General features: G+C 43.5%; 11 protein-coding genes, 2 long non-coding RNA genes and 2 pseudogenes across 18 annotated transcripts in view; 3 read left to right on the forward strand and 12 right to left on the reverse strand.

Annotated features, from left to right (window-relative positions):
* The window catches only part of LOC106567246 (NMDA receptor synaptonuclear signaling and neuronal migration factor), a 196573-nt gene extending 185890 nt beyond the window's left edge, over window positions 1-10683 (reverse strand). Inside the window, 1 exon segment of the mRNA XM_045691675.1 lies at window positions 10268-10683. Within this exon segment, the coding sequence (XP_045547631.1) occupies window positions 10268-10338 (71 nt within the window). The 5' untranslated portion in view covers window positions 10339-10683.
* Window positions 10684-36768: 26085 nt separating this feature from the next.
* Window positions 36769-56147, reverse strand: LOC106567240 (patatin-like phospholipase domain-containing protein 7; annotated as a pseudogene).
* A 13412-nt stretch (window positions 56148-69559) lies between these two features.
* On the reverse strand, window positions 69560-81614 carry LOC106567349 (chloride intracellular channel protein 1-like; annotated as a pseudogene).
* Window positions 81615-85355: 3741 nt separating this feature from the next.
* On the forward strand, window positions 85356-105383 carry LOC106567339 (alpha-(1,3)-fucosyltransferase 7-like). Of its 2 annotated transcripts, XM_014136484.2 has the most exons (3): window positions 85356-85631; window positions 86761-86835; window positions 103139-105383. In XM_014136484.2, the coding sequence occupies exon 3, from the start codon at window positions 103178-103180 to the stop codon at window positions 104222-104224; it is 1047 nt and encodes a 348-aa protein (XP_013991959.1). In that variant the 5' UTR covers window positions 85356-85631; window positions 86761-86835; window positions 103139-103177; the 3' UTR covers window positions 104225-105383. The 2 variants fall into 2 exon arrangements, with proteins under 2 accessions (XP_013991959.1, XP_013991950.1); XM_014136475.2 differs by lacking the exon at window positions 85356-85631 and having other exon boundaries at window positions 86653-86835.
* On the reverse strand, window positions 104807-110385 carry LOC106567323 (POU domain, class 5, transcription factor 1). The gene is made up of 5 exons (XM_014136460.2): window positions 109158-110385; window positions 108904-109015; window positions 106691-106821; window positions 106228-106392; window positions 104807-105956 (listed from the first exon to the last, which is right to left on the reverse strand). The coding sequence occupies exons 1-5, from the start codon at window positions 109896-109898 to the stop codon at window positions 105702-105704; spliced, it is 1404 nt and encodes a 467-aa protein (XP_013991935.2). The 5' UTR covers window positions 109899-110385; the 3' UTR covers window positions 104807-105701.
* A 15514-nt stretch (window positions 110386-125899) lies between these two features.
* LOC106567317 (neural proliferation differentiation and control protein 1) lies at window positions 125900-170535 on the reverse strand. Its single transcript, XM_014136454.2, has 9 exons — window positions 170139-170535; window positions 141749-141898; window positions 129719-129820; window positions 129374-129571; window positions 127998-128064; window positions 127546-127624; window positions 126841-126920; window positions 126608-126707; window positions 125900-126410 (listed from the first exon to the last, which is right to left on the reverse strand). Exons 1-9 carry the CDS (start codon window positions 170236-170238, stop codon window positions 126330-126332), a joined length of 957 nt encoding a protein of 318 aa, XP_013991929.1. The 5' UTR covers window positions 170239-170535; the 3' UTR covers window positions 125900-126329.
* A 7754-nt stretch (window positions 170536-178289) lies between these two features.
* On the reverse strand, window positions 178290-206420 carry LOC106567281 (ER degradation-enhancing alpha-mannosidase-like protein 3). Of its 2 annotated transcripts, none has more exons than XM_014136416.2 (20): window positions 205217-206418; window positions 204983-205028; window positions 204146-204246; window positions 203403-203442; window positions 202956-203068; window positions 202571-202724; window positions 202188-202322; window positions 201986-202091; window positions 198029-198126; window positions 197562-197687; window positions 197124-197207; window positions 196951-197034; window positions 196719-196843; window positions 196350-196515; window positions 196042-196196; window positions 189765-189876; window positions 189336-189506; window positions 188870-189035; window positions 181103-181288; window positions 178290-180638 (listed from the first exon to the last, which is right to left on the reverse strand). In XM_014136416.2, exons 1-20 carry the CDS (start codon window positions 205357-205359, stop codon window positions 180313-180315), a joined length of 2637 nt encoding a protein of 878 aa, XP_013991891.1. In that variant the 5' UTR covers window positions 205360-206418; the 3' UTR covers window positions 178290-180312. The 2 variants fall into 2 exon arrangements, with proteins under 2 accessions (XP_013991891.1, XP_013991901.2); XM_014136426.2 differs by having other exon boundaries at window positions 180345-180638; window positions 181090-181288; window positions 205217-206420.
* LOC106567301 (probable low affinity copper uptake protein 2) lies at window positions 205204-216940 on the forward strand. 3 transcript variants are annotated; one of them, XM_045691758.1, is made up of 4 exons: window positions 205204-205334; window positions 211871-211937; window positions 214133-214376; window positions 215774-216940. In XM_045691758.1, the coding sequence occupies exons 2-4, from the start codon at window positions 211871-211873 to the stop codon at window positions 215937-215939; spliced, it is 477 nt and encodes a 158-aa protein (XP_045547714.1). In that variant the 5' UTR covers window positions 205204-205334; the 3' UTR covers window positions 215940-216940. The 3 variants fall into 3 exon arrangements, with proteins under 3 accessions (XP_045547714.1, XP_013991916.1, XP_013991922.1); XM_014136441.2 differs by lacking the exon at window positions 205204-205334 and adding an exon at window positions 206744-206955; XM_014136447.2 differs by lacking the exon at window positions 205204-205334 and adding an exon at window positions 207767-207905.
* Window positions 216941-217115: 175 nt separating this feature from the next.
* Window positions 217116-263894, reverse strand: LOC106567292 (protein Niban 2). Its single transcript, XM_014136437.2, has 14 exons — window positions 263537-263894; window positions 244732-244862; window positions 240793-240921; window positions 240491-240596; window positions 240028-240195; window positions 230838-230953; window positions 226224-226328; window positions 223740-223902; window positions 221384-221571; window positions 221010-221165; window positions 220640-220759; window positions 220212-220319; window positions 219940-220051; window positions 217116-219600 (listed from the first exon to the last, which is right to left on the reverse strand). The coding sequence occupies exons 1-14, from the start codon at window positions 263589-263591 to the stop codon at window positions 218795-218797; spliced, it is 2463 nt and encodes an 820-aa protein (XP_013991912.1). The 5' UTR covers window positions 263592-263894; the 3' UTR covers window positions 217116-218794.
* Window positions 263895-268581: 4687 nt separating this feature from the next.
* On the forward strand, window positions 268582-308265 carry LOC106567272 (syntaxin-binding protein 1). Of its 2 annotated transcripts, XM_045691766.1 has the most exons (20): window positions 268582-268808; window positions 283298-283347; window positions 287259-287340; window positions 287653-287729; window positions 287845-287923; window positions 288451-288554; window positions 292097-292245; window positions 296316-296400; window positions 296768-296898; window positions 297732-297839; window positions 298122-298185; window positions 298281-298346; window positions 298421-298501; window positions 298931-299069; window positions 299702-299811; window positions 300171-300272; window positions 300440-300525; window positions 301926-302080; window positions 303279-303440; window positions 306446-308265. In XM_045691766.1, the coding sequence occupies exons 1-19, from the start codon at window positions 268772-268774 to the stop codon at window positions 303389-303391; spliced, it is 1818 nt and encodes a 605-aa protein (XP_045547722.1). In that variant the 5' UTR covers window positions 268582-268771; the 3' UTR covers window positions 303392-303440; window positions 306446-308265. The 2 variants fall into 2 exon arrangements, with proteins under 2 accessions (XP_045547722.1, XP_045547724.1); XM_045691768.1 differs by lacking the exon at window positions 303279-303440 and having other exon boundaries at window positions 268634-268808.
* Window positions 308266-313834: 5569 nt separating this feature from the next.
* On the reverse strand, window positions 313835-315873 carry LOC123726117 (uncharacterized). Its single transcript, XR_006758451.1, has 3 exons — window positions 315728-315873; window positions 314989-315548; window positions 313835-314416 (listed from the first exon to the last, which is right to left on the reverse strand). It is a non-coding gene; the product is annotated as an uncharacterized lncRNA (long non-coding RNA).
* Window positions 315874-318524: 2651 nt separating this feature from the next.
* LOC123726132 (uncharacterized) lies at window positions 318525-321995 on the reverse strand. The gene is made up of 4 exons (XR_006758456.1): window positions 321820-321995; window positions 321409-321580; window positions 320506-320681; window positions 318525-320145 (listed from the first exon to the last, which is right to left on the reverse strand). It is a non-coding gene; the product is annotated as an uncharacterized lncRNA (long non-coding RNA).
* A 22309-nt stretch (window positions 321996-344304) lies between these two features.
* LOC106567353 (death domain-associated protein 6-like) lies at window positions 344305-348743 on the reverse strand. The gene is made up of 3 exons (XM_014136499.2): window positions 348119-348743; window positions 345421-346102; window positions 344305-345182 (listed from the first exon to the last, which is right to left on the reverse strand). Exons 2-3 carry the CDS (start codon window positions 345902-345904, stop codon window positions 345043-345045), a joined length of 624 nt encoding a protein of 207 aa, XP_013991974.1. The 5' UTR covers window positions 345905-346102; window positions 348119-348743; the 3' UTR covers window positions 344305-345042.
* Window positions 348744-373411: 24668 nt separating this feature from the next.
* On the reverse strand, window positions 373412-423616 carry LOC106567256 (whirlin). The gene is made up of 6 exons (XM_014136347.2): window positions 423413-423616; window positions 422376-422406; window positions 402887-403099; window positions 402134-402355; window positions 374792-374866; window positions 373412-373944 (listed from the first exon to the last, which is right to left on the reverse strand). Exons 1-6 carry the CDS (start codon window positions 423526-423528, stop codon window positions 373633-373635), a joined length of 969 nt encoding a protein of 322 aa, XP_013991822.2. The 5' UTR covers window positions 423529-423616; the 3' UTR covers window positions 373412-373632.
* A 42889-nt stretch (window positions 423617-466505) lies between these two features.
* LOC123728772 (whirlin) lies at window positions 466506-542392 on the reverse strand. Its single transcript, XM_045701671.1, has 4 exons — window positions 540832-542392; window positions 467167-467385; window positions 466603-466728; window positions 466506-466514 (listed from the first exon to the last, which is right to left on the reverse strand). The coding sequence occupies exons 1-4, from the start codon at window positions 541567-541569 to the stop codon at window positions 466506-466508; spliced, it is 1092 nt and encodes a 363-aa protein (XP_045557627.1). The 5' UTR covers window positions 541570-542392.
* Between the last annotated feature and the right edge of the window lie 34324 nt (window positions 542393-576716).

Raw genomic sequence — 576716 nt, forward strand, 5'->3', positions numbered from 1 at the left:
AAAGTTTCCCAGTTCTGATGTTCAAAAGTTATTTTTGGTCATAATAGACGGTAGCAGCAACATTATGTACACAATAAGTAAAAAAAAAAAAATAACAATATTGGTTGGGAGAATGTAAAACGTCAGCCATGTTCTTCGGCGCCATCTTGATTTGTTCTCGAGTTCCAGGTTGTTGAGCAGAGGCATAATATGTTATGGTTCTACAAAGCTGTGTTCATCATACAATTCAATAATCAATTAATTGCATTCACTCCTGCACCATACCCGTTCAATTATCAGTTGTAAAGATGTATTTTTCTTATCAATGCTCATTATTTCCTGCATGCATACGCTGAAGCACGTCTCTAAAGCTGCGGAGGCGCGTGTATTAATCCTGCTGTAGGACTCACTGCAGCCAGCTCTAGCAGGTCAAATGAACGAGTCACTCAGAAAAACGAATCATGACTCTGGAGTCAGCAAAAATAATCTCTCTCTCTCTCTCTCTCTCTCTCTCTCTCTCTCTCTCAATTCAATTTCAATTTAAGGGGCTTTATTGGCACGGTAAACAGATGTTTACATTGTCAAAGCAAGTGAAATAGATAATAAACAAAAGTGAAATAAACAATAACACATTTACAGTACATTACACTACCAAATGTTCCAAAACATGTCATATTATGGCCATGTGTTGTAATGATGTGCAAATAGTTAAAGTACAGAAGGGGAAATAAATAAACATAAATATAGGTTGTATTTACAATGGTGTTTGTTCTTCACTGGTTGCCCTTTTCTTGTGGCAACAGGTCACAAATATTGCTGCTGTGATTGCACACTGTGGTATTTCACCAAATAGATATGGGAGTTTATCAAAATTGGATTTGTTTCAAATTCTTTGTGGGTCTGTGTAATCTGAGGGAAATATGTGTCTCTAATATGGTCATACATTTGGCAGGAGGTTAGGAAGTGCAGCTCAGTTTCCACATAATTTTGTGGCCAGAATCTTCTCTTGAGAGCCAGGTCTGCCTTCTGTGGCCTTTCTCAATAGCAAGGCTATGCTCACTGAGTCTGTACATAGTCAAAGATTTCCTTAATTTTGGGTCAGTCTCAGTGGTCAGGTATTCTGCCTCTGTGTACTCTGTTTAGGGCAAAATATCATTCTAGTTTGCTCTGTTTTTTTGTAAATTCTTTCCAATGTGTCAAGTAATTATCTTTTTGTTTTCTCATGATTTGGTTGGGTCTAATTGTGTTGCTTTCCTGGCCTCTGTGGGGTCTGTTTGTGTTTGTGAACATAGCCCCAGGAGCTCTTCTCCAGGTTCATTTCTCTGTAGGTAGTTGTAGAATATTTTCTGGATTTTGATAATTAGTGGGTATCGGCCTAATTCTGCTCTGCATGCATTATTTGGTGTTTTAAGTTGTATACTGAGGATATTGTTTTTGCAGAATTCTACATACATTTGGTGTTTGTCCCATTTTGTGAATTCTTGGTTGGTGAGCGGACCCCAGACCTCACAACCATAAAGGGCAATGGGTTCTATAACTGATTCAAGTATTTTTAGCCAGATCCTAATTGCTATGTCGAATTTGATGTTCCTTTTGATGGCATAGAAGGCCCTTCTTGCCTTGTCTCTCAGATCATTCACAGCTCTCTCTCGCTCTGGATATAGCACATCTGGGAAATACTTAACTGTATATAGTTACGATGAAGAGAGGGAACACTAGGGATAGTGAGACTGCATATTAGTGAGAGAGAGAGAGAGAGAGAAAGAAGGGGGGGAGGAGGGTGGCAGCATGCTACCAGACATGTGAGTGGAGAGGACAGCGACGAGGTAGTGGATTTGGGGTAGGGAGGAGGACGGAGGGGAGGAAGATTACAACTGAGAGGAAGAGAAGAAAGGGGCATATTAAAGATGAAAGGCAGGGAAAGAAGAGGAGGGAGAGCAGGATGTGGAAAGAAAACCCGAGGGACAGCAGAGATAGAGAAAATGATGGTGAAAAGTGGCTCTGCCTGTAGCCCAAGACATTGAGGCTCTAGCTACACTAAGGTCATGGGGAGAATGCTACTATACTCCAGAGTTTGAACTCTGTGGAAGTATAGAGGTATTATCATGGGATTAAGAGGACGAAAGAACGCATGATACTGCATCCAGGTGTGCAGAGGAACATGCAACACACTCACGTCAAAACTACACAGGGGAGTCTCATTGTGCAAGAGAACACGTTAGAGACAAATCCACGGTATAGAGTATTTTCTGAGTCTGTATAGGTCAATAATAGGATTTGTTCTGTTGGCTCTTGCTCTGTTACAGATTGCCAATAGGGGGCACCGTTTTCCTTCTGATCATGAGGCACTAACGACAGGACTAAAAAGTGTCACATATTTTCTGTCTTTGCCACTTTGCCACTAACTGAAGACTTCCAACTCTCCTAGTACTACCTAAAGAAAAGTCTTGTCATCACAACACTATATTGGGCCAATATAGAGTTCTACACACCACTTCATCACACTGTAGATACCAAAAACAAATAGTCCACATTGGCTGAGTTTACACAGGCAGCCCACTAATTGGTCTTTTGACCAATCAGATCAGCTCTTTTTTGTGTGTAAAGGCAGATTAAATGCATTTGAAGTTCCTTTTTCTCTATCAACTCACAATCTCTTCCCTTTCATTTCTCTTTGTGTCTTAATACAGTCAAACAACATACTCCAATATCATTTAGAGGACAAACAACTAATGCCTGAAGACGACTATCAGTTGACGGGCAGGATTACTAGTAGTCTACCCGCAGACCAATTCCCCAGCCTTTCCCCTCTCATCGATAAACAATAGGCTGGCCAGCAAGATCTCGAAACGTTGGCTAATCAAATCTTCTCACCGTTTCACTAATTGAATTGGTTTTCTCTAACCAGCTGCATAACTCATCTCCCTGAGTTCAAATCCACGTGAGAATTGTGAGTGGTTTGGCTCTCTAACTGCAGGCTCTTGTAGGGGTGTTTTATAGGGCATAGGGGCCCAGCACTTGATCAGAGCACCGATGAAAATGTCACCTCGTCAGAGAGTAGGTGCCACATCAGCCTCCTAAACGCTGAGTGATGCAGGGCTTCTCACTTGCCCACGATGCAGCTCATCAAACACACAGACATATAAGCACGTGCACACACACAACCACGCACATAACCAGCACCCAACATGACAGAAGTGTCACAGGCCTTATTGCTATGTGTCAGAGTCACTTCGAAATCGGTATCATCTCACCCAATTACCGTAATTACAGCAAGCACTGTAATAGCCTCTAATAAAGAGGGAGGAAGAGAGGGAATGAGAGGGAGGGAAAGGAACAGAGAACACAGGAGCTCGCCGGCTCATTTTACACTTGAGTATACTTAGTTTAGGATAGTTCAGCTCAGAAAAAGCAACAGATTAAAGGGTAGTAAAGGAATAAATAAGAGAGGGAGAAAACTATTATGTGAGAGGTGAGGGAGCACATAGATTTAGCCCGTGGTCCATCTGCTACACTGCATCACCACATACAATGCGCTGGCCATAGAAATACAATGACTCATTCTACTGGCACTCCTTTCAACCTGCCTGACATTTATTTGAAAGAAACCCAAAATATTTTGTCTGACTGTGAGAAGTGTGAGCCCCACATCACTCCATCTTTCAGAGCTCTAGTAGTCCAATGCCCTTAACTGACCAGTCGTATGATGCTCCTTAAGGATACACAGATCAAGGATTTGTGGAGTTTCCTGATGACAGATTTTCAGACATTATCCAGAAGGCTGCAGGTCAGGGTGAGCTAGCTATTGCTCTAGCCTCAGCGGTTTGAACGTTTCAGTAGTTTGTGTGATCTGTAATGCTATCAGGTATACACACCTTGGCAAAAGGCGGGTGTCTCTGCATCTTCTCTGCGTCAGTCTAACATGCTGCCTTCACTGTCCAATCAACACTTTGAGTGGCTGTGGGATGGGATTAACTGTCCGACCCCACCCACCTCTATACGATAAGCACTGTGTGCTGTAAAGAGGTGAAGCATCACTCTTCACCAGACGGTATATTCTGACAAGAGTGTTTAAAAGTATCGGTAAACAGTAATGACTGATGACTCAGAGACCGGACACACACCGGCTGTCTGGACGCCCGCCGGCTGAGGTGTGTGTGACCTCCAGTCATTTGCCATGTCCCCTGGCAGAGCTCTTCAGTGAGCCCCTCCCTCCACAGAGTGACACTGTGTTTCCTGATGCTAACATTGGGAACGGAAGAGTCGGACAGAGAGGCCTCGCCACTGTGGATGAGCACAGCTGGCATCCATCACACAGACACCAGCCTACAGGAGCACAGAGGAGCCACGGAGCTCACCCATATGTCCCACTAACACAGGACACACACTTTCATCTGAGACTGTCTGTTTGACTGCTTTAGGCTCACAGCCTCAGAGTTGAGTGTGGTTGAAGTGGGCTAAAGGAAGACGAAAGGAAAGACAAAGCATTGCACTGAATCATTAGATGGGATGCAGAGAGGGAAGGGGAAGGTCAAATGAAGTGCATTGAAGTAGGTAGCTAAGATGAAGAGGGAACATGGTACAGTGTGTGTTGTGATCCAGCAGGGACAGAGGGTTCTTTCTGGAACACAGAGGGAGAGAAGAGAGAAGGCAAAGGGCAAAGCTCAGTGGGATAGAGCAGGAGAAGAGGCACTGCAGAAAGAAAGCTTTGATATGAGGAGCAGCTTGCAGAGCTGCAGAGCCCTGCCTGCCCTTCAGACAGCGGAGAGGAAAGTAGGACGGGGTGCATCGAATAGGAGGGTAGGACTCTGTGTACCAGCAGGCCTGTGTGTGTGTGTGTGTGCGTGCGTGCGTGCGTGCGTGCGTGCGTGCGTGTGTGTGTGTGTGTGTGTGTGTGTGTGTAGAGGAAATAATGATTGTTTGGTGTGTGTGTATGTATGTGCGTGCATGCGCGTCTGTCTGTGTGTGTGCGTGAATGTGTGTGCGTATGTGTGTACGTGCATGCATGTGTGTGAAAAGCAGGACCACCTTTGGAGCTCCTGTGTGTTGAGCCCACAGACCCTGACACCCTTTTAATAGCTTTCTCTAGTCACAATGTCGTGCAACAAAGGCCTGGCTGTGAATACCAAGAATATAGGCCAGACATACTGTGTGTGTGTGTGTGTGTGTGTGTGTGTGTGTGTGTGTGTGTGTGTGTGTGTGTGTGTGTGTGTGTGTGTGTGTGTGTGTGTGTGTGTGTGTGTGTGTGTGTGTGTGTGTGTGTGTGTGTGTGTGTGTGTGTGTGTGTGTGTGTGTACCAGTCAAACGTTTGGACACACCTACTCATTCAAGGGCTTTTCTTTATTTTTACTATTTTCTACATTGTAGAATAATAGTGAAGACATCAAAACTATGAAATAACACATATGGAATCATGTACTAACCAAAAAAGTGTTAAACAAATCAAAATATATTTTATATTTGAGATTCTTTAAAGTAGCCAACCTTTGCCTTGATGACAGCTTTGCACAGTCTTGGCATTCTCTCAACCAGTTTCACCTGGAATGCTTTTCCAACAGTTTTGAAGGAGTTCCCACATATGCTGAGCCCTTGTTGGCTGCTTTTCCTTCACTCCGCGGTCCAATTCATCCCAAACCATCTCAATTGGGTTAGGTTGGGTGATTGTGGAGGCCAGGTCATCTGATGCAGCACTCCATCACTCTCCTTCTTGGTCAAATAGCCCTTACACAGCCTGGATGTGTGTTTTGGGACAATGTCCTGTTGAAAAACAAATGATAGTCCCACTAAGCGTAAACCAGGTGGGATGGCGTAATGCTGTGGTAGCCATGCTGGTTAAGTGTGCCTTGAATTCTAAATAAATCACAGACAGTGTCACCAGCAAAGCACCCCCACACCATCACACCTCCTCCTCCATGCTTCACAGTGGGAACCACATATGCAGAGATCATCCGTTCACCTACTCTGCGTCTCACAAAGACATGGCGGTTGCAACCAAAATCTCAAATTTGGACCAAAGGACAGATTTACACCGGTCTAATGTCCATTGCTAATGTTTCTTTGCCCAAGCATGTCTCTTCTTATTATTGGTGTCCTTTAGTAGGGGTTTCTTTTCAGCAATTTGACCATGAAGGCCTGATTCCCGCGGTCTCCTCTGAACAGTTGATGTCTGTTACTTGAACTCTGTGAAGCATTTATTTGGGCCGCAATCTGAGGTGCAGTTAACGCTAATGAACTTATCTTCTGCACCAGAGGTGACTCTGGGTCTTCCTTTCCTATGGCGGTCCTCATGAGAGCCAGTTTCATCATAGTGCTTGATGGTTTTTGCGACTGCACTTGAAGAAACTTCTTGACATTTTCCGAATTGACTGACCTTAAAGTAATGATGGACTGTTGTTTCTCTTTGCTTATTTGAGCTGTTCTTGCCATAATATGGACTTGGTCTTTTACCAAATAGGGTGATCTTCTGTATACCCCCCCCCCCCCCACCTTGTCACAACACAACTGTCTCTTCACAGTCCCCAAGTCCAGAACAGACTATGGGAGGCACACAGTACTACATAGAGCCATGACTACATGGAACTCTATTCCACATCAAGTAATGGACACAAGCAGTAAAATTACATTAAAAAAAACAGATAAAAATACACATGGAACAGCGGGGACTGTGAAGCAACACAAACATTGGCACAGACACACGCATACACACACACACACACACACACACACACACACACACACACACACACACACACACACACACACACACACGATAACATACGCATTATACATACACATGGATTTAGTACTGTAGATATTGTAGATATATGTATTGTAATGTTTTAAAATGGTATAAACTGCCTTAATTTTGCTGGACCCCAGGAAGAGTAGCTGCTGGGGGATCCATAATAAATACAAATAAAAATACATCTGACTGGCTCAAACGCATTAAGAAGGAAAGAAATTCCACAAATTAACTTTCAACAAGGCACACCTGTTAACTGAAATGCATTCCAAGTGACTACCTCTTAAAGCTGGTTGAGAGAATGCCTATCTCAAGGCCATCAGACTGTTAAACAGCCATCACTAACATTGAGTGGCTGCTGCCAACATACCGACGCAAATCCTTAGCCACTTAATAATAAAAAATTGTGTCACGTCCTGACCAGTAAAGGGGTCATTTTGGTATTGTAGTTTGGTCAGGACGTGGCAGGGGTGTGTTTTGTATGTTTCGGGGTTTTGTTGTATGTTCTATATTTTCTATTTCTATGTTCCATTCTATGTTGTGTATTTCTTTGTGTTGACCTGGTATGGCTCTCAATCAGGAACAGCTGTACATCGTTGTCGCTGATTGGGAGCCATACTTAGGTAGCCCTTTTTCCACCTGTCTTTTGTGGGAAGTTGATTTTGCATTGCTGTGTGTGTAGCCTGCAAAACTGTCTAGCTGTCGTTCGGTTTCTTTTTATTGTTTAGTGTTCAATAAAAGTTAAAGGTGAGCACTCAACCCGCTGCGCCTTGGTCCATTCACTACGACGGCCGTTACAAATTGGATGTAATAAATGTATCACTAGTAACTTTAAACAATGCCACTTTATATAATGTTTACATACCTTACATTACTCATCTCATATGTATATACTGTACTCTATACCATCTACTGCATCTTGCCTATGCCGTTCGGCCATCGCTCATCCATATATTTATATGTACATATTCTTATTCATTCCTTTAGACTTGTGTGTATAAGGTAGTTGTGAAATTGTTAGATTACTTGTTAGATATTACTGCATGGTCGGAACTAGAAGAACAAGCATTTCGCTACACTCGCATTAACATCTGCTAACCATGTGTATGTGATTGATTTGAGAATGCCAAGACTGTTCAAAGCTGTCATCAAGGCAAAGGGTGGCTACTTTGAAGAATCTCAAATCTCAAATATATTTTGATTTGTTTAACACTTTTTTGGTTAGTACATGATTCCATGTGTGTTATTTCATTGTTTTAATGTCTTCAGTATTATTCTACAATGTAGAAAACAGTAAAAATAAAGAAAAACCCTTGAATGAGTAGGTGTGTCCAAACTTTCGACTGGTACTGTATGTGTGTATGTGCGCACACACAAGTGAGTGTGTATGTGTGAGAGATTAGGTTAGCAATGTGCGTGACCATGGATTGATGAATTCATACAGTATGCAGGTGAGTGAGGGATGAATATTCTATGTGTTTGATGTGTGATCACAGTAATGAAGGTAAAGGATGGAGCTTACTGATGAGTGTACTGATGAGTGTACTGATGAGTGTACTGATGAGTGTACTCAGCCTGGAGAGGCACCAGTTGTCTCTGGTGTGTATGACTGTTTGTTCTAAAATAACATTCATACTCCAGTCAAGTGTATGACATGAGAGATCATGTCAATGTGTCAGGCAGGAGATTGGTGTGTGTGTGTGTGTGTGTACCATGTGATATTGCTACGTGCTCTAGGTCCCCTCTCTCTCATCACAGCCCTTTGTGTGTGTGCACCGAGAATACCGCAGCACAGAGAGTTGTGCGCACACACACGCGGCATTGAATAAAGAGAGGGCTCACACCCACAAACACACATATCCATACACACACGTACGCACGCACATGTACACACAGAATTATGTAACCATGCCAATGCCATCCCACATCTGTCTGTGGAGTAAACCCAGCATCTGCAAGGTCATTCAGCGACCTCCATTAAGAGAAGACTACTGTGTGAAAACTCATGTATGACCAATCAGATAGTGCATATTGATCTCTGTGAACTTCTCTCCTAAATAATGTCCACCTGCTGTACGGTTCCTTTAATCTCACCAAGGTGCAGCAGCAGCCATGACGGCACAAGGGAGCCATCACATGGATTACACTATTGGCCAAATCGAGTCCAGAACTATCCATCTCTTGGGAATCCATAAGCAGACGACATGCATTGAGAAAACTGTGGGTTCTTCCGCTCGATAGACCCAGACAGTGAACACAGGAGACTTGCGCATAGCCAATTTAAGAACAAATGTTATTGAGGTGCTGTTTGACATTATTGCCTGGGTGAAGGGGTGTCAGAAATCTCCCAGATTAACGACCCATGTTTACGGGACATGAGAAGTAACGATTAGCCCATGCGGGTCGTTTACACGGCGTACAGCCTTGGAGACCTGCCAAATAGAGGAATTTGCTTCCTTTGCTGAATATGTTAACGGTGGCGTTTATAGGCATTCTGTTGCCCTGCTCAGACCGGTGGAATAACTCACTGTGATGGCTGATCACCGAAGTTGATTGAGTCACTTGCAGCTGATTGATAAATTGATAGCTCAATAATTTGCCCGCAGGATGCAACACCAGTGTATCCAAGAACGGTAAGCACTCTCTAACTTTTCTATAATTTCAGCTAGTACTTTTGAAAGTGGTGCTCACGAGCCAAAACAGGTCCCCATTTTTTCTGTACTACGTCATCCAATTGTGTACTACGTCATCCATTTCGTGAGATATGTTATGAATTCGAATTATATGCATTTTGCAATTTGTGTGATATGTTACAAATCCAATTTGTGCAACATGTTAAAATATTGTTTCTCTGTAAAGATATCGGTAAATGGTATGTGTCCTTCATATCTAATCCCTCCAGTTGGAGCATATATTTGTAGAAACATGTCACCGGTGCAGTGGGACCCATATGCTACAGTAACCTAAATGGGTTAGGCGATGTTGCCATCTTTTGCAATAACGAATAGGCTACCTTCAAGAGGTTATGCTATAGTGGTAATGTAACTTTTGTCTGTAAACAAGATCCAGACAGAACATTTAAATTGCACTGCACCACACAGCTCTTCAGGATCAGTGAAATATTCGCGGTCATGATGCACACTTGGAGACTTGCTTGCGTCAATGATAAGAACAAAGACAACTTTGGGCATCAAAAGCGGTAAATTGTGTGATTCTTCCACGCTATTTGTGCAACCAAGTCATGTCGAGCAAGCTGCAGACGCAGCGACGGGTTGATGTTGCTCCACGATGGTTATAAGCTGTAGCCTACCTGTCCTGCACGGACGATATTACGTGGAAGAATTCTGGAGGACCCACCATGAATAGATTGAGGCGTTTATAAACGCGCAATTACACAAATTCGTTGGTTATCCTAAATGTCACTATTATGTCACACTATGTTCAGTAACTTGGTAGCATAGCAGATCTCTGCTACAGTAGAACGGCAATACTGATAGACTAGTCTGTTGGTGGGTGGTCGATCGGGAAAGCGGGCAGGACACTCACCTAACTTTTGCTGCCACGGAAGATATCGCATCGTTTCTTAAATTCTTCCTTTTAGACACGACAGTTCCCATGCTGGCATGGAAACGACGCAGGCAGGAAACAGCTCATTCCAGAAAAACCAAGGATGGAGAAATTCGGCGAGAAAACACTAGAACGTTAAAGGAAATCCAGGAAAGACACATGCATTCCACTACGGCAGGAATCTTTGTGTTTTCAGGTCTGCAGAGCGCTCTCTCAGAAAGAAAATTAGATTCAGCGCCTCTTCTCCCTACGGTGTCCAAAGAGTGCATGTGTGAGGTAACCCAGTACTGAAAGAATACACATACAAGCACCAACAGACCTCTCTCTCTTTCTCCCTCTTTCTCCCTCTCCCTCTTTCTCTCGCTCTTCAATGATCAAAACCAGAGAAAATGGGATGGGAGGGGGTTGGACTCCTGCTTGTCATCATCAGGTGTGTGTGTGTGTGTGTGTGTGTGTGTGTACAGGAGGGGCAGGGGTGGCGGCAGTAGACAGGAAACTGAGCAGAGCCATGTAAGGAGTTGTCAATTCTAAGGTGTCTAAAGTCAAGATATAAGGTGTGCACAAGTCCTGTAAGTATATGTTTTGGTGCTTAGTTGAGTGGCTTTCTAGCTAGCACAAAGTGAGAGATTGACATGACATACAAATTGTTAACCCACAGGGAAGGATACACTGGGGAATTGTGGTTGTCTAAACACACACTCCACTGGCAGACACAGCAAACATAGCCACCAGACAAAGCAGCAAGTAATGGGCCATCAGCCTTCGAAAACGAATCAATCAATCAATCAATCCACAAATCAACCTGCTAGCGAAACACGAAGGCACTGGACGTCCTTGGGAGTTGATTGAATATTTTTCAGTCATTGTTACACACACACACACACACATGCATTCACACACACTCCCACTGAGACAAAAGGGATAGAAATCAATCGATCAAGGCACCCCAGATCGGTGTGCTCTGAAGGCAGTTAGGCAGTAAATAATGTGAGGCAGCTGTGAGGAGCCTGGCCGACTGTGGACCGACTGCAGATGAAGGCGGGAATGGAGGGATGAATGAAGAGAGGACAGGTGGCTCCACACACTAAAGAGAGGAGAGGAGCAGCAGATGAGGGGGGAAATAGGAGATATGAATGAAGGGGAAAGACAGTCTGTATGTGTCTGCCAGAGATATATGTATATCCTTTGGCCCCAAAACCACTCAGTGTTTCACTGAAGCAATTGCTGATCAATATTGGAGTCTGTGTCGAGTAGTTCTACCTGCCTAGTGCAAGGCTGGAGTGTCGCTCTCACTTTACTCTGCCCCATTGAGTACTTCGAAATGACATCCATCCTTCCTCCTTCAGCCAAGGTGATCTCAGATCTAACATGATCAGAAATTATGGGGAAAATCTTGCTCTCAACCATCCATCTTAATTAGATTTGGGAGAGCTGAGATGATCTTATTGCCAGTAAGAAATTATATATCGCTCTCCGTGGTCCTGAAAAGAAAGAGCAGACGCATTTCTTTAATGGATCAAATTCTGTGAGACTGGAAGAAAGAAAGTATAAGACAATTTCCCAACAAAATCTAGACAGCCCTACTTGGCTATATGGTGTGTCACTCTTCATGGTGCTGAAACAACAGGTCTAATTGACTTGGGGAAAGAATGTATGTCGCTCTCTGCTGTCCCGAAACATCAGATCAGATGTACCACCAGGAGAAAATGTGTTTTTCTCTCCGTGGTCCTAAAACATCAGTTCAGATGTGCCACTAGGAGAACATGTGTCGCTCTTTCCATGGTCCTGAAACATCAAAGTCCAAACGGAATACTAGGAGAAAAGTTGTCGCTCTCCGTAGTGCTGAAACAATACACACAGGTCTGATAGCTACTCTACTGTAAGTGCATGTTGATAGCTACTCTACTGTCAGTGCATGCCTGCCACATGGTGTTCAGACAGACAGTGGCATGAGAGTCCCACAGGACTGAACAAGGACAACCTTGATCTCCTGGCAGTTTTAATAGGTTAGGAGCACCAGAGCGCCACCGCTCTATTTCACCCAGAGGAGCTGCTCATGCACATTAAGGTTATTGTCCTTTAGTTGCTAACAAAGCAATCCTCTAAAGAGTATTGTGTCCATATTAGGACAGTCCCTGAAGAGTATGGTTTACATATTAGGACAGTCTCTGAAGAGTATGGTTTACATATTAGGACAGTCTCTGAAGAGTATGGTTTACATATTAGGACAGTCCCTGAAGAGTATGGTTTACATATTAGGACAGTCTCTGAAGAGTATGGTTTACATATTAGGGCAGTCTCTGAAGAGTATGGTTTACATATTAGGGAAGTCTCTGAAGAGTGTGGTTTACATATTAGGGCAGTCTCTGAAGAGTATGGTTTACATATTAGGACAGTCTCTGAAGAGTATGGTTTACATATTAGGACAGTCTCTGAAGAGTATGGTTTACATATTAGGACAGTCTCTGAAGAGTATGGTTTACATATTAGGGCAGTCTCTGAAGAGTATGGTTTACATATTAGGACAGTCCCTGAAGAGTATGGTTTACATATTAGGACAGTCTCTGAAGAGTGTGGTTTACATATTAGGGCAGTCTCTGAAGAGTATGGTTTACATATTAGGGCAGTCTCTGAAGAGTATGGTTTACCTTTAGGACAGTCTCTGAAGAGTGTGGTTTACATATTAGGGCAGTCTCTGAAGAGTATGGTTTACATATTAGGGCAGTCTCTGAAGAGTATGGTTTACATATTAGGACAGTCTCTGAAGAGTATGGTTTACATATTAGGGCAGTCTCTGAAGAGTATGGTTTACATATTAGGGCAGTCTCTGAAGAGTGTGGTTTACATATTAGGGCAGTCTCTGAAGAGTATGGTTTACATGTTAGGACAGTCTTGGAAGAGTATGGTTTACATACTAAGACAGTCTCTGAAGAGTATGGTTTACATATTAGGACAGTCCCTGAAGAGTGTGGTTTACATATTAAGGCAGTCTCTGAAGAGTATGGTTTACATATTAGGACAGTCTCTGAAGAGTACATGCTCATATTAGGACAGTATCAGCAGGAGTTGTAAAAGAGGGTCTTTTTGAAATGAAGGTAATAAAGAGCTGGATGGAATTAGAAAAGACTGAGAAAAAGACTCAAAGGACAGACTGTGGCGTAAAGAAGCATGTGCCAGAGAGTGTGACATTAATTATGAACTGCCACGCTTACCAGCATAAGTTAGAGTTGAAATCTCTGTGGTCCTGTGGGAGTGTTGGAGAGAAACAGGATATATGTCTACCTTGTTGATGGCTTGTCTGGTTTTGTTTATTAATCAATTCCTCTGTTCTGCTATTTTTTCTTATAAGAAATATCACAAAGAAAGAAATAAAGGATACAAATGAAGATATCTAAATCATCATAAATGAGGTAGAATGCAGTTAAATGGTTCTTCACCAAGATATAGAAAACTATGGATGTATTTCTCTCAGAGGGCAGAGATCACCTGACAGGAAAAAGAGAGAGGGGATGGCCAGAAGAGATAGATGGCAGCAGGTAAAATTACAGGAAAGGAGGGATGAGATAAAAACGAAGTGTGCCCAAGGAGGGAAGATTTTCTCAGACATGATGGATAGTGCAATTGGCGGGCAGGGAGTGAAAAAGTGATTTTGTGCGTGTGTATACAGTGCATTCGGAAAGTATTCAGACCCCTGGACTTTTCCCCCATTTTGTTACATTGCAGCCTTATTCTGAAATTGATTAAATCATTTTTTTCTTCATCAATTTACACACAATACCCCATAATGACAAAGCAACAAAAACACACACACATTTTTGCAAATGTATAAAAAAATACACAACACAAATATCACATTTACTTAAGTATTCAGACCCTTTACTCAGTACTTTGTTAAAGCACCTTTGACAGTGATTACAGCCTCGAGTCTTCTTGGGTATGATGCTACAAGCTTGGCACACCTGTATTTGGGGAGTTTCTCCCATTATTCTCTGCAGATCCTCTCACGCTCTGTCAGGTTGGATGGGGAGTGTTGCTGCACAGCTATTTTCAGGTCTCTCCAGAGATGTTCGATCTGGTTCAAGTCAGGGCTCTGACTGGGCCACTCAAGGACAGAGACTTGTCCCGCATCCTGGGTTGTCTTGGCTTTGTGCTTAGGGTCATTGTCCTGTTGGAAGGTGAACCTTTGCCTCAGTGTGAGGTCCTGAGTAATCTAGAGCAGGTTTTCATAAAGGATCTCTGACTATCCTGACTTGTCTCCCAGTCCCTGCTGCTTAAAGCCATCCCCACAGCATGATGCTGCCACCACCATGCTTCACTGTAGAGATGGTGCCAGGTTTCCTCCAGATGTTACACTTGGTATTCAGGCCAAAGAGTTCAACCTTGGTTTCATCAGACCAGAGAATCTTGTTTCTCATGGTCTGAGTGTCCTTTAGGTGCCTTTTGACAAACTCCAAGTGGGCTGTCATGTGCCTTTTACTGAGGAGTGGCGTCCGTCTTGCCACTCTACCATAAAGGCCTGATTGATGGAGTGCTGCAGAGATGGCTGTCCTTCTGGAAGGTTCTACCATCTCCACAGAGGAACTCTGGAGCTCTGTCTGAGTGACCATTGGGTTATTGGTCACCTCCCTGACCAAGGCCTTTCTTCCCCAATTGCTCAGTTTGGCCGGGCGGCCAGCTCTAGGAGGAATCTTGGAGGTTCCAAACTTCTTCCATTTTAGAGTGATGGAGGCCACTTTGTTCTTGGGGACTTTCAATTCTGCAGACATGTTTTGGTACCCTTCCCCAGATCTGTGCCTTGACACAATCCTCTCTGAACTCTACGGACAATTATTTTGGACCTCATGGCTTGGTTTTTGTTCTGATATGCACTGTCAACTGTGGGACCTTATATAGACAGGTGGGTGCCTTTCCAAATCATGTCCAATCAATTGAATTTAACACGTGGACTGCAATGAAGTTGTAGAAACATCTCAAGGATGATCAATGGAAACAGGATGCACCTGAGCTTAATTTCGAGTCTCATAGCAAAGGGTCTGAATACTTATGTAAATAAGGTATTTCTGTTTTTTTATTTTTCACAAATTTGCTAAAATGTCTAAAAACCTGTTTTCATTTTGTCATTATGGAGTATTGTGTGTAGATTGATGTGGCTTTTTTTTTTTTAAATCCATTTTAGAATAAGGCTGTAACGTAACAAAATGTAGAAAAATAGAAGGGGTCTGAATACTTTACGAATGCACTGTATGTGTGTGTGTGTGTATGGAGCCAGAATTCTATGCTTCCAGTTGGCCTGTCATCTGTTCAAGTATGTTTGCTCTACTTCCTCAATCAACAGTCAACAGTATATGACATGCAGAAACACACACGGAAGCATGCACATGCATACACACACACTTTCCATCTGTATTCTGTAATATGAGAAGGCATTGGTGAATGTAGAGGAGACCAGGCTGGTTGGCTGATCTCGTCTCCCTGGCTATGCCTGCTCTCCTCTCCATCGTGCCAAAGCTGCTAGAGAAAACAAACAGCTAAACCAGGTCAGCCAACAGCCTTTCATCCACTTCCCCTGATAGCATGGCCTAGCCATGGCATCAATCTCACTGTAATAACGCTGCTGTGAATGTAATTACAGTGCCCATGCATACTGTAGATAATCAACTGCTATGAGCACATCTAGAAGCGCTGATGTGGTTTTATGCAGCATAATCTGCCAGTATCACAATGTCTCTCAGTGCTCTGTCTTTCTCTGGGCTGGACCAGATGTCAACCTTCTGATATTTACGCTACCAACTGAGTCAGACAAGCTGCCAATAACCCCAATGAACCGTTTGATTTGCATAAGCAAATAATTGGCAATTATGTTAATGTCATCCCAACAAGCTTTTGATTTAATTGAATGTGTCAGTCAGTAGTTTATTTAGATTTTGTCATTGGATTTGGATTGGGATGGAGATGTCTTCTTTCAGGTGGAAATCATTTAACTGTGATGTACTTTATGATGAATACTAATGCTGGGGTGACCTACTCATCAACGATAGATAGGCCTGCCATAGCCTCAGCTGACCTGACCATGTGGAACTGTGGATCAGGCTTTGGCTCTTAGAGAGGTTAGCAGAGTACAATCCTACTGGACTACTGAGCCACAATTAGGACAAGATAGTTGAACCCAAGACATGGAAAAAGAACAGAATAAAAGAACGAGATCAAAAGAGAGGATAACTGGAAGTGAAAGAGGGAGAGAGCGACCAATCATAGAGATAGATAGAGGATTCTACTGCCCAAAAGTCCATTTTAGCATGGGCAGTGCCATTTAGGACTGTAACTATTTTGAAGTAGTCAATTGGGTGGGACTTCCTATGGCTTAATTCCATCCAGGTTATCAGGAGGGATCAGCCTATGAATTATACTTGTGAGCAAACATTCCATAACTGCAGGTGGTAGTAAATTGCCAACCTCTAACTATCTCTATGGGACCGACTGAAATCGAGACAGGTGGAGAAAGAGGGAGAGATGAACAGGTGGAAAGAAAGATTGGGAATAGAGAAATGCTTAAAGGAGTGAAAGGTATTTTATAGATGAAGGAGTGTGTGGTGTGCCCGCTGTTCACATGCCCCATTCAGCCGTGTCGTGATGTGGTGCCAGAATGCGATTCCCACATTGGGACAGACAGGTTAATTTATTTATGACTCATGGACAGCCACCTCATTAGAAGGCTAAACACTGCCACTGACCAGGCCAATCCTACCACAGCCCCATGTCCTTCTTCTGGGTGAGTCATCCCCCTACGCCCCCTCTACACCCCCCACCCAGCAATCCTATCCCCCTCTCCTAAATATGTCATGCTCTTACGCAGAATGCCAAGGTGGTGGGCAGATAATTGTAAATCTGGGTGGCTTAACAGGAATCCCCCTCTCGCCCCTGTCGTTACTTGACTTTAACATTCATCTGAAAACTGTTATTTATCTAATTAACTAACTATGTTTAATTGTTACCCGATTAAATTAATCATGTAACAATTAACTCATTAGGATCTGGGGCACCACGAGAGCGGTTCTTTAAAGAGTTACCATCTCCCGAATTACACTCGGAAAGGTCTTTATTTATCACATCTATAAACAGTCAATTTATTAATCATAACCTCATATCATGTCATCATTCTGAACAGTCGTAACTTCCTTGCATCTGCAAAAACCCAAGCCGTACTTATGATTCAGTACTACACAAATTGGTTTAATTATTTATTTACTAGCTAATTAAATGGGAACACAGGATAAACATACACACTTTGCACCGGTTATTGACTGTAGACTTAATACGCTGAAAACAGGTCCCTAGCGAAATGACAACAACATGGCTGCTAATTACAAAAGAGATGGAGAGGGAGAGAGAGAGGGACAGAGACACTTAGCATTGGTACATTCAGAAACTACTCTCACCTACAGTAACCATATACTTTGCACACGAACCGCCGCCTGCTTTGAGTAAGAAATCATGAATGTATTTACGTGAAATGCCTGGGTTTGCTGGGGATCTCTCGGTGAACAGGGCAGCCTTGGAAAGGGGGTTTGGCCTTTTCGCGGCACGCTTGTAAGGCTCTGATTGTCCGAAATGGTTCCAACAAGTCTTCTACTGTTGTCCTTCTTTGTGGTTGTCCGGTATCCGGTGACTTGATGTGTAGTCCTGAACAGAACTACAGAGTTGACTTTCCTTCCATTCACTCTTCTTTGAAGATAGGCTACCCAGCCGTATCGATAGTTTGAGCAGAGTAACAGGATAGTGCAACTTAAATTCGCTTTAGAAGATACTTTACTTAGGACAGCTAATCAGCCATACTAGTGATCATCCTGGAGATGAGTTTATCGTCTCCACCTCGTGTTGAGATTAAAAGTAAAAACTTCAAACCACTGTAAACCTGCAGCTGTAGCTTCACGTCTTTCTGGTCTGATGTGTTTTTTTCTTAACCCATCATTTATACATTTTACTCAAAAGGGGTGGTTCCGGCAGGCTGACACGCTCCCTGACCTCACTCCAGGCGGTAACGACTCAAAGTTAGGTAAAACAATGTGCAAAGTTAGGTAAAACAATTATCTCTTATAGCTTATCAAATCACATCCCTCTCTTAACAAAAACACTTTCATAATTGTTAATTTTATATGCACAACACGGAGTATGTAAACTTCATATATGTAGTGGGTATACTTTCCAAGTTACAGTATTTCCTTTATAACATTTTAACGTCATCACAAAATAACAAACAAAATGACATTAGTGCTCTATAGATTGCCTCTGACCATTCCCCACGTTCTATGTTAGAAGTATTGTTCCAGTATTCGCTTTTGGACATGTTAGAATTTCAGCAGGAAAAAGTCTGTTGAAACAAGCACATTCCTTTGGTGAATCATGAGAGCACACACTTGAATCTTCTCCCTTGATTTACAACAGGGTGGGATTTGCTGACCCCCACATTCATATCCCCACTCAGACTTCTCCTCGCCCCAACACTCGTATTCCCACTCTGTCTTCTCCGCGCCTCAAAATCAAGTGACATAGACACTGGCGCAGCGCACCACGTAGGCAGGCAGAAACACACACATTCACACACAGACCCTGAGATTATTAACAGCACAACACCTATCAATACCTGTGTGTATGTGTGGATTAGTGGCTGGGCTTGGAAGGGTTCAGTTGCGTGGATGTGTCAGGTCCAGTAATGGAGAGGCCCTGCAGGACAACATCAGCTGTTACTCACTGGGGCTACGTTCCAAATGGCACCCTATTCCTTATATTTTGAGGGTATGTCAGAGACTATAGGGCCCTGGTCAAAAGCAGTGCATTATTTAGGTAATAGGTTGCCATTTGGGACGTACACTGGATGTATGGCTAGGCCAGGTAGAAGGGCTGATTGAATCTTTAGCTACCATAGTTACTCATGACCACCTCCCATTGACACACATTGTACCAAATAAGCCTTTCTCCCATCTACTGTCTATAACATCACACACACAATTAGATTCTGTCTCATATCGAAAACGATCTCTCAACAGAACAGATAGCGTTCTAAAACTGTGTTTATGTCTGTGTGTATGTGTTTTCTATACAATTATGACACTGTGCATATATGAGCATACATGATAATAGAGGTGACATCATTAACACAACTGTATAGAGGAACTTTTGTTCACATCACCAAGACATACACACCTGTTTACATAGCAAAAGTTAACTCACCCTTTCCATACGAAAAAAATGATACATTTAAATACATTTAATGTCATGTAAAATGTATTTCAGATACATGTAAATACATTTGCATCTTTACTAAAATTGCATGTAATGCCTGACAATATTCCAGAAATGCATGGCTATGAAATCTAGTCTACAGAGTTAAATTATTATTTACATATTGGTCAATGGAGATACTTTTTTGGGCCACAAAGCCAAAACTTTGGCAGTGATTTTAAACTGTGATGGTGAGTAAAAAACAACAACTTTGATTTCACCTAATTTTAACACTGAGATAAAGAGCACATGTTCAACTTCATAAAAAACTAGTTTTCTCTTCATCCTAATTAAATAATGAAAAAGTCTATGAGTGGTATTATATGGCTACAGTGGATGGTTAGCAGTGTTATGGTGCGTTCGTAACTAGGTGGGAAGTGAGAATTTACCACATCTGGGAAAAATCCACTTGAATGGCAATCCAACTGGTAATTACTAGTTAAATCATCCATGATCCCTTGAGACAGGGGGAATGGAAGCTTCTTGTGTGCAGTGGGGATGCGCAATTGAATGCAAGATTCACAAAAATTGTTGAATTGTTAAAAAATGTCTAGCCTGTCTATCTATGGGTAACAGGGTTGACGTGTTATGCTCAACTCGCTCAGTTTTCACCACAAAACACACGGAAATTGCCAAAAAGAGTAGAACCAGCTCATCTACTTCTACACTATGATTTGACTACTAGACTCATGTTTATTTTGAACAAAATATTTTAAAAGGAATAGTTTCACCATATTAAAACGAGAGTTCAGTTCATGTAACAGTGTTGACCTTAAATATTGAGTTTGGTGAGATAAAAATATTCCTAGAAGTCACAGAGAAGTCACAAAATGCTGCATTTTGGCACTTTAGCAAGTTTTTATTCATATTGAAAATCCGATTGATTAAATTCTTCATGTGGTCTATATTAAAGTGCACTTCATATCATATAGCAGGCTTTTCTACTTAGTATATCAAAGGGACACAAAATACACTCATTACGTGGAACGACCCAGTACACATTACACGGAACCCCAACCGGCTGTGTGCATGCGCCATCGTGCATACATTTAATTTGTCCCCCCACACCAAACGTGATCATGACACGCAGGTTAAAATATCAAAACAAACTCTGAACCAATTATATTAATTTGGGGACAGGTCGAAAAGCATTGAACATTTATGGCAATTTAGCTAGTTAGCTTGCACTTGCTAGCTAATTTGTCCTATGTAGCTAGCTTGCTGTTGCTAGCTAATTTGTCCTGGGATATAAACATCGAGTTGTTATTTTACCTGAAATACACAAGGTCCTCTACTCTGATAATTAATCCACACATAAAACGGTCAACCAAATCGTTTCGAGTCATCTCTCTTCCTTCCAGGCATTTTCTTCTCGATTGGCAACTTTCATAAATTAGGTGCATTACTGCCACTGACCTCATTCGTCTTTCAGTCACCCACGTGGGTATAACCAATGAGGAGATGGCACGCGGGTACCTGCTTCTATAAACCAATGAGGAGATGGGAGAGGCAGGACTAAAAGCGCGATTTGCGTCAGAAATAGAACTAATTTCTATTTTAGCCTTTGGCAAGGCAGACGCTCGTTGGCGAGCGCGAGGAGTGTGGGTGCAATAATTGAATAACATAGATTTTTAAATATATTTTGCAACGCTCGCGCACGTGAGCTGTGTGGTCAGCCTGTTAGGGTCTGCGCGTTGGATGTTGGTTGCAATGCTCTTGTCAAGATTGTTTGTCAGTGCCATATCACAAGTCCCTACTGTACATGACCGATAATGTATCATGTTTGCAGTCATTTTTGTAGTAATTTAAAAGCGTTTAAATGCATGTTAGTGCTTTTGGTATGTGTCAAGCACAATAAAAATGCATTTCGTCAAAATATATTGTAGCCACGGCAGCCTATTAGAAGACTTGGAGGCGTGGCTTGTTGGGGGCGTGTCTTACTTTTTGGCTTGATTGTGACACCAGTTAATGTGTTATGTTGTGTTCTGTGATTAAAGGTTAACATGTTCTGCAGTCTTAATGAGACTGACATAAGAGCATGTGATACCAAAGAGCCTGCTAAAGTGGAATTGTTAAGACATTCACCATTTCTTTACAATATGATTTGGCCAATATTTTATATTCGCCATACATTTTAATTAAAAAAATATATTTTTTACAAATAGATTTAAATGCAGAAAATATTCACACCCCTTGACTTATTCTAAATTTTGTTGTGGCTAACCTAATTGACAGAGTGAAAAAAAGGAAGCCTCTGCAGAATACAAATATTTCAAAACATGCATCCTGTTTGCAACAAGGCACTAAAGTAATACTGCAAAAAAAATGTTTTACATACGTTTATAAATACATTCGAACATATATTATGCAATGTATTTAACATGTATATATACTGTACTATATAAATGTATGTAAAATGTATATCACAATATATGTTAAATGCAGTGGAAAATGTTTTTAAAAATACATTCTGAAATACATAATTTTTTTTATTTTAGAATATATTTTCACATGTATTTAAATACATTTTGAAATCAATAAAAAAAATACCTTATTTCGCCAATTTCTAATATTTCATGTATTTCCCCCCAAAATGTATCTAAAAATATATTTTAAATGTATTTTGTTCCTGTATGAGTTAAGTACGCCAAAGAATATTCGCATGGCTCTAATGCATGCATTTCCTTTATGGCCCTCAGTCATTATATTCTGTGATGTAGAATAAGTTATAAGGTCTGTGAACATAGATAAAAACATCCTCATCTGAATAAGCTACATTTACAGCATTGTTAGCAGCATAACTCTAAGGCAGTCCACCAATCTCATTACTGCCATCACTTGGGATTAATGACATTCCCGCCGAGGATTTAGGTTCAGCGTGTGTGTGAGAGGGAGGCCTTCACAATACGTGATGTCCATGCCTATCCCCACCTTGTCTCACCTTGCCACTGCAGCGCCCTTCCTTCCTTCCTCCTCCCCCAATTCCCACTAAATCTCTCCCAACATTGGCTCTCCAGTGAGGATTCCCGCTCCCTCTCTTATTAGATTCTACTGCTCACCGGTTGGCTGGGAAGAAATGGCCTGATTCTCCAAGAGGTGAACCAGAGGGAAAAGGAACAGTCAAGGGAGGGAAGGAGAGAGAGGACTGTGGATGGAGAGGCATAGTAAAGAGATAGAGATGAGGGGTAGATGATGATGATGATGGTGATAAGTGAATTTAGCTGTCTATGAACAGTTTGGGTGAAGATTAGGTGAACAATAATTTCTCTAGTTCCAGTCTTTCTCTCCTTTATGAGGACAAACCCTCTCTAAGCATCTTCACTGCCAGTGCTGTGTCCTGTCTGTTAATTGGTAAAGGACGACAGTGATTAGTTTGCTATTGGATGGTCCTGCCCATTGAGCCCTGCCCAGTGTGAATGGGCCCTGCCATAGTGTGAATGGGCCCTGCCCAGTGTGAATGGGCCCTGCCATAGTGTGAATGGGCCCTGCCCAGTGTGAATGGGCCCTGCCACAGTGTGAATGGGCCCTGCCACAGTGTGAATGGGCCCTGCCACAGTGTGAATGGGCCCTGCCACAGTGTGAATGGGCCCTGCCACAGTGTGAATGGGCCCTGCCACAGTGTGAATGGGCCCTGCCCAGTGTGAATGGGACCTGCCACAGTGTGAATGGGACCTGCCACAGTGTGGAGTCTTGCTGGGGCTGTGTGACTGTGGCTGGCTGGCTGTCCTCCCATGTTGACAGATTTATTATGGTCTGTTTGCCTCTGTTTACCCAGACAAACATTCACTCTGACTGCAACAGAAGTAAACACATTTCCTTGTGTGTGAGTAGCTGGCAGCTAAGGCTGAAATGGAGCTTGGTGACATCATCAGATATCGGCTACCCATTGACTCTGAAAAACTCTGATTTTCCATGTGTTGAGACACACACACACACACACACACACACACACTTTTTGCCCTGGGCACATAGAACTGGAGACCCAGGTCCAGCAGTACAGGGTCCATTAAGAACAGCATGTTCTTTTGGGGATAATGTTGTTGGCAGCAACAGGTCTACTATGAGACAGGTCCAGAACCAAAGGAGCACAAAGGAAGTCATGTCTGTGCTGACCCAGATATGTCCTCCAGGCAGAGTGGCGGACAGGGAGGACAGGGAAATGACAAAGGGCACGGTGATCCGATTAAACCTGGCCTCAACGCTCCGCTCACCGGTAAAGACCAGTTCTGTCTACAGTGTCTCGCTCTGTACATTGACTCCCTCTGACCAAATGTCTCTCTCTCCCTCTCCCCTTGTGATTCAAATGGGTTCTAAGTTGAGCAGCAGACAGAAAGAGTGGCACGAGGGAGAGGTAGAATGGGAGAGGTAATGGGAGAGAGAGAGGAGAAGGAGAGAAAGTAAAGCGTAGGAAAGAAAGAGGGACATGGTCCAGTCAGCTGAAGAGCGGGATATACAGCATAGAGAAATGAATAATGGAGGGAATGGGATGGCTGGTGACAGGCCATCCAGAGTGGAGATGAATGGAGAAGCATATTAAATGAGGGATGAAAGAGAGAGATAGAGAGCGAGAGAGATAGATTAATGAGTGGTCGTTGGGCTGTCAGGGGCATGAGATATGGGAGATTCTGGGGGTGACTGGTTTTCCGGTCCCATAGACCCTGAGGCTTGGCCTGGCTGCACACAGATGGCACCCTATGACCTATATAGTGCACTGCTTTAGACCAGGGCCCAAAGGGAATAGGAATATGGGTGAAAATTGGGACACAGACATACAGTATACAGTACCTGTTTACAGGCACAGAGAGAGACAACTCCCTACAGGAAGCCATGTCTGACAGTGACACATACTGTACAACAGAACTGGGTTCAAATACTATTAGGGTTTGCTCTAGCATGCCTGGAGAGCCAAATGGGCAGGGTTTGCTCTAGCATGCCTGGAGAGCCAAATGGACAGGGTTTGCTCTAGCATGCCTGGAGAGCCAAATGGGCAGGGTTTGCTCTAGCATGCCTGGAGAGCCAAATGGGCAGGGTTTGCTCTAGCATGCCTGGAGAGCCAAATGGACAGGGTTTGCTCTAGCATGCCTGGAGAGCCAAATGGACAGGGTTTGCTCTAGCATGCCTGGAGAGCCAAATGGGCAGGGTTTGCTCTAGCATGCCTGGAGAGCCAAATGGGCAGGGTTTGCTTTAGCATGCGTGGGGAGCCAAATGGACAGGGTTTGCTCTAGCATGCCTGGAGAGCCAAATGGGCAGGGTTTGCTTTAGCATGCGTGGGGAGCCAAATGGACAGGGTTTGCTCTAGCATGCCTGGAGAGCCAAATGGGCAGGGTTTGCTGGTTTTGGCACTATTCTATTGATACATTATCCAGGCAAGCATAATCAAGCACAGATAAAGTATTTAAAATGATTTAAAATAGTATTTGAATCCAGGTCTGCTGTACAAAGGTTATCATATTGACCTGGCATGTCGAACTACATACTTGGCATATTCATTAGTGTAGTTTATTTGCATTATACAGGCCATGACATGTCATAGACATGCATATTAATACATCTAACTCATTCTTCAATCATATCAACCTTTTAATATTGTTCTGGGAAAAGTGCTTTAGCTATTTACAATAAACTCCATGAGCTGTGCAAGCAAAAGTCAAATAAGAAAGTAAAAATTATGAGTGTAGGCCTTAGTGCACATGGCTCAGTGTGTGTGTGTGGGCCTATGCTGTGTTCCTGACAGAGTTCAATGCTATGTTTGTCTGTGCTTGTGTATATCAGTGAGTGCATCCTACATGGCACCCTATATACCATACGCTCTAGTCAAAAGTAATGCACTATATAGGGAATAAGGTGCCTTTTGTGTAATAGAAGCTCCTGAACCCCGGTGACGCACTTCGACAAGGACGAGCTCCCACCCACCTCCCGTCTTCACTCAGCTACACCACTGGGTATAAATAACCAACCAGGAGCTTTGTTTAGCCTCCCAGCACCACACACTCTTCCACCAGCTCTAATTCCAGATCAATCAGTAACTCTGACTCTCATCTCATCTAGCTTTAATTTTCCAAACCCTCACACTCTCTTTCTCTCCCTTCCTCCCTCCTCCTTTCTATCACCTTCACTTTCATCACTATTAAATGGGTGATGAAAGTTGTTCGACCAGACCAAAAGTTTATAGACTCATCACAGAGGATTTCTGTGGAGTCAGAACTGCTCCATGGGTGTTAGCAGAACCTCTGTGCAAAGTGTTCTACTGGTCTCTATGGAGACATCAGACAACTTGTCTTCATCACATCTCCACAGGGGACCAGGCATTATTCATCGCAACATTGATTTGAAGAAACCATTTTGGAAAGGATGCCAAAAGAAATAGGTCTCTCTTAGAAAATACTTGTTTGATAAGACTTACTGCTGTGCTGTGTATACAACCAGCCAGAGCCCACTGTACCAAATTATTTAACCTATCAAAGTGTCACTAGAGGTCACACAGAGATGGGGTTAAAATGGTACTGAAACCTTCAAAGACCCATGACATAAATCCCAGTGTCATCAAGTTTACACTGTTAACGGAAAAAGTATGTTGCTCAAGATATGTCAGTTGAAATACTTGTCGTCCATATCTAACAAAGGAAATACTGAACACTAACATGAGGGGATGTAGTGGTATTACATAAACGATAATGTGGGATACTACATGAAGGAGAAGATAAAGAGTAGTACTGTTTCAAAAACTATAGCATAACCCTCTATAAATTGTGTCTGCATGGACATAAACAACAAACTGGACGTGATCAAGGCAGCCATTTTAAGCTCAGTGCTGAGTCACTTTGTTTTTGTGAGGTCAACTCTGTCATTCTCTACTCTCCATGGCTCTAAATCTGTCTCTCTCCTTCTCCCCTCTAACTCTCCCCTGTCCCTCTATCTTTCTCGCTCTATACTCAACGAGAGTAGCTTTTGACATTTTTACTTGTAATCTACTCCCATAAGGGAGAACATTGCATCATTAGCTCTCTGAATACTGTTGGTCATTGCCTAGGGTGAAATCAGATGACTGAATGAAGAGGAAATGAAATGCGAGGATACATAGTTTCGACACTCATCTGGTCGTTTACCACCTACTGAAAGAATTCCTTTCAAGCAAAAACAATATATAAATACAGACCTTGCAGAGCATCAGTTTCTTAACTGATCCGTCATCCGTTGTATATTACTTTGACCTGCAAAATATTTTACAATTCATCAATGCGTGGCCAACAAATCAATAGCAATACCATTACCACTTGGATTTGACATACAGGAAGACATAAAACACAGATCTTGAATAAGAGGGTGAAATGATTGCTTGACCTGGGAGTCAAGGTTCCTGACACTGGCTGCTTTACTGCACAGTTGCTTCAGGTCAGGGTCAAACTGTAGAATCTCTGGGTCTACTTTATGATGATGACTCAGTGCCCTGTCACTTCATCTAGAGAGAGGAGAGAGGAGGGATATACACTGAGTATACCAAACATTAGGAACTCCTTCCTAATATTGAACACACAATTCGTTGGGGCATGGACTCTACAAGGTGTCGAAAGCATTCCGCAGAGATGCTGGCCCATGTTGATGCTTGTTGTGTCAAGTTTGCTGGATGTCATTTGGGTGGTGGACCATTCTTGATACACACGGGAAGCTGCTGAGCCTGAAAAACCCAGCAGCGTTGCAGTTCTTGACACAAACCAGTGTGCCTGGGAGCTACTACCATACCCCGTGCAAAGGCACTTAAATCTTTTGTCTTACCCATTCACCCTCTGAAGGGCAGACATACACAATCCGTGTCTCAATTGTATCAAGGCTTAAAAATCCTTCTTTAACCTGTGTCCTCCTCTTCATATACACTGATTGAAGTGGATTTAACAAGTGACATCAATAAGGGAGAATAGCTTTCACCTGGATTCACCTGGTCAGTCTATGTTATGGAAAGAGCAGGTGTTCTTAATGACCTAATCACACCTCTGAGCTCAGACTGAGGTAGGTTTGCTCTGGGGTTGATGAATCTGTGTGCGAACAATGCAATGCTCTCTCTAGCTCGCCAGCCAGCCCATAGAGAGAGCATTGCATTGTGGATTTTGTAGTCGACTTGAGTTGCAACAGATTTCCACAACTATTTCCACAAGGATTTTCCATGTTGCTATTAACCTTATGAAACATTCGTTCACAAAAAATATTGTTATCACATAGTGTTATTTAAGACTGTAAATGAAAGGAATGAGTGGTTTTGGGTGGATTTTTCCTTTAAGATTTTGGCGTTAATGCCTAAACTTAACCCTAACCTTAAAAATGCGGACTTAATGCCTAAACTTAACCTTAAACACTTTGGAATTTGACATTTGAGAAAAGTCTAATTCTGACTTGAGATTGTAAGAGCTTGTTGAAACTATGCACATTGACCCTTTTTTGCACTAACTCTCTTGCACTGACTCTATGCATACACACACTGGACTCTACCCACACACTCACACATACTGTACTTACAGTGACATCCCAACACACATATACTACATATACCCACATACACATAGCACACGCATACATGCATACTGACGCCACACACACACACACACACACACACACACACACACACACACACACACACACACACACACACACACACACTGCTGCTACTGTCTATTACCGTAATTTCCGGACTATAAGCCGCTACTTTTTTCCCACGCTTTGATCCTCGCGGCTTAAACAATGACGCGGCTAATATATGGATTTTTCCCGCTTTCAAATGTAATTTTTTTTTTAAAACACATTCCGTGACGTGCTCAGTTTTTTGGCGGCATGAAGCTTTCATTAGACCAATGAAATTTTCTAACGGGTTAAGGTCAAACAACTTTTTTGTTTACTGTTTTTTTGAGCAAAACAATAAAGGGAACACTTAAACAACACATCCTAGATCTGAATGAAAGAAATAATCTTATTAAATACTTTTTTCTTTACATAGTTGAATGTGCTGACAACAAAATCACACAAAAATAATCAATGGAAATCCAATTTATCAACCCATGGAGGTCTGGATTTGGAGTCACACTCAAAATTAAAATGGAAAACCACACTACAAGCTGATCCAACTTTGATGTAATGTCCTTAAAACAAGTCAAAATGAGGCTCAGTAGTGTGTGTGGCCTCCACGTGCCTGTATGACCTCCCTACAACGCCTGGGCATGCTCCTGATGAGGTGGCGGATGGTCTCCTGAGGGATCTCCTCCCAGACCTGGACTAAAGCATCCGCCAACTCCTGGACAGTCTGTGGTGCAACGTGGCGTTGGTGGATGGAGTGAGACATGATGTCCCAGATGTGCTCAATTGGATTCAGGTCTGGGGAACGGGCGGGCCAGTCCATAGCATCAATGCCTTCCTCTTGCAGGAACTGCTGACACACTCCAGCCACATGAGGTCTAGCATTGTCTTGCATTAGGAGGAACCCAGGGCCAACCGCACCAGCATATGGTCTCACAAGGGGTCTGAGGATCTCATGTCGGTACCTAATGGCAGTCAGGCTACCTCTGGCGAGCACATGGAGGGCTGTGCGGCCCCCCAAAGAAATGCCACCCCACACCATGACTGACCCACCGCCAAACCGGTCATGCTGGAGGATGTTTCAGGCAGCAGAACGTTTCCCACGGCGTCTCCAGACTCTGTCACGTCTGTCACGTGCTCAGTGTGAACCTGCTTTTATCTGTGAAGAGCACAGGGTGCCAGTGGCGAATTTGCCAATCTTGGTGTTCTCTGGCAAATGCCAAACGTCCTGCACGGTGTTGGGCTGTAAGCACAACCCCCACCTGTGGACGTCGGGCCCTCATACCACCCTCATGGAGTCTGTTTCTGACCGTTTGAGCAGACACATGCACATTCGTGGCCTGCTGGAGGTCATTTTGCAGGGCTCTGGCAGTGCTTCTCCTGCTCCTCCTTGCACAAAGGCGGAGGTAGCGGTCCTGCTGCTGGGTTGTTGCCCTCCTACGGCCTCCTCCACATCTCCTGATGTACTGGCCTGTCTCCTGGTAGCACCTCCATGCTCTGGACACTACGCTGACAGACACAGCAAACCTTCTTGCCACAGCTCGCATTGATGTGCCATCCTGGATGAGCTGCACTACCTGAGCCACTTGTGTGGGTTGTAGACTCCGTCTCATGCTACCACTAGAGTGAAAGCACCGCCAGCATTCAAAAATGACCAAAACATCAGCCAGGAAGCATAGGAACTGAGAAGTGGTCTGTGGTCCCCACCTGCAGAACCACTCCTTTATTGGGGGTGTGTTGCTAATTGCCTATAATTTCCACCTGTTGTCTATTCCATTTGCACAACAGCATGTGAAATGTATTGTCAATCAGTGTTGCTTCCTAAGTGGACAGTTTGATTTCACAGAAGTGTGATTGACTTGGAGTTACATTGTGTTGTTTAAGTGTTCCCTTTATTTTTTTGAGCAGTGTATATACAGATATGGCCACTGCAAACTAATCTAATCTCAGTGCTTGACTTGGACTGAAATAGGTTATGGAAATCATTTTGGGTACCAGTACTGTTTATATTTAGGAGCTCCACAATACTTTTGAACTAATATTCTAAGAGGAACAGGAGTTCAAGCAGTTGAACATTTGAGGTGCCGGTACTCAGTTCCGGTGAGCTCCTGCCACAAGTCAAGCGCTGTCTAATCCACAACATTTTCATCTAATAGAAGTGAAGTATTGAACTCTGCAGACAAATGAGAACCTCAACAGAAGCAGAACAAGCTACACCCGTCTACAGAACCATGCACTATTATAGATGAATGGACCCTGTCTTGAGGCAAACAGGCAAATCAATACACCCATCCTCCCAGAAGAACACTGCAATCAGCTTTTGTCACAACACTGATTCCTTATGGTATCTGTCAAGTGATGGGATATTGGTGTCATGTTATCACTAATACAGACAATAAGGATGTGTCCCAAATGGCATCCTATTCCCTGCATAGTACACTACTTTGGAATAGGGTGCTATTTGGGACACAACGAGACACTGGGAGAGTCTTACTGCACAGAAGTCTGCAGGCAGATTGCCAGATGAACTGTCAGAGGACAATGTTTAGATCTTACAGATGAGATGAAGTGACTTTCCCAGCCGACCTTAACTATGGGGCTAGGCTTAATTTCACTCAAAGCTCCTTGAAGAGACGCGGTCAGTCTGCATCTTTTGAAATGTCACATCTAATCCTCCCCTGAGTAAGTGTGCCAACAAACACGCGCAGGCAAGCGCATACGCCAAGGTTTTTATAGTTTTGGGGTTTTATATTATTTATTAGAATGTATATCAATTTTTTTACCCCCTTTTTCTCCATCCAATTGCGATCTTGTCTCATCGCTACAACTCCCCAACAGGTTCGGGAGAGGCGAAGGTCGAGTCATGCATCCTCCGAAACATGACCCACAATGCGGCGCTTCTTAACACCCGCCAGCTGCACCAATGTGTCGGAGTAAACACTGTTCAACTGATGACCGAGGTTAGCCTGCAGGCACCCGGCCCACCACTAGGAGTCGCTAGAGCGTGTAAAGTCAAGTAAAGCCCCACCGGCCAAACCCTTCCCTAACCTGGACGACACTGGGCCAATTGTGCGCCGCCCTATGGGACTCTCGGTCACGGCCGGTTGTGACACAGCCTGGGATCAAACCCCAGGCTGTAGTGACGCTGCGATGCAGTGCCTTAGACCGCTGCACCACTCGGGAGGCGTATGTTTTCTTTGTACTATTTTGTTTCTTTCTTTTTCTTTGAAATTCAGTTTAGTTTCTATCAGGTTTCAGGTATGACCCAGATGTGTCGAAGAAACAAACGTTTATTTCTAGTACAGGGGCAGGCAAACGACAGGTCAAAGGCAGGCAGATGTCAGTAATCCAGAGAGGGTGCAAAAGGTCCAGAGCGGCAGGCAGTCTCAGGGTCAGGGCAGGAAGAGATCAATAATCTAGTGAGGCGGGGCAAGGTATAAAATGGCAGGCAGGCTCAGGGCAGGCAGAAAGGTCAAAACCGGGAAGGACTAGAAAACAGGAGCAAGAACAGACAGGAGCAGGGGTACAAACGCTGGTAGGTTTCACTAAACAAAACAAACTGGTAATAGAAAAACAGAGAACACAGGTATAAATACACAGGGGATAATAGGGAAGATGGTAGACTCCTGGAGAGGGTGGAGACAAGCACAAAGACAGGTGAAACAGACCAGGGTGTGACAGTTTCAGTTTGTTTTTAGACCTGATTTGGTCATTTTTATTTCATTTTAGTTGTATAAAAATATTTCTGTTTCATTTTTATATTATTTTTTGGGGGGGATGTCACTTCTTGCAACTAGGGGACCAGTAATACATATGATGATGGGTCAGGTCATACTGTAGGTTAGGTTTAAATTATAAAGTAAATCTCAATGTGATTTGGATTTTAAAGGAATAGTGCCAAGACTGGTGCAAAAAATATGGTTGAAGGAAACTCTCTCTTGCCCATGTTTATGCCGATCCAATAATTTAAACTTAGTAGTACATGGAAGAAGAATCAAGTTAGTTACCTAGATTATTTTTTACCCTTTTAGCGATAGCTAGTTTCAGAAAACTCAGACTCTTGGCAAAAGCAGTGACTGGGGTCTGGGATTAATGACAGACTTTCTTGGTAACTTCAAAAAGGGGAGGAAAAGCATTTCTGGAGAGGGTCCACTTCAGACAGACAACTCCCCCTGCTAATCATGAGGCAGACATGCCAGAACATCACAATTCAAAAAAAGTTTGCAGGCAAGACCTGAGGTGGTTTAAGTGAAAATAGTTGATGCAACTAGGCACTTGCAAAATGCACAGTTTAAAAATAATCTCCATGATCACCATCTTGCTAGCTACTATTTTGTGTCTGGGGGATGTGGGAAACAAGGCAGTGACGTAAGCAGTGACATAGTTCCTCTATGCCAAACTGTATCTGTACAGACGTGTACGCCGGAACATTGGCACATAGTTTTGATTAAACAAATTTTGTTTGGAAATATACTTTTTCCATTCAAACTCCTGAGAAGGGGAACTGTAGTAGGACATAGAACAGATAAAAAACTAATTACACACAAACAATTGCTGTGATTAAACGAGAAAGATTGAAGCACATAATAGTAAAATAATCAACACCCCAATTAAACCAAGAAAAATGACCAACATTTACACTGAAATTAAAAACCTATTAATTAGCTTCAAAACAAAAATGGTTTGGTTTAAACTGAACAGAATATGGTGCAGAGGCGATTATGTGAGTAAGACTAATATAGAAAAGGAGGTGTGTGGGAGTTTACCTGCATGTAAACAAATGGACATACTGTAAGTGACAATGTCTGTGTAGGAGGTGAGTGATTGAGGGTGAATGGGTCTGTGTTTCTATGCGTCAGAATGAGGTTTTAAAATACCTGAAGCATTGAAAGTGACCCACCTACCTGTTTAAGTCATCTGTGTCCCTGTTCAAAAAGTCTGAGTGTGAGAGAGAAATGTATGACCATGAAGCATGACCTTCCAAAAATCATGGACCCCCAAACCCCCATTTTCCCATAACTGACTGTTCATTTGGCTGCTTTAATACCTTCACGTTTCACCCTGTGATTTCTTCCCTCTGACATATTGATCCTGTCTAGGTCATCCGCTCTGCTTGCTCTCCATCTCTTCTCCTCCCCTTTTCCCTCCCTCTCTCTTCTTTCTGACCCAAATTCCCCCATCAGATCCTCATCAAACTCCCCTCGTCCCTGGGGAGGCGAGTGTGAAAAACCTCATTACCAAACGTCAATAACACTGGATTAGTCTAAAACACACTGTGATGTCATGTGATACATGTGTGAAACCTCTCCCCTAGCAGTGGCCGATTTATCCTCACATTACACCAACCTGCTTGTGTCCACTATGATAGGAAACAAACAAGCTCTTCACACATCCTCATCTCGTTCTCTTTCTCTCTCCCCATCCCTCCCCCACTCAGGACTATCACTATGTGGCACAATGTCTCCCCCTAAAGGGAAACGGAGAAGAAGCCTGTAACTGGAGGAATGGAATCGCAGCCTACATTGCATTACAGATGTAAGAGAGAGGAGACACTGATTTCCAAACTGATTCGAGACTAAGAAAGGCTCGAACTGTCTGATCCAAATTGAGCCTCCTGTCAATCATGTCTACCTACCCAACCAACAGTAGATACTATCAGTAGAACTGAAATGGACAACAACAATACAAACCGCTTAGTTGAATCTTGAAGGCCCAGTGCAGTCAGCAATGTGATTTTCCTGTGTTTTCTATACATTACCACACTATAAAAGGTTGGAATAACACTGTGAAATTGTGAATAATTACCTTTTAATGTAAGAGCTGTTTGAAAATGCCGCCTGAAATTTCAGCCTGTTTTGTTGGGACGGAGTTTTAGCCTGCCTGAATAGATCAATAAGAAAGAGTTCCAAACCTGATTTAAATTTTTCCCCTCCCCACTCAGACCACTCCCAGACAGTCCTAGCAAGATTATTGCTTGAGAAATTGTTTGTTTCTTTTTGACCGTTTTAATTAAAAACAATCACAGTAAGGTACTTAATTGTTACCCAGAAATGATTTCATATTAGCTGCATTGGACCTATAGTCTGGTGCACCAGGCTATGGCCCGCCACGTGACCGGTCTAAACCAGTGATGGCGCAATGCCTTGCTCAAATCAAACTAGTATCTGCGCCACCACAGATAAGTCATGCAAGGCAGCATGATGGCTCTTTTAGAAACATATATCATATGGCTGGGAGGGAGGGAGGCAGAAGGATGGATCATTCAGAAACATATATCATATGGCTGGGAGGGAGGAAGGGAGGCAGAAGGACGGATCATTTAGAAACATATATCATATGGCTGGGAGGGAGGGAGGCAGAAGGACGGATCATTCAGAAACATATAGCATATGTCTGGGAGGGAGGCAGAAGGACGGATCATTCAGAAACATATATCATATGGCTGGGAGGGAGGGAAGTACAAAAATAATATGGCTGGGAGGGAGGGAGGGAGGCAGAAGGACGGATCATACAGAAACATATATCATATGGTTGGGAGGGAGGGAGGCAGAAGGACGGATCATTTAGAAACATATATCATATGGCTGGGAGGGAGGGAGGCAGCATGATGGCTCTTTTAGAAACATATATCATATGGCTGGGAGGGAGGGAGGCAGAAGGACGGATCATACAGAAACATATATCATATGGCTGGGAGGGAGGGAGGCAGAAGGACGGATCATTTAGAAACATATATCATATGGCTGGGAGGGAGGGAGGCAGCATGATGGCTCTTTTAGAAACATATATCATATGGCTGGGAGGGAGGGAGGCAGAAGGACGGATCATACAGAAACATATAGCATATGGCTGGGAGGGAGGGAGGGAGGCAGAAGGACGGATCATACAGAAACATATAGCATATGGCTGGGAGGGAGGGAGGCAGAAGGACGGATCATTTAGAAACATATAGCATATGTCTGGGAGGGAGGGAGGCAGAAGGTCAGCAGATGAAGCTTTATATGCATGTTTATCAATGGCATGTGAAAACACTTGAATTCTAACTCATTTCTCCACTTGCGTGAACATACCTGTCGGAAGTCTTGACAATACCTCTCTTTGTTTTGAGCCGACATCACCATCGGCTTTGAACAGGGCAGCCGGCTCATGCCAGGGAGGCAACCAGGTTACCAAAAGAATGGAATCATTTTGAACCTGGTGCAAACTTCATCCACCCAGTGCCACGGGCCAGCTTAAACAAATTCCCTCCCTATCAGGACAAAGATCAAATCAAATCAAATGTTATTTGTAGACCTTACAGTGAAATGCTTACTTACAAGCCCTTAACCAACAATGCAGTTAATAAAAATATGTGTTAAAGTATTTACTAAAATAAACTGAAGTAAAAAAGAAAGAAATAAAATAAAAATAAAGAAAAAATAAAAAATAACAAATAATTAAGGAGCAACAATAAAATAACAGTAGCAAGGCTATATATAGGGGGTACCGGTACAGAGTCAATGTGCAGGGGCACAGGTTAGTCGAGGTAATTTGTACATGTAGGTAGAGGTGACTATGCATGGATAATAAACAGAGAGCAGCAGCAGCAGCGTAAAAATGGGGGTGAGAGGGGGGACAATGCAAATAATCTGGGTAGCCATTTGATTAGGAGTCAGGAGTCTTATGGCTTCGGGGTAGAAGCTGTTAAGAAGCCTTTTGGGCCTAAACTTGGTGCTCCGGTACCGCTTGCCATGCGGTAGCAGAGAGAACAGACTATGACTTGGGTTGCTGGAGTCTTTGGCAATTTCTATGGCCTTCCTCTGACACTGCCCGGTATAGAGGTCCTGGATGGCAGGAAGCTCGGCCCCAGTGATGTACTGGACCGTACGCATTACCCTCTGTAGTGCCTTATGGTTGGAGGCCGAGCAGTTGCTATACCAGGCGGTGATGCAACCAGTCAGGATGCTCTCGATGGTGCAGCTGTAGAACTTTGAGGATCTGAGGACCAATGCCAAATCTTTTCAGTCTCCTGAGGGGGAATAGGCGTTGTCGTACCCTCTTCACGACTGTCTTGGTGTGTTTGGACCATGTTAGTTTGTTGGTGATGTGGACACCAAGGAACTTGAAGCCCTCAACCTGCTCCACTACAGCCCCGTCGATGAGAATGGGGGCCGTGCTCGGTCCTCCTTTTCCTGTAGTCCACAATCATCTCCTTTATCTTGATCACATTGAGGGAGAGGTTGTTGTCCTGGCACCACACTGCAAGGTCAGACCTCCTCTCTATAGGCTGTCTCATTGTTGTCTATGATCAGGCCTACCACTGTTGTGCCATCGGCAAACTTAATGATGGTGTTGGAGTTGTGCTTGGCCATGCAGTCATGGGTGAACAGGGAGTACAGGAGGAGACTGAGCATGCACCCCTGAGGGGGCCCCGTGTTGAGGATCAGCTTGGCAGATGTGTTTTTACCTACCCTTACCACCTGGGGGCGGCCTGTCAGGAAGTTCAGGATCCAGTTGCACAGGGAGGTGTTTAGTCCCAGAGAGAAATAGAGAGATATAAAATCAACACTCAACTAACCAATAGTGGTTTATTATTAGTGAGTAGTGTTATGCACTGTATTATCAAAAACATTATCTGGTAAAAATTGTCAGACAGAAGCAACTCTTAGTCCTTCATTGCTTTACTGGGTGATTGGCGAACTGTGCTCAACATTAAAATGGAACTAATCAGCATGTAATAGTCAGTCAATATAAAAGGCACCATTGAGCAGCTTGAAATGTTGAAATGGTCAAGTTGTCCAGTTTAATTCAGTAAGTCACAAAAAGCGTTGTTGCATTCACTGAGCATATATGTATGCGTTTTGTAAAACGTGGCACCACATTCATATATCTTTTTCATTGTTTCACTGTAGTCATCAATCATTATCCAACAGCACTTTCCATTTAGCTAATTCATTCAATATGTGTTTATTGTACCACATGAATTGTGCCTTTGAATTGGACCCTATCCAGAACTGTGAGGCTGACCATACATTGACCCTACAGCAGTATCAACTTCGCCAACGGCTAGAGAAATGCCACAATAACATTCATGATACATCCTCCTTCCGGGTCTGACATGCGCTCACACACAACACATGCTGCCTCTTTGCTCCATTTAGACTTTAGACAGGTTGCGTCTCTTGTGGCATCCTATCCCCTACATAATGCACTGAAGTGAATAGGGTGCTATTTAGGACACACTCTTACAACCACATGGGATCTGTACGATCTGTACGATGTTCCATTTACTACAACACAATGCAAGGCTTCTGGTGCTAGCATCAACATTAGCTGTGATAAAGGCACTACTTTATACTGCACTGTATGGATAAACACACATTCAAAAAATATACTGCATTTATTGGCTTAATGTCATGTGAGTACATCTATAAAGCTAGTTCTAGAGGTAAGTAAAGGCTAATGATTCATTAGTCAAATCAGCTGTGTTTTACAGCTGTCTTGGATGTGCCTGTACATAAGCACCATATAGCATCAGCCTACGCACTGTAGTTCACATTTTACCCCTCCCCCCACTAGTGCCTGGGGGAGGATGGCGACGTCTGCACCCCCTGTCCAGCAGATCTTCCTCCTGAGGAAGAGGTGGAGCTACAGTGATTAGGTCATAAGGCTGATCTCAGGCTTTAGTCTCAAAGGAGAGGGAAAGTGATGCAATACCGAGATAAACCAAGAAGAAACGTCAACATTCAAAGCTTCACTGCACTGTGTCAGCAGTCTCCTCCCACTTAGTGGTGTGTTCGCTGTAGTGATTGGACAGCTCAATGTCTGAGTAGGCACTCCCCACCGCCTCCTGCTATTAGTCTGTGTGGTAGTCGGACTGCTCTGACATATGGAAGAATGGAAAGAGGGAAGGAAAGAAAAAAAGGTAGTGAGAAGAAGAGAGTTGATAGGGGTAATAAAAGAGTGAGGTACAAGTACAACCGGAGGGAGGAAGGAAGGAGAAAGAGAGGGAAGGAGAAGTGTAAGTACAGGAACTGTAACAAAACGCCACTCTAGCCATAGCTGCATGTTCATCATCATTTAACCAACCACTTCCGTGGCTCTGCTCTGCGGCAGCATAAACACAACCCATCTCACAGAGCCCAAACAATGTTCAACAATAACAAGGAAGGAGGAAGACAAAAATAAAATTCTATTTTATTTTCCCCAGGACAGCAATGTGCAGGAGGCAGTGAGCCAATCCCATGAAAGAGAGACGAGAGGGGGGTCAAAAGCTAGTAGAGCGGCACTAAAAACATAAATATTAAACTACTACTGTGATGGCAACAGAAAAGTAAACAGCTAGCTAGCTACTGGCTCGCAGCCTCTTCCCAGCTGGCAAAATAAAATACTTTTTACAAAGTTGTGAAAATGTTGCTGTGAGGTTGTGAAAACAGGATGGCACTTTTGTTGCCAAATAGCTACGGTCTCAGAGGTCATTTGGTATTGTGGTCTTGTTGTTGCCTACACCTTGTGATGCCTGTTGGACCTCCATGACCTCCACAGCACTCTGCTGCTCTATGTGCAGATAAGATCATGTAGCAGTCTCACCGTCTACCAGAGCAGGTTTGGCCAGCTCGATGCGGGACACGATCTCAGCCAGGTCAGTGAAGGAGGCGTTGGGACAGGTCACAGGTCCCTGCAGGACACATGGGACAGACAGTGCACAGGTATATTTGAATAGGGGCTTCATACAGAAATCATTCAAAACAATCGCATTAAAATACACCATTTTACAATATCCAGTCATATATAGAGCACTACTTTAAAAACAGCATCATCAAAACTCTGTAAATGTCTGCCATTCCATCTCTAATAGTGAGTAAGGCTTTTCTTCATTTTAATACTCCCTCCCTGATCCTCCCCTCACTCCCTGATCCTCTCCCACACTCCCTCACTCCCTGATACTCCCTCCCTGATCCTCCCTGATCCTCTCCCTCAATCCCTGATCCTCCCCTCACTACCTGATCCTCTCCCTCACTCCCTCACTACCTGGTACACCCTCCCTGATCCTCCCTGATCCTCCCTGATCCTCCCCTCACTCCCTGATCCTCTCCCTCACTCCCTGATACTCCATCCCTGATCCTCCCTGATCCTCCCCGATCCTCTCCCTAAATCCCTGATCCTCCCCTCACTCCCTGATCCTCTCCCTCACTCCCTCACTCCCTGATACCCCATCCCTGATCCTCCCCTCACTCCCTGATCCTCTCCCTCACTCCCTGATCCTCTCCCTTCACTCCCTGATCCTCCCTGATCCTCCCCCTCGCTGATACTCCCTCCCTGATCCTCCCCTCACTCCCTGATCCTCTCCCTCAATCCCTGATCCTCTCCCTCACTCCCTGATCCTCCCTGATCCTCTCCCTCACTCCCTCACTTCCTGATACTCCCTCCCTGATCCTCCCTGATCCTCCCCTCACTCCCTGATCCTCTCCCTCACTCCCTGATCCTCTCCCTCACTCCCTCACTTCCTGATACTCCCTCCCTGATCCTCTCCTCACTCCCTGATCCTCCCCTCACTCCCTGATCCTCTCCCTCACTCCCTCACTCCCTGATCCTCTCCCTCAATCCCTGATCCTCCCTGATCCTCTCCCTCACTCCCTGATCCTCTCCCTCAATCCCTGATCCTCTCCCTCACTCCCTGATCCTCCCTGATCCTCTCCCTCAATCCCTGATCCTCTCCCTCACTCCCTGATCCTCCCTGACCCTCTCCCTCACTCCCTGATCCTCCCCCCCCGCTGATACTCCCCCCCTCGCTGATACTCTCTCCCTCACATTGTTGTTGCTGTGTGTGTTACGAGACTCCAGCATGTTCTCCACCACTCCACTGCGAATCCACACATCAAACACAGTGTTGCCATGCTGGTAACCCACCTCCTGCAGGACACACATCATTCTCACACACAAACAATATATACAAGGCTGAATCTAATGTAGCTAATCTCAGGCAATCCTTGAAAACCTTTTCACACTTTTGACTGAGGAGGAGGAAAGATAGATGAATGGTGAAGTGTGAAGAAGTGAGGTCTACAGTAAGAGGGAGAGCAAGAAGAAGCAAAAAAGAGACTGAATGACAGACCAACTCCCCATGTCGAAGACAAAGAGTGAGACTCACAGGGATCTTGTCGAACTTGCCAAACTCCAGTGTGCGGTATCGGTTTATGGGCGGTCTGATGTACTCGCAGTAGTCACTGCTCTTCACTGATGCACACAACACGCATAGGGCAGCCATATCTACAGGGGTCAAAGGTCAAATACCACCCTGACAACGGAACTGTGCTCATACCTCCAGTGTCTTATTGCTGTGTCCCAAATGACACCCTATTCCTTATAGTGCACTACTTTTGAAAAGAGCAAAAACAGTGCACTAAATAGGGAACAGGGTACAATTTGGGACACATCCTAAGTAATCCTATACATTCCGAGTAATTATTTTTTTAAATGGCATGTATATTCTTAGTAAACAAAAACATACTTTCACTCCGATATGAACCCAATATCAAGTCATAGAAATGAATTGCAAATTAGCACAAGCCATTAAAGGTGTATTAATAAAATATATTTTGGTTTACACAGTACCTGAGGCTGTAGTCCTATACAGTGCTGTGAGAGAGGCTCACATTCATTCACTTTCTCTGCCAGTTAGTCCCAAGACTAACTCCAGCTGTGCTGTGAAGGTGTCTCTTCCTCACCAATCTGCTTGCCCTTGAACACTGTGTAAATGCTGGAGTTGAAGGCGGCGCCAGAGAACATAGAAGTGATGGGGTAGGTCAGGTCCAGCACCTTTTCTTATGTCATCTCCTGCAACACACCGTCAAAAAGACTGGGAACAAATCGATGAGAACCCTTATAATTCACCTTTAATTTTACCACTTTGTCCCATTGAAGTCACAAGACTTCTTAGACCATCCTGGCCAAAATGTAAACACTTGCCAACAGGCGACAGTTAAAGGTTGAGTGAAGATCAAATTAATATTTCTAAATTTGTCTTTCCTGGATTCCTTGTGTCCTCTCTCCTTGCCTCCTTCTCAAGGTATTTTGGACAAAAATATCCAATCTCCCTCTCCTTTGACTTTTTCTTCCAATGCATTTTGAGAAAGAGGCGAGGACGGAGGACGCAATGAATCGAGGAAAGAAGAACTGAGAAAGAGACTAGATGAGGTGTTGTGGTTCCTCTCACCATGGCCCACTCTCGTGCCCTCTTTCTCATGCGGCTGTGGTCCTCCGCGTACAGCGTCCCCATCAGGGAGCCGATGGAAACTCCACCCACCAGGTCCACAGGGATCCCTGCCTCACTCAGAGCAGAGCAAGAGCGAGAGTGAGAGAGACTCCCTCATCAAACTTAACCTTTCTTGGGGAGGTGGGACGCTAGCGTGAATCAGCACTACAATTTACAAAACTACTCATCATAAACGTTGATAAAATATTAAACTGTTATTCAAAGAATTATAGATGAACATCTCCTTTATGCAACTGCTGTGACAGATTTCAAAAATGCTTCACGGGGAAAGCACACTTTGCAATAATCTGAGTACTGCGCTCAGAATAAGACATCAAGCAATACAGATACCCGCCATTTTGGAGTCATCTAAAATCATAAGTAGCATTAGAAATATTCACTTATCTTTGATGATCTTCATCAGAAGGCACTTCCAGGAATCCCAGGTTGTTTTGTTCGATAAAGTCCATAATTTATGTTCAAATAGCTCCTTGTTGTTTGCGCGTTCAGTAAGCTACTCCAAGTGTAGGAAGCGCGGCCAAAATGTCACGACGAAAAGTAAAAAAAAGTTATATTTACGTTCGTTTAAACATGTCAAACGTTGTATAGCATCAATCTTTAGGGCCTTTTTATCTTAGAACTTCAATAATATTCCAACCGGATTATTCCAATGTCTTGAAAAACGTTTTGGAACACAGCTACCCCTCACGTGAAAGCGTGCCAATGAACTCATGTGCTTTCCTGAGTCAACAACTTCCAACTTCCTTTGTTGGCTCTCTGTTCACCATAGACACCTCAAACAACTTTCTAAAGGCTGTTGACATCTAGTGGAAGCCTTAGGAAGTGCAAAATGAACCCTAAGTCACTGTGTGTTAGATAGGCAATCACTTGAAAAAACTCCAGCCTCAGATCCTCCACATCCTGGTTGGATTTTTTCTCAGGTTTTTGCCTGCCATATGAGTTCTGTTATACTCACAGACATCATTCAAACCGTTTTAGAAACTTCAGAGTGTTTTCTATCCAAATCTACTAATAACATGCATATTCTAGTTCCTGGGCCCGAGTAGTAGGCTGTTTAATTTGGGTACGTTTTTCGTCCGGCCGTGAAAATACTGCCCCGTACCCAAGAGGGGTTAAAGGAATGTGGATCTACGTAATGTCTCGGCTTTCGTCATGTTTGTGGTTCTGATGACTAACCAGTCTCTGCAGCGTTCCCTGTATCTGGCAGGTGTAAAAACAGATTGCAGTGCAGATGTTTTGAAATGGTTTCACACAACAGACTCACAACTCATCTCTACTAATGTTCACTGTTAGTGATTGTAACTGCCAAGTAAACATCTTGTTTTACATCACCACATATGTCAAAACTAGTACCACACCACTTCACAAGGGGAACAAGACACATAGTTCAAGGCATTTAACAAAACAGAAGAGAGAGAGACAAGAGGAACCAACCTTGAAACATCTCCTGAACACAACACAAAAACAGCACAAACAGAAGGAGAAGAGAGAGGAGAGACATGAGAACAAGATAAAATTAAAAGAGCGAGAAATTACATGTGGAAGCAGTCAGTTATTTGAGTCATCATGGTATGACTTCACAGAAATGACTAGTGACTATATATAGTGCTTAGTGATGTCAGTGATGTAGAAGTCAGAGATCATTGGGTCGTACCTGGAGTCATTGGGTCGTACCTGGCTCCTCCTCCCCCATATGAGGGCGATGGCATCAGCACCCTGGGCAGACGGGAAAAGTCTGAATGGCGGTCAGCTGGCTTTTGGAACACAAGCTAGTACATCTCTATCTGTAGAGGAGAGACAGACACTCAGAAGAGCTTAACACACTAGTTCCTAAATGGTTGGACACTAGAAATAACAGTGGGGTTACCTGGCAATTCTACCTTCGTTATGGGTGGTGTCTGATTGTGCAGTTTTGGCAGATCAGATGTGTGTGTTTGCGTGCGTGTGCATACCAGTTTGGGCAGGCTCCTTTTGGAGTAGACCCTGTGTGGGCAGGAGAGGTGCAGGTGCCTGGAGATCCAGCTCCTCATGTTGAGCCACTCCACAGTGCCCTGGAGTGGTGGGCCATCTTCCCTGTGTAACAACACCAGCTGCTTCTGGGCCCTCACCGCACTGCCCTCCAGCATCTGCTCCAACTACAGGGTCAAAGAGAAAAGGTCAACTAGAGAATAAAAGGTCAGCGAGAGGTCAGACAAAGGGAAGTAGGGCACAGTTTATCTAAAACTATACAAACAGACGTATAATGCATACAACAGACTGTACGCCCATTTCTGTATATGAGAATAACATTCAACAGGCATAGTAGGCACATAATACAGTGCATTCGGGAAGTATTCAGACCCCTTCCCTTTTTCCACATTTTGTTACGTTACAGCCTTATTCTAAAATAGATTAAATACATTACAGCCTTATTCTAAAATAGATACAATATTTCCCCCCCCCCTCAATCTACACACAATACCACATAATGACAATGCAAAAACAAGTTTAGACATTTAGCAAATATATCAAATTTAAAAAACAGAAAACGTTATTTACATAAGAATTCAGAACCTTTGCTATGAGACTCGAAATTGAGCTCAGGTGCATCCTAATTCCATTGATCATCCTTGAGAGTCCACCTTTGGTAAATTCAATTGATTGGACAAGATTTGGAGAGGCACACAACCTGTCTATATAAGGTCCCACAGTTGACAATGCATGTCAGAGAAAAAAACCAAGCCATGAGGTCGAAGGAATTGTCTGTAGAACTACGAGACAGGATTTTGTCGAGGCACAGATCTGGAGAAGGGTACCAAAAAATGACCTACGCATTGAAGGTCCCCAAGAACACAGTTGCCTCCATCATTCTTAAATGGAAGAAGTTTGGAACCACCAAGATTCTTCCTAGTGCTGGCCCCCCGGCCAAACTGAGCAACCGGTGAAGAAGGGTCCTGGTTAGGGAGGTGACCAAGAACCCGATGGTCACTCTGATGGTTCTCCAGAGTTCCTCTGTGGAGATGGTAGAACCTTCCAGAAGGACAACCATTTCTGCAGCACTCCACCAATCAGGACTTTATGGTAGGGTGGCCCGACAGAAGCCACTCCTCAGTAAAAGGCACAAGACAACCCGCTTGGAGGTTGACAAAAGTCAGCTAAAGAACTCTGACCATAAGAAACAAGATTCTCTGGTCTGAAGAAACCAAGATTGTACTCTTTCGCCTGAATGCCATGTGTCACGTCTGGAGGAAACCTGGCACCACCCTTACGGTGAAGCATGGTGGTGGCAGCATCATGCTGTGGGGAGATTTTTCAGAGGCAGGGACTGGGAGACTAGTCAGGATCGAGGGAAAGATGAACAGAGCAAAGTACACAGAGAGCCTTGGTGAAAACCTGCTCCTGAGTGCTCAGAACCTCAGACTGTGGCTACGGTTTACCTTCCAACAGGACAACAACCCTAAGCACAGAGCCAAGACAACGCAGGAGTGGCTTCGGGACAAGTCTCTGAATGTCCTTGACTGGCCCAGCCAGAGCCCGGGCTTGAACCCGATCGAACATCTCTGCAGATACCTGAAAATAGCTGTGCAGCAACTCTCCCCATCCAACAGAGCTTGAGAGGATCTGCAGAGAAGAATGGGAGAAACTCCTCAAATACAGGTGTACCAAGCATGTGATGTCATACCCAAGAACATTTAAAGCTGTAATCACTGCCAACGGTGCTTCAACAAAGTACTGAGTAAAGGGTCTGAATACTTATGTAAATCTGATATAAACCTGTTTTTGCTTTGTCATTATGGGTTATTGTGTGTAGATTGATGAGGGGAAAAAACAATTTAATCAATTTTAGAATAAGGCTGTAACGTAACAAAATGTGGAAAAATTCAAGGGGTCTGAATACTTTCCGAATGCACTGTTTATAGGCACACTTTATGCAGAAAGACAACCTTTTGAACCACAATAAAAGCTACAGTAGCAGTTAGGCAGAGAAGAGATTATTACACAATAATATCAAGCCACTTGAGTCTGTCTGTGTGTGGTTGGTATTTTTCTCCATCTCAGTCGATATCATATCAGGGATAAGTGGTCAGTGAGGTCGACCCTGCAACCAAGCCCCAGACACACTGACCATTAGGTTCTTTAGCACAAGGTCTCATGCTGTGTCTCAAATTACACCCTATTCCCTACATAGTGAACTACTTTTGACCAGTGCCTTTAGGGTTCTGGTGCCACTTGGGATGGAAACCCAGTGTTTGAACTGATGAGGGAGGGTGAAAAAATACAATCAAACAGAAGCTATGAATCATTCTGCTGCTTGAGCAAATATTGATCGACGTCTCTCCAGTTCAGTCTACACTTCCATTCTTTTACTTTTTTACTTTTTTCCACCTGACCGACTTAGACCCCTTTTCCCTTCCCCCCACAACCCACTCTACCTTTTCATTCTCTCCCTTTCACCACCCCCACTTCTCTGAGGTTGAGAAACATACCATGCATTGTAGCTTTGGCCATTGAGCCTGTTGAAACCCACATCAAACACATGATTAAAGAACCTAATGATCTGCACTAAACTTAATCCCACATCCTCTGCCAAGCTCCATGCTAACCTCTCCCCAAGCACCATGCTAGCACGCTAAGCTAGCTAACCGCTCCCCAAGCACCATGCTAATACGCTAAGCTAGCTAACCTCTCCCCAATCACCATGCTATCACGCTAAGCTAGCTAACCTCTTCTAAAGCCAATGCTAGTTTTGCAATGAAAACTATTGTTTCTATTGGACAAATTCAGGTAGGTTATTTCCTGTTTTGTTTGTTGGTCTGTCTCTTGCTCACTGTCTGCCATTATGTCTGTCTCTGTCAGTCTGTCAGACAGACAAACATAACGACACAGAGAGCTTCCTACCTGAATTTGTCCAATAGAAACGCTTGTTTTAAATGCAAAGCGATTTCCGTTACTGAACGTTTTGCAACTCTTTGCTACGTTGTGCACTAATGACTCCACTTATGACTCCACCAAGGGCCAGGGTCTGATAACAACATAGGCTGGTCTTCTAGGCCAGGGTTTCCCAAACTCGGTCCTGGGGCCCCACCTGGGTGTACATTTAATTTTTTGCCCTAGCACTACACAGCTGATTCAAATGATCAAAGCTTGATGAGGAGTTGGTTATTTGAATTAGATGTGTAGTGCTAGGGTAAGAATCTACGGAAAGGCAACACTGCTGAACTGCACCGTCCAGACAGCCTTGAAGTGACATGATGAAGAGAGGAGAATTGTGTATGTGTGTCTGTAAGAGAGAAAGAGAGTGTGTGTATGTGTGTGTGCACATGCAAGGTGTGTGTGCAAGGTGTGTGTGTACAGTGCATTCGGAAAGTATTCAGACCCCTGGACTTTTTCCACATTTTGTTACGTTACAGCCTTATTCTGAACTCGATTACATCGTTTTTTTCCTCATCAATCTACACACAATAGCCCATAATGACAAAGCAAAAACAGGTTTAGAAATGTGTGTACATTTATAAAGAATTAAAAACTGAAAGAGCACATTTACATAAGTATTCAGAACTTTGTTGAAACATCTTTGACAGCAATTACAGCCTTGAGTCTGCTTGGGGATTACGCTACAAGCTTGGCAGACCTGTAATTTGTGGTGTTTCGCCCATTCTTCTCTGCAGATCCTCTCAAGCTCTGTCAGGTGGAATGGGGAGAGTCACTTCACAGCTATTTTCAGGTCTCTCCAGAGATGTTCGATCGTGTTCAAGCCCGGGCTCTGGCTGTGCCACTCAAGGACATTCAGAGACTTGTCCCGAAGCCACTCCTGGGTTGTCTTGGCAGTGTGCTTAGGGTCGTTGTCCAGTTGGATGGTGAACCTTCGCCCCAGTCTGAAGTCCTGAGCACTCTGGAGCAGGTTTTCACCAAGGATCTCTCTGTACTTTGCTCCATTCATCTTTCCCTCGATTCTGACTAGTTTCCCAGTCCCTGCTGCTGAAAAACATCTCCACAGCATGCTGCTGCCACCACCATGCTTCACCGTAGGGATGGTGCCAGGCTTCCTCCAGACATGATGGTTGGCATTCAGGCGAAAGAGTTCAATCTTGGTTTCATCAGACCAAAGAATCTTGTTTCTCATGGTCTGAGGGACCTTTAGGTGCCTTTTGGCAAACTCCAAGCGTGAGTGACCATCGGGTTCTTGGTCACCTCCCTGACCAAGGCCCTTCTCCCCCGACTGCTCAGTTTGGCCCGGGCGGCCAGCTCTAGTGTCACGCCCTGACCATAGAGAGCCTTTTATTCTCCTTGTTGGTTAGGTCGGGGTGTGACTAGGGTGGGTTATCTAGGTTGTTTTTCTATGTTGGCCTGGTATGGTTCCCAATCAGAGGCAGCTGTTTACCGTTGTCTATGATTGGGGATCATATTTAGGCAGCCATTTCCCCACTGTGTTTTGTGGGATCTTATTTTGAGTAAGTGCATGTAGCAACTCTGTCGTCACGGTTTGTTGTTTGTTTCCTTTTGTTTTGTGAGTTTCTTTAAATAAAAGATGTGGAACTCAGAGCACGCTGCACCTTGGTCCATCTCTACACACAATCGTGACATCTAGGAAGAATCTTGGTGGTTCCAAACTTCTTCCATATAGGAATGATGGAGGCCACTGTGTTCTTGGGGAACTTCAATGCTGCAGAAATATTTTGGTACCCTTCCCCAGATCTGTGCCTCGACACAATCCTGTCTCGGAGCTCTATAGACAATTCCTTCGACCATATGGCTTGGTTTTTGCTCTGACATGCACTGTCAACTGTGAGACCTGATATAGACAGGTGTGTGCCTTTCCAAATCATGTCCATTCAATTGGATTTTCCACAGGTGGACTCCAATCAAGTTGTAGAAACATCTCAAGGATGATCAATGGAAACAGGATGCAACTGAGCTCAATTTCGAGGATCATAGCAAAGGGTCTGAATACTTCTGTAAATAAGGTATTTTTGTTTTTTCTTTTAGTATATTTGCTAAAATTTCTAAAAACCCGTTTTCGCTTTATCATTATGGGGTATTGTTTGTTGATGAGGATACATTTTATTTAATCCACTTTAGGCTGTAACATAACAAAATGTGGAAAAAGTAAATTGCACTGTACACTCTTCCTCCCTTCCTCATACACTCTCTGTCTCCCTCTCTCTCATAAACACACACACCACTCTCTCCCACAAACACACATACACTGCTCCCAACTTTTAAAAAGTTAGGCATCAAACAAAATTTAAGGAGCACCAGAAATAAATAGATTTATATAGTTTAGGCCTACATGAATCCTGCATTTGAAGCACATCTCAATCAAATTTGCCTCGATTTACTGTCAAGTTACCAGGTTGTTAGCTAGCTATGTAACATGACTGAACAAGTTTTTTTTGTTATCAAACCAAGAATTAGCCACCCAGGATTAGTTTAAAATGGCCTGCGACATTCTTTGTGAAATTACATAAAATGTGCGCGAATCCCGATAGAATGAATAAAAAAGCATCTCCGGTAATATAAGTCATGTTTTTAACCATTTAGGCTAGAAACAAGATGTTTTCTTTGCTGGAAAGCTGCAAGCATGGCTGTCGTGAAGTGGTGTTCCCTTTTCCCTCTCTGGCACTCAGAGGCTGCATGACAGTGAACTGGCAAAGTCTACACAGGCTGGTCTGTGCTCTTGGTTATAACAGGCGATGACATGATACAATGTATCAACTTTACTCGTGCTGCTCCAATGTGACAAATGTACAAATCTAACAACAGAAAACTCATCAGGGTCTGCATCCCCACTCACCATCACAGCTAAATTATATTTTAAACTAATGGAGGAAAAGGTGCGCATGAAGAGCGGACAGAGAGAACCAGGTGAGTGAGAGCTGGTAGGGGAAGCGGAGAGAACCAGGTGAGTGAGAGCTGGTAGGGGAAGCGGAGAGAACCAGGGTGAGTGAGAGCTGGTAGGGGAAGCGGAGAGAACCAGGGTGAGTGAGAGCTGGTAGGGGAAGCGGAGAGAACCAGGTGAGTGAGAGCTGGTAGGGGAAGCGGAGAGAACCAGGTGAGTGAGAGCTGGTAGGGGAAGCGGAGAGAACCAGGTGAGTGAGAGCTGGTAGGGGAAGCGGAGAGAACCAGGTGAGTGAGAGCTGGTAGGGGAAGCGGAGAGAACCAGGGTGAGTGAGAGCTGGTAGGGGAAGCGGAGAGAACCAGGTGAGTGAGAGCTGGTAGGGGAAGCGGAGAGAACCAGGGTGAGTGAGAGCTGGTAGGGGAAGCGGAGAGAACCAGGTGAGTGAGAGCTGGTAGGGGAAGCGGAGAGAACCAGGTGAGTGAGAGCTGGTAGGGGAAGCGGAGAGAACCAGGTGAGTGAGGGCTGGAAGAGGATGCGGAGAGAACCAGGTGAGTGAGGGCCGGTAGTAGATGTGGCTGGCTGATTACAGCTGCCACGTGAAATGCGCAAAGTGAGTGAAAGTGAAGTTAATATTATTGGACCTGCGCATACAAAAGACTAGTGGCTGTTGCTTAAATTCAGCAAAACTGATTTTATAAACATTTTATAACAGGCGCCAGAAGATTCTTTAGATCGGTCGTGCTGAAGAATTAGGTAGTATCATTTGAAACGGGACTACGGTGTTCTGAAATGTTGCTATCATGACGTTTTGGTACCGTGATATTACCGTGGTCCCGATATACCGTGCAACACTAATTCGATTACCATATTTAACCATATATACTATGTACATATTACTGTATATTATACGTCTATATGGTACTCCCTGTCCGAAACTGCTCACCTGCAGCTTGATGATGCCCAGCAGATCTGGACGATGTCGCTGACCTTGCTGGGGTGGACGTTGTCAGAGCATCCCTCACAGTCTGTGTAGTGGAACGCCGCCAAGGGTGTGTGCTGCATGGTCACACTCTTCTTCAGGATGGACTGGAGGAGAGGTGGGAGGACAGAGAGGGAAGGGGGGGGATTCAGGCATTAGTGAGGCAGACGCAAGCCCAGAGGCAAAGGTATGGGTGACCCAAATGGCACCCTATTCCCTATATGACATGTAGGGAATAGTGTTTAATTTGGGTCACACAGAGTGGTGTAATGGAGAGGGAAGGAAGGAAGAACGGAGGTTCACCTTATAAATGACAGGGCTGGAGGGGCGTTCGTCTATGGTGACTCTGGCCCGCTCGTATGCCATGTTCAGGTCGTTCCCTCTCACCCCTGCTGAGCAGAGAGAGGTATTGATGGGCATACTGTGCGTGTGAAGCCACAAGGGAATGAAGTTGTGGTACTCTGCAGTGGACAAGCCTACTTGTACCATCAGTGGGCATAAAGATAGAATGAGTTTTCCTAGAGGCGTTGGAGGGACTGTCTTTCCCAGCGTCTGTGTCGGAGCAGGTTTCTGTATGTGCAGGTGGGGGGGGGGGTCCTGACTAGACTCCCCTCTCCTACCACCCCAGTAACCGTCACAAAGGGGACCGCCTGACACTCCTGTCAATCAAAGATGCAAAGATGTTGCACTATTTTACATCATATCAACCTAATCGTGCATTAAGCAACATTAGAGAATACAATATGAGGTGGGTGAAGGAAAGAATACTAGAGTAAGGGCCTCCCAAGTGGTGCAGTGGTATAAGGCACTGCATCGCAGTGCTAGCTGTGCCACTAGAGATTCTGGGTTTGAGTCCATGCTTTGTCGCAGCCGGCCGTGACCGGGAGATCCATGGGGCGGCGCACAATTGGCCCAGCGACTCCTGTGGTGGGCCGGGTGCAGTGCACACTGACACAGTTGCCAGGTGTACGGTGTTTCCTCTGACACATTGGTGCGGCTGGCTTCTGGGTTAAGTAGGCATTGTGTCAAGAAGCATTGCGGCTTGGTTGGGTTGTGTTTGGGTTGGGTTGTGTCCATACGGAAGTTGCAGCGATGAGACAAGACTGTAACTACCAATGGGGAGAAAAAACAATATATATATATATATATATATATATATATATATATATAAAGAATACTAGAGGAAGTTAAATCAGAACGACAGAATTCAATTGTAAAATAAAGTGGCTGTTAAAGAAGATGGGTCGAGGGGGTCTGAGTGAAGACTTCCAATCTCGCTCTGTGATGGAGAACAATAAAGCTTTAACACTGATGGAAGATTAGTGGCAAGTGGGTTTAAAAGTTACTGTCCTTTATATGATTTATAGAGGCTCGTGATCCATATTATTCAGTTTCACTGAGCTTTAAGACTCTGGAAGATGTCGGGATAGAGGATAGAGCTATGATGCTGGGCTTAATTGTGTGTGAAATTAGGTTGTGTGTGTGTACGATATCGCTGGAGTGTGTACTCTACTGTGTAAGTGTGTGTATCACCGGGTTGAAGAGCTCTGTGGTCAGGCCCAGGTAGTTATATAAGGGCCGGAAGCTCACTCTCTGGAGTTGCACCATGATTATCTGGGACACACACACCAACGTGGATCAAACACCACTACACAACAATGGCTGTAATACAGCCACAACAGCACTATTCTTCAGAACAATCAGGGTGTACTTTCAACTCAGGTTAGGCAGAATTTCCATCCTTGGGTGTCTCCCAAATGGCACCCTATTTCCTACATAGTGCACTACTTTCGACTAGGGCCCATAGGGAATAGGGTGCAATTTGAGACACAGACATTGCCATTAGGGGGTCTCATCCAAACAGTTCTGTTTGTTTGAATGGGTTTAGAACCAGGCTGAGGGTTGGGGTCATACCTGAATGACGCGCATTAGAGTTTCGGGGTACTACTCAAACACAGAATGGAAGGCTTCACTATCCTGCAGACGCAGGATAGTGAAGCAAGACGCAGCCCGTGCTGACAGCGTCTTATAGGGGGTGGAGTAACCCTGAGGAACACAGGAACCAACCAATCACACAAGGAAGAGATAGAAAATAAGAGAGAGAGAGAGCGAAGGAGGGTTAACCAGAGTGACCTAACCTGGTAAAGGAAGATGGAAATAGATTCATGTGGATGGAACACTGAAATAATAAGAGGAGGATAGAGGGATGAATAGACAGATTGAAAAATAAGCGTGAGAAGAATAGAGAGGGAGCAAAGATGAACAGAGGTATAGCAGTGGAGGGAGGGATGAGCTGAGAGCTGGCTGGATCAAGGACAGGACAGGGAGGAGGGAGAGATGCATGGATGGGTGAAGTAGTGAGTAGAGGAGAACAGAGGCTGTGTGAGGCATGTCAGATGAAGCGGAGATATAGTCTCATCCAAAATGACAGCCAATTCCCTATATAGTGCACTACTTTTGACAACAGCCCTATGGCCAAATGTAGTGCACTATAAAGGGAATATGGTGCCATTTGGGACGAGTCAATATTTCCACTCCATCTGATGTCCAGAATACTGAGTAGGCTATGAACACTGTCCCCCAGGAGCACGTCCTTCACAACCGGCTCTGTACCATCCTGTACCACACACAGAAAGCTAAATTCCCCTAGGTGCACGGAGTGACTCATAAAAATACATCTATGATATTGACTAAGCAAAAATGTCAGTGGATGCTGGTGTTAGGGTTAAGGCTAGCTCTGAGCGTGTGTACACTGGGTTTCATGGTGTATTCCCAGCGGGGATTCTAGCCTGTTCTTCCATCTTCGTGGATGCAGTGTTCCAGACATCCGTCGTGGACCACGTAGATGCTATTGTAATCATCTCCCAGCCGGAACAGCCCCTCCCCTTCATGTAACTCCACAAGACCATGTGACAACACAGCTCCAGGAACTTTTCAAAGTGGCCAAGCACCCTGAGAGCAGAGGGAGATAACATAGAGTTACACAGACAACACACACACTGCTACTGGTGTGTGAGAGTGGAGTGTGGAGTTCTGCACGTCAAACTCAGTCAGGTCGGCCTCCAGGTGGGATGGAGGGGGCTCCTTGGGCTGAAGGGTGGGGAGCTCCTTACGGATACGCAGGATCCTAGAACATACACACACATTAGATGGCATAGACTAGTGCGCCCTTCTTAAATGTCATTTCCTCTTTTTTGAGTAGTGGTGTGACAGCCTCTAAAGATGGTAGCCTACCTGCGAGCTATACTCAGGACTTTGGGTCTCTTCCGAGGGCACTGCTTGGACACTCGAGGTAGAGGACAGAGGGGAGGACAGGGTCTAGGGTCTGGACCTGCATGTGACAGAGAGAGACAGAGGGAATCCATGGAAGGAAGGGGATGAAGGGATGAGTTACGAAAGGCACAAAATGCTACTTTGCTCTGCGTTCTAGATGGGAAACATGTAACTAACATTTCTTATCATCAGAAGACAAATCACAGGAGATTCACACTCAATTCCAAGAATTGATACGTAATATTCTGAAATTATAAAGGCGTCAGAAATTAATTTCAATTCAAAAGAATGGGAATAAGGATTGGCATGCTAAACTCCTGGGCCTCTATTCTTAAAGTGTCTCAGAAAATAAATAATTGCTGATTTAGGATCAGGTCCCCGCTGACCATATAATCATATTCATTTGAATTTAAAAAGTTTAACTAATCCTAGATCAGCACTCCTACTCTGAGGCACTTTATGAATACGGGCTCTGATAAATAATGCATGGAATGGAGATGAGTGACTAGGTGAAGAGTCTCTTTCATTTCCCAAGTAAAAGGTAGTATTGTAGTGAATTCAGGAGGAAACACCGACTGGGACTCAATCCCAGGTCCAGTGACTGTCAACCCAACACCTTACGCCAGGAGATCTGACCCTCTTGACGAGCTCGCTAGGTCTTGGGTTAAGGTCGCTACAGTATGCATACCTTTCTGTCAATAGGTTGGTAAGTAGGAGAGTGAACAGATGTGTATCCCAAATGGCACCCTATTCATTGGTGCACTACTTTTGACCAAGGCCTTATGGGACCAGGTCAAAAGTAGTGGCACTATAAAGGGACTAGGGTGCCATATGGAACACACTTTAAGAATTACTAACCTTCCTCATTATCTTCCTGCCGTAGAAGAGCACCTTGTCTCTCTTCCTGAAGCGATAGCGGGGAACAGCCTGCTGTCCACCTTCCAACACAGACACAACATGCTATCAACATAGATAACACCGCTTTTGTGAGCAATAGTGCCTAGTAAACAGAGCGCAAAATACAACTAGGCCTACATAGTATACAGCACAGATGGAATGAATGTCCTGTGAATAAGGATTCTCTGTTCAGGACCAACAGTTATTATTCGCCAATGCTGGTGTGGTCAAATTTCACTCATTGTCAAGTATGTTTTCAGTGTGTATAATATCAAGTTCAATATCAACTGTGTTCTTGGTCCACATGCTTGTCCCATGAAGCAGGGAGGAAGAGGATGGATGACTGTATATTCTATAGATGAAGAGCACCACAATGCCAATTAAAGACTGCCACCACAGCCCCGATCAGCACGCCAGTCAACTGGACAACAAAACAGGGTTATTACCATGAAGATCCATTCAATTACAGTGTTCTATTCAAATCGCTTTTGCGCAATTTCTTGTCCAATATGAACCAGTTGAAAAAACAGTTTCCTCCTGGCTGTCCCACCACCAATTTACATCACTAGCCAATCAATGTCTCACGCCCTGATCTGTTTCACCTGTCCTTGTGATTGTCTCCACCCCCTCCAGGTGTCGCGTGTTTCCCCCAGTGTATTTATCCCTGAGTTTCCTGTCTCTCTGTGCCAGTTTGTCTTGTATGTTTCCAAGTCAACCAGAGGTTTTCCCCGTTCTCCTGCTTTTGCATTCTCCTTTTTCTAGTCCTCCCGGTTTTAACCCTTGCCTGTTTCTGGACTTTGTACCCGCCTGCATGACCTTTCTGCCTGCCTTGACCACAAGCCTGTCTGCCACTCTGTACCTCCTGGACTCTGATCTGGTGTTGACCTTTTTGCCTGTCCACGACAATTCTCTTGCCTACCCCTTTGGATTAATAAACATTATAAGACTCCAACCATCTGCCTCCTGTGTCTGCATTTGTGTCTCGCCTTGTGCCTTGATACAATGCTGCTTCCAGGAAGGGATTTGATTATCTGGCCCGGATTAACATGGTGGGATCAGTTTACGCCAGGTGAAAGGTTATTGGACACTACCCTGTTGTCAGAGCTGGGTATCACTACTCAACCCCTTTCCAATCCCATGGACATCAAAGCGCTAGATGGGCGCTCTATAGGCAGTCACCCACAATACAGTTCCTATCAACCTACGAGTGTCAGGGAGCCACAGTGAGTCTATGCAGTTTATGCTCATCAAGTCTCCTCAGGTACCCATGGTGTTGGGGTTTTCATGGCTCCAGCAACACAATCTCCTTATCGACTGGATTGCTGGTGTTATCATGGGCTGGAGCCCCTTCTGCCACACTCATTGCCTGAAGTCGGTGCCGCTTGCCCCGGGACGTTTTCCTAACCTACGATTGTGGGATCGACCTTCGCCCGGACACTACTCCACCCTGGGGGAGGCTGTATTCTCTGTCGGGTCCGGAGACCAAGGTGATGGAAAAGTACATCAAGGACTCCCTGGCCGCAGGGTGTATGCGTCCGTGTATCGACTACCGGGGCCTTAATGACATCACGGTTAAAAAACGTTACCCACTACCACTCATTGCCTCAGCGTTCGACCCGGTTCAGGGGGCTACTATTTTCTCTAAGTTGGACCTTCGGAACGCCTACCATCTGGTGTGGATACGGGAAGGAGACGAGTGAAAGACAGCCTTCAACGCTGCAAATACCTGGTGACACCATTCGGACTGACCAATGCTCCTGCTGTATTCCAGGTCCTGGTTAACGACGTTCTCCGACATGTTGAACCGGTTCGTGTTCGTCTACCTTGACGACATCCTCGTCTTTTCCCACTCAGCTCAAGAACATGTTCTTCTCGTCCTAAAAGTCCTTCAGCGTCTCCTGGAGAACCAGCTTTTTGTTTATAGCATAAAAATGTGAATTCCACCACTCCATCTCCTTCCTAGGATACATCATTGCTGCAGGTAATGTGCAGATGGATCCTGGCAAGTTGAGAGCATGGTGGATTGACCTCGACCCACTTCCAGAGTGCAGCTGCAACACTTCCTGGGGTTTGCCAATTTCTATCGCCCTTTTATCCGGGGTTACAGCACACTGGCTTCCCCCCTTTCAGCACTCACCTCTCCCAAGTTCCTGTTTGCGTAGTCTCCAGCTGCTGACCGGGCGTTCCTGGACCTAAAGCATCGATTCACTACAGCTCCCATATGAATCCATCCTGCTCTGTCCTGTCAGTTCTTGGTGGAGGTCGACGCCTCAAACGTCGGAGTGGGGGCTGTCCTGTCCCAGCATTCTTCCCAGGACCAAAAGCTGTATCCCTGCGCCTCCTTTTCCCAGTGTCTTAACGCCACTGAGAGGCATGATGATGTGGGAAATCGAGAACTTCTCGCGGTGAAGATGGCGTTGGAGGTGTGGAGGCACTGGTTAGAGGGGGCGGAACACCCATTCATTGTGTGGACTGATCACAAGAACCTGGAATATCTCCGCACAACCAAGCGTCTCAACTCCAGGCAAGCTCAATCGGCCCTGCTACACTTGGTTCAACTTTACCATCTCCTACCGCGTGGGGTCCAAGAATGTTAAGCCGGATGCGCTTTCGCTAACTGGATGTTTGTCCCAGATGCTGCCCATTCCCCAGTCCTGAAATGGGCTCATTCCTCCAGACCTGCCACCCTGGCTCCTGTTGGACCCTGGCCTTTGTGCAACAATGTTTTTGGTGGCCCACCATGGTTCCTGACGTCTCGGCGTTCCCCGCCACCTGCACTGTTTGTGCTCAGCTCCAGCTGGCCTCCTTCAACCACTTTCTGTCCCTCACAGCCCCTGGTCTCAAATCTCTGGACTTCGTCACTGGTCTCCCTCCATCTGATGGCAACACCACTATCCTTACGGTGGTGGATAGGTTTTCCCAAAGCCGCCCATTTCATTCCCCTTCCCAAGTTACCCTCAGCCAAGGAGACGGCCCAGCTCATGGTGCAGCACGTCTTCTGGCTCCATGGACTTCCGGTGGACATGGTCTCCGACCGCAGTCCTCAGTTCTCGTCCCGGTTCTGGAAGGCGTTCTGCACACTCATTGGGTCGTCGGCTAGCCTGTCCTCCGGTGTTCACCCTCAGTCTAACGGCCAGTCGGAGAGAGAGCCAATCAGGACCTGGAGATGACTCTTCATTGCCTCGTCTTCACCAACCCCACCACCTGGAGCTAGCAACTTGTGTGGGTGGAATACGCCCACAACACCCTTCCCTGCTCGGCCACTGGTCTCTTGCCTTTCGAGTGTTCGATGGGATATCAGCCTCCGCTCTCGCTGAGCAGGAGGAAGAGATCAGCATACCCTTGGCCCATACCCTCCACCACTGTTGCCGTACCTGGAAGAGTCTTCCCAGTTCTGACCTTTTCTGACTGTCCTGACCCTGATCCTGCCTGCCGTCCTGTACCTGCCTGACTCTGACTTGGATTACAACCCTTTGCCTGCCTTGACTTACCTTTTACATGCCCCTTGTACTATAATAAACTCTGAGACTCGTACTATCCGCCTCCTGTGTCTGCATCTGGGTCTTAGTCTGATAGAAGATCTCTTAGTCACCAGGAGTTAAATCTCTTTCCAATTTTCGCTACAATAGGAGAACAATTTAAGTTGGCCCTTTCTTTCTGATCTTTTCTAACTTTAATACCAAGATATGTGATCACATCTTTTACAGGGATATTACATACTGAGTTTAAGTCACATCTTTTCAAAGCAAATAATTCACATTTCGTAATATTCAGAGATAAACCAGATACATGTGAGAAGGCATTAAAACACTCAATAGCTTTCCTGACTTCATTATGATCTTTCAAAAATGGTGGTGTGGTCAGCCAATTGTGAACATTTTATATCTATCTTGTATCTGAATACCCCTAAAACTATCCTTATTGATATGAAGTGCCATAACTTGTGTGACTAATAAAGGAGAAATTGGGCATCCTTGTTTAATTCTGTGTCTAATATCGAATCTCTGAAGTTCCATGGGATAATTTAACAGAGCTGTTACTATTATTGTAAAGTGTCTTAATTACACTTTAAAAATATTGACCAAAAAAATCAATCTCAAAGAAAATAATGTTCAACTGTATCAAAAGCTTTGTAAAAGTCTACAAATAAAATAAAGCTATCTTCCATAATGTGCTCATTGTAGTCTATCAAGTTCAATACTAGTCGAATGTTATTACATATATGTCTGCCCTTCATAAAACCTGACTAAGTATCATCAATGATTTGGTCAAGACCTTTAAGTCTTTTTGCAAAGATGGATGCAATTAGCTTTCCATCATTGTTCATTAATGTGATTGGTCTCCAATTTTCTAACATCGTATGGTCTTTGTTTGGGGTTTACAGAAATGAGGCCTTGTGTCATAGAAACAGGCAGGACCCCTAAATCAATTGCCTCCTTAAAAAAAACATAAAATATAAGTTCAGCAATATCCTCCTGAAAATATTTAAATCCCTGGAGATTTGTTCTCTTTTAACTTGCTGATACATGTTTTTATTTCATTGATAGAAGTAAATTCATCCCAATACCTTTGGAAGTCTTCATCTATGAATTTTGTATAGTCTTTGACAGAGTCTACAAAGGCAGACATGTCACTAGTAGGACAGGCATTACTGGTGTAAAGATTACCATAGAATTCTGAAACATATTTTGAAATGTCTTTGGGTTTTTCATATATTAAGCTATATTATTTTTCTCTCTAAATTTGTAAAGTATTTTGTATTTTTTTTCACCTTCCTCCAACCACCTCCTTCTTGCTCTCTCTTCATACATTCGTTCCATTTCTATTTGTAAAGAAAATAAATTACCCTTATCTTCTTCATCAAGGTCCTCCATAGAGATTCGAGAAAGTATTTCGTTAACAAGTTTCTCTTCCCTCAATCTTTGAAGTTCAGCAATTTCTTTACCTCTCTTCATGGCTGTTTGTCTTATTTCATACTTCATTAATTCCCAATATTTCCCATAAGACATAAATAGTTGGACTTTCCTCCAGTTTTCTTGTATAATATCTTTGGCATCCATCTTGAAATCATCATCTTCCAACAGTCTACTACTGAGTTTCCAATATCTCAGATTCGGTTTATTAACTTCAGAGCCATTAATATTTAAAGATACGAATACAACTTTATGATCCATAAGAATTGATGGTTCAATGGATATCTGGAATACATTGTTATCTAATGAATTAGAAATCAACCAGAAGTCAATTCTTGACTGTCTGGACAGTCCTTTTTATCAGGATATTTAGATCTCCAAATATCAAATAATCCAAGACCAAGACATAGATTATTAAACTCCGGATTAACAATGCTGGATCTGGTAGGAGGAGGACATCTGTCAATCATCACATTAGATACAGAATTTAAATTGCCACCTAAGATAATTTTGATATCCTGAAATACACCTTTAACTCTATAAATCTCTTCAAATTCTTGAAATAATATCCTGTTGTTTTGTTTGTTGTTGGCTGGATAGATATTCCCTAATAAAAACATTTCACTTTTCAAATTCGGTTAAAATTAACCAACATCCAGAGTGGTGAGTCTTACTACTGATGACCTCCCCTTTAAATGCACCTCTTAAAACTGCTACAACTGCAGAGTGGTTGTTGCCATATGATAACCAGATATCGTTACCCCATAGATTTTTCCAAAAAGCTAGATCGGAAGAACAAGCATGAGTCTTTTGTAGAAAGTAATAGGCTGCATTAAACCGTTTGCAATACAGGACAATAGCCTTAAGTTTGAGTAAATTAAGAATACCCCTGACATTAATTGAACAAAGAGATAAAGACAAACTTCAACCAACAACCTTGTTATGCTAATATAAGCTTTTCCTAAGGATATGTAACTCAGAAGGATGTCCATCTCATTATTAAACCCTCCAACAAAAAACAAACTGGTCATAAAGTAACCAAATTATTCTTATTCCCACAAGGGGGAGACATTGTGTAGACATTACAATAAGCAGTTATTCACCCATAGTTAGTATTTAGTTTACCAGTTTTCAGGTCAGCCTTTTCTCATTCAAGTGTTTGTGTAAATTCTTTACAATAAAAGGCTGATTTTCACCTGGCAATTAGGCAGTGTTTAGGCCTGCCAGTTCTGGCTGAGTTAGACTCTGGCTGTCTCTCAAATGTTTTGATTTGGCCACATTTCTTTACCATCGATGATCATCACTCGTGCACTGACAAAAAAAATGCAGTTTTCCCTGCCTTTGGAGCTGCAGCCACCATCGGTCACAGTTTCTCCCGTGTCACTTTGTCCGCAGAGATCAGATCCTCCGTGAATCTCAATTTGTGCTTGATGAAGAACTCACGTGTAGATCTGTTGGTGAACCGGATGATGGTTGTCCTTGGTCTCTTGTCTTGCTCCTTGAGTCTTCCGAAACGATGAACAATGTCCACATTTTTCTGAAGTGTGGCTTTTGATTCGGGAATGACAGCTCCACAGATGTCAACAACTCTGCATTTGATGTCCTCACCCGCCTGCTCTGGAATTCCATGGAGCCTCAAGTTCCACCTGCGCTGGTATCTCTCCTCCTCATTCACCTTTTGCTTGAGTTCAGCCATCTTCTTTTCATTTTCCTGGCAGATAACTTCCACCTTCTTCATACCACTTTTGAGGGTTTTCACTTCTCCAGAGATAAAGCCAACAGATGTTTTTATGGCCTCATCGTATTCCTCCTAACCATGTCCTCCAAGACATCTGCCCTTTCATCTATCTTTGCTGTCAAAACCATCACAATATTGTTTTGCATCTCAAGAAGTGACATACCCTCTTGCCCTCTCATCTTTTTCCCCTGGGGCTTGACTGGAGTGTCGGGGTCCTAAGGTAACGGCCTGAGCTGGAGACTGGATGAGCGCAGGTTGTCAGCAGTGTTGTCCGTGTGTAGCAGTGTGATGTTGTTCCCCTAGATTAGGTACTAAATTGCACACAAGGACCAATTCAAATAGGCCAGGTCAAGAGGGGATGTTAATAATTCGATAAAAATAATAATAATTCAGTGTGTTTTTTTATTTAATTACAGCTGCATAGCTAATGTTATTATTTGGTGTACAAACACTTTTTCATATCAATATTGTACATACATGTGATTGTAAAAGTTTTGTATATTTTGGTTTGGCCCATCGCGGGTTATCTGTATATCCGTACCCCCTCATTGTTCTCTTTTGCCTGACCTTCGGCATAGCAAGGTATGTTGTCCTTGGCTCCGAAATTGTTCAATATAAAACCGTGGTAATGTTACACAATGTACTGTTATGCTACCATAAGTTTGTTACAATGTGGATAATATAAAGATTTCTGTTAACAAGTTTCCCCGAGCTCGTTAACTAGGATACCTATGTTAACATGTGAGTACTTGGGACAGTGGTTGAGTGAGTGTCCATGTGCTTGCGCAGGTGCCGGAGAGCTGTGACTGCGCCAAGGGCTAAAGTATTGTGTGTTGTTTCTTCGTGTGCAGGGCAAATAAAAATAATTCAACCAGCAGACCTCCAGTTGTGGCAGTGTCCTAATTAAAAGTACACAACGCAGAACGAACCACGCTACACGTGCATTGGAGAGACAGATGCCAACAAGATAAAAATACATTTGAAATGTCTTTATTAGTTTGGAACTTTTGTGAGTGTAATGTTTACTGTTAATTTTGTATTGTTTATTTCACGTTTGTTTATTATCTATTTCACTTACTTTGGCAATGTGTCACGTCCTGACCAGTAGAGGGTGTAGTTGGGTCAGGACGTGGCAGAAGGGAGTAAGTGTTTTATTGTTTCATTTAATTTTGGCCGTGTGACTTCCAATCAAGCACAGCTGTAGAGGGTTGTGGTTGATTGGGAGTCACACATAAGTTGCCTACGTTTCCGTTGTGTGGTGTGGGTAATTGTTCTTGTTACTGTGTTAAACGTGACAGGACTGTTTTGGTTGTCTGTTTATTGTTTTGTATTGTATAGTGTCCGTTTGATCATTAAATATACGATGAACACTAACTCCGCTGCATTTTGGTCCACTCTCTCTAAAGACAGCCAGAAACAGAATTACCCACCAAACCAGGACCAAGCGGCGGAAGAGGAAGGAGCAGCAGGACTACTGCGTTATGGACAAATGGACATGGGAACAGATCCTGGACGGAGAGGGACCATGGACTCAGGCTGGGGATTATCGCCTCCCGCAGTGGGAGATTGAAGCGGCGAGAGCGGAGAGGCGATACTACGAGGAGAGAGAGCGCAACGAGCGCGAGAGGCAGCCCCAATATTTTTTTGGGGGGGGGCACACGGGACAGTCGGTGGAGCTGAGGTCGGAACCAGAGCCAGTCGGGATGACATTGGAGGTGAGCGAGGGCTATGAGACAGAGACTGTGACGGGGTTAATGGGAAAATTAGGAGAGAGAGAGATGAGAGAGCTGCTAGTGTGGTGCATAAAGTACGGCATTCGCCCTAATGAGCGTGTCGTGGGTATGATGTCACCTGAGGCAGCTCTCCATACTCGTCCTGAGGTGCGTGCTGGTTGTCTGGTAAAGACTGTGCCTGCGCCCAGAAACAGGCCTCCTCCATGTCTTCCCAGCCCTGCACATCCTGTACCTACGCCCAGAACCAAGCCTCCTGCATGTCTTCCTATCCTGGTCAAGCCCGTGCCTCCTCCACGGACCAGTACTCCAGTGGGTCTCTCTATCCTGTTCAAGCCCGTGCCTCCTCCACGGACCAGTACTCCAGTGGGTCTCTCTATCCTGGTCAAGCCCGTGTCTCCTCCACGGACCAGTCCTCCAGTGGATCTCCCTATCCTGGTCAAGCCCGTGTCTCCTCCACGGACCGGTCCTCCAGTGGGTCTCTCCACCCTGGTCTCTCCTGTGCCACCTCCTCAAGCCAGGCCTCCGTTATGTCTCCCCAGCCTGGTGAATCCTGAGTCGGAGCTGCCCGCCAGTCAACAGTCGTCGGAGCTGCCCGCCAGTCAACAGTCGTCGGAGCTGCCCGCCAGTCAACAGTCGTCGGAGCTGCCCGCCAGTCAACAGTCGTCGGAGCTGCCCGCCAGTCAACAGTCGTCGGAGCTGCCCGCCAGTCAACAGTCGTCAGAGCTGCCCGCCAGTCAACAGTCGTCAGAGCTGCCCGCCAGTCAACAGTCGTCAGAGCTGCCCGCCAGTCAACAGTCGCCAGAGAGGTCAGACTGCCCTGAACTGCCGGAGTGGCCGGACTGCCCTGAACTGCCAGAGTGGCCGGACTGCCCTGAACTGCCAGAGTGGCCGGACTGCCCTGAACTGCCGGAGTGGCCGGACTGCCCTGAACTGCCGGAGTGGCCGGACTGCCCTGAACTGCCGGAGTGGCCGGACTGCCCTGAACTGCCGGAGTGGCCGGACTGCCCTGTTCTGCCGGAGTGGCCAGACTGCCCGGTTCTGCCAGAGGTGCCCGCCTGCCCTGATCTGCCAGGGTGCCCGGCCTGTCAGGATCAGCCCGAGTGGTCCTCCTGCCCTCCGGTCCAGCCCGAGTGGTCCTCCTGCCCTCCGGTCCAGCCCGAGTGGCCCGCATGCCTTCCGGCCCAGCCCGAGTGGCCCGCATGCCTTCCGGCCCAGCCCGAGTGGCCCGCATGCCTTCCGGCCCAGCCCGAGTGGCCCGCATGCCTTCCGGCCCAGCCCGAGTGGCCCGCATGCCTTCCGGCCCAGCCCGAGGGGCCCGCATGCCTTCCGGCCCAGCCCGAGGGGCCCGCATGCCTTCCGGCCCAGCCCGAGGGGCCCGCATGCCGTCCGGCCCAGCCCGAGGGGCCCGCATGCCTTCCGGCCCAGCCCGAGGGGCCCGCATGCCTTCCGGCCCAGCCCGAGGGGCCCGCATGCCTTCCGGCCCAGCCCGAGGGGCCCGCATGCCTTCCGGCCCGGCCCGAGGGGCCCGCATGCCTTCCGGCCCGGCCCGAGGGGCCCGCATGCTCTCCGGCCCGGCCCGAGGGGCCCTCCTGCTCTCCGGCCCGGCCCGAGGGGCCCTCCTGCTCTCCGGCCCGGCCCGAGGGGCCCTCCTGTTCCCCGGCCCGGCCCGAGGGGCCCTCCTGTCCTCCGGCCCGGCTCGGGGGGTCCGTCTGCCTGGTGCAGCTATCGGCTCCACCTAAGTGGGCGACGCCGAGGGTGGAGCAGGGTCCACGTCCTGCACCGGAGCCACCTCCAGGATAGGTGGGTTGGGGAGGGAGGGTGTAGCACAGTGCCGTCGGTGACGGCAGCCACCCTCCCTTCCCTCCCTTATTGTTTAGGTGTTCCTTTTGTTGGGGATTTTTTTGTGTTTTCCTTTTTTTTAGGTGCATCCCGGGGTCTGCACCTTGAGGGGGGTACTGTCACGTCCTGACCAGTAGAGGGTGTAGTTGGGTCAGGACGTGGCAGAAGGGAGTAAGTGTTTTATTGTTTCATTTAATTTTGGCCGTGTGACTTCCAATCAAGCACAGCTGTAGAGGGTTGTGGTTGATTGGGAGTCACACATAAGTTGCCTACGTTTCCGTTGTGTGGTGTGGGTAATTGTTCTTGTTACTGTGTTAAACGTGACAGGACTGTTTTGGTTGTCTGTTTATTGTTTTGTATTGTATAGTGTCCGTTTGATCATTAAATATACGATGAACACTAACTCCGCTGCATTTTGGTCCACTCTCTCTAAAGACAGCCGTAACACAATGTAAACAAATGTTTCCGTGCCAATAAAGCCCCTTGAATTGAATTGGTCTGTCCAAAAGCATGTATTGGTATTACAAGCTAGTTACTTTCTTAGGTTGTTTTGTTCTATCCTGACACACCTACATATTTGTTCTAGCTAAGCACTAACATTGTTGAATTAAACCCAGTTGATGAATCAGGTCTTGCTTGGCAAGGCTGCTACCAAACCCGATTGGTCTTCAGGAGAGAAACATTTCTGCTGTTACATTTTGGATTTCATTATTTACTGGATGTAGGAACAATCCTAAATCTAAGTTAAAAAAATAGATGGTACATGCTTTTTTCACTGCTGTTGGCTACCATAATGTGTAACACCACAGATAATGGGGAAACGTGTCTTTGGTGTAACTAGTAGGCTAACTTCAGCTAGCTTTCTCCACTTCACTGGACAGCTACACTGGACTGGCTATCGTTTGGCACAACCCTTGAATGGAATGTATGACAGGTTTAACTTGACAAAAGTTTAATCATTTTATTAATTTAAAATACAAGTTTAGGCTTTGGAGTGATTCAGAGACCATCCTTATCTTACTGCAGTGGGCTAAATCAGGGTCACACTGAGCGTTTCTTGGTAGTGTTTAACAAATCTACTTTGAAACAAAAGGATCCAAGGTGGCTGATGGGAAAAAGGGAGCGTTAGTACTGTAGGCTATCAATGGTATTGTAGCGAATGGCGGAGCAGAGAAGCGAACCCAATTGAAATGTACAAACTATGGCATAAGGGAACGATGAGTGGATAAAATAATCTAGTGGGCTCTGGTGTGGCTCAGTGGTCTAAGGCACTGCATCTCAGTGCTAGAGGCATCACTACTGACCCTGGTTTGATCCCGTGCTGTATCACAACCAGCTGGGATCGGGAGTCCCATGGGGTGGTGCACAATCGGGTTAGCGGAGGGGTGGGCCATCATTGTAAAATAAGAATTTGTTCTTATCTGACTTGCCTAGTTAAATAAAGGTTAATAAAAAAATTGGATTAAGACATTAATGAGCAAGCTAAAACAGACGTGGTCAATATAACTATTTGTTCAGCACCTTTGAAATGTGAAGCAACAGAATTCAGAACATGGGCCATTCTTACGGTATTCTCCCTGTACACCAAGCCAGAACCGTAGGATAAATAAAGGGGGCATATAAGCAGAAAATGAAAGCTCTTACAATATTAGATGATGCTATTTCTCTAAAACAAGCTATAGACTACATGTGCTCCAACAAGTCAGAACAGTAGGCTAGGTTATGAGGGGGGAAAGGGACCAAATTATTAGGGTTAGGCACATGGCTACTAACAGCTTACTACACAACATACACTTAGTATTACTTTCTCAGCTACAGTATACATATTTCCCTGGCATATTACATCATGCAGCAGCATACAATACATTTTTGGACTCACAGTTGTGTGGTCCTTCTTGTGGGCAAATTTTATCATAACACTTTGTCATCGAGGTCTGGCGTTCTCTGGATTTATGGTGCTCTCAAGACAACTGGGAACTAAAAAAAAAAAAAAAAGGTTGAATCATGACGTCAGTGATCTTCAGGTCGATGCTCTAGAAAGAGGCCCAGCATATGTGGGAACTCCTTCAAGACAGTTGGAAAAGCATTACAGGTGAAGCTGATTGAGAGAATGCCGACAGTATGCAAAGCTGTCATCAAAGCAAGGGGTGGCCTATTTTGAAGAATCTAAAATATAAACTATATTTTGATTTGTTTAACACTTTTTTTTGGTTACTACATGATTCCATATGTGTTATTTCATAGTGTTGATGTCTTCACTATTATTCTACAATGTAGAAAACAGTAAAAATTAAGAAAAACCCTTGAATGAGTATGAGTGTGTCTAAACTTTTGACCGGTACTGTATATATTTTGTAAATAATTTTGGGATAAACAGATCGGGCTCAAAACAGGTGGGGCTCTGATTTTAGATCAAATATTGGTTGTCTAGCTTAGCTTCCTACCTACTGTGCATTCGGAAAGTATTCAGACCCCTTGACTTTTTTCACATTTTGTTACGTTACTGCCTTGTTCAATTTTTTTTTTTTAAATACTCATCAATCTACACACAATACCCCATAATAACACATTTTTGCAAATGTATTCAAATAAAAAACAGAAATACCTTATTTACATAAGTATTCAGACCCTTTGCTATGAGACCCAAAATTGAGCTTAGGTGCATCCTGTTTCCATTGATCATCCTTGAGATGTTTCTACAACTTGATTGGAGTCCACTTGTGGTAAATTCAATTGATTGGACATGATTTGGAAAGACACACACCTGTCTATATAAGGTCCCACAGTTGACAGTGGATGTCAGAGCAAAACAATAACCAAGCCATGTGGTCGAAGGAATTGTCTGTAGAGCTCCGAGACAGGATTGTGTTGAGGCACAGATCTGGGGAAGGGTACCAAAACATTTTTGCAGCATTGAAGGTCCCCAAGAACACAGTGGCCTCCATCATTCTTAAATGGAAGAAGTTTCGAACCACCAAGACTCATCCTAGAGCTGGCCGCCCGGCCAAACTGAGCAATCGGGGGAGAAGGGCCTTGGTCAGGAAGGTGACCAAGAACCTGATGGTCACTCTGACAAAGTTCCAGAGTTCCTCTGTGGAGATGAGAGAACCTTTCAGAAGGAAAACCATCTCTGCAGCACTCTACCAATCAGGCCTTTATGGTAGAGTGGCCAGATGGAAGCCACTCCTCGGTAAATGGCACGTAAAAGCCCACTTGGAGTTTGCCAAAAGGCACCTAAAGGAATCTCAGACCATGAGAAGCAAGATTCTCTGGTCTTATGAAACCAAGATTGAACTCTTTCGCCTGAATGCCAAGCGTCACATCTGGAGGAAACCTGGCACCATCCCTACGGTGCAGCACGGTGGTGGCAGCATCAGGGACTGGGAGACTAGTCAGGATCGAGGGAAAGATGAACGGAACAAAGTACAGAGATATCCTTGATGAAATCCTGCTCCAGAGTGCTCAGGACCTTAGATTGTGGTGAAGGTTTACCTTCCAACAGGACAATGACCCTAAGCACACAGCCAAGATATGCAGGAGTGGCTTTCGGGACAAGTCTCTGAATGTCCTTGAATGGCCCAGCCAGAGCCCGTACTTGATCTAATATCTGGAGAATCCTGAAAATAGCTGTGCAGTGACTCTCCCCATTCAACCTGACAGAGAGGAGAAACTCCCCAAATACAGATCTGCCAAGCTTGTAGCGTCATACCCAAGAAGATTCGAGGCTGTAATCGCTGCCAAAGGTGTTTCATCAAAGTACTGAGTAAAGGGTCTGAATACTTATGTAAATGAGATATTTCAGTTTCTCATTTTAATAAATGTGCAAAAATCTATGCTTTAAAATCTAATACTTCATACTTTAACATCATGAAGTATTGGGTGTAAATTGATGAGGGGAAAAATATATTTAATCAATTTTAGAATAAGGCAAAATGTGAAAAAGTGAAGGGGTCTGAGTACTTTCCGAATGCACTGTGTATTATCACCTTCCCCCCTCTCCCTCTGAAAGGTCCTCTCAGTTTTTGTTGGTATCTTTCTTTGACCTTAGTATTTCTCCAGTTGAAGATTCACCTCCTGATACTTTTGTCTGTCTTGTTCTTTTCTTCAATGATGTTTCCAACAACATCTTCCTCATCAGTCACTTCTGTTCTCATCTCCTCTTTTGTCTCTCTCCACTTCTTTACTCTCCTCTCTTTCAATCTCTCCCAGTCTTTCTTCCTTCTCTCTTTCTATCTGTTTCTGGCCTCAATTTCTTTCCACATTCTTTATTTTCTTGCTCAAATGCTGTTTTTCTACCTTTGCTTGTTTTGCCTTACTGTACTGCTCTTCCATTTTTTTTGCACCAGAAGTGCTCTCTATCTTTCTATCTCAGACTCATTTTGTTTCTTTCTCCCTCCTTTCTCTTCATCAATTTCCTGTTTTGCTACCTCCCCACTCTCATTATTTTTGTCTTGTAGGCCTACTCTCTTTTGCTTTTTCTATCTCTCTGTCCATTCATTCGATCAATCCTCTCTTCATCTTTCCTTCTTTTGCTCCTGTCTAAGTTTTTTTCTCCTCCATTGCTCTCTTTCTACGACTGGTTTGGTATTGACAATCTCTGTTTTTCCTCCTTTTTCCTCTCCATCTCCCTCTCTGATAAAAGCGATTCTCTTACAAAATATAAGAGAAGTTCAGTGTTTCTTCCACTGAACTGACTGTCTGTATCATAGATAATATATCTATGGAATGTATTCTATTCGAACCAAAACCAGGGTTGGGTAGGTAAGTTACTTTCTAAATGTAATCTGTTACAGTTACAAGTTACCTGTCCAAAATTGTGATCGGTAACATAACTTTTGGATTACCCAAACTCAATAACTTCTCTGATTTTCTTCCATTAATTTTGGATTACTTTCCCCTCAAGAGGCATTAGAAGAAGATAAAAGCATCCATCAAATGCATTTGGTGTGTCATCATAGTAGTCTCTGTCTTGTGATTATTCCACCCATAGAATTGCTCATTCTCATTTTATGATTCCACCCACAGCAATGAAAACAGGTTGCAAGCCAAACACTTTTAAATAAACCAATGAAAATGAGGTTTAGGCCTACTCAGACTAATATTTATCTGGGCCTAGCTATGATAGTAATTTCAATATAGCACATTTCATAAATGAAAAACCTATCAATCCACATACAACCACAATTATCTTTGTTTACTTGGCATTTGACATAATGCTTTCTCTTTGTCTCTCAGGGATAGAACATCCAGATCCTTACAATTGCCAGACAAAGTGTGCACATTGCTAGGTTTTTAAAGTGAGCATAAAATACATTGAAAGATTATTAAAATTAACGTTTTAACAGTTGAGTATAATTCAAGGAACGCAAATATCTACAGAAACTAAACAGGCAGCACATAATTGTATTGCACACACATTGTAATAGTACATATATGAGCAGACCTTCACCCTGTACACACAGCATTATACACAAATATGTTACTGACAGAAGACCGACATGCCTCATTCTGAGGCACAGGCAGCAGGCTTATTTTTCTGCTCATCTACACATAAATCATAAATCATGGCTTCATAGTCCTCTTTCCCCTTTTATATTTATTCTCTTGTCTAAACATACATTCTTCAACTCCTCTTTTACCCTGTCTGCCCCCCTCCCTCTCTATCTCTCATTGCCCTCCTCTCTCCACCTCCTTCTCTCCTGATCTACTTGTTGAGGTATTTGGCCACTGAGTGGTAGGCCAGTAGGATCTCGGCATCCTTGGGGCAGGTATAGCGGAACTCGTCCTGCTGGTAGGCCTTGGTCAGGTAGCGGGTCAGACCGGTCAGAGCCACAGGGATCTCAAAGTTACGGTACTTCCTACACACACCTGCGATGAGCAAGAGAGGGGGAAAGGGAGTCAACATGACAGACAAACACTGATCCACACTGAACAACATTTTCATCTGTTTACTAGTAGCACGGTGGTGCTAGTGGTACTTGCAGTCATACAGACTAATAAAAAGCCCAATATTCCCATTGCTTAAACCATACCTACACATCTGAGTGCAACTATAAATACTGTAAAAGTAATAGACCTTTGCCCTTCTTGATAGAGATTGAGATGGTTCCAACAAAGAGGAGCATAATAGAGGAAAGTACAGTAGATGACACTAGCAAAGGTGATGTGATCTAGGACTTCCTGGAATGCTTGCTCTGATAACCTTGACTATGTTGAGCTTGGGCAGCAGGTTGCAGTCAGCCAGACTGAGGGAGTTCCCATCCAGATAGTGCCTGGGGGACTTCTGGGGTTTGGTCCAGCTCGTGTTGGAGTGGCGTCAGCAGGTATTGATCCAACTTCATCAGGCTCTTCAGAAACTTCTTCTCAAGCACTGAAAAGCAGCAAAGCCTCATAAAAAAACAGAACTACTGTTTCAATGACTCATCCATCAATTTCAAAACAAGGAGGGGCTCTTACTATCGTTGAGTCCAGGGTTAGGGTTCTTGATGTATGCAGAGAACTTGTGGAAGATGTCATCTCCAGCACCGTTGGACTCCTTGTAGCGACAGCACAGCTTGGGGTACCTGGAAAGGTATTGACATTAGCTCTCAGCTTTCTGAGTTAGTAGAGCCAGTGGAGGATACATTTGACTGCAAAGATGTTAATTGCCCTGTAATAAACATTCATTTATTAATGACTTGTCTCTTTTGGCGTGTGTCTATGAGTGTGTGTGTGTGTGTGTGTGTGTGTGTGTGTGTGTGTGTGTGTGTGTGTGTGTGTGTGTGTGTGTGTGTGTGTGTGTGTGTGTGTGTGTGTGTGTGTGTGTGTGTGTGTGTGTGTGTGTGTGTGTGTGCGTGTGTGCATGTGTGTGTGTGCATGTGTGTGTGTGCATGCGTGCATGCGTGCATTTATGCCTGTTGATGTTCATCACTCACTCACTGTGGCGGAGCCAGTGCCTCCTCTAGGAACTCCTCGATCTTGTTGGTGTCGGTGCGCACCTCCCCGCCGAAGATGAGGAACGGGGGCTGAGAGCCCGGGGCCAGGTCCTTCAGCACTTCTGGAGCCCTGACAGCAAGGGGACCAGATAAAACACACGGGGGAGAAAAGCCTTCATCTATCACACACAATCCTCTAGTTATTCTATCAGAGCTAGCAGTTCATAAGTAGTTGTTACCTGGACATGTAGGGACAAGCTCTTGGATTCATGCCTGGCTTGGATGGATTGAACTGTTGCATTAAGTGCATCATTGTGGAGCGTGTATGTGCGTGAGAGTGAAAGCCACATATATACCTTTTCATGTCTACTGTGGTGAGGGTGAAGTTGGCCCCTTTCAGCCAGAGGATCATAAAGAGTCGCTGACAGAAGGGACAGTTCCCCACACTCTCCCCATCATCACTGGCCTATCGGATGGATGGGTGGAGGTTGGAGAGGTGTGCGATAGAGAAGGAAAATGGTCAGAATAAAAATGTGGTCTCTTCAATCAGTCAGTAATTTGGTTTTTTACAACTGTTTCATAATGTAAGTAGAGTGTAAGAAAGACGATTCATTGCTATAGTACTTTCTACACTTTACTTACTTATGTAATTACACTGCAATAAGGACACAGTAATGTAAAGTTCAAATTTTTATTTATATAGCACTTCTTACAACACCTGTACATCCTATGATGTAACCTTTGAGAATCAACATAACTGAGTCATTGGAATGTGAGGAAGGGAAGGCATTTTCAGCAGCAGGGGATAAAGCCTCCAAACTGGACACGCCTCTTTTCAGTTTCTGTTCAACTGACCTGGCTTCTTACAGAAACACACCAATACTCAGTAACTGTATAGGATATCATGTAAACAACAAGCTTTTACTAAGAGGTTACATTGCTCCATTGAAAAACAACTTTTTCACATCACTGTTTTTATTTTCCACAATATACACTTCCGGTCAAAGGTTTTAGAACACCTACTCATTCAAGGGTTTTTCTTTATTTTAATTTTTTACTATTTTCTACCTTGTAGAATAATAGGGAAGACATTAAAACTATGAAATAACACATATGGAATCATGTAGTAACCAAAAAAGTGTTAACCTTAACTTGTTGGGGATAGGGGGCAGTATTTTCACGGCCGGATAAAAAACGTACCCGATTTAATCTGATTATTACTCCTGCCCAGAAACTAGAATATGCATATAATTATTAGCTTTGGATAGAAAACACTCCAACGTTTCTAAAACTGTTTGAATGGTGTCTGTGAGTATAACAGAACTCATTAGGCAGGCCAAAACCTGAGAAGATTCCAAACAGGAAGCGCCCTCTCTGACTATTTCCTGGCCTTCTTGATCATCTCTATCCAAAACAGGGGATCTCTGCTGTAACGTGACATTTTCTAACACTCCCATAGGCTCTCAGAAGGCGCCAGAACGTTGAATGATGACTTTGCAGGCCATGGCTGAAAAACAGTAGAGCATTTGGATAGTGGTCGATCTGAGAACAATGAGACTGGGGGCGCGTGCACGAGACGACTCCATGTTTTAATTTTTTCGTCTTTGAACGAAAACAGGGTTTCCGGGTCGGAATATTATCGCTTTTTTACAAGAAAAATCGCATAAAAATTGATTTTAAACAGCGTTTGACATGCTTCGAAGTACGGTAATGGAATATTTTGAAATCTTTTGTCACGAAACGTGCTGGGCGCGTCACCCTTCTTTACCCTTCGGATAGTGTCTTGAACGCACGAACAAAACGCCACTATTTGGTTATAACTATGGATTATTTGGAACCAAACCAACATTTGTTATTGAAGTAGAAGTCCTGGGAGTGCATTCTGACAAAGAACAGCAAAGGTAATCCAATTTTTCTTATAGTAAATCTGAGTTTGGTGAGTACCAAACTTGGTGGGTGTCAAAATAGCTAGCCCGTGATAGCGAGCTATCTACTCAGAATATTGCAAAATGTGCTTTCACCGAAAAGCTATTTTAAAATCGGACACCGCGATTGCATAAAGGACTTCTGTATCTATAATTCTTAAAATAATTGTTATGTTTTTTGTGAACGTTTATCATGAGTAATTTAGTAAATTCACCGGAAGTGTTCGGTGGGAATGCTAGTTCTGAACGTCACATGCTAATGTAAAAAGCTGGTTTTTGATATAAATATGAACTTGATTGAACAAAACATGCATGTATTGTGTAACATAATGTCCTAGGAGTGTCATCTGATGAAGATCATCAAAGGTTAGTGCTGCATTTAGCTGTGGTTTTGTTTTTTGTGACATTATATGCTGGCTTGAAAAATGGGTGTCTGATTATTTCTGGCTGGGTACTCTGCTGACATAATCTAATGTTTTGCTTTCGCTGTAAAGCCTTTTTGAAATCAGACGGTGTGGTTAGATAAAGGAGAGTCTTGTCTTTAAAATGGTGTAAAATAGTCATATGTTTGAAAAATGGACGTTTTTGGATTTTTGAGGAATTTGTAATTCGTGCCACGCCTATCATTGGATATTGGAGCAGGTGTTCCGCTAGCGGAACGTCTAGATGTAAGAGGTTTAATTAACAAATCAAAATATATTTTATATTTGAGATTCTTCGCATAGCCACCCTTTGCCATGATAACACCTTTGCACACTCTTGGAATTCTCTCAACCAGCTTCATGAGGTAGTTACCTGGGAGGGGAATTAACAGATGGTCCTTCTTGAAAGTTAGTTTGTGGAATTTCTTTCCTTCTTAATGCGTTTGAGCCAATCGGTTGTGTTGTGACAAGGTAGGGGCAGTATACAGAAGATAGCCTATTTGGTATAAGACTAAGTCTATATTATGGTAAGAACAGCTCAAATAAGCAAAGAGAAACAACAGTCCATAAGACATGAAGGTTAGTCAATGCAGAAAATGTCATGAACTTTGAAAGTTTCTTCAAGTGCAGTCGCAAAAACCATCAAGTGCTATGATGAAACTGGCTCTCATGAGGACTGCCACAAGAATGGAAGGCCCAGAGTTACCTCTGCTGCAGAGGATAAGTTCATTAGAGTTACCAGACTCAGAAATTGCAGCCCAAATAAATGCCTCACAGAGTTCAAGTAACAGACACATTTCAACATCAACTGTTCAGAGGAAACTGCGTGAATCAGGCCTTCATGGTCGAATTGCTGCAAAAAAACGACTACTAAAGGACACCAATAATAAGAAGAGACTTGCTTAGGCCAAGAAACATGAGCAATGAACCTTAGACAGGTGGAAATTTGTCCTTGGGTCTGGAGTCCAAATTTGGAGCATTCTGCAGTGATACGCCATCCCATCTGGTTTGGGCTTAGTGGGACTATCATTTGTTTTTCAACAAGATAATGACCAAACACACCTCCAGGCTGTGTAAGGGCTATTTTACAAAGAAGGAGAGTGATGGAGTGCTGCATCAAATGACCTGGCCTCCACAATCCCCCGACCTCAACCAAATTGAGATGATTTGGGATGAGTCGGACTGCAGAGTGATGGAAAAGCAGCCAACAAGTGCTGAGCTTATGTGGGAACTCCTTCAAGACTGTTGGAAAAGCATTCCTCATGAAGCTGGTTGAGAGAATGCCAAGAGTGTACAAAGCTGCCATCAAGGCAAAGGGTGGCTATTTGAAGAATCTCAAAAATTAAATATATTTTGATTTGTTTAACACTTTTTTGGTTGCTACATAATTCCACATGTGTTATTTTATAGTTTTGATGTCTTCACTATTATTCTACTGTAATACCCTTGTTAGAACCAAGTAGTGAGCTTATTTGTTGTAATTAATTGGTATTAGATTTAAAAGGTGATTGAATTGCTCCCAAATTGTAATGCTGTTAATGCATTTCTTTTGAAGAAATATTTATTTAATGTGTAAGTGAATAGGTTGGTTTACTTTTAAGTTTAAGTTTTGACCAATAAAGTTGCTTGTTAAACTGTGGCCAATGGGAGAGTTGACCTGGTTAACGGGAGGCCTGGGGGAAAAAAAGAGAGGGAGAAAGACATTGAGAAAAGGATGGACATTACATTATGACCGTTGATGAAGAAAAATTATAAAAGGAGACGATAAAAATAGAACAAAATCGATACCTACCGAGTTTTGAAGGGAAATGTCGTTTCTTTTTTATAAGAGAGTTATTATAATTTTGTTAAGAAAGACTTAGTAAAGACTGAAGCTACCATCTCGTCGTGGAGGTATTTGACAGCCTTGAGGTTAGCCTAGCATCGTGTGACACCGAGAGAGAATTGCTTGGGAAAGATTAACGAGGTCATGTTCCCATGGGATATCGGTTACTACTAAAGAGTACTGTCTGCATTGATAGCTGTGCTTGCTGTGGATCTTGTGAGGAAACCTGCCAGGAACTGCCATACTTCACTGAGGGAATATCTACGAGTAGTGAGTAACCACAACGGTGGGGTGCTTCGGGACTTTATGTGTGTCGTCATTTTTTTGGAGCTCCAACGTACGCCAACAGGTTAAGCAAGCTTGAAATAATTTGGACGTGGGTTGTGCATGACTTATTGAGGTTTATTATTTGTATTTCTTTTGATGTGGTGCTTTGAAAATGTAATAATACACATCTTGAACCTTGTGTATGTTGCCTTTTTGGAGTCATTTACTGTTTCAATTTAATATAATGCATGGGAAAGTATATCCTTATACAATAACAAAAATCTATTATCATTCCATCTGAAGTTAATACCCTATTTGTTATCCCCCTAGATAGTTTACAATAGGGTGAAACGCCCTGGCATTAGAGAGGGGTTTTTGTTCTTTATTTTGGTTAGGCCAGGGTGTTACATTGGGTGGGCGATCTATGTTCTGTTTCAATGTTTTTGTATTTCTTTGTTTTGGGCCGTGTGTGGCTCCCAATCAGGCACAGCTGAAGTTTGTTGTTGTTGATTGGGAGTCACACATAAGTGCATGTTTTTCCGTTGGGGTTTTGTGGGTAATTGTTTCTGTTAGTGTTTGCACCTGACAGGACTGTTTGGCTGTCAGTTTTCTCGTTTTGTTTTGTATAGTGTTCACGTTATTAACTTGTTATGGATAGGTGGCAGTATTTTCACGGCCGGATAAAAAACGTACCCGATTTAATCTGATTATTACTCCTGCCCAGAAACTAGAATATGCATATAATTATTAGCTTTGGATAGAAAACACTCCAAAGTTTCTAAAACTGTTTGAATGGTGTCTGTGAGTATAACAGAACTCATTTGGCAGGCCAAAACCTGAGAAGATTCCTTACAGGAAGTGCCCTCTCTGACCATTCCTTGGCCTTCTACACTCTCTTTATTGAAAACTGAGGATCTCTGCTGTAACGTGACACTTCCTACGGCTCCCATAGGCTCTCAGAAGGCGGCAGAACGGTGAATGATGACTTTGCAGGCCATGGCTGAAAAACAGTAGCGCATTTGGATAGTGGTCGATCTGAGAACAATGAGACTGGGGGAGCGTGCACGAGCCGACACCATGTTTTTATTTTTTCGTCTTTGAACGAAAACCACGACTCCCGGTCGGAATATTATCGCTTTTTTACGAGAAAAATCGCATAAAAATTGATTTTAACCTGTTATGGCTAGGGGGCAGTATTTTCACGGCTGGATAAAAAACATACCCGATTTAATCTGGTTACCACTCCTACCCAGTAACTAGAATATGCATATACTTATTACATATGGATAGAAAACACTCCAAAGTTTCTAAAACTGTTTGAATGGTGTCTGTGAGTATAACAGAACTCATTTGGCAGGCAAAAACCTGACAAGGTTTCAGGCAGGAAGTGGCCTGTCTGACAAGGTGTCGTTCTTCTTGTCTCTGTTTATTGAAGAGTGAGGATCTTAGCTGTCCCGTGACACTTCCTACGGCTGCCATAGGGTCTCAGAAGGCGGTAAAAAGCTGAATCGTGGCTTTGCAGGCTCTGGCTGAAAAAAAGTAGAGCGTTTGGGTAGTGGCTGGTTACAGTACTGTGAGACTCAGGCTCGTGCCCGCGTCGACCGAAAGCTTTGTTTACTTTCCTCAGTTTAGCTAAAAGGAGATTCCTGGTCGGAATATTATCGCTTTTTTTACGAGAAAAATGGCATAAAAATGGATTTTAAACAGCGGTTGACATGCTTCGAAGTACGGTAATGGAATATTTAGATTTTTTTTGTCACGAATTGCGCCATGCGCACGACCCTGATTTACCATTTCAGATAGTGTCTGGGACGCACGAACAAAACGCCGCTATTCGGATATAACGATGGATTATTTTGGACCAAACCAACATTTGTTATTGAAGTAGCAGTCCTGGGAGTGCATTCTGACGAAGCCAACAAAAGGTAATGAAACTTTTATAATAGTATAGCTGATATTGGTGAGTGCTAAACTTGCCGGGTGTCTAAATAGCTAGCCCGTGATGCCTGGGCTATGTACTTAGAATATTGCAAAATGTGCTTTCACCAAAAAGCTATTTTAAAATCGGACATATCGAGTGCATAGAGGAGGTCTGTATCTATAATTCTTAAAATAATTGTTATGCTTTTTGTGAACGTTTATCGTGAGTAATTTAGTAAAATGTTAGCGAATTCCCCGGAGGTTTGCGGGGGGGTATGCTAGTTCTGAACGTCACATGCTAATGTAAAATCTGTTTTTTGATATAAATATGAACTTGATTGAACAAAACATGCATGTATTGTATAACATAATGTCCTAGGGTTGTCATCTGATGAAGATCATCAAAGGTTAGTGTTGCATTTAGCTGTCTTCTAGGTTTTTGTGACATTATATGCTAGCTTGAAAAATGGGTGTCTGATTATTTCTGGCTTGGTACTCTGCTGACATAATCTAATGTTTTGCTTTCGTTGTAAAGCCTTTTTGAAATCGGACAGTGTGGTTAGATAAAGGAGAGTCTTATCTTTAAAATGCTGTGAAATAGTCATATGTTTGAAAAATTTAAGTTTATGTATTTTAGAGGAGTTTGTAATTCGCGCCACGCCCATCATTGGATAATGGAGCAGGTGTTCCGCTAGCGGAACGTCTAGATGTAAGAGGTTAAACAGCGTTTGACATGCTTCGAAGTACGGTAATGGAATATTTTGAATTTTTTTGTCACGAAACGCACCGGGCACGTCACCCTTCGTCACCCTTCGGATAGTGTCTTGAACGCACAACAAAACGCCGCTATTTGGATATAACTATGGATTATTTGGAACCAAACGAACATTTGTTATTGAAGTAGAAGTCCTGGGAGTGCATTCTGACGAAGAACAGCAAAGGTAATCCAATTTTTCTTATAGTAAATCTGAGTTTGGTTAGTACCAAACTTGGTGGGTGTCAAAATAGCTAGCCATGATGGCCGGGCTATCTACTCAGAATATTACAAAATGTGCTTTCACCGAAAAGCTATTTTAAAATCGGACATAGCGATTGCATAAAGGAGTTCTGTATCTATAATTCTTAAAAGAATTGTTATGTTTTTTGTGAACGTTTATCGTGAGTAATTTAGTAAATTCACCGGAAGTTTCAGTGGGTATGCTAGTTCTGAACGTCACATGCTAATGTAAAAAGCTGGTTTTTGATATAAATATGAACTTGATTGAACAAAACATGCATGTATTGTATAACATAATGTCCTAGGAGTGTCATCTGATGAAGATCATCAAAGGTTAGTGCTGCATTTAGCTGTGGTTTTGTTTTTTGTGACATTATATGCTAGCTTGAAAAATGGGTGTCTGATTATTTCTGGCTGGGTACTCTGCTGACATAATCTAATGTTTTGCTTTCGCTGTAAAGCCTTTTTGAAATCGGACAGTGTGGTTAGATAAAGGAGAGTCTTGTCTTTAAAATGGTGTAAAATAGTCATATGTTTGAAAAATGGAAGTTTTCGGATTTTCGAGGACTTTGTATTTCGCGCCACGCCCATCATTGGATATTGGAGCAGGTGTTCCGCTAGCAGAACGTCTAGATGTAAGAGGTTAAATTAAAATCATGATGAACACTAACTCCGCTGCACCTTGGTCTACTCTCTCTCACGACAGCCCTTACAGAATTACCCACCAACAACGGACCAAGCAGCGGAGGAAGGAGCAGCGCCAGGAGGAGCGAGAATCCTGGACCAGGGAGAGAAAAGACTGGACATGGGAGGACATCCTGGAAGGCAAGGGATCCTACACTTGGGAGGAGATCCTGGTCGGAAGGGATCGCCTCCCATGGGAACAGGTAGAGGCACTCAGAAGAGTGGAGGCAGCAGGAAAAAAGGACCAAAGGTATGAGGGAACACGGCTGGGTAGGAAGCCTGAGAGGCAGCCCCAAAAACATTTTTGGGGGGGGCACACGGGGAGTGTGGCAGAGTCAGGTTGGAGACCTGAGCCAGCTCCCCGTGCTTACAGGAGGCAGCGCAGTACTGGTCAGACACCGTGTTATGCGGTAAAGCGCACGGTGTCCCCAGTACGCGTGGAGAGCCCGGTGCGCTACATCCCAGCTCCTAACATCTGCCGGGGGAGGTTGGGCATCGAGCCAGGACGGGTTGTGCAGGCCGTGCGCTCTAGACCTCCAGTGCGTCTTCTGGACCCGGTCCGTCCTTGCCTCCTCATAGGACTAGGCCTCCAGTGGGTCTCCCTATCCTGGTCTGTCCTGTGCCTGCTCCTTGGACCAGGCCTCCAGTGGGTCTCCTCATCCTGGTCTGTCCTGTGCCTGCTCCACGGACCAGGCCTCCAGTGGGTCTCCCCATCCTGGTTAAGCCTGTGCCTCCTCCTCGGACCAGGCCTCCGGTGGGTCTCCCCATCCTGGTCTGTCCTGTGCCTGCTCCACGGACCAGGCCTCCAGTGGGTCTCCCCATCCTGGTCCGTCCTGTGCCACCTCCCAGGACTAGGCCTCCAGTGGGTCTCGCCAGTCCGGAGCCGCCAGAGCCGCCCGCCAGTCAGGAGCCGCCAGACCCGCCCGCCAGTCAGGAGCTGCCAAAGCTGCCCGCCAGTCAGGAGCTGCCAGAGTGGCCCGCCTGTTCGGAGCTGCCAGAGTGGCCCGCCTGTCCGGAGCTGCCAGAGTGGCCCGCCAGTCAGGAGCTGCCAGAGTGGCCCGCCTTGTCGGAGCTGCCAGAGTGGCCCGCCTGTTTGGAGCTGCCAGAGTGGCCCGCCGGTTCGGAGCTGCCAGAGTGGCCCGCCGGTTCGGAGCTGCCAGAGTGGCCCGCCTTGTCGGAGCTGCCAGAGTGGCCCGCCGGTTCGGATCTGCCAGAATGTCCAGATCTGCCAGAGTGGCCCGCCTGTCCGAATCTGCCATCGCCGCCCGCCAGCCGGGCGCAGCCATCGCCGCCCGCCAGCCGGGCGCACCAGGGTAATCCACCAGTCAGGCGCAGCAAGGGACACCCGCCAGCCCGGCGCAGCCATCGCCGCCCGCCAGCCGGGCGCAGCTAGGGTCGTCCGCCAGCCGGGCGCAACAAGGGTCGCCCGCCAGCCGGGCGAAGTCAGGGTCGCCCACCAGACCTTCGGCGCGGCCAGGTGCGCCACCTAAGAGGGCGACGCCAAGGGTGGTGCAGAGGCCACGTCCCGCACCTGAGCCGCCGCCGTAAGAAGGCCCACCCGGACCCTCCCCTTCAGGATTATTTTCCGGTTGTAGCAAACTGGCTCAATTTAAGATCCTACATTTGTATGAACAAATATTTATTCCATCCTTGCTGTAAACTGTCTTTGGAACTAAAATGTACAACCTGTTGTTCTAAAACAGGACTAAAGATTCAAATACAGTAGGCCTAATACATTCTCCATTGGAGGCAGGTTAGGATTCTGACTCTTACCTTGATGAAGAGTTCAATCTTGGAGCCTTCAGCCATCTCACTCAGACCCTTAGAGCCTAGAAACGATTTACTGCTGGTTCTCAGAGGAGTGAGAGCTGTCAATGTCAGCCTGTCCTCATGTGTGTATCCTGATCCACACACATACGGCTAAATCACCATAGGTCACTGAAGGTCAGAAGAAGCTATGGGTCCAAAAGGTTCGACTGCTGTTATAAAAAAAGATGGTCAGCTCCTTGATGGGAAGCAACAACACTGGTTTGTTTTAACCACTCCTCTATTCCTCTCTCTCCCTCTTTAGTGGCTCTAACTCTCCTCTATCCGTTTATGTGTCTCTCACCACACCCGTCATGTCTCTGACATTTAGTATACACCCCCACCAGACCTACCAGTCAGACCAGTAAAGTCAGATCACTCCAACTATTCTTACTCTCCCACAGGCCTCCATTTTCCCAATACAATGTAATGTCAGTGTGGCTCTCTTCGTCTCCCATGTTGGTTTAAGACGTGATTTCAGCGCAAGGGCCCATCAAGTAGAGAGAGGCCAGTGAATGAGAATACGGTTCATGTCACTGTGTGCCTTGATTAAGTGTTTGTTTGGTTTTCTTCATAAATAAAGAAGATCAGTTTACACATTCCCGCTGCGCCTTGGTCCCATCTTTACGACGAGCGTGACAGAACTACCCACCACCAACGGACCAAGCAGCGGAGGAAGGAGCAGCAGAGGGATTTGGATTTATGGACCTGGGAGGAGATTCTGGATGGGGCAGGCTGGGTAATACTGACGCCCTAAGGAGGAGCTGGAGGCAGCCAAGGCGGAGCGGCGCCGTTACAAGGCATTATACGTGCCGATTGGCAAGTGCGAGAGGCAGCCCCAAGAAATGTTTTTTTGGGGGGGCACACGGGGAGTGTGGCTAGGTCAGGCAATAGACCTGAGCCAACTCCCCGTGCTTATTATGGGGAGCAGCGGATGAGAAGAGCGCCGGTCTATGCGGAAGTGCGCACGATCTCGCCCATGCGCACGCACAGTCCGGTGCAAGCGATTCCAGCCCCTCGCAATTGCCGTGCTAGAGTGGGCATCCAGCCAGGTAGGAGTATGCCTGCGCAGTACATCTGGCCACCAGTACGTCTCCTAGGCCCAGGCTACCCTACGCCTGCTCTACGCACGGCAGCCATCAGGCCTCTGCACAGCCCAGTTCGCCCTGTGCCAGCACTCCGCCCATGCAGGGCTACTGTTACCACCCAGCCAGGACGGGTTGTGCAGGCTGTGTGCTCCAGATCTCCAGTGCTTGTTCATGGCCCGGTGTATCCAGTTCCTGCTCCTCGCACTAGCCCTGAGGTGCGTGTCTCTAGTCTGGCGCCTCCAAAGCCAGCACCACGCACTAGGCCTCCAGTGCGTCAGGCCAGTCCAGTACATCCTGTTCCTGCTCCTCGCACTAGCCTTGAAGTGCGTGTCTCCAGTCTGGTACCTCCAGTACCAGCCCCACGCACTAGGCCTTCAGTGCGTCAGCCCAGTCCAGTTCGTCCTGCTCCTGCTCCTCGCACTGGCCTTGAGGTGCGTGTTACCAGTCTGGCGCCTCCAAAGCCAGCCCCACGCACTAGGCCTGTAGTGTGCCTGTCCAGTCCAGAGCTTCCGGAGACAGTTCCCCGTCCAGAGCTTCCAGCGACAGTTCCCCGTCCAGAGCTTCCGGCGACAGTTCCACGTCCAGAGGTTCCGGTGACAGTTCCCCGTCTAGAGCTTCCGGCGACAGTTCCCCGTCCAGTGCTTCCGGCGACGTCCTACAGTCCGGAGCCTGCAAAGACGGCCCACAGTCCAGAACTGACAGAGACGGCCCACAGTCCGGAACCGACAGACGGCCCACAGTCCGGAACTTGCAGAGACGGCCCACAGTCTGGAGCCTGTAGAGTCGCCCTCCAGTCCGGAACCAGCGCAGCCAGAGTCGCCCTCCGGTCCGGAACCGGCGCAGCCAGAGTTGCCCTCCAGTCCAGAACTGGCGCAGCCAGAGTCGCCCTCCAGTTCGGAGCTCCCAGAGTCGCCCTCCAGTCCGGAGCTCCCAAGCGACGCGCATCAGCCCGAGGTCTCCAGCAAAGCGTATCAGCCCGAGGTCTCCAGCGATGCGCCTTAGCCCTGAGCCTTCAGCGGGGGTGGACAGGTTAGGTTGGGGACTAAGGCCAGAGCCTGAGCCACCTCCATAGTAGGAGGATGGGGGAGGGGGGGGTGTAACACAAGAACCGTCGGTGACGGTGGCCACCCTCCCTTCCCTCCCTTTAGTTTGGGATTATTTTTGTTTTGGGGTTTATTTTTGTGGGGTTTTTTGTGTTTTTTTTGTTTGAGGTGCATCCGGGGTCTACACCTTTGGGGGGGGGTACTGTCACGTCCTGACCAGTAAAGAGGTTGTTTGTTATTGTAGTTTGGTCAGGACGTGGCAGGGGTGTTTGTTTAATGTGTTTCGGGGTTTGTTGGGCAATGTTCTATATTAGTCTATTTCTATGTCTGTGTCTAGTTTATTTATTTCTATGCTTAGTTTATTTGTTTGACCTTCAATTGGAGGCAGCTGTTTCTCATTGCCTCTAATTGAAGGTCCTATTTAGTAGGGGTGTTTTTTCATGGGTTTTTGTGGGTAGTTGTTCCGTGTGTGTAGCTGTGTGCCTCACAGGACTGTTTTCTCGTCGTTGTTTTTGATTAAGTGTTTGTTTGGTTTTCTTCGTAAATAAAGAAGATGAGTGTACACATTCCCACTGCGCCTTGGTCCCATCTTTACGACGAGCGTGACAGTTCAAGAGTAGCCTACAACTTGCCCACATTCTTTAACGTATGTATACTCAGAATGGACTGATACATTGTACCTTTAAGCATAACTCAAATAATACCACATAGAATGGTCAAGTGCCTCTGAATCTGCTCAGTGGGCATTGGGCATTCTATCTAACTGTTAATGTTTACCAAGGGAGTCTTGGTTATTCAGCTAGATAAAGAAAAAGCACTTTAAAGTTGCCAAAGGAAAAATAGTCCATCTAGGGCTGTGAACAGTGCCGCAATTATCAGGTTGTTCAGAAGATAAGACTTCATATCCACTGGAGAGAGATGGGGGTATCTGGGAGAGATGGACAGGCACCTGCTCATATGGATCTGGACAGTCATGGGTGAAGGTGGATGGACTGTGTGAAGGACCATACCTCCCCAACACCAGCCATCAGTGACAGGCAGTGACCAGTAAGCAGACAAGAGACCCAGACAGCAATCAGAGGGATGGGACTACAGCACTGGAAGGTTTGCAACAATGACTGTCTGTCTGTGCTCTTTTATACATATTGAAAGTACATTTGCAAAACTATCTATTTTTAAGTGTAATCTACAGTCCTTTCAGTTGCAAATACAACTATGTGGTGTTATTTTAAATATGTGCAATTAAGGTACAATTTATCAGTCCTGTTTAAGTATACATGATTTGAATTTGGGTCTGTTAGATACTCTTGAACTGTATTCTTATTCTCTCTCTAGTTGATGAGCCCTTGCTCTGGAATCCCGTTTTAAACTAAAGTCACAGCTTTAACAAGTGACCTGATCTCTCAAGCTTTCTAAACTATTCATTCTCTACATGGATGTTTGCTTTTGTAATAGAATGAGTGTCTTAGAAGTCAAGGTAAAAAAATAGGTGCTTTCCAACACACTGTTTCTAGGCATACAGAAGTGTTATGTGTTTCTTAGAAGAGTTTAGAGAAGTGGAGCATTACACTGCGGCGTTAGTTCTGTTGGAAGACACTATTGTATTGGGAAATCAGGGAGGGATGGATGGGCAGTTTCCTCTGTCTGACATGGCCCTTTCTGAACAGTACAGAACTTGATCTCTTCCCTTCTCATAATCTGATAAACCTATTTTATCATACAATTTGTGTAAAGAAAAAGGGACTTTCCCCACAGTCCCTTTAGGGTGATTCCTCCCCTTGTTAGTGGTCTATCTCAGCCTCCTGGTTTCAGCCAATTGGTGTGCACGAATGGACATTTGGACTCACCCACTCTAGCTCAGAGTGATTATCATCTTCAGCTGATGAGGATGCAAAGTTAGGCTGGGGACCAAGTTTTCACAGTGTTTTCTAGAACGCTGTGAGTGCATCGACATAACCACAACAAGTAAGATCACAAGTCATTCGGATTGAAATTCCTTCATAAAAACATCTTCAAATGGAAACAGCTGTGCTGAGCTCCAGCTAGCCATTTTTACAAATTGACTCTAGAAAGGCTGGCTAAAACTTTTACATGTGCAACTTTTGAAAAGTCCTCTGACATAACCGAAAAAGCTACTGTACCTGAAAACAATCTTCTCTACTGATAAGGTATGTGTTAGGTCAGTTGTGTAAAGTACTTAAGTAAAAAATACTTTAAAATACTACTTAAGTAGTTTTTTGGGGTATGTGTATTTTACTTTACTATTTATATTTTTGACAACTTTTACTTTTACTTCCTAAAGGAAATATTGTACTTTTTACTCCATACATTTTCCCTGACACCCAAACGACTCGTTACATTTTGAATGCTTAGCAGGACAGGAAAATGGGCCAAATCACACACTTATCAAGAGAACATCCCTGGTCATCCCTACTGCCTCTGATCTGGAGGACTCACTAAACACAAATGCTTCATTTGTAAATGAGTGTTGGAGATGGCCCCTGGCTATACGTAAATTTAAAAAACAAGAAAATGGTTCCAATCTGGCTTGCTTAATATAAGGAATGTTAAATAATGTATACTTCTACTTCTGATACATAAGTATATTTTAGCAATTACATTTACTTTTGATACTTAAGTATATTTCAAACCGAGGACTTTTAGACTTTTACTCAAGTCATATTTTACTGGGTGACTTTCACTTTTAATTGAGTAATTTTCTATGAATGTATTTACTTTTACTCAAGTATGAAAATGGGTAATCATTATGTACGACGAAATACAGTCTCTGCAAACCTATTTGTCTTCATCACCAATATGGCCATAGCAGAGCATGGTAAACACCAGCTCAATGTTAACCACTGTAAACACACAATTTATTACCACCAACACCGTAGATGGTAGTGATACTGTGTCCTAACAGCCCTCTGACTAACACGTCAAATAGTGCAAGTTATAGTTTTTATCTCTGTCCACTAACATCTCAATGGAGGCCTTCCATCCACCAATGATGGTCCCAACAATCCCATCCTGCTTAGTAATAGTTTTTCTACAGATATGTTATTGTATCACATTTGGTTTGTGTATCTTGCTAAACTGAGAAACATAACATTTAACTGAGAAAAAAAAGCGGGGAGGGACAGAAGATGATGATGATAGAGAGAGAGAGAGAGAGAGAGAGAGCATAGTGCTGCTGTGCACACTGAGTACGTACATCCCGATACAGTTATCTTTCAATCATCAACATAGAGCATCACAACCCTTTTCACCTCTGCCTTCTGTGGACACTTCGAGCAGGGTCCACATCAACGCATCAACAGGAGCAGACAAGATTGGGACTTCACATCTACTGACCCACAGCCCACCTCCCAGGTTAGTGGATCGAGAGGGACAGAATTATTGTGCTGTCCATGGCATGTTAGAGAGGGAGTGAGTTTTGTTGTATTATTGATTTTACTCTGTATTGTGAATTGGTTAGATTTGAATGTGTCTCGGTTCCTGCTACTTTCAGTTACTCAGACTGCTCGTATCTGCGTCTGGTGGTCGGAGCTACATGTGTTACTTGTGTTACTTCTTGTCACTCTAATCTACTGTGCAAAGATCCAAAAACTCAATTAACCCTTTACACTCGTGAGAATTGGCCTTTATTGATAGGAATAAATTGAAACGCTTCTTACAGAAGAAATATGAATTAGATAACCATGGTATAGCAGCAATTGAAAGGGAACAGTTTCAAGATTAAGGGGAAATTATTAGTCATCAGTTCACCTGACACATGGCTGAATTCAAATATGAAACTATTTATTTGTTGATAACAGCATCTGAAAATACTCTGACAAACAGAAAGTGTTTTTTGTTTAAAATCTATTAATTATTTAAGATGAATGGGTATAAATCGATCTCTGAATGTGCTACCGTGTTGAAACCACTCCCTCATGCTGCACTATGATGTAATGATTATTAGTGCCCAGCTTCAAGTACTTTCAGATTTCACATCCTACGTCAGACAGGCCCAGAAAAAAAGACTACTTTGTCCATGGGAACCAGGGCTATCAATCAATGCAAGCCATTTCAATCTAGGGTATCCACAGATCAATTTATAAGCAAAAAAGGACGGTAGGACCCGATACCAGAACCACGCAGGTCTCCTAAAAGCAAGCTGTCGGGCACGGTTTTCTCCAGTTCACAGGAGGTGTAGGCAACACTGTGTGCTAACTAGCAACACCGGTAGACAGTGTCCTTCGCCCCCGCCTGTCGGCCCAATTTTCTCCAGGACACAGCAAGCGGAAGGCGTGGCCGACACCATGTGCTATATAACGAGCAAGCTAGCACACGGTGTCGCTAACTAGCTAGCTAGTTAGCACATGGTGTTGCACCAGCCTCTTGCCACTGACTAACAAGGTAGCTAGTTGCAGTAGCACACTGTTGCCCCAGCCTCCCATATTCCAGAGAAAACCATGCCCAATAGGTGGGTGCGAAGTACACTGTCACCCACCTCCCATTAGCACAGCAGGCAGGAGGAGGGGGTCGACATCATGTGCTAGCTAGCTAGCGACACCGTGTGCTAGCTTGCTCGTTATATTGCACATGGTGTCGGCCACGCCTTCCGCTTGCTGTGTACTGGAGAAAATTGGGCCGACAGGCGGGGGCGAAGGACACTGTCTACCGGGATGACCACTAGACGGTGTCCTTGGTCGTCGCCTGTCGGGCACTGTTTTCCCGCAGTTCTCTCAACGATGCTCAGGGCAGGTGTTCGGCATGCGGGATCGAAGGACACTGTCTACCAGGAGCGAAAAAACTCAGATAATACTTATTTTTTTCCTTTTGACCCACATTCAAAAGTGTCACACAAACATGCAGATGTCTTGCGGGGGGGCGTTCAAGCAGGAACCAATGGGATGCTCAAGGGGAGGCGTTCCTGAAGATGCAGGAATGCCGACATGCAGGAACTCCCCGAATTGCAAATGTATAGGCAATGGAAGGCAGGCTTCATCAGCGCATCACACACCACTTTGCAATGAGCTGGAGGCAGTATGAATTTGGAAAACATATACTTACTACATATTATGAGGCATGTCTTACCTTGCTAGTAGCCTAGTCAAAATCAGACCATCTTTAATTGTCCAGTAGCCAAAGCCATAATCCTAGTCATATTATCAACCCATGCTAGTTGTTGCAGATTAGATCTCCCCTATTTCTGAATGGATATTTTATCTCTGTCACATGAAACCGCTTGCATGTGCTGTGGGCTTTTGACAATAGTTTTTTTCCGATAATTGCCTACTGCCTTGTGTGCATTGCTGCGCTTATAATGTGAATAAATAATATACTGAACAAAAATATAAACGCAATATCAACAATTTTACTGAGTTCATATAAGGAAATCAGTCAATGGAAGTAAATTCATTAGACCCTAATCTATGGATTTCACATGACTGGGCAGGGGCGCAGCCATGGGTGGGCCTGAGGGGGGCATAGGCCCACCCACTTGGGAGCCAGGTCCACACACTGGAGAGCCAGGCCCAGCCAATCAGAATGAGTTTTTCCCCACAAAAGGGAATTATTATAGACAGAAATCCTCCTCAGTTTCATTAGCTGTCCCAGTGGCTGGTCTCAGACGATCCCACAGGTGAAGAAAGGTCCTGGGCTGACATGGTTACAATTGGTCTGCGGTTGCGAGCCAGGTTGGATGTACTGCCAAATTCTTTAAAATTACATTAGAGGCAGCTTATGGTTGAGAAATGAAAATGATTCTATGGCAACAGCTTTGGTAGACATCCCTGCAGTAAGCTTGCCAATTGCACGTTCCCTCAAAACTTCCTGTGTGACAAAACTGCACATTTTAGTGGCCTTTTATTGTCCCCAGCACAAGGAGCACCTGTGCAATGATCATGCTGTTTAATCAGCTTCTTGATATGCCATACCTGTCAAGTGGATGGATTATCTTTGCAAAAGAGACATGCTCACTAACAGGGATGTAAACAAATTTGTTCCCAAAATTTGAGAGAAATTAGTTTTTTGTGTGTATGGAACATTTCTGGAATGTTTTATATAGGTTCATGAAACATAGAACCAACACTTTACATGTTGCATTTATATTTTTGTTCAGTATATAGTTTAACAAAATGTTTCATCAAAATGTTCTGATCTGTTGTATCAGACTCATTGCTTTGAAAGTTTTTAATGTATCATCCCACAACTGTCCCAGGGTCTGTTTGGAATAGGCTATTTCTTTCAGTACAAGCTGACCAATAGAATAGGTAAACTTTTCTACTACGGGGAATAGGAGATTGACATAGGTTAGTGATTTTGATGTTCGTTACGTTGGCTGAAGAAACGTAGGCCTAAATGTGGACAGTTATTCTAACATCTTCGAAGTGTGCATCAGAATTCTATATGAAGTACCGCACATTGTTGCATCCTCGGCTTGCATGTTCTGTTGATATGAATTACCATAATCTAAATGTAACTTCTGTTATTCTGAGTACCGTGGACGCCCTAATCAGGTTACACACCCAATGCATATAGGTCCGGTAAATTTCTCAAATGTCTGGTAAATTCAAAGTCTGCCAGTCCGGTGCCACAGTTTCCTAACTGAAACCCTGGGATGAGGGCAACTTCTTGTCGGGTGAGGTGCTCAAGTTCAGAGCAGCTGTCAGTCAAAACCCAAACAGGGCTGTGTAGTGCAGAGACAGAGCTCTGACGTCATGAATAGCATGTTACTGTATGCCTACAGCCACTGTGCTCCAATGTAGGCGTTTATCAGTAGTAGAAAGTTTATCAAGCCCCTTTCTCATCCTCCTAGATCTATCCGCTGCCTTCGTGAACCATTAAATCCTCCTCTCCACCCTCTCAGGGTTGGGTGTCTCAGGCTCTGCACACTCTTGGATTGCATCCTACCTGGCAGGCCGCTCCTACCAGGTGACGTGGAGAGGGTCGGTGTCTGCACCACGTTGTTTCACTACTGGTGTCCCCCAAGGCTCGGTTCTAGGCCCTCTTCTCTCTATACACCAAGTCATTCAGCTCCGTTATTTCCTCACATGGTCTCTCCTATCATTGCTATGCGGATGACACTCAACTACTTTTCTCCTTCCCCCCTTCTAACACCCAGGTGGTGACATGCATCTTCGCATGCCTGGCAGATGTCTCAAATTGGATGTCAGCCCACCACCTCAAGCTCAACATCGACAAGATGGAACTGCTCTTCCTCCCCCCCGATGGCCTGCCTGCTCAAAGACCTCTCTATCACGGTTGATAACTCCAGTGTCACCTTCCCAGAGTGCAAAGAACCTTGGCGTGACCCTGGACAACACACTGTCGTTCTCTGCAAACATCAAAGCAGTGATCCACTACAGCAGGTTCATGCTCTTCAACATGCGTAGAGTACAACCCTACCTCACACAGAAAGTGGCGCAGGTCCTAATCCAGGCACTTGTCCTCTCCCGTCTGGACTACTGCAACTCGCTGTTGGCTGGTCTCCCGGCTTGTACCATCAAACCGCTGCAACTTATCCAGAATGCAGCAGCCCGCGTGGTTTTCAATCTTCCCAAGTTCTCTCATGTAACCCGCTCCTTCACACATTCTACTGGCTTCCAGTTGAAGCTCACATCCACTTCAAGACCATGGTGCTTACATACAGAACAGCAAGAGGAACTGCCCCTCCCCCTTCAGGATATGTTCAAACCCTACAGCCCAACCTGAGAACTCCGTTTTGTCACCTCAGGTCTTGGCCCTTACTTAACCAGCACTTTCACTTGCCCCCCCCCCTCCTAGCTCTGACTCTACTGATAGCTACGATATTGAGGAAAAATGTGGTTATCCTACCTAGCTATCTGAAGATTAATGCACTATGGAGAATGGAGCCTGGAAGGGATGGCGGCCGTTTTAAGGGCTCCTAACCAATTGTGCTATTTTGTTTAACTTATTTTGTACATAATGTTGATGTTACCGTCTCTTATGACTGAAAATAGCTTCTGGATATCAGAACAGCGATTTCTCACCTTGAAGTGGGCAAATATTTTTTATTTAATGAGTGTGACGTGCAGGATATAATGTTGCTTCCAGACAAGGATGAAAATCCTCGTCATTCACGTGAATAAAATAAGGAAATACAAGGGGCGCAGATCAGGGTGCCTTGTGAGAATTCGTCAGCCAGTGGGTAACCCGCATCTACCATCCGTTCTATTGGCCAACGAGCAATCACTGGAGAATAAACTGGATAAGCTCCGTTCGAGACTATCCTACCAACGGGAAATGAAAAACGAATATCTTATGTTTCACGAGTCGTGGCTGAATGACGACACAGATAATATACAGTTGGCTGGATTTTCCGTGCATCGGCAGGACAGAACAGCTACTGTACGTCCAGTAACACAAGGGGTGGGTTGTGTGTCTACTTGTCAATAACAGCTGGTGCACAATTATAATATTAAAGGAGTCTCGAGGTATTGCTCGCCTGAGTTAGAGTACCTCATGATAAGCTGTAGACCACACTATCTTTTCGTAGCGGTCTATTTACCACCACAAACCGATGCTGGCGCTAAGACCACACTCAACAAGCTGTATAACGCCATAAGCAAACAAGAAAATGCTCATCCAGAATTGCCGCTTCTGGTGGCCAGGGATTTTACCTAATTTCTACCAGCATGTCACTTGTGCAACCAGAGGGGAAAAAACTCCAGACCACCTTTGCTCCACACACAGAGACGCGTACAAAGCTCTCCCTCGCCATCTATTTGGCAAATCTGACCCTAATTCTAACTTCCTGCTTACGAGCAAAAACTAAAGCAGGACATACCAGTGACAGACTCAACAGGGAAGTGGTCAGATTACGCGGATGCTACGCTACAGGACTGTTTGCTAGCACAGACTGGAATATGTTCCGGGATTCATCCAATAGCATTGAGGAGTATACCATCTCAGTCACTGGCTTCATCAATAAGTGCATCGACGACGTAGTCGTCCCCACAGTGACCGTACGTACATATCATTTTTTACATTTACATTTTAGTCATTTAGCAGATGCTCTTATCCAGAGCGACTTACAGTAGTGAATACATTTCATACATTTTTTAAATACTTTTTTTTGTACAGGCCCCCCGTGGGAATCGAACCCACAACCCTGGCGTTGCAAACACCATGCTGGCGTTGCAAACACCATGCTCTACCAACTGAGTCACAGGGAAAGCCCAAACAGAAGCCATGGATTACATGTAACATCCGCCCCAAGCTAATGGCTAGAGCTGCCGCTTTCAAGGAGCGGGACACTAATCCGGACGCTTATAAGAAATCCCGCTATGCCCTAAGATGAACCATCAAACAGGCAAATCATCAATACAGGACAAAGATTGAATCCTACTACACCGGCTCAGACGCTCGTCGGATGTGGCAGGGCTTGCAAACTATTACGGACTACAAAGGGATACCCAGCCGCAAGCTAACCAGTTACGCGAGCCTACCAGATGGGCTAAATGCCTTTTATGCTTGCTTCAAGGCAAGCAACACTGAAGCATGCATGAGAGCACCAGCTGTTCCGGACGACTGTGTGATCACGCTCTCCGTAGCCGATGTGAGCAAGACCTTTAAACAGGTCAACATTCCCAAGGCTGCAGGGCCAGACGGATAACCAGGACGTGTACTCAGAGCATGCGCGGACCAACTGGCAAGTGTCTTCACTGACATTTTCAACCTCTCCCTGACCGAGTCTGTAATACATGCATGTTTCAAGCAGACCACCATAGTCCCTGTGCCCAAGAAAGTGAAGGTAACCTGTCTGCCTAAATTACTACCGCCCCGTATGGTAGCCATGAAGTGCTTTGAAAGGCTGGTCATGGCTCAGATCAACAGCATCATCCCGGAAACCCAACCGCCCCAACAAATCCACAGATGACGCAATCTCAATCGCACTCCACACTGCTCTTTCCCACCTGGACGAAAGGAACACCTATGTGAGAATTCTGTTCATTGACTACAACTCAGCATTCAGCACCGTAGTTCCCACAAAGCTCATCACTAAGCTAAGGACCCCGGGACTAAACACCTCCCTCTGCAAATGGATCCTCTTGTACTCTCTGTTCACCCATGACTGTGTGGCCAAACACGATGGTGGTAGGCTTGATCACCGTTGTGGTAGATGGTAGGCTTGATCACCGAGACAGCCTATAGGGAGGTCAGAGACCTGGCAGTGTTGTGCCAGGACAACAACCTCTCCTTCAACATGAGCAAGACAAAAGAGATGATCATGGACTACAGGAAAAGAAGGGCCGAACATGCCCCCATTCACATCGACGGGGCTGTAGTGGAGCAGGATGAGAGTTTCAAGTTCATTGGTGTCCACATCACCAACAAACTATTATGGTCCAAACACACCAAGAAAGTTGTGAAGAGAGCACAACAATGCCTTTTCCCCCCTCAGGGAGACTGAGATTTGGCATGGGCCTCCAGATCCTCAAAGTTCTACAACTGCACCATCAAGAACATTCTGACTGGTTGCATCACCGCCTGGCATGGCAACTGCTCGGCATCCGACAGTAAGGCGCCAGTACATCACTGGGGCCAAGCTTCCTGATATCCAGGACCTATAGACTACTAGGCGGTGTCAGAGGAAGGCCCAAAAAACAGTCAATCGTTTTGGGTAGCCTTCCACAAGCTTCCCACAATCAGTTGGGAGAATGTTGGCCCATTCCTCCTGACAGAGCTGTTGTGACTGAGTCAGGTTTGTAGGCCTCCTTGCTCTCACACGTTTTTTTCAGGGCTTTGTGATGGCCACTTCAATACCTTGACTTTGTTGTCCTTAAGCCATTTTGCCACAACTTTGGAAGTATGCTTGGCGTCATTGTCCATTTGGAAGACCCTTTTGCGACCAAGCTTTAACTTCCTGACTGATGTCTTGAGATGTTGCTTCAATAAATCCACATAATTGTCCTCCCTCATGATGCCATCTATTTTGTGAAGTGCACCAGTATCTCCCGCAGCAATGCACCCCCACAACATGATGCTGCCACCCCTGTGCTTCACGGTTGGGATGGTGTCCTTTGGCTCGCAAGCCTCCCCCTTTTTCCTTCAAACATAACGATGGTCATTATGGCCAAACAGTTCTATTTTTGTTTCATCAGACCAGAGGACATTTCTCCAAAAAGTACGATCTTTGTCCCCATGTGCAGTTGCAAACCGTAGTCTGGCTTTTTTATGGCGGTTTTGGAGCAGTGGCTTCTTCCTCGCTGAGTGGCCATTCAGGTTATGTCGATATAGGACTTGTTTTACTGTGGATATAGATACTTTTGTACCTGTTTCCTCCAGCATCTTCATAATGTCCTTTGCTGTTGTTCTGGGATTGATTTGCACTTTTTGCACCAAAGTGCGTTAATCTGAGCAATATGACGACTGCGTGTTCCCATAGTGTTTATACTTGCGTACTATTGTTTGTACAGATGAACGGGGTTTTTCAGACGTTGGAAATTTGTCGCCAAGGATGAACTAGACTTTTGGAGGTCTACATTTTTTTGTTCTGAGGTCTTGGCTGATTTCTTTTGATTTTCCCATGATGTCAAGCAAAGAGGCACAGAGTTTGAAGGTTGGCCTTAAAATACATCCACAGGTACACCTCCAAATGACTCAAATGGTGTCAATTAGCCTATCAGAAGCTTCTAAAGCCATGACATCATTTTCTGGAATTTTCCAAGCTGTTTAAAGGCACAGTCAACTTCGTGAATGTAAACTTCTGACCCACTGGAATTGTGAAACAGTGAATTATAAGTGAAATAATCTGTCTGTAAACAATTGTTGAAAAAATGACTTGTGTCATGCACAAAGTAGATGTCCTAACTGAAATGCCAAAACTATAGTTTGTTAACAAGAAATTTGTGGAGTGGTTGAAAAACAAGTTTTAATGAGTCCAACCTAAGTGTATGTAAACTTCAACTGTATGTATACATAAACATTCATACATATACATACTTTCTTTAGAATATACCTTTATTTTTCCCCACAAACCCTACCACCCCTCCCCAATTGGAGTAAACTAATAAACAATAACACTTAGGCTTCTACCTTCAGTTTATACATATTATACACATTTTACAGACACAAGTTTGTTTTTAGTCCTTCCTCTATTTCTGTTGTCCATCCAGTTTGGTTTCTATTTGTACCTGTGCTACACATTTTACAAATCCCGTATGTTTTTACATTGGTTATCTTGTTATTAGTCCCGCCCTTCAGCTCCATTCAACCCCTCCCATCTATCTTTTAACACCGTCTATTTTGGATTTCTATTTGCCATATATTTTTCAACTGTGCTGTGATGCTTCACAAAAGTACTGAACCTTTTATTCTCATGGCTTCTACAGATTGTAAATTAAAGAAGCATTTTTGAAAAAAGAATTATTGATTGATTGACTATGACTTTCCAGATCACCCAGTATTGCTATCTGCAGTGTTAGTTCTAGGTAAATGTTGCAGTTCTTCAGCTGTTCCTGGAGCTGTGACCAAAAACACGCTACATGTGGACAATACCAAAATAAATGATCTAATGACTCTGCCTCCTCACAGCAAAATCTGCAGAGCTGATGTTCTAACTTTATACACTGCACTCTTTGAGAGAGGTAGTTAGCAAACCAGGCCAAATTCCCCTCAGAGACACCAATACTCCTTAGCCGGCCCACAAGGATGGAATTGTTTACCGTATCAAAAGCTTTGGCCAAGTCAAAAAAAAAATGGCAGCACAACATTGCTTAGAATCATTGGCAATGGTTGTAGTGACACATCCATAACCTGAGCGGAAACCAGATTGCATACCCGAGAGAATACAATAGACATCGAGAAAGCCAGTGTGGGAGATGATTCAATGTAACTAGGTGCAGTTGCTATGCAGAGAAAACATCAAGCCAATAATTACATTGGCCAGATGCAGAAATGATGTCATCTAGTGCATGACTCCAATATTATCAGGCAGTATTTAGACTGTCCACTTTGAAGAGCTAAGACAGAATGGCTATATAAGGAATGGAAAATATAGGACCAGGGCCCCGCTACCATTATAACCTATACTGCTGTCAGATGTGGGCGTTAACAAGCAAGAACTGAGATGGAAAGATAATGGTGGAGAAAGGTCAAGGGAAGCTATTTTCATATAGAGGGAGGGGACTCTATACGTTATGCAAAGACAGAATGCTATAAAGGCAGGACTCTGGAATATGAGAATTTTGTCTTTTCCATGGAGGGGCTCGGCTCTGTAACATTTGTGACAAAACTATGGCCTGTAGGACCTGTCTGGTTGGCTGAGATATCAATAAATCAGAGCAACGCCTTATCATGGACAGACCTCTTCCCATTACATTAACCATTGAGTCTATATGTTTTGACAATGATAGCTTGCTATCTAGGGTGACACCCAGCAGTTTAGTCTCTTCAATTTGCTCAATAGCCACATTATACAATAATAGATCAAGATGAGATTTAGGGTTGAGCGAGTGACTTGTCCCTAGAGATGCTTTTCATTTTTTAGATATTTAGCAACAGCATATTGCTAGTTACCCATTCTAAAACTGACTGGAGCTCTATGTTAAAGGTGTGAGTTATTTATTTGACTGTTGCAGTAGAAGGTTATTAGTAAAAAATAATGCCCTGCAGTACATCAAACTCAACAAAATCATTTGCATGAAAGAAAAGCCTCTGTGTTCTATTGGATAGGTAACTGACCATCCATGATAAGGCAGAGGATATTAATCCATAGCACAAAAGAAGTCTCACAAAACAGCTCCCACAATCTTATCAATTTCTTTCAGCCAATCAGTAATTTGTGCTAGTAACGAGCATGTTGAGTGGTGTCATGACGTTGGCCTGTGGGTAAGGTTTATGACCCCCCCCCCATAAATACCTTTCTCCCTTCCCTCTTTCTCTGACTCTACTGAAGGACTCTTGAATAGCCTTTGTTAAACATAGAGAGTCTGGGAACATCAAACAAGTGGGGGGAAAGGAACCATATTTCGGTAATAGAACCAGTTGAAAATACATTACATTACATTACATTTAAGTCATTTAGCAGACGCTCTTATCCAGAGCGACTTACAAAATGGTGCATTCACCTTATGATATCCAGTGGAACAACCACTTTACAATAGTGCATCTAAATATTTTAAGGGGGGGGGTTTAGAAGGATTACTTTATCCTATCCTAGGTATTCCTTAAAGAGGTGGGGTTTCAGGTGTCTCCGGAAGGTGGTGATTGACTCCGCTGTCCTGGCGTCGTGAGGGAGCTTGTTCCACCATTGGGGTGCCAGAGCAGCGAACAGTTTTGACTGGGCTGAGCGGGAACTGTGCTTCCTCAGAGGTAGGGGGGCCAGCAGGCCAGTGGTGGATGAACGCAGTGCCCTTGTTTGGGTGTAGGGCCTGATCAGAGCCTGAAGGTATGGAGGTGCCGTTCCCTTCACAGCTCCGTAGGCAATCACCATGGTCTTGTAGCGGATGCGAGCTTCAACTGGAAGCCAGTGGAGAGAGCGGAGGAGCGGGGTGACGTGAGAGAACTTGGGAAGGTTGAACACCAGACGGGCTGCGGCGTTCTGGATGAGTTGAAGGGGTTTAATGGCACAGGCAGGGAGCCCAGCCAACAGCGAGTTGCAGTAATGCAGAGGGGAGATGACAAGTGCCTGGATTAGGACCTGCACCGCTTCCTGTGTGAGGCAGGGTCGTACTCTGCGAATGTTGTAGAGCATGAACCTACAGGATCGGGTCACCGCCTTGATGTTAGTGGAGAACGACAGGGTGTTGTCCAGGATCACGCCAAGGTTCTTAGCACTCTGGGAGGAGGACACAAGGGAGTTGTCAACCGTGATGGCGAGATCATCGAACGGGCAGTCCTTCCCCGGGAGGAAGAGCAGCTCCGTCTTGCCGAGGTTCAGCTTGAGCTGGTGATCCGTCATCCACACTGATATGTCTGACAGACATGCAGAGATGCGATTCGCCGCCTGGTTATCAGAAGGGGGAAAGGAGAAGATTAATTGTGTGTCGTCTGCATAGCAATGATAGGAGAGACCATGTGAGGATATGACAGAGCCAAGTGACTTGGTGTATAGCGAGAATAGGAGAGGGCCTAGAACAGAGCCCTGGGGGACACCAGTGGTGAGAGCGCATGGTGCGGAGACAGATTCTCGCCACGCCACCTGGTAGGAGCGACCTGTCAGGTAGGACGCAATCCAAGCGTGGGCCGCGCCGGAGATGCCCAACTCGGAGAGGGTGGAGAGGAGGATCTGATGGTTCACAGTATCAAAGGCAGCAGATAGGTCTAGAAGTATGAGAGCAGAGGAGAGAGAGTTAGCTTTAGCAGTGCGGAGAGCCTCCGTGACACAGAGAAGAGCAGTCTCAGTTGAATGCCCAGTCTTGAAACCTGACTGATTAGGATCAAGAAGGTCATTCTGAGAGAGATAGCAGGAGAGCTGGCCAAGGACGGCACGTTCAAGAGTTTTGGAGAGAAAAGAAAGAAGGGATACTGGTCTGTAGTTGTTGACATCGGAGGGATCGAGTGTAGGTTTTTTTCAGAAGGGGTGCAACTCTCGCTCTCTTGAAGACGGAAGGGACGTAGCCAGCGGTCAAGGATGAGTTGATGAGCGAGGTGAGGAAGGGGAGAAGGTCTCCGGAAATGGTCTGGAGAAGAGAGGAGGGGATAGGGTCAAGTGGGCAGGTTGTTGGGCGGCCGGCCGTCACAAGACGCGAGATTTCATCTGGAGAGAGAGGGGAGAAAGAGGTCAAAGCACAGGGTAGGGCAGTGTGAGCAGGACCAGCGGTGTCGTTTGACTTAGCAAACGAGGATCGGATATCGTCAACCTTCTTTTCAAAATGGTTGACGAAGTCATCCGCAGAGAGGGAGGAGGGGGGGAGGGGGAGGAGGATTCAGGAGGGAGGAGAAGGTAGCAAAGAGCTTCCTAGGGTTAGAGGCAGATGCTTGGAATTTAGAGTGGTAGAAAGTGGCTTTAGCAGCAGAGACAGAAGAGGAGAATGTAGAGAGGAGTGAGTGAAAGGATGCCAGGTCCGCAGGGAGGCGAGTTTTCCTCCATTTCCGCTCGGCTGCCCGGAGCCCTGTTCTGTGAGCTCGTAGTGAGTGGTCGAGCCACGGAGCAGGAGGGGAGGACCGAGCCGGCCTGGAGGATAGGGGACAGAGAAAATCAAAGGATGCAGAAAGGGAGGAGAGGAGGGTTGAGGAGGCAGAATCAGGAGATAGGTTGGAGAAGGTTTGAGCAGAGGGAAGAGATGATAGGATGGAAGAGGAGAGAGTAGCGGGAGAGAGAGAGCGAAGGTTGGGACGGCGCAATACCATCCGAGTAGGGGCAGAGTGAGAAGTGTTGGATGAGAGCAAGAGGGAAAAGGATACAAGGTAGTGGTCGGAGATTTGGAGGGGAGTTGCAATGAGATTAGTGGAAGAACAGCATCTAGTAAAGATGAGGTCAAGCGTATTGCCTGCCTTGTGAGTAGGGGGGGAAGGTGAGAGGGTGAGGTCAAAAGAGGAGAGGAGTGGAAAGAAGGAGGCAGAGAGGAATGAGTCAAAGGTAGACGTGGGAGGTTAAAGTCACCCAGAACTGTGAGAGGTGAGCCATCCTCAGGAAAGGAACTTATCAAGGCGTCAAGCTCATTGATGAACTCTCCAAGGGAACCTGGAGGGCGATAAATGATAAGGATGTTAAGCTTGAAAGGGCTGGTAACTGTGACAGCATGGAATTCAAATGAGGAGATAGACAGATGGGTCAGGGGAGAAAGAGAGAATGTCCACTTGGGAGAGATGAGGATTCCAGTGCCACCACCCCGCTGGCTCGATGCTCTAGGGGTATGCGAGAACACGTGGGCAGACGAAGAGAGAGCAGTAGGAGTAGCAGTGTTATCTGTGGTAATCCATGTTTCCATCAGCGCCAGGAAGTCTAGGGACTGGAGGGTAGCATAGGCTGAGATGAACTCAGCCTTGTTGGCTGCAGACCGGCAGTTCCAGAGGCTGCCGGAGACCTGGAACTCCACGTGGGTCGTGCGCGCTGGGACCACCAGGTTGGAGTGGCAGCGGCCACGCGGTGTGAAGCGTTTGTATGGCCTGTGCAGACAGGAGAGAACAGGGATAGACAGACACATAGTTGACAAGCTACAGAAGTGTTGTTTCTTGTATTATTGTCTCCTGTGTCTTTAGAGAACTGTTTCACTTTGATATCCTTTTTCTTCTGTCCTGATTTTCTCTTTCTTTTCTTCTGTTAACTAGATATTCTTTGTTGTTCTTCGTTAGCTAGCTAGCTTCTTCCAAAAGAGTCCCTAGCAACTGCTTAGCAACTGGTAAACAATTCAGCTAGCTAAGATAAATAACTATTTTTCATAAAATTGTAGTTTTCAAAAGCCTATCTTCTTTGTTTGTTGCTTGTTTTTTCTCCTATTCAGTCTTGCAGTTTTCTTTTGCTTTTTTCCGATGTACTTCACTCTAAAAACCATGTAAATTTCAATATTTAGAAAATATATGCGTTGGTACTTAATGTATATGATGTCTGTTCGGTTGTCATCTGAGACATTATGACTGATGACAGGATGACATAAACTGTATCTGGGAAAGTCTACACATTCTAGTTATCAGATTCACATGGAATTGTTGTGCAAATTAAATGTTTGAATATGAAACTATTTGTGATAAGATTAAATGTAATTTTAGCTTCCAAATGAAAGAATTGGGTTTTCATAAGGTTAGAGCCCTGCTCAATCAGTGGCCCGCCCCTGTGAAGAGACATGGGTTATAAACTATGAAACACACCCTTCTCTCCCTCCACTATATAAGCCCTTGATAAAAATGTAACCTCCTGTTCCGAGGACGATAGGACGACGGTCCATACGTTAAAAAGGACTAACATGTCAACTACAGAACTAAGCCAACCTCAGCGTGAGCTTTGGTTGTGAATGGTATGAACTTTGAACTCTTATTCACTAAAGAAGTGAGACATCCTAGCCGTTGAGTTAGCAACAGCAGCTGTAAACGTGGGCTAGGAAAGGATGGACGACGTATCCAGTCTAACACAAAACGACGATACTATGACGTATCCAATTTACCACCAGAGATTCTTCCGAGGACAGGAAGATCTCTGTTGGCCAACACGGCCAGCATCTACGACCAACCTACAGAAGCGCAGCTCAGAGTAAATATTTATTGCATTTTCCTTTTCCAAATGGGCGGTAATTTAGAATGCATAAGATACTGTATTTACGATAGCACAGCTTCTCCCTTTGTTCCTCAGTCTTCCTGCTCTTTCATTCAAGCCCATCCCCCTCTCTTTGTATAACAAGCCATCATACAGGTTCCGTCCACCAGGGATGTTTTCTGTATGACATAATTTGCATTCTGTGTATATGTAATTCTGTGTGATTAGTTAGGTATTTAGTAAATAAATAATTAAACCCAATTTTGTCTTGCTGATTTAACTTGTTAGCCAGGGTTCGTGAAGATAACCAAGAATTTACAACTTTCAGATGAGACTGAAATAAGGTGACGATTAATATTGACTGCTATTGATGTAAAATATTACTAGGTCTTTCAGAGTTTATTCGGAAGATAACAGCTCTATAAACACACTTTCGTGGTGCCCCGACTTTCTAGTTAATTACATTTACATGATTAGCTCAATCAGGTAATATTAATTACAGAGAAAGTATTTTATAGGATAGCATGTCATATCACTTAATCCGCCATAGCCAAAGACACGACAGTGGCCTTCCCTATAAGCATGCTGAAAGTCTGTTCATTTGTTTTCTGTAAAATAACATTGTATTTGGTGACATGGGGACAAGCACAGAGTGGGGAAGGATAGACAACCACAATACAGGAAGTCAAATGTAACACGCAACACAAACAAAATAAGAATGACAAAGCATGTTAAACAGTAGCAAACAAATTCAATCTCCAACTGATCAGTCCTATCTTTGACCAAACTACTCCCAACATGTAAATTGAGATGGTAGAGATGGTGACAAACAAGTATGTACATCAAGCAGCTACAAGGAGATACATACTGTAGCTATTGTCATTCAGCCACTTATAACTTTAAAATCAACCGCTCCCTGGATGTCTAATAATACCATGGCATGGATGGAAGGTGTTCCAATAAAATAAGAAGTGATAAGGCCAGTGGGCTACTAGGTACAGATACAGGCTGGTCTCATAGCCTAGAAGTAACATAGTAAACGATAATCCTGGACACTCAAATCAGTATGATATGTTACGTTTGGTATGATTACAGAAGACAAAAGGAGGGTGGTTGGTAGGGTGTATGATGTGAACATCTAGCAACCCAAAGGTTGTGCGTTCTAATCTCAAGGACAACTTGAGCATTTTAGCTAATTAGCAATTACTTACATTTGAGCTACTTTGCAACTACTTAGCATGTAAATTAACCCTTCCCCTAACTCCTAACCTTAATCTTAAACCCTAACCCCTAACCTAGCTAACATTAGTCAAAACAAATTGTAATTCGTAGCATACGTATTGCAAATTTGTAATTGTATGAATTGTAATTCGTAACAGCCTACCATACAAATTGGATGATGGACATCCACAAATTAATACGAAATGTAACAATTTGAATGTCTCAGATTTTTGTTTACTATGTTATGTTTACCCCTGAGTCAAGGTTAACGGAAACGGAAACCTGTTTTCTCTGCTCATTTCCCTGCAGTGACAGAACCCTGATGACAAACAAGGGTCCAGCTCTACCATGAAATCCCCCTCATTTTGCCTCAGGCTCTTCCTCCTCCTCATCTGCCTGGCCCCTCTGTTCTTTCTGGTGGGACAGGGGAGTAAGGGTGGGCGGGGTCCAAACTCTGACAGAAGCCACAACATCACCATCCTGCTGTGGCACTGGCCCTTTGGCCCTTCCTACAATTTGGAGGGAGACGTGTGCTGGAACCGGTACCGTATCCCTGACTGCCGCCTGGTGGACCAGCGCTCTCTCTATCCCAGTGCTGACCTGGTGGTCTTTCACCACAGAGAGCTGATGAACGGCCAGGAGCGGCTGCCACTCCACCTCCACCGGCCGAGGCACCAGAAGTGGGTCTGGCTCTCTCTGGAGTCCCCTGACAACAGCAGATACCTGAAGCCCTTCAATAACGTGTTCAACTGGACCATGTCCTACCGCCGCGATGCCGATATCACCATGCCCTATGGTAAGCTGCTGCCAAAGAACTGTGATACTGGTAATGATAGCAGCACAGAAGACATCATTCCCAATAATAAGTCCATTCTGGCCTGCTGGGTTGTTAGTCACTATGAGCCTCAGCACAGCAGGAGCTTGGTGTACAAGAGCCTGAAAAGAAGCATCCCAGTGGAGGTGTATGGTCGCTTGAGAGGGAGTGTTTTGGCCTCCAGCGACCTGCTGCCCACCATCTCAAGCTGCTACTTCTACCTGTCCTTCGAGAACTCCATCTCCAAGGATTACATCACTGAGAAGCTCTGGCGGAACGCTTACCAGGCAGGGGCAGTGCCTGTGGTTCTGGGTCCACCGCCAGATGACTACATAGCTGTGGCTCCACCTAACTCCTTCATCCACGTTGAGAACTTTCCATCCACCAAGGAGCTGGGGAACTACCTCTGCCAGCTGCAACTGGACAAGGAGAGATATGCTGGGTACTTTGCGTGGCGGCATAGCTATCAGGTGAAATTGTATACAGACTGGAGGGAGAGGCTATGTAGCATCTGCCCTCAGTATCACAGCCTGCCTGCTCAGAAGGTTTACCATGACCTGGAAGCCTGGGTCAGGAAGTGAAACCACACCCACGGTTCACTTTGGCACCTCAGACTTTCTGCATCCCAAATAGCACCCTTTTCCCTATGCAGGTCGTTACATTTAACAAGGGCTCACAGGGTCTGGTCAATAGTAGTGCACTATACAAGGGGAAACAGTGACATTTAGGACACCTTTTAAGAATGTTAAGATGGTCTTCTCTAGGACCAGCTCTTTTCACATAAATGGACATTTCAGCAATAAACCTCCCCACGCAACTGTGAGGAACAGGGAAAGTGGTTGAGCATTTATGGGTAATCGGTGTCACGATTAGCTGCACTGTTAAGCAATGTGTTACACATACTGCGTTTATATACACAATAGCATATTCACTGCAGAAGTCTCAAACATTAAGGTAACAATGTAGATTTAACACTAATGCTGCAGTGAAACCTTGTAACATGCACAACTCAGTATAAGAACCTCAATCGTAAAAAGAACCAAAGCAGAGAAGGTAAATGTTCAAGTTGGAATAATTGTTACAACAGGTTGGCATGGAAAATATTTAATTGTGTGGTGAAAAAGTTACATCTTAAGGTTGCGCCAGAGAAATAGCCAGAGTTTCAATAAATTATCAAATATGCTTTTATTTATAAACATGAGATTGTGTAAATATCTCTAGTCAAGAGATTTGAGTCACATACAAGATGAAGTCATTTCAACTACACATAAAGGCACTAGATTGTGCCTGCGCAGGATGGCCATTTCAGATTTGTTTTGATCAAGTTTGTGTACGAGTGGTGATGTAATCAGCGCTGTAACAGTGAAAACCATTAACAATACAGGTCCCTGATGATCATGTTAACATAAGTAACACATTGGTTAATCCCCTTACAGCAATGGCTACTATTAGATTAAAAACAGTTAGGCAACATATGCAATACAGACATGGGTAACAAACATGGCAGGATTTTTTTAAGACAATCAAAAAATGTATTTGTATACTTCCACTATACCTTCTGGACAAGAATGCAAAGAATATTTAAAGAAATAGTAGGTAAAACAATGGTCATCTAATAGATAACCTCTGGACGAACTGCAGCAGTAAGACAGCACAAGGATATTCAAGATAAAGAAAAAAAATCTCATTTTTAAAATATAAAAAAAAAAAAGGTCAGACAACTTTGTGCAAAAGCATAATCTCACAGCAGATATTCAGAGCCAATCCCTCCCCATGGTGCAGGATGGAGCATTCAGTGCTGTGCAGATTACTTGTAGCTGAACTGGGTGGGAGGCAAGGCCCTAAACCGATGAACACTTTCAAATAGACCAGGAATTTGCAGCATTTCTTTACTGTATTCGCCTTTGATTGACTTCCTCCCCATTGTTGAGGAACTGGATACAGAGGACAACATCCTTGGTTGGGAGGGACTGGTGGAATGAAGAGGTAGATAATAGCCATGTTGGGTGGGAAAGGGAGGCCACATGGCCACAGCTGGTTTGGAGAACTGGAACACGTTTAGCTGGTCAGGTGACCCACCAGTCCAGGGTGCAGGGCCTGCTTAAAGACATCTGGCCTCTGGAGGGGGGCATGTAAAAAGTGGGGGCCCCGGTGTGGCTGGATAGGTGGTACCCCTGCCCAGGGAGGGGGGGAGTGGGTCATGTGCGGGGGAGGTGGGCTCTGCTCGTAGTACTGTCCTTCACACTCCTCATCGAAAGGGAGGGCCAGGCGCTTGCCTTTCTGTCTGCGGTTACAGAACCACACACGCACCACCTGCCAAACACAACAGTCACATGCTGTCCAGAATACTCCCCACTTCCTTAATTTTTAAAATATAGAACCTGACAGTGTCAGATGAGTCATCACATACAGCACTAAGATTCAAACCATGGAAACACAGGAAAAGCATATTTACCATAAATTAATTTAGGGTCCATTTCATCTAAGAGCAACTTAGACTAAAAAGCCATGCAGGGTTGGGGAAATAAAGGCCAGTAGGTGACCGAAAGGAAGTGAGGGAAAGCTGTATCAGTGTGGGACTCACATCTCTCTCCAGACACAGGTCATCTGCAATGTGTGTGATCTCCTGGGTGTTGGGCTTGGGGCACTTGATAAAGTAGGACTCCAGAGCCGTGCGCACCGAACCCTCCAGACTGGTCCGCCGCTTCCTCTTCCTGGTGTCCACAAACACCCGCTCGATCTTGTACATCTGGGGATACAAGCATACTCACATTCAGACTGGGACATTTCAGTGTGCTTTGGGCCATTGCAGAGGACATAACGCTATTGGTCCCCCCCAAAAGGGCCTCCCCTCAAATACCAAATGCAAAAGTTGAATGGTGAACATTTTCTAATAAATATTACTTTGGTTGGCCATGGGAAGTTCATGGCCAACAAGATGGAATCCTAGACACATTGTGCAAACCTGATGCTGCTCTGGACCAGCTGTGATTCTAAACAAAACAAAGGTATCTGATAATAAAGAGTTTGATTAGAAGAATACTCACATCCTGAGGGTTGTCAGAGCTCTCAGCCTCATTCAGCCATCTCCGAAGCAGGGGCTTCAGCTTGCACATATTCTTGAAGCTGAGCTGGAGGGCTTCGAAACGACAGATTGTAGTCTGGCTGAACATCTTGCCTAAACAGAGAACGAATCATTGTCAGTAGTTGACACTAGGGATTAATATTTTCCCAAAAATCTACCAAATCGCAATACCGGGAATAATTCATATGTATCCTGGGAAATACACAAAAATCAGAGCGTTTAAAACCAAGATATGGTCACTCAGGATTCTCCCAAAATAAGATTGTCACTGAGCCGAATTGGAGTCTTGGGTAAGACACTAAGGAAAGATTTCACAACAAGAGAAACTAATATTTAGTAATGATTGAGTAACTGCTCCCCAATAACGTTGTGAATTGCGAAACAGGTAGTTGATCAATTCAGTGCTTTATCATGCTCCTCAATTCAGCATTTCATCAGTAGGCCTAGGCTATCTCGAGACAGACATGCACTAACAGCAGGCAAACAAAGTCAATGACCAAAGTGATTAAGCTTGCTAGATAACCAAAACTTTCTATTTGGCAAAATCGAGTGGATTATACAGATAGCAGATCAGCTCATGAATAACGGAAGGTGAAGAGGAACTTGTTTAAATATCAATGCATCTTAACCAGGACCAGCTGTTTAAAAGATATATACAGATCTACCATCAGACCTTGTGTTGTTTACACGTACTCTACCGAAGCTCTCATTCAGGCAGCAATACGAGACAGCGCAGAGAAGCGGGGAAACTTTTTTCCCCCATGCATATGCGAGACGTGATTTGATAATGCCACCTATAGATTACAGAATAAAGTTAGCAATGTTAATGCTAGACAGGATCCGGATGTTGGGTTTCAGTGGGATTGGGAAGATAGGAAAATACCCAAACTCTATATAGGGCTACTACGTGAGTAAATAGATAAATTACACTTGATTTATGCTACATTATTGCATGCTAAATGTTTGATCAGTGAGAGTAGCAAACGAATAAATGAGCTACCACTTCCACTTGTCCAGCCAGATATCATTTAACCAAATATACAGACCCTGGCTTTTGGTCGGGAGTAGGACAGGCTACTACGCGAGTAAAGCGCAAAATACACTTGTATAACATGCTAGCTAAATGTTCTGATCAGCAAACTACCAAAACGATATTTATTAGCACAGACCTCAATTTAGCTATCATTTCCCAGGCTTAAATTGTTACCAAATATCTAAACGGAGATTCAGTGAAAACAAAAGATCTGACATTGAATTATCTAGACTAGTCCGCCACTCTTGTCTCAAATCAGCGACACGGCCCTGTCCCAATGAAAACGGTGCTGAAATTATAATCTAGTTGACCACACACACACACGACTATTGCTTTAAGAATTAGTACAACGGTTTTATATCACTTTTGGAGTTTCAGTATAAGCAAGATCTTGATAAATGCCTTCAATTGTATTAGCCTAATTAATTCCAATATTTTCATAATTCAGCTGAACAAAAGGTGAGTTTTCCTCTGCACTTTTTCTCGGCCCAATGGCTGTTTCTTGTCTCCTCACTCAGCTGCCGCCCGCCACCGCCACATTGAGAACAACACCAGTTCAAAACAATAGTGTACGGCTGTCAGGTTAGGGCTCATTTCATTTATGTGACGTTGAACCAGTCATGGGCTTCAGCTCACTGGTCTTGGTTCAGAACGGGATCGAACTTCCAATTCTGGTGAGAGGTTTAAAGTGCATTCGGATCTGGTGTGTAGTACAGCAGTGTCAATTATGCGTGTGCTTTGAATTTATGGCGATTGTGTGAAGTAAATACACTATGCGTCCATGGGACAAGCTGTTCGCATAATGGAAATATATATTTTAAATGGCACAATATGCTGCACATAGTGCATTTTGAGATTATTGCATTAGTGCGATATTGGGGGGGGGGTCATTTCCCGGAACTGGTCCTTAATTGTTTTCGGGAAATGTAAAAGAGTGGTCCCGGGATTGCAGTTACCCATATTAATCCCTAGTTGACACTGCAACAACTACAGTAGGTGTCAAACACAAGGACCATAGTATTCTATGGTTTCCTAAGCCAATTTAACGGAACACTCAGTAAATTCAAAGACCAAACACGCATTAATATTAGGCTGTGACATAGGTTAATGGTAGTTTTAGTGTACGCCTAATCCAAACTCACCATAAAGGTTGCCTAGAGCCATTCCTACATCTGCTTGTGTGAAACCCAGTGTTATACGCGTGTGCTTCAGCTCCTTGGCAAACTGTTCCAGCTCCTCAGTTGAAGGGTTCTCCTGTTAAAAAGAGGCACACTTACTAAAGACTTTAGGAAACATTTTCCATCCCTTAACTTTTTTATTAATAGGCAGGCCCCAGGGTAACAAGCTAATAGGACATCATGGGGATAACGGTACATAGGCCTATTTTCAGACTCACCTCTTCCTCCGAGTCGCTGCACCCACCGCTGGAGGATCCATTGCTTTGGGTTTGCGCCTGGGGCGCTTGGGCACCTTGGCTTGCGCTCCCGTTGAACGGGATCCCGGGTAACCCATTGCTGGGGGGTGACGGCGAGAGCGATGGGGATGTTGAAGACGATGTTGAGGGTATGGAGTTAAAGTTTTGAGTATTGGAACTCGCAGCAGTGATGTGGGGAAGGCCAGGCCAAAACGAGGGGTTCCATGGGGTCGAGTAGTAAACCCCTTGAGCCACAGCGGACGACGGAGTTGGATACTGTTGAATCTTTACCTCACACTCGTCATTGACATCCTTCTCAAGCTTTATATTAGGCATTTTGATTTGTTCCCTGACTTCGGCAATGGGTGGGCTCAGGTTTGTGGCCTGCGTAGTCACTGCAACCCTCGGTACTTGGCCGGTGTATTCGGGAGCAGCGATGGGATACCAGTGTTTGGGTTGGCAAAAGTCACCGGCTTGTAAATCGGAAGCCCTATAGTCACCACCAACTGGTGGGAATTGGAAAAAGGTTTGAGGTGTTGGAGGCAACCCATTGTATGCAGTCTTGTTGAATAGAAGACTGTGGTGCTGTAGAACGCCGTGAGGGATCTGGAGCGACGTGCCTCCAAACGCCTCTTGACTCAAGGCCTGGGCGTACATGGGTCGGCTGAAGTCATCCGGCCGGCTGTTGCAATCCGAAATAGGGCTCTGAGATCGCTCCGACATTCTCCTTGATTTGAATCTCAGACAATGTGGTTCAGGCACTTGGTTAAAGTCAAGGACACGCTTGCAGTCTATTCCGTCTATATACCCATTACGCAAGATAGAAAATTGTTTCTGAACGGCGTGCCCTGAACACTTGAGGGTGGCAAGAAAATGTCCAAACGCCAACGTTTTTTGAGCAATTCCTTAAAGGGTGAAAATCAATCCCGAAAGTTCCTCGTCACGCTGTGTGGAAACAAACCTGTACAGAAATAGAAGCCTGTGTGCGAGATACCCATCAACTGTAGTCCATTGAGTCTCGAGTTCACCACCTACTTCACCTTAAAATGGCCGTCTCACAACACCCCAGCTCCACAGTTTTTTTTAATCAATCGGTGTTGGGATGTTAATTGCCTCGCCTCCCATTGGCCGCGAGAGACAATCATACACAGCTGATTGTGAATTTGCGAACGAACTTGATTTTTCCCCTTCACGGTGAGATAATGGTCCATGCTATCAGGGATCATTGGGACGTCCCTACCCCCCATTGAAGTTGAAATGTAAATGGTTAGGTAAGGGTTATGTTTAAGGTTAGGTTAAGGGTAGGGGTTAAAGTTTAGTGTAGGGACGTCCCAAAGATCCCTGATAACACTGACCGTGAGATAACAGGTAAGGTAGGGCGCGTGCTTTCCCATTGGAAACTTGAGACTGAAAAAAATTGTTACGATATATATATAGGCTATTCGTCTTCCTGAGTTAAAATTTAAATAACTGAAGCTCAGGTGTGTATGCAAACATCCTGTAAGCAATTAAAGTAAATGATCTAATACATTTTTTTGATCCATTTAATATATTTAGCCTACATGACTAAGTAGTAAATACATATTCAGTGACGTAGCCAAAGTATCTTATATGCATGGAGCGTTGTGTGGACATTGTTTAAATCATTTACCTTAAATAGCTTTCCTTGATATTAAAAGTGATTTGGGATAGCGTACATGAAAGCAGATGTATTTAAATACAGAGCAGAATTACATATTTTGACTATCACTCATTAAAAAATGTTGGCCTATAGGCCAAGAAAGTATACGCAAAATTGTGTTCAAATCAACAATAACATTTATTTTAACAACATTTGGGCAACCTTGCTGATCATGCTCAACTTATATCCATTTTATATTACACTATAAAACAATAGGCTATATAAAGATTATATATTTTTCATAGCCTAAAAAGCCAATTTTGTGCAAAAATAATTATCGAGTATAAGTGAGGGATCCCATTCGATCAAAATAAAAAAAAAATGAAATAGCATAGACCCATCTATTTTCGCTTGCTGAATTTTTTGGGATAATTGTTAGAAATTAAAATGTAAAAAAAAATGTGGGGAAAATCTTTCAATTTGTTAAATGGAAATTATAACCGACTCAATGCATTTTGATTGAGGTTTAGACTTATACACAAAACACATTGGCCTTATGTGATCCACAAGCATTAGTGAAGTTAACTAATAAAGAATTAGGTTAATGTTTTGTCATGTTTCACAATGTTTGGACCATCCTTTTGGCCGAGAGACAAGGCCTACAATGTGATGGCGCTGTAGCCTAATTACATGGATATATCAGTAAACTGAGAATGACTCCTGTTTCAGAAATGCATGTGAAAAAGGTCAGTAAGTCTAGAAAATAAAAGCAGTCTTATGACATTTCAAAATAGACAATTAACTCAACGAATGATGAACATAATGGTTGAACTTTTCTGAAGTGTCAACTTTACTCTCAATTTACATACAGAAACCAATTTTTGCCCATGTAAAATCAGGACAACGCAGAGGAAATTACTAAAACAACTAAAAGCATCCAGTCGAATTTATACTAGCCTTGATGGGTGTATTGAAAAGAGTGGATGGCCGTCGCACCGATACAGATACGCACCCCCATAGCGAGTCGTTGGCTTCAGATTGTGGCAGGAAGACGCGCCGCGGGAGGAGTGGGGGTGTCATTGTGCTACTTGGCCCGGGGGCACCCCGCGGCTTTTAGTCGTTGAGTAGCGATGGCCGACCATTAGCTCCTTTTCAGACACGAACAATAAGTCGCAACCCTTTGATTCCGGCCCACACACACCTACCCCCTACCCTGAATGAAACAAACACTCATGTCTAGGGAGTAACTTATTTGATGGGGTGGGTGATGTTATCATGAAAGTTATAGCATTTGTACATTGCTATGTGCAGTGTGAATAGAGGATGAATGAACATGGTGTAGGGGCATCTCGAGCCACCCCCTTAGAGCATATGCAGACCAGGTGGCTGGAGTGTTTAAAGACATATTCAATCTTTTTCTATCCCAGTCTGCTGTTCCCTCTTGCTTCAAGATGTCCACCATTGTTCCTGTACCCAAGAAAGCGGAGGTAACTGAACTAAATGACTATCGCCCCCTTAGCACTCACTTCTGTCATCATGAAGTGCTTTGAGAGGTTAGTTAAGGATCATATCACCTCCACCTTACCAGACACCCTAGACCAGGCGTGGGCAACTCCAGTCCTTGATGGCCTGATTGGTGTCACACTTTTTCTCCATCCCTAGCAAACACAGCTGATTAATCTAATCGCATTCTAAACTGAAGATCTTGATTATTGGAGTCAGGTGTGTTAGCTGGGGCTGGGGAAAACTGACACCAATCAGGCCCTCAAGGACTGGAGTTGCCCACCCCTGCCCTAGACCTACTGCAATTTGCATACCGCCCTAATAGATCCACGGATGACACAATCTCCATCGCACTGCCCTATCCCATCTGGACTAGAGGAATACCTATATAGGAATGTTGTTCATTGACTACAGCTCAGCCTTCAACACCATAGTACCCTCCAAGCTCATCATTAAGCTCAGGACCCTGGGTCTGAACCCCACCCTTTGCTTCTGGGTCCTGGACTTCCTGATGGTCCGCTCCCAGAAGGTACGAAACAACACCACTACGCTGATCCTCAACACAGTGGCCCGCCAGGGGTGTGTGCTCACCCATGACTGCATGGCCACGCACAACTCCAACTCAATCACCAAATTTGCAGAAGACACAACAGTGGTAGGCCTGATTACCAACAACAATGAGAGAGTCTACAGTGAGCAGATTAAAGCCCTGGCAGAGTTGTGCCAGGAAAATAACCTCTTCCTCAAAGTCAACAAAATCAAATCAAATTGTATTTGTCACTTGCACCGAATACAGTGAATAAACCTTACAGTGAAATGCTTACTTACAAGCCCATAACCAACAATGCCGTTAAGAAAAATACCTACAAAATATAACAAAAGTATCAAATATTAAAGAGCAGCAGTAAATAATTTAGGTAATATGTAGATAGCGTTATTAAAGTGACTATGCATAGATAATAAACAGAGACTAGCAGCAGCGTAAAATAGGGGGGAGGGGCAATGCAAATAGTCTGGGTAGCCATTTGATTAGATGTTCAGGAGTATTATGGCTTGGGGGTAGAAGCTGTTTAGAAGCCTCTTGGACCTAGACTTGCTGCTCCGGTACCGCTTGCCGAAGAAGCTGATCGTGGACTTCAGCAGAGAGCAGAAGGAGCACGCCCCATCAACATCGATGGGGTCGCAGTGGTGAAGGTGAAAAGCTTCAAGTTCCTTGCAATACACATCAGTGGCAATCTGAAATGGTCCAACTACACAGAGTGTAGTGAAGAAAGCGCAACAGTGCCTCTTCAACCTCAGGAGGATGAAAACATTTGTCATGGCCCCTAAGACCCTCACAAACTTTTACAGATGCCCCATTGAGAGCATCCTGTCAGGCTTTATCACCACCTGGTACAACAACTGCCCATTCCGCAACTGCAAGGTAAACTGTCTGCCCTCCAGGACATCTACAGCACCTGGTGTCACAAGAAGATTAAGAAAATCATCAAGGACCTCAGCCACCCGAGCCATGGCCTGTTCACCCTGCTACCATCTAGAAGGAGGAGACAGTACAGGTGCATCAAAGCTGGGAACAAGAGACTGAAAAACAGCTTCAATCTCAAGGCCATCAGACTGTTAAATAGTCACCACTAGCCGGCCTCTGCCCAGTACCTTGCACTGAACTTTAGTCACTGGTCACTTGAGTCATGTTTACAAACGGTTTTATACTGTATTATATTCAAGTCCATCCTATTCAACTGTTGCTGTACATACACTATTTTATCCTACGTATTATTCAGATACTGAATATTCTATCCACATACTTTCCATAATGTCGATACATCCCATCACACACACGCATATTATTGTATATATATATATATATATACATATATATACATACATATACATATATATATATATATACATACATACATATATATATATACATACATATATATATATACATACATATATATATATATACATACATATATATATATACATACATACATATATATATATACATACATACATATATATACATACATACATACATATATATATATACATATATATATATATATATACATATATATATACATACATATACATACATACATATATATAATGTATGTATGTATGTATGTATGTATGTATGTATGTATGTATGTATGTATATATATATATATATATATATATATATATACACACACACATATATATATACACATACTGCTCAAAAAAATAAAGGGAACACTTAAACAACACATCCTAGATCTGAATGAAATAAATAATCTTATTAAATACTTTTTTCTTTACATAGTTGAATGTGCTGACAACAAAATCACACAAAAATAATCAATGGAAATCCAATTTATCAACCCATGGAGGTCTGGATTTGGAGTCACACTCAAAATTAAAGTGGAAAACCACACTACAAGCTGATCCAACTTTGATGTAATGTCCTTAAAACAAGTCAAAATGAGGCTCAGTAGTGTGTGTGGCCTCCACGTGCCTGTATGACCTCCCTACAACGCCTGGGCATGCCCCTGATGAGGTGGCGGATGGTCTCCTGAGGGATCTCCTCCCAGACCTGGACTAAAGCATCCGCCAACTCCTGGACAGTCTGTGGTGCAACGTGGCGTTGGTGGATGGAGCGAGACATGATGTCCCAGATGTGGTCAATTGGATTCAGGTCTGGGGAACGGGTGGGCCAGTCCATAGCATCAATGCCTTCTTCTTGCAGGAACTGCTGACACACTCCAGCCACATGAGGTCTAGCATTGTCTTGCATTAGGAGGAACCCAGGGCCAACCGCACCAGCATATGGTCTCACAAGGGGTCTGAGGATCTCATCTCGGTACCTAATGGCAGTCAGGCTACCTCTGGCGAGCACATGGAGGGCTGTGCGGCCCCCCAAAGAAATGCCACCCCACACCCCACCGCCAAACCGGTCATACTGGAGGATGTTGCAGGCAGCAGAACGTTCTCCACGGCGTCTCCAGACTCTGTCACGTCTGTCATGTGCTCAGTGTGAACCTGCTTTCATCTGTGAAGAGCACAGGGCGCCAGTGGCGAATTTGCCAATCTTGGTGTTCTCTGGCAAATGCCAAACGTCCTGCAGGGTGTTGGGCTGTAAGCACAACCCCCACCTGTGGACGTCGGGCCCTCATACCACCCTCATGGAGTCTGTTTCTGACCATTTGAGCAGACACATGCACATTTGTGGCCTACTGGAGGTCATTTTGCAGGGCTCTGGCAGTGCTGCTCCTGCTCCTCCTTGCACAAAGGCGGAGGTAGCGGTCCTGCTGCTGGGTTGTTGCCCTCCTACGGCCTCCTCCACGTCTCCTGATGTACTGGCCTGTCTCCTGGTAGCGCCTCCATGCTCTGGACACTACGCTGACAGACACAGCAAAGCTTCTTGCCACAGCTCGCATTGATGTGCCATCCTGGATGAGCTGCACTACCTGAGCCACTTGTGTGGGTTGTAGACTCCATCTCATGGTACCACTAGAGTGAAAGCACCGCCAGCATTCAAAAGTGACCAAAACATCAGCCAGGAAGCATAGGAACTGAGAAGTGGTCTGTGGTCCCCACCTGCAGAACCACTCCTTTATTGGGAGTGTCTTGCTAATTGCCTATAATTTCCACCTGTTGTCTATTCCATTTGCACAACAGCATGTGACATTTATTGTCAATCAGTGTTGCTTCCTAAGTGGACAGTTTGATTTCACAGAAGTGTGATTGACTTGGAGTTACATTGTGTTGTTTAAGTGTTCCCTTTATTTTTTTGAGCAGTATATATATATATATATACACACACACACACACATATATATATATATACACACATACATACATACATACATACACATACATACATACTAGCTAGGGACAAGCATTTCGCTACACCCACAGTAACATCTGGTAAATATTTGTACGTGATCAAAACAATTTTATTTGTATTGTAATCATTTTTGTTTCCATTTCAAAACCCCCACCCCACTCAACACTCCCTTTACAGATGACTGTTTCCCCTCTCCATCCAGCCTGTCCAACTTCAAACGCAATGACCCAGCAGATTTAACCAGGAGAGCTGTGCTCTCGCTCTCCCTATTATAAAGCCAGGGAGAGGGGACCTTGGAGGCCACAGGAGCCAGTCAAAGGCTTAAAAGACATCAAACTCAAGCATTGTCCTGTGCCATGGACTTGGGAAGGAATTGTCATGCTAAACACACAGGGAGAAAGTAGAACCAGGCAGGGATTCCAAGAGGACAGGGGTCCGTGGGGGCAGGAGGGATCCGATGGGGACCTGTATGGCCTGGTACAGTCAGGGGGTAGTAGGTACAGTCAGGGGGAGGGAGGGTGCTTGGGGATTAGCCTGAAAATCCCCCAATGTCTTTTTTTTTTTTTAGATCTTGTCTTACCTCTTTTAAGTGGCCTCTTCGTCGTTCATAGTCCCTTTCTTCAAGGGAGCTCTGTATTTCTCTATAGGAGAAGAATCTATCTGATCTCACTGCAGACTGGGTGAGGGGCTTTGCCCTCCTTTCGCTGAGCTTTAAATAAAAGAGTGGAGGTAGTGGAGACAGTAATGGTATCACAGCACAATACAATACTGTATTATGTAATAAAGTCAAAGCTGTAAAGATGTTTAATGGTATTGTATACTTCAACACTCTCACTGAGACAACTCGCACATATCAAGTCTGTCTAGTACCATGTCCAAATAAGCTCCCTGTACTACAGTGTATTCTATATGAAAGTAGTGTGGCATCAGCCATGAGGAGGTGTGAGGGAAAGTCACACATTGCTGTGTGCGTAAACAATTGTGGTTCAGACACACGGTCCCCACTCACCCACCCAGGGTGATTGAGATAGGCATAGGAGGACTGCCTAGTTTCAATCATTTAAGCCTTTTTTTATTTCATTGCCATAAAAACATCTTGCCATTATCCCCTTCTGACTCGGTCAGTGGAGAGATTTCATACAGATTGACTTGCCCAAAAACACTTGTTCATTTGTCTTGATTGGCTGTTTTCAGAGGCCATGACAGGGGGGTGGTGTAGTGTATATGTATATACCCATAACTTCTTATTCAGGCCAACTCTAAAAACTCTAGGCCTTAGTTATAGCCTATATACACACAACCTCTAGGGCTCAGAGTTTTTTCTGACCTTTCTCCCCATAGCATCCATCGTAGGCTCACAGTCTGCACCTCTTTTCTCGCTGACTACCTTCCCCCATAAATGAGTCTGATGGCTTTTTGATTTTCTCCCTAACAGCCCTGCCTTTGACAGTCAACACTATCCCTCTACCCATCGCAAACCTTCAGCAGCAGACCCATACCTGCCTCCCTACCACCATTCATAAGGACAATGGGCCTTAACGGCCCTAGGCAGGCAGCTCAATGGAGCCAGTTACAAGAGCCCCCACACACGTTTGTTTTACTATCCTTGTGGGGACCAAACAATTGATTCCTATTCAAAATCCTATTTTCCCTAACCCTTAACCTTAACCCAAACCCTCAACTTAACCCCTAACCCTAATTGTAACCCTAACTGTAACCCTAAGCCTAACCCCTAAGCCTAAAATAGCCTTTTTCATTGTGGGGACCGGCAAAATGTTCCCTTATTTTACTATACTTGTGATGACTTCTGGTTCCTCACAAGGATAGTAAAACCAAACACACACACACACACACACACACGGTTGTAGACCTGATAACCAACAATGACAAGTCAGCCTGTAGGGAGGAGGTAAGTGAACTAGCATTGTGATGCCAGGACAACAACTTTTCCCTCAACGTCAGCAAAACAGAGGAGTAGATTGTTGACTTCAGGAAGCAGAGGAGGGAACATGCCCTGATCCACATCAACAGGACTGCAGTAGAGAGAGCAGAAGTTTTAAGATCTTCAGCGTCCACATCACCGAGGACTTGATATGGACCAACACCACCACCACCACTGTTGTCAATAAAGGCACAACACAGTCTCTACTTCCTAAGGCCGCTGAAGAAATTTGGCGCGCCACCCCGGGTCATCTCCAAATACTACTGCTGCACCATCGAGAGCGCCCTGACCAGTTGCATCACGGCCTGGTATGGGAATTGCTCCATCCACGACCGCAAGGCCCTCCAGCGGGTGGTGCAGACGGCCCCGTACATCACCCATCCAGGACATCTACTTTAAACGGTGCCTGAGGAAGGCCCACAGCATTATTAAGGACCCCACACACCCCAGCCACAAGCTGTTCACTCCCTTACTGTCTGGCAGACGGTATTGGAGCAGGAGGTCTGATAGAAACTGTCTCTGAGCCTGTTGGTATCTACAAGCCCTGAGACTGCTGAACACTTGAACTGGACTGACCACTTGCTCTAATTCTCCACACCTTAGTGTAACAGTATAGCTTCTGTCCCTCTCCTCGCCCCAACCTGGGCTTGAACCAGGGAACATCTGCACACATCAACAAACACACCCAGACGCACACAACACACATTAATGCTGCACACCCATCACAATGGTTGCTACCAGACTCTTATTGTGATTGCTAAATACTGCACGATTTAAATACTTGCCCCCCAATCCCCCCCCTTCCCCTAAACACCTGTAAATATTGGACAATAAATTGTGCCTTCCTGTATTATACTTGTGCTAAACAGTTTATTCTATTCTACTGAGCCATTTACTTTATGTTCGTGTTGATATATTTTATGATTTCTGAATGTTGTTGCTTTGTCCAGAAGGAAACTGCAAGTAATCATTTCGTTGGGCGGTGAATACCATGTGTATTCCGTACATACGACTAATAAAACTTGTAACTTGAAACACACAAACAGAAAGGAGTGAGGAGAGCAAAAGTGACTCCAGTCCAGTCCACCAAAGACATTTGAGAAGTGTCATAGAAAGTGTGATTCAATAGGCAATGAAAGTTGAAAACTAATGAAACTGTCTTTTATTTGGTGTTGGTGTGTGATGCGGAACCGACAATACAACAAGTCATAGAGAGCTGGATAACAGAGTCAGGAATGGATATTTCCAGTACCTACTCCAAGCCTCCCCCACACACCTCTGATCCCCAGCACTCGCTCCAGCCACTCCTATATCTTCAACCCACATCATTTACCCATTTTGTGCAGAGTCCATTTCAGGGTCAAAAGTAATGTAAAGACCAACATCCTTTCAAGAGAGAGGGAGATAAAGAGAGAGTGAAATCCTTTAGAGAGAGAAAGAGAGAGATAGATAGAGCGACAAAAATGTGCATGGTCATTTTGCACATCTCATTTAAAAACATTTAGTTAATGTGCAAATATATAACAGAGAGAGATAGAGCGACTCTTTGTATGTACATTTTGCCACACCAGGGTTGGAACAGAGGGATATTTTTAATTGTACCTTTATTTAACTAGGCAAGTCAGTTAAGAACAAATTTTTATTTACAATGATGGCCTAGGAACAGTGGGTGCCTTGTTCAGGGGCAGAACAACAGATTTTTCCTTGGCAGCTCGGGGATTCGATCTAGCAACCTTTCAATTACTGGCCCAAAGCTCTAACCACTAGGCTACCTGCTGCCCCAAACAGAGGATAAAACAGAGACAATACTAAATAGTGATATTTACCATACATCCACCACCAATTGTCAATCCTATAGATATTCAAGTGTATATATATCACTTTACATGTCTCCTTCAGTTACAGGATCCTTACACATATGAGACTGAATCACAGTCAAACATGTCAGAATCACACCATTTTTGTGGGCATAAAATAGTACTTTAAAGATTATATCACAGTATATCATGACAGTGTCCCCTTGTGTTCCTCTCGCTCCTTAACCCAATACCAAGCACATTTCATGAAAACCCCTTTATATGTACCTATAATGAACTGGGTTTAGCTACTAGCTATGCATGACAAATACAGTAAGGGACTGTTTTAATTATATATATTATAAAAACTGCACATCTCTGTGTTCTGTATGCAATCTATACATGTTAGCTCATTGTAACATTCAAACAGAGGCTTTGGGAGATCACTGCACAAAATAATGAGCTTTACAAAGGCAAGCAAAGGAAATATTGATTCTAAGAGGGGGGGGGGGGGGGGGGGGAAATATCGAGTTGACACAAAAGGGGCTATATAGTGCACTACTTTTGACTAGGATCCATAGGGCTCTGGTCAAAAGTAGTGCACTATATAGGGTGTAGGGTGCCATTTGGGACACACATTGAGGTTTACACATGGCTGTAGTTCCCATAGAAGTCCACAATGGCCGTGAGTGATCCAGAGTTCATCTGTCAATCAACATCCCTCTTCATTTTCTTTAAAACATTTTTTTTTATTCTTCAACAGATGTTGGATCTTAACTTGACCACTCTTTTGTTGCGTAAAATTTTCCTGATTCAATAATTCAAATGTGCCTTGTGATTGGCTAAAAATGAGCAGTTATTTCTCTCTCCATTCGGGGGCAATCAAGTTATTGGGATCAGAGCTCGCTATCCTAAACAAACATTATCTCCCGCTCGCTCAAACGCTATAGGCCTAGGTCCCATCACTGCAACATTCAAATGTACAAAAATGTATCTGAAATTCAACCATATACATCAACAACTTTTGTTTTATATAGCTTAATAACACAAGATAGTTATTGATCTCCACTAGGGTATGACATACAAGTGTCTAGTGTATCCTAAGGTTACAAATAAACCAGGGGTGCAACTTTGGTTTTCGAAGTGGGGGGGGGGACATAACTATTATTATATATATTTTTATCCAGTCGAATAAAACACTCCGAACAGGATACCCGACCACTCGGAGGTGTCCGCATGGTCTTAAAGCCCACCGTTGCCTCGTTTTGTATCACATTCCAAAAATGCAATTTCAGAATGTGGGGTGGGGGTGGGGGGGCATGTTCCATCCCCAGTGAAAGTTGCGCCCCTGGAATAAACTATCCAAATTGAGTTCAATTGTGGTCTAGTGGTTATCGCCACTGCCTTCAGCTTGCACATATAGGCCTATCGTGTTGGCGTGCGTTCGATTCCAGCCCAAATAATGCAATCTCCAGATTGCCTTGATGTGGTTAGACATTACAAATATGGACAGTCCAGGGTCATTTCTTGATTAGAAATTACCATACCAGACACTTTTGAATAACATAAATAGTAAACAAATAAAATAACAGTACACCAACATTAGTTTCCATTCATACAAAGTGTTGGGTGAATTGCCACAGTAGATTTGCCATAATAAATGAGGAAATACTTTATTTCTATTGTACAGAATGGTTGTAAAATAGATAAATCACCCGTAGTCTGTTCAAAAAGGACTAAATTGTTCCGATGACAATGCCAACCAGAGGGCGAACATATCTTGAAAGACTTTGGTTGAAAGCAGGACTAAGGCAGAGAGGAAGAGGTGAAGTGAGAGGGCTCACTCTCGCAAAAATAAACCCAAAGCGTTTCTATGGTCTTAATATGCAGACCTAAGCTTGTCGTCTGCCTTTGGGACGACTCCCATTGTTAGGGCGAAGACATGAGCATCTCGTTATTATATACAGATCTCTGACTAAGGTAACACCATCATCTTTTTGGGGGTCGTAGAGGTGACCAACAATGGTTGGAATTGAGATCACCTGTGTGGGTAAATTTAGCGCATATTGATAGTTTAACGAGACCTATAGCCGTGTTCACATTGGCAGTTTGAAATGACTCAAATCCTTTTCAATTCGATCTGTTATTTTCCCTGCTGTCTGCACAGCCAAAAAAATACATGGAATCTGATATTTCAATCCGCATTTCAAACCACCTTCCTGGCCATGTGACTTGTGTCTGAACAGTCAGGTCTGATTTATTTGCCCTCAAGTGGTTTTTAGACTGTTATTTGGCATATATTGTTGCTTGCTAGCTACTCTGTTGACAGTTTGACAAGAACATGTGGTAGCTACCCAGCTTGTTCATTGTTTACAAACAAACTAGTGAATATGCTAGAAAGCTAAACAGCTACCTAGCTAGCTAGTTTACTGCTGTGGCTAGCCAAAAAGGACTCGTTTTGAAAGTTGGATCATCTTGTCCTTTGATGCTTTTACTTCTTGCGAATTAGTGGGACGCTACCGTCCGGTGAAATTACAGAGCGCCAAATTCAAATTAAATTACTATAAATCACAAGGGCAATACATAAAAATAAAGCTTAACTTGTTGTTAATCCAGCTGCCGTGTCAGATTTCAAAAAGGCTTTACGGCGAAAGCAAACCATGCGATTATCTGAGGACAGCGCCCAGCACACAAATGCATAACAAATTGAGAGTTGCGACACGAAAGTCAGAAATAGCGATATAATATATGCCTTACCTTTGAAGATCTTTTGTTGGCACTCCAAAAGGTCCCAGTTACATTACAATTGGTCCTTTTGTTCGATAATGTCCTTCTTTATATCCATAAAAACTCAGTTTAGCTGGCGCGGTTCAGTCAATAATCAACTCGGTTTCCCTCCTTCAAAATGCATACAAAATGAATCCCAAACATTACGAATAAACTTATCCAAACAAGTCAATCAACGTTTATAATCAAACAATAGGTACCCTAATACGCAAAAAAATGATAAAATTTAAGACGGAGAATCGTTATTGTCTTTGCCGGAGAAAAATACCAAAGAATGCGCTCTCATTCACGCGCTTGGAAACACTACAGACAAAATGGGAGCCACCTAGAAAAACTTCTGGGTAATTTTTCCAAAAACCAGCCTGAAACTCTTTCTAAAGACTGTTGACATCTAGTGGAAGCCCTAGGAACTGCAATTGGGCACGATTTCGCCCTATTACAAAAGTGCCAGCCATTGAAATCAGTGGTAGGATGATTTTTTTTGGGGGGGGGGGATGGTTTGTCCTCGGGGTTTCGCCTGCCATTTCAGTTCTGTTATACTCACAGACATTATTTTAACAGTTTTAGAAACTTTAGAGTGTTTTCTATCCAAATCTACCAATTATATGCATTTCCTAGCTTCTGGGCTGAGTAGCAGGCAGTTTACTTTGGGCACGCTTTTCATCCGGACGTCAAAATATGGCCCCCTATCCCAAAGAAGTTAAAAGTGTTCTTACCCTAATGATTTTAAACATTCAAAGCAACTGGGACACGTCCATGGCAGGCATTGTTGTCACCTTAGCTTGCTACATAACGTCTGAGTGATAGGAAGCACAAGCACCACCACCAATCAGCCTACACCACTGCGCAAACACCTGTCGTTACTATGACAACTAGCGTAGCCTTGTCCGCAAATGACTGCTGTCTGAACACACACAATCCGATTTGGTCACTTTTAGCTTGCTGTCTGGACAGTCAGTAGCGCAAAACAGATTTGATATCCCAAACTTTTAGTTAGGCTATGTATAATTTGCAGAGGTGGGTAGAGTACTGAAAATCTGTATTTAAGCATAAGTACTTCTTGAGAAACTACTCAAGTATGAGTAAAAAAAGTATCCGGTCAGAAAACATTAATTTATAATTACAGCCTGCCAGCACCATTTTTATTTATTTTTATTTTACCTTTATATAACTAGGCATGTCAGTTAAGAACAAATTCTTATTTTCAATGACGGCCTAGGAACAGTGGGTTAACTGCCTTGTTCAGGGACAGAACGACAGATTTGTACCTTGTCAGCGCAGGGATTCGAACTTGCAACCTTTCGGACACTAGCCCAACGCTCTAACCACTAGGCTACCCTGCACCATCTTGCAGACGTCCCCCAGCACAGGTACTCTCCAATGAAGACTAACATCAAACAAAGTCGGTAGGCTGTATAGTTTCAAATAGAGTCATTCAATGTTGACTTAATATCTAGCAATGTGCAAAATTTCATAAAAAGGTATGTGGTACTCGAGACATTGGCATAATTGTACAATTTCAATGGCATTAATGAAAAATGTATTTCACAATATCATTTCAAGTACATGTGATAATGCATAGAATTTTTTTTACACCAAGTGTGATGTTCAATTTTTCACTCAGAATGGACAGGTGTTACAACAGTAAAACAATCAATACCGAAATGTCACTATAAAATCGTGTTACTAGTATGCAAATCAGACACATTTTACCATTGAATTAAATGGATGTCAAAAGTAGATTTTTTTGTTGTTGCATTTTAGCTAATCCTAACACTTTTACTAACCTTAACTTACTCCTCCTAACCCGTTATGATTTTTTATTTATTTTTGACAAAAGCTTTATCCCTTCTAGACAAAACCGGATTTATACTCCATCCCTTCCGAACCTGTCCTTTCCACTTTCAAGGGTATTTTATTTTCTTGGCTGGCTCATTTTCCTACCGCCTCGGTTCTGCCGCTACAAGCTATAAATAAAAATACAATCTATATTATTTCTATAGTGCACAAAAAGCTTACTGAGATGATACACTGACTGTATGAAAGAGGTGCTTATAGGCATTTTCATAAAAACAGAATGACACACACACAAACACAGGGAGAAAAATGTGTGGGAAGATGCTGCGGCGGACTGACCTGTTGATCTTGCTAATGTTAGCTAGCTACATTGTTGACACTGCATCTAGCTTAGACAGCTTGTCTTGTAATGGCAACCTAATGTGATAGCTATACTGAACGAAAATATGAACGCAACATGTAAACTGTTGGTCTCATGTTTCATGAGCTGAAATAAAAGATCCCAGAAATTTTCCAGACGTAAAAAAAAAGTCTTCATCTACATTTCTTTGCACAAATGTATTTACATCCCTGTTAGTGATAATTTCTCCTTTGCCAAAATAATCCATCCACCTGACAGGTGTGTCTTTACCAACAAGCTGATTAAACAGCATGATCATTACACAGGTGCACCTTGTGCTGGGGACAATAAAAGGCCACTAAAATGTGCAGTTGTGTCACACAACACAATGCCACGGATGTCTCAAGTTTTGAGGGAGCGTGCTGCCTGCAGGAATGTCCACCAGAGGTCATATGGGGAGCTAAAAACATGAGATGAAACTTTTTCTGTCACATTCTGGGTCAACCAAAGCTAGCTACTTAGCCATTTGATTTGCACTTGTCCTCAAAACACAATTTCAACAACAGAATAATATATTAGAAATTACTTATCTTACTTCAGAAATATATAATATTACAAAGGCAGAAGGTAATTAAAGTGCAACTTACCTGATCAAGTCTGGCTAAGAACCCAAGAACAAAAATATGAAGACGTGCGCTTCCCTTCGAGAGCCGTGGTGGAGATAAAACTGGGTTTGATGGACAACTTTGAGAGCCAATGGACTTAAGAGTTTTGATGACAACCTATTTTGAATACATTTCATTGGTCAAGTGGTTGTGAAACGTTCATACAGACGTATAGTATCGAGTCATGTAAAAAATGTCCTCCGACAGCGACTATAATATAAATCTATGTAACTAAAGTAATTTGATCAAATGTAATGGAGTAAAAAATAAGTACATTTCTGAAGGAAGTAACTTGAGTAAGAGTACAAGTACAGCCCACAGAGATTAACTAGAAATGTACTAGTTTCTCAAAGGACATTAGTGGACCAGATTCAAACCCATGCCTACTCTAGCATATGTTTACCGTTGTCAGCGGCTGTACCCACTGGACCACACAGGCACTGCAATAACCACCAATTTATTTTGCTTATTGTTTGCCTTGAACATATAATACAACAATTAATCAGTGGACCTACAGTCTAAATTATTGTATAGCCTACAAAACACTGCTTCCAACTGCCCCCCTGGTATTGATTCTCAATATTAAATAGACATTAAATTCCTCCTGCTGCAGATCATTTTCCTTTTGCAACGAAATGCGTTAAAATGAAGATCCAACATCTGTATAAGCCTGTCCAGTTTTGAGAGAAACCTGACTGATAAGGTGGTCTTTTCCAGAGTACAACAAATTGCATGTGTGTGTAGGTTTGTATTATGTTTTAATTGGTTGTATGTTTCTGTGTGTGTGTGTGTGTGTGTGTGTGTGTGTGTGTGTGTGTGTGTGTGTGTGTGTGTGTGTGTGGTGTCTGCGTGTGCCAGCATGCATTAAACCCTATGGAATTCCCTTGGGATTCCCTTGGTAGTATAGGGTAGAGTCGTCAAACAAAGGATTTTTCACTTCCATCTCTCCAGTCTGCAATGAAATAAAAACTGTTGTTAAAAGCCAAACAAACACAGTCATCATCAATATGAATATTGTGTGTGAAACAAGGACAGAATTTGTGTGAATATATTATGTGTTCGTGCCTGAGTGTGTGTGTGTGTGTGTGTGTGTGTGTGTGTGTGTGTGTGTGTGTGTGTGTGTGTGTGTGTGTGTCCTAGCACACCCACCGGTGCAAGGCCAGGGCACTCGTACACAGTGAAGTCTCCGCCCACTTCTTCCTCATCTGATGTGACTTCTGAGTCAGTGACTTTCGTCTCCGATTTATGTCTGAAAAACAACAGAATGCACCAAGATGAATATGTGTGTGTGTATTCATATTTGAATGAAACTGAATTGTTGGACAGGTAGAGAGAGAGAAAGGACACAAGAGACCGAAAGGGGCAGGAGGAGTAGAGCTCACTTTTCCATGGAGAGCATCTGCTGTTTCTGATGCTGGTAGTGGTACATCTGAGCACTCTGGGCCAACTTCTTATCCCCCGACTGAGGAGAAAAGGGAGAAGGAGAGGAGAGACCCATGAAAACCACCCTCAGCGGGGAGGAAAAGCAGAGAAGATGCAAAGCCTGAAAATCAGATGTTTACATCACAGACATCCTGTGGTCAAATCACATTGACAGAAGGAAATTAATCATACAAAAAAAATGGTCTAGTCCCTTATTTACACACACATATAGGGCCGGTATCCCGAAAATAGATTAAGGCTAATCCTGGTCTAAAATGCATGTTCAAAATAGGGATCTTATATTCAAAGTGCTTCTTCGTCCAGGACTAAGCTTAAAGACAAACTTTAGCCATTTTTTTACGTTTACTGTTGAAAAACAATATCCCCTGTATAAATACAGTAATGTACACACACTTATGGGTACACAAATATGTTTTGAGCAAAACTTTGTTTTTGGACACAATTGCAAACTTCAAGAGTTGTCCATTCAAGGAGCTGGTCTGATGGGTTTACTCTTATGTCATCAGCCTCCCCACTTGATTGTGGAAACAACAGAGGACCAAAGGGAAAAGGGTCTAATCTGGGTCTGGGTAATATGGAATAGACTCCTACTGTATTTAGCTGCGGTGGATGTATTGTGCCCCATGCGGAAACAATGCACTTACTGAAGTCCTGTTCGCTGTTCCATTGCTTCCAAATGCAGGGTAATCTACCTTCTGGGCCAGACGGGATTCCTTCTGCAACCTGTAGGGGGCAACATTATTCTGACCCATTAGAGACTAGGGAGACTGGAGCAGGAACAGTAGGCAAATATATTTTTAAAACATCTGCATTATGGACCCATCCCAATAGCGGATATTCTCTATATAGTGCACTACTTTGACCAAAGCTTTATGGACCCTGGTCCAAAGTGCACCATAGGCAGTAGGGTGCCATTTGGGATGCATCATAACAGTGCAGTGCTTAAATTTATCCTTTATAAAATGTGTTGGAAAATTATTTAACATGCTCTAACAAAAACAACACTTGACAGTAAAACAATAGAAGGGAGTCTAGCACACCTTAGTTGTCAAATTAAATAATAACATATTGATATTGTTACTGTCTGATGTCTTACCTTACCCAGCAAACTGTAGCCAAGATCAGGGCCACAGTGCCAAAGATGATACACACAGAGATCATAACTGCAGAGGTCGAAACAAACAGAGAAGAGGATAGAGTGAAGACAAGATACCCATAAAAGGAGGAGAAATTATGAAATTGTGTGTGACTGCAGATGAAATCTAACCACTCTCAAATCTATTCCCTTCGGAAATTATTCAGACCCCTTCACTTTTTCCACATTTTGTAACGTTACAGCCTTATTAAAAAAATACTTACTTATTTTTTCCCCTTATCTACACACAATACCCCATAATGGCAAAGCAAAAATAGGTTTTTAGACATTTTTGCACCTTTGTTAAAAATAATAAACTGAAATACCTTATTTACATAAGTATTCAGACCCTTTGCTATGAGACTCGAAATTGAGCTCAGATGCATCCTGTTTCCATTGATCATCCTTGAGATGTTTCTACAATTTGATTGGAGTGCATCTGTGGTAAATTCAGGATTGGACATGATTAGGAAAGGCCTGTCTATATAAGGTCCCACAGTTAACAGTGCATGTCAAAGCAAAAACCATGCCATGAGGTGGAAGGAATTGTCCGTAGAGCTCCGAGACAGGATTGTGTCGAGGCACAGATCTGGGGAAGGGTACCAAAACATTTCTGCAGCATTGAAGGTCCCCAAGAACACAGTGGCCTCCATAATTCTTAAATGGAAGAAGTTTCGAACCACCAAGACTCTTCCTAGAGCTAGCCGGCCGGCCAAACAGAGCAATCGGGGGAGAAGGGCCTTGGTCAGGAAGGTGACCAAGAACCTAATGGTCACTCTGACAAAGCTCCAGAGTTCCTCTGTGGAGATGGGAGAACCTTCCAGAAGGACAACCATCTCTGTAGCACTCCACCAATCAGGCCTTTAGAGTGGCCAGACGGAAGCCACTCCTCAGTGACGGCACATGACAGCCCGCTTGGAGTTTGCCAAAAGGCACCTAAAGGACTCTCAGACCATGAGAAACAAGATTCTCTGGCCTAATGAAACCAAGATTGAACTCTTTGGACTGAATGCCAAGTGTCACATCTGGAGGAAACCAGCCACCGCTTATCACCTAGCCAATACCATCCCTACGGTGAAGCATGGTGGTGGTAGCATCATGCTGTGGGGATGTTTTTCAGCGGCAGGGAATGGGAGACTAGTCAGGATCAAGGGAAAGATGAACGAAGCAAAGTACAGAGAGATCCTTGATGAAAACCTGCTCCAGAGCGCTCAGGACCTCAGACTGGGGCGAAGGTTCATCTTCCAGCAGGACAACGACCCTAACTGCACTTAGTAGAGCTGGCCTGGGCTCAATCCATAAACGTGTCACTACTTTCAACTAATAAAGACACTTACTGACAAGGAGACTGTCCTTGGAGGGATATGGGATGGCTATGGGGCCTCCAGGTCCCACCCTCTCCAGAGCCCTAGTGGAAGGCTGCGGGGTCCGGGTAGAGGGGTGGGCGGTAGTGGGCTGCTCCGCAGAAAGTTGGGCCTTGCTTCTCTGTCTGGGAGACTTTGTCTGAGTCATAGGAACTGCCTTGGAGGGGGTGTCTGGGAGAGAGAGAATAAGAGAGCGGAAGAGAAAGAGAGACATTGTTATTATTGTGGTGTAGATAACGTTTTATATATAGCGACACGCATCTATGGAAAAATAACTGAAACGTAATAAAATTCATAGAAATGCATAGTAAGACTCACCTGATTGCTTTGATTGTTTGACCTCTGACACTTCCTGTTTGGCAATGACTGAGTGAAGGAAGTCAATCTCTTCATCTAGATCAGAGAAGGCTGTCACTTTACCTGAGGAGGAAGACATTGGCAGATATAAGAGTGAGTCCATATGAACATCATGCCTTTGTTCAGGATATCTTCATATATGTATGTATATTGTGCTTCTACATTTGTGAGTTTTGTATTTGTATTTATTAAGGATCCCCATTAGTTCCTGCCAAGGCAGCAGCTACTCATCCTGGGGTCCAACAACATTAAGGCAGTTACATACAATTAAAAATATTACATGACATTCATAACGATTTTCACAACACATTAAGTGTGTGCCCTCAGGCCACTACTCTACTACCACACAATACAAAATCCATGTGCACGTGTGTATAGAGGGAGTGTGTTATCATGCGTCTGTGTATGCGTGTGTATAGAGGGAGTGTGTTATCATGCGTCTGTGTATGCGTGTGTATAGAGGGAGTGTGTTATCATGCGTCTGTGTATGCGTGTGTATAGAGGGAGTGTGTTATCATGCGTCTGTGTATGCGTGTGTATAGAGGGAGTGTGTTATCATGCGTCTGTGTATGCGTGTGTCTGTGCCTGAGTGTGTCCATTCACAGTCCCTACTGTTCCATAAGGTATATTTTTTATATGTTTTTTAAATCTGATTCTACTGCTTGGATCAGTTACCTGATGTGGAATAGAATTCCATGTAACCATGGCTCTATGTAGTACTGTGCGCCTCCCATAGTCTGTTCTGGAATTTGGGATTGTGAAGAGACCTCTGGTGGCATGTCTTGTGGGGTATGCATGGGTGTCCGAGCTGTGTTTTAGTAGTTTAAACAGACAGCTCGGTGCATTCAGCATGTCAATACTTCTTACAAAAATAAGTAGTGATGAAGTCAATCTCTCCTCCACTTTGAGCCATGAGAGATTGACATGCATATTAGTAATGTTAGCTCTCCATGTACATTTAAGGGCCAGCCATGCTGCCCTGTTCTGAGCCAATTGTAATTTTCCTAAGTCCCTATTTGTGGCACCTGAACAGACAACTAGACAGTAGTCCGGGTGCAACAAAACTAGGGCTTGTACATCCTTGATAGTGTTGTTAAAAAGGCAGAGCAGTGCTTTATTATTGACAGACTTATCCCCATATTAGCTACTGTTGCATCAACATGTTTTGACCATGACAGTTTACAACCCAGGGTTACTGCAAGCAGTTTAGTTTAGTCACCTCAAATTGCTCCACTTCCACATTATTCATTACAAGATTTAGTTGAGGTTTAGAATTTAGTATTGTATTTGGGACAAATCATTCAGTAAGTTTTTGAAATATTTAGGACTAACTTATTTCTTGCCACCCATTCTGAAACTAACTGCAGCTCTTTGTCACTCGCTTTAGTGGCTGACGTGTATAGTGTTGAGTCATCCGCATACATAGACACACTGGCTTTCAGTGGTATGTAATTGGTAAAGATTGAAAAAAGGTAAAGGGCCTAGACAGCTGCCCTGGGGAATTCATTATGTTGGAGAGGCTTCAATTATGTTTTAGAGGCTTCAATTAAAGAACACCCTCGGTGTTCTGTTAGACAGGTAACTATCTACAATATAGCAGGGGGTGTAAAGCCATAACACATACGTTTTTCCAGCAGCAGACTATGATCGATAATGTCAAAAGCTGTAATGAAGTCTAACAAAATAGCTCACACAATCTTTTATCATCAATTTCTCTCAGCCAATCATCAGTCATTTGTGTAAGTGCCATGCATGTTGAATGCCTTTCCCTATAAGCGTGCTAAAAGTCTGTTGTCAATTTGTTTACTGTAAAATAACATTGGATCTGGTAAAACAGATTTTTTTTCAAAAGTTTACTAAGGGTTGGTAACAGGATGATCGGTCTGCTATTTGAGCCAGTAAAGGGTCTTTACTATTCTTGGGTAGCGGAATGACTTATGCTTCACTCTAGGCCTGAGGGCACACACTTTCTTGTAGGCTTAGAATGAAGATATGGCAAATAGGAGTGGCAATATCGTCCGCTATTATCCTCAGAAATGTTCCATCCAAGCTGTCACCCAGGTGGCTTGTCATTGTTGATAGACAAAAATATATTTTCACCTCTTCCACACTCACTTTTCGGAATTCAAAGTCACAATGCTTGTCTTTCATAATTTGGTCATTTAGTGTTTACCTATTTAGTAGCGTTTGTTGCTGGCATTGCTAATCTTGGCGACGAAAAAAATCATTAAAGTAGTTGGCAATATCAGTGGGTTTTGTGATGAATGAGCCACCTGATACAATGAATGATGGAGGGGAGTTTGCCTTTTTGCCCAAAATGTCATTTAAAGTGGTAACCATATAACTGAGAACAGAGTGTGGGTGTGAAAGAGCAAGCATTAGAAGAAACAGGACATCCTGTTGTGTGACTACAAGTGCATGAAGCAACCCATGAGAGAGCCAGAGAGCCAGAGAGTGTGTGTGTGTGCGCGTGTGTGCGTATAAATGTGTTTGTGTGTGTGTGATAGAGAGTGTGCCAGTGTGTTGTTTGTTTGGGCAACAGTGAAAGAGAGACAAAGCCAGGGTGTTGTTTAACAGCTCTGTTGGCCAGACAGTAGGCCACATTCCAGGACTAGGCCACAGTTCTCCCTGGTTACCGGTATACATAGTGTGTGTGTGGCCAGGGGTTGAAGCACCGCAGGGGGCTTGTGCAATCACCCCGCCCCTCTGTCTCGGCCCTGCTCCCTCACACACACAAGTCCCTAAATCTCACTCAGCTGAGTGCTAATGGTGATGATAATCTCTCCCTCCCCAAGGTTACTCTAAAAGACCAGGGAATTCTACACTGTTTACGTGATAAGCTAAATATGATTCAGATTCAATATTTAATTACTATAGTGAGACATCAGCCATATCACCAACTAAGCCACTTCTTTGAATATGCTTAGTAATGTCTCATTGTGTTTGTATTAGCGTGAGCGCCGTGTTATTAATGATTAAGGTGCTGTCCTCTACAGAAGGGTGGCCATCTGGCGGTGGTAATGTGCGTGATATGATGTGACGGCACTTTCAGTCTGTGCTTTGTTACTTTCTCACCCCCCTCTGTCCCATTTAGTGTGATCCACAGCAGGTGTCAGTGGGGGTGGGTCATGCCATCTGTACTTTGCAGGTGGTGGAGTACTCCAAGTGTGTCAGTGTACCTGCCAGCAAGAACACTTTATACCCTACTTTGTTAGCCAACTTAAACATTTGAGGAAAATGTCAACATTTGAAAGAAAAGGAGAACATTCCTGAGATATTGTGTTGGCATGAGTACTTGAGTGAGAGGGTACATAGAAGAATCAGTGAGCATGAACCACAAAAAAAGGGAGCATATGGGTATTTATGTTTGTTTGAGTGGGAGTGTGTAGTAGATAGAGAAAACAAGAATGGGGAAATTGATGTGTGTGTGTGTGTGACTAAGCGTACACCTCTCCATGCATCAGAGAGGAGGTTTTGGCACCAGGTTGATAATTAACCATAACCCAAGAGGTGCCAAGAGGGATGTAAGGTGCACTAGCCTTGAGTGCGGGTGAGAGAGGGCTTGACAACGCGCTGGGTTGGAAATGACAGCGATTAGTGTGGACTAAATGGAGGAAATTGAGAAAAAGGTGGTGGGGGGGGGGGTGTTAGTAGTACAGAATTTGGCAGACCATGATTGACCACACACTCCAGCACAGTAGGTGGCGGCATGCACCTTAAACGTTTGTTTGCGGACTGCCATGATATCATAGAAGTAGAAGAAGAGGGATGTAAGTTTGTGAAAACAAACACTAAACGGTCAGACTCTCTTATTCCACTTACAGCGCATTTCTATCCACCCTTTCCCCACCCTGGCTGGGCCTTAGTCATACATCAGGACAAGGCATTCAGTTACCTATCATTTCCCATCACAACATAAACACCGAATCTGTCATTTGTATTTACAGTAAAAGGGGCTGCCCTGATCTTGTTTGTGAACTGAAGGAATAAAAGTATCTAATGGACATGTAAATTCACAGACACAGCTCACAGACACAGTCTGGGTAGGCTGTGCTGGTAGGGTAGTCTACGTGATGAGATTATTATGGATAAGAGCGAGAATAATTTTTTTGGTCAAACGGCAGTCAAGCATCGATCACCATGTCACCGGAATAAGACCCTCTAGATTTATTGGAAAGCAGCATCAAGCTAATCACAGTGCTCTTTCACCACCCTGTGAAGTGCCTCATAACTTATTTCATCTGTAGCCTAATAAACTGCATGGATTCCCGAGCAGTGTTGCCAACTCATTTTCAGGGGAAGTTGCTAGAGGCAGGTTGATTTGTTGCTAAAAGTTGCTAAATGACGTTGTGACATCATTGCGTGATGATGTCATTATGTAATAACGGAAAACGGCATCGTTACTAGAATACACAACGTTACTCAAATTGACTGGCCATCTCGGCGAAAAATATGATTTTACATTTGTTAGTTTAGATTTGTTTGTTTATTATCATATATTTTTATTTGTAAAAGTAATAAACACATTTTATATCATCAGATAGTTTTATTTTTAAACACAACACATTGAATTATTAAACAATTACACATTATTGAACAATTACATTTTATTTATTTTCTTTAACTAGTAAACCTACACATTCTGAACAATTATACTTTTAAGCAGTGTATTGGTAGTTAATATGTTACCTAACTGATCAACAATTATAGGTACAAGCTAATAACAAGGTATATATGCTATCTTATTGAACTAGGCATCTCTCTCCAGCTCTCTCCAGGTTGTTGTGCTGCTTGGCTGGCTAGCTGCTCAATGGTTTCCTCCAGATATTGCCACTGTTCTCGCACACACTGCAGAACACACTGCCACCATCAGCTGTGTGTCTCCGCCAGTTCCAGAAAGTCCACTCCTTGCATACGTACTGTAAATATGATGAATTATAGATAGGCAAGGAAATCCTCTTCATCTTCACTGTCCAACTGCATTGTCACGGAGCTGGAGCCAACAGTAGAGGATGGAGAAGCCTTAAAGATGTATGCTGCTGTGGTGCCAAACTGCTGCACAACTTCACTTGGTAGTTTATGCTGGTAACAGGTATCACCAGCCAGCTTCAGTCCATACTGCACCAGGAGCATGGAGTTGAGAGTGTGCAGTGACATTCTATTTCTTAACTTTTACTTGACCACACTCATTTGGCTGAACAGCCGTTCAACCTCCGCAGTTGAGTGTGGCAAGGAGAGGGTAGCGAGTGCAGCTTTGCACAGTTCTTCAAATGGATTTGACCCGGAAGAGTCTGTGTAGTTATTGACTTCACTCCAAAACTCGACTGTATTTTCAGTTGAGTACCACCTAAACAGATGGATGTTTCTCCATTGGGAAACAATTTTATCAATTGTTTGGGGCTGGTATCCCAGTAGCTTAGCTACTTTAATCATTTCAGAGGTGCCTTTATTGTGCTTTAGCGTTTCCTTAACGCTGAACAAGGCCATGTTTCGCAAGGCTTCAAGGTTGTCTGGGAGCCTTGCTTGTAGCTCCTTGCTTAAAGCAACAATGTAGTTGATGCACCGTCTCCGAATGACCTTTTTGTCCTCTGGCGCAAGACTGAGTTGGTACACCGTGCTTTCTAAAAGGTACCGAAGGTATGGTGATGGACTGAGATGTCCATCAATGGCATCCTTCAAAACATCCATTTTTGCCATAGGGTTGACTACTCTGCTGCAAATTGATGTTAAGAGGTGTACCAGATTGTCCAAAAGCTTAACAGGATCTGTTTGCTCTCCCTCAAATGACTTCACTGCAACTTGTACGTCAGACAGGATTGATTTCAAGAATGTCAGGTAGACATAGCTGGTCTTGTCCATGTACATGGCGTAGAGCACATCCGCCATGTAGCAATGCTCACTGGCCTTGGTCACCTCAAAGTGGAGTTTCAGTTCTTCCCACTGGCTCAATATACACGAGTTACCGCAGGCTCAATCGATAGCCAACGTGTGGCCCACACTTTGGTGATCTGCAGGGGTTTCTGGCCACAATTAATGGTGGCATACACTGCTTTGTACGCCTCGTGCCGTTTTGGGGAAATCGAAAACCAGTTGTAGTTTTCCTGATTAAGTACTCAACACTCCTATGAATGATTTCTTTGGATGCTGCACTGACAGACAATTGTAAAGAATGGCACACACAGCAGATGAGTACCAAATTGGGCAATGCACATTCTTCCTTTAAAATCTTGTGCACCCCGTTGTGCACCCCAGTCATCACGGACGCATTATCAGTGCCAATACCTGAAGAGTCTCTTTTTTAAGGTTACACTTCTCAAGAAACTCAACTACCGCCTTTGCTATTGATCTGGCATCGCCCCCTCCAATTCAACCAGCCCGAGAAATGTGGACACAACGGTTCTTTTTTTAGCACTGAAATATCGAATCACCACACCCAGGTATTTCGAGACACTGACATCAGTGGACTCATCAAAAAGGAGACTGAACTTCTCATCCCCCACATCTGATGTTACCCTTTTGAGAAAATAAGGAGCCAGTACTCCCCTAATCATTTCTGTGCACTTGGTGCAGTGCATTTGGAAGTTTGTTGCTGCCACAGAATCTGAAAAGGCAGCTTTGCAAGCATTACCTAAATGGTCGCATGCTAGCAGCGAATAATGCTCCGCAATGGCCATTGCCATAGTAGCTTCTGCGCTTTTGCAGTTATCCACTTTCTTAACCAACTGTGGTAATGTAGACTGCGTTGTGGGGTTGTATGGTTTTGATTTATTTATATGCTTTGCTGTAGCACAATGTTTTTTGATGTCATACATTTTTGCAAGCATATCTGATTTGCAGTATGGCCGACAATCATCCCCAATTACTGGCTTCAGCCACCCTTTAAATTCATGTACAGACCTCCCACTCTTTTCTGTACTTCTGGCTATACAATTTTGATTGAGACATGTTGATTGATGTTGTAAGTTCTGTTCAAGATCAAACATTTGTGACCAACTATATTCATTGGGTTTGTCTCGTTGAACGCATACTACTGCTGCTGCAGTCAGCCAACAATGACTTGCAATTTGCTGAAATTGCTGCTGGCCTGCTGCTGCCTGTGCACGAGCTGAGCGCCTTCTGCTGACGTCACTCACAATGCACTTTTGCAGCCAGACACGTGTGTTGTGACTGAGTGTGTGACAGAGAAAAATCGGTTTTGTGTCATTTAGAGGGAAAATGGAAATGCCTTTATGCTCAAATACTGATATAATAACCATCATATCGAAGTAAATTTGTAGTCACACGATGATATGGGGTGTGGTCCTCCCACTACGACTCGGGAACAGTGATGCCAACTTAGCAATTTTGTTGCTAGATTTAGCAACTTTTCAGAGTACCCTGGCAACTTTTTTTTCAAACAGCACCTAGCATCAAATTTAGCTACTTAAAAAAAAAAAGAACTTTTAGCAACTTTTGAAAAGTGACTCAAACGCTAAAACATAATTAATTTTACCGAAACAAAAAGATCCCATTTCGAACAAACAAATTCTGTCGGAATTTATAAAATGACCCCATTTATAAAATGACACCAAAACTGCCTGTTTCCGTCAGAGCTGTCATGATTTTTTAAATAATATGAGTACTCACATAAAAACTGGATGGAAATGTGGTTTCCTGACTAATACTCAGAGGGTGGGGAATTTCTCAGAGGTTCATTCTTAGGGTCTACTGCTGCCCTCTTGTGGCTATGAGAACAATGTGCCGGTGATTATTTTCAATAGGACCTCTTCCATTTCTATTTTAAAAAGGCAAGTCAGTTAAGAACAAATTCTTATTTACAATGACGGCTAGGAACAGTGGGTTAACTGCCTTGTTCAGGGGCAGAATGACAGATTTCTACCTTGTCAGCACAGGGACTCGATCTAGCAACTTTTCGGTTACTGGCCCAATGCTCTAACCACTAGGCTACCTCCATACAGTGCACTAGGGTAGATGGGCAATCATTTTCACTGGAATGTTAGCAGCTATAGCTTCTTCTCGACCACACATGGTAAAGCTTGTTGACTCAAGCCTATATTTGGGTCAGAGGTACTTGGTCAACATCCATAATGTCTTGGTTAACTATTCCATCCTCAACATTGCAACATTGCAACAACCCATTTCTCTCTCCATGGTGACACAGCATAAAACACATTTTCAAGTGAATTATTCCTGAACACCAAACTCCCAAGAGTATTGTCCCTTGTACAGGTGTCTATCAAATTCCATCAACCCTAGTAGTCACCATGTTAAACAGAATATTGAAATAAATCACAAGGACTTCACTATTTTTAAATGAACATCACTACCACTCAACTCAATGACTCCTCAACGCATTTCCCATCAGGACTAACATAGTTAGAGCTCCACACTGAATCAACTAACAGCATGGCATTGAATAACATCCCTGATTCCTAATGGATTGTCAACAGCTGTCATTAGGCTCCATTAGAGAGCTTCATTAGCTTTGCTTAGACCCCTATGCATCATCCCTCCCCGCACCCCGTCTCTCCCCATCTCTAGAGGGTCTCCCTGTTCCCAATGTCCAGCTCCTTATCTATTATTAGCCTCTAGGTCTGACTATGGAGGGGTCAGTTTGACCACAGCTTTACCTGCTGTTGATGACCACACGTACACATGGACCCAGGTACCTGTCCCTGTTTCTGGGTAGAGCTCTGCCCTCAGTACATACTGTGTGTATACATATCCAGTTCTCCTGACTGGTTGCCAGCCTTATTACCAGACAGGGCCCATAGCTCCAGTGTTTACCTATGGAAGTGTATGCCTTGATGTCAAACACAGGCTTGTCTTACACACACAAAGAGTACTGTTCACTAACTGTACTCACCTAGCTACTGTTATTTACCTACCCTGTCACCTCTGCTCCTATTGGCGGCCACTGTAAAACCAGTGAATAACAGTACTACTCTTCTCTTTCTGAGAAGATACACATTGTACCTGGCACCTTAATTGGGGAGGATGGCTCATAGTAATGGCTGGAACAGAGTTAATTGAATGGTATCAAACACATCAAACACAGTTTCAAATGCTTAATACCATTCCATTGACTCCATTCCAGCCATTCTTATAAGCCGTCCTCCCCTCACCAGACTCCTGTGGAACCTACCCATGACAACTTTACCTACTAACCTACAAAGCATGGCACCTACACTCACATATCTGTGTATTAGCGTGTGTGTGCGCGCATGCGCGTGTGAAAGAGAAAACAAGAGGTAGTATGCTCATGTATGCGAGTGTGTTTGCATTTGTGTACATTTCTAAATGTATGTATTACATGTTGCTGTGGAGAGTGTATTTGCTTATTTTGTGTATTCCAGTGGAGGCTTCTGAGGGGAGAACGGCTCTTAATGACTGGAACGGAGCGAATGGAATGGCATCAAACCATGTCTTTGATGTATTTGATACCATCCCACCTATTCCCCTCCAGCCATTATCACAAGCCCGTCCTCCCCAATTAAGGTGCCACCAACCTCCTGTGGTGTATACTGATGTGCATCCTGCTGCTCTCTCATACATAGTCTAAGACATCCGAGTTGCTAGATTTAATAATGTATCCGTTTCGGCTCCACTGGGTCACATAAGCCTCTCTCTGGCCCTGCTGTGTCTGGATGGGTTCATCTCTCCATGGACAACAGTCTCTGTCTACATGTGTACTGGAAAAAACATCCATAAGCTTCCTCAATAGATACAGCCTATGGAGATAAGAGATAAGATCATGCTAAAAATAAGCACAAATAAGTTTAGCACATAAAAGGAACATAAAAGGTAAGGCTTTGGATGGTGACATGTCCGGATTGCTCTGATTAGGAGCACATCTCCATTGATGTACACCTCATCCTGTACATAGGGGCTGCATCCCAAATGGCACCATATGGGCCCTGGTCAAAAACAGTGTGCTATATACAGGTTGTCCTGGATGCAGAACTGAGCGATTTCCCCTTAGATAGGCTAGCTGTAAAGTCAAAATTGGCTATATTTTAAAGATTCATGAAAAAGTGGTCTTAATTTAAGGTTAGAGTTAGGCATTAGGCTTAGCAGTGTGGTTAAGTTTAGGGTTCAGGTGTGGGTAAGGTAAAAAAATTTTTTTTATGATTTTGTGGTTGTGCCAGCTAGTGACCACTCTGCAGAGCTGCCTCCAGAACAAGATTCATGACAAAAAAACGCTAACCTGTGCACTATATAGGAAATAGGGTACTATTTCAGACATAGCCAGCAGTCTCTGACCACAAGGTAGGCTCCCCACAGGGTCAGTTTGTTCTAGCCAGCCCTCACAGGTTTATGTAACCTAGTCCAGTGGTCTGTAGCACTCATATCACACCACCACAACACACTCAAACCACACCATAACACACCACCACAACGACCTGGCCTTCACAATACACACACACACCGCTTCTGCTTTGTATCAGAATTTCTGCAAATAAGACGCTCCTAGGTTGAAAAATTCCCTCCTCAAACAAAGTTCTCGCTCTCCTTTTCATCCGCTCTTATTTTTCTTTCTCTCATATCTCTCTGTGTGATGCCGTGACCCCTAATCTAATGTCCTCTGCTGCAGACCCAACTGAATTATTAATCCTGGAGAGAAACACACACACAGAGACAGAGAGAGACAGAGAGAGACAGAGAGAGACAGAGAGAGACAGAGAGAGAGAGAGAGCGACAAGAGAGAGAGAGAGAGAGAGAGAGAGAGAGAGAGAGAGAGAGAGAGAGGCAAGGTAGAGGTGGCAGGGTAAGAGAGAATATCTCCTAGTTCCTCTTCCTCTCTATTTCTCCTCTCCCTCTATTTCTTTCACAAACCATGGCATGCCTTGTAAAATCACCAGACAATAAAAATGAAAAATGTTATTTATTTCCACGGGGCAACGCTTTTACAGAATGAAATTAGATTGTATTAAGGAGCCAGAGAGAGTGAAAGAGGGAGAGATGGAAGGGGAGAGTAACAGAGAGAAAGGGAGAGGGAGAGAGATGGAAGGGAGTAAGAGAAGGACAAAGAGAGATGGAGAGAGAGATATGGAGATGCAGAGAGAGAGATATGCAGGAGAGAGAGATGCATGCAGTACTCTGGGTGATTAAATGCGGTGGTGATCTGTCTGTGGGCAGCAGGAGCGGGGATTAGAGAAACACAGGATCAAACTACAGCGCACAGAGAGATGGAGAAATAAGGACAGATTGATGCAGAGAGCAAAAGAGAGAGCTGAAGAGATCGAGGGAGAGAGAAGAATGGAGAGATCAATAGGGAGAAGGAGGGAGAGGAATTGATAAGGAAGGCGATAGAGTAAAGAATAAAAGAGGTATCGAATAAATATAGAAGAGGGAGATTGAGAGTGAATGCGGTAAGCAAGAAGGGGGACTGGGAGAGCGAGGGAGGAGGAGAAAGAGGAGTAGTGAGGGTTTCCTGTCTGTGTCACTGTGGCTCAGTGTGCCCACTCTTAAAGCACAGAGTTAGTTACTCATGGCTACACCGCGAACAAAGGCGCACACACACACACACACACACACACACACACACACACACACACACACACACACACACACACACTTCAAACGGCAGCCTCTCTGCATCAGCTCATGAACCACTTTGTGTGACCAAACTGTGTTTGACCTAAGCCCATAACCCATGTCTGGATGCTCAGAGATCTGTAGCTTGACACAGGATGTGTCCCAAATGGCACTCTATTCCCTACATAGTAAACTACAAAGGTGTCAAAGTAGTGCACTATGTAGGGAATAGTGTGCCATTTGGGATGCAGATACAACCAGGGAAAGGATGATGATAGATGTTCATTGAACATACGTAGAAAATGACCCTGTGCTGTTGAAGCAGCTTCATCAAATAAATTCAATAGCATCTTTCGTAAATTCCCCAAATCTCCTTGCTTTCCTACATTATAATGGAGATTGTGGGGCCGTTTGAGTGTGCATAATGTGTGTGTAATATCCAGACCAACATACCATGGTGATGGCGCCTCTTCCTTGCTACACACTGTCCTTCCTCGTTCTCCTCCAATGGGGTGAGGCAGGGGCCGCAGTAGGAGGTGCCAGGTTTGCAGAAGTGCCGCCCCTCACGGGCACAGTCTATGTGGTGCGGGCACTTACCCCCAGCTAAATAGAAAAAGAGAGCCAGACATTAGATAACACTTTTGCTCACCTCCTCTAACAGAACATACTGCATCATGGTCATCATGATTCTTATGGAGTGTGTGTGAGAGGACAGGAACATGAGTGTGTCACATCATCCCCCAGGTGTCATGACAAAAGAGGCTGCTTGGAGACAAGATGCCATGTAGTCATGACAACTGATTGAATTAAAGATGAATTGACGCACCAGTGGCAAACAACATTTTATTATGTACAACGTAGAGGGATTTCAAATTGCAAAGCCTTCTGACTGTGCTATTGTCTTCATTGCATGAACATTATTACATTACATTTAAGTCATTTAGCAGACGCTCTTATCCAGAGCGACTTACAAAATGGTGCATTCACCTTATGATATCCAGTGGAACAACCACTTTACAATAGTGCATCTAAATCTTTTAAGGGGGGTTAGAAGGATTACTTTATCCTATCCTAGGTATTCCTTAAAGAGGTGGGGTTTCAGGTGTCTCCGGAAGGTGGTGATTGACTCCGCTGTCCTGGCGTCGTGTATCATGTATCATGAACATCATGTATTGGTTAGAACTCTGTTTTCAGACACAGACCCCAACTATTGTAATCACATTGTGCTGAATTTAAAAACAGTTACCAGGGAACTGAGGAGAGCTGCTGAGGGGAGGACGGCTCATAATAATGGCTGGAACGGAGCGAATGGAATTTCATACCATTCCACTTATTGTGGTCCAGCCATTACCACGAGCCTGTCCTCCCCAACTAAGGTGCCACCAACCTCCTGTGACACACACACACACACACACACACACACACACACACACACACACACACACACACACACACACACACACACACACACACACACACACACACACACACACACACACACACACACATATTCACCTGTTCCCTGGCTCTATTGACCTTAGAAAAAGTAGTCCTTCCAACCAGCAGTGTCATCTATCAAAATGATTGAAAGAATATACAATTACACCTTCAAGACCTAGATCATGATGTTCTGCTGATCAGGATTATAAACCAGGTTGACAGCATGAATGCTTGAATAATTCTCCAATCTGTGATTATCAACATCCCTATCTAGCCATACCATAGATATCTAATGTGTAACCATTGGCTGGGACACACACACACACACACACACACACACACACACACACACACACACACACACACACACACACACACACACACACACACACACACACACACACAGAGAGAGAGAGAGAAAGTGGGTCACAAGGTGTATTTTGTTGCAGAGGGTAGGCAAGGACATAGCAATAGACTTAGCAGCCTATTTCTTTTTCCTTTTTTACCTTTATTTAACTAGGCAAGTCAGTTAACCTGTTATGGCTAGGGGGTAGTATTTTCACGGCTGGATAAAAAACGTTCCCCGATTTAATCTGGTTACTACTCCTGCCCAGTAACTAGAATATGCATATAATTATTGGCTTTGGATAGAAAACACCCTAAAGTTTCTAAAACTGTTTGAATGGTGTCTGTGAGTATAACAGAACTCATATGGCAGGCAAAAACCTGAGAAGATTTCATGCAGGAAGTGGCCTGTCTGACAAGGTGTCGTTCTTCTTGTCTCTGTTTATTGAAGAGTGAGGATCTTAGCTGTCCCGTGACACTTCCTACGGCTGCCATAGGCTCTCAGAAGGCGGCAAAACGCTGAATCGTGGCTTTGCAGGCTCTGGCTGAAACAAAGTAGCGCGTTTGGGTAGTGGCTGGTTACAGTACTGTGAGACTCAGGCTCGTGCTCGCGTCGACCGAAAGCTTTGTTTTCTTTCCTCTGTTTAGCTAAATGGACATTCCCGGTCGGAATATTATCGCTTTTTTTACGAGAAAAATGGCATAAAAATAAATGTTAAACAGCGGTTGACATGCTTCGAAGTACGGTAATGGAATATTTAGATTTTTTTTGTCACGAATTGCGCCATGCGCACGACCCTGATTTACCATTTCGGATAGTGTCTGGGACGCACGAACAAAACGCCGCTATTCGGATATAACGATGGATTATTTTGGACCAAACCAACATTTGTTATTGAAGTAGCAGTCCTGGGAGTGCATTCTGACGAAGACAACAAAAGGTAATCAAACTTTTATAATAGTAAATCTGATATTGGTGAGTGCTAAACTTGCCGGGTGTCTAAATAGCTAGCCCGTGATGGCTGGGCTATGTACTTAGAATATTGCAAAATGTGCTTTCACCAAAAGCTATTTTAAAATCGGACATATCGAGTGCATAGAGGAGTTCTGGATCTATAATTCTTAAAATAATTGTTATGCTTTTTGTGAACGTTTATCGTGAGTAATTTAGTAAATTGTTAGCAAATTCCCCGGAAGTTTGCGGGGGGTATGCTAGTTCTGAACGTCACATGCTAATGTAAAAAGCTGTTTTTTGATATAAATATGAACTTGATTGAACAAAACATGCATGTATTGTATAACATAATGTCCTAGGTGTGTCATCTGATGAAGATCATCAAAGGTTAGTGCTGCATTTAGCTGTCTTCTGGGTTTTTGTGACATTATCTGCTAGCTTGAAAAATGGGTGTCTGATTATTTCTGGCTTGGTACTCTGCTGACATAATCTAATGTTTTGCTTTCGCTGTAAAGCCTTTTTGAAATCGGACAGTGTGGTTAGATAAAAGAGAGTCTTGTCTTTAAAATGCTGTGAAATAGTCATATGTTTGAAAAATTGAAGTTTTTGTATTTTTGAAGAATTTGTAATTCGCGCCACGCCTATCATTGGATATTGGAGCAGGTGTTCCGCTAGCGGAACGTCTAGATGTAAGAGGTTAAGAACAAATTCTTATTTTCAATGACGGCCTACCGGGGAACAGTGGGTTAACTGCCTGTTCAGGGGCAGAACGACAGATTTTTACCTTGTCAGCTCGGGGATTCGATCCAGAAACCTTTTGGTTACTGCCTCAATGCTCTAACCACTAGGCTACCTCCCGCCCCAGAGTGGTACAGTAACCATGGGCTATTACAAGTGCACAGTACAGAAGGAGGGTATTCATAGAAACTCATGCCCCCTAGGCTGCTGCAGAACTACAACATCTGTCGCCATAATGACCTCCATGGCAACAGGATCTCTGACATCAGGAGCGAGTCACAGTAGTGTTTATGTTAGTGTGTACTGTATGTCAGTGGAGGCTGCTGCGGGGAGGACAGCTCATTAGAATGGCTATATAATGAGTTCCACTTATACTGCTCCAGCCATTAACATGAGCCCATCCTCCCCAATTAAGGTGCCACCAACCTCCTCTGCTGTATGTGTGTATGTCATAGGCTGTGTCCAAAATCTGGATTGCCCACTACTTACTGCATACTGTGTACTAATCTTACAACATACAGTGGGGGAAAAAAGTATTTGATCCCCTGCTGATTTTCTACGTTTGCCCACTTACAAAGAAATGATCAGTCTATAATTTTAATAGTAGGTTTATTTGAACAGTGAGAGACAGAATAACAACAAAAAAATCCAGAAAAACGCATGTCAAAAATGTTATACAATTATTTGCATTTTAATGAGGGAAATAAGTATTTGACCCCTCTGCAAAACATGACTTAGTACTTGCTGGCAAAACCCTTGTTGGCAATCACAGAGGTCAGACGTTTCTTGTAGTTGGCCACCAGGTTTGCACACATCTCAGGAGGGATTTTGTTCCACTCCTCTTTGCAGATCTTCTCCAAGTGATTAAGGTTTCGAGGCTGACGTTTGGCAACTTGAACCTTCAGCTCCCTCCACAGATTTGCTATGGGATTAAGGTCTGGAGACTGGCTAGGCCACTCCAGGACCTTAATGTGCTTCTTCTTGAGCCACTCCTTTGTTGCCTTGGACGTGTGTTTTGGGTCATTGTCATGCTGGAATACCCATCCACGACCCATTTTCAATGCCCTGGCTGAGGGAAGGAGGTTCTCACCCAAGATTTGACGGTACATGGCCCCGTCCATCGTCCCTTTGATGTGGTGAAGTTGTCCTGTCCCCCTAGCAGAAAAACACCCCGAAGGCATAATGTTTCCACCTCCATGTTTGACATTGGAGATGGTGTTCTTGGGGTCATAGGCAGCATTCCTCCTCCTCCAAACACGGCGAGTTGAGTTGATGTCAAAGAGCTCCATTTTGGTCTCATCTGACCACAACACTTTCACCAGTTGTCTTCTGAGACATTCAGATGTTCATTGGCAAACTTCAGACGGGCATGTATATGTGCTTTCTTGAGCAGGGGGACCTTGCGGGCGCTGCAGGATTTCAGTCCTTCATGGCGTAGTGTGTTACCAATTGTTTTCTTGGTGACTATGGTCCCAGCTGCCTTGAGATCATTGACAAGATCCTCCCGTGTAGTTCTGGGCTGATTCCTCACCGTTCTCATGATCATTGCAACTCCACGAGGTGAGATCTTGCATGGAGCCCCAGGCCGAGGGATATGGACAGTTCTTTTGTGTTTCTTCCATTTGTGAATAATCGCACCAAATGTTGTCACCTTCTCACCAAGCTGCTTGGTGATGGTCTTGTAGCCCATTCCAGCCTTGTGTAGGTCTACAATCTTGTCCCTGACATCCTTGGAGAGCTCTTTGCTCTTGGCCATGGTGGAGAGTTTGGAATCTGATTGATTGATTGCTTCTGTGGACAGGTGTCTTTTATACAGGTAGCAAACTGAGATTAGGAGCACTCCCTTTAAGAGTGTGCTCCTAATCTCAGCTCGTTACCTGTATAAAAGACACCTGGGAGCCAGAAATCTTTCTGATTGAGAGGGGGTCAAATACTTATTTCCCTCATTAAAATGCAAATCAAGTTATAACATTTCTGACATGCGTTTTTCTGGATATTTTTGTTGTTATTCTGTCTCTCACTGTTCAAATAAACCTACCATTAAAATTATAGACTGATCCTTTCTTTGTCAGTGGACAAACGTACAAAATCAGCAGGGGATGAAATACTTTTTCCCCCCACTGTACTATTTAGAACATACTGTTTAGTAAAAATGAATGCAGTAAGCAACAAATATCAGAATACTAGGCTCATTCTACTGAGAATGTGTCATCTAATCCGCAATCGCGTTGATTCCCACCATTTGTTAATTTTGGTATAGCGGGTCCCCTCAGCTGATTATCAGCCGTTGTCTCGAAAGACGATTCTATTGCTCAATAGTGTGTAGCGAATGCTGCTAGATGTGTACGACATCCTGGCATTTAAAGCCTATACATTTCACATACTCCAATCCAGTGGAGGCTGCTGAGGGGAGGACAGCTCATAATAATGGATGGAATGGAGTCAATGGAATGGCATCAAACACATAAAAGACATGGTTGATATCAATCCATTCCAGAGATTTTCATGAGCTATCCTCCCCTCAGCAGCCTCCACTGCTCCAATCTGTGATTGTCAACATCCCTATCTAACCATATCACCCCTTAGATCGCTCATGTTCAAGCATAGGCTATTTAGAATGCAAGTACGGGTTTTCGGACACGGCCTGAGTATTAAGTGTGTGCATAAAATAATTGGTGTTTTCACTTAAGGAGTGCACCACTAAGCCGTCCACCTCCAGCTTGCCTGCCTTCCCTACTCACTGGCCTGTCCTTCTGAAGGTGGCAGTGCTTATGTTACCCAGGCCACACTGGGATCATGCACTGTTGACTGCTCCCACATGTGATGTGGCTTTGGAGGCCACATATCCTGCCCTTTGAAGGATTTTAATCCCAACTTCCCTTCATGTATATCTCTGTTTGTCCACTTCTCTTCATCCGTGGTTCTTTTCATCAAATTGTGCCAGATCATTTTTCTTCTTCTTCTCTGTAGTACCAAATAAATATATCTGAAAGCATTGTTCAGATCATTATATCTGTGTTGCCTCTGTATGTTCTGTGGTGTAAGTATCATTAGCCTGCAGTAGTTTTCTTTTTAAGCGGGAAGTTAATGTTGCACAGAAAATTGCAGCCCTAAAGACTGTGATCTTTAAGCTTTACTAACACACACACACACACACACACACACACACACACACACACACACACACACACACACACACACACACACACACACACACACACACACACACACACACACACACACACACACAGAGTCCCCAGCTGAAGCACCACCTCTTTGCTGTGGGTCATGGTAGTGAATTAAGAGATAAGTGCATCATCAGCCCAAGGTACCACAGCATGAAGCAATTAAAGGAGAATAGTCTGAGTCACACCCAAGGCACTTCATTAAACCTGCGACTGAGGTGGGTGGAAAGAAAGAATGGTGAGAGAAAGAGAGGTGGGAGAGGCTTAATACAGAAGAGCTCATTGCTAGAGCACCACTTCTGAGGCATGTGTGGAGACACTGACAGTATGGCTAAAGGCTCTAGTCAAAAGAAGTGCACTATGTAAGGGAATAGGATGCACTGTGTCTATAGGGTCTTCATGACACCATCACTATCATCACTGTGAGACAGCGTCCTACGCACTTTCCCTTTTTGTCCTCATTTTGTCGATCGCCACAAACACAATGTGATTACAGAAGGAGAGAATGTCAATAAACTATAGGAGGTCAGGTTGTCACCTCACCATGCCTCCCATACCACTCAATAATTAGCAAACATGAAGATCTCCACGAGGGAGAGAGAGAGAGAGAGCGAGCACCATCCAGTCAGGTGGGACCAGAGAGGTGTAAATACAGTTATGTAACGCCAGAATAAGTCGATATGAGACATGAAAAATGACTATTCTAGCCATCTGCTGCCTGCCAGGCTGTGCAATCATAAACAGTTCCAAGAAGGGCAGACCAGCAAACAGTGCCATGACATGTGTACCACAGACGGTGAAAAACACTGATGTGGCAATGTTGACCGTTTATTGACTTAAGGTGGTATCATCAGAAGTCATGAGAAAAGCTGGAAAATTACACAAATCAGTACATAGGAGGAGTGGAGTGGGCCTCCTATACAATTACATTTTAGTCATTTAGCAGAAGCTCTGATCCAGATGAAGTGAGACAACCACATACTATATCAGTCAGAGTAAGCACATTTTCCTCCAAAAACGATCTATCGGCAAACTCAGAGAGAGGAGAGTCTATGGACATGCCTGGTGCCCAAAATGGATGACGTATGTACAGTGGGGGGAAAAAGTATTTGATCCCCTGCTGATTTTCTACGTTTGCCCAGTTACAAAGAAATGATCAGTCTATAATTTTAATAGTAGGTTTACTTGAACAGTGAGAGACAGAATAACAACAAAACAATCCAGAAAAACGCATGTCAAAAAAGTTATAAAATTATTTGCTTTTTAATGAGGGAAATAAGTATTTGACCCCTCTGCAAAACATGACTTAGTACTTGGTGGCAAAACCCTTGTTGGCAATCACAGAGGTCAGACATTTCTTGTAGTTGGCCACCAGGTTTGCACACATCTCAGGAGGGATTTTGTCCCACTCCTCTTTGCAGATCTTCTCCAAGTCATTAAGGTTTCGAGGCTGACGTTTGGCAACTCGAACCTTCAGCTCCCTCCACAGATTTTCTATGGGATTAAGGTCTGGAGACTGGCTAGGCCACTCCAGGACCTTAATGTGCTCCTTCTTGAGCCACTCCTTTGTTGCCTTGGACGTGTGTTTTGGGTCATTGTCATGCTGGAATACCCATCCACGACCCATTTTCAATGCCCTGGCTGAGGGAAGGAGGTTCTCACCCAAGATTTGACGGTACATGGCCCCGTCCATCGTCCCTTTGATGCGGTGAAGTTGTCCTGTCCCCCTAGCAGAAAAACACCCCCAAAGCATAATGTTTCCACCTCCATGTTTGACGGTGGAGATGGTGTTCTTGGGGTCATAGGCAGCATTCCTCCTCCTCCAAACACGGCGAGTTGAGTTGATGTCAAAGAGCTCCATTTTGGTCTCATCTGACCACAACACTTTCACCAGTTGTCTTCTGAGACATTCAGATGTTCATTGGCAAACTTCAGGCGGGCATGTATATGTGCTTTCTTGAGCAGGGGGACCTTGCGGGCGCTGCAGGATTTCAGTCCTTCACGGAGTAGTGTGGTACCAATTGTTTTCTTGGTGACTACGGTCCCAGCTGCCTTGAGATCATTGACAAGATCCTCCCGTGTAGTTCTGGGCTGATTCCTCACCGTTCTCATGATCATTGCAACTCCACGAAGTGAGATCTTGCATGGAGTCCCAGGCCGAGGGAGATTGACAGTTCTTTTGTGTTTCTTCCATTTACAAATAATGGCACCAAATGTTGTCACCTTCTCACCAAGCTGCTTGGCGATGGTCTTGTAGCCCATTCCAGCCTTGTGTAGGTCTACAATCTTGTCCCTGACATCCTTGGAGAGCTCTTTGCTATTGGCCATGGTGGAGAGTTTGGAATCTGATTGATTGATTGCTTCTGTGGACAGGTGTCTTTTTTACAGGTAACAAGCTGCGGTTAGGAGCACTCCCTTTAAGAGTGTGCTCCTAATCTTAGCTCATTACCTGTATAAAAGACACCTGGGAGCCAGAAATCTTTCTGATTGAGAGGGGGTCAAATACTTATTTCCCTCATTAAAATGCAAATCAATTAATAACATTTCTGACCTGCGTTTTTCTGGATATTTTTGTTGTTATTCTGTCTCTCACTGATCAAATAAACCTACCATTAAAATTATAGACTGATCCTTTCTTTGTCAGTGGGCAAACGTACAAAATCTGCAGGGGATCAAATACTTTTTTCCCCCCACTATATGTTGCGCAGTGAGAGTTGAGTGAAGACGAATGGATTCGGTTCAGTCAGTCATTCTATTGAGCCCTCCCCAGCTAACTATTCTGAACAAAAATATGTAATAATGCAATTCTCCTTTGCCAAGATAATCCATCCACCTGACAGGTGTGGCATATCAAGAAGCTGAAAAAGTCAATGTCCGCGCCACCATGGAAATCTTATTAACATGATCAAATCTGTCAGTTTAAGCTAGTGCATCTGACCGTAAGGCGCTAGAGGGTAGTGCGTACGGCCCAGTACATCACTTGGGCCAAGCTTTCTGCCATCCAGGACCTATATACTAGGCGGTGTCATATGAAAGCCCCCCCAAAAATGTCAGAGACTCCAGTCACCCAAGTAATAGACTGTTTTCTCTGCTACCGCACGGCAAGCGGTACCGGAGCACCAAGTCTAGGACCAAAAGGCTCCTTAACAGCTTCTACCCCCAAGCCATAAGACTGCTGAACAGTTAATAGCCACCAGACTATTTACAGTGGCGTGTGAAAGGAAAAATGCCAAGTGGGGTGAATACTATTTTGTTGCCTTACAACCTGGAATTAAAATAGATTTTTTGGGGGGTGTGTATCATTTGACTCACACAACATGCCTACCACTTTGAAGATGTAAAATATTTTTTATTGTGAAACAAACGAGAAATAAGACAAAAAACTAAACTTGAGTGTGCATAATTATCCCCCCCCCATGATTCACTGTGGGGATGGTGTTCTCGGGGTGATAAGAGGTGTTGGGTTTGCGCCAGACATAGCGTTTTCCTTGATGGCCAAAAAGCTACATTTTAGTCCCATCTGACGAGAGTACATTCTTCCATATGTTTTACATTTACATTTACATTTACATTTAAGTCATTTAGCAGACGCTCTTATCCAGAGCGACTTACAAATTGGTGGATTCACCTTATAATATCCAGTGGAACAACCACTTTACAATAGTGCATCTAAATCTTTTACGGGGGGGGTTAGAAGGATTACTTTATCCTATCCCAGGTATTCCTTAAAGAGGTGGGGTTTCAGGCGTCTCCGGAAGGTGGTGATTGACTCCGCTGTCCTGGCGTCGTGAGGGAGCTTGTTCCACCATTGGGGTGCCAGGGCAGCGAACAGTTTTGACTGGGCTGAGCGGGAACTGTGCTTCCTCAGAGGTAGGGAGGCGAGCAGGCCAGAGGTGGATGAATGCAGTGCCCTTGTTTGGGTGTAGGGCCTGATCAGAGCCTGAAGGTACGGAGGTGCCGTTCCCCTCACAGCTCTGTAGGCAAGCACCATGGTCTTGTAGCGGATGCGAGCTTCGACTGGAAGCCAGTGGAGAGAGCGGAGGAGCGGGGTGACGTGAGAGAACTTGGGAAGGTGCGGAGTCTCCCACATGCCTCTTGGCAAACACCAAACGTGTTTGCTTATTTTGTTCTTGAAGCAATGGCTTTTTTCTGGCCACTCTTCCGTAAAGCCCAACTCTGTGGAGTGTGCGGCTTAAAGTGGTCCCATGGACAGATACTCCAATCTCCGCTGTGGAGCTTTGCAGCTCCTTCAGGGTTATCTTGGGTCTTTTTGTTGCCTCTCTGATTAATACCCTCCTTGCCTGGTCCGTGAGTTTTGGTGGGCGGCCCTCTCTTGGCAGGTTTGTTGTGGTGCCATATTCTTTCCATAAAAAAAATGATTTAAAATGGTGTTCTGTGGGATGTTCAATGTTCCTGATATTTTTTTATAACCCAACCCTGATCTGTACTTCTCCATAACTTTGCCCCTGACCTGTTTGGAGAGTTCCTTGGTCTTCATGGTGCCGCTTGCGTGGTGGTGCCCCTTGCTTAGTAGTGTTGCAGACTCTGGGGCCTTTCAGAACAGGTGTCAAATCATGTGACACTTAAATAAAGTCCACCTGTGTGCAATCTAACTAATTATGTGACTTCTGAAGGTAATTGGTTGCACCAGATCTTATTTAGAGGCTTCATACCAAAGGGGGTGAATACATATGCACACACCCCTTTTCCCGTTTGTAATTTATTTTAAAACAATTGAAACAAAGAAATAATTTCACTTCACCAATTTGGACTATTTTGTGTCAATTAGATGAAATCCAAATAGAAATCCATTTAATTTACAGGTTGTAATGCAACAAAATAGGAAAAAACGGCAAGGGGGATGAATACTTTTGCAAGGCACTGTACAATGATACCCCCTCCATTTGTTTTGTATACTGCTGCTACTTGCTGTTTATTATCTATGCATAGTCACTTCACCCCTACCGACATGTACAAATTACCTCAAATAACCTCAACCCTCACACACTGACCCGGTTATAGCCTCGTTATTGTTATTGTGTTACTTTTTATGATTATTATTGTTATTATTATTAATAATAATTTAGTAAATATTTTCTTAACTCTTTTTTGAAACTGCACTGTCGGTTAAGGGCTTGTAAGTAAGCATTTCACGGTAAGGTCTACACTTGTATTCGGCACGTGACAAAGAAGTTTGATTTTAGATACTTTTTTTGCATAAGATGCGTCTCAATCCACCGCATCTGCCTATGTCACACTTTCGCATCTGCGGTAAAAGATCTACAGCGGGGTTTATCAGTCCATGAGACATCTCAAATATCGATCTCCTCACGTTTTGGCCTAGAAAACTATTATGACCCTTCTATGGAAAGACGAGACTCTCACGAACAAGATGGTGTTCTCTGTTTTGCTCTACGACCCTCACAAGCGTCTTGGACTCGCCTGAAGTCGGTACAGCCGATCTGCCAACTTCTGTCTGTAGCGTCCGAACAGTTTGGACTACACACTAATATGACCCCTCTGCATAAAGGTGAGACTCTCACAAACATGTACATGCCGGTTAACTTGCACTAGAACGCCCATCTTTTTTTTATGGAAGTACAGCATATATGGAGATGGTTTAGTGACAAAAATAAGGTGTTTAATACATGTAAAAAGAAATATTAAAAATCCTGATTTTTCTTGTATCTCAGATATAGGACAGACACTTCTGAACAAACTTTCTTAGAATTTTTTGGGGAGACCATCTGTTGTTCCATGTAGTGAATATGTTATTCAATGCATTTGTATGGGCTAATATCAGTAACGCCAAAAATGTTTAATACTTCAAGGGGTCTTACAATTCCAAATCAAATAGTAAAATGATCCTTGGTATGATCTTCTTAAAACAATTCCATATAGCTTAGTAGTACACCGCCGACTTAGACAGGGCTTAGACTCTTATGGGTTGCATGATCACTACACAGGTGCACCATGTGCTGGGTACAATAAAAGGACACTAAAATTTGCAGTTTGTCACCCAACACAATGCCACAAATGTCTCAAGTTTTGAGGGAGTGTGCAATTGGCATGCTGACTGTAGGAATGTCCACCAGAGTTGTTGCCAGAGAATTTAATGTTAATTTCTCTACCATAGAGAACTTGGCAGTACGTCCAACCGGCATCACATCTGTAGGCCACGTGCAACCACGCCAGCCCAGGACCTCACCTGCTGGATTGTCTGAGACCAGCCACCAACTGTGGGTGTGCACAACTGAAGAATTTCTGTACAAACTGTCTCAGGGAAGCTCATCTACGTGCTCGTCATCCTCACCTGAGTTTTGACCTGACTGCAGTTGGACGTCGTAACCAACTTCGGTGGGCAAATGCTCACATTCGATGGCCAATGGCACGCTGGAGAAGTGTGCTCTTCATGGATGAATCCCGGTTTCCTAATATGAACTGTTAGTCAAATCTTTGAAATTGTTGCATGTTGCGATTATATTTTTGTTCAGTGTAGTTTTGCTTGTTTCTATAAACGTCAGCTAGAATTTGACTTGTTGGGACTTGTGAGTGTTCAGCTGTCACCCTGGACTGATATTATCTACAATATCTAGCTACTTCCCTCTACAGTAAGTTACTGCAGGACAGCAGTGCTCGGCAAGCGGGACTGATGGTTACTACCAATATTACACGTTTTTTCTTGTGTAGGCTGCGATCTCACTCGAAATAAAATCAAGTGGGATAGAACAACATTTCCACGTTAGCTACCTCCAGCGACATAGGACACAGCTGCCCGGTGAAGCAACTGCTAACAAGTGGAAAGCACCAGTGGGAAGCACCTTGATACAACACCGTTGCATTTGTCATTACATTAGCTAATTGGCATTTCACGGTTGGCATGTAACTACAAGTTATTTCTCACTCGTCCATTGAAATAAAGAACTTTCTTTTACCCGTTTTAACTAATGCCATGCTAATGTTGTTGCCAGTTAGCCAGCATAAACTAGCTATGCAGCTGGGAGGGCTCTTTAGGACGACTAACAGAACCGAATCCATTCGTCTCCACTCGACTCTCAGTTGCACGACAAACGTCATCAATTTGGGCACCAGGGGTGCCCGTATAGCCTTTCCCAGTAAGAGATGTCCAGAACTCTATGGGCCCTGGTCAAAAGTATTGCGTTATACAGGGACCCATTTTGGACAGACTCCTACTGTAACTGTACTTTCCCCCCCAACCTGGTCTCAGATCACTTGTTATTATGTACTTAAACCCATCCTCCACTGGTAGAGTATAGAATGGTGCAGTGGCGTGAGAGGGGGTGCAGGAAGCTGAAAGGGCAGCAGGGTTATGCTGTCCCATTGTGTGGACTTCCTGTCTCTAGTTAAACAGGAACTGAGCCATGCACTCAAAATCAAGTGGCTACAGCCAGCAGCATCATGACGGACTGAAGAGACCTTTGAAATGGATATGATTATGTCTGTTTCAGACATTCTCTTGAATACATACTCTATGCCTATGGCTGTATATGAAGTGTCACTTTTATATTTTACACAGCAAGGACAATCAAGTCATTGATCGCAGCCCAATTTAAAATGATTAAGAAAATATAGATAGCCCATGTAACAAACAGCCAGTACTCAGAGTATTATTTATTTGGTTTTATTCTATAACAACGGTCATGTCACAAAGACATGTTTCAACCACAAAGACAACAAATGCTATGAAATAGAACATAAGAACTACCCACATAAAAATGCTAGTTTACTATAGAATACTATAGTACTTATACATTTGCACAAACACTGCCCATTCCCCTCCCCATATCCCAATTTGTGTCACCTATGAGTGAGAAACCTACATGCCAAGCATAGACCAGATACTGTGTTCCCTACAGGTGAACTACAATGCTCCCCCCAAGGTTAAATTATAATATTTTTTTAAAGAGTACATTCGTGGCCAAAAGTTGAGAATGACACAAATATTAATTTACACAAAGTTTGCTGCTTCAGTGTCTTCAGATATTTTTGTAAAATATTACTATGGAATACTGAAGTATAATTACAAGCATTTCATAAGTGTCAAATTGACAATTACATGAAGTTGATGCAAAGAGTGAATATTTGCAGTGTTGACCCTTCTTTTTCAAGACCTCTGCAATCCGCCCTGGCATGCTGTCAATTAACTTCTGGGCCACATCCTGACTGATGGCAGCCCATTCTTGCATAATCAATGCTTGGAGTTTGTCAGAATTTGTGGGTTTTTGTTTGTCCACCCGCCTCTTGAGGATTGACCACAAGTTCTCAATGGGATTAAGATCTGGGGAGTTTCCTGGCCATGGACCCAAAATATCGATGTTTTGTTCCCCGAGCCACTTAGTTATCACTTTTGCCTTATGGCAAGGTGCTCCATCATGCTGGAAAAGGCATTGTTCGTCACCAAACTGTTCCTGGATGGTTGGGAGAAGTTGCTCTTGGAGGATGTGTTGGTACCATTCTTTATTCATGGCTGTGTTCTTAGACAAAATTGTGAGTGAGCCCACTCCCTTGGCTGAGAAGCAACCCTACACATGAATGGTCTCAGGATGCTTTACTGTTGGCATGATACAGGACTGATGGTAGCGCTCACCTTGTCTTCTCCGGACAACCTTTTTTCCGGATGCCCCAAACAATCGGAAAGGGGATTCATCAGAGAAAATGACTTTACCCCAGTCTTCAGCAGTTCAATCCCTGTACCTTTTGCAGAATATCAGTCTGTCCCTGGTGTTTTTCCTGGAGAGAAGTGGCTTCTTTGCTGCCCTTCTTGACACCAGGCCATCCTCCAAAAGTCTTTGCCTCACTGTGCGTGCAGATGCATTCACGCCTACTGCCATTCCTGAGCAAGCTCTGTACTGGTGGTGCCCCGATCCCGCAGCTGAATCAACTTTAGGAGACAGTCCTGGTGCTTGCTGGACTTTCTTGGGCGCCTTGAAGCCTTCTTCACAACAATTGAACCGCTCTCCTTGAAGTTCTTGAGGATCCGATAAATGGTTGATTTAGGTGCAATCTTACTGGCAGCAATATCCTTGCCTGTGAAGCCCTTTTTGTGCAAAGCAATGATGACGGCACGTGTTTCCTTGCAGGTAACCCTGGTCCTACCTACTTATAGGCTATGGAAAATGGTATATTTTAATATTTCTCCAGTAGGTTTCCTCAAGGAGAAAGCCCTGACTTATGTTAAAGATAATAAAACAAAAACACTATAGTAAACACTACAATAATCTCAGTGAAAAAAAACACTACAGTAAATACTAGTATTCACTAGAGTAAATACTACAGTAAAGTCCACAAAAACACTACAATGAATACTGTAGTATATAAATATAGTAATACTACAGTATTTATACCCTTGTATACTATAGTATCTTTTCATGTAGGTAGGCCTAACTATATTTGTTAAAGCTGACCGTCATTACGCATTATAGTCCTAGAAGGCCGGACAATTTCTCTTGGTTTACTGGGGGTTTTCAAAACTCAGTGCAAAAAAGTCCCTATCAGACCAAGTTGTTCCTATTTTCATGATTCAGGTTCAGTCTGGTGATTCAACCATGACCCTGAAAAGGCCTGACAAGAATCTGTCGCAATGGCACTTTCTTGTTAAGTCCTTCAAATGTGTCAAAGGGGCAAAGATAGCCCTTGAGGCTCACACTGCACCTGTTTAAATACATTTACAGTGCAAGCACATACACTCACAGTCACACACATAACCTCACAACACGACTAAAAACGACAAGAAAGTGAATTCAGACAAGTGAAAGAATTTGTTCCTGAATAGTGGCCTTTTCACAATATAATTCCAACCTCATAGTGTGAAATAAATACAGTACCAGTCAAAAGATTGGACACACCTACTCATTCAAGGGTTATTTTTTTATTTTTGCAATTTTGTACATTGTAGAATAATAGTGAAGACATCAAAACTAAACCTCAGCAAAAAAAGAAACGTCCCTTTTCCGGACCCTGTCTTTCAAAGATAATTCGTAAAAATCCAAATAACTTCACAGAGTTTCATTTGAAAGGGTTTAAACAATGTTTTCCATGCTTGTTCAATGACCCACAAACAATTAATGAACATGCACCTGTGGAACGGTCATTAAGACACTAACAGCTTACAGATGGTAGGCAATTAAGGTCACAGTTATGAAAACTTAGGACACTGAAGAGGCCTTTCTACTGACTCTGAAAAACACAAAAAGAAAGATGCCCAGGGTCCCTGCTCATCTGTGTGAATGTGCCTTAGGCATGCTGCAAGGAGGAATGAGGACTGCAGATGTGGCCAGCACAATAAATTGCAATGTCCGTACTGTGAGATGCCTAAGACAGCGCTACAGGGAGACAGGACGGACAGCTGATCGTCCTCGCAGTGGCAGACCACGTGTAACAACACCTGCACAGGATCGGTACATCCGAACATCACACCTGCGGGACAGGTATAGGATGGCAACAACAACTGCCCGAGTTACATCAGGAACACACAATCCCTCCATCAGTGCTCAGACTGTCCGCAATAGGCTGAGAGAGCCTGGACAGAGGGCTTGTAGGCCTGTTGTAAGGCAGGTTCTCACCAGACATCACCGGCAACAACGGCGCCTATGGGTACAAACCCACCGTCGCTGGACCAGACAGGACTGGCAAAAATTGCTCTTCACTGATGAGTCGCGGATATGTCTCACCAGGGGTGATGGTCGGATTCACGTTTATCGTCAAAGGAATGAGCATTACACCGAGGAAGGTACTCTGAAGCGGGATTGATTTGGAGGTGGAGGGTTTGTCATGGTCTGGAGCGGTGTGTCACAGCATCAGACTGCCTGCAATGACAACAAGCTCAATCTCAACGCTGTGTGTTACAGGGAAGACATCCTCCTCCCTCATGTGGTACCCTTCCTGCAGGCTCATCCTGACATGACCCTCCAGCATAACAATGCCACCAGCCATACTGCTCGTTCTGTGTGTGATTTCCTGCAAGACAGGAATTTCAGTGTTCTGCCATGGCCAGCGAAGAGCCCGGATCTCAATCCCATTGAGCACGCCGGGGACCTGTTGGATTGAAGGGTGAGGGCAGGGCCATTCCCCCCAGAAATGTCTGGGAACTTGCAAGTGCCTTGGTGGAAGAGTGGGGTAACATCTCACAGCAAGAACTGGCAAATCTGGTGCAGTCGATAAGGAGGAGATGCACTGCAGTACTTAACCTATTCCATTACCGTACTTCGAAGCATGTCAACTGCTGTTTAAAATCAATTTTTATGCCATTTTTCTCGTAAAAAAGCGATAATATTCCGACCGGGAATCTGCGTTTAGGTAAAAAGAGGAAAGAAAACAAAGCACAGGGTCGACTCGTGCACGCGCCTGAGTCTCAGAGTACTCTGATCGGCCACTTGCCAAACGCAATAATGTGTTTCAGCCAGAGGCTGCCTCGATATCATTCAGCTTTTTCCCGGGCTCTGAGAGCCTATGGGAGCCGTAGGAAGTGTCACGTTACAGCAAAGATCCTCAGTCTTCAATAAAAAGAGCCAAGATGAACAACAACTTGTCAGACAGGCCACTTCCTGTAAGGAATCTTCTCAGGTTTTTTTCTGCCATATGAGTTCTGTTATACTCACAGACACCATTCAAACAGTTTTAGAAACTTTAGGGTGTTTTCTATCCAAAGCCAATAATTATATGCATATTCTAGTTACTGGGCAGGAGTAGTAACCAGATTAAATCGGGTACGTTTTTTATCCGGCCGTGTCAATACTGCCCCCTAGCCCTAACAGGTTAACGAGAGTCTTGTCTTTAAAATGGTGTAAAATAGTCATATGTTTGAAAAATTGAAGTTTTTGCATTTTTGAGGTATTTGAATATCGCGCCACGGGATTACACTGGCTGTTGAGTAGGTGGGACGCAAGCGTCCCACCTAGCCCATAGAGGTTAATGCAGCTGGTGGCCACACCAGATACTGACTGTTACTTTTGATTTTGACCCCCCCTTTGTTCAGGGACACTACTCCATTTCTGTTAGTCACATGTCTGTGGAACTTGTTCAGTTTGTCTCACTTGTTGAATCTTATGTTCATATAAATATTTACACATGTTAAGTTTGCTGAAAATAAACACAGTTGACAGTGAGAGGACATTTATTTTTTTCCTGAGTTTAGGAAATAATACTTGGAATCATATAGTAACCAAAACAGTGGCAAGAATGTGCAAAGCTGTCATCAAGGCAAAGGGTGGCTACTTTGAAGAATCTGTAATATAAAATATGTTTTGATTTGTTTAACACTTTTTTGGTTAGTATATGATTCCATATGTGTTATCTCGTAGTTTTGATGTCTTCACTATTATTCTACAATGTAGAAAACAGTACAAATTAAGAAAAACCCTGGAATGAGTAGGTGTCCAAACTTTTAACTGGTTCTGTATATACTGTAAAACACAGGGAAATCAAGATTTTGACTGCACTTGGCCTTTAAATCTCTAATACACCCCAAGTTTTAAATTTCCTGCATAACTCACTCACTCAAATTAACAGAAACCGTACAGCACGATATAGACAGCATTGAATTAAGATGCAGTGGGTTGAGTCTAGTTAAATGTCTCTGGATCAATATTAGGCATCCCATTGCCAGCTACACTACTGTTTTCCCTTGGGCTGGCTGGGAGAAACTGGCTTGCCTCATCTGAGGCTTCGGAGTTGTCATGGCAACAAGTCCCTGCCTGACCAACTGTGTCGTGAAAAAAAACATCCTTTCTTCCTTCTTGCCCCTTAGACCTATCAAACAACATTTGTTCAGGAGGATTTGAATCAGGAAAAGGAATCAAGGAAAACAGATCAATATTAACTCCTTTCTGATTGTTACTTAAGAGATTTTGACAGCCTTTTTTCCCAGGAATCTTTGAGAGCAACACCCTCCACTGTATACTATAGACCATTTTAATTTCTCTCTGCATCTATAGACCTGTACTACCATTAGTATACCTAATCTCGAAAAGGTATGACATTTCTAGCTCACATTTGGCCAGATTAATAATTACCAATGAGTTCTATCTTATAATTGAAACATTACATCACATTGAAGCACTTACAATTTCAGAATACAGATGTAGGATCTTAAATTGATCACCCTGTAGCAGGAAAACTTTTCTGCAATACAGGATAATTAAAACTTGTAGTGTATTGTTTAAAGGCCCAGTGCAGTCAAAAACTAGATTTTACTGTTTTATATATATTTCCACATGAGGTTGGAATAATACTGTTAAATTGTGAAAATCATTAATGCCCATTTAGTGTAAGAGCTGTTTGAAAAGACCACCTAAAATTTCAACCTGTTTTGGTGATATTGAGTTTTGGCCTGCCTGGTGACATCACCTGGTGGTAAATTAGTTAATAGACCAATAAAAAAAGAGTGCCAAAACTCTCTGCCAATAACAGTAATTAACTCAGACCACTCCCAGACAGACCTAGAAAATTATTGTTTGAGAAATTGCTCTTTGCTAAGAAGCAATTTTTGTTCTTTATGACCATTTTAATTGAAAGCAATCACAGTAAGGTACTTAATTGTTACCCAGACAGAAATGATTTGATATTGAGATAAAATAAACAAAAAAAAGATGCCTTGCTGTAGCAAACTGGCTCAAGTTAAGCGCTATAGGTTTGCTGCCAGCTGCCATGTGGGTTCAAGACCAGGATTTGTGTAATTTCACTGCCAAGTCCTCATCTTTTTACTGTAATAACGTATTCTTCTGACCTCTCCTGAACCTGTAACTGATCTCTGAGCATATAACAGCATGTGGCCACTTATAGTCCCTGTATGGAGTACACATAACTCAATCTTATAAGAAAGGTCAAAGCCCCAAGATGCACTTTAAAAAAACGGACATGGATAAGAGACCTGAGGAAGAGGAGTACATTAGTCCACTTTCCTTTTTCCTTTCCAAAATGCGTCTTTGGTTCCAAGCCAAGCCAACCTCCCGAGACACACACACACACCCAAGGGGTTGGAAGCCAGGGTCAGCCTCAGGGCAGGGCCCCAGGAGAAGATTGCATTGTCCGTACTCTTCTAAAATACTCTTAAATATCTATCTAGGTATCCATCCAAATAAATAAATAAATATATATAAATAAATAAATAAAAAAATAAAAATAAAATAAAAAAAAAAATATATATATATATACATGCGCATTTTCCCACCAGAGGTGTGTTTCCATCAAACTGACTTTTTGTGGGTAAAATGCTGTGCGTGATGACATTGTGGACATCAAATAAATGTTTAACCTTTGTAACGATTGTCCTTATGTTCAGTGGTGGAAAAAGTACATCATTGTCATACTTGAGTAAAAGTAAAGATAAGTTAATAGAAAATGATTCAGGTAAAAGTGAAAGTCACCCAGTAAAATACTACTTCAGTATAACTCAAATGATTTGGTTTTAAATATACTTAAGTATCAAAAGTAAATGTAATTGATCAAATGTACTTAAGTAACAAAAGTAAAAGTAAAATTACAAATAACTTCTAATTCCTTATATTAAGCAAACCAGACTTCACCATTCTCTAGTTTTTTTTAAATTTACGGATAGCCAGGGGCACACTCCAACACTCAGACATAATTTACAAACGAAGGATTTGTGTTTAGTGAGTCCTCCAGATCAGAGGCAGTAGGGATGACCAGGGATGTTCTCTTGATAAGTGAGTGGGAAAAAAACTAAAATGGCGCCGGAGCAGAAGGCAGACGTTTTACGTGCCCACAACTGATTGTGGTTTTTTGTTAGTTTATCTGCGTTGTTTGTAACTTAGTTTTTGACTATTTTTGTACATAATGTTGCCGCTACCGTCTCTTATGACCGAAAATAACTTCTAGACATTAGGACTGTGATTACTCACTACGGATTAGCAGAATCCTTTTTCTTCTTTCACGACTCTGACGAGCCTGAAGCGGAGGATATACGGCTCCATCGGGAACTGGCCGCGACCCCAGTGATCTGCGTGAAGAGGAGGCTGAGAAAGAGAGTCCGGAGGGCGGGCTGCCTTCTGAGGAGTAGGTGAGCGAATAAACCCCCACTCCCCTCAATTCTGCTCACAAACATGCTATCTTTGGACAATAAAATGGACAAGTTATTGGTAAGATTAAACTACCAACAGGACATTTAAAAACTGCAACATTTTATGCTTCCCAGAGTCGTGGCTGAACAACGACAATATCAACATAGAGCTGGCTGGTTACACAACGTACCAGCAGGATAGAACAGCGCCGTCTGGTAAGACAAGAGGCGACGGTCTATGCATTTTTGTAAACAAGAGCTGGTGCACGATATCTAAGGAAGTCTCGAGCCATTGCTTGCCTGAGGTAGAGTTTCTCATGATAAGCTGCAGACCACATTACCTACCGAGAGTTTGTGTCTATATTCTTTGTAGCTGTTTACATACCACCACAGTCAGAGGCTGGCACCAAGATAGCATTGAATGAGCCCTATTCCGCCATAAGCAAACAAGAAAACACTCACCCAGAGGTGGCACGCCTAGCAGCCGGGGACATTAATGAAGGGAAACTTTAATCAGTTTTACCTCATTTCTATCAACATGTTAAATGTGCAACCAGAGGGAAAAGAACTCTGGACCACAAACTCCACACACAGAGATGCATACAAAGCTCTCCCTTGCCCTCCATTTGGCAAATGTGAGCATAATTCTATCCTCCTGATTCCTGATTACAAGCAAAAATTAAAGCAGGAAGCACCAGCGACTAGATCAATAAAAACGTGGTGAGATGAAGCAGATGCTAAGCTACCGGACTGTTTTGCTAGCACAGACCGGAATATGTTCCGGGATTTCGCCAATGACATTGAGGAGTACACCACATCTGTCGTTGGCTTCATCAATAAATGCATCGATGACGTCGTCCCCACAGTGACAGTACATACCCCAACCACTGACCACGGATTACAGGCAGCATCCGCACTGAGCTAAATCTCCCGTTTTTAATGGAGCGGTACTCTAACTGAGAAGCTTATAAGAAATGCCGCTATGCCCTCCAACGAACCATCAAACAGGCAAAGCTTCAATACAGGACTAAGATCGAGTCATACTACACCGGCTCTGAAACTCGTCGAATGTGGCAGGGCCTGCAAACTATTACAGACTACAAAGGGAAGCATAGCCAAGAGCTGCCCAGTGACACGAGCCTACTAGATGAGCTAAACTACTTCTATGCTCGCTTCGAGGCAAATAACACTGAAACATGCATGAGAGCACCAGCTGTACCGGAAGACTGTATGATCACGAACTCCGCAGCTGATGTGAGCAAGACCTTTAGACAGGTCAACATTCACAAGGCCGCAGGGCCAAACGAATTACCAGGACGTGTACTGCGAGCATGCACTGACCAACTAGCAAGTGTCTTCACTGACATTTTCAACCCTCTCCCTGTCCGAGTCTGTAATATCAACATGTTTTAAGCAGACCACAGTAGTGCGGTGCCCAAGAACACTAAGGTAACCTGACTAAATGACTACCAACCCGTAGCACTCACGTCTGTAGCCATGAAGTGCTTTGAAAGGCTGATCATGGCTCACATCAACACCATCATCCCAGAAACCCTAGACCCACTCCAATTTGCATACCGCCCCAACAGATCCACAGATGATGCAGTCTCTATTGCACTCCACACTGCCCTTTCCCACCTGGACAAAAGGAACACCTATGTGAGAATGCTATTCATTGACTACAGCTCAGTGTTCAACACCATAGTGCCTTCAAAGCTCATCAATAAGCTAAGGACCCTGATACTAAACACCTCCATCTGCAACTGGATCCTGGACTTCCTGACGGGCTGCCACCAAGTGGTAAGGGTAGGTACAACACATCCGCCACACTGATCCTCAACACAGGGGCGTGCTCAGCCCCCTCCTGTATTCCCTGTTCACTCATGATTGCACGACTCCAACACCATCATTACAATTGTCGATGACACAACAGTGGTAGGCCTGATCACCGACAACGACGAGACAGTCTATAGGGAGGAGGTCAGAGACCTGGCCATGTGGTGCCAGGACAACAACCTCTCCCTCAACGTGATCAAGACAAAGGAGATGATTGTGGACTACAGGAAAAAGGAGGACCGAGCACGCACCCATTCTCATCGACGGGGCTGCAGTGGAGCATGGTCCAAGCACACCATGACAGTCGTGAAGTGGGCACGACAAAACCTATTCCCCCTCAGGAGACTGAAAAGATTTGGCATGGGTCCTCAGATCCTCAAAAGGTTCTACATCTGCAACATCGAGAGCATCCTGACTGGTTGTGTCACTGCCTGGTATGGCAACTGCTCGGCCTCTGACCGCAAGGCACTACAGAGGGTAGTGCAAATGGCTCAGTACATCACTGGGGCCAAGCCTCCTGCCATCCAGGACCTCTATACCAGGCGGTGTCAGGGGAAGGCCCTGGAAATTGTCAAAGACTCCAGCCACCCTAGTCATAGACTGTTCTCTCTGCTATCACACGGCAAGCGGTACCAGAGCGCCAAGTCTAGGTCCAAGAGGCTTCTAAACAGCTTCTACCCCCAAGCCATAAGACTCCTGGACATCTAGTCAAATGGCTACCCAGACTATTCACATTTCCGCCCCCCCCTCCACACCGCTGCCACTCTTTGTTGTCATCTATGCATAGTCACTTTAATTAACTCTACCTACATGTACATACTACCTCAACTAACCGGTGACCCCGCACATTGACTCTGTACCGGCACCCCCCTGTAATATTTTGTTATTTTTTTACTGCTCCTCTTTAATTACTTGTTACTTTTCATCTCTTGTTCTTATCCGTATTTTTTTTTTTTGACTGCACTGTCGGTTAGGGGCTCATAAGTAAGCATTTCCCTCTAAGGTCTACACCTGTTGTATTTGGCACATGTGACTAATAACATTTGATTTGGACCATTTTCCTGTCCTGCTAAGCATTCAAAATGTAACGAGTACTTTTAGGTGTCAGGGAAAATGTATGGAGTAAAAAGTACATAATTTTCTTTAGGAATGTAGTGGAGCAAAAGTTGTCAAAAATAAAAAAGAGTAAAGTAAAGTACAGACACCAAACAAAACTACTTAAGTAGTACTTGAAAGTATTTTTACTTAAGTAATTTACACCACTGATTATCTCCTCGTCACCAAAGCTAAAGTTAGGCCCGATTATCAATAACCAGACAATGTTTATGAAACTGTTTATGAGAGGCACATGTATTTATTGAATATAATGTGGGATTAGGGATGTATTTCGACGTCTTGTTGTTGATCACCTGCAAATGACAGGGGACTTGTGTGAGAGCTGGTGTTCGCATGCCGTCAATGGGTTTGTGCGCGTAAAACCTATCGTTGTGCATCGCCCACTATATAACTTAATGCTCATGTATTTTTGACTAGGAAGTACAACTGTGATGTAATCATGTTTGAAGATTAAATCCTGAGTGTTAAGCTTAAATGTAGATTATTAACTTGTTATCCTTGTTTATTGAAGAGGTTTCTGTTAATTTTCTGGTCTGAGAATTGACTGGCAAAAGGGGTGCGGTCGAGCGCATAGTTAATGAATAGTACGTGTAATGCGGTAGTGGCTTATCCCGGGGGACGTACATGTTTATATTCCAGGTTGTATTTATGCTTAAAGCAAGTGGAGCAGTTTTATTGATATGTGTGCTGGTATGAAAACATATAGCGCATGTTTATGAACTTAACATGCTGTATTGAATTTCCTGTATTGTTAATGTTAATTGATCATGATGTGACACGGTTCATCCTATTGGCTGATACGCACAATGTATGTGTATTTAAACCCTGTCATTTTCATTGTTTGGGATTGGACAAGGAACTGGTTAGCATGCTACTGGCTTACAGTACATTTGGGGCCTGGGTTTTGTTTGAAGTGCTCTATTAGGTTCAGTTTGTATTCCTGTTGCAACATCCAGTTTGTTATTTTCTTATGTAAATATTTGTACAGTTCCCTGGCTATCTTCACTTTTGCTAATAAAAGCCTCACTTGGGGCAAGAAAAGTAAAGAACTGCTGTTTCCACCTCACTGTTAAAAATCGAACCGCATGGTGAAACTCACAGCCTTTTGCTTTTCTTCAACCAAATCTCTATTTTTTATGTAAATGGAGTGTTATAGACATTTCTTTTGCAATTTCACTTGTTTTTGAGAAACCTACCCCAAATACATCCTTTTAGAAATGGACAACATACAATTTACAAAATTACAAAACATGTTAAGAAAAATACATTTATCAACATAGAGGTATCCAATCATGACTCTGAACTGATCAAGGGGGACCAGAACATCTCATTTCAGAGAGCTCTGGAAGTTGTTCCACATAACGGGCACAAAAAAACTAAAAGCAACTTTACCCAACTGTGTGGAGACCAAAGGGACCTCCAGTGTTATCCAAGCCTGGTTGTGGTAAGTTTCTCAAAAACAAGTAAAATCGTAAAGAAAACGTGTCTGGACACTTCTATAACATGCCATTTACATAAAAAAAATGAGATTTGGTTGTAAAAAAAGCTAAGTTCTCCTTTAAGTTTCCATGTACCGAATTAAAAGCAAACTTTCACTATCTGGTTTTGGCACATGTTCTCTAGACAACAGTTTGCTGACAAAGTGGACAGGGTAGGTTATATGATGAAATATAAATAAGAGCAATATCATTTTTATTTGATAATTGCCAGCCAAGCGTCAATCATCATGTCACCAGCATTGAAATAAAACCCTCAATATTTATAGAACATTTGCATTAAGCTCATCACCGTCCATCCCTTAACCACCATGAAGTTCATCATAACTTATTTCATCTACCTAGAAACGCATAATGCTTTTCCACGTCGTGGTAGTACAATGTATATATAGCATATCATTGCGTGACTCCAAGTTTACTTCGACATGATGGTTTATTATATAAATATTTGAACATGAAAGAGTTCCCACCGCAATTGTTGCATAATTTATTATACCGACACAAAAAGATCCCACTATGTCGAATGAACAACTTGTCTGTTGACATTTCTGAAATTGTACCAACACTTCATGTTTCCACCAAACCTGTCATGGTCTTTTTTTTCATACAGCATGACTTTACTCGCATAAAACCTTGGATGGAAACATGGTTAGAGAGAAAGGAAAAAAAGAGAGAGAGAAAGAGAGAGACACCCCTTCAGTAGTGCGAGTCAGTGGTCTATGTGGGCCTCTGTCACAGTGTCAGTTCAGACCCTTAACAATTTCCATCTGCTCTCTCTCTGCCTGGCCCCATAGGTGCTGCAAAATCTGGACAGTATCTGGGTCACAAGAGTGTGTGTGCGTGCATGTTATTTGTGACTAGCAATAACAGTTAAACTGTAATCTCTCCCTCTAACACAAGCAAACCCCCAGGCGACTGATCACTGAATAGTGACAAGATTGCCAGAGAACCACACAAAGGCACTGCCTTTGCAATGACAAACCTGACATTTGAAAATAAAACACTGATGACAACAGGGAGAATCAGCTAAAAGTAGGGCCTGAGAGAGAATATGCTTATTATGTGGTGTTGTTCATCAACAGAAGCCAGTTGAATAAGACAGCCGGCATTTTTACAGTGGAGAAGCTCTCAGAACACAAAAGTGGTGCCAATGCAAATGCAGGTTGATTTATATGATGCATTTCCATCCCTGGCTTTCATTCTCTTTGACAATACTCGGCTTACATAACATGAACATGTTAGCAATTCAACAGACTGCTTATAGTCAATCAGGATGATGATAACAAAACCTATGGTAAACATTGTCCGAATGCCTGAAACCTTACTCTGAAGCTTCAACAAACAGTACAGGCCAACATACAGGAGGTCTGTGTACACATGTATTGTAGAGATATACATTGCACACATAGAGGTCCACCATTTTGGGATAATACTGTATATGCCGGAGTAAAGTTACACTACACTAAAGAGTGTATGAGTGTGTTTGAGTTATTGTATGGAACAGCATGAGTGTATACGATTTAAAGAGTGAATGCATGCCACTGCTAATGGAGGGATGTGTGTGAGTAGTCCAGCAAGATAAAGAGATTGTGTGTGTTAGTGTCCAGATTTTGTGTTGCTCATAGGGCCTCAGTGTGGATAGCTCTCTCATCACCAGTCAGTCAGCCAGTTCCTCTCATCATCAGATAATATTAATTATCCAATTCATCCTTTTCAACCTCATCTGTCTCTTATAAAAAGGTGATTTACTTTATGTCAGTAAAATAAGGCATACATGTTCAATATTTTCATGGAAATTAAAATTACATTTGATACATTTTATTATATTTACTAAATTAAGTGTTTCCCCCCCAATTACAATCTGCAATATAGGCTAAGACTTAAAATGTATAAATAGTTATTATATGAATTACATCAAATAATATAGACCACATCCATTTTTGTGTTTTTTAATTTAACCCTTATTTAACTAGGCAAGTCAGTTAAGAACAAACTCTTACGAAGCTGGGCCAATCGTGCGCCGCACTATGGAACTCCCTATCACGGCCGTTTGTGACACAGCCTGGAACCGAACCAGGGTCTGTAGTGACGCCTCTAGCACTGAGATGCAGTGCCTTAGACTGCTGCGCCACTCGGGAGCCCCATTTGCTAGGGAATACACTGTGCAGCTGTAGAGCGGAAACGCTTTGAGTAACTTAAATTACGAGTTAGGGAATTAGTGGGGAATTCTTGAGAATGTATTTTTCTCGATCCCTTTTCTTAGTTTGCTCAGAGGCATATCTAGACTTAGTAAACCAGACTAAAAGTAGACTGTTGTCTTGGTAGAGAGTAGCAGCACCCTGTTGCATATCAGATGTCACAACTCTTAGTGAAGCAAAATGTTACCGTCACGCACTAAGTAGTAAAGCACAGTGAGCGTTAAACACAATTCATTGATTCAACTCACAATTACAAATAAACATTTACATTTCAGTGCCCTTTGGACAATTTTCTCCATATAATGATGACCAAATAATGTCATGTTTTTAATGTTATGTTTGTTGTTTATTAATTGGATGCGGGCTGTTTTTAAAATATGAAGACATTAATAGGGCATAGGCTAATCAACATTTTATACGGGACAAAACAAAATATAATTCTGCCTTAAAAAAAAAAAATCAGTTTAATTTGTCCTAGAATTAAACTATATGCTTACCTGGCATGCTGGCACTGATAGTGGCGAGAGTGAAACATAGGAAAACCACGGGCAGGAGCGAGGGCCGTGGTTGTCGTTCGATCCGCTTCGGAAGCAGCATCCTTGAAAATGCTTCTTTAGGAAAAGAAAGCCAGAAACGGGGACATGGGGGTTGTCATCATTCCCCCCACTCGATTTCCGAATCCGTGCCAAGTGGTTTCCGTGACAAGTAACACACCGATACCGAGCGAAGTCCTACAATGCTTGTGGACAGTCCGATTCACGGTCTCTGCGCCACTTTACATTAATCCGTGGCAGTGCTAAAAATAGCGGTGCGCTCGTTGAAAAGTGGATACGGCGGGGAATTCAGCATACACAGAGAGGAGAGATTAGATGGAGGGGCACGGGTGAACCGTGGAGGTAGGCTACGTCAAATCTTGGTGTCGGCGTCATGACGCGTTTAGAAAACAGGCTTTGGCACTTTGACAGACTGCGCAGGCAGGTAGGCGAACGCCAGGTGTGTGTCTTGTGTAGCCAGGGGCGAAAATCTGATATCAACTTCGGAGGGGACAATTACACATTTCTCAAGAGCAATTCCTGAGGGGGACACCAAAAGTAGTGCTGTAACACATAGCCTACATTGTAATATGGTAAATGTATATTGAGGAACCAAAGAAATAAGGTGTTTGCCGTACTCCTAACTACCGGTACCCAAAACTACACAACTAATCACAACAGCAATACCATTGCCTTTAACAAATCTTAGTTCAGTCACCAGTTTAAGTTGAGAGTGGGGGTATCCATGGCATTTTCCAATTATGTTCCTATTTTACAAGTCAAAAAAATTGAGAACCTTTCATAATGTTGCCAAACAAAGACTCAACAAACTTACCTGAGACTCCCTGTCTCTGCCAGTCTGTCCCTGCATATCTGTCCCCAACTCTGCTGTCTGTGTGCCATCTGTTGCCTGCTCTGCCTAATGACATCATTGTGAAACATTTCCATTAGAATTTCATTTCTTTCTTATGAACATTTTATCAACTAGTCTTTGAGATATTAGGCTACTAGGGTTCTTACTTTGCGTTTTGGTGTACTGAAAAATACTCTGTCCGTCTTTTATTTTTCAGACATTTTTCTACCTGGCTGGCTGGCTACACACACACACAGTGTGTAGGTTATTTACAGTAGGAGATGGGCTTCTATCATCTTATCTTTTATCATTCTATTTGGGCTTCGATCTAAAAGGTAGCTAGCAAATGTGAAACGGATTAAAATGACAAGAGTTGACAGCTGTATGAGTTCACCATTTACACAACATATGCTGCAACCTTTTGTAATTTTAATAGTTTGTTTCATATTGGCTGGCTTCCAACAATAGCTGAATTTGCAAAGCTAGCGAGCACCAATTCCGTTTCAGTGGTGTTTGCTATAATCTTTGCTACCCGGGTTAAATAAAGGTGAAATAAAATAAATAAATAAAAGTTCCCTTGCGACAATTTAGCTTTTGCAACGAGACCATTAAATATATTTAAGACAATGGTAGAAGAGAGTGTAGTTCTGTTCAGTTTGGACTTCAGTTTATTGCTAACCTTATCGCAGGGACTTTGAAGCACTAATTTACATCATCTGAATGCTGATCTTGGAATAATTTGACGATAGCAAAGATTCCATCTTTGACGAGGCCATATAAATGGAATAGGTACTAGCTAGCTTAATAGTTCATATTTGCGCGCTAGCTCTGCATATTCAGCTAGTGTGTGTGCGCGATTGACCGGATTAACCTCACTTCAGTTACGTTCATTGAGTGCCTTTCAGACAGTAGACACGACCCCTCTGTTACCTTGCCAACTAAGGAACTGGTAGTGGATCAAAACATTGTGAGGCAAAGGGTGGGGGGGGTCGCAATCTTTTGAAACTTAAAAACACGCTATTAACCTCTCTAGGGTAGGTGGCACCAAATCGTCCCACCTACGTAACAGCCAGTGTAATCCCGTGGCGCGTTATTCAAAAACCTCAAAAATGCAAAAACTTCAATTTTTCAAACATATGACTATTCTACACCATTTTAAAGACAAGACTCTCGTTAACCTGTTATGGCTAGGGGGCAGTATTTTCACGGCTGGATAAAAAACGTACCCGATTTAATCTGGTTACTACTCCTGCCCAGTAACTAGAATATGCATATAATTATTGGCTTTGGATAGAAAACACTCCAAAGTTTCTAAAACTGTTTGAATGGAGTCTGTGAGTATAACAGAACTCAAATAATCTAATGTTTTGCTTTCGCTGTAAAGCCTTTTTGAAATCGGACAGTGTGGTTAGATAAAGGAGAGTCTTGTCTTTAAAATGCTGTGAAATAGTCATATGTTTGAAAAATTGAAGTTTTTGTATTTTTGAGGAATTTGTAATTCGCGCCACGCCTATCATTGGATATTGGAGCAGGTGTTCCGTTAGCGGAACGTCTAGATGTAAGAGGTTAATCTAACCACACTGTCCGATTTCAAAAAGGCTTTACAACGAAAGCAAAACATTAGATTATGTCAGCAGAGTACCCAGCCAGAAATAATCAGACACCCATTTTTCAAGCTAGCATATAATGTCACATAAACCCAAACCACAGCTAAATGCAGCACTAACCTTTGATGATCTTCATCAGATGACAACCCTAGGACATTATGTTATACAATACATGCATGTTTTGTTCAATCAAGTTCATATTTATATCAAAAACCAGCTTTTTACATTAGCATGTGACTAGCATGTGACTAGCATTCCCACCGAACACTGCCGGTGAATTTACTAAATTACTCACGATAAACGTTCACAAAAAGCATAACAATTATTTTAAGAATTATAGATACAGAACTCCTCTATGCACTCGATATGTCCGATTTTAAATAGCTTTTCGGTGAAAGCACATTTTGCAATATTCTGAGTAGATCGCCCGGCATCACAGGGCTAGCTATTTAGACACCCAGCAAGTTTAGCACTCACCAAAGTCAGATTTACTATAAGAAAAATGTTATTACCTTTGCTGTCTTCGTCAGAATGCACTCCCAGGACTTCTACTTCAATAACAAATGTTGGTTTGGTTCAAAATAATCCATAGTTATATCCAAACAGCGGCGTTTTGTTCGTGCGTTCAAGACACTATCCGAAAGGGTAAATAAGGGTGACGAGCATGGCGCAATTCGTGACAAAAAATTCTAAATATTCCATTACCGTACTTCGAAGCATGTCAACCGCTGTTTAAAATCAATTTTTATGCCATTTTTCTCATAAAAAAGCGATAATATTCCGACCGGGAATCTGTGTTTAGGTAAACAGACGAAAGAAAATAAAGCATGGGGTCGACTCGGGCACGTGCCTAAGCCCATAGTACTCTGATCGGCCACTTGCCAAAAGCGATAATGTGTTTCAGCCAGAGGCTGCCTCGATATCGTTCATCTTTTTCCCGGTCTCTGAGAGTCTATGGGAGCCGTAGGAAGTGTCACGTTACAGCAAAGATCCTCAGTCTTCAATAAAAAGAGCCAAGATGAAACACAACTTGTCAGACAGGCCACTTCCTGCATGGAATCTTCTCAGGTTTTGGCCTGCCATTTGAGTTCTGTTATACTCACAGACACCATTCAAACAGTTTTAGAAACTCTAGGGTGTTTTCTATCCAAAGCCAATAATTATATGCATATTCTAGTTACTGGGCAGGAGTAGTAACCAGATTAAATCGGGTACGTTTTTTATCCGGCCGTGTCAATACTGCCCCCTAGCCCTAACAGGTTCAGTGTCTATAATCAGCACAATTGCTTTCAGTGCGTATTATTTATATCATTTAATTTACATAGTTATGTTTCAGTGATATATTGGGGGGGACAAATCATATTTTTCCAAGGATGGGGGGGTCGTGTGCCCCCGTGTCCCCCGGGATTTCCGCCCCTGTGTGTAGCCTATGGTGTGACCAAAGACGGTGTATTCCTTTGTCTCTGGTTTGACCACTACCAGTCACACAGGCTAACAAATGTTTTCCTTTTCGTTTCACATCACCAATGTATTCACTGTACACTGTAAATTATATGCTCTGGGAACCATATATACTGCAAAATATGAGGATTTAGCCTTATCAATATTAGAAGGAGGGAAAATATTTACAAAGCTTCCTGATGCATATTTGTTGGTAAGATATGCAATGGAAAGTCCATGTTTATGCCAGAGACAACGTATTGGCCTAAGCAGCTCCTTTGAGTTTCCACTATTACCCTGGTATTACCCCTATTTATTAAGTCAATTAAAGTGCTATCAATATAACCCAACCTCTTTATTTTCTGAGAAAATAACATTGTTAACTATAGCCTATTTGTGCTATAAAAGTGTTTCCCAAAATATCAGAAAGTGAGTACAGCATCAGTGCATGTTAGTGTCAACATCGGTCTCATAAGGGTCCCAGTTGGAGCACTGCACATCTAGAGTTCCACTGTCAGGGCTGATACAGCTGAACAGCTTCAGGCCTTCTATCTGATGGCAGCCAATGGGAATAGTTTTACTTCAGCCAGCCATACATACAGAGTTTCTGTAGCTGTATGGATCATAGGGTGTGAGAACCATTACCAAAACACTACAATAACCCCTATCACATGGCTACATATGACCTCCAAAGCGTTACCCCTCTTATCTCAGACCACTTTTCTGATACAGGGGCAGATTCCCGGACACAGATTATGCCTATTCCTCGACTAAAATCATTTTCAATGGAGATTCTCCACTGAACTTACTTTTTAGTCCAGGACTACGTTTTACCTGTGTCTGGGAAACTGCCCCATACACTCTTAGAAAAAAAGGAGAACCCTTTGAATAACTCCTTTTGGTTCCAGGTAGAACCCTTTCCACAGAGGGTTCTACATGGAACCCAAAATAGTTCTATCTGTAACCAAAAAGGTTTATACCTGGAACCAAAAAAGGTTCTCTTATAGGGACAGCCGTAGAACTCTATTTTCTTTAGCATAGAGTGAGTAGTGGCCTACCTCATGGCTTGGAGGACTGTTCTGCTGTTTCTGTGCTTTCTTCTTAGTAGGGTTCCTCTGGGAGTGACGGGAACGCTCAGACTGGGCCGATGTGCAATCATTGAAAAACAAACTGGACGATCTACGATTAAGATTGTCCTATCAATGGGACATTAAAAACTGTAATATCTTATGTTTCACCGAAACTTTGCTGAACGACGACATGTGCTTAATATAGTGTTAGCTGGCTTCTCCGTGCTTCGGCAGAACAGAGTAACTACGTCTGGTACGGGGTGTCTATTTGATAATAACTGCTGGTGCGTAATGTCTAATATTAAAGAAGTCCCGAGGTGTTGTTCTCTTGGTAGACCACACTATCTACCAAGAGAGTTCTCATCTATATTGCTCGCACTTGTCTATTTACCACCACAAACCGATGCTGGCACGAAGACCGCACTCAACAAGCTGTATAAAGGCCATTTTATATTTTATTTAACCTTTATTTAACTATGTAAGTCAGTTAAGAACAAATTCTTATTTACAATGACGGCCTAACCCGGCGATGCTGGGCCAATTGTGTGCCGTCCTATGGGACTCCCAATCATGACCGGATGTGATTCAGCCTGGATTCAAATCAGGGACTGTAGTGACGCCTCTTGCACTGAGATACAGTGCGTTAGACTCCAGCGCCACTCGGGAGCCATAAGCAAACAAGAAAAAGCTCATCCAGAAGTGGGGCTCCTAGTGGCTGAGGACTTTAATGCAGGCAAACAAATCCGTTTTACCTAATGTGCAACCAGGGGAGGGGGGGTGTGGGGGGGACTCTAGACCACCTTTACTCCACACACAGATGCATACAAAGCTCTCCCTCGCCCTCCATTTGGCAAATCTGACAATAATTATATCCTCCTGATTCCAAGCAAAAACTAAAGCAGGAAGTACCAGTGACTCGCTCAATATGGAAGTGGTCAGATGACGCGGATGCTACACTACAGGACTGTTTTGCTAGCACAGACTGGAATATGTTCCGGGATTCATCCAGTGGCATTGAGGAGTATACCACCTCAGTCACCGGCTTCATCAATAAGTGCATCGATGACATCGTCCCCACAGTGACCGTACATATATTTCCCAACCAGAAGCCATGGATTACAGGCAACATCCGCACCGAGCTAAAGACTAGAGCTGCCACTTTCAAGGAGCGGGACACTAATCCGGATGCTTATAAGAAATCCCGCTATGCCCTCAGACAAACCATCAAATAGGCAAAGCATCAATACCGGACTAAGATTAAATCCTACTACACCGGCTCTGACGCTCGTCGGATGTGGCAGGGCTTGAAAACTAGTACGGACTACAAAGGGAAACCCAACCATGAGCTGCTCAGTGACACGGGCCTACTAGACGAGCTAATTGCCTTAATATGCTCACTTCGAGGAAAGCAACACTGACACATTGCATGAGAGCCCCAGCTGTTCTGGACGACTGTGTGATCACATCCATAGCCATGAAGTGCTTTGAAAGGCTGGTCATGGCTCACATCAACACATCATTCCAGAAACTCTAGGCCCACTCCAATTCGCATACCGCCCCAACAGATCCACAGATGATGCAATCTCAATCGCACTCCACACTGCCCTTTCCCACCTGGACAAAAGGAACACCGATGTGAGAATCCTGTTCATTGACTACAGCTCAGCGTTCAACACCATAGTGCCCACAAAGCTATTCACTAAGCTAAGGATCCTGGGACTAAACACCTCCCTTTGCAACTGGATGCTGGACTTCCTGACGGGCCGCCCCCAGGTGGTAAGGGTAGGCAACAACACATTTGCCACGCTGATCCTCAACACTGGGGCCCCTCAGGGGTGCGTGCTTAATCCCCTCCTGTACTTCCTGTTCACCCACGACCGCATGGCCGACTCCAACACCATCATTAAGTTTGCTGACGACACAACAGTGGTAGGCCTGATCACCGACAACGAGACAGCCCATAGGAAGGTGGTCAGAGACCTGGCAGTGTGCCTTGGCAGCAGCTAATGGGGATCCATAATAAATACAAATTGCAGGTGAAGGAGAGGACAGAGAAGTTAATTCTAAATTCAGCCATTTGGAGATTGAAAAGCTCACACTTTATGGAGTGTTTATTCTTTGAGATAAGGGGTTTGGAGTGGCCCAGACTGCGCAAGGAGAACACATGGGTCTGGGAGGACATCTGTGATTGTGGGAGAGGGCGCAGCCTGCTGACCATTGTAGGAAGCATAAGCTGCAATACAGATGTATTACTAAAACTATCACCAGAGTAATAATAGGAGTAGCAGTTTACATAACCTGGACCCAGGGGTAGACATAACATAGTAAAATTAATCCAGGACTATCCATTTAGTATGATATGTTACGTTTTGTATAGTATGTATTAATTTGTGAATATCCATCATCCATTTTGTATGATACTTTACAAATAGCAATTTCTTGTGGCTAACGTTAGCTAGGCTAGGAGTTAGAGGATAAGGTAGGGTTAATGTTAGCTAACATGCTAAGTAGTTGCAAAGCAGCAAAAAAGTTAAGTATTTGCAATGTTCCTAACTTTCTAAAACGCTGAAGTTGTCCATGATGAGATTTGAACACTCAACCTTTGGGTTGATAGACGTTCGCATTATATGCCCACCCATCCAACCATGGGTTGCAAGATGTTCGCATTATACGCCCACCCATCCAACCACCCCACTTTCATTTTTGCCTTAACTAACCATACCAAACGTAACATATCATACTAATTTCAGTGTCCCAGATTTACATTTACTATGTTGCGTCTAGTCTATGAGACTAGGCTGGTTTACAAGGTTTAAAATATGATCAGAGGCAATACAAAATACCACTCCTCTTTTTTTGGTGCAGTCTTTTGGATGGGAAATAATGTTGCATACCAAATAAAGCAATTGTTATATAATCCTAACACTAATAGGTTGGTAATAAATCAAAGATAACACTGGGGATTGTTTTTTAACCTTATGTCCAGTGTCCTTGCGTATGACCAGGTCTGTATACTGGGCCTGGCTATAAGCCTGTGGTTTGTCTCCCCTGAAAGAAAATGATTTTATCAGTCTCCAAACCTCACAATAAAGCAGTAAAACAAGTAGGCTACTGAACTTAAATGAAAAACCTAGTCACAAAAAACTGAGATCATGATTCTTAATTTATTGACAAGATCAAGTTGCTTCAGCTCTCAAATAATCTTCACAAAATACATTAGAATCTGATACTGTGTTACCAGCAATAATCACTTTGGCACTTTTAGGAGCTTCAGCTATTCCTATCATCAACATTTCCAAAAGGCAAATAATATTAGCAGAATAAATATCTAAAAAGTCAACTTATGTTTAATGTCTCATGGCGCTTTCCTCTCTGAGTGGACAATAATGGTCATAGATACCATAGATGTATACAGGTTGACTTTGCCTTGAATACACATGTATATAGGTGGCAATGTTGGAATGAGATTTAAAATGTGAGCAGCAACAATGACCGGTCTACTTCACTGTTAACTGTTTGGAATACACTCTGTCATGACAAAACACTGCTTTTCTTTACAAACCATTCCCATGTTCCCACAGGGATCATTGGAATATAACCCACTTTTACACCTTAAAATGATATATTACACATAAAACCCATGCAAAAATTATTCAACATCTGGCAGATAAAATTGAGACTCAGGAATGAATGATAAAATACGCAGATGTGAGTGACTGCATTTGACCATACAAATATAAACGTTATGGCTGTTCTTGGTACACACACTCATGCCTAGTAAATCACAACGCTAAAAGAAAGATGAACGGAAAGAGAAAAAGATGAAAAAAACAATGGAACAGTCTGATGTTTTTACACTGTCCACACACAGACAATCATACAAAAGGCTATTTGCAATGAGAGACACCAAACAGACAAAACACAGACAGACACCGTTTAGTGTGCTGTGAGCTGTTTGAGGAGCAGTCCCTGGGTGTGGCCCCACCATCACAATAGCTCTTGTAGGAAGATGCCCATGTGCCAAAGTGCATGGCATTATAAGACTCTGGTGGCAGTGGTGAAGACAGGAAGAGTACAAACCTAGAGCTAAAACCATCCGATAAAGACCTAGAAGAGCATTGGCGTTAACTTAAAAAGGTAGACTCAGCGTTTTAAAGTTGCAACGAGCAGCTTCGCAGATATTGAGTTAAGTGCAATGCAAGACTTTCTTCTCACACAGTATCTGCATATCATGCACTGGTGCACTTCACGCTGCTACCACATGGTCGTTACGGGTCCAAAACAGCAGAGAAGTTTAGTTTGGCACTTAAACAGTCTTAGTTGTTACGGATATCGGCCAGATATGATGTTTACTTCGTGTATCGCCGAGTCTACCTTTAATAATAACCAACTGACAATTGAAAAATGGAATGCGCAAGACTAAGGTCGATACAAGGTCTTGATTCGGTAGTGTAGTAACGGTCACACACATTCAAGTATTTTTCACTCTTAAATTTCCCTGATTTACCAGTACAAAATAAATAAGACTGAAGTCATCAGTTCACCGAAACTGGCCCCTTATCGAAAAGCATTATAGTTTGTTATTCTTGTGAGTGATAACGCATCCCTTCAAACAGCACTACTTGCCACAATGTGGAAATTAACACACATCACTGTATTGACAGGACACCATCTTGGTACAGGGGACAGTAAAGAAATCCCCTCATCATTGCAGTAGCTCAACACAATCTAGCCTACAGTACAGAGACTCAAACACAAGGCTTCAGACAAGGGTGCCCTATATCAGCCTAATATCCCCTCTGCTTACCTCAGCTATTTCTCTGAAATGTGCACATCATCAATTCTCTTACAAGCATCTGACTAAATCTATGTCATCACCACAATACAACTGGGGATGAGGCTACAGTAGCAAGGTAAGACTAACAAGCTATGTTTGTGTAGCACTACCCCTGCCCAATGCCCATCCCTTCCTATACATGAATACATACTGCAGTCCCAATAACTATTAACAATAAGAGAAGGGAGCGTGAGTGAATCAGTGGGATTGACTGTCACACTAAGTTCCCCTCTTGGTTAAAACGATCAATTCAGTCCTATCCCGAGCGGGCGGGAAGGCAGTGAGGGCTCTCTCTTGGCAAAGCAACATGCCTGTAGACACTGATCTGGGATCAGTGCTGGGGAGCCCAGGGCCTGTGGTCAGTGGGAGGGGGTTGAGGAACCTGACTGTCCTGAGATCTGGGGTCTGTATTGGGGTCGTTAGGGCTGTGGGAGGGGGGCGAGGCAGCAGTCTGTCCATAAGAACACGGCACATGATCGCCTCCAGGTGTTAAGCAGCTGTCTCCTTGCTGTCTGTACTCCTCTTCCTCCAACACCACCTCTCCCTTCTCCAGTACAAACTTCAGGGTGGGCCCTCTGGCCTCCCCCTTCTCTAGCTCCCCCTCTTCCGCCAGGCGGAACTTGATGTTCATCTTCCCCAGGGGCTTATCTGCTTTGTCTGGAGTAGTGATCAGAAGGGAGACCGAGAGAGAACAAGAAAGAGAAAGACGGGGACAGAGGGAGAGAAAGAGACAATGTAAGTGGAAAACATGTAATCTGTTACACCTCAAACATCTAGCATTTACGTTACAGAAGTTTTTTTTTTTTCATTGAACCCCAAAAAACGATACTAAAGTTCAGAATTAAACATGAGTGAGGTTTTTGGGCTGTTTGACTAAATGTAGAACCCTTCATCCTCATAATGAACCCCCATAGCCAGGCTGCCACTTTTTTGATTTTTTTATTACATTTTACGCTTTATTTAAACTGTTGGCAACAGATGGGGAGACAAGCAAATGGGAGAACAGCAGGAAGCATAGATGCGGTAATTGAACCCTGGGTCTTCAGTGGGGCGCATTATATGTGACTGACCGCTAGACCACAGGCTTTGCGCAGGCCTCCTCTCTTACCTAGCTGTCTTACCTAGCTGTCTCTCCTTGGGCAGCATCAGTACATCTACGTTGCTGTGATCCTCCAGAGCAGAGGTGAGCAGCGCCCCCTCCTGGCTGAACAGGAAAACCAGAGGGATGGTGATGTCAGCCGTGGACCCTCCGTCTCCCACCATCTGGAACAGGGGCGTCTCTGCACTGTTACTCCCTTCCCGGTGGTCTAGGAGGGACGGGGAAACATGGGAAATTGAGTCTTGTAGGGAAGCAGGGATGCAAACTGAAAATCCTTGCTGGGGGAAATGCAGGTTTTAACTAATTAAACAACAAAGAATATGATCTACATGATCAGTCTCTGTGTGTAAAATAAAAAGTGGTTCATGTGAACTTAACTCAAAGCCAAAAAATGTAAAGAAAGCAATCCAATGTAATTGTTGCCTAGACTTTACTACACTCACATCTTGAGAAAAAACCCTCACTAATATTGCAGTTAGCCATGACAGCCTTTATAATAGAATGCTTGTGACCACACACATAAATATTGCACTTGGGGAAAAAAAAACATCTTTAAGTAGAAATAGAATTAAACAGGCATTCTTTTTTTCTCTATTATAGTGGCCACTATAGTAGACATTGATCAAGTGCACAAGGCTACACGTGTGCAAAAATAACGTTCACAGAGTAAAAAAAATGACAATCACCCTCACTCACACATTCGTGTTACTGTCAAGTTCAACACAACAAAACCGATATCTTTGGGCTACACTACACATTATTACATTGTACACTTTCTGCCTGTGGACATCTGTTCTACAATGTGCCAGCAGAGCATGATACCCTTTGTAGGCATAATTGATCTCTTTCAGGCAGAGAGTACACCTGGCATACCCCTTTTTATCCACTGTATTGAAAAAGTGAGAAAGAGGGAAAGTGTGTGGTGTTCCTTTTTATTTATTTATTTTAATTTAACTAGGCAAGTCAGTTAAGAACAAATTCTTATTTACAATGACGGTCTACCAATAGGCAAAAGGCCTCCTGCGGAGACTGGACCTGGGATAAAAAATATCTATATATCTATAAATAAATACTATATAAATATAGGACAAAACACACATCACAACAAGAGAGACAACACTACATAAAGAGAGACCTAAGACAACAACATACCAAGGCAGCAACACATGACAACACAGCATGGTAGCAACAACATAACAACAACATGGTAGCACCGAGGTAAAGACAGTTTCAAGTTGGATATTCGCGCTTTCAAACCACTTGAGCCATAGACTCCAAATAAGTGTCATTATGTTGGAAAAATTGCACAGGTCTTATTTTCACGATTGACATTAATTCGCTTTCCAAAGCTAATAAACATATGGAAATGTGAGCAGCATTGTGTATTCCTAGTTGAATTAGTTAGGGAGTGTAAACAAAGTACAAACCTTTTTTACATTCAAATTTCAATAGCTCATTGGCCATGTGACCTAATGACTTCAAACAAGGTTCAGAATATCCACTGACTACCCTTCTAATTTGCACACCCTTTGGTTTGTCCATTTTCATCTCACAAGATTTTACATGAATTTTTCAAAAATGTAAAATTTCAATAGCTCCTTGCTCATGTGACCTAGTGACTTCAAACATGGTGCAGAATGTACCCTTCTTTATTGCACACTTGTTTGTGTACTGTAAAATCACACGGTGTAACGTACATTTTTTCATAGTTTTAAATTTCAATAGCTCCTTGGTAATGTCAATTACACACCTAAGAAGCGTGCAGTGGATATACACCCATATTGCATAACCTCTAGTTATGTCTTTTCTATATTGTTGTACATTAATATTAGTTTGACAATTAGGGGGTTCAGTCCAGTGTTGTGTTTACCCTTTTTTTTAAAATATTTATCTAAAATGACTGGTAGTTCTAAGTACTTACTTTCAGTTTTTTTTTTCCCACAATATTTAACAGCAGTACACAATAGGAGAGACAGATAATATCTCCTTTCGCCGTTAATATCAACCACTATAATCTAGTAGTAGAGGTAATTTCATTTATGCCCCATTCTACACACAGCCTAAATTATAGGCACTGAACCATTTACAGGACAATAATAAAAGTAGCATATAGGATCCAACCCTATCACAGAGTGAATAAATGTAGAGCGTTTGTAGACTAAGAAAAAAATATTAAGTGACAGTTTCATCAGTACGGGCTTAAAGAAAGTCACATCACAAAGATCACAGATGACAGTGCCCACCAAATCTATGACAATAGAGAATGAATTGTAAGCACCAAAGTGTGTTTGTCAAAATAATATCTGAAAATGTCAGTTGTTGAACATAATACTTCCATTTGCAATAGCAATTTATGATATATGCAGTTGAGGAATATTCCATGTACCAACACTACATGTAGGACGGACATAAGACATTCCCACATACAGTATTTTTTAAATGTATTTTATTTCTTTATGTCACCTTTATTCAACCAGGTAAGCCAGTTGAGAACAAGTTCTCATTTACAACTGCGACATGGCCAAGATAAAGCAAAGCAGTGTGACACAAACAACAACAGAGTTACACATGGAATAAACAAATGTACAGTCAATAGCACAATAGAAAAGTCTATATACAGTATGTGCAAATAAAGTAAGATTAGGGAGGTAAGGCAATAAATAGACAGTGGTGGCGAAATAATTACAATTTCGCAAATAAACACTGGAGTGATAGATGTGCAGAAGATGAATGTGCAAGTAGAGATACTGGGGTGCAAAGAGCAAAAAAAAAAAAAAAAAAAAAAAATATATAATATATATATATATATATATATATATATATAAAATATATCACAATATGGGGATGAGGTAGTTGGATGGGCTATTTACAGATGGGCTATGTACAGGTGCAATGATCTGTAAGCTGCTCTGATAGCTGATGCTTAAAGATAATGAGGGAGATATGAGTCTCCAGCTTCAGTGGTTTTTGCTATTCGTTCCAGTCATTGGCAGCAGGGAACTGGAAGGAAAGGCGGCCAAAGGAGAAATTAGCCTTGGGGGTGACCAGTGAAATATACCTGCTGGAACGTGTACTACGGGTGGGTGTTGTTATCGTGACCAGTGAGCTGAGATAAGGCGGGGCTTTACCTAGCAAGGACTTATAGATGACCTGGAGCCAGTGGGTTTGGCGACGAATATGAAGCGAGGGCCAGCCTACGAGAGCATACAGGTCGCAGTGGTGGGTAGGATATGGGGCTTTGGTGACGAAACGGATGGCACTGTGATAGACTGCATCCAATTTGCTGAGTAGAGTGTTGGAGGCTATTTTGTAAATGACATCGCCGAAGTTGAGGATCGGTAGGATAGTCAGTTTTACGAGGGTATGTTTGGCAGCATGAGTGAAGGATGCTTTGTTGAGAAATAGGAAGCCGATTCTGGATTTAATTTTGGATTGGAGATGCTTAATATGAGTCTGGAAGGAGAGTTTACAGTCTAACCAGACAGCTAGGTATTTGTAGTTGTCCACATATTCTAGGTCAGAACCGTCCAGAGTAGTGATGCTAGGCGGGCGGGCAGCGATCGGTTGAAGAGCATGCATTTAGTTTTACTTGCATTCAAGAGCAGTTGGAGGCCACGGAAGGAGAGTTGTATGGTTAGTTAACACAGTGTCCAAAGAAGGGCCAGAAGTATACAGAATGGTGTCATCTTCGTAGAAGTGGATCAGAGAATCACCAGACGCAAGAGCGACATCATTGATGTATACAGAGAAAAGAGTCGACCCGAGAATTGAACCCTGTGGCACCCCCATAGAGACTGCCGGAGGTGTGGACAACAGGCCCTCCGATTTGACACACTGAACTCTATCTGAGAAGTAGTTGGTGAACCAGGTGAGGCAGTCAATTGAGAAACCAAGGCTGTTGAGTCTGCCGATAAGTTCCTAACTTCCCTGAAAAGTTGCATATCGCGGGGGCTATTCGATGCTAATGCAGTACACCACAGGATGTTTTTGTGCTGGTCAAGGGCAGTCAGGTCTGAAGTGAACCAATGGCTATATCTGTTCCTGGTTCTACATTTTTTGAACGGGGCATGCTTATTTAAGATGGTGAGGAAAGCCCTTTTAAAGAATAACCAGGCATCCTCTACTGACGGAATGAGGTCAATATCTTTCCAGGATACCCGGGCCAGGTCGATTAGAAAGGCCTGCTCGCTGAAGTGTTTTAGGGAGTGTTTGACTATGATAAGGGGTGGTCGTTTGACCGCGGACCCATTACGGACGCAGGCAATGAGGCAGTGATCGCTGAGATCCTGGTTGAAGACAGTAGAGGTGTATTTAGAGGGCAGGTTGGTCAGGATGATATCTATGAGGTTTGCCCGAGTTTACAGATTTGGGGTTGTACCTGGTAGGTTCCATGATTATTTGGGTGAGATGGAGGGCATCTAGCTTAGATTGTAGGACGGCCGGGGTGTTAAGCATATCCCAGTTTAGGTCACCTAACAGTACAAGCTCTGAAGATGAATGGGGGACAATTAATTCACATATGGTGTCCAGGGTGCAGCTGGGGGCTGAGGGGGGTCTGTAACAAGCGGCAACAGTGAGAGACTTATTTCTGGAAAGGTGGATTTTTAAAAGTAGAAGCTCGAACTGTATGAGCACAGACCTGGATAGCATTACAGAACTCTGCAGTAGATTGCAACTCCACCCCCTTTGGCAGTTCTGTCTTGGGGGGAAAATGTATACACATACATAGAGGCATTTTTCAGCTATGATTTTACCACTCAGAATCCAGAATGGATATGACAATGGGGCCAGCATAGGATGTAATACACCCTTACAACAATCTAGTTTTTGATCTTCTTCACTTCTTATCTGGTAAACTGCTACTATGTGTCAAGAAAAGAGCCCCAATTAGGGGTTAAGGGCTGGTTTAGATTAAAAACTATTGCCCTGTGCCCCCGTTCATAAGGGCATGAGAGACTCGTCACTGGTAGAATTGAGTTGGCACTTTATTGGCCAAAACACCCACAGACCCACAAGGTTGAGATTACTCATGGACAGTAATTAGTCAAAAATAAAAAAATAATGTTGCACTGAGTCTTCTAACGATTCAAGAATAGGATCCAAAGTGTTAGGAAATATTTGTTCCCATAAATACAAAGGAGGACGGTGCCAATTGAAAGTCAAGGGGTGTGTCTCTCCTCATACCTCTGGCACTTTAGTCAGACTGCCAGACTGTGCACCACAGAGCCAATCAGGAGAGAATACATACAGGTCAATGTGCCAATTGGATTACTCTCTCTTTAAAGAGAACCCCCGTGGTTCAAGTCAAGAGCTACCCTTCCCCTTCCCGTCTGCGCATGTCTGAAAGTGACAGAGCCAGCAGCCAAGAGTTTTCACAGTATGTCATAAAAAATTATTACACTTATGAATTTATGTAAAATGCTAATATCTATAAGATCCAGTACAATAGAATAACTAAGAGCTGAATTTGAATGGAGCGTGTTCCAATTCCTCCTTCTCTTTCTGTTCAGCAGGGTCAACAAAAAACACTTGGCCTGATGGTTCATGCAGATACTGGGGAAGCAATATAGAAATGTATTTATCCCTTAAATGATTTTACTATTAAATGACCCATATCACAACCCTCATACCTTTTCACAAAAATGTACCTAAATCAATTTTGGAAAAAGGATTCTGAACCTTGTTTGAAGTCACTAGGTCACATGACCAAGGAGCTATTGAAATGTAACATTTTGAAAAATTCATGTAAAACGTGTGAGAGGAAAATGGACAAACTAAAGGGTGTGCAATATAGAAGGGTAGTCAGTGGACATTCTGAACCTTGTTTGAGTCCAGTAGGTCATTTGACCAATGAGCCATTGAAATTCAAAATTGTAAATAAATAATTGAAAATAGTGCGAGATGTAAAATCAACAAAAAATAAATGTGTGCAATGTGTGTCTATGCCATCGGGTTAGCTAGAACCAGTTTTGAAAGTTTTAGGAGTAATGGTTAGATAGCTATTGAAATTTGAAAAATTTGATTTGTCACCATGTTGATGGTTCCTAACTGCTGTTGGTGAACGTAAGGAAAACTAAAGGTGAATATCCGTTGAATATCCAACCTGAAACTGTCTTTACCTCGGTCATGATAGCAGCACAAAACATGCCACAGTGTCTCCTGATCCCTCCTGTCTCAGCCTCCAGTATTTATACTGCAGTAGTTTATGTGTCGGGGGGCTAGGGTCAGTCTGTTATATCTGGAGTGTTTCTCCCGTCTTATCCGGTGTCCTGTGTGAATTTAAGTATGTTCTCTCTAATTCTCTCTTTCTTTCTCTCTCGGAGGAGGACCTAAGCCCTAGGACCATGCCTCAGGACTACCTGGCATTCCTTGCTGTCCTCAGTCCACCTGGCCGTGCTGCTGCTCCAGTTTCAACTGTTTTGCCTCTCTAGGTTTCTTCCTAGGTTCTGGCCTTTCTAGGGAGTTTTTCCTAGCCACCGTGCGTCTACACCTGCAGTGCTTGCTGTTTGGGGTTTTAGGCTGGGTTTCTGTACAGCACTTTGAAATATCAGCTGATGTAAGAAGGGCTATATAAATAAATTTGATACAAACATTATTGGGCACAGTCAACAGCACAAAGGTCAAGAAGGTAGGGACAACAATACATCACACAAAGCAGCCACAACTGTTAGTAAGTGTCCATGACTGAGTCTTTGAATGAAGAGATTGAGATAAAACTGTTCAGTTTGAGTGTTTGTTGCAGCTCGTTCCAGTTGCTAGCTGCAGCGAACTGAAAATGAACCACATACTGTAGAGGGAAAACATTAGTTAACAGATCGTGGTTAGTTCGTTAGCTAGTTAACTAGTTTCACACAGATTGCCAGGGTCCAGTAAGCAACTAACGCGTTATAACTTGAGGAACGACAGAGTCGTATACCAGTTAAAACTAAAGCGAATTGGTTAGGTTACTAATGATAGCGCAGCTGATGTTGTAACGTTAGCTAGCTAACGTTGGCTGTCTGACTTTATTAGCAAGCTCATTTTCACACGATAAACTCAATTATTTGATCAGTTAAATTGGCTAATGTTGATCAACATTACTCTGGCTAACGGAGAATTCGATCCAGCTAGCAAGATACTTAACAATGCTAATACTTGTTCCACCACACGTTCTCCCTCACCTCAAACTTTCCAAATGTTTTTCAGTTACAGCTCATGAAGTACGCTTCACCACCACTGATGCTGTAACTAGTCAATTGGCTGTCTCTTATTTCTTCAGTCGTGTGATGCGCTGCATTCTGTTGTTATGTGAACGATTGGCTGAGCCTACGGCCACTAGTACTGCTCCAAACGCGCATTTCTCGTTCGCTTACAGCCAGTCAAGTGATACAACCCCCCCCTCCAAAACTTTTGTCATCGGATCTACATGTAGGTCACCTATTTTGGATTCAAAACGAAAGGTGACTAGTTTGCATCCCTGAGGGAAGGCTCGTGAGTGACATGAATGAAAAAAGGAACGGCATTACAATCAATGCCTGTTAGGGGACTAACTTAGAAGGGTAAAACACAGAACTACTGTAAACTCACAAAAAAGTGAGTGATTGTAAGTAGTTACAGTAGACAGTAGTGTACTAACACTGCAGACCAACATGGCCTTCTCAAACTAGGTTAAGCCCCACTAAACTCTTTCCCTAAGCTCCTGACTCTTATAGCAGAGTAACAGGCTGTGTCCTCATATTATGGACTGTGTGGGTGTAATATGAGAGAGAGAGAGAGAGGCAGAATTGGTGTGTGTGTCTTTTTCCCTCACCTATGAAGACGACTCCGATAGCCCCCGCCTCCTGTAGCCTGCGGGCCTTGGCAGCAAACATGCAGTCGCCACGCAGTGCAAGGGCAATGTGCCCACTCAGCTCCTGAGCATTCTCTATGGGCCCACACGCTGTGTAGGGAGAGGTCTTCACGATGCTACCCTTCACCTGGGAGAGGAACAGGGTGTGTGTGTGTGTGTGTGTGTGTGTGTGTGTGTGTGTGTGTGTGTGAGAGAGAGAGAGAACGGAGGAGATATTCCTGTAAATACTCCATACAGTAGTGACACATGCAGACATCCAAAGAGCTCCAGAAATATCCAAAACTAATGCTGACATGGGTAAATATTTAAATTTGAGTCTTTGGTTGATACATTTAAGGGGACTAGGAGGTGCATGCCCGTCTTTTATCAATATTCTGAGTGACATAGAAAGAAAATAAAAATAAATGCAAGATTCAAGAAAGCTCACCCCGTGCTCCTGCTTGATTAGGTCCATTCCAAACTTGGCTGGTCCAGCAGTCAGGACCGTTCTACCCAGATACGGGGGGGATATGAGCTGAACGATGAGGGGCACTACTTCCTCCTCTGGGGTCTGGGTCACCTCGGCCACCAGTTTCACCCTGTAAACACCTTCATGTGCCTCATTAAAAGAAAGACATTGGTGAAATGAATTACACAGGAGCATGAGGTAGACAGGCTAATGTTGCCCTGCTAAGCAATAGAGACAATAGAATGCTAGGTCACATCCCAAATTGCACCCTATTCCCTATACAGTGCACTATGGCCTATAGGGTTCTGGTCACAAGTAGTGCACTACATAGGAAAAAGGGTGTCATTTGGGATGCAACCCTAGAGGCAATAGGGTGCTATAGATAAATAAGATGCTCAATCATCTTACCCCATGTATCTCTGTTTCCCCAGCTTCATTCAGTGGGGTGAGGGAGATGCCCATGCTCCTCAGAAACTCCACTGGCTCCATACCGTGGTCGTGAAGTGGCAGCTCTATGCCCCTGCAAACACACACACACAATCATCAGATAGGGAGTTTGATTAAGCTAAACTGGGGTAGACCCCGGGCAAAAGCACATATGTTTTTATCAGGGGAGCATGTGAAAACTCAGAATCCTTAGTCATTACTCCACATTAGGGTTGGATAGGTTACTTTCTAAATGTAATCCGTTAGTTACTAGTTACCTGTCCATAATTGTAATCAGTAACGTAACTTTTGGATTACTCAAACTAACGTATTCTGATTACTTTCAGTTACTCAGATTACTTTCCCCTTAAAAAGGAAAGATTCACCCATTTTGAACATTATATTGTTTTTTTTCATCTCTGAGCAATGTTCTATCGATTCCCGGGTTCATTACTCTGTATCTGAGCTATTGTCTTTGAAGAAGGCCGACATTTGGCTGTTATGACGCATTTATAACTAACTCAAGATGGTTCATCTGTGTCGTTTACAGTGGGAGCAAATGAAGCAGTGGGCAGAACAAGCACGAGCTAGTGATATCCTATTGGCGCGTTGTAGAATTTATTTGCATATTTTCATTAGCGAACGCGTCCTCTGAAGTGCGCGTGTGCACAAACTCAATTCAACTCATAAACAACGTAATTTTCTATAACTTTGGCAAATCGTCAGGTCTATAAAAAAGACTTTGTGCACTGTGTTCGTAACAGATTCTAGTTTTGGGAACAGAAATGTATTGAGATTTTGCAGAATGTCGTCCCAGTTTCACCTAGTTTCATCCTCTCCCACTACCCCCGACTGGACTTCCTCTCACTACCATATTTGGTGGTGATAAAAACGTTCTAAACGGACGCTTCAATTTTATAGCCCCTGTGACGTGTCTGGATTACCCAGTCTGTGACGTGGCATTGCGATAAAGCCGCTATCACTACACTGGGAGTTAATATGATTACGACTTTTAGATTGTGAAAACATCTATCTTACATTACAACACTGGCCAATGTGAAAACGCGGGAGGTTGTCTTCTTTCCAATGAGTTATTGATCATATTTCTGCGATAGTCTGACCTCAAGAAATGTGTAATTTAACAGAGGGTCCACCATATGTATCCTATTTGTCTGCCTCTTCAGTCAAGGGTGCATTGCATGATGCGGTTGCCTGGCCATTGCATGTCAGATTACACTCCGCGAGGCACATCGATCTGCAGTTTAAACATAGTGAGATTGTAGACTCCTAAATTGATAGTGTAGTTTGTTTAGGCCATTTTACACTTAACTACCTAATACACATTCTGATATAGACTGGTATTATTGTGTGTAGCTACGTTTGCTAGCTAGCTAGCCAGCCAACCCATGGAGCATTGGATTGTGGGTTTTGTAGTCGGCGTGAGCTGCAGATTTCCACAATGATTTTCACGTTACTACCAACCTTATAATAACAACATTAATAATTTGTTCACAGAAGATATTGTTGTCACATAATGTTATTTAACACTGTAAATTGTAGGAATGTGTGGTTTTGGGTGGATTTTTCCTTCAAGAGGTAATATAAATTGTTCTACTTCTAGAAGCAAAGCTTTTATATTGCCAATTGAACGAGGTCTATAGCAGGATAAATCAATGTTCGAGTTTACATAGCTGGCCATAAATGGATGTTTCATTTTCCTTTATGTGTTGGTTATGTAGGCTTCTTCTAACCCATCACTTTCTACTACATATAATAATAATATTAATAATAATAATAATAATAATAATAATAATAATATGATAATGCCATATCTTTACATTAAAAGCAAAAGTCTGTCAGATTTCCAGTCCTTCCAATCAATTTAATATCCACAAAAAAAAAAGACTGGGAAATATGAAATATAGATTACCCAAATTGTTTTACCTGAGCATAACCCAACAACTAAGGATTTATTAGCCTACTCTGTTGTTTATGATTTTGTTGTCATGGAGGATTGATTGGGCTCATTGCTTAGAGTTGAAGAAAAAAAAGCTGCCCTCATGGAATGGCATGCTTTGAGAACTACAGAAAAGTGTCATTTGCATGTGAAAATGTAATGCCATACGTTGCATTTGCTATAGGCCTTTTGTCTGTTTTTTTTTTTGGTGACACTTTCATATCTCGATAATTTGTTTTAAGTCTATTAAAGTGTGAGAGTTTAAGCATGTGTCCGTTAGGTATTTGGATTTTTTTTATCAGCACGAATTAGATCGAGCAATAAAAGCCCCACTCTTCTAAAATTAAACTACTTTAACAGTATGGACTGGAGCACAATAGACCATGGAGGAGTTTAGAATGGAGGAACTCCCTCAAACTTTTATTCCAAAGGCTGCAAACCACACTATGAAGCTGTGTTAAAATACACATAGGCCTACACATTTGTGAACAGCCATCCACAACAACCGCAATGCATCCGTAAGGCGCAAAAAGCAAAATGAGAGAGCAGCAGTGTGATTCACATCAATGCGCTATGTACAGTATTTAAAAAAAAATAATATTTCACCTTTATTTAACCAGGTAAGCTAGTTGACAACAAGTTCTCATTTACAACTGCGACCTGGCCAAGATAAAGCAAAGCAGTGTGACAGAAACAACACAGAGTTACATGGAATAAACAAGCGTACAGTCAATAACACAATAGAAAAAAAAGAGACTATATACAGTGTGTGCAAATGGCATGAGGAGGTATTGCAATAAATAGGCCATAGTAGCAAAGTAATTACAATTTAGCAGATTAACACTGGAGTGATAGATGAGCAGATGATGATGAGCAGATGATGGTGTGTAAGTAGTGATATTGGTGTGCAAAAGAGCAGCAAAGTAAATAAAAACAATATGGGGATGAGGTAGGTAGATTGGGTGGGCTATTTACAGATGGACTATGTACAGCTGCAGCGATCGGTTAGCTGCTCAGATAACTGATGTTTAAAGTTAGTGAGGGAAATGTAAGTCTCCAGCTTCAGCGATTTTTGCAATTCGTTCCAGTTACTGGCAGCAGAGAACTGGAAGGAAAGGCGGCCGAAGGAGGTGTTGGCTTTGGGGATGACCAGTGAAATATACCTGCTGGAGTGCGTGTTGTTATTGTGACCAGTGAGCTGAGATAAGGCGGAGCTTTACCTAGCATAGACTTGTAGATGACCTGGAGCCAGTGGGTCTGGCGACGAATATGTAGCGAGGGCCAGCCGACTAGTGCATACAGGTCGCAGTGGTGGGTGGTATAAGGTGCTTTGGTAACAGAACGGATGGCACTGTGATAGACTGCATCCAATTTGCTGAGTAGAGTATTGGAAGCTATTTTGTAGATGACATCGCCGAAGTCGAGGATCGGTAGAATAGTCAGTTTTACTAGGGTAAGTTTGGCGGCGTGAGTGAAGGAGGCTTTGTTGCGAAATAGAAAGCCGATTCTAGATTTGATTTTGGATTGGAGATGTTTGATATGAGTCTGGAAGGAGAGTTTACAGTCTAGCCAGACACCTAGGTATTTGTAGTTGTCCACGTATTCTAGGTCAGAACCGTCCAGAGTAGTGATGCTAGTCGGGGGGGGCGGGTGCGGGCAGCGAACGGTTGAAAAGCATGCATTTGGTTTTGCTAGCGTTTAAGAGCAGTTGAAAGCCACGGAAGGAGTGTTGTATGGCATTGAAACTCGTTTGGAGGTTAGTTAACAAAGTGTCCAAAAAAGGTCCAGATGTATACAGAATGGTGTCGTCTGCGTAGAGGTGGATCAGGGAATCACCCTCAGCAAGAGCGACATCGTTGATATATACAGAGAAAAGAGTTGGCCCGAGAATTGAACCCTGTGGTACCCCCATAGAGACTACCAGAGGTCCGGATAACAGGCCCTCCGATTTTACACACTGAACTCTATCTGAGAAGTAGTTGGTGAACCAGGCGAAGCAGTCATTTGAGAAACCAAGGCTATTGAGTCTCCCAATAAGAATACGGTGATTGACAGAGTCGAAAGCCTTGGCCAGGTCGATGAAGACGGCTGCACAGTACTGTCTTTTATCGATGGGGGTTATGATATTGTTTATTACCTTGAGCGTGGCTGAGGTGCACCCGTGACCAGCTCGGAAACCGGATTGCACAGCGGAGAAGGTACGGTGGGATTCGAAATGGTCAGTGATCCGTTTATTAACTTGGCTTTCAAAGACTTTAGAAAGGCAGGGCTGGATGGATATAGGTCTGTAACAGTTTGGGTCTAGAGTGTCACCCCCTTTGAAGAGGGGGATGACCGCGGCAGCTTTCCAATCTTTAGGGATCTCGGACGAAATGAAAGAGAGGTTGAACAGACTGGTAATAGGGGTTGCAACAATGGCGGCGGATAATTTTAGAAAGAGAGGGTCCAGATTGTCTAGCCCAGCTGATTTGTACAGGTCCAGGTTTTGCAGCTCTTTCAGAACAACTGCGATCTGGATTTGGGTGAAGGAGAAGCTGGGGAGGCTCGGGCAAGTAGCTGCGAGGGGTGCGGAGCTGTTGGCCGGGGTTGGGGTAGCCAGGAGGAAAGCATGGCCAGCCATAGAGAAATGCTTATTGAAATGTTCGATTATCATGGATTTATCGGTGGTGACCGTGTCGCCTAGCCTCAGCGCAGTGGGCAGCTGGGAGGAGGTGCTCTTGTTCTCCATGGACTTTACAGTGTCCCAAAACGTTTTGGAGTTAGAGCTACATGATGCACATTTCTGTTTGAAGAAGCTAGCCTTTGCTTTCCTGACTGACTGTGTGTATTGGTTCCTGACTTCCCTGAACAGTTGCATATCACAGGGACTATTCGATGCTATTGCAGTCCACCACAGGATGTTTTTGTGCTGGTCAAGGGAAGTCAGGTCTGGAGTGAACCAAGGGCTATATTTGTTCTTAGTTCTACATTTTTTGAAAGGGGCATGCTTATTTAAGATGGTGAGGAGATTACTTTTGAAGAACGACCAGGCATCCTCGACTGACGGGATGAGGTCAATATCCTTCCAGGATACCTGGGCCAGGTCGATTAGAAAGGCCTGCTCGCAGAAGTGTTTTAGGGAGTGTTTGACAGTGATGAGGGGTGGTCGTTTGACCGCGGACCCATAGCGGATGCAGGCAATGAGGCAGTGATCGCTGAAATCCTGATTGAAAACAGCAGAGGTGTATTTGGAGGGCAAGTTGGTCAGGATAACATCTATGAGGGTGCCCATGTTTATGGATTTAGGGTTGTACCTGGTGGTTTCCTTGAGAATTTGTGTGAGATTGAGGGCATCTAGCTTAGATTGTAGGCCTGCTGGGGTGTTAAGCATATCCCGGTTTAGGTCACCTAACAGAACGAACTCTGAAGATAGATGGGGGGGCAATCAATTCACATATGGTGACCAGGGCATAGCAGGGAGCTGAGGGGGGTCTATAACAGGCGGCAACAGTGAGAGACTTATTTCTGGAGAGAGTCATTGTTAAAATTAGAAGCTCGAACTGTTTGGGGATAGACCTGGAAAGTATGACAGAACTTTGCATGCTATCTCTGCAGTAGATTGCAACTCCTCCCCCTTTGGCAGTTCTATCTTGACGGAAAATGTTGTAGTTGGGTATGGAAATCTCAGAATTTTTGGTGGCCTTCCTAAGCCAGGATTCAGACATGGCAAGGACATCGGGGTTGGCGGAGTGTGCTAAAGCATCAAGTAAAACAAACTTAGGGAGGAGGCTTCTGATGTTAACATGCATGAAACCAAGGCTTCTTCGATTACAGAAGTAAACAAATGAGAGTGCCTGGGGACACGCAGGGCCTTGGTTAGCCTCCACATCACCCAAGGAACAGAGGAGGAGTAGAATGAGGATACGGCTAAAGGATAGCAAAACTGGTCGTCTAGTGCGTTGGGGACAGAGGATAAAAGGAGCAGATTTCTGGGCGTGGTAGAATAGATTCAGGGCATAATGTGCAGACAAGGGTATGGTGGGATGCGGGTACAGTGGAGGTAAGTCCAGGCACTGAGTGATGATAAGAGAGGGTGCATCTCTGGACATGCTGGTTATACTGTCAATAATAAGTGATATCAGTATCACCAGTAGGCTACACCACTGATGTTATCCTTATACCTCCAAGCGTTTATTCAAGTTGTATAATTTTTGGATGCCGAGGTTAACACAAAGGATGTAACAGAAGGAAAATTGAAAAAATAAAATAAATATCTTAGTGAATGCAGCTATTTACAACACATGAACACAGACACAGACACACCTGTCAGGTGAAGCGTGGAAAGCCCGGCCCACCCCAGTCAGGTACTTGTAGCTGTCCCTTATGGTCTTGGCAAAGGAGGGGTTGTTGGGGAACAGGGTCTGGGTGCTGGGGCACGAGTAGGTGAACAGGTCCTCCTCCACGGCAGTGGGCGCTTCCTGGAACGTATAAACACAAAATGGCAGATCAGTTTCAGCTCTTCTGACCATAACACACATAACTGGACAGCTGGTTCAAACAGACACCATATGGCAAATCAGTTTCAGCTCCTCTGACCATAACACAACTGTTGGTAACTGACTGAGCCTCACCGTGTTGTTGCCCCGACAGGGGGGCTGTGAAGTGGACAGGGAGACAGGCAGCAGGTGGGCCTCGGTGGTGAAGATGTATTCGTCGATGTCAAAGTGAAGCTGGTTCTTCTCGGAGAACAGAAGGTACAGGTACTTAAACATCTCCGCTAGGAAGAATGAGTCCATCCTAAAGAGAAAGGGAATGTTTGAAATCACTTGAACAGAACAAATGTGTCACGTAACACTGTCATTTGAGCTCTCTTGCTAAAGACCAACATATCCATTAGTAATATTGGAAATAGCACAGTTGAAGGCTGGAGTGAGAAGGAATCAGTGGAGATGACCTGAGGTTTCAGATTTGAACCCATATGTTTCACTGTGTTCCCCTACCTATCCTCGTGGGTGCCTGTGCGGACATCCTGCACGGCTGCAAACCCACAAGGCACCCTGGCATGAGCGTTGAGCTTCTCCACTATGGACTGGCCCACTCTGAGGTAGTAGGGGTCACCTGTGGCCTGTGGAAGGGAAAACATGGTTTATCCCATTCCCAACCCCTCTCTCAACCAGTTCAGAGTACACCATTACTATGCACGTTGGCTTTTCACAGTGGGAACAGCATTACCTTGTAGAGGTAGTAGGTGCTTTCTGCAAACTCTGGCCTCAGAGGGTGTTGACCCCAATGAACTCTGAACTCCGTGGTGAAAGCCTGCAACATGAGGAATACCACGCAGTCAAGCAGAGCTGAGAGCAGATATTATCCTCTTGACTCAAATTTCAAATGCCACTTTTTCTGACCTCAGGGAGAAACTTGTGTTGCTTGGTGACCTGGTAGAGCATTTCATGGGTCTCTATGGCTGGTTTCAGGTCTCCTCTCAAAACCTATAGTGAAGAGGTTGATAAGGCAGTCTTTACTATGAACGATTCCCTTTCAGCATATACTTGATCATACAACCCACTTGAAAACTATAGAAACTCAACCTAAAAACCAGAGAACGTTATTTTGCTGTAGTGGAAAGAGATGTGGTCATGATGATGTTATGATACAAACAGAGGGTCTCATTGTTCACTTATGTCATACTTGCATTCCAAATATGGGCCCATAGAAAAAAGTAGTGCACTGTATAGGGAATAGGATGCTATTTGGGATGTAACCTATGTCATATTATTAGAGGCAGGGGGGCTAACCATAACCCTGACAAGTGGCGATGATTGAGGCTGTGTTATGGGACTCACCTGCAGGCCGGGGAAGAAGGCGAGTAGGGAGTCCATCCAGCTGCGGACGCTCACAGTGGGGTTGTGCATGTGCACGTTGAGCAGCAGCGGAGGCTGGCTGATGTACTTCATGATAGCGTTGTAATGCTGTAGGAGACAACAGACAGCCGGGGTCACTAAAGATACCTACATTATGCATGATGTGTTTTGATATGGGGGGTTAGATCAGTGATGTGACTGAGACCCCGTTTACACGTCATACTAATGTACATCTTGTTTTATCTGATTACTATCTGACCACAGTTAATCTGAACTCAGAGCATTTGATATGAACATGTATTTTTTGTAGTCTGGTTCTGCAATCTGGATGCAGGTAGTATTTTAATGTCAAATGTAAATGGTGTCTGAGAATTTGGAGTGTTATCTACAAGCATAGAGCAATACATTGCAATATATCTGCAGCTGGTGATAGTACAGTAGAGTCTCACAGTGTTGAACCTCTCCAGGTAAACGTTGTCTCCCAATAGAATGTAGGCCTTCATTAGGTACTCATAGTAGGAGTCAATGCCAGCACCCACACCACTGTCTGAAGATACACAGAGGAAGGGAGAGGGGGGAGATACGTTTCAGTTCCTTGCTCAGAACATGAGAACATATGAAAGCTGGTGGTTCCTTTTAACATGAGTCTTCAATATTCCCAGGTAAGAAGTTTTAGGTTGTAGTTATTATATGAATTATAGGACTATTTCTCTCTATACGATTTGTATTTCATATACCTTTGACTATTGGATGTTCTAATAGGTACTTTAGTATTGCCAGCCTAATCTCGGGAGTTGATAGGCTTGGAGTCATAAACAGCGCAATGCTTCATTGCGAAGAGCTGCTGGCAAACGCAGTAAAGTGCTGTTTGAATGAATGCTTACGAGCCTGCTGCTGCCTACCACCGCTCAGTCAGACTGCTCTATCAAATCAGACTTAATTATAATATAACAACACACAGAAATACGAGCCTTAGGTCATTTATATGGTCAAATCCGGAAACTATCAATTCGAAAACAAAATGTTTATTCTTTCAGTGAAATACGGAACCATTCCGTATTTTATCTAACGGGTGGCATCCATAAGTCTAAATATTGCTGTTACATTGCACAACCTTCAATGTTATGTCATAATTACATAAAAATTATGGCAAATTAGTTCGCAATGAGCCAGGCGGCCCAAACTGTTGCATATACCCTGACTCTGCGTGCAATGAACGCAAGAGAAGTGACACAAGTTCCCTAGTTTAATATTGCCTGCTAACATGAATTTCTTTTAACTAAATATGCAGGTTTTAAAAATATACTTCTGTGTATTGATTTTAAGAAAGGCATTGATGTTTATGGTTAGCTACATTTGTGCAACGATTGTGCTTTTTTTGCAAATGAGCTTTCGTTAAATCATCCTCCGTTTGGCGAAGTTGGCTGTCTTTGTAAGGAAGAAATAGTCCTCACACAGTTCGCAACGAGCCAGGCAGCCCAAACTGCTGCATATACCCCGACCCTGTTGTACAGAATGCAAGAGAAGTGACACAATTTCCCTAGTTAAAAGATATTCATGTTAGCAGGCAAAATTAACTAAATATGCAGGTTAAAATATATACACACACACACACACTTGTGTATTGATTTTAAGAAAGGCTTTCGGAAAAGCTGACCACGACTCCATTTTGTTGCTCCCAGCCTATAGACAGAGACTAAAACAGGAAGCTCAGGTCTGTTCAACCAATCGGATTCCACACTCCAAGATTGCTTCGATCACGTGGACTGGGATATGTTCCGCATAACGTCGAACAACAACATTGATGAATACGCCGATTCGGTGAGCGAGTTTATTAGCAAGTGCATTGGTGATGCTGTACCCACAGCGTCTATTAAAACAGAAACCGTGGATTGATGGCAGCATTCGCGCAAAACTGAAAGCGCGAACCACTGCATTTAAATCAGGGCAAGGTGGCCGGAAACATGACCGAACACAAACAGTATAGCTATTCCCTCCGCAAGGCAATCAAACAAGCTAAGCGTCAGTATAGAGACAAAGTGGAGTCACAATTCAAAGGCTCAGACACGAGAGGTATGTGGCAGGGTCTACAGTCAATCACGGACTACAAAAGAAAAACCAGCCCCGTCGCGGACCACGATGTCTTGCTCCCAGACAGACTAAACAACTTCTTTGCTCGCTTTGAGGACAATACAGTGCCACTGACAAGGCCCGCTACAAAAACCTGCGGGCTCTCCTTCACTGCAGCCAACGTGAGTAAAACATTTAAACGTGTTAACCCTTGCAAGGCTGCAGGCCCAGACGGCATCCCCGGCCGCGTCCTCAGAGCATGCGCAGACCAGCTGTCTGGTGTGTTTACGGACATATTCAATCAATCCTTATCCCAGTCTGCCGTCCCCACATGCTTCAAGAGGGCCAACATTGTTCCTGTTCCCAAGAAAGCTAAGGTAACTGAGCTAAATGACTACCGCCCTGTAGCACTCACTTCCGTCATCATGAAGTGCTTTGAGAGACTAGTCAAGGACCATATCACCTCCACCCTACCTGACACCCCTAGACCCACTCCAATTTGCTTACCGCCCCAATAGGTCCACTGATGACGCAATCGCCATCGCACTGCCCTAACCCATCTGGACAAGAGGAATACCCATGTAAGAATGCTGTTCATCGATTACAGCTCAGCATTTAACACCATAGTACCCCCCAAACTCATCATTAAGCTCGAGACCCTGGGTCTCGACCCTGCCCTGTGCAACTGGGTCCTGGACTTCCCAACGCGCCGCCCCCAGGTGGTGAGGGTAGGTAACAACATCACCACCTCGCTGATCCTCAACACTGGGTCCCCACAAGGGTGCGTTCTCAGCCCTCTCCTGTACTCCCTGTTCACCCACAACTGCGTGGCCATGCACGCCTCCAACTCAATAATCAAGTTTGCAGACGACACTACAGTGGTAGGCTTGATTAACAACAACGACGAGACGGCCTACAGGGAGGAGGTGAGGGCCCTCGGAGTGTGGTGTCAGGAAAATAACCTCACACTCAATGTCAACAAAATAAAGGAGATGATTGTGGACTTCAGGAAACAGCAGAGGGAGCAGCCCCCTATCCACATTGACGGGACAGTAGTGGAGCGGGTGGAAAGTTAAGTTCCGCGGCGTACACATCACGGACAAACTGAAATGGTCCACCCACACAGACAGCGTGGTGAAGAAGGCAGCTGAAGAAATTCGGCTTGTCACCAAAAACACAAAAACTTTTACAGATGCACAAATCGAGAGCATCCTGTCGGGCTGTATCACCGCCTGGTACGGCAGCTGCTCCGCCCATAACCGTAAGGCTCTCCAGAGGGTAGTGAGGTCTGCACAACGCATCACCGGGTGCAAACTACCTTCCCTCCAGGACACCTACACCACCCGATGTCACAGGAAGGCCAAAAAGATCATCAAGGACAACAACCACCCGAGCCACTGCCTGTTCACCCCACTATCATCCAGTAGGTGAGGTCAGTACAGGTGCATCAAAGCGGGGACCGAGAGACTGAAAAACAGCTTCTATCCATCACTAACATTGAGTGGCTGCTGCCAACATACTGACTCAACTCTAGCCACTTTAATAATGGAAATATTGATGTAATAAATGTATCACTAGCCACTTTAAACAATGCCACTTTATATAATGTTTACATACCCTACATTACTCATCTCATATGTATATACTGTACTCTATACCATCTACTGCATCTTGCCTATGCCGTTCGGCCATCACTCATTCATATATTTTTATGTACATATTTGTATTCATTCCTTTACACTTGTGTGTATAAGGTAGTTGTTGTGAAATTGTTAGGTTAGATATTACTGCATGGTCGGAACTAGAAGCACAAGCATTTCGCTACTCGCATTAACATCTGCTAACCATGTGTATGTGACAAATAAAATTTGATTTGGTTAGGTACACATTGGTGCAACGACAGTGCTTTTTTCACTAATCCGCTTGTTAAATCACCCGTTTGGCGAAGTAGGCTGTGATTCAATGATAAATTAACAGGCATCGAATCGAATATATTCAACGCAGGACAAGCTAGATAAACTAGTAATATCATCAACCAGGTGTAGTAAACTAGTGATTATGTTAAGATTGATTGTTTTTATAAGATACGTTTAATGCTAGCTAGCACCTTACCTTGGCTCCTTGCTGCACTCGCATAACAGGTAGTCAGCCTGCCACGCAGTCTCCTCGTGGAGCGCAATGTAATCGGCCATAATCGGTGTCCCCCCAAAAAATGCTGATTACCGATTGTTATGAAAACTTGAAATCGGCCCTAATTAAAATCGGCCATTCCAATTAAATCGGTCGACCTCTACTTTCTGCATTGTTGAGTGTGTGACAGTGGAACTTTGGCTCACCCCTGCGGACCCAGTCTCCATTGTGGATATTGATGACGGTGCCCACGAGGTCACTTCCTCTCTGTCTCTTCTCCCACAGGACGTCCAATGCTTTCCTAGCATGCTCCTGTGGGACACAGAAACACAGGGATATTATCTTCATACACACTGGCCAATAAATACAAAACAACACTATCGATTATTACTGGAATTACTAATGTACCTCGAACACAGCCTCCCCTGACAGCCGACTGAGAGCAGCAAACTCCAGAATCATGGTCCCTGCACAGGCTGTACAGGTGTCCGACTCAGTGCCTGTGCGTGACAGGGGGTTAAGGACCCCATACCTCAGGTTTACCTGGAAACAAACAGACAAGTAGTAAGTATATTGAATGTACTACATGCATATTGTCAGATAGCTTTGTAGTCTTATTACTATCTTGAATCACTTTTAATCCTCTATTCATATTCGAGTGGACAGTCCGCTCAGACCTGAATCTGGTACTTTTCCGTTCATGTGACATTGTGGAAGTTATGATAAACAAGGTTTTGCACCCAGGGGTCCCAAGAAAACCAGAAGCGTGGAGACTGAGTGAGGTGTGTTACCCTGGGGTAGGGAAGGCCACTGGTAGTGTTGAAAGCAGGCAGCAGTCTGTGGCCCAGCTCCTTGGCCATGTGGAGCAGCTCATCTCTGTACCACTGCATCCTCTCCCCCCGCTGACGGAGCATGTCAGCCATCACATGCGCCCCCAGCAAGCCGCTGTAGGGAGAGCAAGATGATGATGTGGTGAGCAAGATGATCGTGTGGTGAGCATGTGGCAATGCCCAGACAATTTCCCATTCCTCTCAATATAAAAATACTGACAGCCCTATATTATGAAGTCATATAGTTATTTTATCATAAAGTCAATAAGACATTTGAACCAGTATCATACACAATCTTGGTGAAGCTCTGTGTAGTAGTGAGACAATGCATTGTATAGGTTCATACCCCAGGACTCGGATGTTGGTCTCAAACACAGACACCACCACATCATTGTCCAGCCTGACATCCCTCAAAGTCCTCCTAACTGCATCCTCAAATTCATCCAGCTTGTTCAACACCTGGACACATGCACAAGACAAAAGCATTAATAGGGGAATAGACTGAATAAATAAGTGTTTCAATACTTAGGCAAAAAAAGACTTACCTAAAAACACAGCTATTTGAATAATTCCTGTGAATTACTACATTTCAATGATTTTTTGCTAAGGTTTCCAGAACCGTAAGCAAGAAAGACTATCCATTTAATATATACTTCCATTGACTGTATGTGTGTGGCTCTGAGGGGTTGTCGGAACAATGGATCCCATTTGCTCCTTGATTTCTCTATAGACATTTGTGTTCCTATAGCGGACTCAAAAACTTACAGCCAGACAGACAGGATAAGACACTCACCACTAAAGTATCCAGGGTGTCGACCAGTGTGAGGGAGAACCTAAGAGAGAAAACAGGGCTATATTCATTAAGGAAAAGGGGATACCTAGTCAGTTGTACAACTGAATGCATTCAAAATGTACCTTTGAAATGTGTCTTCCACATTTAACCCAACCCCTCTGAATCAGAGCACACCATAGCAAATGTTTTGCAACAGTTTCAGTCATTTTCTTCCATTTGGTGCTTAATAAATATGACCCAGGTCAGGAAGATGGCATACTGCAGTGCACAGCAGAGGAAATGGATCATGCGCCATGTCAGCTTCACCATGTAGTCTCATCGTCTATTGTGTTTCCAGGTTAAGTGTGTTATACAAGGTCTTAAGGAAGAATCAGAGCGAGGTCGGATTCCCTTCAGAGATGTGTTCCTTCCTTGTATTTTCATAATATAGGCTAGGTTTTCCCCACATGATTTCACAACACACATCAATTAATTTCCTTTTCCTATGAAAATTACATATTGAAAAACATGGGACATATTTCTCTACCTAGCCCCCGTCCCTCCATCAGTGCAGGGGGTGACATAACAGACACATAATAAATCCATTGTGAGACTGAGTTGGCTGAGTGGCTGTCTCTCTCTATACATCAAGAGACCCCTTTGAGTACAAAAGTAAGCCGATAAACAGCTAAAATCACCACAAAGGCTAAACTCAGAGAAACCACAGGAGGCTGTGAGGAGGTTTTCCGTGCAGTTATACTCACTTCCCCAGAGAGTCATCGATGTCTCCTCTGTTGGGCTCCAGGCCACGCACCCTCCCCCTGCAGCTCAGAGGCATCAGCTCGTCCGCTGGGTACGCATATTTCTGTGGCAGAATCAGGGCACGGGGCTACAGTCAGGGTACGGTACACATACGCAATAGGAGGAACATTTGTTTAAATGTTTGAACCAGCGGAGGCTGCTGAGGGGAGGACGGCTCATAGTAATGGCTTGAATGCAGTCAATGGAACGGTATCAACCAATGGAAACCACATTTGATACCATTCCATTGATTCCATACCAGCCATTATTATGAGCCGTCCTCCCCTCAGCAGCCTCCACTGGTTTGAACTTATAAGTATAGGCCGAGTGTATGGCACACAGTCAAGTTAGAGAGGCTGTTTGAGCAGTAACATAATATCAACTAGGGCCGGGACAATACCAGTATTGCGATATTTGTTAGTATTGTGGCAAGGAAACGAAATACCAAGCGGATTTGACTTCTTCAGGAAAACAGCCATAATGTTGGAAACAAACATCATTATGATGTCATCCAGAATCACATTTATATATTTTCCAAGCTCTAGCACACAATATTTAACATAACATTAAAGGACCAAAAAGTTCTCTCCTTCGTGTTTTCATTTTGCCATGAAAAAAATATTGCAATACTGGTATTATCACAGCCCTAACATCAACAACAATGAAACCGTAAACAGCAGCATGCCCTGGCCTGCGACATGGTCAGTAATACAGATGGACAACAATAGCTACGGGTTGAAACATCCAACTTTGCTCAGTATAGTTGAAAGTGGCAATTATGTAGTCAGACACAGACTTACCATATAGCTGCCATAGGCATGATCAAACATCTCAACAATCTGGTCCCTGTAACAGAAAGAAATATACAAAATCAACATAACCAAGTAATTTCTAACAGACAAGTGGACGGATAGATAGTGATGGTGTGTTTAATGATTTAGTCCCTTCATCTTTATAGTATGGACTTTGCCACTCAGTAGAGGTGGGCATTGGGTAATACTGGAGTGTGTGATCATACACGGCTGTTATCTCACCTGATTTTGGTCTTTTCTTCAGGTAACATGGTCAAACCTTCTTGGCCATTGGCCCAGCTAAGAAGGCTTGTGAGGAGTAGGGCTCTCAGCATCATGGAAATGCCAGGAGAACCCTGTGGTGAGCAAAACAGTTTTTCTCCCATTTAATCTTTGACAGGTCTGTACACAAGTAGGTGTTCCTGTGCTCTCAATGACGCCCCAGAAATATCAAATAATCCAATGCATTTCCTCTGCATAGTGTGGCCTCATGGACAAGCACCAAGAGTTCATAAAGTTGACAACTGGCTGTCTCCACTACAGTTGATGGGTTTAACTGTCAAGCTAGTTGTCAAAATGGCTAACTGACAACAATGTCACATTAACCCATACCTTACAAAAAAAGATTGCAGTTTTGAAACGGCAGTAAACGTGCAGTAACTGCAGTAGACTGTGGTATTTTGGACGCAGTAACTGCAGAATAACTGCAGTGTACTGCACTGTAACAGTAGTTACACTGCAAAATCACTGCAGTTAAAACATTTTTGGGGGGGACACAGTATTTGCAGAATACTGCAGTTATATAGCACTTTAACTGGAGTTATACTGCAACCTTATTTCGTAAGGGATAGCAACTGTCAACAACTAACAGGTTACTTGATATGTACACAATGACAAGGCATGTTACCCCTGGCAGCTCAGGATAATTAATTAGCTAGCTGGCTTAACAAGTGAACCAGTTGACATCTGTACAGTAGACGTGTACCTAGCCAACTTGCTAGCTAGCTAGTAGCTATGTCTATATACTTCGAATCACACACGAAGCTCCTCGTGTTCACTACTAGTGTGATTTCCGAGTCTATAATCAGACGTATACTCCAAAGGACAGGGAGGATCTCCATTAGGTTAGCTTGCTTGCTAGCAGCTAGTTAACTAGCTAATTAACAAACAAGACTGAACGCCGGTGGTGATGTGTCTTCTTTCGTATTGCAACACAAATATCCCTATTCTTCCGTGTCAGTCCCAGTCTCACGAACAACGCCAGGTCTCCCGACCCGAAAAGGGTATTTCAACCAAACCGTCGATGAAACCCCAGCGAGAAAACTATTTTCGGAAATTAGACTGTGCTCAGTTTCTTTTGTGCTTCTTTAGCTAGCTAACGTTACTTTACTAACTAGCTACTCAACAACCCTTGACAAGCTGGAGGTACCTCTTGATTCTATTGGTTAAGGCGGCGGAAGTAAAGTGAAAACATTTACATTTGTATCACGTTAAAATGCGAGTGATATTGTTTTTTAAAGTTACATTCTTACTAGTTATGGGCATAATATTGGATTACAATGTATCCGATCCGTACTTTTTAACTTGAAGAAACATGAATTCCTCCAGTCTTTTAAAACAACACTACAATGTACCTATTTTTTTTATATATGCATTATTACTTGATTATACCTGAAATGTAGTGTATATACAGATACTGCATACGCTTAGTTGCCTCCAGCACGTAATTGTATAATGGCCACGAGACTCCATTTACCATCTGCCCTTGCGATATTTTAACGTCGCATTTGGGGCGGGCTCATGCTGTTGATGGTAGCCTACAGCCCTGCGATCAAAACAAGTATAAGTGGAACGCAGCTAAATTATTGCAACAACAACAAAAAATGTCTGCAGTTCGCTGTCTTCTGTGATGGGGAGTCGAAGGACCTGAGGATTCCCCCATAAAATTCTTATTTGTCTGCTCAAGTTGATCAATTATGTCTGTAAGTAGTTTCTTCGCATAGCCTTCTATGTGTCGCCTTTGATTTATCCCCCTAAAATACAGCTTTTTTAAAGGAGCTCAGCCCGGCTTTAAATGTACTCTTGAAAGTTGTAATAGTAGAATGCACAAGGTGCAATTTCGAAATTGGGTAGTGCATCATCAGTTCCTCTTGTCATGTTAGTCATTGCATACCTTGGAGAGCTATTTATACTAGCCCATGTCAGCGAATGTTTTTTAATAAAAGAATGTGCCCATAGATATTGTTGTAATATTGTAGTCACTCAAATATAACACGAATACACATTAGACATGGCAAAATGTATAGAATTGCCATAAAATTTGCATTAAAACTGCAAAATGTTCTTTGCACCCTGTGACAAGATGTGTAGAATTGCAGAAAAGAAGGTTTAAACCTGCTAAATTCTCTCCACCAACAAGAGGGGTGTGAACAGTTTGTATCATGAACAGTGCTTGGAAAAGTTAGTCCATCCTCCTCCGATTTAAGAAAATATAATTTTCATAGTCATGGCATGCTTTGTGAATGAAAGAAGCTGTGGATTATTCTCCATCCACCCGAGCGATTGAAGATTTAAAGACAGAATAAAAAAATGAACTACATTTCAAAAACAAAACAGCTGTGGATTTTTGTCCATCCTCTCCGATTCAGAATATATCATTAGTCATGGCACACTATGTGTAAGAACTATCGAATATTGAAATCAGAAATCTTATTGATTAAAAAATAAAATAAATTGAGCCTGGATTATTCTCCATCCACCCGATTCAGAATATACCGTCTTCATAGTCATGGCATGCTTGTTTCAATAGCGAGTCACGAGAGAGAACAGAATATCCTGTGGACTCTGTCATTAATTGCCACAAACGATTTGGTCTATTGGATTAGATTGGAAGACAGAGACACCCTTTTTTAAAACGCAAAACCTGACAAAGGTAGGTTGAGGGGCAGGTAAGGAAAGGTTTTGAGATTGTACGGGGCCGTTTCCCCAAAAGTATTTTAAGGCTACGTTCATCGTTGGAACCTAAGTAAGAGCATCGTTAACCATTGTTACTAAAGTTTCTCTTGAAAACGCTGGTTATTTAACGATTGCCTCAAACCAGTCAACTCGTAAACCACTACATCGTTAGATGCTTTTTTTTGCCTTTGTGTCACATACACAGATCTCCGCTAAACACAGAATCAAGATTGTTCTGTCTTTCTGTGACACTAGATACAGTATGTTTCCATTAACTTGTCCAGGGGTTTCTTGTCGACATTAAGAAAGTTTGCATGGAAAATTGATGCGACAATTGCCTGCTAGGATGCGTTTACATTTAACTATGTTGTAGATAAAAACAGCTGGGTGTAGTGACGTCACACCTAAACAAAAAAAATCTTTTTCACAAATAAAAAGTGTTTCCTTTACCCATTCAGGCAAATTGCGCATTAATATATTGGCGACAGCCTGTAATGACCTCCCACCTATCGGTTTCATGGCTCAGGTAGCCCGCGAAAGCCAGCAAATATTTGCCACTTTCTAATAATTATGAGCCAATATATCCCCACGGTTCGTGCCATGGTGAAACTTGCACTTTGACAAAAGAAAAATACACCCCTGTCGAACGGTGTCACGCTTGTCGTTGGTAATGGAGGACCAAAACGCAGCAGGTATGTGTAAGCTCATCTTGACGTTTATTAACTCAGAATGAACGTACAAAAATAACAAACAAGCGAACGAACGCTCAACAGACAGTCTGCCACAAATACACACCCAACTAATATAGGACTTCCAATCAAAGGCAACACCACACAGCTGCCTTCAATTGGAAGTCCACCCCAATTAACTCAACATAGAAATAGATCAACCAGACTACACATAGAAATACATCAACATAGACCATAACTCAAAACCCGGAAATAATAAATCAAACGCCCTCCTAACTAACACACCACCCTGAACCACATAAAACAAATACCCTCTGCCACGTCCTGACCAAACTAAAATGACAATTCACCCTTATACTGGCCAGGACGTGACAAACGGATAAAAATGTTGATCTTTAGAACATTTCTGCTGTAGACTCTGTCATTTACATTACACATGTCCCAATTTATTTATGTCAAATAAACCTGAGTCAATGGAAACCTGCCTAGAAACTAAAAATACAAAATAGCAATTTTCTTTGCATAACAAATGATATAAAACCGAGAACTGTATTAAAATATAAATACAGTATAGGCTACATAGACCTATATATACTGCTCAAAAAAATAAAGGGAACACTTAAACAACACATCCTAGATCTGAATGAAAGAAATAATCTTATTAAATACTTGTTTCTTTACATAGTTGAATGACAAAATCAACAAAATCACACAAAAATAATCAATGGAAATCCAATTTATCAACCCATGGAGGTCTGGATTTGGAGTCACACTCAAAATTAAAGTGGAAAACCACACTACAGGCTGATCCAACTTTGATGAAATGTCCTTAAAACATGTCAAAATGAGGATCAGTAGTGTGTGTGGCCTCCACGTGCTTGTATGACCTCCCTACAACACCTGGGCATGCCTGGGCCAACTCCTGGGCCAACTCCTGGACAGTCTGTGGTGCAACGTGGCATGGTGGATGGAGTGAGACATGATGTCCCAGATGTGCTCAATTGGATTCAGGTCTGGGGAACAGGCGGGCCAGTCCATAGCATCAATGCCTTCCTCTTGCAGGAATTGCTGACACACTTCAGCCACATGAGGTCTAGCATTGTCTTGCATTAGGAGGAACCCAGGGCCAACCGCACCCGCATATGGTCTCACAAGGGGTCTGAGGATCTCATCTCGGTACCTAATGGCAGTCAGGCTACCTCTGGCGAGCACATGGAGGGCTGTGCGGCCCCCCAAAGAAATGCCACCCCACACCATGACTGACCCACCGCCAAACCGGTCATGCTGGAGGATGTTGCAGGCAGCAGAACGTTCTCCACGGCGTCTACAGACTCTGTCACGTGCTCAGTGTGAACCTGCTTTCATCTGTGAAGAGCACAGGGCGCCAGTGGCGAATTTGCCAATCTTGGTGTTCTCTGGCAAATGCCAAACGTCCTGCACGGTGTTGGGCTGTAAGCACAACCCCCACCTGTGGATGTCGGGCCCTCATACCACCCTCATGGAGTCTGTTTCTGACAGTTTGAGCAGACACATGCACATTTGTGGCCTGCTGGAGGTCATTTTGCAGGGCTCTGGCAGTGCTTCTCCTGCTCCTCCTTGCACAAAGGTGGAGGTAGCGGTCCTGCTGCTGGGTTGTTGCCCTCCTACGGCCTCCTCCACGTTTCCTGATGTACTTGCCTGTCTCCTGGTAGCGCCTCCATGCTCTGGACACTACGCTGACAGACACAGCAAACCTTCTTGCCACAGCTCGCATTGATGTGCCATCCTGGATGAGCTGCACTACCTGAGCCACTTGTGTGGGTTGTAGACTCCGTCTCATGCTACCACTAGAGTGAAAGCACCGCCAGCATTCAAAAGTGACCAAAACATCAGCCAGGAAGCATAGGAATTGAGAAGTGGTCTGTGGTCCCCACCTGCAGGACCACTCCTTTATTAGGGGTGTGTTGCTAATTGCCTATAATTTCCACCTGTTGTCTATTCCATTTGCACAACAGCATGTGAAATTTATTGTCAATCAGTGTTGCTTCCTAAGTGGACAGTTTGATTTCACAGAAGTGTGATTGACTTGGAGTTACATTGTGTTGTTTAAGTGTTCACTTTATTTTTTTGAGCAGTGTATTTCAATGACAACATATATTTCAATAGTTTTATTTAGCTATTTGTACGTTTTTGTCTTTAGGCAAATGTTTTGCCTCAATATATTTCATGATGTGTAACATGCAGAATGATGTGCCAAATCTTGATTTAGTTTATTATTATTATAACATTTTAACTAGGCAAGTCAGTTAAGAACAAATTCTTATTTACAATAACGACCTATCCCGGCCAAACCCTAACCCGGACTTCGCTGGGCCAATTGTGCACCGCCTTATGGGACTCTCAATCGGCCGGTTGTTATACAGCTTGGAATCGAACCAAGGTCTGTAGTGACGCCTCTAACACTGAGATGCAGTGCCTTAGACCACTGCGCCACTTGGGAGTCCAAAAGATTTTGTGCATTATTATAGGATATGCATTAGAATATGGCGCCTCAATATTTGATATCTCTCTAGGAGATGATTCGTTGACACTATTGTGGAATAATTCGAATGTTAAGGTAAGATTTAAAAGGGAGAACGCTGATCCGAGAGCAGTGCTTCCGCTCTTTCGATCCTATCAGTATCGACACATGCCTCTACGATGAACTTAACAAACGTTGTCTCTGCTTGGTGTGTTGGGAAATGCATGTTACATCTTGGGCCGTTGTAGGAAAGAAAGAGGCATCAAAACCACTCGTAAACCTAAATTCCAGATCTATGTATCAGGAAACCGGGCCCAACTTTTGTATACTTCCCCAAGATATAAGGAGAGAATGAGTTTGATTTCCTCTTACCAGAGCTACAGCTAATTGCTTTCACGTGGAAATAATAATGAAGTCCACATCATGGCCTCACATACAGTACATTCTTTATTGTGCATGATCAGCTCCTTTGATCAGGCATTCCAATGGAGGACTATTGGACAGGTGACATATTAACAGGACTGCATCTGTCTGGCAGAGTTTGGGTAACACCAACAAAGCACATTCCTGTGTTGTCATTATCTACCTGACTAAACCAAAAAATATTTTGTACATTTTATATATTTGACATTTGTTGATGTAACCACTGTTCATTGGTTAAGGATTTGCTGCACAGGTCCCAGATCTGGTCTGCTGCCTTGCAGTATATTGTTGTTCTTTATTGTAGTTATATGGCTCTCTTTTCTCATACAGATGACCTTCGAGGCAGGGAGTAGAGTGACGCTGCTGTTTGACTTCTGGGATGTGCACGGACCCGCAGGTAGGCTAACATTGATGACAGGCCTGTGCCCTCAAGAGAATCTACAGAGTAAATCATATATTTCACAACCTGTTTGTCTGGCAGTCAAAGTGCAGTATAACTGCAGTATACTGCAAATACGGCATCCAAAAAAGTCATTTTTACTGCAGTAGTTTTGCAGTATAACTGCAGTACACTGCAGTTATTCTGTACTTACTGCGTCCAAAATACGACAATCGACTGCAGTTACTGCACTTTTACTACAGTTTCAAAACGGCAATCTTTTTTTGAAAGGGTGACCTCATTGTGTTGTGAATACACAGTTTACCCCCTTCATCCTGCATAGTGTTTCAGGTACAACAAATTAACTTCTTGCAAATGAGATATTTTAGATCTGTTTCAATGGGGCCCCAAGTGATGGATGTACTGATTTCTTACATTCTTAGATTAGGTCACTGTTGTAGTCTGTACAGTACTATGTACAGTTGAAGTCGGAGGTTTACATACAGTTAGGTTGTAGTCAAAACTTGTTTTTCAACCACTCCACAAATTTATTGTTAACAAACTATAGTTTTGGCAAGTTGGTTAGGACATCTACTTTGTGCATGACACAAGTAACTTTTCCAACAATCTTTAACAGACAGATTATTTCACTTTTATAATTCACTGTATCACAATTCCAGTGGGTCAGAAGTTTACATACACTAAGTTGACTGTGCCTTTAAACAGCTTGTAAAATTCCAGAAAAGGATGTCATGGCTTTAGAAGCTTCGGAAAGGCTAATTGACATAATTTGAGTCAATTGGTGGTGTACCTGTGGATGTATTTCAAGGCCTACCTTCAAACTCAGTGTCTCTTTGCTTGACATCATGGGAAAATCAAAAGAAATCAGCCACGACCTTAGAAAAAAAATTGTAGACCTCCACAAGTCTGGTTCATCCTTGGGAGCAATTTCCAAATGCCTTAAGGTACCACTTTCATCGGTACAAACAATAGTGCTCCAGTATAAACACCATGGGACCACGCAGCCATCATACCGCTCAAGAAGGAGACGCGTTCTGTCTCCTAGAGATGAACGTACTTTGGTGCGAAAAGTGCAAATCAATCCCAGAACAACAGCAAAGGACCTTGTGAAGATGCTGGAGGAAACAGATACAAAAGTATCTTTATCCACAGTAAAACGAGTTCTATATCGACATAACCTTAAAGGCCACTCAGCAAGGAAGAAGCCACTGCTCCAAAACCGCCATAAAAAAAAGCCAGACTACAGTTTGCAACTGCACATGGGGACAAAGATTGTACTTTTTCGAGAAATGTCCACTGGTCTGGTGATAGAAAAATAGAACTGTTTGGCAATAATTACCATCATTATGTTTGGAGGAAAAAGCAGGGAGGCTTGCAAGTCGAAGAACACCATCCCAACCGTGAAGCACGGGGCTGGCAGCATCATGTTGTGGGGGTGCTTTGCTGCAGGAAGGACTGGTGCACTTAACAAAATAGATGGCATCATGAAGCAGGAAAATGATGTGGATATATTGAAGCAACATCTCAAGACATCAGTCAGGAAGTTAAAGCTTGGTCGCAAATGGGTCTTCCAAATGGACAATGACCCCAAGCATACTTCCAAAGTTGTGGCAAAATGGCTTAAGCAAAACAAAGTCAAGGTATTGGAGTGGCCATCACAACACCCTGACCTCAACCCTATAGACAATTTGCCCCAAATTTGTAGGTAGAACTGAAAAAGCGCGTGCGAGCAAGGAGGCCTACAAACATGACTCCGTTACACCAGCTCTGTCCGGAAGAATGGGCCAAAATTCCCCCAACTTATTGTGGGAAGCTTGTGGAAGGCTACCCAAAACGTTTGACCCAAGTTAAACAATTTAAAGGCAATGCTACCAAAGACTAATTGAGTGTATGTAAACTTGTGACTCACTGGGAATGTGATGAAAGAAATAAAAGCTGAAATAGATCATTCTCTCTACTATTATTCTGACATTTCACATTCTTAAAATAAAGTGGTGATCCTAACTGACCTAAGACAGGGAATTTTTACCAGGATTAAATGTAAGGAATTGTGAAAAACTGAGTTTAAATGTATTTGGCTAAATTGTATGTAAACTTCCAACTTCAACTGTATAGTTCCAGACCGAGCTGTGGTCTCTGTTGAACATTATTGCTTTCAGCCATGATAAGCTCTGTTGTCAATGTGTTTGCAGGGATGGTGCTGTCTGTGTTCGTGGTCCTACTGTTGACAGTGTTCTACGAGCTGCTGAAGGTGTGGAAGGTCCGGCTGGGAAAGCCCTTAGAGCAGCCCACTCAGCCAACCTTCCCACTGACCTTCCCCCCTCCCCTCCACTCCTCAGACAGCCAGGGAAGCAGCGCTGTGTTTGCCAGTAGCCTGTCAGAGTCTTCTCTGGCCCCCACGGAACAGGCTGCTCCCACTCCCTCCCCCATGAACAGGTAGGATTCACACAGGAACCCATGTACTTCTCTGTAATTAACATGTTCCAGAGATGCTGGCTTTAATCTACTGCTTCACAAATTGGCAAGAGTGCGCATGTGTAACAGTATTGCTTCCGTCCATCTCCTTGCCCCAACTTGGGCTCGAACCAGGGACCCTCGGAACACAGACAACAGTCACCCACAAAACATTGTTACTTATTGCTCCACTACTTCAAGGACTCAGAGCGAGTGAGATCACTGATTGAAAAAAACCCACCGCTAACTAGCTAGCCATTTCACTCCTTCCCCTCCCGGAGGACCTGAGCCCTGGGACCATGCCTCAGGACTAACTGGCCTGATGACTCCTTGCTGTCCCCAGTCCACCTGGTCGTGCTGCTGCTTCAGTTTAAACTGTTGTCTGCGGCTATGGAACAGCCAGAAGAGGACTGGCCACCCCTCAGAGCCTGGTTCCTCTCTAGGTTTCTTCCTAAGTTCCTTCCTTTCTAGGGAGTTTTTCCAAGCCACCATGCTTCTACATCTGCATTGCTTGCTGTTTGGGGTTTTAGGCTGATGTAAAAAGGGCTTTATAAATACATTTGATTGATTCACACAAGTTACACATGCACCTGGTTTCCCATGCCTACATAATGCACTGATAAATTATGAATAAATAACAGCTGATAATTAGACCCATGAGAACCTGAACTGTGCACCTCTATATAATGACTCCAGAGAGAGTACTGCAGTAGTCCCAGTTGGTATTAGATAGACTGTTGTGGCCCTGTCCGCCTGTGTGGAAAACAACCTGTGGTTACCTAGGTTATCCTATTGGCTCAGCAAAACATTGCCTGCTCCCGCACATTCTCACTACTTAGAAAAACGTAATGTTAGGACTTCCCTCATGCCCCTTTTCATGACAGTGCTAGCAGCCACAAGAGTGCTAGCTAGCTACCAACTGAAACATTAAGCTAGCCAAGAACAACACAAACAAACGGTCTACACAGCTACAAGTAGTGAGTGGAGTTAGTTTATACTAAACAAGTTAAATGTCTTACCTGTGATGAAATGTTTTTCACACACATAGCTATGTGTAGCCTACTTGGACACCGGGTCCCCACATTTCCCACTGAATATCCCGAAGCAACAGGGCTCTTCTAGCAGGCTACATTTCCCTACATGGAAGCATTGCAACCTGTAGGTCGGGATTTTATTTTAATCTGATTACATGTACATTGAACAACACAGAAGCTTTTTGGCATGTTTTGTTATTTCTGTATAACAACTTTGACAGTTGGCTCTTTTACAGTGGGGGTCAATGTTTTCCCCAATTTGTTGGTGGTGGTCGAGGGGAAATTCCTTCTTTTGACCTGAATACCGACTTGGACTATATTACTCTTCTGTCTCCTCTCCACCAGATGGCGTCTCCATGGTATCCAGACAGCCATGCACTTCCTGCAGGTGACTCTGGGCTACATACTGATGCTGTGTGTCATGTCCTACAACACCTGGATCTTCCTGGGGGTCATCTTGGGCTCTGTCCTGGGATACTTCATATGGTTCCCTCTACTGGGTCAAATCTGATCAAACAGCAGAATCGAAAGAGTCATTTTCCTGGACTATAGATCTACAGGGACTAGATATCCCATACCTGTTGGTCAAAGATTTGATCTGAAGTGCATATCGTAGAAACTCCCATGGTGTTTGTCATTCTGACTCTGTTGTGCACTGATGCGCAATAGATCTCCCTGTGACTGTGTCGCTTATCAAGTTACCTGAAGTGGAAGGTTGTTCCAGTATTTCTTCCCTACTTATACATGATCTTACGTAAAAAGCAAGATGGAGACTTCCATATAGTGACACAGATGTACACAGAGTACAGCATGGTAGATGAGTGATCGAGCACACCCAAGGTACCTTTTTATCACAAAGTTTCATTAAGTTTTACATTTTGTGTTCAAGCAAGGCAACTGTTACCCTGTACTATGTACTACACATCCACAGTCATCATTTTGACCAGGGCCCGTGAGTAGCTATAGGGCTTGAGTTCAATGGTGTCAACCTGTGGTTACTTGACTTAAGGCAGGGCTGCCCAACCCTCTTCCTGGAGATCTACTGTCCTGTAGGTTTTCAGTCCAACCCTAATTTAGGATATCTGATTCAGCTAGTTAAGGTCTTGTTGAGCAGATAATTAGTAGAATCAGGTGTGTTTAAATTAGGGTTGGACTGAATACCCACAGGACTGTAGATCCCCAGGAAGAGGGTTGGACAGCCCTGACCTAAGGTTTGTCATTCTACCATTTCACTCCAAGGTCAGACTTCCAGCCAGCACTCTAGTCACAAGACAACATTGAGGAATTGCCACCTTGACAGCACAGAAGCATGTGATGGAGTATTGTAAACTCCATAGATACTGCATGTCAGGCTCATTGGGTAACAGATTGTTCTATTGCTCTGAAATACGGAGGATAACAGATTCTGGGTCATGTTGCGTTTTTTCATCATTTGCAGGAGAGCCACCATAGTGAAACCAACCATTTTAGTGCCTTTTATATCCAATAAACAGATTAATATTTTCATTTTAATTAGCTATTTTCTGTTGAATTATCCAGTAGCCAAGTTTGAAAACATGAATGAATGCAATACTTTTTTTTATGCCCAATTGATCTATAAAGTCAACTGAAAGTAGATAACGGACTACTCCTACAAGTGGTTTTGTTTAAAAAGTCCGTATTGAGAAATACCCATGTAGACATGTGCTTACTGTTGTTTTAGTGTCATTTTATTCTAATTATAAAAATACCACCAACTAAGAATTTTCAGAAAATCAAATATGATCTAATTGATTTGAAAATGCATTTTAGTATAGAGATACAGATGATCAATAGGAAAACCATAAAATCAACTTATTTATCCATACAACTATACCCAGTCATACATATAGCTAAACACAATCAATAAAAATATCTTGCATGGAGCTTTACATATAAAATAAAGAATATGGCTGGTGCATTGAGCACCACACAGTATTTGTCATAAATAAGAAGGAAACAGAGGCACTTTGAGTGAACTAAGTAACCCTTTAAGTCATGGAGTTACATGGAAATATTTTCCTCAAGGCTACAAACTGATTAAGCCTGATTTAAGAACAATGTGCCTCAAATATACAGTGTCCATAAACATAGCATTGATAGTTTAGAAAATAATACATTTGATTTCCCTCATTTAAAAGAGTGGGGGAAATTACTTGGTTATTTTCCCATGATTCCCTTTGTTTGGCCAGAAGAGACTGACACAGAGGCCTCTTCATGACAAGGTACATAGCCTACCGTCAGTCATCCAGACCTCCCACACGCAGACTGAGCATTCTCTCTCAATGAGATTCTGCTGATGCGTCACAGTCAAAAGTTATCAGCAGAGAAAGTCCCTTTAGTAACAGCTGTAAGCATAATTATGACGGTGGCATTTCAGTAGCACTGTAGCCGACATGGGACCTCTAGCATCTATAATACGACTGTAGTGACTGCTACCATTTGAGCAGCTCCCCTCACGCTAAAGGGTTGGACCAACATACATAGAAAATAAGTCAGTAAGCAAGTGCCATTTCATGCTGAAGTCATGCACTGTAAAAAGATAATGTTGAAACAATAAAGCCACTTGTGAAAATAAAACGATAATGGTTGAAAAGGAGGCTCAACATACACTTATTCAAAATGTCTGACTGGTTTTATACAAGTTGCTAAGTCAATGTAAAAACATGTTAAAAAGCAGTGCTCCCAGACCCTGAATACAATGACAGCTACATCTCTATAATGATATGTTATACACAACAATGTCCATTACAGTAGGATGACATGCCAGACTGTTTGCGTCAACCGCCTGCCTACAGTGCCCCCTACTGCTGAATAAAAGGACATGTAATGACCAGTGGGTGTGTGACTGCCCATGAACCATAGAGTTATAACTATCTATGTCATGCATCTCTGTGAACATATCCTTAGGGCCCTTGCAGATAGGCCTCTGTAGTGTAATGTGTATCTTTTGCATCCACAATTCTCCCCACATCCCTTATCCAATTCTGACTTAAATTATTTAAATTCCTTACTCCTTAGTGACCACACAATCTAAGAATAATGCAGCAGATACCTGGGGTTCAGTGTCACACACAAAAGCTTGAGGAATAAAATGTAAAATGAAGAGAAATTAAACTTGAACAAACATGACTCCAGATGAGGTTGGAAGTCACAGTTAAATAGGCCACTGTTGTAGATGTGACTGTACGGAATATAAACCAGAAAAACAATGCTGAGGGGTCAGGAATTAGCAGTTAACACCGACTAAAATGAAACGTTTTTGCTCCCTTGTCCAACCCATTTAAAATCTTATATACAATTTCTGTCTCGCCCTCTGCTGTTTTCCCAGTGAAGTCCTCCCCGGTCTCACTCGTTGTGAAGTGCAGTGTCTCCCGGCTCAGAGTCAGAGTCTACGGCACACTCAGTTATCCTCTCTCCATCCTCTTCCTGTACCGCTATCTCTATTTCCTGTATGGCATTCTTGATGGCCGCCTCGTGTTCCTCCCCCTTGCCTTCAATAGCTGCCTCCCCCTTTTCCTGAAGCCCCCCCTCAGCTTCCTGGTCTGGACTTCCTGTTTCTACCAGCTGCTCGTTCACTTCCTGTGGGGCGCTCATCCACTGTGGTGACTTCCTGTGCATCTCCTCCACCACGGTGGTGATGAGTGTCACCTCCTCCTCCTTCCAATCCTCCAGCGTCCCTGTCCCATTGGTGAGAACAGCTAAGTCCTCCTCTGAAGCTGAGACCATTATCTCTACCACTGGTTTGCTGTGGTAACGGATCTCCTGCACGCTGTCTGAAGAACCAGGCTCCTTGGGGGGGTCTGGTTCCGTGGGGGTCTCTTGCTCCTTGGGCTCCTGAGCTTTAACCTCGACCTCCTCCATCTCTCCCTCCTCGGGGATGAAGTCCACCCCCGGCACCTCCAGGCATGACTCGTAGGGCAGTGGACCCATCTCGTCCAGCTGGATCATGGAGACCACTTGCCTACGCCTCCTGCTGGACTGGCCGCCTCCTCCCAGGGCCCCTTCAGGCTCCTCATTCCCACCACTGTACTGGGTGGCCCAGTCTACCGAGGGGTTCTCCCCCAGCAGGTGGAGGTTGGGGTCGCTGTTGGTTAGGATCATGCTGTCTCTGTACAGGTTGTGTTTCTTCTGGACCGCTGCCTCTTTCACAGCTGTAGGCAAACATAGAATCACTAAATCAAATCAAATGTATTTATATAGCCCTTCTTACATCAGCTGATATCTCAAAGTGCTGTACAGAAACCCAGCCTAAAACCCCAAACAGCAAGCAATGCAGGTGTAGAAGCACTACCATGTTAACAGTTAATTTGTATCACATTTACATCAGGGCCATATCACCAATCACCTCAGAATAGCACTGCTGGATCTGCTGATCTAAGATGACCATATAATCTTGTTCAGTACTCTGAGATGATTTGTGAATATGGGCCTAGAAGGACTCTCCAATTATCTATGACAGGCCAGTGTCTCCATGCATGTCCACCACTCACCCATCATGATGTCCTTGGTGACAGACTGCAGCACCACCTCCTCAAACACGTTCTCCACCAGGATGAACTGGGAGAAGTCCTCAAAGATCAGCTCCTGGAAGCGAGGGAGGTCCTGAGAGGTAGGAGATGAGGTTATAGACGAATGCACTCAACATAGGCAACGTCCCAAGTGGCACCCCAGTCCCTATATAGTGCACTATTGACCAGAGGTTATAGGGTTCCATACGGTTGGCTAGAGTCTGAGGGGTATCACTATATTCAGTGAGCCTCACCAGATGGAAGGAGGGAGAGAGCTGCTTCAGCATGTAGGGGATGATGATCTGTAGCACAGCCTCTCTGAAGAACTTCTTACGCACCGTGCTACTGTCATAGTCATATTTCTGACAGGGACAGAGAGGGATAAAGACACAAGACCTTAGACTCTTTGATCCGTGATGGCAAGGGTTGCAAAATTCCATAAACCTTCCCAAATTCCCAGGTTTTCCGGCCTCCCGATTGGAATATTTTCCCGGTATCAGGTGGGAAATCTGGAACCCTCCAACCAGAATTTCAGGAAAACCTTGGAATTTTTGGAAAGTAACTGGAATTTTGCAACCGTATTGAGGGCCAATCTATTCTTAAATCAATCAATTAATCCATTCAATCAATCAATCCAGTCATTCGCCTTCATCCTAATCCACCCTCAGTCTAACTAACGAACCTTAAGCACTCTGTCTTGACAGCAGTGGATGGTCTTACACAGGTCCTCTCCTCCCTGGACCTTTCCCTCCAGACTCTGGTGGAGCAGATGCTCAAACGTGTACACAGCATTGTCCATTTGCTGTTACAGGGGAGAGAGGACATAAATGATACATGGGGGGGTACATTCCTACTGATCTAACGTAGCTCATGACAGCTGTACTTTTATAGCCAATTAGCGTTTCTCAACATGTTCAAAACACGTGAATGCATCCAACTCGTATTTACTACTTCACAACTAGAAAACTACAGTGTTGGTAGTCTGGTGTGGCAGGGCACATCCATGCCCACTATGCCTACTAGGTGGTGGGATTTGTGGGTTAAGGTCTCACCTCTCTCATGAGGATTTGAGCCCTTTGGATGAACACGGAGGGGCTTGACACATCAAACCTCTGCTGCAGTCCCTCCAGATTCAGCTGCTCCACCTTCTCATAGCAGCTCTGCATCTTCACCGGGTGGAACGCCAGCATAGAGATCTTCTCCATGTGCTGAGAGAGTGATGGTGAAAGGGATGAGGGGAAAGAAGGAGAGACAAAGGGAGTGAATGAGGAAGAGGTGGGGGTAGGTAGAGAGAGAAAGGGTAGGGGAGCGAGAGAAAGAGTGGGGGTTAAAGACAGACAGACAGGGATGAGGACTTGGCACCAAAGACAATCCCCCAGGGTCCCTGCGAACCCCGCTGGTATGTCCAGTCCGGTGGTCCACTCACCTCCCCGAGTTTGTCCTTGCCCCCTCCATTGAGCGTGTTCTTGCTGACCTCCACCAGCTCTCTGAAGAAGACGTCTCGGACCTCGGAAAAGCCTCGGCTAGTGGGCTCCATCAGGGCCTCCAGGATGGAGCTGAGGAAGGGCTGGACGCTGCCCCGCAGGAGCTGCTCTGCCCTGGGCAACACCAGAGCTACAGAGTGGGGAGACATGGAGGCGTATTGTTAGTCACCATGGTGGTCAGTAGACAGTAAACACCCACACTTCCAGACCACAGTATTACCCAGAGCATTACCTAGCAGCCTAAACTCCACTCCATGGTGAAGGAAGTTTCTGATGAATTTCACCAATGGAGTGGATCCGAGACCAGGCTTTGTGGAATCTCTCTCTGACTGCATCGATTCGCCCAAGGTCAATACTTAAAAAAATACAAATTACGAAATGGCCACCTTTGTAGTTACGTGCCTCTGTTTGCTGAAACCATACTTTTCTAATAAACGTTAATCAAATACAACCACCAACTGTTTGCTCAATGGTGTTGCTCTAAGATTTCAACTCAGCACAAATGCGCATGTGGCAATTGAATCTCAACAAGGAAAAAGTCAGTGGCGGTATTTGATTAACATTTATTGTAAAAGTATGTATTTCAGCAAACAAAGAAAGGCATGCAACTACAGAGGACAAATAAAGGTTGGCGTTTCATAATTTAAATCAAATCAAATGTATTTATATAGCCCTGGAGCTAGATTCCACAAAGCCTTGTCTTGGCTTACCCAAAGGCATCAGACTGAAAAGTCCGGAGGAAAGCAAGGGTGGGAACAGGTTCAGGGAACAGAACACAAAAAAGAATGACATTATTTGAGGAACAGAACTTGAACAGAAAACGAAAGTGATCTGTACTGTTCCGGAACAAAGCCGTTATTTTATAAACGTGGAAACCGGTTAATAACGTTATTTTACATTCCGAGCATTTTGTTTCCAGTCCCACAAAAATCCTAACAAAGCGCCTATGCAAAGCACTCACTCCGTCACTCAGAAACTTATTCCAGCGTCTGCCTGCCAGCTTGATATCTTTGCTACGTGTGTGTGTGTGTGTGTGTGTGTGTGTGTGTGTAGGTTACCTGCCCCTCCACACTGAAGCATAGGTTACTGTAGCCTCCTGACAACGTTACATAGATTACTGTAGCCTCCTGACAACGTTACATAGGTTACTGTAGCCTCCTGACAACGTTACATAGGTTACTGTAGCCTCCTGACAACGTTACAAGTATGATTCAGAAATTAGGGAGAGATGTTTAAAAGAATGTATTAACTTTTTTCAATGCTAGTTAAGGATACCATAGTTATCACATTTCGCATTGGATTTATGAACTACAAAAAGGTAAGACGTGTTTTTAATTTTAGTGCTGCTCTGCACACACAAGCCTGTTAGCTAGCTCTGGTTAGTTTGAACTTTCGATTTGGTTTAACGTTGGACCAGAGCAAAGACATTTAAAGTTCCTCAATAGATGCCGCTCCTCCATCACATAGTGGACCTGTGAGCCGTGAGCCCTGAGCCCGGTCTTAAGTGTACCAGTGGTATAAAGTGAACATTGGACTCCAGTAACATCTAAGGAATGCAGTCCTTCAACATTGGCTCCATGGGAAACAAAACACAAGAGAGAAAAAAAGTGCCCTTTATCTTTTTAGGTGGAATGGTGACGTGCTAGAATAAAATAGTGAAAGATGCTTTAGGGTTAAAACAAGCAGGCAGGCAGGCAGATAAGAGCATGAGAGAGAGAGAGAGAGCTAAGATAAGGTAAAGAAAGAGAGATGGAAGTAAGGGATGAGAGCGAGAAAGTGGGAGAGAGTAAAGAAACAGAGTAGAAGTTTGAAATGTGAGAGGGAAAGGGAGGGTCAGTTACAGTACAGGATCCCTCTGGTGGCAATTGTCCATAGAAATTCACCAGTAACATGATGCCATAGTCTAATACTATAGTGTTACTCAATGAGCGCATCCCAAATGCCACCCTATTCCCTATATAGTGCACTACTTTTGACCAGGGCCCATAAGGCTCTGGTCAAAAGTAGTACACTATGTAGAGAATAGTGTGCCATTTGGGATGTAGCCAGTAACTGGTCTTACTGCTTTACTGTGCCAATAAGCCCTTAGCTCTGCACTCACCAAACCAAAACCACTAGAAATGACAAACGGTAGGCACTCTAACAATGGACATTACAGACGCTAAGACTGCAGAAGTACAATTGTTGAGAGAACTAATACAGTGTGATTTGATTAGGATCTCTTTTAGTCCCGATTTGGATGAAGTCGACATATCAGTAAGGAGTGTTTTCTATGGGTGCCGTGTGTGCATGTCTCACCGCGGATCTTGCCGCTGACATGTTCCTTGGAGGTGATTATCTGGTCCATGTCTGTGCGTAACACTGCGTCTAGACGGGATATCTGAACCTCACAGGTCTGGACTAAAGCCTCATACTGAGCCTGGGTCTGAGACAACACCTGCTTATACACCGCCTCAGAGATCTGTAGAGGGGGAGAGAGAGAGAGAGATCTTGAACACACTCGCAGCGTTCCAAATGGCACCCTATTCCCTACATAGTGCACTACTTTTGACTATGCCCCATAACTAGTGCACTATGTAGGCATGTCAAATGTAATGCACTATTTACGGTGCCATTTGGGATGGGGACCATTTGACCAGGGCCCATAACATTAGCTGAACCATACAGTGGCAAGAAAAGGTATGTGAACCCTTTGGAAATACCTGGATTTCTACATAAATTGGTCATTACATTTGATCTAATCTTCATCTAGGTCACAACAATAGACAAACACAGTCTGCTTAAACGAACACAAACAATTATACGTTTTCATATCTTTATTGAACACACCGTGTAAACATTCACAGTGCAGGGTGGGAAAAGTATGTGAATCCTTGGATTTAATAACTGCTTGACCCTCCTTTTGGCAGCAATGACCTCAACCAAACGTTTTCTGTAGTTGTGGATCAGACCTGCACAACGGTCAGGAGGAATTTTGGACCATTCCTCTTTACAAAACTGTTTAAATTCAGCAATATTCTTGGGATATCTGGTGTGAACCGCTATCTTGAGGTCATGCCACAGCATCTCAAATCGGGATGAGGTCAGGAGGTGAAGGTGTATTTTCTTCTGTTGAAGCCATTCTGTTGTTGATTTACTTCTGTGTTTTGGGTCGTTGTCCTGTTGCATCACCCAACTCCTGTTGAGCTTCAATTGGCAGACAGATACCCTAACATTCTCCTGCAAAATGTATTGATAAACTTGGGAATTCATTTTTCCGTCGATGATAGCAAGCTGTCCAGGCCCTGAGGCAGCAAAGCAGCCCAAACCATGATGGTCCCTCCACCATACTTTACAGTTGGGATGAGGTTTTGATGTTTTTGTTGTGCCATTTTTTTCTCTAGTGTTGTGTGTTCCTTTCAAACAACTCAACTGTAGTTTCATCTGTCCACAGAATATTTTGCCAGTAGCGCTGTGGAACATCCACGTGCACTTTTGCAAACTTCTGATGTGCAGCAAAGTTTTATTTGGACAGCAGTGGCTTCTTCCATGGTGTCCTCCCATGTACACCATTCTTGTGTAGTGTTTTACGTATCGTAGACTCGTCAGAGATATTAGCATGTTCCAGAGATTTCTGTAAGTCTTTAGCTGACACTCTAGGATTCTTCTTAACCTCACTGAGCATTCTGCGCTGTGCTATTGCAGTCATCTTTGCAGGACGGCCACTCCTAGGGAGAGTAGCAACAGTGATGAACTTTCTCCATTCATAAACAATTTGTCTTACCATGGACTGATGAACATCAAGGCTTTTAGAGATACTATTGTAAACCCTTTCCAGATTTATGCAAGTCAACAATTCTTAATCTTAGGTCTTCTGAGATCTATTTTGTTCGAGGCATGTTTCACATCAGGCAATGCTTCTTGTGAATAGCAAACTCAAACTGTGAGTGTTTTTATAGGGCAGGGCAGCTCTAAACAACATCTCCAATCTCGGCTCATTGATTGGATGAAGATCAGATCAAATCTGATGACCAATTTATGTAGAAATCCAGGTAATTCCAAATGGTTCACATACTTTTTCTTGCCACTGTAGATAGATAGCTTTTAGGCTTACATTAGCTACAACTTTAGCATATTGAAGTTACCTTAGAACAAACCAGGCTTCATTTGACCAATATCATGCAAATCATTATATGAAAATCTTTTCATTGCGCCTTAAAATGTTGGTAATTCACTGGGGAGTTGCTGCTTGCAGTTCCTGCTTGCTGTGTTCTGAGATTCCCTTAAAGCTACAGCGACCAATTTGAGAGTAACAGGCTATTACAGAAATTCCAGATAAAACATCTATAAAACAAGTCTCAAATATAAGGTAAATGTCTATACATTTCAGCTGTTTCAAAAACATTGCTCTGCAATTAAGATTTTTTACTATAGGAGCAAACATTTCTGTTGGATACTATTTTGTTTACATTAACTGCTTGGCGGGGGCAGTCTCGCACGCGGAGGTGGCGTAAGAGATGTGAAAAATGAAACAAGATTCTAGTCTTTACACTATTGTATTATATCTAGCCGCGGGTATTTTTTCCAATTGCTCTCGGGAATCTATCGTAGTGTAAATTCACTCTGTAGGGAATAGGGTGCCAATTGGGACGCCGGCGCAATCAGCAATGTGGTTAGGAATGGTAGGTTCAGGAGTTTTCCTGACTATGTGACCTGAATGGGAAAAACTTAACATGTGGCTGGGGTAAACTCCAGGTTCTAGGAAATAACACAGTGCAGCATGTAGGAGGGACAACAACTCACCAGCATCCAGTTCCTCTGTCGCTGTTGTATCTTCCCCTTTAGACGAGGACCAATCAGATTCCTCAACTCTGGATGGAGGGTCTCCATCACTAGGTTGGCTAGGATCTACACACACACACACACACACACACACACACACAGTCAGGTGTTTCCACAACAGAGAAAATGACATGGTGTTGTGTCACAGTTGTGACACTTCAAACGGCAACAAACACACAACTCAACCTATGGAGTGCAGGAACAACTTCTGAGTCACCCATATGAATGGGTTGAGTGGTGTGTGATTCTGAGGATTTAGTACATGAGTCCATGGAAGTGGGAAAGAGGGCAGTGATGTTGAAACACTACAATGAGAAACAGCATTATGTGGCTCCTCTACAAAACATAATAACAACTAAATGTATGACTAAGGTGCCGTTCCCAATACAAGGTACCATACAATACCTATCAATACAACACCAAATAGTTTAAAGGCATGTAATAGATTTTTCGGTGAAAAGTCAACTGAATTAAAAACTGTAATATCATATGTATTCAGTGCTATGGTATTGTCTCCCTAATCTCAGCACCCACAATTTCATGAAATACTATTTTCTCTCTAAAATGCAGTAAAATACTCACACACGCCAAAGAAGCCCAACACGCATACATCTGCTGGGAGTGTGTTTGTCAGAGGGCAAGTTCTCCATTTCCATTAAATGGAAAATAATTCAGGGTATAAATAGGATCTAAATATTAAAACACATCATTCAGTCAGTATCATCTAAACGTGCAGTGGTCTTGGCTGCAGATTACAAACCATAACTCACGTGTTTTAATTGAATATGCTTGGACCAGGGCTTGACTTGTCCCACTCTGCTTTAGACCTAATTGAATAATCGTCTCAATGCGGTCCAGGCAGCATATTGGAGCTGAACAAAGTGGCTAGATACATGACATGCAGAAGATGTTTTCCATGAGCATAGATGTCCATATATAAAACTACTGTGTTGTTGGTGAGGTACAGTCCATATTTTAGGATGCCTGTGATGCTCTGGTGCAACTAACACTACGTAAGCTAGAAACACACTATTAGTCCTTCCAGGACAGCTGTTATTATACTGAGCAAACATAAAACGCAACAATTTCTAATTTTACTGAGTTACAGTTCATATAATGAAATCATTCAACTGAAATACATTCATTAGGCCCTAATCTGTGGATTTCACATGATATACAGTGGGGGAAAAAAGTATTTGATCCCCTGCTGATTTTGTACGTTTGCCCACTGATAAAGAAAGGATCAGTCTATAATTTTAATGGTAGGTTTACTTGAACAGTGAGAGACAGAATAACAACAAAAAAATCCAGAAAAACGCATGTCAAAAAATGTTATAAATTGATTTGCATTTTAATGAGGGAAATAAGTATTTGACCCCCTCTCAATCTGAAAGATTTCTGGCTCCCAGGTGTCTTTTATACAGGTAACGAGCTGAGATTAGGAGCACATTCTTAAAGGGAGTGCTCCTAACCGCAGCTTGTTACCTGTAAAAAAGTCACATGTCCATAGAAGCAATCAATCAGATTCCAAACTCTCCACCATGGCCAAGAGCAAAGAGCTCTCCAAGGATGTCAGGGACAAGATTGTAGACCTACACAAGGCTGGAATGGGCTACAAGACCATCGCCAAGCAGCTTGGTGAGAAGGTGACAACATTTGGTGCGATTATTCGCAAATGGAAGAAACACAAAAGAACTGTCAATATCCCTCGGCCTGGGGCTCCATGCAAGATCTCACCTCGTGGAGTTGCAATGATCATGAGAACAGTGAGGAATCAGCCCAGAACTACACGGGAGGATCTTGTCAATGATCTCAAGGCAGCTGGGACCATAGTCACCAAGAAAACAATTGGTAACACACTACGCCGTGAAGGACTGAAATCCTGCAGCGCCCGCAATGAACATCTGAATGATTCAGAGGACAACTGGTGAAAGTGTTGTGGTCAGATGAGACCAAAATGGAGCTCTTTGGCATCAACTCAACTCGCCGTGTTTGGAGGAGGAATGCTGCCTATGACCCCAAGAACACCATCTCCACCGTCAAACATGGAGGTGGAAACATTACGCTTTGGGGGTGTTTTTCTGCTAAGGGGACAGGACAACTTCACCGCATCATTTGACGGGGCCATGTACTGTCAAATCTTGGGTGACAACCTCCTTCCCTCAGCCAGGGCATTGAAAATGGGTCGTGGATGGGTATTCCAGCATGACAATGACCCAAAACACACGGCCAAGGCAACAAAGGAGTAGCTCAAGAAGAAGCACATTAAGGTCCTGGAGTGGCCTAGCCAGTCTCCAGACCTTAATCCCATAGAAAATCTGTGGAGGAGCTGAAGGTTCGAGTTGCCAAACGTCAGCCTCGAAACCTTAATGACTTGGAGAAGATCTGCAAAGAGGAGTGGGACAAAATCCCTCCTGAGATGTGTGCAAACTTGGTGGCCAACTACAAGAAACGTCTGACCTCTGATTGCCAACAAGGGTTTTGCCACCAAGTACTAAGTCATGTTTTGCAGAGGGGTCAAATACTTATTTCCCTCATTAAACTGCAAATCATTTTATAACATTTTTGACATGCGTTTTTCTGGATTTTTTTTGTTGTTATTCTGTCTCTCACTGTTCAAATAAACCTACCATTAAAATTATAGACTGATCATTTCTTTGTAAGTGGGCAAATGTACAAAATCAGCAGGGGATCAAATACTTTTTTCCCCCACTGTAGATATGCATCTGTTGGTCACAGATACCTTTTTAAAAAGTTAGGGGAGTGGACCATAAAACAAGTCAGTATCTAGTGTGACCACCATTTGCCTCATGCATCTCCTTCACATAGAGTTGATCAGGCTGTTGATTGTGGCCTGTGGAATGTTTTCCCACTCCTCTTCAATGGCGAAGTTGTGCGAAATTTCTGGATACTGGCGGAAACTGGAACACACTGTCGTATGCGTCGATCCAGAGCATCCAAAACATGCTAAATGGGTGACATGTCTGGTGAGTATGCAGGCCATCGAAGAACTGGGATATTTTCAGCTTCCAGGAATTATGTACAAATCCTTGCGACATGGGGCCGTGCATTATCATGCTGAAACATAAGGGGATGGCGTGGGATGAATAGCACAACAATGGGCCTCAGGATCTCGTCGCGGTATCGCTGTGCATTCATATTTCCATCGATAAAATGCAATTAAAGTTTGTCGTCTCTAGCTTATGTCTTCCCATGCCATAACCTCACCGCCACCATGGGGCACTCTGTTCACAACGTTGCCATACATGTGGTCTGCGGTTGTAAGGCCGGATGGACGTACTGCCAAATTCTCTAAAAAGACATTGGAGGCGGCTTATGGTAGAAGAATTATCATTAAATTACCTGTCAACAGCTCTGGGGGACATTCCTGCAGTCAGCATGTTAATTGCACGCTCCCTCAAAACTTGAGACATCTGTGGCATTGTGTTGTGTGACAAAACCTTTATTGTCCCCAGCACAAGGTGCACCTGTGTAATGATCATGCTGTTTAATCAGCTTCTTGATATGCTACACCTGTCAGGTGGATGGATTATCTTGGCAAAGGAGAAATGCTCACTAACATGGATGTAAACAAATTTGTTCCCAAAACTTGAGAGAAATAAGCTTTTTGTGCTTATGGAACATTTCTGGGGTCTTTTATTTCAGCTCATGAAACATGGGACCAACACTTTACATCTTGCATTTATATTTTTGTTCAGTATACACAGGGCCATGATATTGACATGATAATTCTTGGGTGCCCGTCTGAATAGCACCCTATTCCCTATAGTGGACTAATTTGGCCAGGGCCAGTTTAGGGTACACTATATAGGGAATACGGTGCCATTTCGGATGCAGACCTACTGTCTAATGCCCAACACTTGGACCCCTTTAAAGTTTAGTGTCTCATTTCTACTGAGTAAGTGTGATCACTTCAGGACTTCACAGAGTAACAGTGTCCCGTCCCAAATGGCACCCTATTACCTTTACACCGCAATACTTTATCAAGTGAAACCAGAGTGATTCGACTCTGGGAATGACACCACTTAGTCCCTACTTGTACCTTTACAATGGTAGCAAGCAGAAGACCCAGTCCCACTGTTGGCACAAACAGGTCGACAGTGGGAAGTGGTGATGATAATCGGGGGAAGAGTATGAGTGAAATGGAGCTCTTTTAGGGGAGACCCCACCCAGAGGAGCAGGAGTCTGGCATCACTGACAGAGGGAGGTGGTGAGGTACAACATGTTCTCTACACTGTTTTCTCAGGGGGAAGAGTATTTTCTCCTTCCACGTGTACTCAGATAAACAGCCAATCCTCAACAAACAGCTGTGAAATACACACCGGCTGCCTGACTGACATCCATCATGGCCACTGGCCACCCAAGAGGTTTAGCTAAGGCCGGGAATGACCTGCTGTAAGATTGCTCCTGAACTTTGGGTAGCGATCTTGAATACAGTACATATACTGTAAGGTGTTAGCATCACTAATTCAGAATACAATCAAATGAAATGAGATTGACTAAATGTAACAAAGTCCTCAAGAGCTAGAGCCAACTCTATAGTGTTCCTCTCACCTGTGGTGGCCCTCCACACATCATGTCCCAGGTGCCGTAGTGTCCCTGAGCCTGCCTGTGGAGTCGCATCGCATCTGTGAAGGCCGGGGTCTGCACCCTGCACTCCTCTGACAGACCTGGAGGGGGCACCAGAGAGCACACATTTTGGATAGGTTGGAGCTTCTGCAGTGGTGGTGGTGTTTGACGTGTGTGTCCAAAAGGTGATAGAGAAATTTGAAAAATCTATTCACTTTCAGGAAGTAGGCACTCACCGTGTGGGTTGGTTTATGTAGTGAAAATACACCAGCACTCAAATTCAGGGGATCCTGAAATGAGGATCTGTTTCTATTAAGGTCTCTGTATTGTGACACCCTCTAAAAGTGAGTGTGTTGAGAAGTGTGGCCATGAACTGAATAGCCACAAGCGGATGTGCCTGCCTCGGTCTGCCATATGGATTGGCGGATGAGACAGAGTGCCACAGCATGTATACAAAGAATACACAACACGCAAACACACCAGCCAGTTGATTAGGTACACCCATCTAAAACCAGGGCAGACCCCCCACCCCCCACTTACCTTACAAGGTGTTGGAAATGTTCGTTGCGCAATTGGTATTAAGGGACCTAACAAGTGCCAGGAAAACATTTCCCACACACCAGTACACCAGGCTGGATGGGGCCATGGACTCATGCTGCTTACACCAAGTCCTGACTCTGCCATCAGCATGACGCTACAGGAACCTGGATTCGTCAGACCAGGCAATGTTTTTCCACTCCTCAATTGTCCAGTGTTGGTGATCGTGTGCCCACTGGAGCCTCTTCTTCTTGTTTTTAGCTGATAGGAGTGGAACCTGGTGTGGTCGTCTGCTGCAATAGCCCATCCGTGACAAGGATCGACGAGTTGTGTGTTCCAAGATGCTGTTCTGCACACCACTGTTGTACTGCGCCGTTATTTGTCTGTTTGTGGCCCGCCTGTTAGCTTGCACAATTCTTGCCTTTCTCCTTCGACCACTCTCATCAACGAGTTGTTTTCACCCACAGGACTGCCGCTGTTTTTTGTTTGTTGCACCATTCTCTGTAAACCCTAGACACAGTGCACAAATGTGACAGGTGGGATCGAACAACTACAACCCTCCACAGAATCAGTAGAGGATGGCTCTCAGCTTAGTAGAAGCCAAGCTACCTACTGGGAAAGGACTATATAAAAGGAGACCCCTGCTAAATATAACCAAGAGGTATAGCCATATATGGGAAAAAAATATGTCTGACATAAGCTCCAAAAACAGCATCAGATATCACTTCATGACTCCACAATAGTCAAGCATACAGGAAAGGCTCAACTTGAGTGTGAGTGTCTGTGATGTAGTGTAGTCATGTAGTAACAGTGGTGGAAAAAGTTACCAATTGTCATACTTGAGTAAAGGGAAAGATACCTTAATAAAAAAATGACTCAAGTAAAAGTCACCCACTAAAATATTACTTGAGTAAAGTTTAAAAGTACTTGGTTTTAAATCTACTTAAGTATTAAAAGTAAATGGAATTGCAAAAATATACTTAAGTATCGAAAGTAAAAATAATTTCAAATTGCTTATACAGTGCTTTCGGAAAGTATTCAGACCCCTTGACTTTTTTCCACATTGTCAGGTTACAGCCTTATTCTAAAATTGATTAAATTTGTTTTTTTCCCCTCTCATCAATCTACACACAATACCTCATAATGACAAAGCAAAAACAGGTTTTTAGAATTTTTTGCAAATTTATTAAAAATAGAAAACTGAAATATCACATTTACATAAGCGATTACAGCCTCGAGTCTTCTTGGGTATGACGCTATAAGCTTGGCACACCTGTATTTGGGAAGTTTCTTCCATTCTTCTCTGCAGATTCCAAAGCTCTGTCAGGTTGGATGGGGAACGTTGCTGCACAGCTATTTTCAGGTCTCTCCAGAGATATTCGAAGAGGTTTAAATCCGGCTGGGACCCTCAATGAGATTCAGAGGCTTGTCCCGAAGCCAGTCCTGCATTGTCTTGGCTGTGTGCTTAGGGTCGTTGTCCTGTTGGAAGATGAACCTTCGCCCCAGTCTGAGGTCCTGAGCGCTCTGGAGCAGGTTTTCATCAAGGATCTCTCTGTACTTTGCTTCATTCATCTTTGCCTCGATCCTGACTAGTCTCCCAGTCCCTGCCGCTAAAAAACATCCCCACAGCATGCTGACATCACCACCATGCTTCACCGTAGGGATGGTGCCAGGTTTCCTCCAGACATCACGCTTGGCATTCAGGCCAAAGAGTTTAATCTTGGTTTCAGGTCTGAGAGACCTTTAGGTGCCTTTCGGCAAACTCCAAGCGGGCTGTCATGGGCCTTTTACTGAGGAGTGGCTTCCATCTGGAAACTCTACCATAAAGGCCTGATTGGTGGAGTGCTGCAAAGATGGTTGTCCTTCTGGAAGGTTCTTCCATCTCCACAGAGGAACTCTGGAGCTCTGTCAGAGTGACCATTGGGTTCTTTGTCACCTCCCTGATCAAGGCTCTTCTTCCCCGATTGCTCAGTTTGGCAGGGTGGCCAGCTTTAGGAAGAGTCTTGGTGGTTCCAAACGTCTTCCATTTAAGAATGTTGGAGGCCACTGTGTTCTTGGGGACCTTCAATGCTGCAGACATTTTTTGGTACCCTTCCCCAGATCTGTGCCTCGTCACAATCTTGTCTTGGAGCTCTACGGACAATTCCTTTGACCTCATGGCTTGAGTTTTGCTCTGACATGCACTGTCAATTGCGGGACCTTATATAGACAGGTGTGTGCCTTTCCAAATTATGTCCAATCAATTGAATTTACCACAGATGGACTCCAATCAAGTTGTAGAAACATTTCAAGGATGATCAATGGATACATGATGCACCTGAGTTCAATTTCGTGTCTCATAGCAAAGGGTCTGAATACTTATGAAAATAATTTCTAAAAACCTGTTTTCGCGTATTAAGCAAACAGCACAATTTTCTTATTTATGTATTTACGGATAGCCAGGGGCACACTACAAAATGCAGACATAATTTACAAACAAACAAAGCATTTGTGTTTAGTGAGTCTGCCAGATCAGAGGCAGTAGGGATGACCAGGGAGGTTCTCTTGATAAGTGCATGAATTGGACACTTTCCTGCTAGCATTCAAAATGTAACGATTACTTTTGGGTGTCAGGGAAAATGTGTGGAGTAAAAAGTACATTATTTTCTTTAGGAATGTAGTGAAGTAAAAGTAAAATAGTAAAGTACAGACACCCCAAATAACTACTTAAGTTGCACTTTAAAGTATTTTTACACCACTGTGTAGCATATGTGTGTTTTTGATTATTTTACCCTACTCTTACAATAAGTGCCATGGAATCTTTAGTGACCACAGAGAGTCAGGAAACCCGTTTAACATCCCACCCTACACAGGGCAATGTCCCCAATCACTGCCCTGGGGCATTGGGATATTTTATTTTAGACCAGAGGAAAGAGTGCCTCCTACTGGCCCTCCAACACCACTTCCAGCAGCATCTGGTCTCCCATCCAGGGACCAACCAGGACCAACCCTGCTTAGCTTCAGAGGCAAGCCAGTAGTGGGATGCAGGGTGGTATGCTGCTCATGTGAGAGTCTATCTTGCATGCTTTGGCTGTGGGTTAGACAAAGACAGGAAATAAATGGAGCGAGTTGGGGAGGGGTTGACAGAGACAGGAAGCCCTCTCTCTGCCCCCGGTGCCCGCTGTGCCAACTCTGGGCTGATGGGTGAAACAGGGCTAGTTTGTCTAGGCATTGGCTCTCATGAGAACACACTGGACATATAGATCAGCTGACCAAGGCTGCATCCCAAATGGCACCCTATTCCCTATATAGTGTCCTACCCGTACCTTATAAAGTGCACTCAAAACTAATGCACTATATAGGGAATAGGGCATCACTTCGGATGCACACCAAGAAAAATGTGTCGCTAGGGATGAAGTTTGAACCCCTTTTAAAACAGGACTGCTATGAATTCCTTTCTTCATAAAAATAACAATTTCTCATACCATGTTCCTCTTGGGACATGGGGACTAGTGTGAACCTTTACTAAGTTACATGTATTTACACTGAGTATACAAAACATTAAGGACACCTGCTCTTTCCATGACAGATGAATCCAGGTGAAAGCTATCATCCCTTATTGATGTCACTTTTTAAATCCACTTCAATCAGTGTAGATGAAGGGGAGGAGAAAGGTTAAAGTCTGATTTTTAAGCCTTGATACTATTGAGACATGGATTGTGTATGTGTGCCCTTCAAAGGGTGAATGGGCAAGACAACATATATAACAATGGTCCACCCCTCAAAGGACATCCAACAACATGGGCCAGCATCCCTGTGGAACACTTTTGCCACCTTATATAGTCCAAGCCCCGACACATTGAGGCTGTTCTGATGGCAAAACGGGAGGGGGGTGGGGGGCAATCCTGGAAAAGGGAATAAATGTTTTATTCACAATATGACTTGTTGGAAACCATTACTTATACCAAGATCAGGGAGCAGATTGCATCCACAGTAGCATGAAAAAGTGTGTGTGTCTGTGTAAAAATATGTGGTAGCGTTTACCATGGTCTCTTTATTTGAGACATTTACCTGTCCATCTCTGCACTACTGCAGTTGGCGTGACTCCTGCCACAGCCAGATCCCAGTTCCCTTCACATCTAGCCTGTGCGTGTGTATTGTTAATCACTTGTTTACAGGAGTCTGCGAGACAGTACCATCAACCGGCTCTCCGTTAGCTTAGAAGCAAGATGGGTTCAGAGTTCAAGTGTATACCATGATAGCGCCTCATGGTAAGATACTGAAACGTACTATAGCCCTCAGCTCTATTCTCTACAACCAAGCTCTGACAGCATTACAAGACTCCTTCACATGCTGTCTGTCACAGCCTGGGTGTGTACCAGCCTCACTAGGACAAACAGAACTCACTCTACAGTCAGCCAACACATTATGAAAACATACAATGAACCACACTATGGTAAACATACGCCACACTCAGTCTGCTAAGGGTTAAAGCAGTGATGTGGCGGTGTGGTGCTCAGACCAGAGGGGCATACTACAATGTTAGCTAGATCTATTCAGGATTTTAGAAAGCTAGCCAGCTTCATGTAGCTTCACATTCCAGCTCAGGCTTTATCCATGTTACGAAGGTGGATTTTGATCCTGCACCTGCCGCTTATTTAAGCCAGGCTTGTAACTGCACGTGGCTAGTGGAACGCTGAAAACTTCATTAAGACAATGCTGATACAGCAATTGATCGCTCCCTGGTGGCTGGTGGCAGCCCAGGGCTAGCTCTGACTGCCAATGAGATGCACCGCCCTGCAGGAAATACAACTGGTATGGTGATAGACTGACAGACAGGCTGACTAATCATGAGAGATCATCTCGATCACATACCATAAGCCGACCATAAGCATAGGACTATGAAAAGTTAAACCAAAAGGAGAAAATGTGCTGGAGAAACAGTATGGAAATAGTCTGATCTTATAGAGAAGAGACAATTAATTAGATCTGCACGGCATTGATATATTACATTGATTGAAGTCAGCTTTTGCACAAAAGACAAAATCCCTCAGTTACTATTCTAAACGTGTGGGTGCATTGGTAATGAAGATGTCATCAAGTGACAATACCGTCACCTGCCACAGGTGAGGCCACAGGAACGATGGGCGGTTTTTCTGAGTGGTTGCTTTGTGCTAAGGCCTCAGCTTTTAGTGTGGTAATACATTTCTTAAAGAAGGCTTGTATTCAAATAGGACTCAGGCATTCATACAACAGGACACTGAGCCACAAGCACAAAACCAGCCTGAGTGTGCATCCCAAATGGCACCCTATTTTGGAAAAGCTGCACACTATTAAGGGTGCCATTTGGGACTCAGCCCAACCCAGTCCTACCCCGGCAAACAATAGATCCTCTGAACGTGATGCAAAACACTGTTGCTAACACTTTTACTGGACTGTACTTCATGATAACCAATTCCGCTGCGAGTATGCAGCAAGCCACACAAAGTGTGTATTGGTGGTTAGACTTATCAGGTTGTTTCAGATTATATCACAACGCAGTATCTCCACTGACACACGGCTCTCGACCTTCGCCTCTCCCGAGTCCGTACGGGAGTTGCAGTGATCAGACAGGACCGTAACTACCAATTGGATACCATGAAATTGGGGAGAAATAGGACTATATATATATATATATCTCCAACTGAGCGTTCTTAACAGCCATGATTGAGTGTAGTCTGGCCCAGGAGTGTGAAGGTGAACGGAAAGGCACTGGAGCGATGAACCACCCTTGCTGTCTCTGCCTGGCCGGTTCCCCTCTCTCCACTGGGATTCTCTGCCTCCAACCCTATTACGGGGGCTGAGTCACTGGCTTACTGGTGGTCTTCCATGCCGTCCCTTGGAGGGGTGCTTCACTTGAGTGGGTTGAGTCACTGACGTAATCTTCCTGTCCAGCTTGGCGCCCCCCTCGGGTTCGTGCCGTGGGGGAGATCTTCATGGGCTATACTTGGCCTTGTCTCAGGGTAGTGAGTTGGTGGTTTGAAGATATCCCTCTAGTGGTGTGGGGGCTGGGCTTTGGGTAAAGTGGTTGGTGTTATATCCTGCCTGGTTAGTGTCTCCCGACCCCTCCTGTCTCAGCCTCCAGTATTTATGCCGCAATAGTTTATGTGTCGGGGGGCTAGGATCAGTCTGTTACAGTTGAAGTCGGAAGTTTACATACACTTAGGTTGGAATCATTAAAACTTGTTTTTCAACCACTACACAAATTTCTTGTTAACAAACTCTAGTTTTGGCAAGTTGGTTAGGACGTCTACTTTGTGCATGACACAAGTCATTTTTCCAACAATTGTTTACAGACAGATTATTTCACTTATAATTCACTGTATCACAAGGAAAATGATGTGGATATATTGAAGGAACATCTCAAGACATCAGTCAGGAAGTTAAAACTTGGTCGCAAATGGGTCTTCCAAATGGACAATGACCCAAAGCGTACTTCCAAAGTTGTGGCAAAAAGTCAAGGTATTGGAGTGGCCATCACCAAGCCCTCAACCCTATAGAACATTTGTGGGCAGAACTGAAAAAGCATGTGTGAGCAAGGAGGCCTAGAAACCTGACTCAGTTACACCAGCTCTGTCAGGAAGAATGGGCCAAAATTAACCCAGCGTATTGTGGGAAGCTTGTGGAAGGCTACCCGAAACGTTTGACCCAAGTTAAACAATTTAAAGGCAATGCTACCAAATACTAATTGAGTGCATGTAAACTTTTGACCCACTGGGAATGTGATGAAAGAAATAAAAGCTGAAATAAATCACTCTACTATTATTCTGACATTTCACATTCTTAAAATACTAGGATTAAATGTCAGGAATTGTGAAAAGTGAGTTTAAATGTATTTGGCTAAGGTGTATGTAAACTTCTGACTTCAACTGTATATCTGGAGTATTTCTCCTGTATGAATTCTCTCTCTCTCATATCGACTAAGAAAAGCCAACTGGCATTAACTCCTGAGGTGCTGACCTGTTGCACCCTCTACAACCACTGATTAGTATTTGACCCTGCTGGTCATCTATGAACATTTGAACATCTTGGCCATGTTCTGTTATAATCTCCACCCGGCACAGCCAGAAGAGGACTGGCCACCCAGTCTAGGTTTCTTCTTAGGTTCCTGCCTTTCTAGGGAGTTTTTCCTAGCCACCGTGCTTCTGCATTGCTTGCTGTTTGGACAGCTGGCAGGCCTGGACATGTAGGGGGAGTACTATGACTTTGATTGGCTCCAGGCCTGGACAGGTAAGGGGAGTACCATGGCTCTGATTGGCTCCAGAGGAGGGGCCAACAAGGGGTGAAGATTCTTGAGCTTCTTATTGTTCGTACAAAGAGTCAGAGACGATAGTCAATGTGCACCCAATGTGGTCTAGGTGTTAAAAAATATATATCCTATTTATGAGAATGTTTTAGTAACCAGAGCAGATTACAGGAGCAATACGGTTTAAGTGCCTTGCTCAAGGGCACAGACAGATGTTTAACCTAGTAGTCGGCTAGGGGATTCGAACCAGCAACCTTTCGGTTTCTGGCCAAACGCTCTTAACCGCTAGGCGCCGCCATAAAAATAGGCAAAAGATGAGTCTATGAGAAAAAAGTATGTACTTATAGTTCTACTAACTATATACTGCATGGAAATGACTGCATAGAGGATGCTTTAAATCAATCTGCAGAAGACATCTTCAAAGGTCAAAATGGACACAAACACTGTGTCAGCACCTTGTCATTGTGTGTGTGTCTGTGTGTGTGTGTGTGTGTGTGTGTGCACGTGTGAATGCATGTGTGCTTTGATCCCAAGTGAACACGGCTCAGATCCTCCCAGGGCGTGGGGTGTTAGTGGTCGAGACATGCCAGTGTGTTTATTTAAAGTGCATTATGGGAAGGTGCTGACGTGACGTCGGAGGACCATCAGTGGATCAGTGCAGTGATCACCATTTTATTGTTGAGCTGCTTCTGCAAACTGTGGGATCCTAGCAAGTCTGTTCATGTGATTTCATCAGCCCACTTTGTCACTCAATGAATAATCACATATTGTTTCACCTTCCTGTGAAATCCTCCCTAAGGGGATTTCTCACTTCTCCAAGTTTCTCTGAAAATGTGTGTTTGTGTGTGTTGGATGAGGTACAGGAATACACACAAGCACATTTACGATTGACATGGAAAGGGGGGGCTCACCTCATCCTATACCAATGTGTAGCCCATTAGGCCTCTGGACAGAAATAATGCACTATATAGTAAATAGCGGGCCATTTGGGATGTTGCCCAAGACAATAACTTCAATAACACATTCCTGCCCTGCTGCGTTTCACCGTCACTGATAGCTCATTGTGATGGTATGCAAACTTTCACAAGACACACACAGGTCTGTGTTGTGAACAATGGCAGTGAGGCAGAAGAGCAGTAATTGGTCAGGGTGGAGCTGAGGGAGAGTCTCTATGTTGTTCTCCATCTGAGATGGGTAATCCTCTGTCATGCACCACCAATGGGATTGTCTGCATGAGATGATATTCTTGCTGTAAATGTGTAGTGTAGAATTTTGAATGGAAATCAATTTCAGGTCCCGACAAGGATAGTATATGCTGTTTGTGTGCGTTATTATGACAGTGTGTGTGGTGTGTGTGTTCAGACAGCTCCTCACCATTGTTGCTGTGTCTGACACAGTCCTGAAGCACAGCGTGCCACTTCTTCTGCTCCTTCTCTGTCAGCACACAGAAGTAGTGGTGGCGGGCATACGGGTGCCACAGGATCAGGGGGAACTGGGTGGCACACTTCACAAACGGACCACTGCCCACCTTGGCCTTTATGCCTAAAACACAAACACACATTCACGTTTATAGGTGTTCATAGTCTCCTCAACAGGGCACCAAAACAAAGAAAACATATTGAATCAGAAAAGGAATTCCAGAACTTGTCCAATAGAAAACACTCATTGCTAAATGTTTTGCTACAGTATTCCCTAATGAATATGGCCCAGCTAGTCACTGAGTACTTGATCTCACATTGGGGAAAGTGCTGGTTATACCAAAATCCAACACTGTCTAATGATCAGCTGTTTATTATATACAAATCAGCTAGTCAGGTGTAACCCATTCATCTCTCACCTGGCAGGCTGGTGTTGATCAGTTCAAGATACTCCTCCATGGAAGTTAGAGCTTTGTATCCAGCACAGTTGATGGTTCCTTTAGGGTGCAAGCTCCTCTCGTGAGCCTATCAGAGAGTGAGGGTGCAGTTTCAAGAAAAGAAGGTGAAAAATGTACAAACCGTTCAGAACCATCAAATCACAGTTAAAGTTGTGACCTAAACGATTCAGACTAGCTGGCATGTAAATCGGTCTGATTATGAAAGTGAAAACAAATCTAGCAACAACAAAAAGAGATGGTTTCTGTTTTCTGACCAGCCTCACCACTTTGTTTTCGTAGAAGCTGATGTTGTAGGTGTCGGCCACGAAGACAAAGCGGTTCCTCCATCTCTTGTTTTCCTCCAGGTACTGGAACAGACCCCCAGAAAAGATGGAGCGGTCCTCCAGAGCGTTCTACCACAACAGACAGTTAGCATTAGAGCTGCTATCACTTGTATTATTGTACTACATGTGATTTGGTTTGTTTAGAGAACAAATCGATACAATTTGGTTCGATGCACTAACAACTGTTGCATAAACACATTCATTTTCCATTCTAAATGAAACTCTGAGCTGGGCCTATCTGAGCGGACTTCTGTCTGTGTAAATTATGTATGTATTATGTAGGCACTTGAGCTGAGCCATAAGGGAGACTAGGCATCTACTACCCCACTACGACTATCAGATCATTTTTTTACCTACGCATAAACAAAAGTATTTTTCATTCTATAGCTTGTTCTCCATCTTCTTTTTAAATAGTAATCCAACATGTTTTCAGCACTTATTTCCATGACCTTTCTAGACGATTAAACTCAACTCCACGATTTACGATGGAGTTGATTGGCGACTAGTGTGGGCAGACTGGAGCTCCGACAACACAAAATGTTATCATCAAAAACGACTAATGTCAGCACCCAATGAATAGTGCGCAACTACACAGGACAATGTCAAATTGTATCGGCATCTAAGTATCGTGATAATATTGTGTCGTGAGGTCCCTGGCAATTCCCAGGCCTAGTTAGTTAGTACCAGCAAAAGCTGTAATGATGGTCCTTCGTCCCAAATAGCACCCTATTCCCTATATAGTGCACTACATTTTACCAGGTCTGGTCAAACATAATGCACTACAAAGGGTATAGGGTGCAATTTGGGACACAACTGTGGTGTTTGCAGTTGTACAAGTGATGCTGATCTGCATGGTCAGTTAGTTACCAAGTCAATTACAGATCAATCAATCTAATTCAGACACTATTTAAAAGGAAGGACTGAAAACAGGAAATACATTGGACACCATTGGTCTAAACATGTCTTGTAACATACAGAGAAGGCATCACGTGTGTGGAACAACAAGGTCCTGACACAGACAGGCTGTATGTCAAATGGCACCATAGGGCTCTGGTCAAAAGCAGTGCACTATACAGGGAATAGCGTGCCATTTGAGACTCATACATACAGTAATGTCAGGTCTGATATCATTTGACACGCTGGTGGAGGTTGAGACTGGATGGCTACAGTGAGAAAACACAGGTGTGGTATATTGTTTACACCACTTTGTTTTTAGATTTCCTGTTGTAGATCAAATACTGGAACTCAAACAGCATAATCCCAGCTGAGCAAGAAAGGAGGGGTGGTGGGGTGGAGCTGGAGAAGAAGAAAGGTTATGTGTGCTTGGAAGGTGCTAACTGGGAATGCTTGGTTAAAGGTGGTGCCTATGAGGGCCTCTGTTTTAATCTGAAAGAGTTCTGTGCTGTTTCCTTGTGTGAATGTAAGTATGTGCATGTGGGTTTGTGTTTTTGTGCGCGCATGTGTCAATGCGAGCGTGTCACTACCCAGAGCATCACTTGGGTACTGAAGAGAATAGACAAGGAAAGCAGTCACAAGATTCTTAGCACCATCACTGTTTGTTCATGTGTGAAATCTGCTTTAATTCCCTCCAGTGACTCGATGGTGGAGACTAACACAGAACTCAACAGTATCACAGTGGGGATGGCTACAGTACACGCGTCATATCTGTGTCCATAGCATTTTGACTGTTAGAGTGGTAACACTCACGACCTAACAATGAGATAAAATCTTAAGGGAGACTCAGAGGAGGATGGTGAGGTAGATAAAAACAGAGGATGAGGAGCAGAGGAGGATGAGTAAGAGAGACACAGATGGCGTGGGAATACTGTGATAGAGGAAAATGAAGTAACTGAATAAACGGAAGAGGGACAGCTGAATGTGTAAATTAACGTATAGAATGTATTATAAAAAGAGAGAATTCACGAGGGTGCAGTGAGATACCCAATGGGTTGGACGATACTTTTACCATCAATCATCTCAAAAAATATATACTTAAAAACAGGAAATCAACAAAACCTCCACCATTAACACAATGGAAAGGTCAAATGCATTATTATCTAAATGTTGAAAGTGCGTGGGTGATAGAGAGAAACAAAATGGTGCAGTTTGAGGCCATGTGGAGGAGGGTAATGTGGGCGCTGGAGATGGGGGTGTGAGCAGGTGGGTCTGGGCAGGTGTGATGTAGTTGATGTTTGTGTGTGTCTGTATGCTGTCGTTTGTGTATGTTTTGTATTGTTAAAATTACACACACACAACATAAACTCAGCAAAAAAAGAAAACGTCCTCTCACTGTCAACTGCGTTTATTTTCAGCAACTTAACATGTGTAAATATTTGTATGAACATAACAAGATTCAACAACTGAGACAAAACTGAACAGGTTCTACAGACATGTGACTAACAGAAATTGAATAATGTCTCCCTGAAGAAAGAGTGGGTCAAAGTCAAAGTAACAGTCAGTATCTGAGGTGGCCACCAGCTGCACTAAGTACTGCAGTGCATCTCCTCCTCATGGACTACACCAAATTTGCCAGTTCTTGCTGTGAGATGTTACCCCACTCTTCCACCAAGGCACCTGCAAGTTCCCAGACATTTCTGGGGGAATGGCCCTAGCCCTCACCCTCCAATCCAACAGGTCCCAGGCGTGTTAGGATGAGCCTACAGGAAGGGTACCACATGAGGGAGGAGGATGTCTTCCCCGTAACGCACAGCTTTGAGATTGCCTGCAATGACAACAAGCTCAGTCCGATGATGCTGTGACACACCACCCCAGACCATGACGGACCCTCCACCTCCAAATCGATCCCGCTCCAGAGTACAGGCCTCGGGGTAACGCTCATTCCTGCTGCGATAAACGCGAATCCAACCGTCAACCCTGGTGAGACAAAACCGCGACTCGTCAGTGAAGAGCACTTTTTGTCAGTCCTGTCAGGTCCAGCGACGATAGGTTTGTGCCCATAGGCGACGTTGTTGCCGCTGATGTCTGGTGAGGACCTGCCTTACAACAGGCCTACAAGCCCTCAGTCCAGCCTCTCTCAGCCTGTTGAGGACAGTCTGAGCACTGATGGAGGGATTGTGCGTTCCTGGTGTAACTCGGGCAGTTGTTGTTGCCATCCTGTACCTGTCCCGCAGGTGTGATGTTTGGATGTACCGATCCTGTGCAGGTGTTGTTACCCCTGGTCTGCCACTGAGGACCATCAGCTGTCCGTCCTGTCTCTCTGTAGCGCTGTCTTAGGGGTCTCACAGTATGGACATTGCAATTTATTGCCCTGGCCACATCTGCAGTCCTCATGCCTCCTTGCAGCATGCCTAAGGCACGTTCACGCAGATGTGCAGGGACCCTGGGCATCTTTCTTTTGGTGTTTTTTTAGAGTCAGTAGAAAGGCCTCTTTAGTGTCCTATGCCATTCCCCCCAGAAATGTCCGGGAATGTGCAAGTGCCTTGGTAGAAGAATGGGGTAACATCTCACAGCAAGAACTGGCAAATCTGGTGCAATCCATGAGGAGGAGATGCACTGCAGTACTTAATGCAGCTGGTGGCCACACCAGATACTGACTGTTACTTTTGATTTTGACCCCCCCCTGTGTTCAGGGACACAGTCATCAATTTCTGTTAGTCACATGTCTGTGGAACTTGTTCAGTTTATGTCTCAGTTGTTGAATATTCTTATGTTAATTTAAATATGTTCATTTACACATTATGTTTTCTGAAAATAAATGCAGTTGACAGTGAGAGGACGTTTCTTTTTTTGCTGAGTTTATATATAAATAAAAAAAATGGAAGAGGGACAGATGGAGTGAGAGAAGAACAGAGGAAGACAAAAACAGCAACAGGGGGTAAACGAGTGCGACAGACAGTCGTTTCCGGGCCGGCCTCTTGCCTTGCGGTGCAGGAGTTGTGACTGGGGCCCTCCTCCCCCCTCGATCTCAAAGCGGACACTGTTGAAGAGGGCCACTGCATACTGCTGTTCGTACACATGGCCAAACTCCCCCATCACCTGCCTGGTACGAGCTGTGGGCAGAGATAGATGACAGTTAGAACTTACAGTTAGAGACACATTCACAGAACGCACACAACACAGCCTGAATAACCCAGTATGTAATGTAAATGACAACAGGTGCCAAGTTACTCAAACATCAACGTCAAAACAGACATGTCAATGTGACAAAACAGTCACACACACACACACACACACACACAGAGAGACAGAGACAACATGCTAGACAGTCACAGAAAAACAGCCACAGACAAAGAGAGTGAGAGTAGCAAAGAATGCAGGAGATAATGTGGGAGAGCAGGAGAGAGAGCACAGCTAGGCCACACAGTCCCAGAAACTTCAACTGGCAGCAGGGCCAGAGCATGACACATCAGTAATGTGACTCATCAGATCACAGAGGACATGGTCTTGAAGAGAAGCTGTGAGACTACCGAAGGGGGCATAGACGACAGGCTTGCAGAGAGGCTATACTATACGGTGACTCGTAACGAAAGGTGGACTGGACCGGACTCAGACAGGTAAAGCAAAGAGAGACTGTGGAAGAGAGGGCATTAACCCTCCAGTATTTTTACCACCTTTCTATCAGCCGTATATGAAAAGCCAAGCAATAAAATTTAAATTGCTCTCACATGTCACTATAAGGAATTATACCAAATCATGAGTTATAGTATGTTTAAACAGAGACTTCATTAATTGAGAAAGGGCTAAACACACTGAGTGTACAAAACATTAAAAACACTTTCCAAATATTAATATTGAGTTGCAACCCCCTTTTGCCCTCAGAACTAGACATGGACTCTACAAGGTGTCGAAAGCACACAGGAAACTGTTGAGGGTGAAAAACCCGTTGCAGTTCTTGACACGCTGAAACTAGAGGTCGACCGGTTAGGATTTTTCAACGCCGATACCGATTACTGGAGGACCAAACAAAAGCCGATACCGATTAAATCGGCCGATTTTTTTACATTTCTTTGTAATATTGACAATTACAACAATACTGAATGAACACTTATTTTAACTTAATATAATACATCAATAAAATCTATTTAGCCTCAAATAAATAATAAAACATGTTCAATTTGGTTTAAATAATGCAAAAACAAAAAGGTGTTGGAGAAGAACGTAAAAGTGCAATATGTGCCATGTAAGAAAGCTAACGTTTAAGTGCCTTGCTCAGAACATGAGAACATATGAAAGCTGGTGGTTCCTTTTAACATGAGTCTTCAATATTCCCAGGTAAGAAGTTTTAGGTTGTAGTTATTATAGGAATTATAGGACTATTTCTCTCTATACGATTTGTATTTCATATACCTTTGACTATTGGATGTTCTTATAGGCACTTTAGTATTGCCAGTGTCATGACCTTGGCCTCTTTGAGTACAGGGAGGACAGTTGACCCCCTCCCCCCTTGCACCATCCCCCAACCTACCTTCCCCCACCCAGGCCCTGTGTGAAAGTGTTGTAAAAACTCTAAGAGGAGAATCTCTTGCCACATGGCCCATAGAGAGACAAAGGAAATTCTTCCAACTCACAGAATTGGGGAGCCAAGCGACATTTGTGTTCTGGAGAAGGTATGAAAGATTGGTGCAGAATCCAGCTACGAACTGGTCCGCTTGGTAGAATTTTGTGATACTCAGAAGAGACAATATAGCCATATTACCATAAAACGGTTTATATAATAGCCTCAGCCTTGAGACTTGCATCCACATGGTTGAATAGAATGTATTAATAAGGATAAAGCTATTTGTAATACATTGAGATGCTATGTACTGATGTTAATGTGATAGAATTGGATTTCTGTACCAAGCTTAACTCAGTCATCGGCACGCCCCCAGGGACACAGACAAGACCAGGCGTCATGTTCTATGTTCACTATAAACCCCCCCTGACTTACTAGTCTAACAGACCCGGCCTCCACTCCATTGCGAGTTGGCCAATAGGTTTGACCATCCAAGTACTCTACTGAAAGTGAACTATACCACGTGGTTAACTTTTAGACTATTGATACCGACAGAATAAGAACAAGTCTTTGATTATAATTATTAGTCTGCAGCTAAGTAAATTATATCATTGAATGCGAAGACCAACGAAACATCCATTCTATAACGATATTAATGAATGTCGCTTTGAAAGATCCATTCTAACCGATAGAGAGAGAGAGAGAGAGGACAAAACTCTCCACAGAACGACGCTCCAACAAGGATCCCGACGACACACTGAGCGTAAATATACTACTCAAAAAAATAAAGGGAACACTTAAACAACACAATGTAACTCCAAGTCAATCACACTTCTGTGAAATCAAACTGTCCACTTAGGAAGCAACACTGATTGACAATAAATTTCACATGCTGTTGTGCAAATGGAATAGAGAACAGGTGGAAATTGTAGGCAATAAGCAAGACACCCCCAATAAAGGAGTGGTTCAGCAGGTGGTGACCACAGACCACTTCTCAGTTCCTATGCTTCCTGGCTGATGTTTTGGTCACTTTTGAATGCTGGCGGTGCTTTCACTCTAGTGGTAGCATGAGACGGAGTCTACAACCCACACAAGTGGCTCAGGTAGTGCAGCTCATCCAGGATGGCACATCAATGCGAGCTGTGGCAAGAAGGTTTGCTGTGTCTGTCAGCGTAGTGTCCAGAGCATGGAGGTGCTACCAGGAGACAGGCCAGTACATCAGGAGACGTGGAGGAGGCCGTAGGAGGGCAACAACCCAGCAGCAGGACCGCTACCTCCGCCTTTGTGCAAGGAGGAGCAGGAGGAGCACTGCCAGAGCCCTGCAAAATGACCTCCAGCAGGCCACAAATGTGCATGTGTCTGCTCAAACGGTCAGAAACAGACTCCATGAGGGTGGTATGAGGGCCCGACGTCCACAGGTGGGGGTTGTGCTTACAGCCCAACACCGTGCAGGACGTTTGGCATTTGTCAGAGAACACCAAGATTGGCAAATTCGCCACTGGCGCCCTGTGCTCTTCACAGATGAAAGCAGGTTCACACTGAGCACGTGACAGAGTCTGGAGACGTCGTGGAGAACGTTCTGCTGCCTGCAACATCCTCCAGCATGACCGGTTTGGCGGTGGGTCAGTCATGGTGTGGGGTGGCATTTCTTTGGGGGGCTGCACAGCCCTCCATGTGCTCGCCAGAGGTAGCCTGACTGCCATTAGGTACCGAGATGAGATCCTCAGACCCCTTGTGAGACCATATGCTGGTGCAGTTGGCCCTGGGTTCCTCCTAATGCAAGACAATGCTAGACCTCATGTGGCTGGAGTGTGTCAGCAGTTCCTGCAAGAGGAAGGCATTGATGCTATGGACTGGCCCGCCCGTTCCCCAGACCTGAATCCAACTGAGCACATCTGGGACGTCATGTCTCGCTCCATCCACCAACGCCACGTTGCACCACAGACTGTCCAGGAGTTGGCGGATGCTTTAGTCCAGGTCTGGGAGGAGATCCCTCAGGAGACCATCCGCCACCTCATCAGGAGCATGCCCAGGCGTTGTAGGGAGGTCATACAGGCACGTGGAGGCCACACACACTACTGAGCCTCATTTTGACTTGTTTTAAGGACATTACATCAAAGTTGGATCAGCCTGTAGTGTGGTTTTCCACTTTAATTTTGAGTGTGACTCCAAATCCAGACCTCCATGGGTTGATAAATTGGATTTCCATTGATTATGTTTGTGTGATTTTGTTGTCAGCACATTCAACTATGTAAAGAAAAAAGTATTTAATAAGATTATTTCTTTCATTCAGATCTAGGATGTGTTGTTTAAGTGTTCCCTTTATTTTTTTGAGCAGTGTATATATTGATTGCAATTGTTCCCGAATGAGTGAGCGTTCAATTGTCAATTGTTAATATTAATGAACTCTGTGTACCTCCTCAGCTGAACATTTTATGACCCATTGTTCTACAAGACACCAGCCATGCCTGTTAGCCACTAGGGCACATTACTCTACCAATTCTTTGTGATGATAATTACTGTTTGTATACTTTATGTGAATTACTTAGTTTAGTAAATAAATGATTTTAAGACAATTGATGTATGGATGATTTTAGTAAAGACTGGGTTCGTGCAGATACAACAATTTACGACGTTTGGAATGAGACTGGACGCGAGGTAAAATACACCATTTAAACCAGAAGATAATCGACCTATACTATAATAGAATATAATATATAATGTTATAATATAGGAAAGTTATATTAGGAAAATTATAACTTTGTAATCTGAATATTTTCCTTGGTGCCCCGATCTCCTAGTTACTTACAATTAAACGATTAATCAGTTTAATCGCGTGATAATAATTAGAGGGAGTTAATTGATAAACATGTCTTCAGTTTAATGGTACCCCAAAGACACGACACCAGTGTAACAGTATAGCTTCCGTCCCTCTCCTCGCCCCTACCTGGGCTCGAACCAGTAACACATCGACAACAGCCACCCTCGAAGCAGCGTTACCCATATAGAGCAAGTGGAACAACTACTCCAAGTCTCAGAGCGAGTGACATTTGAAACGCTATTAGCGCACACCCGCTAACCCAGCTAGCCATTTCACATCGGTTACACCAGCCTAATCTTGGGAGTTGACAGGCTTGAAGTCATAAACAGCGCAATGCATTGCGAAGAGCTGCTGGCAAAACGCACGAAAGTGCTGTTTGAATAAATGCTTACGAGCCTGCTGGTGCCTACCACCGCTCAGTCAGACTGCTCTATCAAATCATAGACTTAATTATAATATAATAAACACACAGAAATATGAGCCTTAGGTCATTAATATGGTGGAATCTGGAAACTATCATCTCGAAAACAAAATGTTTTTTTCTTTCAGTGAAATACGGAACCGTTCTGTATTTTATCTAACGGGTGGCATCCCTAAGTCTAAATATTCCTATTAGATTGCACAACCTTCAATGGTATGTCATAATTACGTAGAATTCTGGCAAATTAGTTCGCAACAAGCCAGGCAATGAACGCAAGAGCAGTGACACAGTTTCATGTTAGCAGGCAATATTAACTAAATATGCAGGTTTAAAAAAAATAAAAAATAAATAAAATAAATAAATATATATTAAAGAAAGGCATTGATGTTTATGGTTAGGTACATTGGTGCAACGACAGTGCTTTTTTTCGCAAATGCGCTTGTTAAATCATCACCCGTTTGTCGAAGTAGGCTGTGATTCGATGAGAAATTAACAGGCACCGCATCGATTATATGCAACGCAGAATACGTTAGATAAACTAGTAATATCATCAACCATGTGTAGTCAACTCGTGATTATGTTAAGACTGATAGTTTTTTTATAAGATAAGTTTAATGCTAGCTAGCAACTTACCTTGGCTTCTTGCTGCCCTCGCATAACAGGTAGTCAGCCTGCCATGCAGGCTCCTCGTGGAGTGCAATGTAAGGCAGGTGGTTAGAGCGTTGGACTAGTAACCAGCAGGTTGCAAAAACGAATCCCCAAATCCCCCTTGAACAAGGCAGTTAACACCCGTTCCTAGGCCGTCATTGAAAATAAGAACGTGTTCTTAATCTGACTTGCCTAGTTAAATAAAGGTGTTAAAAAATATATATATATATATATTTTTTTTATTTTTTTTTTTTTTTTTAAATCGGCAAATCGGTGGCCAAAAATACCAATTGTTATGAAAACTTGAAATCGGCCCTAATTAAAAATCGGCCATTCCGATTAATCGGTCGACCTCTAACTGAAACCGGTGTGCCTGGCACCTACTACCATAACCCGTTCAAAGGCACTTAAATATTTTGTCTTGCCCATTCACCCTTGTTTCATGGCTTAAAAATCCTTCGTTAAATCTGTCTCCTCCCCTTCATCTCCACTGATTGAAGTGAATTTAACAAGTTACATCAACAAGGGATCATATATTTCACCTGGATTCACCTAGTCAGTCTGTCATGGAAAGATTTCCTAATGTTTTTTACACTCAGTTCATAAAGGTAGTACAATAAATGAATTATAAATTGGAACAGATAATGAAGACTTCTACAGTCAAGGCACATTAGAGCCTACAATAACATTGTACCTACTGAATTTGTACCACACTACAGACTATATGGAGATTCAAGCATCAGGATGTTGAATGGTAAAATACCATGGTCTAACCAGCAATAAAGACCATCTTCTTTATTATAAAAACAAGTTATTTTTGGTAGGACTTTTCCTTAAGATACCAGTAGTACTTTTCCTAAATATAGCACTTTTCCTAAAGATCCCTTATAGTACACAGGCTTAGCTTGTGGTGGCTCCGTGTTCTCAGCTCAACTCTGACATGACACAGTAATCTGTGAGATGTTTATGGTAGAGGCGCCACAGGAAAGAGAGAGCAGCCTTTGAGTAGGAGGGCAGGAAGGAAAGACCTGACAAGATAGGAAAAAGGGGAGAGAAGTAATCTCAAAGTAACACTCAAACACTCTGTATTGTAATGCACTGTATAAAAAAACAAAACATTCTTGGTTCAATCCTGGGTTTCAGAACCCCAAAAATAAATACTGAGAAGGATCTAGACATAGATACTAAAAAGGGTGTTCCCCTCAGTTTCACCTGTATAATATATTCCACACTGGTCTAATTCATCATGACACCACCCTGTGTGTATTTGTATAACAGTGGAAACAGGCCAGCAGGGCTTGGATGTTGTTTGAGTCATCATGAGGGTACCAGATATCTCCTGCTACATCTGTGAGCACTTTGATCCATTATTTCCCACACATCCTCTGTACTGTGCCTGTGACCTCTGACTGAGAACAATACACTAGACACCCATGTGTGTTCTCTGAGGACCAGAGCTAGCCCCATTCACAACCAGAGGCTAGAGTTGCTATTTCATTCACATGCTGCACTTTCCACAGGCTGGGTTAGTGTGCCAAAGCCTGCAGACTGGCCACAGGGAGAGTTAGGTCAAATGACACACTTCCCCACTGGAATGAAGGCATGGCTTGAATGACAGTCTGCAGCAAACTAAACTGATGGAGATTTGAATGCACTTAAGGGCTAAATTAGGAAACGGTGTGTGTCTACTTAGTGCCCTGTCATCCCAAATACAAGAAGCAGGCAGTCCCAGTGCCGGGGATTAGAGACTGACAGCACAAACACCTACTTCTAGCCTGTGTTTGTTTGTTTGTTTGTGTGAGTGAGTGGTAGAAAGGCAGACAGAGTGAGTGAGAGTACAGTAGTCAGCGTGCATTGATCATTTCCCTTCCTGTTTCCATTGGGTGCAGATCGTCTAAACAGCTGGAAAACTCTAAGAATCAGCAGACATCCTGTAGCTTGAATGGTACACTGTCACACTGGGATGAGGGCTAGGCCTACTGTACCATATAATGTATTAACCCTCCTACTGTGTTCCGGTTGAATTGGACCGATTTACAAGTTCTCTCTGAACAATGTAGTTAATTTAATCTGATTGTCATAAGGTTCCATGACTTGGTCCACACAGGGCATCTGAACACACAAAATACATTTTGATGATTTTCATGACATTTTTGGTGTTTTATCTAACTTTTGTACACCTGTGGCGTTCCCGGTTTTAGTGTATAAAATTTAGTTCAGGCACAAGCCTGTTCATCAGATGGACACACTTCCTCTCCCAGACCCCCACATGCATGTGTGTTGTAGCACACACACACCTCGCTCCCCTTCTTGGCTTCCATGGCAACCCCCACGGGAACCTTTCCCCAATAGAATCTTTCCCCCACGGGAACCACACCTGTTGGCATTCTCACAAACAATTGCAACATTGTTTCAATAATATATAGAACTTTTCTTGCAGCTTAGGCATATAAAGCTTTTTGAGGCCTTGCTCACATTTCATTCTGTGGCAGTACAATGACCAAACGATATACTGTTTGTGAGGCTCTTGATCATATCTTTGATCATGACACTGGTGGGGAGAGAGTCCTTGTTAAACTTTGACACAAAGTAGTCTGTGATAAATAACACAATATATTTCTGAGTATTTATTATAGTCAAAATAATCCATACATTATGCTTTTTTTACTCAAAAACGAGTTGTATGAGCTCAGGTCAATGAGCAAACAGAAGAAACAGAATGAATTAACATGAAACCAACACAATAGGAGGGTTAAAGGGATGAAGGAGTGACGGACTAGGTTCAAGAGGTTCACTGACACCTGATTAACACAAGTCTAAGAGTAGGAAAGAAAACAGAAATGTGTGTGTGTGTGTGTGTGTGTGTGTGTGAGTCAAAGAGGAGTTCAGCTGCTGAGAATGTGCCTTGACAACAAATGTGGAGACGTCGACCAGTACAGCCAACTACTCCAAACAGTATACTCCCAAAGGAAAAGAGCTGACTAACCACTCCTCCCACAGGTACAAACATGTGTACACACACACACACACACACACACACCTCTCACCTTATGCAGTGGGTTGGGTAGTGCTGGGAAATAGACAAAAAGGTTTAAGATGAAACAATAGAAATATGACAGGTAGAAATAAAGCTGCATAGAGAGAATGAAAAACCTTTATATAGGATTTGTAGGCCAAAAGAACTACATTGTGAAAGAGCGAGAGAGGGAGGACAAAAATACAGCAGTATGTGAGAACCAAACTAGCTTTCTGCTCAGTAATCCCAAGGCATGTTCCTACCTGTTTCTTCTTCTGTACACACACTCACTTCCCTCCCTTTCCTTCTAAATCTGCAGCTTTAGACATATTTAGAAGCTACACAGGGACAGAATCCTGAATCTCTCAGCCTCATGGCAAATGATGTAGACTAGCTTGAGATGAGCTACAAAACAGCACATTTTTCTCACACCAATGACAAAAAATGTAGTATTGCAGGAAATTATCTTTAAAACCACAACATTTTCTCTTAGTCTCCTGACAAAATCTGTAGAATAGCATTATAAAAAAAAATATAAAAAATACGTTTTCCAAAAACATTGAGTGTACGAAACATAAGAAACACCTTCCATAATATTGAGTTGTGCACCCCCTTGTTGCCATCAGAACAGCCTCAATTCATTGGGGAATGGACTCTACATGGTGTCAAAAGCATTCATTACATTACATTTACATTACATTTAAGTCATTTAGCAGACGCTCTTATCCAGAGCGACTTACAAAATGGTGCATTCACCTTATGATATCCAGTGGAACAACCACTTTACAATAGTGCATCTAAATATTTTAAGGGGGGGGGTTAGAAGGATTACTTTATCCTATCCTAGGTATTCCTTAAAGAGGTGGGGTTTCAGGTGTCTCCGGAAGGTGGTGATTGACTCCGCTGTCCTGGCGTCGTGAGGGAGCTTGTTCCACCATTGGGGTGCCAGAGCAGCGAACAGTTTTGACTGGGCTGAGCGGGAACTGTGCTTCCTCAGAGGTAGGGGGGCCAGCAGGCCAGTGGTGGATGAACGCAGTGCCCTAGCATTCCACAGGGATGCTGGCCCATGTTGACCCAAATGCTTCCCACAGTTGTATCAAGTTGGCTGGATGTCCTTTGGGTGTTGGATCATTCTTGTTTTGTACACTCAGTATATATAATAGTCAACCGAGAGTCATCGGTTCTTTCGACCAATCGATTGGTTGAAATTTTAAAACGTGTATTTTTCAATATGTAGACACACCCCATGTTAGAATAAAATCAACTATATGTAGGCTACTTTGTCTGATGCTTTAAGCACTGCAATAAAAAAAAAGGAAGATACAAATTACTAAAGAGGGAGCCAGAGATCAATATAGCCCAACCCTCCTCCTCCCGCTGCTGGCCTTTGCAGATTCTACACCAGCGGTCAGCAACCTTTTCCATTTGGAGTGCCAAGTTATTATACCATTTCTACTGATCTGTGTGCCAGTTATGATTTTCATATGCACATTTTCGTGGAACAGTTTAATTTAATTTATAATAAAGTCTTCATATGTCAAAATCAATGTAATGTGGTTAATCAAAATTCTAACTAAATGAAAGTGATACAAACCTAAAAGTAACTTCTATTGCCATTGCGTAAAAAAATAGCCTACATAAAGCCAACAAATAAAAACATTGCAGCCCGCAGGTTGAAAATATCCTGATAAAAATAAGTATCCTATAAATCACATTGGCTACACATGGCCTGTCTGCAAGAAACTTGAAATATTGTATCAACTATTAACTTGGGTCTGGCCTGAAGCTGGTGCAGCAAACTTGCAACATTGTATACAATATTCTGGGCCCTTAGAGTTTACCATGCCAGTGAGCTCCAGACAGACAGCTGTAGGGTATTTGCTCAAGGGATAAGAAGTAATCAGGTTGGCCTATTTTATGACATTTGCATCAGATCAGAGCATGAACTACTGTCATTCTCAATGGATGTAAAAACAGACTTTGTTCACTTGCTTTTTTTGAGGCGACGAAAAAATTACTTTGAGAAGCTCCACAGTGGTGGTGAGTTAAGACAATCAGAAATAGTATCAGATTCCCAAATGGGCACATTTATAAGCCTACATTTGCACTCAGGCCAGGTAGCCTAGACCTAGTTCTATGCATAACTCAAATTTGACAGGAGCGTTCCAAACAGAAGACAATGAATAAATTGACTAATCGTAAACGGAATCAAATAACGTGTCCATTCCTACAGTGACAATGGTAAGACTATATTATTATTACTACTACTACATTGAATGCATTAACAGAAATGACCTTATCCAAACAAACATTGTAGATTAGAAATGGTAAATGTACTACAGGTGAACCATCCCCGCGGCCTACACAATGGATTAGACCACTCAGACAGGCGTCTCGTGTGCCATAACATTCATTTTGATATATTTGCCACAGCTCGACAAAAAAAGAAATATGGGTTGACCAACAGCCTATCGACTAGTCGACTAAATGGGGTCAGCCCTAATAATAACCATCATATCAAAGTAAACTTGGAGTCATGCGATGACATGTGTGGTCCTCCCACTACAACCCGGGAAACCATGCAGTTTATTAGGCTACAATAAGTTACGATGAACTTCACAGGGTGGTGAAAGTGCACTGCGATGAGCTTGATGCGCCTTATATCGAGGGTCTTATTCTGGTGACATGATGATCGATGCTTGGCTGCCATTTGACAAATAAAAATGATCTTGCTCTTATCCAAAACAATAATTTGGTCAAACATAAAAGTACATTATCCTCATGACTCCTGTAATGAAAGTGTCTGCCTGCCCCTGTACCCATTTCGTTGGGGCCTGTTGCTGTGTCAAGAGAACCACTCTCTCTTTCCCCAGGGGGGTAAAAAAATGCTCTGGGAGAAAAAAAAGGGTTTTCTGATTGTATAACATTTAAAAATCATATTGTGGGCCATTCTGTTGCCACAGTTGAAAAAAATGAGGTTATCAGCTTTCTATAGCTATACTTTTTATTTCGCAGCTCTCAAATTTTGAGCTCAATAGCAACTATTTTTACAACCAAAATATTTTATATGGCTTTGAGATAAGGAGCGCATGAAATGAGCACTGGCAATTGCGATTACCAAGGTAGGGCATTAAGTGATATGCAGTTCGCAAACGATTCATTATTTTTTAACTAACTCTTTGTACTGACTCGAGAGTCATGATTTGTTTTTTTCCTGAGTGACTAGTCATTTGTTTGACCTGCTAGTGCTGGCCGCAATGAGTCCTACAGCAGGATTAATACAAGCTCCTCCGGCTCAGCGGCTCCAGAGACATGCGCCGACCACCAACTATCTCTCATATGTGCGCAGGAAAATAGATAATGAGCAAAGAGAAGAAAAACCCATCTACCAATAGGTGCCCTTCTTTGCAAGGCATTGGAAAACCTCCCTTGTCTTTGTGGTTCAATCTGAATTAGGCTTGCCATAAACAAAGGGGTTGAATACTTACTGACTAAAGATATTTCAGCTTTTAATTTTTTATTAATTTGTAAACATTTCGAAAAACATAATTACATTACAGGGTATTGTGTGTAGGCCAGTGACAAAAACAAATTGAATCCATTTTAAAATTTAGGCTGTCACACAACAAAATGTCGACTCAAATGAATGAAAGTCGAAAGATTCCTTCTTTTGAGCCCAACTTCCCATCACTAATGACTACTAACAGTGAGTATCATATTTAGATTTAGCAATCTAGCTAATGTGTTTTGTGTTTCCAATATGAACTAGCCTTTGGTATTAGTGCACATTAAGACGTAGTCAAATTCATTCAATTGGAGAATTATTCATTTTTTTTTTATTCTGGAGCCCTATTTTAAAATGTAAAATAAAACAGCCTAATTGTCAACCCATAATGAATGACAATCACTGGATTAGGTTGCACATTAGGAAGGCCCGGAAAATCGTAAAAAAAGACTCCAACCACCCAAGCCATAGACTATTCTCTCTGCTTCCACATGGCAAGCAGTACCGGTGCATCGAGTCTGGGACCAACAGGCTCTTGAACAGCTTCTATCCCCAAGCAATACGACTGATAAATAGCTAACAAAATGACCACGGGGACTGAGTTAACCTTGTATTTTTTTTTACCTTTTATTTAGCATTGTCTATGCACACTCACAGGGTCCCTAAACACACACATTCACTCCATCCTCTTCTCACTCACAAAATATGCACATATATTTATACTAACTCCACACACACGCACAACCACTCACATACAAGCTGCTGCTACTCTGTTTTTTATATCCTGTTGCCTAGTCACCTTACCCCTACACAGGGGCGCACTGAGGAGGGGGGACATTCTGAAATTGCATTTTTTCCCCCCCACAGTTTTATAATTGGAATGTGATACAAAACGAGACAATGGTGTGCTTTAGAGCCATGTGGACGCCTCCGAGCGGTCAGGTAGGCTGTTTGGAGTGTATATCCGACCAGATAAAAAGTTATAATTGTAAAAAAATAATGCCCCCCCCCACTTCTAAAACCGAAGTTGCGCACCTGCCCCTACACATATACCTCCATCACTCCAGTATCCCTGCAAATTGTAAATATTACATTGGAACTGACCCCTGTATAGTATGCATACTTACTTAGTTCTGATTCAGAGGGGTTGGGTTAAATGCGAAAGACACATTTCAGATGAATGCATGCAGTTGTACAACTGACTAGGTATCCCACTTTCCCGTCATATTTTCCGTGTTTTTTTTCTAGTATTACATAGTTATTGATTATCGCATTGTTGGGTTTCGAGATTTCAAGAAAGGCATTTCACTGTACTTATGCATGTGACATTAACTTGAATCACAACATGAAACAATGTATTTCTTGAATACGATCTCATTTTTTAATAAAGCACTGAATTACTTTATAAGATATAGAATATAGATATATATATATATATATATATATATATATATATGAGATATAGTCCCGTGTGGCTCAGTTGGTAGAGCATGGTGTTTGCAACGCCAGGGTTGTGGGTTCGATTCCCACGGGGGACCAGTACGGGGGGAAAAAAAAGAAAAAAGTATGATATGTATGCATTCACTACTGTAAGTCGCTCTGGATAAGAGCGTCTGCTAAATGACTAAAATGTAAATGTATACATTTATTATGTGACGGCGTGGTGTGACCAAATCATGGGCTGGTACAACTGACAAACTTAGTGGCACCAGGGGAAAGTGTTAGTCTGGAGCCCTGTGAGGGTCAGTCTGGGGGGAAAGTGGCATACAGTGTTTCCAGCCACAACCACACACAGTCACATATCCTGGATTCTGAGGTTGGAACCCCAGACAGAGTGGCTAGTCATGGAAAATACAGGTCTGGAGTAGCCCGATCAGACCGCACTTCACCCAAGCAAACTCATATAATCAATTCAACATGACTGAATTGAGAAATGGTTAAGTGAAACACACCCCAGCAAACATGACCCCATTGGCCCCATGTGGGTTTTCGGGCTAGTCGTTCCAATAAGTGTTATGTTGTGTGATGACCAATTGTTATTTACCTTGTACACTGCCAATGATGAAGTCTTTAAAAATACTTCAATACCTAAGTGCATGTGACATATGAGAAACATAAAAGGGAAATTTCACTGCTGCTCTATTTCACTATATATGCCCATTAATATGGTATTAACATGTCATAAAAATCAAAAATGTATTCACTACAAGGAAATCGAGGGTTTCTGCATTTCACCAGTAGATAACGGGCCATCTACATTTGCTGGTTTTAAACCAACCACCATATCCAGAATTCATAACAATTTCAGGATGTAGTACCATCCTGTTGGAGGTGGATCCAGTTGATGTGAATACTCCCATGGAGAAATAAAAATGTCTGTTTGTAGCCAACACTTTCAGACAACGGATTTTGAAACGGATCGGAAGTCTCAACTCATGGTGTTGCAAGGTCGAACGTTGAAAAGTGATGCTATTCCATCGATTCTCCCCTTCAGGTCAAAGAAGAAGGCATCCGATCAGCCAACATCAGCACAGCAGAAAAGAAGAAGTCGAGCTGACGTTTCCTAGCCAACTAGCTAGCGAACTACATTTGTTTATCTAAACCAACATTTCCCCAGCTTTCATAATACGCTGGCTATTCAAAAAACAAAAATACATTTTTTTTTTCTTCATTCCACACTAGGAAGAGCTGGGTAGAGCTGGCCGCATGGCCAAACGTCTTCCATTTTAGAATGGAGGCCACTGTGTTCTTGGGGACCTTTAATGCTGCAGACATTTTTTTGGTACCCTTCCCCAGAGCTGTGCCTTGACACAATCCTGTCTCGGAGCTCTACGGACAATTCCATCGACCTCAGTTTGAGGTCCTGAGCGCTCTTGGAGCAGGTTTTCATCATGGATCTCTCTGTACTTTGCTCTGTTCATCTTTACCCCGATCCTGACTAGTCCTCCAGTCCCTGCTGCTGAAAAACATCCCCATAGCATGATGCTGCCACCACCATGCTTCGCCGTGGGGATGTTGCCAGGTTTCCTCCAGACATCGCACTTGGCATTCAGGCCAAAGAGTTCAATCTTGGTTTCATCAGACCAGAGAATCTTGTTTCTCATGGTCTGAGTCTTTTAGGTGCCTTTTTGGCAAACTCCAAGCGGGCTGTAATGTGCCTTTTACTGAGGAGTGGCTTCCGTCTGGCCACTCTACCTACCATAAAGGCCTGATTGATGGAGTGCTGCAGAGATGGTTGTCCTTCTGGAAGGTTCTTCCATCTCCACAGAGGAACTCTGGAGCTCTGTCAGAGTGACAATCGTGTTCTTTGTCATCTCCCTGAACAAGACCCTTCTCCCTCGATTGCTCAGTTTGGCCGGGTGGCCAGTTCTAGGAAGAGTCTTGGTGGTTCCAAACGTCTTCCATTTAAGAATGATGGAGCCCAATGTGTTCTTGGGGACCTTCAATGCTGCAGGCATTTTTTGTTACCCTTCCCCAGGCCTATGCTTCGACACAATCCTGTCTCGGTGCTCTACGGACAATTCATTTGACCTCATGGCTTGGTTTTTACTCTGACATGCACTGTCAACATGTGAGCTTATACAGACAGGTGGTATACGGTCTGATGCTGGTCTTTCAGCATTCAGAGCTCGAACCACCCAGTTTATAATATGAGACACTTTGAAATCTCACAGACACACGTTAGCTAGCTAGCTACAACACACAGGTATAGTTACTCCAAGACTAATATGAGTCATAAATCCAGAGTCATTCCTTTACTCTTCATCATCAAAATATTTCCCTAGTTTCGCTCCTAATGAGGTGCACTGAAGCTAGCTAGGCTAGTTAGCTAGCTATAACTTCGACTACAGTACATTTTAGGTATAGGAAACAAAGCTAGCTAGCAAAACTTGGCTTGTAGTGGTACTAGCAAGCCCCGTTATGGCCGAATCGATCACAAAATTGTACTGAACAACACTGCCTCATGTAAAAAGAGAGCTTATATTGCTAGCTAGCTATCGACTGCAAAACAACTTACTTGTTTGTCATTTGCCCTCCTTATCCAGCCGCTGCTGCTTTCTGGTCTTGCAATTATTTTTCTCGCTGTCTCAACTCCTCTTCAATGCATTCCGGCTCAAATAAATAGGGCTGTACCTTCCTATGTAAAAAATATATATTTTTTGTCTAGCTCTTCTTGGAAAAAGGAATAATCAGAAGCAGCTATTGTAATTATTTAGTGCATGGTAAAATAGCTCCCATGAACCTGTAGAAACGAATACCGCCCCCATTTTCAAAAACGGTGGGACAGACTACTGCCCAAACATTATGATCAAGCTGACTGTCCTTGGGAAAGCAGTTATTATCTTAGCTAGAGATTGTTAGAACAGATAATGTGGTTTAACCAAATATTTTTGTATCCATTACTGGGAGTTACAGGTAGGTTTGGAGTTACAGGTTAGGTACTGTTTGGTGTAGCACAGAAAGCTTAATTTGGCGACACTATTTTTGTTCTCGATTCGGCCAAACATGTATCTTCTAAATGTATGTGTCCAGTTGCAGATGGTGCATTTGAATTTAGAGAATGCTCCACTATTAAAATACATCCATTTGAAATATATATATATATATTATTATTATTATTTTCAATGACAGCCTAGGAACAGTGGGTTAACTGCCTTGTTCAGGGGCAGAAGATCAGATTTGTACCTTGTCAGCTCAGGGATTCGAACTTGCAACCTTTCGGTTGCTAGTCAAACTAGCTCTAACCACTAGGCTACGCTACCGCCCCATATTGGTAAGTTAAGGTTGGTCGAAAATGATCTGTCCTATACACCAAACAGTACCTAACCTGTAGCCCTTGATCGTGACGTTCAGTTCCATTACATTACACAAATGAGTCATTAGACAAAGGTGTCTTCTGTATGGGGGAGTTTGCGGTAGGATTTTGGAAGTATAAGGACCTTATCTTTCATATCAGCAAGAAATAATTATATATTAAAAAAAGTGAAATTGATACACACCTTTGTAAGGTTCCCACAACGCCATATTTCCATGTTACATCGCTTGTTTACAGTGGTGTAAAGTACTTAATAAAAATACTTGAAAGTACTTCTTAAGTCATTTTTTGGGGTATCTGTACTTTACTATTTATATTTGACAACTTTTACTTCACTACATTCCTAAAGAAAATAATGTACTTTTTACTCCATACATTTTCCCTGACACCCAAAAGTACTTGTTCTCTTGATAATCATTCAAAATGTAACATCTCTGGTCATCCCTACTGCTTCTGATCTGGCGGACTCACTAAACACGTTTCATTTGTAAATCATGTCTGAGTATTGAAGTGGCTATCCATAAAAATAAATGTAAATAGTGCCGTCTGGTTTGCTTAATATAAGTAATTTTTAACTATTTATACTTTTAATACTTAAATATATTTTAGCAATTACATTTATTTTTTAAAGTATATTTATAACCAAATACTTTTAGACTTTTACTCAAGTAGTATTTTACTGGGCGACTTTAACTTTTACTTCAGTCATTTTCTTTTAAAGTATTTTTTTACTTTGACCCCTTTTTCTCCCCAGTTTTGTGTTAACCAATTGGTAGTTACAGTCTTGTTCCATTGCTGTAACTGCCGTACGGACTAGGGAGAGTCGAAGGTCAAGAGCCATGACTCCTCCGAAACACAACACAACCACGCTGCTTCTTGACGTACTGTTCGCTTAACCCGGAAGCCAGCCGCACCAATGTGCCAGAGGAAACACCGAAGTCAGCTTGCAGCCACCCCGCACGCCACAAGGAGTCGCTAGAGCGTGATGGGACAAGGACGTCCCGGCCAGCCAAACCCTCTCCTAACTCGGATGACGCTGGGCCAATTGTGCGCTGTCTCATGGGTCTAACGGTCACGGCCAGCTGTGACACAGCCAGGGATCGAACCCGGGGCTGTAGTGACTTCTCAAGCACTGCGATACAGTACCTTAGACCGCTGCGCCACTTGTATCTTTACTTTTACTCAAGTATGACAATTGGGTACTTTTTCCACCACTGCTTGTTTACGGAAAACATATGGAAGACAACATGGACTACCTGTGCTAATTAGCTATCTGCTTCGCCGTACACCTGTGTGTGTAAATGGAAGACAGACACCACAAACGTGTTGTCACTGAAAAATACTGTCGGCTGCAACTGTGTAAAAAAAACGGTTAAAACAGCTGTACAGTAACTGTGCATTATGCATTTGTGAAATTATTTTGTGATATGAAAGTAGAGGGATTTATGGTTTTAGAACCATACCACAATGGAGAATCGATTCACGTTTAGATGGAGTATTTGGCTGTTTTGTCTTCCAGAGACAATTCACCCTCTAAACAGAACGTGTAATGTCCTTGGACAAAGGAGTAACACTGTGCTCTTTTTGAGCGACCTAACCTGTAACTCCCAGTAATGGATACCAAAAATATTTGGTTAAATCACATTATTTTGTGTAACAATCTGTAGGTAATATCATCTCTGAGAAATAAGTTATTTCAGATTGGGCTTGATTCAAGTAGGGAGAGTTTGTCCGTTTTGAATGTAATTCAGCTGAGTTTTATGTCAGGCAACTTGACATTATGTAGAATTCTAATTTATTGCAACAATGTACATTTTAAAACGTGTAACTTTCGAGGGATGCTGACTGACGAGTAAGTTTCCTGTGCGCGAATAGAAAAAAAACAGTGGGTAAGGAGCCCATATCCTTTAAATGAATTGTCTTGTATCCCTCTTCACATTTTACGCAAATATATTAAGCAGCAATCCAAGATGTAAATTGGAGGGAAAGTCAAGGAGCTTACCGGTAATCATCTCTCGCTTGCCTTCGTCCAGGTGAGTGGAAATTACATCCCCCATCGTTACAGCTCCGCTGGTTAACCGACAAACCCCAAGAGAAGGGGCAAGAAAGGCGCGTTGGCCAATGTCACGGACAGTATCTCAACCTAGGAGAGGAACAAATACACTAGTCTACCGCGTATGACTTCGCCTTTCCACGAAACGACGCCACCTACAATGTTTCAAAAGCAAGTTGGTCGCTTATCCGCCAGAAAATCTGGGTCGACAAAAAGTTGTGGAAGAGCGTGTCGTGTTGTACCTTTTCTGGATCGTGAGAAAACTCAAATGAAAAGTTAGAAAGTGGGCTATGTTAGTTCATTCTGACAAGACACACCCTCTCAAAATCATCACTCCATCGTGTTCAGCCTCATGGGTGTGGCTTTTAAAGGAATCTTCTGGGTATACAATTACCAGACTGTTGAGTGCGTGATTTACAGAAATGATATTTGGCCCAAATTTCAACTTCATTATTGAGGTGCGGAAATGTTGCTTTTAGCCTTTCCAAATAAATGTAGGCTAATAATAGTTTTCAACACTAATATAGCGTAGGCTACACTACAGCCATCTATGCAATGTGTGATGATGTTATTCTGTAAAGTTTTTGTCAAATGTTTGAATTCTGTTTTTGTAAGAAAGTCATCTTTGACAGGAAACAAAATGCCATGTTTAGGGAGACGATGATGAGCTAGGGATGGGGATGAGACTTCTCAAACGAGGAGGTATACTGCCCCCGTGTGGATTATCAACATTGGCAAAAGTGAAAGGACCACCACGGACCATTTCCATCCAGTTTTGGCTGAAGATTCTTGACCAATACTAATTTAAAAAAGATTAAACGTTACAGACTATTATAATGCGTCGGTGATTCGTATAGGCTACGTAACATAATTGCACTACAAATGTACTCGAAAAAGCAAAAGTAACTATGGGCCTATCAACAAAACACATAGATGCAATTTGGCAATTAAAATTACCTACACCAATTAAGAAAAAACGACAGAGATGAACTACATAAGGAATTAATTAGTATCTTAAAGATTAGGAACCATTAGGAAACGTATCAGTGACGATTTTAGTATGTCAATCTTGCTGGGGGAAACTTAAAGAAAAAACGTGACATGCATGCCAACAAAGCCACAACACAACACTAAAGAATACATAAATTCAGGCCTGGGCAATTATTTTCCATTGAGGGCCACATTAGAATATATTTTTGCCATCGCGGGCCAGAATCATATTACAGGATTATACATCATGTGTATGACTGTGTCGACAGATATATCTACTGTAAATCACGTCCAGATATGCTACTTATTTTACTTTTTCAACATGCACAGAAATAAACCACATCCATGTTCTCCTTTTGGTTGGTATTTTCATTATTAAACATGCAACGAACTACACGGAGGGAAAAGTACACTGTGCATTCAGCACCACGGACAGAACTATTGTTAACGGGTATGCACAGAAACACAAGAAAAAGAGAGAGCTCAACATTACATTTAAACTACTCAATCAGTGTGAGGAGTGAAGTCTCTGATGGGCATTGACTAGAGCAGTGAAGCCAGGTATAGTTTCTGACGTCGCTATGTGCAGGATTGCTATGAGGTGAGTCAGTAAGAGATGATCTGTGCCTTGACTTGTTATATTTCGTCACTGAAAATGTCTGTTCACATACATAGGTTGACCCAAACAGTAGAAACATCTTCTGAGCATGACTCCTAATCATTGGAAAGTTTTGTTCGAGAGATGCATAGAACCTCGTCAGTGACATTGTTTTGAAAAGTTCTCCAATCACTGCATCAGACTGAAGATCGTTAATCTCAAATTGCAGGTCAGTGGGAGCGTTATCCACATTGAAGGTGAAAGGAGAGGAAACCAACAGCATGTCATTTTCCAACACTTTGAAATCCTCAAAACGACAAGAAAACTCACCGTTGAAATCACGCAGCCGCGATGTATACTTCTCCCGCTGGTCATCTGATATGGAACAGACTAGTAGTGTCGGATGGTGGGTGAGATTGTTGGCTTCTACTTGGCGGGTCAGAATGAACAATTTTCCCTTGAAAGCTTTGACAAGGCTGTACATCTGATGAGCAAAAAGGCCTTTCCCCTGTAGTTTGGAGTTCAGTTCATTCATGAAGCCCATGATGTCCACGGTGAAGGCCAAATCATCCAACCATTCTTTATCTTGCAGTTGAAGGAAATCCACATTTTCCTTTCATTTGCAAAAACTCAGCAATCTCCAACTTCAGGTCCCACACCATTTTAATCATTTTCCCCAAACTCAGCCATCTCACGTTTGTGTGGTAGGGGAGATCTCCATGGCCCGACTCTGTCTCTTCCAACAGTGGCACAGTGAGACAAACTGCCTGTGCTTTAAAGATTTTGCTCTTATGCAGTTTACCACTTTAGTGACTGTATCCACAACATGGCTCATTTTCAGAACACAGTTTTACAGAGCACCTCCTGATGAATAAAGCAATGCAGGAAAATACTTGTTTGGTCTGGGTTCAGCTCAGCTACTTGATCTTGTATCATTTTCAAAAGGCCAACGTTTTTTCCTGTCAAGTTTGGGCACCCATCAGTGGTCACACTGGATAACTTTTCAAAACTCAGTCCCAGCTTTGCCACACTTATTAACCTCCTCCAATAAATCTTTCCCTGTGGTTGTGCTCTTCATTGACTGCACTGAAGCAAGCTCCTCTGTAATTTCAAAGTCTGGGGTTCTGGGGTTATGCCTCGTTAGAATATCAACAACTGCGCCGTGTCACGTGCATCACCGCTCTCATCCAGGGCCAAGGAGAAACAGGTAAAATCCTTTACCTTGTCTTTCAACTGTTGTTCCATATTCTCTGCGATGTCATCGACACGCTGTGTCACTGTTCGTCTTGACAGGGAAACATTTTCAAACAGCTGTTTCTTGTCGGGGCAAAGTATTGCTGCAGAGTCAATTAAACCTTATTTAATGAATTCGCCCTCAGCGAATGGCTTGCTATGTTTAGCAATTCCGTCATTTGCTGACTGCAGTTTTGTGAAAAGTCCTTGCTGCTTTTGCAACTCAGAAGACATATTCCTATATTTCTCTGCATTCTTCGTCTGGTAGTGTCGGGACAAGTTGTAGTCTTTCAAGACAACGATGCTCTCTTTGCACACTAAACCCACAGCTTTCCCTGATACCTCAATAGATACATATTTTGATGTCCACTCTTGCTGGAACACCCTACATTCATTGTCTACTTTCCTTTTCTTTGAAATATTTGAAAAACACATTTTGGCGCAATTTCTAGCTAACTATTATTCGTAACTGTGACGTGTGTCAGCCTGTTAGTCACTGTCTGTCCTCGTGCATTTGTTATTTATACGTGCCTTCAAAATAAATGTCCCACAAGCGGTGGGAGTTAAATCATTACACAAAGGCTGGCATTCATTGGGCTTTTAATTTGAATAACAAATACGTTTTTCAAAACTTTACTATTGTAAATTCTTGATGTGATATAAGCATGACTGGCAGCGAAACAGTACATTTAGCCTAATTTACTGCCTTTAAAAAAACTCGCAGATATGGCTGACTTGCTTAAATGTTTGTTCAGCACATTCGAAACGTACAGCGACAGAATTCAGAACATGGGCTGTTCTTACAGTATTATCCTTTTACACCAAGTCAGAACCGTAGGATAAATATAGAGTGCATATAAGCAGACAATGAAAGCTCTTACAGTATTCAATGATTACATTTCTCTAAAACAGCCTATAGGCTACATGTGCACCACCAAGTCAGAACAGTAGGCTAAATTATGAGGGGAAAGGGACTAAATGATTAGGGTTAGGCACACAGGCTATAACAGCTTACTACACAACATACACATAGTATTAATTTCTTCGCTCAGTATACATATTTCCCTGGCATCATTATGCAGCAGAATACAATATATTTTTTGACTCACCTTGTTGTGCTGTGCTCACTTGAACAGGAAGGTGGTGCGGTGGTCCCGTTCAAAATGTATTTTCCCAGTCGGAGCTAGTTTTTTTTCAGAGTTTTCAGTTGTCTTAAACTCATTGAAGTCTGAGATTTCCCAGTTCCGAGTTTCTAGTTGTTTTGAACGCCGCCGAAGTCATGCTGCATTGATAGCATGACCAATGTATTCAACCTTTTCTGGCCCATGACATGTGAATGTTTATCCTTTTAAGCTTGGAAAATAGACCCTTAAACCCAGACTTGGACTACACACCCACTCCACTGAATAGCAGGCTAGTGATTGCTTTGCAATAAGGTTTTCTTATTACAGTTAGCCACTGATTCCTTCCAAACCACTCATTGTTGAATTTGCGATTTCCAACTTGTTGTGTAATGTTTATGGCCGATGAGCACCAATACGTTTTATCTATAATTTCTCTTCATATGACAAGGATTGAAAAGGATTTGCCAGTAGATTGTCGACGTGATTCATGATGATGGCTGCTTGTCTAGCTTGCTAGCTAAGATTTTTAAAGTATGATGATGACATGATCAGTCCAATCAAAGCTACAGTAGAATAACGTGATTTGATATCATTTTATCTGTGGCCAATGACCTTGAGCCTTCTCTGATGGGCACTTCTAATGTAACTATGGCAGCACCCAAGTGGCTTGACTTTTCGAGCTCTCCCCATAGATTTTGAGGTGACATTGTGTCCCCATGTGTGACAGAACGCTGAGCCAATCACTGCGCAACTAGAGAACATTACCAACCCCTACACTCTGTATTTTCTGCTGGCTGCCCCACCACCACAAAAAGCACTGAGCTAGGCTGAAACACCTGCATTTTGTTGCTGCCTTACTCAAGAAAGCAAAAAAGAGACCATGTTTGTATGTGACTGTATAAACTCAATAATGATTTCATTTTTACATTGTTTGCAAACTGATATGTTTGCAAACTTATTAATGTAAAAATAATATGCAAAAAAATGTGGCTCTGCCCCACCTGCCCTTAATGACGGGTCTCCACTAAAATATATAAATGACATTTTTATAAATGTAATTGGCTAATGTAGCCACTCATATGGGGGTGGAGAGATAAGCAGTGACGTCGCCATTCGAAGCTCTGCAGCGATGTGAGGTGTGCACATTCGGTCGAGCAGAGAAACGAGAGGAATACTGCGAGGGAGAAAGAGGGAGTCAAAGGGAGAGATTGAGAATACGGTCAAACACACAAGAGCATCATGGCACCCATAGGACTCAAGGCGGTGGTTGGTGAAAGTAAGAAAACCTTATTATATTTAGCCTGTTGACCATTTTATATAGATTGAACATCCATTGATACACATCGATGGGATGCACTGTGCGTTTTTCTCAGACAGAGTGGTGATGTGCATTAACCAGGGAGCTATAGCATTAGCCAGGTACCTATAGATGTGCAATTTCTCTGCTACAGCGATGCTGACGCGCATTACAATTTCGACGGAATAGGCTATAATCTGAACGCGCTGCGGCCAATTATCAACTATGAAAAATCGAACTCTGCATAAGAAGGGGCTTTGGTCGAGAAAGACACAGATACGCCCATACTACGAATCTAAAATTAAAATACAAATTGTGCAGCAGTAGGGTGACATTACACAACGTCTAAAACCATATGCTATTCCAGGCCAGTGATTTTTTTTATTTAGGCACAATGTTAACTGCACATTAGAACGTTGTAGGCCGATAACAATTACATAATGTCATGTCATTGATGATTAGATGGATCGTAAATGAATATTCTCCACCCAGGAGTGCTGCGTCTAGAGCGTTTATGGGATTCCCGTGTTTCAGAAATGCCTCACCCCTATGATGGATCACCAGTGCAATACGCTGCGTAGAACATCATCCTTCAGCATGAACGGTTCAAACAAGAAAATGAAGGTTAAACATCATGATATTCTTGGTCTGCAGTATTACAGTAATGGCGGAGGGTGAGCTGTCCTCTATATGGAGGACAGGAATGAAATAGACAGTAAAAACAGAAAAAAAAACGCATTCCGTATGTTAACACACCTTTCCGAATACGGATATTACGGTGTTTTCATCCGCGTATAATAGGAGGCGATGCGCCTTGACTCATAGGCCTACTTGCCCACGATCTACAAGCATAATTTGCGCAGTATACGTATCAGTTGAAGCCTAATGAAACAGCATCGGTGTATGGTTTCAAAATAAGCATCAATGGTTGTTTTCAGACAGTGCTGTCACTAGGCCTATTGCCCAATCCCCTGGAGGTTGAAGTCCATGGATGTTGTAGGCCATGGCCATGTAGGGGCTTTTGAGACATCTCGCTAACTGTTCAAACGAAATATTCTGTACACTCATAGAAAAAAAGGTTCTGGATAAAAACAAACATGGTTATATTGCTTGCTTCATATAGCATATTGCACTTCTAAAGGTTCTATATGGAACCCTTGTGTAGGAACCCTTGTGTAGGAACCCCAGGGGTTATTCTTGACTGAACCAAAATTGATTCATATTGAACCATTTGGTTCCATATAGAACTTTTACGGGTGCCATATACGAAGCAAGTTTAGAACACTTTTTTGTTAAATCCAGAACCCTTTTTTTAAGACAAATCACAAATCAGATGGCAACATTTGTGGACTAGTGGTGCGCAGGTCAGCCGTTTGTTCACCCGCCCGCAATTGTTAACCCATCCGCAACCGTCCGACTATATGTTCTAAAGTGAAAATCTGAGGGCCGCACACGACCCTAATCCGCTAATATTTAAAATGCGCAGTAGGCTAGTCAGAGAAGGCGTAACGCTTTTTTGCCTGATTTAGATATGTTTCTGCTTATAATTTCTTACATTTTGGTAGGCTATTTGTTAGTCAACTTGTCTATAATTAGATACATGCAGCTTTTATTTAGTCATTCGACTAAATAAACCTCTGCTCACCAGAATAATGTAATAAATCGATAGAATGGATGCTTCAATCTAGTTGACATCGGTCAAGTTTTCACTGCCACCTCTGCTACAATACCTAAAAACCTGGAAAGATTTTCTGTGCAAAATTGCCAAATGATATCAGTTTGATCGGTTGTAAAAGAAATAGAACGCTTTGAAAACGACCCAACATGTTTCTGATACGATTTCAGTTCGGCTTGGATGCATATTTTATTGGTTGAAATACTATTATCAGCTTTTATGATACTACTAAAGATAGGTTACCGTCTGGTGCTATCTAACGCATTCGCATTCTCTCAAGATGCTGAAATAAATAACTAATATTTATCCACTGCTGTTCCCAAGTCAAAATTGTGCCTACGTTTGGTGTATAATTATACTGCAATACATTATTAATTCTGCTGGAGTTAATATTAAGGCTATGTGAGAGATTATAGATCTACAGTCATTGTCCAAATGTAAATGTCCATTTAACCCATCTGAACAGTAGGCTACAGTTCCATTGACGTGTAATAGGCCTATTTGAAGTCCTTGTTTTGTGACTGTCGTATTTGTATATCGCCTCACAATCATCACTCAAAATATAACAGGTGTTGTGCCGAAAATCTCCCTCCTGCCAGAACCCCCCCCCTTCTAATTTCCTTAAATCTGTGGCTAGTGTCAAATACTTTCTGTGACACACACCAGAGTAAAATACTTTCTATAGAACAAACTTCACGTCAGGATAGGCAACATAAATTAATAATTAATGTATGTGTGCTATATTAAACATAGAGGAGGGAGTAAAATGTTGGCATCTTGCTGGGGGGCTGAAGGGGGTATTCGCTCAGGGTGCCATACAAGCTAGAAACGCCACATACACTTGAAACAAATAGGCAAACCGAAAACTGCAGACAAAAACAAGTGTGCACATCTTAAACACAAACCAGATTTATTAGGGGTGAGGCATTGTCCTGAGTCCAAAGGCTCACCAAATATATGTTGTTTTAAGATTAAACATGTTCTTATCGGATAATGGCGCCATCAACAGCAACGGATTTATATCCAGAGGTTATTATGGATGTGTAAGTATAGCCTACAGGCCTACTATAAGTAATGGTAGTGCAATTAGATATGCAAAGAATATTCAAAAAACGAACCCAATAGCTTGATTCTCAAGAGATAGCCTATGGATCAGGTTAGCCTACCCAAATACCAACCTGGACAGAGAGGAAGACGTGACATAGTAAACGGAAATCAGGGCCATTCAAATGAGTATGATATGTTACGTTTGGTATGTTATGTATTAATTTGTGGATGTCCATCATCCATTTCATATGATATGTTACAAATTACAATTCGTATGATATGTTACGAATTGCAATTTGTACATTATGTTATGAATTTGCAGTACCTATGATATGTTACAAATTCCAATTTGTTGTGGCTAACATGAGCTAGGGGGCTAGGTGGCTAACGCTAATGTTAGCTAGATGGTTAACGTTAGCTAGGCTAGGAGTTAGGTTTAGGGGTTAAGCTTAGGTTAAGGTTAGGAGTTAGGTAAGGGCAAGGGTTAGCTAACATGCAAAGTAGTTGCAAAGTAGATAAAAAGTAGTAGGTACTGTAGATTTGTATAACAAGATAAATTGGCAAAAATCTTTAAAAAAGAATCTTAACAGGACCATGGACCTTGTCACCTTTTTCATTGTTTTATTTTTATATAAAAACATAGTTTTTCTGTGTGTCAAATTCGATCAGCCCACACAACTAAAAAATGGTCCAGCCCATCTGACATTTCCCAGAATTGCCAGATGGTCAATCTGCCCCTGCCTAATCCCTGCCTACATGTGAATATCTACCTCAAATACTCCAGTATCCCTGCATATTGTACACTTGGTACTGGCACTGACACTGTATATAGCTTCTTCTCTTATTTCTTACTTATTGTTCATTTGTGTGTGTTTTTTCTTCTTCTTAATTATAGTTTTTTATATTGAATACTGCACTGTTGTTGGGTACGGCCTGAGAGTTAAGCATTTCACTGTACTGAATTTATACATTAACTATTTGTGAAATAAAAGCCAGACACAGGGTTTCAATGTCAATTGAATTCCTCATTTGCAGAATTAAGGCCAAAGTAAACATTGTGTGATGACCCACCAGGGATGCATCTAGAACCTGCGTGCTATTTAACTGGGTTGATGGTGAGGAGATTGGCTCGGATTGTTTTACAACGGGAATGTTCGCAGTAAGACGCGATACACCACGGGCCCTCTGCAGCACGCGCAGTAGCAGCCTCTGTTGAAGGGGGATGGGCAGCGTATAGCGTTTATCTCTCTCTCCCTCCGCCTTCACGACTGTGAGCATCAATTCCATGAAGCAGCAGACTACAAAATAGGGCTAGGATAGGAATGAAAGGCCAAAGTCCATAGATGTGTAAATGAAAATTGACATTAATTTGTAGGCTGCCTACACCCCTAAACGAAATGAGAGGGATCACGTGATTCTAGTTGCATTACCTGCCCTTAAAAATAATAAATTTTAAAATAATTGAGAATGCTTAGTATCATAGCCTATATTTTTATCATTCAACCAAATAATTTCTTTTTTCAGCAGCATTCTGCAACATAAAACCATCTCTTTGCTCTCTTTTTTATCACCACTATAGTGAATCAGTGGTATTGCAGGGGCTAGGGTACTGTCTGTGCGGAGTCTCATCTGTGCTTCATACAGTATGAAAATGTATGCACTCACTACTCTAAGTCGCTCTGTATAAGAGCATCTGCTAAATGACTAAAATGTAAAATGTAATACAGTGGACGTTTATGTTTTACTTTTATATGGATTAGACAAGAAGGATGTCACACATCTTGCTCTCACTTCTATCATGTCTTGATCTTTTACTTGTTGGAAATACTTAGCCTAAAACATGCATTTCAGTATTATCACAATGGCCCTGTCTTACATTCTAGCCTTTCTGTCAGACTGAGGTCCACAGGGTGTGATATGAGGCTTGTGTAGGTAGCTTGACAGTACAGGGGCTGTGAGAAGAGACTAGCCTGACAGTGCAGAGGAGGAAACCAGGAGTAGTGTGATCATGACTGTAAATCCAGTGTGACACATGCCAGATAGAGACACAGTAGCCAAACTGACCCAAGCGACTGCATCCTACCCAGTGACTCATAGTATTTCTCCCACTTCATTGTCCCTGCTGCTTGAGTGGGTGGTTTTAATAGTCTGCAGTGGACATCACTCAATTTGTTAATAAAATGGTTCAAAAGCACCCCACATCCCCATGTGGGCTGTGACTGCTGCTAAGATCTTGCGGCTCCATCCTTCCAAATCTACAGCAGAACGTGAGAAGCCTGGGTTTTCCGAGGCTTGCTAGATGTGATTCCAAAGTTAGTCAGAAGGACAGAGAGGTGACCATGCAGGGAGAGGAGAGGGATGGAAGGAGGGACGGAGGATGCTCACCACCATGTAGGACTTCAGGGTTGACCAGGCTCTGCAGTATAGGGAGAGAGGGAGTTACTGTACATCTCATTACCCCAGCCCAAGCACTCATCAGCTGCACAGCCCAGGCCAACACCAGGAGACACACACACACACACACACACACACACACACACACACACACACACACACACACACACACACACACACACACACACACACACACACACACTTGCTGAGTTCATTGTGTGACGCGGTGCCCTCAGCCTGCCACTGTACACAGACAGACCCAACATTTAATATATTTTCTAATGACTTTCTAGACACAGACCAGCCCTCTTTATATGCTAGATTAGAATAGTCATGATTATGACCATTAATAATTACATCCCATTCTCCTTGATTAAGAAGCAGTGCTGCTGTGTCAGCACTGGCAGGGACTCTTCCTCCTTCCTCCCACTCAACTCTCCAGCAGACCACACTGACACACAGCAAAGACATACTTGTATTTAGATTTGAGATTCCTCTGCAGCGAAATGCACCATACTAATTAAATATATTATCATACTTAACATAGAAACATCAAAATGTACCAGAGACCATCAAGAGGCTTGCTGTAGCAGGGCCAAGTAGCATCGGCCAATACTGCCATTCCTGCGGAAGAAAGAGAGGAACAACATCACAGAATGCAGATTAGGCTGCCAGTGGGAGAGATGGATAATGACAGAAGGAAGAGGAGGAGAGCGAGTGATGGAGGAGAAGTGATGTAGAAAGTAGTATTATTGCTTTATGGGAAGGGATTTAATCTAGATGGTGATGTGCAGAGTCATTAAACCCTCATACCTCAGACCTCATGAGATTGCAGAGCTCCTTCACCTATCACAGCCCCCCTCCCCTCACTCAGACACCAGACACTTATGCATGTACATATTCCGCTCAGACTTCAGACAGAGAGAGAGAAACCTTTTAACTGATCTTGCCAGGACATAGCAGCCTGCGGCATTGCAATGCATCACTTGCTTCTCCATTGACATTTTTTACTGCCAGCCATTTTCAGCACTAGACTAGGCATTTTGTAAATTGCTTTAACGTTGCACTTGACTGCAGTCAGTAGATACAGCTTTCAAATAAGGAGGAAAATGAACTCAAACATAGAGGGAAATGTATCTGCAGGTGGATTTATCATGTATTTGTTTTGTACTAAAACCTCCCCCGGGCTAGATCGAATAGGCTTGCATGTTGCTCAACCCTGCTCTAGTCTATCATTACATTGTGTTGTAGGAAAATGAAGAAATAGATGGAATATAACTCCGACACCAGGATAGATTGTTGTGGCAGACAAATACTTTACCTTAACATACTAAGAATACAATATTTATGTAAGGGATTGTTCATGGTCTTCATCTTGTCTGTGTTCGTTAGAATCAGACGTCTATTATTTTTCCTCTCACAATACCTTGTCCCTTTAACACTGGGTGTGGCTACAACAAAGAGTCACACTCACATCCATCCATTTCCTGCTCTGAGAGAGTGGTCATGACCGGCAGCCAGCCTCTGACAACACAACCTTTGACCCAGTCTGGGATGGGGATGAGAGTAGTCGGTGCTTGCTTGTTATTCCTGTTCAGTTCTCCTGAGATGTCTCTCAGCTGATCTGGAATCTGTTTTGCGGTGACGCTGTGAGAGACAAGAGGTTGCGTAACGGCAGGCTGGCCTCACAGAGCTGACTGAGGTACTGTCGACTCATGGCTGCCTGTGATTGGCTAAGTCTGTGGAAGGGCACTCTGAGACACTCTGCTCCTTCTGTTACTGAGGATCATACCAGGGAGAGCAGTAGTCAATATCTACATCTGAGAATCCATTCTCCTCTGTTTTTTATTTGTGTCGTATCCACACTATTACATACATGTTAGAACTGTGTTTAGTATTCTTAAAGGATACCCTAGGATAGGGGGCGCCACAGCGCATTTTGAAAAAAAATCGTTCCCATTTTCAACGGCCTACTAATCAAACTCAGAAGCTAGGGCATGCATATACTTATTATATATGGATAGAAAACACCCTAAAGTTTCTAAAACTGTTTGAATGGTGTCTGTGAGTATAACAGAACTCAAATGGCAGTCAAAACCCCGAGACCGATTGAAACAGGAAGTGGAATTCAGAATTGTGGACTCGACTTCTCATCTTTCCCTATAAATCACACCGTTAACCATGGTTCAGTGAGCACTTCCTATTGCTTCCACTAGATGTCGCCAGTCTTTTCACAGTGGTTTGAGCCTTATACAGTCGAAACTCAGTGAATGAGACGCGTTGGAAATTGGTCACAGGGGATGGGCCATCACCATTATGACGCCGGCGGCCATGTCTACCCCCACCTTTGGAAACGGTTTTAAAGGCAATGAAATCATCCCCCTCGAATCTTATTGGCTCTCTTGGTGTTACAGGCCCTGAAGATTAATGTTTTACAACGTTTGACATGTTTGAACGAACCTACAGGCGGGAGAATCTCATTTTATCCGCAACTTCAGCCCTGCGCTTGGAGAGAGCCATAGGACGCGCTACCAACAGCAGGCTAATGGAACATGAAGTATGGACTTTTTGACCGAAAATACATCTGTTGTGGACCTGGGATGCTTTCTGATGAAGACAACTAAAGGTAGGCGATTATTGACAATATTATACAAGATGAGATGTGACATGCGATTGTTTCCAAGATGGCGCCGAGCTCTGTATATTAGCTCATTTTCTGAGTATCGCATCTCCTTTTATCGCAAAGTGTGATTACCCAGTAAAGTTAATTTAAAATCTGGTATGACAGGTGTTCTCAAGAGATATTCATCTATAAATGTTAGATTGACAATATAAATTAAAAAAATCGTTATCGGATAGTAATTTAGGGAATTGTAGCATTGTTTACCGGGACGCATTTGAGGGGAAATTATTTAGTCAACGTCAGACGCCGATGTAAAATGCTGTTTTTATATATAAATATGACCTTTATTGAACAAAAGAATGCATGCATTGTATAACATGATGTCCTAGGGGTGCCATCTGATGAAGTTTGTAAAAGGTTAGTGCTGCATTTAGCTGTTTTTTGATTATATGTGATGCAAGTGGTTGGTCGGAAAATGGCTATGAAGCTGCTTTTTACGATGGACTCATCTAACATAATCTAATGATTTGCTTTTCCTGTAAAACCTTTTTGAAATCGGACGACGTGGGTCGATTCAGGAGAGGTGTATCTATAAAAAAAATATATATATATTAATTTTTTTAAATTTAAATTATGATTTTTTTTTAATGCTAATTGGCGATATGATTTTTCGCTGGATTTTGATCCCGCTGACGGGATGAGACGCTGGAGTATGAACAGTGCATAATTAAACCAAATATGACTATTTTACCAAATGTGTCTATTCTCTTCTTGTCTTTTCAAGAGCCATCCGAAATGTCAGAGAGGACCAAATCAGTCAAGATCCTACTCTTTTTAACTGAGATAATTAGGAGTGAATGTACCTCCTGCTGTGTGCCCTCCAGGACTAGAGTATGGTTCTGATGATGAGAGGGAGATGGGAGGGCTGTGTCCTGCTAAAATGGCCGCGTTTCTCTTTAAGAGCAGGGTAGTTACATTCCCTGGGGACTAATGCTGATATCCAGAGAAAATGGGTCAGGCAATCGTAGGCGCCAACCCCCAAGGGAGAATAGGAAGGTAAAGAGGGAAAGTCTCAGTGTTGAGTAGCGAAAGCTGTGTGTTTGTTGGGGTCAATGTTGAGGATTCTACAGGAGTGGATGACATAATGCACAACCATGACAAAACCAATACACATCAATGACACAACATACAGCCAGCCAGCCTCTCAGTGAGACTCATTTTTCCTGTGTGGATAAAAGGCTTATCCTGTGCTAAGCACACTTATGACCTACAATAAAGGCAGAGAAATAACATGCAATCCCTCAGTCTGTCTATGAATGATTATACTGCTTGAATTTACTATACTGCTTAGAAGCAATAGCATACTATGTTTTACCACAATTATATCTATTTTGATGGGGGTTAATGTTTCATACCAAAACATATGGAAGTGGAAAAGATAGTGGTCTGATATTCTGTTAGTTTTGTTACGCTGTGTTGGTTATCTGTATGAAGAGTGTGTTGAGTGACTCCTGCTGGAGCCTACCATTATGGTATGGGTTGATGCTAATGCTAGCCTAGAAGTGTGGTATGGGTTGATGTTAATGTTATTGTTGATGCTAATGCTAGGCTGCTAAAGTGACAGCTGTGGAGTATGCTGTGAACACAGAGTACTGCCTTCCTGTGTGAGGTGAATGGTTGGGGAACATCTGTGTGTGTCTAACCCATTCCAATTCTCTCTGCTCTACTTTGGAAGACAAAAGTCAGTATTAAGATTCAGGTGAGGGTTATGTATCCCCCTAATTTGAACAACTCTGAGATGTCAAATTGATTTCGTATTTACAGTGACACACGGATCAGGCTGAGGACAGCTATGCCTGATTCACCTAGAAAGAGCTCTGGTTCCAACCCATCCCACAATGGACAATTGCTTACAGACTGGCCTCAAAAGTGACATCTAGTACACAGATTCCCCTAAAAAGTGACATCTAGTACACAGATTCCCCTAAAAAGTGACATCTAGTACACAGATTCCCCTAAATTGTCTGGCTTACAGACTGACACAAACACTGAGAATTTTTTTAATATATTTTTTAATTTAACCTTTATTTAATTAACCAAGTCAGTTAAGAACAAATTCATATTTACAATGACAGCCTAGGAACAGTGGGTTAACTGCCTTGTTCAGGGGCAGAACGCTTGCATACTGTATTACTCTACCATTTATGTTTGGTAGAATATGACCAGGCCTATCTGAAGGAGACTCCTGCGTGTGGCTGAATGAGACGGTGAGCCTCTCGACTCTGCTAGTTGACACAGCTGCTCCCCTGTGTTTGTTCAGGTTCCTTCCCTCCTCTTAGTCTGCCTGCTACGGGACTGCATTGTTATGCCACACAGGGGTCAAGGAAGAGCCAGAACAATCCCAGAACAGCCTCCACTTCCACTTCCTCCTATGTGCTTTGTTCATCTTGATGTTTGTCTTTTGGCTATCCCTCAGTCTCTTTGTCATTTACATACACATACCTCAGCCCAGGAGAAGCGAGTCAGAGAGAGGATGCATGTATATGCCCCATGCCCTTGAAAAAACAGCCATTTTGGTTCTAACTTTTATGTCTATGTGCAGTCATGTGGACTGGCAGTTTGTGTTTCTGTATGAGGGAAAGAGGGGGGGAAGATAGGAGGGCAAAGAGAACCACACAGGACAGAGGAAATGGGAAAGTGAGAGAAGGATATCCCTTGTGCTCCTACAGTTCTGTCATCCTGTTTGCTGACAGTTTCTTGTGACAGCCTAGAAAGAGCTGGAAATAGACAAGAGCTGAATCAAGGATTCACTCTGGATTCACTCTCTGCCATTCCCCACAAAGATTGCAAGATTAGACTCTTTCCCTACCGAGGTCACATCATGATGACATCAGTGCATCTATGGGTGGAGTGCTGTATTATGTACAGACCTAAACCCCTGGCTTTGAGTGGTCTGTGCTTTAAGGGATAGTCCACCAAAATGACCTTGTCCTTTGATTGTGTACAGGGTATAAGGAAACCAATATGTCATGTAGTAAATTGGGTGAGCTATCCCTTTAGTTATCATGTGAATGTTGTCCTTACAAATGACTATCGGCAGCAATTACCCAACAAATCCCCCTCATTCTCTGAATAGCCCTGTTGTCTCCACGTTGCATATTCACACACACAGCCTGTTTAATCTGTGATAATCCATCTGTATCTCTTTGTATGCCCAGATGTTGGGCACTACTGCGCCAAAGGGCTTAGCGGTTTTTATATGGTGATACCGCAAAATGTTAGAGAGTGATCCTAAATGGATTTATCCCAATACTGCAGCCAGATGGCCAACAACAGCGATCAGGCTAATAATGGCTCTGCCACACACACATGGCCCTGCCTTGGCCTGATCCACAGATGACCAATGGGGTGACTTTATTCATACTGCAGCAGAGAAGAACTAGAGCCAACCAAAAATAATTGATTTGTAAGTTCAGAGAATGAATTTTGCATCTAGCAAAAATGTTTCTTCTTTATTGGATAATACATTTGATTCGTTATTTACCTGTAATGGAGTCAAAATAGATTCAGTCCATTCTGGAATGGAATTGCATGAGAAGGCAATAGACGAGCTGTATTTCATCATGCATTTTGACTCATTGGTGGAGGCAGACCTCCATTTTGCTAGCTACAGTGTAAGATAGAGTAGACATGATGCTTTCAGAGACCTTCCCTCCAGTGACAGCATTTAATACAGAGGCAGTGATCTGAGTAGCATTGTGGATATGCTAGTCTCTTGTGGCTTTTAGCTCCATGTCAAATTAATTCTTTATCTGATACTGTGGGTACCTTTGTGTACCACTAAAAGCATTTGGCACATAACATAAATATTAAAGAAAATGGTGTCCAATACAGTGCCTTTAGAAAGTATTCATACCCCTTCACTTATTCAATTTTTTTGTGTTACAGCCTGAATTCCAAATGGATAATTTTTTAAAATACATTCTCACCCATCTACACAGAATAACCCATGATGACAAAGTGAAAACACGTTTTTAGAAATGTGTGCAAATTTATTGGAAATGGAATACAGAAATATCTCATTTACATAAGTATTCACACCCCTTTGGTATGGCACTCTAAACTGAGTTTAGGTGCATCCAATTTCCTTTGATCATCCTTGACGTCACTACAACTTGATTGGAGTCCAGTTGTGGCCAATTCAAATGTTTGGACGTGATTTAGAAAGAAACACACCTGTCTATATAAGGTCCAGTTGACAGTGCATGTCAGAGCAGAAACTATACCATGAAATCCAAAGAACTGTCCTTAGATCTCTGAGATAGAATTGTTATGAGACATATATCTGGGGAAGAGAATAAAACTATTTCTAGAGTGTTGAAAGTTTCCAAGAGCACATTGGTCTCCATCATTGGGAAATTTAAGCTAGAATTGGCCATCCGACCAAACTGGGCAACCAGGCAAGAAGGACCTTGGTCAAGTGACCACTCAGACAGAACTACAGAGTTCCTTGGCTGAGATGGGAGAACCTGCCAGAAGGACAACAGTCTCTACAGCACTTCACCAATCTGGGCTTTATGGGAGAGTGGCCAGACGGAAGCCACTCCTAAAGGAAAAGGCAATTGTTAGCGCCTAGATTTAGCGAAAAGGTACGTGGAAAAACTCAGAGCATAAGGCAAAAGATGCTCTGGTCTGATGAGACAAAAATGTAACTCCTAGGCCTGAACGCAAAGAGCTATGTCTGTAGAAAAATCGGGCACAGCTCATAACCTGCCTAACACTATCCTTACCGTGAAGCTTGGTGATGGCAGCATCATGCTATGGGGATGCTTTTCAGCAGCAGGGACTGGGAGAGTGGTAAGGATAGAGGGAACAATGAATTGAGCCAAATACAGGCAAATCCTTGATGATAACCTGCTTCAGAGTGCAATCGACCTTAGACTGGGGCAAAGATTTACATTCCAAAAGGACAATGACCCCAAGCATACAGTCACAGCATACAGCCAAAGCAATGTTATAATGACGTCAGTATAGGAATGTCAAAGTCCTTGAGTGGCACAGCGAAAGCCCAGACTTGAATCCCATTGAACATCTGTGGAAAGACTTGAAGATTGCTGTTCACCGCCGCTCTCCATCTAACTTAACAGAGCTTGAGAAAATCTGCAAGGAAGAATGGAAGAAAATCCCAAATCCAGATGTGCAAAGCTGATACAGACATATCCAAGACAACTCAAAGCTGGAATCACTGCCAAAGGTGCTCCTACAAAGTATTGACTCAGGGTTGTGAATACTTATGTAAATAAGACATTTCTGTATTTAATCTTCAATAAATTTGCTAAAATTTCTAAAAACATGTTTTAACTTTGTCATTAAGGGGTATTGTGTGTCGGTGGGTGAGAATTTTTTTTATCAATTTTGAATTCAGGCTGTAATGCAACAAATGTGGAATAAGTCAAGGGGTCTGAATACTTTCTGAAGGCACTATACATAACTATAGGTATGGACCTAGCACAACAGACAATGTAGGTGCTTACGTTTGTCCTATTTCAAACATGTACAACTGTGTATTATACATGAATTTGAATTTAGCTTTTTGCAAATCCCATTCCCCCTGAGACACCCTTGGAGAGTGTGGTCACGGATCATCCATTATTGACGGCAACCCTGGAACATTTAGGGTTAAATGCCTTCCTCAAGGGAAAATCGACAGATTTTTTAACTAGTCGGCTCGGGGATTTGAACCAGAGACCTTTTGGGTTCTGGTCCAATGTTCTTAACTGCTAGACTACCTGCCGAATTCTACTCACAGTCATACCCAGAGTCACAGACACATGAACTCTAACAAATAGAGCGTATACCCTCAGTATGAGCCATATGTTCACAATGATGTGAGTATTTCATTACGGTCGGCAATGCATGCATGACTAAACACACACACTCACACATGAACACACAACCCATTCACTTAACATAGAACAGAACCCTTGCCAGCATGCTGATGTATTCTTAAAGTGGTCCGATGACCAGCAATTATACATGACAGCTATGAGACAGGCTGTCAAGAGCATATAGTAGCAATGCGGTCCAATAGAACCATGTATAAGGTTCAGTGTGCTCTGTGGCTGATCTGGGAGTGGAGCTCACTGCAGGGATGTATTATTCACCTGGCCCTACTGACATTCTCAACATATTCTCACTCGTCACTTATCTCACAAGCGTGTGTGTGTGTGTGTGTATCTGTTTGTGAGCATGGGGCTCTCTGGGCACACAGCCTGACTTAGGTGTGTTTGGCACAGCAGGATGCTGATAGATTCCTGACAGGGTTAGGGCTTGGGAGCAAGCAAAGGGCTGTGTTAGATGTCATGAAGTTGGTGCAGGGAAACGTGTATGTGTGTGTGTATACGTGTGTGAGTCCTCCATAGAGGAATGACTCTTCTCACAGCCTTGTTCCCAGATGCGAGTGTGAGAGTGTTTTTTTTTGTCTCCTGTGCTCCACTGTCACTCATCACTATGGAAACAGTCTGCTTCCTGTCAAGGAAATTAAATCAGACAGAGAAAATGACTGTATATTATGAACCTGTACTGTACACTCAAATCTATATGCTAGGGGTTTTGACATTGAAAGTAACAGAAATAGAATTGTATCAATTGAAATTGGACAGATGCACACACAGTGAAGAAGCATGTGAAGAAAAGAATGTTCTGACCTGTGCTTCTCCTCGTTCACAGAGATTATGAATGATGTCATCAAGAAGGTGAAGAAGAAGGGGGAATGGAAGGTGAGAGTTTATTTTTGCAGTCCACCTTGTGTTCCTTTCTTTTCTTACACTTAGCAACAAATGGGTGTGATCATTCTGTGGTCCTTGCAGTGTACTCTCAAACTGGTGTGATTAGAACGTCCAGTTTCGATTGACGCAACAGTCAGCGTTTGAGCTGGTCCCACAGTTGTTTAATTGAAACATTTTGCACAAACACAGTCCTTACAAAGTTGTCCTGAATGTGACCAGTTTATTTTTGGATCCAATGTTTAGATATTCACAAAAGTACAGTGGGTCCTCATTTAAAAGTTGCGTCATACAGCTTGTGGGATGCTGCGCAATGTTATGGCATGTTGGAGTGCATGACGTATTTTATTTTCCTGTCAGACATTACCGTTGATGCTAGTTTGACCACCAGAGGGGGTCTTTGAGGGGGTCTTTATGAAGCGTGTTGGTCCTTGCTTACTTTTACAAATAATCCTACAGAGGTCCATGCAGGCCAGATGTTTTGATTGCTAAACCCTATCTGAAAGGTTAATGAACCTAGTTTTGCCAAGCAACACAAAATATTTTACAGATGGTCTCTGAGTGAAACGGTGCTGAAATAGTTGACCACACTCCGGCTATTGCTTCAAATCCTATAACAATTGGATGACTTTGGGTGTTTCAGTATGCAACAATTTCATGCCATCAATTGCATTAGCCTACTTTATTCCAATATGTGTCCTTCAGTGATATTTATTCCCATAGTAATTCATTATGGATCCATCCAGATGTGGTTAGAAAACAGTGCATGTGGTGGGCTATGCAAAGAGATGGGTGAAGTGAAATGCTGCGCAAACACTCATTAAATGTAAAGTCCCTAAACTCGGCAAGAGTCTATTGTCCTGCTAAACCATTTACACCTGGCCCACAGCCTTGAGTACTTACAGTACGGTGCACTTTCACTCCATTCTCCGCATGACTGCCACCAGATGCTTCTTTCTAGTCGGTAACATTCCACGGGTAAGTGTAATAAAAAACAGCTCTGGAAAACAAACCTTTTTGGGGGTTTTATTTGTCTGCTTAGTAGCCGAGGCTTTATGGCTTTGCCATCAACTTGTTAGTTTAGCAGACATCACTTGCGTATATTCAGTAAACCATATATTACGACTATAACATAAGTTTCTTACTACAACTGTTAGAATAAAAACCTTAGTGTAAGTAACAGCTACAGAGGAAGAGCAATTCTTACACTATTGTTCTAAATTTAGTCACCCTTATTCTGTTCACTCAAATTCAATTGTAATACATTTTGTCACTCCTGTTCAACAACTCCAAATCACTTTTGCATGTGCTTCAAAGGGATAACTTGAACTAACCCAAAGGAAAATGTGATTATTTATTAGCCTAGTGTATATAAGTATTTTAGGCATATCATGTGAATTAGGCCTCATGTAAAATCATTGTCAAAGTGCAAGAGATACTGTTGCATGACAAACAGGGGCTGTTAGATTACAATATAATTGTTCTGCCCGTTTGGAACAGTGTAAACACTAAATAAATAAGTAAACAGAGAGTGTTCTAATGAAAAAAAGTAAAGCCTTTAATACAGCATAGAAAAGTTCTAAAACAGACAGATTTGTGAAGTGGCTTTCTGACACTTTGCATTGCGTGAGGCTTGGTGATCACAGAATCAGTAGGATAAACAAACACTCACATAGGCAACAGAAGCAGGAACAGATGCATAGGGAGGGCTGAGTGACTCACTCATTTCTGGCTTTTGTTCATATTATAATGTAGGGTTAAAGACACATTCTTTCTGATTGTCTTTAGCATATGCAGTCTCTCCTCTTGCTACATCACATTTGAATTATGTGATTATATGTATATATACACTGCTCAAAAAAATAAAGGGAACACTTAAACACATCCTAGATCTGAATGAAAGAAATAATCGTATTAAATAATTTTCTCTTTACATAGTTGAATGTGCTGACAACAAAGTCATACAAAAATAATCAATGGAAATCCAATTTATCAACCCATGGAGGTCTGGATTTGGAGTCACACACAAAATTAAAGTGGAAAACCACACTACAGGCTGATCCAACTTTGATGTAATGTCCTTAAAACAAGTCAAAATGAGGCTCAGTAGTGTGTGTGGCCTCCACGTGCCTGTATGACCTCCCTACAATGCCTGGGCATGTTCCTGATGAGGTGGCGGATGGTCTCCTGAGGGATCTCCTCCCAGACCTGGACTAAAGCACCCGCCAACTCCTGGACAGTCTGTGGTGCAACGTGGCATTGGTGGATGGAGTGAGACATGTCCCAGATGTGCTCAATTGGATTCAGGTCTGGGGAACGGGCGGGCCAGTCCATAGCATCAATGCCTTCCTCTTGCAGGAACCGCTGACACACTCCAGCCGAGCTGGACCCAAGGAAATAAATAAATATCCAAAAACACCCCTAAGCTAGACTAGCCTGCTTTAACAAGTAGTTAACTAACCAAAAATACAGTGGGTGGTCCACCCAGTTGTAACTAGGGTATTTAGACAAAGTTTACCTACGGGTAGTGTATGCCCATGGGCGACTTGTCTTGGTAGCCCCTTTTCCCACCAACAAACAGTCATGAAGCACAACAATACATACTCACATAATTCCAGACAAATGTGACGTGTAGCAAAAAAAATAAAAAAAAATAAAAAAATTAATAAATAAATAAAAGAGCTCAATCCAAAGAGGGAGCGAGATTGAGACACAGAGAGATCAAGCTCCAGAGAAAACAACTGGCTGGGGTTTTTAAACCAAGGGAAAGGGGATGTGATTGGGTAAGGGAAAAATAGCAGGTGTCTTCTGATTGGTGACTGATTGGCGACACCTGTGAATAGGGGAGAAGGAAAGAAAATACACACACAGGATACACACACAGGATACCTGTATCTGTGACAGTAACGAATCGGCTCTCGGAACTGTTAAGAGGCGGCTTCTATCTTCAATATAATCATTAATTCAGAAGGTTTGACCCATAGGATTTAGGCCTGCAGTAGATTAAATTAGATTACCAGGTTCATTTTTCATTAGGTTATAATGATCCATGCCTTCTGGGAATGTTATAAAGTCCAAAAGTTGGTGGTGGCGTTAGAAAGTTGGCTGTCAGAAGTATTACAATGGAAATACATTTTTTTATCCATCTGTCTGCATATTTCAAGACATGACATGTAAGGGTGCAGTGAGATACCCTATGGGTTGGACAATACTTTTGTAGTCAATCAACTTGAAAAAACGTATACTTAAAAACTGAAAATCAACCAATGTCAGCCTTTAAATGCTTTATTATCCAAGTGTTGAAAATGCGTGGGCGACGGAGAGAAACAAAATGGTGCATTTTGAGGCCTTGTACCCTGTGTAGCTCAGTTGGTAGAACATGGTGCTTCCAATGCCAGGGTTGTTGGTTTGAATCCCATGGGGGACCAGTATGAAGATGTATCCCAGAATGGGGTGTTACACACTGATCTGTAGCCACAGCCTTTTTTTCACAAATATGCGGGTCATATTTTACCATTTCATAAACCATGTCACGGGCTGTATTAAACTACTTGGGCTGCAAACTTGTTTGGTAACCAACAACCTGGTAACTTGATGAGTATGGTTTACGATGGCACTGGAAGACAGGAAAGGGGCTCCTGGATAGCTACTTCAGGACATGTCTTTCAGAAGTAGTCACATTGGCCTAATGTAGGAATGAATTTAGATCAATGTCTTTTTCTGGTGCTCCTGAATACTGTTTGGTCAGGTGCTTCTAACTTTTAAACGTTGGGTGCACCAGTGCTACCAATGTTAAAAGTCAACATGGTTAGAGAGCCCTAACTTTGTTTTCTGAAACCTCTGACTAACTCTTTCGTGTATCTCACTCTCCCTGGTTTCTCATTGGTTTCTCTTCCTGGTCTCAGGCGCTGATTGTGGACCAGCTGAGCATGAGGATGCTGTCCTCCTGCTGCAAGATGACAGACATCATGTCAGATGGCATCACCAGTAAGTACTCTGCTCTGTTTTTGAACCTCTTCAGCCTTCATTGTTATACTGCACTGCAGCAAAGGTACTGTATATAATGACGAAATGGTCTTGTCTCCGCCTTAATGGGAGTTGTTGTTCCAAAGGCCGGAAGACAGGCAGTCTGCTTATCGGTCTACTTATTGTGGACAGATTATGATGAGATTGAACCCTCTTGCTTCGCCTCTTCATCTCTGACTGTAGCTACCATTTGGTAAACATGACTCAGCCATCAGCAAACATGATATAACCACATCTCTCCCTTCTGTTTCTGTTTTCTCTCTCTCTCTCTAGTTGTGGAGGACATAAACAAGAGGCGAGAACCTCTTCCCACCCTAGAGGCCATTTACCTGATTACCCCCACGGACAAGGTACACACACACACACACACACACACACACACACACACACACACACACACACACACACACACACACACACACACACACACAGACATCTCACTATCTTGTATCCTTCATTTTCCAGTCTGTGCAGACCCTGATTGGAGATTTCAAAGACCCCCATTCAGCCAAATACAAAGCAGCCCATGTCTTCTTCACTGACTGTGAGTAGATACCTGAGGAGCCTCTCCACTACACCTTGAGTGCTCTGCAGATTCACTACACAGGTCATTGAATGCAACCACAGACATTCATTGAATGCAACCACAGCCATTCATTGAATACTCTCACAGCCATTCATTCTTAGTGGAGAGGGCTGTGATGTTGGTAAAAGGGTTTCATGGAAGGAATAATGTGTAACCAAAGAGAACACTTTTTTTCACTGTTCAATTTATTACAAAACTGGAGTTGATCTAGACATCCAAAATAGAAAATGGCTCTGAATTTCACCAACATAATCCTATGAAACAAGAGTTTTCAATATACAGGCCCATGTTTTAATACAATGTAGTATATGCCATTAGCAGAGGATTTTATCCAAAGCCTCTAACAGATGTGTGTGCATACATTTTCATATGGGTGGCCCCAGCAGGAATCAAACTCACAATCCTGATGTTGCAAGTGACATGCTCTACCAAATGAGCCACACAGAACCAGCACTAAAACTCACATCAACCTCTCCCTGTTTCAGCCTGCCCGGACCCACTTTTCAACGAGTTAGTAAAGAGCCGTGCTTCCAAATCCATCAAGACCCTGACTGAGATCAACATCGCCTTCCTGCCCTACGAATCACAGGTACCAAACAGAGGGAGGGAGAGAAACAGAGGGAGGGAGAGAAACAGAGGGAGGGAGAGAAACAGAGGGAGGGACAGAAACGGAGGGAGAGAGAAAAAGAGAGGGAGAGAGAGAGAGATGGAGGAAGATGAATCAATCCAGAAAGAGCTAAGCAGAGAAAATCTAATCAAATTGTATTTGTCACATGCTTCGTAAACAACAGGTGTAGACTAACAGTGAAATGTTCCCAACAATGCAGAATTAAATGGTAGAAAAAATACAACCGCAAGATACAGAGATCCTAGAATAGCCAGAGAGATCAATTGAGATGGAGAAAGGTAGGAGGGAGAGAGGATCAGAAAGAGATGGAGACAGATAGAAATAGGTATGGAGGGATATCAGTAAAGAGAATCAGATATACACTGCTCAAAATAATAAAGGGAACACTTAAACAATACAATGTAACTCCAAGTCAATCACACTTCTGTGAAATCAAACTGTCCACTTAGGAAGCAACACTGATTGACAATAAATTTCACATGCTGTTGTGCAAATGGAATAGACAACAGGTGGAAATTATAGGCAATTAGCCAGACACCCCCAATAAAGGAGTGGTTCTGCAGGTGGTAACCACAGACCACTTCTCAGTTCCTATGATCCTGGCTGATGTTTTGGTCATTTTTGAATGCTGGCGGTGCTTTCACTCTAGTGGTAGCATGAGACGGAGTCTACAACCCACACAAGTGGCTCAGGTAGTGCAGCTCATCCAGGATTGCACATCAATGCGAGCTGTGGCAAGAAGGTTTGCTGTGTGTGTCAGCGTAGTGTCCAGAGCATGGAGGCGCTACCAGGAGACAGGCCAGTACATCAGGAGACGTGGAGGAGGCCGTAGGAGGGCAACAACCCAGCAGCAGGACCGCTACCTCCGCCTTTGTGCAAGGAGGAGCAGGAGGAGCACTACCAGAGCCCTGCAAAATGACCTCCAGCAGGCCACAAATGTGCATGTGTCTGCTCAAATGGTCAGAAACAGACTCCATGAGGGTGGTATGAGGGCCCGACGTCCACAGGTGGGGGTTGTGCTTACAGCCCAACACCATGCAGGACGTTTGGCATTTGCCAGAGAACACCAAGATTTGCAAATTCGCCACTGGCGCCCTGTGCTCTTCACAGATGAAAGCAGGTTCACACTGAGCACATGTGACAGACGTGACAGTCTCGAGACGCCGTGGAGAACGTTCTGCTGCCTGCAACATCCTCCAGCATGACCGGTTTGGCGGTGGGTCAGTCATGGTGTGGGGTGGCATTTCTTTGTGGGGCCGCACAGCCCTCCATGTGCTCACCAGAGGTAGCCTGACTGCCATTAGGTACCGAGATGAGATCCTCAGACCCCTTGTGAGACCATATGCTGGTGCGGTTGGCCCTGGGTTCCTCCTAATACAAGACAATGCTAGACCTCATGTGGCTGGAGTGTGTCAGCAGTTCCTGCAAGAGGAAGGCATTGATGCTATGGACTGGCCCGCCCGTTCCCCATACCTGAATCCAATTGAGCACATCTGGGACATCATGTCTCGCTCCATCCACCAACGCTACGTTGCACCACAGACTGTCCAGGAGTTGGCGGATGCTTTAGTCCAGGTCTGGGAGGAGATCCCTCAGGAGACCATCCGTCACCTCATCAGGAGCATGCCCAGGTGTTGTAGGGAGGTCATACAGGCACGTAGAGGCCACACACACTACTGAGCCTCATTTTGACTTGTTTTAAGGACATTACATCAAAGTTGGATCAGCCTGTAGTGTGGTTTTCCACTTTAATTTGGAGTGTGACTCCAAATCCAGACCTCCATGGGTTGATAAATTGGATTTCCATTCATTATTTTTGTGTGATTTTGTTGTCAGCACATTCAGCTATACAAAGAAAAAAGTATTTAATAAGATTATTTCATTAATTCAGATCTAGGATGTGTTATTTTAGTGTTCCCTTTATTTTTTTGAGCAGTGTGTGTATATATATATATATATATATATATAATAGTAGTGATGGGGGGAAAAAATCATACAGTTACATATCGGGATATTATTTTTCATTATATGTCGTATCGTTTGTACAATATCACAATATTATTTTTGTGCTACTTGACTGTACCTGCACCAAAACTCCAGTATCTTCTATTTAAATAGAGAGACAATTTGTTTTCAGCACTTTTATTTCCATGACTGATTAAAAACTCATCTTCTCATGACTCTCTCTTGTCCCTTTGCAGCAGACATATGGTGAACAATATGTTTGGAACATCAAATCGCAATAAAATCACAGTATCGAATCGCAATTCATATAGAATAGTGAGAATGGTAATACATATCAAATCGGCACCTAAGTATTGTGATAATATCGTATTATGAGGTCCCTGGCAATACCCAGCCCTAGGGTTGTTTACTGATAGACTGTTTACTGATAGACTGTTTACTGATAGACTGCTCCAGAACTACTCACAGCTCTCTGGCTGGCTGACGATGCTTTGCTCATCCTGTCTCGGATTATTATTTCAGAGCCATAGGTTTTTGCTCCTGGCGAAATGCTGCCTCATAAGCCTGTTTAAGGACCCCGCCTCATTGGCTCCCTCAGCCTCCACACACCATACAGCAGCCAATAGGAGTGGGGCAAGGAGAGGGACCCAAATGTACAGCAGAAGGGTGGTCATGTGACCTTGGGCAGATGGGGCCGCAGGGGGGGGGGGTTGTGTTCTATAGGAAGGGGAGAGGAGAAGGAGAGGTAAAGGAGGGGAAAGAGAAAAGTGGAGTGGAGGAGGGGAGAGAAGAGGAATGGTGAAGGAGAGGAGAGGGAAAGGACAGAAGAGAGGAGATGCAGTGAGAGAGACAGACAGTGAATGTGATGAAGGGTGGGGGAGGAGAGGAGAAGAGAGGACTGCAGCAGAGACAAAGGCAGGAAGGAAAGGCCACAGTCTAGGCACTGTCACTGAATATCAGCTCACACACATACAGAAGCTAGGAGGCCTGATTCTGCCCTCAGAAAGACCCAGAGCAGGCCAGTAGTACAAAACAGGAAACCTAGATAGAAAATACTCTGTTGTTGCTATCAAATGATTACACCATCACAATCCTTAGAACGTAATATACGGTGTAACTGTGGATCTACATGGTATAGAACTAAGCCTTGTAGAAAAATTAGAACACCCACACACACATACATTTGACCTCTGCACATTTATTGAGGTCGACGTTTCGGTATGATACTGTACACCTTTCAAGACAATGTTATTTTTCTACAATGTAGATTTTTGGGGCAGTAACTCCCAGTACCACAACTGTGGTAAGCTTGTTAGTGTGGATGATAACTCTCTTCTATAAAACTGAGCTTATCAACAATGAGGTTGGCTAGAGAATGATGCTCTTTTCCCTGTCAATGTCTGCTCTGCTTACATAAAGCACTATAGAAATAACATTTCATTGATCAAATTTGATTGTGTGTGTGTGTGTGTGTGTGTGTGTGTGTGTGTGTGTGTGTGTGTGTGTGTGTGTGTGTGTGTGTGTGTGTGTGTGTGCAGGTGTACTCTTTGGACAACCCGGATGCCTTCCAGAGTTTCTACAGCCCCCATAAGACCCAGCTGAAGAACCCAGTGATGGAGAGGCTGGCAGACCAGCTGGCCACCCTGTGTGCCACTCTGAAGGAGTACCCCGCTGTTAGATACCGAGGGTGAGCCACAGGGGGGCGCCACTGAGACTATAGGGACAAAAACATGACTGTGTCCCAAATGTCACCCTATTCCTATATAGTGTACTTCTGGGCACTGGTCAAAAGTAGTACACTATGTAAATAATAGGGTGCCATCCTTTCATTTAACTAGGCAAGTCAGTTAAGAACAAATTCTTATTTTACAATGACGGCCTTGTTCAGGGGCAGAAGGACAGATTTTTAACTTACCAGCTCGGGGATTTGATCTAGCAACCTTTCAGTTACTGGCCCAATGCTCTAACCACTAGGCTACCTGCTTCTAACCACTAGGCTACCTGCCTCTAACCACTAGGCTACCTGCCTCTAACCACTAGGCTACCTGCCTCTAACCACTAGGCTACCTGCCTCTAACCACTAGGCTACCTGCCTCTAACCACTTGGCTACCTGCCTCTAACCACTAGGCTACCTGCCTCTAACCACTAGGCTACCTGCCTCTAACCACTAGGCTACCTGCCTCTAACCACTAGGCTTCCTGCCTCTAACCACTAGGCTTCCTGTCTCTAACCACCAGGCTTCCTGCCGCCCCCATCATTGACAGAAGGGAGATTACCTCTCATTGACAGGAGGGAGGTAACCTCACATTGACTGGAGGGAGGCTTCCTCTCATTGACAGGAGGGATGCTTCCTCTCATTGACAGGAGGGAGGCTTCCTCTCATTGACAGGAGGGAGGCTTCCTCTCATTGACAGGAGGGAGGCTTCCTCTCATTGACAGGAGGGAGGCTTCCTCTCATTGACAGGAGGGAGGTAACCTCTCATTGACAGGAGGGAGGCTTCCTCTCATTGACAGGAGGGAGGCAGCCTCTCATTGACAGGAGGGAGGCAGCCTCTCATTGACAGGAGGGAGGCTTCCTCTAATTGACAGGAGGGAGGCTTCCTCTCATTGACAGGAGGGAGGCTTCCTCTCATTGACAGGAGGGAGGCTTCCTCTCATTGACAGGAGGGAAATTACCTCTCATTGACAGGAGGGAGGCTTCCTCTCATTGACAGGAGGGAAATTACCTCTCATTGACAGGAGGGAGGCTGCCTCTCATTGACAGGAGGGAGGCTGCCTCTCATTGACAGGAGGGAGGCTGCCTCTCATTGACAGGAGGGAGGTAACCTCTCATTGACAGGAGGGAGGTAACCTCTCATTGACAGGAGGGAGGCAACCTCTCATTGACAGGAGGGAGGCTGACTCTCATTGACAGGAGGGAGATTACCTCTCATTGACAGGAGGGAGGTTACCTCTCATTGACAGAAGGGAGGCTGCCTCTCATTGACAGGAGGGGGGTAACCTCTCATTGACAGGAGGGAGGTAACCTCTCATTGACAGGAGGGAGGTAACCTCTCATTGACAGGAGGGGGATTACCTCTCATTGACAGGAGGGAGGTTACCACTCATTGACAGGATGGAGGCAGACTCTCATTGACAGGAGGGAGGCTTCCTCTCATTGACAGGAGGGAGGCTTCCTCTCATTGACAGGAGGGAGGCTTCCTCTCATTGACAGGAGGGAGGCTTCCTCTCATTGACAGGAGGGAGGCTTCCTCTCATTGACAGGAGGGAGGTTTCCTCTCATTGACAGGAGGGAGGCAACCTCTCATTGACAGGAGGGAGGCAGCCTCTCATTGACAGGAGGGAGGCTTCCTCTCATTGACAGGAGGGAGGCTTCCTCTCATTGACAGGAGGGAGGCTTCCTCTCATTGACAGGAGGGAGGCTTCCTCTCATTGACAGGAGGGAGGCTTCCTCTCATTGACAGGAGGGAGGCTGCCTCTCATTGACAGGATGGAGTCTTCCTCTCATTGACAGGAGGGAGGTAACCTCTCATTGACAGGAGGGAGGTTACCTCTCATTGACAGGAGGGAGGTTACCTCTCATTGACAGGAGGGAGGTAAACTCTCATTGACAGGAGGGAGGTAACCTCTCATTGACAGGAGGGAGGTAACCTCTCATTGACAGGAGGGAGGTAACCTCTCATTGACAGGAGGGAGGTAACCTCTCATTGTCAGGAGGGAGGTAACCTCTCATTGTCAGGAGGGAGGTAACCTCTCATTGACAGGAGGGAGGTAACCTCTCATTGACAGGAGGGAGGTAACTCTCATTGACAGGAGGGAGGCAACCTCTCATTGACAGGAGGGAGATTACCTCTCATTGACTGGAGGGAGGCTTCCTCTCATTGACAGGAGGGAGGCTTCCTCTCATTGACAGGAGGGAGGCGTCCTCTCATTGACAGGAGGGAGGCGTCCTCTCATTGACAGGAGGGAGGTAAACTCTCATTGACAGGGGGGAGGCTTCCTCTCATTGACAGGAGGGAGGCTTCCTCTCATTGACAGGAGGGAGGCAGCCTCTCATTGACAGGAGGGAGGCTTCCTCTCATTGACAGGAGGGAGGCGTCCTCTCATTGACAGGAGGGAGGCTTCCTCTCATTGACAGGAGGGAGGCTTCCTCTCATTGACAGGAGGGAGGTAAACTCTCATTGACAGGGGGGAGGTAACCTCTCATTGACAGGAGGGAGGCTTCCTCTCATTGACAGGAGGGAGGCTTCCTCTCATTGACAGGAGGGAGGCTTCCTCTCATTGACAGGAGGGAGGCTTCCTCTCATTGACAGGAGGGAGGTAAACTCTCATTGACAGGAGGGAGGTAACCTCTCATTGACAGGAGGGAGGTAACCTCTCATTGACAGGAGGGAGGTAAACTCTCATTGACAGGAGGGAGGCAGACTCTCATTGACAGAAGGGAGGCAGACTCTCATTGACAGAAGGGAGGCTGACTCTCATTGACAGAAGGGAGGCTGACTCTCATTGACAGAAGGGAGGCTGACTCTCATTGACAGAAGGGAGGCAGCCTCTCATTGACAGGAGGGAGGCAGCCTCTCATTGACAGGAGGGAGGCTTCCTCTCATTGACAGGAGGGAGGCTTCCTCTCATTGACAGGAGGGAGGCTTCCTCTCATTGACAGGAGGGAGGCTTCCTCTCATTGACAGGAGGGAGGCTTCCTCTCATTGACAGGAGGGAGGCTTCCTCTCATTGACAGGAGGGAGGCTTCCTCTCATTGACAGGAGGGAGGTAACCTCTCATTGACAGGAGGGAGGTAAACTCTCATTGACAGGAGGGAGGCTTACTCTCATTGACAGAAGGGAGGCAGACTCTCATTGACAGAAGGGAGGCTGACTCTCATTGACAGAAGGGAGGCTGACTCTCATTGACAGAAGGGAGGCTGACTCTCATTGACAGAAGGGAGGCAGTCTCTCATTGACAGGAGGGAGGCTTCCTCTCATTGACAGGAGGGAGGCTTCCTCTCATTGACAGAAGGGAGGCAGACTCTCATTGACAGAAGGGAGGCTGACTCTCATTGACAGAAGGGAGGCTGACTCTCATTGACAGGAGGGAGGCTGACTCTCATTGACAGGAGGGAGGTAGCCTCTCATTGACAGGAGGGAGGCAGCCTCTCATTGACAGGAGGGAGGCTTCCTCTCATTGACAGGAGGGAGGCTTCCTCTCATTGACAGGAGGGAGGCTTCCTCTCATTGACAGGAGGGAGGCTTCCTCTCATTGACAGGAGGGAGGCTTCCTCTCATTGACAGGAGGGAGGTAAACTCTCATTGACAGGAGGGAGGTAAACTCTCATTGACAGGAGGGAGGTAAACTCTCATTGACAGGAGGGAGGCTTCCTCTCATTGACAGGAGGGAGGTAAACTCTCATTGACAGGAGGGAGGTAACCTCTCATTGACAGGAGGGAGGTAAACTCTCATTGACAGGAGGGAGGCTTCCTCTCATTGACAGGAGGGAGGCTTCCTCTCATTGACAGAAGGGAGGCAGCCTCTCATTGACAGGAGGGAGGTAAACTCTCATTGACAGGAGGGAGGTGGGGCTAATATTTTCAGTTTTCATTGTCTGTCTGTGTCTGTCTGTCTGTCTGTCTGTCTGTCTGTCTGTCTGTCTGTCTGTCTGTCTGTCTGTCTGTCTGTCTGTCTGTCTGTCGGTCTGTCGGTCTGTCGGTCTGTCTGTCTCTCTGTCTGTCTCTCTGTCTCTTTGTCTGTCTCTCTATCAGTGAGTACAAAGACAATGCCACCCTGGCCCAGCTGTTGCAGGACAAACTGGATGCCTACAAGGCTGATGACCCCACCATGGGAGAGGTGAGGCAGGGATGGAACGAGGGAAGGAGGGGAGAGTGCTTATTAGATAACAAAATGAGAGGCAGAAGGAAATGTATTAGCAGTGAAAATATGAGAACCTAGAAGAAGATACTATACTGAAATGTATTGTTATTGTGTGCTACTTTAACAAAAGATCCCACCTTGCACTCACTGTGGCACTTTGTAATTGTCTTTCAATGAAAAGCTTGTTATAAATTAAATGTATTACATTATTATTATTATTATTATTTATACTACATATATCTTTCATGTAGGACCTATCAGGACAGAGTGAATCTTCACCTCTCTCCTCTACCCCTCCTCCATCTCTCCATCCCTCCATCTCTCCATCCTACTTTCTCTGCAGGGTCCTGATAAGGCTCGTTCTCAGCTGATCATCCTGGACAGGGCTTTTGACCCCGTCTCCCCCGTCCTGCATGAGCTCACCTTCCAGGCCATGGGCTACGACCTGCTGCCCATCGAAAACGACGTCTACAGGTACACGCGTGCGTGTGTTTGTGTGTGTATGTATGTGCGTGTTCCAATGTGTGTGTGTCTCTGTATTCACATCCCTCTCTTCATCTGTCTCCAAGGAAACAGACAGGCTAAGGCCTAGCTAGCTGCTAAGGTTTAGCTGTAACTACTGTAAATAGAAGAACACAATCAGTTGAGGGAGGGCTGCTGTAGCGCCCACAAAACGTTCACTACAAGGTAATCATCTGTGGTGTTTTAGATCACTAGAGACTTTGATCAGAGTGCCTTTCCCATCCACACACATTCAGGACTCAAGCATCTGTGCCAGGTTCGAAGAATAGCTTTTGAATCTGGTGTGGTTTTGTGTTGAAATACTTTGCTGTGCTGGAAATCCTATGTGCTAGAGTTTCTGTAGTGTAGAAAAAGTCACACATAATGTTGCTAAGGTAGATTACAGTAAATATACGTGGAGTGCTTTTGCCTGTTTTTATGTATGGATCCAATTTATCTTTGTCTCTCCCCTTGTCTATCTGTCTGACTGTCTATCTGTCTGATTGTCCATTCATCTCTATCTGTCTGACTGTTCATTCATGTCTGTCTATCTGTCTATTCATGTCCGTCTGTCTGTCTGCCTCTCTCTGTTTCTGTCTGTCCGACTGTCTGTCTGTCTGTCTGTCTGTCTGTCTGTCTGTCTGTCTGTCTGTCTGTCTGTCTGTCTGTCTGTCTGTCTGTCTGTCTGTCTGTCTGTCTGTCTGTCTGTCTGTCTGTCTGTCTGTCTGTCTGTCTGTCTGTCTGTCTGTCTGTCTGTCTGTCTGTCTGTCTGTCTGTCTGTCTGTCTGTCTGTCTGTCTGTATCAGATATGATTCCCCTGGGATGGGAGACACTTCTCAGAAGGAGGTCCTGCTGCATGAGGATGATGACCTGTGGGTGGGGCTCAGACACAAACATATCGCTGAGGTGTCCACGTAAGTCACACACCCGTTTCTCCCTCTCTTTCTCTCTCCCTCTCTTTCTCTCTCCCTCTCCCTCTTTCTTTCTCTCTCCTCTCCCTCTTTCTCTCTGTTTCTATCTCTCCCTCTCTTTCTCTCTGTTTCCCTCTCTTTCTCTCTGTTTCTCTCTCTCTCTCTCTCTTTCTCTCGTGTATGTCACTGCCACTGGTTGATATTAACTCAATAAAGTCAGAACAAAGTCGAGCTCTATTACTTACTAGCTCTCTTATGCTATCTATCTTCTCTAACTGCCATCAGGGAGGTGACACGCCAACTGAAGGACTTTTCTGCTAGCAAGAGGATGAACACTGCTGGAGAGAAGGTAAGGAGGGAGAGATGCTTTCAGAAAGCCTCCCTGTCAGTACGTTTTTATGGCTGAGTGGAGAGAGAACGTAACCATGTTGTGTGTTCCAACAGACCACCATGAGGGACCTCTCTCAGATGCTGAAGAAGATGCCCCAGTACCAGAAGGAGCTGAGCAAGGTTAGAGAGGTGTGTGTGTGTGTGTGTGTGTGTGTGTGTGTGTGTGTATACTGACCTCTCCCTGTGTGTTGCAGTACTCCACTCACCTGCAGCTGGCTGAGGACTGCATGAAGCACTACCAGGGCACAGTGGACAAGTTGTGTCGTGTGGAGCAGGTAAAGGAGAGGAACAAGAGAGGAGGGGAAGAGGGGAGAGCAGGGAAGGGGCAGAGGGATGGAAGAGGTGGAAAGGGATGAGAAGATGAGAGAAGAGACTCATTCTAGGGCACTATAATGAACTCAGTGGTTAGTGTCCGCCCTGATGTTGGGAGTTCGATCCCCGACCGAGCCATACCTGTAAAAAATAGGACCTGATGAATACTCTACTTGGCACTTAGCATTAAGGAGATTGGGGGTAAGGCCCTGCGATAGACTAGCGTCCTGTCCAGGGAAGCTGCCTCACGCTACAGAAACAGGAGATAGGTTCCTGATCCTATGAGCCGTTCTGACTCTACTTACTTACTTACTTCCTTATATAGGGCGCTATATATTGAATAGGGTGCTATGGGATGTATCGGTAATCTCCTCTCTGTCTCTGGCACGTAGGACCTGGCCATGGGTACAGACGCTGAGGGGGAGAAGATCAAGGACCCCATGAGGGCCATCGTGCCCATCCTGCTGGATGCCAATGTCACCACGCACGACAAGATCCGCATCATCCTCCTTTACATCTTCCTCAAGAACGGTGAGATTGAGAGACGCTTGACCTTTAACCCTAACATTTACCCTAAACCTAGCTTCATGTCCACATCCCAATTCAACCCTAGCCTCAACCACAACCCTAACTGTAACCCTAGCTGCACGTCCACATCCCAGTTCAACCCTCAACCACAACCCTAACTGTAACCCTAGCTGCACGTCCACATCCCAGTTCAACCCTCAACCACAACCCTAACTGTAACCCTAGCTGCACGTCCACATCCCAGTTCAACCCTCAACCACAACCCTAACTGTAACCCTAGCTGCACCTCCACATCCCAGTTCAACCCTCAACCACAACCCTAACTGTAACCCTAGCTTCATGTCCACATCCCAGTTCAACCCTAGCCTCAAACACAATCTTAACCCTAACAGCTGATCTAGGATCAGCTTTTCCTGTTTATTCCTGAAGCTTATTTTAAAACCTACATACAAACGTAATGCAAGCTGCGCAAGTTGGCAGTAGTTACATATCAATACACAAATGTGTGCAGCGACGCAATTTGTAATTCATCCAACGATGCAGGATCGCCATTTTGCATGGTATACAAAGGGTATAAATGATGGTTTAATGGTAACCCATAAGAGCTTAACAACCTGTGGTGTGTTGTTGGGTAGGCATCACGGAGGAGAACCTGAACAAGCTCATCCAGCATGCTCAGATCCCACCTGAGGACAGTGAGATCATCACCAACATGGCCCACCTGGGCGTGCCCATCATCACAGACGTGAGTCAGCACTTCCACCTTCTGTCTATCCAGCCTCCTCTTCCGTCCCTCCTGGAGCTGCAATCAAGGGCATAGATGCACCAACACCTTTTCAACACCTACTACACACCATCTCTCTCTCCTGCCCATACTGTCTCTCTCTCTCACTCTCTCTCTCACTCTCTCTGTCCTCTCTCGCTCGCTCTCTCTCTCTCACACGCTCTCTCTCTCTCTCTCTCTCTCTGTCACACGCTCTCTTCTACGTTCCTACCATATTATTCCTTTTGTATGGATTCCAAATAAACACTTAAACAATCGAATGAATAATTTCTCTCTATCCCTTTGTTCTTTTCACCCCATGTTCCTCCTCCCTCCTCTAGTCCACCCTTCGCAGGGGAAAGAAGCTGGACAGGAAGGAACGTGTGAGTGCGCAGACCTATCAGCTGTCCCGTTGGACACCACTGGTCAAGGACATCATGGAGGTCAGTTACTGGACATTCACATTTTTGTGTGTGTGTGTGTGTGTGTGTGTGTGTGTGTGTGTGTGTGTGTGTGTTGTGGGGGGGGGGTTCAGGCCATCCCAGCTTGTCTTTAGTGTGTATTTGCTAACCGTTCTCTTGCTCTGCCTCTCTCCTTGTCATCCCTGTAGGATGTTATTGAAGATAAGCTGGACACCAAGCACTACCCCTACATCTCTACCCGCTCCTCTGCCTCTTTCAGCAGCACTGCAGTCAGGTAACACACACACACACACACACACACACACACACACACACACACACACTGGAATGTATTGCAGTATAGTCACTGGAATGTATTGCAGAAGAGTCACTGGAATGTTTTGCACTATAGTAGCACTATTGAGATTACAAAGAATGGAGGGACGTAGATTAATAGTAATTTGAGCTCCGAAGGGGAGGGGAGATCAATACTCTGATTGGCTGTAGAAGAGAGAAAGGGCGGGACTAAGAGCAGTGAAACCAAACAAATATTCAGTTACGGAGAAGAGGGCATTTAATGAAACATACTGCAACAGAGGGCTCTGTTCAAACGTAATGCACAAAATAAGGAATAGGGTGCCATTTGGGACCCAGCCAAGGTATCTGACCCTCACACTACTACCACAGGGAGAGAGGATTGGTGGTGGTGTGGGCACTGGGGAATGATGAGAGGGTGCTGACACATTGACCCCTGCATCTTGCATATCCCTCTCCTCTCTAGACCTTCATTGTGTGCGCATTGATCAGATCTGTCCACCAGTCATCCACCAGTCATTCACCCCTCCAATGTTATTGACTTATTGGGAAAGAAGCTCTGGGAATCCAAAGGCAGGCTCAGTTACATGAGCATATTTCACACCTCGCACACCCATGCCACAGCCAAACACGCTCACACACACTGGTCGCAATCCAGACTGACTACATTACAGACGTTAGACTGCGCAGTGAGGCATCAGATTGCTACATCATATGATGTGGTTTGCTGATACATTATAACACTTGCGTTTGACTCCCCCCCCCAGCTATCTTAAGATGAATACACTAACTGTAAGTCACTCAGGATAAGAGTGTCTGCTAAATGACTAAATTGTAAATATAATGGTGGAACAAGCTCCCTCACGACGCCAGGACAGCAGAGTCAATCACCACCTTCCGTAGACACCTGAAACCCCACCTCTTTAAGGAATACCTGGGATAGGATATAGTAATCCTTCTAACCACCCCCCCCCCCCAAAAAAAGATATAGATGTACTATTGTAAAGTGGTTGTTCCACTGGATATCATAAGGTGAATGCACCAATTTGTAAGTCGCTCTGGATAAGAGCGTCTGCTAAATGACGTAAATGTAAAAAATAATCCCGGTGTCGTGAGATCTGGCATGTGCCTGCAATGTATTCAGCCTGGAACGTGGCAGTGTGTGTTATTGACTCAGTTGGAGACAGACCCTGGAACAAAGACAGATGGATAAGATTAGCTAGTTCTCTCCACACAGAGAAGGACTCTACCTCTGCCCTCTTACCTCTCTTCCTAGTTAGTTAGACTCATTCCTAACTCAGTACAGCAGTGTTGAAATAGTTCAATAGAGTAAGACTGTGATATTCCACCCTTGTGATTGTGCTTCTCCCTCCCTGGCAGTGCCCGTTATGGCCACTGGCACAAGAATAAGACCCCAGGCGAGTACCGCACTGGGCCACGCGTCATGGTCTTCATCATTGGAGGCGCGTCCTTCAGCGAGATGCGCTCTGCCTACGAGGTCACACAGGCCAATGGGAAGTGGGAGGCCATCATTGGTGAGTCTGACACCGGGGGGCGCCACTGGGCGCAGGTCGAGGGGGGGATACGAGGGACTCCTCCGTAGGGAGTGTGACATTGGTGGTACATTAACACACAGATTCCTTTAATTTATTCAAGAATGCAGATTCATTTCAAATGGACACAGAGCCCCTCCCTCTGGGCACTTGTAGGTCTGAAAAGTCTCGATAGGTAGCCACAGTACGGTAATATGTCCACAATGCCCTCTGATAGGCTAGGTGGAATGGCTTATATCTACACAATTCTTTTCAAGATCTACACAAGGTGCCTTAGGGATGTGGGCTAGGATGTAGATTGTGAAATGGGCATCCTTCACTAACTGAGTGACTCTCGTACATTAGCTACTTCTGTTATGTCCCCATTCATTGTGGTCAGCATAGCAGAACATGAATACACATGTGTCTGCCATCATCAGTGCCAATGTAACTGTATTCTGTTCCCACTGTGTTGACCACAAGTGAATAAAGAAGAACGAAGCAGGGAAGTCATCCAGATAATCTTTCTCTCTTTTGAGCGCCTACCGCACTCGACCGTACTTCATGAACATTTTGACTCATCCACACACCAACAGAGTTGACCTCAATTTGCTTTCTGACTCCCATACACCCACTCCATGAATCCCAGTCAGTAAAGGTTAATTAAGCATAAGCTTATGTCATGACCCTAGTTTTCCTATTGAAGCAATCAACACTATTTTTGTAGTGCTGGATTTAGTGCTATATCTAGCAACTTAGATGGAGGAAAACGTTATGTTTCTGATGAACACTTATCTGGAATACCACCTATGATATGTTTAAACCCCTTTTGGGTGACATGTGTTCCCTGTTCATTGAATGTTGTCTGTCGAGTCAGCCAGTCCTTGTCCTAAGGGAGGGGGTGTCTCCTATGTTGTTTTTGCTGTGCTATGCTTTTACTTTTGGATTCAGTCTTGTTCTGTCTATAACACTGTTGTCTTTGAATTGCAGCTACACCCTGTCTTTTTCTGTGCATCTGGGTTTCGTGTGTGTGTGTGTGTGTGTGTGTGTGTGTGTGTACAGTATGTGGGTGGTGCTGTGCAGTGGCGTGTTTAACCCCTTCTTTTGGAGATGGCAAGGAAGGGGCAGAAGAGAGAAAGTGGCGTGGGGGGCGTGGCATGTGATGAGAAATGAGCGTGAAGCACCCTCTGTTCCTCCACAGGTTCCACCCACACCATCACCCCCATCAAATTCTTAACGGACCTGCAGCACCCTGACTTCCGAGAGTCCACTAGGGTGTCCTTTGAAGAGCCAGACGCAGGCTCAGACGAGTGAGACAGACAGAGAGAGGGAGGGAGGGAGAGAGAAATCACACTCTGACAAAGTAAAGGCAGCCGCGCAAAGAAGCCCTTTCTGAACCCCCACAGCACAAGGGCTTTTTTCCCCTCCGTACTCCTCTTACTACACTCAGTACTGTTTAACTCCGCCCCCTACCCTCAGGGATGGCTGTCTGGTCCCTGGCTCACTGCATTTCCCAGTTACCTCAAGCTCCACCTCCTGCAGGCCAACACCCAGTCACAGCGTGATACAGTGTGATTGGTGACCTTCACAGCCGGTAGCGATTGGCCATGCCATGCTGCTGACAGATAGAATGGGCATGTGTTGCAGTATCTGTCTGTTGGGCCTTCAGGTAGTGAAGCCTGTGTGAGCTGGCCTTGCTACAGGCGTCCTGACCTCATCCCTGCTGCCCCTCTCCCCCTCCACATCATCTCAGCTGGGTGGATTAAATCGCCCTCTCTGCCCTCAGGGCCCTCTCAGCCTGTTTCATACCCTACTTCCCAGAATTAATCCTTTTTTGGCGCAGATTTAATCTACCCCCGAGATCCATCTTTTTCTACTTTATTATTACAATCTAATTCTTTTTTTTATAATTAACACCTTCAAGACAATCAACTTGATTTAGTGGTTTCTTACAGGATAGGTTCTTGAGTTGATGTTGGATTTCAAGAAAGGATTCTCGTTTTTTTCGTTCTCTCTTTTTTTTTCTCAATCTTCCAACTTTCTCCCCCTCTCCTCCACTTCACGCTCTCTCAGTCCACCAGACATCACATGCATGCTTACATGGCCCACGAGTCATCTGCAGAGAACACTAATGTTTGTCCCTACTGCTATCTCCACTCCGTCGGACACTGTGCTTCTCTGCAGACACTGACACTGGGAATGTAGCGATGTTCACTCGATATGCTTTAGCACCTAGAAAAGATGCAACACATCATAAAAAGCCTTCACAATTGCCTCCCTCACTTTCTTTCGCATATAGCTCCATATTTTCTCCCTAGCAACACCATATGTTGCCCATACAGCATAGTCAACCAATAGTAGACCAAAATGGGTTTTGGGACAAAAAGACAGGAATATAAAAGCACATATCATAGGTCTACTTTTCGAACACCAATATTATCAATTACCACATCACTGCCTAATTTGGGGATTTTGTTTAATTAAGTAAGTAAGATTTTCCCCACACTGTCAAAGATATTTTCCTGCACACTTTGTTAAAGGGATAGTGTGAGATTCTGGCAATTAAGATTTATTTTCTACTTCCCCAGAGTCAAATTAACTAGTGGATAGCATTTTTATGTCTTTGTGTCCAGTATGAAGGAAGTTAGAGGTAGTTTTGCAAGCTAATGCTAACTAGTGTTAGCACAACGACTGGAAGTCAACAGGTACGCTAGCGGTATCCACAAGTTAATCTGACTCTGGGTAAGTAGAAAAACGGCTTAATTACCAGAGTCTTGCACTGTCCCTTTAAAGCTGTCTCCTGAGTGAGTTTCCCTCAACACATTAGCAAAGGACATCCATTTCGTTCTTGCTTATCTGCTAAAGCTATATCCTTTTCAAACAACTTTTGGTTTTATGGTTTTGGTGTTTTCTTAGTAAGTATCGATCACCGTGCAGTATGGACTCTTTACCACATATTGCCACATTCAACACTTCCAGAACAAAATGACCATTGTTTATTTACAAAAAAACTGTTTGTTTCTGTTATCTGGTATTTGGATATGTAGTGAGTGTTGGGGAGCAACATGGATCAAAGTGTTGTGTTTCTGGCCAAAGGCCTGCAAAGATGTGTGTTTCAGACGCTGAGAGACAGGAGAGAACCAGGCAAGGCCAGTCCAAAGTTGATCTGTGACTACTGCTCACCCCAACCCCACCTCACCCCACCCCACGCTCCCGTACACCCATGATGCCTGCATCCCCATGGTGACCCAACTTAAGATGGACTTGCCTCTTCCTCTCCTGTCTCTGCCTATGCCTATTGATGCTGGGATAAACCACTCCTGATTGGCTGTCATGCCACAGCTAGAAAGGCCTAACTGCCAGGACCAATTTAGATTTACTGAGCTTTAATTGAATTCTACCTAGCAACAGGTAAACCTATGCGTCTTCCTTGTTGAGCCAATATGACAGAAACATGCAGCTTTGCTTTAGAACAAACGATGAAGAATAACAATACTACTGATTAAACTGTTGAGTAGGTATGGGGAGTAAATCAGAACTTTGGTCCAGCGGTTTGCTTTATGAAGGCCTTGGTTTGTCCAAGATGGAGGGTAAGCCATTAACACACTCAACATCTTAGTGACAAAGTGATAAACTAGATGGACAAATGTTTGGTTGACTCCAATCCTATACCTCCTGAGTTATACTGTGTCCGAAATGTGTCTTCAGCTATGAAAAAGTCAGCTCATTCATATTTTGGTGGTGCTGTTGTGTTTAGCTTTCAATTTCACATTTTCATTCACAAGCATAGGCAAAATTACTTCCCTGATGTCATCCAATCAGAGAATGGTTGGACTGAAATCTGCTTTTCTTTTTTTGAAGTGTTTTGACCAGGTTTTTCATATTGCTGATGTTTGCATGCACTGTGATAAAAGCTTCTTAGGTCACATGCACAAGCTTACAGCTGGTTCGCTGCACTCTCCTATAGGTGTGGTCACAGGGTTCTACCACCAGTGCTTTGCAGCTCACAGAATCCTGCCAGCGCTGTGATGTCAGTGCATGTGTGTTTTTGGCAGGCAGTCCATTACCCCACCAATCTCCTTTGAATCTCTAAAACGTGTGAATAGCCCACACATCGTATGATAACCAATAATGATAACCAATACATTCTCCAAATGCTGACTATTGACTATGATTTCAAGTTTTTTGGTTGTACGTATATGTTTATCTTATTTCCAACATTTTTTTTCTCAAGAATACAGTGGTTTCATCTAAGCATTCAGAGCAAGAGCTGAAAACACATTTTCCTGGCAGGCTTATGTTTGGGCAGCTCTAATATAATGCTCTGTCTGTGTGCTTCCTCTGCTGCGTATCTGTCCACCTCTCTAGGATCAACCCACGTCTTCACCCCCACCGCCCTCCTGGAACAGCTCAAGACCATGAACAAACCAGACGAGGAACCAGCAAGCTAAAATCACCCAGCCCCATCTGTCTATCTCCTTTCCTCTACCCTTCACATCCCCCAGTCACCCTCCCAAAAATCCTTCATGAATTGTGTAAGCATCTCATCTTGCACGAGAAGAATAAAAATATAAAACAATGATAGCATTGGTGAAAAAAATATATGTTGAAACAGAAATAAAATCATGTTGCAAGTATTCTCATGTTTTACAATGGATGCAAATAACGGAACTTATTTAAAAAAGGTTTAAATATCAACTAAGGTCATTTGAAACTGAAAGTACCAAATGTAATATTGTATGCTATGAAACCTGCTAGAATGTGTAAAACGTAGAGGTTTTCTCTGTTTGTTCCCTCAGTTTATCTTATTGGTGTGATTTGTATTGGTAGTGGGTGGAGGAGGGATGCCTTACTGGAGTTGGTTGGCACTAGGAAAGTCAATGCAGTAAGATCATATCACTCAACATGCAATATAACTCATCCCTGTCCTATTAGGTGGGAGAATCCTAGCTGGTCAAGACATTTGTATCAGTAGCATACAGGGATGGAACCTAAGGATTTTGGGCACTGGCCAGCCAGGCTAGTAGACTGCAATTTTTACTAGTCCAAAATCTGTGCCATGCGATATTTTAAAATACAACATTTCACTAGCCGTTGGACTAGTTGGGCACATTTTCTACTAGCCCGGTCTGAAAAGTACTAGCCATAGGCTAGCAGGCTAGCTTAATTTCCATCCCTGGTAGCATGCCTGAACATTGTGTGGACTGTTACTGTATATCCTTCAGTATGGCAATACTGAGACCAAGCGACCTAAGAGATCCTTTAATCACAGTACTCTCTGTGAGTTAGACAGTAACAAACAGCCAAACTGACCCTAGGTCTGAGGATAGAGAAAAACGGGACTCTGTAAATAGCTACAGAATGGTAGAAGCATCCTTCCTCCAGCCATAAGACTGGAAGTATTTACTCACCACATCCTTTTCCTTTTCTCTGGAGAGATTTCACGGTTGAGTGTCAAAAGGCCATTGCTTGCAGATGTTTAAAGAATAATCATAAAGGGCCGATTTGTATTTCAGTATTGTAGCCTGTCACATTGTAAGTCTTATCATTGGTTAGTATCAAAATGTTTAACCAGGTCATGCACTGAGTAGTGTGTTGTGTATATGCCATATGTTGATGTTTTAGTGTCTCACTGTTGACTGGTGATGTTTCTGACTGTGAAGTAGTAAAAGATTTCCTTTAAAAAAAAAGCCAATGTGAAGTCACGTGTTTGTGATGTTTTAGCTGTAGCTGTAGTGGTCAACTGGGAAAAGAACTAATATCTATATTTTGTTTGTCTGTCCGTTATTTTTATCTTCTGATACATTTTAACTCTTCCAATGGTGAATGGCTTTGCAAAGAAAATGTAACCCCAATATTACTAACATTTTATTTCTCTGTTTTTCCTCTCTATTTCCTGGCAAAACAGGTTGTATATTGATAGCACTATGCGTTTTCTGTTATGCCAACACTATTTCATTTTTTCTATTATCAGTTGTTGTAAAGGGTTCACTGTCTATTCAATTAATTTATATCCAAGATATTTGTCAGAGGGAAGAAATATTAATAAATGAAACATAAGTCTGTGTCCTAAACCGGTTTAACTTATTGGGATTCTATATTTGCAAGTGTTGAAGCACAAACAAAAGTATACTTCATGTGTACCAATGTACTAAGGCTGTCTAATAAATTGGCTTCCATTACAAGGACAAAAGACTCAGCACATTCTTAGCTACATTGTAAGCTACTCTGTTGCAATTATGCTATTCTTCATTGTGGTGTATCTGTGCTGTATTTGTGAGTTGACACTCATTTCAGGTTCACATTTTTCAGTAAGATCCTGCAGAATATCTCTGGCCCCGTACATAGGTTGTATAACTGATGTACAACACATTTCACTTGTTGGTTGTGATACAAATTATATTTTTGTGATACAACGGATTTGTGGGGTGTCTCCACAACACGTGTGTAATTATTCTGCATTGTATCAAAAGGGTTGTGTCAAATGCGTTACACATATTTTGTACAACTTCAGTGTGTATGGGTCTCTGATAGTGTGACACCCAGGTGACTCATCCACACCTGCAGTTCATGGCCAAGAGTAACAAGCTGGTTATAACCAACATTAGCCTTACTTAATAACCACTATTAGTCAGCCTTACTTAATAACAACTATTAGTTAGCCTTACTTAATAACAACTATTAGTCAGCCTTACTTAATAACAACTATTAGTCAGCCTTACTTAATAACAACTATTAGTCAGCCTTACTTAATAACAACTATTAGTCAGCCTTACTTAATAACAACTATTAGTTAGCCTTACTTAATAACAACTATTAGTCAGCCTTACTTAATAACAACTATTAGTCAGCCTTACTTAATAACAACTATTAGTCAGCCTTACTTAATACCAACTATTAGTCAGCCTTACTTAATAATAACTATTAGTCAGCCTTACTTAATAACTATTAGTTAGCCTTACTTAATAACAACTATTAGTCAGCCTTACTTAATAACAACTATTAGTCAGCCTTACTTAATAACAACTATTAGTCAGCCTTACTTAATAACAACTATTAGTCAGCCTTACTTAATAACAACTATTAGTCAGCCTTACTTAATAACAACTATTTGTCAGCCTTACTTAATAACAACTATTAGTCAGCCTTACTTAATAACAACTATTAGTTAGCCTTACTTAATAACAACTATTAGTACAACTTTGCAAACCATTAGAGACAGGTGCATACTGTCATGTACTCAGTATTACCAGAGAAATATAGAAAACTGTTTCAAGAATGTGACATTATAAAGTGTTCTGTGTTCTGTTTTAACATCAACATTTATTTGGCTTCAAATCAGAAATATAAATGTTTTACTACAAAATATTTGAACAAAAATCATTTGATAATCAATCAGTACAAAAGTACAAAATATACCAGAATCTAGATTTTTCCAAATCTGCATTTCTGAAATCCTATAAATGTGTATTTCTGAAATCTTATTATTGTGTTCAACACAAACTCTATTAATACACAAACGTGCTTATTTTTCGGATAAAATATTTTCCTGATGGGTACAAGTTTACACTACTGTAACACTGACACCAATTAGTAACCTTATTAACTAAATATTACACACAATACAAAAATGATCAAGAACAAAATACAAAACAAATGATTTAGAATCAATAAATTAGGGTAAAAAAATTGAAGAAATCAATGTGTGAGTAGTTAATCTCCTCACCTGAAGATCCATAGCAGCTATTTCTTTTCTCTTTGTCACAGTCATTGTTCAAATGTAACAAAACAAATGTGAAAAGAATATTCCAGGTTTCAAAGCAAACTAAACATTCAACGAGCATATGTCCGTTATTTTGAAACGTAAATCATTCATATATAAATAATTCAGATTCAAGTGCATTTTATGAGTAAGAGATGGATTTTTGTTGTTTCTAGATGATACCTGAGATGGCAATATTGGCACTCCACCTTTGATCTAAAGCTATAACATGTACTGTACAAAGTAACCTATAACCTGTAGTAACCTGTATAAAGTACAGTGTGTGTAGACCCTACCTTACTATAAGTGCTGAGCCACTGGGTGACGATCAAATAGTTCCAAAGAAGCCAGTGGCTTAATGACTGGGTTGAGGTCCTAGTATCCGTACCCAGGCACTTGCTTCATGTTACTCCACATATCAAACTCTTACACCGAATATTAAGTGTACAGTACACATAACGGCACATTTAGAGACATCTGTGTCCTCACAGTGGTTAGTCCAAAGACTTGCCTAGTCGTATTCATTAGTGCAAACCGTAACAAAACGTTTTGCAACGGAAACAAGCGTTTCTTATTGGACAAATTCAGGAAGTCCCTCCCCGTTTCAGTCGGTTTTCTTCTGCTTGGTGCTTAATAAATATGACCCTGGTGTATTTCTGGTCTGATCCATCTGTGCATGCAGGACTGTGACAGCGCCTTCTGGTGGTGCAGTTCAGCGGCGATGGAGCGGGCCATGCGTTTGGAGGCCTCCCTCATCCCCCTGGCCGCCTCAACGGCATGGCTCAGAGAGCGCTGGTCAGCAGACGGAACGGCCAACTCCACCTCTGACCTGCTCACAACCCCTGACCCCAGAGGCCACGCCCCCACTCAGAGACACATAGATGGGCTCGGGGTGGGATGGAGCTGCCTTTATCACTGGGCTGGAGTAGTACCTGCAGGGAACAGGACAGATTCTAACTACACTTACTTACTACTCGTCTTACTACATAGGGGGAGAAAGTGGGATGTTAAACAATGCTGAAATCATGACAGATACTTATGTGTGATTCAAATATTCACACTAATAAAACTATTACAGGATTAATGCAAAACCTAAGCATCTATTTCCTCAAGTCAGTATTTTGGACAAAAGATGAACTCCTGCACCTGCAGGAGTTCATCCACATAAGTATGCTGCTTGCTCGTGTTGTCACCATTAAGTGGTGAGTCTGTGTCTCAACTCAGAGATTTCATTAGGGTTGGCAGCAGATGAAGAGGGGGTTGTAGCTAAATTATTAATTAACCTAATGGACACTTTTCATGTCCGGAGGAAGAAACAGAGAAAGAGAAAGAAAGAAAGAAAGAAAGAGAGAGAGAGAGAGCAGGGAACTCACAGAACTGGCGGGCACACTGGCACACAATGGACCAGCGGCACACTGCCCAGCATGGAAGGGTCGGGGCTACAAAGGACATGCCTCCCACATCTCTGTGGGGGGAGCTCATTGGCCGGGTGCCTTTGTGGGCGGGACCCGTGTCTCTCTCTCCGTCCTCCGGTCTGCAAGTCAGAAATCAACACAGGCTTCTTGTCAATTAAAATGACAAAGCGTTTAAACACAACAGCAAACAGGAATTGAAACAAATAAAATACAATTGTATTTGTCATGCTTCGTAAACAACAGGTGTAGACTAACAGTGAAATGCTCACATACGGGCCGTCCCTACAATGCAAAGAAAAGAAAAGAGAAATAGTAGAAAAACTTTTTACATATTTTGCCACATTACAGCCTTATTCTAAAATGGATGTAAAAAAAAATGTCCCTCATCAATCTACTCACAATAACCATAATGACAAAGGAAAAAAACATTTATTAAATTTTTTTACATTTTTGCTAATTTATTCATTATTTTTAACTGAAACATCACATTTACATAAGTACTCAGACCCTTTACTCAGTGTTTTGCTGAAGCACCTTTGGCAGTGATTACAGCCTCAAGTCTTATTGGGTATGATGCTACAAGCTTGGCACACCTGTATTTGGGGAGTTTCTCCCATTCTTCTCTGCAGATCCTCTCAGCTCTGTCAGGTTGTATGGGGAACATCGCTGCACAGCTATTTTCAGGTCTCTCCGGAGATGTTTGATCAGGTTCAAGTCCGGGCTCTGGCTGGGCCAGTGAAGGGCATCCTGCGTTGTCTTAGCTGTGTGCTTAGGGTTGTTGTCCCGTTGGAAGGTAAACCTTCGCCCAAGTCCGAGGTCCTGAGCACTCTGGAGCAGATTTTCATCAAGGATCTCTCTGTACTTTGCTCCGTTCATCTTTCCCTAGATACCGAGTCCCTGCCGCTGAAAAACATCCCCACAGCATGATGCTGCCACCCCCATGCCTCACCGTAGGGATGGTGCCAGGTTTCCTCCAGACGTGACACTTGGCATTCAGGCCAAAGAGTTCAATCTTGCTTTCATCAGACCAGAGAATCTTGTTTCTCACGGTCTGAGAGTTCTTTAGGTGCCTTTTGGCAAACTCCAAGCAGGCTGTCATGTGCATTTTACTGAAGAGTGGCTTCCGTTTGGCCTGATGGGTGGAGTGCTGCAGAGATGTTGGGTTTCTGGAAGGTTCTCCCATCTCCAAAGAGGAACTCTGGAGCTCTTTCAGAGTGACCATTGGTTTCTTGGTCACCTCCCTGACCATGGCCTTTCTCCCCCGATGACTCAGTTTGGCCGGGCGCCCAGCTCTTGTAAGAGTCTTGGTGGTTCCAGACCTATTCCATTTAAGAAAAGAACGGAGGCCACTGTGTTCTTGGGGACCTTCAATGCTGCAGACATTTTTTGGTACCCTTCCCCAGAGCTGTGCCTCAACACAATCTGGTCTCAAAGCAAAGGGTCTGAATACTTATGTAAGAGACACATTCTGTCTCCTAGAGACGAATGTACAGTCCTATATCGACATAACCTGAAAGGCCGCTCAGCAAGGAAGAAGCCACTGCTCCAAAACCGCCATAAAAAAGCCAGACTACGGTTTAAAACTGCACATGGGGACAAAGAGCGTACTTTTTGAAGAAATGTCCTCTGGTCTGATGAAACAAAAATAGAACTGTTCAACCATAATGACCATTGTTATGTTTAGAGGAAAAAGGGTGAGGCTTGCAAGCCGAAGAACACCATCCCAACCGTGAAGCACGGGGGTGGCAGCATCATGTTGTGGGGGTGCTTTGCTGCAGGAGGGACTGGTGCACTTCACAAAATAGATGGCATCATGAGGGAGGACAATTATGTGGATATATTGAAGCAACATCTCAAGACATCAGTCAGGAAGTTAAAGCTTGGTCGCAAATGGGTCTTCCAAATGGACAATGACCCCAAGCATACTTCCAAAGTTGTGGCAAAATGGCATAAGGACAATAAAGTCAAGGTATTGGAGTGGCCATAACAAAGCCCTGACCTCAATCCTATAGAACATTTGTGGGTAGAACTGAAAAAGTGTGTGCGAGCAAGGAGGCCTACAAACTTGATTCCGTTACACCAGCTCTGTCAGGAGGAATGGGCCAAAATTCACCCAACTTATTGTGGGAAGCTTGTGGAAGGCTACCCGAAATGTTTGACCACAAGCTAAACAATTTAAAGGCAATACTACCAAATACTAATTGAGCGTATGTAAACTTCTGACCCACTGGGAATGTGATGAAAGAAATACAAGCTGAAATAAATCATTATCTCTACTATTATTCTGACATTTCACATTCTTAAAATAAAGTGGTGATCCTAACTGACCTAAGACAGGGAATTTTTACTAGGATTAAATGTCAGGAATTGTGAAAAGTGAGTTTAAATGTATTTGGCTAAGGTGTATGTAAACTTCTGACTTCAACTGTACATAAGGTCACTGTGGGGACAACATCGTTGATACACTTATTAATGAAGCTGATGACTGATGTGGTAAACTCCTCAATGCCATCGGATGAATCCCAGAACATATTACAGTCTGTGCTAGTGAAACAGTCCTGTAGCTTAGCATCCGCTTCATCGAACCACTTCTGTATTGAGCGCGTCACTGGTACTTCCTGTTTGAGTTTCACCAATAGAACGGAGGTTAGAGGTGATTTATCCACTCTCCAACGAAGTCTCGTCAGGTATCCAGCACATCGGCCTCTATAGCACCGTCTCCTCCTTCTTCAAGTGTCGGGGATTTCGGCCTGGTCCACGATAATCAATATGTCTTTCGCCTCTGACTCATTGAAGTAGAAGTCCTCCTCCAAATAGTGATAGCTGTTCAGATGTCCAGATGCTGTATTCGGTTATAGGAAAGGATTGTGGAAACATTATGTACAAAAAAAGTTAGGATTAGTGCCCAAAAATACACAGAGTAGCACAATTTGTCAGGAGCCCGTAAAACGGCCACCATTCCCTCCGGTGCCATACTGGAGGGAATGGTGAGTGTACAGTAGATAGCTATAGGACGACTTGATGTTAATAAGGGCATGTCTGTTATTCACCGTGTTCACTGCTTGTGTTCCAATATGTCTCAGACCTCCCACACATAGAACATTGATGAGAATGAAGACCAGTGTGACTGTGGATAGCCTCAGTGTCACCTCAGTGTCTGGTCTTGTCAGTCAGAAGAAAAGAGAAAGAAGAATAAATACTGAGCAGAAAGGAGTGGAGACGACTCAGTGACACTGTGACACACAAACTACCATTACACCACAGTCTGAGAATGCGACCCAGCTGGCACCTTATTCCCTATGTATTGTACTACTTTTGACCAAAGCCGTATGCGTAGTACACTATATAGGGAATAGAATGTCATTTACTATGTAGCCTGAGAGAGAAGCTCTAACGTGTAGTGTGTCCATGTGTGTCTGTCTGTGGAGCACACTGTAGACATATATAGGGACCTGCCTCCCTCTACAGTCAGGTTCATCACCAGCATACCCACCTCCACCTACAGACATACTGACATTCTGCCCTGCAATCACAATACAATACAGATGAAAATACTATATTTTACATTCATATCAACATGTAGCCTATTGTAGCTCAGTTGGTAGAGTATGACGCTTGCAACGTCAGGATAGTGGGTTTGACCACCCGTAGGTAAAATGTATGCACATTCACTTGGGATAAATGGGTCTACTAATTGGTATATATTATTATATTCAAACAGAAGTCGTTCTTACTGTTGTGGGCTCCTCTGTTCCTGACTGTCTCTGCTCTGCCACGTGATGCAGGGGACTCTGGGATACGTCTGGAGGACCGATATCTGGGTGTGGACTGGGCATGCACCGAATCTGTCGCTGGAGATAAAACAAACAAAAATCAATATTTTGCCAGATGACTTACACCTAGGGTACCCAGCAAAAATAACACTCTAGTAAATGATGAATGTATAGTTAAGTGTGTTGTGAAATGTATAGTTGAAGTGTAATGTGAAGTGTATTGTGAAGTGTATTGTGTAGTGTACTGTATGTATGCATGTAAAGGGTAATCTGTGTCCCAGGTGAGTCCCAAATGGCACCCTACTCCCTATAAAGTGCACAACTTTTGACCAAAGCCCTATAGGGAATAGGGTACCATTTGGGATACAGCCCATGACTCCCTGATATCCAGTTCAGGTCTTAGAGGCTGTCGAGGTACAAAAGCTGATGTTCTAGGAGTTGACCTCGGAGCCCTATCCTCCTCCTCCTGCTCGTAGCCCCTCTTCCTCTCTCTACCACCATCGCTCCTTCGCTGAGCAGACCTGAGAGAGGAGAGGCATCCAAAGGAACATTACAAAATCAATACGGTGAAAGAAGACAATATAGTGTACTACTTTTGACCAGAGCCCTAAGGGACAGTAGAAATGGCAATTAACCTGTTTCAACAGTAACACATGTATGATGAAATCTCACTTAAAAAAAAATATAAAGAATGGCCAACCTAATGCAAGGTGTTCAGCTGAGAGGGTGTGTGTGGTCGTTCTGGGCTGAGGGGGAGCTCTGACAAGACTGGGAGGGTTGGTCTATCTCAGACTGCCCTCTAGTCGCACTTTCAGTCTGCTCATTTCCACTTGTAGAGACTGGATGGCTTCACTGGGACACAGATTTGCACACAGACACACACACACACACACACACACACACACACACACACACACACACACACACACACACACACACACACACACACACACACACACACACACACACACACACGAGTACATTGTCACAGACGTCGATCAACGGTGACCAAAATGCAGCGGGTATAGTGCTCATCTTTCCTCTTTATTTGAAAGAACACTCAAAACAAAATAAACAAACGACTAAACAGTTCCGTAAGGCACACAGGCTATACAGAAAACAACCACCCACAAACCCAAAGGAAAAAACAGGCTGCCTAAGTATGGCTTCCAATCAGAGACAACGAAAGACACTTGCCTCTGATTGGAAGCCATACCTGGCCACACATAGAAAAAGAAACATAGAAATAGAAAACTAGAACCAAAATCCCCTAGAACCAAAAAACCCAAAACACACAAAACAAACACCCCCTGCCACGCCCTGACCATACTACAATTACAAATGACCCCTTTACTGGTCAGGACGTGACATACATATAAAGTGGGGATGCTCTCTCTACCTCACAACTTTGTTCAAACTCGATCAGTAATGGTACTTGTTCCAAATATTGTAGTTAGTAATATTGAAGTAATATCACCACAAGTGTGTTATAGGTGTTAAAACTTACAATTGACCCAGCTAACCAAATCGATTTGACATTCCAAGCCAAACCATACACATTATTTTGCTAAACTCATTCCAATTAATATGTGAGTCAACAAGCAGGGTCCACTCATGCAGTGTCACACCATGCAAGAGTCAACATTGGGTATGTATTTACCCCCCGAGTCTCCACATTTACTAGCTTTTAAGTCTGTAAAGAAATCTAAACACATAATGTAAAAATGACTCAGGTTTTCTGGCATTTCACTTGATGTATCAAACTCTACCTGCCCATGGGAGGCCACACATTAGAAACACACTGAAATACCAGCCAACACTGAAGGATCCAGATATTTAGAATAAATATAAATATATAATATAATAATACATATATGGATCTGGTAGGATCCAATGCAATAACCCCTTTTCCCAGATAGAAGCAAGACACCAACCAGCCAACACTCTCAGCATAAAAGGAGAGAGAGAGAGAGAGAGAGAGAGAGAGAGAGAGAGAGAGAGAGAGAGAGAGAGAGAGAGAGAGAGAGAGAGAGAGAGAGAGAGAGAGAGAGAGAGATTAACTTGCGATTAGTCAACTGACCAGAGCTCAGGGCCCGGAGGGGGATGGAGGAGAGAAGGAGGAGAGAGGGTTTTAAAAGAGGATAGGGGAGAGGTGGAGGATCAAATAAACTGACACTGACAAAGAAACATTGCCAAACAGCTAGCCTCCCTGCTTGATCTCAGGAGGGTACATGCTTCTGACACAGAGTAGACTGTGTAGTTACTAGACAGACAGATATTAGTGCTTCATTACACAATGTTTTCATGTGTTCTTAGGTAGGGTTAGAACTGGTTCAGGGAACAGAATCAAAAACCAGAAAAGAACACAATTATTTGAGGGATCTAAAGTGATCTATACTGTTCTACAACAGAACCTTTCTTTTAAAAGCATGGGAATTGGTTAATAGCTTTATTTTACGTTTCAAGCATTTTGTTTCCAGTCCCACAAAAATCCTAACAAAGCGCCTATGCAAAGCCCTCACTCCATCAATAAAAAACGTATTCCAGCTGGAAATCTTTGCCACTGGGTGTGTGTGTGTGTGTAGGCTACCTGCACCTCCACACTGAAGCATAGGTTACTGTAGCCTCCTGACAACGTTACATAGGTTACTGTAGCCTCCTGACAACGTTACATAGATTACTGTAGCCTCCTGACAACGTTACATAGGTTACTGTAGCCTCCTGACAACGTTACATAGGTTACTGTAGCCTCCTGACAACGTTACATAGGTTACTGTAGCCTCCTGACAACGTTACATAGGTTACTGTAGCCTCCTGACAACGTTACATAGGTTACTGTAGCCTCCTGACAACGTTACATAGGTTACTGTAGCCTCCTGACAACGTTACACAGGTTACTGTAGCCTCCTGACAACGTTACATAGGTTACTGTAGCCTCCTGACAACGTTACATAGGTTACTGTAGCCTCCTGACAACGTTACATAGGTTACTGTAGCCTCCTGACAACGTTACATAGGTTACTGTAGCCTCCTGACAACGTTACATAGATTACTGTAGCCTCCTGACAACGTTACATAGGTTACTGTAGCCTCCTGACAACGTTACATAGGTTACTGTAGCCTCCTGACAACGTTACATAGGTTACTGTAGCCTCCTGACAACGTTACGTAGGTTACTGTAGCCTCCTGACAACGTTACATAGATTACTGTAGCCTCCTGACAACGTTACATAGGTTACTGTAGCCTCCTGACAACGTTACATAGGTTACTGTAGCCTCCTGACAACGTTACATAGATTACTGTAGCCTCCTGACAACGTTACATAGGTTACTGTAGCCTCCTGACAACGTTACATAGGTTACTGTAGCCTCCTGACAACGTTACATAGGTTACTGTAGCCTCCTGACAACGTTACATAGGTTACTGTAGCCTCCTGACAACGTTACATAGGTTACTGTAGCCTCCTGACAACGTTACATAGGTTAGTGTAGCCTACTGACAACGTTACATAGGTTACTGTAGCCTCCTGACAACGTTACGTAGCTTACTGTAGCCTCCTGACAACGTTACATAGGTTACTGTAGCCTCCTGACAACGTTACATAGGTTACTGTAGCCTCCTGACAACGTTACATAGATTACTGTAGCCTCCTGACAACGTTACATAGGCTACTGTAGCCTCCTGACAACGTTACATAGGTTACTGTAGCCTCCTGACAACGTTACATAGGTTACTGTAGCCTCCTGACAACGTTACATAGGTTACTGTAGCCTCCTGACAACGTTACATAGATTACTGTAGCCTCCTGACAACGTTACAAGCATGATTCAAAAATTAGGGAGAGATGTTTAAAAGAATGTATTAACTTTTTTCAATGCTAGTTAAGGATACCATAGTTATCACGTTATCATTGGATTTATGAGCTACAAAAAGGTAAGACATGTTTTTAATTCTACTGCTCATCTGAGCTACGGTCCAACGTTAAACCAACTCTGAAGTTCAAAGACGTTCAAAGTTCCTCCATAGAAAGTAAATACTTTCTTAACACTTATTTTTCTTAAAACGGCATTGTTGGTTAAGGGCATGTAAGTACGCATTTCACTGTAAGGTCTACTACACCTGTTGTATTCGCCACACGTGACAAATACAATTTGATTTGATTTAGGCAACTATAATTAGGAACAAAACAGGGAAGGAGTTTAGATAGGCAACTAGGGACAATGTAAGGGCAAGGTACAGAGCTGTGTGTGTGTGTGAGAGAGAGAGTGTGAGGAATGTGATGTGAGGTTCCGTGAGAATTACAGCCAAGTCACTGACTGGAGAGAGGGAAGGAGTAGGAGAGTAGCTCACCTCACTGTGGCCATCTGGTGGAAGGGACTGGGTGCTGCAGGAGTCAGGTGACTGCTCTCAGAGCCCACATCTCTGGTGAGATGATCCTGTCCTATTCCACACAGAGGGTTTGAGAGACAAGTTACTCTTGCTGGTTTAGAAGATATTGCTGAATTGTCAAGATAAATGAACAACATTCTTATTATTCAACATTATTATTCATATGCATAGACCTATACACTTTTCCCCCACTTACTAGCTCTGACTTTGCTGATAGCTACTTTATTGAGGAAAAATGTACTTACTATGCCTATGATATGTGGTTGTCCCACCTAGCTATGGATAAGAGTGTCAGTTAAATTATTAAAAAGTAAAAATTCAGATATTTCTTTGTTGGTTGAACATGTTTTGGAAACAAGTTAGATGCAATTACATTGTGTTTTCAGTCATGACTGTGTCTTTCACAGCAGACACCAGATAGGTGAATAAGCAGTCAAAAATGTAATGGAAGCTTGATACAGTCTCTCAAGTAATTGACCTGAGATGACACTCTCCTGGTCCCAGGCTGCAGTTTGGAGCCCCTCCTCTCTGACGCAGTACTCTCCCCCAGACTGGTGAGGCTGCTGCCACAAGACTTCCTGACCTCTGACCTCTTGCTGTCATTGGCAGGCGAGCCATGAAATGCAGTGGATTGGCTGAGGTCCTTAGGGGAACAAAGAACTGATTTGCTGGTCCTTGGTCTTGCCATTGGGATGAATGTAGCGTCCTTCTGACCTAGCATTGGCTGTCTGAAAACAAATGATAGAGTATTAAAAAAATAATACATTTCAGGAGCTGGGTAAGAGTTTATGATCAGCATTTAGAGGCAGTGTTGTCCTGGGTCGAATTCATTAGTGCACAGTCTGCACACCGTAGCAAAACGTTTTGCAACGTAAAACCACAACAAGTGCTTCTACACCTGCATTGTTTTCTGTTTGGGGGTTTAGGCTAGGTTTCTGTACAGCACTTTGATATATCAGCTGATGTAAGAAGGGCTATATAAATACATTTGATTTAGATAGTCACTCTCTGTTTCAGCCCGTTTGCATCCGTTTGGTTCAGTTTGGTTCCTAGTGAATACAACCCTGGTGCAGTGAGTTCAGACTCACCTCTGAGGGAGACTTGTGTGGCCCTCCTCCCTCCTCCCTCCTGGTCCCTGGGTGTGGTCCCTCTCTTGTCCCCTCACCGCCTGCATGTGTGGCTTCTTCTCCTGCATCAGGAGAGTCATGGTCTCCCTCTGTCAGATCCAGGTCTAGCAGTCTGGGCACCTCCCTGAAACTGGTAACTGGAAGAGACAGAGCCTTTGGATGTGGTATTTACAAGCAAACTGATATTGACATTACTACTATATTGATCAATTGGCTACTTTAGAATACTTCTGTTCAACATATACAGACAAGACTTCTTTAAAAGGATAGTTCACCCAAATTACAAAATTATATATTTCCTTACTCTGTAAGTGGTCTATGGACAAGGTAAGACAGCAATCCATGCTTTGGTTTTGTTTACCTGGCCACTGTGTCCAAATGCTAATTTCTTATAATTTTTGTCCAAAAACAAATGCAAGTCCATATCCCAAATTTTTTTTTTCTCCAAATCTCAAAGAGTCTAAAATTGGTGGAGTCTTACTGGTACATCAGCAAGCTGAAGTCTCTCTCTACACGTTTGTGTTTGTGACCTAAAGGATGGAGGAGAAGGGACGGCAGTGCCTCCTCCTCTCCCATCCCTCCCTCCACTCCCTCGCTCTCTCCGCTAGCCGAGCTAACACCCCCCCCCCCCGACTCCCCAGGGAGAGGTAACACTGGGCTCTGGAGAGAGAGCTAGTGAGAGAGAGAAAGACAGAGAGATAGGGAGAGAGAGAGAAAGAGAGATAGTGAAAGAGAGAAAGAGAAAGAGAGAGTAAGCAAGACAGAGGTTAACACTCTTCGAAAGGCAGGCCTCCATTCTGTGAGATAGTATAGAATAGTGAATAATCTAATGTAGTTTCTTCAGTAGCTGTGTTGTCATGGTACCTCAGGGAGTGGCATGTGCTTGCTGCCCCCTGCTGGCATGGAGTAGGAGGTGGGGTAAGGCGGTAGAGTGGGAGGGGCCTCTGAGGTGGGTCAGTCCTGTTCAGTCTGCTCCAGCTGCTCTTTGAGCTCCTCCAAGCGCATCCCACACTGGAATATACGGCCCTCCAACTCCCTATCACACACACACACACACACACACACACACACACACACACACACACACACACACACACACACACACACACACACACACACACACACACACACACACTTGAATGTTCTCATTCCCACCATATGGAACAGTTTACACAGCATGTTCTAATAGACCCTTTCTATAATAGTTGGCTATTTAGCACTTGGAGATGCTCCTCTATTTGCAAGACTCATGGGAGATAAATATCAGAACAATACCTCCATCTGCTCAAACGGTTTGAGTTTCCCTCTCCTCAGGAGCTCTTCAAATGTCTGCACCTGGTGGAGGAATCTGTCAGTCTGCTTTGAGAGAGCCCTCTCCAACTCCAGGGCCCAGGCTTCTGGAGGAAGAGGAGGCCGTTGAGGAGGGACGGACAGGGGAGATTCCACCAGGTCCTTTAGTGTGAAGTGAAAATAGGTTTGCACTAAAGGACAATTGAAATGTGTGAAGAATTGTTGAATGATTTATTTATTAGGATCCCCATTGGCTGTTGCTCATGCAGCAGCTACTCTTGCTTGCATCCACACATGAGAGGCAGAATCAACTGTCAAAGGAGTGTAAGAACATATTTAAACAAAGCAATAGCTGTGTCCCAAATTTTATCTGGGTCCCCAATGTTAGCCTATTACCCATAGGGCTCTTTTCAAAAGTAGTACACTATAAAGGGATTAAGGTGCCATTTGGGATGCATAAAGTCATTCAAAGATGACTGTTAGTACCTTGGTGGGCAGCCTGTTCATTCAGGTGAATGGAGCCTGAGCTGAGCTCTACCCTCTGAGCTTGGGGAAAGGTTAAGGTCATGACTTTTTAACCTTCATGGAGCACACCTGATTGGACAGCGTGACTGCAATTGGGAGGGTCAGAGTAGAGGCCCATCTGGAGAGAGAGACAAAACCACAGAGAGAAACAGGTGTCAAATCAATGAGATTTATGCCACCTAAACATAAATTAGGTAAACGATAGGCTACATTTGTTTGAGTCATAAGCTGTAGGGACAGAGGCAGGGATTTAAATAAAGACCTTGATAGTTATGCTATCTTGGAGGAGATATGCTTTTCAAAATAGAAAAGTCTGAAGTCTATGGGGTGGCTCTAGCCTCTGTATAATCTATGTGTATGTGTATCCATTACATCCTCCATTTTGTGGAGAGGTTTTATCACAACCCCCCTCAGACTCAGTCTCAGGATGATAGAACTTTGATTGGACAGAGTGGGTTAGTTAGTGATGGCTGTGGCTGAAGCTGACTGCCCCTCTCTGGTAAGCCCTTGAGACAGTAAATCACAGTGACCTCTGCTTAACCTCCCAGAGTGTCTGTGTAGCACCATCTCAACAAACACACCTGCCATGACTACCCAGTTCCCACCGAACAGAATGGAGAATAGGCTAACTGTCAGAAACAGCCATTTAATCATTTTCATACAAGCACATATTGGGCTGTGTTCGATAAAGGATTAGGATTGAATTGGCCTTCCCTGCATTTCTACACTACTATGTCTCCAGAAGGAGGAGAGAGACTGATGGCTGTGTGCTTGTGTGGGTAAGGAGAAGAGTAGGAGAGGCTACGCTGATATGACATAGTATTAAGAGTAGAGTGTTGTGCAGCTGGAGAAGGAATATGGGACAGAGGACAGGAGGAAGGAATACTCCTCCTAGATCCACATTCGATACGATGTGTGCGAGCCTTAGTTTCCACTTCAAATCAATGACTAGGCTATTACCAACATTAATGAGGCAAGAGACTGTGAATGTCCAAGACTATGAAAACAAACTGTCACTACACTGTCCATCTGAAGAGGACTCCCCTACAGGGCTCTGAAATCAATGACGTCATTTCCTGTTTCCTTGACTGTGTCACGAGGGCAAAATCAATGCATGCGATTGTTCTAATGTGAACCGCAGGGTCACTTGACTGTATCCCACATGACAGGATGGGTCTATTTAGTGTGTGTCTAGTATTGGGGTTAGAGAGAAATGAAGACCTACCAACCAAATCGCAAAAGCTAAGTGGTGTTGTTAACCATCTAACCAAATAGTAAACTGTGATACACAGGCAGCATTTAAAGAAGTTCTAGTAATAATGCAGTGTGCTAGAATTTGTTTCTTATTTTATAGCTTTTTGAGCTACATGAGAACCCAACTTTCCTTGGGTTCTACCACCACAAACTCTGTTTGCTACTGTCTTTTTACAACTCCCTTTCCATAACATACTTTGAGAGTGTAATTCTTTCATTTGACCCAAAATACCAATGTGGCTCTTCAGAGGTGCTGAGAATAGTCCAACAACAACAGAGGCTGGTGTATTTCTTCAGTAGGTAGTGTATTGTACATGCAGGGTGCCCTCTGAAACAAGCTGTGTCCTAAATGGCATCCTATATCCTATAGTGCACTACTTTTGACCAGAGCCTTGAATGGGAATAGGGTGCATTTAGGATGTTTAAACAGGCTATAATCATACAGTCCACTGGAGTGCCCCACCCATCTGTTTTGTGTTGTCTTTCATATGGACTGCATTCAGATGCAGAGCAGAGAGAAAAAGATTTGGCATAGGCCCTCAGATCCTCAAAAAGTTATACAGCTGCACCATTGAGAGCATTTTGACTGGCTGCATCACTGTTTGGTATGGAAACTGCCTGGCATTCAACCGCAAGGCACTGCAGCGGGTCATGCATACGGCCCAGTACATCACCCTTTTTACACAAACCTTTTTTTGACTCATAACATACGCTGCTGCTACTTTTTACTATCTATTACTTTATTCATAGTTACATGTGTATATCTACCTCAATTACCTCATACATCTGCACATCGACTCGGTACTAGTACACCGTGTATATAGCCAAGTTATCATTACTCATTGTCATTTATTATTAATTGTATTATTACGGTTTACTTTTCTATTATTTCCTTTCTCTCTGCATTGTCGGGAAGGGCCTGTAAGCAAGCATTTCACTGTTAGTCTACACCTGTTGTTTATGAAGCATGTGACCAATACAATGTGATTTTCTCATTGTGATCAAAAAGGCAGAACTGATCCTAGATCAGCACTTATACTGAGATGCTTGATACATACAGCCCCTGGACCTTAAACAGAAAACTCTGTCTATGTCCAATTGCTCAATGGAAGTTTTGTAGCACATACAGGTATTGTGATGACACACCTGTGTGCTGACAATGATGACACACCTGTGTGCTGACAAATACCGACCTGTTTCAATACACAGAGGCAATATCCCTGATCTTACCTGTGCACATATTATTAGACACGTAATTTCCGGCCACAACTTGTAGACTTGTTTACGTGCTGCTGTGCGTTTTGTTGCCAACCTTACTTTGCTACCTGCCAAATTTACGGTTTTTACTTGTTAATTACGGTTAATATTTTTTGATTTTCCTCGCTCTACTTTTTTTCATTCAACTTTTTCACCTCCACCAGCCGAAGCTAAGTAGTAACATTAACATGATGCCTTCTAATTGCAGTCGCTGTACTTATAATATACAGGAGAATGATCGCCTTAAGGCGAGGATAGCTGTGCTGCAAGCCCAACTTCAGATGCAATCGTTAGGCAAGGGTCATTTAAGTGTAGGAAAGGATGAAATAGCATCTGTGCCTACAGTAAGTTCAGAGAGTAGTATAAATCCCCTCGCACGGTCCCCGCAGCCGGACAACTTTCTCATGGCTTCTGAAAGGAAATGCTGTAGGAATGCTCAACCAGTGTCGCTCATTCAGCCGACAGAAACGTTCAACCGGTTCTCCCAATTAAGCAGCGAGTCGGAGTCAGAGGCCGAGCCTTCTCTGGTCTCTACTCCTCCCGTTACAGGGTCTGAGACGCCGAAGCCTCCCACCATTAGCTCTGACAAATTGAAAACCCTAGTCATTGGCGACTCCATTACCCGCAGTATTAGACTTAAAACAAATCATCCAGCGATCATACACTGTTTACCAGGGGGCAGGGCTACCAACGTTAAGGCTAATCTGAAGATGGTGCTGGCTAAAGCTGAAACTGGTGTCATGACGTTGGCCTCTTTTGGTACAGGGAGGACAGTTGACCCCTCCCTTTTGCACCCAATCCACCCTGTGTGTAAAGGGTCGTAAAAACTCTAAAATTCCAGGAGAGTCTCTGGCCACATGGCCCATAGAGAGACACAGGAAATTCTTCCAACTCATAGAATTGGAGAGCCAAGCAACATTTTGTGTTCTGGAGAAGGTATGGAAGATTGGTGAAGAATCCAGCTACGAACTGATCCGCTTGGTACAATTTTGTGATACTCAGAAGAGACAATATAGCCATATTACCATAAAACTGTTTATATAATAGACTCAGCTTAAGACTTGCATCATATGGGTGTATGGAATGTATTAATAAGGATAAAGCTTTTGTAAGACATTGAGATGCTATTGTACTGATGTAATGTGATAGAATTGTATTTCTGTAACCAAATCTAACTCAGTCATAGGCACGTCCCCAGGGACCCATACAGGACCAGGCGTCATTTGACAAGCTGTTCTATCAAATCAAAATCAAATTTATTTTTATATAGCCCTTCGTACATCAGCTGATATTCTCAAAGTGCTGTACAGAAACCCAGCCTAAAACCCCAAACAGCAAGCAAAGCATGTGAAAGAAGCACGGTGGCTAGGAAAAACTCCCTAGGAAAAACTCCCTAGAAAGGCCAAAAACCTAGGAAGAAACCTAGAGAGGAACCAGGCTATGAGGGGTGGCCAGTCCTCTTCTGGCTGTGCAGGGTGGATATTATAACAGAACATAGTCAAGATGTTAAAATGTTAAAATGTTCATAAATGACCAGCATGGTCAAATAATAATAATCATAGTAGTTATCGAGGGTGCAACAAGCACGTCCGGTGAACAGGTCAGGGTTCCATAGCCGCAGGCAGAACAGTTGAAACTGGAGCAGCAGCACGGCCAGGTGGACTGGGGACAGCAAGGAGTCATCATACCAGGTAGTCCTGAGGCATGGTCCTAGGGCTCAGGTCCTCCGAGAGAAAGACAGAAAGAGAGAAAGAGAGAATTAGAGAGAGCATATTTAAATACACACAGGACACCGGATAAGACAAGAGAAATACTCCAGATGTAACAGACTGACCCTAGCCCCCGACACATAAACTACTGCAGCATAAATACTGGAGGCTGAGACAGGAGGGATCAGAAGACACTGTGGCCCCATCCGATGATACCCCGGACAGGGCCAAACAGGCAGGATATAACCCCACCCACTTTGCCAAAGCACAGCCCCCACACCACTAGAGGGATGTCTCCAACCACCAACTTACCGTCCTAAGACAAGGCCGAGTATAGCCCACAACGATCTCCGCCATGGCACAACCCAAGGGGGGGCGCCAACCCAGACAGGAAGACCACGTCAGTGACTCAACCCACTCAAGTGACGCACCCCTCCCATGGACGGCATGGAAGAACACCAGTAGGCCAGTGACTCAGCCCCTGTAAAAGGGTTAGAGGCAGAGAATCCCAGTGGAAAGAGGGGAACCGGCAAGGCAGAGACAGCAAGGGCGGTTCGTTGCTCCAGCCTTTCCGTTCACCTTCACACTCCTGGGCCAGACTATACTTAATCATAGGACCTACTGAAGAGATAAGTCTTCAGTAAAGACTTAAAGGTTGAGACTGAGTCTGCGTCTCTCACATTGGTAGGCAGACCATTCCATAAAAATGGAGCTCTATAGGAGAAAGCCCTACCTCCAGCCGTTTGCTTAGAAATTCTAGGGACAATTAGGAGGCCTGCGTCTTGTGACCGTAGCGTACGTGTAGGTATGTAGGGCAGGACCAAATCGGAAAGATAGGTAGGAGCAAGCCCATGTAATGCTTTGTAGGTTAGCAGTAAAACCTTGAAATCAGCCCTTGCCTTAACATGAAGCCAGTGTAGGGAGGCTAGCACTGGAGTAATATGATCAAATTTTTTGGTTCTAGTCAGGATTCTAGCAGCCGTATTTAGCACTAACTGAAGTTTATTTAGTGCTTTAACCGGGTAGCCGGAAAGTAGAGCATTGCAGTAGTCCAGCCTAGAAGTAACAAAAGCATGGATTAATTTTTCAGCGTCATTTTTGGACAGAAAATTTCTGATTTTTGCAATGTTACGTAGATGGAAAAAAGCTGTCCTTGAAACAGTCTTGATATGTTCTTCAAAAGAGAGATCAGGGTCCAGAGTAACACCGAGGTCCTTCACAGTTTTATTTGAGACGACTGTACAACCATCCTGATTAATTGTCAGATTCAACAGAAGATCTCTTTGTTTCTTGGGACCTAGAACAAGCATCTCTGTTTTGTCCGAGTTTAAAAGTAGAAAGTTTGCAGACATCCACTTCTTTATGTCTGAAACACAGGCTTCTAGCGAGAGCAATTTTGGGGCTTCACCATGTTTCATTGAAATGTACAGCTGTGTGTCGTCCGCATAGCAGTGAAATTTAACATTATGTTTTCGAATGACATCCCCAAGAGGTAAAATATATAGTGAAAACAATAGTGGTCCTAAAACGGAACCTTGAGGAACACCGAAATTTACAATTGATTTGTCAGAAGACAAACCATTCACAGAGACAAACTGATATCTTTCCGACAGATAAGATCTAAACCAGGCCAGAACTTGTCCATGTAGACCAATGTTCTATGGGCACTATAAAACACCCCCTGATTTACATTTCCCCAGACCAGGCCTACACTCCGTTGGCTAATAGGTTTTACCTTCCAATTCCTCTACTGAAAGTGAACCATACCACGTGGTTAACTTTTAGACTATTGATACTGACAGAATAAGAACAAGTCAAAGACTTTCCTCTACTGAAAGTGAACCATACCACGTGGTTAACTTTTAGACTATTGATACTGACAGAATAAGAACAAGTCTTTGATATTAATTATTAGTCTGCAGCTAAGTAAATTATATCATTGAACGCGAAGACCAACGAAACAACCATTCGATGACGACATTAATGAATGTCGCTTTGAAAGATCCATTCTAACCGAGAGAGAGACTCTCCATCAGAACTACTCTCCAACAAGAATCAGAACGACACACTGAGCGTAAATATATATTGATTGCAATTGTTCCCGAATGAGTGAGCCTTCAATTGTCAATTGTTAATATTAATGAACTCTGTGTGCCACAGCTGACCTTTTATGATCCATTGTTCAACAGGCCGACCTGCCTGTTTAGCCCACAAGGGCACATTCCTCTACCAATCCTCTGTGATGATAGTTGCTGTTTGTATGTTTTTCTGTTAATTACTTAGTGTAGTAAATAAATGATTTTAAGACAATTGATGTATGGATGATTTTAGTAAAGACTGGGTTCGTGCAGATACAACAATTTACGACGTTTGGAATGAGACTGGACTAGAGGTAAAATACACCATTGAAACTAGAAGATAATCGGCCTATACTATAATAGAATATAATATTATAGTACAGGAAAGTTTATATTAGGAAAATTATAGCTTTGTAATCTGAATATTCTCCTTGGTGCCCCGATCTCCTAGTTAATTACAATTAAACGATTAATCAGTTTAATCGCGTGATAATAATTACAGGGAGCTAATTGATAAACATATCTTCCGTTTAATGGTACCCCCAAAGACACGACATTTGGAGCCCCCGTGCGAGGAATCTAAGATAGAATTGGACTTTGCTGTGAAATTCTATATGTTAATTGTGCAAACAGAATTGTACAAACAGCCTGCTATGTAAACAAAGTGATTGTGCATTTTCCATTGAGAGAAGCTATTTAGAGTAGGTCCGGTCTTATGTCGATAGCAGTGAGGATTAAATTCCAGATTTAGTCCGTTAGGCCAAACGGTACTATTTCTGTCGGTCAATATTAACTTCTAGAGTAAGGTTAGAAATTCGAAGTTAACTGTCCGGTAAACCGAGCCGAATAATTTGCCTACCGCACTAAGACAGTGTGGGCAGACCGTATGCGTATTTTGTATTTAAGTACCGTGTCGCTCCGGTCAGCATAAACGACAGCAGAATATGCTGTCGATTAAGGTGAGACGTCACTAGAAAACCCACCCTTTTCTATTTTGGTGCTTGGAAGGATACTCCTGAACCAAGTAGCAATAGCTTAGCATTACGGGTAAGCTAACAGAGAGGGAACATTTTACCCTCCACCGTAACACGTTTAAAATTTCTCCGCTAGCGCGACGGAAGTCCGACCTTTGTACTTCCGTTTAATTTCAGCATTCTGCACCCTGGTGGTGAAGAATTGCCAGTACATCTCTAGGGGAAATTCAAACGTGGAGCACGGTAACATATCCAGACAATCACAATTGACTGGATATGACGTCTCATTCAATTTAACTAACAAGTGAAATTGCCAGATTTACCTTTTCAAGTGGATCTTTCAAATAAGATCCAAAATTGATTGGGCGTCTACAATGAGACATGATTAACTTTTTCCAAACTTAACTTAGATGAAGCAATGCTCTCAGGTTAATTGAAAGTTAATTCCCAGATAGCCTATACAGGTTTGATATATCATAAATAGATTAATCAGTAAAATCTGCTTTAGCAAGGCACAGTCAGTAAAACCCCTTTACTGACGTTCAGCCCCAGGGAGAAGCGTACCCTAGTGGTGAAGGGTCCCAACATTTGAACTACGGTTTACACTTATGATATCCAATCAATGGAGATTGCATGGATTATCGTCTCATTCAATTTATTTAGTTAAATTGTCGAACATACCTTTCTAGGTTCTTCCAATTAAATGAGACAACTTAAACTTTGCATATTAACCGGGATGAAGCAACCTCTCAGGTAATTCAAGTTTAATACCCAGATAGCCTACCCAGGTAGGACTAATCATTGGCATTGATTAATTCAATTTGCTTTTGGCAAATTCATTCACGTCCAACTTCCACAGTACTGTACAGTACTGATGGTTCATTAACGTCTATAAATAGATTAAAATTGTCTTTGCAGTTTTCCACATTCCAAAACCAAATTTTGGAAAATTAGGAAAAACATTTTTTCTTTTCAAATGTTCTAATAATGTGCAAGCTATCAGAGGGGGTGGTTCCCACTCGCCCGCTAATTAGTGAACCTCCACCCGTAAATGGATTGATCTCTGACCTCAGCAGCGATAACAACCCTAATTATGCCATTAGTGGAAAAGCAGACAACAATGTTTTCCAAAATCAACCATCGGGCGCAGGCCTCGTAAAGGTTCTCTCCAGTCTAGCTCTGATGTCTTGCCATCCGAGATTGCCATCTGTCCAATACCGCAGTGCACAGCTGAAGCACGAGCAGGTAACGGTAGACATAAAGGGACAGGTGGAGAGAACCGGGAAACCAATGACAAATGCAGAAAAGGGAAAAATTCTGCTAGCTATGGAACTGCGTTTGAAAACTGAACAATTAAATGTAATTGCAAAAACGTATGACGATGAACAAGCACAAGCTCTTCAACAAAATCGTTTTCTACAGGAACAAAATCATATGCTACAGGAACAACTCGATTTAGCCAAAACTAAATACGATGATGTCCACGCCAAACTAGATAAATCTGAAGAGTTATCTACAAACAGGAGCGCTCAACTTGACAACATGCATGCTGTTTTGTTGAATGTTACTCAAAATAACATGGTGCTCCTCAAAGCGCTGCAGACCAAAGACGATCAGTTAATGAACACAATGACAAAGTTGGATGATAAATCAGCAGAACTTATTGAAGTCGCTGACCAAATGAATGATGAGAGAACTCAGGTGATAAGGTTGGAAATATTGATTTCTAAGCAAGCAGAGGAAATCTCATCACTGAATCTCTCGCTCGGTACTCAAGACCTCTATCTGCAAACCATGACAGATAAGTTTGAGACCGAAAGGAGCAGGTGTGACACTCACGGGTCCAAAATCAGTACTCTAAGCGCTCAAGTGGACTCTGCAATGCAGCAGAATTCCACCCTTAGGTACCATCTGGAGGAAATCCAGAATGGTCACGCTCTACAGCGCGACTACCCATCCAAGCAACCGGAGCCCTGTACTCACAGGAGTGAAGACAATAGGTTTCAGACTTTGCCTCCCTCATGTGTCCCTCAGTCTTCTCCTCTTGGCCCTTCGGCACTGAGTAATATGGCGCCTCTTGGCCAACAACAACAAGGCTTGGCTTCTTCTCTTGGCCTTTCGGCCCCAATCTCTCCACAGGATGAAGCCAACCCTCTCCGCCCGCTTGGCGCGGAATACCTTGACAAACTCGTCAAGAATTTCCCCACCTTTGACCCCGTTCCAGGTCAGCCTAACGATACTGAGACGTTCCTAGCTGACATAGAGGACGCGTTGGGTGGCTACCCGAACGCTACGGGTTCTGACAGGGTTTACCTGTTGAAGCGAACGTCGATTAGACACGTGACGAGGTTCATTCGTCTACAACAGCAACACGTGCTAAATGACTATGCTAAACTTGCCACAGCTTTGAAATTAGAATTCAGTGGTTCTGCGACTCGCAAACACGATAGCTCACTGGCTAACACCGTCAAACAAGCTCGGAACGAACACCCACAAGCTTTCTATCATAGGCTTCGTTCAGCTTACTTTGGCCTACTCACAGAAACAGGAATGGAAGAGCTGTTACCATTCAAACAAATGTTTCTGTCGAACATGTATCCCACCTTCATTACCTACTTGGGCCCTGCAGCCCACGTTGGCTTGCCTATCTTACAACTCAGAGAGCTTGCAAGCACAGCTTTTGAGGCATCAAAAGTTCACAACGCTAAGAGCCCTGACCACTCAGTTTTGAAGTTTAACCAGGAGCACTCACTCCAGTTAGAGGGTGCATTATCAGGTATTGGAGCGTCGAGAGATGACGCACAACAACAGTTTCTACCACGAAACCCTGATTCCAATAACCTCCGCGGTCGAAATAACTGTAAAATACGTAGCCATCAACATGACTACCGCTACAATCGACCCGTTCGCTACGTTCCTGTACCCAACCCACCAAAAGTGTCAGAGCACAAGGGTAACAAAGGGTTGAAGGACGATCAAAACGTAGACCAATGTTCTCCAGAAGTCCCACTACGGGAAGAACTTAAGCGAGAACAATTTGAGAAAAGGGTAAAAGATAAGTCACAAGGACTAGACGGGGAATTACCGGACACCAGGTCCGCAGGAATTAACACCCATAGCATGGACGTTAAAGTTCAAATTTCTCCCGCTCTCATTCAAGACCCTATCCAGGGCCCGCTTGATCAAGAAAAAAAGACCCCGGGCTCTGTCCATAGACTCTGATACAAAAGTTGCGAAGAAAAAGGTCAACGCTTCGTTAAAGCCAAGCCCACTCAAAATCGGAAAAGTCAATCTGCTTCCATCTTGAACAGACATGGCACATCACGTCGTTGCGAACGACCACTCCACTTTGTGGGGAATATGTCCACTAACCACGAATCTAAACGGCCATACCTGGAAACAGTCCTGGAGGACTGCTTAGCTTGTCATGCGCTAATTGATTTGGGTGCGACAATATCACTCATCTCTCAAACATTGTTTGATGATCTCAAAAGGGCTTTGAAACCAACTAAACGTTGGTTAAAAGTGGAACGATGCGACACTAAACTTCGAGGGGTCACTCAGACTACCTCGCCTCTCACATTGAGAGTCATGCTGAAACTACACTTCCAGGACGTATCGCTCGTTCACCCTGTGTATGTTACCAGCCTCGAAACTGTAACCCTGCTACTTGGAGCAGACTTGATGGATCGGTTACTCCCATTGATGGATTGGAAAACCAACCAGGTATGGTCACAGGCCACAGTGCCTTCTCCACTGACCACACCGTCTCCCCCTAACGCTAGCTGCAACGCAGTCCTTCACGAGGGGTATCTGTCGAAAGCACCCCTTGAGGAAAAGACGTTTAGAAACCTCTTGGTACAAAATCCGATCCACGGAGATAGTACGATATCTCGACACATTCCATCAGCCAACCTGATTGACCATTCTTTTCATGATTTCGAGCCAGCTGTCTCTGTGAATAAGCAACTTCCCTCCTCCTTGCAGTCATGTAATACGGTAGTTGAGATGAACTTTTCTTTCCCTTTGGACACTTCCGCAAGCACTGCGGCCGTCCCAGCAAGAAAAACATTGATGCGCAGAGTATACTCTGCTTCCGATGATACACCTTCCGCTTTGTTGGGGACTGTCACCCCTTACAATGACACTAATGGCGTCAGTCCAGCAACTGACCCGATGACTCCCACTTGTGAAACACTTTGCGATATCACAGACCGATATCCTCGTCTCAGTTCACAGGTAATGAAGAGGTTGCCACACGCTGTCCGGTGGTGACTGACATGCCTCGACAGCCACTGAGCGTTTTGAAGCACAAACACCAGGAGATTTGGTTGAAAGGTTACAGCCACTCTCATAAAAACGCGGCCGCTGACAACTCGTACATAGGGTCCGACCTTTTCATTTGCGCATCGGACACCAACACCACCCGCTGGTGGGGGGGTCCCGAGGCACAAAGGGGGGGAATAGTAGCCCAGACCCATGATGAGCCTCATCGAGGCCGGTGGGGGGGTCAAGACTACGGACAACACCGTACGAGGCCGCCAGAGCATAAATCAAATCTAGTTGTAAACTCTCCTATGAGAACAGTGAGGAGCAGACAGGCCCCTAGACGGGGATTATCTTAGAAGACATCTAAGATAGTACTGAGGTGTACCACACTGGTCGTAAAGGAAGTCCAGTGGACTTGTCCACCTTCAAAACTAATGGCATCAATAATCATTCTTTGTCATGTGTAGGTTCAACTACAATACAACTAGTAAAATGCTCCAATCATGCGTTCCGGTAGATAATATTTCAGAATAAATCGGTAGGGTAACTGGTCCCCTTGAGTACCAGTACCAATACTATCAACAGTCAGTCCAGCTACAATCAGTAAGAAGGTTAGAGACTTAACCAATCAAATTACCATTGACAACAGCGACATAGGAGTCACTCAGAGTGCAACACGTGGAGGGGAATCTCCAGTGCACTCTTCCAATGGTTAACACACGTCACTAATAAATAGGACCCTCCATTCAGGAGTAAAATTATTAGAAGTCATGAACCATGATCACACCACGTATGACTGGTCCAATACTTAAAGAGTACTTCCGTCGTGAGGTTAGCTCCTCCGTGGATAACATAGCTATGAAATAGACTTCATACCTATCGCCACTACAATAGTGGAAGACAGTGACTTGTAGAAAAACTACTACAGACTCCCTTGACACCAATTCTGACTGACCTCCAGGAATTGACCTGAAAATTACCTGACTACGTCAGACTCATTCTGAACAAGTTGAAATCTGCCCGGATACTTGGTTTTCTTCCCTTGGCATGCTCGCTTGTGTAAGCATAAGCGCACATGCACAACGGAACATCCAATTAGGATTTATGCTAGGACCACTTAAGGGCCCAAGCAATATACCAGCCTTAGTAAAGTTGAACATTTACTTCTAGGCCTTTGACTCTACAGCACTCACCAGTTTTCTTCCCAGAAGTCCGTAGGTCATACCTGTAGACTGCCCAAAACTGGTGCATTACAGCTGTAGACTTATCATATAGTTATCAACTTAGGATAGCGCCTAAGCAACACACCAAGTAGGAAAAACCCTAGATATGGCATTAGAGACAATGCCATGATAATCATTTTGCCAGAACATTGGACGTATATAGAATACAGTCCAATTAGATGATTTTTTGTGTGAACTATATTTTGTATATTTTTTTGTTTTGTTTATGCTTTCATTCCTTTTCGGTTCAGTTCCTTTGACACTTAGGAAGTGATAGAGCCATAAACAGTGCCACAACGCCGCTCATTCTGGAATGAATTTAATTATATATATTTCATGAGTGTGTGTGCGTTGTTAACATCTGCCTAAGTTACTGCCCAGATCTTCCAGTCTGGACGACGTGTCCGGAACGGCGACCCCAAATCCGGACACCCACAGCCTATCCTTGTGGCGGCATGCCCGCTGTCAGAGAGACTACCAAGGTAAACCACCAGAGGGGGGGACCGCAACGGCGATCACCAACCGGACATCAACTGCCCATCCTTGTGGTGGACGGCTCCGCTTTCAGAGAGCCTACCAAGTTCAACCACCAGAGAGGACTGCAACGATGATCTACCAATGGGACATCACGTGGTCATGATTTTATGTTGATTTGTAACTTGCAGGATAAACAAGATCCAAACCACCAGGGGGGGTATGTCATGACGTTGGCCTCTTTTGGTACAGGGAGGACAGCTGACCCCTCCCTTTTGCACCCAATCCACCCTGTGTGTAAAGGGTCGTAAAAGCTCTAAAATTCCAGGAGAGTCTCTGGCCACATGGCCCATAGAGAGACACAGGAAATTCTTCCAACTCATAGAATTGGAGAGCCAAGCGACATTTTGTGTTCTGGAGAAGGTATGGAAGATTGGTGAAGAATCCAGCTACGAACTGATCCGCTTGGTACAATTTTGTGATACTCAGAAGAGACAATATAGCCATATTACCATAAAACTGTTTATATAATAGACTCAGCTTAAGACTTGCATCATATGGGTGTATGGAATGTATTAATAAGGATAAAGCTTTTGTAAGACATTGAGATGCTATTGTACTGATGTAATGTGATAGAATTGTATTTCTGTAACCAAATCTAACTCAGTCATAGGCACGTCCCCAGGGACCCATACAGGACCAGGCGTCATTTGACAAGCTGTTCTATGGGCACTATAAAACACCCCCTGATTTACATTTCCCCAGACCAGGCCTACACTCCGTTGGCTAATAGGTTTTGCCTTCCAATTCCTCTACTGAAAGTGAACCATACCACGTGGTTAACTTTTAGACTATTGATACTGACAGAATAAGAACAAGTCTTTGATATTAATTATTAGTCTGCAGCTAAGTAAATTATATCATTGAACGCGAAGACCAACGAAACAACCATTCGATGACGACATTAATGAATGTCGCTTTGAAAGATCCATTCTAACCGAGAGAGAGACTCTCCATCAGAACTACTCTCCAACAAGAATCAGAACGACACACTGAGCGTAAATATATATTGATTGCAATTGTTCCCGAATGAGTGAGCCTTCAATTGTCAATTGTTAATATTAATGAACTCTGTGTGCCTGTTTAGCCCACAAAGGCACATTCCTCTACCAATCCTCTGTGACGATAGTTGCTGTTTGTATGTTTTTCTGTTAATTACTTAGTGTAGTAAATAAATGATTTTAAGACAATTGATGTATGGATGATTTTAGTAAAGACTGGGTTCGTGCAGATACAACAATTTAGGACGTTTGGAATGAGACTGGACTAGAGGTAAAATACACCATTGAAACTAGAAGATAATCGGCCTATACTATAATATAATATAATATTATAGTACAGGAAAGTTATATTAGGAAAATTATAGCTTTGTAATCTGAATATTCTCCTTGGTGCCCCGATCTCCTAGTTAATTACAATTAAACGATTAATCAGTTTAATCACGTGATAATAATTACAGGGAGCTAATTGGTAAACATATCTTCCGTTTAATGGTACCCCCAAAGACACGACACTGGCGAGTTTAGAGAGTGTAGGGATATTGTTATCCACATCGGCACCAACGATGTTAGGATGAAACAGTCAGAGGTCACCAAGCACAACATAGCTTCAGCGTGTAAATCAGCTAGAAAGATGTGTCGGCATCGAGTAATTGTCTCTGGCCCCCTCCCAGTTAGTGGGAGTGATGAGCTCTACAGCAGTGTCTCACAACTCAATTGCTGGTTGAAAACTGTTTTCTGCCCCTCCCAAAGGATAGAATTTGTAGATAATGGGCCCTCTTTCTGGGACTCACCCACTATCAGGACCAGGCCTGTTGAGGAGTGACGGACTCCATCATAGCTGGAGGGGTGCTCTCATCTTATCTACGAACATAGACAGGGCTCTAACTCCTCTAGCTTCACAATGAGATAGGGTGCAGGCCAGGCAGCAGGCTGTTAGCCAGCCTGCCAGCTTAGTGGAGTCTGCCACTAGCACAGTCAGTGTAGTCAGCTCAGCTATCCCCATTGAGACCATGTCTGTGCATCGACCTAAGTTGGGCAAAACTAAACATGGCAGTGTTCGCCTTAGAAATCTCACTGGAATAAAGACCTCCTCCATTCCTGCCATTATTGAAAGAGATTGTGATACCTCACATCTCAAAATAGGACTACTTAATGTTAGATCCCTCACTTCCAAGGCAGTTATAGTCAATTAATTAATCACTGATCATAATCTTGATGTGATTGGCCTGACTGGAACATTTATTTTACCTTTATTTAACCAGGCAAGTCAGTTAAGAACACATTTTTATTTTCAATGGCAGCCTAGGAACAGTAGGTTAACTGCCTTGTTCAGGGTCAGAACGACAGATTTGTACGTTGTCAGCTCGGGGATTTGAACTTGCAACCTTTCGGTTACTAGTCCAATGCTCTAACCACTAGGCGATTAATTTACTGTGTTAAATGAGGCTTCACCTCCTGGTTACACTAGTGACCATATCCCCCGCGCATCCCGCAAAGGTGGAGGTGTTGCTAACATTTATGATAGCAAATTTCAATTTACAAAAAAAACCCCGACGTTTTCGTCTTTTGAGCTTCTAGTCATGAAATCTACGCAGCCTACTCAATCACTTTTTATAGCTACTGTTTACAGGCCTTCTGGGCCATATACAAAGTTCCTCACTGAGTTTCCTGAATTCTTATCGGACCTTGTAGTCATGGCAGATAATATTCAAATTTTTGGTGACTTTAATATTCACATGGAAAAGTCCACAGACTCACTCCAAAAGGCTTTCGGAGCCATCATCGACTCAATGGGTTTTGTCCAACATGTCTCCGGACCTACTCACTGCCACAGTCATACTCTGGACCTAGTTCTGTCCCGTGGAATAAATGTTGTGGATCTTAATGTTTTTCCTCATAATCATGGACTATCGGACCACCATTTTATTACGTTTGCAATCGAAACAAACAATTTGCTCAGACCACAACCAAGGATCATCAAAAGCCGTGCTATAAATTCTCGGACAACCCAAAGATTCCTAGATGCCCTTCCAGACTCCCTCTGCCTACCCAAGGACATCAGAGTACAAAAATCAGTTAACCACCTAACTGAGGAACTCAATTTAACCTTGCGCAATACCCTAGATGCAGTCGCACCCTTAAAAACAAAAAACATTTGTCATAAGAAACTAGCTCCCTGGTATACAGAAAATACCTGGGCTCTGAAGCAAGCTTCCAGAAAATTGGAACAGAAATGGCGCTACACCAAACTGGAAGTCTTCCGACTAGCTTGGAAAGACAGTACCGTGCAGTATCGAAGAGCCCTCACTGCTGCACGATCATCCTTTTTTTTCCAACTTAATTGAGGAAAATAAGAACTCCCCATGAGAGGATGGCTTTCACTTCAGCAGTGATAAATTCATAAACTTCTTTGAGGAAAAGATCATGATCATTAGAAAGCAAATTACGGACTTAAATCTGCATATTCCTCCAAAGCTCAGTTGTCCTGAGTCTGCACAACTCTGCCAGGACCTAGGATCAAGGGAGACACTCAAGTGTTTTAGTACTATATCTCTTGACACATTGATGAAAATAATCATGGCCTCTAAACCTTCAAGCTGCATACTGGACAATATTCCAATTAAACTACTGAAAGAGCTGCTTCCTGTGCTTGGCCCTCCTATGTTGAACATAATAAATGTCTCTTTATCCACCGGATGTGTACCAAACTCACTAAAAATGGCAGTAATAAAGTTTCTCTTGAAAAAGTCAAACCTTGACCCAGAAAATATAAAAAACTATCGGCCTATATCAAATCTACCATTCCTCTCAAAAAATTGGAAAAAGCTGTTGCGCAGCAACTTACTGCCTTCCTGAAGACAAACAATGTATACGAAACGCTTCAGTCTGGTTTTAGACCCCATCATAGCACTGAGAAGGTGGTAAATTACCTTTTAACGGCGTCAGACCGAGGCTCTGCATCTGTCCTCGTGCTCCTAGACCTTAGTGCTGCTTTTTAAACCATCGATCACCACATTCTTTTGAACCCAAATTGGTCTACAGGGACAAGTTCTGGCCTGGTTTAGATCTTATCTGTTGGAAAGATATCAGTTTGTCTCTGTGGATGGTTTGTCCTCTGACAAATCAACTGTAAATTTTGGTGTTCCTCAAGGCTCTGTTTTAGGACCACTATTGTTTTCACTATATATTTTACTTCTTGGTGATGTCATTCGGAAACATAATGTTAACTTTCACTGCTATGCGGATGAGACACAGCTGTACATTTCGATGAAACATGGTGAAGCCCCAAAATTGCCCTCCCTGGAAGCCTGTGTTTCAGACATAAGGAAGTGGATGGCTGCAAATGTTCTACTTTTACAAAACAGAGATGCTTGTTCTAGGTCCCAAGAAACAAAGAGATCTTCTGTTGAATCTGACAATTCATCTTGATGGTTGTACAGTCGTCTCAAATAAAACTGTGAAGGACCTCTGCGTTACTCTGGACCCCGATCTCTCTTTTGACGAACATATCAAGACTGTTTCAAGGACAGCTTTTTTCCATCCACGTAACATTGCAAAAATCAGAAACTTTCTGTCCAGAAATTATGCAGAAAAATTAATCCGTGCTTTTAGGTTAGACTACTGCAATGCTCTACTTTCCAGCTACCCGGATAAAGCATTAATAAACTTCAGTTAGTGCTAAACACGGCCGCTAGAATCTTGACTAGAACCAAAAGTATTGGTCATATTACTCCAGTGCTAGCCTCTCTTGTCACGTCCTGACCATAGTAAGTTGTTATTTTCTATGGTAGAGTAGGTCAGGGCGTGACAGGGGGTGTTTGTCCGTTTTTGTATTTCTATGTTTAGTTTCTAGTTTTGTATTTCTAGGTTAGTTTTTGTTTGGCATGACCTCCAATTAGAGGCAGCCGGTTGTCGTTGTCTCTAATTGGAGGCCATATTTAAGTTGATGTTTGTCCCACTGGTGTTTTGTGGGTGATTATTTTGTGAGTAGTGTATGCCTGCTCTGCGTCACGGCTTTCTTGTTTTTTTGTATTCCAAGTTTATGGTTTATTGCATTAGTTTCACGACTGAATAAAAGATGTGGAACTACGATTACGCTGCGTATTGGTCCGATCCTTCTGAAAGCCTTGACATCTCAGGTTTTACTGCTAACCTACAAAGCATTACATGGGCTTGCCCCTACCTATCTTTCCGATTTGGTCCTGCTGTACATACCTACACGTATGCTACGGTCACAAGATGCAGGCCTCCTTACTGTCCCTAGAATTTCTAAGCAAACAGCTGGAGTCAGGGCTTTCTCCTATAGAGCTCCATTTTTATGGAATGGTCTGCCTGCCTACCACTGTGAGAGACGCAGACTCGGTCTCAACCTTTAAGTCTTTATTGAAGACTCTTCTCTTCAGTAGGTCCTATGATTGAGTGTAGTCTGGCCCAGGAGTGTGAAGGTGAAGGGAAAGGCACTGGAGCTACGAACCGCCCTTGCTGTCTCTGCCTGGCCGGTTGCCCTCTCTCCACTGGGATTGCCTGCCTCTAACCCTATCACAGGGGCTGAGTCACTGGCTTACTGGTGCTCTTCCATGCCGTCCCTAGGAGGGGTGCGTCACTTGAGTGGGTTGAGTCACTGACGTGATCTTCCTGTCCGGGTTGGCACCCCGCCTTGGGTTGTGCTGTGGCGGAGATCTTTGTGGGCTATACTCGGCATTGTCTCAGGATGGTAAGTTGGTGGATGAAGATATCCCTTTAGTGGTGTGGGGGCTGTGCTTTGGCAAAGTGGGTGGGGTTATATCCTGCCTGTTTGCCCCTGTCCGGGGGTACTGTCGGAGTCTCCCGACCCCTCCTGTCTCAGCCTCCAGTATTTATGCTGCAGTAGTTTATGTGTCGGGGGGCTAGGGTCAGTCTGTTATATCTGGAGTGTTTCTCCTGTCTTATCCGGTGTCCTGTGTGAATATAAGTATGCTCTCTCTAGGTCTCTCTCTCGCTTTCTTTCTTTCTTTCTTTCTTTCTTTCTTTCTTTCTTTCTTTCTTTCTTTCTTTCTTTCTTTCTTTCTTTCTTTCTTTCTTTCTTTCTAGGATCATGCCTCAGGACTCCTTGCTGTCCCCAGTCCACCTGGCCGTGCTGCTGCTCCAGTTTCAACTGTTCTGCCTGCGGCTATGGAACCCTGACCTGTTCACTGGACGTGCTACCTGTCCCAGACCTGCTGTTTTCTGTCTCTCTAGAGACAGCAGGAGCGGTAGAGATACTCTCAATGATCGACTATGAAAAGCCAACTGACATTTACTCCTGAGGTGCTGACCTGTTGCACCCTTGACAACCACTGTGATTATTATTATTTGACCCTGCTGGTCATCTATGAACATTTGAACATCTTGGCCATGTTCTGTTATAATCTCCACCCGGCACAGCCAGAAGAGGACTGGCCACCCCTCATAGCCTGGTTCCTCTCTAGGTTTCTTCCTAGGTTCTGGCCTTTCTAGGGAGTTTATCAAAGCCACCGTGCTTCTACACCTGCATTGCTTGCTATTTGGGGTTTTAGGCTGGGTTTCTGTACAGCACTTTGTGACATCGACACACACACACACACACACACACACACACACACACACACACACACACACACACACACACACACACACACACACACACACACACACACACACACACACACACACACACACACACACACACACACTTATATAGACTGCCTTGGCTTCCAGACGCATCCGATCAATAGTGTTCTCTGCCTCAGCATACTTGGTCAGCAGCCTGTTGTAGTCCTCCTAGAGAAAAGAGGGGGAAGGAAAGAGAGAGGAGGGAGGATAATAGTCAAGGCCGTGAGCTGGATAGGAAGTAGACGCACTACTCTGAGCTAGACAATTGGAGCATCATTCAGTGAATTAGTGTCAGTGTGTGGAAGACACGGAAAGTTGTTTAGCCTTTGCGTCTGAGTCTGTCAGAGTGCTAAGGAATCAGAGTTAGTCTGAGTCTGTCAGAATGCTAAGGAATCAGAGTTAGTCTGAGTCTGTCAGAATGCTAAGGAATCAGAGTTAGTCTGAGTCTGTCAGAATGCTAAGGAATCAGAGTTAGTCTGAGTATGTCAGAATGCTAAGGAATCAGAGTTAGTCTGAGTCTGTCAGAATGCTAAGGAATCAGAGTTAGTCTGAGTCTGTCAGAATGCTAAGGAATCAGAGTTAGTCTGAGTCTGTCAGAATGCTAAGGAATCAGAGTTAGTCTGAGTCTGTCAGAATGCTAAGGCATCAGAGTTAGTCTGAGTCTGTCAGAATCCTAAGCAATCAGAGTTAGTCTGAGTCTGTCAGAATGCTAAGGAATCAGAGTTAGTCTGAGTCTGTCAGAATGCTAAGGAATTAGAGTTAGTCTGAGTCTGTCAGAGTGCTAAGGAATCAGAGTTAGTCTGAGTCTGTCAGAATGCTAAGGAATCAGAGTTAATCTGAGTCTGTCAGAATGCTAAGGAATCAGAGTTAGTCTGAGTCTGTCAGAATGCTAAGGAATCAGAGTTAGTCTGAGTCTGTCAGAGTGCTAAGGAATCAGAGTTAGTCTGAGTCTGTCAGAGTGCTAAGGAATCAGAGTTAGTCTGAGTATGTCAGAATGCTAAGGAATCAGAGTTAGTCTGAGCGTGTGCCTGTGGTGTGGTCCTACTCTCTGTGCATGTACCTGCAGCTGCTGTACCAGAGTGCTGGCCTGTTGTGGGCATCTGAAGTCCTCTGGCACCGTGGAGTTTAGGGGCCTGTGGGGCCCATTGGGGGTTGAGGGGGGAGGGGGTCCGTCTGTACTGCTCAGCAGCACCTCTCTCACTATGTCAGCAGGGGACTTGAACACCAGGGCGGGCTCCACTGACAGAGACCTCTTTCTGGGGGAGCCTTTGCTCTTGGGGGGTGGAGGGTGAAGCCGTTCATGGGGAAGCGGACCCTGGGCTCTACCTTGGAGAAGTCACCCCTCTGTTGTCACTCTCTACCCACCATTGCGACCTATACACTCTCGTTGGCTGGCCCTCACTTCATACTCGTCGCCAAACCCACTGGCTACAGGTTATCTACAAGTCTCTGCTAGGTAAAGCCCCGCCTTATCTCAGCTCACTGGTCACCATAGCAGCACCAACTCGTAGTACACGCTCCAGCAGGTATATCTCACTGGTCACCCCCAAAGCCAATTCCTCCTTTGGTCGCCTTTCCTTACAGTTCTCTGCTGCCAATGACTGGAACGAACTGCAAAAATCTCTGAAGCTGGAGATTCCCATCTCCCTCACTAGCTTTAAGCACCAGCTGTCAGAGCAGCTCACAGATCACTGCACCTGTTCATAGCCCATCTGTATACAGCCCATCTATCTACCTCATCCCCATACTGTATTTATTTATTTATTCTGCTCCTTTTGCACCCCAGTATCTCTACTTGCACATTCATCTTTTGCACATCTACCATTCCAGTGTTTAATTGCCATATTGTAATTACTTTTGCCACCATGGCCTATTTATTGCCTTAATTCCCTTTTTTTTACCTAATTTGCACTCACTGTATATAGACTTTTTTTCTTTTTTTTTTTCTACTGTATTATTGACTGTATGTTTTGTTCATTCCATGTGTAACTCTGTGTTGTATGTGTCTAACTGCTATGCTTTATCTTGGCCAGGTCGCAGTTGCAAATGAGAACTTGTTCTCAACTAGCCTACCTGGTTAAATAAAGGTGAAATAAATAAAATAAAAAAATGTCCTCCCTTTGTTGTCACTCTCTACCAACAGTGTCACCCCTCTGTTGTCACTCTCTACCAACCTTAGAGAGTGATAACAGAGAAGTCTGGGGTGGGGTAGGTCAGTGGCCCGCTCCAGCCCTCGTCAATGTCAGGGTCATGGCTCCTGGGTTGGGGCTGGGACTCTCCCTGTGGGTCCGGAGGCTCCTGTCCTGGGTGCTGCAGTGAGGAGGGGACTGTGAGCGTGCATGCCAGCCTTTCTGAGGGGATCGAGCCATGGCTCGTGGCTTGTCAGGTGACACTCTCTACCAACCATGTCCCCCCTCTGTTGTCACTCTCTACCAACCGTGTCCCACCTCTGTTGTCACTCTCTACCAACCGTGTCCCTCCTCTATTGTCACTCTCTACCAACCGTGTCCCCTCTCTGTTGTCACTCACTACCAACCGTGTCCCCCCTCTGTTGTCACTCTCAGAGAGTTCACTAGTCTCTTCTATTTGTAGGTCGGCACTGTAACTTCTTATGGCATTGACCTCTCTCTCTTCTCCTCTGACACTATGGCCCTGATCCCAGCATGACCCAGCCCCCGCTATTACAGGACATGACATCATATCAGTGTGTGCTTGAGGCTCGCTGTCCTCCTCCTCCTCCTCTCCATCCTCCTCCACTTTCCTTTCATCCTCTGTCATGTCCAGCTGTCTGTCTCTCTCTGGGAGATGCTCCATCCGCTGCCTGTGGACCACCAGCTCTGCACCTCTTCATACTTTTGCTGCTGCTCCTCATCCTCACTCCAGATCTCCACACTGTCCTTGGCCTCCAGGACATCTAGCAGAGAAAGAGATGGGCATGGGAGAAAGAGTCAGTTCAGATTTGTCTTTATACAGTCACCTAGGTCAAATATCAAGATAAATGTAGCAGTTTCCCTTGCAATTGTCACCCCTGCTTACAGATCTTAAGGGACTTAGGCCTGAGGCTTTGATGCTTTTGGCATTTCTGAAATGTGTTATTATTTGACTAAAGAAGTGATGACAATGTTTGTAGTGTTTGTTAGTGTGTGACTCACCGAATGACAGGGTGTGTGTGTCCTCTCCAGGTGGCTCAGACTGGGACAGAGGCTCAGAGTTCTGCAGGTCACTCAGGTTATAACTCAGCTCCTCCAATGGGTCTACCTGCTCCAACCTCTGGTCCAGCCCAATCCCACCTGCCCTAGTGGAGGACAGGAACCCCTCCCTGGGTCCCTCTGGGTCCAAGGCTCCAGAGTACCAGGGCAGATCATCCTCTCCATTCTCCACTCCCTCCTCCTCTCCCTCCTCCTCCTCTTTTCCCAGACCCACATTCTGCAAGGCGTTCTCCAGTCCTATAATCCCATTCTCATCCATCTGGCTGTGGAAGTCCTCTTCTTCCTCTTCTTTCCTGTCCCCACCTTCCTCCTCATCCTCATCCCACCAGTCCACGTCTGAGTCTATGGAGGTGGAGGGAGAGGGGTGTTGAGGAGCAGGGGTCCAGAACAGAACCCCTGCCCTGGTACTGCGCCCTCTGGTCTCCATCCTCTCTCTCTGGTTCTCTCTCTCAGGTCTGACCTCTGACCTCTAGCTGGGTGTGGTGACACCCAGCATCCTGATAGGCTGCTCTGGTGCTCCTCTGAAGCCCACCTCCCACAGCCATGGCTCAGAATCTAGCCTTCTGGACCTGGCTGTAGGTCTGTCTTTCTTATCGAAAGCTTTGTCATGGGTGCACTGGATACCCTGAAACCAAAAGCAGTAATATTACAGGATTAGTGAGGGAAGCCTAACTCACTTTGCACAATTTTTGGTACAACACATTTCAAATGCAAGCACACACATATTCACAGATTGCATTACAAATGTCGCCCTTTCCCCTACATTGGGCACTACTTTTGACCAAGGACCTTAGGGAATAGGGTGCCATTTGGGATGCTCCCACAGACACGCACACACAGTTATGCTGCGTACGCACCAACATCTGGGGAAAGTCAAATGCACTATACCACTGCAACCCTACTTCTCTGAAGACAGATGTGACTTCACTACACTGAAAACGGCAGGCCATCTTTAAGGCAGTAAGGCAGTCATTCAATAATTTGATGCAGAACACAGAGCTAATGAACTGTGATTAAAGAGCAAGGAAATGAACAGTCTGTCTTCATCCTCATGCACAGCTGCTCCCTACTGTTAAGATGGAAGCATCTTAATAAACAGATAATCATGTGTCACTCCTTCAGTATGCCCAATATTTCATGTTTACGTAGAAGGGCTTTTTCTCTCTCTCTCTTTAAAGATTTTTTTTGGGGGGGGAATGTTTGCTTTATTCAGAGACAGACTATAATATGGGGAGACAGATTAGAGAGAGACAAAGGGTGGCAACAGGGATTGAACCCCGGTCTCCCTGGTCTGTGTTTAGACCCGCAGACCATGTGGCCTGCACAAAAGAAGGGCTTTCATACAGGAGAGGGGAAGAGGGATATTAATTCCTAAAGGTACTTTTAGAAGAAATAAACATCCATGTTTCAGTTTCAGTTAAACTATGCATATTATGAAATGTAATTGCTCAGTTTTGAGAGATTGCTTATAGCTATTTAGGCTAGCAATGGGAACACATCTGGGGTTCATATCAAGATAAAATGATTTTTTGATGTCATGGAGTCTTTGACTGTCACCATAGCAACAGACAACACCAAACCCTGCCTTACTGAGCTCGGAGAACAACAGGCCTCAATGCTGCACTTCTTATCTCTACCTTCAGCCAATCAGCATTCACACAGCATTGACTCATGGACAACAAAACTAAGCAGGGAGAGAAGACAAATGAGAGAAGTTTCCTCGGGTTTGAGTGGGAAGCAGCTATAGCCTCATCTGTATGAGTGACACGTACCTCCTCACCATATTGCAGTGCACTTTCATGCGCTTCAAAATACCTCACACAAGCATACACACATTCTACCTGTGAATGTGTTGTAGAAAGAAGAACGGAACAGAATAAAACAGGATAACAAATCAGTTTTGCAAGACACAAAGACCCATAAGTGTTTGAAGAATATATTGTAACAAACAATATGCCTAACAATAAGCAACATCAAAAAGTGTAGTTTTGAGATATGAATATTCAGATTTTTCATGTTGAATAAATGAATGTGAAAATGTGTATTTCAGAATCTAGACATACTCCATATTAAAGAAAACACTATAATAGGGTCTAAAAAGGGCCTAAAATGGACAATTTCATCATGATTTTCTAAACAATGGGTTGTGATACCAATGTAAAAAGCATGTTAAACATCCTTCCTCTCAATGAAGTTGCTATGTGAGATTTGCCAGAACAATCTTAGATGCCAGCAGGCTCGTATAGCCCCTCTGTCCTCATTTTATACGCAAATGTATGGAGAATCTCTCTCCATAGAGAAGAAGAGAAGAAGAGGCGGCTGGGCTGACCGCATCGAAACTGAGACAACTGGGAAAACACAAGCACTTCAGGCAGATAAACAACTTCAGGGCATTTTTCAATGCTAATTTCAGATCCGGGACATAGTTCATTAGTGAATATCAGACTTATTTTGATGTAGCCTAGATAGGATGCATACAAAATAAACAATTTAGGCTGTCATAATCTTAAGTAGGACTATAAATTGAAACCGTAAGATCATATCTTTGATACATTGATTAGGCTAGTATGCACAACTTCACTCGTCAATACAGAAATATAGCCATTCTCTTGATTGTAAAGCATAAATAATGTGGACTCACCTGTTGCTTAATCAAAACGACGTGTCCATTCAGCCCTGAGGTACTCCAAGGTTTTGTTATGTGGTCAGGCTTGGGTATTAAACCGTGCGGGGTTCACCTACAGCTCACAGACAGACAGGGCTGATCTGTTGAGAACACCCACTAGTACATTTCCACAGGAGCCCCACAGAGCCACACTGACATCTAGGCCACTCCTTGGGGTGCCAGGGGAGCTGTCTCTCTTTGAGACTGGGATGATGGGAGCTGCCAGGCTAGGCTAATTAACGCCCCTGCCAGCTAGGCTCTCCGACGACGACAGACTCCCAGCCCTCCCTCCCAAAGCTGTCAGGACAGACATCAACGGAGCCAAAAGCAACACATTTCAGTTTTGTTAGGCTGAGGACGAGCATTCTGACAATTCTATGAATCTATTTGAAACCTCAGGATATCATTCAAGCTGAGAGAGAGCCCAGTCCAATGAAGGTTAGCTAAGATGACCTGCTAAATAACTAAGCAACATAGGCTAATCTTCTTATGAGGCAAGGGGGAGAGATAAGGACGTGCAGACAGTCACAGAGCAGAGTTTGTTGGGTGCTCATGCTAGGAGAATGACAAACAGGCCTGGCAATAATGCTCAAAGTTTTAACTTAGCAAAACCAAAGTTAGGGGACCACAGTAGTTTAGGTGACTAATACCAGGTCAACTTGTTGCAAAATTCCCAAGTCTCCAAACTGCCTACCCACAAGATTTTGCTATATCAGTTAGTCAAGGTTGATCAATGTTCAGTGAGCCGAGGACAACAGTCCCACTAATGCAGTGTAATTAGGAGAAACATTACAGGGCGTCAGGCAGCCCAAGAGAGCCCATCAGACATGTCAATTGTTCATACTTGTGTAGTAACGTTGTAAAATTACTATGTAACAACAAAGTAATACATAGATACTATTAATGTACAGTATGACATTTTGACATAATAATTTAGGAATAGCTTTGCATAGCACAATGGAGTTGGGAGGTTTTATCACACACACACACACACACACACACACACACACACACACACACACACACACACACACACACACACACACACACACACACACACACACACACACACACACACACACACACACACACACAAGAGCACTACAGATTCTAAACTTACCTTGTGCTTCTTAGGTTATATCATCCAAGGCAGTCGTAGCAGGAATTCAGAGAGACAGCGAAATTGCAGCATCGGCAGACTTAAAAGTAGCAGGCCTTGGTTGCCTTGAGAACTGCATACAACAAAAAGACTCACCCCAACGTCACCAAGCGACCATGCGATGCATGGCAAAACACGACTTCGCTCAATGCCACCTGAGTAAACAAAAAGACTGAGCTATAGCTAGGTTCAGTTTCAATTCAGTCACTGACTATAGCAAGGAGTATACATCTTGATCTTAAAACATGTGCTATAATATCTACATCTATTCTGCATATGCATCTATTCTTTCTCGGGCATGAATGCACTCTCCAAGTCGCTCCAAATCCCGAAAAATCTGTATTTGAATTCCCATCACTTTCGATTTTAAATTTAAAGTAATAACTTATTAAAAGTAGATTATAGCTAATTCATGGTTAACGCAAATTAACTGGGTTGTAATACCTGATCGTGGACAATAATGTAAATTTATCAGGAAAAAGGTGAAGGAGTATTGTTGGATAATGCTTCCGTTCTCGGAGCATGGCACAGATTTTCAAAGCTTAAAGTTATCAAGGAACCAAACATTAGAGTGAAGTACCGATTGGTTCGCTAGGGGGCAGGACTTTCTGACTGATGTTTTCAAAAATAAAAATGTACAGTAAATGCATATGAAAATGTAGACATAATAATATAAGTGCTCCTCCAGTGTGACAGAGATCAAATGCTTCTCTCTATAGCCTCCCGGATAGATATAATCATTATATTATAATAATTATCAGAATTATGTATCAACACCAATGATGTGTATGGGTTAATACATATCATTCATTGATTAAGACTCAAATGATAAAGGGGGAAATAAAACTGTTTAGTATCACTTCATCAACGTGAGGGCGGAAATTTTCTTAGATTTTCAATGCCATGTATTATTGTTCCCCTAGATGGCGCCGTTAGATGAATTACAGCAGAACCTTAATGCGTCTGTTGTGTCTCTAATTCTACATATAATACATTAGCAATTATTTTCCACATTAATGAAAACACCCATTATTCCCACATATTATGTTTATTAGTAAAGTTTGACTCCAAAAGCTGTACAGTCGCGTCTAAGACTGCTGATCTAAGATCAGGACCCGTACTCATAAAGCATCTCAGAGTGGGAGTGCTGTTCTGGGATCAAGGTGTGGGCCCATATTCATAAAGCGTCTGTCTCAGAGTTGGAGAGCTGATCTAAGATCAGGACCCGTACTCATAAAGCATCTCAGAATAGGAGTGCTGATCCTGGATCAGGTCATTCATGTCCATGTAATCTTAGTTATTAAAATATAGAAATTAATCCTAAATCAGCACTAAAACTCTGAGACGTTTTATGAATATGTAATCTTGTTCATGGTGATCTAAAAGGCAAAACTGATCCTAGATTAGCACTCCTACTCTGAGACACTTGATACATACAGCCCCAAGAATATAAGAATAAAGCTGAGGCCCCAGACCGGCATCTTCCACTGGGTGTCAATGGTGCTGCTATGGTCCTCCCCAGGAAGGGCTGAGGTAGAGGATCTGAATAATGATGCAGTCTACAGCCGGTGATGGGGTGTCTGTGGCTAGTGGGAAAGGTGTGCCTGGTGCCAGTAACGTCATGCCCACACTTAAGAGGCAGAACGATGACAAACCCTTCTATGGCTGGTCGGCTGACACAACTTTGACACGACAGTTACTCAAAGAGCATGTATCTCCTCTGTAGGGATGTGTGTGTGTGCGTGTGTGCCTGTGTCAGAGAGAGTGGGGATGCCCTTTGTGTTTTTGTGAGTGAGTGTGTGTATTAAATGAGAGAGAAAGCTTCTCTGACAGAGAAAGAATGATGAGAAAGACAGAGAAAGACAGACAGACAGACAGACAGACAGACAGACAGACAGACAGACAGACAGACAGACAGACAGACAGACAGACAGACAGACAGACAGACAGACAGACAGACAGACAGACAGACAGACAGACAGACAGACAGATAGATAGATAGATAGATAGATAGATAGATAGATAGATAGATAGATAGATAGATAGATAGATAGATAGATAGATAGATAGATAGATAGATAGATAGATAGATAGATGAGAGAGATAGGTAGGGAGAGAGAGAGATAGAGTGATAGAGAGAGTAGACAGACAAGAAAACAGATACAGAGATTTAATCATAGGGTAAATGTTGCAAAATTCTTGTAACTTTCCAAAAAATCTCATATTTTCAAGACATCCTGGTTGAAGGATTTTGGATTTCTTGCTTGTTAATTCTCTGATTTCGGGAATCTTCCAATCAGGATTTCTGAAAAAAATAAAAACTGGGGATTTTGGGAAAGTCACTGGAATTTTGCAACCAAAGGTATTGATGTTCATGTCATATTTCTGTATCACTTGTTTGTGTATTGTTTGAGTATGGAACATTAGTAGCCTAGAATGTGTTTGTATGACTGTCTTTCTATTTCTATGTTATTAGCTCACTGTATTGTCATTAACTCTGCACTGCCTGAGCACAAAGGCTTAGCAAAAAAAGGCACAGACAGCCAGGCAGTTCTTGTGCAGTTATCTTTACTGTAAAATTAAACACACTTTCTGTATAAATAGCATGGCTGTGTTCAACACTTGTCATTAAACTGTACAAGAGGCAGGCAAATCAAGAACGTTGAAGGGTAGAAAACAATAACACTTAAAAACAACTTGTGCAGCTAATGGGGAGGCATACTCAGTGAGACAGAAATAAACTGTGGTGATTATCAATAGACTCCAATAGGTTGTTATCAATATAACGTCAGATGCAGAGTGTACAATTTGCCTGCTGGGGGCAAGGAGAGCCGCAGCTCCGCTAAAACCATTGACAACTGTGTGCCGTTTTCAAGGGAATGTTGAATAAATGTAAACTACTTAGCAGTAATATTATCCCCTCTTCATGAGCATGGTCAGACCTACACATTTCCCATTTTAATAGCAATAAGGCACCTCAGGGGTTTGTGGTATACCAATATACCACGACTAAGGGCTGTATACTCAGCGTTGCGTTGTGCATAAGAACAGCCCTTAGACGTGGTATATTGGCCATATACCACACCCCCTCAGTCTTTATTGCTTAAATAACTCTGATGATGGAGCTAAACGTGGAATAATGACGTGGAATAATGACGTGGAATAATGGGAACTGTGTAGGTCTAACTATGCTCTTCAAGAGGTGTTGATATTACAACCAAATAGTTATCAAATGTATTCAACAATCCCTTGAAAACAGCACGCAGTTGTCAATGGTTTAAGGGGAGCTGGGGGTCTCCTTGCCCCCCAGCAGCCAAATTGAACGCTATTGTGACGTTTTATTGATAACAATCTGTAAGTAGCACAGGTTCATGTGTTTACTACATGGCCAAAAGTATGTGGACATCCCTTAAAATTAGTGTATTCGGCTAAAATTGAGCACACAGCCATACATTGTCCATAAACAAACATTGGCAGTAGAATGGCCCGTACTGAAGAGCTCAGTGAGATTGAACGTGGAACCGCCATAGGACGCCACCTTTTCAACAAGTCAGTTCGTCAAATTTCTGCCATGCTAGAGCTGCCTGGTCAACTGTAAGTGCTGTTATTGTGATGTGGAAACATCTAGGAGCAACAACGGCTCAGCCGCGAAGTGGTAGGCCACACAAGCTCACAAACCGGGACCGCCAAGTGCTGAAGCGTGTAGCAAGTAAAAATATTCTGTCCTCAGTTGCAACACTCACTACCGAGTTCCAAACTGCCTTTGGACACAACGTCAGCACAAGAACTATTCGTCGGGAGCTTCATGAAATGAGTTTCCATGGCCAAGCAGCCGCACACAAGTCTAAGATCACCATGCGCAATGAGCTGGAGTGGTGTAAAGCTCGCTGTTCTCTGGAGTGATAAATCACACTTCACCATCTGGCAGTCTAAAGGACGAATCTGGGTTTTGCGGATGCTAGGTGAACGCTACCTGCCCGAATGTATAGTGCCAACTGTAAAGTTTGGTGGAGGAGGAATAATGGTCTGGGGCTGTTTTTCGTGGTTCGGGTTAGGCCCCTTAGTTCCAGTGAAGGGAAAACCTTAACGCTGCAGCATACAATGACATTCTAAACAATTCTGTGCTTCCAACTTTGTGACAACAGTTTGGGGAAGGCCCTTTCCTGTTTCAGCATGACAATGCCCCATGCACAAAGCAAAGTCCATAGAGAAATGGTTTGTTGAGATTGGTGTGGAAGAACTTGACTGCTATACACAGAACCCTGACCTCAACTCCATCGAACACCTTTGGGATGAATTGGAACGCTGACTGCAGGCCAGGCCTAATCGCCCAACATCAGGGCTTGACCTCACTAATGCTCTTGTGGCTGAAAGGAACCAAGTCCCCGCAGCAATGTTCCAACATCTAGTGGAAAGCCTTCCCAGAAGAGAGGAGGCTGTTATAGCAGCAGACGGGGGACCAATTTCATATTAACCCAATGATTTTGGAATGAGATGTTCATCAAGTAGGTGTCCACATACTTTTGGCCATGTAGTGAATGAGCAGAGGGGAGAGATACATCAGAATGACCAGTCTACGGTTGCATCCAAAATGACAACCTATTCCCTACACAGTGCATTCGGAAAGTATTTAGATCCCTTCCCCTTTTCTACATTTTGTTACGTTACATTCTTATTCTAAAATGGATTAAATACAGTTTTTTCCTCATCCATCTACACACAATACCCCATAATGACAAAGGGAAAACAGGTTTTAAGAAATGTGTGAAAATTTATAAAACCTAAATAACAGAAATACCTTATTTACATAAGTATTCAGACCCTTTGCTATGAGACTCGAAATTCAGCTCAGGTGCATCCGGTTTCCATTGGTCATCCTTGAGATGTTTCTACAACTTGATTGGAGTCCACCTGTGGTAAATTCAATAACATGATTTGGAAAGGCACACACCTGTCCATATAAGGTCCCACAGTGAATATCAGAGCAAAACCAAGTCATGAGATCAAAGGAATTGTCCGTAGAGCTCCGAGACAGGATTGTGTCGAGGAACAGGATCTCTGTGGAGATGGGAGAACCTTCCAGAAGGACAACCATCTCTGCAGCACTCCACCAATCAGGACTTCATGATGGAGTGGACAGATGGAAGTCACTCCTCAGTAAAATGCACATGACAGCCCGCTTGGCGTTTGCCAAAAGGCACCTAAAGGATGGACACTCAGACCATGAGAAACAAGATTCTCTGGTCTGATTGAAACCAATATTGAAGTGTCACGTCTGGAGGAAACCTGGCACCATCCCTACGGTGAGGCATGGTGTTGGCAGCATCATGCTGCATGGATGTATTTCAGCGGCAGAGACTGGGAGACTAGTCCGGATCGAGGGAAAGATGAAAGGAGCAAAGTACAGAGAGATCCTTGATGAAAACCTGCTCCAGAGCGCTCAGGACCTCAGACTTGGGCGAAGGTTCACCTTCCAACAGGACAACGACCCTAAGCACACAGCCAAGACAACGCAGGAGTGGCTTCGGGACAAGTCTCTGAATGTCTTTGTTGACCCAGTCAGAGCCAGGACTAGAACCAGATCGAACATCTCTGGAGAGACCTGAAAATAGCTTGCAGCGACGCTCCTCATCCAACCTGACAGAGCTTGAGAGGATCTGCAGAGAAGAATGGGAGAAACTCCCTAAATACAGGTGTGCCAAGCTTGTAGCATCATACCCAAGAAGACTCAAGGCTGTAATCGCTGCCAAAGGTGCTTCAACAAAGTATTGAGTAAAGGGTCTGAATACTTATATAAATGTAATATTTCCAATTTGCTAAAATGTCTAAAAACCTGTTTTTGTTTTGTCATTATGGGGAATTGTGTGTAGATTGATGAGAGGAAAAAACCATTTAATCAATTTTAGAATAAGGCTGTAGCGTAACAAAATGTGGAAAAAGTCAAGGGGTCTGAATACTTTCCGAATGCGCTGTATATAGTGCACTGATTTTGACCAGCACCTTACAGGCCCTGGTCAGAAGTAGTGCACTATATAGTGAGCAGGGTGCCATTTGGGACAGAGCCCACATCTGTGTTGTTGCCAAGTCCATGCCACAAGACAGGACACCTGCCTCTCCATCATATTACCTGATTAATCACCCTGTCATTGGATTGGACTGATTCCTTTCATCATCTCTTCCCCTCTGAATTACTCTGTAATATGGGTTAAAGAGAAAGCCAGACTGTTATTAACATCAGATCCAGGGTCAGTAATAATAAGAAATCCCAATACTGCCTGATATGACGTGGGGAGACAATTACGTTGGATGCTTGGGCATGGTTGACTATATGTCTATAATATAATCACATTTATGTGGTGTAGTTAATGTGTTACTAAGATTGTTTGGGACATTTCAAGACATGATTATGGGTGTTTGAATGAGTCCCTGTGTGTGGAGTCATGCCTGAGTCAGTGTGTGAAAAAAGAAAGGGCACTGAAGACATTACGTAATGTCTCAGAGCATGTTAGAAGCAGAACGTGGATTGACCAGTGTGTGAGTATTTGTTTTTGTGTAATGTGTGTGTGTGTGTGTGTGTGTGTGTGTGCCTTTCCCTCCCTCCTGCATCAGGTCAACCTGTGTAATGTGTGTGTGTGTGTGTGTGTGTGTGTGTGTGTGTGTGTGTGTGTGTGTGTGTGTGTGTGTGTGTGTGTGTGTGTATGCCTTTCCCTCCCTCCTGCATCAGGTCAACCTGTGTAATGTGTGTGTGTGTGTGTGTGTGTGTGTGTGTGTGTGTATGCCTTTCCCTCCCTCCTGCATCAGGTCAACCTCTTTCGCTCTCTGATCCTTGCTCTGCATTCTCTGCCCATCTCCAGTGCAACAACGTAGAAACAACGTTAGACACAGTACACCTTCCTCTCATCCCTCTCTCTGAAGGGCTGTCTGTGTCATATGCACAGTGTAAAGACACGGCTCAGAGAACAAAGCCACCATTTCTGAAACTATGCAATTCCTCCCAGATAGCAGTGTTTACTAATGACTGCCTTGTGGATAGGAGTAGGACACACTCACACACTCCCACACACACGCTGAATGTTAAGCATTTGAGGTGGCATTGGCAGGGAATAGGGCAGTCTTCTCATGATTGTGTCTCATACCCTAAGTATGCATACAGAATATCAATGCATCCCAAATGGCACCCTATTCTCTACACAGTGCACTTCATTTTACCAGAGCCCTATCGGTCCTGGTCAAAAGTAGTGCACTATAGGAAAAGAGTGTCATTTGGGATGCTGCATAAATATACAATGATTGAAATTATGGAAAATCTCTATTATATGAATGGGGTGAACAAAGCACTTGTATGTAAATGGGCATCAAGAGAAACCTGACTTAAACTTGATGGTTATTGTTGCTACATCAATAACTTTTATCCGTCCCTCTCTCTGTCTGTCGTTCTCTCTATCTTTCCCTCTCTCTATCTGTCCCTCTCTCTCTGTCCGCTATAATGCTAAAACTCCCCTGAATGGCATATGTACCGCTTCACTCTCGCTCTCTCTCCTCTCTCCCCCTCCCTAACTCAACCCCTCTCTCCCCCTCCCTCGCACACCCCCTCTCCCTCCCAGAGAGGAAACAAATAATCCTCCACAACAGCTACTGCACTTCTCAGTTCTTTCATTGGTCTCTCTCTCTCTCTCTCTCTCTCTCTCTCTCTCTCTCTGTCTCTCTCTCTGTCTCTCTCTCTCTCTCTCTCTGTCTGACTCTCTCTGTCTCTCTCTCTCTCTCTGTCTCTCTCTGTTTCTCTTTTCCTCTTCCTGATTGCCATGACTTGCTTCTCATACCTGTTCAATTATTGGATAAAGTGCTTCTTCAAGTTCTTAGCATCAGCTCTCCATCAATCCGCAGTGACTTCTGCCTGTTTGTGTGCTTGTGTGTTTGTGTGGTAAGATGGCATGCCTGTGTGTGTGTGCTGGGCCACGTGTGTGTTCTGGGAGTGTGTATCGGAGAGAGCTTCTGCTGCAGTTTCTTTTTCCAAATGCCTCATTACTACCTCTTAGACATAGTAATTACTATGTGACACAGGCTCCTGCAAGCCCCTTGTGTAAACACAAATAGCACGGCTGACTAGCACTGCCAGAGAGGGCAATTAAAACACAATCATCTCCATTACTCTTCACTTGGGGACACATTTGCAGAAAAGTGGAGCAATTAAGGGACTTAACAGTACACTTTGAAGAATTCTACTTTTTAAGCATGTAAGATAGTAGGTTTCTATAATTCATAGATTATCTGTATGTATATATTGTATAGTATCTACATTTGTACATTTACAAAAACAAACTCATTGGAAAATGGTGTTTCCTCCTGCCTCTTCCATCTGCTGGATGGAAGGCTGGCTTGCGTCCCACCGTATTCCCTATTTAGTGCACAGCTTTTGACCAGGGCCCTTGGGGTTCTGGTCAAAGGTAGTGTGCTATATTGGAATAGGGTGCTATTTGCGACACAGTCTGTGTCTCTTGCGTGTGCTGTTAGTCTCTCAGACTGACGCAAGTTAGTAGACACTGACCGCTAACTGACCGCTAACTGACCGCTTCAGGAGCATATCTTCTGCCAGAGCTCTAGTGCTGATGGCGTCATTGTCCAAGAATCCATTTGATATCCACAGGATGAAGCCACTAGCCAACACAGATAGAGTGACAGTACATGACATTGCCATAAACATATACAATAAGGTGTCCAGAGAGGTGACTGCTGCAGGGAGTATCCTAAAAACCAAGGTCACAAGGATGGTGGAAGTCCATGAAAATCAGAAATCTCCTGGCAACTTCTCAACTTAGAGTGCAACTGTGTCTGTGTCTTGTTTTGGGGCTAAAGCTGGAGGATGTTGAGGATGGTGAGGCAGAGTGACCAGATAAAGGTTGGTAGATGAACCCATGTACAGAACAGTGTGTAGGACTATGCCGCTTTGCCCCAACAGCTACCCCCTATCCTCTCCAGCTCTGCAGCCCCTGTCCCTCCTCCCTCCTTCCTCCATGATAAGAGTCTCTCTCTCCTTCTCTTCTTCCTTTACTTCCTCCTACAGTGCCACGTTGAACTCTGTGACCAGGAAGTCTACGTGGTCTCTCTCTTTGGTCTTGAAAGCCTCAGCGATGAGGCGCGCTGCGTCCCTGTGCTCCCGGCCACTCAGGGAAACCCCGTTTACCTCCAGGATTACCTGACCCACCTGCAGTTGCCCGCAGTTGTGCGCCGAACCACCCCTCTGGAGGAGAGAGAGAGAGAGAGAGAGAGAGAGAGAGAGAGAGAGAGCAAGACCTAGAACATTTATTTGTGACAAAGAGAGCACAAACAGACAACAAACACTCGTTGGCGCATCGTCACCGTTACAATTACTAATAAACCAGGAAGCAAAAGGACCTTTGTGATCTCATCTCTGACCACTGTTCCAGTCCCTCAGATCAAATCAAATCACATTTTATTTGTCACATGCTTTGTAAACAACAGGTGTAGACTAACAGTGAAATGCTTACTTACGGGTCCTTCCCAACAATGCAGAGAGAAAAATAGAAGAAAAAAACTAGAACAATTATAACACGATGAATAAATACAAAATGAGCAACAACAACTTGGCTATATACATGGTGTATCAGTACTGTGTTGATGTGCAGGGGTACGAAGAAATGGAGGTAAATATACTGCTCAAAAAAATAAAGGGAACACTTAAACAACACATCCTAGATCTGAATGAAAGAAATAATCTTATTAAATACTTTTTTCTTTACATAGTTGAATGTGCTGACAACAAAATCACACAAAAATAATCAATGGAAATCCAATTTATCAACCCATGTAGGTCTGGAATTGGAGTCACACTCAAAATTAAAGTGGAAAACCACACTACAGGCTGATCCAACTTTGATGTAATGTCCTTAAAACAAGTCAAAATGAGGCTCAGTAGTGTGTGTGGCCTCCATGTGCCTGTATGACCTCCCTACAACGCCTGGGCATGCTCCTGATGAGGTGGCGGATGGTCTCCTGAGGGATCTCCTCCCAGACCTGGACTAAAGCACCCGCCAACTCCTGGACAGTCTGTGGTGCAACGTGACGTTGGTGGATGGAGCGAGACATGATGTCCCAGATGTGCTCAATTGGATTCAGGTCTGGGGAACGGGCGGGCCAGTCCATAGCATCAATACCTTCCTCTTGCAGGAACTGCTGACACACTCCAGCCACATGAGGTCTAGCATTGTCTTGCATTAGTAGGAACCCAGGGCCAACCGCACCAGCATATGGTCTCACAAGGGGTCTGAGGATCTCATCTCGGTACCTAATGGCAGTCAGGCTACCTCTGGCGAGCACATGGAGGGCTGTGCGGCCCCCCAAAGAAATGCCACCCCACACCATGACTGACCCACCGCCAAACCGGTCATGCTGGAGGATGTTGCAGGCAGCAGAACGTTCTCCACGGCGTCTCCAGACTCTGTCACGTCTGTCACATGTGCTCAGTGTGAACCTGCTTTCATCTGTGAAGAGCACAGGGCGCCAGTGGCGAATTTGCCAATCTTGGTGTTCTCTGGCAAATGCCAAACGTCCTGCATGGTGTTGGGCTGTAAGCACAACCACCACCTGTGGACGTCGAGCCCTCATACCACCCTCATGGAGTCTGTTTCTGACCGTTTGAGCAGACACATGCACATTTGTGGCCTGCTGGAGGTCATTTTGCAGGGCTCTGGCAGTGCTCCTCCTGCTCCTCCTTGCACAAAGGCGGAGGTAGCGGTCCTGCTGCTGGGTTGTTGCCCTCCTACGGCCTCCTCCACGTCTCCTGATGTACTGACCTGTCTCCTGGTAGCGCCTCCATGCTCTGGACACTACGCTGACAGACACAGCAAACCTTCTTGCCACAGCTCGCATTGATGTGCCATCCTGGATGAGCTGCACTACCTGAGCCACTTGTGTGGGTTGTAGACGCCGTCTCATGCTACCACTAGAGTGAAAGCACTGCCAGCATTCAAAAGTGAACAAAACATCAGCCAGGAAGCATAGGAACTGAGAAGTGGTCTGTGGTCCCAACCTGCAGAACCACTCCTTTATTGGGGGTGTCTTGCTAATTGCCTATAATTTCTACCTGTTGTCTATTCCATTTGCACAACAGCATGTGAAATTTATTGACAATCAGTGTTGCTTCCTAAGTGGACAGTTTGATTTCACAGAAGTGTGATTGACTTGGAGTTACATTGTGTTGTTTAAGTGTTCCCTTTATTTTTTTGAGCAGTGTATATACATATAGGTAGCGGTAAAGGCAACAGGATAGATAATAAACAGTAGCAGAAGCGTATGTGATGAGTCAAAAAGGGTCAACACAGATATTCCAGGTAGCTATTTGGTTAACTATTTAGCAGTTTATGGCTTAGGGGTAGAAGCTGTTCAGGGTCCTGTTGGTTTCAGACTTGGTGCATCGGTACCACTTTCTGTGCGGTAGCAGAGAGAACAGTCTATGACTTGGGTGGTAATTTTTAGGGTCTTCCTCTGATACCACCTGGTATCGAGGTCCTGGATAGCAGGGAGCTTGGCGCCAGTGATGTACTGGGCCGTATGCAGTTGCCATACCAAGCGGTGATGCAGCCAGTTAAGATGCTTTCTATGGAGCGGCTGTAGAACTTTTTGACGATCTGAGGGCCCATGTCAAATCTTTTCAGCCTCCTGAGGGGGAAGAGGTAATGTCATACCTTCTTCACAACTGTTAATTCCACAGAGGAACTTGAAGCTCTCGACCCGCTCCACTACAGCCCTGTCCTGTAGTCCACAATCAGCTCCTTTTTATTGCTGACATTAAGGGAGAGGTTGTTGTCCTGGCACAACACTGACTTCCTTATCTGCAGTTAGAGGGGTTTCAAATGCCACTCAGCCTGCAGTGGAGCACAGCATTACTAGCATAATTATCACTATCAGTTTTTTTTATTTAGTGCATCATCAGTTCTCTAATTTACTGAGCTGGCCACAATTACCCTCAGCCACTGGAGAGACATGGAGATGGCTGTGATCATAGCAGGGAAGTAGGGCTGCTGATGGTGCTGTAGCACTCCCTGAAAAACCTAAATAAATAAATATATATTAACTTAAAAAAATATATATATATATTTTTCCCCAAAAGTAGTGTACTGGGCCTTTACTAGTCCTGTATTAGCGGACCAATATAGCCACCTGTAGCACGGGCAAAAAAAACATTTTTCACCCCCACACATCTTCCCATGGCTATGGCTGTGTTAGGGACAGCAGCAGCAGCTCAGGGAGTGTGATAGGGAGTGATGGTGATAGTGGCCACAGTGGTGCCTTCACTCTAGAGGGCCACTCATTTGGAACGTTCACATGGACTGTGATGACCTGAGAGACTAAAGATACTACAAGAGTCAAACCAAAGATACTGGTAACTATCTCAAGATATATCACCAGCATCGTTTCCAATGGGAGCAAATTAAGCATAGTGGGCAAAACAAGCGAGCAGGTGGGCAAAGCCAAGCACGAGCTAGCAAGATCCTATTGCCTTATTTTAGCATGTATTTGCATATTTCAGTTAGGGAACGCCTTCTCTGTGAAGGCCTTCTCCTTCTTAACAACACAATTTTTTTGCGATTTTGGCAAAGGGTCAAGTCTACAAAAGTTTGACTCTGTTCGTAACAGACTGTAGTTTTGGGAACAGAAAACTGTATTGCGATCGAATGTTTCATCGATGAGAAAATTTGCAGAATGTCAGCCAAGTTTCATCTAGCTCCATCTTCTCCCACTTTAGTTTATTTATTTTTATACCAAAAGTCAAAAGGCCTCCTGCGGGGACGGGGGCTGGGATTAATTTGAATTTTTTACAAAATATATATAAATATAAGACAAAACACACATCACGACAAGAGAGACAATAAAACACTACATAAAGAGAGACCTAAGACAGCAACATAGCAAGGCAGCAACACATGACAACACAGCATGGTAGCAACACAACATAACAACAACATGGTAGCAACACAACATGATAGCAGCACAAAACATGGTACAGACATTATTGGGCACAGACAACAGCACAAAGGGCAAGAAGGTAGAGCCAACAATACATCAGGCAAAGCAGCCACAACTGTCAGTAAGAGTGTCCATGATTGAGTCTTTGAATGAAGAGATTGCGATAAAACTGTCCAGTTTGAGCATTTGTTGCAGCTCATTCCAGTCTCTAGCTGCAGCGAACTGAAAAGAGGAGAGACCCAGGGATGTGTGTGCTTTGGGGACCTTTAACAGAATGTGACTGGCAGAACGGGTGTTGTATGTGGAGGATGAGGGCTGCAGTAGATATCTCAGATAGGGGGGAGTGAGGCCAAAGAGGGTATTTATAAATAAGCATCAACCAGTGGGTCTTGCGAATCAACTCCAATTCCAATGTTAGTCCGTTAGAGTTTGTTAAATAGCTTACTGAAACGTAATAACAAAATGTAGACCTGTCTTTGCTAAATTTGTCGACCCATTTGCAGTCCACATTGTTCTAACTAATTGTATGGCTTTAATAGCATTCACACTGATACAGGGGCAAGGCCTAATGTAAATTGTATTATGGCTAAGCATGGACATGGCAAATATTGTAAATAAGCAAGAATAAATGAATTATTGATAAGGTGTAAAAATAGAACAAATAATTCTAATAAAATACTAAACAAAACTAAACAACTTGTTTTAAATAGGCTATGTCACACTTACTGGGACCATCATATAATATTAAAACAATGTAGACAACGGCGGGTTTTACACACATCCAAACTTTTCACAGTAGCTGGATAAAGATTCACTATAAAGAGAAAGAGAGAATGTCCACTCACTGTTATACCGCTCCCAAATAGGCCTGTGTTTTCTGAACATAATTGGAACCATTTTACAGATCAGATCGTATTCACACATCTCCAGAAGTTGTATTGCAAGCGCACCACAGACGTTGTCACGATAAAACCAGGAAGGTGAATCCTTCTATGTTTGGTTATAATACAATTAAACAAAAAATAAGCAATCTGTTGAACCTGTTAGGGCTAGGGGGCAGTATTGACACGGCCGGATAAAAAACGTACCCGATTTAATCTGGTTACTACTCCTGCCCAGTAACTAGAATATGCATATAATTATTGGCTTTGGATAGAAAACACCCTAAAGTTTCTAAAACTGTTTGAATGGTGTCTGTGAGTATAACAGAACTCAAATGGCAGGCCAAAACCTGAGAAGATTCCATGCAGGAAGTGGCCTGTCTGACAAGTTGTGTTTCATCTTGGCTCTTTTTATTGAAGACTGAGGATCTTTGCTCTAACGTGACACTTCCTACGGCTCCCATAGGCTCTCAGAGCCCGGGAAAAAGCTGAACGATATCGAGGCAGCCTCTGGCTGAAACACATTATCGCTTTTGGCAAGTGGCCGATCAGAGTACTATGGGCTTAGGCGCGTGCCCGAGTCGACCCCATGCTTTATTTTCTTTCGTCTGTTTACCTAAACGCAGATTCCCGGTCGGAATATTATCGCTTTTTCATGAGAAAAATGGCATAAAAATTGATTTTAAACAGCGGTTGACATGCTTCGAAGTACGGTAATGGAATATTTACAATTTTTTTGTCACGAATTGCGCCATGCTCGTCACCCTTATTTACCCTTTCGGATAGTGTCTTGAACGCACGAACAAAACGCCGCTGTTTGGATATAACTATGGATTATTTTGAACCAAACCAACATTTGTTATTGAAGTAGAAGTCCTGGGAGTGCATTCTGACGAAGACAGCAAAGGTAATAACATTTTTCTTATAGTAAATCTGACTTTGGTGAGTGCTAAACTTGCTGGGTGTCTAAATAGCTAGCCCTGTGATGCCGGGCTATCTACTGAGAATATTGCAAAATGTGCTTTCACCGAAAAGCTATTTTAAAATCGGACATATCGCGTGCATAGAGGAGTTCTGTATCTATAATTCTTAAAATAATTGTTATGCTTTTTGTGAACGTTTATCGTGAGTAATTTAGTAAATTCACCGGCAGTGTTCGGTGGGAATGCTAGTCACATGCTAGTCACATGCTAATGTAAAAAGCTGTTTTTTGATATAAATATGAACTTGATTGAACAAAACATGCATGTATTGTATAACATAATGTCCTAGGGTTGTCATCTGATGAAGATCATCAAAGGTTAGTGCTGCATTTAGCTGTGGTTTGTGTTTATGTGACATTATATGCTAGCTTGAAAAATGGGTGTCTGATTATTTCTGGCTGGGTACTCTGCTGACATAATCTAATGTTTTGCTTTCGTTGTAAAGCCTTTTTGAAATCGGACAGTGTGGTTAGATTAACGAGAGTCTTGTCTTTAAAATGGTGTAAAATAGTCATATGTTTGAAAAATTGAAGTTTTAGCATTTTTGAGGTTTTTGAATAACGCGCCACGGGATTACACTGGCTGTTACGTAGGTGGGACGATTTGGTGCCACCTACCCTAGAGAGGTTAAAAAACAACAATAAATAAATGTAAAATGTAATGAATGATATCATAAAATCGGCAAGATAATAAAGACACACATTGCTGTTGAACCAACCTTCATTATAGTAGGCCTAAGGGAAGGCTAAGGTTTTCAACATATGAAACGGAAAACTAGCGAAAACTAGATAAGTTTTAATTACGAGGTTCACCAGTATCTCTCATTTTATGATGGGCATGGACATGTAGCCTACATCATGGCCGGGGTTTAACGTACATCAAAAACGGGACCTGTATGGCTAAAATAATGTGGGCCTGCCTACAATGAATAGTTAAAAAGAGAATGTCAGCTCACTGTGTTACTCCTCTCAAACCTGATATTTTAATAAAGCTTTGGTGATGATATTTTAATAAAGCTTTGGTGATGATATTTTAATAAAGCTTTGGTGATGATATTTTATTAAAGCTTTGGTGATGATATTTTATTAAAGCTTTGGTGATGATATTTTAATAAAGCTTTGGTGATGATATTTTAATAAAGCTTTGGTGATTATGTTTTAATACAGCTTTGGTGATGATATTTTAATAAAGCTTTGGTGATGATATTTTAATAAAGCTTTGGTGATTATATTTTAATAAAGCTTTGGTGATGATATTTTATTAAAGCTTTGGTGATGATATTTTATTAAAGCTTTGGCGATGATATTTTATTAAAGCTTTGGTGATGATATTTTATTAAAGCTTTGGTGATTATATTTTAATAAAGCTTTGGTGATGATATTTGAAAGAATCTTTGGTGATGATATTTTAATACAGCTTTGATGATGATATTTTAATAAAGCTTTGGTGATGATATTTGAAAAAATATTTGGTGATGATATTTTAATACAGCTTTGGTGATGATATTTTAATAAAGCTTTGGTGATTATATTTTAATACAGCTTTGGTGATGATATTTGAAATAAGCTTTGGTGATGATATTTTAATACAGCTTTGAAGATGATATTTTAATAAAGCTTTGGTGAGGATATTTTAATAAAGCTTTGGCGATTATATTTTAATAAAGCTTTGGTGATTATATTTTAATAAAGCTTTGGCGAGGATATTTTATTAAAGCTTTGGTGAGGATATTTTATTAAAGCTTTGGTGATGATATTTTAATAAAGCTTTGGTGATTATGTTTTAATAAAGCTTTGGTGATTATATTTTAATAAAGCTTTGGTGATGATATTTTATTAAAGCTTTGGTGATGATATTTTATTAAAACTTTGGTGATGATATTTTATTAAAGCTTTGGTGATTATATTTTAATAAAGCTTTGGTGATTATGTTTCAATACAGCTTTGAGATGTTATTTTAATAAAGCTTTGGTGATGATATTTTAATAAAGCTTTGGTGATTATATTTTAATAAAGCTTTGGTGAGGATATTTTATTAAAGCTTTGGTAAGGATATTTTAATAAAGCTTTGGTGATGATATTTGAATAAAGCTTTGGTGATTATATTTTAATAAAGCTTTGGCGAGGATATTTTATTAAAGCTTTGGTGAGGATATTTTATTAAAGCTTTGGTGATGATATTTTAATAAAGCTTTGGTGATTATGTTTTAATAAAGCTTTGGTGATTATATTTTAATAAAGCTTTGGTGATTATATTTTATTAAAGCTTTGGTGATGATATTTTATTAAAACTTTGGTGATGATATTTTATTAAAGCTTTGGTGATTATATTTTAATAAAGCTTTGGTGATTATGTTTCAATACAGCTTTGAGATGATATTTTAATAAAGCTTTGGTGATGATATTTTAATAAAGCTTTGGTGATTATATTTTAATAAAGCTTTGGTGAGGACATTTTATTAAAGCTTTGGTAAGGATATTTTAATAAAGCTTTGGTGATGATATTTTAATAAATCTTTGGTGATTATGTTTTAATAAAGCTTTGGCGAGGATATTTTATTAAAGCTTTGGTGAGGATATTTTATTAAAGCTTTGGTGATGATATTTTAATAAAGCTTTGGTGATTATGTTTTAATAAAGCTTTGGTGATTATATTTTAATAAAGCTTTGGTGATTATATTTTATTAAAGCTTTGGTGATGATATTTTATTAAAACTTTGGTGATGATATTTTATTAAAGCTTTGGTGATTATATTTTAATAAAGCTTTGGTGATTATGTTTCAATACAGCTTTGAGATGATATTTTAATAAAGCTTTGGTGATGATATTTTAATAAAGCTTTGGTGATTATATTTTAATAAAGCTTTGGTGAGGATATTTTATTAAAGCTTTGGTAAGGATATTTTAATAAAGCTTTGGTGATGATATTTTAATAAATCTTTGGTGATTATGTTTTAATAAAGCTTTTGTGATGATATTTGAAAGAATCTTTGGTGATGATATTTTAATACAGCTTTGGTGATGATATTTTAATAAAGCTTTGGTGATGATATTTGAAAAAATCTTTGGTGATGATATTTTAATACAGCTTTGGTGATTATATTTGAAATAAGCTTTGGTGATGATATTTTAATACAGCTTTGGTGATGATATTTGAAATAAGCTTTGGTGATGATATTTTAATACAGCTTTGATTATGATATTTTAATAAAGCTTTGGTGAGGATATTTTAATAAAGCTTTGGCGATTATATTTTACTAAAGCTTTGGTGATGATATTTGAAAGAATCTTTGGTGATGATATTTTAATACAGCTTTGGTGATGATATTTTAATAAAGCTTTGGTGATGATATTTGAAAAAGTCTTTGGTGATGATATTTTATTACAGCTTTGGTGATTATATTTGAAATAAGCTTTGGTGATGATATTTTAATACAGCTTTGATGATGATATTTGAAATAAGCTTTGGTGATGATATTTTAATACAGCTTTGCAGATGATATTTTAATAAAGCTTTGGTGAGGATATTTTAATAAAGCTTTGGCGATTATATTTTAATAAAGCTTTGGTGATTATATTTTAATAAAGCTTTGGTGAGGATATTTTATTAAAGCTTTGGTGAGGATATTTTAATAAAGCTTTGGTGATGATATTTTAATAACGCTTTGGTGATGATGTTTTAATAAAGCTTTGGTGATGATATTTGAAAGAATCTTTGGTGATGATATTTTAATACAGCTTTGGTGATGATATTTTAATAAAGCTTTGGTGATTATTTTTTAATAAAGCTTTGGTGATGATATTTTAATAAAGCTTTGGTGATGATATTTTAATAAAGCTTTGGTGATGATATTTATAAACGCTTTGGTGATTATATTTTAATAAAGCTTTGGTGAGGATATTTTAATAAAGCTTTGGTGAGGATATTTTAATAAAGCTTTGGTGAGGATATTTTAATAAAGCTTAGGCGATTAAGATTTACTTCCAAGCGGTCTCAGGAGGCAAACCCTTTATCGACAGTCTTGACTACTTCGCGATTGCATTGGGCATCAAAAGCCTTCCTCTCATGCCTGTCTGTCACTCGCTCGATTGCCTCCCTCTCTCTCTCTTCCTCTCCTACCTCCCCTTTTCTGCAAACTTTCTCAGTCTGAATCCCCTTTATTATTAACACAATGTACCATCTTCTCTTCCATCTCTCTGTATATCTCTCTACCCTCCCTAGCTCCCTGTCTCCCTCCCTCCGTTGCTCTCTTTGATTTTGAATATGCTGATTTCCCGGTCAAAGCCTTTGTCGCTCCCCTCGCAATCAGCGGCTCTTTTATTTTTCATTAGCCTCCCACCAAAGCATCTTTTGAGCGGGAGGGCTTTCAGTGGTTCTCTGAACTCCACAGAACAGCACAGCTCCCTCCCCAGTCCTCCTCTCTCCTCACTCTAGGTTAATCAAAAGAGACACAGACAGACCTGAACAGAGCAGAGCTACAGCCAGGTACGGTGGTATTACCCTCAGTTCTTACTTAGATGTGGCCTTCAGCCAACTCTTTTATTTCACATAACAGTCACTGCTCTCAGTAGATGTACTCTTTCAGGTAAAGGGAGAGAACAGGATCAACTCTTATCCTCTTGATTAAACAAATGAAAGGTGCTTGGAACCCAAAAAACACATTTAATGTACTCTTACAGTTAGACATTCATGTAAAGCACCTGGCAAGGGTAAAGGGCAATATTTACCTGAGCTGGACATGAACTAGCCACACCCACGGACATCTAACATTAGTCACTACATCACAGGATTGAACTTTGACCCTGTTGCTATGGCTACTGTAATATTTAAATGTAAATCCCTACCTCTTTGCAGGGGTTTTCGCAAACATACCATTAAAACACGGAACATGCCGCATATATAATGGCGCCGGAGGAGATGGCTTCCGTTTTATGGGCTCCTAACCAACTGTGCTACTGTGTGTTTTTTTGCATTATTTGTAAATTATTTTGTACATAATGTTGCTGCCACTGTCTCTTTTGACAGAAAAGAGCCTCTGGATATCAGAACAGCGATTGCTCACCTCATACTGGACAAAGATTTTTTATTTAACAAGTCGGACGCGATGTCATTCGCATGAAGAAGAGACGGCGATATAGGGGATCAGTGTGCCTTGTAAGAATCCGACGGTGAGTGGGTAATCCATCTCTACCATCCATCCTATTAGCCAATGTGCAATCATTGGATAATAAAATGGATGAGCTCCGATCAAGACTAATCTACCAATGGGACATTAAAAACTGTAATATCTTACGTTTCACTGAGTCCTGGCTGAACGACGACATGGATAACATACAGCTGGCTGGGTTTTTCGTGCTTCGGCAAGATAGAACGGCTGCCTCCGGTAAGTCTGTGTCTATTTGTTAATAACAGCTGGTGCACGAAATCTAATATTAAGTAAGTCTCAAGGTTTTGTTCGCCTGAGTATGTCATGATAAGCTGTAGACCACATTATTACCAAGAGAGGTTTCATCTATATTTTTCATAGCTGTCTATTTACCACCACAAACTGATGCTGGCATTAAGACAGCACTCAACGAGCTGTATAAAGCCATAAGCAAACAAGAAAATGCTCATCCAGAGGTGGCGCTCCTAGTGGCCGCGGACTTTAATACAAGGAAACTTAAATCTGTTTTACCTCATTTCTACCAGCATGTGCAACCAGAGGAAAAAAAACTCTAGACCACCTTTACTTCATACACAGACACGAGTACAAAGTTCTCCCTCGCTGTCACGCTCTGACCTAGGAGAGCTGTGTTTTTCTGTTTATTTAGGTCAGGGTGTGATATGGGTGGGCAGTCTATGTTTTTTGTTTCTATGTTTTGTTCTTGTTTTAATAGTTCTAGGTTGAGTTTTGATGATCTCCAATTAGAGGCAGCTGGTTCGTGTTGTCTCTAATTGGAGATCATATTTAAGTTGGGGTTTGTCTTTGGGGTTTTGTAGTAGTAGTTGTTTTCCGTTTTGTAAGTATTACCTGACGGAATGTTGGCTGTAGTTTTTGTTGTTTTCTGTTTAGTGTCTTCATTAAAGTAAATATGAGCACTCTACACGCCGCGCCTTGGTCCCCTTTATACGACCCATGTTACACTCGCACTCCATTTGGCAAATCTGAACATAATTATATCCTCCTGATTCCTGCTTACAAGCAAAACTAAAGCAGGAAGTACCAGTGACTCGTTCATTACAGAAGTGGTCAGATGACGCAGATGCTAAGCTACAAGACTGTTTTGCTAGCACAGACTGGAATATGTTCAGGGATTCTTCTGATGGCATTGAGGAGTACACCACATCAGTCACTGGTTTCATCAAAAAGTGCATCGATGATGTCGTCCCCATAGTGACCGTACATACACACCTCAACCAGAAGCCATGGATTACAGGCAACATCCGCACAGAGCTAAATGGTAGAGCTGCCACTTTCAAGGAGCGGGACTCTAATCTGGACGGTTATAAGAAATCCCGCTATGCCCTCAGACGAACCATCAAACAGGCAAAGCGTCAATACAGGACTAAGATTGAATCCTACGTTCGCCGGATGTGTCAGGGCTTGCAAACTATTACAGACTACAAAGGGAAGCACAGCCGCGAGCTGCCCAGTGACACAAACCTACCAGATGACCTAAATTACTTCTATGCACACTGCGAGGCAAGCAACACTGAAGCATGCATGAGAGCACCAGCTGTTCAGGATGACTGTGTGATCACGCTCTCCGTAGACAATGTGAGTAAGACCTTTAAACAGGTCAACATTCACAAGGCTGCAGGGCCAGACGGATTACCAGGACATGTTCTCTGGGCATGCGCTGACCAACTGGCAAGTGTCTTCACTGACATTTTCAACATGTCCCTGACCGAGTCTGTAATACCAACATGTTTCAAGCAGGCCACCATAGTCCCTGTGCCCAAGAACACCAAGGTAACCTGCCTAAATGACTACCGACCCGTAGCACTCACGTCTGTAGCCATGAAGTGGTTTGAAAGGCTGGTCATGGCTCACATCAACACCATTATCCCAGAAACCCTAGACTCACTCCAATTTGCTTACCGCCCCAACAGATCCACAGATGACGCAATCTCTATTGCACTCCACACTGCCCTTTTCCACATGGACAAAAGGAACACCTATATGAGAATGCTATTCATTGACTACAGCTCAGCATTCAACACCATAGTGCCCTCAAAGCTCATCACTAAGCTAAGGACCCTGGGACTAAACACCTCCCTCTGCAACTGGATCCTGGACTTCCTGACGGGCCACCCCTGGTGGTAAGGGTAGGTAACAACACATCTGCCACACCGATCCTCAACACGGGGGCCCCTCAGGGGTGCATGCTCAATCTTCTCCTGTACTCCCTGTTCACCCAGGACTGCATTGCCATGCATGACTCCAACACCTTCCTTAAGTTTGCCGACGACACAACAGTGGTGGTCCTGATCACCGGCAATGATGACACAGCCTATAGGGAGGAGGTCAGAGACCTGGCAGTGTGGTGCCAGGCTAACAACCTCTCCCTCAACGTGATCAAGACAAAGGAGATGATTGTGGACTACATCGACGGGGCTGTAGTGGAGCATGTTGAGAGCTTCAAGTTCATTGGTGTCCACATCACCAATTAACTATCATGGTCCAAACACATCAAGACAGTCATGAAGAGGGCACGACAACGCCTATTCCCCCTCAGGAGACTGAAAAGATTTGACACAGCTGCACCATTGAGAGCATCTTAACTGGTTGCATCACCACCTAGTATGGCGCATGTATTCGGCGCATGTGACAAATAAAATGTATAATTGCCTAGCATTGTGTCATTGTCTCAGGCCCTCTGAGCGTCAGAGCCCTGTGATGGAGTCTATTCTAAAGGTTATAATCATCCCTAGAAAATCTGCCAGTCCTCTGGAGTGGAGGAACAATGGCATGGCAGCCAGGGCTCTCAGTTTGAGTTCTCTTCCAGTGTGAAACCACAGACTTATCTGACAGAGGCTGTGTTGTGTAGCCATGTGTGGAAGAGGAGGCGGCACGGGCCAATGACAGCGCAGAGTTGCAGAACACAGAGTACCGTGGCTAGATCAATTCTGACAGGTGCAGGAGATTGTCTGGCAAGCTGTCATTTCGGAGATTACTTGAAAAGGGAGAGGTGAGAGGGGTGATGGGCATGAGGGGTTTATTCTAGGCTGTTTGAGACCCACCTGTATGGTGACGATGCGTGGCAGGGGCTGGCGAGTGTTGGCACCCCCTTCGATGGCGATGCCTAGAGTGCTGGCACTCTTTGCCACCCTCACCAGTGTGGAGGTGGGCTCCAAGAGACCCGGCTGCAGAGAGAGAGAGAGAGAGAGAGAGAGAGAAGAGAGAAGAGAGGGGCATAATATAACTCAACTTTTTACTCAAATATTCACCCTGGAGACCCATGAACACTTTTCTTTTGCACCTTTGTTACACATTGGTCCACCCATAAAGATTGGAACCAATCAACAATTTTCCCACCACCTAACCACTAATCAGCAATAAGCATAAAGGGACAGGCAGAGGAAACAAGAGACCTCTAGCGCAGTATGAGATGAGATGGACAAGTGATTGACTAGATGAGAAATCATTGAAAGGACAAAAATGTATCAATGAGCAAAGAAAGAAAAACTGTGCATAAAGAAAGAATAAAACAGAAAGAAGTTAGGACAGTTAGGATTGAGAACAAGCTTCAAGATAGCGTGAGCAGTGACAGAGGACAACCCAGCTCTGTTGGTCTGTTTCACTTCTTGTCATCCCTCACTTTCAGCTCCATCCATCCATTCATCCACCCATACATCTCCCTCTTTCTCTTTCTGTGTCGTCTTTCTCCCAGCTGGTGTGTCCTCCTCACCGGTTTGGCGGTGCTGTCCCCTCCTGCCCCCTGGGGGTCTCGTGGGGGGCGTGTGTGGGGACTGCTTTCCCTGCTGAGTCGTCCCGACTCGCTAATGTCCACCCCGCTGTCCTCGCTCAGTGTCTGTCCACTGTCTGACAGCTGGGACAGGGTGGCACCTTGGAGGGGATGGGTGCAGAAGGTTAGAGACCGGCACAGGGACACACTCAGGCAGAAATACATACACCCATGATTACACATAAACATGCACTTCCTCTTATTTGTGTAACCAATCCTTTGCTTCCAAATCTGGTCTCATGGTTTTCGGGGTGTCCAACTCTAGCCTTTCCTCCAACCTACTCCCTCCATGCCTCTTACCTCGTGACTGGGGCAGGGACCGCACCTTGTTGACGTCAGACTCTGCATTGGGCCTGTGGACCTCCACCATGACAAAGTGCTGTTTGTTGGAGCCAGAGGAGGCCTTGTCCGGGCTGTGTGGAAGGGGAGGGGGTGTGGATGGGGCAGGGAGTGGAGGGGGAGGGGGTAGATATGGGGAGGGAGCGGCAGGTTTGGTGGTCTTAGTAGGGGACTGGACTCTAGGGAAGGGGCCTATGGCGTGCTTGTTGACCATGGAAAACTTGGCATTTGCCATCTCCTTCTTATGGGGGACGGAGGGGTCCCTCTTATGGGGGACAGAGAAATCCTTTTGGGGGGGACCTTGGGTGAGGAGGGGGACCCTTGGTCCCCTCTCTGGTCCTTGGGTGGGTTATGGGCAGGGGCGGTGAAGTAGAGTCCAGAATAGGAGGACTCGGAGGAAGGGCGTTTTTTGACCTGGTCTCGTCTGCTGGGATGCCTCTGCAGCCCTGGAGGGGGTGGGGGTTTGAAGGTGGGGGGAGATTCGGATGTGGAATGCACCTCATCCTAAGGTAAGAGGAGAACAAACAGATCACATTCCTTTCATCCCACAAAACACTCATATACTACAGCACATCTCTGGAATCTCATCATTCCACACACACACACACACTACCAATTGTCACGCCTCAGAATTCAACACAACTCAATCAGTTAGGCCATGATTCAGTTGAGCCCCACAGCTAAACATGGTCTTTGTGTAACCTCAGGTTACACCTTCCCAGTCCGCTGTGTCCCCGGCAACAAGCTCTCCCCTCCAACCAAAACCAACTGAGAAATGAACAATGAAAACAGCAACATGAGCGGGGAGAGAATGAATGAAGTGATTCATTGCTTTAAAAAAAGAGAAAGCAATCAAAACCAACACAAATATGTTCTGACTGAATGGAGTTGAGGTGTTTTTAAGACTCTTCAGGTCTTTGCTTTCTGTGTCCCACATTACATCGCCTTGGAACCAACACAACCTCCTGTCGACATCGGTTACTGTTGCTCTGGTAACTGTGGTAGGTATTCTTGTTTGTGTTTGTGTGTTTCTGATTATAGCTTTTACCTCAGGTGTCAGACAGAGAGCAAGTTCCTCCTTAGTAAGGAGGGAGGAGGAGGAAGAGGAAGTGGAGGAAAAAGGTATGCACTAATATCCTCTAACTCTAAACAGACTCCTCCACAGGAAATAAATAAATAAGGGATGAAGGCTATAAGAGTTCAAACTGCATATCCGTTGTTTCCTCTTCTTGTCGCTCTTTCATTTCCAGCCTTGTTGTTTTTTCCCTCTCCCTCCATCCCTCCCTCCCTCCAACCTCTGCTCTGTCCATCTTTATGAGCTTAGGCTTCTGGGTCTGACTGCGGGGCTCACCAGAGAGACGTCAGGCAGTGCATCATCCAGACTCTCTTGAGGCTCCTCCCCATTACTCTCCACCATACTGTCATTCTGAGAGAGAGAGAGAGAGAGAGAGAGAGAGAGAGAGAGAGAGAGAGAGAGAGAGAGAGAGAGAGAGAGAGAGAGAGAGAGAGAGAGAGAGAGAGAGAGAGAGGAGGGGAAAATAGGGGGGACACGAGGGTAGAAAGAGAAGAGAGAGAGAGGAGGGAGAGAGAAAGAGACAGCGAGAGAGAGGGAGGTTACGTGAACAGCTGCTTATTTATCCTAAAGCAAATGTTGAGTCCAAATTGCATTTCGTAGGAGTTGTTTCATCTCTGAGGGAGGAAAAATAACTCAATATTGTTCTAAATATACTGATCATTCTAAATAAATGTAAATCTACATTCTAATCTCAACGTTTGGAATGCAATACTGCAGGTGGGTACTCGTCACACACACACACACAAGCGCACACGCACCCACACACACTCACAAATATTGCAGTATTCGCATTGTCTCTACGCACACTCACACACACTTTCAATCTCACTCCAACACACACACACAAGCACTCACTCCATAATTTTCTCACCACTCACACATAATATGCACATACATTTATAGTGACTCTACACACCCGCACACCCACTCACATGCAAGCTGCTGTTCTCTGTATTGGAACTGACTTTTTAAATATTTCCTGCATATAGTATGCTTACTTACTTACTTACTTACTTACTTACTTACTTTATTGTGTATTTAATATTTCTTATTCTTATTTCTTGTGAGTTTTTTCTAGTAATACATTGTTATTGATTATTGCATTGCTGCGTTTCGAGTTTGCAAGAAAGGCATTTCACTGTACTTGTGCATTTGACATCAAAGCTTAAAACCTGAAACTTGAACACACACCTCTAGATCTCTATATTACACCTTTCAATCTCAAAGTTTGGAATGCAATACCACACAAGGCACACATCCAAGAGCACAAACACACAGACAGAAACCCAAGATATCTGCATGGTGCAGGATGAACTGTTGTTCACTGTTGATTGTTTAGTGAGTTCAGAGCAGCAATACCCTTCATTAAACTCTGCCTGTACCAAAACAAAAGCCCCATAATTTCAGTCTAATTAAACGCTCACTGCCGGCACCGGGAGTACTTACCGGCTATTAATTTACTGCAATACAGGGGCACAACTTTCACTGGGGACAAGGGGGGACATGACCCCCCATATTCTAAAATTGAATTTTTTATCATTGCACTGGCATACTAAAAGTGGCATCGTGTGCTTTAGGACCATGCGGACGCCTCAGAGCGGTCGGGTAGGCTATTTGGCAATTTCAGCCACCTGGATTTAGGACCGCGTGGATACCACAGAGCGTGCAGACAGGCTGTGTGAAGGCAAAGCTTCTGAAAGGCACAGTGCTGCTGTCTCTGTGTGTGTTGTGCTTTTTCTCAGAGAAGTAAAAACAAGCAGAGCAGAAACTGGACACTCTTTATTTGACTGATGTAGCTGGCAAGGTAACTGCTGTTTTAAATATTTATTCCCAGTGTTGAGCTAGTAGTGTAACTGACATGTAACGTTAGCTACAGTAATAATTCATCCCCCCTCTTCTGTCTGAAGAGAATGAACTAGCTAGCTAGTAGCTACCACAGCCAGTTCAGCTCTAGTCTCTAGCTATCTAACAGCTGTTGTGTGTATGAAATGTTTTATAGACTTTTTGTCCCGTTTCAACAGAAGTAAATTAACTTGGCTAGTTTTCATCAGTTGATGTACCATTACTATTAGAGATTGCCAAAAGTTGGTTAATGTTAGTTAACTCAATAACTTTAGCTATTATTTTGCCTCAATCTGTCACGACTTCCACCGAAGGTGGCTCCTCTCCCTGCTCGGGTGGTGGTCGTCGTCGCCGGTCTACTTGCTGCCACTGATCCTTTTTTCTTTTTCGTTTAGTCTTGTCTGTTTTGGTTGTGCACCTGTTCCTTGTTTGGGTTGATTAGTATGGGTATTTATTTTCTCTCTACCCGCTTTGTGTCACGCGCGTTTATTTTCGTTTCCCTGTTTTATGTTGGGTGACGTTATTTTGTTCATCATTTTTTCATTCAGGTTATGTCCTTTGGATTTCGTTCTTTTGGTTATTTTTGGACTGTGTAATTTTGGTCCGGTGCCTGTGTGTTTTTTGATGGACTTTATTAAACTCTTGTTTTTGGAATTATCTCTCCTGCGCCTGACTCCTACACCCATCTCTCGTAGAGAGACGTTACACAAACACACTAGACCTGAATCAAACGAAGACACCAGCGGCCAAATGATTAAAGTCCGATATTCTGAAGTTTTTTGACAGCACAATGTCAGTCAGTTTAGCAATGTAAGGTTATTGATCTGCCAGTGTCTCTAGCTAATTCTCTACTTTTCACACTGACATGGTAATAAAAGTTAGAACAATACTATGCTCATCATGTCTTAGCAGGATCAGATGGTGACAGGTTCAGACAGCCAAGGAAGACCAGTCTGTGATGGTGCTGAGGTGAACTTTTAAAGATGCAAAACTTTATTCTCTCTGAGCAACAAACACTGGACAAGCTAGAAGCTTCAAAGATTGAAACTATTTTAAGACAGTCTGACATACCTCAAATGGATTTCCAAACGGTATCAAAGGTGGATAAATTGAATCCCAGTAAAATTCCCTGTCTAAGGTCAGTTAGGATCACCACTTTATTTTAAGAATGTGAAATGTCAGAATAATAGTAGAGATAATGATTTATTTCAGCATTTATTTCTTTCATCACATTTCCAGTGGGCCACAAGTTTACATACACTCAATTAGTATTTGGTAGCATTGCCTTTAAATTGTTTAACTTGGGTCAAATGTTTCGGGTAGCCTTCCACAAGCTTCCCACAATTCCTCCTGACAGAGCTGGTGTAACTGAGTCAAGTTTGTAGGCATCCTTGCTCGCACACACTTTTTCAGTTCTGCCCACAACTGTTCTATAGGATTGAGGTCAGGGCTTTGTGATGGCTACTCCAATACCTTGACTTTGTTGTCCTTAAGCCATTTTGCCACAACTTTGGAAGTATTCTTGGGGTCATTGTCCATTTGGAAGACCCATTTGCAACCAAGCTTTACCTTCCTGACTGATGTCTTGAGATGTTGCTTCAATATATCCACATCATTTTCCTCCCTCATCTATTTTGGGAAGTGCACCAGTCCCTCATGCAGCAAAGCATCCTCACAACATGATGCTGCCACCCCTGTGCTTCACGGTTGGGATGGTGTTCTTCGGCTGGTAAGCCTCACCCTATTTCCTCCAAACATAATGATGGTAAATATGGCCAAACAGTTCTATTTTTGTTTCATCAGACCAGAGGACATTTCTCCAATTTGTACGATCTTTGTCCACATGTGCAGTTGCAAACCGTAGTCTGGCTTTTTTATGGCGGTTTTGGAGCAGTGGCTTCAACCTTGCTGAGCGGCCTTTTAGGTTATGTCGATATAGGACTCGTTTTACTGTGGATATAGATACTTTTGTACCTGTGTCCTCCAGCATCTTCACAAGGTCCTTTGCTGTTGTTCTGGGATTGATTTGCAGTTTTTGCACCAAAGTACGTTCATCTCTAGGAGACAGAGCGCGTCCCCTTCCTGAGCGGAATGACGGCTGCGTGGTCCCATGGTGTTTATACTTGCGTACTATCGTTTGTACAGATGAACGTGGTACCTTCAGGCATTTGGAAATTGCTCCCCAGGATGTACCAGACTTGTGGAGGTCTACAATGTTTTTTCTGAGTTGTTGGCAGATTTCTTTTGATTTCCCCATGATTTCAAGCAAAGAGGTACTGAGTTTGAAGGTAGGCCTTGAAATACATCCACAGGTAGGCCTCCAATTGACTCAAATTATGTCTATCAGAAGCTTCTAAAGCCATGACATCATTTTCTGGAATTTTCCAAGCTGTTTAAAGGCACAGTCAACTTATTGTATGTAAACTTCTGACCCACTGGAAATGTGATTCTGTGAATTATAAGTGAAATAATCTGTCTGTAAACAATTGTTGGAAAACGTACTTGTGTCATGCACAAAGTAGATGTCCTAACCGATTTGCCAAAACTATAGTTTGTTAACAAGAAATGTGTGGAGTGGTTGAAAAACAAATTTGAATGACTCCAACCTAAGTGCATGTAAACTTCCGACTTCAACTGTATTTGCATGTTATGATCTTGTGAAGGCTGGCTGAATTCTGTCAGAGTGTGTTATTTTATCTCAGCATGTCTACAGATTCTCTCTTCTCCTTGTTTTTGTTTGCTTGGAAATGTTGATACTGGAGAGCGTTTTCAGAAGAAACTGTGTAACTTAGCAGCTAAGAAATGCATTGCCATTAATTATCCTCCCTCAATGTCTCAATGGATGACAGAAATATCAAGTTATGTATCACTAGATTTTATTTATTTCGAGATTAAAGGTATACTGTGCAACTTTCATGAGGTCTGGGTGCCTTATATGGAATACTGTATGACAAAAGGGGTCTGTATTGAAAACGTTACATTTTTTTTAGTCTTGCAGCCGCAAATATATGGGTTTTTTTCACGGCACACGAGACACCTGTCTGATTTATGCCTGTCTCAGTGGACTAATCCAATAAGGAGGCCGCAGGGATGACATGGTCTAAGAATATGGGGATTGTTGCTCAGATGCACAAGACATGTCTCTCTCCAGAATGTGTTCTCTCCCTCCATTTCCTGGGTATTCATTGTTTCTTTATTGTGTGCATTGTTTTCTATGTCTATTAATTCCCCATTACATACAGTACCAGTTTGGACACACCTACTCATTCAAGGGTTTTTCTTTGTTTTTACTATTTTCTACATTGTAGAATAATAGTGAAGACATCAACACTATGAAATAACACATATGGAATCATGTAGTAACCAAAAAAGTGTTAAACAAATCAAAATATATTGTATATTTGAGATTCTTCAATGTTGCAACCCTTTGCTTTGATGACAGCTTTGCACACTCTTGGCATTCTCTCAAACAGTCTTGAAGGAGTTCCCACATATGCTGAGCACTTGTTGGCTGCTTTTCCTTCACTCTGCGGTCCAACTCATCCCAAACCATCTCAATTGGGTTGAGGTCGGGTGATTGTGGAGGCCAAGTCATCTGATGCAGCACTCCATCACTCTCCTTCTTGGTCAAATAGCCCTTACACAGCCTGGAGGTGTGTTGGGTCATTGTCCTGTTGAAAAATGAATTATAGTCCCACTAAGCACAAACCAGATGGGATGCCGTATCGCTGCAGGATGCTGTGGTAGCCATGCTGGTTAAGTGTGCCTTGAGTTCTAAATAAATCACAGATAATCACGAGTAGTAGCCTAAATTTAACCTGTTGGGGCTAGGGGGTAGTATTTGCACAGCCGGATAAAAAACGTACCTGATTTAATCTGGTTACTACTCCTGCCCAGAAACTATAATATGCATATGATTATTGGCTTTGGATAGAAAACACCCTAAAGTTTCTAAAACTGTTTGAATGGTGTCTGTGAGTATAACAGAACTCATTTGGCAGGCCAAAACCTGAGAAGATTCCTTACAGGAAGTGGCCTGTCTGACCATTTCTTGCCCTCCTTGATCATCTCTAACAAATACAGGGGATCTCTGGCATGACGTGACATTTCCTACGGCTCCCATGGGCTCTCAGAAGGCGGGAAAAAGCTGAACGATGTAATTCCATCCCCAGGCTGAAACACATTAGCATGTTTGGCAAGTGCTCTATCAGAGGGCCATTAGACTGAGGCTCGTGCATGAGGGGATAGCATGCTTTTACTTTACATTTACATTTACATTTAAGTCATTTAGCAGACGCTCTTATCCAGAGCGACTTACAAATTGGTGCATTCACCTTATAATATCCAGTGGAACAACCACTTTACAATAGTGCATCTAAATCTTTTAAGGGGGGGGTTAGAAGGATTACTTTATCCTATCCCAGGTATTCCTTGAAGAGGTGGGGTTTCAGGTGTCTCCGGAAGGTGGTGATTACTTTCACTCTCTTTGTAATAAAAAACGATTTCCCGGTCGGAATATTATCGCTTTTTTACGATAAAAATTGCATAAAAATTGATTTTAAACAGCGGTTGACATGCTTCGAAGTACGGTAATGGAATATTTAGAATTTTTTGTCACGAAATGCGCCGTGCTCGTAACCCTTCTTTACCCTTTCGGATAGTGTCTTGAACGCACGAACAAAACGCCGCTGTTTGGATATAACAATGGATTATTTGGGACCAAACCAACATTTGTTATTGAAGTAGAAGTCATGGGAGTGCATTCTGACGAAGACAGCAAAGGTAATAACATTTTTCTTATAGTAAATCTGACTTTGGTGAATGCTAAACTTGCTGGGTGTCTAAATAGCTAGCCCTGTGATGCCGGGCTATCTACTGAGAATATTGCAAAATGTGCTTTCACCGAAAAGCTATTATAAAATCGGACATAGCGAGTGCATAGAGGAGTTCTGTATCTATAATTCTTAAAATAATTGTTATGTTTTTTGTGAACGTTTATCGTGAGTAATTTAGTAAATTCACCGGCAGTGTTCGGTGGGAATGCTAGTCACATGCTAGTCACATGCTAATGTAAAAAGCTGGTTTTTGATATAAATATGAACTTGATTGAACAAAACATGCATGTATTGTATAACATAATGTCATAGGGTTGTCATCTGATGAAGATCATCAAAGGTTAGTGCTGCATTTAGCTGCAAGCGTCCCACCTAGCCCATAGAGGTTAACATAAACTCACATGATTTCTCATCTGAAATGTTTGTTACTGTAGGTTACGGTATTTTCTGTTAATGCATTCAATATATTATTACAGTTATTTACCATTCTCATTGTCGAATTGGACATCTGTTTAGCAGAACTCACAATCTATGCTACACTTTTGAGAAAGAAGCTTTTGTTTATTTCATTCTATTTATGAGTTTTGTCAATTTATTGGTCGTCTTTTGTTTGAAATGCTCCTGTCAATGTTGAGTAAGGATCCACACCTGATTACGCATTTAGTAGTAGAACTAGTCTACCTGCCCTGCACGCAAATGTAGGCCTATAAATGTGCCCATTTTGGGATGTCTGATAGTATTTCTGATTGTCTTAACTCAAAATCAAATCAAATCAAATTTATTTGTCACATACACATGGTTAGCAGGTGTTAATGCAAGTGTAGCGAAATGCTTGGGCTTCAAGTTCTGACCATGCAGTAATATCTAACAATTAATCTACCAATTCCACAACAACTACCTTGTACACACAAGTGTAAAGGAATGAATACGAATATGTACATAAAAATATATAAATGAGTGATGGCCGAACGGCGTAGGCAAGATGTAATAGATGGTATGGAGTACAGTATATACATATGAGATGAGTATTGTAGGGTATGAAAACATATAAAGCGGCATTGTTTAAGGTGGCTAGTGATACATTACATCAGGATGGCATAGAGTACAGTATATACATATGAGATGAGTAATGTAGGTTATGAAAACATTATATAAAGTGGCATTGTTTAAAGTGGCTAGTGATACATCTAATACATCAAGATGGTAAGATGTAGTAGATGGTATAGCGTGCAGTATATACATATGAGATGAATAATGTAGGTTATGTAAACATTATCTAATATAAATAATATAAAGTGGCAAGTGATAAATTGATTACATCAATTTTCCCATTATTAAAGTGGCTTAAGTTGAGTCATGTATGTTGGCAGCAGCCACTCAATGTTAGTGATGGCTGTTTAACAGTCTGATGGCCTTGAGATAGAAGCTGTTTTTCAGTCTCTCGGTTCCAGCTTTGATGCACCTGTACTGACCTCGCCTTCTGGATGTTAACGGGGTGAACAGGCAGTGGCTCGGGTGGTTGCTGTCCTTGATGATCTTTTTGGCCTTCCTGTGACATCGGGTGGTGTAGGTGTCCTGGAGGGCAGGTAGTTTGCACCCGGTGATGCGTTGTGCAGACCTCACTACCCTCTGGAGAGCTTTCCGGTTGTGGGCGGAGCAGCTGCCGTACCAGGCGGTGATACAACCCGACAGGATGCTCTCGATTGTGCATCTGTAAAAGTTTTTGTGTTTTTGGTGACAAGCCGAATTTCTTCAGCCTCCTGAGGTTGAAGAGGCGCTGCTGCGCCTTCTTCACCATGCTGTCTGTGTGGGTGGACCATTTCAGTTTGTCCGTGTTGTGTACGCCGAGGAACTTAAAACTCTCCACCCTTTCCACTACTGTCCCGTCAATGTAGATAGGGGGTTGCTCCCTCTGCTGTTTCCTGAAGTCCACGATCATCTCTTTTGTTTTGATGACATTGAGTGCGAGGTTATTTTCCTGACACCACACTCCGAGGGCCCTCACCTCCTCCCTGTAGGCCGTCTCGTCGTTGTTGGTAATCAAGCCTACCACTGTAGTGTCGTCTGCAAACTTGATGATTGAGTTGGATTAGTGCATGGCCACGCAGTCGTGGGTGAACAGGGAGTACAGGAGAGGGCTGAGAACGCACCCTTATGGGGACCCAGTGTTGAGGATCAGCGGGGCGGAGATGTTGTTACCTACCCTCAGCACCTGGGGGCGGCCTGTCAGGAAGTCCAGGACCCAGTTGCACAGGGCAGGGTCGAGACCCAGGGTCTCGAGCTTAATGACGAGTTTGGAGGGTACTATGGCGTTAAATGCTGAGCTGTAATCGATGAACAGCATTCTTACATAGGTATTCCTCTTGTCCAGATGGGTTAGGGCAGTGTGCAGTGTGATGGTGATTGCGTCGTCTGTGGACCTATTGGGTCGGTAAGCAAATTGGAGTGGGTCTAGGGTGTCAGGTAGGGTGGTGATATGACCCTTGACTAGTCTCTTAAAGCACTTCATGATGACGGAAGTGAGTGCTACAGGGCGGTAGTCATTTAGCTCAGTTACCTTAGCTTTCTTGGGAACAGGAACAATGGTGGCCCTCTTGAAGCATGTGGGGACAACAGACTGGGATAAGGATTGATTGAATATGTCTGTAAACACACCAGCCAGCTGGTCTGCGCATGCCCTGAGGACGCGGCGGGGGATGCCGTCTGGGCCTGCAGCCTTGCGAGGGTTAACACGTTTAAATGTTTTACTCACGTTGGCTGCAGTGAAGGAGAGCCCGCAGGTTTTGGTAGCGGCCGTGTTAGTGGCACTGTATTGTCCTCAAAGCAAGCAAAAAAGTTGTTTAGTCTGTCTGGGAGCAAGGCATTGTGATCCGCGACAGGGCTGATTTTTCTTTTGTAGTCCGTGATTGACTGTAGACCCTGCCACATACCTCTCGTGTCTGAGCTGTTAAATTGCGACTCCACTTTGTCTCTGTACTGACACTTAGCTTGTTTGATTGCCTTGCGGAGGGAATAGCTACACTGTTTGTATTCGGTCATGTTTCCGGTCACTTTGCCCTGATTAAAAGCAGTGGTTCGCGAGTTCAGTTTTGCGCGAATGGTACCATCAATCCATGGTTTCTGGTTGGGGAATGTTTTAATAGACGCTGTTGGTACGACATCACCGATGCACTTGTTAATGAACTCACACACCGAGTCAGCGTATTCGTCAATGTTGTTGTTCGCAGCAATGCGGAACATATCCCAGTCCACGTGATTGAAGCAATCTTGAAGCGTGGAATCCGATTGGTCGGACCAGCGTTGAACAGCCCTGAGGGCGGGAGCTTCCTGTTTTAGTTTCTGTCTATAGGCTGGGTGCAACAAAATGGAGTCGTGATCAGCTTTTCCAAAGGGAGGGCGGGGGAGGGCCTTATATGCATCGCAGAAGTTAGAATAATAGTGGTCTAGGGTTTTGCCCGCCCTGGTAGCACAACCGATATGCTGATAGAATTTGGGGAGCCTTGTTTTCAGATTAGCCTTGTTAAAATCCCCGGCTACAATAAATGCAGCCTCAGGATATGTGGTTTCCAGTTTACATAGAGTCCAATGAAGTTCTTTCAGGGCCGTCGATGTGTCTGCTTGGCGGGGGATATACACGACTGTGATTATAATTGAAGATAATTGAATATAATTGAAGATAATGCGGTCGGCATTTGATTGTGAGGAATCCTAAGTCAGGTGAACAAAATGACTTGAGTTCCTGTATGTTGTTATGATCACACCACGTCTTGTTAATCATAAAGCATACACCCCCACCCTTCTTCTTACCAGAGAGATGCTTGTTTCTGTCGGCGCGATGCGTGAAGAAACCAGGTGGCTGTACCGACTCAGATAGCGTGTCTCGAGTGAGCTATGTTTCCGTGAAACAAAGAACGTTACAGTCTCGGATGTCTCTCTGGAATGCTACTCTTGCTCGGATTTCATCTACCTTGTTGTCAAGAGACTAGACATTGGCGAGTAGTATGCTCGGGAGTGGTGCGCGATGTGCCAGTCTACGGAGCCTGTCCAGAAGACCGCTCCGTCTGCCCCTTTTTCTATGGCGTCGTTGTTTTTGGTCGCCTGCTGGGATCCGATCCATTGTCCTGGGTGGTGGGCCAAACAGAGGATCCACTTCGGGAAAGTCGTATTTCTGGTCGTAATGTTGGTGAGCTGACGTTGCTCTTATATCCAATAGTTCCTCCCGACTGTATGTAGTAAAACCTAAGATTACCTGGGGTAACAATGTAAGAAATAACACATAAAAAAGCAAAATACTGCATAGTTTCCTAGGAACGCAAAGCGAGGCGGCCATCTTTGTCGGTGCCGGAAGTACCCTTTTTCCACCACTAATGAGCTGTGGAGCTTCTCAAAGTATTTTTTCTTCACCACAAACAACAAGTAAACAAGGTATGCTTTTAGAATCAATTGAGAATGACAATAGTTTCTCAAAGTATTAGTACAATATTTCCAGCTCTCTCCTTTTTGATAACCACTTGGCTTGAAAGGGAAAAATGTAATGCTCTGATCCAATGGAAACGTCATAAAATACCTGATTACTTCTCATCCCTTGTACAAATAGCCTACAGCTGTGTCTGTCCTGAGCTCACTGGTGCGCAAAACTCTGAGGATGCAGAATATTTTATATATTGTTTCAAGTTTGCTAGCCCACGTTCGGGCAACCCAGTTGATAGTTGATACAATGTTTCAAGTTCATTGCAGACAGGCCATGTGATTTATAGAATATTTTCTACCTGCAGACTACAATAAAAGTTACTTTTAGATAGAATGTAGATTAACCACAGACAATGATTTTGAGATACAAAAATGAAACTGTTCCACAAAAATGTGCATATGAAAATCATAACTGGCTAGCAGATTGTTAGAAATGGTAAGATAACTTGGCACTCCAAATAAAAAAGATTGCAGATTACCGGCAACTTCAGGAGCGTAAAGGCAGAATCTGCAAAGGCCAGCAGCAGCATCAGGAACAGGTATTTTTCTTCTGGTCAGGCTATCTTGCTCTCCTCCTCCCTCTTGAGTAATTTGTGTGTCTTGATTATTTAATAAAACAGCATGCTCACAGCATCAGACAAGTTCAGTACATTTACTCAAGATGATTTGATCAAAACACATAGGGTGTGTCTATATATAGAAAACTACAAGTTTTCAAATTTCGACCGATTGATTGTTCGAAAGAAAAGACTACTCTTGGTCGACTAAGATGCAGGAAATTATCTTTAAATGGCCCAAAAAATTCTGAGGGACCCCCAGACCCACCACCAGATTATGTCCCCCCCAGTTCTGAAACCAAAGTTGCGCCCCTGCTGCAATAGTTGTTACTTTGTACGTATGTGTACTGAGAAGAAGCTGTTTATTTGTGTGTGTGTGTGTGTGTGTGTGTGTGTGTGTGTGTGTGTGTGTGTGTGTGTGTGTGTGTGTGTGTGTGTGTGTGCATGGGTGACAGAGAGAGATGTAGAGAGTGAGTGTTTGTGTGTGCATGTGTGACAGAGGTAGAGAGAGCGTGTTTGTGTGTGCCTGTGTGACAGAGAGAGAGAGGTAGAGAGAGTGTTTGTTTGTGCACACATGTAATCAGCTGTAAGTGTGTCTGTGTTTGCATGTGTTTGGGTATGTGACTGTACACCATACTGTGTCTAGTTGATAAATCCACATTTTCTGATCCCCCACTAAAACCATTCCACCTCGCTAATCTCCAAAACAGTGGCATTCAACTGTGACTCCCAAACAACAACAACTATAAGCCCAGAACACACACACACACACACACACACACACACACACACACACACACACGCACACACACGCACACACACACACGCACACACACACACACACACACACACACACACACACACACACACACACCTGGTCATACCCTCCAGGGGCCATGCTGAGACAGAGAGGTGACTTGTGAGTGTGTGAAGGTCTGGCATGGTCCATCGTGTACTATGGTAAGCCTGCTGCAGCTTTTCTCAACTGTCAGCTTGTTCTCTGAGTCCAGAGAGTATTGAATGTGTGTGTGCATGTGTTTACGTGTGCCTCTGAGTGTGTGTGTTACGTGAACATAAGTGTATGTAAGTCTCCTCCTCCAGGAGGAGGAGAAAACTGCGCCAGTTCCTTTAAGTTGGATGGGTTCTGCTGGTGTACAGCAATCTTTAAGTCATACCACAGATTCTCAATTGGATTGAGGTCTGGGCTTTGACTAGGCCATTCCAAGACATTTATATGTTTCCCCTTAAACCACACGAGTGTTGCTTTAGCAGTATGCTTATGGTCATTGTCCTGCTGGAAGGTGAACCTCCGTTCCAGTCTCAAATCTCTGGAAGATTGAAACAGGTTTCCCTCATGAATTTCCCTGTATTTAGCGCCATCCATCTATCCTTTAATTCTGACCAGTTTCCCAGTCCCAGCCGATGAAAAACATCCCCACAGAATGATGCTGCCACCACCATGCTTCACTGTGGGGATGGTATTCTTGGGGTGATGAGAGGTGTTGGGTTTTCACCAGACATAGTGTTTTCCTTGATGGCCAAAAAGCTAAATTTTTGTCTCATCTGACCAGAGAACTTTCTTCCATATGTTTGGGGAGTCTCCCACATGCCTTTTGTTAAACACCAATCGTGTTTGCTTATTTTTTTCTTTAAGCAATGGCTTTTTTTCTGGACACTCTTCTGTAAAGTCCAGCTCTGTGGAGTGTACGGCTTAAAGTGGTCCTATGGACAGATACTCCCTCAGGGTTATCTTTGGTCTCTTTGTTGCCTCTCAGATTAATGCCCTCCTTGCCTGGTCTGTGAGTTTGGGTGGGTGGCCCTCTCTTGGCAGGTTTGTTGTGGTGCCATATTCTTTCAATTTTTTAATAATGGATTTAATGGTGCTCGTGGGATGTCCAAAAGTTTCAGATATTTTTTTATAACCCAATCCTGATCTGTACTTCTCCAAACTTTGTCCCTGGCCGCTTCCTTGGTGGTGCCCCTTGCTTAGTGGTGTTGCAGACTCTGGGGCCTTTCAGAACAGGTGTATATATACTGAGCTCATGTGACAGATTGCACACAGGTGGACTATATTTAACTAATTATGTGACTTCTGAAGGTAATTGGTTGCACCAGATCTTATTTAGGGGCTTCATAGCAAAGGGGGTGAATACATATGCACGCACAACTTTTCCATTTAAATGTTTTGTTTTTGTTGAAAGAAGTAATTTTTTTCATTTCACTTCACCAATTTGGACAATTTTGTGTATGTCCATTACATGAAATCCAAATAAAAATCCATTAAATTACAGGTTGTAATGCAACAAAATAGGAAAAACGCCAAGGGGGATGAATATTTTTCCAAGACACTGTACCTGAAGGGCGGGCGGGTTTAGTGTCATGATATATTGTGTGGATGAAGGGCGGGTGGGTGGGTGGCTTAACATTCTTGTCCAATTTATAGGCTACGTTGAGGCTTTCCTTTCATTATTTTTAAGCTATCTGGCATTATTAATGCGGAAAATAGTCTACACGCCAATAGCCAAAGGGTTTAGGGAATGGGCAGAAACAATAAGGACAATCTCTTTTTAATTCAATAAGAGAAAAGCTGCAAAATGGAGAGTTGAAAATAAAGAGAAGGTAAGGCCAGAGAAGTAATGTTTGGGAAAGATTTAGTGAAGTGGTAAAAGAAGGTGATGGCAGTGCTGGCTATGTTATTTGTGATTAGGGTAACCACATTTAAAATACCCAATTGTGGGACAACAGGATGATTTTGCATAACATTTGTGGGACAGTGTAGCCTACATGAATAAAATCATTTGGCATAACATTTGGTTATGTTATGTAGAATACTATTTAATCATTATGTGATCTTCCAAGACATTGACTCAGCTTTGATCTAACTTTAGCCTACTAAAGGAGCACCATTGTGAGATGTGGAGGAGCGACTCTCAAAGTGCTCCGGACTTCTGCTGTTTGCTGCACCGAATTGAATCGCATTCAGCATACTCTTTTTGCCTCACACAAAAGTTGGTGATGCAGAAACGAGAGACTTGTGACCGTTTTGTGAAAATCTGGGAATATTCTGTGTGGCCTCAGGGAATGTAAAAACAGCTAGGAAGGGAGACTTTTCAAACGGGATTGAGTGAAGTAGCAGCAAATATGTTAAATGAGCAACTGATGAACATGGAGAGCCCCACAAGTTTGACGAAATTACCTTTAAGTCTGATAAGGCTATTTCCTTACTTTTCTAGCTCTTCATCAGAAGCACATTTTTAATTTTTACCCCTTTTTTCACCCCAATTTTGTGATATCCAATTGGAAGCTACAGTCTTGTCCCATCACTGCAACTCCCGTACGGACTTGGGAGAGGCGAAGGTCGAGAGCCATGCGTCCTCCGAAACATGACCCTGCCAAGCCGCACTGCTTTTTGACACACTGCTCGCTTAACCCAAAAGCCAGCTGCACCAATGTGTCGGAAGAAACACCGTACAAGTGCTGACCGAAGTCAGCGTGCATGAGTCGCTAGAGCGAGATGGGACATGGACATCCTGCGACTCAGCCTGGGATTGAACCCGGGTCTGTAGTGACGCCACTAGTACTGCGATGCTGTGCCTTAGACTGCTCCGCCACTCGGGGCCACTGTTTGGCCACTGTTAGTACTGCAATGCTGTGCCTTAGACTGCTCCGCCACTCGGGGCCACTGTTTGGCCTACTGTCCTCTTCTAATGTAGCTGGAATTCAGGCCGAAAGTAGCAGGAGACAGAATGACCATAGGGGAAGTAGCAGGTGAGGTAAATGAGATTTGAGGGTGAGTGGGAGGGGGGGCTAGTCTTTCAGTTTTTGCCATGACACTCCAGTACTGCACGTGTCTGAGTGATTGAAGCGGGGAGAACAGGACATGGTTTGGGTGGCTAGGGTCCCTGAGGATCTTCTTGGCCTTCCTGCCACACCCGGCAGACAGTGTGCAACCAATGGTGTGTTCGGCTGCACATATCACACTCTGAAGAGCCTTGCGGTCCGCGGCAGTGGAATTGCCGTACCAGGCTGTGATGCAGCCCGACAATATGCTCTCAATGGTGAGCCTGTAGAACACTGTGAGGGCCCTTGGGGACAGGACGCATTTCTTCAGCCTCCTGAGGTTGAAGAGTCACTGTCATGCCTTCTTCACTACGGTGTCCGTGTGGTTAAACCATTTCAGATTCTTTGAGATGTGTACGCCGAGGAATTTGAAGTTATTGACCATCTCCACGGCGGCCCCATTGATGAGGATGGAGGCTTGTCCAGCCTGGTTCCTCCTGAAGTCCACAATCAGCTCTTTTGTTTTGCTAACGTTGAGGAACAGGTTGTTTACCTGGCATCACGTTCGTCATTGTTGGTGATCAGGCCTACTATTGGCGTGTCGTCAGCGAACTTGATGATGGAGTTGGAACTGTGTGAGGCCACGCAGTCGTGGGTATATAGGGAATACAGGAAAAAACTGAGGCGCACCCTTGTGGGGCCCCTGTGTTGATGATTCGTGTCGAGGAGGTAATGTTGCCTACCTTCACCACCTGGGGTGGCCCATCAGGAAGTCCAGGACCCAGTTGCATAGGGAGGAGTTCTGACCCAGGGCTGTGAGCTTTGTAATTAGCTTGTAGGGCACTATGGTATTGAAGGCCGAGCTGTAGTCAATGAACAGTATCCTCACATATGCATTTCTTTTGTCCAGGTGGGTAAGGGCAGTGTGCAGTGCAATGGCGATTGCGTCATCTGTGGATCTGTCAGGGCGGTAGGTGAATTGGAGAGGGTCTAGTGTGTCGGGGGGGAGGAGGTGATATGGTCTTTGACTAGCCTCTCAAAGTACTTCATGATGACGGAAGTGAGTGCTACTGGTCGGTAGTCATTCAGTTAAATTATTTTCCTTTCTTGGGCACAGGGATGATAGTGGACATCTTGAAGCAGGTGGGTATAGAGGCCTGAGCTAGGGAGAGATTAAAAATGTTAGAGAACACAACAGCCAGCTGGTCTGAACATGCTCTGATGGTACAGCTCAAGATGCCACTTGGGCCGGCAGCCTTGCAAGGGTTAACACGTATGAATGACTTATATACATCCTCAGTGGAGACTGTGAGTGTGTAGCTCACATTGTCACGGGGCTTTCCTCTGCAGCGCAGTGTAATTGTTCTCGAATCTTGAGGAAAAAGGTGTTTAGCTCGTCTGGTAGGGTGGCGTTGGTGACCGTGATGTGGCTGGCTTTCTTTTGTAATCCGTGATTGTTAGGAGCCCCTGCCACACATGCCTTTTGTCCAACCCGCTGAATTGCTCCTCCACTTTGTCTCTATACTTGTGTTTCGACATCTTGATTGATCTGCGTAAGTCATATTTGTACTGTTTAACCAAACTATTGTCCCCGGTCCCTTTGCCCTGTTCATAAGCAGCATCTCTCTCTTTCAGTTTTCCTACAAGGCTGGTATCAATCCACGTTGTTTTGATTTGGGTACGTTTTGAAAGATACTATCTTTATCACATCACCTATGCATTTTATTTCCCGCGAGTTAGACAGTCGATGGGTTGGTAATAATTTGGGAGCACGGTTCTCAAATTACTTTTCTTAAAGTACTTCGCAACATTGAACGCTGCCTCCGGGAATGCGGTCTCCAGTTTGTTCAGCGTCCAATGAAGATCTTTGAGAACCTTTTTGGTGTCGGCTTGGGGTGGGATGTACACAGCGATAATCCCAGTGAACTCTCTCGGAAGGTGAAAAGGATGACATTTTATGACCAAGTATTCCAAGTTCGCGGAGCAGAAACTTGTAAGTTCCTGTACGTTTCCCCCATCGCACCATGTGTTGTTGGTCATAAATCAGAACCCCCCACCCTTGCTCTTGCCAGAGAGATCCCGCTTCCTATCTGCTTGAAAAACTGTAAAACCCACTGGTTGTATATAATCCGTCTGGATGTCGGAGGAAAGCCAAGTCTCAGAAAAACAGAGTATGTTGCAGGATCTGATGTCCCCAGGATCTGATCAAGTTTGTTCATTAATGATTGAACATTAGCAAGTAGTATGCACGGCAATGGAGGGCAGGATGCCCAGTGTCTTATTCTCACTAAGACCCTGCCACGTCTGCCTCTCTGTAAGTATCTTCGGCTCCTCGCCGAAGAAGCTAGTCCATTGTTCTGCTTTCTCAGGGAATTCGAGGTCGGATGGATGGTGAGTACCCAGCGATTCGTAGTCCAAAAGTTCTACCCGGTTGTGTGTAGTAATGCACGAAACAAACTACTTAAGAAAATGAGGGCTTACACAAGTCCGAATTTCTTATAGCCTAATTTTCAAGACATCAATGCACAGCTACATTTTTAGACGACAATGCAGAATACCCGCCATATGTATATGCACACATACTCAGCTGAGTTCTTACAAGACCTGAATTTCATATAATATTCAAGACATCAATGTAGCAGTAGAACAAATATCACAATATCGGAAGATAACTTAAAATAAAATAAATCAATGTAGGCTACAGCAGAACACATATGAGAATATATACAGTGGGGGGGAAAAGTATTTGATCCCCTGCTGATTTTGTATGTTTGCCCACTTACAAAGAAATGATCAGTCTATAATTTTAATGGTAGGTTTTTATGAACAGTGAGAGACAGAATAACAACAAAAAAATCCAGAAAATGCATGTCAAAAATGTTATAAAATGATTTCCATTTTAATGTGGGAAATAAGTATTTGACCCCTCTGCAAAACATGACTTAGTCCTTAGTGGCAAAACCCTTGTTGGCAATCACAGAGGTCAGATGTTTCTTGTAGTTGGCCACCATGTTTTCACACATCTCAGGAGGGATTTTGTCCCACTCCTCTTTGCAGATCTTCTCCAAGTCATTAAGGTTTTGAGGCTGACGTTTGGCAACTCGAACCTTCAGCTCCCTCCACAGATTTTCTATGGGATTAACCTGTTAGGGCTAGGGGGCAGTATTGACACGGCTGGATAAAAAAACGTACCCGATTTAATCTGGTTACTACTCCTGCCCAGTAACTAGAATATGCATATAATTGGATAGAAAACACCCTAAAGTTTCTAAAACTGTTTGAATGGTGTCTGTGAGTATAACAGAACTCATATGGCAGGCCAAAACCTGAGAAGATTCCATGCAGGAAGTGGCCTGTCTGACAAGTTGTGTTTCATCTGGGCTCTTTTTATTGAAGATTTAGGATCTTTGCAATAATGTGACACTTCCTACGGCTCCCATAGGCTCTCAGAGCCCGGGAAAAAGCTGAAGGATATCGAGGCAGGCTCTGGCTGAAACACATTATCGCGTTTGGCAAGTGGCCGCTCAGAGTACTGTGGGCTTAGGCGCGTGCCCGAGTCGACCGAATGCTTTATTTTCTTTCCTCTGTTTACCTAAATGCAGATTCCCGGTCGGAATATAATCGCTTTTTTACGAGAAAAATTGCATAAAAATGGATTTTAAACAGCGGTTGACATGCTTCGAAGTACGGTAATGGAATATTTCGAAATTTTTTGTCACGAATTGCGCCATGCTCGTCACCCTTATTTACCCTTTCGGATAGTGTCTTGAACGCACAAACAAAACGCCGCTGTTTGGATATAACTATGGATTATTTTGAACCAAACCAACATTTGTTATTGAAGTAGAAGTCCTGGGAGGGCATTCTGACGAAGACAGCAAAGGTAATAAAAATTTTCTTATACTAAATGTGACTTTTCTGAGTGCTAAACTTGCTGGGTGTCTAAATAGCTAGCCCTGTGATGCCGGGCTATCTACTGAGAATATTGCAAAATGTGCTTTCACCGAAAAGCTATTTTAAAATCGGACATATTGAGTGCATAGAGGAGTTCTGTATCTATAATTCTTAAAATAATTGTTATGCTTTTTGTGAACGTTTATCGTGAGTAATTTAGTAAATTCACCGGCAGTGTTCGGTGGGAATGCTAGTCACATGCTAGTCACATGCTAATGTAAAAAGCTGGTTTTTGATATAAATATGAACTTGATTGAACAAAACATGCATGTATTGTATAACATAATGTCATAGGGCTGTCATCTGATGAAGATCATCAAAGGTTAGTGCTGCATTTAGCTGTGGTTTGGGTTTATGTGACATTATATGCTAGCTTGAAAAATGGGTGTCTGATTATTTCTGGCTGGGTACTCTGCTGACATAATCTAATGTTTTGCTTTCGTTGTAAAGCCTTTTTTTGAAATCGGACAGTGTGGTTAGATTAACGAGAGTCTTGTCTTTAAAATCGTGTAAAATAGTCATATGTTTGAAAAATTTAAGTTTTTGCATTTCTAAGGTTTTTGAAAAACGCGCCACGGGATTACACTGGCTGTTACGTAGGTGGGACGATTTGGTGCCACCTATCCTAGAGAGGTTAAGGTCTGGAGACTGGCTAGGCCACTCGAGGACCTTAAACCTGTTGGGGCTACGGGGCAGTATTTTCACGGCCGGATGAAAAACGTACCCAATTTAAACAGGTTACTACTCTGGCCCAGAAAATAGAATATGCATACTATTAGTAGATTTTGATAGAAAACACTCTGAAGTTTCTAAAACTGTTTGAATGGTGTCTGTGAGTATAACAGAACTCATATGGCAGGCAAAAAAACGGAGAAAAATTGAATCAGGAAGTGGGGGAAATTAGAAATGTAGTTTTTCTTTTGAATCCCTTGAAAAACTACAGTGACATAGGATTTACATTGCACCTCCTAACTCTTCCGTTGGCTGTCAACAATCTTTAGGAACTGCTTTCATTCGTCACCTGTTACCGGGCAGAAAATTATGGCTCAGTCAATCACTGGCCAGTCTGAGGACAGGTGTCTTATGACGCGTGTGCACGTGACGTCATTGTTTTTTATTTTTCTTCTGGGATGAATACCTATTGCCCGGTTGTAAAATTATCGCAATTTTACGTAAAAAAATACCCTAAAGGATTGATTGTAAACATCGTTTGACGTGTTTCTACAAATGGTAATGGAACTTTTAACATTTCGTCTATGGATTTGCGTCCACGCCACATGGCATTGTAAAGTGTTCTGGATGGGTCAACAAAACGGATGTATTTGGACATAAATGATGGACTTTGCAGAACAAATGAAAATTTCTTGTGGAAGTGGGTGTCCATCCGAGTGCATTCCGCCGAAGATCAGCAAAGGTAAGTAAATACTTCGAACATATTTTTAGAGATTTGTCGACGTCGTGGTTGTAGGCTAACTGTATAGCTTAGCATTGAAGGCTAAGTTCTGTACTGAGAATACTGAACAATGTGCTTTTTCCGTAAAGTTATTTTGAAATCTGACAAAGTGGTTGCATAAAGGAGTAGATTATCTCTAATTCTTTAAATAATCGTTATAAATTTTGTCAACGTTTATGAGTTCTTCTGTAAATGTATGTGCCTATTCACCGGGGTTATGGGGAAAAAACATTTTCTTAACGTCATGTAAAAATTGGGTTTTTAGATATAAATATAAACTTGATCGAACAAAAAATGCATGTATTGTCTAACATGATGTCCTAGGAGTGTCATCTGATGAAGATTGTCAAAGGTTAGTGCTTAATTTTAGCTGTATATCTGGTTTTGTGACGGCTATCCGTGCTTGGAAAATTGCTTTTTTTTTTTTTGTTAACCTCTCTAGGGTATGTGGGACGAAATCGTCCCACCTACTCAACAGCCAGTGGAATCCCGTGGCGCGTTATTCAAATACCTTAGAAATGCTATTACTTCAATTTCTCAAACATATGACTATTTTACACCATTTTAAAGACAAGACTCTCGTTAATCTAACCACACTGTCCGATTTCAAAAAGGCTTTACAACGAAAGCAAAACATTAGATTATGTCAGCAGAGTACCCAGCCAGAAATAATCAGACACCCATTTTTCAAGCTAGCATATAATGTCACATAAACCCAAACCACAGCTAAATGCAGCACTAACCTTTGATGATCTTCATCAGATGACAATCCTAGGACATTATGTTATACAATACATGCATGTTTTGTTCAATCAAGTTCATATTTATATCAAAAACCAGCTTTTTACATTAGCATGTGACGTTCAGAACTAGCATACTAGCAAACTTTCGGTGAATTTACTAAATTACTCACGATAAACGTTCACAAAAAACATAACAATTATTTTAAGAATTATAGATACAGAAATCCTTTATGCAATCGAGGTGTCCGATTTTAAAATAGCTTTTCGGCAAAAGCACATTTTGCAATATTCTGAGTAGATAGCCCAGCCATCACGGGCTAGCTATTTAGACACCCACCAAGTTTGGCCCTCACCAAACTCCGATTTATTTTTAGAAAAATTTGATTATCTTTGCTGTTCTTCGTCAGAATGCACTCCCAGGACTTCTACTTCAATAACACATGTTGGTTTGGTTCAAAATAATCCATAGTTATGTTCAAATATCCTCTGTTTTGTTCGTATGTTCAAGACACTATCCGAAGGGTGACGAAGGGTGACGCGCCCGACGCGTTTCGTGACAAAAGAATTCTAAATATTCCATTACCGTACTTCGAAGCATGTCAACCGCTGTTTAACCTGTTAGGGCTAGGGGGCAGCATTTGCACGTCTGGATAAAAAAAATGTACCCGATTTAATCTGGTTACTAATCCTACCCAGTAACTAGAATATGCATATACTTATTATATATGGATAGAAAACACTCTAAAGTTTCTAAAACTGTTTGAATGGTGTCTGTGAGTATAACGGAACTCATTTGGCAGGCAAAACCCTGAGACATTTTCTGACAGGAAGTGGATACCTGATGTGTTGTATTGACTTTAAACCTATCCCATTGAAAAACACAGGGGCTGAGGAATATTTTGGAACTTCCTATTGCTTCCACTAGATGTCACCAGCCTTTACAAAGTGTTTTGAGTCTTCTGGAGGGAGATCTGACCGAACAAGAGCCATGGAACGATGATGTCCCATTAGACACCTGGCGCGCGAGTTCATGTTGGGTACCCTCGTTCCAATACGTTATAAAAGAGTATGCATTCGTCCACCTTGAATATTATTCATGTTCTGGTTAAAAAAGGCCCTAATGATTTATGCTATACAACGTTTGACATGTTTGAACGAACGTAAATATATTTTTTCCCCTCGTTCATGACGAGAAGTCCGGCTGGCTTAGATCATGTGCTAACAAGACGGAGATTTTTGGACATAAATGATGAGCTTTTTTGAACAAAACTACATTCGTTATGGACCTGTGATACCTGGAAGTGACATCTGATGAAGAGAATCAAAGGTAATGGATTATTTACATAGTATTTTCGATTTTAGATCTCCCCAACATGACGTCTAGTCTGTAGCAACGCGTATTTTTCTGGGCGCAGTGCTCAGATTATTGCAAAGTGTGATTTCCCAGTAAGGTTATTTTTAAATCTGGCAAGTTGATTGCGTTCAAGAGATGTAAATCTATAATTCTTTAAATGACAATATAATATTTTACCAATGTTTTCTAATTTTAATTATTTAATTTGTGACGCTGACTTGACTGCCGGTTATTGGAGGGAAACGATTTCCTCAACATCAATGCCATAGTAAAACGCTGTTTTTGGATATAAATATGAACTTGATAGAACTAAAAATGCATGCATTGTCTAACATAATGTCCTAGGAGTGTCATCTGATGGAGATTGTAAAAGGTTAGTGCATCATTTTAGCTGGTTTTATGGTTTTGGTGACCCTGTCTTTGACTTGACAAAACATTACACACAACTCTTGTAAATGTACTGTCCTAACATACTCTAAATTTATGCTTTCGCCGTAAAACCTTTTTGAAATCGTAAAACGTGGTTAGATTAAGGAGATGTTTATCTTTCAAATGGTGTAAAATAGTTGTATTTTTGAAAAATTTGAATTTTGACATTTATTTGGATTCAAATTTGCCGCTCTTGAAATGCACCTGCTGTTGATGGAGTGCACCACGGGTGGCACGCTAGCGTCCCACCTAGCCCATAGAGGTTAAAATCAATTTTTAAGCGATTTTTCTCGTAAAAAAGCGATAATATTCCCGACCGGGAAACCCTGTTTTAGTTCAAAGACGAAAAAATAAAAACATGGTGTCGCCTCGTGCACGCGCCTCAGTCTCATTGTTCTCTGATCGACCATTATCCAAATGCGCTACTGTTTTTCAGCCAGGGCCTGCAAAGACATCATTCACTGGTTTGCCGCCTTCTGAGAGCCTATGGGAGCCGTAGGAAGTGTCACGTTACAGCAGAGATCCTCAGTTTTCAATAAAGAGAGTGTAGAATCCCAAGATATGGTAAGACTGGCCACTTCCTGTAAGGAATCTTCTCAGGTTTTTGCCTGCCATATGAGTTCTGTTATACTCACAGACACCATTCAAACAGTTTTAGAAACTTTAGGGTGTTTTCTATCCAAAGCCAATAATTATATGCATATTCTAGTTTCTGGGCAGTAGTAATAACCAGATTAAATCGGGTACGTTTTTTTATCCGGCCGTGCAAATACTGCCCCCTACCCTAGAGAGGCTAATGTGCTATGCTAAAATAATCAAATGTTTTGCTTTCACCGTAAAGCCTTTTTGAAATCGGACAATGTGATTGGATTAACGAGTAGAGTATCTTTAAAATGCCGTATAATACTTTAATTTTAATTTTGAGATTATTATTTTTTTGAATTTCGCGCCGTGCTACCTCACTGGTTGTTGTCCAACCAATCCCTTTAGCGGGATTGTATCCTTTATAGGTTAATGTGCTTCTTCTTGAGTTACTCCTTCGTTGCCTTGGCCGTGCGTTTTGGGTCATTGTCATGCTGGAATACCCATCCACGACCCATTTTCAATGCCCTGGCTGAGGGAAGGAGGTTCTCACCCAAGATTTGACAGTACATGGCCCCGTCAAATGATGCGGTGAAGTTGTCCTGTCCCCTTAGCAGAAAAACACCCCCAAAGCATAATGTTTCCACCTCCATGTTTGACGGTGGGGATGGTGTTCTTGGGGTCATAGGCAGCATTCCTCCTCCTCCAAACACGGCGAGTTGAGTTGATGCCAAAGAGCTCCATTTTGGTCTCATCTGACCACAACACTTTCACCAGTTGTCCTCTGAATCATTCAGATGTTCATTGGCAAACTTCAGACAGGCATGTATATGTGCTTTCTTGAGCAGGGGGACCTTGCGGGCGCTACAGGATTTCAGTCCTTCACGGCATAGTGTTACCAATTGTTTTCTTGGTGACAATGGTCCCAGCTGCCTTGAGATCATTGACAAGATCCTCCCGTGTAGTTCCGGGCTGATTCCTCACCGTTCTCATGATCATTGCAACCCCACGAGGTGAGATCTTGCATGGAGCCTCAGGCCGAGGGATATTGACAGTTCTTTTGTGTTTCTTCCATTTGCGAATAATCACACCAAATGTTGTCACCTTCTCACCAAGCTGCTTGGCGATGGTCTTGTAGCCCATTCCAGCCTTGTGTAGGTCTACAATCTTGTCCCTGACATCCTTGGAGAGCTCTTTGGTCTTGGCCATGGTGGAGAGTTTGGAATCTGATTGATTGATTGCTTCTGTGGACATGTGTCTTTTTTACAGGTTACAAGCTGCGGTTAGGAGCACTCCCTTTAAGAGTGTGCTCTTAATCTCAGCTCGTTACCTGCATAAAAGACACCTGGGAGCCAGAAATCTTTCTGATTGAGAGGGGGTCAAATACTTATTTTCCTCATTAAAATGCAAATCAATTTATAACATTTTTGACATGCGTTTTTCTGGATATTTTTGTTGTTATTCTGTCTCTCACTGTTCAAATAAACCTACCATTACAATTATAGACTGATCCTTTCTTTATCAGTGGGCAAACATACAAAATCAGCAGGGGATCAAATACTTTTTCCCCCCACTGTAGTCCTCCTGCCTATGTGATAATATGAAGCACATATTCAGACTAACTTCACGGTACAAGTTTGTAAAGGAAAAATAAGTTCCTAACTTAGTTTTCAAATCCTCCCACAATGACTCTCCCCATGTCTCGTCCATTTAACTCCTGGCAGTAAATTTCTTGCTCAAAGCCATGAGCAGGCCTGTGGCTGTGATGTTTAGCCTCCTTGAAAAGCTGTCTGAAGACTCTGGCTGCACAGTAGTGTCTATTTTTTCATTTTGAGTGTTAACTATAACCTGGGTGTCCTCTTTAGCCTTGTCTACAATGCTTACTGCCACTAAATATGCTTTGGTTCGGGCATCTTCAAAAACCTTTTTTCAGAGGGCTCTTTGTTGTTGTTGTTTTTTACGTCGGAGGCAGAGGATGTTACTGTACATTCCATCCACTCTTTTGCTAGTTTAATCCATCCAGTCTTTTCTAGACCCAAGCTCCGTGCATTTTTTCATGTTGTACAGCCCAGCTTTGAATTTTGCATGACAAGCCAGGGGTTAATACGTTTGCTTGTTCTTGAACTGAGCCTCCGTCCGGTGGATACAAAAGTACATTTTGCTTCTGAAACAGGAGTGGAGAAATAGGATTAATTTCTTTCAGCATCTTGAGCAAATACGAATGCGCAGTTAGGGACCAGGCTGTAGAGGTTCTATCTTTATCAGCATTATAAAAGCTGATAGTATTTCAACCATATAAAATATGCATCCAAGCTGAACTGAAATCATATCAGAAACATATTGGATCATTTTCACAGCTTTCTATTTCCTTACAACTGGTCAAACATTCTTTCCCTTTTTTTGGGGGTCCCTAAAGGTCTTTACTCCATGAAGGAAGCAGAGATGACAGAGACAACTTTACAGATGTCAACTATATTGAAGCATTTATTTCATTCTAGCCATTTCTAACATTATTCTGGTGAACAAGGGTTTATTTAGTCTTCCAGGGCAACATATAGCCTAGATGCTTCATGTATCTAATTATAGACAATGTGACTAACAAATTAAGGTCGGGAATAGGGGAGTCACCAGGCCACTAGCACACACACACTGCATGACAATGTGTGTGTATGCACTGTGAATAGGGAAACACACACACATGCATGCAAGCCCACACCCACATGCAGGCTTATGTACACCGAATGCACACACATACACACACGAATACATAAATGTTCAAAAAGACAGTCACACTTGGATATAAGTACAAGACACAAACCAACAGAGGAAATTACTTGCATTGGTTTTATGCAACCTGATAAGGGAATGCAGACTAAAGCACTCCAAACAGTATTTACTTCAAACATAAAGGCAGAACATCACTGCAAACTGATGCAAAAGAAGAGTATTGGCAACAACTCCTACCTCTATCATATCTATCAACCACAGCAGTCTTTCCTGTGGGGTTGAAAAGGGAGGGGGGAGTTGGGGTTAAACGGAAGAAGTTCCTAGATAAATAAGTCTCTTTCATCTGTAGTGGAGGATTTAGGCCCTTTCCAACTCAGCAGGGACACAACGCTCTCATCCCTGGCTACGTCCCAAATGGCACTCTATTCCCTATTTACTGCACTACTTTTGACCAGGATCCTTCGGGCTCTGGTCAAAAGTAGTGCGTTATATAGGGAAGAGAGTGGTAGTTGGGATGTAGCCCCTCTGTCCTCCCAATCCCCTGTCCTTGATCCTTCTGAGGAACATCATCCTTAACGGCTCTATCCTCTACAACTCATCAAACAGGGACAACTTCCAAGAGGTCTGCTTCGAGGCAGCAGTGACAACTGGGAAAGATGAATGACTCAGACTTTCACAGAAAGTCATACAGACAGGTAGGCAGATGAGACAGACAGACAGACAGACAGACAGACAGACAGACAGACAGACAGACAGACAGACAGACAGACAGACAGACAGACAGACAGACAGACAGACAGACAGACAGACAGACAGACAGACAGACAGACAGACAGACAGACAGACAGACAGACAGACAGACAGAGGGTCCACTCCAACCCAGCCGTCCTACCCGTGCAGAGCTGAGGGTGGTGGAGGTCATGTAGCTGGCTGACGAGGAGGCCAGGGTATCTGGGTAGGAGACCATGGAGATGGAGTCAGAGTGGAGGGCGGCCGCACCGACACCCCCCTGCCGAGCCTCCAAAGCCTGGATCTCGCGGCGCAGCACCATCCCATCGAAACGCTTCAGATCCTGGGGAGTTACCAGGCCACGCACCTCTGATAGCAGGGCGAACTGAGAGGAGGGGTGGGGAAGGGGAGGGAGACAGGGTTCAATAGTTATATGGAGCTATAACAGGCATCAGTCTAAAACATGCATTAGGAGACTATGGGGAATGCAGAATGGAACTGAAGAACACTGTAAAGCACTTTGTGAATTGTATAATTCAATACATTTGATAAATCATTGTTTTATATGAGATGGAGGGCTAGGGCATAGACAGAAAGACAAGCAGCTTTATAATATAATGGGTAAAAACAGAAGTCTGATCATCCACAAAAGCCTTAACATAATCATCGACAGTCTCACAAAACTTGTCATCCAAGTGATGGATGTACAGAGAAAAGGCAAGTAATCACCATGAGCATTACGAAGTGAGAGAACACAAGAACCCAATACATAATGCACCTCACAACAACTAATGCGCACACACACACACACACACACACACACACACACACACACACACACACACACACACACACACACACACACACACACACACACACACACACACATCCCCATACACATACTTTCACTCCTCACCTTGGCATGTGTGTTGAGCAGTTCAAACAGGGCCAAGACCAGCTGCTCCACCCCTATGTGTCCGTCTTGGTACTCCTCCATGTAGTAGCCCATGGTCTGCCTCTCAGTCTCTGTCAGCAGGTGGCGGGCCTGTTCCTCCAGCATGGCTCTGCTCTGGTTTACCAGGCTGGACAGGGTCACCTGGGAGCCAGCCATACCCTTATAGAACACCAGCTGGAGGGTGAGGGGGGGGGAGAGAAAGAAGGGACAAAGGAAAGGGGGTAAGGAGGAGGGTTGAAAAAGCAAGAGGAAAATGGAAAATATTAGTGTGTGTGTGTGTGTGGAAGGAGAAGGGTCAGAAGGTGGTGAGAAGTTGGTGACACAGAGGTGAGGGGGGAGGAGTGTGTCAGGAAATAAATTATAAATGAGAAACAAAGGGACAGAAAAAGAACAGAGAGAGAGAGAGAGAAATCATATGTACATGTACATGCCCATGCATTAGCCATTCCTCATCATTCATCCATCCAACCCACAGCTGGCATTGAGGGGCCAGAGTTCCTCACTCTAACACTGGCCCTAAGGCTCATGGCTCTCATCACAAAAACAGAACCATGGCCCACTGTGTGACAGCCCTTTTCTGTGCCAGCTCAGCAAATCCAAACAATTCACAGAGTGATGGCATCACGGCACTTGAGAAACAGATGACAATTGTACTCTGCTTTCACACACACACACACACACACACACACACACACACACACACACACACACACACACACACACACACACACACACACACACACGCACATACACACACTCACACATAGCACACACCGTACATGCACGCACACACACACACACAAGTGCTCTCTCCTCCCCTCACTCTTCCTTGCACTCTCTTTCTCCCGCTCTGCGCTCCTCTCTTTCTTTCTCTCTTTATCTCCTCGCTAGCAGCTTTCCTTGAATTAGCTCCATATTTAAAGACACTTCAAAGTCACCAGCCCCAAGGCTGTTTAAGAGAGAAGGAGAAAAAGAGAGAGAGATAGAGAGAGAGAGGTAAAGAAAGAGAAAGAGACAGAGAGGCGGTACGGAATGAAAGAGAACGACAGTAAGAAAGAAAGAGAGAGGAGAGAAGGAGAGAGAGAGGGGCACCACAACTCACCTCAGCCTCCTCATCCTAAACTCTTAAACACTCATTAGTCTGTGTTAGCCATCAGGTCTGGGGAACGAGGTGTTGCAGCCTGCGCCAAACATAAGTCTCTACCCCAAGGTGAATCTGCACACTAATCAACTCTATACAGTACCTACAACATGCATTTAGATGAAGAATCCTAAGGACAAGGGCACAAATCTGTATCCCAAATGGCACCCTATTCCCTATAGAGCCTTTGTCAAAAGTAGTGCACTATATAGGGAATAGGGTGTCATTTGAGACACTGTCTGACAGTATAGTTCAAAACTACAAGGTGTAAGAAAAACCAATTCCCATATTGCCAATCCATGTGATAGTCGTTAGGACACTGCTGGTGCCAACGATAATTTAATTACTTAATTCAGATAAAATAATTACAGCACTAAAGTATGCTCTCTAGAGATTAGCTTCTGAGACCTGGGGTCTAGCCTGTAGCTCATGTTAAAATCTCTAAAAGTCTAGATCATTTAGCTATTTGATTTTGAATTTTCGGACCCCTGCAGGTATCCCTATCAAAAAATGTATTATAAGGAATAAGGTTTGGAAGTGTCTGTCGCTGTCCTATATCTAGGAGATTTTTTTGGCACAAGTATTTAACCCCTTTTTTTTTGTTGGCACAAAACTACCGTCTTACCTCCATTCATTTTTTGAACCCGTACCAGGTTACCTTTAGAATAGTCCAATGACACTTGTGGGGGTCGTAGCATGTTTGTGAGAGTCTCATCTTTTCATAGCGTGGTTATATTAGTTAGTAGGCCAAACCGTTCGGACAGTACAAATGTTTTCATGAGAAGACCAATTTTCGGGATGTCTCCTGGTCTGACAAACACCGCTGTAGCTCTGCCACTTTCCTCCGCAAATGCCGAAGGTCGACATAGGCAGATGTGGTGGGTTGAGACGCAGCCCATGCAAAAAGATATCTCTAACTTAAACTGCCATTTTGTTATGAGGATTTTTTTATGATGTTAATTAGATAGACACATTGGCGAGTCAATTGAGTCTTATTTAAACTCAACCATTACAATGGCCAGTGTGCTGTTGGATTCTGTCTGTGCCTGCATCTTAAATGGGACACAGCCTGGGACACAGACTGGGTCTTTGGCAATTCTCAGTGTGCACTCTGCCAGATAAGATGACTGTACACTTTATCAAAGGTACCAACTACAAGCACCACTGACCACATTCCAATCAATACACAGAGAAAGGGATAGGACCAAAACAAAACAAGACAATACAAAGAGATGGACACCACACAAGACAAGAGCGATATGCTCTCATCTCCTCACTGCTTACAGGTCAAATTCACACCACACTGCAATGTCTGGCACTCTGTTGTAAATCAATGTTAAAGATCAATGTAGATCAATCCACTTTGATAGTAGGATCAAAATTCTTATATACTAAAACTTCATGACCCTTCTACTAAAAGTACTGGATGGGGGAAAGCAATATACCGGTAGTGGAGTCCTGTGTCCACCAAATTAATTTGATCTTTTACCTGGCAGATCAGTGAGAACTAAGAAATGGACTTAGAAAAAAGGGTTCCAAACGGGTTCTTCGGCTGTCCCCATAGGAGAATCCTTTTTGGTTCCAGGTACAACCCTTTTTGGATCCTCTGGGCAAAGGGTTCTACATGGAACCCAATAGGGTTCTACCTGGAACCAAAAAGGGTTCTTCAAAGGGTTCGCCTATGGGGACAGCCAAAGAACCCTTTTAGGTTCTAGATTTCACCTTTTTTTCTAAAAGTGTAAGATTAGAACACGGGAATGATGCATCATTAGGAAACCAGTGTGAAGGATGCATCATTAGGAAACCAGTGTGAAGGATGCATCATTAGGAACCAGTGTGAAGGATGCATCATTAGGAAGCAGTGTGAAGGATGCATCATTAGGAAACCAGTGTGAAGGATGCATCATTAGGAACCAGTGTGAAGGATGCATCATTAGGAACCTGTGTGAAGAATGCATCATTAGGAAACCAGTGTGAAGGATGCATCATTAGGAACCAGTGTGAAGGACGCATCATTAGGAACCAGTGTGAAGGATGCATCATTAGAAAACCAGTGTGAAGGATGCATCATTAGGAACCAGTGTGAAGGATGCATCATTAGGAACCAGTGTGAAGGATGCATCATTAGGAAACCAGTGTGAAGGATGCATCATTAGCCGGAAGGTGTCACCTTCCAGAGACACCTGAAACCCCACCTCTTTAAGGAATACCTGGAATACCCCCCCCCCAACCCCCCCCCGCCCTCCCCCGCCACCCCCAAAATAGATATAGATGTGCTATTGTAAAGTGGTTGTTCCACTGGATATCATAAGGTGAATGCACCAATTTGTAAGTCGCTCTGGATAAGAGCGTCTGCTAAATGAACGTAAATGTAAATTAGGAACCAGTGTGAAGGATGCATCATTTGGAAACCAGTGTGCTTGGTGTCTTTTTCTGCCTGTCCTAGCCTAGCCACTAGCCAGTCTGTCACAGTACGAAGTGTGTGAGGGCACACACAGCCACCACCCTACCACCAGTCCCCAGTGACAATTACAAATCTCTCTGTTTCCCCCTCTCTCTCTCTTTCTCTGTTTTTAGAGAAAAGGATAACATTATCTTCCACAGGGGAAAGAAAACAAGACAAGGCCGCAGCTCAGGTACCGCGAAAGACAGAGGTGGAGGATGAGGAGGAAGAGTAGTGGAGTGATTTCACCAGCGTAAGAAAGATGGCTGTGCAAAAAAAAAATTGATTTCACATGAGGTGGGCAAGATTTGTTGTGAGTGACCTTGGAAGACCTATATCCAGGTATTAAACCCATCCCCACAGAGAGTGGGACCCAGCAGACACGTATGTAGTGGAATGGCATCAGGCCCGGGGAAACATATTCCTTGGTCTATCCCCGTTAAACCACGCTATATATTTCCACCTCTTCCAATTTCACCAAATGTCAATGAGAAGCCCAAACAGTTGATGTACAGTAAAAGCCTATGAAAATGTTTTTTTTTTATTGCGGCTGACAGTCTACAGCTAGAGCTAGGCAGTTATCACATTCATAACACCAGGCATTTTAGCTGGTATGAGGCCATTAGTGGATTGATTGACATCCATCTTTCCTACAGCATGTTGCCTGCTGATTGAATCACATTACCAGACCGCAATGCTCCTTAATCAGATGGAGAAATTAATGAACAATAGTTTCATAACAATAACCATCAAGCTAATGTACTGGACTGGAGTGTCTCGGACCGTCTGCTAAACCATGCAGAAGCAAACTCTGTCTGCATCCCAAGTGGCACCCTATTCCTTATGTAGAACACTACTTTTGATCAGGGGCCATAGGGCTCTGGTCAAAAGTAGTGCACTATTTAGTGAATAAGGTGTTATTTGGAACACATTCCGTCTCACTTCCGTCTCACTCTTCATCCACCTACACACATCACTGACCACCACAGACAGCCTGGTCTCTTAGACTAGACGTAACATTGTAAATGTAAATTTGGTATGCTCAAATTAGTATGATATGTAATATTTGGTATGGTTACAAAAGACAGATGGTTACTTATGGCAAAAATGTAGGGTGGTTAGTCGGGGTGGATGGGTAGGCGTATAACGCAAACATCTAGCAGCCCAAAGGTTGCGCATTCAAATCTCATCACGGACAACTTTAGCATTTTAGCTAATTAGTTACTTTGCACCTACTTACTACATTTGAGCTACTTTGCTAAAAAATACAAATTATATTGTCACATACACTGGATGGGTGCAGTGAAAAGGTAGCCATAGTAGTAGAGTGCTCCTGGAGCAAATGAGGGTTAAGTGCCTTGCTCAAGGGCACATCAGCAGATTTTTCACCTTGTTGGCTTGGGTATTCAAAACAGTGACCTTTTGGATACAGGCCAAACGCCCTTCCCCTAACCCTAACCCTAACCTTAACCCTTTAACCTTTACCCTAACCTTAACCTATAACCCTAACCTCTAGCCTAGCTAACATTAGCCACCTAGCTAATGTTAGCCACAACAAATTGAATTCTTAACATACAGTAGCAAATGTATGATGTGGCCAGGATGTACTTTTACTATGTTACGTCTACCCCTGAGTCTGGGTTGCCACAGAAGTAAATCGACCTCCAGCATTCATCAATTAAGCCGTAGATTCAACTTCATCAGAGGGATGAGCTCTTACCTAGCTATATACAGAGGCAACTTATCTGTGTGACTGTCTGTGGAGGAGCAGTGAGGGAAAAAGCCATCAGAGGCTGGAGCCCCTGGAGCCACACAATGTTTACGTCCTGGTACTAAACACACAGGGACTTGTGACAGCTATTGAATCCTGGGGGATGGTTGGGGGGGTTGTGTGTGCGTGTCCCACTATTCCATGAAAATGGAACAATCCATTGAGCCCTCCTCTCCACTGATTGTGTGAGGTTCTCCGATCGATGGAAACGGAGAAAATAGCGTTTAAATGTGTATCCACCTCTATAACCTCATTGTGAAACCAGATTTATTTGTTATTCTTTAGACAAGGTTTCTTTGGGGGGAAAGCTATTAGCCAATAATAGCCCTGTCAAAATCAATTAGAGTCTATGCATAGCCACTGATTGGGCTATCTCTTCCATTCACCATTAAAATGAAAGCAATCTTATGCTAGATCCTTTGCTATGAGACGTTTGTTGTGCTGAACACATACATTTTTACTCGATGTCATGGTGCAAGTGGGGTCACGTCACAAACTATTTCATTCTGCCGTGCGACCAACTCTTAATTAATTAGCTTATCGGCCCATTCTGGCCTTTGGCTGTAATTAAAAGAGTATGACTGCTGTGATGGACTAAATCAAAATGAAGGACAGAGAATGGCTAGCAGCGGGGTCTTGTTAAATATCATAATCTGGCCGTATCTTCACAGCTGAAATGAGTTGGGAGCTGAGAACAATTGATACTGTGCGAGTGTTCCTCTCTGTTCATATTGAACATTTTTGAAGCTGTTGCACAGTGTATTAAGCGCGCCTTCCCAGCTGACTCGGCCAACAGCTCTCAGTCTGCAGCTCTATTCTGCCTTGCATCTATTACAGCCAGCTCTGGGGCTTGGCAGCTCACTTGAGTAAACTTTGAAGACTTTTTGAAACTCTTCCTTCGCCAGAATTGCTACTAACTCTCCTTTTTTTATCTTTCTCTCCTTCCCTCTCTCTCCCTCTCCCCCCTCTCTCTGTGGAGAGTTCCCTGTTTTTGTTTACTTCAAAAGCTCATTGTGTTTCCTTTTAAGAGAGTCAGCTGATAAGAAGCATATTTTATGACGTATCCACTGGATCAGAGCATTACATTTTTCCCGTTCACGCTGAGTGGTTACCGAAAGCAAGATACATTTTGCAAATGTATAAAATAAAAAAAAATGAAACATCATATTTACATAAGCATTCAGACCCTTTACTCAGTACTTTGTTGAAGCACCTCTGGCAGCCATAACAGGCTTGAGTCTTCTTGGGTATGACGCTACAATCTTGACACACTTATATTAGGGGAGTTTCTCCCATTCTTCTCTGCAGATCCTCTCAAGCTCTGTTAGGTTGGATGTGGAGTGTCGCTGCACAGCTATCTCCAGACATGTACAATCGGGTTCAAGTCTGGGCTCTGGCTGGGCCACTCAAGGACTTTCAGAGACGTGCCCTTCTCCCCCGATTGCTCAGTTTGGCCAGTCGGCCAGTCTTGGTGGTTCCAAACTTCTTCCATTTAAGAATGATGGAGGCCACTGTGTTCTTGGGGACCTTCAATGCTGCAGAAATGTTTTGGTACCCTTCCCCAGATCTGTGTCTCGACACAATCCTGTCTCAGAGCTCTACAGACAATTCCTTTGACCTCATGGCTTGGTTTTTGCTCTGACATGCACTGTCAACTGTGAGACCTTATATAGACAGGTGTGTGCCTTGGCCATGGAAGCCGCACACACGCCTAAGATCACCATGCATAATAGCAAACTTCAGCTGGAGTGGTGTAAAGCTTGGCGATATTTGAGTCTAGAGCAGTGGAAACGCATTCTCTGGACAGCTGGTGAAGCTGGCAGTCCGACGGACGAATCTGGGTTTGGCGGATGCCTGGAAAATGCTACCTGCCCCAATACATAGTGTCAACTGTAAAGTTTGGTGGAGGAGGAACAATTGTCTGGGGCTTTTTTTCATGGTTCTGGCTAGGCCCCTTATTTCCAGTGAAGGGAAATCTTAATGCTACAGCATACAATGACATTCTAGACGATTCTGTGCTTCCAACTTTGTGGCAACAGTTTGGGGAAGGCCTTTCCTGTTTCAGTATGACAATGCCCCCGTGCACAAAGCGAAGTCCATAAAGAAATGGTTTGTCAAGATCGTTGTGGATGAACTTGACTGGTCTGCACAGAGCCCTGACCTCAACCCCATCGAACACCTTTGAGATGAATTGGAACGCAAAATGTAAGCCAGGCCAAATCGCCCAACATCAGTACTCGACCTCACTAATGCTCTTGTGGCTGAATGGAAGCAAGTCCCCGCATGTTCCAACACCTAGAGTAGTGGAAAGCCTTCACAGAAGAGTGGAGGCTGTTACAGCAGCAAAGGAGGAGACCAACTCCATATTAATGCCCATGATTTTGGAATAAGATGTTCGACGAGCAGGTGTCCACATACTTTTGGTCATGTAGTGTATTTATTCCGGGCCTTGCCAGTTTAAATTCCATCCAACTTTTTTAATAAAATAAATGGATTGCTCTCCAACTTTATTTGGAATGGAAATACCTCAAGAATCTAATTGACTGTTTAACACTTCCCCTATAAAGCTGGAGGTGTTGGACTACCTCATATGAAGATGTATTACTGGGCTGCAAAACTGCATTCACTTTAACATTGGACAGCAGACTATCCTTGTGCATCGAGGAATATCAAAGCCAGAAATGTAACACCTTATGATACCTTATGATCTCAAATATATTTACTACTTCGGGTCCAAGGTGTTGAGTTACAGAACAGACAATCCAATGATTCTCAATTACATTTAATATTTGGGAAAATGTACATCAATTCATGAGGTGGAAAAAAACATTATCGCACACCTATTTGGAATAACCCCATCTTACCTCCAAGTCCTGGTTCCAAAGTGGCAGAAAACTCAGAAATTCAATCATATTCAATCGCTTCAACAGAATCTAGATGAATTAAAGGCATCTAGCATAGAACAAATACTGAGAGTGTCACAAGTGTCGTTGTAGGTAGACCAAAATGCAGCGGTATATTTATCATCTTCTTTTATTGAAGGAAAACCAAAACACTTACACAAAACAAACGACGAAAACAGTCCCGTCAGGTGCTCAGACTAAACAGGAAACAACCACCCACAAACACCAGTGAAAACACACACAACTAAATATGGCCTCCAATCAGAGATAACAACAAACAGCTGCCTCTGATTGGAGGTCATTGACAGAACTAACATAGACATAGAAAAACTAGAAAAACCCCATAGAAATAGAAAACATAGAACATAAACCAAAAACTCCGAAACACACTAAACAAACACCCCCTGCCACGCCCTGACCAAACTACAATAACAAACAAGCCCTTTTACTGGTCAGGACGTGACAGTACCCCCCCCAAAGGTGCAGACCCCGGATGCACCGCAACACAAAAAAACCCACAAAAATAACCCCAAACTTAAAGGGAGGGTGGCCACCGTCACCAAAGGCTCCCATGCTACACCCCACCCCCCCCAATCCCCCAACTACGTAGGTGGCTCAGGCTCTGGCCTTAGTCCCCATTCTAATCTGCCCACCCCGCTGAAGGCTCAGGGCTGTAGACCATAGCTGAAGGCTCTGAGCTGAGGTGCGTCGCTGGAGACCTCGGGCTGATGTGCGTCGCTGGAGACCTCGGGCTGAGGAGCGTCGCTGGAGACCTCGGGCTGAGGAGCGTCGCTGGAGACCTCGGGCTGAGGAGCGTCGCTGGAGACCTCGGGCTGAGGAGCGTCGCTGGAGACCTCTGGCTGAGGAGCGTCGCTGGAGACTCAGGGCTGAGGAGCGTCTCTGGAGACTCAGGGCTGAGGAGCGTCTCTGGAGACTCAGGGCTGAGGAGCGTCTCTGGAGACTCAGGGCTGAGGAGCGTCTCTGGAGACTCAGGGCTGAGGAGCGTCTCTGGAGACTCAGGGCTGAGGAGCGTCTCTGGAGACTCAGGGCTGAGGAACGTCTCTGGAGACTCAGGGCTGAGGAACGTCTCTGGAGACTCAGGGCTGAGGAACGTCTCTGGAGACTCAGGGCTGAGGAACGTCTCTGGAGACTCAGGGCTGAGGAACGTCTCTGCAGGCTCCGGGCTGAGGAACATCTCTGCAGGCTCCGGGCTGCAGGCTCCGGGCTGTGGGCCGTCTCTGCAGGCTCCGGACTGTGGGCCGTCTCTGCAGGCTCCAGACTGTGGGCCGTCTCTGCAGGCTCCGGACTGTGGGCCGTCTCTACAGGCTCCGGACTGTGGGCCGTCTCTGCAGGCTCCGGACTGTGGGCCGTCTCTGCAGGCTCCGGACTGTGGGCCGTCTCTGCAGGCTCCGGACTGTGGGCCGTCTCTGCAGGCTCCGGACTGTGGGCCGTCTCTGCAGGCTCCGGACTGTGGGCCGTCTCTACAGGCTCCGGACTGTGGGCCGTCTCTACAGGCTCCGGACTGTGGGCCGTCTCTGCAGGCTCCGGACTGTGGGACGTTGCCGGAAGCACTGGATGGGGAACTGTCGCTGGAAGCTCTGGACGGGGCACTGTCGCCGGAAGCTCTGGACAGGGCACTGTCGCCAGAAGCTCTGGACGAGGCACTGTCGCCAGAAGCTCTGGACGGGGCACTGTCGCCAGAAGCTCTGGACGGGGCACTGTCGCCGGTAGTTCTGGACGGGGCACTGTCGCCGGAAGCTCTGGACGGGGACTGCGCACTGTAGGCCTGATGCGTGGGGCTGGCTTTGGAGGCGCCAGAGTAGTGACACGCACCACAGGGCTAGTGCAAGGAGCAGGAACAGAACGTACTGGACTGGGCAGGCGCACTGGAGGTCTGGAGCGCACAGCCTGCACAACCTGTCCTGGCTGGATTGTCACTGTAGCCCTGCACGGGCGGAGTTCTGGCACAGGGCGAACTGGGCTGTGCTGAGGCATGATGGCTGCCGTGCATAGAGCAGGCGCAGGGTAGCCTGGGCTTAGGAGACGCACTGGTGGCCATATGTACTGAGCAGGCATACTCCTTCCTGGCTGGATGCCCACTCTAGTACGGCATTTGCGGGGTGCTGGTATCGACCGCACCGGACTGTGCGTGCGGATGGGCGAGACCATGTGCACTTCCGCATAGCACGGTGCTGTCCACGCCAAACGCTCCCCATAATAAGCACGGGGAGTTGGCTTAGGGCTCACCCTTGGCCCAGCCAAACTACCCGTGTGCCCCCCCAAAAATGTTTTGTGGCTGCCTCCTCTCCTCCTGAAATGGAGGATATAAGGCCTCATACCTCCATCGCTCTGCCTTTGCTGCCACCAGCTCCTCCTTTGGGCTCTGGTACTCCCCAGCCTGGCTCCATGGACCCTTACCGTCGAGGATCTCCTCCCATGTCCATGACTCCAAATAGCTCCTCTGTTGCTCCTTCCTCCGCTGCTTGGTCCTTCTTTGGTAGGTGGTTCTGTCACAAGCGTCGTTGTAGGTAGACCAAAATGCAGCGGGTATATTTATCATCTTTTATTGAAGGAAAACCAAAACACTTACACAAAACAAACGACGAAAACAGTCCCGTCAGGTGCTCAGACTAAACAGGAAACAACCACCCACAAACACAAGTGAAAACACACACAACTAAATATGGCCTCCAATCAGAGATAACAACAAACAGCTGCCTCTGATTGGAGGTCATTGACAAAACTAACATAGACATAGAAAAACTAGAAAAAACCCATAGAAATAGAAAACATAGAACATAAACCAAAAACCCCGAAACACACTAAACAAACACCCCCTGCCACGCCCTGACCAAACTACAATAACAAACCCCTTTTACTGGTCAGGACGTGTCAGAAAGAAGCTGCTACACCAAAGAAGTTAATTGCCAAGTTATATCAAGGGTTGATTGAAAGTACCTGATAGTTCAGAACCTATGAGGAAAAGATAGGAAACAGATCTAAAGGAAGAAATTCTTCTCTAAAGGAGAACCATTGGTCACAGATATGTGAAAAATGTTTATACCTGCTCCTACAACCTAAACTACTGCGATTTAAGATAATTCATAGGACTTACTACACTCCTGTCAGAATGCATGTAATACTTATTTGACAGAATTTGGAAACCATACAGTATGTGGACCATCTCAAAGAATGTATACTGTATGATTGTGACCAAGTTCGGGCATGTTATTGTATGTACTGTATAGTATATATGTCTTGTTTCTGTGTTTTATTTTTTCTGTTTGTGAATGTCAGTTTACTTTGGATAATTTTTTTTTTTTAAATGTTAAAGAATTATTGTTTTATAAACCAATCCAGTAATCCTCACAAAATATCCTCAGGTTGATGAGTATTTAGTTTGGATTGTTTATAGGGATCTAGGATATAAAAGGAAATACATCCAGTGATGCCTTTTTCAAGAGATAGTAGGTATCTCCTCTCCTCTCCTCTCCTCTCCTCTCCTCTCCTCTCCTCTCCTCTCCTCTCCTCTCCTCTCCTCTCCTCTCCTCTCCTCTCCTCTCCTCTCCTCTCCTCTCCTCTGTTCTCCTCTTCTCTTCTGTTCTCCTCTCTTTTCCTTCTTCTAAGCGATTATAAAGGACTGTCCTGTCGCAGTATCTGGCTGCTCATGCAGGGTATCACTTTCATGGAAGGATCTTTTTGTGCATATTAACATAAAGGGATTGCACAGCAGCTCATAAAGCTCATTCATCCGCTAAGTCACCTTGTGAAGGAACGTGTTCGTCCTACAAGATCACTCTGGCACAAGCACTCGCGTGCGCACACACATATACACACACACACCCAATTCAGTCCCATTCAAAATCCTATTTTAGCTAACCCCTAAACCTAACCTGTAACCTTGCCCTAAACCACACACACACACACACACACACACACACACACACACACACACACACACACACACACACACACACACACACACACACACACACACACACACACACACACACACACAATTTGGGGCTAAAGACACATAGTTCTCTACAAAGATAGCTGTACAAGAGCTCTACAAGGTGAGATGACTGACTTTGCACACACAAGGATTGTGTCATGCTTTATCAGTGTCGACACAGTAACACCATTTTGGAAGTCTACCCAATGCCCCGCTCCTCTACATCTCCCTGTGGACCCAAAGACACGACCTAGCTATGTCAATGGCGAGGAGCAGCACTTCAAGAGATGTGTAATCGATGGTGATCTCTACCTGTCTCTTCCTCCCCTCTTCTTTCCTTGCTGTCCTTCTTTTTGGCAGATTTTGTCTCTCCCAACTCTCCACCTGTCTCCTTTCCATCTAAAAAAAACCTTCCACTGCACTGAAGTCAGGGCCAAAGTCAAAACCAAAGACAAAATGAGCATCAGTCAGAGAAGACCTTGTAACTAAAGACTCACTACAGTACAAGCATACTGGGACATCATGTTCAGATAAAGCACTGTGGGCTAGGTCTACATAAGGGTGCTAATTTAAAAAAACTCCCAAGAGCTCTGACCGATACATAAAGCTTATTAAAGAGCAGTAATACTATCAAGAGCAGTGTTTAAAAAAATGTATTTCACCTTTATTTAACCAGGTAGGCCAGTTGAGAACAAGTTCTCATATACAACTGCGACCTGGCCAAGATAAAGCAAAGCAGTTTGACAAATAACAACAACCAGAGTTACACGTGGGATAAACAAAAGTACAGTCAATAACACAAAAGAAAAATCTATATACAGTGTGTGCAAATGGAGTAAGGAGGTAAGGCAATAAATAGGCCATAGTAGCGAAGTAATTACAATTTAGCAAATGAACACTGGGGTGATAGACGTGCAGATGATGATGTGCAAGTAGAAATACTGGTGTGCAAAAGAGCAAAAAAAAGTATATAAAAACAATAGGGGGATGAGGTAGGTAGTTGGATGGGCTATTTACAGATGGGCTGTGTACAGCTGCAGCGATCGGTAAGCTGCTCAGATAGCTGATGCTTAAAGTTAGTGAGGGAGATATAAGTCTCCAACTTCAGTGACTGAGATAAGGCGGAGCTTTACCTAGCAAAGACTTATAGATGACCTGGAGTCAGTGGGTTTGGCGACGAATATGTAGCAAGGGCCAGCCGACGAGAGCATACAGGTCGCAGTGGTGGGTGGTATATGGGGCTTTGGTGACAAAACGTACGGCACTGTGATAGACTGCATCCAGTTTGCTGAGTAGAGTGTTGGAGGGTATTTTGTAAATTACATTGCCGAAGTCGAGGATCGGTAGGATAGTCAGTTTTACGAGGGTATGTTTGGCAGCGTGAGTGAAGGAGGCTTTGTTGCGAAGTAGAAAGCCGATTCTAGATTTAATTTTGGATTGGAGATGCTTAATATGAGTCTGGAAGGACAGTTTACAGTCTAGCCAGACACCTAGGTATTTGTAGTTGTCCACATATTCTAAGTCAGAACCGTCCAGAGTAGTGATGCTGGTCGGGCGGGCAGGTGCGCGCAGCGATCGGTTGAAGAGCATGCATTTAGTTTCACTAGCATTTAAAAGCAGTTGGAGGCCATGGAAGGAGTGTTGTATGGCATTGAAGCTCGTTTGGAGGTTTGTTAACACAGTGTCCAAAGAAGGGTCAGATGTATACAGAATGGTGTCGTCTGCATAGTGGTGGATCAAGGAATCGTCCGCAGCAAGAGCGACTTCATTGATATATACAGAGAAAAGAGTCGGCCCGAGAATTGAACCCTGTGGTACCCCCATAGAGACTGCCAGAGGTCCGGACAACAGGCCCTCCGATTTGACACACTGAACTCTGTCTGAGAAGTTGTTGGTGAACCAGGCAAGGCCGTCATTTCAGTCATTTGAGAAACCAAGGCTGTTGAGTCTGCCGATAAGAATACGGTGATTGACAGAGTCGAAAGCCTTGGCCAGATCGATGAAGACGGCTGCAAAGTACTGTCTTTTATCGATGACGGTTATGATATCGTTTAGTACCTTGGGCATGGCTGAGGTGCACCCGTGACCAGCTCGGAAACCGGATTGCACAGCGAAGAAGGTACGGTGGGATTCGAAATGGTCAGTGATCTTTGTTAACTTGGCTTTCGAAGACTTTAGAAAGGCAGAGCAGGATGGATATAGGTCTGTAACAGTTTGGGTCTAGAGTGTCACCCCCTTTGAAGAGGGAGATGACCGCGGCAGCTTTCCAATCTTTAGGAATCTCAGACAGGATAATATCTATGAGGGTGCCCATGTTTACGGATTTAGGGTTGTACCTGGTGGGTTCCTTGATAATTTGTGTGAGATTGAGGGCATCTAGCTTAGATTGGAGGATGGCCGGGGTGTTAAGCATATCCCAGTTTAGGCCACCTAACAGAACAAACTCTGAAGATAGATGGGGGGCAAACAATTCACATATGGTGTCCAGGGCACAGCTGGGAGCTGAGGGGGGTCTATAAGATGACTGTGGCAGCTTTCCAATCTTTAGGAATCTCAGACCATACGAAAGAGAGGTTGAACAGACTAGTAATAGGGGTTGCAACAATGGCGGCAGATAATTTTAGAAAGAGAGGGTCCAGATTATCTAGCCCAGCTAATTTGTAGGGGTCCAGGTTTTGCAGCTCTTTCAGAACATCAGCTATCTGGATTTGGGTGAAGGAGAAGCTGGGGAGGCTTCAGCAAGTAGCTGCGGGGGGTTGGGGTAGCCAGGAGGAAAGCATAGCCAGCCGTAGAGAAATGCTTATTGAAATTCTCAATTATCGTGGATTTATCGGTGGTGACAGTGTATCCTAGCCTCAGTGCAGTGGGAGGATGTGCTCTTATTCTCCATGGGCTTTACAGTGTCCCAGAAGTTTTTGGAGTTAGAGCTACAGGATGCAAATTTCTGTTTGAAAAAGCTAGCCTTTTCTTTCCTAACTGACAATGTGTATTGGTTCCTGACTTCCCTGAAAAGTCACATATCACGGGGACTATTCGATGCTAGTGCAGTACGCCACAGGATGTTTTTGTGCTGGTCGAGGGCAGTCAGGTCTGGAGTGAACCAAGGGCTATATTTGTTCTTAGTTTAAAAATTGAAAGGGGCATGCTTATTTAAGATAGTGAGGAAATTACTTTTAAAAAACGACCAGGCATCCTCTACTGACGGGATGAGGTCAATATCCTTCCAGGATACCATGGTCGATTAGAAAGGCCTGCTCGCAGAAGTGTTTTAGGGAGTGTTTGACAGTGATGAGGGGTGGTCGTTTGACCGCGGACCCATAAAAGATGCAGGCAATGAGGCAGTGATTGCTGAGATCCTGATTGAAAAGAGCAGAGGTGTATTTGGAGGGCAAGTTGGTCAGGATAATATCTATGAGGGTGCCCATGTTTACGGATTTAGGGTTGTACCTGGTGGGTTCCTTGATAATTTGTGTGAGATTGAGGGGATCTAGCTTAGATTGGAGGACGGCCGGGGTGTTAAGCATATCCCAGTTTAGGTCACCTAACAGAACAAACTCTGAAGATAGATGGGGGGCAAACAATTCACATATGGTGTCCAGGGCACAGCTGGGAGCTGAGGGGGGTCTATAAGAGGTGGCAACGGTGAGAGACTTATTTCTGGAGAGATGAATTTTTTTAATTAGAAGCTCGAACTGTTTGGGGATAGATCTGGAAAGTATGACAGAACTTTGCATGCTATCTCTGCAGTAGATTGCAACTCCTCCCCCTTTGGCAGTTCTATCTTGACGGAAAATGTTGTAGTTGGGTATGGAAATCTCAGAATTTTTGGTGGCCTTCCTAAGCAAGGATTCAGACACAGCAAGGACATCAGGGTTGGCAGAGTGTGCTAAAGCAGTGAGTAAAACAAACTTAGGGAGGAGGCTTCTGATGTTAACATGCATGAAACTAAGGCTTTTTCGGTTACAGAAGTCAAGAAATGAGAGTGCCTGGGGACACGCAGGTCCTGGGTTAACCTCTACATCACCCGATGAACAGAGGAGGAGTAGGATGAGGGTACGGCTAAAGGCTATCAGAACTGGTGGTCTAGTGCGTTGGGGACAGAGAATAAAAGGAGCAGATTTCTGGGCGTGGTAGGATAGATTCAGGGCATAATGTACAGACAATGGGTATGGTAGGGTGCGGGTACAGTGGAGGTAAACCTTGGCATTGAGTGACGATAAGAGAGGTTGCATCTCTGGAGGACCTAGTTATGCTAGGCGAGGTCACCGCATGTGTGGGAGGTGGGACAAAAGAGCTATCTGAGGCATGGTGAGTGGGACTAGGGGCTCCGCAGTAAAATAAAACAATGATAACTACCCTAAACAACAGTATACAAGGCATATTGACATTAGAGAGAGACATAAAGCGAGGCAGAAAGCAATCACAGGTGTTGATTGGGAGAGCTAGCTAAGACAACAACGGGTAAGACAACAACAGCTAATCAGCTAAGACAACAACAACAGGTAAAATGGCGATGAATGGGCAGAGAGGGTCAGTTAACTACACACAGGGCCTGAGTTCGAGGCTGGGGCCGACAGATAAACAAAATAAACAAAATGGAGTATTGTGATTAATGAATAGTCCAGCAGGCATCAGCTATGTAGCAAAGTGATCATAGGGTCCAGTGAACAGCAATAGATGAAACAGGGAAGCCGTTAGATAGTCGTTACTACACTAGCCGGGAGATGCGCCTGGCTCGAGGGTAACTGGTGCTAGCTTTGGGACAAGGGGGTCACCGTCGGCAGACCAGTCGTGATGGATCGGCGGGGCTCCGTATCGTCAAAGGGTCCAGGCCAAATTGGCAAAAGAGGTATTGTAGCTGGAGTAATTTTGTTTGCTAGCCGGGAGATGTGCCTGACTCGAGGCTAACTGGTGCTAGCTTCGGGACAAGGGCATTAGCCACTATAGCCACTCCGGTGCGTCCAGTGCAAAGGTCCAGAGCTTATGGCAGGAATCCGGTGATGTAGTGGCTTCTAGTCATGTTAGTGAAGAGTCCGGGAGGCATCAGCTGTGTTGCTAAGTGATCATAGGGTCCACTGAACAGGCCGGGAGATGGGCCTGGCTCAAGGCTAGCTTCGAGGCTGGGCCACTCGGTAGCAGCTAGCTAGCTGCGATGATCCGGGGTAATTGTTCAGAGCTTACGGCAGGAATCCGGTGATGTAGTGGAGAAAAGCAGTCCGATATGCTCAGGGTTGATATCGCGCTGTGCAGACTGGCAGGTACTATCCAGGCTAAAAGTGGCTGGTGTCTGAGCTAAAGGTAAAGGCGCTAGCAGTGGCTAACAATGACTAAATAGCTAGTAGCTAATTAGCTGGTTAGCTGCTGATGACTAGCTTCTGATGGGGGTTCTAGCTATAAGGTCAAAAAATAGCAGATCCGTATCACATTGGGTGAGGCGGATTGCCGGAAGGTATATTTAATTTAAAAATGGAAAAAGATATTTAAATAAATTTAAATGTATACAAAAAAATACGAAAAAAACGGGACAACAACAAACACGTCCGCACTGCTACACCATCTTGTGCGGGTTCCTTCTTTTTTTCTCAAGTGGGTGAAGTAAAATGCCCTCATTTTTCTTGATGATGACCACTAAATAGGGTATAATATATTATAAAATGGGAGGTTTGGGTCCTGGATACTGATTGGCTGAAAGGTGTGGTATATCAGACATTATTAACTTGTTGGTTCGAGCCCTGAATGCTGATTGGCTGACAGCTGTCGTATATATACTGTTCTAATTACGCTGGTAACCAGTTTATAATAGCAATAAGGCACCTCGGGGGTTTGTGGTATATGGCCGAAATACCACGGCTAAGGCCTGTATCCAGGCACTCCGCGTTGCATCGTGCACCCCAGGCCTTATTGCTTACATTTAACACAGGTATGACGCAAAAATGCGTGTTTACTGTTCTATTAGTGTTGGTAACCAGTTTATAATGGCAATAAGGCACCTCGGGGGTTTGTGATCTAAGGCCAATATATCACGGCTAAGGGCTGTATCTAGGCTGTACTCTGCTTTGCGTTGTGTCTAAGAACAGTCGTTAGCCATCGTATATTGACCAATGTACCGCACCCCCCCAGGCCTTATTGCTTAAATATAAGTTTATATTTCAAGTAAAGGTACAATCTCTGCATGGTCCTGTAAAGTTTAGCTCAGGTCCAGGGCATTGTCTGTGGTTTACTGATGTTGACAAGTATCCACAAGACGCAGTTAAGGCCTTGCACCAGAGCTATGTAAAGTTCAGCTCCCTCTCCTCAGGCCAAGTTCTCTGTAGTTGTCAAAAACAGCAACACAAACAGCATGAGTCCTGTGGGACAGTATTGTGTTCTGGGGGTTCTCCCAGCCTGACCTAAGCCTGGCCTCTCACCCTGCTGATGCCCTCACACCCAATAACACCGGTGCCGACCGCATGACATGGACGAAATGCCAGCGTCCCTCTGCTCCCCTACATGTTGGCATGATGCGGCGCTGTCACAGATGTGGATACAGATGTCGAGAGAGTTGGAGAGAGCAGATATGATCACAGCACATACAAATGCAAATAGACACACACACACACACACAGTCTTTTACAGCTAACCTTGTGGGGACACACAATTCAGTCCCATTTAAAATCCTATTTTCCCCAACCCTAACCTAACCCTAACTCTTACTCTAACCTTATCCCAAACGCTAACCTGTTAGGGATCCCAAGTAGCGCAGCGGTCTAAGGCACTGCATCACAGTGCTACAGGCGTCAGTACAGACACGGGTTCGATCCCAGGCTGTATCACAACCAGCCGTGATCGGGAGTCCCATAGGGTGGCACACAATTGGCCCAGCGTCGTCTGGGTTAGGGGAGGGTTTGGCAGGGGTAGGCCGTCATTGTAAATAAGAATTTGTTCTTAACTGGCCTAGTTAAATAAAAGTTAAATAACTTTAACCCAAATACCTAACCTTAACCTGAACCCAAACCCTAAAACTAACCTTAGCTCCTAACCCTGACACTTAACGTAATTCTAACACTAATTCTAACTTTAACCCTAAACCACCTCAAAATAGCATTTTACCTTGTGGTCAAATTTTTTTTCATTTACTATTTTTGTGGGGACTTCTGGTCAGCACAAGAATAGTTAAACATGTCCACTGGCAGGCCAGGGACACACGTATAAGACTGATGATGTCATAGACAGATCTCTGTGTGGAGGTTGGCCTTACCTTTCCTGATGCTCCTTGGTCCATGGACAAGCTGCAGGATACACAGATAAACAGGACACATTATTACACTGTCCTCATGACAGCTCACTCCAGACACACAGGTATCACTGGTAGCATGTTGTCATTCCCTCTCCGCTCTGACAATATGTGGACACGCAGGCAGGCAGGCAGGCAGGCAGGCAGGCAGGCAGGCAGGCAGGCAGGCAGGCAGGCAGGCAGGCAGGCAGGCAGACCGCCAGACGTTAGAGTGATGTACTGCCCTGGTATAAAAACAGCTACCTAGCAGTTATTTTTTTCTGTCCTTGGTGTGTGACCAGCTCTCCAAAGCTCTCTTAATCAGGCGTACTGCATTACAGCTAATGACACTGAGCTGGAGCAGAGCACCACACCCACACACACACACACACACACACACACACACACACACACACACACACACACACACACACACACACACACACACACACACACACACACACACACACACACACACACACACACACACATCTCATTGCCCGGAGTGACACTAAATAAATTGGCACGCATGGAAAAGCATTTGAAATGGAAATGTATAGAAACCTTGTATGTGGGTCATTCATCTATTCAACTGCACACATGCATACAGATTACATCTACAGAACAGGCAGAACAGATGAAGAGGTACCTATCCTCACAATGGGGAGAAGGCCAATATCTCTGTCTTTATGAGAGTAATTCTAGCTTCTCGTAGCAATCTAAGCAGCCGACAACATAATTACTGATTCAAAGCATGCCGTTGGGGTCAGTAAAGGGAGAGGTGTGGTAAAATCAAAGATGCCCTCTTGAAATGACACATTAAATCAGGCGCTAATTTAATTAGCGAGCTTTACTTTTAAACACCACCTCCATCACCATCTCCCACCCACCCCTACCCTCACCATCTCTCACCCCTCCCTCATCCTCTCCCACCCCCTCCCTCGTCCCCTCCCTCACCCCAACCCTCACTCTCCCTCACCCTCTCCCACCCCTTCCCTCTCCCTCCCCTCTCTCTCTCTTACCCAGCCACACTGCCGCTGGCGGAGCTCTCTGCGATTTGGGAGCTGGCAATCCACTTGGTCTCCCCCACTACTGTCCTGGCATGTGGCAGGCGCCCCACGTCCTTCACCGTCATCATCAGGTGGCGCGATGACTTGAGCACGCGCACCGCCTCGTCATGGGGGATACCCAGGAAGCTGCACCCGTTCACCTCCAGGATCTGGTCGCCCACCTGGGGTGCGGGGAGGGCACAGAGAGGAAGGAATGGTGGGCGGACTGGCATGGGCATGGGCAGACACTGGGTCACAGTACATAAGTCAGAGGTCACACAGTAGGGGTCATAGAGGTAGAGCCGAGGTAGAGTACAGACGAGAGTGGTAGGTAACAAACACAGTTGGGGTTAGATTGGTAGATTGATCAGTGCTGAGTTCCAGTGGGAGGTAGATCCTGTTTAGATATGAGGTCACAGGGTCAGAGATATTCCTTACTCCTGGTAAGACTGAGAGGTACTCCCCCTATTGAGACAGCTTCTAGATGCTAATGCAGACAACTCTGTCTACGGATGTGTATCTCTATCTGTAGGGCTCCGTAACCATAACCCTAGGTCTTTCTGCACTCCCCTTGTGGACTCTTACAGTATCTTACCTCGAACCTTAGCAACATGGATCACTAGGCTGACCTCTGATCATCTACAATATTATTATATGTTATCTGATATAGCACTGTGAACTGTATAGATAAATCACATATGCAGCAGCTAGTGACAGACTACATTAAACAGAGACCAGACAGACTGGCCTTTCAGGGATGGCTAACACTGACCTTTATAAAGTTAGCTAGCTGCAACAAGACCATGGCCTGTATTCATTAAATGTATCACTAACACAGAGAGGCTGCTGCCTACATACAGACATAAAATCATTGGCAACTCTAATAAATGGATCACTAGTCACTTTATAAATGCCACTTTAATAATTATGTTTACATAGCTTGCATTACTCATCCCATATACTGTATTTTATACCATCTATTGCATCTTGCCTATGACGCTCGGTCACTGCTCATCCATATATTTATGTGTCACACCCTGATCTGTTTCACCTGTCTTTGTGATTGTCTTCACCCCCCTCCAGGTGTCGGCCATTTTCCCCATTATCCCCTGTGTATTTATACCTGTGTTCTCTGTTTGTCTTTTGCCAGTTCGTTTTGTTCATTCAGACCGACCAGTGATTTCCCCCTTGCTCCTGTCCTGTCTATAATGCCTGTTTCCTAGTTTTCCCAGTTTTGACCTTTCTGCCTAACCTGACCCTGAGCCTGCCTACTGTCCTGTACCTTTGCATGCCCGTGTTCGATTTAATAAACTTTTGTTACTTCAACATTGTCTGCACCTGGGTCTTACCTTCAAACCTGATAATATGTACATATTCTTATTCCATCCCTTTACTATTTGTATGTATTAGGTAGTTGTTGTGGAATTGTTAGATTACTTGTTGATATTGCTGCACTGTCAGAACTAGAAGCACAAGCATTTCGCTACACTCGCATTAACATCTGCTAACCATGTGTACGTGACCAATAACATTTTATTTTATTTGAGAAGGAGCGCTGATCTAGGATCAGTTTAGCCTTTTAGATCATAATGCATAAGATTATATGGACAGGGGGACCTGATCCTAGATGGGCACTCCTACTCTGAGATGCTTTATGAATATGGGCCCAGTACTGTTCCTGCCAGAGATTAAGCCAATTTCATCCCTATTCTTTCAAAGCATGCCGTTGGGGTCAGTAAAGGGAGCGGTGTGGTAAAATCAAAGCCTGAAAAATACTGTGATGCCCTCACACATTAAATCAGGCGCTTGTGCACTCCCACACCCCCTCACACCCTCCTTCACCATACATTTTGCATTTAGAGTTTAATTTGGTGTTTAGCAATGAATCATTATTTCTAGATGTCAGCTGTTCTTACATGGGTAGTTGTATTTTATTTCACTCTGCTTAGTCAACCAAATCTCACCAACAACAACTTCAGAAGTCCCTCAAAAGATATTTAGTATATTCAGTGACTGGTATTGAGGTATTATGGGAGTGAGAGTCCCTTGACATTTGTTCTCTCTCTCTCTCTCTCACATACACTCACACGCACACACACCCAGAAGAGTCTCTGATCAGGCTGAGTCACCACAGAGGTGCCAACTGACAGTGATGGTGTGCTGCATCTCCTGCTGTTGTCATCAAGTTGGCACTGACGCCACTCCCCCCCACCCCTCCTCTCCTCCATCCCTCCTTCCTTATTATAATTTCATTAGGGGGCTTAGAGGAGCTGGCACGGAAAGTACTGCTTCCTCATAGCACTTGCGCGCGAGCGCACACACACGCACACACACGGATCAATGCACTGCGTCAAATCAAAGTGTGGGCAAGCCGCCAGGGAGCATCATGGGTAATTAACAAGCAGCGACGCTAGCTGGACCAATGATAATTATATTTACAAATGAGAGGCCAATCAATGTGGAGATGAATAATAAGCGACTGTGTTTTCTGGAAATTCGACTGAGGCTACAGATGAGTACAACTGGATCGATGGCCATGAAACACAGACCATTGTTTTCCCCACAGACCTCTCTATCGCAAGTCTCACATTGCCATTGATTCCTTCCTATGTCTTCATTGTTCTCTTTCTTTCTCTCTGTCTCGCTTTCTCAGCTTGTGTGCCAACACCTCCACAAGAAAGCAACAACTGGAATCACAACTACAGAAACAGACTTGGAAGCCAATCAGATCCCAACCAGATCTACAGTCAGGGGGAATGGAGCCTGTAAAGCTCTTGGGGTACTGCAGTGGTGGCTATTGGGTGGAGATATAGGAGGATGGCTTGAATGGACTGAATAGAAAGGTATCAAACACATACCATTCCTTTATTCCATTGTAGCCAATACAATGAAATGTTCCTCCTATATCTCCACCCACCATCCACCACTAGATAACTGGTATATCACAGTGGCTCTCTGACCAATACACAAACTGTATGAACTAAATCTGGATTTTGATGAAGGCATGGCATGTTAAGTGAATCAGATGGGAGAGAGAGTTGAAAGCTGACCAAAGCTGATCTCATAGCAGTTAGAAATGGTTGAGCTACAATATAAAAAACACACCCAACACAGTGACTCTATGGGGTTAGAAAGCACTTGTCTCAGGTGAGGAGAGCTGAACAGACATCCTATTAGATCCCCTTTGAAGTGTCTTTCTTCCCTGACACTGTGTGTATGTCCCAAAAGGCACCCTATTCCCTACATACTGCACTACTTTTGACCAGGGCTGACCAATAGTGCACTATATAGGCAATAGTGTTGCTTTTGGAGAGCATCCTGTATCTGTTTGATCTGGCCCACTGTCTTGAATCCCATTGACATTACAGTGGTTGGGGTGGGACAGTAATGTACTATGTGGCGTAGGGCAGAGGTATTCAAACATTTTCAGCAGTGACCCCATTTTTTCCGCCAGATCTTCTGGGGACCCCATTTTTTCCCCAAGAATTTCTTGTGACAGCAGCCCACCCCAAATCTAATGACACAACCCTTTTTTACGTCAACAAATTACCTTAAAATAAATGTATAAAAAAATGTTGGGGTAAAAAAATATATATATATACAGTGAGGGAAAAAAGTATTTGATACCCTGCTGATTTTGTACGTTTGCCCACTGACAAAGAAATGATCAGTCTATAATTTTAATGGTAGGTTTATTTGTACAGTGCGAGACAGAATAACAACAAAATAATCCAGAAAAACGCATGTCAAAAATGTTATAAAATGATTTCCATTTTAATGAGGGAAATAAGTATTTGACCCCTCTGCAAAACATGACTTAGTACTTGGTGGCAAAACCCTTGTTGGCAATCACAGAGGTCAGACGTTTCTTGTAGTTGGCCACCAGGTTTGCACACATCTCAGGAGGGATTTTGTCCCACTCCTCTTTGCAGATCTTCTCCAAGTCATTAAGGTTTCGAGGCTGACGTATGGCAACTCGAACCTTCAGCTCCCTCCACAGATTTTCTATGGGATTAAGGTCTGGAGACTGGCTAGGCCACTCCAGGACCTTAATGTGCTTCTTCTTGAGCCACTCCTTTGTTGCCTTGGCCGTGTGTTTTGGGTCATTGTCATGCTGGAATACCCATCCACGACCCATTTTCAATGCCCTGGCTGAGGGAAGGAGGTTCACACCCAAGATTTGACGGTACATGGCCCCGTCCATCGTCCCTTTGATGGGGTGAAGTTGTCCTGTCCCCTTTGCAGAAAAACACCCCCAAAGCATAATGTTTCCACCTCCATGTTTGAAGTGGGGATGGTGTTCTTGGGATCATAGGCAGCATTCCTCCTCCAATCACGGCGAGTTGAGTTGATGCCAAAGAGCTCCATTTTGGTCTCATCTGACCACAACACTTTCACCCAGTTGTCCTCTGAATCATTCAGATGTTCATTGGCAAACTTCAGACGGGCATGTATATGTGCTTTCTTGAGCAGGGGGACCTTGCGGGCACTGCAGGATTTTAGTCTTTCACGGTGTAGTGTGTTACCAATTGTTTTCTTGGTGACTATGGTCCCAGCTGCCTTGAGATCATTGACAAGATCCTCCCGTGTAGTTCTGGGCTGATTCCTCACCGTTCTCATGATCACTGCAACTCCACGAGGTGAGATCTTGCATGGAGCCTCAGGCCGAGGGAGATTGACAGTTCTTTTGGGTTTCTTCCATTTGCGAATAATCGCACCAAATGTTGTCACCTTCTCACCAAGCTGCTTGGCGATGGTCGTGTAGCCCATTCCAGCCTTGTGTAGGTCTACAATCTTGTCCCTGACATCCTTGGAGAGCTCTTTGGTCTTGGCCATGGTGGAGAGTTTGGAATCTGATTGATTGATTGACAGGTGTCTTTTATACAGGTAACAAACTGAGATTAGGAGCACTCCCTTTAATAAGAGTGTGCTCCTAATCTCAGCTCGTTACCTGTATAAAAGACACCTGGGAGCCAGAAATCTTTCTGATTGAGAGGGGGTCAAATACTTATTTACGTCATTAAAATGCAAATTAATTTATAACATTTTTGACATGCGTTTTTCTGGAAGTCTTTTGATGTTATTCTGTCTCTCACTGTTCAAATAAACCTACCATTAAAATTATAGACTGCTCATTTCTTTGTTAGTGGGAAAATTGTGTTTGTTTGAATTCCAAAAATGATTAAATACATTCTTTTTCTCACCCATCTACACACAATACCCCATAATGACAAAGAGAAAACATGTTTGTAGACATTTTAGCAAATTTATTGAAAATGAAATACAGAAATAACTCATTTACATAAGTATTCACACCCCTGAGTCAATACTTTATAGAAGCACCTTTGACCGCAATTACAGCTTTGAGTCTTTCTGGGTCTCTAAGAACATTCCACACCTGGATTGTGCAACATTTACCAATTATTATTTTCAAAATTCTTCAAGCTCAGTCAAATTGGTTGTTGATCATTGCTAGACAACCATTTTCAGGTCTTGCCATAGATTTTCAAGTAGATTTAAGAAAAAAATGTAACTCGTCACTCAGGAACATTCACTGTCTTCTTGGTAAGCAACTGCAGTGTAGATTTGGCCTTGTGTTTTAGGTTATTGTCCTGCTGAAAAGTGATTTAATCTCCCTGTCTGGTGGAAAGCAGACCGAACCAGGTATTCCTCTAGCAATTTGACTGTGCTTAGCTCGATTCCAGTTTTTTTTAATCCTAGAAAACACCCGTCCTGAACATGATTTTTGAATGACTACACTACCGGTCCAAAGTTTTAGGACACCTACTCATTCAAGAGTTTTTCTTTATATTACTATTTTCTACATTGTAGAATAATAGTGAAGACATCAAAATGATGAAATAACACATATGGAATCATGAAGTAACCAAAAAAGTGTTAAACAAATCAAAATATATTTTATATTTAAGATTTTTCAAATAGCCACCTGTAACGGCTGTCGTTGTAATGAGACCAAGGTGCAGCGGAGGATGTGTGTTCATCTTGAAATTTAATTGAAAAAGAGAACACTTTACAAAAATAAACCAAAGTCGACAGCAAAACAGTCCTGTCAGGAAAAACTCTAAACAGCAAACAATCACCCACAAACCCCAAAGGAAAAACAGGCTGCATATGTATGACTCCCAATCAGCAACAACGAACTACAGCTGTTCCTGATTGGGAGCCACACACGGCCAACCAAAGAAACAAACCAACATAGAAAAATAAACATGGAACGCCCACCCATGTAACACCCTGGCCTAACCAAAATAGAGAACAAAAACCCCTCTCTATGGCCAGGGCGTTACAGTACCCCCCCCCAAAGGTGCGGACTCCGGCCGCAAAACCTGACACTGAAGAGGAGGGTCTGGGTGGGCCCTCCTACGGCAGCGGCTCTGGTGCGGGACGTGGACGCCGCTCCACCCTTGGCTTAGCCCACTTAGGTGGCACCTCTAGCAGCGCCGGAGGACTGGCGGGCGTCTCTGGCTGTGCCCGGCTGGCGGGCGACTCTGGCTGCGCCCTGCTGGTGGCTCCGGACAGGTGGGCGGCTCTGGCGGCTCCGGACAGGCGGGCGGCTCTGGAGGCTCCGAACAGGCGGGCGGCTCTGGCGGCTCCGGACAGGCGGGCGGCTCAGGCGGCTCCGGACAGGCGGGCGGCTCTGGCGGCTCTGGACTGGCGGGCGGCTCTGGCGGCTCCGGACTAGCGGGCGGCTCTTGCGGCTCTGGACTGGCGGGCGGCTCTGGCGGCTCCAGACTGGCGGGTGGCTCTGGCGGCTCTGGCCCAGGATTCACCAGGCTGGGGAGACCCACAGGAGGCCTGGTCCTGGGAGGAGGCACAGGATAGACCAGGCTGGGGAGACCCACAGGAGGCCTGGTCCTGGGAGGAGGCACAGGATAAACCAGGCTGGAGAGACCCCCTGGAGGCCTGGTCCTGGGAGGAGGCACAGGGTAGACCAGGCTGGAGAGACCCACTGGAGGCCTGGTCCTGGGAGGAGGCACAGGATAGACCAGGCTGGAGAGACCCACTGGAGGCCTGGTCCGAGGAGGAGGCACAGGATAAACCGGGCTGTGGGGGAGCACTGGAGTTCTGGTGCGTAGGCTTGCCACCCAAACTCCAGGCTGAATGCCCACCTTTGCCCGGCACGGGCGGAGCGCAGGCATAGGCTGAACTGAGCCCTCCCAGCGCCCCGGAGACACAGTGCGCAGCGCCGGTGCAGGATAGCCTGGACCGAGACAGCGCACGGGAGACCAGATGCGCTGAGCTGGAACACTCCGACCTGGCTCGATGCCCACTCTCGCATGGCACTTGCGGGGGGCTGGCATGTAGCGCTCCGGGCTATCAACGCATACTGGGGACACCGTGCGCTTTACCGCATAACACGGTGCCTGACCAGTACTGCGCTGCCTCCTGTAAGCATGGGGAGCTGGCTCAGGTCTCCAACCTGACTCTGCCACACTCCCCGTGTGCCCCCCCAAATTTTTTGGGGGGGCTGCCTCTCGTGCCTGTTGCGCTCCCTTGCCTCATACCAGCGCCTCTCAGCTATCGATGCCTCAATCTCCCACTGCGGGCGGCGATACTCCCCAGCTTGAGCCCATGGTACTTTACCGTCCAGTAATTCCTCCCATGTCCACGACTCCCGATAGCTCCTCTCCTGGTGCTTCTCCTTCCTCCACTGCTTGGTCCGTTTCTTGGTGGGTGATTCTGTAACGGCTGTCGTCGTAATGAGACCAAGGTGCAGTGGAGGATGTGTGTTCATCTTGACATTTAATTGAAAAAGAGAACACTTTACAAAAATAAACCAAAGACGACAGCAAAACAGTCCTGTCAGGAAAAACTCTAAACAGCAAACAATCACCCACAAACCCCAAAGGAAAAACAGGCTGCCTATGTATGACTCCTAATCAGCAACAACGAACTACAGCTGTTTCTGATTGGGAGCCACACACGGCCAACCAAAGAAACAAACCAACATAGAAAAATAAACATAGAACGCCCACCCATGTAACACCCTGGCCTAAACAAAATAGAGAAGAAAAAAAAACTCTCTATGGCCAGGGCGTTACACCACCCTTTGCCTTGATGACAGTTTTGTACACTCTTGGCATTCTCTCAACCAGCTTCATGAGGTAATCACCTAGAATGCATTTCAATTAACAGGTGTGCCTTCTTAAAAGACTTCACTTGAAGAAACTTACAAAGTTCTTGAAATGTTCTGTATTTACTGACCTTCATGTCTTGAAGTAATGATGGACTGTCATTTCTCTTTGCTTATTTGAGCTGTTCTTGTCATAATATGGACTTGGTCTTTTAGCAAATAGGGCTATCTTCTGTATACCCCCCTACCTTGTCACAACACAAGTGATTGGCTTCAAGCGCATTAAGAAGGACAGGAATTCCACAAATGAACTTTTAAGAAAGCAAACCTGTTAATTGAAATGCATTCCAGGTGACTACCTCAAGATGCTGGTTGAGAGAATGCCAAGAGTGTGCAAAGCTGTTATCAAGGCAAAGGGTGGCTATTTGAAGAATCTCAAATATAAAATATATTTTGATTTGTTTAACACTTTTTTGGTTAGTACATTATTCCATAAGTGTTATTTCATAGTGTTGATGTCTTTACTATTATTCTACAATGTAGAAAATAGTAAAAATAAAGAAAACCCTTGAATGAGTAGGTGTTCTAAAACTTTTGACCGGTGGTGTACCTCATCTCTGTACCCCACACATGCAATTATCTGTAAGGTCCCTCAGTCGAGCAGTGAATTTCAACTACAGATTCAACCATAAAGACCAGGGAGGTTTTCCAATACCTTGCAAGGAAGGGCACCTATTCATAGGTGGGTAAAAATGAAATAGAAGACATTGAATATCCTTTTGAGCATGGTGAAGTTATTAATTACACTTTGGATGGTGTATCAATACACTCAGTCACTACAAAGATAAAGTTGCCGGGGAGGAAGGAACATTTCCCCTTGAGGCCAATGGTGGCTTTAAAACAGTTAGAGTTTAATGGCTTTGATAGGGGTAAACTGAGGATGGATCAACAACATTGTAGTTACTCCACAATACTTACCTAAATTACAAAGTGAAAAGAAGGAAGCCTGTACAGAATATAACATATTCCAAAACATGCATTCTGTTTGCAACAAGGCAATAAAGTAATTCTTCAAAAAATGTGGTCAAGCAATTACCTTTTTGTCCTGATTACAAAGTGTTATGTTTGGAGAAAATCCAATCCAATACATTACTGAGTACCACTTTCCATATCTTCAAGCATAGTGGTAGCTGCATCATGTTATGGGTATGTTTGTAATCGTTAAGCAGTATTATTACAAACAGAGTGAGTCCATGCAACTTATTATGTGACACATTTTTACTGCTGAACTTTCTGTTGACTCAAGATATTTCAGCTTTTCATTGTGTATTAATTTATAAATATTTTGAAAAAACTTAATTCCACTTTGACATTATGGGATAGGCCAGTGACAGAAAATCTCAATTTAATCAAGTTTAAATTCAGGCTGTAAATTACAACAAAATGTGGAAAAAGTCAAGGGGTGTGAATACTTTCTGAAGGCACAGTATATTTAACATTTTGGCGAGCCCACTGTAGTTCCGGGTCGTGACCCCGACTTTGAATACCACTGGTGTAAGGGGAAGATTGCTTTACTGTGAGATTGGAGAAGGGGATGAGGAGATGTGAGATGAAATGATCCCAAGACAGTGATTCCTATACAATCAGACACTCTCTATTCCCATCTTGTGGATTGAAGTGTCTTCACTTCGTTGTGCCTCTCTGGGCCTCAGTGTTGCTGTCTTTTTCGGTATCCACTCGCTCTTTTTATGTCTCTCTTACTGTATCTCTCTCTCATTGCCTTCATCTGTCTCTCCTTCTCTTATCCCTCTACAATACAGTAAAAGGGTCCAGGCTGTGACAGAGCAGCGTTTGGCATTTGGCCACCCACCTCTGTTCCTCTACACTCGGGCAGCCGTAACATTTCACTCTCATCTGTTCTCCAGTGAAGGGAAAAGAAGAACAGGGAAAAGATTAGATATAGACTGGCGCCGTGCCCATTTGTCCAACTCTGCTCTATGAAATGCAGCATTTTTCTTTTAAAACAGGATTCCCTAAGTGAAGGAAGGCAGCAGGGGGGTTGGGGAAATAGGGAGGTGTATGTTTGGGGGATGCCTAGATCTTGCCATACTCCTGAGAAAAGACAACTGAGATGTCAGACTTTTACTGGATGGTGTTAAACTTCTATAAAGTCTCTGTCTTCTTTACACCTCTCTCTCTCGCTCTCTCGCTGTCTCTCGCTCTCTCTCTCTCTCGCTCTCTCTCTCTCTCGCTCTCTCTCTCTCTCGCTCTGATCAGAGCTTAGAGAAGAGTCTTCGATCAGCCTGAGTCACCACAGAGATGTCACCTAACTGTGATGGTGTGCTGCATCTCCTGTTGTTGTCATGAAGTTGGCACTGACACCACTCTCCCCCCTCTATCTTCTATCCCTCCCTTCCTCCCTCATTATAATTCCATTTGGGGGCTCAGTAGTGCTGAGCGATTACTGCTTTTTGAAGTCGGTTTGGTTTCGGTTCGATTATTACCAAATAATCACGGTTTTCGATTTCGGTTTTGATAAAATATTTTTACATTAAATGCACTATGCATTATGTGGTTTGAATGCTGTAACAACACAGAATCAAACAATTAATAAAACTTCCATGATAGCAGTGACTGCCCATTACTGCTTATCACTAATTTACCATCATTTATTCACATTACTTTACTTTAATACACTATTTCAGTTATTGTGTGTTACATTTGTTTTACATCTATTGCATGACTATTATTTCATTCCAATTCATCATCTCATCTCTATAGAGCTGCTGCCTAAGCTGTCTGACAAAATCACTATTTTAGTCATTCTTGAAAGTAAATAAGGCATACTTTTGTGGCTGCTGAACACCAATTATCAATCTTAGACCATGCATTTTCAGGTAGAGATACCTCACGAAGCAACTGCTCTCTATCCCTCTCGATCGTGCGTTCTTCTGCCTCTTCTCTCAGTCTCAGAATGTACAAATAGGTGTGCATTGGATTATGGTAATTGTAGTTAATTACTATGTTTTCTGAGCTAAATTATGTAGAATATTGACCTGTTGGAAACTACAACTCCTTACTACATCGCACAGTTCGGGCTTGATCTGATTTATCTGTAGAGATTTATCAGTCAATTAGTTGTTTAAAAAACAGAAAATAACGAACACATTTCTGTTAAGTATTCAGCACTAGGGCTTAGAGAAGCTGGCATGGGAAGTAAGTACTGCTTCGTACACACACACACACACACACACACACACACACACACACACACACACACACACACACACACACACACACACACACACACACACACACACACACACACACACACACACACACACACACACACACACACACACAAAGATCAATGTGCTGCGTTTGATCAGAGCGTGGCCAAGCTGTCAGGGAGCATCCTGAGTAATTAACCAGCAGCGACGCTGGACCAATGACAATGATATTTACAAACGAGAGGCCAAGTTTCAAGTTTCAATGTCACAAGCACAAGTACAGTGAAATGCCTTTCTTGCAAGCTCTAACCTCAACAATGCAGTAATCAATAACAATGTAATACTAAAAATAACAAGGTAGAACAAAATCACACAAGATATAAAAATAAGAACAACACAAAGTAAGTGGGCATACTATATACAGGGTCAGTTTCAGTACCATATATACAATGTGCAGGAATACTGGATCGAAAGAGGTAGATGTACAGGGGTAAGGTGACTAGGCATCAGGATATGATAAACAGAGTAGCAGCAGCGTATCTGATGATTGTATGTGAGTGGGTGTGTGTAGAGTTAGTATACATTTATGTGCATATGTGTGTGTGATAAAGTGATGTGATGGAGTGTTTGTGTGTTGGAGTGTCAGTGTGCGTAATGTGAAGGGCCCTGTAAGTGTGCCTAGAGACAGTGAAAAAATAAGAGTAAAATACAAAGATCAACTCAGATAGTCCTGTAACCATTTTGTTAGCCATTTAGTAGTCTTATGGCATGGAGATATAAGCTGTTCAGGAGCCTGTTGTGGTGTCAGACTTGATGCACTGGTACCACTTGCCGTGCGAAAGCAGAGAGAACATTCAATGGCTTGGGTGGTTGGAGTCTTTAACAATTTTCCGGGCCTTCCTTTCACACCGCTTGATATAGAGGTACTGGATGGCAGGGAGCTCGGCCCCAGTGATGTACTGGGCTGTCCGCCCCACCATCTGTAGCACCATGCGATCGAGGGCAGTGCTATTGCCATACCAAGCAGTGATGCAGCCAGTCAAGATGCTCTCAATGGTACAGCTGTATAACTTTTTGAGGATTTGAAGGCCGATGACAAACCTTTTCAACCTCCTGAGGGGGAAGAGGCACTATCGCGCCTTCTTCACAATTGTGTGGAGGTGTGTGGACCATTTAAATTCTTAGTGATTTGGACACCGAGGAACTTGAAGCTCTCGACCCGCTCCACTGCAGCCCCGTTGATGTGGATGGGGGAGTGTTCGCCCCCCCCCATTTCCTGCAGTCCACGATCAGCTCCTTGGTCTTACTGACGTTGAAGGAAAAGTTGTTGTTCCGCCCCACAATGCCACGTCACTGATCTCCTCCCTGTAGGAGGGGACTAAACACACACCCCTGTGGGGCCCCTGTGTTGAGGGTCAGCATGGCGGAGGTGATGTTGCCTACCCTCACCACCTGTGGTCGGCCCATCAGGAAGTCCAGGATCCAGTTGCAGAGTGAGGTGTTCAGACCAAGGCTTCTAAGCTTGGTGACGAGCTTGGAGGGGACAATGGTGTTGAAAGCTGAGCTGTAGTCAATGAACAGCATTCTTACACAGGTATTCCTCCTATTTGGGTGGGAGAGGGCAGTGTGGAGTGCAATTGAGATTGTGTCGTCTTTGGATCTGTTGTGGCGGTATGCAAATTGGAGTGGGTGTCTGGGATGATGGATTTGATGTGTGCCATAATCAGCCTCTCAAAGCACTTCATGATTACCGCAGATGTGAGTGCTACAGTGTGGTAGTCATTGTGATATGAAGCCATACATGCTGACCATACCACCTGGGTTGTGTGATTGAGCATTGCAAAATACATTTACATACACTATATATACACAAAAGTATGTGGCCACCCCTTCAAATTAGTGGATTCGGCTATTTCAGCCACACCCGTTGCTGACAGGTGTATACAATTGAGCACAAAGCCATGCAATATACATAGACATACATTGGCAGTAGAATGGCTTTATTGAAGAGCTCAGTGACTTCACCGTCATAGGATGCCACCTTTCCAACAAGTCAGTTTGTCAAATTTCTGCCCTGCTAGAGCTATCCCGGTCAACCGTAAGTGCTGTTATTGTGAAGTGGAAACATCTAGGAGCAACAAAGGCTCAGCCGTGAAGTGGTAGAACACAAGCTCACAGAACGGGACTGCCGAGTGCTGAAATCATCTATCCTCGGTTGCAACACTCACTACCGAGTTCCAAACTGCCTCTGGAAGCAACATCAACACAAGAACTGGAGCTTCATGAAATGGGTTTCCATGGCTGAGCAGCCACACACAAGCCTAGATCACCATGCGCAATGCCAAGCGTCAGCTGGAGGGGTGTAAAGCTTGCCGCCATTGGACTCTGGAGCAGTGGAAATGCGTTCTTTGAAGTGATGACTCAAGCTTCGCCAACTGGCAATCTGTGGGACAAATCAGGGTTTGGTGGATGCCAGGGGAACGCTATTTAACCCAATGCATAGTGTCAACTGTAAAGTTTGTTGGAGGAGGAATAATGTCTGAGGCTGTATTTTTTGGTTCGGCCTAGGACCCTTAGCCTTCCCAGAAGAGTGGATGCTGTTATAGCAGCAAAGGAGGGACCAACTCCATATTAATGCCCATGATTTTGGAATGAGATGTTCAACAAGCAGGTGTCCACATACATTTTTTCCAAACTACTCGAGAGTGTCTGCATAGCCAGGCTCTAAAACATAACTTGGTTCTATTTTAGACACGTGACGCGTTGCAAGTGCCTCCTCTCCCATCTCCTCATTGGTTTTTAGGAGCAATTACTGTACCCAGGTGGGTGATTGAAAGATGAACTGAGGTCCACACTCCAGTCCAGGTGGTGGTAATGCACCTTACAGTTGGTTGCCAACAGCCATATAAAGTCCACAGAAGAAGAAGAAGAAGCAGACTGAAGGAGGAGAGATCACTAGAAACAAACAAGGTTTCTCCTTTTATCTGAGGATTAATTGTCAGAGTAGAGAACACATGATTTTGTAAAATGGGTTCTACAAAGATCCAAGAATGAAGGACCTTGTGCATTTCAGGTAAAATAACAACCTAATGTTTATATCCCAGGACAGATTAGCTAGCAACAACAATCTAGCTAACTAAATGTCCATAAATGTGTCAAGTGTGTTTCAACCTGTCCCCAAAATAATATAGTTGGTTCAGAGTTCGTTTTGATATTTCAACCTGTGTGTCCTGATTGCGTCTGGTGGGGATAGACAAACTCAACATGTGCATGATGGCACACATGGACGCACGCGTGGAGCAGGTTTGGTCATCATGTTAGAGTTCTTGGGAACAGGAATGATGGTGGTCATCTTAAAACATGTGGGGATTGCAGACTGGGACAAGGAGAGGTTGAAAATTACCATGAATATACCTGCCAGCTGTTCTGCACATGCTCTGAGAATGCACCCTGAAATACCATTGGGCTCCGCGGCCTTGTGGGTATTGACCTGATTAAAGACTTCACTCATGTCGGCATTGGAGAGCGAGATTGCCAAATCTTCTGGGTCTGCAGCGAACCTCACACCCGGCACAATGTTGTTATTGTCAAAGTGTGCCGAAAATGCATTGATTTCGTCTGGTAGAGAGATATCGTTGGGTCTTTGGCTGGCTCTTCCTTTGTAATCTGTAATGGACTGTAGCCCCTGCCACATGCGCCGGGCATTGGAGCCTGTGTAATATGATTCCACCTTATTCCTATATTGTCATTTGATGAGTCTGGTGAGGTCATAGCGGGACTTATTGTACATGTTCCTAAACTCAAACGTAGCATCAGGATTGCCTGCAATATTCCTGTGTGCGGTAGCCCTGTCCTTTAGTTTAGCGCCAACCTCAGTGTTAATCTAGGGCTTTTGATTGAGGAAGCAGCAAACCTCCCCGATGCGTTTCCTAATGAAGCCGGTGACGGTGGTGGTTAGCTCGTCGGTGTTATCCGCGGAGTCCTGAAACATATTCCAACCAGCGCTAGCAAAGCCGTCCTGTAGCATAATCTCTGATTCTGGAGACCATTTCTCAACAGAGCGAGTCACAGGTAATTCCTGTTTGACCTTCTGCTTGTAAACAGGAAGCAGGCGTACAGAGTCATAATTTGATTTGCCGAATGGAGGATGAGGAAGGGCCTTGTATTCTAATTGGCTCTTTCATCCCATATCCTCCCCCTGTAACTATTCCCTAGGTCGTTGCTGTAATTGAAAATGTGTTCTCGGTCAACTTACCTGGTAAAATGAGGGTTATATAAAAATGTTTATAAATAAAAATGGTATGCTTGCTTGTGGGTAGAATAACAGTGGTCTAGGACTTTATCGGCCCTAGCGGTGAGGGAGACGTGTTGATGGAAGTTGGTCATCACGTGTCTTAATAACATGGAATTAAAATCGCCGGCAACCAGAAAAGCAGCATCTGGATGTAAGTTTTCCTGCTTGGTTATCTTGTACAGTTTGATAAGTGCCAGATTGTTATTTTTCTTGTCCTGGGGTTGACTGTATAGAACACTCACTATAACAGCTGAAAACTCACTCGGGGGGTAAGAGCTGGCATTTAACCATCAGGTATTCTGACACTTCCACCACGCTCAAGTCAGCACACCAGTTATTGTTGATGAAGAGGCAAACCTCTCCCCCCTCTATTTCCTCGACTCCACTGTCGGCACAGTGAATTGAGAATCCATGGAGTTGGATAGCCATGGGGGGTATGTTTCAGAAAAGCAGAGAATATAGCAGTTTCAACAGTCCCATTGGTAGCAAATCTGCTACCAATGGGACATCTTATTATTAACCTGTCTGGGCTAGGTGGGACGTTAGCGTCCCACTCTATTCAACAGCCAGTGGAAGAGCGTGGCGCGAAATACGAAAACCTAAAAAATGCTATAATTTCAATATTTCAAACATACGACTATTTTACACAATATGAAAGATAAGACTCTCGTTAATCTAATCACATTGTCCGATTTCAAAAAGGCTTTACAGCGAAAGCAAAACATTAGATTATGTTAGGAGAGTACATAGACACAAATAACCACACAGCCATTTTTCAAGCAAGCATATATGTCACAAAAACCCAAAGCACAGCTAAATGCAGCACTAACCTTTGATGATCTTCATCAGATGACACTCCTAGGACATTATGTTATACAATACATGCATGTTTGGTTCAATCAAGTTCATATTTATATCAAAAAACAGCTTTCTACATTGGCGTGTGATGTTAAGAAATTGTATTCCCACCGAAAACTGCCGGTGAATTTATTAAATTACTCATGATAAATGTTGACAAAATACATAACAATTATTTTACGAATTATAGATACAGAACTCCTTTATGCAATCGCTATGTCAGATTTTAAAATAGCTTTTCGGCGAAAGCACATTTTGCAATATTCTGAGTACATAGCTCAGCCATCACGGCTAGCTAATTTGACACCCGCCAAGTTCGGGGCTCACTAAACTCAGAATTAGTATTAGAAAAATTGGATTACCTTTGCTGTTCTTCGTCAGAATGCACTCCCAGGACTGCTACTTCCACAACAAATGTTGTTTTTGTTCCAAATAATCCATAGTTATGTGTAAATACCTCCGTTTTGTTCGTGCGTTCAGGTCACTATCCAAAGGCGAGCGCATTTTGAGACAAAACATTTCAAAATGTTCCATTACTGTACTTAGAAGCATGTCAAACGCTGTTTAAAATCAATTTTTATGGTATTTTTCTCGTAAAATAGTGATAATATTCCAACCGGACAATGCTGTATTCATTCAAAAAGGAAGAGAAAGAATGGCGAGGTCTCGTGACCGTGCATTTCCAATCTCTTAGTCACTAGGCAGACCACTGACAAACTGTGCTCCTGTTATCTGCCCAGAGACAGGAGACGCCTCAATCCACTTTCTGAACGCTTTAGAGAGCCAATGGAAGCCTTGGAAAGTGCTACATAACCCCATGGGCACTGTAGTTTCGATAGAGAAGCAAATGGAGAACTACAAATTCGCAGACAGGCCACTTCCTGCTTGGAATTTTCTCAGGTTTTTGCCTGCCATATGAGTTCTGTTATACTCACAGACACCATTCAAACAGTTTTAGAAACTTCAGAGTGTTTTCTATCCAAATCTAATAATATGCATAGTAGTAACCAGTTTAAATTGGGTAAGTTTTTTATCCGGCCGTGAAAATACTGCCCCCAAGCCCATACAGGTTAAGGGGCCAGTAGAATGGAGGAAAGAGGTGTCCTGTTCTCCCTTCGCCTTAAACTTACCAGGATCTCCTCTCTTGCCTCTGTAATGTCAGTGTTTCCACTTGGGTAGCCCAAAAATTGGGTTGAAATTACAAAAAGAGCCCAGGGCAGATGAGTCGAAGTCGAAGCCGGAATTGAGGTAACTGCCGATCTGATGTTCAAAAGTTCTTGATAGCGGATATATTGAGAAAAAAAGGTAAAATAAACAATAAAAGAATCACAAAATATCCAACCAGTACGGTGCCATCTTTAGGCCAATCAATGCCACTGTGTTTTCTGGAAATATGACTAAGGCTACAGATGAGTACAACTGGATCGATAGCCATGAAACACAGCCCATTGTTTTCCCCACACACCTCTCCATCGCAAGTCTCACATTGCCATCGATTCCTCATCTCTCTCCATGTCTTTCTTGTTCTCTTTCTTTCTCTCTGTCTCACTTTCTCAGCTTGTGTGACAACACAAGCTAGTAAACTCCCAATGCCTTCCATTCCTCTTGCTACCGTGCAATCATTAGAAAATAAAATTGATGACCTACTATTAAGATTATCCTACCAAAGGGACGTTAAAAACTGTAACATCTTCTGTTTCACCGAGACGTGGCTGAACGAAGAAACAGACAATATAGAATATAGAGCTTCCATGCACTGGCAGAACAGAGACGCTGCCTCTGGTAAGACGAGGGGTGGGGGTATGTGTATTTTTGTCAATAACAGCTGGTGTGCTAAGTCTAATATTAAAGAAGTCTTGAGGTATTGCTCGCCTGAGGTAGAGAACCTTACGATAAGCTGTCGTCCACACTATCTACAAAGCAAGTTCTCATCTGTATTATTCGTAGCCATCTATTTACCCCCACAAAGTGAAGCTGACACTAAGACCACTCTCAACCAACTCTATAAGGTTACGCAAAGAAGAAAAGTCTCACCCTGAAGTGGCTCTCCTAGTGGCCGGGGACTTTAATGCAGGCAAACTTAAATCAGTTTTTATCAGCATGTCTACTCGCTATTTGTTTATTACCTACAGTTGAAGTCGGAAGTTTACATACACTTAGGTTGGAGTCATTAAAACTCGTTTTTCAACCGCTCCACAAATTTCTTGATAACAAACTATACTTTTGGCAAGTCGGTTAGGACATCTACTTTGTGCATGACACAATACATTTTTCCAACAATTGTTAACAGACAGATTATTTCACTTATAATTAATTCACTGTATCACAATTCTAGTGGGTCAGACATTTACAGAAACTAAGTTGACTGTGCCTTTAAACAGCTTGGAAAATTCCAGAAAATTATGTCATGGCTTTAGAAGCTTCTGATAGGCTAACTGACATAATTTGAGTCAATTGGAGGTGTACCTATGGATGTATTTCAAGGCCTACCTTCAAACTCAGTGCCTCTTTGCTTGACATCATGGGAAAATCAAAAGAAATCAGCAAAGACCTCATATTTTTTTTTTATCTCCCCAACTCTGGTTGATACTTGAGAGCAATTCCCAAACCCCTGAAGGTACCATGTTTATCTGTACAAACAATAGTACACAAGTATAAACACCATGGGACCACGCAGCCGTCATACCGCTCAGGAAGGAGACGCGTTCTGTCTCCTAGAAATGAAAATACTTTGATGCGGAACGTGCAAATCAATCCCAGAACAACAGCAAAGGACCTTGTGAAGATGCTGGAGGAAACAGGTACAAAAGTATCTATATCCACAGTAAAACGAGTCCTATATCAACATAACCTGGAAGGCTGCTCAGCAAGGTTCAAGCCACTGCTCCAAAACCGCCATAAAAAAGCCAGACTACGGTTTGCAACTGCACATGGGGACAAAGATCGTACTTTTGCAACTGCACATGGGGACAAAGATCGTACTTTTTGGTGAAATTTCGTCTGGTCTGATGAAACAAAAATAGAACTGTTTGGCCATAATGACCATTGATATGTTTGGAGGAAAAAGGGGGAGGCTTGCAAGCTGAAGAACACTATCCAAACCGTGAAGCACGGGAGTGGCAGCATCATGTTGTGCTGGTGCTTTGCTGCAGGAGGGACTGGTGTACATCACAAAATAGATGGCATCACGAGGAACGCAATTATGTGGCTATATTGAAGCAACATCTCAAGACATCAGTCAAGAAGTTAAAGCTTGGTCGCAAATGGGTCTTCCAAATGGACAATGACCCCATGCATACTTCCAAAGTTGTGGCAAAATGGCTTAAGGACAACAAAGTCAAGGTATTGGAGTGGCCATCACAAAGCCCTGACCTCAATCCCATAGAAAATTTGTGGGCAGAACTGAAAAAGCGTGTGCGAGCAAGGAGGCCTACAAACCTGACTCAGTTAATCCAGCTCTGTCAGTCGGAATGGGCCAAAATTCACCCAATTTATTGTGGGAAGCTTGTGGAAGGCTACCCGAAACGTTTGACTCAAGTTAAACAATTTAAAGGCAATGCTACCAAAGACTAATTGAATGTATGTAAACTTGTGACCCACTGGGAATGTGATGAAAGAAATAAAATCTGAAATAAATAATTCTCTACTATTATTCTGACATTTCACATTCTTAAAATAAAGTGGTGATCCTAACTGACCTAAAACATTTTTACTAGGATTAAATGTCGGGAACTGTGAAAAACTGAGTTTAAATGTATTTGGCTAAGGTATATGTAAACTTCCGACTTCAACTGTATGCATAGTCACTTCGCCCCCACCTACATTTACAGAGTATCTCAATTAGCATGTACCCCTGCACGCTGACTCGGTACCGGTGCCCCCTGTATGTAGCCTCGTTATTGTTACTTTTATTGTTACTTTTTATTATTACTTTTTATTTTAGCCTACTTGGTAAGTATTTTGTCCTTCTTGAACTACACTGTTGGTTAAGGGCTTGTAAATAAACATTTCACAGTGGCAGGTAAAGTTTGATTTGACTTTGAACACATCCACAAGAAAGCAACAACTCACCCTCACTGGAATCACAACTACAGAAACCGCCTTGGAAGCCCAATCAGATCTACAGTGAATGGAATGAAGCTTGTAAAGTTCTTGGGCTACTGCAGTGGTGGCTGGTGGGTGAAGATATAGGAGGACAACTCATTTTAATGGCTGGAATGGACTGAATGGAAAGGTATCAAACACATACCATTCCTTTATTCTTTTCCAGCCATTACATTTGATTTTACTTCTATATCTCCACCCACCAGCCACCACTGGATTAATGGTATATCACAGTGGCTCTCTGACCAATACACAAACTGTATGAACTAAATCAGGATATTGATGAAGGCATGGCATGTTTGGTGGGAGTGGGACAGTGATGTACTGTACGGTGTAGGGTTACTCATTGCTTTACTGTGAGAGGGAATGAGGAGATGTGAGATGAAATGATCCAAAGACAGTGATCCCTATACAGTGAGACACTCTCTATTCCCATCTTGTGGATTGAAGTGTCTTCACTTTGTTGTGCCTCTCTGGGCCTCAGTGTTGCTTTCTTTTATGGTATCCACTCGCTCTTTTTATGTCTCTCTTACTGTATCTCTCTCTCACTGCCTTCATCTGTCTCTCCCTCTCTCATCCCTCTACAATACAGTACAAGGGTCCAGGCTGTGACAGAGCAGCGTTTGGCATTTGGCCACCCACCTCTGTTCCTCTACACTCGGGCAGCCGTAACATTTCACTCCCGTCTGTTCTCCAGTGAAGGGAAAAGAATAACAGGGAAAAGATTAGATATAGACTGGTGCCGTGCCCCTTTGTCCAACTCTGCTCTATGAAATGCAGCGTTTTTCTTTTAAAACAGGATTCCCTAAGTGAAGGAAGGCAGCAGGGGGGTTGGGGAAATAGGGAGGTGTATGTTTGTTCCAAAAAGAGAGAGAGAGGGATGCCTAGATCGTGCCAGACTCCTGAGAAAAGACAACTGAGATGTCAGACTTTTACTGGATGGTGTTAAACTGAATTGAACAAATGCACTGCCGAGGAGATCACCACTACTTAACAAATTAGACAAAAGAGATTCAACATGATCAACAAAGGCTGACCCAACACAAACAACTCAATTAAACCTTTCCTTAGATGAATCACACAAACAATGCTATAGACTTCCAAAGAGGCCATTTAAGAGGAACTAGTGTACTAAAACAGAGTGCGGAGTCGGACTGAGAGCCAAGCTGAACACACTAATTTGTTTTCCGACCATTCAGCAGAACGATCTATTATCACGACGGATGGAAAGCCTCCCAACAACCAAATTGAAATTTTGTTCCTTAATCCATCCAAATATAAAGCACTGTGTGCAAGGGAGCAAAAGCCCTGTTAGAACCATTTTAGTTTGTCGACCGCCACTTTATCACTAGCAGTACTCAATCACAACACTTTTGTTCATCTGTGAGTCAACAAGAAAACATACACCTTAAGTCCTTTGTGGTACTTTGTAGCTCAGTTGGTAGAGCATGGCTCTTGTAACATCAGGGTATTGGGTTCGATTCCTAGAACCACCCATATGTAAAATGTATGCACGCATGACTAAGTCGCTTTGAATAAAAATGTATGCTAACTGGCGTATGTTATATGTAAATACAATTTTGCTGATAGTGCCTTCAGAAACAATTCACACCCCTTGACTTTTTCCACATTTTGTTGGGTTACAGCCTGAATTGAAAATGGATTATGTCATGACGTTGGCCTGTGGGTAAGGTTTATGACCCCCCCCCATAAATACCTTTCTCTCTTCCCCTCTCTGAATCTACTGAAGGGCGTGAATAGCCTGTGTTAAATATAGAGAGTCTGGGAACATCAAACAAATGGGGAAAAGGAACCATATTTTGTTAATAAAACCAGTTGGAAATATGCTTGATAACGTAATGAGTATGGATTTCATTTCAGTTGTCATCTGAGACATTATGATTGATGACAGGACGACATAAACTGTACCTGGGAAAGTATCCACCCTCTAGTTATCAGTCACATGGAATTGTTACGCAATTGAAATGTTTGATATTGAAAATGTTTGTTAGGAGATGAAATGTAATTTTAGCTTCCAAACGAGAGAATTGGGTTTTCATAAGGAAAGTGCCCTGCTCGATCAGTGGCCAACCCTGTGAAGAGACAGGGGTTATAAACGATGAAACACCTCCCTCCCCCTCTCCACTATATAATCCTTTGACGAAAAGATAACCAGTTAGTTCCAGTACGGGAGGTCTGCAGCCTCTACGTTAGAAGGACACACATGTCAAGTACAGAACTAAGCCAACCTCGGCGTGAGCTCTGGTATGAACTGGTATGAACTTTGAGCTTATTCACTACAGAAGTGCTACTTCCTAGCCGTTGAGTTAGCAGCGGCCGCTGCTAACGTGGGTTAGGAAAGGACGGACGACGGATCCAGTCTAACAACCAGACGAAGATACCACCACGTATCCAATGGACCACCATTGACATTCTTCCGAAAACAGGGAGATCTGTTGGCCAACCCGGCCAGCATCTACGACCAATCTACCGAAGCGCAGCTCAGAGTAAATATTTATTGCATTTTCCTTTTCCAAATGGGCGGTAATTTAGAATGCATAAGATAATGTATTTACGATAGCATAGCTGCTGTTTCTGTGTTCCTAAATCTTCCCGTTCTTTCATTCAAGCCCAACCCCCTTTCCTTTGTGTAACCAGCCGTCATATCTGTTCCGTCTACCGGGACGTTTTCTGTATGACATCATTGTATTCTGTGTATTTGTAATTCTGTGTGATTAGTTTAGGTATTTAGTAAATAAATAATTAAACCCAATTTTGTATTGCTGATTCAACTTGTTAGCCAGGGTTCGTGAAAAGAATTTTCAACTTTCATTATGAGACTGAAAATAAGAAAAGGGTTACTATTGACTGCTATCGATGTAAAATATTACAAAGTATTTTAAGAGTTTATTCGGAAGATAACGACTCTATAAACGTTCTTCCGTGGTGCCCCGACTTTCTAGTTAATTACATTTACATGATTAGCTTAATCAGGTAATATTAATTACAGAGAAATCATTTTATAAGTTAGCATGTCATATCAATTAATCCGGCATAGCCAAAGACACGACAATTACATGGAGATGTTTTGTCACTGGCCTACACACAATACCCCATAATGTCAGAGTGGAATTATGTTTTTTTTTCTTTTTTCTCCAAATTAATCAAAAATGAAAAGCTGAAATGTCTTGAGTCAATAAGTATTCAACCCCTTTGTTATGGCAAGCCTACTGTAAATATGTTTAGGAGTAAGAATGTGCTTAAAACCTGTTGAGGACAGACGTTCCGCCAGCGGAGCCCCTAGCCAACAGCCAATGGCATCGCACGGCGCGAAATACAAAACCAACTAAAGTACCACAATTTTATTTTCTCAAACAATCAACTATTTTACACCATTTTAAAGATAAGACTCTCGTTAATCTAACCACATTGTCTGATTTCAAAAATACTTTACAGCGAAAGCAAAACATTAGATTCTGTCAGGAGAGTACCCAGCCAAAAATAATCACACAGCCATTTTGAAAGCAAGCATATATGTCACAAAAACCAAAACCACAGCTAAATGCAGCACTAACCTTTGATGATCTTCATCAGATGACACTCCTATGAGATTATGTTAAACAATACATGCATTTTTTGTTCAATCAAGTTCATTTTTATCAAAAAACAGCTTTTTACATTAGCATGTGATGTTCAGAACTAGCATACCCACTGAAAACTGCCAGTGAATTTACTAAATTATCATGATAAACGTTGACAAAATACATAACAATTATTTTAAGAATTATAGATACAGAACTCCTTTATGCAATCGCTATGTCCGATTTTAAAATAGCTTTTCGGCGAAAGCACATTGTGCAATATTCTGAGTACATAGCTCGGCCATCAAGGCTAGCTATTCAGACCCGCCAACATCGGGCAGCCTAAACTCAGAATTACTATTAGAAAAATTGGATTACCTTTGCTGTTCTTTGTCAGAATGCACTCCCAGGACTTCTACTTCAACAACAAATGTTGTTTTGGTTCCAAATAATCCATAATTATATCCAAATACCTCCGTTTTTTTCGTGCGTTCAGGTCACTATCCGAAGGGTAACGCCCGAGCGCATTTCGTGACAAAAAAATTCAAAATATTCCATTAACGTACTTAGAAGCATGTCAAACATTGTTTAAAATACATTTTTATGCTATTTTTCTCGTAAAATAGCGATAATATTCCAACCGGGCAACGTTGTATTCATTCAAAGAGAGAAAGAAAAAAATGGCGAGTTCTCGTGACCGCGCATCTCCAGTCTCACTGTCCCCAGGCTGACCACTTACAAACTCTGCTCCTATACTTTGCCCAGAGACAGCAGACACCCCATTCCACTTTCTGAACGCTTTAGAGAGCCAATGGAAGCCTTAGAAAGTGTCACATAACAGCACAGATGCTGTAATTTCGATAGAGAGGCAACAGAAGGACAACAAATTGTCAGACAGGGCACTTCCTGCATGGAATCTTCTCAGGTTTTGGCCTGCCATATGAGTTCTGTTATACTCACAGACACCATTCAAACAGTTTTAGAAACTTTAGAGTGTTTCCTATCCAAATCTACTAATTATATGCATATTCTAGTTTCTGGGAAGGAGTAGTAACCAGATTAAATTGAGTACGTTTTTTTATCCGGCCGTGAAAATACTGCAACAAGTCACATACTAAGTTGCGTTCTCAGGAATCCCGCTTCCTGAGTCTGTTTCTGCCTGAGCTGACTGTTTTTTGTTTGGAGTGTTGTCTAGGTTCCTGAACGCACCCTGTCTGGTTGCTAGGCAACGATGTTAGGCGGGAGATCTAGTAATTACCCGCACCTGCATCTCATCAACCTTCTGCACACCTGGTCCTGATCATCACCTCTTCTTAAGCCCTGAGCTGACATCCATTCCCTGCCGGATCGTTAGCAACGAACAGTATGTTGTGCCAGCGTATCAGCCTCATGTTTCCTGAGTTTGTTTTGTTATTCTGTACTTGTTGCCGGTTACTCACTCCCGATTACTCTGTCTACAGTCATTCTCCCGGAACATTCAACTCCCTTGCCTGGCCGTCGGTGGATTCAGTGACTTCATTGGATCAACCCATTCACTCTCATCAACTCACCTCCGCTGCCGCTCCGTCTCCTGGATTACTCAATATACACATCAAGACTACCAATAAATACTCACTTTCATTTTACTCACCTTGTCCTGGTCTGCTTCTGGGTTCTGTCTTAGAGAATCGTGACAGAACGATCCGGCCAAAAATGAACCCAGAGGACCTGGACTCTGTTCACCATGCCATTTCCCTTCAGGAGAAGATGTTGGGACAACACAGCATGGCGCTACAGGAGATCACACTTTTGGTGCGGAACTTTTCTTCTAGTCTGACGAGTATCCAGGCTCAGCTCAGTTTGCCGGCAGATCATCCACCACCTACTTCACTTCTCTCACCTGTTGCTTCTGGAGATGTTCCCTTTCGTGAGCCCAAGGTTCCAACGCCAGATAAGTACGAAGGGGATTTGGGAAGATGCCGTTCGTTTCTTATGCAGTGTGGGCTAGTTTTTGATCTGCAGCCCCACTCTTACGCCACAGACAAGGCTAGGATAGCTTTTGTTATTGCACTGCTGCGTGGAAGAGCTCTGGAGTGGGCTTCAGCCATATGGGAACGACAGGACACCTGCATAGTGTCATACCAGGAGTTCACGGCAGAGCTGAGGAAGCTTTTTAACCATCCTGTCCGAGGTAAGGACGCAGCTAAACGTTTGTTCTCTCTTCGCCAAGGAGCTCGCAGTGTGGCAGACTTCGTTATTGAATTCAGGACATTGGCTGTGGAGAGTGAGTGGAATGAGGAAGCACTACAAGCGTTTTTTTTACCAGGGGTTGTCGGAGCAACTCAAGGATGAGTTGATCTCCTATCCTGAGCCTTGTGACCTGGACAGTCTCATAGCATTATCTATTCGGGTGGATAACAGAATCCGAGAGAGAAGGAGGGAGAAGCAATGGGGCACTTCCAATCAATCAGCTACTCGGGGGTCATTTGGGTCAGGAAGTGGACCAGAACGAGTCGCTCATTATTCACCTCACGGGTTAAACAAGGAGGAGCGCCAACGTAGATCTGAGACCAACGGCTGCCTCTATTGTGGTAACTCGGGACATTACATCTCCGCTGGTCCTCAGCGCCCGTTAAACTGCTCGGCTCGCTAAGTTTGGGAGGTATTTTAGCGAGTCAGTTTCAACCTCTCAACAGTCCTGTTAGACCCCTTTTTCCTGCTACACTCATGAACAAGGATCAGAGTTTAGCGATTAACGCTTTGATCGACTCAGGTGCAGATGGCAGCTTTATAGATGCGGACTTATTGGAACAGCTGGGGCTTTCTAAGGAGAAGCTACCGGAAGCCATTGAAGCTACCACTCTGAACGGCAGTAGTCTGGCACGTATCACTATGAGGACTGAACCGGTTAAGATGTTGTTGTCAGGGAATCATTCAGAGGTTATATCCTTCCTCATTTTGCCTTCTCCCCATGTTCCTCTGGTTCTTGGATACCCCTGGCTGAGAGAACACAATCTCACATTCGATTGGGTGACCGGCAAGGTAACTAGTTGGAGCACTGAATGCCATGCTAACTGTCTGAGGACGGCCTGTTCCCATTCGGTTCCCAGTAAGGTCAGTGATTCTAACTCCCCAGATTTGTCCCTGGTTCCTGAAACATATCACGAATTGGGTGAGGTGTTCAGTAAGCAGAAGGCACTGTCACTTCCTCCCCACCGACCGTATGATTGTGACATTACCCTGTTTCCTGGAGCTGTCTATCCCAAGGGACGATTGTACAGCATCTCTCGACCTGAACGGGAAGCTTTGGAGACCTACATAAAGGAGTCTCTAGCTGCTGGTCTCATTCGTCCCTCGTCTTCACCACTGGGGGCAGGATTATTTTTTGTGAGTAAAAAGGATGGTTCTCTTCGACCGTGTATTGATTACCCGGGGTTGAATGATATTACGGTCAAGAACAAGTATCCCCTGCCTTTGATGAACTCTGCTTTCGATTCCTTACAGGGTGCTACGGTGTTCACTAAACTTGACCTACGCAATGCGTATCATCGTCCGTGTCAGAGAGGGGGACGAGTGGTTGACTGGTTTCAATACACCGATGGGTCATTTCGAGTATCTGGTGATGCCGTTTGGATTGACCAATGCTCCTGCAGTGTTCCAGAGCATGGTTAATGACGTATTGCGAGATATGATCGGTCTGTTCGTGTTTGTTTACCTGGATGACATTTAGATTTTTTCTAAGGAGCATTCCAGCCACGTCCAGCATGTCAAGCGGGTTCTGCAGCGATTGCTGGAGAACTGCCTGTTTGTGAAGGCCGAGAAGTGTGACTTTCATGCCCACACTACATCCTTCCTCGGGTACATCATCGCCCGGGGAGAGATTAAGATGGACCAAGAGAAGGTTAGGGCAGTTCTGGATTGGGCCCAGCCTGATACGAGATTGCAGCTCCAGAGGTTTCTGGGGTTTGCGAATTTCTATCGTCGGTTTATCCGAGACTACAGCCGGGTGGCCGCTCCATTAACTGCTCTGACTTCTAGCACCAGGACCTTCAGTTGGAATCCGGAGGCAGATCGAGCGTTTCTGGAATTGAAGTGTCGATTCACCAATGCCCCGATTCTCTCTCAACCTGACGCTGCCCGACAGTTTGTCGTGGAAGTGGACGCATCTGATGTGGGGGTTGGCGCCCTCCTGTCCCAGCGAAGCTCCACTGATGGCAAACTCCATCCCTGCGCTTTCTACTCTCGTCGTCTGTCGTCGGCGGAGAGGAATTACGATGTGGGTAACCGGGAGCTTCTTACGGTGAAACTGGCCTTGGAGGAGTGGCGCCACTGGTTGGAGGGAACGGAGCAACCGTTTATTGTTTGGACTGACCACAAGAATCTAGAGTACGTGCAATCGGCTAGACATCTCAACTCGCGTCAGGCCAGGTGGGCTTTGTATTTTGGACGTTTTAATTTTTCACTGACATTCCAACCTGGATCTAAGAACGGCAAGGCGGACGCCTTGTCTCGGATGTTCTCCAAGACGGAGGAGAGTGGGGCCAAGACCGAGACGATTCTTCCCCAGAACTTCGTCGTGGGAGCTGTCACATGGAGGATTGAGGAGGAGGTTCTGGCAGCCCTTCGGATGCAGCCCGGTCCCGGTAACGGTCCACCCGGTCAGTTGTTTGTGCCTGAGTCTGTCCGGTCTGCTGTCCTCCAATGGTCCCACGCCAGTAAGATGGCTTCTCACCCTGGCGTGGCTCGGACGATGGCATTATTACGCAGACGATTTTGGTGGCCTGCCATGGGAGAAGATACCCGGGGGTTTGTTGCTGCATGCCCAGTATGTGCACAGAATAAGAGTGCCAATCGGGCCAGTTCTGGACTTCTTCACCCCCTACCTATTCCCCGGCGACCATGGTCGCATCTGGCTCTGGACTTTGTTACGGGATTGCCCTCTTCTGAAGGGAACACGGTCATTCTGACTATTGTGGACCGATTCAGCAAGTTCGCCCACTTTGTACCCATCTCCAAGCTTCCCTCTGCCTCTGAGACGTCCGAGATCCTGGTTAGGGAGGTTTTCAGGGTCCACGGGTTGCCCAGTGACATTGTTTCCGACCGTGGTCCTCAGTTTACCTCTGCTGTCTGGAAATCCTTCTGTTTGGCCATTGGAGCTACAGTCAGTCTGACATCTGGATTTCACCCCCAATCTAATGGTCAGGTGGAGAGAGCCAACCAGAAGATTGAATCCACGCTGCGCTGCCTTGTCTCCTCCAACCCCGCCTCTTGGGCCTCTCAGTTGCCATAGGTCGAGTATGCCCATAATACTCTCCTTACATCTGCTACTGGGATGTCTCCTTTCCAGTGCCTGTACGGTTACCAACCTCCCTTGTTTCCTTCTCAGGAGAAGGATCTCGCGGTACCCTCGGTCCAGACTCACATTCGTCGTTGCCACCGGACCTGGCATCGGGCCAGAAAGGCTCTCCTTAGAGTTTCTGACCGTTATCAGCTCCAGGCGAATCGTCGCCGGATTCCAGCTCCAGTTTATGCCATTGGAGATAAGGTATGGTTGGCCACACGGGATCTTCCTCTGCGGACGGAATCAAGGAAACTGTCCCCTAAGTTCATTGGTCCGTTTGTGGTGGAGAAGGTGATTAATCCCGTTGTGGTTCGTCTTAAGTTGCCTAGAACTCTCAGAGTCCACCCCACCTTTCATGTCTCCTGCCTCAAGCCTGTGCACCTCAGTCCTCTGCTACCCCCTCCGCCTCCTGCTCCTCCGCCTCGGATGATCGGAGGTGGTCCAGTCTACACGGTGCGCCGCATTATGGATTCCAGACGGCGGGGTCGGGGTTTTCAGTATCTCGTGGACTGGGAGGGGTATGGTCCTGAGGAGAGGAGTTGGATTCCTCGGCGTCAAATCCTTGACAATACCCTCCTTACTGACTTCTACCGCCTCCATCCTGGCGCTCCGGGTTGTCCGCCCGGTGGCGTTCGTCAGAGGGGGGGGTACTGTCAGGAATCCCGCTTCCTGAGTCTGTTTCTGCCTGAGCTGACTGTTTTTTGTTTGGAGTATTGTCTAGGTTCCTGAACGCACCCTGTCTGGTTGCTAGGCAACGAAGTTAGGCGGGAGATCTAGTAATTACCCGCACCTGCATCTCATCAACCTTCTGCACACCTGGTCCTGATCATCACCTCTTCTTAAGCCCTGAGCTGACATCCATTCCCTGCCGGATCGTTAGCAACGAACAGTATGTTGTGCCAGCATATCAGCCTCATGTTTCCTGAGTTTGTTTTTTGTTATTCTGTACTTGTTGCCGGTTACTCACTCCCGTTTACTCTGTCTACAGTCATTCTCCCGGAACATTCAACTCCCTTGCCTGGCCGTCGGTGGATTCAGTGACTTCATTGGATCAACCCATTCACTCTCATCAACTCACCTCCGCTGCCGCTCCGTCTCCTGGATTACTCAATATACACATCAAGACTACCAATAAATACTCACTTTCATTTTACTCACCTTGTCCTGGTCTGCTTCTGGGTTCTGTCTTAGAGAATCGTGACATGCATGAACTCACTCTGTGTGCAATAAGAGTGTTCAACATGATCTTTTAACAACTACCTCATCTTTTTACCCTACACATATGTACTGCGAGGTCCCTCAGTCGAGCAGTGAATTTCAAACACAGATTCAACCACAAAGACCATGGAGGTTTTCCAATGCCTCGCAAAGAAGGGCACCTATTGGTAGATGGGTAAAAATAAAAAAAAGCTAGTTATTCATTACACTTTGGATGGTGTATCAATACACCCAGTCACTACAAAGATACAGTCTTCTTTCCTAACTCAGTTGCTGGAGAGGAAGGAAATCACTCAGGGATTTCACCATGAGGCCAATAGTGACTTTAAAACAGTTACAGAGTTTAAAGGCCTGTAATAGGAGAAAACTGAGCATGGATTAACAACATTGTATTTACTCCACACTATCAACCTAATTGACAGAGTGAATAGAAGGAACCTTGTACAGAATACAAACATTCCAAAACATGCATTCTGTTTGCAAAAAGGCAATAAAGTAATACTGCAAAACATTTGGCAAAGAAATTACCTTTCTGTCCTGAATACAAAGTGTTATGTTTGGGGCAAGTCCAATATAACAAATTACTGAGTACCACTCTCCATATTTTCAAGCATAGTGGTGGCTGCATCATGTTATGGGTATGCCTGTTATCGGTAAGGATTGGAGTGTTTTTCAGGATAAAAAAATAAACATAATGGAGCTAAGCACAGGAAAAATTGGTGCAATCTGCTTTCCACCAGACAGGGAGATTAATTCACCTTTCAGCAGGACAATAACCTAAAACACAAGGCTAAACCTACACTGCAGTTGCTTACCAAGAACACAGTGAATGTTCCTGAATGGCCGAGTTACAGCTTTGACTCAAATCTACTTGAAAATCTATGGCAAGACCTGAAAACAGTTGTCTAGCAATGATCAACACCCAATTTGACTGAGTTTGAAGAATGTTGCAAATGTTGCACAATACAGGTGTGGAAAATCTTAGCAATTTACCCAGAAAGACTCACAGCTGTAATTGCTGCCAAAGGTGCTCGTACAAAGTATTTACTCAGGGGCGTGAATACTTACAGTTCAAGTCGTAAGTCTACATACACCTTAGCCAAATATATTTAAACTCAGTTTTTCACAATTCCTGACATTTAATCCCAGTAAAAATTCCCTGTTTTAGGTCAGTTAGGATCACCACTTTATTTTAAGAATGTGAAATGTCAGAATAATAGCTGATAGAATGAATTATTTCAGCTTTTATTTCTTTCATCACATTCCCAGTGGGTCAGAAGTTTACATACACTCAATTAGTATTTGGTAGCATTGCGTTTAATTTGTTTAATTTGGGTCAAACGTTTCGGGTAGCCTTCCACAATCTTCCCACAATAAGTTGGGTGAATTTTTGCTCATTCCGACTGACAGAGCTGGTGTAACTGAGCCAGGTTTATAGGCCTCCTTGCTCGCACACGCTTTTTCGGTTCTGCCCACAAATTTTCAATAGGATTGAGGTCAGGGCTTTGTGATGGCCACTCCAATACCTTGACTTTGTTGTCCTTAAGCCATTTTGCCACAACTTTGGAAGTATGCTTGGGGTCATTGTCCATTTGGAAGACCCATTTGCGACCAAGCTTTAACTTCCTGACTGATGTCTTGAGATGAGGCGTCAATATATCCACATAATTGTCCTCCCTCATGATGCCATCTATTTTGTGAAGTGCACCATTCCCTCCTGCAGCAAAGCATCCCCACAACATGATGCTGCCACCCCCGTGCTTCACGGTTGGGATGGTGTTCTTCGGCTTGCAAGCCTCCCCCATTTTCCTCCAAACATAACAATGGTAATTATGGCCAAATAGTTCTCTTTTTGTTTCAGCAGACCAGAGGACATTTCTCCAAACAGTACAATCTTTGTCCCCATGTGCAGTTGCAAACCGTAGTCTGGCTTTTTTTATGGCGGTTTTGGAACAGTGGCTTCTTCCTTGCTGAGTGGCCTTTCAGGTGATGTCGATATAGGACTCGTTTTACAGTGGATATAGATACTTTTGTACCTGTTTCCTCCAGCATCTTCACATGGTCCTTTGCTGTTATTCTGGGCTTGATTTGCACTTTTCGCCTCAAAGTACTTTAATTTCTAGGAGACAGAACCCCTCTCCTTCCTGAGAGGTATGACGGCTGCCTGGTCCCATGGTGTTTATACTTGCGTACTATTGTTTGTACAGATGAACGCCATACCTTCAGGGGTTTGGAAATTGCTCCCAAGGATGAACCAGACTTGTGGAGGTCTATAATTGTCTTTCTGAGGTCTTGGTTGATTTCTTTTGATTTTCCCATGATGTCAAGCAAAGAAGCACAGAGTTTGAAGGTAGGCCTTGAAATACATCCACAGGTACACCTCCAATTGACTCAAATGATGTCAATTAGCCTATCAGAAGCTTCTAAAGCCATGACATGATTTTCAGGAATTTTCCAAGCTATTTAAAGGCACAGTCAACTTAGTGAATGTAAACTTCTGACCCACTAGAAGTGTGATACAGTGAATTATAAGTGAAATAATCTGTCTGTACACAATTGTTGGAAAAATTACTTGTGTCATGCACAAAGTAGATGTCCTAACCAACTTGCCAAAACTATAGTTTGTTAAGAAGAAATTTGTGGAGTGGTTGAAAAACGAGTTTTAATGACTCCAACCTAAGTGTATGTAAACTTCTGACTTCAACTGTATGTAAAGGAGATATTTCTGTATTTAATTTCCAAAACATATATATATATATTTTTAAACATGTTTGCATTATTGGGTATTGTGTGTAAATGGGTGAGAATTTTATTTTTTAATCCATTTTGAAATCTAACTCAATGTGGAATAAGTCGAGGGTATGAATACTTTCTGAAGGCACTCTAGTCTCCACTCTGGTTGGTGTTAGTAGTCAACTGCACTGAGACATTGTTTAATAGTTTGTCTGCAGATACAGTGTTCATCCGAGGCGCCATGCCCATATGAGGCACAGGGGCACGTGCCCCCTCAGATTTGTCCTGTAAAAATAAAAAATGTATGTTGATGTTGTTTTTCTGTGTTACCTCTAGCCACATAGCAGTTTTATGAAGTTGGCTTTAGCTAGACCAGATAGACAAACTAGCTACTCTGAACCTAACTCCCTTTGCTGGCATGCCTGCTGGCAAGGTTGCTAGATTTTAGAAATGTACGCAAAAACTAAATGTACTGAATAAGACTCACATTCCTTTCAATCTTTTACCCAGATTTTTGCAGAGAAGCATATTTAGTTTCTTAAAATAAATAATCACCAGTCAGGAGGATACAGACAGCTCGAGGTATGCAGACAGCTTAGGTACGCAGAAAAAGCTGTTTCAGGTGTTTGAAAAATGTGACCCACCTCCCAGCCATCCTCACATACTTTATACCTCCTCAGAGTTTTGGGGTGTTTGATGCCCCTGGTGTTCATTATAGGACAACCTTAGTCTCAGCAGGAGTCGTTTCATCCGTAGCTCTGACACTGTGTTATTGTATTGATGCTGGTGTGCTTGGCGTGACCTTTCTCAAGACATTGAATTCAATTAGACTGAAGCAGCCAGGTGTCATGAGAAAGGAAAACGACTGTCAGTACCCTTTTCCACCGTGGAGAAAGCTGTCTCTGGGCAGAGCACTTTACCAGAAAAGACCCATGCTGTGTCCCAAATGGAACCCTATTCACTATTTATTGCACTACTTTAAACCAGAGCCCATGGGGAATCGGGTGCCATTTGGGAAACTAGCTAGCTGTTATAAACACCGCAACACTTTACAACAACACTTTTACAAGGCCTCTGGAGAGTAGAGCCATAAGGCTGGAGAGTAAAGCCATAAGGAAGCTTTTACAAACCACAGTCATTTGGTGTGCAGAGAGAAAAAGAGAGAGAGACAGACAGCCCGAGACAGTGCTGCCACCATGGCTGGTTGGGATGTTTTTATACAAGCCTGGCAGGGATTGAACTGAGCAAATCCATCATCCCAATGCTAGATGAATACCTCCACACAGTAACCGTACAGACATCCCTGGTTAATATGATTACAGTTAGGACTTTCATTCCTGTCGGGGGCTGTGGACACTGTGTACAATAATATTCCAAAGTATATTTTAGAATGTAGAAATAAATGGATTGAAGGCCCCCTCCAGAGTGAATTACAGAGCTATAATCAACATGTCATTCATTTAGAGGGATAACAACAGGAATAAACCCACAAGATGACTTACATACTCAATGATGCAGAGTCACATCCCAACAGGGATTTAAAGACACCTGTGTGTCCCAAATGGCACCCTATTCCCTATTTAGTGCACTACTTTTCACCAGGGCCCATAGCATTGTGAAGGTTAATGTATCATTATTTAAAAGTGCCTCTGTTCACAGTTGACTAGTTCGCCCCATAAGCTTTACAACAAATAACAACCACCATTGCTAGCTGTAAGCATCTCCGACTGACCCCATCTTGGTGAATGAGGTGCTACTACTGTACATGACCAGTGGGTCTTAGCTGTGTGTTACCCTGTTAGTGTTACCCTCTCCTTCCATGCTATCCCACTGTCCTAGGGCTCTATTTTCAGCTGGTGGTAACGAGGCACAAGTGTCAAAGCACGTTCGTTTGCAATTTCATCGTGTGAAAACTGGTGCACTGGCATTTTCTAGCCCTAACGCTAGGTTCGGCAATTTACTTGTCCAACATCAGCTGAGGTTCGAGGGGTGGCTATATTTGAGGCGTGTCCTTAAAAACACGTGCAAAGGTGACAATTTCATGCAGCGCTAATGGTACATTTTAAGACCCACACATCTGTTTTTAAAGGTAACACAGTTGATAATGTCATGGATTTAGAGAGCAGAAGTGTAGCCTATCCAGCCAGTGTCCATGGATGAGAGATGTGCATTTTCTGTTGGTGAATCTCGTATTTTGAAACATAAAAAACGTTGGGTTTTGTCATGGCTGTCGAAAGGAGCAAACCAAAGTGCAGCGTGGTTGTAGTTCCACATTTTATTTTAATCTGTGAAACTTAGCAATACATAAATAACTGAATATGACAAAACAACAAACCGTGACACAGACAGAAACAAACACTACTCAAAATATAATAACCCACAAAACCCAGGAAGAAAAACCCCTACTTAAATATGATCTCCAATTAGAGACAACGAGGACCAGCTGCCTCCAATTGGAGATCAACCCCAAAAAAACAACATAGAAATAGAAAAACTAGAACTTAAACATAGAAATACAAAACATAGAAAAACACAAAACACCCCCTGTCACGCCCTGACCTACTCTACCATAGAAAATAACCTCTTACTATGGTCAGGACGTGACAGGTTTCCCCCCATTTCGTTTAATTTTATTAAAAACCAAGCATAGCTTACCCTCCACTTAATCAATGCTGGTTTAGCATAAAGGGGTTTTAAATGGTCTACTGAGAGTGCTTTGAAATAATTTGGAGGTTTTTGCCCTCATGATTATTTACTCCTGTCTGTCCTGTGAGTGCCCCGGTGGCCCTTAAATTAAATTGAGGAAACCCTGGTGTCCATCGAGTCAACTATCAGTTGGGCCTGTGCTTTGATCTGTGGCCCTCCAGGCTGCAATTAACCATCCATCACAATTCACATACCTACATACTTCATTTCGATTGTTCGAGTAGGCTATCCACACTCTTAGAATTGTTTTCTCCCTTATAGAACCAAAAAGGGTTCTATTGCTTGCTTCATACAGTGGGGCAAAAAAGTATTTAGTCAGCCTCCAATTGTGCAAGTTCTCCCACTTAAAAAGATGAGAGAGGCCTGTAATTTTCATCATAGGTACACGTCAACTATGACAGACAAAATGAGAAAAACAATTCCTGAAAATCACATTGTAGGATTTGTAAAGAATTTATTTGCAAATTATGGTGGAAAATAAGTATTTGGTCACCTACAAACAAGCAAGATTACTGGCTCTCACAGACCTGTAACTTCTTCTTTAAGAGGCTCCTCTGTCCTCCACTCGTTACCTGTATAAATGGCACCTGTTTGAACTTGTTATCAGTATAAAAGACACCTGTCCACAACCTCAAACAGTCATACTCCAAACTCCACTATGGCCAAGACCAAAGAACTGTCAAAGGACACCAGAAACAAAATTGTAGACCTGCACCAGGCTGGGAAGACTGAATCTGCAATAGGTAAGCAGCTTGGTTTGAAGAAATCAACTGTGGGAGCAATTATTAGGAAATGGAAGACATACAAGACCACTGATAATCTCCCTCGATCTGGGGCTCCACGCAAGATCTCACCCCGTGGGGTCAAAAGGATCACAAGAACGGTGAGCAAAAATCCCAGAACCACACGGGCGGACCTAGTGAATGACCTGCAGAGAGCTGGGACCAAAGTAACAAAGCCTACCATCAGTAACACACTACGCTGCCAGGGACTCAAATCCTGCAGTGCCAGACGTGTCCCCCTGCTTAAGCCAGTACATGTCCAGGCCCGTCTGAAGTTTGCTAGAGAGCATTTGGATGATCCAGAAGAGGATTGGGAGAATGTCATATGGTCAGATGAAAACAAAATATAACTTTTTGTTAAAAACTCAACTCGTCATGTTTGGAGGACAAAGAATGCTGAGTAGCATCCAAAGAACACCATACCTACTGTGAAGCATGGGGGTGGAAACATCATGCTTTGGGGCTGTTTTTCTGCAAAGGGACCAGGACGACTGATCCGTGTAAAGGAAAGAATGAATGGGGCCATGTATCGTGAGATTTTGAGTGAAAACCTCCTTCCATCAGCAAGGGCATTGAAGATGAAACATGGCTGGGTCTTTCAGCATAACAATGATCCCAAACACACTGCCCGGGCAACGAAGGAGTGGCTTCGTAAGAAGCATTTCAAGGTTCTGGAGTGGCCTAGCCAGTCTCCAGATCTCAACCCCATAGAAAATCTTTGGAGGGAGTTGAAAGTCCGTGTTGCCCAGCGACAGCCCCAAAACATCACTGCTCTAGAGGAGATCTGCATGGAGGAATGGGCCAAAATACCAGCAACAGTGTGTGAAAACCTTGTGAAGACTTACAGAAAACGTTTGACCTGTGTCATTGCCAACAAACGGTATATAACAAAGTATTGAGATAAACTTTTGTTATTGACCAAATACTTATTTTCCACCATAATTTGCAAATAAATTCATAAAAAGTCCTACAATGTGATTTTCTGGATTCTTTTTTCTCATTTTGTCTGGCATAGTTGAAGTGTACCTATGATGAAAATTACAGGCCTCTCTCATCTTTTTAAGTGGGAGAACTTGCACAATTGGTGGCTGACTAAATACTTTTTTGCCCCACTGTATATGGTACCCCAAAAAGTTATATGCAGAACCCTTTTATAGGAGTTGAACAGAACCCATGAGGTTCTTCTTCACTGAACCAAAATGGTTCCATATAGAACTCTGCATGGTGCCATTTCTGAATTATTTAATAAACAGTAAAATTATGGACAAAAGAATACCAGCATAGTTTTTAGAAAGTGTCATTATATGCATAGTTTGGAAATATGCACTGGTAGCCAGAGAGGCATCTCTTTGTTTGAATGACATACCCAAATGACTATCACCCCGTCGCACTCACTTCGGTCATCATGAAGTGCTTTGAGAGGCTGATCATGGCCCACATCAAGGCCGGCATGCCAGGCACACTGGACCCACTCCAATGTGCTTACTGCTCCAACACAACAGATTCATGGAAGATGCCATTTCCATCGCTATTCACACGGCCGTAACACATCTGGACAAGAGGATTACCTATGTGAGAATGCTGTTCATTGACTACAGTTTTGCACCACCCTCTGCAAAGGGATCTTGGACTTCCTGACGGGCAGACACCTCCTCCACACTGACTCTTAACACAGGGCACCCCAGTCCTCTGCTGTACTCCCTGTTTACGCACGACTGCATGGCTTTGCAGGACACCAACTCTATCATCATGTTTGCTGTCGACACCACGGTTGTAGGCCTGATAACCAACAACGACAAGTCAGCTTATAGGGAAGAAGTGAACTGGAATTGTGGTGTCATGACAACAACAAATCATTAAAATCCAGACGGAAAATATTTACACAAGAAGCAACCTAATATCACACAGTCAAACTCTCAGTCATTTAGTAAGTTCACCATTCTGCCATTCTCACTGTTAAACATCGCACAGTGTTCAACACAAAGGCTCTTTATGTCATCATGCCATCTGCCGTGCTGTTGTTTTTCTACCGGATGTTGATTTTCACTGATTGTTTACTGAAATCACCATAGCAATTCATACCGCCATACTGGCTTGCTTTTGCCATCACCCTCTTTCTTGCTTTCTTGTCCCGCTATGGCGACTGATATGATGTTTTTTTAGTCCTGCTTCAGAAGTGGCATTACTTTACAGACAAGTTAAATGCCAGTTCAGTGGAGCTTCAAAACTATCTTTAGAGAAGGTGTTGTGGTGCCATTTAAAAAGCCGTAGTGTACCCTTTCAGACAAACAAACATGCCGTAGCCGAGGCGCTTTCGAGGCGCCACTTTCCATATATATGAAAGGGGTATAAGAGTCTGTGGAGCTCCTCCTTTTCCTCACCACTCTATAGAGCGCTAACACACAGCTAGAAAAATGATATATTTCACCGGATGTATAAATGTGAAGCATCCGGTTGGCGTTTCCACTCATACCAAATATGGTGATGAGAAGAAGACCAGTGGGAGAAGATGGTGCGAGATGGATTTTGGCCGACATTCTGCAAATTTTCTTATCAATGAAACATTTTATTTCCATACAGTTTTCTGTTTCCAAAACTACATAGAATCTGTAACAAACCGATTGAACTGTGTTTTGTTGACTTTACCTTTTGCAAAAGTCTGTAAGTTGTTGTTTCGTTTGTATTCAGATTTGATTAGAATTATACACTGTCTTTTAACTTTTTAGGGGGCAGTATTCGGAAATTCGGATGAATGATGTGCCCAAATTAAACTGCCTACTACTCTGGCTCAGAACGTAGGATATGCATATGATTAGTAGATTTGGATAGAAAACACTCTGAAGTTTCTAAAACTGTTTGAATGATGTCTGTGAGTATAACAGAACTCATATGGCAGGCAAAAACCTGAGAAGAAAATCCAACCAGGAAGTGATTTGTAGTTCTTCTATCTAATCGCTATTCAAACTACAGTGTCTGTGGGGTCATTTTGCACTTCCTAAGGCTTCCATTGGCTGTCAACAGCTTTTAGAAACTTGTTTCATCCGTCTACTGTTACTGGGCAGAGAATAGGAGCTCAGTCAATCAGTGGACTGTCTGGGACCAGTGAGTTGTTTACTGCGCAGGCACGTTGGCGCGCCTCTCCCTCTTTTTCCTCTGTAATGAATACACTATTGTCCGGTTGGAATATTATCGACGTTTTATGTTAAAAAGACCCTAAGGATTGATTGTAAACATCGTTTGACATGTTTCTATGAACGGTAATGGAACTATTTGACTTTTCGTCTCTGGTTCTGCACTCTCGCGTTATGCCTTTGGATTAGTGACCTGAGCAGCGAGCAAAACGGAGGTATTTGGACATAAATATGGAGTATTTCGAACAAAAATAACATTTCTTGTGGGAATCCTCGGAGTGCATTACGACGAAGATCTGCAAAGGTAATGGAAGATTTATAATACTAATTCTGAGTTTAGTTAAGGAGTAGTATATCTATAATTCTTTCAATAACTGTTGTAAAGTTTATCAACGTTTATGATGAGTATTTTTGTAAATTGATGTGCTCATTCACCGGAATGTTGGTGGGAATACATTTTCTGAACATCGCGCGCCAATGTAAAATGGGGTTTATGGATATAAATATGAACTTTATCGAACAAAAAATACATGTATTTTGTAACATTGAGTCTTGCGAGTGTCATCTGATGAAGATCATCAGAGGTTAGTGATTCATTTTAGCTGTCTTTCTGGTTTTTGTGACGCCTCTCCTTGCTTGGAAAATGGCTGTGTTTTTTCTTGTCAAGGTGATGTCCTAACATAATCTAATGTTTTGCTTTAGCCGTAAAGCCTTTTTGAAATCAGACACTGTGGTTAGATTAAGGAGAATCTTAACTTTAAAATGGTGTATAATACTTGTATGTTTGAGAAATTTGAATTATGAGATTTTTGTTGTTTTGAATTTGCCGCCCTGCTATTTCACTGGCTGTACCGTGGGTGGGACGCTAGCGTCCCACATAGCCCATACTAGTTAAGACCTTATCAATAGCCTACTAAATTGTATCTTGCTTATTAACTATGTTTGGCATGTCCATGTCTGTCCCTAGCCTCTATATCAATGTGAATGCCGTAGTTTAACTATGTATTTCCATATTGAAGCAATGCAATTAGAACAATATGGACTGCTAACATGTTCAACATATTTTGCAAACGGGGCAGGCTAATTAACAGACTCGGCTATAATGGACTAACATTCTAATTGGAGTTGATGACAACGCAATACATAAAATGCCTTAAATACACAACTTGAAGCAACCACATATTTAACCATGGAGCACATTCTGATTGGCCAGTGAGGGACCTCGACACACCCACAACTTGTTTATTCAGAAAAACCCAGCCCTTTCACGCCACCACCAGCAACTGCAAACCATAATTGTGGTAGTAAAAATATTTTTGACACACCCCCAAACCTACAGAGCAACCGTTATTCCGTTAGATTTGTTAAAATAGAGCCCCTAGTCTGCATCCCACATGGCACCCTTTTCCCTATGTAGTACACTACCTTTACCAGGGCCCATAGGGCTCTCATCAAAGGTAGTGTGCTACTGTGTATATATAAGGGGTGTCAAACTCATTTTACCCCGGGAGCTGCAAAAAGGTCTTCAACGAGGTCCGGAGGGCCAGGTCCGTTCCATAGAGGGGCAAGGGAGGAGATGGATGGCCCCCTGGCCTGCCTGCTACGCCTGTAATAACCCCATCAGTCAAAGTGTCAGCCCAGCTGGCTCCAGCAGGTTTCTAGACATTGCCCCCCCCCCCAGAGAGCTGGTTCTCCCGCCCCACTGGCCCTCATAACAGTACACAGGGGGCCATTACAGAGCACAGGTCTGGAACATTACCGAAAAACACCACAATTCACAAAACTATACACCGGAATAGACTATTGTAAAACTTAAATTAATAGCATGGGATTTTATTTGCTGAAATGTGTGCCATTGGCCAGCTATTAAAAGGGACAGGCGGCTATTTGAGACTCAGCGTTTAATTGAAGTTTTACGGTAATAACGCACATTAAAGTTGCAGCATACTGTATGGATGCATGTTGAATCCATTGTGTGTGGGAGTGTGTGCGTGTCCGTGTTTTGACTCATGCTCCCTGAAAGTCGTCAAAAGCGTGTGTCTCGGCACCAGGATACCAGGTGTCCATTGAAGCGTTGTTCATTCTCCCCCCTGTCAAAAAAAGGTATGGGCCCAACACATCAGAGACTGGGCTATATTTAGATCCCGCTCCAATGCCTCCCCTTTCTTTTTCCTCATGGCCTAAAGTGAAATGTCTACATGCTGCTCACTAGAACAGAGGACAAAACTGGTCCATAGCCATGTCCCCATTTCAATACATTCAGATGACAACATTGCCTTCCCTATCAAATCACATCAAACCACCATGCATCAAAACTCAGAGATGTAAAAAACCATTACTTGTTGAAGATTTCTGAAAAGACAGAACCAAAACTATCCCCTCCACTCAACAAGCACACACAGGCATATTGTCTTTAAGATGACAATGAAGCATAAGGAGAAAGCAAGAGAGAGATGGAGTGAGGCAGACGGAGAGAGGCAAAAAGACAAGAGTCTGGAACACAGCAAAGAGAGGTGAATGGAGAGAAAGAAACAGACATCTTTTCCCTTGAAGCCCCTCTCGAATGTAATGATGATGTTGAGCCTTTGAGCCTCCTTCTCCCTCTCCATCTTTGTCTACCTCTGTCTCTCTCTCTCGCCCTCCCTCCTGCTCTCTCTCTCTCCTGCTTTCTCTCACCCTAAATTTCCCTTGGGAGGTCTTGTCAGTCGCTACTAACACGGAGGATCAATATCCTGCCATGAGTGTGAGCCATTGATGGGAGTCTGATCCTTCAGCAGTGCCCGCACTCCAACTGTCTTTCCTGTCCCTTAATGACCTAATGTGTGATAAACTGCAGAGGGAGAGAGAGAGAGAGAGAGAGAGAGAGAGAGAGAGAGGAGGAGAACTGCCCCAGATGATATTCAGCATTATGGACAGTTCTGGTGACTTCCTTAACATGCCTGTCTTATCAGACCTATTGTGAATGTTTGTATGTGTGTGTGAGTGCTAGCTGGGTTGGTGGTATTCTCAGAAGCTCACGCTAGCTATGGAAATATGTCACAAGAGGTTCAAAGGAAGTGCACTATGTAGGGAAAAGGTGCCATTTGGGACGCAGGCCATGTCGGTGGTTACCTTAAGTCCACCACACTCTGCGGCAGAACCCCGGTCCACTCCGGTGATGTAGATCCCCAAGGCATACTCTGCCCCACCCCGGATCATCAGACCTAGTGAACGGCCATCGTCCAATACCAGGTTCACCTGACAGAGAAGTGGGGGGGGAGAAAAAAATCCAGCATTGTCTAAGATTCTGAATGCCGTGTCTTTTTGACAACAAATTGAGCAGCTATTTGTAAGTGAGTTATTGTTGGCTAAGAAGAGTGAAGTGGACTAATTTGTCGAGACAATAAAACATTATGATTCATGTGAAATCCCTGAACAGCTAACATCTGGAAACGCCCAACACTAAATTACACTCTTAAATGCTAAACTAAGCCATGTCAGAGGCCAGTGGTAATGTGAATGCTCAGTCTGAGTGGGCACCTGTGTGTGTGTTCAGTGACCTGTCACCCTAACAACCAACCAACTGTAGGATCAAACCATGCACGTCACAGCAGACCCTACAGATCTAGAGAGCTGGTATATGTGTATTTGTGTGTGTGCGCGTGTGTGTCTACATATGTTTGTAAACAGGCTCACCTTCTTCTCATCTCCCTCCTGCAGTATCTGCATGGTGCTGCGTCGTTGGCTGTCGGTGCGTCTCAGGGTGGCACTGCGGTGCTCTGGGAGGTCAGGGGGAGGGGGGACACTGTGACCCTGAGGGTCCACCCAGGTGTACACATGGTTAGTGACATAACCCCCCGGGATACGCCCCACCGACTGCACCGACAGGGACATCTTCTTACTGCCCTTCAACACCTAGAGAGAGGAGAGGAGGGTTGGAGGGGAGAGGAGATGAGAGGGTAGATGAGGGGGAGTAGGGGAGGAGAAGAGAGCAGGGGAAAGAGATGAGTCAATATTTCACAAATCATCCAAATCATCTATTCATACATGAGCAAGCACTTCAAAGCACGGAGTACATACAGATCATTCTGGCAATCAATCATACATTCACACATGCAAGCATGCACCTGTACACACACACACACACACACACACACACACACACACACACACACACACACACACACACACACACACACACACACACACACACACACACACACACACACACTTGATATGCTGAGACAAAACACTCTGGGTTGTGCCTCATTGATTTCTGATAGTCTGCTGTACCTGCAATCATGTTTGTGCAATGTGTTGCGTTGAATGCATCAGTGTGTGAAAAAATCATACTATTCCTTTGTTGTACTGTCAAACAGTCAGATTCTAAAAAAGCCTGTCTTCCAGACTGTTCTCCTAGGGCTGTATGTATCAAGCATCTCAGAGTAGGAGTGCTGATCTAGGATCAGGTCCCCACTGTCCATGTAATCTTATTCATTGTGATCTAAAAGGCATTCCTACTCTGAGACGCTTTATGAATACAGCCCCTACTTTACAGAGAATCAATTGGGAGTTGGAGTACAAGTAGTGCTGGAGTACATAGCTCCTAATGCACTGAGTTATGCAGATTGGCTTCTGTTCTCTGAAAAATACTTTGACAAAAACAACATCTACAGAGTCCACTTAGTTGATCCTGTGCTTCCCCCTGAGCACCTGGTAAAGAAACAGTCGCTGGCTCACTCTTCAACTAAGGAACATGAATTCAGACGCAAACTGAAGTATTGAGGAAATTCAGAAACTCTTGTAGGATAGTGGGGGTTGATAAAAATGCTTCTCTATACCCTTTAACTGGAACAGAATATGGAAAAATATGACCTTGGCATCCTGTAATCTGAACCTTCAACTTAGACATTTTAAATTTGTTCACAGACTGTATTTAACACTAAGGAAATGTTTTACGATGAAATTAGCCCCAACTCCCAACTGTTCACTGTGTACCATAAATCAGGTATGCACATTTCTTCATATGATGTTGTATTGCCCTGCAGTTAAATGCTTCTGGGACAAAATTACAAAATGAATTTAGTGCATGCATGTAAATATTCAATGCTTTGCATCTACTATGTTACTTAACGATGATGGCTCCTTGAATCGCTCAATCAGTCAGTCACTAATAGAAGCTCTAACATCAGAATTAATGGTGAGAATGAATGGTGCTAGTCCAGAAACAACTGAGGCCTGGACAAATATACTTGACTGTGTAAAGAATAATCTCAGCTAAAGCCCAACACATACAAATAATATAAACAACTTATAAAGCGCAACACATACTGTACAAATAATATAAACTACTTATAAAGCGCAACACAGTACAAATAATATAAACTACTTATAAAGCCCAACACATACAGTACAAATAATATAAACTACTTATAAAGCCCAACACATACAAATAATATAAACTACTTATAAAGCCCAACACATACTGTACAAATAATATAAACAACTTATAAAGCGCAACACATACTGTACAAATAATATAAACTACTTATAAAGCCCAACACATACTGTACAAATAATATAAACTACTTATAAAGCCCAACACATACTGTACAAATAATATAAACTACTTATAAAGCCCAACACATAGTGTACAAATAATATAAACTACTTATAAAGCCCAACACATACTGTACAAATAATATAAACTACTTATAAAGCCCAACACATACTGTACAAATAATATAAACTACTTATAAAGCCCAACACATACTGTACAAATAATATAAACTACTTATAAAGCCCAACACATACTGTACAATTAATATAAACTACTTATAAAGCCCAACACATACTGTACAATTAATATAAACTACTTATAAAGCCCAACACGTACAAATAATATAAACTACTTATAAAGCCCAACACATACTGTACAATTAATATAAACTACTTATAAAGCCCAACACATACTGTACAAATAATATAAACTACTTATAAAGCCCAACACATACTGTACAAATAATATAAACTACTTATAAAGCCCAACACGTACAAATAATATAAACTACTTATAAAGCCCAACACGTACAAATTATATAAACTACTTATAAAGCCCAACACATACTGTACAAATAATATAAACTACTTATAAAGCCCAACACATACTGTACAAATAATATAAACAACTTATAAAGCTTAACACATACAAATAATATAAACAACTTATAAAGCTTAACACATACAATTAATATAAACAACTTATAAAGCCTAACACATACTGTACAAATCATCTAAGCCTATGGGGAAAGCGTGGTGTGGGGAGGTTTTTCTCTGGTTGCCGAGAGGCAGGGAAGGAGGGTGCATGTAAAAGCATCTCACTTGTTTGGGGGGGGGCTAAGGGGATAAGTGGTGGGGGTGGGCAGATAGAGATATGGGGGGACTAACAACGACCTGTGTTGATAGGTGGGGTGGGAAGGGGTGGAAAACATTTGTTTATTTTTCTTTAAATAACAATTTTATTATTGCAAAATCCTGTGTGATCAATATGATCATTTCTTTGTATGTATTTCTTTTGTTTTTCTTTTGAGTGTCAGCCCACGGGTACATGTCATGTAAACTGAATATATGAATTTAAATGAATACTGGGTTACCCACCCCAACAAAAAAAATGCCATAACAAATAAAAGCTTCTTTATTGTTAAAACCAACACATTTCAGACACAGCCTTTATCAGGGTTTGGCATCTGGCTCAGAGCACTAGTTACACTAGTTACACTAGTTATAGTTACAGTTCACATTACAATCACAGATGCATTATGAAAGTGCCATTACAAACACTTCTAAACTGATCAATCTCACCTAATAATCTTGGGACCCAAATATTGTGTCAGCTAGCTGGCTACCTCAATTCTGTCACTGGAGATTACACCTGAAAAGCCTATTGTGGCACTAACATCATCAGTATTCTAGAGGAAGAGATGCAGATAAAGGAACAGACTTCATATTCTAGTGAGTCTGACAGTAAGGGAGTAGATGTGCGTCTTTGCCAAGCAGCCTCTGAGTCTGTACTGCTGTGATTTATGTGATCCAACAGGCTCTCTCTCTCTCTGGTACGTGCCGCCTTGCTGGGCCCAGAAATGTTCCTTTCCATTTAGGGGAAAGAGAATAGGAAGTGGGAAAATTAACTGTTTAGATTAAATGGAAACTGAAAGGGCAGATACAGTTTGGTAGAGTAGCAATTAGGAAGGGGGGATGTGAGGGGAGGCAGAAGGGGGGAAGGTCCAAGAAGGGAAGGGAGAGAGAGGAAAGAGGGAAAAGGAGAAGATGGGGGTAAAAACAGTAATTTAGAGCAGGGCTTCTCTACAGTGGCAGCAGCAGCGGTCCTAATGTGGTGTGTCCCAGCAGGAAAGTACGGACTGGGACGGTGCCTGATGGAGTGCATCGGTAAGGCCCACACCAACAACACATAATGGGTGGTAATGGGAAATAAAGGGAAATAAGAAGAAATGGTAAAGCCAAGTTATATACAGTGGCAATCAGGCAAGACCGTAAAAAACAAGTTCCCTAATGAAAATCCAGACACAACCATATATGCTACAGGACCAGTACTATGCGTGTGTGTGTGTGCGTTCGTGTGCATATCATAGCTACTGTACACCTATTCTTTTAAAATAATGTAATCAGGGGAAGTAACAGTGTGCATGCCCGTGTGTGTGTGTGTGTGTGTGTGTGTGTGTGTGTGTGTGTGTGTGTGTGTGTGTGTGTGTGTGTGTGTGTGTGTGTGTGTGTGTGTGTGTGTGTGTGTGTGTGTGTGTGTGTCTCAGATAAAAGGGTTGTGGTAGTGACAGTTGAAGACCCACATTGAGCCTCTAGAAGGTCCAATGGATTTATGCCACCCAGAGAAAAGGCTCTTCCCTTGTATCCTGGTAAAACTGCTTTTTAGGGGGCTACGGGTACGTCTTGGCTCCTATTGTGGAAACACTCAAGGCTAATTATTCCCGGTACTTGGCGGCGCTTGGCAGGTTCGTTTAACCGGCATGCACACATGAATGCACACACATTGACACACGTGCACACACACACATGCACACACACGCACACACTGTCACTCCCTGTGTATTTACCACTGTGTCCGAAGGGACTTATAAACCATCTGAGAGATGAACAGGAATGGGGGAAACAGCTCAGTGCTCCGTGAGAAAGAGGAATGTGTGTGTGGTGTGTGTGTGTGGTGTGTGTGTGTGGTAACGTTAGCATCGACAGGGGAACAGAAACACAGACGTACTAAACAGAGCATGTGTAAACATTAGCTTAACAATTAGAGGATCATAAGAAGTAATTGTGTCTTTGCTGGCAGCGGTGTGTGTTTAGAATGTTCAGAATGTGATTATATGATTACAAAGTCAACACATGAGGGGGGGAATACAGTTGGGGCAGAAAGGACATCTGCATTGGTTTGATATGTTGTATTTATTTAAAAGCAGCAGCTACTCTTCCTGGGGTCCACATGAAACATGACATAACGCATAGTACAGAACATTATTAGTCAAGGACTGAACTACATACATTTAAAATGTCCCACATAGCCTACATATCAGTACATACACATTATATTTAGGTCTAATACATAGCACAGTGCAAATTACAATACAAGATGTATAAAATGGCAGTAAGGTGTTCTTTTATATGTTTTTTTTAATCTGGTTTTATTGCTAACTTGAGTTACCTGGGGTGGCAGAGAGTTCCATGTAGTCATGGCTCTATTTAATACTGTGCATTTTTCAGCCTCTGTTCTGGACCTGGGGAGTGAAGACAACTCTGGTTGCATGTCTTTGCATACCGATGAGTGTCCGAACTGTGCCAGCTGCTTGATCAGACAGTTCGGTACCTACAACACATCAATACCTCACACAAAGACCAACAGTGATGCAATCAATCCTCCTCAACTCTGAGCCAGGAGAGATTGACATGGTATTGACACTTTCCTTCCGTGTACATCTAAGTGCGATACGTGCTGCTTTGTTCTAGGCCAACTGTCCTTCTTTGCCGCACATGACCACACAGCTGGGCAGTAGTCCAGGTGTGACAAAACTAGGGCCTGTAGGACCTGTCTGGTAGACTGAGATGTCAAGAAGGCAGAGCAACGCCCTATCATGGACAGACCTCTTCCCATTTCATTAACCATTGAGCCTATATATGTTTTGACCATGAAAGCTTGCTATCTAGGGTTACACCGAGCAGTTTAGTCTCCTCAACTTGCTCAATAGCCACATAATTCAATAATAGATCTAAATGAGGTTTAGCATTGAGAGGGATTTGCCAGAAAAATTATGCTTTTAAGTTGAGATATTTAGCACCAGCCTATTGATAGTTACTATTGATTGTTTCTTGATGGGCGCATGCCTATCAGTAACCGGAAGAAGCAGTTTCATAAATGCTTCAAGTGCAGTGTCCGGATGTTCCTCATTACACACATCAGACCAACAAATATATTTCACATCTTCAACATAGGAATCATTACAAAACCTCTTGTATGAGCATTTATACACAATTTTAGGTGCAATTTTGGGAACTATTAAATTATGATCACTACATCCGATGGGTGTGGATACTGCTTTAGAGCAGATTTTTCCAACATTAGCAAAGTTTTGATCAATAAACGTGGATGATTTATTTCCAGTTCTGTTTGTAAATACCCTGGTAGGTTAACTAATGACTTGAACCAGATCGAAGTCACTGGTTACAGCTTGGAGCTTCTTTTTCAGTGGGCAGTTTGATGACAACCAGTCAATATTTGGGTCACCCAGAAAATATACCTCTCTATTGATATCGCATACATTTTCCAACATTTCACACATATAGTCCAAATACTGACTTTTAGCACTTGGTGGTCTATAGCAACTTCCTACGAGAATAGGCAACAGGTGAGGCATATGAACCTGTAGCCATATTAGTTCCACATCATCTGACATGAGATCCTCTCTCAGCTTAACAGGAATATGACTCTGGAGATGCATGGCAACACCTCCTCCATTTGCATTTCTATATTTCCTATATATTCTATAACCTTGTATAGTTACTATTGCATCAAATTATCTACAACGCCTTCGGAAAGTATTCAGACCCCTAGACTTTTTCCACATTTTGTTAAGTTAAAGCCTTACAATCTACACACAATACCCCATAATGACAAAGCGAAAACAGTATCCGCTCCGAGACAGGATTGTGTCGAGGCACAGATCTGGCGAAGGGTACCAAAGAATTTCTGCAGCATTGAAGGTCCCTAAGAACACACATCATTCTTAAATGGAATAAGTTTGGAACCACCAAGACTCTTCCGAGAGCCAGCCGCCTGGCCAAACTGAGCAATCGAGTGAGAAGGGCCTTGGTCAGGAAGTTGACCAAGAACCCGATGGTCACTCTGACAGAGCTCCAGAGTTCCTCTGTGGAGATGGGAGAACCTTCCAGAAGGACAACCATCTCTGCAGCACTCCACCAATGAGGCCTTTCTGGTAGAGTTTCCAGACGGAAGCTACTCCTCAGTAAAAGGCACATGAAAGCCCGCTTGGAGTTTGACAAAAGGAACCTAAATACTCTCAGACCATGAGAAACAAGATTCGCTGGTCTGATGAAACCAAGATTTAACTCTTTGGCCTGAATGCCAGAGTGACACGTATGGAGGAAACCTGGCACCATCCTTAAGGTGAAGCATGGTGGTGGCAGCATCATGCTGTGGGGATGTTTTTCAGCAGCAGGGACAGGGAAACTAGTCGGGATCGAGGCAAAGATGAATGGATCAACATGAACCCGACCAAACATCTCTGGAGAGACCTAAAAATAGCTGTGCAGCAATGCACCCCATCCAACCTGAGAGAACTTGAGACGATCTGCAGAGAAGAATGGGAGAAACTCCCAAAATAGAGGTGTGCCAAGCTTGTAGCGTCATACCCAAGAAGACTAAAGGCTGTAATAGTTGCCAAAGGTGCTGAGTAGAGGGTCTGAATACATACAGTTGAAGTCAGGAGTTTACATACACTTAGGTTGGAGTCATTAAAACTCGGTTTTTCAACCACTCCACAAATTTCTTGTTAATTAAGAAACTATAATTTTGGCATGTTGGTTAGGACATCTACTTTGTGCATGACACAAGTCATTTTTCCAACAATTGTTTACAGACAGATTATTTGACTGTGCCTTTAAACAGCTTAGAAAATTCCAGAAAATGATGTCATGACTTTAGAAGCTTCTGATAGGCTAATTGACATCATTTGAGTCAAATGGAGGTGTACCTGTGGATGTATTTCAAGGCCTACCTTCAAACTCAGTGCCTCTTTGCTTGACATCATGGGAAAATCAAAAGAAACCAGCCAAGACCTCAGAAAAAAATGTGTAGACCTCCACAAGTCTGGTTCATCCTTGGAAGAAATTTCCAAACCCCTGAAGGTACCATGTTCATCTTTACATTCAATAGTACGCAAGTATAAACACCATGGGACCAGGCAGCCATCATACCGCTCAGGAAGGAGACGCATTCTGCCTCCTAGAGATGAACGTACTTTGGTGCGAAAAGTGCAAATCAATCCCAGTACAACGGCAAAGGACTTGAAGATTTTGGTGGAAACAGTTACAAAAGTATCTATATCCACAGTAAAACGAGTCCTATATCGACATCACCTGAAAGGCCACTCAGCAAGGAAGAAGCCACTGTTCCAAAACCGCCATAAAAAAAAGCCAGACTGCGGTTTGCAACTGCACATGGGGACAAAGATTGTACTTTTTGGAGAAATGTCCTCTGGTCTGATGAAACAAAAATATAACTATTTGGCCATAATTACTATTGTTATGTTTGGAGGAAAAAGGGGGAGGCTTGCAAACCTAAGAACACCATCCCAACTGTGAAGCATGGGGGTGGCAGCATCATGTTGTGGGGGTGCTTTGCTTCAGGAGGGACTGGTGCACTTCACAAAATAGATGGCATCAAGCTTGTTCACAAATGGGTCTTCACAATGGACAATGACCCCAAGCATACTTCCAAATTTGTGGCAAAATGGCTTAAGGACAACAAAGTCAAGGTATTGGAGTGGCCCTGACCTCAATCCCATAGACATTTTGTGGGCAGAACTGAAAAAGCGTGTGCGAGCAAGGAGGCCTACAAACCTGATTCAGTTACACCAGCTCTGTCAGGACGAATGGGCCAAAATTCCCCCAACTGTCACGTCCTGACCATTGTAAGATGTTATTTTCTAAGGTAGAGTAGGTCAGGGCGTGTTTTGTGTTTTGTTCTATGTTTTCTATATCTATGTATAATTCTAGTTTTCTATTTCTATGTTTTTTTGGGTGGGGGGTTGATCTCCAATTGGAGGCAGCTGGTCCTCGTTGTCTCTAATTGGAGATCATATTTAAGTAGGGGTTTTTCTTCCTGGGTTTTGTGGGTTATTATATTTTGAGTAGTGTTTGTTTCTCTCTGCGTCACGGTTTGTTGTTTTGACAAGTCAGTTATTTATGTATTGCAAAGTTTCATGGAATAAATCAAATGTGGAACTACATCCACGCTACACTTTGGTCTGCTCCTTTCTACAGCCGTGAAACCAATTTATTGTGGGAAGCTTGTGGAAGGCTACCTGAAACGTTTGACCCAAGTTAAACAATGTATAGGCAATGCTACCAAATACTAATTGAGAGTATGTAAACTTCTGAGCCACTGGGAATGTGAATTAAGAAATAAAAGCTGAAGTAAATCATTCTCTCTACTATTATTCTGACATTTCACATTCTTAAAATAAAGTGGTGATCTTAACTGACCAAAGACAGGGAATTTTTATTAGGATTAAATGTCAGGAATTGTGAAAAACTGTATTCGGCTAAGGTGTATGTAAACTTCCGACTTCAACTGTATGTAAATGTGATATCATTTTTTTTTTTTTTTATTAGCAAAAAATTCTGAAAACTGTTTTTTGCTTTGTCCTTGGGGTGTTGTGTGTAGATTGATGACGGAAAAAACTATGTCATCTATTTTAGAATAAGGTTGTAACCTAACAAAATGTGGAACGACTCAAGGGGTTTGAATTCTTTCCGAATGCACTGTAAGTGTGTTTCAGAGATGGCCGGAATATGAATGGCTTCTGATGTTAAGTTGTTTTCCTGGGTTGCTTGTTTGTTTTTAGTGCTATTCTGAGAGGCTGATCCGAGGTAGACATGTCAGAGACCTTTACATTTGAGTCAATGGTACTAAGTGGGCTGCCCATAGTGGGATTCTTCCTAAGGCAGACAGTGCAGTGCAAACAGTGGAATGAAATTCTATGTGCATATGATTTATTGCAGACAATACTTCCGGAGCTGACAGTTAAAGGAACATAGATGAGGTTACTTACATTCACTACACTTCTATTTCTCTGGGATATAATCTGATTTCCATGTCCTCTGTTGCTTAATATGACCGGGAGGACTGGAGCCCTACCAAACCCAGACCGTCAGTCTCTTAAACAGTTTACTATATTGATGGAGATAATCCTGGAACCCCTGGGTTAGGGTGAATCCAATCTCTTTTAAAGAGTGTTGGTTGGAGACGTTCCTGTCTTTCTTCAGGAACTAATTTAGGACAGTGTGGCTTCTGTAACGTTCCGAACCCCTTCTATAGCATGGCAGGGGCAGAGATAACTGTCCTCTTCCCTTTGAATTAGTTCAAGTGCAGGTTGGTAGGCAGTTGATCTGCCATCTACATGGATCAATCAAGCGCTGGCATGATGACCAAAGCTACAGTATGTGTACCCATGTTAGCAAATTTGGCAAAGAAAAATAAAAGTCACATACAACATATAAACATATTACAACTGGAGTAGGCCAACCCTGCTGGGTGTGCAGGCTTCTGTTCCAGCCTAGCACTAACACACCTGATTCAACTTATAAAACCTAATTAGTTGATAATCAAGTGTGCTATCGCTGGGCTGGAACAGAAGTCTGCTCCCCCAGTAGATCAGAGATCAGTGGAGAGGTTAGACACCTCTGGTATTGACTTTGTTTTGTTCACCTGAAATTATGCTTTATTATTAATAGCCTACGTGTTACTAATATGTCTAACCTTCACATATGAGTTAGCTTATTGTACACTTATATGAAATTGTTTTGATTCTTTCAAGTGAAGTGTTTAAACTTGTTTTCATTGTTAACTTAGAACTTTTATTCAAGATGAACTAGGGTCAATGTTGATTAATCACAGATCACAATCCTGCAATAAAGAGGGGAAAATAATCTGTCTCTAATTTGTCTGTGTTTCTGTGTTCTATTCTCAAATGAACATTACCTTTTTGTTCAGATTTAAACTCAAATTAGTTTTATTTGATTGTTACTCTTCTTTCAGCATATCAGCCACGTGAAACCATTTTGCAGCTGAAATTGACCGTGGTGATGAATCAACTACAGTAGTTGTAGGCACTGTTATCATGCAGCTTGTGGTAGCCACTAAGCTATTGTCGAAAGAATGGATGCTGTGATCTTCCAACATGGCCGCCAGAAGGTGACATATGTCAACTGGCAGCCCTCTATAGTAGAGGTGCATCTGAGTGAGTCAATCAAGCACGTTCTTTTTTGCATGTGGCTATGAGCACACATGAATAAAATGTTTTTGACAGTATACAACGCCAGCTTTTCCCCACGAGTCTGTGCACATTCTAGTACAATGTGTAGATGTATTTGATGTGTGTGTGTGTGCCTGTGTGTGCTTGCTTGTGCCTGTGTGTGCTTGCACATGTGTGTGCACATATTTAGTGTATACAGGAGCTGTTTGTTTCATGCTAATGCTAGATGGACTGATGTAAACACTTAGATGGATGAATGATTAATTGACAAGGCCATTCACAGACTTAATAGACTGGAGGCATCAATCACAAGGAGATATCTACAATGCAAGTAGCTTCCAGCCTCCCCTGCTCCCATCACCCTCTCAGCCAATCCATCCATCCCCCAATCAATCTCTCTCTCTCTCTGCCACTCCCTCTTATCTCTTAACTTCCCATTCCAGTGATTCTCTTATTCTACAATTGATGTAGGCCTACAACGCATTTGGCACACATCGGTTGTGATACAACGTAGAGTTTTTCTCCAGAAACATTATTACACACAAGCGTTGTGGAGACAGAACACAATGGTTGTGTCAACATCTTTGCAAAGACAAACTCTTTGTTGTAACAAAAAACTATTAGTTGTATCACAATCGTTGTGTCAAATGCACTGTACATCAGTTGTACAACCTGAGTGTGTACTGGGCCTCCTTCAGACTCACAATAGCGACATTTCCATTTGATTAACTGTTTGATATTTGGGGAATGAGTCTGAGTCACATGGACCCATATGTGAGAGATTTAAGGGGCCTGGGATAGATTGATCTGGCCCCTGAGTGGCAGGACAGAGGGGCCCCGTTAGCCCCTTCCACGAATCCTTCCCTCATTAATCAACCTCTCCTCCAATACCTCTACTCCTCCTTCGCTCCATCTCTCCTCTATCGAGAGTCGCATCTCTCAGCTGCGGTTATTTACAATGCATACTAGAAGTCACATATATTTACTCGAGAGAGAGAGAGAGAGAGAGAGAGAGAGAGAGAGAGAGAAATGTCTCTGTCTGGATCTACAGATTCCTTCACTATTGGCCCTTTTGTACTCTTATCTTAACATGAACACAACAGCTGATAGCAAGATCCCACCTCTGAAGCTACATTTATTGATAAACCCCTTTAACCTCTTATGGCTAGGGGCAGTATTTTCACGGACGGATAAAAAACGTACCCGATTTAATCTGATTATTACTCCTGCCCAGAAACTAGAATATGCATATAATTATTAGCTTTGGATAGAAAACACTCCAATGTTTCTAAAACTGTTTGAATGGTGTCTGTGAGTATAACAGAACTCATTTGGCAGGCCAAAACCTGAGAAGATTCTGTACAGGAAGTACCCTGTCTGACCATTTCTTGGCCTTCTTGATGATCTCTATCCAAAACAGGGGATCTCTGCTGTTACGTGACACTTCCTACGGCTCCCATGGGCTCTCAGAAGGCGGCAAAAAGCTGAATCGTGGCTTTGCAGGCCCTGGTTGAAAAACAGTAGCGCGTTTGGATAGTGGCCGGTCACAGTACTATGAGACTCAGGCTCGTGCACGAGGGGATCCCATGCTTTTATTTTCTCTCTCTTTGTATGTAAACACGTTTTCCCGGTCGGAATATTATCACTTTTTTACGAGAAAAATGGCATAAAAATTGATTTTAAACAGCGGTTGACATGCTTCGAAGTACGTTAATGGAATATTTAGAAATATTTTGTCACGAAATGCGTCGTGCTCGTGACCCTTATTTACACTTCGGATAGTGTCTTGAACGCACGAACAAAACGCCGCTATTTGGATATAACTATGGATTATTTTGAACCAAACCAACATTTGTTATTGAAGTAGCAGTCCTGGGAGTGCATTCTGACGAAGAACACCAAAGGTAATCAAACTTTTCTAATAGTAAATCGGAGTTTGGTCAGGGCTAAACTTGGTGGGTGTCAAAATAGCTAGCCGTGATGGCTGGGCTATCTACTCAGAATATTGCAAAATGTGCTTTCACCGAAAAGCTATTTTAAAATCGGACATATCGAGTGCATAGAGGAGTTCTGTATCTATAATTCTTAAAATAATTGTTATGTTTTTTGTGAACGTTTATCGTGAGTAATTTAGTAAATTCACCGGCAGTGTTCGGTGGGAATGCTAGTCACATGCTAGTCACATGCTAATGTAAAAAGCTGGTTTTTGATATAAATATGAACTTGATTGAACAAAACATGCATGTATTGTATAACATAATGTCCTAGGGTTGTCATCTGATGAAGATCATCAAAGGTTAGTGCTGCATTTAGCTGTGGTTTGGGTTTATTTGACATTATATGCTAGCTTGAAAAACGGGTGTCTGATTATTTCTGGCTGGGTACTCTGCTGACATAATCTAATGTTTTGCTTTCATTGTAAAGCCTTTTTGAAATCGGACAGTGTGGTTAGATTAACGAGAGTCTTGTCTTTAAAATGGTGTAAAATAGTCATATGTTTGAAAAATTGAAGTTTTTGCATTTTTGAGGTATTTGAATAACGCGCCACGGGATTACACTGGCTGTTGACTAGCCCATAGAGGTTAAGTAGCACTTTAAAGGCCAATGAGACAGAATGTAGTGAACTAAAGGAGAACTGCTGGGCTGCGTCCCACATAGTATATAGTGCACTACTTTTGGCCAGGGCCCGATAGTGAATAGGCTGCCATTTGGGAGGCACCCCTGAAGTGATATGAATCCCCTTCACTGCTGCATCAAATCTACCACAGCAATCTGTTTTTCCATGGATCCCAAAAACTATTAACTAAACACTAGCCAAATGGATGAGCTCCTTTTCTTAGAAATGTGAGTGCAGATTTGGGGCCTCAAGTGGCCCCGGTGCCTGGCGGTTTCTCCTATCATCAGCAACAGCGGATCAATTACAGTCCATATGCTCACAGACACATTCATGTACTGCCACACTTTAACACTGCGCTCTCCACCTCCCCCCGCCGGCATTGGAAAGGCGTCTGAAATATAAAATGCAATGCTTTCTGAGTAATTAGCAGCTTTGCTCCAAACGCAGGAAAGTAACAACAATTTGATTCATACTGCCATTGGTTCCACCCTATAACTGTCTCATTCCAGGAAATGCAGATCTACAGTTTTTACAAATAAGCTGCATATGAGGTGAAATGTTGATGAGGGCCAGTCTATTCTCTCATTAGACATAGAGTACATACTTAACCTGGACACTATCATGTATTTCTCATTTCTCCTCCCTCATTGCAAGAATTGGCATTTCTGGAAAAGACAGAATATTATATGATCCATTGCTGGTGTTTAACTTACCATGTATGAATGGTACAGTATATGAATGACGTATCAAAGGTATATGAATGGTATATTAATGGTGTGTGAATGGTAAAATACATGGCATTTTCATTAAGTGCTAAATGCTGTCATGACTTGCCCTCCTGGATGGAGATCAAAGGTGCCGGCTAACCAAAGGTTTCAAGACCCCCCCACTCCTGGGGGATTTGGCCAGTTTTATTACGGTCATAAATACCTTGCAGGAACTCTCTCCCACTCTGCAGAAATGGAAGTAAAAAATCCCTTTGTTACAAGAGAGAGAGATTTTGCAGTACTGTAACATCAAAAGGTTGGACATTGAAACAATATTTATAAACTAAATAATGTGGGAAATGGTTGGTGGGACTTAACCTCTATGGGCTAGGTGGGACGCTAGCGTCCCCCCTGTGGTGCACTCCATCAACAGCAGGTGCATTTCAAGAGCGGCAAATTTGAAACCAAATAAATGTCAAAATTCAAATTTTTCAAACATACAACTATCTTACACCCTTTGAAAGATAAACATCTCCTTAATCTAACCACGTTGTCCGATTTCAAAAAGGTTTTACGGCGAAAGCATAAAGTTAGATTATGTTAGGAGAGTACATTGACAATAGCTGTGTGTAATGTTTTGTCAATTCAAAGACAGGGTCACCAAAACCATAAAACCAGCTAAAATGATGCACTAACCTTTTACAATCTCCATCAGATGACACTCCTAGGACATTATGTTAGACAATGCATGCAATTTTAGTTCTATCAAGTTCATATTTATATCCAAAAACAGCGTTTTACTATGGCATTGATGTTGAGGAAATCGTTTCCCTCCAATAACCGGCAGTCAAGTCAGCACCACAAATTAAATAATTAAAATTAGAAAACATTGGTAAAATATTATATTGTCATTTAAAGAATTATAGATTTACATCTCTTGAACGCAATCAACTTGCCAGATTTAAAAATAACCTTACTGGGAAATCACACTTTGCAATAATCTGAGCACTGCGCCCAGAAAAATACGCGTTGCGATACAGACTAGCCGCCATGTTGGGGAGATCTAAAATCGAAAATACTATGTAAATAATCCATTACCTTTGATTCTCTTCATCAGATGTCACTTCCAGGTATCACAGGTCCATAACGAATGTAGTTTTGTTCAAAAAAGCTCATCATTTATGTCCAAAAATCTCCGTCTTGTTAGCACATGATCTAAGCCCGCCGGACTTCACTTCATGAACGAGGGGAAAAAATATATTTACGTTCGTTCAAACATGTCAAACGTTGTATAGCATAAATCATTAGGGCCTTTTTTAACCAGAACATGAATAATATTCAAGGTGGACGAATGCATTCTCTTTTATAACGTATTGGAACGAGGGTACCCAACATGAACTCGCGCGCCAGAGTCTAATCGGCCATCACCGTTCCATGGCTCTTGTTCGGTCAGATCTCACAGTAAAAGACTCAAAACACTTTGTAAAGGCTGGTGACATCTAGTGGAAGCAATAGGAAGTGCCAAAATATTCCTCAGCCCCTGTGTTTTTCAATGGCATAGGTTTAAAGGTAATACAACACATCAGATATCCACTTCCTGTCAGAATCTGTCTCAGGGTTTTGCCTGCCAAATTAGTTCTGTTATACTCACAGACACCATTCAAACAGTTTTAGAAATTTTAGGGTGTTTTCTATCCATATATAATAAGTATATGCATATTCTAGTTACTGGGTAGGATTAGTAACCAGATTAAATCGGGTACGTTTTTTTATCCAGCCGTGAAAATACTGCCCCCTAGCCCCAACAGGTTAAACAATAATCATATCAAATCAGTTGCTGTTATGTGATAACTAAATAACTGTATCTCTGAAAGTGAACACATTCAAGGGGTCAGGTTTACATCTAAATGTTGTAAAACTTATATGAGTGAATACTAAACTATTTGTGAGAAGATTAAATGTGATTTTAGCCTTCTAAATTAGATTATGGTTTTTCATATAGAATTTTGCCAAGTCAGTAACCACGTCCACGTGAGCACAGACATTGTGGCAATGGGATGGAACCGCCCTCCAAGGCAAAGGCTTAAAGGACTTGCTGATGAATTAACATATTAGACCAGAGAATGTGAGGATCATCCACATGTTGAAATGGTTGGAATCTCTACAGACCAGACAGCGTGGAGCGGTGGCTACACAGCTGAGAAATGGTTTAACGTGTTGAGGACAGACATTCCGCTAGCGGTTCCGCCTGCGGAACCCCTAGCCAACAGCCAATGGCATCGCACGGTGCGAAATACAAAACCAACTAAAATACCACAATTCAATTTTCTCAAACAATCAACTATTTTACATCATTTTAAAGATAAGACTCTCGTTAATCTAACCACATTGTCTGATTTCAAAAAGGCTTTACAGCGAAAGCAAAACATTAGATTATGTCAGGAGAGTACATAGACACAAATAATCACACACCCATTTTCCAAGCAAGCATATATGTCACATACACCCAAACCACAGCTAAATGCAGCACTAACCTTTGAGGATCTTCATCAGATGACACTCCTAGGACATTATGTTATACAATACATGCATGTTTTGTTATATCAAGTTCATATTTATATCAAAAAACAGCTTTTTACATTAGCATGTGATGTTCAGAACTAGCATACCCACTGAAAACTTCCGGTGAATTTACTAAATTACTCATGATAAACGTTCACAAAATACATAACAATTCTTTTTAGAATTATAGATACAGAACTCCTTTATGCAATCGCTATGTCCGATTTTAAAATAGCTTTTCGGCGAAAGCACATTTTGCAATATTCTGAGTACATAGCTCGGCCATCACAGGCTAGCTAATTTGACACCCACCAAGTTTGTTGCTCACTAAACTCAGAATTACTATTAGAAAAATTGGATTACCTTTGCTGTTCTTCGTCAGAATGCACTCCCAGGACTTCTACTTCAACAACAAATGTTGTTTTGGTTCCAAATAATCCATTGTTATATCCAAATACCGCCGTTTTGTTCGTGCGTTCAGGTCACTATCTGAAGGGTGACGCGCGAGCGCATTTTTTGACCAAAAAATTCTAAATATTCCATTACCGTACTTAGAAGCATGTCAAACGCTGTTTAAAATCAATTTTTATGCTATTTTTCTCGTAAAATAGCGATAATATTCCAACCGGGCAACGTTGGATTAACGAGAGTCTTATCTTTCAAATGGTGTAAAATAGTCATATGTTTGAGAAATTGAAGTTATAGCATTTTTTAGGTATTTGTATTTCGTGCCACGCGATTCCACTGGCTGTTGAATAGAGTGGGACGCTAACGTCCCCCCTAGCCCATAGAAGTTAACACAGGTGTGAGTGTTGACGAGGACAAGGCTGGAGATCACTCTGTCATGCTGATTGAGTTCGAATAACAGACTGGAAGCTTCAAAAGGAGGGTGGTGCTTGGAATCATTGTTCTTCCTCTGTCAACCATGTTTACCTGCAAGGAAACATGTGTCGTCATCATTGCTTTGCACAAAAAGGGCTTCACAGGCAAGGATATTGCTGCCAGTAAGATTGCACCTAAATCAACCATTTATCGGCTCATCAAGAACTTCAAGGAGAGCGGTTCAATTGTTGTTAAAAAGGCTTCAGGGTGCCCAAGAAAGTCCAGCAAGTGGCAGGACCGTCTCCTAAAGTTGATTCAGCTGTGGGATCGGGGCACCACCAGTACAGAGCTTGCTCAGGAATGGAAGCAGGCAGGTGTGAGTGCATCTGCATGCACAGTGAGGCGAAGACTTTTGGAGGATGGCCTGGTGTCAAGAAGGGCAGCAAAGAAGCCACTTCTCTCCAGGAAAAACATCAGGGACAGACTGATATTCTGCAAAAGGTACAGGGATTGGACTGCTGAGGACTGGGGTAATTTTCTCTGATGATTCCCCTTTCCGATTGTTTGGGGCATCTGAAAAAAAGCTTGTCCGAAGAAGACAAGGTGAGCGCTACCATCAGTCCTGTGTCATGCCAACAGTAAAGCATCCTGAGACCATTCATATGTGGGGTTGCTTCTCAGCCAAGGGAGTGGGCTCACTCACAATTTTGCCTAAGAACACAGCGATGAATAAAGAATGGTACCAACACATCCTCCGAGAGCATCTTCTCCCAACCATCCAGGAACAGTTTGGTGGTGAACAAGGCCTTTTCAAGCATGATGGATTACCTTGCCACAAGGCAAAAGTGATAACTAAGCGGCTCAGGGAACAAAACATCGATATTTTGGGTCCATGGCCAGGAAACTCCCCAGACCTTACTCCCATTGAGAACATGTGGTCAATCATCAAAAGGCGGGTGGACAAACAAACAACCCACAAATTCTGACAAACTCCAAGCATTGCTTATGAAAGAATGGCCCAGAAGTTAATTGACAGCATGCCAGGGCGGATTGCAGAGGTCTTGAAAAAGAAGGGTCAACACTGCAGATAATGACTCTTTGCATCAACTTCATGTAATTGTCAATAAAAGCCATTGACACTTATGAAATGCTTGTAATTATACTTCAGTATTCCATAGTAACATCTGACAAAAATATCTAAAGACACTGAAGCAGCAAACTTTGTGGAAATTAATATTTGTGTCAATCTCAAAACTTTTGGTCACAACTGTAGCTATCTCTATCTATTCTAAACAAACAGAGCGGCGGACAAGGGCGACTGAACACCGCGTGGTACACCTCTGGAAGATCTGTTCTAACAGACACTCCGAGACCAAGAAGCTACGACTACTAAGGACATGGTGACCTCTGGTGGACAACCAGAGACTTACACAACCAGAGACTTTCTGTGGAACTATTCCACAGACTGATCGAGTAATTTCAACAGAGCGAGACGACAAAGACATACAAGCGTAAATATGTACTTTGCGTTTCAAAATCAGAATGAGCGGTTGTTAGGGTGCTAAATATCCACATTTACGATGAGCGTATTAGTCCACTGTATGTACGATAATTTAATTCCTTTGTCTCTCCTCCTCCCTCTCTTCCCCCCCTTTCATTGTGTAACCTGCCGTCATATCGGGTTAGTCCACTCGGGACTTTCATTGCATTATGTAGTAATCAATGTATAATCTATCCTTTGTGTGTGTTTACGTATTTCTGTGTGATTATTTAGTTGGTTAGTAAATAAATAATTAAGACAATTGGTGTAAGCGGATTCATCATTGAGACTAGGGTTTGTGCAGATTTATAGGATATTACAACATTCAGAATGAGACTGAAATAGGAGCAAATGATTGATGGATGACGGATAGTATCTCGAGATATTCAGATTTTTTTTGTTAATTCGGGAAACGGTAACTCATTATATAAACTTTTCCCGTGGTGCCCCAGATTACTACTTAATTAATTGTTATATGTTTAATTTAATTGCGTAATAATTGAACGTGGTATGTAATTATTAGATAAATAGCATTCATCGCATTAATGCTAGCAACTTCACGATAATGCTAATGTGTGGATATCTTAGAATAGACAGTTGAAAATGCTGTTCAGAAAGTAAAGTGCTTCCAACAGGTAAAGTCAGTGTGATGTTGATATTGTGTAGCTGCCTGCCTGCCTGCCTGCCAGTCATACAAAGAGACATAGGAAACACACCCTCTGCTTGTTTAGCAATCTGCTAACCATCAACCATCTATTCAGGCCGAACATAACCTGTAGGGCTTCCCCGGATCCAAACGCACTGAAAGATAACAATACAAACACACACACACACACACACACACACACACACACACACACACACACACACACACACACACACACACACACACACACTTTTCCCAAGATCACTTTGAGCTGAACTGTAATACTGTCTTAATCACGTGATACACATATTCAACAACAAACAATTTCCAATATGGCCTAATCCAAGCCGCTGAACAATTAAATAACCAAATACCTATTAGAATATCTCTATATTTACACATGCTGGTAAAGCACTACTTAATCTGTACGATAATGGAAATGTCTGTAACGCCCTGGCCATAGAGAGGGGTTTTTGTTCTTTATTTTGGTTAGGCCAGGCTGTTACATTGGGTGGGCATTCTATGTTCATTTTTCTATGTTTTTGTATTTCTTTGTTTTGGGCCGTGTGTGGCTCCCAATCAGGCACAGCTGTAGTTCGTTGTTGCTGATTGGGAGTCACACATAAGGAGCCTGTTTTTCCTTTGGGTTTTGTGGGGGATTGTTTCTGTTTAGTGTTTTGCACCTGACAGGACTGTTTGGCTGTCGGTTTTCTTGTTTTGTGTGTATCGTGTTCGTTCGTATATTAAAACCAAAGATGAACACTAACTCCGCTGCACCTTGGTCTACTCTCTCTTCAGAAAGCCGTTACAATGTCATACGGGTGTCATTGCATTCAGATAATGTTGCACTAGGGATGCAGGGAGGGAGGAGGTTGGATAGGGAGGGAAGGAAAGATATTAAGTGATGATGATTGCTTATTCTCTTTAATCAGGACAGTGCTATCGGTACAAAATCTATGTGACAAGCTGTGTTTTACACAAATGCTCTTTCTATTGATGGGAAAAGACTTGTTTCTCATACTGGGGAACTGCATTTGCTTGAGGATATGAGGATGTAAGAACTTCCTTAGTTTCCTTCATGTTAGTCCTTACTTATAGCCTATATACTAACAGCAGACGGTTTAATCCAAAGCCATTTACAGTAGCGTGTGCATACATTTTCACATGGACGGTCCCAGTGGGAATTGAACACATGACTGCAAGCACCATGCTCTACCAACTGAGCCACACAAAACCAGACGTCTTACATTTATGAGTTGCAGCAATTCATTGTCTTGTACCAAGTCCAATAAAATTATTTCACTGAGGCCCACATACACTTGATATTTACCAGGACAGACAGACAGACAGACAGACAGACAGACGTATACCAAAGGCCACATAATAAGTGAATCCACACGGTTGACTGACGGGATACTGAAAGCCTCGGCCTCATCCCCAGACTCATCCATCCTTTCCCACATATCTATCCTCTGTCCCCCCCCCCTCCCGACGGACTCCCAGAGAATGGAAAGTGCTTTTGTGATTAAAGAGTGAGCGTTCAGTGTTCAGTCCAAACCACATCCCTGCAGGGAGAAGAGGAGATGAGAGGCAGGTGAACGTTGGCTTGACATGCAGGTAATGAACAACAGATAACATTCCACAGAAAACCATGGCAAAATGACAAACAAGTCAAATTGAGGACTTAGATGATACTCTCCGCTGAGCAAACTATTACACAGGAGAAAGGGCTGAGGCTACGGACATAGCTCTGAGTCTTACATATAGAATAAAGTGTGATGTGAACTGTGCTATAGGGAACTCTTAAAAGGCATACACTTTATGGGCTCTATATCGCCCCTCCACCCAGCCAGTTAAAAGCCATTTAAGGCTTTTATTTCCTGTCCGTTTATGAATATATTGAAGATATTGATGGGGTTTTCATGGGCTTGCTGGCCCAGCAGTGCTGCACTCAGAATTCTGCAGTCAGCAATTAAATAAATCACAGCATCTCAGAACAGAACTGAAGTTACTGTAGTACTGGAGAAGGATAGGACTCTTACTCTCTCAAACTAGACAGGCCGGTCTGTGATGAGACACTCTTTGGCCTGACCTCTGAACTATAGCCTGAAGATGATTGGTTTCGATGGTTTGCTGCTGTATGTTACAGTGTTTCCATTTGGCCCATCAGGCTGGTGTTGCATCAGAGTCTTGTGGGCTGCCACGGTGCTGTCAGACAGTGCTGCTGGAGCACTGAGATGATGCATTGTCTCATGAGTGGCTCTTCGCTGCCACAAGCGACTGTTTTTCATAGTTTCAGTGCTCAGTTATGCGGGAAATGTACTCCCAAGAGCCAGGGTGAGTCCACTTCAAAGGGGGAAGTATCAACACACACTCATTCATACATTCACTGACATTGCTTCAAATACACACACTTTTAGCCAAACAAACAAACAAGCACACACACACACACACACACACACACACACACAACACACAGACGGCCATAGGCTACACATATTCCTACACCATCAAACACACAACCTGATATACATCTGACAGTACATCTGATCTCACATCAGCAGTGAACCTGAACTGAGCAGCTTTTCATTACATACAACAACCTTATGACATCGTATGTACCTCTTCATATAACAGTGTATCAATTCCAATAGTCTCTATCATTACTTCACTGGCACAGCATTCAAGAAGGGTTGTGTCAAGATCTGATTCCTGTGCCAGACATTGTGTGTCAGTGATAAGGGTGTGACAGAGGTGGACAGACAGTACCCTGATGCTGTCACCAGACACTCCTCCACCCACCAGGTCAGAACCAGGAACAGGGGAGACAGGCACATCTGGGGCTGCCAGTGCCAGCAGTCCTTTGGCAAGGAGGGGATGAGGAGAATACAGAAACATCTTACCTGCTAAATAGAGGCACAGAAGAAGAGATTTTACGCTAAAACCAAACTGGTTCATTGTTATGTACTACGAACACCAGCGACCATGTAGCAAGCATCTCAGAGTAGGATTGCTGATCTAGGATCAGGTTTCCCCTGTCCACAAAATGTTATTCATTGTGATTGAAAAGACAACTGATTCTAAATCAGCACTCCTACTCTGAGATGCTTGATACATACAGCCCATGTAGTTGGTATACACTCTACACTACATCCCTGTGGGTTGGTATACACTCTACACTGTACATCCCTGTGGGTTGGTATACACTCTACACTGTACATCCCTGTAGTTGGTATACTCTACACTGTACATCCCTGTAGTTGGTATACACTCTACACTGTACATCCCTGTAGTTGGTATACACTCTACACTGTACATCCCTGTGGGTTGGTATACACTCTACACTGTACATCCCTGTAGTGGTATACATTCTACACTGTACATCCCTGTAGTTGGTATACACTCTACACTGTACATCCCTGTAGTTGGTATACACTCTACACTGTACATCCCTGTAGTTGGTATACTCTACACTGTACATCCCTGTAGTTGGTATACACTCTACACTGTACATCCCTGTAGTTGGTATATACTCTACACTGTACATCCCTGTAGTTGGTATACACTACACTGTACATCCCTGTAGTTGGTATACACTACACTGTACATCCCTGTAGTTGGTATACACTCTACACTGTACATCCCTGTAGTTGGTATACACTACACCGTACATCCCTGTAGTTGGTATACACTACACTGTACATCCCTGTAGTTGGTATACACTACACTCTGCATCCCTGTAGTTGGTATACACTACACCGTACATCCCTGTAGTTGGTATACACTACACTCTGCATCCCTGTAGTTGGTATACACTACACCGTACATCCCTGTAGTTGGTATACACTCTGCATCCCTGTAGTTGGTATACACTACACCGTAAATCCCTGTAGTTGGTATACACTCTACATCCCTGTAGTTGGTATACACTCTACACCATACATCCCTGTAGAGAGAAGGCTAATAAACAACGATTTCACTTAGGAGTGGAGCACACTCAGAAAACATTTCATACATTGATTCTGTCAGTAGCTAGACCATAATGACCATGAAGAGTCCAAGTCATTCATTATTCTCAGGTAGCATACGCTAATAGTCTTCATTAAACTTCATTAATAGGTCTGTTGAATCAAACCATTTTGTAGACGTTGGGATTGCCACAAGCTATTTCTTCCAATGTACTAACGACATACGTCAAATGCATATATAATCTATAATTGAAATACAATTAATTGTGTATGCGATAGTTATTCATGATAATGTGCTTGCATGACTGAGTGTGCAAAATAATGTGTTCTATTATTATACATTGCGGTGCACTTTTGAGTCCAGACTGCCTCATATAATGAGACATTGCAGAACCCAAACATCCCCTGTCTACACCAACTCATAGCACTAGGAAACAGACTAGTTATGTCCCAAATTGCACCCTATTCCCTACATAGAGCACTAATTCTGGTCAAAAGTACTGCACTATTAGGGAATAGATTGCCATCTGGGACGTACCAATACACACTTCTATACAAAGACCATTCATTAAAACCTGTTTAGGATAGGGGGCAGTATTTTCACGGCCGGATAAAAAACGTACCCGATTTAATCTGGTTATTACTCCTGCTCAGAAACTAGAATATGCATATAATTATTTTATTTGGATAGAAAACACCCTAAAGTTTCTAAAACTGTTTGAATGGTGTCTGTGAGTATAACAGAACTCATATGGCAGGCAAAAACCTGAGAAGATTCTGTACAGGAAGTGCCCTCTCTGACCATTTCTTGGCCTTCTACACTCTCTTTATTGAAAACTGAGGATCTCTGCTGTAACGTGACACTTCCTACGGCTCCCATAGGCTCTCAGAGGGCGCCAGAACGTTGAATGATGACTTTGCAGCCCATGGCTGAAAAACAGTAGCGCATTTGGTAAGTGGTCGATCTGAGAACAATGAGACCGGTGCGCGCGTGCACGTGAAGAGTCCATTTTAGATTTTGAGTCTTTGAACGAAAACAGGGTTTCCTGGTCGGAATATTATCGCTTTTTTACGAGAAAAATCGCATAAAAATTGATTTTAAACAGCGTTTGACATGCTTCGAAGTACGGTAATGGAATAATTAGAATTTTTTTGTCGCGATACGCGCCGGGCGCGTCACCCTTCGTTACCCTTCGAATAGTGTCTTGAACGCACGAACAAAACAGAGGATATTTGAACATAACTATGGATTATTTTGAACCAAACCAACATTTGTTATTGAAGTAGAAGTCCTGGGAGTGCATTCTGACGAAGAACATCCAAGGTAATCCAATTTTTCTAATAGTAAATCTGAGTTTGGTGAGTGCCAAACTTGGTGGGTGTCAAAATAGCTAGCCCGTGATGGCGAGCTATCTACTCAGAATATTGCAAAATGTGCTTTTGCCGAAAAGCAATTTTAAAATCGGACATAGCGATTGCATAAAGGAGTTCTGTATCTATAATTCTTAAAATAATTGTTATGTTTTTTGTGAACGTTTATCGTGAGTAATTTAGTAAATTCACCGGAAGTTTTTGGTGGGTATGCTAGTTCTGAACATCACATGCTAATGTAAAAAGCTGGTTTTTGATATAAATATGAACTTGATTGAACAAAACATGCATGTATTGTATAACATAAAGTCCTAGGAGTGTCATCTGATGAAGATCATCAAAGGTTAGTGCTGCATTTAGCTGTGGTTTTGGTTTTTGTGACTTATATGCTAGCTTGAAAAATGGGTGTGTGATTATTTCTGGCTGGGTACTCTCCTGACATAATCTAACGTTTTGCTTTCGTTGTAAAGCCTTTTTGAAATCGGACAATGTGGTTAGATAAAGGAGAGTCTTGTCTTTAAAATGGTGTAAAATAGTCATATGTTTGAAAAATTGAAGTTTTGGGATTTTTGAGGAGTTTGTAATCTGAGCCACGCTCTACCATTGGATATTGGCGAGGCGTTCCGCTAGCGGAACATCTAGATGTAAGACAGGCCTCACTGTCACTGGTGGCCTTTGTAAAAAAGATTAGATCCGGTGTACTTGGTGACCAGCCTGGTGACGAGACCCAAACAGACATGTGAACATGTCACCCTGTGTGTCACAATATCCCCACGTCACACCCAACCAAATCACTGATACTGTCTGCAACATCAGCGCAACTCAATTACACTGCAAGTAATCTGCTAAAGTTAAGTCTGAACACACACACACACACACACACACACATAAAGAAACACATACTTGGACATGTACTCATATACAAAAACAACCCCAAAAACCAATACACACACTACAATCCACTTTCCTCCGAAGCTTAATCAGTAGCATTTTAACATCTACATTCAGTTACACAAGGTAATCTCTTAAAGTTGTGTTTAACACTCTCACCCACACACATACACCCCCCCCACCCCCACCCCCAGACGCACACACACACACAAAATACACACACACCCCACAAGCTACTCCCAGCATCCAAAAGCTACTTGAGGTGAGTCACCTCTAGATCAATCCAGCTCTCAACATGTTCCTCTTAGTCCTCACAGAAGAGGGGTTTAAAAAATTGTCGTCTTAGCCCCACTATTACACCTCTCCTTCCCTTGGCAGGCAGACAGGCAGTACTGGCTGTTTTCTGTATTGAAGCCTCTGGTCCTGAGACAAGCATCATACTGGCCTTCATGATAGGTATAATAGCTACAGAGGCACTGCCCTTACCTGCTTAGCCATCATATACACATCATGCTTGTCACATGCACACCGGAAGCTCATCTGCACACATGCACACACGCACACACGCACACAGGCTCACGCACAGTTTTCCTGTATATCTGAAGCTGATTTTAAATACACAACATACACACACCCACATGCACAAAACAACAGCAAGCAAACAAATGCACTACCCTTTCCTACACTGCCAAAACATTTATATTCTAAATTGAATTTCACAGCAGTATATTTGTTATTGCTTCAAATAGACTGCTGTTTACAAAACAATACCGGAGAAAAATCTCAAATGGGAGATGGTATTTCTCCTCCTGTGAGCCCTGCTACAGACATCGCATCTCAACAGCCAGAACACAAACTAACATGACAACCCAGATGAAGCAGGCTGCTCTGTTTGATCACAGTCTATCAGCAGAGTTGCTGCAGTATTTCTCATTGCCTTCTCTCTCTGCATTGTTAAATTGAAACAAATTACATTTCCTCTTTCACGCAGCTGTAGGCTTTCTCTCTTTCTGGTCCCAGAGTGCAGTGATTAGCTGGTCTGTTCTGTTCTGGTGCACTGGGCTGTATATGGACCTGCTGTTACTGTACAGGGCACTGAATGGAGTGTGGCTGCTAGCTACCAGACATGGATTGGAAGGAAGAGTCATGAATAGTTGGAGATAGAGGAGTGAGCGCAAGAAACAGACGGGCAGACGAACGAACGAACAGACAGGTTTATGGTGTGTGTGATGGGAGGTCTGGGAGACGAGGCAGCCGTCTGCTGCATTTAAAGGAGCGTTGATCTGGGTTAAACTGCCTTTCTAGGGTGATGAGAAAGCAGAGGAAAGAAAACACACACAGCTGCACATCAGAGGACTACAAAATGTTAGATCCCTGGGATCTAACAAGGATTTTTCATCCCTTCCAACATTTGTCTCTTTTCTATTAATGCGTTTCAAAAGAAGGATACACTCATGGCCTCCCGAGTGGCTCAGTGGTCTAAGGCACTGCATCACAGCTGCTCGCTGTGCCACTAGAGATCCTGGTTCGAGTCCAGGTCTCTGTTGCAGCCGGCCATTACCGGGAGATCCATGAGGCGGCGCACAATTGGCCCAGCATCGTCTGGATGAAGGGAGGGTTTGGCCGGTAGGGTTGTCCTTGTCCCATTGTGCTCTAGCAACTCCTGTGGTGGGCCGGGGCAGTGCACGCTGACACGGTCGCCAGGTGTACAGTGTTTCCTCCGACACATTGGTGCAGCTGGCTTCTGGGTTAAGCAAGCAGTGTGGCTTGGTTGGGTTGTGTTTTTGGAGGACACATGGCTCTCGACCTTCACCTCTCCCGAGTCCATACGGGAGTTGCAGCGATGAGACAAGACTAACTACCAATTGGGTAGAAAAAAGAAAAAGAAGGATACGCTCAGGTTATTCTCTTTGATGACTTCTCACTTTCACTTTCCATTTAGCCATTTAGCAGACGTTTTTTTTAAAAGCAGCAAATTCTTCATATGGGTGGCCCCAGCGGGAATCGAACTCCTGACCTGCAAGCACCAACTCAGTCACACATTATTTCTATTTCTCATGTTTTTTGTTCTACTTGACTTTAACATTTTTTTTATGGTACTACAGATATTGATTACTGCATTGTTGGGAAAGAGCAAGAAAGGCATTTCACTGTACTTGTGCACGTGACAATAAAAACTTGAAACTTGAGATCACCTGACAGTCACAGAGCCACTTCACCAACAGCCACTAGAGAGGAACTCTGCTCACTTCCGCTGAACCTCAACATTACTAGAAGACTACTTCGTTGCTATAACTACAAAGTACAAATGTGGAGACCACTGGCCCTTTCAGTAAGTAAATCAATATCAGTTTAGAGGCCATTTCTCTCTCTCTCTCTCTCTCTCTCTCTCTCTCTCTCTCTCTCTCTCTCTCTCTCTCTCTGTCTCTCCTCTCTCTCTGCTGTTTTGCTGACACATGGACTCAGTGAGAGTTGAGGCGGTGCCATTACTCAAGACCTCCCAGCTTAGCCCCTCTTCAGCTGAATGGAGGAAAATGGAGGCAGATTGTGGAGGCACGACACAGTGTTTTATAGAGAGGGAAAGGAAACGCTATGGTTGTGTTCCAAATTGCAGCCTATTCTCTATAGAGTGCACTACTTTTGACCAGGGCCCATTGGGAATAGGGTGCCATTTGGGACTCAGGTATTGATCTAACATGCAAAGTGTGGAAAAAACAAATGCTGGTATCATCATGCCACAGACAATGCTCCACATGATGTTTGATTGACTATATGACAGCGAGGCCTCTGTGTGTGTGCCTACTACCAGTGACCTGCAATTAATGATGTGTTTACCATGCTCCAGTGACTGGTGCCTGTAGAGGAACCAATAAAAAGCCTTGTTAGGTTGTGAGCCCTACAGGGACTACAGGGGCTCAGTGTTGGGTTATTTAGAGAGCAGGGTTGAGAGGAGAGGGGGAGGGAGGATTTTATAGCCCCTATCGCCCCTCCTTATTCATTACCTAAATGCCTACTACTATACCTTTTGTCAAAATCTCGTCGGATACACACATTACTCAAATGTAAACTTGCGTACTTGCTAGGTCTCGACCGCTGCCTCTGGAGCGTAGACATTAACCTTTTACTGCAGTGGGCTAAATCAGGGTCACACAGAGTGTTTCTTGGTAGTCTTAAACAAATCTACTTTGAAACAAAATAATAAACCTCAAACACATGGTTATGGGCTTAAAAATAAGAAGACACCTGTACCATATCAGAGTTGAAATTTATAACATTTTGAGTTCGCATCACAATATTACACTTTATATACTTCACAGATGACTGAAACACCTGATCTTTTGTGTTAAAAAACCCATGTGGCCACTACCTCATTTGACTGCAGGAAAGGGCTACAACCAGTAGATAGAGAGAGCGCTGACATTCCTATGGAATGTCACGTATTCCTACGGAATGTCACGTATTCCTACGGAATGTCACGTATTCCTACGGAAGGTCACGTTTTTCTACGGAAGGTCACGTATTCCTACGGAATGTCACGTATTCCTACGGAATGTCACGTTTTCCTACGGAATGTCACGTATTCCTACGGAAGGTCACGTATTCCTACGGAATGTCACGTATTCCTACGGAATGTCACGTATTCCTATGGAAGGTCACGTATTCCTATGGAAGGTCACGTATTCCTATGGAAAACTCCCGATGGCGCATAAAGCCGGAAGCATTCACATTTAAAGAGCGCCATATTGCTGAATGGGACTGATGGCTCCAAAAAAATCACTATGGATCAAGTGGCCGTAAATAGCAAAGGAACATGGTCGATCTAGCCATCTTCATCCTGCCTGAGAGAGTTAACCCAGCGCTGCTAGATGACATCGGCGTCAATACCGGAAGCCTTGGACATAAACAGTTGAGAACCCACCTTCTATGTTGAGAACACGAAAACCGTTGTGTTTATTCTCTGTTTCATAGGGGTTTATCACATGGTATGTGGTATGAGTTACATTATTCAACAGATGTTACCTGCATTAACATTAATAAAAACATCTAGCTACATCCTATATTGTCTCTCGTGTTTTTAGTTTATTTGTGTATAGGACCTCAGTTAACGATACTATGTTCTCATGCATCCTCTAATGTTAAACTAGTCCTAATACTCTTCTGTACCTAATTCCTTATCATTTAGAACTCCAATGGCACTTTCCATCAAATTGTTGCTGTATAGATCATTTGGATAAAATGTATTACTGTCCTTTTCGTATAATGTCTGGCGATAATAATAGCGATCTGGTCCAGTTTTGTCTAGTAGCTCAATAGACCATTTGTCTACTCAGCTAACTTAATGCATCATTTTCATTTGATCTATTTATACAGTAAACACTTTTGAAAAGACCCATACTCAGCACATGACATGTCTACAACGGGGTTCCTGCAATGCCATGCAATGTGGAGTATAGAGCTAATAGACAACAGTGCTATAACCACGCAAACTTGGATGATAAAAGATTGAGACGAAGAACACCGGCATATGCATAATTCAATAGTCTTTATTACAATATCCCGTCTGTAACGAAAGGTTACAATAAAAATAATTTCACAGCAGATGTCTGTGTCTGTCTGTGGGTCTGTGTGTGTGTGTGTGTGTGTGTGTGTGTGTGGGGGTGTTGTGGGGGTTACATTATTGTATTGCCAATGTTTGCCTATTTAAAATTATATGCGGCAGAGTGTGTGTGCAAGAGAGAGAGAGCATGTGTGTTACAGCTGAGAAGGGGGCCAGAGAACAGTATCTTTTCAGTCCCAGATGGATGGCATTCAGAAAGATTGACATCAGCAGTATATCTTTTCAGTCCCAGGTGGATGGCATTCATAAAGATTGCAGAGGCAGTGAGATGAACACCATCCCTCAGAAATGGCCATGGGTGACTGTGTTTATTGTCTGTGTGCTTTATTGCTGCTCCCCCCAATCCCCTGAAACAGACTGTCATCATGTTGCTGACCCAGATCCCTTACTTGTTGATCTTCACTGGATGAGCATTCCTCCAATGCACGCGTTGATGCAGGAGTGGAGGACCTTCCTCGAGGGGAACTCTGCACGTCGACTCTGCATGTCTCTTCTAACCAGCTCCACACTTTTAAGCCTTCCTAAATCACTGCCCCCTGCATGCATGACCAGGATGTCAGGAGCAGGCTGTTGCAGGAGCTGGAAGGACACCCCTCTGACACATGCCTCCTTGTCCAAACCAGGATGCTGTGGCATTCAGCCTGAGGTTACTCCCCAAAGTTTGGATAGCCCTTGGTTCAGCTCAGCGCACTAGACTGGAACCCACAATCCAAATCCTTTTCACTGTAATGAACGTTTTTTGAGTCTTCTTCACTTGTCTCTTTCTTGGTTACATTGTATATAAATCCTTTTTTGGGCATGAAATGGTCCTAAAATAATGCCGTCATACTATCACAGCTTGTCATGAAAACGAAACGACCAAATTAAGTTAGCTAAATCGATCAGGTATGCCCATAACCTGCGTAACATGAAATAACCTGATGCTAGCCTACTGTTAAACCTTTGCAACAGAAGGTTCATTTGAAAGCTCAGCGTTACCTAGAACCTAGCCAGGTCAACATTGGAAAACAAAACGGACAGCAAGTATTAACTATGATAATCAGAATGACAAAATAAAAAAATGAAGATTAGACTCTTTTGAGTGATGATTAGTACAGTTAAATAGAGAACATGTCGGCATGCTGACTCTTTGTTTTGGGTTTGTGTGTAAGAGTGTGTGTGTAAAGGTTTCAAAGAGCAGGTTTGAAATAGAGAGTTAGAGAGACTGTAATGTAACTGTAACAAGGTACAGTAACAATGTGAATGCCTGGGTCTTGAACTCAGAGTTTTTTTTCTTCTCCTAATTATGTCTATATCATACTGTCAAATCAAATCAAATGTTATTTGTCACATGTGCCGAATACAACAGGTGTAGACCTTACTGTGAAACACTTACTTACAAGCCCTTAATCAACAATGCAGTTTTAAGAAAATAGAGTTAAGAAAATATTTATTAAGTTAACTAAAGTAAAAAATAAAATAAAAAAGTAACACAATAAAATAACGACGCTATATACAGGGGGTACCGGTACCGAGTCAATGTGTGGGGGTACAGGTTAGTCACGATAGCATGGTTAGATTATCAAACATGTTAGCAACCAAGTTTATATAGCCAACAATGAATAAGTCCATGTTGGGAGAAATAGAGGGAAATGTTGCATGTGACAATGGCTCACAGGCTTATTGTCCAAACCATACAATCTCTATCATAGAGAAATAACAGTATATAATATGTTCTCAACAACTTAATGTTACTTTCATTAGAGATCTGTGACTTCCTCCCAAATGGCACCCTATGAGTGCAGAAGATCCCTGGTTAAAAGTAGTGCAGTAGGGAATAGGGTGCCATTTGGAACAAATACTGTCTGCATGATGTGAATCAGTCAGTCCAGGATGTGGAGTATCTCTCTGTAAACAATCCCCTGAGGTGTGGGCCAGGGTTCAGGGTTTAGGTCACTGATAGTCAATACAGTCAATATCGCAGTAGGAGAAACAAACCCCTCCCGGCCCTCTGTTGTCTCCTGCCCCCATGTTGAGCTATTAAGAGTCACCACCAGCATGTTAGAGTCTATTCCAACTACGAGATATGAAGGATAGTCTGAGGAGAGGGGTGGCAAAAAAGAATTCTACTTTTCAATTCACATTACATTCTAGGTTTACCTTTCGTTGTGGCTGGCAACGCGACATTCTTGGCCCGCAGCTAAAATTGACCGTAAATATCATAGTAGCCCCTAGCCAGTAAGCAAACTTTTCAACAATGACAAACTTTTCTTCTAAAACATATTAGACTATTGAATAATGCAACCAAACCATATTACACTCTTGAATAATGCAACAATTCACAAGCATGTACAGTATGTGCAGACAATTAAAGGGTTAGTTTCTTGTCTATAGGCTACACTCATTACGTTTTAACTTCAAGACAAAAGCACAGAGTTGTGGCCTCCTGAGTGGGGCAGCAGTCTAAGGCACTGTATCGCAGTGCTAGACGTGTCACTACAGACCCGGGTTCGATCCCAGGCAATGTGTAATGGCTTCGGTAGTCGTGTAGGAGGAATGAAGTGCAGGAAGCAGCGAACACAGGGTAGCGGTGTTTTTAATAACACTGGAGATAAACAAAAGTTCCCAAACATAGGGAATAAATACAAATAGGCGACAAGGCAAAGCCGACGAACAACACGTCGTCAATGAACAAAATCAATCCCGCACAAACAACGGACGGGCCAGCTAAACTAGACCTCCGGCACCTCACCTTCTTGCAGGGGACCAGCTACCACCGGCCTGAGGAGAGACACATGAAACGAGGGGTTAATACGGTAATAGGAAGGGAGTTGCAACCGATAACACACCTCGTTTATCCTCCTCAGGACTTTGAAGGGCTCCACACACTGCGGCCCCAGCTTCCGGCAGGGCACGCGGAGGGGCAGGTTCCGGGTCGAGAGCCAGACCCTGGATGTGAACTGGGAACCTCGATCAGAGACAAAGTCCTCCAGCACCCCGTAGTGCCGGAAGACGTGGGTAAATAGGGCCTCCGCAGTCTGCAGGGCCGTAGGGAGACCGGGCAATGGGAGGAGATGGCAGGACTTAGAGAACCGATCCACAACCACCAGAATCGCAGTGTTGCCCTGAGAGGGGGGAAGATCTGTCAAGAAGTCGATGGACATGTTCGTTGTGGAACGGGGAGGGGCTGTAACTTCCCTCTCGGTAGATGCCTAGGAGCCTTACTCTGGGCGCACACTGAACAGGAAGAGACATAGGACCTCACGTCCTTAGCCAAGGTGGGCCACCAGTACTTCCCCCTTAGACTCCGCAATGTCCTCGCCACACCAGGATGACCCGCAGTGGGTAGCGTGTGCGCCCACCGAATCAGACGATCACGAACACTGAGCGGCACATTCATGCGCCCCACGGGCACCTGCGCTTGCGCAGGTTCCAACACCAATGCCCGCTCGATGTCCGCGTCCACCTCCCATACCACCGGTCCCACCAGCCTAGACGCTGGAATGATGGGAGTTGGATCAATGGGCCGGTCCTCTGTGTCATAGAGACGGGACAGCGCGTCGGCTTTAGTATTCAGGGAACCCGGTCTATAGGAAATGGTGAACCTAGTACATCCGGGTGAAGAACATGGCCCACCTTGCCTGACGTGGATTCAGTCTCCTCGCTGCCCGGATGTACTCCAGGTTTCGGTGGTCGGTCCAGATGAGAAAGGGGTGCTTAGCCCCTAAGTCTTCAACTTCTTGAAGGCTCCGTCCGCCTCCGTCGACCATCGCAAACGCACCGGCCCCCCCTTCAGCAGTGAGGTAATGGGAGCCGCTACCTGGCCAAAACCCCGGATAAACCTCCGGTAGTAATTGGCAAAGCCTAAGAACCGCTGCACTTCCTTCACCGTGGTTGGAGTCGGCCAATTACGCACGGCCTTAACGCGGTTACACTCCATCACCACCCCCGTGGTGGAAATGCGATAACCCAGAAAGGAGACGGCTCGTTTGGAAAACTCACACTTCTCAGCCTTAACGTATAGGTCATGCTCCAGCAGTCTACCAAGCACCTTGCGCACCAGGGACAGTGGTAGTGGTCCCTCGCCGAGTCTGGGCTGTTCCAGACCGCATTAGCCCACTCCAGAGCTCGGCCCGTCAGGCAGGAAACGAGGGCACTCACACTCTCCTCTCCTGTGGGAGCAGGTCTGACAGTGGCCAGGTACAGCTCAAGCTGGAGCAAAAACCCCTGGCACCCAGCCGCCGCCCCATTGTACTCCCTCGGGAGCGCCAAACGAAGCGCGCCAGAGCCAGACGTAGTAGGAGGCGAAGGTGGCTGTATCGGAGGAGGTGGAGGTGGAGAGAGGATTCCACTTCTCTCCCATCGGTCCATCCTCTCCATCATCTGGTCCATCGCCGATCCGATGCGGTGTAGGACCATAGTGTGGTGAAGCACACGCTCCTCCATCGAGGGAAGAGGAGTGCCCGCTGCTCCCGCTGATTCCATGCCTTTTCTTGGGTGCGGGATTCTGTAATGGCTTCGGTAGTCGTGTAGGAGGAATGAGGCGCAGGAAGCAGCGAACACAGGGTAGCGGTGTTTTTAATAACACTGGAGATAAACAAAAGTTCCCAAACATAGGGAATAAATACAAATAGGCGACAAGGCAAAGCCGACGAACAACACATCGTCAATGAACAAAATCAATCCCGCACAAACAACGGACGGGCCAGCTAAACTAAATAACCCCTCTAATAGCTAATTGGCCACAGGTGCCCAAAACCAAAAAAAGGGAAAACCAAAAAGGGGATCGGTGGCAGCTAATAGGCTGGTGACGATGACCGCCGAGCGCCACTCGAGCAGGAGGGGGCGCCACCGTCGGTGGGAATCGTGACACAGTGTCACAGCTGGCCGTGACCGGGAGACCCATGAGGCAGCGTACAATTGTCCCAGCGTCGTCCGAGTTAGGGGAGGGTTTGGCCGGCCGGGATATCATTGTCCCATCGCACTCTAGCGACTCCTTGTGGCGGGCCAGGCGCCTGCAAGCTGAATACGGGTGCCTGCAAGCTGACTTCGGTCACCAGTTGTACGGTGTTTCCTCTAATATATTGGTGCGGCTGGCTTCCGGGTTAAGCGGGCAGTGTGTGAAGAAGCAGTGCGGCTTGGCAGGGTTGTATTTCGGAGGACGCATGACTATCAACCTTTGCCTCTCACGAGTCTGTATGGGAGTTGCAGCGATGGGACAAGACTGTAACTACCAATTGGATATCACGAAAAATAGGTAAAAGTAAAAAATAACAACAAAATACTAACATCCACTCCAGCTGCCATGCGTCAAAGACTTCCTGGTTGCTGTCGCTGACTCTATTCTATGGTTTTTGTCACCCACTCTATCCTATGGTTGTTCTATTTCTCTGGTTGTCTCCCACTCTATCCTACGGTTGTTCTACTTCTATGGTTGTCTCCAACAGCAGCACACGGCTCTCATCATGCAGGCACACTGAAGTGGCGTGGGTGGAAATTTGCATTCTCCTACATGGTGTGTGTATGTGTTTGTTTGTGTGAGCGCGTGTGTGTGTGTGCCATGTACAGTAGACGACAGAAGTGGATATTTATAGAGAGAGGAAGAGGGTGAAAGCAGAGAGAGAACACAACTACTGACGTCAGACCAGGTTCTCTTCTCACCTTGTCCCACAATGAAAGCAAGTAGAGTACTAAAGAGGACCAAAGACTTAGGCCCTGTTCGAATAGTATGGAAATGCATCCTTTCCTTGAGGTACAGTAAGCACAGATCTATATATGATTTATAGCTTTGAGAGGCTAGTTAAGGATCATATCACCTCCAACTTCCCCGACACCCTAGACCCACTACAATTTGCAAACTGCCCTGGATTTCCGACTGGCGCAGCAGTCTAAGGCACTCCATCTCAGTGCTAGAGGCATCACTACAGACCCTGGTTTGATCCCGGGCTGTATCACAACCGGCCGTGATCGTGTGTCCTATTAGGCGGCGCACAATTGGAACAGCGTTGTCCGGGTTAGGGGAAGGTTTGGCCGGGGTAGGATTTCATTGTAAAATAACAATTTGTTCTTAACTGACTTGCCTAGTTAAATAAAAAAAGGAACTGATCCACGGATGATGTAATCGCCATCACTGCACACAGCCCTATCCCATATGGACAAGAGGAATACCTACGTAAGACGTAAGAATGCTGTTCATTGAATTCAGCTCAGCCTTCAACAGCATAGTGCCCTCCAAGCTCATCACTAAGCTCGGGGCCCTGGGTCTGAACCCCGCTCTGTGCAACTGGGTCCTAGACTTCCTGATGAGCTGACCCCAGGTGGCGAAGGTAGGCAACAACACCACCGCTATGCTGATCATTAACATGGGGGCCCACAAGGGTGTGTGCTCAGCCCCCTCCTGTACTCCCTGTTCACCAATGACTGCGTGGCCATGCACGTCTCCAACTCAGTCATCAAGTTTGCAGACGACACAACATTTGTAGGCCTGATTACCAACAACAACAACGAGACAGCCTACAGCAGGGGTCTCCAACCTTTTCTAGCATGAGATCTACTTTTAAAAAATGAAACGTGACCTACTCATTTTTTTCTAGCATTCAAATAGGCATATTCTTCTCTTCTCCTCTCCCCTGCAACTCTTTCCCAGGTCCTTGGTGTACAAGAGAAAGTAGTGCATTATGTTTTCTGTCAATATACCTGCTAAAATAATGGTTCATAAACAACTCTAATCGGGGCCCTATAAAATCTGAGATTTTTTCCCCAAAATGTTTCCTGATTCTGTTTTCTCAGATGTATTATTTCTGGTTTTACTCTCAACATTTCAATTGTTCATTGAGAAAAAAAATTATATTGGGGTGTAAGTTCCCTTTAATTGCGCATCTGACCCTTTGTGCATCTAGCAACTAAGGAATGTGCAACTAAGGAATGTGCTGCCTAATGTGTGCTGCTGCTGCTGCTCATTTTATGTACAAGTTTGCAAATAACAAATTATAGATACAAATGATATACTTACTCATGATATGCTTCTGCCAGGTAAGCCTACTTTGCAGTTAACATTTAACTGAGAAGGTTATGGGTAAAGTATTTCTGTCAACCGACAAGAAAGTTACCGCATCAACTGGCTACACATGGACGGAGGGACAGACAAATGCGCGCACCACACAGACAGGTACAATATTGCTGGAAATTAATTGGCAGATATTGTGTTAGGTTTGGCTTTTTAAGCCAATTGTGGCAAACCAGGGGTGGGATAATGGCAACGTTGCGTTGATTAGATAGTAGCAGGGAGCTTGCGGTATCTGATACTTGTGAAATTTGTTTATGATAGTTTGTGTGGAAAACATGAAAAATTGCATGTACTTTCAGAATTGTTTGGCGAGCTACTCATATGTGGCCTGCGAGCTACTGGTAGCTGGTGGTAGACCTATTGGAGACCCCTGGCCTACAGGGAGGAGGTGAGGGCCCTGGCGGAGTGGTGCCAGGAAAATAATCTCTTCTTCAACGTCAACAAAACCTTAGGAGCTGATCGTGGACTTCTGGAGACAGCAAGTCCCCATCCACATCGACGGGGCCACAGTGGAGAGGGTGAAAAGCTTCAAGTTCCTCGAGGTGCACATCATTGACAACCTGAAATGGCCCATCCATACAGACAGTGTGGTTAAGATGCAACGGCACTTCTTCAACCTCAGAAAACCTCATCAATTCGCCTAGGCCCCTAAGACTCTCACAAACTTCTACAGATGCACCATTGAGAGCATTCTGTTGGTCTGTATCACCACCCCTGGTATGGCAATTTCACCGTCTGCAACTGGCGGGGCTCTCCAGAGGGTGGTGCGTTCAGCCCAACGCGTCATCGGAGGCACACTGCCTGCCCTCCAGGACATCTACAGCACTCAGTGTCACAGGAAGGTAAAGATCATCAAGGACCTCAGCGACCCAATGCCACGGCCTGTTCACCCTGCTACCACCTAGAAGGCAGAGACAGTACAGGTGCACCAAAGCTGGGACTGAGAGACTTCCATTTCCAGGCCATCAGACTGTTAAATAGTCACCATCCTGCCCTGAACTTTAAACATTGTTATTAGCCGGCTACAACCCGGTACTCTAACCTGCACCTTAGAGGCTGCTGCCCTATGTACATAGTCATTGAACACATCGCCTTCCCTGTGGCTCACTTGGTAGAGCATGGTGTGTGCAACGCCAGGGTTGTGGGTTCGATTCCCACGGGGGGCCAGTACAAAAAAAAAATATATATATATATATAAAAATGTATGAAATGTATGCATCACTACTGTAAGTCGTTCTGGATAAGAGCGTCTACTAAAATGTAAAAATGTAACACATGTCATTTTAATCATGTTTACATACTGATTTACCCATATCATATGTATATACTGTATACTAGTCAAGGCTTGTCCTATATTGCTACTGCTGTACACACCTTTCCTATTCATATACTGTCCATATACATTATCCTGTTATGGCTACCCCCCCCCCCCCCCCCCTTGTCTTAATTTCCACCTGAAGACATACCCAAATCTAACTGCCTGTAGTTCAGGCCCAGAAGCAAGGTTATGCATATTCTTGGTATCATTTGAAAGGAAACACTCTGAAGTTTTTGGAAATGTAAAATTAATGTAGGAGAATATAACACAATAGATTTGGTAGAAGAAAAGACAAGGAAATAAGCATACGTTTTCTGTTCTTTTGTAGTTGTGGGTTCATTGAAATGAACAAACACTCAGACAAACATTGAGATATGATGCTGGAGATAATTTGAAATTATAACAGAAGTGGTCAACAAATTTTTTCCAAAATTTTAGACGGATACCTTCAGGAATGAGCGAGGAACATGACTTTGAGCATGAGGTCACCCAGGTGTCCCTCACAAGTTTCCCGAATGTACCCAAGTGGCCGAATTGGCACAGTGATACACTGATGCAAATGACTATATACAAATTACAAAAAAATCAATTCTAACACACCAGAAACATTTTTTTGTGATTTTATTGATATTTTTTTTTTGTTTTTTTTGTTGTTGTTTTTTTTACACATTTTAGAAACATTACAAATAACATGGGAACTATTTACAGTTTGAGTATACAGCCTTATGTTGTGCAGACCTCAATCCTCTACAGAAAACCCTGCTGCTGATGCCAAAGCCCATAGCAGTCTCTTTCTGGTGTGAAACACAGGGTCACCGAGCAAGTTACACAGGTCACAGGGGACTTCTTGTGGCAGAGAGCACAACGAAGCCTCCCTACTGAGCCCTTCTTGCCCTGAGGCACATCCCTGCCTGCAATTATAAACTTCAGCATGTGAAGGCCACCAGTTGCAGGAGCAGGGGGTACAGAGGTAGAGGGGACAGAAGCTGCTACAGTGGACTTGCTGAAGCTAGCAAGCTCGCTGATGAGCAGCTCTCTAAAAGCCAGCTGTGAGATGAGGGACTGCCCACAGCTCTTTGCCATTTCCCTGTGGAGTATGAATGAGTTCACTACAGCTATATCAATGAAATGGTAGAACAATGTCTTATACCATTTCTTGGTCTTATGGAGGACATTGTAGTAGCCTATCAGTGCGTCTGATAGGTCTACACCCCCCATGCTCTTGTTATAGTCTTTTATTGCTGCAGGAATGGGCACATTCTTGGTGGTCCATGCCCCAGTAGCGCCCTTCACGCGACGGATGACGTGATCACCACTGAAGGCCTTGTGGATGCTGGAGCACATGACCACCTCTCTGGTGTCCATCCACTTCACAAAGAGTAGTCCATCCTGGCGAATCCATCTCATGGCACCCCGATCAGCCCGCTTAGGCATGTCATTTACCTTTGTCTTGGGGAATCCCACTCGATTGGACCGGATGGTGCCACAGGCCCACACCTCCAGCTTCCTGAGGTCAGCAAACAGGGTAGGGCTTGTATAAAAATTGTCCACAAATAATTTGTAGCCCTTCCCCAGGAGCTGAAAATCTAGCAACTCCATGACAGAGTCGTAGCTAAGCCCCTTACCGGTCGCACAACTGCTCTTCCCCTCGTAGACAAAAAAATTGCATGTGTATGCACACGCAGAATCGGCTAAAACAAACAGCTTGTAACCCCACTTGGTCGGCTTGTTCCACATGTACTGTTTTAGTCCAATTCTGGCCTTTGACGCTACCATCCTCTCATCTATGGACAGGTTCTGGGCGGGCTGGAAATAGGTCTTGCAAGCCTCAACCATACTGTGGTAGAGAGGTTTGATCTTACAGAGCCTATCAAACCCTGCTGTGCCTCGCTTCTTCTCGTTCTCCTCATCAACTTGAGGGTCACTGATGTGAAGAGCCTGTGAGATGGTCAGGAACCTTTTACATGAAATGACAGTGGTGGGGAAAGGCAGGTTATAAAGGGGTGCAGTTTTCCAGTAGTCTTTGAGGGTCTTCAGCTTTACAATACCCATGTAAATTACTATGGAAAAATAGCTGAACATGTGTGCCATGGAAATGTGCTTCCATGCCTCTTTCTTTCCGTCCTGCTTCTTTGCACCATACTTGTTCGTTTTAAAGATCAGGGAATCGACAACAGAGGTGGTAAAAAAAAGCTGGAAAAGTTGCATGGGGCTGTACTTGGAGGTCATGTCTAGCTGAGGTCCTGGTGGCCTTTTAGGTCTGAACAATGGAGGAGGTGGGGCCACATCCCCCTCTTCCACAGAGTGCCAGCACCCCTCCTCCTCTCTGCCAGCAGGTTCCACACCTTCCCTCCTCCGCCTCTTTGTCCCGGACTTCACACCTCTAGATGGCCGGGCGGGTGTGGTGCCAGAGACAGCAGGGGTCCTCCTGGAAGGACCAGCTTCAGTGGGGGATGGGCATCTTGGCAATGGGGGCTCCCAGTCAGAGTCACTATCACTGTGAAATAATAACACACACAGAACCATTCAATAAGGTGAATTGCATTTCCAAAATATTGTTTTGATAATATACAATGCAAATAAAATTGCTAACATATACAGACACACAGATTCTATATAGGAGCAGGGAACCATTCACTAAGGCCAATTGAATTTCCAAAATATTGTGTTGATAATATACAATGTAAATAAAATTGCTAACATATACAGACACACATTCTATATAGGAGCAGGGAACCATTCAATAAGGTCAATTGCATTTACAAAATATTGTGTTGATAATATACAATGTAAATAAAATTGCTAACATATACAGACACACAGACACAGATTCTATATAGGAGCAGGGAACCATTCACTAAGGCCAATTGAATTTCCACATTTTTTAAAAATAAAATTATAAAACTCAAATGAATAATATCTTATATTATTCATTTCAAATAACGGTACTCACATGTCCAATATTGCGTCTTCTCCATGAATGAACATATCCTCAGTTTTAGAATCCACCGAGTGCAAACTATCCGAATCAAATGTATATAATTCACTATCACTTTCACGATCTATTTCCTCAATAATCTCTCTAACATCTCTATAATTCAATTTCGCCTTCGATTTCCCTGATTTTGCTGCCATAACTACGGTAAAAACAATACTAACAAGCAAAAATCCTGTGCGTAAATAACGTGGCTACTCCAGTTGAAATTCATTGGCGAATGGTTGTCTTGTCTTTACGCGTGAGTTTTAGACGTAGGATCATCTCCCTGGTTAGAATCATCCCACATCGCCATTTACCTCAGCTCATTGGCTATCTACCAAGCTAGATTTCAAGACGATCAGTGGTCATTGGGCCGAAATACAGTCAATCAATGAAGCGATGGCCATATCATTGGTGCGCAATGAGGTCGGAGGTTGGTGTGTTCAAATGAGTACCTATCGGTCAATAGGTCCCGGGAAAGAACAAGCAAGTTTGGCTGTGCTACTAACAAACACAGTATTGCAATGAAGCCAACCATGACTAGATAAACACAACTTTAGACTGAGAATTTACGTCCAAAAGTTGAAGGACCCCGAATTCACGACAGAAGCCGTTTACAAAATGTTTCGTGTAAGGCTATAAAAAATAGATTTTATCGAACAAAACAACCATTTATTGTTTCGTCATGACCTTCTGTATTGCCAAAGAAGAAGATTTTCAAAGGTAATTCATGAATTTCAATGGTATTTGTGACTTTTGTGACTAATATACATCGGTAGTAGCTGTACTTAATGTTTTGTATACTGAGCGATAATGCATGGTTTGCTTTCGCAGAAAAGTATTTTTTAAATATGACACTGGGGATAAATTACCAAGAGGTATAGCTTTAATTTGGTGTATTGCACTTGTGATTTTATGAAAGTTAAAATAGTTATAATAATTCATTTTGTGGCTCACGTTCTGTGTTGTTGTCGTGGTGTTCCGCTAGCGGAACGCCTAGATGTAAGAGGTTATCATATACACACACACACACACACACACACACACACACACACACACACACACACACACACACACACACACACACACACACACACACACACACACACACACACACACACACACACACAGTGGGGCAAAAAAGTATTTAGTCAGCCACCAATTGTGCAAGTTCTCCCACTTAAAAAGATGAGAGAGGCCTGTAATTTTCATCTTAGGTACACTTCAACTATGACAGACAAAATGAGAAAAAAAATCCAGAAAATCACATTGTAGGATTTTTAATGAATTGATTTGCAAATTATGGTGGAGAATAAGTATTTGGTCAATAACAAAAGTTTATCTCAATACTTTGTTATATACCCTTTGTTGGCAATGACACAGGTCAAACGTTTTCTGTAAGTCTTCACAAGGTTTTCACACACTGTTGCTGGTATTTTGGCCCATTCCTCCATGCAGATGTCCTCTAGAGCAGTGATGTTTTGGGGCTGTCGCTGGGCAACACGGACTTTCAACTCCCTACAAAGATTTTCTATGGGGTTGAGATCTGGAGACTGGCTAGGCCACTCCAGGACCTTGAAATGCTTCTTACGAAGCCACTCCTTCGTTGCCCGGGCGGTGTGTTTGGGATCATTGTCATGCTGAAAGACCCAGCCACGTTTCATCTTCAATGCCCTTGCTGATGGAAGGAGGTTTTCACTCAAAATCTCACGATTCATGGCCCCATTCATTCTTTCCTTCACACGGATCAGTCGTCCTGGTCCCTTTGCAGAAAAACAGCCCCAAAGCATGATGTTTCCACCCCCATGCTTCACAGTAGGTATGGTGTTCTTTGGATGCAACTCAGCATTCTTTGTCCTCCAAACATGACGAGTTGAGGTTTTACCAAAAAGTTATATTTTGGTTTCATCTGACCATATGACATTCTCGCAATCCTCTTCTGGATCATCCAAATGCTCTCTAGCAAACTTCAGACGGGCCTGGACATGTACTGGCTTAAGCAGGGGGACACGTCTGGTACTGCAGGATTTGAGTCCCTGGCGGCGTAGTGTGTTACTGATGGTAGGCTTTGTTACTTTGGTCCCAGCTCTCTGCAGGTCATTCACTAGGTCCCCCCGTGTGCTTCTGGGATTTTTGCTCACCGTTCTTGTGATCATTTTGACCCCACGGGGTGAGATCTTGCGTGGAGCCCCAGATCGAGGGAGATTATCAGTGGTCTTGTATGTCTTCCATTTCCTAATAATTGCTCCCACAGTTGATTTCTTCAAACCAAGCTGCTTACCTATTGCAGATTCAGTCTTCCCAGCCTGGTGCAGGTCTACAATTTAGTTTCTGGTGTCCTTTGACAGCTCTTTGGTCTTGGCCATAGTGGAGTTTGGAGTGTGACAGTTTGAGGTTGTGGACAGGTGTCTTTTATACTGATAACAAGTTCAAACAGGTGCCATTAACCTCTTGGGGCTAGGTGGGACGCTAGCGTGCCACCCGTGGTGCACTCCATCAACAGCAGGTGCATTTCAAGAGCGGCAAATTTGAATCCAAATAAATGTCAAAATTCAAATTTTTCAAAAATACAACTATTTTACACCATTTGAAAGATAAACATCTCCTTAATCTAACCACGTTTTACGATTTCAAAAAGGTTTTACGGCGAAAGCATAAATTTAGAGTATGTTAGGACAGTACATTTACAAGAGTTGTGTGTAATGTTTTGTCAAGTCAAAGACAGGGTCACCAAAACCATAAAACCAGCTAAAATGATGCACTAACCTTTTACAATCTCCATCAGATGACACTCCTAGGACATTATGTTAGACAATGCATGCATTTTTAGTTCTATCAAGTTCATATTTATATCCAAAAACAGCATTTTACTATGGCATTGATGTTGAGGAAATGGTTTCCCTCCAATAACCGGCAGTCAAGTCAGCGTACCAAATTAAATAATTAAAATTAGAAAACATTGGTAAAATATTATATTGTCATTTAAAGAATTATAGATTTACATCTCTTGAACGCAATCAACTTGCCAGATTTAAAAATAACCTTACTGGGAAATCACACTTTGCAATAATCTGAGCACTGCGCCCAGAAAAATACACGTTGCGATACAGACTAGACGTCATGTTGGGGAGATCTAAAATCGAAAATACTATGTAAATAATCCATTACCTTTGATTCTCTTCATCAGATGTCACTTCCAGGTATCACAGGTCCATAACGAATGTAGTTTTGTTCAAAAAAGCTCATCATTTATGTCCAAAAATCTCCGTCTCGTTAGCACATGATGTAAGCCAGCCGGACTTCTCGTCATGAACGAGGGGAAAAAATATATTTCCGTTCGTTCAAACATGTCAAACGTTGTATAGCATAAATCATTAGGGCCTTTTTTAACCAGAACATGAATAATATTCAAGGTGGACGAATGCATACTCTTTTATAACGTATTGGAACGAGGGTACCCAACATGAACTCGCGCGCCAGAGTCTAATCGGCCATCACCGTTCCATGGCTCTTGTTCGGTCAGATCTCCCTCCAGAAGACTCAAAACACTTTGTAAAGGCTGGTGACATCTAGTGGAAGCAATAGGAAGTGCCAAAATATTCCTAAACCCCTGTGTTTTTCAATGGGATAGGTTTAAAGTCAATACAACACATCAGGTATCCACTTCCTGTCAGAAAATGTCTCAGGGTTTTGCCTGCCAAATGAGTTCTGTTATACTCACAGACACCATTCAAACAGTTTTGGAAACTTTAGAGTGTTTTCTATCCATATATAATAAGTATATGCATATTCTAGTTACTGGGTAGGATTAGTAACCAGATTAAATCGGGTACATTTTTTTTATCCAGACGTGCAAATGCTGCCCCCTAGACCCAACAGGTTAATACAGGTAACGAGTGGAGGACAGAGTAGCCTCTTAAAGAAGAAGTTACAGGTCTGTGAGAGCCAGAAATCTTGCCTGTTTGTAGGTCACCAAATACTTATTTTCCACCATAATTTGCAAATAAATTCATAAAAAAATCCTACAATGTGATTTTCTGGATTTCTTTTCTAATTTTGTCTGTCATAGTTGACGTGTACCTATGATGAAAATTACAGGCCTCTCTCATCTTTTTAAGTGGGAGAACTTGCACAATTGGTGGCTGACTAAATACTTTTTTGCCCAACTGTATGTTATATATATATATATATATATATATATATATATATATATATATATATATATATATATACACACACACACACACACACACACACACACACACACATATATATATATGATAATGTATATAGACGTATATGATAATGTATATAGACAGTATGGACATATATATTCTGGACTCTGACATCGCTCATTCTGATATTTCTTAATAAAAAAATGTTATTTGTATTGTTAGGTTGGGTATGACTGCACTGTTGGTGCTAGAAACATAAGCACTTCGCTGCACCTGCGATAACATCTGCAAAATGTGTACATGACCAATAACATTTTATTTTATTTATACGTGATTGGATAGGTGTAAGCATGGTTACCACCCTGATACTTTCACCAATCCAACCAATTCAAGGAAGGAAGGATTTCTGAAGTATTCGAACAGGGTCTGAGAGGAAAAGCCTCATCCCCTTCACCCCCTCCCTCTGCTTAAATCTTGTGGCAACATACCCCGTGGCCCCCTCCCCGTAAACCCCAACAGCATATTGTAACTCAATCAGCTCAATCTACTTTTACATCACATCAACTAAATCAAATGACAACAAACAACATTGCCCTCGAAAGCCATCAGTATTGACTAAAATCTGTCAGTTCACTTGAACAACTGATTCTTTAAACCTAATAGTGGACTTCTGTACACTGAACACTGTGGCACTGAACAAATGAACACTATGCGTGCCTCCTAACAAAGGGTTAAGCTGATTAGCCTGAGAATATTGTGGAGGCGTTGAAGTGTCGGTGTATCTAGTCCACATCACATGACTCTTTAATGCAGCTCTGACCTGCCCTGCCCTGACCTGCACAACACCTCTGGGCTTTTATAACTAGTCTCAGACTTACCATTGAGCTAGCATCATGAATTAAAGCTGAACGTATCTTTTCATACACTAATAGAACCTGGCTGTGGAGTTGTAGAGCCAGAAAAAGCTAAAGAAAAATACACCCCAATCCGAGCACTCTGGTCTCTTGGCACGTCCAGCCCTACAGGACTGCAGCTCCCACTCAGCCCAGTCCAAGCTCTTCTCTGAAGCTAAGAAAACAGTCCCTGCCCATCTTACGAAAACATCTGAAACCCTCCCTCTTTAAATAGTATCTTAAATATTCCCACAGCACTAACACTCACACTTGACCCCCCCCCCGACCCCCCCATACACACTTACTATCTCTGACTTTGCTGATGGCTACTGTATTGAGGAAAAATGTACTTACTATGACTGTGATATGTGGTTGTCCCACCTAGCTATCTTAAGATAAATGCACTCACTGTAAGTCGCTCTGGTTAAGAGCATCTGCTAAATGACTAAAATGTAGGTTAGGGAGTTGTGGAGCCAGATAAAGAGAGAGATGGAGAGGTAGAAAGGTGGAAGAGATGGTGGTAGCTCCTAATCCCCTTTCATTAACTCCACAATCCTCGGCCGTTTCATCAAAGCCAGCCAGGGAGAAGAGAAAATATTACAGATTGCGTGGGATGTCATTTTAAAATCCTCCCTCCTCTTCTTCCTCTCCTCCCCCACTATGTGTGTGTGTGTGTGTGTGTGTGTGTGTGTGTGTGTGTGTGTGTGTGTGTGTGTGTGTGTGGCTGATTGTTCCACAGGTCCTTCAGTGTTCCCGCCACGCTGCTCTGAGTGCCTATTAACCCAACGCCACGACACGCCACACGGCCAGCCAGGCCCTCCCAGCATACACTGGGGCACAGCTTTTGTCACTGCAAGCTCCGTTGTCCTAGCAACCAGACAGACACTCCCGCCTCTGTTGTATGTCCACATACAGAGTCCACTTAGGAGTTGATTTTCTCAGTGCCACTGCCTACGAATAAACAGTATTGTGACAGCTTGGTTTACATGAAGATGTGCTGTCACTCAGACAAAGACAGTTTCTCTAGTCTATACAGTGGCAAGAAAAAGTATGTGAACCCTTTGGAATTACCTGGATTTCTGCATAAATTGGTCATGAAATTTGATCTGACCTTTGTCTAAGTCACAAGAATAGACAAACACAGTGTTCTTAAACTAATAACACACAAATTATGGCATTTCTCTTGTCTATATTGAGTACATCATTTAGACATTCACAGTATAGGTTGGAAGAAGTATGTGTACCCCTAGGCTAATGACTTCTCCAAAAGCTAATTGGAGTCAGGAGTCAGCTAACCTGGAGTCCAATCAATGAGACGAGATTGGAGATGTTGGTTACAGCTGCCCTGCCCTGCCCTATAATAAACACTCGCAAAATTTTTGTTTGCTATTCACATGAAGCATTGCCTGATGTGAACCATGCCTCCAACAAAAGAGATCTCAGAAAACCTAAGATTAGGAATTGTTGACTTGCATAAAGCTGGAAAGGGTTACAAAAGTATATCTAAAAGCCTTGATGTTCATCAGTCCACGGTAAGACAAATAGTCTATACATGGAGAAAGTTCAGCACTGTTGCTACTCTCCCTATGAGTGGTCGTCCAGCAAAGATGACTGCAAACGCACAACGCAGAATGCTCAATGAGGTTAAGAAGAATCCTAGAGTGTCAGCTAAAGACTTACCAAAATCTCTGGAACATCACTGTTGACGAGTCTACGATACGTAAAACACTAAACAAGAATGGTGTTCATAGGAGGACACTACGGAAGAAGCCATTGCTGTCCAAAAAAAACATTGCTGCATGTATGAAGATCGCAAAAGAGCACCTGGATGTTCCACAGCACTACTGGCAAAATATTCTGTGTACAGATTAAACTAAAGTTGAGTTGTTTGGAAGGAACACACAACACTATGTGTGGAGAAAAAAGGCACAGCACACCAACATCAAAACCTCATCCCAACTGTAAAGTATGGTGGAGGAAGCGTCATGGTTTGGGGCTGCTTTGCTGCCTCAGGGCCTGGACAGCTTGCTATCATCAACAGAAAAATGAATACCCAAGTTTATCAAGACATTTTGCAGGAGAATGTTTTTTATTTTATTTTTTATTTCACCTTTATTTAACCAGGTAGGCAAGATGAGAACAAGTTCTCATTTACAATTGCGACCTGGCCAAGATAAAGCAAGCAGTTTGACACATACAACAACACAGAGTTACACATGGAGTAAAACAAACATACAGTCAATAATATAGTAGAAAAATAAGTCTATATACAAAGTGAGCAAATGAGGTGAGATAAGGGAGGTAAAGGCAAAAAAAGGCCATGGTGGCGAAGTAAATACAATATAGCAAGTAAAACACTGGAATGGCAGATTTGCAGTGGAAGAAAGTGCAAAGTAGAAATAGAAATAATGGGGTGCAAAGGAGCAAAATAAATAAATAAATAAATAAATACAGTAGGGGAAGAGGTAGTTGTTTGGGCTAAATTATTGATGGGCTATGTACAGGTGCAGTAATCTGTGAGCTGCTCTGACAGCTGGTGCTTAATAAAGCTAGTGAGGGAGATAAGTGTTTCCAGTTTTAGAGATTTTGTAGTTCGTTCCAGTCATTGGCAGCAGAGAACTGGAAGGAGAGGCGGCCGAAGGAGGAATTGGCTTTGGGGGTGACCAGAGAGATATACCTGCCGGAGCGCGTGCTATAGGTGGGTGCTGCTATGGTGACCAGCGAGCTGAGATAAGGGGGAACTTTACCTAGCAGGGTCTTGTAGATGACCTGGAGCCAGTGGGTTTGGCGACGAGTATGAAGCGAGGGCCAGCCAATGAGAGCGTACAGGTCGCAGTGGTGGGTAGTAAATGGGGCTTTGGTGACAAAACGGATGGCACTGTGATAGACTGCATCCAATTTATTGAGCAGGGTATTGGAGGCTATTTTGTAAATGACATCGCCGAAGTCGAGGATTGGTAGGATGGTCAGTTTTACGAGGGTATGTTTGGCAGCATGAGTGAAAGATGCTTTGTTGCGAAATAGGAAGCCAATTCTAGAATTAACTTTGATGTGAGTCTGGAAGGAGAGTTTACAGTCTAACCAGACACCTAGGTATTTGTAGTTGTCCACATATTCTAAGTCAGAACCGTCCAGAGTAGTGATGCTGGACGGGCGGGCAGGTGCAGGCAGCGATCGGTTGAAGAACATGCATTTAGTTTTACTTGTATTTAAGAGCAGTTGGAGGCCACGGAAGGAGAGTTGTATGGCATTGAAGCTCGTCTGGAGGGTAGTTAACCTGTTTAGGATAGGGGGCAGTATTTTCACGGCCGGATAAAAAACGTACCCGATTTAATCTGGTTATTACTCCTGCCCAGAAACTAGAATATGCATATAATTAGTAGATGTGGATAGAAAACACCCTAAAGTTTCTAAAACTGTTTGAATGGTGTCTGTGAGTATAACAGAACTCATATGGCAGGCCAAAACCTGAGAAGATTCTATATGGGAAGTGCCGTGTCTGACCATTTCTTGGCCTTCTGTAGTCTCTTTATTAAAAATACAGGATCTCTGCTGTAACGTGACATTTTCTAAGGCTCCCATTGGCTCTCAGAAGGCGCCAGAACGTGGAATGATAACTCTGCAGTCCATGGGCGAAAAACAGTAGGGGTTTTGGAGAGTGATCCATCTGAGAACAATGACACTGGTGCACGCGTGCATGTGAAGACTCCATTTTCTTATTTCAGTGTTTGAACGGATACAACGTCTCCCGGTTGGAATATTATCGCTATTTTACGAGAAAAATCACATAAAAATTTATTTTAAACAGCGTTTGACATGCTTCGAAGTACGGTAATGGAATATTTAGAATTTTTTTGTCACGAAACGCGGCGGCGCGTCACCCTTCGGATAGTGATTTGAACGCACAACAAAACGGAGCTATTTGGATATAACCAGGGATTATTTGGAACCAAAACAACATTGGGTGTTGAAGTAGAAGTCCTGGGAGTGCATTCTGACGAAGAACAGCAAAGGTAATCCAATTTTTCTTATAGTAAATCTGAGTTTGGTGAGTGCCAAACTTGGTGGGTGTCAAAATAGCTAGCCGTGATGGCCGGGCTATCTACTCAGAATATTGCAAAATGTGCTTTCACTGAAAAGCTATTTTAAAATCGGACACCGCGATTGCATAAAGGAGTTCTGTATCTATAATTCTTTAAATAATTGTTATGTTTTTGGTGAACGTTTATCGTGAGTAATTTAGTAAATTCACCGGAAGTTTTTGGTGGGTATGCTAGTTCTGAACAAAACATGTTAATGTAAAAAGCTGTTTTTTTATATAAATATGAACTTGATTGAACAAAACATGCATGTATTGTATAACATAATGTCCTAGGAGTGTCATCTGATGAAGATCATCAAAGGTTAGTGCTGCATTTAGCTGTGGTTTTGGTTTTTGTGACATATATGCTAGCTTGAAAAATGGGTGTGTGATTATTTCTGGCTGGGTACTCTCCTGACATAATCTAATGTTTTGCTTTCGTTGTAAAGCCTTTTTGAAATCGGACAATGTGGTTAGATAAAGGAGAGTCTTGTCTTTAAAATGGTGTAAAATAGTCATATGTTTGAAAAATTTAAGTTTTAGCATTTTTGAGGTATTTGTAATTTGCGCCACGCTATACCATTGGATATTGGTGAGGCGTTCCGCTAGATGTAATTAACACAGTGTCCAAAGAAGGGCCAGAAGTATACAGAAAGGTGTCGTCTGCATAGAGGTGGATCAGAGACTCACCAGCAGCAAGAGCGACATCGTTGATGTATACAGGGAAAAGCGTCGGCCCAAGAATTGACCCCTGTGGCACTCCCATAGAGACTGCCAGAGGCCTGGACAACAGTCCCTCCGATTTGACACAATGTAAGGCTATCTGTCAGCCAATTTAAGCTCAACAGAAGTTTGGTGATGCAACAGGAGAATGACCCAAAACACAGAAGTAAATCAACAACAGGATGGCTTCAACAGAAGAAAATATGCCTTCTGGAGTGGCCCAGTCAGAGTCCTGAACTCAACCCAATTGAGATGCTGTGGGATGACCTCAAGAGACTGGTTCACACCAGACATCTCAAGAATATTGCTGAACTGAAACAGTTTGTAAAGAGGAATGTTCCAAAATTCCTCCTGACCATTGTGCAGGTCTGACCCGCAACTACAGAACACTTTTGGTTGAGGTTATTGCTGCCAAAGAAGTGTCAACCAGTTATTAAATCCAAGGGTTCACATGCTTTTTCCACCCTGCACTGTGAATGTTTACACGATGTTTTCAATAAAGACATGAAAACGTATAATTGTTTGTTTGTTATTAGTTTAAGCACACTGTGTTTGTCTATTGTTGTAACTTAGACGAAGATCAGATCAAATTGTATGATCAATTTATGCAGAAATCCAGATAATTCCAAAGGGTTCACATACTTTTTCTTGCCACTGTATGTGTGAGCTGTGCAGAGAAGCAAGACTATACTAGATAAATATAGTCACTGAAATTGCCAACTGACATTTTGACAGATGCTTTCCAAATTAACATTTTAATTCTTCTAAGATTAGGCAATGTTGGTGTGTGGTTAAGTAGGCTTAGGGCCAAACCAGTGGCTTGGATCTCAGAGGGAGGGGGAGAGGAATGGAGAGAGGGAGGGAGGTCACTTGTCTGTGAGAAATAGATTCAGGAGTGGCTCCCTAAATTAACTGTCACCACTAATCTCCTGGCCAACTCCAACACCCCTCTCCCATTACCTACCTTACCCCTTTCCATCAATCTGCTCTCATCCCTCATCCCGCTCTCGTCAGCACTCTGTCACACCGCCTGCAACCCTCCTTCTGAATCATCATCCTCTCCTCCCATCGAGTGTGTGTATGCTCCCTCCCTTTCTCCCCCCTCTCTCTCTCTCCCTTTGCATCTCATCCATCACTTCCTCCTTAGCTTATTGTGGGCCTTGTAAGGTTTACGTGTGAGAGGTGTGTCTGTGAGTCACGTGTCTGTGTGCTTATGTGAGTGTTTTGTTCGTCTGTCTGTGTCGTGCCAGGTTTGGGGATACAGTAATTCAGTCATATCAGGAAGTAAACTGAAATTCTAACTCTGATTTTTCCTCATATATTCTCTATAAGAAAAACATATTGTGTTCAGTGCCATCCAGGCAACGGTGTTACTGAAGGCAGATGGAGAGATCAACATCTGTCGAGGTAAAAATGCAAAATGCCATGCAGCCTCCCAGACTAATGTATCTGCTATCATGTTTGTCATTCCATCTTTCTCCCTGAGGCATCATTTACAGGACCCCAGAAGCCGGTACGCCCACACACACACACACACACACACACACACACACACACACACACACACACACACACACACACACACACACACACACACACACACACACACACACACACACACACACACACACTGACCGCCTCATCCCCTGCTCTCCAGCTGTCTGCGGTCCCCCAGGATCCTTCTCAATGGAAGCAAACTCTATGACAGATAACAACCTCTCCAGAACATTCTAAAGGTTAGCTGCGTACATCAGACCAAGTTAGAGAAAAGCATTTGGATGAAATAATATGCCTGAGGTATAGTAGGCATAACTGAGAAATACTGAGAGATGTTTTTCAGCCTTTTACAACTTAGAGAAATGTCATAGGTGCATCCCAAAAGGCACCCTATTCCCTATACAGTGCACTACTTTTCACCAGAGCCCTATGGGCACACACACATAGGGAATGGAGGGACATTTGGGATAGATCCAACTCCTCTATTTGGCATTTGGTCAAAGTGCCTATTTCACCTTGAGTTGAAACAACAGTCCACAAGCGTTTCTCTTACCTTCTACAGAGTGGTTCTGAGCTGAGAGGAAGACTGACACTGAGAGGTGAGCAGCCTTATGTCTATATTGATCCACGGCTTCTATCATTAAATAACAAGTACTATGATTCTGGGGAAGTGTGTGTGTGTGTGTGTGTGTGTGTGTGTGTGTGTGTGTGTGTGTGTGTGTGTGTGTGTGTGTGTGGCAGGCTATGGTTAAGGGGGTGGGGTGCGGTGGTGGGTTTAATTGCATCATGGGAGAAGCCAATGAATGGAATGAGGCAAACTGAGCACTTATCATAGAGCCCTATGGGAGCAATTACTTCCTCCACGCCTCCACTCCCCCTTAGAGACAGAAAGAATGCGCCCCAAATGACACACTATTCCCTATATAGTTCACTATTTTGACCAGAGCCCAAGTGTGGCCAGGGTGTCATTTGGGGCGCAGCCAGAAAGTGAAAAAACTGCCACGGAGGTTCAGCCTCACTCACAGCTGGAGTCTCCACAGTGGGCAGTTCAGACGGAAGTTACTCAAACTGAGTGGTAGAGATTAGAGAGATTATTTTTCTGCTCCAAAAAGAATAATGACTAGATTGAGAGAAGACAGATTCCTTCTAGCCCCACATTGTGCGTGTGGGTTGTATGTGAACTCTGACTGTGTTCCAAAATGTACCCTATTCCCTTTATAGTGCACTACTTTTGACCAGATCCCTAGTGCACTATATAGGGAATAGTGTGCCATTGAGATGAGCCTATGTCAGGTCTGGGCTATAGGGTCCAGTTTTTCCCCTAGGACTTTTTTCAGGCCTACAGTATAGTCACCACACGCCCACATGCCAGCACACACACGAAGAGTGACTATATTCTCACCCCACCTACCCTCCATTGGATCACACCCAGAAACTATTAGAATCTAGAGGGCACATACACTCTTAGAAAATAGGGTTCCAAAAGGGTTCTTCCACTGTCCCTATAGGATAACTCTTTTTGGTTCCAGGTAGAGCACTTTTGGGTCCAGGTAGAACTGTTTTGGGTTCCATGTAGAACCCTTTCCACAGAGGGTTCAACATGGAACCCAAAAAGGATTCTTCAAAGGATTCTCCTATGGGGACAGCCAAAGAAGCCTTTTAGGTTCTAGATTTTTTTCTAAGAGCGTAGTCGTCATGTCTGTGATTGATCGAGAGTCTTTCATAAAGAAATAATGTTACAGATTATCTGCTTTGATGCAGCAGCACTGAGGAATAGATAATAATAGGAATAGCAGTGGGACAAAGCCTGCTCAATCACTCATCTTACTGTCCCTCCCAATCTCTGTGTTCACCGGTCTCTGTAGTACCATCTGTTTCATAATCAAGTACATGCAGATTCAGGAAACAATCGCAATGAAAATAAATCTGTCTTGAAACAGATTCAATTATCCAGCATGGTGGCTGCTGGTTAAGTCTTAGAACATGGCTCCTCATATCACCTCAAACTATTCTAATCCATCCATCTAGCTCTAGCTACAACTCATAATGAAACACTATGCCCTATGCTGACCTGTCCTGTATCTCTGGTGAACTACTCTCCCCATATTTCTCCAAGGTGGTGTCCTAAACGGCACCCTATTCCCTATATAGTGCACTATGTTTAACCAGGGCTCTGGTCAAAAGTAGCTCACTATAAAGGGAATATGGTGCTATTTAGGATGCAGCCCTACTCTTGTGTACCAATCTCTCTGACTCGGTCCTCTAGTGTCTGATAGGCTGATAGTCCCAGATAGGGGACATTTTAGTAATATTGGATCCAGTCCACTTCAGAACCTATTAGGAGAAGGAGATTTTAATCAGTGTCTATGGCGTCCCGATAATCCTTCAGTTTCCCATCGCTCTCCAGTGCTTTTTTGTAATACAGGGCATTACTGTATGTTCTAATTTTAAAAGGAAATTGCTTTTTCATTGGACCAAAATTGGTGATAGGAAAACCGTAACTGTAAATGTGCTTCCCTGATCTAATAAAATTACGAATTCAAAACAGAAGGAAGAAAATTATGTGCCCAGTATTGGCCCCAATAGGCAACCATTACTTCAGGTTACGAGAATGGTATTGTCGTGGAAATTCTTACACATAGTCAATCTTAAATGAATCATTGTTTATTTGGCAGCGCGCTGGAGAGGATACAACCAACTCAATGCACCATAGCACACATGTCAATCAGGAGCTCTCTCTGGGGAGACCCAGTGGTTGTCTTATATACGGCTATACTCAGACAAGTTATATTTGCATGATTTAGCATAATTAATTAATCATTACCGGTTTGTTCTATTCATGTGACAGACCAACACCTCACAAGGTTTCTCCTCTCTAAGCTGAGACCTTGAAATTGAGATATCTTTCATTTGAAAAAAAAAATATATATATGAAATGTATGCATTCACTACTGTAAGTCGCTCTGGATAAGAGCGTCTGCTAAATGACTAAAATGTAAAATGTAAAAACAAATTGTTCTCAAAACACGGTAATTTGTTCTCGAAACACGATCTGTCCATACTGCCAAATTGCAGCTACTGATAGGTGTGATTTGTACAGTCAGCCACTTGCATGGACACAGAATGTCACGCCCTGACCTTAGAGAGACGTTTATTTTCCACTAGTTTGGTTAGGTCAGGGTGTGATGTGGGGTGGGCAATCTAGTTTGTCTATTTCTTTGTGTTGAGCCGAGTATGGTTCCTAATCAGATGCAGCTGTCTATCGTTGTCTCTGATTAGGAACCATACTTAGGCAGCCCTTTTTTCCACCTTTAGTTGTGGGATTTTGTTTTTGTGTAGCTGCCTGTGAGCGGCCCAGAACGTCACGTTTTGTTTTCGTCTGTATTGTTTTTGGTGAGTTTCTTATTTATTAAAACATGTGGAACTCTACGCATGCTGCGCCTTGGTCTACTCATTTTGACGTTCGTGACAGAAGATCCCACCACCAAAGGACCAAGCAGCGTGGGCCAGATGACTGGACCTGGGAAGAAATTCTGGATGGGGCAGGACCCTGGACAAGGTCTGGGGAGTATCGCCGTTCGTAAGAGGAGATTGAGGCAGTGAAAGCGGAACGGCGATACTGGGAGGAACAGGCAAGGAAACAACGGAAGCCCGAGAGGCAGCGGCAAATATATTTTTTTTTGGGGGGGGCACGCGGGGAGATTAGCGAAGTCGGGGTTGAGACCTGAGCCAACTCCCCGTGCTTACCATGGGGAGCGAGTGACCGAGCAAGCATCGTGTTATGCGGTGATGCGCACTGGTGACACAATGCGCACTGGTGACAGCCCGGTGCGCTCGGTGCAAGCTCCTCACCGTTGTCGTGCTAGAGTTGGCCGTCAGCCAGGAAGAAGTGTGCCGGCTCAGCGTTCCTGGTCTCCTGTGCGTCTCCCCAGTCCGGTGAGACCAGTTCCAGCTCCACGTAGGAAGCCTCCAGTGATGATCCATGGCACAAAGCCTCCAGTGATAATCCATGGCCAGGAGCCTGTAGTGATAATCCATGGCACGAAGCCTCCAGTGATGATCCATGGCCCGGTGCCTGTAAGGATAATCCATGGCAAGAAGCCTGTAGGGATGATCCATGGCCCGGAGCCTGTAGAGATGATCCATGGCTCAGAGCCTCCAGTGACAATCCATGGCCCAGAGCCTCCAGTGATGATCCATGGCACAAAGCCTCCAGTGATGATCCATGGCACAAAGCCTCCAGTGATGATCCATGGTGTGGAACCTGTAGTGATGATCCATGGCACGGAGCCTGCAGCGATGCTCCCCATCCCGGAGCCTCCAGCGACGCTCCCCAGCCCGGCGCCTCCAGCGACGCTCCCCAGCCTGTAGCCTCCAGCGACGCTCCGCAGCCCAGAGCCTCCAGCGGTGGTCGGCAGTTCAGAGCCTCCGGCGATGAGCCATGGTCTGGTTCCTCCGGCGACACAGAAGCGGGGGGACCAGCGGCGGTGTGGGGGCTACGCCCCGAACCAGAGCCGCCACCAAGAATAGATGCCCACCCGGACACTCCTGGCCGGGAGTCCGTCCCTTTGCGGGGGGGTACTGTCACGCCCTGACCTTAGAGAGACGTTTATTTTCCTCTTGTTTGGTTAGGTCAGGGTGTGATGGGGGTGGGCAATCTAGTTTGTCTATTTCTTTGTGTTGAGCCGAGTATGGTTCCTAATCAGAGGCAGCTGTCTATCGTTGTCTCTGATTAGGAATCATACTTAGGCAGCCCTTTTTTCCACCTTTAGTTGTGGGATCTTGTTTTTGTGTAGCTGCCTGTGAGCGGCCCAGAACGTCACGTTTTGTTTTCGTCTGTATTGTTTTTGGTGAGTTTCTTATTTATTAAAACATGTGGAACTCTACGCATGCTGCGCCTTGGTCTACTCATTTTGACGTTCGTGACACAGAATGTGGTTATTAGAACCGCACATGAACAGAACACAGAAATTAGTCATAAGAATAGCACAAACATAAACATTTCCCTTACAGCAAAATAGATAACTGCGTTTGGAGGACAATGAAACATTACAAGCTTAAAATGCCAACATTGGCATCGGCCCGATGTCTAGTTTAACGCCAATGTGCAAAACCGATGTCAAAGCCGATGTGCAAAACCGATCTCATTACGTCCTCTACCTATATAACGTAGGTAGAGGACGTAATGATGCCACGCAGACTGTCATGTGCCTTTTACTGAGGAGTCACCTTCCGTCTGGCCACTCTAACATAAAGATTGGTGGAGTGCTGCAGAGTTGGTTGTCCTTCTGAAAGGTTCTCCCATCTCTACAGAGGAACTCTAGAGCTCTGTCAGAGTGACCATTGAGTTCTTCGTCACTTCCCTGGCCCTCCCCCGATTCCTCAATTTGTCCGGGTGTCCAGCTCTAGGAAAAGTCTTGCTGGTTCCAAACTTCTTCCTTTTAAGAATGATGGAGGCCACTGTGTTCTTGGGACCTTCAATGCTGCAGAAATGTTTTGGTACCCTTGCCCCGATCTTTGCCTCAAAACAATCCGGACTCGGGGCGCTATGGAAAATTCCTTCGACCTCATGGCTTGGTTTTTTCTTTGACATGCACTGTCATCTGTGGGACCTTATATAGACAGGTGTGTGCCTTTCCAAATCATGTCCAATCAAATGAATTTAGCATAGGTGGACGCCAATCAAATTGTAGAAACATCTCAAGGATGATTAATGGAAACAGGATGCAAAGGGAAACCCACCTGCAGGCTGCCCAGTGACGCGAGCCTACCAGATGGGCTAAATGCCTTTTATGCTCGCTTCGAGGCAAGCAACACTGAAGCATACATGAGAGTAACTGCTGTTCGAGACGACTGTGTGATCATGCTCTCTGTAGCCAATGTGAGAAAGACCATTAAACAGGTCAACATTCAAAAGGCCACAGGACGGATTACCATGACGTGTACTCAGAGCATGCGCGGACCTACTGGTAAGTGTCTTCACTGACATTTTCAACCTCTCCCTGACCGAGTCTGTAATATCCTACATGTTTCAAGCAGACCACCATAGTCACTGTGCCCAAGAAAGCGAAGGTAAGCTGCCTAAATGACTACCGCCCCGTAGCAATCACATCGGTAGCCATGAAGTGCTTTGAAAGGCTGGTCATGGCTCACATCAACACCATCATCCCGGAAACCCTAGACCCACTCCAATTCGCATACCGCCCCAACAGATCCAGACATGACTCAATCGCACTCCACACTGTCTTTTCCCACCTGGACAAAAGGAACACCTACGTGAGAATGCTGTTCATTGACTACAGCTCAGTGTTCAACACCATAGTGCCCTCAAAGATCATCACTAAGCTAAGGACTGGATCCTGCGTGCTTAGTTCCCTCCTGTACTCCCTGTTCACCCAAGACTGCGTGGCCAAGCATGACTCCAACACCATCATTAAGTTTGCTGACGACACAACAGTGGTAGGCCTGATCACAGACGATGATGAGACAGCCTATAGGGAGGAGGTCAGAGACCTGGCAGTGTGGTGCCAGTACAACAACCTCTCCCTCAATGTGAGCAAGACAAAGGAAATGATTGTGGACTACAGGAAAAGGAGTGCTGAAAATGACCCCATTCACATCGACGGTGCTGTAGTGGAGTGGGTCAAGAGTTTCAAGGTCCTTGGTGTCCACATCACCAACAAACTATCATGGTCCAAACACATCAAGAAAGTCGTGAAGAGGGCACGACAACACCTTTTCCCCTCAGGAGACTGAAAAGATTTGGCATGGGTCCCCAGATCCTCAAAAAGTTCTACAGCTGCACCATCAAGAGCATCCTGACCGGTTGCGTCACCGCCTGGTTTTGCAACTGCTCGGCATCTGACCATCAGGCGCTACAGAGGGTAGTGCGTACAGCCCAATACATCACTGGGGCCAAGCTTCCTGCCATTCAGGACCTATATACTAGGCGTGTCAGAGTAAGGCCCAAAAAGTTGTCAAAGACTCCAGTCACCCTAGTCATAGACGGTTCTCTCTGCTACCACACGGCAAGCGGTACTGGAGCGCCAAGTCTAGGTCCAAATGGCTCCTTAACAGCTTCTACCAAGTCATAAGACTGCTGAAGAACTAATCAAATGGCCACACGGATAATTTGCATTATCCGCGTGGCTCTCCAGTGGCCATCCGATCTGACTCTCCAGTGGCCATGCAGAGGTCGGGTCACCGATATGTGTGTGAAGCAGGGTGGGGGTCAATTTGAATTGAAGTTAGTCAATTCCGGGAAGTAAACTAAAATTCTAATTCAATAATTAATCAAATGGAAACTATCTTCATTGACTTCTCAATAAACTGAGAAGTGGAAGCTACATATTTCAAATGTTTTTTCTTCCATTTGAATTGACCCCAACCCTGGTGTGAAGGTCTATGTCCATGGTAAGCTATGTGCAGCTAGACAAGGGTTGCAAAAGTACAGTAACTTTCCCAAAATTCCTAGGTATTCCAGTAGTGTTCCCACTGGAATTTCTGTGACCCTACACCAGACTGGTTTGCACATTATGGATTGGCCCTGTAGCGCTTGTCCCGTGCCAGAGCATTGATTAGAGTGTGTGACAACAACGATACAGACTCAAAACGGGAAGGGCAATGTAGCACAAATGACAACAGATGCTATTAAATGCTGTATGGGGAATACACACCCAGAGTACACAGAGACAAACCCACTGGATCAATTATCAATACTAGAGCAAGCCAGCAGCTATTGGCAGTCTCTAATACAGTATAGAGTTGAGAGGTTCTGGCTGGGAGTGTTGTGTAGTTAGGAGCTGACACTGTTCCAGGAGCAATATGAAAAATACAAATCACAGAGGACAAATTCATCCAATGACCCCCAAAGCTTAATGGTTTGTACTCTCTCTATCACTCTCTTTCTCTTTCCCTCTTTTATAGACACAGGTAATGAGGTAAGGGTTAGCTCTTGTTCAATAATTCAGACCCAGGTAACCCTGAGCAGAGGACACAGCCAATCAGACCTCCAAGGAGAGGGGACTGGGCACCCAGGCTCTCCCATATGTTTTAAATCGATACTTTCCCAGATCACTCATTATCAATGCAGATGCAAACAGCTAGCAGTGGATCACAGAGCTCTTCTGCACAGAACAAGAAGGGCAGACGTTCACTCTGTCTCTGTCTCCTTGCCTTCTCAAATATGTGTGTGTGTGTATGTGTGTGTGTGTGTGTGTGTGTGTGTGTGTGTGTGTGTGTGTGTGTGTGTGTGTGTGTGTGTGTGTGTGTGTGTGTGTGTGTGTGTGTGTGTGTGTGTGTGTGTGTTGGCAGACTGAGTGTCCAGGGTCATGTGATGTGGGAGAGAGGAGGTTCAAGGCTGACGTGTATCAGATGACCCAGAGAGAGACAGAACTCCTCCCAGGGGAACTTGGAGATAATGAAGATATCTGGATCTCCTAGATACAAGTTGTGTCCCGGCACCATATTCCCTACATACAGATGTAGGATCTTAATTTGACAGCAAGAAAATAATTCTGCAGCAACAGGAATGTACATTATTTTGTGGATTATAATAAATTGGCATTTTTGTAGGGGTTGATCCATTTTTAGTTATGGGCAAATCAAATCTTAAATTTGAAAGTGAAAATTAATAACTTTAGAAGCGTTTTTTTAACCTTAAATGCGCGTTTGCATTTCCTGCTGTGCAGGACATTTCCTGAAACAACTGGGTGATGAAATTAAGATCCTACATCTGTAGGGCACTGACCTATGGGCCCTGGTCAAAAGTAGTGCACTATATAGGGAATAGGGTGCCACTTGGGATGCATAAAAGAGAAAATGTTCATACTATCATGGTCTGTAGATAGATCCTTGTTGTAGCTATAGGACCAATCATTATCTATTGACCCCATGACACAGTTTGATGACTGGATTAGTAGAATCGACTAGACCAATTAGCTCACTATGTCGTACCAGACTCGACAATGCATGCAGTTGAAAGAGACTGACTTTGTGTTAATGATAGCAATACTGAACATGATTAGAGCATGATAGTAATATTGAACATGATTAGAGCATGATAGCAATATTGAACATGATTGGAGCATGATAGTAATATTGAACATGATTAGAGCATGATAGTAATATTGAACATGATTAGAGCATGATAGTAATATTGAACATGATTGGAGCATGATAGTAATATTGAACATGATTAGAGCATGATAGTAATATTGAACATGATTAGAGCATGATAGTAATATTGAACATGATTAGAGCATGATAGTAATATTGAACATGATTAGAGCATGATAGTAATATTGAACATGATTGGAGCATGATAGTAATATTGAACATGATTAGAGCATGATAGTAATATTGAACATGATTAGAGCATGATAGTAATATTGAACAGGATTAGAGCATGATAGTAATGTTGAACATGATTTTAAGCATTTATACAATCAAAAAAGCATATAAAGGCTTCATTATTCATAACGGTCATGTTAACTGACTGATATTATGTCATAGAACAAAACTTATAAGATCTCCTAAGCCTGTGTTAACCTCTGACCTTATTTTTGGCGTTTATCCCAAAACCCTATTATTTTCCCATTCATTTTCCTCATAGTAATGGCTGAACAAACAAATGTTTCATTTTTTTAGGACTATAAGCTGGCAAGCTCTATTGCATTGCTTCAATATGAACAACAGCATTAGCATTGATATAGGGGCTAGGTGTCATGACCTGACCATTGAGTGCTCTTATTTTCTATGGTAGAGTAGGTCAGGACGTGACTGGGGGGTTTATCTCGTTTATTTTTTCTATGTTGTGTTATAGATTATTTTTTCTATGTTGAGGTTTTTGTATGATTCCCAATTAGAGGCAGCTGGTCATCGTTGTCTCTAATTGGGGATCATATTTAAGTAGTTGTTTTTCCCACCTGTGTTTGTGGGAGATTATTTTGAGTTAGTGCATGTTGCACCTCTGTCATCACGGTTTGTTGTTTGTTTATAGTTTATTGTTTGTTTGGCTAAGTTTCACTATATAATAAAGATGTGGAACGATACACACGCTGCGCCTTGGTCCGTTCCTACACACAGACGTGACACTAGGCCTACTGTAAATTGCAGTCTGGACATGGACATGCCAAATGTAGTCAATGAGCAAGATTAAATTCACTAGGCTATTGATAAGATCTAAAAAGACAGTGTATATCCTCTTTTTCCTGTAGTCCACAATCATCTCCTTTGTCTTGATCACATTGAGGGAGAGGTTGTTGTCCTTGCATCACACGGTCAAGTCTCTGACCTCCTCCCTATAGGCTGTCTCATCACTGTCGGACCAGAGGACTAGAGGACCACACGACTTTACCAAGTTTGTATTTTTTTATCTGTTTTAAAACAGAAACGGGAAAAAAAGTTCCAAAATAAAAATAAATCTTCAACAATATCAAAAAATTGTTAATTACATTGTTTCTTATTCAGGAGTGGTGTTTAAAAAAAAAAAATGGAAAACCCCTAAATTATCACATGATGAAAATCATGAAATCACAACCAATAACACTTTCACGTGTGTGTTGTGTCATCAGCAAACTTAATGATGGTGTTGGAGTTGTGCCTGGCCGTGCAGTCATGAGTGAACAGGAAGTACAGGAGGGGACTGAGCATGCACCCCTGAGGGGCCCCCGTGTTGAGGATCAGCGTGGCAGATGTGTTGTTACTTACCCTTACCACCTGGGGGCGGCCCGTCAGGAAGTCTAGGATCCAGTTGCAGAGGGAGGTGTTTAGTCCCAGGGTCCTTAGCTTAGTGATGAGCTTTGAGGGCACTATGGTGCTGAACGCTGAGCTGTAGTCAATGAATAGCATTCTCACATAGGTGTCCCTTTTGTCCAGGTAGGAAAGGGAAGTGTGGAGTGCAATAGAGATTGCATCATTTGTGGATCTGTTGGTGCGGTATGCAAATTGGAGTGGGTCTAGGGTTTATGGGAGAAGGGTGTTGATGTGAGCGAGCCTTTCAAAGCATTTCATGGCTACAGACATGAGTGCTACGGGTCGGTAGTCATTTAGGCAGGTTACTTTAGTGTTCTTGGGCACAGGAACTATGGTGGTCTGCTTGAAATACGTTGGTATTACAGACTCAGACAGGGAGAGGTTGAAAATGTCAGTGAAGACACTTGTCAGTTGGTCAGCGCATGCTCGCAGTACACGTCCTGGTAATCCGTATAGCCCAGCGGCCTTGTGAATGTTGACCTGTTTGAAGGTCTTACTCACATCAGCTGTGGAGAGCGTGATCACACAGGCATCCAAAACAATTGATGTTCTCATTCATGTTTCAGTGTTACTTGCCTCGAAGCGAGCATAGAAGTTATTTAGCTTGTCTGGTAGGTTTGTGTCACTGGGCAGCTCTCGGCTGTGCTTCCCTTTGTAATCTGTAATAGTTTGCAAGCCCAGCCACAACCGACGAGCGTCGGAGCCGGTGTAGTACGATTCGATCTTAGTCCTGTATTGATGCTTTGCCTGTTTGATGGTTCGTCGGAGGGCATAGTGGGATTTGTTATAAACTGCCGGGGTTAGAGTCCCGCTCCTTGAAAGTGGCAGCTCAGTGCAAATGTTACCTGTTGGGGTATGAACGTACAGTCACTGTGGGGACGACGTCCTCGATGCACTTATTGATAACTATCTAGCTATCTTAGCTGACATGCCTGCTGGCAAGGTTGCTAGATTTTAGAAAAGTAAGCAATTACTAAATGTACTGAATAAGACATTCATTTCCATCTTTTATACCGATTTTAGCAGAGATGCAGAGAAGCATATTTAGTTTCCTTAAAAAAAAGATGGATACAGACACCTCAAGAGGTATGCAGAAAAATAAAACATTTTTACATAGAATAGAATTAAGCATAATGTTTATGGCTCGACATTGCAGGAATTCTTTTTTTGCAAGTGTTTGAAAAATTCAAAATTCTCCAACTTCCTGACGGGGAATAAAGGAAAAAATAATAAGCAATATATTGTAATAACTTGATGTTCCTAAACGGACTTCCTACAGTCACTGACAGCTTTCATTCAATGGGCATCGCACATTGGATTAATGAGTTCAAACTTTTCAGAGAAGCTGCATGGACAAAAATAATGTCCAATGTAAAGAAAAAACTGCTGCTCGTGATATTTTAATAAAACATTGGTTAGGCTACTGATTAGGCTACTGTGCTTGCAAAATCGATGCCATAACCAATTGCATTACCACTATAACCAGCTTTCTGTAAGTCTTAAATATCACCAGTAGCTCTGCTTGAAATTGGCACATTAGCACTTGTGTTTTAAGGACACACCCAGAGTTGGAAAATAGCAGAGTGCTGGCTTTTACAAGTCGAATTTGACAAAAAGTGTGCATTTGACACTAGCATCGCATTAACGGCAGCCAAAAATAGAGACCTGGGTCCTGTAACTAGGGCCCGGTGGCTTTTCCTGTTCATGTCATGTGGTTAGGAACACTTCTGGTCCTGAACATGAATATACCATGGTGAAACATCAGACAACTTTCCAAGAAGTCATATCCCTTGACACTCTTCCATTCCTATACCCTTCTGCAACTCTATCAAATCCCCCTCTTTCTATCTCTCTCCCTCTCTTCCTACTCTGGAGGGAAAATTGTTAGCTGGCGGCACACATCAGGTTGTGAGCAGCAGCAGTGCCTGTGTGTGTGAGAGAGTGAGAGAGAGATAGGGAAAAAGGGAGAGAGAGAAAGAGGGAGATACTGCATGTTTGTTTGAACTTCTCAAACCAAAAGGATTTCCTCTCGGCATGTTTCAGTGTGATACTCCTGAAAAGCCCCTGATGCGCTCCTCTTTCTTCCTCTCTCATCCTCAGAGAGAAAAAACGGATTATCAACACACCAGCCAAGGTGGTCTTCCTTTCCTCTGCAGGATAACTAAGGCACAAGTGTGTGTGTGTGTGTGTGTGTGTGTGTGTGTGTGTGTGTGCGTGCGTGCGTGCGTGCGTGCGTGCGTGCGTGCGTGCGTGCGTGCGTGCGTGCGCATGCGTGTGTGTGCGCGCGCACCTGTGTCAGCACGCCTGTGTAAATCCCAATCCGATATCAAACAAATACCTGCCAAAAGCAACTGAACAAAAATGGGTCCTGGTCAAATGTAGTGTACTAAATAGGGAATAGGGTGCCATTTGGGATGCAACGGAAGTAATAAAGCTGCAAGTCCCAGACCAGCGTTTCCTTTGTCTGAGTTTAGCCCTAAATTCTCATGGTGTCAACTAAACCATGTACCACCCAGACAACTTAACTGTCACTTTAATCGTGCTCCTAATACAGTCTCCATTGAAATCAATGTCAGTACTGTATAAGTGAACCGACCCGGACACTAATAGAATGAGTGATATTTCTGCACATATCTGACCACAGCTCTGGGCAGTGAATATAGGATATTATTGGCTAGTTGAGCAACACTCTGCAAGCAGAGAACAAGTGAGAACAGGTGATGGATTAGGGACACGTTGGTCGTGAACTGAACTATCCCTGCAGTCCATTGTAAAACAATTACACAGACACAATGGAGTCACTTTAGCAGGGCAGGTGTGGAAGACCCCAGGAGAGACTGGGGGTGAACACACACAGTGCTTTGAGACAGACTGGGGGTGAAGAAAGTTGACAGAGAGAAAGCCCAGTCTGACAGTGTTCTTTTGTGTGTGTGGGTGGGTGAGTGTGCGTGCATGTGTGACCGATATATGCCCAAGAGGAATGTATACTAAGCATAACGCAGCAGCATAAAAGGGGGAAAACATATCATCTCAAAAAAGACAGTGCCAGTGCCAGAAAGAGACACTGTATTTTCTGTTCATGATAATGAAATATAGACAGATGAGTTTGACTATGAGCGCCAACGAAAACATGAGAAAGAGTGGAAAGATGATGGTTTAAAGATTGTGTGAAGGATAGCCTCATCTTCTCCCCTGGCTGTCAAGGCATACATTGTGGTCAGTGAGATGGATGTGAGTTTGTCTCCGTCCCAAATGCCACCCTATTCCCAATAGAGCCATGGTCAAAAGTAGTGCACTACATAGGGAATAGGGTACCATTTGGGATGAAATCTTCATTCTACTCTCCTTTAGAGGTCGACCGATTATGCTTTTTCAACGCCGATACCGATACCGATTATTGGAGGGCCACAAAAGCCGATACCGATTAATCGGACGATTTTTTATTTTATTTATTTGTAATAATGACAATTACAACAATACTGAATGAACACTTATTTTAACTTAATTTAATACAACAATAAAATAAATGTAGCCTCAAATAAATAATGAAACATGTTCAATTTGGTTTAAATAATGCAAAAACAAAGTGTTGGAGAAGAAAGTAAAAGTGCAATATGTGCCATGTAAAAAAGCTAACGTTTAAGTTCCTTGCTCAGAACATGAGAACATATGAAAGCTGGTGGTTCCTTTTAACATGAGTCTTCAATATTCCCAGGTAAGATGTTTTAGGTTGTAGTTATTATAGGACTATTTCTCTCTATACGATTTGTATTTCATATACCTTTGACTATTGGATGTTCTTATAGGCACTTTAGTATTGCCAGTGTAGCAATATAGCTTCCGTCCCTCTCCTCGCTCCTACCTGGGCTCGAACCAGGAACACATCGACAACAGCCACCCTCGAAGCAGTGTCACCCATGTAGAGGAAGGGAAAAAACTACTCCAAGTCTCAGAGCGAGTGACGTTTGAAACGCTATTAGCGCGCACCCGGCCAACTAGCTGGCGATTTCATATCGGTTACACCAGCCTAATCTTGGGAGTTGACAGGCTTGAAGTCATAAACAGCGCAATGCATTGCGAAGGGCTGCTGGCAAAACGCACAAAAGTGCTATTTTGAATGAACGCTTATGAGCCTGCTGGTGCCTACCATCGCTCAGTCAGACTGCTCTATCAAATCATAGACTTAATTATAACATAATAACACACAGAAACACGAGCCTTAGGTCATTAATATGGTCGAATCCGGAAACTATCATCTCGAAAACAAAACGTTATTCCTGTTACATTGCACAACATTCAGTGTTGTCATAATTACGTAAAATTCTGGCAAATTAGTTCACAACGAGCCAGGCGGCCCAAACTGTTGCATATACCCTGACTGCGTGCAATGAATGCAAAATGACACAATTTCACCTGGTTAATATTGCCTGCTAACCTGGAATTCTTTTAGCTAAATATGCAGGTTTAAAAATATATACTTCTGTGTATTGATTTTAAGAAAGGCATTGATGTTTATGGTTAGGTACAGTCGTGCAACGATTGTGCTTTTTTCGCAAATGCGCTTTTGTTAATTAAATTGTCCCCGTTTGGCGAAGTCGGCTGTCTTTGTTAGGAAGAAATAGTCTTCACAGTTCGCAACGAGCCAGGCGGCCCAAACTGCTGCATATAGCCTGACTCTGTTTGCAAGAGAAGTGACACATTTTCCCTAGTTAAAAGAAATTCATGTTAGCGGGCAATATTAACTAAATATGCAGGTTTAAAATATATACTTGTGTATTGATTTTAAGAAAGCCATTGATGTTTATGGTTGGAGCAACGTGTACCTAAACGATTATATGCAACGCAGGACAGGCTAGATAAACTAATAATATCATCAACCGTGTAGTTAACTAGTGATTATGATTGATTGATTGTTTTTTATAAGATAAGTTTAATGCTAGCTAGCAACTTACCTTAGCTTCTTACTGCATTCACCTAACCTCGTGGAGTGCAATGTAAAGCAGGTGGTTAGAGTAAGGTTGCAAGATTGAATCCCTGAGCTGACAAGGTAAAAATCTGTCGTTCTGCCGCTGAACAAGGCAGTTAACCCACCGTTCCTAGGCCGTCATTGAAAATAAGAATGTGTTCTTAACTGACGTGCCTAGTTAAATAAAGGAAAAAAAAAAGAAAAAACATTAAAAAAAAAAAAAAAATCGGCCAAATCGGCGTCCAAAAATACCGATTTCCGATTGTTATGAAAACTTTAAATCGCCCCTAATTAATCGGCCATTCCGATTAATCGGTCGACCTCTACTCTCCTTGTTCTTCATCTACGCCGGTAAACATTTCAATATTAATCACACTGGAGCACAGTCATACTGAGGCAAGAGGAATTAGTCTCCGCTTGCGTAATTAAAGCATTTGATAAATAATTCACTTCATAATTAAAAAAGGGAACGGAATCAAGAGAACACAGCAGACCCCACCTGGCCTCAGCACTTAGTACAGGGCTCTGTTTTCTTCCTGAGCCATCTGTGTGGAGAGGATGACACAAATCAGACCCCCTTGTCATTAAAAATATGGGTTGGCCCTACTTAAACAACAAATGGTGAGCCAAAACACCGTGGCCCAGACCACAACTCTTTCTGGCAGAAAACATAGGGGTTGTTGAGCTGCAGCCAAAGTTTATTTTGGTAAATCATTATCTGTTGCCCAAGAGACTGCAATTTGTAGCAAAGGTCCACCTTTTAAAGTGCTTGAAATTATGAAGTTACCTGTCTAAAACTCCCCTCTCACCCGTGGAGAAAACATTTAGCAGAAGTGTAAACAGAAACAGCACAGAGCTCTGTTAATCAGGGATAGGAGTCCCGCTAGCGGACAACTTCTGGTGAAACTGGAGGGCGCGCAATTTAAATAAATAATCATAAATATTATGGATTTTAAACATTTAGGTATATATAAGTGTCTTATATCGGCTGAAAGCTTAAATTCTTGTTAATCTAACTGCACTGTACGATTTACAGTAGCTATTACAGTGAAAAATGCCATGCAATTGTTTGAGGACGGCGCCCCACGTCAAAATATTTTTCCACCAGCACAGGTTTCATACATTCACATATAATGATAAAATATTCACTTACTTTTTGAAAATGTTCCTCTGATTTGTCATCCAAAGTGTCCCAGCCATAACATGTTGTGTTGTTTTCTTAGATAAAATCATTTTTTATATCTCAAAAAGTCTGTTTAGTTGGCGCCATCGATTTGAGTAATCCACTTGTTCAACTTAAAGAGAAAGGAATCCATAAATCTACCCCTAAACTTTGTTTCAACAAGTCAAAATCCATTTCTATTTACTCCTCAGATACCCTAAAATGTAATCAAACAATAATATTTCTTTTGGAAAGAAGTATGTTCAATAGGAAACCGATTTTAGCAGGTGTGTAATGTCTTTATGGCGCGCGCAAACACGAATTTCCAAGACTGTGTCCCTTGACTAAAACTGGTATTTCTTATTTGTTTTGAAGTTACAAGACTGAAACCTTGAACATAGACTGCTGACACCCTGTGGAAACCATAGGAATTCCAGGGAGCTAATCAGGGAGCTAATTTTCAATATGACCTTTCTCTTGCCTTTCTAAGAGGATGATCTTTTCTTTGGATATTCTCCTACCATATCTATTGTGTTATATTCTCCTACATTATATTTTACATTTTTACAAACTTCAAAGTGTTTTCTTTCCAATGGTTCCAATTATATGCATATCCTGGCTTCAGGGCCTGAGCTACAGACAGTTTACTTTGGGCACGTCATTCAGGCAGGAATAGTCAACAGAAGCACTCTAAAAGTCTCATAACAAATACATAGTCAACATTTCACTATTTGAACCTCTGAGCACAGAAAGAAGAAGGAAGAGAAATACAGGAGTGCTTCCCCCAGCCATCCACACACAGGCAGCTCAGACAGCAGCACAAGTCCTAGTGGAGTTTGTTTTTCAGCTGCAAGATCCCAATAGAATATTATACTCCGTGACTGGTATGAACTCAATTTACCGAGTCAGATAGCTATCTGTTCATTCCTAAACAGCCTAGGCCTCTTCCCAATCTCTCTCCTCCTGGCCATTCCTCTGCTGGGCACCACACCACCTCAGCCCAACCCAGAGAGCCTGCACTCAATTCTCTCCATATTGTAATCCTCATGAAGCGGTCAGCCTAGCAGGGACCAGCTGCCCATCACAAGTTGTGTTTGCACAGAGAGAGAGAGAGAGAGAGAGAGAGAGAGAGAGAGAGAGAGAGAGAGAGAGAGAGAGAGAGAGAGAGAGAGAGAGAGAGAGAGAGAGAGAGAGAGAGAGAGAGAGAGAGAGAGAGAGAGAGAGAGAGAGAGAGAGAGAGAGAGAGAGAGAGAGAGAGAGAGAGAGAGAGAGAGAGAGAGAGAGAGAGAGAGAGAGAGAGAGAGAGAGAGAGAGAAGCAAAACCAAAGGGAAGGTAATTTAATCTCCTGCCTCCTCTGTTTCAGAGACTCAGAGACTCAGATCAATCTGATTAAGAGGTAGGTAGACAGACGTCTCTCTCTGCTGCAACCGATTGGACATGGCCCCAGGAGGGCAGGATTTATGACCCTGTTCCCATCACGGTGCTGGTCCTCGCCGCCAAGCATGCTATGGAAAAGATTATCCTAAAAAAGCTCTAAGCGCTGACTGTGGGGCACACCCTAACACAGGCTCTTAGGAGACAGACTGGTCAGCCAAAGAGCTTCAGGGGAAGTTTCTAACAAAGTGGAGCAGGGGAGAGTTGGTAGAGGTAGGATGTACAGTGGGAGAAAACAACATATTGTAAACGAGCAATGCTGCTGTAAATCTATGAAGTTCTGCTTGAAAGTATTTCCTTTCCTGTCTGTCTGTCTGTCTGTCTGTCTGTCTGTCTGTCTGTCTGTCTGTCTGTCTGTCTGTCTGTCTGTCTGTCTGTCTGTCTGTCTGTCTGTCTGTCTGTCTGTCTGTCTGTCTGTCTGTCTGTCTGTCTGTCTGTCTGTCTGTCAAAGAGAGGAGAGGGAGAGAGAGAGCGAGAGGGAGAAAGAGGCCGCTGTAGGCAAACCTGGCTCTCAAGAGAAGACAGGCAATGTGCACACTGCCCACAAAATGAGGTGGAAACCGAGTTGCACTTCCTAATCTCCTGCCAAATGTATGACCATATTAGAGACATATATTTGCCTCAGACTACACAGACCCACAAAGAAAATTAAAAACAAATCCAATTTTGTTAAACTCCCATATATTTTGGGTGAAATACCACAGTGTGTCAACACAGCAGCAAGATGTGTGACCTGTTGCCACCCACAAGAAAATGTCAACCAGTGAAGAACAAATACCATTGTAAATACAGCACATATTTATGTTTATTTATTTTCACTTTTATACTTTAACCATTTGCATATCATTAAAAACACTGTACATAGCCATAATATAACATTTTAAATGTCTCTATTCCTTTACAACTTTTGTTAGTGTAATGTTTACTTTTTATTTTTGATAGTTTATTTCACTTTCGTTTATTATATATTTCACTTGCTTTGGCAATGTAAACATATGTTTCCTATGCCAATAACGCCCTTTGAATTGGAGACCGAGAGAGACTTACCGTAGAGGACTTACGATTCAGCACCATGGACAGCACAACTAGCACCACTAGTCGTGGTAGATGCGATCCATACTATTCAACACCATGGACAGCGCTCAATACCTCATCAACACCGTACTCTTGTTTTATCAGACCTATCTAATGGATAAATTACTACATAAATATGCTCTTATCTTATCACTTAATAAGTCAATTATATAGCCGGTTGAGGCAAAGATTCAAAGGCATTTGTTTACCAACAACCTTTTCGGTACGATTTCAATTGACCCCCCAAAAATACTACTGATTATGGGAGACATGAGTCGACCATGGACAGCCTAGTTGACAGTGTTCAATTACAAGGTTCCGGTGCTACACCAGGCGGCACAATAACCGGCCCGTGACTACAAGTCAACCGCTACAGGGCCTACATGAACCAATTCCTCTCGATAACGAAAGTTATAAATCATCGCCTGTTTGCTCCAGGGGTCAATTCCAGCCACTGTGGACAAATACATGATTAACCACGGATAGGGGGCCTGATTACACCAGGGAGATGGGGATTTGGGCTCAGAGGCGCAGGCCAGAGTAAACGACGCACATCATTCTGCCATTGGCACATTTGAAGCCACTGGCCCCGGATCCATGCGTTGGTTGCATGGCCTTGGCTTGCCCATGGGCGCATTATATTTATCTACGTGTAGGCTAGTGACCCTGGTGACTGGATAGGGCAGTTACCTCTTGTAGGCCTGTGTATTAACTCTATACTGTGCTATCTTACGTGCCATACATTGCTTGGCTGAAACGTGACAGCCAATACACACACACACACACACACACACACACACACACACACACACACACACACACACACACACACACACACACACACACACACACACACACACACACACACACACACACACACACACACACACACACACACACACACACACACACACACACACACACATACACACACACACTTACCTTCACCGCTTCAGCGTGCGTGACTTTATCGAACACTGTGCTGTTGACTTTCATAATCTGATCCCCAATCCTCAGTCCCTCTTTCTCGGCCAGGGATCCTGGCTCCACCAGAGACACATAGATTCCGACCCCGTGCTCTGAGCCGCCGCGGATACTGAAACCCAAGCCCTCGTTGCTCTTGTGCCGTTTCAGGGTCACCTGTCGGACGTCTCCTGGAGGCTCGTGCAGGAAGCTTCTCCCGAGCAGCGGCACGAGGGGAGCTGTCCCATCACTGCAGGTGCTGAAACTATCCGGAGAGCCGCGCAGCGCAACCTGAGATCCGGGGGGAGTTGGCGAGAAATGCCCGGGAGGAGTTGGACTCACACTGGAACCTTCGCCCACCGCTTCGGCGCTCCCATTTCTGGCAAGTAAATCAGATTTCAAGTAAAGGCCCTCCGAGGTGTACTGGTCAAACAAAAGCTGATCGGAGCGGGGAATGACCAGCCGTAGCATGGGCAGAAGTTGGCGTTTGCTGGGCGCATTGAGAATGACTTTGAGGGTTTGAACCAGGTCGTAGACATTACGCTTGGAGTGGTACACGTTGAGGCAGTGAATGAACTGCTCCCGCTCCAAGTCGTTAAGCAGCAGGTTGAGCGCGTTGTGCAGCTTCTTGACGTTGGCTGACAGCGTGCGGGCACTCGAGGCCACAGAGTTGGCCGAAGAGGAGTTGAGCGACATGCGCTCTAGATCCGTGCTCATCCTAGACGTGTGACTGGGTCACAGAGCCACACTGGAGCAGAGAGACATTAGTCATTAGGCCGAGAGCGCTGGGCTGTGCTCCTTTAAAACGGAGCGTGGCATAGCGTTTTGTGCAGGACGTCCACTCCACTAATATACATATTCGCTAGGTCTGAGGCTGAGGGCTGTCTTATACAACCGGCTGAATTACAACAGTCTTTGAACGCATCCTCGAGCAATAACTGAAACAACTCAAGTTCAATGTTATAATTTCAAACACAAATTATATAACATTTTCATCCGATTTTCAGTTTAATAATAGCCTACGATATGAACTTCAGTACTCCGTTTGGCTAATCAACCGTCAAAAAGGCACATGAAATAGACGAATGCACATAGAAGAAACATTTCATAGCCTTGGTCTTGTTTTCGTGCATTAAGGTCAGGTAGCTCGCGAGCTGCTTCTCAGGTATCCACATATATCACCTCGTCAACAGGCACAAGAAGCTCGAGCGCCAAAAGAATAGGGCTACTACAAATTAATATCAAGTGATAAACCTACTACAATATGAGCACAGGATTCGGAAAATAATACCCAAGTCGTTCTAGATAGAAGTTGGTATTTTGCTTGGTTCCTTTACCGGAGACCGAAGTTCATATTGTGGATTTGTCTTATCCCTTGCAAATATATCCAGCCGGAGCTTTAAACGTGTTCCAAATAACGCAAAGATAATTAAGCCATTTTCAACTAAAGTTAATGTTTCTCCCGGTAGTTTTTGGTTTATATAACTATTTACTTGGTTCCAGCCTTGCGTTGACATAGTCGGCAGTTGTCTCCGCAAGATTCCCGACCAGCTGCTATATGCTGCTGTACTGTCTGGGGTCTCGCTCCCTCTCTCCAATCACTTGTCAGGAGGAAATGACGCAGCCGATCGTGTGGAACGAATACGTTGCTTGGTAACCAACTACACACCCTCGTGGGAACCACCAAGTGCAGAAATAACTAATTTGCAAAACCTGCGTGGGGTTATTTTTAGTTTGATTGAAAATGTTAACATTCGAAGCTCAATACAGAATCACGCAACCGTTATGCACGCACACTCAGGTGCATGCATAATAATAAGGACGAAAATATACATGGCATCAATATCCAGTGAGTGAGAAAATACTGCTTCAATCGGCATTACCACAGAGATCATATGTAATTATATAGCCTTTAGTACACAGACAATGTATTCCATTCCCCTGTGACCTATTCTAGAAGTCTAAGAATGACACAGTCTAAGAATTGCCAAGGTAAACATTTTAACCAAGAACCCCAAAAAACGGTGATAGTAGAGAGATAACTATATAACTAATTATAGTCAGAGATTGTTATCATTGAGTGAGTAGCATGGCAGGTGGCATACATCTACACATGACTTATCTCACTGGAAACATGATATCACATCTAGCAGTCTAATTCTAGGCTATCTGTGATACTGTTTTATCATTGGCCAGAATTATCCTACCAGTCCACTGTGTCCACTGACCGATTGATGGATGGGAGTTAAATAGTAAATAAACACAGAAGTGAACCACATGACAGAAGAGCAGGGAAATGTTCAGTAGGAAAGCGTTGCAGATAGAAAATATCACAAAGAGCCAAGGTTAGGGAGTAACGGATTGCAAAAAAAACAACCAGTAAGGATAATCCCTTACTTTACCAGCAAAAATATTGTAATCAGATTACCGATACTTTTGAAAAACTAGATGATTACTTCGAGGATTACTTTTAAATTCAGAAAGTGTGTTTGCAAAAACAAAATCTTTGACACTTCTCAGAAGTTTACATATACTCAATTAGTATTTGGTAGCATTGCCTTTAAATTGTTTAACTTGGGTCTAATGTTTCAGGTAGCCTTCCACAAGCTTCCCACAATAAGTTGGGTGAATTTTGGCCCATTCCTCCTGACAGAGCTGGTGTAACTGAGGCAGGTCTGTAGGCCTCCATGCTCGCACACGCTTTTTCAGTTCTGCCCACAAATCTTCTATAGGATTGAGGTCAGGGCTTTGTGATGGCCACTCCAATACCTTTACTTTGTTGTCCTTAAGCCATTTTGCCACAACTTTGGAAGTATGCTTGGGGTCATTTCCAATTTGGAAGACCCATTTGCGACCAAGCTTTAACTTCCTGACTGATGTCTTGAGATGTTGCTTCAATATATCCACATAATTTTCCATCCTCATGATGCCATCTATTTTGTGAAGTGCACCAGTCCCTCCTGCAGCAAAGCACCCCCACAACATGATGCTGCCACCCCGTGCTTCACGGTTGGGATGGTGTTCTTCGGCTTGCAAGGCTCCCCTTTTTCCTCCAAACATAACGATGGTCATTATGGCCAAACAGTTCTATTTTTGTTTCATCAGACCAGAGGACAGTTGCAGTTGCAAACCGTAGTCTGGCTTTTTTATGACGGTTTTGGACTCGTTTTACTGTGGATATAGATAATTTTGTACCTGTTTCCTCCAGCATCTTCACAAGGTCCTTTGCTGTTATTCTGGGATTGATTTGCACTTTTCGCACCAAAGTATGTTAATCTCCAGGAGACAGAACACGTCTCCTTCCTGAGCGGTATGAAGGCTGCCTGGTCCCATGGTGTTTATACTTGTGTACTATTGTTTGTACAGATGAATGTGGCACCTTCGGGGGTTTGGAAATTGCTCCCAAGGATGAACCAGACTTGTGGAGGTCTACAATTTTCTTTCTGAGGTCTTGGCTGATTTCTTTTGATTTTACAATGATGTCAAGCAAAGAAGCATTGAGTTTGAGGGTAGGCCTTGAAATACATGCACAGGTAGACCTCCAATTGACTCAAATTATGTCAATTAGTCTATCAGAAGCTTCTAAAGCCATGATATAATTTTCTGGAATTTTCCAAGCTGTTTAAAGGCAGTCAACTTAGTGTATGTAAACTTCTGACCCACTGTAATTGTGATACAGGGAATCATACGTGAAATAATCTGTCTGTAAACAATTGTTGGAGAAATTACTTGTGTCATGCACAAAGTAGATGTCCTAACAGACTTGCCAAAACTATAGTTTGTTAACAAGAAATTTGTGGAATGGTTGAAAAACGAGTTTTAATGACTCCAACCTAAGTGTATGTAAACTTCCAACTTCAACTGTGTATATTATATATATGCATTGATTCTTGAAGAATATAACTTGTAAATGCCTCATGAGCTTAGTTCAGCTGTCAAACTCCATGAGAACCCAAAATATCAGCTTGTTTTACTCCAATGTTTGTAAACATTGTAAATGTAAACAAACACTGTATAGCCTCATAACATGGTTAAAACAATACTTTTTATATCATGGATGGTCAATCATTGCATCTATAGCTCTGTCTATTAATCTGAGAGTGGTTACATTTCTCCAGGCCCATCCCTCAGCTTTTTACCAAAACCGAGGTGGGGTGCCCATTTTGTTATTGTTTCATCTGTGGATTTGACCTTTAAACAGCTGCATATTATCAAGATATCAAAGTGTCACCAACAAAAAGGTAAATAATAGGCCTATAGCAAATGCAGCATATGGCATTCATTTTTCACATGTAAATAGCACTTTTCAGTAGTGCTCAAAGCATGCCATTCCACGAGCGCAGCATTTATTTTTAATCTCCAATCAATAAACCCAATCAGTCCTCCATAAACAGGAGTAGGGCTGGCTAATAAGTCCTTAGTTGTGGGATCATGCTCAGGTAAAACAATTTGGCAAATTTATATTTCCATATTTCAAAGTCCTATTCTTGAAGATCAAGGGGTATAACATTTATTGGAATGACTGGAATTCTGATAGAGTTTGGTTTTTAATGTAAAGACATAATTGAATCGTATTATTATATGTAGTAGAAAGCGATGGGTTAGAAGAAGCCTACATAACCAACCCATAAAGTAAAATTTAACATCCATATATGACCAGCTATGTAAACTTCAACATTGTTTTATCCTGCAATAGATGTTGTTCAATTGGTAAAATACAAGTTTGTCTTTTTCTAATGCCTCTTAAGGGGAAAGTCATCTAAAATTAACGGAATGTAATCAGATTCCGTTACTGAGTTTGGGTAATCCAAAAGTTATGTTACTGATTACAATTTTGGACAGGTAACTAGTAACTGTAACAGATTACTTTTAGAAAGTAACCTACCCAACCCTGCAAAGATCTGACGTGATTCTACATGTCAGACTCATTATTCCTTTTAGAATATTCCACAATTCTGTACCCTGCTGAATGTGTCCCAGTTTCCCAGAGAGGAATCTTTTTAAAACAATGTCAATAGAACTGTGCTTTACACCATGCACAATGCATCACACCATTAGCATGTTAAACCTCCTAGAGTCCGCACCACTGTGGAAATCTAATCAGAATAATTCAAAAATCCCCATAAAAATATGTCTGTTTAAGCTAGAGCTATTCTAAAATTCTAAATCAAATAGCTAAATGATCCTTGGTATGACCATCTTAAAACAATTCCATATGTTAGCTTAGTAGCTTAGTAGTAACCCCCCCCCCTTTCCAAAGGTTCCCCATGATATCTGTTTATGACACAGAAGCACAGCTATGTTCAACATACTAATCTGAGAGACATCCAGAGGGCTCTGTGAGATGCGGTCCAACCGTCTCTGCGAAGGTTAATCTCTGAAGAATAATGAGGAATGGAGTCCTTGTCTTCAGTGAGCTGAGCTGTGGGTATGGGAGAAAAGGAGAGGGAGGGAGAGAGAGAGAGAGAGATGGGGGAGTGATTTATAGGACTAATTAAAGGAGTTAGGGGGCAATCGCCAAGGGAAAGCAAAAGTAAACACTATTATAAAGCAGAGCATCCCCAATCGGACGGAGATAGAGTGACAAAAAAGCTACATTCCACTACAACATGCACAGCAGAGAGAGAGAGGCAATTAACTGACTTTCTTCCCTCACAGCACCGGCACAGCTTCGGCTATCAGCTTGATTTTCTATTTCTACTGCAGACAGTTGCAGCTCCTCATTGCGATTGCAGAAACAGACAAATCCTAATCCTTATAGTTCATAGTGGCAGACAATTAAAGTATAATTGAGGCCCTGACCACTGTATGCCATCACCAACAGAGCCATCTGAATGGACTTCAGTGTGTGTGTATGAGAGCTGCACCGTGAACAGTGTTTGTGTGTGTGTTTCAAGGGGTTTTACCTATCAGCAGTTGTGAATGACATAGATAATGAAACATGATATGAATAGTAAACACATCTGAATTATCACTTGAGCTGTTCCCGATTATTTTAATCATTTTGTACAGAGAAAGAGACTTAAGTGCTTTATATAATAGGCTTAGCTGAATATGACTCAGTCCACTCCCGTCATCAGTTTTGTGCAAATGGAAACTGTTTATGCCCTCCACACTGCTGGAATGGACTCAATCAAACATCAGAAACTGAAAAACAAAACAAAATCCATATATACTTTACAAAAATCAAAACGCAACATGCAACAATTTCAAATATTTTGCTGAGTTACAGCTCATATAAGGAAATCAGTCAATTGAAATAAATTCATTAAGCCCTAATCTATGGATTTCATATGACTGGCAGGTGACTGACGATCCCGCAGGTGAAGAAGCCATATGTGGATGTCCTGGGCTGGCGTGGTTACACATGGTCTGCAGTTGTAAGGCCAAATTTTCTAAAACGGCGTTGGAGATGGTAGAGAAATTAACATTATCTGGCAACAGCTCTGGTGGAGATTCCTTCAGTCAGCATGCTAATTGCACACTCCCTCAAAACTTGAGCCATCTGTGGAATTGTGTTGTGTCACAAAACTGCACATTTTAGAGTGGCCTTTTATTGTCCCCCCCAGCACAAGGTGCACCTATGTAATGAACATGTTGTTTAATCAGCTTCTTGATATGCCACACCTGTCAGGTGGATGGATTATTTTGGCAAAGGAGAAATGCTCATTAACAGGGATGTAAACAAATTTGTGCACAAAATTTGAGAGAGAAATTATATTTTTTAGTTAAATAAAGATTATATAAATAAAATAGAACATATCTGGGATCTTTTATTTCAGCTCATGAAACATGGGACCAACACTTCACATGTCATGTTTCGATTTTTGTTCAGTGTATCATTATTACAATGTCCTATTGCCACTAATAGTAGAAAGAGCCATTTTTGTAGTTAGCTCATTACAGAAAAATATGCTGTAGTCATAGATGGGTTAATAACAGTTAACAAGAAACACTGTAATAACAAACCTTCTGATACAGATAACAGTATGATATCCCTGAACTGGGATAGTGACTTTGGTAAGCAATTTGACTGAGAGCTTAGTGCATTAATTTAGTTTAAATGGAGTAAAAACAGGCTGTTGAACTGGAAGAAAGAGTTCCTTGGGGATTAGCAATAATGCTTACCCTATATTTCATGCATGCATTTATTTATTTTGGTCCATTGCACAGCAGCAGGAAGTTAATTTGTATTGCCTGTTATCCAGAATGAGTAAAGGTGATCTGTCCCTAGATTAATATACATACTTTGGCAATAATGCCCGAGGAGATGTGGTATATTGCCAATATACCACAGCTAAGGGCTGTTCTTAAAGCGGAGTGCCTGCATACAGCCCTTAGCCGTGGTATATTGGCCATATACCACAAACCTCCGAGCTGCCTTATTGCTAATATAAACCAGTTACCAATGTAATTAGAGCACACCCATGGTATACGTCTGATATACCATGGCTGTCAGCCAATCAGCATTCAGGGCTCGAACCACCCAGTTTATAAATATAATTATACAGCCAATCAGCATTCAGGGCTCAAACCACCCAGTTTAAAAATATAATTAAAAACTGGGTGGGAAGAATGCTGATTGATATACCACACCTCCTCTGGGCATATTGCTTAAATATATATCTCTAGCCCTCCCCATTCCCGAACATTCTCTATTTTGATTTGTATCCCTGTTAAAGCCAAGCACTTGTCAGGTAATGCTCGCTACACCATTGAATTGCAGGAATAATTTACTTCAGCTATCCACTCCCATTCCTCTAAGGCTGTATGAAGATGGAAACCGACCAAGGCTGTCATGGTAGTCTGCTACTATGCTAGTTTTACTATAAATGGTACACTCTCGGCTGCGGGATGTTTAAATAAAGATAGCTCAGTGCCTATGATACGAATATGGGTCCTGATCATGTTGTATCCCATCATTATTTCCCATCATAGGCATATGTGAGGCCATTTACTTACAAATGACAAAACAACTTGGGACTACATTTTATTTAGTTTTTAATGGATTGTTTCAGCCTCAGACTACAGGGAGAGACACAACCCTCTCAAACAATCAATAGGTGTTTTCGAACAAGCTCTACTATTTACTATGAGAGTTGTTCGATGAGGCAGCAGGAGCAAAAGTTGGGAGACATAGAGACTGTATCCCCACCAAATTGTCAACATTTTAAGTAAACATACTTAACCATGTACACTTAACACATAAACAACCCAATGCAAGTACAGTAGCCAGCAAGAAAATGTAACATGAACTGGGTTTGCCCAATGTGCTCAATCATGCTCACACCATAATGATAATGGGTAAATCCAAGGTGAGTCTCTATGCAGAAGACTGTGGTGAATATTGAAGGTTTCTACTCTTATCCAGTTGATTTCTCTAAACATATCAGTGTGATGAAAAATGTAATTCTACAGTGTCCACTACACAAAGTAAGCAATTTTCCAGCTGATTAGCTCACAGTCTCTGGTAGCTCCCCTGTGATGTACAGGTAACTACCAAAATAAAGGAAACACTTGAGGGATACCAAGTATATTGAAAGCAGGTACTTCCACACAGGTGTAGTTCCTGAGTTAAATAAGCAATTAACATCCCATCATGCTTAGGGTCATGTATATAAATGCCCATAGCTACCATGGCTAGAAGAGATCTCAGTGACTTTGAAAGAAGGGCGTGTGTGTCTGTGTACGCATATGCACGCATCACCAGATCTCAGCCCAATTGAATACTTATGGGACATTCTGGAGCGACACCGGAGACAATGTTTTCTACAGCACTATCAACAAAATACCAAATTATGAAATTTCTCATGATAGAATGATGTCGCATCCCTCCAATAGAGTTCTAGACATGTTCTAGAATCTATGCCCAGGTGCATTGAAGCTGTTCTGGCTCGTGGTGGCCCTATTAATGCAGAAGAAGACAATGGAATGTTGCATTTCCAATGCATAATTTACATTAATGGATCTACTTTCTTCTGAAGAAACACGAACGGTCTGATAAAACTCATTAGGAAACTGCTTTCACCGCATTAGTGCGGATAAGAGGAATAACAAAAACAAGTCCTTTGGCAAATGTTCCATTGTTTACCCAGTATCAATGTGTCACATTTCAATGTATTCAGCGTATTGTTCCTATGATTGGACTTATTTTTGTCTAATTTGTCTGACTTAATTCACCACAGAGCTGTAAGTCACCTAGATGAATATACAATGCCTTTAGAAAGTATTCACACCCCTTGACTTTTTCCACATTTTCTTGTGTTACAGGCCGAATTTAAAATTGATAAAATGTTGATTTCTTTGGTCACTGGCCTACACACAATGCCACATAATGTCAAAGTATAATTATGTTTTTCAATATTTTACAAATCAATCAAAAATGTAAAGTTGAAAAATTGGAGTCAATAAGTATTCAACCCCTTTGTTATGGTAAGCCTAAATAAATTCAGGAGTAAAAATGTGCTTAATAATAAGTGGCATGGACTCACTGTGCGCAATAATAGTGTTTAACATGATTTTTTTAATGATTACCTCATCTCTGTACCCCACACATACTGTAAGGTCCCTCAGTCGAACAGTGAATGTCAACCACAGATTAAAACACAAAGACCAGGGAGGTTTTCCAATGCCTCACAAAGAAGGGCACCTAAAATAAAAACAAGGAGACATTGAATATCCCTTTGAGCATGGTGAAATTATTCATTAAACTTTGGATGGTGTATAGGGTTGCACATTTTGGGGAATACTCAGAGGTGGAAACTTTCCGTGGGAATTAACGGGAATATATGGGAATTAACGGATAAATATGCAAATTAATATTAATACCATTTAACTGTAGATGTTTTATGCATTGGATATATTTATCACATCATATGGAGACAGAAACATAAACCTTTTACCTTATAAGTAGACAATTGCAAATTATTAAATCCTTCCAATAGAAATAAAAAAATATAGATTTATTTACGAATGAAACTTTAATTAAATGAGTTGACTCTTCACATGGGATGATTTCTGTCACGTATACTCCCTCTCCGGCCTCTAGGTCATCAGGCTGCTAATTATCCCGCACACCTGTCACCATCGTCAAGTGCACCAGCGCCTCATGACACTCACCTGGACTCCATCACCTCCTTGATTATCTTCCCTATATCTGTCACTCCCCTTGGTTCTTTCCTCAGGTGCTTTTGACTCGGTTTCATGTCGGTGCGTTGTTTGTGTTTCGTGTTTATTGTTTTGTTTATTTATTAAAAACACTCACTCCCTGTACTTGCTTCCTGCCTCTCAGTGCACTAGTTACAATTTCACTGAACAACAAAAGGGAATATTGAATGATCCCTTGCATCTCCCAAAAGCTTTTTCAACATCTGTAAAATGATAGTCTAGAAACTAAAGCTTTGGTTATCTTCCTCTAAGGCTTCCATGTCACGTGGTAGAAAAAACTAACTATCAGAAATGGTTAACAAGTTAGAAATGATTTAAACACACTTTGCTGTAGGCTACTATTTACTAGTTCACAAAAAATAATGTATGTCATATACAATATATTCACCCCACCCAGTATTGTAATCAAAACTTACCAGAAAGCATTTAGTCATTGGCTCAGACAGTGTAGTAGTGTGGGCTCAATAGCATCTCATTAGTGTGCAAGATCTTGAGAATCAGCTGGACATGTGATGGAAGAGTGCACTGTACATGTGATGGAAGAATGCACTGTGCATGCAGAGGGTTGCAATTCCATTGAATTGGGGATAGTTTAACCAAAATATGCCACAAGACCTAGAATTGCCTTGTGTGTATCCCACAAAAAAGGTTCACTGTTATATGGTAACTTTTTGGATGAATTTAAGCAAAATTCCCCAAATTCCAGGGCTTAACTTCCCATGGACCCTTTGCCACCCTAATGGTGTATCAATACACCCAGTCACTACAAAGATACAGGCGTCCTTCCTAACTCAGTTGCCCAAGAGGAAGGAAACTGCTCTGGGATTTCTCCATGAGGCCAATGGTAACTTTAAAACAGTTACAGAGCTTAATGGCTGTGATAGGAGAAAACTGAGCATGGATCAACAACATTGCAGTTACTCTACAATACTAACCTAATTGACAGAGTGAAAAGAAGCAAGCCTGTACAGAACTTAAATTAGTCCCAACAAGGGACTAAAGTAATACTGCAAAAAATGTGGCAAAGCAATTCAGTTTTTGTCCTGAATACAAAGCATTGTGTTTGGGGAAAATCCAATTCAACGCATTACTGAGTACCACTCTCCATATTTTCAAGCATAGTGGTAGCTGCATCCTATTATAGGTATGCTTGTAATCGTTAAGGACTTGGAAGTTTTTCAGGATAAATGTAACAAGGCCTCCTAGTAGGAGGGGGGGGTGTAGGAATCAGGAGCAGGAGAGCAGAGAAGTTCCAGTGACACACAACGTTTAATCAGGCGGTCCTGAAGGCACAATACAACAAGTGGGAAAACACGCACCAACGTAGTCGCCACCCACAGGGGATAAACTTCGCACACGGAGGAGAAACCTCGACTCCACAAACAAAGTCTCGTAAGCACCGGTAACATTTACCGAAAATATAAAACGAAACCCCGTGGTGCAGGCACGCACCCCTAACATGCAAATACACAACAAATAATCCCGCACAAAGCCTAGCCTGCAGCGGGGTGTATATAAACCCACCGAAATCAACTAAACTGAACACAGGTGTGAAAAAAACAGACAGACACAAACGAAAAGGAAAATGGGATCGGTGGCAGCTAGTAGGCCGGCGACGACGACCGCCGAGCACCGCCCGAACAGGGAGAGGAGCCACCTTCGGTGGAAATCGTGACAATAAAAAAGACACAGAATGGAGCTAAGCACAAGCAAAATCCTTGAGGAAAATCCGGTTCAGTCTGCTTTCCACCAGACACTGGGAGATGAATTCACCTTTCAGCCACAGGAGGATGGTGGCACCTTAATATCAGAGGACGGGCTCGTAGTAATGGCTGGAGCGGAATAGGTGGAATTGTATTGAATACATTAAACATATGGTTTCTATATCTATATGACTGATCTTAGGGGAGATCAATGGAAGTTTTTCAACTTGCAGGAGAACGTAAATATCCTTGGAGCTGTTCTTAACGAACAGTACATTTTACATGGAACCTCTGAAATGTTCTCTATACTACACTGAACAAAAATATGAACGCAACATGCAACAATTTCCTAAATTTGACTGAGTTACAGTTCATATAAGGAAATCAGTCAATTGAAATAAATTCATTAGGCCCCAATCTATGGATTTCATATGACTGGGAATACATAAAACAAATAAGTATCTGGTGTGACCACCATTTGCCTCATGCAGCGTAGCACATCTCCTTCACATAGAGTTGATCTGGCTGTTGATTGTGGCCAGTGGAATGTTGTCCCACTCCTCTTCAATGGTTGTGCGAAGTTACTGGATATTAAAATCAAATCAAATTTTATGTCACATGCGCTGAATACAACAAGTGTCGACCTTACCGTGAAATGCTTACTTACAAGCCCTTAACCAACAATGCAGTTAAGAGAATAGAGTTAAGAATTTTTTTACTAATTAAACTAAAGTAAAAAAAAGTAATACAATTAAATACCAATAACAAGGATATATACAGGGGGTACAGGTTAGTCGAGGTCATTTGTACATGTAGGTAGGGGTAAAGTGACTATGCATAGATAATAAACAGTGAGTAGTGTAACGCCCTGGCCATAGAGGGGTTTTTGTTCTTTATTTTTGGTTAGGCCAGGGTGTTACATTGGGTGGGCGTTCTATGTTCATTTTTCTATGTTTTTGTATTTCTTTGTTTTGGGCCGTGTGTGGCTCCCAATCAGGCACAGCTGAAGTTCATTGTTGCTGATTGGGAGTCACACATAAGGAGCCTATTTTTCCTTTGGGTGTTGTGGGTGATTGTTTTCTGTCTCGTTCGTGTTTGCACCTGACAGTACTGTTTGGCTGTTGGTTTTCTTGTTTTTTGTAAAGTGTTCTTTTGTCATTAATAAATTCCTGAAGATGAACACTAACTCCGCTGCACCTTGGTCCCCTCTTCCAGACGATCGTTACAGAATCACCCACCAAAAACGGACCAAGCAGTGGAGGAAGGAGAGGCACCAGGAGAGGGGTAATATGGACTCATGGACTTTGGAGGAGATGGAAAGGTGCGTTCCGCATTCCTGGAGATGGGAGGAATTGCTCGACGGAGGTGGACCCTGGGCTCAGGCTGGGGAGTATCGCCGCCCGCAGTGGGAGATCGAGGCGGCGATAGCTGAGAGGCGCTGGTACGAAGCGAGGGAGCGCAACAGGCACGAGAGGCAGCCCCCAATTTTTTTTTTTTGGGGGGGGGGGGCACACGGGGAGTGTGGCGGAACCAGGAAGGAATTCTGGGCCACCTCCCCGTGCTTACGGCAGGCAGCGTGGTACTGGTAAGGCACCGTGTTATGCTGTGAAGCGCACAGTGTTTCCAGTGCGCGTGCATAGCCCGGTGCGCTATAGGCCAGCCCCCTGCAAGTGCCATGCGAGTGCAGGCATCGAGCCAGGACGGATTGTGCCGGCTCAGTGCGTCTGGTCTCCAGTGCGCCTTTTCGGTCCAGGTTATCCTGCACCGGCTCTGCGCACTGTGTCTCCAGGGCGCTGGGAGGGTCCAGTTCGCCCAATGCCTGCGCTCCGCCCGTGCCGGGCCAAAGTGGGCATTCAGCCTGGAGTGTGGGTAAATAGCCTAAGTACCAGAACTCCAGTGCTCCCCCACAGCCCGGTTTATCCTGTGCCTCCTCCTCGGTCCAGGCCTCCAGTGGGTCTCCCCATCCTGGTCCGTCCTGTGCCTCCTCCTAGGACCAGGCCTCCAGTGGGTCTCCCCAGCCTGGTGAGTCCAGTGCCTGCGCCCAGAGCCAGGCCTCCTTCATGTCTCCCCAGCCTGGTGAATCCTGGGCCAGAGCCGCCAGAGCCGCCCCCCAGTCCGAAGCCGCCAGACCCGCCCACCTGTCCGGAGCCGCCAGAGCCGCCCCCCAGTCCGGAGCCGCCAGAGCCGCCCGCCAGTCCGGAGCCGCCAGAGCCGCCCGCCTGTCCGGAGCCGCCAGAGCCGCCCGCCTGTCCGGAGCCGCCAGAGCCGCCTGCCAGCCCGGAGCCGCCAGAGCCGCCCGCCAGCCCGGAGCCGCCAGAGCCGCCCGCCAGCCTGGTGAGTCCTGTGCCTGTGCCCAGGGCCAGGCCTCCTTCATGTCTCCCCAGCCTGGTGAATCCTGGGCCAGAGCTGCCAGAGCTGCCAGAGCCGCCCGCCAGCCCGGAGCCACCAGGGTCGCCCGCCAGCCGGGCACAGCCAGGGACGCCCGCCAGCCGGGCGCAGCCAGGGTCGCCCGCCAGCCGGGCGCAGCAAGAATCCCCCGCCAGCCGGGCGCAGTCAGGGTTGCCCACCAGTCCTCCGGCGCGGCCAGGGGCGCCACCTAAGTGGGCGACGCCGAGTGTGGAGCGGAGGCCACGTCCCGCACCTGAGCCGCCGCCGTAAGAAGGCCCACCCGGACCCTCCCCTTCAGAGTCAGGTTTTGCGGCCGGAGTCCTCACCTTTGGGGGGGGTACTGTAACGACCTGGCCATAGAGGGGTTTTTGTTCTTTATTTTTGGTTAGGCCAGGGTGTTACATTGGGTGGGCGTTCTATGTTCATTTTTCTATGTTTTTGTATTTCTTTGTTTTGGGCCGTGTGTGGCTCCCAATCAGGCACAGCTGAAGTTCATTGTTGCTGATTGGGAGTCACACATAAGTAGCCTATTTTTCCTTTGGGTTTTGTGGGTGATTGTTTTCTGTCTCGTTCGTGTTTGCACCTGACAGAACTGTTTGGCTGTCGGTTATCTTGTTTTTTGTATAGTGTTCTTTCTTCATTAATACATTCCTGAAGATGAACACTAACTCAGCTGCACCTTGGTCTATTCTCTCTTCAGACAGCCGTTACAAGTAGCAGCAGTGTAAAAACAAAGGTAGCCATTTGATTAATTGTTCAGCAGTCTTATGGCTTGGGGGTAGAAGCTGTTAAGGAGCTTTTTGAACCTAGACTTGGTGCTCTGGTACCGCTTGCCGTGCTGCAGCAGAAAGAACAGTCTTTGACAATTTTTTGGACCAGAGCCACCGCCTAGTATAGAGGTCCTCGATGGCAAGAAGCTTGGCCCCAGTATTGTACTGGGCCTTACGCACTATCCTCTTTAATGCCTTACGGTCGGATGCTGAGCAGTTGCCATACCAGGTGGTGATGCAACCGAATTGAAGTGAGTCTAGCGGTTCCGGGATGATGGTGTTGATTTGAGCCACGATCAGTCTTTCAAAGCACTTCATGGCTATCGACATGAGTGCTACGGGACGGTAGTCATTTAGGCATGTTACCTTCACATTCTTGGGTACAGGGACTATGGTGGTCTGCTTGAAACATGTAGGTATTACAGACTCGGTCAGGGAGAGGTTGAAAATGTCAGTGAAGACACTTGCCAGTTTGTCCGCTCATGCTTGGAGTACACGTCCTGGTAATGCATCGGGCCCTGCGACCTTGTGAATGTTGACCTGTTTAAAGGTCTTGCTCACATCGGTTACAGAGAACGTGATCACACAGTAGTCCGTAACAGCTGGTGCTCTCATGCATGCTTCAGTGTTGCTTGCCTCGAAGCGGGCATAAAAGGCATTTAGCCTGTCTGTAAAGCTAGCGTCACTGGGCAACTAGTGGCTGGGTTTCCCTTTGTAGTCAGTAATAGTTTGCAAGCCACCTTCCGGAGACACCTGAAACCCCACCTCTTTAAGGAATACCTGGGATAGGATAAAGTAATCCTTCTAACCCCCCCACCCTCCCCCCCAAAAAAACATATAGATGTACTATTGTAAAGTGGTTGTTCCACTGGATATCATATGGTGAATGCACCAATTTGTAAGTCGCTCTGGATAAGAGCGTCTGCTAAATGACGTAAATGTAAATGTAAGCCCTGCTACATCTGACGAGAATCAGACCCGGTCTAGTAGGATTCAATCTTAATCCTGTATTGATGCTTTTCCTGTTCGTTGGTTCATCTGAGGGCATAGCGGGATTTCTTATAAGCATCCGGATTAGTCTCCTGCTCCTTGAAAGCGGCAGCTCAAGCCTTTATGGCTTCTGGTTGGGATATGTATGTGCAATCACTGTGTGGATGACGTCGTCGATGCACTTATTGATGAAGCCGGTGACTGAGGTGGTAAAGTCCTCAATGCCATTGGATGAATCCCGGAACATATTCCAGTCTGTGCTAGCAAACAGTCCAGTAGCATAGCATCCACGTCATCTGACCACTTCGTATTGAGCGAGTCATTGGTATTTTCTGCTTTAGTTTTTGCTTGTAAGCAGGAATCAGGAGGATAGAATTATGGTCAGATTTGCCAAATGGAGAGCGAGGAAGAGCTTTGTACGTGTCTGAGTGTGGAGTAAAGGTGGTCTAGAGTTTTATTCCCTCTGGCTGCACATGTGACATGCCGGTAAAAATGAGGTAAAACGGATTTAAGTTTGCATGCATTAAAGTCCCCGGCCACTAGGAGCGCCGCCTCTGGATGAGCATTTTCTTGTTTGCTTATGTCCTTATACAGCTCGTTGAGTGCGGTCTTAGTGCCCGCATCAGTTTGTGGTGGTAAATAGACAGCTATGAAAATATAGATGAAAACTCTCTTGGTAGGTAGTGTGGTCTACAGCTTGTCATGAGGTACTCTACCTCAGGCGAGCAATACCTCGAGACTTCCTTAATATTAGACATTGTGCACCAGCTGTTATTGACAAATAGACACACACCACCACCCCTCGTCTTATCAGAAGTAGCTGTTCTGTCTTGCCGATGCACGGAAAACCCAGCCAACTGTATATTATCCATGTCATTGTTCAGCCACGACTCAGTGAAACATAAAGATATTACAGTTTATAATATCCCGTTGGTAGGATAGTCTTGAACGGTGGTCATTCTGTTTATTCTCCAGTGACTGCACGTTGGCCAATAGAACGGATGGTAGAGGCTGGTTACCGACTCGTCCACTAATTCTCACAAGGAACCCGGATCTGCGCCCCCTGTATCTCATCTTTTCTTCATGCGAATGACAGGGTTTTGGGCCTGGTCCGGGACCAACAGTATATCCTTCGCATCAGACTCATTAAAGAAAAATCTTTGTCCAGTTTGAGGTGAGTAATCACTGTTCTCATATCCAGAAGATCTTTTTGGTCATAAGAGATGGTAGCAGAAACATTATTTACTACATAAGTTACAAACAATGTGAAAAAACATACAAAAAATGAGAAAAAACACAGGAACAACCTATTGTACACGTCGATCCAGAGCATCCCAGACATTCTCAATTGGTGACATGTCTGGTGAGTATGCAGGCCATGGAAGAACTGGAACATTTTCAGCTTTCAGGAATTGTGTACAAATCCATGTGACATTGGGCTGTGCATTATCATGCTGAAATATGAGGTGCTGGCGGCGGATGAATGGCGCGACAATGGGCCTCAGGATTTCGTCACGGTATCAAATTGCCATCGATAAAATGCAATTGTGTTCGTTGTCTGTAGCGTATGCCTGCCCATACCATAACCCCACTGCCACCATGGGGCACTCCATTCGCAACGTTGACATCAGCAAACCACTCGCCCACACAACGCTATACACTTTATCTGCCTGATACAGTTGAAACCGGGATTCATCCATGAAGAGCACAGTTCTCCAGCATGCCAGTGGCCATTGAAGGTGAGCATTTGCCCACTGAAGTTGGTTACGCAGAACTGCAGTCAGGTCAAGACCCTGGTGAGGACGACGAGCACGCAGATGAGCTTCCCTGGGACGGTTTCTGACAGTTTGGGCAGAAATTCTTTGGTTGTGCAAACCCACAATTTCATCAGCTGTCCGAGTGGCTGGTCTCAGATGATCCCGCAGGTGAAGAAGACGGATGTGGATGTCCTGGGCTGGCGTGGTTACACGTGGTCTGCAGTTGTGAGGCTGGTTGGACGTACTGCCAAATTCTGTAAAATTATGTTGGAGGGGCTTATGGTAGAGAAATTAACATTTATTTCTCTGGCAACATCTCTGGTGGACATTCCTGCAGTCAGCAAGCCAATTGCACGCTCCCTCAAGACTTGAGACATCTGTGGCATTATGTTGTGTGACAAAATTACAAATTTTAGAATGGCTTTTTATAGTCCCCAGCACAAGGTGCAGCTGTGTAATGATTAGGGAGGCACGATATATCGGTGAACTTATCAGAATCGGATGATATTAGCTAAAAATGCCAACATCGGCATCTGCCCAATGTCTAGTTTAACGCCAATGTGCAAAACCGATGTCAAAGCTGACGTGCATACCTATATAACGTAAATACATGACGTAATGACGCCATGTGAAATGTTGCGCTACACGTGCAACACAGTATTCCTAACCTAGCCCACAATGTCTGCTGTGTGGATCGAGCAGTCAACAAGTCAAGCAGTCATTTGAAAGAGTAAGAAAATTTCAGCTAGACAACAAGGCGAAATCCATTAAACGCCAAGATAATGGAATTCATTGCCCTTGACAATCAACCGTTCTCTGTCGTGGGTGATGTTGGCTTTCACCGACTGGTCAAGCAAGCCCCGGTACACACTACCAAGCGCGCTATTTTTCAGATGTTGCCCTACCGGAGTTACACAGTAATAGCGTCACTGCAAAAAAAAACACTGCAAAAATAACAATTGCATCACTGCTATCAGCTTCACGACTGACATTTGGACCTGCGATATCAGCCCCATGAGCATGCTGTGTCTGACAGCACAGTGGGTCGTCGAGGATTTTGTAAAAAGTTGTATTGCATACTCATGAATGTGCTGTTTGTCATACCGCTGTTGCCATTTCAATGGCATTTGAGAACATGTTTGGAACTTGGAAACATGAACACACTCCTAGCTCCATTTGAACAGCTGATTCGAGAAATAAGCTCATCAACTGCGTCTGCAGCAGAAGTGATACCCTCTGTCATGGCATTGAAACGCCTGCTCAACAGAACTGCCGACACAGGCTGCGAACAAGCGAGTTGGTGGCATTCTTCCTTTCCTGTGTCGCTACCATGCTCAATGCTATGTACAAGGACCGCTACTTGGATGCAGACAAGAAACAGGGTTTACGTGAAATGTTATATACACAGCTGGACAAGATGGAAATGGACACAGTGACAGTGCGCACCGAGGAAGAGAGGCCATGGACAGACAGAGCTGAAACTTCACTGCTTGACATGTATGATGAAATCCTGGTTGAGAATGAAACGACTGAACAAATTAACAACGAAACAGCACAGCAAGTAAGTGAAAGAAATAGGTTTTGATTATGTTTTACTGGTAATGGGGACATAGCCGTCCGTAGCCGACGTGAGTAAGACCTTTAAACAGGTCAACATACACAAGGCTGCGGGGCCAGATGGATTACCAAGGCGTGTGCTCCGGGCATGTGCTGACCAACTGGCAGGTGTCTTCACTGACATTTTCAACATGTCCCTGATTGAGTCTGTATTGCCAACATGTTTCACGCAGACCACCATAGTCCCTGTGCCCAAGAACACAAAGGCAACCTGCCTAAATGACTACAGACCCGTAGCACTCACGTCCGTAGCCATGAAGTGCTTTGAAAGGCTGGTAATGGCTCACATCAACACCATTATCCCAGAAACCCTAGACCCACTCCAATTTGCATGCCGCCCAAACAGAACCACAGATGATGCAATCTCTATTGCACTCCACACTGCCCTTTCCCACCTGGACAAAATGAACACCTATGTGGGAATGCTATTTATTGACTACAGCTTAGTGTTCAACACCATAGTACCCTCAAAGCTCATCACTAAGCTAAGGATCCTGGGACTAAACACCTCCCTCTGCAACTGGATCCTGGACTTCCTGACGGGCCGCCCCCAGGTGGTGAGGGTAGGTAGCAACACATCTGCCACGCTGATCCTCAACACTGGAGCTCCCCAGGGGTGGGTGCTCAGTGCCCTCCTGTACTCCCTGTTCACCCACGACTGCATGGCCAGGCACGACTCCAACACCATCATTATGTTTGCAGACGACACAACGGTGGTAGGCCTGATCACCGACAACGACGAGACAGCCTATAGGGAGGAGGTCAGAGACCTGGCCGGGTGGTGCCAAAATAACAACCAATCCATCAACGTAACCAAAACTAAGGAGATGATTGTGGACTACAGGAAAAGGAGCACCGAGCACGCCCCCATTCTCATCGACGGGGCTGTAGTGGAGCAGGTTGAGAGCTTCAAGTTCCTTGGTGTCCACATCAACAACAAACGAGAATGGTCCTAACACACCAAGATAGTTGTGAAGAGGGCACGACAAAGCCTATTCCCCCTCAGGAAACTAAAAAGATTTGGCATGGGTCCTGAGATCCCCAAAAGGTTCTACAGCTGCAACATCGAGAGTATCCTGACCGGTTGCATCACTGCCTGGTACGGCAATTGCTCGGCCTCAGAGGGTAGTGCGTACGGACCAGCACATCACTGGGGCAAAGCTGCCTCCCATCCAGGACCTCTACACCAGGCAGTGTCAGAGGAAGGCCCTAATAATTGTCAAAGACCCCAGCCACCCCAGTTATAGACTGTTCTCTCTACTACCGCATGGCTAGCTGTACCGGAGTGCCAAGTCTAGGACACATAGGCTTCTCAACAGTTTTTACTCCCAAGCCATAAGACTCCTGAACAGGTAACCAAATGGTTACCCGGACTATTTGCATTGTGTGCCCCCCCCCCCCAACCCCTCTTTTACGCTGCTGCTACTCTCTGTTTATCATATATACATAGTCACTTTAACTATACATTTATGTACATACTACCTCAATTTGCCCGACCAACCAGTGTTCCCGCACATTGGCTAACCGGGCTATCTGCATTGTGACCCACCACCCGCCAACCCCTATTTTTACACTACTGCTACTCTCTGTTCATCATATATGCATAGTCCCTATAACCATACCTACATGTACATACTACCTCAATAAGCCTGACTAACCGGTGTCTGTATATAGCCTTGCTACTGTTATTTTCAAATGTCTTTTTACTGTTGTTTTATTTCTTTACTTACCTACACACGCACACGTGCACACACACACACACACCTTTTTTTCGCACTATTGGTTAGAGCCTTTAAGTAAGCATTTCACTGTAAGGTCTACACCTGTTGTATTCGGCGCACATGACAAATAAACTTTGATTTGATTTGATACGTAAATGCCAACAAAATAACTTTTTTGGTCAGTGTAGTGTGGGGTTATAGCCTGCCTGTTTGGCCCTGTCCGGGGGTATCATCGGATGGGGCCACAGTGTCTCCTGACCCCTCCTGTCTCAGCCTCCAGTATTTATGCTGCATTAGTTTATGTGTTGGGGGGCTAGGGTCAGTCTGTTATATCTGGAGTATTTCTCCTGTCTTATCCATTGTCCTGTGTGAATTTAAGTATGCTCTCTCTAATTCTCTCGTTCTTTCTTTCTTTCTCTCTTTCTTTCTTTCTCTCTCGGAGGACCTGAGCCCTAGGACCATGCCTCAGGACTACCTGGCATGATGACTCCTTGCTGTCCTCCGTCCACCTGGCCGTGCTGCTGCTCCAGTTTCAACTGTTCGGCCTGCAGCTATGGAACCCTGACCTGTTCACCGGATGTGCTACTTGTCCCAGACCTGCTGTTTTCAACTCTCTAGAAACAGCAGGAGCGGTAGAGATACTCTGAATGATTGGCTATGAAAAGCCAACTGACATTTACTCCTGAGGTGCTGACCTGTTGCTCCCTTGACAACTACTGTGATTATTATTATTTGACCATGCTGGTCATTTATGAAAATTTGAACATCTTGGCCATGTTCTGTTATAATCTCCACCCGGCACAGCCAGAAGAGGACTGGCCATCCCTCATAGCCTTCCTCTCTAGGTTTCTTCCTAGGTTCTGGCCTTTCTAGGGAGTTTTTCCTAGCCATCGTGCTTCTACACCTGCATTGCTTGCTGTTCGGGGTTTTAGGCTGGGTTTCTGTACAGCATTTTGAGATATCAGCTGATGTAAGAAGGGCTATATAAATACATTTGATATGATTTGATTTAGTGTGGTGTGTGTGTGTGTGTGTAACCTTTATTTAACTAGGCAAGTCAGTTAAGAACAAATTGTTACTTACAATGACGGCCTACCCCGGCCAAACCCAGACGATGCCGGGCCAATTTTACGCGCCCTATGGGACTCCCAATCACGGCCGGATGTGATACAGCCTGGATTCGAACCATGGACTGTAGTGACGCCTCTTGAACTGTGCCTTAGACCGCTGTGTCCATGTGTGTGTGTTAACTATTTAACTGTACTACACTGCTCAAAAAAATAAAGGGAACACTAAAATAACACAACCTAGATCTGAATGAATGAAATAATCTTATTAAATACTTTTTTCTTTACATAGTTGAATGTGCTGACAACAAAATCACACAAAAATAATCAATGGAAATCCAATTTATCAACCCATGGAGGTCTGGATTTGGAGTCACACTCAAAATTAAAGTGGAAAACCACACTACAGGCTGATCCAACTTTGATGTAATGTCCTTAAAACAAGTCAAAATGAGGCTCAGTAGTGTGTGTGGCCTCGCATTAGGAGGAACCCAGGGCCAACCGCACCAGCATATGGTCTCACAAGGGGTCTGAGGATCTCATCTCGGTACCTAATGGCAGTCAGGCTACCTCTGGCGAGCACATGGAGGGCTGTGCGCCCCCCCAAAGAAATGCCACCCCACACCATGACTGACCCACCGCCAAACCGTTCATGCTGGAGGATGTTGCAGGCAGCAGAACGTTCTCCACGGCGTCTCCAGACTCTGTCACATCTGTCACATGTGCTCAGTGTGAACCTGCTTTCATCTGTGAAGAGCACAGGGCGCCAGTGGCGAATTTGCTAATCTTCGTGTTCTCTGGCAAATGCCAAACGTCCTGCACGGTGTTGGGCTGTAAGCACAACCCCCACCTGTGGACGTCGGGCCCTCATACCACCCTCATGGAGTCTGTTTCTGACCGTTTGAGCAGACACATGCACATTTGTGGCCTGCTGGAGGTCATTTTGCAGGGCTCTGGCAGTGCTCCTCCTGCTCCTCCTTGCACAAAGGCGGAGGTAGCGGTCCTGCTGCTGGGTTGTTGCCCTCCTACGGCCTCCTCCACGTCTCCTGATGTACTGGCCTGTCTCCTGGTAGCGCCTCCATGCTCTGGACACTACGTTGACAGACACAGCAAACCTTCTTGCCACAGCTCGCATTGATGTGCCATCCTGGATGAGCTGCACTACCTGAGCCACTTGTGTGGGTTGTAGACTCCGTCTCATGCTACCACTAGAGTGAAAGCACCGCCAGCATTCAAAAGTGACCAAAACATCAGCCAGGAAGCATAGGAACTGAGAAGTGGTATGTGGTCACCACCTGCAGAACCACACCTTTATTGGGCCGCTAACTTTTTAAATATCGGCTATAGGTATCGTTTTTTATTTGTCAAGTTAAATATTGAGATATCGGTATCAGACAAAAATGTCATATCGGTGCATCACGAGTAATGATCATGCTGTTTAATCAGGATCTTGATATGCCACACCTGTCAGGTAGATGGATTATCTTGGCAAGTGAAAAATTCTCACTAACAGCGAAGTAAACACATTTGTGCCACAAATTTCTGAGAAACAATATTTCTGTGCATATCGAATATTTATTGGAATATTTATTTTATTTCAGCTCAACTGTACTTGCACTTTGAAACTCAGAGCGCCACTTTTAGCAAGGGGAAGTGTTTGACTTTTTCAGTGGGTATGTGGAAAAGGGTCTGGATATGCCTGGAGGGTAACTCATTTCTGTGGGTGTCTTCATAGATCTTTCAGAGCCCAATTTCCTTGTAAGGGGCTTATTGACAGCTTGTGGAAACTCCCAAATTCCCTTCCAGGCAACAATTAGAAGCTTCCAGAAGCCTCTGCCTGCTAGAGTACCACCTAGAGATACACAACAAGACATACAGCAGCAAGCCCCGAGGTGGCTCCCATGGGCCTAGTACCCATAATCCTCGGCTCTCAGATATCATCTTTTCTGCTAATAATAACACAAATAGGAATCTGAAAACCTCCATGAGGAAAGTTAATGCTAGTAAAGTTGTACGGTACAGTATGTTCTCACATTGCCCTGTGCTGCTGTCCATCCCATTAAGAACTGATAAGAGTTCTAATTAGAGATTACCCTCCAGGCACAAGGTTTCTGTTTTGGCAGATGAAGAAATGCTGAGACAGACGAGGGGCTGTGTTGACACCAGATTAAATCCACACCTGGGGGTTTAGTGACTCCAGAAATGCTGCAATGCCTTAATGCTTAATGTTACATTCCCTACAAGCTCTCACAGTCTCACATCGGAATTAGATGTACGTCCATGTTTCTTAAACGTCAAATTTCAAAGTTGTTACAAATGTCAAGTTTAGAAGTGTTTAACGTTTTTAGTCATTAACTACACATTTTTAAGGTTAAGTTTAGGCATTAATTCCGAATTCTTAAGGTAAGAGTTAACGTTTGGGAAAGGCAAAAAAAATTGAAAAATTAAAAAATACTTGTATTGCTGGATTTGAACGTGCAAACTTTGGAACCATAGGTAGATGCTTACGTCCACACCGGCCTAGCAAAACCGAAGTCTACTTGAAGGTAACAGCTCTCACTGTTTCCCCTAGTGGCTGGGTTCCACGTCATCTCCCAACGTTCTCAGACATGGATGAACGTCAAATACTGACTTGTATCATGGGTGAGGTGATCTGACTGACATTCCTACTCTTCTGTTCTGATGCAATCAAAATACATACAACATACAGTTTAAGTCAGGAGTTTACATACACTTAGGTTGGAGTCATTAAAACCTGTTGGGGCTAGGGGGCAGTATTTGCACAGGCCAAAACCTGAGAAGATTCCATACAGGAAGTGCCCTGTCTGACAATTTCTTGTCCTTCTGTTGCATCTCTATCGAAAATACAGCATCTCTGCTGTAACGTGACATTTTCTAAGGCTTCCATTGGCTCTCAGAAGGCTCCAGAAAGTGGAATGACGTCTCTCCTGTCTCTGGGCGAAAACAGCAGGAGATTTTGTGAATGGTCAGGCTGAGAACAGTGACACTGGAGATGAGCGTTCATGTGAATTCTCAATTTTTTTCTTTCAGCCTTTGAATGAATACAACGTCGCCTGGTTGGAATATTATCGCTATTTTACGAGAAAAATTGCATAAAAATTGATTTTAAACAGCGTTTGAAATGCTTCGAAGTACGGTAATGGAATATTTTGATTTTTTTTTTGTCACGAAATGCGCTCGCGCGACACCCTTCGGATAGTGTCTTGAACGCACGAACAAAACGGAGGTATTTGAATATAACTATGGATTATTTGGAACCAAAACAACATTTGTTGTTGAAGTAGAAGTCCTGGGAGTGCATTCTGATGAAGAACAGCAAAGGTAATCCAATTTTTCTTATAGTAAATCTGAGTTTGGTGAGGGCCAAACTTGGTGGGTGTCAAATTAGCTAGCCGTGATGGCCGAGCTATCTACTCAGAATATTGCAAAATGTGCTTTCGCCGAAAAGCTATTTTAAAATCTGACACCGCGATTGCATAAAGGAGTTCTGCATCTGTAATTCTTAAAATAATTGTTATGTATTTTGTGAACGTTAATCGTGAGTAATTTAGTAAATTCACCGGAAGTTTTCGGTGGGTATGCTAGTTCTGAACATCACATGCTAATGTAAAAAGCTGTTTTTTGATATAAATATGAACTTGATTGAACAAAACATGCATGTATTGTATAACATAATGTCCTAGGAGTGTCATCTGATGAAGATCCTCAAAGGTTAGTGCTGCATTTAGCTGTGGTTTTGGTTTTTGTGACATATATGCTTGCTTTGAAAATGGCTGTGTGATTATTTTTGGCAGGGTACTCTCCTGACATAATCTAATATTTTGCTTTCGCTGTAAAGCCTTTTTGAAATCGGACAATGTGGTTAGATTAACGAGAGTCTTGTCTTTAAAATGGTATAAAATAGTAACATGTTTGAGAAATTGAAGTTATTGCATTTTTGAGGTATTTGTATTTCGCGCCACGTGATTCCACTGGCTGTTGAATAGAGTGGGAAGCAAACGTCCCACCTTGCCCAGGGAGGTTAAAACGAGTTTTTCAACCACTCCACACATTTTTTGTTAACAAACTATAGTTTTTGCAAGTCGGTTAGGACATCTACTTTGTGCATGACACAAGTAATTTCTCCAACAATTGTTTACAGACAGATTATTTAACTTATAACTCACTGTATCACAATTCCAGTGGGTTTACATACACTAAGTTTACATACACTAAGTTGGCTGTGCCTTTAAATAGCTTGGAAAATTCCAGAAAATGATGTCATGGCTTTAGAAGTTTCTGATATGCTAATTGACATTATTTGAGTCAATTGGAGGTGTACCTGTGGATGTATTTCAAGGCCTACCTTCAAACTCAGTGCCTCTTTGCTTGACATCATGAGAAAATCAAAAGAAATCAGCCAAGACCTCGGAAAAAAAATTGTAGACCTTGGGAGCAATTTCCAAATGCCTGAAGGTAACGCGTTCATCTATACAAACAATAGTACACAAGTATAAACACCATGGCCGTCATACAGCTCAGGAAGGAGACACGTTCTGTCTCCTGGAGATTAATGTATTTTGGTGCGAAAAGTGCAAATCAATCCCAGAACAACAGCAAAGAACCTTGTGAAGATGCTGGCAGAAACAGGTACAAAAGTATCTATATCCACAGTAAAACCAGTCCTATATCGACATAACCTGAAAGGCCGCTCAGCAAGGAAGAAGCCACTGCTCCAAAACCGCCATAAAAAGCCAGACTATGGTTTGCAACTGCACACGGGGACAAAGATTGTACTTTTTGGAGAAATGTCCTCTGGTCTGATGAAACAAAAATAGAACTGTTTGGCCATAATGACCATCGTTATGTAAGGAGGAAAAAGGGGGAGCCTTGCAAGCCGAAGAACACTATCCCAACCGTGAAGCACGGAGGTGGCAGCATCATGTTGTGGGGGTGCTTTGCTTCAGGAGGGACTGGTGCACTTCACAAAATAGTTGTCATCATGAGAAAGGAAAATTATGTGGATATGTTGAAGCAACATCTCAAGACATCAGTCAGGAAGTTAAAGCTTGGTCACAAATGGGTCTTCCAAATGGACAATTACCCCAAGCATAGTTCCAAAGTTGTGGCAAAATGGCTTAAGGACAACAAAGTCAAGGTATTGGAGTGGCCATCACAAAGCCCTGACCTCAATACTATAGAAAATGTGTGGGCAGAACTGAAAAAGTGTGTGCGAGCAAGGAGGCCTACAAACCTGATTCAATTACACCAGCTCTGTCAGGAGGAATGGGCCAAAATTCACCCAACTTATTGTGGGAAGCTTGTGGAAGGCTACCCGAAACGTTTGACCCAAGTTAAACAATTTAAAGCCAATGCTACCAAATACTAATTTAGTGTATGTAAACTTCTGACCCACTGGAAATGTGATGAAAGAAATAAAAGCTGAAATACATCATTTTTTCTAATATTATTCTGACATTTCACATTCTTAAAATACAGTGGTGATCCTAACTGACCTAAGATGGGGAATTTTTACTGGGATTAACCTCTATGGGCTGGGTGGGACGCTTGCGTCCCACCTACTCAACAGCCAGTGTAATCCCGTGGCGCGATATTCAAATACCTCAAAAATGCAAAAACTTCAATTTTTCAAACATATGACTATTTTGCACCATTTTAAAGACAAGACTCTCAATCTAACCACACTGTCTGATTTCAAAAAGGCTTTACAACGAAAGCAAAACATTAGATTATGTCAGCAGAGTACCCAGCCAGAAATAATCAGACACCCATTTTTCAAGCTAGCATATAATGTCACATAAACCCAAACCACAGCTAAATGCAGCACTAACCTTTGATGATCTTCATCAGATGACAACCCTAGGACATTATGTTATACAATACATGCATGTTTTGTTCAATCAAGTTCATATTTATATCAAAAACCAGCTTTTTACATTAGCATGTGACTAGCATGTGACTAGCATTCCCACCGGTGAATTTATTAAATTACTCACGATAAACGTTCACAAAAAACATAACAATTATTTTAAGAATTATAGATACAGAACTCCTCTATTCACTCGATATGTCCGATTTTAAAATAGCTTTTCGGTGAAAGCACATTTTGCAATATTCTCAGTAGATAGCCCGGCGTCACAGGGCTAGCTATTTAGACACCCAGCAAGTTTAGCACTCACCAAAGTCAGATTTACTATAAGAAAAATTTTATTACCTTTGCTGTCTTCGTCAGAATGCACTCCCAGGACTTCTACTTCAATAACAAATGTTGGTTTGGTCCCAAATAATGGTCCCATTGTTATATCCAAATAGCGGCGTTTTGTTCGTGCGTTCAAGACACTATCCGAAAGGGTAAATAAGGGTGAAGAGCATGGCGCATTTCGTGACCAAAAAATTCTAAATATTCCATTACCGTACCTCGAAGCATGTCAACTGCTGTTTAAAATCAATTTTAATGCCATTTTTCTCGTAAAAAAGCGATAATATTCCGACCGGGAATCTGCGTTTAGGTAAAAAGAGGAACCAAAATAAAGCACGGGGTCGACTCTTGCACGCGCCTAAGCCCATTGTCCTCTGATCGGCCACTTGCCAAACGCGATAATGTGTTTCAGCCAGAGGCTGCCTCGATATCATTCAGCTTTTTCCCGGGCTCTGAGAGCCTATGGGAGCCGTAGGAAGTGTCACGTTACAGCAAAGATCCTCAGTCTTCAATAAAAAGAGCCAAGATGAACAACAACTTGTCAGACAGGCCACTTCCTGTTCAGAATCTTCTCAGGTTTTTGCCTGCCATATGAGTTCTGTTATACTCACAGACACCATTCAAATAGTTTTAGAAACTTTAGGTTGTTTTCTATCCAAAGCCAATAATTATCTGCATATTCTAGTTACTGGGCAGGAGTAGTAACCAGATTAAATCGGGTACGTTTTATTATCCGGCCGTGTCAATACTGCCCCCTAGCCCTAACAGGTTAAATGTCAGGAATTTTGAAAAACTGAGTTTAAATGCATTTGGCTAAGGTGCATGTAAACTTCTGACTTCAACTGTATTGTAAACACTTGACATGGAATGCACTGTATCAGTGCTCAGATAAAAATAACATCACTTTTACAGGCCAAAGTGATAACGTTGAATTGGAAAGGTTTATAGACGTAAACAAAGAGGTACGCAGAACCACTGTTGCCCCTCATGATGAGTTCCAATTTTTTAGGGTCCCCACCCTGGTTTAGATGAAGGAGAGGAGACAGGTTAAAGGATTTTTTAAGCCTTGAGACAATTGAGACATGGATTGTGTGTGCCATTCAGAGGGTGAATGGGCAAGACAAAAGATGTAAGTGCCTTTGACCGGGGTATGGTAGCATTGACAACTTTGTCAGGAAACGTAAGGAAACAAATACTGTAAACAATTACCGGAGATTCTCTGCACAGCCACAGTTTGCAAGCTGAATTATGTAGTTAGGCTAATTAACACTGCAAGCTCGCGCTAGCTGTGACGTCAGTCACTCTTAAAGGGACAGGCTTTCTTACAGGTGAATAAAACAGAAATGAATATAGAACTGTTGTTTTCGATCACTGAAAATGTTGTAAATAATGTTGTTGTATTGTGCTGGAACTAATGACAACAAAATATAATTTAATGGATTCAATTAACCTCTCTTGGGTAGGGGGCAGTATTATGAATGAGGTGCCCAATGTAAACTGCCTGTTACTCAGGCCCAGAAGCTTGGATATGCATATGCATGGTAGTATTGGATAGAAAACACTCTGAAGTTTCCAAAACTGTTAGAATAATGTCTGTGAGTATAACAGAACTGATATACCAAGCAAAAACCTGAGGAAAATCCATCCAGGAAGTGGCATTCTTTTAAATTGAGTGTTTTTCCATTGAAAGCCAATCCACCATATAAATGGATGGGACAGAGATTGCAGTTCCTATGGCTTCCACTAGACTGGACCTCCAACACAACTGCCAGCAGCATCTGGTCTCCCATGTAGTGACTGACCAGGACCAACCCTGCTTAGCTTCAGAAGCAAGCCAGCAGTGGGATAGAGGGTGGTATGCTGCTGGCCTTGGGCTCTGGTTAAAAGTAGTGCACTATATAGGGAGTAAAATGCCATTTGGGACACAGTAACAGTGAGATCTTTCCATTCCTCCTCAGATCAGATGCGGTCTTACCTTGTCATCGTGAGCAACTGATATAAATGAGCCCCATTCCAATTTGCTGACTGACACTTAATTGAAGGCAGAAGCACAAATGACAGATGATATCAGTGTCCAATCCCAAATACACAGAATCGTTATTTCACAAACGGCAATTACAGAGTAAAGGGTGACCTAATGAGACTGTCTATCTGATCCGATCTAAAAAAGTGTCAATCTAAATTAGAACACACACATGCACAATCAAAAGCTTGACATTGACAAGCCTCATGCTTTGGTTATAAAATCTAAGCTTCAGCCTTCAAGCAAAACTTCAAGCTTCAAGATAACACCTCAACGGTACGCATTAATCCTGTTTTTGCTGCCCCCTGGTGTTACAACTATGTACTGTATAAATAAACACATGGGTGTATGGATTAAGTTTTATGAATTACATTCAATTTTCGTGTCAAATCACATCGGCACCCCTACCCTTATGGGATTAATTGACACATAAAAAAACTAAAATTCACTGTGATAATTCAGTGATCATTCTTCTTCCGGTGTTCTCTGCAGTGTGCATTGCATAAGAGTGAATAAAAATCGATACATAACAGTAAAATAAGGTTGTCCAAACAATAATTATATCCCTAGAGCTGTAAAAAAATATATACATACATACATAGACATGTATGGAAAGCAAAACAGCTAAATTGAGCACATTTGTTGCCACTCAACCGTTTTGCATGACTGATTGGGCTGCACGACAAGTCTATAAGAAGGGATCCAGCTTTTGTCAAATTAACGTCAGATTTGACTTTTATTTAATTATTCTAACCTGCGACAAAAAGTTAACGTAGCAGGTCATGAGAATCAGGTTAAGGTTAGGAAAAGGGCTAGGGTTTACTAAAATGCTTTTTTTAAAACTTTTGACAAAAGCTGGATCGATTCTAACCATGACAGTAGACTAGTGGCGGTTGCGTTAGCTAACATAGGTCAGGCTTGGGTGTTGTATGGCGGTATCTACTGACCTGAGGTGTTTCCCACTGGGAAGCTGTATCATGGTGTCACCGCAGGTAGCCATCGTGGCCAACAGTGCACCGGTGTTGTATGTAGGTGCTTGCTGACCTGAGGTGTTTCCCACTGGGCATCTATATCACGGTGTCGCCGGTGGTAGCTAAAATGGTGACCAGTGCACCGGTGTTGTATCGAGGTGCCTGCCAACCAGAAATGCCTCCCATTAGGCAGCTGTATCCCCCTCCCATTATATTATTTAAAGTAGGCTAGCTGCCCATAGCCGCAGGAAGTAGGGATGATGCAGGACCCCCTGATAAATGGAAAAATAATTATATATATATATATAATAAAGAAAAACCCTTGAATGAGTAGGTGTGCCGAAATGTTTGACTGGTACTATATATAGGACCAGTCAAAAGTTTGGACACAGCTACTCATTCAAGGGTTTTTCTTTATTTGGGATGAGTTGGACAGCAGCGGGAAGGAAAAGCAGCCAACAAGTGCTCAGCATATGTGGGAACTCCTTCAAGACTGTTGGAAAAGCATTCCTCATGAAGCTGGTTGAGAGAATGCCAAGAGTTTGCAAAGCTGTCACCAAGGCAAAGGGTTGCTACTTTGAAGAATCTCAAATATATTTAGATTTGTTTTACACTTTTTTTGGTTACTACATGATTCCATGTGTTATTTCATAGTTTTGATGTCTTCACTATTATTCTACAATGTAGAAAATAGTAAAAATAAAGAAAAACCCTGGAATGAGTAGGTGTGTCCAAACTTTTGACTGGTACTGTATATATAAATAAAAAGGTTTGCCACCAAATTAGTACACTAGGCCTTTATTTGTTCTGTATCAGCTGAGCAAAAATACTCGTCAGCAGAGCGGATAAAAATACTCCTCAGCACTCCCCTGGTCAACAAAAAATCTCCTAAACCTAAACCTAATAACTAATATTGATAACCATGTAGATCGCCTTGATACTGTGTACTCAATGGCGAGGTCATAAACGGCAACAACACCGGGACAGTGTCCTTCGCTGCCGCCTGGCAAGCACTGTTGTGCCGCAATGGTGTGGAAAGTAGTGACAGCCAATATCAGTGACAGTTACAGTAAGCACACGCATACAAGCAACAATACACCCATCATCAGTACTTTTAATCGAAAATAAACAATCATCAGTGATAATAACTAAAAATGAACAATTATTTGTTACAGGGGAATACAACTCAAACTCATTCTCTGGCTTCAAAACAGAAGTCCAAACTCTTGCAGTATGGCAGTTGCATGGGAAGTAATGAAAAACAACACCGCTTAATCAAAACCGTCCAATAATAGAGCGCTGATGTTATACCCTGACACATCGCTGTTGATCCACCCACTTCTTTCACCACGCCCACTTTCAGACACACTTCAAGTATGCAGTTAGCCATACTTAGCTTTTTTAACAGGAACAATTTGAAAGTAAAAGTTTACTTTAAAAGCCGGAACTATGAGTCATAATTTGCACACCGAATAGACACTTACGGATATAAACCCCAGATTATAGTTTTAAAACTTCTTCGGGCTAGGGGGCTGTATAGAGAATTTCTGCCTGATTGACATGCCCAAAGTAAACTGCCTGTTACTCAGGCCCAGAGGCTAGGATATGCATATAATTGATAGAATCAGATAGAAAACACCTTGAAGTTTCTAAAACTGTTAAAATAATGTCTGTGAGTATAACAGAACTGATATGGCAGGTGAAAACCTGAGGAAAATCCATCCAGAATTGTTTTTCTTTGGAGGTCACAGGCCATTCCAATGGAAGTCTATGGGTCTATATATCAAAATTGCTCCCAGATTGCAGTACCTATGGCTTCCACTAGATGTCAAAAGTCTTTATACAGGGTTTCAGGCTTGTTTCTTGAAAAACGAACAAATAGTTGTAGTTTATCCAAGGTGTTGTCATCAGGAAAGGTAGGCTTTTGGCGCGCATGAATGAGGGCGCACTCTTCGTTATTTTCCTTTCCTATTGAACACTGTTCTTTCCATCTGAAATATTATCATGTATTTACATATTGGGGTACCTGAGGATTGAATAGAAACATTGTTTCACTTGCTTGGATGAAGTTTACCGGTAGCTTTTTGGATTCCTTTATATGCATGTTGAAGGAGTGGATTACTGAAATCAATGGTGCCAACTAAACAGACTTTTTTGGATATAAAGAAGGACTTTATCAAACAAAACAAACATTCATTGTGTATCTGGGACCCTTGGGATTGCAAACAGAGGAAGATCTTCAAAGGTAAGTGATTTATTTTATCGCTATTTGTGGTTTTTGTGAAGCCGGTGCTGATTGAAAAAGTATTTTGATGATGTGGGGCACTGTCCTCAGATAATCGCATGGTATGCTTCCGCCGTAAAGCCTTTTTGAAATCTGACAACGCAGTTGGATTAACAAGAAGTTAAGCTTTTAAATGATGTAAGACACTTCTATGTTCATGAATGTTTAATATTACGATTTTGCAATTTGAATTTGGCGCTCTCCAATTTCACCGGATGTTGTCGGAATTATCCCGCTAGCGGGACACCTAGCCCAAAGATTAACCTCTGAAACAATTTTAGGATCCCTTTAGCCTTTACTACACTGAACAAAAATATAAACGCAACATGTTAAATGTTGGTCCCATGTTTTATGAGCTGAAATAAAAGATGCCAGAAATGTTCCATATGCACTAAAAGCTTATCTGAAATTTTGTGAACAAATGTGTTTACATCACTGTTAGTGAGCATTACTCACTTGCCAATATAATCCAGCCACCTGACAAGTGTGACATATCAAGAAGCTGATTAAACAGCATGATCATTACACAGGTACACCTTGTGAAAAAAAAAAGATGGCGAGGAAGAACATGGCTGACGTTTTACATTCTCCCAAGCAATTGTGCAATTTTTTTTGTGTTTTGTGTAACTTATTTTTTAACTTATTGTGTACATAATGTTGTTGCTACCGTCTCTTATGACCGAAAATAACTTCTGGACATGAGAAAAGCGATTACTCACCGCGGACTGGAAGAAACTTTTTCCTTTAATGAGTCCAACGAGAAGGATATCCTGCTTTCACTGGAACAGGCCCAGATCCACGCATTTTGCGTGAAGATAAGACACCGGAAAAGGGGATGCAGATCGGGGATCCTTCTGAGAATCCGGAGGCGAGAAAGTAAACTCCCAATGCCTCCCATTCTTCTTGCTAACGTGCAATCATTGAAAAATTGATGACCTACTATTAAGATTATCCTACCAGCAGGACATTAACCTGTTAGGGCTAGGGGGCAGTATTGACACGGCTGGATAAAAAACGTACCCGATTTAATCTGGTTACTACTCCTGCCCAGTAACTAGAATATGCATATAATTATTGGCTTTGGATAGAAAACACCCTAAAGTTTCTAAAATTGTTTGAATGGTGTCTGTGAGTATAACAGAACTCATATGGCAGGCAAAAACCTGAGAAGATTTCATGCAGGAAGTGGCCTGTCTGACAAGGTGTCGTTCTTCTTGCCTCTGTTTATTGAAGACTGAGGCTCTCTGCTATAACGTGACACTTCTTACGGCTCCCATAGGCTCTCATAAGGCGGCAAAAAGCTGAATCGTGGCTTTGCAGGCTCTGGCTGAAAAAAAGTAGCGCGTTTGGGTAGTGGCTGGTTACAGTACTGTGAGACTCAGGCGCGTGCCCGCGTCGACCGAATGCTTTGTTTTCTTTCCTCTGTTTACCTAAACGCAGATTCCCGGTCAGAATATTATCGCTTTTTTACGAGAAAAATTGCATAAAAATGGATTTTAAACAGCGGTTGACATGCTTCGAAGTACGGTAATGGAATATTTAGAATTTTTTGGTCACTTCGGATTTACACTTCGGATAGTGTCTTGAACGCACGAACAAAACGCCGCTATTTGGATATAACGATGGATTATTTTGGACCAAACCAACATTTGTTATTGAAGTAGCAGTCCCGGGAGTGCATTCTGACGAAGAACATCAAAGGTAATCAAACTTTTGTAATAGTAAATCTGACTTTGGTCAGGGCTAAACTTGGTGGGTGTCTAAATAGCTATCCGTGATGGCTGGGCTATCTACTGAGAATATTGCAAAATGTGCTTTCACCGAAAAGCTATTTTAAAATCGGACACCTCGATTGCACAAAGGAGTTCTGTATCTATAATTCTTAAAATAATTGTTATGTTTTTTGTGAACGTTTATCGTGAGTAATTTAGTAAATTCACTGGAGGTTTGCTAGTTCTGAACGTCACATGCTAATGTAAAAAGCTGGTTTTGATATAAATATGAACTTGATTGAACAAAACATGCATGTATTGTATAACATAATGTCCTAGGGTTGTCATCTGATGAAGATCATCAAAGGTTAGTGCTGCATTTAGCTGTGGTTTGGGTTTATGTGACATTATATGCTAGCTTGAAAAATGGGTGTCAGATTATTTCTGGCTGGGTACTCTGCTGACATAATCTAA

The sequence above is a fragment of the Salmo salar genome, chromosome ssa01, assembly GCF_905237065.1.
Source record: "Salmo salar chromosome ssa01, Ssal_v3.1, whole genome shotgun sequence".
NCBI lineage: Eukaryota > Metazoa > Chordata > Actinopteri > Salmoniformes > Salmonidae > Salmo > Salmo salar.

Excerpts from the sequence above, each read along its gene's own strand:
- LOC106567339 (XM_014136484.2), top strand. The coding sequence starts at position 103,178 with ATGAAATCCCCCTCATTTTGCCTCAGGCTCTTCCTCCTCCTCATCTGC.
- LOC106567323 (XM_014136460.2), bottom strand. The coding sequence starts at position 109,898 with ATGTCGGAGCGATCTCAGAGCCCTATTTCGGATTGCAACAGCCGGCCG. Across the intron at positions 109,016-109,157 it reads GCAGCGACTCGGAGGAAGAG|GAGAACCCTTCAACTGAGGA; the intron begins GTGAGTCTGAAA and ends TCTTTTTAACAG. Across the intron at positions 105,957-106,227 it reads ACCTGTGTCTGGAGAGAGAT|GTGGTGCGTGTGTGGTTCTG; the intron begins GTGAGTCCCACA and ends TGTGTTTGGCAG.
- LOC106567317 (XM_014136454.2), bottom strand. The coding sequence starts at position 170,238 with ATGCTGCTTCCGAAGCGGATCGAACGACAACCACGGCCCTCGCTCCTG. Across the intron at positions 141,899-170,138 it reads TATCAGTGCCAGCATGCCAG|CTGGGGGTAAGTGCCCGCAC; the intron begins GTAAGCATATAG and ends TTTTCTATTTAG. Across the intron at positions 126,708-126,840 it reads CAGATGCTCTCCATGGAAAA|ACATAAATCGGAGACGAAAG; the intron begins GTGAGCTCTACT and ends GTTGTTTTTCAG.
- LOC106567281 (XM_014136416.2), bottom strand. The coding sequence starts at position 205,359 with ATGGGAGAAAAACTGTTTTGCTCACCACAGGGTTCTCCTGGCATTTCC. Across the intron at positions 198,127-201,985 it reads TGGAGACTGGGTCCGCAGGG|ACAGTGGTGTGGGTGCTGGC; the intron begins GTGAGCCAAAGT and ends GTGTATCTTCAG. Across the intron at positions 181,289-188,869 it reads TATCGGAGTCGTCTTCATAG|ACCACCGGGAAGGGAGTAAC; the intron begins GTGAGGGAAAAA and ends CGTCCCTCCTAG.
- LOC106567301 (XM_014136441.2), top strand. Across the intron at positions 211,938-214,132 it reads GGATGTGCACGGACCCGCAG|GGATGGTGCTGTCTGTGTTC; the intron begins GTAGGCTAACAT and ends ATGTGTTTGCAG. Across the intron at positions 214,377-215,773 it reads ACTCCCTCCCCCATGAACAG|ATGGCGTCTCCATGGTATCC; the intron begins GTAGGATTCACA and ends CCTCTCCACCAG.
- LOC106567292 (XM_014136437.2), bottom strand. The coding sequence starts at position 263,591 with ATGGGGGATGTAATTTCCACTCACCTGGACGAAGGCAAGCGAGAGATG. Across the intron at positions 226,329-230,837 it reads TGTGTGGAGGGCCACCACAG|ATCCTAGCCAACCTAGTGAT; the intron begins GTGAGAGGAACA and ends GTGTGTGTGTAG. Across the intron at positions 220,052-220,211 it reads TCTCTCCCTCCTTCCATCTG|GACCTCCCTCGCTTCCAGGA; the intron begins GTGAGGCTCACT and ends CCTACCTCTCAG.
- LOC106567272 (XM_045691766.1), top strand. The coding sequence starts at position 268,772 with ATGGCACCCATAGGACTCAAGGCGGTGGTTGGTGAAA. Across the intron at positions 287,341-287,652 it reads CATGTCAGATGGCATCACCA|TTGTGGAGGACATAAACAAG; the intron begins GTAAGTACTCTG and ends CTCTCTCTCTAG. Across the intron at positions 296,899-297,731 it reads ATCGAAAACGACGTCTACAG|ATATGATTCCCCTGGGATGG; the intron begins GTACACGCGTGC and ends TGTCTGTATCAG.
- LOC106567353 (XM_014136499.2), bottom strand. The coding sequence starts at position 345,904 with ATGGAGACCAGAGGGCGCAGTACCAGGGCAGGGGTTCTGTTCTGGACC. Across the intron at positions 345,183-345,420 it reads CACACACACCCTGTCATTCG|ATGTCCTGGAGGCCAAGGAC; the intron begins GTGAGTCACACA and ends TTTCTCTGCTAG.
- LOC106567256 (XM_014136347.2), bottom strand. The coding sequence starts at position 423,528 with ATGATGACGGTGAAGGACGTGGGGCGCCTGCCACATGCCAGGACAGTA. Across the intron at positions 374,867-402,133 it reads CCACCCTCAGCTCTGCACGG|AATGACAGTATGGTGGAGAG; the intron begins GTAGGACGGCTG and ends TCTCTCTCTCAG. Across the intron at positions 373,945-374,791 it reads CACTGCCTGACGTCTCTCTG|GATGAGGTGCATTCCACATC; the intron begins GTGAGCCCCGCA and ends CTCTTACCTTAG.
- LOC123728772 (XM_045701671.1), bottom strand. The coding sequence starts at position 541,569 with ATGAGCACGGATCTAGAGCGCATGTCGCTCAACTCCTCTTCGGCCAAC. Across the intron at positions 467,386-540,831 it reads CGCACGCTGAAGCGGTGAAG|GTGTTGAAGGGCAGTAAGAA; the intron begins GTAAGTGTGTGT and ends TCCTCTCTCTAG. Across the intron at positions 466,729-467,166 it reads AGGAGGGAGATGAGAAGAAG|GTGAACCTGGTATTGGACGA; the intron begins GTGAGCCTGTTT and ends CTTCTCTGTCAG.